This window comes from Zootoca vivipara, chromosome 1 (assembly GCF_965207765.1).
Source record: "Zootoca vivipara chromosome 1, rZooViv2.hap1.1, whole genome shotgun sequence".
In the NCBI taxonomy this organism is placed as follows: domain Eukaryota; kingdom Metazoa; phylum Chordata; class Lepidosauria; order Squamata; family Lacertidae; genus Zootoca; species Zootoca vivipara.
The window spans coordinates 37,778,427-38,355,142 of record NC_142582.1 but is presented as its reverse complement, the minus strand read 5'-3'; the positions used below and the strand labels follow the sequence as shown (position 1 = coordinate 38,355,142).

General features: G+C 42.1%; 3 protein-coding genes and 2 long non-coding RNA genes across 10 annotated transcripts; 3 read left to right on the top strand and 2 right to left on the bottom strand.

Annotated features, from left to right (window-relative positions):
* Positions 1–168,339: 168,339 nt before the first annotated feature.
* On the top strand, positions 168,340–392,565 carry THSD7B (thrombospondin type 1 domain containing 7B). Its single transcript, XM_035130631.3, has 26 exons — positions 168,340–169,171; positions 171,571–171,822; positions 178,303–178,469; positions 187,749–187,904; positions 190,107–190,304; positions 236,518–236,712; positions 239,782–240,016; positions 243,865–243,980; positions 248,035–248,167; positions 250,407–250,510; positions 276,611–276,805; positions 284,769–285,032; positions 305,144–305,322; positions 353,856–353,989; positions 354,585–354,738; positions 367,516–367,657; positions 369,693–369,808; positions 370,830–370,947; positions 378,504–378,649; positions 379,867–380,026; positions 381,795–381,968; positions 382,676–382,771; positions 385,055–385,137; positions 386,439–386,631; positions 387,498–387,585; positions 391,410–392,565. Exons 1-26 carry the CDS (start codon positions 168,696–168,698, stop codon positions 391,489–391,491), a joined length of 4,356 nt encoding a protein of 1,451 aa, XP_034986522.3. The 5' UTR covers positions 168,340–168,695; the 3' UTR covers positions 391,492–392,565.
* LOC148687528 (uncharacterized) lies at positions 379,501–480,550 on the bottom strand. Its single transcript, XR_015948147.1, has 5 exons — positions 480,424–480,550; positions 395,753–395,838; positions 393,398–393,464; positions 391,976–392,109; positions 379,501–380,087 (listed from the first exon to the last, which is right to left on the bottom strand). It is a non-coding gene; the product is annotated as an uncharacterized LOC148687528 (long non-coding RNA).
* On the top strand, positions 425,681–441,644 carry LOC118092526 (carnosine N-methyltransferase 2). 4 transcript variants are annotated; one of them, XM_088661868.1, is made up of 10 exons: positions 425,681–426,028; positions 431,992–432,211; positions 433,702–433,839; positions 433,972–434,030; positions 436,262–436,400; positions 438,115–438,167; positions 438,938–439,045; positions 439,135–439,265; positions 439,754–439,847; positions 440,748–441,644. In XM_088661868.1, the coding sequence occupies exons 2-10, from the start codon at positions 432,186–432,188 to the stop codon at positions 440,927–440,929; spliced, it is 930 nt and encodes a 309-aa protein (XP_088517994.1). In that variant the 5' UTR covers positions 425,681–426,028; positions 431,992–432,185; the 3' UTR covers positions 440,930–441,644. The 4 variants fall into 4 exon arrangements, with proteins under 4 accessions (XP_088517994.1, XP_088517979.1, XP_034986536.1 ...); XM_088661853.1 differs by having other exon boundaries at positions 440,574–441,644; XM_035130645.3 differs by having other exon boundaries at positions 425,717–426,491; positions 440,574–441,644.
* Positions 468,075–494,077, top strand: LOC118092546 (histamine N-methyltransferase). Of its 3 annotated transcripts, none has more exons than XM_035130704.3 (7): positions 468,075–468,194; positions 470,555–470,702; positions 471,466–471,518; positions 475,560–475,667; positions 479,185–479,315; positions 481,540–481,633; positions 491,392–494,077. In XM_035130704.3, the coding sequence occupies exons 2-7, from the start codon at positions 470,572–470,574 to the stop codon at positions 491,745–491,747; spliced, it is 873 nt and encodes a 290-aa protein (XP_034986595.3). In that variant the 5' UTR covers positions 468,075–468,194; positions 470,555–470,571; the 3' UTR covers positions 491,748–494,077. The 3 variants fall into 3 exon arrangements, with proteins under 3 accessions (XP_034986595.3, XP_034986604.3, XP_034986586.3); XM_035130713.3 differs by having other exon boundaries at positions 468,131–468,194; positions 470,558–470,702; XM_035130695.3 differs by lacking the exon at positions 468,075–468,194 and adding an exon at positions 470,241–470,365 and having other exon boundaries at positions 470,558–470,702.
* LOC148687527 (uncharacterized) lies at positions 486,323–494,189 on the bottom strand. The gene is made up of 3 exons (XR_015948150.1): positions 494,062–494,189; positions 490,434–490,477; positions 486,323–487,359 (listed from the first exon to the last, which is right to left on the bottom strand). It is a non-coding gene; the product is annotated as an uncharacterized LOC148687527 (long non-coding RNA).
* Positions 494,190–576,716: the final 82,527 nt, after the last annotated feature.

Below are 576,716 nucleotides of genomic sequence, written 5' to 3'. Positions count from 1 at the left end.
TATTGGCTGGCAGAGGGGTACGATGCAGCAGCGGGGAGGGCCTGGTGCAGGGGGCGGGCCCCACACACAATCCCTCCCTTCTGGAAGGGAGGAGAGTCATTGTCCTGCTCTATCTGGGGTTGCCCCACTCCCAAAATTCTAGCTCCAGCTTTGTCACTTGTGTTTAGGAGGCCTTCTTCATAAGGAGTGCCTCTCATCAGCTTAGACTCTTTCACCAGCTGTGACTTCTCCAGGACAGAGGTGTCCTGGCTGCTAACTTCTGAATTCACTGCTGTCTTTGAAGACAATGTATGAAATGGGGCAGGAGCAGGCCACTGGCGGAGGAACGGGAGTGCGGAGGGACATGCGATGCACACCCCCCATGCACTGGGCACCACGCCCCCACAGGCAGTGCGCCATGCCCCCAGGACGCGCTATGCCCCTGCGGGCAGCACGCCATGCCCTCGTGGGCGGCATACCACACCTCTGGATGCACGCCATGCTCCCCGGGGCACACGCCACGCCCCTGGGGGTGCCAGCCATGCCCCAGCCTGCTCTCCGCCCCAGGTAGTGGAGCATGCAGCTTTGCCATTGAAGCAGACACCCATCAACTAGTATTTGCAAATACAGCACATCATAACAGATTTATTAAAATTATTTGGTGTACTAAGAAAACAATCCAATGGTATGGTCTGCCAGGATGAGCAGCTTAAGATGCAGCAGATCTCCAATTAAGTTCCCAAGAGACACCAATGTCACTTACTCATCCCAGTTTAGTGAGAGCTCAGGCAGTGTATGTTCCCCAACCAGGGTATGCTGGAAGTGTTATGTGGCAGGGAACAAGAGAGGCAGGACTTCGGCTAGATTTTAGTCCTATTCAGCTCTCCTCATCCTGGAGAGTAGTGACTAGTGGGGTCCTGGAGAGTAGTGACTAGTGGGGTGCCACAGGGTTCTTTCTTGGGCCCAGTCTTATTCTACATCTTTATCAATGACTTGTATGATGGACTTGAAGGCAGATCACACCAAATTGGGAGGGGTGGCTAATACCTCAGAGGACAGGATCACACTTCAAAATGACCTTAACAGATTAGACAACTGGGCCAAAGCAAACAAGATGAATTTTAACAAGGAGAAATGTAAAGTACTACACTTGGGCAAAAAAATTGAAAGGCAGGATGGGAGACACCTGGCTTGAGAGCAGTACATGTGAAAAGGATCTAGGAGTCTTGGTAGACCACAAACTTGACATGAGTCAACAGTGTGATGCAGCAGCTAAAAAAGCCAATGCAATTCTGGGCTGCATCAATAGATCAAGGGAAGTAATAGTACCACTGTATTCTGCTCTGGTCAGACCTCACCTGGAGTACTGTGTCCAGTTCTGGGCACCACAGTTCAAGAAGGATACTGACAAGCTGGAACGTGTCCAGAAGAGGGCAACCAAAATGGCCTAGAAACGATGCCTATGAGGAACGGCTTAGGGAGCTGGGTATGTTTAGCCTGGAGAAGAGAAGGTTAAGGGGTGATATGATAGCCATGTTCAAATATATAAAAGGATGTCATATAGAGGAGGGAGAAAGGTTGTTTTCTGCTGCTCCAGAGAAGCGGACACGAAACAATGGATTCAAACTACAAGAAAGAAGATTCCACCTAAACATTAGGAAGAACTTCCTGACAGTAAGAGCTGTTCGGCAGTGGAATTTGCTACCAAGGAGTGTGGTGGAGTCTCCTTCTTTGGAGGTCTTTAAGCAGAGGCTTGACAGGCATATGTCAAGAATGCTTTGATGGTGTTTCCTGCTTGGCAGGGGGTTGGACTGGATGGCCCTTGTGGTCTCTTCCAACTCTATGATTCTATGACCTGGCAACCAACCGTACAACATTGTTTTAAATGCTTGCTTTTCTTCTGCTGGGTTTTGGGTTTGGTGGGCTGCTGCTGCTGAATGGCATTTTTATCTCATGTAACTTTATGTCAGCTTCTTGTACATAGGAGTGTTCTCTCAGCATAAGATCTGAAGTATTAATTTCAAAAAGTGACAGGTCCAAAGTAAATTTAGGATAAATCAATAAAATAATTACAGGACTGGAATCATCACCACAAATCTATAGATCAAAATGGGATGCAGATATGTCTAGCAACATATCTCAACAAAATATAGACATGGATCTGGGAAAAAATGTTTTCAAACTTACACTTTGTAGGATCTTAAAATAAAATTTCTATAAAAACATGACTCCTTGGCATCTGACTCCAGCTAGACTGACTAAAATATATCCAACAATAAATAATCAATGCTCAAGATTTAGATCCAAACATAAACATTCATTATATAATTTTGGAATGCCCAAGTTTTAAAATTATTTTGGGAGTCAGTATTAAGAGAAATACCGGTAAATAATTTCTTGTGTCAATACCTTCCAATAGTAGTATACTTTAAAATATCACTTAAGAGTCTTGTTCCACCCCACTCTCCTTTGTGGAGATCCCATTAGAGCAGGCACCCCCAAACCTCAGCCCTCCAGATGTTTTGGACTATAATTCCCATCTTCCCTGACCACTGGTCCTGTTAGCTAGTGATCATGGGAGTTGTAGGCCAAAACATCTGGAGGGCCACAGTTTGGGGATGCCTGCATTGGAGAGAAGGGAAAAGCAAAGCAGCGATAACAAAAACCCCAAACAGCTTTACAAGCAGGTCCTTCTTACAGGTAGGTAGCTGTGTTGGTCTGCCGTAGTCAAAACAAAACAAAATAAAATCCTTCCAGTAGCACCTTAAAGACCGACTAAGTTTGTCATTGGTATGAGCTTTTGTGTGCATGCTTCTTCGTATCTGAAGAAGTGTGTATGCACACGAAAGCTCATACCAATGACAAACTTAGTCGGTCTCTAAGGTGCTACTGGAAGGAATTTTTTAAATTTTGTTTCAAGCAGGTCCTTCTGCAGTGTTAAGAAATGTTAATCTAAAGGCAGATGTGGAATGGGAGATGCTGCAGTCCAACTGTTCCTGGTGCTCAGCCATGTGTTGATTCATTGCCCCAAGTCAATCTCTGCTACCCCAAATACAGATAAAGAAGCTGAACACCAAAACACATTGCAAAGCGATCACCCTAATCAACATAGCTGCCAAGTCCTGGTTAGAAAAATATGGGATCAGCAGCGCCGGCACCGGAAGTCGCTTTTACGCATGTCCAGATTTCCGGTGCCCAGACATGGGCAGAGCGACACCGGCAGTCGCTTCTACGCATGTCCAGACATGCGTAGAAGCAACTTCCGGTGCTGGCGCTGCCCGATTTCTGGTGCCCAGACATGGGCAGAGCGGCAGCAGAAGAAATCCGGGGGGATTACGGGATATTTCTCCATTCGGGATGACTGCGGGAAACGGCTTTTAAAACGGGGGTTTCCTGGGGGAAACTGGAGACTTGGCAGCTATGCTAATCAATTCAAGCCCACTCCTATGCTGCCCACAATTTACATGGAATAACTTCATTTAGGTGCACCCTTAGCCACACTTACTTGGAAATAAATAATGACTGGATTTCACTTGTGTATAAAAGGGTGTAAATGTGAAGTGGCTTCTCAAGAGAAAGATGTTGTCACTGCATGTAGTAGGACAGGCATAGGAATAAAGGAAGCCTTTAAACCAAGTCAGACAACTGGTCCATCTAGATCAGGCATCCCCAAACTGCAGCCCTCCAGATGTTTTGGCCTACAACTCCCATGATCGCTAGCTAACAGGACCAGTGGTCGGGGAAGATGGGAATTGTAGTCCAAAAAATCTGGAGGGCTGGAGTTTGGGGATGCCTGATCTAGATTGTCAGACTGGTAAGAGCTTTCCAGGGTTGTAGACAGGCCTCTTTCCCAGTCTCTTACCCAGAGGTGATGGCAATTGAATATTGTGCCTTTTGCATGTAAAGCATGTGTTCTACCACTGACTTACCATCCCTTCCTTTAATATGTTGGATAGTGCAGTTTAGTTTAATCTTGCCTGGCATCTCTAGTTACAACAAACAACAACAACACCAAACCCAAGTTAGGTAGTAGGCAATGTGAAAACCCTCTTCCTGAAATACTGGAATACTACTGCTGCTGCTAGTCCATGTACTCACTACTGGTGTGGATAAACAAAACAGTCTGGCCTGGAATAAGGCAGCTTCTGATGTTCCTAATAGCAGCTTAATCTGCAGCTGGTGAAGTTTCTAAAAGCATAAATATTTGCTCTACCAAGTCTTCCACTCATAAAAGAAATCACTGGAGGCTTATTTACGATTTTATATTATTTAACAAAACATGTATACCACTAGCTGGAATAAAAAACCAAGCCGTTTTTATCCCCCCCCCACAAATGTTTGGGTTGGTTACAAATATACAAGCAGAGCATAGGTGGGGTGGACAGCCGAAGCTGTCCCATAATGCAGCTCTCCACAGCAAGCTACCCCTTTGTCCCATATGCTTTGAGCTATATCTACCTCTTTGCCTCTTTGTTCTCCCCCCCAAACTACAGTTTCTTAAGAACATATAAATCTGCCTTATGTTGAGTCAGATCCTTGTTACATATAGCTCAATATTGTCTACACTGACAGCCAGTAGTTTTCTATGGGGTTTCGGGTGGGTTCTCACCCAGCCGTACCTCAAGGTGCTGGGGATTAAATTAGGGATGTTCTGTTTGCAAAGAAGATGCTTTACTAGTGAACTACAGCCCTTATCCACACACAGACCATTAAACTCTTGGAACAGCAGCTGGTGAGGATGGGTGAGAAAGGATGAGTCCATCTTCTTCAAAAGGGTTTCACATTTCAGCAATTATCTCTGTAAGGTCCTCCAACCTTTGCTCCTACAGAGGAAACATGAACACCCATCCTGAGCTATTAACTAGTAATTTGCTTAACAAGGATAATAGACAGCAGCATTCATCATAACTCTATTGTCGCCTTCTGATGTCTGCACATCAACCTGCGATTAAAGCTACAGGGGCAGTTCAAAAGCTGGCAGTCCCTTTTGGATGCTTCACACTGAAAGGGACAGTGATCACCAAACTACCCTCCTTGCCCTTTCCACCCTGGCAACTTCAGAGGCAGTTGTGACGGTAGCCTCCGTAAACTGCTGTACAGCCACCGTCAACAAAGCTCTTTCTACATTATTTAACAAACCACAAAATAATACATGAAAGATAAATTGGTTTCCTTTTTAGGAAAAAAAGAAGGAAAAAAAGAACAACCACATCTTTACCTTGTAGACACCAATTAACAATCTGTAAGATTCAAAAGTGGAGAAGGAAAAATTGCTTGCTTCATTGACTTCAAAAACAAAAAGTGTTTTGACTCCATCTGGAACACAATAATCATAAATTACTACAAAGTGGAACCTGAGGGGAAAACATGACTTCTTCAAAATCAAAGTACAAAACAAGGCAAACAATTGGAAAGCAGAAAATATTTTTTAAAAGCAGGGTGAGGGGAAGCCAACAGAGTTCTTAAAAGGAAGAGAGGAATGTATAAAATTTAAACAATATTCAACTTGATATATCACTGACTTACTTATTCTAATGAGTGAATACCTAAGACCTGAACATTCTCCAAGTAGGGTTCTCAACCGTTCAGAATAAACCAAAAAGGCAAACAAAAATACAGTCTTGTCTTTCAACAGCAACATAATCTGTGGAAATCGGCAGGCATGCTTAAATTTAGGGGGAGCCACCCAAGTGAGTGTGTGTATGTGCTTGGTTTCAGGAGGGTGCCTGTCATGAATAATCTACAGTGGTACCTCGGGTTACAGATGCTTCAGGTTACAGACGCTTCAGGTTACAGACTCCACTAACCCAGAAATAGTACCTCAGCTTAAGAACTTTGCTTCAGGATGAGAACAGAAATCGCGCAGCTGCGATGGCAGCAGGAGGCCCCATTAGATAAAGTGGTACCTCAGGTTGAGAATATTGAGGTTAAGAACGGACCTCCAGAACGAATTACGTTCTTAACCCGAGGTACCACTGTACTTGAGTGTTCTCTTAACAGCTGGAAGAAAAAGTACAAAACAGTTCATTTTCAGGTGTAAAGCTGGTGATACTGGTCATCAAGTGGCCACCACTGTATTAATTATTGCTTTTGTTTTTAATTTAATAGGGGGGAGGAATGCACAACACCAGTGCCCATTCCGTGAGTGACATGCATGTGAGAGGCTGTGACCAGATCCATGCATGCAAACCTATTGACATACGACATGGATAAACCATCCAAGAAAATCATGCATGAAAGTTGTGAAAAAGGGAAAAGCTATAAAATGCAAGGTATGTATTGAAACGCTGAAAACCTTTGAGTACTTTGGGTGGGTTTTAATGGCTATTGTTGCCTATTTCACAACTTCGATGCATTATCTTCTTGGATGATTTATCTGTGCTATATAGGAAAATAAATTTGTATGCATGGATCTGGTCACAGTCTTCCACAAGCATCTATTGGTATATGGGAGTTGGCTTGCCCCTAGTGTTTCTGTGCACACAGGGACTTGAAAGAGTTTCAGTCAAATGTGCTTACAAAGTCTCCTTGTGATCAGGACTCCATTAATGCTGGACGTGCTTATAAGCCTGAATAGCTCAGTTGGTTAGAGCATTGTGCTGATAACACCAAGGTTGCAGGTTTGATCCCCATATGGGACAGCTGCATATTCCTGCATTGCAGGGGTTTAAACTAGATGATCTTCAGGATCCCTTCCAGCTCTATGATTCTAAGCCTTCTTTATTGGACTGGAGAGGCACTCCCACTCCTCTTTTCCAGTTTTTTTTTTATAATCTATTTTTATTAATTTTCCAATTAAAACACGATTATATCACATTCATTATTTCGAATCATACAAATACATATCAATTAAACCGAATATTATGCCAAATCATATAATATTTTCTGGAGTTCCCATGCTTCAAAAATTTGGGGATTCCTCGCAACCGTCTACTGCCGTCTTTTTCTAAAGTCCAAATCTTCTCTCAAAATCCAAAATAATCCCGATCATTCCCCACCAGTCACTAAAATATTTTCTTCTTTCATCCGATTTTTTCACAGCTGCTGAAATAAGTATCAAACGAGAGTTCACATATATTCTTTCTCCTGTGTGAGTTTTAATCGTCCTGGCCCCCCCCCCCCATATATCTTCTGTCTGGAATGTCCTGTTGCGTCAGCCTTTCAACACGGAGCAGCGCCATCTTAAAAAGCTTAGATCACTTTCGTTTTCTTAAGCTTTTTATTTTTTAAACCACCGATCTTTGTAAAATTTACAGCTTTTCCAGGCAAAGAAACAGCAGTCACCTTATGTATAGACTCTTGATAAGTTTGTGGCTCTCCAAAAGATAAGACCAAAAGATAGAGAGGTGGAAGTCGATTATAGGAGAAACAGAAGAGGACAGATTATAAATGGGAAAAGGAACTGAAACAAACAAAACACGCAACGAAGTGGATGAATTTGTAATAATTTTCAGTTTATTTAAAAATAATAAGACATATTTTGGAATTTTTATATTTGTATATTTGTAAAAACTCACATCCGTTTCTAGCTGTATCGCATGTTTGGTGGTGTATGTTCCTTTCCGATTTTGGTTGTTGAATGTATGGAAAATGTATGTATGTTGTACGTATGTATAGAAAACGTAATAAAAAGAATTTTTTTTTTAAAAAAAGATAAGTTTGTGGCTCTCCTTGCCCTGTAGCTGAACTTAGCTTCAGATCGCTGTTCAAATTCAAAGTGCGTCACAACCATAAATCCACCGAACGCATTCCAGGGACTCCGACCATCCAGTTAAAGGGGGGCCTCTCTCTTCAGTAGTTTTACAACTTCAAAGGATATGCTCAGTAGAATAGTTTATAGCTCATTACTCACTCAGGTATTCTTTATCTCTCATTTGTTCCAAACAAACAAGGACGTCCCGTCCGGGAAGGTATGGAGTAACTCATAGAGTATATGAAAAAAAAATAAAAAAGTTCGCTTCCCTTCTCGTTACGTCCCCATCAATCTTTCTTCCAGATAAAATACAGCTTTGACTTCTCACCCTCAGCAGCACAAATTCCTTGGCAGTAAACAGAGCTTCTTCCCCTCCTTCCGAAGCATGTCCATGAATACGCCTAATTATCTTCTTTAATCATGGAGATCCCGCTCTGCAAGTTGGCGTCCGGGAGATCCGACATTTCATGAGTGCTCTCAGCCCAGGCCCCCCCCCCACTCCTTGAACAGTCGGAGTGGGTTTGGGGGCATTGCGGGCCCGCGGCCCCTCTCCGTAACCCCCGGAGAAGTAAGGGGGTTGCCTTTAACTCCCCTGGCAACCGCCGAATTCCTCATGAAGGTCGGAGGGATGGAACAAGGGTCAGCCATTCCTGCAGGCGGAAGCGGAACTCACCTCTTTTCCAGTTTTAACCCTCACCCGTTTGTTTTGCATGAATAGGGCTAGGTGTACCTGGTGGTGGGTAATAACACTCTTTAACCTATGTAGTGTTGACACACTCAGACATGACATCATTCACACAACTAGTTTATCTTCCTGAATAAGATCCATAAATCACCTGCTGTCCCTTAAACAGGATCACTATGGAAAGTGACTTATCTGGTTGATTGTACACCCATGGTATTCTCAGAACACATAGTTTCTTCGTTTTTAGCACTCTTAAGCAAGGGCTTTTCTTATTCTTAAGATGTGACCTTAATTCTCAGTAACAAGAGGTAGGGCCTTTTGCAAAGGTTCATGCGTTCCTTATCTCAAGGCAGGTTATTTGTCTTCCTTTTTGCTTAACCAAACAGCCAAGACAGGGAGAATCTCTTGCTGTGTGTTCTACAGCCTCCCTCCTTTAGAATGCCTCCTAAGGCAGACAATCAGTCAACCCTTCCCTTCAGAGCACACCAAGACACTTCTGCCATTAGTACTTCTGGCCAATGCACAGATGCAACCCAAGACTGCATGCAGCAGCTGAGGTCAGAAATCTATAGAAGCAATGGGATAAAGATTACCATTTCCCTCTTACAAACAGCGTGGCTTGCTATTACCTGTGTACGGGCCATTTCCTCCCCTCACACATGCACCTTCCAAGATCTTAATAAACATATGTTTTTACAAAGCTCATCATCATGATGTTTTACACTGTTGTTAACCACCATTAACAATAATTCTGGAAAGAGAAGGGCTGTTATTGACTGAATTGGAAAGGTTTCATTTGTAAGAAGGCAAATTGGAGAAGTCATGTGGGCAACAAGCTTGCAGCTGTTTGGTCATTTGTGATGCTTTGGATGTGTATCTGGATTTTTCAGGGCTGCTGGAATATATTGCCTGACTACTGCTCCTACTGTCTGTCTGTTGTACAATGTGGGTGTAATTGGTTGGGTTGATCTCTGGCAAGCAACTGTGGTGGATAGTTGGGGTGCCAATTTTTCAACTGGCATGTGTAGCTGTGGCACAGTCTGTATAAATTAGCAGAGAAAAGGTGTTCATGAGTAGATATGGAGGTCAGCAAAGCAGGCACCTAATTGCCAGAATCAAACTTTGGCAAAAAGCTAGAAGCAGTAGTATCAGCTGTAATTTCTTTTTGTGTTCACTCTAAGTCACAGCAAAAGAAACAATGTCCGTTATGCAAGTTCCAGCGTTACACATCCCCCCCCCCCGCACCTAAATATAATAAGTGAAAGTGTGGATATCACTAAAGAAATAGCTGCCTATCTATCACCACACATCACCACATAAGTATCAAGAAATTCGACACAGGGGCTGATGGAAAAATTGCCCCCCTTAGTTGTAGAAGACTTCTCTGATTCAGAAGCTCTGCTATTAGCTACAGACCCAAACTAATGGTACTAGGTTTATTCAGAGCTGAGTATTGCAAACAAATGAAGTGGCACAATGGACTATACCATTTCAGTCATAGATTGTATTCCTTCCAAATAGAAAAAAAGCACAGCAGGAAAAGAGTTGGGTTACAACATTCTTGTATGCTATTGTGTTGTTATTTTTATTCCAACAATTTAAAAAACAACAACAACAAAAAACAACGGGAAGTAAAAAGTGGTACCCCTCACTTATGGTATTGCTGTGGTACAATCTGTACCTCAGAGCTCTACCACTTCATTTACCCTGTTGTGTAGGTCCATCCTGAGTACAGGCACACCATATGCAAGTACAGAGACCCAGTTTCCTCCTCATTATGACTTTACACAGGCAGGCAGGCAGGCAGGCAGGAAGTGGCACCCTGGAGTAACTGCTAGTTGCTCTTGTTGGGTGGGTGGGGACCTGGTCTGTGCTGTGCCCAGCAACAATATCTCGTCCCCCACAGACCCTGGTAGTGCAGGGCATAGGCAGGGAGGCCAACAATCTGCAGAGCCAATGACAGGTCGAGTCAGCACACCCTAGCTTGGTCCCCCTCCTGTTCCCTGCTAGAGTGCCACACAGGCAAAGTGGCTCCTGAGGTGGAAGCTGGCAGCCAAGGCCGCCTTCTGGTTTGGAAGTATGTCAGAACCCAGGTTAGCTGAGGGTCGGGAGGGCAGTGCCCCCTTTGCCTTAATGGACCAGTCTTCCTTGGACTCCTCAGAGTGGGCAAAAGGAAGGATGGCTTTAAGCTTTTTAAGGCTTGTCATTGCATGGTTTCCGTTTTTTTTATTGCTGCTTTTGATTCGATCCACAGGGGCATACAATTTTTTTCTTAAATAAACCAACAAATAAATAAAGGTTTCAAGGAAGGGTCGCTGTTGCTCCTCGCCCCCCAAGGCTGCGTCTGCAGCTGCGCGGGCGAGCAAGTGGCACCGGTGGGGCTGCACTGCCGAAGGCCCAACTTATTACCTCAGCCCACTAATTTGCCCCCCCCCCCGGAGCTCCAGGTGAGGAACATTGTGGGTACGCTGCGGGGGGCGGGGCAAATGGTCCTCCTCCCCCGAAAGGGGCCCCAAGAGTCTTTCTTAAAGTTCCAGAACTTGCTCTTTCTTCCCTTGGGCTGTGTTCTGGGGCTAAACCAAAGAGCTGCTGAGCAGCAGCAGCACCCGCCCTGTCTGCGGGGTCCTCGCCTTCCCTCTCTCTCCCTCCTCCTGAGCTGAGCGTCCCCCCTGCCATTGATTCCTCTCGCCCTTCCTTGGAGGAGGCAGGTGGAAGGGCTGGGCTGGGCTGGGTTGGCTGGTTGGCTGCCGGCGGGAGCCTCTGCGCAGCCAATCGGGTGGCGGCGCCGTGGAGCAGCTGGCGCGTTGGGCCGGCGCGCCTTTCGCTCCTCGCTGTTCCTCTGCGAAGCGGCCGAGCGCCGGGCGGCTGTTGCACACGGGCGCCAGGCTATGGGTGCGCTGCTGCCGAGCCACCATCTTCCTCTGCCCGGGGAAGTGCGCCGCCGCCGCCGCCCACTTGGACAGACCCAGGCGAGCCCGGTAAGTGCGGAGCTGCTTCGCAGCCACGACTAAGGAGGCAGCCGCAGCAGCCTCCTCTTCGGCGCCGCCTCCTCTTGCTGCGCCCGTGCAGGATGCCAACTTGGGAGCAGGAGGGCGCGGGCTCTTCCCCTCGACCTGCTAGTTTCCCGGCCGCCTTTTCTTTAGGATCGCTAAGGGATCGGGCGGGGCAAGCCCTTGGACCTCCGGAGGCTGCAGTCCGGGTCTCGCTTATCTGCGCGTAGGCTCCATTGAACTCTACAGGACTTACTCCGGAGTAGGCAGGCAGATAGGATCGCGCTATTCGTCTGCTGCTAATACCTGCGAGGAGGATTGCGCTCCCCGTACTGCTGACTTTTGGTGGGGGTGGTGGTGGTATATCATTGCTTTCATTTCTTTGGCTTTGTTTTCAGCACGCGTCCTCGGAATATTCAGGGAAGGTGTAAAATCTGTACAGTACAGTATTGCCTTTGTACTGAACTGTCCGTGCACAATTGATCCAAAGGGCTGCCCTCTCGGGAGTGATCCAGCGAGCTCCCAGGACCGTTCATTTTCGTTTTCTGACTCCTTTTTTGGGTGGTGGGGGTGGCCGTCAATCTGCATTGCGATTGTTCAGATCTGCAGCCCCCAATACAGGAAAGAAGTTTGCGGGCGTCTGCAGAAGGGAACGTGATAGCAGCTGATCCCTACATGAGATCATGTAGTCTGTTCCGTAGTCTTCACTTTGGCGAGGAAAAAACGACAGCGAACGAGTTGCAAAGGAGTCGCTGTAGCATCAGGCGAAACTACGGTAGCAGCGCGATCCTTAGGTATGTTTTGGCCAGAAGCAGTTCCTAGAGTCCAGTGGCACGGAACTGCTCAGTAAACCAGCGCAAGATTGCAACAGAGCAATCCGAGGTATTAATTGGAAACAAAGCCCTCCTTTAATTCAGTGGGATTTAACTCTCAGCAGGCATACATAGGATTTGGTTGCACACCTTTTGGCCAGGGTGTTTGAAGGACTTTGATCCCAAAGCACGCTTGCTAGGCAGTAAATCACCGCTGAACTCCGTGAGGCTTATTCTTGAGTAACACGATTAGGTTGGGTGTGAATGTGCCTTTAAAATGAAACTGCTTAGTTCAGTCATTCCATCTCCCTACCTTAATTTCAAGCATGTCGCTGTATAAAAGGAGTTTCAATATCTTGGGAATTATAAACACACACGCCTAAAAAACGCAACCCCATCAACTGTCTTCCTACTGCTTAAAGTACATTCATTTTCCTTGTAACACTTTTCTAGAGATCTTAAAGAATGGGATCAGTTGCTTATCATTTCCTTGGAACAGATAGTCTCTTATCAACGTGGTTAAATTGCCTTGCAGGTTTGTTCTTTAGTACCGGTATCTGTTTTGGTTGTATTTCGGGGGGGGGGATGTATTCTACTGGGAAAGTGATAGATGCTGTCATGGCATTTCTGAATGCATGCTATATTTTTTGATACTGTATATGATTAAAATGTTCAAAGGGGGGGGGGGAATCCAAGTAGTTTACTCTCTCCCTCCTTTCTTTAAGTGTGCCACAATATTTTCACTGTGTTTTATTAACCATGCCTGGTACAGTGTGTATGGTAAAATGGTTCCTGGTGTGTGTGTTTCCAGGCAGTTGCTGAATGTCAAGATGATGAATTTATGTTTCAGATGTAGTGTCAAGGATAGCACAGGTTTGTTGGGTAACTAGAAGGCAGCTAATCTTCAGGGACATCCCTTTTGTGCTTTCTGGTACGTGAATCTAATAGCTGCTTTAAGGTTGTTCGATGGAAGAGGGGGGTAGGAAACTTTTCCCCTTTCTAATAAAGGCAAAGCCTTTTATTAAGACTGCAAGCTCTTCACTGTGAATGTGATTAATTTTTTCATGTGTAGCAAAAAAAAAAAAGTATTGAGAAGAAAAAACCCTGCATAAATTGAAGGTTTCTCTCTCTCTCTCTTTTTTAATAAAGTAGCTATCACTTTATTCTGATTGAGCTGTCATTCTTTTTTAGATTTTTCATACTATGTGTGTAATGCTACACTTCTCTCTCCCAGTAAAATACACTTTTTCCTGCACATTAAACCTGCATCATTACCCTTTTTATTTGCCTTTTCTGCTTTCTTTGAAAGGCTGAAATTGACCCTTTGAGTCAATGGATTTCACTGTTCTTCTTACCTGCATAACCTTTTGGTTTGGGTCAGCTATTGAAAAGCCATTACTCTTGGGGTCGATCAGGTCATCTTCACATTTCAAGTTTCTTCCCCCAGTGTTCTGATAAATGCACCAAGGTCAAACCATGTAGAAATTTGTTCTTTGATAAAGAGCAATCGGCAGCAATAGGTTTTTGATTCCAAGTCTCCCTTCCCCCCTTTATACTTCAAAACTCCAGGAGTAATCTTGCCCTTACTGTAGGATCATTCCCTTATTGTGTAGACGCTATTTGAAAAAGTTGGATGTTCCTAAAAAAATCATTTTACATAATTAAGAATGTGATCATCTTGTAGTCACTAAGCTTAGCTGAACTCTGGGAGGCTTACATACTTCTGAGTGGACATCTATAAAATTACACTGCAAAGATGAAACCAGCACACACATGAGTCTTCCTCTAATATTAATAGATTTTAATATCAAAGTATTCATGAAGTACCATGGTAATTAATAGTATAGCATGCAGTTAGCCTGTGCTGTGCTTCTGCAGGTGTCAGGAAAGTGAGTTCATTTTATGTGTGAATTCTGCACACCCAACCAAAGTTGCTTAGAAGACACTTTCAACTGGACTGATTAAGGTATGCTTCCATATAAATGTGTTTAGGATTGTGCTAAATGAGATGTTTTATGGAAATTGCTGGTAAAGTGGGAGAAAGGCAGTCATACCACACTGACTTCAACCTATATGAGAAACTACTGAAAATTACTAAATCTCAGAAACCTCCAGTCATCTGTTAAACAGGATGCCAATATTTCCGCTTTAAAAATAGTTTGGGCTCACTTTTTAAAATATGCGGTGCTTTGTTTGAGCTAGCATCACTTGTGCAAGTCAGTTGCGTTGTGGTCACTTCTTAATTAATTAGTCTGTAGACACTCAGCAGGACATTTTTTGTGTGTGGCTTGCGTATAGGAGACTTTATATGGAACGCAGATAGCATTCAGGATGCTGAACTTTCTGTCCTGCCGGTTTTTGAATTCCACCTGTCCCCATTAAAAAGAGGAAGAAATAACTCTCTTTATGGGAAATATGCCATATATTTGCCCAAAAGAGTTGTGTCAGGTGGTGTGGAGACTGTAATGTCCACATCGGAATGATAGTGGGAGAGGTAATCAACCAGCTGAAGAACTGGTTTGCAACACACAGGTTCTTAGGACAGGTTGTTACATGTCTTCAAGCCTGGCTGCTATTTTTATTTATTTATTTAGAAAATTTATACTGTGCCCTTGAGTAAAAACTCTCAGAGCAGCTCCCAATCAATAAAGTATAATAGATTGATCAGAAACAGGGAGGCTTTGTAGCTGACACTGTGCTCTACTTGATTGCAGTTTCTCTTTTATCCTTGATACTGAAGGATGTGCAAGACATAAGAAAATCTACATTAGGAAGTTATCATATGAGCATCTATGTAATTTTGTTTCAGAGTTTGCATTGTAATACTCTCAGCATGCAACAAAGTACTCCAACAATGCCATCCTATATATACATGTCAGCTCAGAAGTAGGTAAGCAAGTAAAGCATTGCAAAAGTACATAAGTGTGTATAAACATCGCAGTATGACTGCAAACTTTGACAAATGGGTCTTCCTAAGTGGAGCTGTGCTGATAATTCAAGAATACCTTTTCGAAGTACCTTAAGATTGTAGACCCAGGCTGCACTGTTGCTTGTAGGCTGATTAAAATCCCTATTGAGGCTGCTAGGATTTAAGAGGCTTAGTTGTGCACAGGATTGCAACCTCAGTTTGTATTTTTGGCATATCATTTTAGTGCTCGTCTTTCACTGTGCTGTACATGGAGGACTAGACAGATGCTAGCTGTTGTGCTCCATATGTATGCATTATGGTAGGCTGTTGACTTGTGCCCCAGGGCCATGTTCCTTCCTACTTCATTACTTCTGTTTGAGCAAGGACATTCAAACAAGCTCTGTGTCTTGTACCTATTGTTTCCAAGAAGTTACCGCTGCCTATATAATTGTGAAGCATATTTTCTGCATTGGCAACTGCAGTTTGAATGCGAAGTGCTATGTTATGCTATATGAAATCTGGAAACCTTTCTCCTAGATTTCTTGATCAATAGGCTACTTTGTATGAGGCATGTGTAGAAGTCCTTTACTTACCTTGTTTTTCAGGGGCTGTCTGGGCTTCTTTTTGCCTAATTTTGGGGGCTATCCCATCCTGTCCTGAAGGATAAGGGTAGTTTACGAAGTATTGTATGATACAGAACAACACATGCTCCTTAAGGGTTCTCAGAAACTGACAGAATTTTAGAAAGTGTAAAATAAATATTAGACTAATCTTTAGCTTGTGATGTGAAGGTGATGAGTATCGGAGGTATCGGCAACAGCTCCCCCTCCCTCTAGAGCACAGGTAGGAAGCTCTTGGGATTCTTCTTGGCCACACTCTCATTCCCCAGACCACAGGGTGTTTGCCTGGTTGGAATGTGCCCTTGAACTCAGATGATGCCCCTTCCTTCCTGGATGGAGGATAGGGAGGGCTGGGTGAGTGTGTGTAGAAACCTGCCTACTGTTCAAAAGTAAAATTTACATTCATTGCTGCACCCACTCTGGCCCCACCTAGCACTGACATGTCCAGGAGTGAATGTGGCCTTCAGTCTGAAAAAGGTTCACCTCCCCTGCCTGCACTAAAGTAGGGGTAGGGAATATAGCTTCCCCATGAACCAGCGAGTGTTGCATAATAACTGTAGGTGGAGATAAGCCATTTCAGCTTCCTTTTCCTTCTTTGCACGCTACTTAAACATAGCCAGGATTTGTTTTCCTTCTCTACATGGCAGATTGCAGCCATAGCCCTTCTCATCCTGTGACAAGGTTGTGGCCCAGGTATGCCACATGCCTCAGGGATTTGTTCATAGGCAACCCAGGCCATACGATGAAACTCAGATATACCTCTGATCTTCTGCAAGAAATATATATATGAATTAGTATGCATGTATTCCATTGCATGTGATTGCAAATATTCAAGCACTCACACTTCTCCTTCAGGAACAACTGCATATCCTAGTGTCTGCATGTATTTACTGTTTACATAGCACTTCCTTAGGCAGTTATATTTGCATATCTTCTCCTATTTCTGCATTTGAGGATTCTCATCTTCACACTTCTTAGTGAGGTCTATTGAAAGATGCAAACAAGAATGGCAATCAACTGCAATAACTATAGTGAGAAAACTTGGGTAGTTCTTTCAGAACAAGGGTAAACTGGGAAAAAGGAAGGGCACGTGTGGAAAGAGTTTTATAAATGCTTTGTAACTGGCAGATGTTCTGAGAAGTGGTGAGAGACGAGTTTCCCGGTTGATATCCAACAGACCAGTAGCATAATTAGTTGGATAACCTGAGAAATTATTCTAAGAATGAGGTCATGAAATCTTCTGGGTAATTATTTTCAGCTAAGTGGCCTCCAACATTGTTGCCATCTGGTTTTCTAAGGAAAAAATATTTAAATGGGTTAGTTCAGTAGTATCAAAACAGTCTTATGTTGCTGTGCATTTAAATATATACTATAGTATTCCTATACCCCCTGCTACTGTTGTCTAGGGTTGCCATATTTCAAAAAGTAAAAAACAGGAAGTTGTTCAGGTGTTTTTTAGGAAGACCCCAAAATTGTATTGCATTAGAGTCCAGGTGGTACTTAGGATGGAGAAGCTATATATTGCTTTATTGATAGTTACATCAGTGCCTAATATAAATAATTGTATTTATGGATTTTAAATTGCATTTCCTATTTAATATATTACACATCACCCTAGCGGCATTGGTGCGGATGACACACAAATGAGTAATCTGAATTCAGGCAGTGTCAGGTCTGAATTCTGGAGGGAAGTGGGGTTGTCGTGCAAGACCTTTCCATCAACTATATTTGTGCAACCCACATTTCTGGTATGTGATGGAAACTCACTGGGCGAGCAGCAGTCTGTCAGCCTAACCTACCTTGCTGGGTCGTCATTAGAATGAAATTGGGAGGGAGTGGGGGAGATTAGAACCATGTTTTCCACCTTGAGATCCTTGGACGGGGGGAGGGGAGTAAATATGTAATAATAATAAATAATAATAAAAACCTGGCAGAGAAAGCTAATCAGATCACATTAATAAACTATTTAAATTTTGCGGGCCACACATGGCCCCTTTCTGTTGACTGGTTTGTAGCAAAAGGGTCCAAACAGGCTGCTTAGACAGGTAGACAGGTAGAGAAAGGGAGGGGAGGCTCTTTTGTAAGGTACAGCAGCTGTAAGGGAAATGGGTCCAGCAGAAAGCAGGAGGTGTGTTTAAGAGAGTTAACAAAAACCACAGGTGTGAAGGGAGGCTTGGGAAGATGTTTGGAAGTATGGTATGTGAACAAAGACTGAAATGCATGAGTGACAAAGGGAATGGTGCTGGCCACACTGAACAGAAATGATATGTGACAGGAAAGAGTTCTGCTGAATGAAAATAGAAGTTGTGGGAGGCAGGAGTAGCGGTGGGGGTGGGGTGGAATAAAGAGGCAAGGTAATATCAAACTGATTGGGACAGTGAATGCATGAACAAGGAGGGTGGAAGAAATGGCACAGAAAAAGACATGGTATTAAGTGATGTTGAAGTAGAATGAGCGGGGGGTGGGGGGGTGGGGAGAGACAAGTGTGTATGCCAATCAGACCATGACTTGAATAGGAGATAAGGAGAGAGAGAGAGGAAAGGAGTGTGAATTTGCAAGCAAAGTGTGGAAGGAATGGCATGGCAGACACTTTAGCTTTTGCGATGGGAGGATTCCTATAAACAGGGCTGTCTTAAGCATATGTGGCACTGGGGTGCAAAGATCCTCCCGGTGGGCCCCTCCCACCAGGTTGCCCAGTCCCAGGGCAGAGCTGGCCGGCCGCATCAGCATCTCACTAGCTTGGTCGCCCCTGAACCCGTAGCAAAAGAGCCTACCGCGGCGCTCCGACTGACGGGCAGGTTCTCACCTGGACTCAACTCTCGGGCCCCAGACTCTTGGTCTGGCGCCCCTGAGAGCCTGGTGCCCGGGTGCCCTGCACCCCTAGCGCCTATGGGTAAGACGGCCCTGTAGGCTGAAGAGTTTGGGGGCCCTGTTTCATTACAGAATTTCGTTAGGAGCTAGTTTGCTGCATGCATAAGACTCAGCACAGTGTGTCAGTGTGTGACTTGCAAGTAACAGTAGGAATCCTTCCTACAAAGCAGTTGTACCCCTGCAATAATTTGGAATGCACCCCCCCCGAAAAATAATGGGGGCAGTGACTTTTGGCAAATGAAAAAGTCACTGGATGTACCCATGTCTTCTGTATTTAACAGGAGTAAGGCAGCTTAATCGAGAGCACGTGCAGAAAAGTGACAAAGTAGTAGTAACATTTAGCGGGACTATGGCATGAGCTGCCAGTTTGGAACAGAAAGAAAGTTTCTGAGTATGAACTCATGTAAATGTGCTGCCTCCTTTCTAGAGCACTGAGCAGCACATGGAGCCCTTGCAAAAACTCTCATTCACTTTGTGCAGAACCGCCTCTATTCATCTGAATGGGTTGACCTTTTGTGGATGTGGGAGCCCCTTGTATGCCAACCTGATTTCCTGCACCTGCAAACAACTGCAGACTTGGTGCAGTTATGGCAGGTGGTAGTGAGGATAGGCTGGATAGCAGAAACCAGAAAGTCTCCGACCAAGTCTAGCATGGAGATAGCTATGCTTTAAGCCTTTTGATTTCAGTGGTTTTCAACATCCAAACTCCCTCTTGGCTTATGGCCATGAGCACCTGCTGCTTCATCAAACATACTTGGTGCTTCCATCAAGTTACAGACTTTGCTTCAATGTCTTTGCTTTACATGTACTAAAATAACAGAATAAAGCTAGCCACGATTTCTTGGGTAAATAAAGCACTGTCAGAGAAAAGCTCTACCTTCAAGAGGCTGGAAGTATCCTCCGGTGGTTGCTTCACAATATTTCTTGTTGCTTTGAGAAAGCTCTACATGTTCAGAAACACAAGTGGCAGCGCAAAAGAGGCGGACTGGTAGGTTACAGAATATGTGTTTGCTTCTGGGTGCGAGCAACCACTTCTGTGCCAAGGAGATTTTTCTGAGAATTGGTATGATTGTGATTGGTCTTCTTCTTTTTTAAAAATAATAAAATAAAAATAAGGACATGCTCTTTTTCTGTTTCCTGCTAAACTTGCAATGTAAAAGCAGAGTGGTCCCCTTGAGATGAATTTCCTGAAGTCAGAAATACAGCTCTCATGGGAATCATTTCAAAATAGCAAATGATTTAATGTTGTGATGGCGAAGCATAAAGAAGTAATCCCTGATGTGAGGATATCTGCCTATATGGGCACAAGTCATAACAGGACTGTTTCTACACAGTCAGAGGTGAACTGACAGACCGAGGCAGTCTGTAATCTGTGGCTAATGAAGGCTACCTACTGAGTCTCCCTGGAGGATGCATAACTTTGTTAACCCATTTGACAGATTTGCATGTAACCTCAAAAAAACAACAACATACCCACATCAAATGTTTAATGTATGAGATGGTTGGATTAAATATTTCTAATTATCTCCTGCAAATGTCTTCCACTGATAGGCAAACATGTAATTCTTCCACTGGACACCATTTCCCCTCAAGATGCCTTTATTAATCATTAAAAAAGATTTAGCTACTTGTGCATCTCTATACCTCTGCTCTGACACTGAGCTGTTCTCAATAGTTCAAACTTAATAAAGTGAATTATACCAAGTGCTTGTTGAGCACTGGTATGAATTTTATCCCTCTAGAGACTTGTCATTTCAATGCATTATAGTAAAAAGTAAAGGGACTCCTGACCGTTAGGTGCAGTTGCGGATGACTCTGGGATTGCGGCTCTCATCTCACTTTACTGGCCAAGGGAGCCGGCGTTTGTCTGCAGACAGCTTCCGGGTCATGTGGCCAGCATGACTAAGTCGCTAACATACAAATATTTCAAGTGTTTTCTTCTGCGCTAAATATGAACTATAGTTGTGCTCGCATTACTTTTATGTTATCTTGACTCTGTTGGAATGTGAGAAGTGCAAGGCCACATTCTTTGAGGGGGGGGGGGATCCTCACAATCCACAATCCACAGCTTATTTAGAGGACGAAAGTTCAGCAAGACTACAGCAAAGAGTCTTTGCTTTGCAACCACTTCATACTAGGAAAGAGCATAAGTGAAGGGACTTGAGTTATCGGATGGACTAAAACAAGCCCTTTGGGAAGTATCAAAGCGTTGAAATCTGGGACTTAAGGCAAGAATGGTTTATTATGTACTAATCCACAACACCTTCAAACACAGCATTGTCTGGCATATTAGTTTACCAAGAATCCAGATCAGTATTGCTCATGAAAAAGAAGAAAAGTGCATCATACCAGTCCACACTAGGGCAGGGATATGGAGTCTGTGGCCTTCTAGGTGTAGCTGGATTCCAGCTCCCATCAGCTTCACCCAGAATGGCCACTGGACAGAGATGGGGTCCAGGGAGTTGTAGTCCAGGGGGGTGAACCTGGCTTACTAGCAGTATGTGAAAAGGATCTAGGGGTGGAGCACAAGCGTCACATGAGTCAACAGTGTAATCCTTGGAGATTTTTAAGTAGAGGTTGGATGTCCATCTGTCATGGATGCTTTAGCTAGGGAAGCTTTTAATGTTTAATAGATTATTGTATTTTGGTATTCTGTTGGAAGCCGCCCAGAGTGGCTGGGGAGACCCAGCCAGATGGGTGGGGTATAAATAATAAATTATTATTAGCTAAGATTCCTGCATTGCAGGGGGTTGGACTAGATGACCTTTGGATCCCTTTCCAACTCTATGGTTCTATGATTTGAAGGGTCACAGGTTCCTCATCCCAGACAGGTTTTCCATCCCTATTCCTGAAAGCTGCTTCAAGTTTTAGGCATCTTGGTACTGTGACTCAATGATTAGTGTTTCTCACTTCATATCCTCCATGTAAATGCTACATGGAGTAACACTGAGAGTATTGTAAGTGTTTTAGATATAATCGAGATTGTGTGTACCTTTAGATTAGACTATAAAGCCCCCTGTGTTTAGCTTTGGCATGCGTTGATTTGATCTTTAGGGTGGCAACCTGGCAGAAAGCAATACAGAATCTGTCTGGCAGCTGTTCACCTGTTTGATCCCTGAAGTCAATTGAGTGCTGCACTTTCTTTCTCAGCTAAATGCCTTTCTGGACTAGGGGAACTCTAATGAGACACCCATTGTGGAAGGTACTACACAGCATTTTCTCTAAACATGGGAGTCATGCTTCCTCAACTAGATTAAACAACAACATCACAGATTCATTCTGATTTTTAATTATCTGTTGTTGTTGTAGAATGGTGGAGAAAAAGTATTTTCACAAAAGAAAATGATAGAGGAATGCTTTTAATGAAAGGGTTTGTTTTTTTGGGAGGGGGGGTATTCCTTCTAAAAGATAAATGATTAATGGCACCAACACTGCCTTCTGGATCACCTTGCAAGAGGTTTCCTTCATCAATCTGGCAAGCGGATTGTATAGCAGTTTGCACCCTAATTAAACTCCCCAGTTGGGAATGTGCTGTTTAACAGATTACCTGTAGTTAAAGTGCAGTCACTGGAAATGTAGTTAACTTGTCGATGTTTAATACTGAGTTCCAAACATCAGTTTTTTTAAAGGGAAAAAACAAAAACAAAGAAAGCAGGCTCATTGCAACATAACAAATGCTTCCTTAAAATTAAATATCTAAGTTACAGTGAGTCCTGTCTATTTTATTCAGAAGTAAGCCCCACTGAGCATAATAAGGCTTACTTCCAGGTAAGCGTGCATTGGATTGCAGCTTCAGCAGTGTAATAACAGCAATGTTAGGTATCTCATAATTCCTCCTATTTCATTTGTTTGGTAATTTCATTGAGGAGAAAATATTTCTGTGCTATAATCATATCACCAATAATGCCTTAGGTTTATTCCAGGGCAGAAATTCAGGTGATTGTCTCCACTTTGAACCCAGGAATAATATTAAGTATTAGATTATTTCAGTGTGGCTTCTACCCAAGATAAATGCCACTAAATGCAGTTGCTGGGTTGGTTGGATGATCTTGAGCGAGTTGTTTTCCTCCTGCCCCCCTCACCACTAAGGGTAATAAGCAATTCCAATCCATTCTCTGCTACCAAATGTAATACATTCCTTAAACGAGGACTTAATGGTCTGGAAACAGAAGGCTTTTTGAACTTTAGATACCTATAAACATTGATAGTAGCTAATAATGCAGTGGTAATTGCCACACTGAAATCAAGTTATTCTATAACATTAAAAAATTGCTGCTCACCGAGTCTGGGTTTTGGGGTAAAGCAAAGGCAGGTCTCTTTTTGAGCTGGTCCAAGTGGTGATCAGGTTGGGATCTGCACATGTAGGCTACTAGAGATACCACTATCTATAGCATGGGTAGGCAAACTAAGGCCCAGGGGCTGGATCCGGCACAACGCCTTCTAAATCCGGCTCACAGACGGTCCGGGAATCAGTGTGTTTTTACATGAGTAGAATGTGTCCTTTTATTTAAAATGCATCTCTGCGTTATTTGTGGGGCATAGGAATTCGTTCATTCCCCCCGCCCCCCGCCCCAATATAGTCTAGCTCCCCACAAGGTCTGAGGGACAGTGGACGGGCCCCTTGCTGAAAAAGTTTGCTGACCCCGATCTATAGTCTCTAACCTAACATTCTTCAGATGAAAACTGGGACATTCTATTCTGCATTGGTACCACTGCTTTAAAGGGATAGGCACCCCCTTTGCCCCCAAGTCCCCCCTCTGTCTCCTTCTCTAGCATCCTCCCACCCACCCCTCCAGCATCCTGGTACTTCCATCTGCATGCCAAAGGGAAAGGGAGGGTTTCCCCCCCTTCTTACCACACTGCTACAAGAAAGCAAAAGGGAGCTGGAGTGCTCAAATGATAGGAGGCTGTGGAGGTGAAACGTCCCTCCTTGTTAATGTTACAGCTCATCCGAGCATCAAAATATTCCGCACAATTTATTTTGTTGCAATAAATTAATTTTGTTGCAATAAATCTGTTTCTATTATTGAAACCCAGGATTTGTACATCAGATGTGTATGGGGCCTAAATAATGTATGTACCGGTATGTGTGTGTGTATGTGTAATTCATACATTCATTCTACATATATTGCTGCTCCTCTTATTTTACTCTCATGGTGCAATCCTGGATGTTTATCTCCTTGGAAGTAAACCCCACAGAGTGCTAAGTATTTTGCTCCCAGGAAAATGGGAGACGTGTGTAGGATCACACCTTCAGTTGCGACGTACTTTTTGAATGTGTGGTATGTACAGTAGATTGTAAGTTCCTGCAGGCAGGGACCTAATTATTCCAGTGCCGTTCTGTGTAACCCTGTAACAAAATAATCATAGCAATAATAGTGTATTAATGTGAGAGAGTTAGTTCTCCCCCTGGTACAGTATTGGAAAACAGGATACCTCCATGTATATATTTCAGGCTAAAGCCCTGTACTTTATACCTTTACCTGGGAGTAAGTATCAGTGAACATAATGGCTTTTGCTTATGAGTTGCAGTCCTGTTCCATGAGTCACAGCCTGGCAATCTGATTCAGCGCATACTTACTCAGGTGTAGGTCCCATTATGTTTAGGAGTGCTTACCCTCATGATGTGTATGTGGAAGATTGCACCCTGGTGCCTCAGAAGTAAGTCCACTTGATCCCATGTCCGTGTTTGGGTGCAATAGGACCCTTCACACAATTACTCTGAATAAGATTTCATTGAGCTCAGTGGGAGTAATTACTTCACCTCCCCTAAGAAACCTAGCCCTACACAACCCTAACCCACGAATAACTTACTCTTATACACACCTACTCAGAAGTATGCTCTGCCTCGTTCAGTGGAATTTACTCTCAGGTAAAGGCATTGGATGAAAGGAGTCAATACAGCTCCTTGCCAAGGGAGCCTAGGTATGCCTCTGCATGTGGGTAGAGAAGGACAAAGCAGAGAATGAGAATGTGGGTGGATCCCTGGGAGAGACAGAGTCAAGTGAACAAAGGCCTGCCTTGCCTGCTGAAGGGATCAAAGGAGGCAGCGAGACACACAGGCGTAACTGGGCAGCCACCCTTCCTTCCCTGGCCGAGAGGGAGCCCAGTGGGGAAGAGTCTCAATGGGCAGAGTTCTCTGCTGCCTTCCAGCCAGCACCTGGCAATGAAACCCAAAAGCAAGTCCTGAGGAGGGGCTTGTGATGGAGACCACATGCCAAAGGTCTGGCTTCTGGAAGGAGATGTGAGGGCTTTGACAGGGTCCCGGAGTCCACCCACCTTCTTCCCAAAGCCCAGTAAGCGCTAACTATGCTTTGGAAAAGAGCCCTCATGTCTCCTTCCAGTGTCTCCCTTCCCTCCTCAGGAGCTACTTCTGTGGCATCTGCCCGCTGGCCAAGGGAATTTGGGATTCTGAATGACCAAGTGAGAAGCTGTGATAAGGGTTTTCACAACTGTCCCGGCATTTTCGAGACAGTTGGAGGATATACTAACCTATATGTCACGGTTGACTAGCAGCACAAACATGACCTCTTATTTTTATTAGATAATCTTCATTTTATTGATGCCTCAGATGTTCACAAAAAGCTTTGAATTATGGTGCATATTTCCTTGATCCATGTCAATTACTTAGCATCTCTTACTTTTCTAGTAGAGATGTTAATTTCATACATATTCTTTGATCAAAAAGAAGAAACGTGACCTTTTGTATTGACATTGATCGGTGCTGACTTTGTTCTATGTATGATTATGATAGCTATAATCCTTGTCTCTTTTTTATGCTATCAAGGTGCTCTGCTTTTGCAAGAGTGTTGTGCCTGTCTTCCTGCGGAAGTGATTTGGTTCTTCAGTGTTGTTAACTTGGCCTTGGTGGTAATTATATCTATTGTCTGATATTTTTCAACTGGGTGCCTTGAGGAGGCTGTTTGAGTTTCTGCATCAGTGTTGTGAAAAAACACATGTCATGCATATAAATTGCAAGATGACCCATTGCCTGTTATTTAATGTTAGAAAGCATTGTTTAGCTTTTTGCTTATTGTTTTAGGAACAGATGAGTGCATGTACTGAAGACAGAATGCATTCACCCTTCAATAAACTTAGCAAATGGAAACATATGCTAGCTGGAGAGAGTTTATTTTGGCTTTGAGCCTATGTGAATAGTGCCATCATATAGTTCAGACACTAGGGTGGAATCTAGACACATATTAAAAATGCTGTGAAAATGCTTTTTAAAAAGTTTTGAAAAAATATTGAATTTGCCATAGCTCACCATCGCCATCTAGTGTCACATTTGTATAATGCACTTTACCATACACTTAAAACGTTTTATTTGCAGATATATAGCTGAGTCCCCAGTGGCATGGGACTTCGGAAAACTTAGGGAAACGCTGGGTGAAATCCCATGGACAGTAATACTAAAAGGGAAGGGAGTTCATGATGGTTGGGAGTTTGTTAAAAGGGAGATATTAAAAGCACAACTTCAGGCAATACCAATGAGACGGAAACATGGAAGGTGCCTAAAGAAGCCAGGCTGGCTATCTAAAGAACTTTTGACTGAGTTAAGATTTAAAAGGGATATGTACAAAAAATTGAAAAGGGGGGAAATCTCCAGAGAGGAATTCAAACATATAGCCAGCACGTGTAGAGGCAAAGTCAGAAAAGCTAAAGCACAGAATGAACTCAGGCTCGCCAGAGAGGTTAAAAGCAACAAAAAGGGCTTTTATGGGTATGTCCGTAGCAAAAGGAAAAACAAGGAAACAGTGGGGTCACTCAGAGGAGAAGATGGTGAAACGCAAACAGGGGACAGAGAAAGGGCAGAACTCCTCAATGCCTTCTTTGCCTCAGTCTTCTCCAAGAAAGAAAACAATGCCCGACCTGAAGAATATGGAGCAGATGATTCAGCAGGGGAAACACAGCCCAGAATAAGTAAGGAGGTAGTACAAGAATACTTGGCTAGTTTAGATGTATTCAAGTCTCCAGGGCCAGATGAACTACATCCAAGAGTATTAAAAGAACTGGCAGAGGTGATTTCAGAACCACTGGCAATAATCTTTGAAAATTCCTGGAGAACAGGTGAAGTTCCAGCAGACTGGAGGAGGGCAAATGTTGTCCCTATTTTCAAAAAGGGGAAAAGAGAGGACCCAAACAATTACCGCCCAGTCAGCCTGACATCAATACCAGGAAAGATTCTAGAGCAGATCATTAAGCAAACAGTCTGTGAGCACCTAGAAAGAAACTCTGTGATCACTAAAAGTCAGCATGGGTTCCTGAAAAATAAGTCATGTCAGACTAATCTGATCTCATTTTTTGACAGAATTACAAGCCTGGTAGATGAAGGGAACGCTGTGGATGTAGCCTATCTTGATTTCAGCAAGGCCTTTGACAAGGTGCCCCATGATATTCTTGTAAAGAAGCTGGTAAAATGTGGGCTAGACAATGCTACCATTCAGTGGATTTGTAACTGGCTTACTGACCGAACCCAAAGGGTGCTCATCAATGGCTCCTCCTCATCCTGGAGAGTAGTGACTAGTGGGGTGCCACAGGGTTCTGTCTTGGGCCCAGTCTTGTTCAACATCTTTATCAATGACTTGGATGATGGGCTTGAGGGCATCCTGAGCAAGTTTGCAGATGACACCAAATTGGGAGGGGTGGCTAACACCCCAGAGGACAGGATCACACTTCAGAATGACCTTAACAGATTAGACAACTGGGCCAAAGCAAACAAGATGAATTTTAACAAGGAGAAATGTAAAGTACTACACTTGGGCAAAAAAAATGAAAGGCAGGATGGGAGACACCTGGCTTGAGAGCAGTACATGTGAAAAGGATCTAGGAGTCTTGGTAGACCACAAACTTGACATGAGTCAGCAGTGTGATGCAGCAGCTAAAAAAGCCAATGCAATTCTGGGCTGCATCAATAGGAGTATAGCATCTAGATCAAGGGAAGTAATAGTACCACTGTATTCTGCTCTGGTCAGACCTCACCTGGAGTACTGTGTCCAGTTCTGGGCACCACAGTTCAAGAAGGATACTGACAAGCTGGAACGTGTCCAGAAGAGGGCAACCAAAATGGTCAAAGGCCTGGAAACGATGCCTTATGAGGAACGGCTTAGGGAGCTGGGTATGTTTAGCCTGGAGAAGAGAAGGTTAAGGGGTGATATGATAACCATGTTCAAATATATAAAAGGATGTCATATAGAGGAGGGAGAAAGGTTGTTTTCTGCTGCTCCAGAGAAGCGGACACGGAGCAATGGATTCAAACTACAAGAAAGAAAATTCCACCTAAACATTAGGAAGAACTTCCTGACAGTAAGAGCTGTTCGGCAGTGGAATTTGCTGCCAAGGAGTGTGGTGGAGTCTCCTTCTTTGGAGGTCTTTAAGCAGAGGCTTGACAGCCATCTGTCAGGAATGCTTTGATGGTGTTTCCTGCTTGGCAGGGGGTTGGACTGGATGGCCCTTGTGGTCTCTTCCAACTCTATGATTCTATGATTCTATGATTCTAGTTGTATCTGGGTGGAGTCAGGTGTGTCATGGTGTTTTTCTTGTTTTAAGAGACAATAAAGTTATTGTATAGCTTCCCGACTGGCCTGCCCTCTAAGCCTTCTGTGACAGGACCCAGTCATACTGTATACAAATGAATAAATTAGATGCTTGTTATTTCAAACTTCACCTGGATTAAATATTTTTTTTATGTACTGGAAACCTATCTGCTCCTGCGGCCACCGTGTTTCACATGGAAGGAGGCTTGAGTACATTTATCAGTGCTTGCAACTGCAAAAGAGAGATTTGGTTCTCTGACTGCTAATTGAAACCCAGCCTTTTAGATCAACTTTTAATTGGCAAAAATAGGCCTGCAAGTACATGCAGATCTTGCCCCCCTCTGTTTGGAATGCTGTTTTCACAATTCAAACGGAAGCCTGGTTACTTGGCAACTACATAAGCTCTTATAATGAAGCCCAGAAGTTATAAAACAGATTACTATAAATGAATAGTTCATGTACATATTTTTTTCACAAGTTAATTGAGATTATATTTAGGAGCCTTCACTAGGTGCCAATTCAGATGCATCTCCTCCTCCTTGAAAGAAAAGAATGGCAGGAAGACTTTTGAGAAGTCAAATGATTACGTATCTTAAATAAAATGTTAAAGAAGAGGCATAGGATGCTAAAGAGTAAAAATTTCTGTGTATTTAAAGGGTCATGAGATGTTTTGAATAGTACCTGCTTGCTGGGGAGAGTGTGGTTTCCTTCCTGCATACAGAACACTGGAGAATTTTTTTGTAATATTCTTGCAACTATACAAGTAGAGCACAAGCATTCAACCCTAGAAGACATCAGGTTGGCCCCACACCATAGCACAAGAAATAGGCCCTGTACCCCCAAACTGTTAACCCACAGTTTTCGATGCCTTTGTGTCAATTTGAGCCAAAATTGCTGTTATGAAGTCACAGGCAAAGAGTTTCATCAGCCTCACCCATTAACTGTGTGTCTGTGTGTGAGAGAGACCGGTCCAATTATTCTTTCATTCTAACCCTGAGAGAGTGCCAATGATACCCCAGCCATTAGCTCCCATCAGAAGATTATTATGTACTATTAACAAAAGAAAAACCAGTCAGAAGCTGCAAGTGGGACATGCAACAAAGGGAGTGCTCCAGTTCAGAATACTCAGTACATTTCCCATCTCTCTCAGGTAAAGGGACCCCGAATGTTAGGTCCAGTCGGGGACAACTCTGGGGTTGCGGCACTCATCTCACTTTACTGGCCGAGGGAGCTGGCATACAGCTTCCGGGTCATGTGGCCAGCATGACTAAGCCGCTTCTGATGAAACCAGTGCAGCGCACAGAAATGCCGTTTACCTTCCCACCGGAGCAGTACCTATTTATCTACTTGCACTTTGATGTGCTTTCGAACGGCTAGGTTAGCAGGAGCTGGGACTGAGCAATGGGAGCTCACCCCGTCGCGGGGATTCAAACCGCCGACCTTCTGATCAGCAAGCCCTAGGCTCTGTGGTTTAGACCACAGCACCACCCGCGTCCCCCATCTCTCTTAGCTTTCCATTATTTCTCTCTGATTCTTTGTCCACTCCATCTCCTAGTCAGCATTCTCTGGGTCTAATTTTGGTGATTCCTCCTTATGTTTTTTTTTCTCCTTTGAAGAACTTTTGTATTCTGAAAACCTCAGACCCCCCTGTTCCCCACCCAGCAACCTACTGATATTGCCATCTTGTGCATGGATGCTTCTGTTTGTCTACTTCAGCAATGGCAGTCCCTCCTGATCACTGGAATGCTAACCTCACCAGGTAAACTGTTGTTATTCAAGTCAAAGGGTATAACAGACATGTAAAGCAATGAATCAATATTATACTTCAAAACTAGAATTTCAAACCGTCTATTATAACACAAATAAATGGCAGAGGTGCAAACACAGAGGCAAGGAGCAGTAACAATGGAAAGAAGTGTGCCGTGTCAAAAGACGGTTGAAGATGGGCAATGAGACAGATATCTGTTAGCAATAACTTTCGCTGGTGTGGAAAACTAAGCCAAAAAAATTCACTCACAAACTAGGAAGATCGCCGTGGGTTCAGCTTCCTGGTGTACAGAGCAATGCCAGATGAACCCAGGCCCAGACAAATGGCAGCTCAATCTTCAATATCCCTCTTTGTGAGAAGGTTATGGCTGCCTTTGAGAAGGTAACCTGATGACTTGTTTTCAGATAAGTGGGTGAAGCCAGAGGCAAAAGTGGACAGAGTAATGGATGTGCTTCACTTTTGTCCAGTTCACCTGCATCCTGGCCTCACAAAAGTCACACCCACACCTACCTCTCCCTTCACCAAGGCAAGACAGAGGCATCACCACAGCTCATGATCACATTCACAGCCAGGCAAACACACTTGAGGCAATTGTGAAGCAGGGCCAGTGAAGGGCATGGCCAGAGGAGGTGGCAATAGTCCTGAAGACCTGGTAGAGAGGACTGGAGGGCTTAGAGGGCAACACTTGGTTCCCCTGCCTGGTGTTAGAGCAGTCTTGTTTAGCATCAAGGTAAATGCTGCTGCATTCGGTACTAAGAATTGCAGCTTTAAATTGGACGTGAAATTCCAGAATGAGGGAAAGACTTAGGTCTGGGGTCTAAATTTGTGGGAAAGAAAGGTGCACATGGGATATACAGGTCCATCTCATGACCATTATAAACTTTGATTCCCAGCAGGCCCTACATTCCCTGAAGCCACAACCTTTGTCTCTGTGTACTTTGCTTGAATTCCTTATAATGCTAAATCATATGTACTATTATAACAATCTTGGCTGCTTTTTGGGAGAAAGTGGTGGACCATAATGGCAGGGGTTTAAAGTCGCCAAGAACAAATACGTAAATCACGAAACAGTATAAAGATTCCTACAGGAAGACTTCCCTCCATCTTTAATTACACACAAAACAAACTCCAGAAGACTTTTTTTTTTTTTAAAAAAAAACACACTTTCCTCCATAGCCCCAAGAGGTTAGATGCATGGCTGTTTCACAGTAATTAAAATTCTTTTAACGCCAAATTGCATGCAAAATAACTGTTAATAAATTCGCCATGCTTTGTCATGGAGATCAGAAAGTGTATCTGGCATACTCTTTGGTCAGAAGGTACAGCTCTTGAGATACGATTCTGATTGCGTTACTGCTGAAAACTGTAGGGACACCCCCCCCCCTTTAATGGGTCCTGTGCCCTCACCAGGCAAGCCCATCATTCTTGTTTGGTTAAAGCTCTCCTATCCCCAGGTCACATTAATCATTTTACAGATCAGTCTGTTCCTAGAGCTGTAGATATATAAGCTGTTGAAATGGAGAGTGAAATTCCTCTTGTAGTACAAAAGCTCTTGTAAGGTTTTCAGATTCTTTTCAGAAATAAAGGTTTGTGATTTCAGAAAGTTTTAAAGCCACTGATGACCATCAACTTCTTTTAAAAGCAGCAGTGACTAGAAATCAAGGTTTAGACATTGGTGGTGGTGGGGAAATGGAGGGTTCTTATTTAATGTTTAGTGGCTTTGCAGCAAGTTTCACTATTTTTGCTGGACTTGTCTAAACTTTCCCTTGAGAAATCATGTCTGAAAAGCTGTTTATCAGTTTCCATATGCACTGCTTCTTCTGTCATTGTTCTTTGTTTTTGGCTGCTGTGACCTAGAGTTGCAGCCTCTTCAGAAATTCCTTCTTGTTTATGGAAAACACCTCTCTTCTGCTTGTACTCGAAGCACAGCTTAATCTTTAGATTCACTGACCTTTATTCCTGAGTTCCAATCAAGACTGTCACTTACTGTGGGTTGGTTGAGACACATTATAAATCATTACTTCCTCCACCAGTCAATCAACGGCCAGTTCTGTTCTTTAGCATTCTGAAACTTTCTTTCCTTGTTAAATGTGAGGTAGCGTTGTCTTGCGGATTGAACACACAGCTGCATGCTCACTTGTACATGTCCGGCCCATTTGTGACTTTCTTCTGTTTTCTAACCTTAGCTCAATTCCCACCCACCCCCCTAGCTCTGTTAGTTTGGGGTGGGAATTTCTAGGGGCCAAAGTACATGTACTAAATGAGATCTATGAATGAATCTCCCAATTTTTATAACTGGCACAGGGAGCACTTAATTTCATTGTCGGATTTGTGCTGGAACAGGTTGTGTTTAATCTTCCTAAATCTGCCATTAACCTTGCAGAAGAAAAAGTAAATAACCGTTTTTGTACCTCTTTTCCCACTCTAGAGGGCTGAGAGATACTGTGTTTTAAAGAAACCTCAACCTTCTTCATGCTCTGGATATATGCTGTGTAAGCATTATCACTTATTCTGGTTCTAGTGTAGTCCCACTGCTGTAGTTTGAAGCTAAGTACAAATGGTGTTAGGCACAAATTCACCTGCATTCTATAGTTTCTCAAGAAATACTGCTGTTTGATGAGTTTTCCCTCAAACCAGCTCCCATCCATTTTGAAAATGTATGCTGCAGTTAAGCTGAGATATGTGCTTTTGAGACATCCGCTGCACATATGCAGATGACAGTCCATGCACAGATGATGGCTTCATTGAAAAGGAGTTTGAGTGGTTTGCATGAGCAAAATAGCACCAGTCATTACTGGATTAAATCACCGGACTTTTAAAAAAAGATTGGTCCACCCCCCCCAACCTCCCCCTTCTATAATAGAAAAATGTTTATGCAGTTCACAGGTATTTAGAATGTGCTGTTAATATATTCAATATCTTGGCGTATTACACAGTTTCTAGTTCATTAAAATGATTGCAACTACAGTAAATTCCAAGACTCTGAAGCTACTACTAAACCTTTCAACATAATGCTTTGATAAAAAAGGAAAAAATTAAAGAGCCAGTACCCTTTTAATTTTTTTTAAAAGTTCCAACTGTAAAAGTTAGATTGGAATTAAACATAATTTTAAAATGATAAAATATCTCTTTTCTTGAGGCAGATGGCACTAAAAGGATACTTATTATAAATCAAAGGCAAGCTAAGACTTTCATCCCATCTTTTTGCTTCCTCTTGGCCTATGATTTCTTTTTGTTTTGAAAGTGTCTCCATTTCAGTTGACTTTTTTTTTTTTGGCCTACTGAGGGTCGAGAATGAATTATCATTACATACAGTTTCTGTTTATGTGTGAAGACTGCATTTCCAATTGTAGCTTCCAATTGGAAATAAAATAAGCAAAGAACATAGGAAGGACTGGGTTACTAAATAATACAGTACTTTCTTTTATTTTATTTTTGTTCCTTAGACCGGATGGATGGGAGGTTTCCTGCTCTTACATTTCCTTCTAAATAGCAGGTGCCAGTGTTTGAAACTCCTATTGTTCTAGGCACATTTTGCGACAGGAAATTTCATTGGCGTGAGCAGTTTCTGAGCTCTGTGCGCGGTACTGCGCCTAAGATTTCAGATTAAAACTGCAGAGTGGAAGGAAAGGAGGACCTTTTTCTGCCCCCCCCCCCAGCTACTCTCCATAGACTGGAGAAGAGACCCTCTTAAGAATATTAGGGGGGTGGCCAGGGGGGAAATGAACACAATATTTTAGCTGCAGTTCATTCATTTTCAGCTTCATATTCTTGTTTTAACAAAAATGCACCTACACATTCCATTGCTGCACCCATAACCTAGATTTAAAGTGCCATTTAGCTCCTAGCTTTCATATCTCAGTTTTTAACACTGGCAGGTACATAGTTTTGGGGGTACTTCTGGATCTGGAAGTGCAGGTATTTTCTATGAGACTTCTGTGAAGTGAGAGTGGCGTGGCTACCTTTTTATATTTTCCCCTTGTACTGAGGAATGCTCCTTGTTCTAAGATAGCACCAGTGTGTGAATGCATGTTTGATCTCCATAATTGGGACCAGCAGGACATAGCTGATCTCCCATGCTAAGCATAAGGTGGTCAGCGGTGTCTCTTGATTTTGTGTTATGCTTCAACTACTCTGTGGCAGCCATTTTGTGACTAGAACCCCCAGCACTCTCTCAAATTCCAAAATGTGTCCAACACCGTTGGTGACTCCTGCAACTCCTGCAACTTTCAGCAACTGTGGTGGTTGTATGGGAACTTACCATGTGGCTGCCCCATACATTGCGCACTGTGGAGGTCGCCACATGGAAACACTTAATTAGGGGCGGTCACATACTGTATTTGCATCGTCGTCGTCGTCATAATCATCATCATCATAATGCTATAGACATTTTTACTGCTGGTTTGTATGCTACTTAAAGTGCATCTTCAGTACCTCTGCCATTCAGTGCCTGAAATACAGGCCAGATGAATAGCGAGGCAGTTGCCCATCTTCTTGCTTGTTCTAGCTGATATATACTGTTCTTGCATGTTTTAACAAGAAGTGGCCAGGACTAATCACCTTTCCTTTATTTCTGCTTTCACTGGGGTTGTATCTTTCCAGCTCTTTTGTGAATGAAATATCCTATAAAAATTAAATGACTATTAAAGTGTGTTTTAAAGTCCTCTGCCCTTTACTTTAAAGCATCTTAATGTTTTATGAGGCAATTCTTGGAAGATTTTTATAGGATAGCCCTTTTAAAAAAAAACCTGGAAGTGTGCACTTTATAGGTGCATTTGTACCTGTAAAACTGTATGGACGCATGCTGTCTCTTCTTTAAATCTAACAACAAAACAAATAGGCTTGAACATTCCGTCAGGAATGGCCTGTGGAAGGCTATTACAAAGAGCACGGCTGTTGTGGATGACCAGGGGATATGATGTTATGCCATATTGTCCCCTAATCACTCCTGAGACTCAATAACTAGACTTGAATGCTTTCCTAATTGTATGGCCGTGCTTTCTGAAACATTAATTACTGGCCACAGTTGGAGATTACAGTTGGGCTAAATAGATCATTTGTGTGGCTCAGTATGATATGTATTGTATCTATTTATTAAGATGTTTAGATAGAACAGGGGAAAAAAATGAACTGAGTTTTAGCATCGAGCGTCTTAACTTACCTGACATCATGCTTCTCATCATTAAAAATAAAATTTAACAGCTGGTTTGAGTCAACACCTAAATTTATGTTGTGAAACCTGGAAAATAAATAAGTAAAGAGCCCTTTATCTTAAATGGTGGTTTCATCCTTTCCTTTAGAATAATTTGGGCTGTTGCAGATCAGACTTGCATTCTGGTTTCTAAGTAGGGCAGACAAATGATGAAAGGGGAAAAAAATGTCTTTCAAATACTAGAAAATGGTGGACACTTCAGCGTCTCCTCCTTCTAAATAGGATTATTTGGAGAGAGACAAGATCTTTGAGAATTGTTATAAATATGTGATAAGTTCACTGGAGCTAAAATGATTTAAGATCTTGAATACAAACAGCTTACATATCCACGGGGTGGCAAAATGCAGCATTGTACCTACATTGCATCAATTTTATGCTGGTTGCAGATAAAAACAATAGATCCACAATAACTAAGATCTTTTTGTAGAAGCAGTGCGTATCTGATGCAGATGTGTGTATCTAACTCTGTTAGAAAGTTCATTGAACTAGAGGATATGGTTTTTAAAGGCATCAGAAACTTATATACGGTATGTGTGTGTATCTATCTATCTATCTATCTATCTATCTATCTATCTATCTATCTATCTATCTATCATCAATCATCTATCTATCTATCTATCTATCTATCTATCTAGTGTGTGTGTGTGTGTATGGTCACATGCAAGTTGGACTGGAGCTAGATAATTTGTACCAGAATACAGCTGAGTCCCCCAACATATCTGTGCCAGGTTTCCTTTAGGGTAAAGACTTGGGAGAACCTAATAATTTGAGGAATGATTGGTGATAAGTCATTTTAGATCCTATAACAGGGTCATATTATGAGGAGCGGAAGTAAAGGTTTAATTTTGCTAGTGATGTGATTAGAATTTTACCTATAAATATATTGGGGACTTACCCACAGAAGCAGGATTAGTGGATTTTTAGTCCACCAGTGTCTACTAGTCTGGATCTGAGTGCCATGGCTGTGTGCATGTGTATTTGCCACAACCTGTTCTGATTGCACTATTTTTGCAATGGAGCAAGTAGGTAAGAAGCAGAGCCTGTTGTAAACATGAACAGAAATTTTTCACTGCATTTGGTTGGTTTTATAATCTGAGAACTGCCTGATGTAAATCCTTAAATTGTAAATCCTGTTCAGTGAGTTGGGGCAGATAGAGTTGTATCAGCATGTAGCCTGTGTGTGACTATTGGCCTTGTCAGATATGGCCCTGTTACCTCTTGTCCCTTCCCATTTTCTGCATTTTAGTGAGGCAGAGAGAGACAGAAGCAGACAGGCAGACATACACAAAAGCTTGGAGGTCCAACCACTGAGTGTGATGTACAGTATTCTTCATAAAGGCAATCTAGCCACCATGCTGCATGGCTGAGCCTTCAAGCTCATGTATGAGCTTACAGGGAACCAAGCATGAGGGCCTTCTCAGTAGTAGTGTTCACCCCATGAAACGCCCTCCCATCAGATGTCAAGGAGATAAGTAACTATACAGCCTTTAGAAAACATCTGAAGGGAGCCCTGTATAGGGAAGTTTTAAAATGTTTAATTTTTTAAAAAATATGTTTTTAAACATGTTGAAAGCTGCCCAAAGTGGTTGGGTCAACCCAGTCAGATGGTAGGGGTACAAATAATAATGATATAACAACAACAACAACCTGCTTCCTTTTTGCTCATCTAGCCTGCAAGAAGATAGACTGGCAGGCGCACACTGCAAATTCATATGGTGAAACATGGAGCATGGAAACTAGAGCAGCACAGTATCCTGCTGTAAGGGTTAATGGAATTGGTTTATTTGTGTGTTTGTGAGTGGATGGGCTGTTGGGCTGTATAAATGGATTGATATGGTGGGAGTGAGACATGGAGAACATGGGAAGAATATTCCTTTGTAGAAATGGCTTGCACTCAAGCTGGGCTACAATGGAAGAAAGGAATAACTGAAAGGGCACTTACGTTTCCTTTGAAGTTCAATCATTTGAAATCATAGTGGCATTAGCTGAATGATAGGTAGGTGGCTAGATCCTCTTGCTCAGGATCCTTACTGCTTAGGTATAGTTTCATCAAGGAGTTTACAGAGTTTACAAGGTAAGATAAATTGTTCAGCACCTTGGAAAGCTCCCAGTGGCCTGGGCCTGCCTGGACTTTCTCCTCATAATGAGGATTTGGAGCCTGTTTTGTTTCAGGACTCACCCTCTGAAAAGAGCTGGCTGTACTGTTTGAAGGGTCTGGTCTGTTTTCCTGTTCCAAGCTTCTGCAGAGCTGAGGAGAGGTCTGTGCAGTTGCTGGCCTATCCTTTGATGATGAGGCTAACACTACTATACCTTCTGACCATGAGGACATAAAGTAGGGTCCTTGGTGATCCCTGTTGGGGACAGCTCTCTGAACCTTCTCCTTCTACAAGCTCTCTAAACCTCCTCTTCCTCCCTGTGTCCTGTAAGACCCTAGGGTCAAGGGTCATGACACTAAATAATGATAAATACTGTTAGTATTTCGAATTGTAACTAGAATGTACTGGTTAGTATTCATGTACAGCTGACACATGTTTTCTCCCTAGGAAGGACAAAAACTAATTTCTGTTGTCTCTCATTAAATATTAAAGCTTTCTGTGTGATAAATATTTAATTGGCCAGGTATATTATGAGTAATGATGAAATATATAATATTTGTCTTTAGCTTCTGTTTGTGTTAGCTTGTCTGACCAGTTTAATTTCACCAAGCAGTAGCTAAATGCCTAAAAATTCTATAATAATGCAGTTCACTTCTCTTGCACCATGCAGCATCAATTGAATTTTATAAAGCTGCTGTACCTAGAATTACATGACCTATGTTCAGATCTCTCTTTTCCATTTCAAAGATTTGTTGGCAGGGGAGGGATTAAAGATTTTTTTTTAATTGAAAAATGTGTTCATATTTCCCGATATACAAATTGCTAATACATCAGCCTATAATAGACAAATGGATCTTTTAAAAAAACTATAAGGCTCTGTTGGAAATGAGTTCATGGAAAAAAAGAAAAAAAGAAAAATCAATCAAGGCATAGTTGATCATTATGCTGGCAGTGTTAAATGTACAATTAGGTTATTCACCAAGGACTAATTTGGAAACTATACTATAGATTGAGTCTGCCATACAAATATTTTCTTGGAGATGCTTCCCATTCCAAAAAGTAGTAAGTTTTCCATATTCTTTAATGTACTTGGAAATTTTCATTAATTGCCATTCCACATCTTAAACAATGCAGAAAGAATAGCAATACTTTTGTTTCAATAAACAGAGTATAGAAAGACAAATATAGGCACCCTCCTTGCTCAGTAATTTTTCATGGGTAGTTTCAGAGTCCAATTAGATTTATTATTATGTTATACCTCCTCAAATGAACTTAAACCACATGGTCCTTGGGTAGTTTCCATCTAGACACAATATCAAGGAAAACTTGGCTTAAGCAGTAGAATGAGCAGATTTCATGCTTCAGAGGTTTGCATTCTAATCCATTGACCTGTTCTACCTCTAGCCATCAAACAAGGACATCTATCTACAGGTTTCCTATAGAAGCAAAGTTATAAAGGATATATTATTATGATATCTATTCTGATACCTTAGTATATTCCAGATTACAAGTAGCAAGAAAACATCCCCAGTTGCCTCAGTCAAGCAACCCATACATCCCAGAAATTGTTCCTGCTCATTGAATGGCTCACATTTTATTTTTTCCCAAATAGGTCCAAGGATAAACACCTGCAGAAACAGTTTTTCATTGTATTAGGGGTCAGTGTGGTATGGGAGATCACTCAAAGCTGCTAAAGAGTCTTATATATTTTTCACTCTGGTGCATGATCATAGCTTGACTAAAGCATTGCATATCCTTCTATTTCTCACACCCCTGCAAGGTCCAGGCAGGCAGAGACAGTTCTGCCCTTAAGACAGATATTTAGGCCTGCTTAAGCCATTAGCTAAAGTCTCATTGACCAAAGTATGTTTAATTTCTTTCCATAGCTTCTGGGGTGATCACTTTCACCATGCACACAGATTTGCCTCTGACAATTGAGCTCAGTAGCAAGCTTGAGCCAGCACTGGGCCCAATATTGTCTCTAGTTGTTGCAGTCCTCAAAACCACTGAGGAGATGGGACCCCAAAATTATACTGCAAGAATTCTAACTTTTGATTAAGATACCAGAACAAACATTGCAATGTATCATCTGTGAATGTATCCCATTCTGGTTCAAATTCAGTGAAACTATTTGTTCCCTCTGTTGTTACAGGCACATTTCTGGACTTTTACATGTTTCATCTAATATATTCCTTTTTATATTCAGAGACTTAGGCCTGTTTGGCACAGTGAGACTTACATGTATAGGATTGTGCTGTAAATTTGGTAATGGCCACTAGTTCATAGGTCACCCACCCCCTCCTCAAATAGTCTTTTGTCTTCTGATTACTGAAATAGCTTCATATTTTTGCCATGCCTTTCAGTCAAACCAGTGAAAGGAGGTGGGAAATAATGGCTAACTCTGCATGCTTATAAAAATGAATCTTTATTCATTGAGATGATTCTAGAGAAAAACTGAAATGTTTTCAAAATGTCCAAATGTTCTTGCAAAAACCCAACCAAATCCTTTCTTTGTACTATTGGGGTTAATTTTGTTTTGTAAATGGGTTTAGCAACAGACCAGCTTTTACTGGAAATGCAGCAGAAGCGCATTGTTAAAAATTGTATGGATTCCGTGTCCATAAATGCAAAGGATTAAAACTTAGAAAATAGCTAGTAGACTGCTCCAGGGTGCTTTGCCAATTTCCTGACATACTGTGATTCTGCCAGTACACCTGATTCCTGACATTTAATGTTTCTGCTGTTCTGGTTTTTAGCTTCTAAGTTCTGAATGTCAATTGGAGGTGAGGAAACTCTTTGACATATGCAGTAATTTTTCTAGTACCTTTTGGGTACTTTTTTATTTTTATTTGCATCACTATCTACTCCCGCTTTCATTATTGCATTTATGTTTATTGTGATTAGCTTTTTTGTGTACATCTACTTTGTGTATTATGCTGGAAATTGGGCTTAGCAGAATACATGTATTAAAAAATCTGTAACTTTCTAAAACTTTAGTTATTTACATTGCCATTACCGTATTTACATCGCCACAGCTTGTCATAAAACGGAGATTTGTGCAGGCTTATGATACTTAGCATCCCATCAAAATATTAAAATGGTGCTCATCCACATCTGCTCTTGATCCCAGAGTTCTCAGGACTGTTGTCCCTTCCTTTCCCCCATGCTAGCTAGTGAATGTTAAACTTGTGGAAGCATGGGGAGGTGTCCATTAACTCTGCTAATGGTGTAACATGCACCAGTGATTTATATTTCAGTGAATGAAAATTGCATATTGGCTGCTGCAGATAAGTGCCTCAAATGTAGCAACAGGTTTCCAAACAATTATTGCATGAAAAGAAGAAAAAAGAGCTACTTGTCATGTGGACAAGCCAGTGGTACAAAGTTGTGTAGGCTTCATAGTAGCCAATATCTACATCTGAGTACGGTTGCCATATGTCCAGGAATTCCTGGACATGTCCTCTTTTGGGGGTCCATCCAGGGGAAAATTTACATTTTAAAGCAAATGTCATAGATTTGGGTTGGTTTTTTAAAAATTAATAATTGTGCACAGGTGGCACTGGCTCTGGTGGCTTAGGCTTGGCAGTGGCAGAGGGGATGTCGGGCGATTGCCGTAAAAGAGCTCGACAACTTTTTGTGTCTCAATTTTTACCTCTTGAAATATAGCAGCCCTACATTTGAGGCACCTGTATGCAGATGTCCATACTGTATGTAGGTATGTTGGGGAATAACTAAGCACACCGTGTGAATGTAATCCCATTTCCCTTTGAATACAATCAAGGAGAGAGGCTCGATAATGATGAGGGAGATGTGCAGATTCTATGCTGCAGAAGCTTCTCATTCCCTGTAGTCATCTTGTGGTGCTGAATAGCCATATATGCCAATTTGCCACAGGAGAAGGAAGGATGCAGGGGGCACTGTGGTCTAAACCACTGAACCTCTTGGGCTTGCTGATCGTAAGGTTGGCAGTTCAAATCTGCATGATGGGGTGAGCTCCTGTTGCTTTGTCCCAGCTTCTGCCAACCTAGCAGCTCGAAGGCGAACCAGTGTGAGTAGATAAATAGGTACCGCTGTGGCGGGAAAGTAAAAGGCATTTTCATGCACTCCGGCTTCCGTCACAGTGTCCCGTTGCACCAGAAGCAGTTTAGTCATGCTGGCCACATGACCCGGAAAGCTGTCTGTGGACAAACACTAGCTCCCTCGGCCTGAAGCGAGATGAGTGTTGCACCCCATAGTCAATTTTGACTGGACTTAACCACCCAGGTGTCCTTTACCTTATCTTTTTTTTTTCAGAGAAGAGGCAGAAATATTTACTTACATCATATGGGAATCACTTCTTATGTGTGTGCTGTTTTCACATAGGATTTGACTGAGCCTAAAACATGGTTTTTCATGGTATATTTTGTAACTGCTTTTTTCTTCAAATAAAAGCCAGGAACAACAGGCAACACTGATGCAACTTAATTTATTTGCCTAAATTGTGATTATCTTAAATGATGCTTCTATTGAATTAATGCTCTGTGCAGAGTGCTTTGAACACTTGACCTGCACTTCAGAAATGCTAAAGGATTATTCTTACCTGTCCATTATTTAAATGGTAAACTGAGAATTTTTAAAATACAGTGGTACCTCGGTTTATGAACACAATTGGTTCCGGATGTCTGTTCATAAACTGAAGCGTTCATAAACTGAAGCGAACTTTCCCATTGAAAGTAATGGAAAATGAATTAATCCGTTCCAGACGGTCCGCGGTGTTCATAAACTGAAGCGTTCATAAACTGAAGCGAACTTTCCCATTGAAAGTAATGGAAAGTGGATTAATCCGTTCCAGATGGGTCCGCGGAGTACTTAAACTGAAGCGTTCATAAACTGAAGCATGGGTGTAATTGGTTCCGGAAGTCTGTTCATAAACTGAAGCGTTCATAAACTGAAGCGAACTTTCCCATTGAAAGTAATGAAAAATGAATTAATCCGTTCCAGATGGGTCCGCGGTGTTCATAAACCGAAAATTCATAAACCGAGGTGTTCATAAACCGAGGTTCCACTGTACATGTCAAGTGGCCAAACTGATCTAAACAATCTGTCCCACTTAGAAATCGAAAACAACCATTGTTTAGTGTAAGACTAAAATACTGCTGGAATCACCTGTATGTTAGCCATGTCAGGAGAGTGGTGAGCTTTTAGCGGGAAGTGTAATGGAATCCTCAAGAGGGGGGGAAACAATTGATCTACTCTATTTAAGTCTAGATGCGTGTGATGCTGAAAATCTCTTCCCTTTTAATTTTCCATTTGAAACCACGGCAGTTTGCTGAGTCCATCTGGCTTTCACCATTGCTTCCTCTGGATCTTGCACTTCAACAGGATTTTTGCATTCTTCTGCTTCCTTCAGCCACACTGAATCCCAGCCAGCCACTCCTGCCACCCAGGCATTTCATCTCCTTTCCTGTCAGCAGCATATCACCTCTTATTTTCTTAACCAATGTGTGGTGCTCTCCTCCCCCTGCTGCCTTTTCCATGGAGTCTCTTTTTCCATGTATGTCCACCAGGTTTCATAGAATTTTCATAGAATTGCAAAGTTCTCATGTTGCCTGCTATGACTTTTTCCTCTACATATGCTTTGTTCCCAACTTTTCCTACCTTATGAGACACTTCTGGTCTTTAGCGTTTTCTGCACAGCGACCCACCCCCTCCATTTTTAAAATCTCAGCCAAACAAGGAACTTTCCCTTCCCTCAGTGTAAGGACTAAGATAATCCTGTTGTTGACACCTTCCTTCTCTGAGCTGTTTGAACATTTGTGAATATTCCATGATGCGCCTGTTGCCAGACAATTATCACAAAGGTCTTTAGTATGCTGCAATATAAATGGTGAAATCTTCAGTGGCAAATGCAAATTGAAGGATTTAAAAGTTGAAAGTATTGTGTCTCTTCTGTTGAGCTTCATATATTCTTAGAAAGTTCAGAGGAGAATTCACTTTATGCATCAATGGAGAAAAGTTTAATGAATGGGAAAAGGACATTCTTTACTCATTTTAGACTCTCTACTTCAAATGAAGTCCTCAAAGAAGCTGCATTATTAACACCATGCACCAAAATTCCCTGTGGTTTTCTTAATGTGTATGCAAAGAAATTGGAGAAGCTGCTATACGATTAAGTCAAGTGAGTATTGGCAGATTGAGAAAGTTATGGCAAGCATTGATTAGATCTTTGGCTTCAGAATATAGATGTATTTAAAGGATGATGCATTACACATACAACACTAACATAAATACAAGATCAACTTGTACATCTTTTCTTGCATCGTTTGGCAATGACATTGGGGACAATAAAGAACACAACACAGAGAAAAACTTCCCTACACCTGAAGTGGTAGCCTGTGTATGGTGCTGAATTAGGAATAATTAAAACTCAGAGATGTGGACATTTGTTTTTCTTTAACAAAGGATGGTTATAATGGTCATGAAGTTTAAGGAACAGTATCCTTTTTTTCTGAAGGTGTACTACTCAGTAAGGTGGCAGTACTGTATAGCTAAAACAAAAGGTTAAATGTTGTCACACAAACACACACACACCCATTGTATAAGAGTCACAAATTTTACAGAAGTTATTTTGATCATCCAGTTTGGGGAAAGGAGGATGACCAAATCCAGCTATTTGTTCCTTTCCTTCTCACATTTCCATATCTGCTTTAGCAACAGACTACAGTATAGACATTTTAAAAAAAAAAACAGGCAATATTTTACTTGCTAAAGGAAAGGAGGGTTAAAAATATTCATTCTGAAAATTTCTTCCTCTGTGATTGACAACTTTGTGTACGGGAATCATTTTGTAAATTGTTGTCTGCAAAATGTTTCTGGTGCCATTTTTGTGTGGCTTTGAATTACATTTGTGTGGCAATGTCCCTCCTTCCCGTGTAATAAAGACTCATGACACAGTGATTAAGATTTAATTGGGTGGTTAAGGCCACAACTTATGTTGAGCAGAATTGGCTTAGGCGTTGGAACCTAACAGAATATATACATTTCTCGTGCTACATTCGCCTTAGAAGACCATTTGTTTACTCCTTGGTTCTTGTTGTAGCCATTTTCTTTTTTGTGATATATCTGTTGGAGTGAGATTATGCAGAGTTACATGGCCAAGGTTTTTCTCATATCCCGTTGCCCCAAATACCCTTAGTATATTTTGGCTGGTGTTACATGATTGAGCCAAGTGTAAAATTGGGGTAGGTGTGAGTTTATGTGGGCCTGGGAGAAATAGATGAATGGAGTCAGTGTGAAACCATGAAGACATCACTGGCTCACATGGTTCAGCCATCACATCCAAGGGGGTTGTTTCTGTGGGACTTCTAACTGTGCTGTAAATTGAAGCTAGCACATAAGAAATCCCATTTTGGACCAAACTAGTTTTTGTACAGTAACTCAGGGACTTTGCTATTTCCCAGCTGTGCCTATTTAAGATGCCACAGGTAAAATCAAGATTGATTAATGCATAGTAAGGCAACGATGAAGCAGCCTTCTGGCTTCTGGCTGCACCAAACACAGTCATTTTTTCACCTTATTACATATGGTACCTGCCACCTATTTTATTATGCTTGGGAACTTCTAATATAGTGTCGTCTGTCTTGTTGCTGATAGCAAAAAGTCATTGAAAAAAAAGATATTTAATATATGTCCCCCTTCTGTTTTCTCTGATAAGATATTTCTGTCGAAATGGATAAGGTGATGAGATGAGGATCAGTCACGATTCATATGCAAAATCAGTGCTGTAGGATGCATGTTAAATTCTTGATGCAGCATTTCATTAACTTCCCATACATTTAGTGATAGGCACACGGACTGCCTGTAACAGGCAGCTATGAATTATTGGCGATGGTAAACTTCCATTTACTAAAGCGCTGACAAGATATGCATGTCAGTATATCTTGTAGCTAGTTTTATGTTCACCTAATGCGAAGATTGTGTCTGTTTAACCATATCTTTCATGACGGTAATAGCTATGGAGAATTTACATTTATTTCTGATTGATTGACTCCTGAAATGCAATGTTACAAAGGGAGAGTGACGATCAGCTTTTCAGTATGCAAATTTTATCATAACCAGAAACAACAGCAGCGGCTTAAAAAATTGTCACATTAATATTTGATGTACATTTTTTCTTCGGCTACATATTTCAAAGTCTCTTTTCCAGGGCTTATGGTTGAGACAATGTAAATCTTTATGTTTTGCTGTTCCCAAGCACTTTAAATAGTATGCCACTCTTGAGAATTTTAAAATTAGGTATAAGGAACATGGAGGAGATAAATGGCTTTGCTCATCCTCAGCTGGGAACATGATAAGTCAAAATTCTCCTTTCGTACCAGGACTGATCTAGTTAAAATTTCAAGAGAAGGGGTGGGGGGAAGGTGCAAGGTTCAAAATGATGTTGAGAGATCTACTGATCATATTATTGTGCCCCTTAGGCAGGAATGGCTTCACCAAAACACCTTGGATCAGGCCATGTACTAGTTTAATTCCCTGCATGTTCAAGTACTGTGTTTGGCCTGGTAGGTAGCGTTGATGGATCCTAAGACATTTGTTCAGCCCTACAGGTTGTGCAAGATGACAGTTCTTTTGCTGGCATCCCTAGAGCAGAAACCTTTGGATGTACTACTATGTCAAATGCTGGAGTGGAGTGGGGATGTGTGGAATCCTGAGGGCCTTTAGTATGGTTCTGGATCCCCAATACTGGCAAAACATCATTTCTGTAAGCTAGGATTTTGAGCTAGGGTTTTGGTAATGCTGCAGTTATCATTGTAGATTTTCCTGCTCAAGTTTTTAAGCTCTGTGACCAGTTTCACCTTGAACTTGGAGGCTGTTTGATATAATCTCGAACGTCGGTTCCATGTGTGGTGACAGTAATGCTTAGGCACCACCATACATTACAGGAAGGCTTTGCGCTAAAAGATCTATCCTATGCGCAGTGACACTTGTGGATTTGCCAGTTTGCTATGAACAAGGAGGTAACCTATACACTGATTTCAAGTGGCCACTTTGTCATGTGAATCAGCTCTAAGTGTTTAGCTTTGTTTATTCAAGCTAGCTCTTCAGGGGTTTTCTGCTCCTGCTTTCTTAGACGTGTTGCAAGTGATTTGAGAGTTCATAAAATGCAAGAATAACAGCATACATTAATTTGCATATTCTGAAGAGTGCTCAAGGATGATTGAAATGAAGAAAATGGTTCTTCTGCTGAAGCATTACATTGATAGTTATTATTCTTAATGGTTTCTGACTGTGGGTTTTCCCAAAAGCTCTGCAGTTTTCCAGAGCTTTGTTTAAAAAGCAAAGAGGAACAGCACAGCAATCTCTTCCAGTATATTAAGTTAATAAACCCAGAAAAAGAGCAACATCTGGTATCTTACAAAATTGGAAATGAGGAGAAGGGCTGTGCAGATGCTATTATTTGATAAATTAGATTTGGTATGTAAACCAGTTGGTGCAGATTCAGTTAAATGACACCTATGTCAAGCTCCAGGGTAAGCATTTAAAATAAATTAAAATAATGACGGTCAAGTAAATTCATATAAAAAGTCATGTTGCATTTGAACACTGGTCAGCACTTAGAGAGGGGCTGCAGCTCAAGGGTGGAGCATCTGCCTTACAGGCCAAGGTCGCATGCTCAGTCCCTAGCATCTTCAAGTAGGGTTGGGAGAGACTCCTTAACTGAAACCCTGGAGGGTCACTGCCAGTCAAGGTAGCCCTTACTGAGCTAGATGGCCTCATCTCTTCTGACACCAGCTTCCAAATGATTATAGAGTATAATTCACAAAACAAGGTAAGCCCAAGCTCAGTGATTACTTGGAACTGTGTGACAACCAAAAACACCATCATCCTGTGCATTCAGAAATAACATTGAAGTCAACAGAGCTTACATCCAGGCAAGCCTGCTTAGCTTTGAGCTGTCAGGGAATTGCTGTGTAAGTTCACTAAGCAATATCAAAAGCAACACGATGGCCAGAAACAATTACGATATGAAAAACTTTATGGAATAATGCAAAACATGAAGATTAACAAACTAAAATCTCTGAAAGTCTCTGAAAGTCCTGAATGAATCGTGATGCTGGACTTAACCCAGCAGAGAACAAGCTGTGAGGTTTGTAATCGGCAATGTCCAATATTGATGCCCAACTCTGAACTCTGCTGAACAGTGTTTCCGGATAGCAACTACTGTTTCGTTGATTCTCCACCAGCCAATTAGTTCAACAAACACTCGTAAGTAGAACAATATGTAATTTCTTAACTGAAAATAAAATATTCAAACGATGACCTGCACCTGCATAACAACAACTTCAAATAGCGTGCAAATTATAAGGTAAAGGTAAAGGGACCCCTGACCATTTGGGCCAGTCGTGACTGAATCTGGGGTTGCGGCGCTCATCTTGCATTATTGGCCGAGGGAGCTGGCGTACAGCTTCCAGGTCATGTGGCCAGTATGACTAAGCCGCTTCTGGCGAACCAGAGCAGCGCATGGAAACACCGTTTACCTTCCTGCTGTAGCGGTCCCTATTTATCTACTTGCACTTTGATGTGCTTTTGAACTGCTAGGTTGGCAGGAGCTGGGACCAAACAATGGGAGCTCACCCCATTGCAGGGATTCAAACTGCCAACCTTCTGATCAGCAAGCTCTAGGCTCTGTGGTTTAACCCACAGTGCCACCTGCGCCCCAATTTCTTCATTAACTGAAAATAAAATATTCAAACGATGACCTGCACCTGCATAACAACTTCAAATAGCGTGCAAATTATAAACTAACATAAAAAGGTTACATACCCAATCTTTTTTTTGAATAGATATAATCTACATGAGAATAACAATTACTCTGGAACAGTGCTCATGTGATTATGTAGTCACTGTTACTAATAACATTTTTTTTAAAAAAAAATATATAGCTGACCCCAAGTGTTAATAACCATGAAACCGAGTTTAAAGATACAGTACAAAGTAACAACAAAGATACAAAAAACCCAAATAAAACAATTGAGGTCTAATTCAGAATTAAGTCCCCCTGGATGAATAGTTTTGAACATAAAGATAAAGCGGGTTTCTTGCTGCCGAAACTGTCGCTCATAATCTTTTCTGATACCAATTGTCCTCTGATTCACCCATAAAACTGTAAATAATAAATCTGTGTCTGAATGCTTGTGAGACACAAAATATTCTACCAGAGGTGCCTCTATATTGGCATTACATATGCGTGAGTGATGTTCCCCAATCCGTACCCCAACTGCTCGAGTGGTAGAGCCTATATACAATAGATTGCAAGGACATCAAATAAGGTAGACAATGTCTCTGGTCTGACATGTGCTAAATTGACGGCATCACGATTCATTCAGGACTTTCAGAGACTTTCAGAGATTTTAGTTTGTTAATCTTCATGTTTTGCATTATTCCATAAAGTTTTTCATATTGTAATTGTTTCTGGCCATTGTGTTGCTTTTGATATTGCTGAGTCATATTTTGCAACACAGGGGTTTGTGTGTTTACTCATTGGTGTAAGTTCACTAGCCAGCCCCAAACCTCTGTCTTGGGATCACTGAGGGCATGTTGTGGGATATGTTGTCAAACAACTGGATGTGGTAGACCTGGAGGGTAACTGATTATGAAAGATACTTGAAGCGTTAGTAAGTACTGCCAATTCTGTAGGGGCATGTAAAGGTTGTAAAACGGATCTGTTTAATATAAAAAAACCTGCAGTAAAAGTGTTAATAAGTGTTAATAAAAACTGTTTTATTGTGGCATAAATGTCCAAACCATATGAATACCTATTGCTTATGCTGTATATATGTGATACTGGCTACATAATTGGAGAGGCAACCAAGGTGGTTTTGGAAACGATCGAAATCAAAAGGTTCCATGTTTGTTCCATGCCAAAGAGAGGACGTAATTTAATATATTGATCTTCCTGGGGGCAGGTCAGCTTGTGGAGGGTTCCCAAGCAGTCTCTCATGTGTGAGCTGACCGAAGCTTGCTTATCTTCAAAGTGGCCCTTTAGATTATGCCCCAAACACTTATCGCCTACAAAAAAAGAACTTATTGTGTCATGTGTCACAATGAATTAAATGTGCACTCTCTCCTTAACTTCAGTCCAGACTCCAGACTCCCCACCACCCCCAGCTCTCTTTGCTTGAATCAGGAGAAACACTTGGTGCAGGCCTCTCTTTCAGAGCCTTATCAGAGCAACCTGTTATATCAGCAGTGGGTGCAGAGAGATTAAATCAGTAGGCAAGAAGCAAACAACTGTTATGTTTCGAATTCTGTTTGTTTGCCAAGTGAGGACAGGCACCATTTATAAATGCACAAATACAACCTGAACTGCTAGTGTACTGAAGGACCTCACGCATAGTGTTTGGTGTGTTGGTTTGTGATGCTAATACATCATGTCTGTAGCGCCAACATAATTTGTTCTGTTCTGTTGGCACAGCAAGTCTTAGGATCACGCTATTTATTGTTAAAGTTGGTTCTTTCTATGTGATTCATTGCTTACTTCTTTTTTAAACAGGATTAAGGGAATTGTTGAAGTCTGTGCTGTGTGAATTATTGAGGTTCAAACATAGGTTAAGTGGTTCAAAAGGGCTTAACAGGATCTTTGTTCGAAATATCTTTTTTACATTTCCATACTCAAATGTGTATTTTTAAAAAAACTGCTGATCTAAGGCAAGTCTGGAAATGCAGAAATATTGTTTTATTGTCTTCCAGAGTGTGTTGAAGGCTGCACAGAACAATTTTGCCAGACTTTTAACACCTTATTTTTCTTCTTTAAGAAGCAGCTAATTAAAACAAACCTGTTGTAAGAGTGGCTAAAATAGAAATGTTGTGTCTGCGCTGTGAATTCCTGGGACGATTGAGAACGATTAGAGCTTTGCCCTTTGGGGATTCTGGATTTACATGGTGAGTGAGCACAGACTATGTGTATACCTAATATAATAATTAAAAAGATAGGAAAAACACCTGGGGCTTGCAAGACTCACTATTGCAAGACTCTCTCACTACAGATCAGATTCCCATTTTCTATTCCAGTTCAGCAAGAGTGATGTTCTTATATGTATTTTTTTTTAAAATGGTATCAGGAATCTTTTGATTTGACTATTTGCTTTAAAATATCTGATAGCTTGTGATTTTTTATAAGTTTAATGGCAATAACAAGTTATAGTAAGAAAATGCAGAGCTGCTGATTTGGAATATTGGAGGAATAATGGTAAGGAATGGGGGTCTGCTGACAACTCTCAGTATCCTTAACAGACTACATCTCCTGGGATTCTTAGGGGGAGACTTAGGCCTTGATCTGATTGGGGGTCTGGTTCTCGTACAGGCTGATCAAGGGCCAGAGAATATAGTAGAGTCAAATAAAGGTTGTCAGGTTTTGTATCCAGTAGGCAAGGAGGGTGAGGTGAGACGGGGGTCATATTCCATGGGACAAGATGAGGAACCAGTCTTGGAGCAGCTGTGTCAAAGGAGACAGCCATGCCCCTATTGTGATGGGGAACTTGTAACTTTCCAGATGATATTGGATTCCTAACTCCCATCAGCCCTAGATAGCATGGCAATTGGTCAGGGATTATGGAACTTGTAGTCCTGACTCCTGCAGCATCTGGAGATCCACATATTAGCCACCACTGCCCTCTTGGTTTCTTAGGTTACCTGGCCTTGCTGGGCTGATCAGAAGCAGCATGCTCTCTGTCCTTTATATGGCTTGTATTGCAATGTAGGAAAGATCAAGTAATGCCTTTGATGTGCAAGCTTATTGGGCCAAGCTGCCTGAATTCCCTTTCATGTATTCTGGTGCTTAACAATACGCAATCAAGTTGCCAGATGTGTGGTATTACAGTTGAGGAGGGGCACATTTTCAGCCTGAACGCTGCATCCCATCATGGAGGTGCTGTCTGGTGTGTGGTATCAGATGCAAAGGCCAGAGGATCAACAGATGGGCCTCTTACCTTTATCCCATGCTAAAGTCAGAGGTGTCTATCTCTCTGTCCAGGCAAGCGAGAGGCATGATGACAATTCAAGGACACATTCCAATGAGGCAAAGACATTTGAGGAGTGCGTAGTGCAGCACTCATGTGGATGGTTCCAGTTGTGGCCTAGGGCAGGATAAAGAGAGCATTTGGCTTCTAGGCTTGAGGTTCCCCACCTTCCCCATTAGCAGAAGTACAGATGTTTCCTTTTGCCAACTTTCCTGAAAAGGGATCGCAGGGCACCATCACTGTGAAACAGCTACGGGCAATGTAAGTATCTCCTCTCCCACACTGTTTATATGAGTAGACAACTTGCACAGGCAGTTATTTGTCTATATCAGCGGGCTCAGTGATAGATCTAAGAGCTCTCAGAGGGATGCCTGCTGAGACCCAGAACTGTACAAGAGCCCTGTTCTTTTGCTGCAGCTAAAAATACTTGGCGAGCAATGCTGAAATATCTGTGCATTCTGAAATGTTATCTGTTTTGGTTAAGGAGTTGTTTCTTAATTCCACCCCACCTTTAAATTATAGGTTATGGCCATCATGCGTGCCCCTCACAGCCATTAAGACATGTAGATGAGCCCCATGTCACTGGCACCATGAATAGTTTTATTATACCTTGTTGCACATAAACTAGTGTATGCTGGAGTTTGCCAGGGAAAAACCTTTAAAAGCAATCATTTTAAGGATTGCTCAAACTATACCATTATCCTTTAGCCTTTTCATCTCAGTGGTTTCTGTATTTTCAGGATAAGCCTTGCACTTATGATGTCTTATTGAAAAATAGCCTCAGATTATTTTATGGGTGTCAAATGCTGTAAAAGGTGCATACTTACTATATATTAAATAGTAAAGCAGTTTGTGTGCCTTGTACCTTGTCCAAAAATAATTGACTCATTAATCTTAGCCATATCAACCCAGTCCCATTAGGAGGGTCAAATGCAGGTTAATTTTAATAGGAGAATGGAAATCAGTTTATGCAGATGTATGCTTTTGCTGGTGATTTTTGCTGTATGCAATTTGTTTCTTTCTTTAAAAAGGCACAACTCCAGAAATATGAAAGAATTATGGTTGAGCAAAAAAATTTGTTGTACACCTGAACAATTCTGGTTTTGGAAATCAGTAAAAGCTGAGCAGAAACCTTATATGATCTCTCAAAGTGATATGTTGTGAAGGAATCATGTAACCTTTCTTTCAGACTGTATTAAAATGCCCTTAGCTCACCATTCCCCCCCCCCAACCCATCATTAGCTTTTATGGTTGAGCTGTAGTGCAGGCATCCCCAACCTGCGGCCCTCCAGATTTTTGGCCTACAACTCCCATGATCCCTAGCTAACAGGACCAGTGGTCAGGGATGATGGGAACTGTAGTCCAAAACATCTGGAGGGCCGAAGTTTGGGGATGCCTGCTGTAGTGGATCCAACTGGATCATCTGATGAGGCCAGCCTAAAGAAAAACCAGGGATGGCTCGTGCCAAATCTCTCTTGGCAAGGAGTTCAGCAGGACAGGGTTTGCCCCTCTAAAGGGCAATGCCTCTAGGGGCATATGCAAGCACCAAAAATATCCCATCAGAAGACTTCAGTGGTATAGGTGAATATTTTATTGATTTTCAGATCATCTGCTGCATGCTTGGTAGCCTGTTTACAAAGAAATTGCATCACACTTTGAGATATTACCTTTCCATAGCAACCAAGATTCAAAGATATAAAGGGAAAATCATTAAATAATAAAAGTTTGCTAGCCAGCTACCACCCTATTTTGATCTTATTTAATTGAAACCATTAAGTGTAATGCTGTTGAGGCAAATGGAGTCCACTGAAAATTAAAAATGAACCTGGTTCCCACATATAATTACTAGACCAAATCCACAGGGAGAGATTCTGTAGAGTTTAAGTAGGATTAAACCAATATGTATTTATAGAAAAACCTTTGATCCTGGAGAATCCTGTAATATACAGCAATATTATTTCTATATATTTAAAAAATAAAAATCCATGGTGTCTAGTGGAGGATTATAATAATTTTATATGAAGAGTGACTGTGCTGTATAACATAATTGGACGGGAAGGTGAATTGATGCCAGTATTATTTCCTTTATCAAAAATAGAAACTAAAAATAAACTAACTTTATATCAATTTTCAAAAGGATTAGTATCCTTTTTCCATATATTTTACAAGAACATTTAATGTCCTATTTCTTTTTGGGAGGGTTTTTTATAGCTAAATTTGAAAGAATATCGAACCCTGTCTTAATCCACTGTTGATGTTTGCTACTAAGTCTATGAAATGAAGTTTAGTCTTATCAGGAAAATATCCAGTGACTCCAAATAAAATTAACGGGTGGCATTCTTTCATGTGGTTGTTTGTATTGTTCTGTTTTATCAGTAGAACATATGGTTGCATCTGCTGGAGTTAATGTTGTATGACCATCTGCAAGTTTATGAGAAGTTCTGCTTTTATACAAGCTAGCAACATAATGTTAGCCTCTTAATTGATTTGAATGGCAGAATATTGTGGAGGTCTAACTTGGTATCAGCTGTAGGCTTTGGAAATTTCCACCCTGAATCCAAACAGTCCTTCTTTTCAAATGTGTTATGGTGTTAAAAAGGTAAAGGGACCCCTGACCATTTGGTCCAGTCGTGACCGAATCTGGGGTTGCGGTGCTCATCTTGCATTATTGGCCGAGGGAGCTGGCGTACAGCTTCCAGGTCATGTGGCCAGTATGACTAAGCCGCTTCTGGCGAACCAGAGCAGCGCATGGAAACACCGTTTACCTTCCCGCTGTAGCGGTTCCTATTTATCTACTTGCATTTTGACGTGCTATTGAACTGCTAGGTTGGCAGGAGCTGGGACCAAGCAATGGGAGCTCACCCCATCACAGGGATTCGAACCGCCGACCTTCTGATCAGCAAGCCCTAGGCTCAGTGGTTTAACCCACAGCGCCACCTGGGTCCCTGTTATGGTGTTAGGCTTACCTTTTTGTTTCTTTAGCTTGTATCTCATGGAAGATTAGCTCTAGCAAAAAGTGGTTTTGCATGTGCATGCAAAGGTCCCAATTTTCACAACTGCAGTCCTCTGTGGCATATTCTGGACTGTTCCAGAGCCTCAGGAGAAACTGTTTGAGTGGCACATAAGCCAGCCGAAAGGTACTCATTTGGATCCATATAAGCCCAGGGGTTTTCATCCTCTAAGACTTTTCTGCTTTGGGCTTGGTCCCAGTAAGAAGGTGGTGTGGCATAGCCTCTAATTAGCCAGTGGAAGCCTTTATTCAGTAAAATTCACCCATAATATATAATGTGTGTACCTTTGCTGTGATACATGTGTAGAATAATATACATGCTGTGATACATCCTTCCCAAGTAACATTTGCATGCATCTTTAGAACACATTTAATATGCATCTCTTTGGATGCAAGTGGTTCTGAGTGAGGGCTGAAGCTCAGAAGAAAAGGGAGCTGACAAAAGTACAAGAATGGGAACAAGGATGCACACTCTTTAATGAGAAAGGTGAGTCTTTGTTGTGTATCATTCATGCTCTTAGCAATCCTGTGGGAAGATTTTTTCCCCATCCATGCTCTTGGCAAAGGGGATAATTGAAGACTGAAGGACTTGCACATGATACTCAGTAAACATGTGCCAGATGATAGATTGCAACCAAAGTCTAGCATCCCATTAGTTTCATCCCATTAACTCCCTTGACCAGTGGTCAATTGGACAGGTAGAGCTTCTGTTTTGTCATCTTGGCTGTGTGTGTGTGTGTGTGTGTGTGTGTGTGGCTTTTGCGCATTCACTGCGATCAAAATTGTGAGCAACAAACAGGGGGAGTTGTTTTAGTTGCACCTGTGTGTAGGGTCAGCAAAGCACAGTCTTAAATATGACTTCTTGGATTGTGCAAATATGGAGGGAATGAAGGGATTGACGCAAAGCTTGTAACTGGATAACTGGTTTTCATTTTATTCTCAGATCTTTGAGAGTGTCTTTGCTCCTCCTCAGATCCTGGCTGTCACACTACTGTGAGTATTGCTTGGCTTTGCTTTACGTCTGAACCTGGGGTCTTGGTTTTTCTCACTCCAGACGAACAATGAGCTGTAGCCAGATTTTCTTCTATGGCTTACTACTCATGGCTTGTCTGGGGAATATAAACCAGGAGCCCAGATTGGACATGACACTAAGTCAAAACCATGGTTTAGCTCACATCAGTTCAGCACCAGCAGCACTGCAGGAGGAGCAAAGCAGCAGCAGCCTTCTCCCTTAGAGCCCACACGCTTGCTCGTGCTAAGCCACAGTTTGGCTTACTGATATGTGCAAACAGGACCTAGGAGGTAAATATTCAAGCAGAAGCTGGATACTTCTCTCCTTTCCTTTGATGGGGTTCTTACTTCATGTTGGCAGTTTAAGTATGACACTTATTCACCAGTTTGTTTGCACTTCTAGTTAAAAGCTAATATTTTGCTAAATTTTGCTAAGTTAAGCCTATGCAGTGGGAAGTAAGCACCACTGAGTTCAGTAATGCTTAACCACAAATAACTGCACAAGCTTGCAGTCATGCAGTATTAATAAACTGAGTATTATGCTATGTACTGCTGTTGTTTGCTCTCTCTCTCTCTCTCTCTCTCTCTGTGTGTGTGTGTGTGTGTAAGTGTAATAATGGATCAACACTGTGGCCTTCATTTCTGAACTCTCCTTGGGAATGTGGCTCTGAGGGCTGTCATGTTGAACTCCTGCACTTAACAAATTACCAGTACACCAGCGATAAGGTTGCCATGGATAGCTTGTGGTGTGGTTTTAAATGTTTTTATGTGTTTTCCCCCTTTGAAGGGAGGCTGTGACCTATGGTCAAGAGACAATAAACTAAGCAAACTGTAAACTGTTGACTGAGAGATGGTGATCATCACAGGATCATCCCTTGGACAGTACCCTGATGATGTGCTAGTCAATGGGAAGTGGTTTCCTGCAGATTATTTTTTCATTTGTAACATTTCTGTTTTGCTTTTTTTAGAATTCATGCCTGACTGACATAGTAGCAAATTGCCCCCCCCCCAAAAAATCAAGGTACATACTATCGAAAGTCAGTTGAATTATTTTGAAACCTGCAGCAGAAAATCTGCCCTCAAAATGCATCAATAATAAATCAAATAACTGACCCATTTGTTGTCCTTTTCTCACATCCCACATCATCTGCTAGAATAATTCAAGTCACCTTTCTGAGTCAGTTGCCTTGCTCTGTGTTATGATAGGGCCGGCATTGCTTAAATACCCTCACATTTTTATTTTTTAAAAAGTAGGCTTGCTTGATGATCAATCAGATTTCTTCCCTCCTCCTGTTCCATGGCAGTATGAATGGCATGGTAAGTTCTAGACCTGAGGATGTCAATAAAGCTCCCACCATCTTCATTGGGTCAATCAAGCTCTTACCAGGAGAATTGAAGGGAATATATGTGCACATCATTTCGGAATGCCCAGACGGAAGTCTGCAGTTGATTGGAATAGCTAAAAATAATGTGTGGGGTTTACGGCACCCCCCAAAATGGTATGTAGTTGTGGATGGAATTGGCATTTCTAAATCATTTCTTCCTTAGTCATTCCCCCATCCCCTTGCAATCGTCCATTCAGAGGGAAACAAATGAGCTGCTAGAGAACTTTTTCCTCTTATTTGTTTTGGCTTGTGTGTCATCTTGAGAACTTGTGTCCCTTAAGCAGAATCCTCTTAAATGTGTTACTGAAATTAAAACTGAAAACTGGGAGAGCTCTAGAACCATCCATAATATTAATAGTCATTTTTCAGCATTATGGCTTACCTTATGGCATGTGTAGCAGTTCTGCAATTCAGGGCAGGTCTTGAGGCTGAAGTGATAAATAACCCCAGCATCCTGATAATAAATACATGAAAAAGATGCATATGTACAGTCCCACTGGGACTGCAGTGGAAAGAGGTGATTTATGTCCCCATGAGCCTGGGTGGGAGGTTGAGCGCCACCGGAGTGGAGTACTCCACTTGTCAGCCCTGTCAGAATGCTGCCCGGAGTTCTGTTTTGCAGCAAAAGCAGCAGAGATTCCTGAAAATAAGTGGAGCAAAATGAATTGAGAGTTTTATTTCGATCTCTTACATGCACAATCAGAGGCAGATGGCTCTATAGCTAAGCCAAGCCTCCTCTGTAGCAGGTGGTGGGGTTTGCTTTCTTAAGGCATCTGCAGAACCCACCTCTGCAGTTCATCTCTCTCTCTGCACTGCACTATTGTATCTGTAACACAGAGCTTGTAGCCCTCCAGATGTTGGTGGACCAAGTTCCATAATCCCTGACCATTAGCTGGGGCTGACAGGAGTGATGTTGCTGGACTACAAGTCCCATCTTCCATGACGATCAAGCATGCTTGACAGAGGCTGATGGGAGTCCAACAAGATCTGCTCTAACTAGAACTGTTAAGAGATAGTGATCCACCAAGCCCAGTATATACTCTGTCTTATCAGGTGCTTAGCAAGCCTTGAGGTTTTTTTTTATTACTTTGCTGCCTGCCTAAGGATGGCAAAAACAGGTTGGGTGGGTAGATGAGAAAAGTAACTGGCAGGCTATAATACATGGCTGGTGATGCCAACTCACTGATGATCTGATATGTTATGGGTTCGTGTCAGGCCAGTCCTTCCTTGAGTCAAGAGCAGAGGTCAGCAACCTTTTTTTAGCCGTGGGCTGGTCCACCGTCCTTCAGACCATGTGGTGGGCCAGACTATATTTTGGAGGGAAAAAATGAACAAATTCTTATGCCCCATAAATAACCCAGAGATGCATTTTAAATAAAAGCACACATTCTACTCATGTAAAAACATGCTGATTCCCGGACCATGCTGATTTGCTGAAGCTTCTAGTGTGAGTTGCCTTGGAACTTCAATTGAGATGGAGAAAAGAATGTTTGCTATAAAACATGAAAGCATATCAAGTGACTCTTAAGGAGGAGGTGTTGTTGCCCAGTAATTTGCGAGTTTATAATTAAGATTATGTGTGGCTGGCTGTGTCTTTAGATTTTTATTTTACATTTATGGCAAGAGTGCTTTTCTTTCTTTTTAAACCCAGGAGTCAGTTAGTTTTTTAATAAACTGTTATACAGATATAGGTTTTTACTGGATAAATATTTGGGAGAAGGCTTTTGTGCATGTATCCTGTAGCTTAGTCTGATAGCATACGATGCAACAACCATGTTGAAGTGAAGGATGTCTGGCCATGGATAGGAGATCACCTAGGAACTCTAGATATGTTGTCTTGGTGTCCTGTTCTGTGAGAACCCTAGGCTTACAGTGGAAGCCAGTCAAAAGCCCCCCAGGAGTTCAGAGTGTCCAGAGCACTGCAGGACCTTGGAGAGCTCCAAGGGTCTTGGTGAGTTAGCTTTACAACTGCTTAGCTCTGCAAGTACTGTACATAACTCCAGCTGAAGCCTTATACAGTATATGTTGTCTGGACTATAGTGACAGATGGGCTGACTGGCTTTTAAATGTAATCTTTGTTTTTTTTTTTTTTAAAAAAACTAGCTGGATAGAGGCAGTGTTTAAAGTTCATCTCCCCAATTTAGCTGCTGGGACTGTGTTCCTGAAGTTCCCTTAGTAGAAGCAGTAATTGTGCTGAACAGACATTCAGGAGAGACGTTGAGATAGTAATAATAATAATAATAATAATTTATTATTTATACCCCGCCCATCTGGCCGGGTTCCCCCAGCCACTCTGGGCGGCTTCCAAAAAAACAGAAATTCTAAAATCCAGAAATCCAGAAGGGTTACACCCTTTCCCCTCTTTGTCACTGAATATTGGATAAGTCTGCATTTCTAAGAGGGCTCTATGTATGCAGGCATGGCCACTGGGTATGCATATTGTGCATGGATTGGAGACATAATGTGGAAAGGAAGTTCTCTTAAATCTTACTTTCCCCCTATCACTCACTGTATCACTGAAAGCTTCATGATTTCAAAGACTGTTACCCTAATCCACCAATATATCCAGGCATGCTGCTGATGTTGATATGCATTGTGATGCTTATACCATCTCCTGTGAATGTAATTGATGCAACCAGTGCAGAGTTCGAGACCTATCCCCATCTGGGGCCACTAGTTGCATGCAACTAGTCCACCAATGCAACTAGTCCACCAATGTGTAGTTAGGTAGGGAAGCTTTATGCTTTTTGAGTTGCATCAAATCTCCATGGTGCCCCTGGTGGAGGGGGCTATACCTTAGAAAATTAGGGTCATTGTTTAGTGGTAGGACACATGCAACCACCGCAGAAGATCTCACTTTAAATCTTCCAATTAAAATCTCTCTTGAGATTTTGGAGAGCTTTAGCTAGGCAGCTGTACAGGACCTGATAGGCCAAACAGTCTTGATAGACTGAGTGTGCAGCAGTTTCATATGTTAGCAAAGCTGACTGTTATGAGTCAGAAGTCTTGGCAAAATATGAATGCTCTCTGCAGCTTTACCATCCCATGTGCAGTGCTTAACAGATGCGGTTTTCTGAGTGGATATGCTGTGTATTTTTATTTATATATTCTTTCTTCACCTTCTCCAAGCCTCGAGGCATCATACAAAATGAATAAAAACAATATTCAGGTATAAAATGGACAAAATCTAATATAGCAGAATTAAAACAATAGGTTTAAAGTGCTATAAAATAAAAGCAACACAATTCTCTGAAATGTTTCCCACCTTCCCCCCCCTTTTGATGTTATACACACCAAAGTTAATAGTGGGTGCAGAAGTGATTCTATTATGACTAAGTATGGCCTGGTTTTTTTAAAAGTTAACAATTGAACAACTTCTTCAAACTTGCTGAGCAGAGAATGAGTTCTGTTGCTTGCTTTGCTTTGGCTAAATGCAACTTTGTTCATGAAGCATTTTAAGCAGGAACAGTTAGGGCTGCTTTTTTCACTTATTTCACCTTTTGGTCTTTAAAAGTTCCTTATTCTATGGACTCTAGGTAACAATGTTGATCTCCATGCTATGGAAACCTTCATTTGCCCTGAAAACCTTCACTTGATGACTTCTGTAGATCACACTGCTGTGAAAGAATAGAGCAGACTATTTTTTAGGCATTTTTTTTTCCCTTTCATCTTCCTCAACACTTGGTTGGCAGCAGTGGGAACATTGGTTTGGATCTAAAGAACTGAAAGCAGGAGGAGAAAATGCATATATTTGTACTGATCTGTGAAATCTTGCTGAAGACTTCTTGCAGTGCAGTTACACAATATATTGTGGTTTGCATAACGTATCAGAAACGGGGTGAATAAAAAGTTAGTAGCTGTAGCATCAGGGCTGGCCCAAGACATTTTGCTGCCTGAGATGAAGGTCAAGGCAGCATTCCCACACTTTGTATAGAAGCCAACATGACTGGCAGTTGAATCTTATTTCAACCCTGGCAATGAGATAATATCCTCCTATTGCAGGCATAGTGGCCTGTGACTCTCTGGATGCTATTGGAGTCCAATCTCCATCATCCCTGATTCATGATTTTGAAGACTGTTCCCGTTATCATCCTAGCTGGGACAGAGGTTGGAGTCTAACAACAGCTGAAAGTCCACAGGTTCCCCACCCCTGTTTCACTGCAGCTGTAGTGGGGTAGGAGAGCTGAAAAAAATCACATCTGACAACCATTGTGCCCCCTTGGTTTCAATTACATTGGTAAATGAGTCTAAAAAGCCTGGTGCACAAAACATCAGGCAAAAAGGGTCCATATGTACATACCATTAACACCTTTAGATAACTCCCATTTCTATTTCTTATGAAACAGGTGTAAGCACCATTTTGAACATTTTTTAATTAAAAAAAAGTATAACTACTTATTTATTTAAGATTGTCCATATAAATAGGATACAAATAAAGGAAATGTGAAAGGGAGGAAGGAAAATAATATAAGATAGAGTAGACAACTTCAGATATTATTGGATTGCAACCTGCATCACCCCTGATCATTGTCCATCTAGATGGAGGGTTAGATATCCCTGATCTAAGACATAGCTAAAGCAGTTTTATAAAAGTGTACAGCTCCTACATAGTTCTCTTAATTTAGTTAGATTAGTTGATTTAGGGAGCGCAGAAATTTGTCTTGTATCCATTTAGACCATTATTAGTGATTCAGAATGGTTTTCCAGGTCTTGGGGAGAGATGCTTCATTAGTTCTATCACTGAGCTGAGGTCCATTCCCATAGACACTATTTCCCACTATCTCTAATGGCAAGAGAGGAAGATGTGAATGGTTGACTGTCAAAGACTCTCAAAACTACTAGTTAGGAAAGCATCACTGTTTAACATCTGAATCTTTAGAAAGCGTATTCTTTCTTCACCTGATATTTCTCTATAAACCCCAATCTTTGAAAAGGCAACAGAACACAAGGACTCCTGTTAAAGGAGACAGGTGAAGAATGGCAAGCAAGCGAAACCTCTTCAGCATGTCTACTTCTCTGTATGTAAGAGAAAATCTTCCGTTTGGACATTAATCTTACAAATAAGGTGCTCACATGAAGCAATTTCTGGCATGGCGACATCCTCATCTTTTAAAAGTGGGACGCGATAGATTTGCCATTTCTTAAGAATCAATCTCTCTCCCTTCAACCCTGAGCAATTGCAGCCCACTTCTAAAATGCTCTTTGAGGTTCATGTATTGAAGAAAAATCATGTAACAAATATAGCTCTAACTCATTCAATAGCATATGATTCCATACTATTTCAAGGCTTTGAACAAAAATGTCTTTAACAGATGTAAGATTGCTACTATCCTTTCCGCACTTGCTGTGCACGCACACACACAGAGAGACATTGTTTTCCAGTCGGATACATTAAAAAAATGAAAAGGGCCCTCACTTTATTATGAGGAGGATGCAAAAGCCCCTGCTACCGCTTTGCTGAGTTGGAGAAGTCTTTTTATTTTATTTATTTAACAAAACTTCTATACTGCTTGATTGTAATAAAATAATAAAAAAATTATCAGTACAAAGCAGTTAAAAAGAAATAATTAAAAACTTTTAAAAAGGTAATTAAAATTAAGAATAAAAAATGAAAACGTATCTGCACCTGTGCATCTGGGTAGACTAACTGAAACAAAAATGCTTTAAAGAGGTGCTGGAAAGAGTATAGTGAAAGTTTCTGGCCAATGTCAACAAGCAGGGATTTTCAAAGTGAGCATTCTTACAAATGCTGAACTCCACCAACATATTTGCAAATGGAAACAGGCTGTAGAAAACCCTCGCAGAGGGCACATGTTGTTGGAAGATGAAGGAAAACTGATATTCTGAGCAGATGGGCAGGCTGATAAAGCAGGAAAGAAAAGGTTTAATCCTTCTCTTTATTGTGGTTTTGTGTGATTTTTTGTTCTGCAGGTTCATTGTAATGAGTTTTTGGATCCTGCTGACGAAAAGCTGTGTTAGAACATGGTGTAAATGACAGGTGCTGTTATTGCTTCATATTGCATCAACTCTAGGTTTTACGTTAGAGCAGGACATTGAGTGTCTTGTTCCGATGATAGGCCAAATTAAATAAGACAAAATCAAACTGGCCTTTAAAACAAGAAGGAACATTTCTTATAAATATTAAAATGCTATTACAGAATTGATTGGAAATTAATTTGCCATACATTTAAATCAAATTAAACTAAAGAATGCACTCCCGCTTCCAGTGAATTTAATGAAATCTAAACTTCCATATTCAATTATTATTTTAGCATCTCACTAAATTATGACAATATAATAAGTACGCCACCAATGATGTATCAACGTACATAATGATTAAACAGTAACTGGCCAAGTTGAATAATCATACCAGAAAAGTGCTGGGAATGTTATATGGCTATTGGACTTATTTTTCAGTTCTGTGCAGTGTTGGCAATTCATATAGTTGTTCTTCACAGCCATCTTTCTTCTCATCTGTGTTAGACTAAGACCTGGAAAACCTGGGTTCTAGTCCCTACTCAGCCATGAAGATCACTGGGTGACCTTGGGCCAGCCACCAGCTCTCAGGCTGACCTACCTCACACTGTTGTTGTGAGAATGAATTGGGGAGTGGGAAAATCATGTGTTTCCCAAACTTTTCCTGACTGTGGTCCCCTTCCGACCTTGTTTCCTTCCTGGGGCCTCCCATAGGCATGGGCAGGGAGGCAGTTTACCCCCAAATAAGTAAAAATCAATACAAATCTGAGGTTCTGCTATGCTGACAAAAGCCTGCCTCCTAACAAAAATCCTGGCTATGCCCATGCCCTCCCCCCACCCTACCAGTACAAAGGTAGCTATTTAAAATGTAAATGTAAAACATGAAAATAGAACATTTTTTATATAATTTATACAAAATACATTTACATAAAATGATAGGAACTTCTAGTGCAACCCCCTGCAATGTAGGAAACTCAGCTAAATCACCAATGACAGTTGGCCATTCACCCTCTGCTTAGAAACCTCCAAAGAAGGAGAGTTTTTACTCATAATCATTGCCATCATTCTATATTCGTTTTGTGAAGCACAAGATGACCACTCACTGCTGCCAGGAGTCTACAATCAACATTTTAATATGTGAGAGACAAAATAGTGGAAGAAACGAGATGGGGTAATGGAAATGGTGCCCAACTGGGAAAGAACTACATAGCACCTCCAGGCAGAGGGGATGGCAAGAGAGAAAGGGTAGAATTGTTCTGCATGAGCAGCAGACCTTCAGGCAACTGAGGATGGCGTGGAGCTAGAGAAGCAGGAGTCATTGGTATACTGGGATTTAAGTGTGGACAGATAAGAGTGGGTGCAAGGCCATGGAGGGCTTTGGAGATAATGGACAAGGAATCTTTGCTGCATCCTAATGAGAAGAGGACACCAGTATAGGGATTTTAGGAGAGGTTTCATGTGGGTGGAGTGATGGGGAAGTGAATGGCTGTGGCAGCAGAGGGGTCTGAGTGGGCTGAGGTGAGATGTGCTATACAGCCATTTATAAACACCATCTCCAACTCCTCAAAAGATTCCATCAATGGTGTCTCCAAAAAAATCTACATATCACTTGGGAAGATGAGCGAACTAATGCTAGTGTACTAGAAGAAGTGAAGATCACCAGTGTCAAAGCGATGATTCTTCATTGGATTGGTTGTATTGTTCGGATGCCTGATTATTGTCTTCCAAAGCAACTACTCTATCCTGAACTTAAAAATGGAAAGTGTAATGCTGGTGATCAACAAAAGAGGTTTAAAGTCTCTCTCAAGGCAAATCTAAAAAAAAAAGTACTGTAGTATAAACACCAACAATTGGGAAATACTGGCCTATGAGTGCTCCAGTTGGAGAACAGCCTTTACCAAAGTTGTCATGGACTTTGAAGACACTCAAACTCAGTACACAAGGGAGAAATGGGCTAAGAAGAAGCCACATTTGGCAAACCCTCACTGTGATCAACTCCCTCCCGGAAACCAGAATTGGCCACCACAGTCACTTACAAACTCACTGTTAAACCCGTGTTCATGGAAGACAATCTTACTTGGCTACAAGTCATTGCCAAAGAAGAAGCTATACAGCCATGGAAGCTGTCCCAGGTAGTGCTGTTACAGCTGTGTTCGGATTCCACGCACTACATAATAGCTTTGCCACTGTGGTTGAACACCTATCCTTAGCAAGAAATGTGGAGCAGTCTCCTGTCTGCTTAGCAAATATTGCCTGCATTCCAACCAGTAGAGGCACTCATACCTAACCCTGTATTTTCCCGAGCAGTTCATGGGATTGAGTGAAAATCAGACATACATGAAGTGGGTCTGCACACAGAGCAAGGAATAGGACTGTGCCTTACTCTGATGTCACTTGCCCAGCCTAAATCTGCCCCTGACATCCACCCATTGAGTATGGAAGTCTAATGAGGAATCCATACACATGCTCTCTTTGCTCTGCATATGTGTAATGAGTGAAGGGAGCCTAGTCATTTAATCTGCAGTGTGAAGTTCTGCTTCTAGTCATTTAATGGGTATAGCTAGGCTTGTAAAATTCTTAAGAATTAAGCTTTCCATTTTCCAAAGCATATACTAGCAATGCTTATGTCACAGGATTTTTTTGTCACAGGACCAAGGAACATCTTGACTTCAGTACAGGTAAAATAAACAAAAGCCTTCATCTTTTCAGGTGGTAATAGCATGTTTAAAATCCGAAATGTGAAATGAGTGGATCATTTTCTGTAGGTCGTGCTCCTTCCCATAAGCCAAGCTGTTGTGCATTCTCAAGGGGAAAAGGAACAACTGAGTTGACTTCTCATTATTTCTTCCTATGGTGCATTCTTATTGAATTATTGCCAGGTATTGCCAGCAGATGCTCATCAAGCCACTGCAGGGCTCCTCTGTTAATTGAACTATAATAGGTATGACAGCAGGGAAGGTCAAAAATGATAGGACCAGTGATGATATAACATGAACTCTGGTCTCCTACAAACTGAAGAGATAATTGCCCTTGCCAGGGTATGGTTCTGCAAAAGTTTTCTTTGGAGAATCTGCAGTGTTCCTCTTTGTGTGCCATAGTTATACTAGTCATCTTGGTAAGAACAAGGTCAACGTTGCATATGGGCCGGTAGCGAAACTACAGAAACGGTCATTGTAGAGGGTGAAAGGTAAAAGTGTTGCAAAAAGCAGTGGACACAGGCTTGAAATTAAGGACAACTCAATTGTTTTCAAGGCTTGTTACCGTAAGTGAGCACAATACAACTATTGGATCTGTTTTCTCATTTGAGTAGTACCGTAATTATTAAATTGTTTGATAACAAGGCATGTTGTTGGCAAATAAGCGGTTCTTTTCAAGCAAGAATATTTAGCAAACATGGTTAAAAGGATGGAGTTTTCCATGAGTAGCCATGTTTATTTTGCTTACAAATGAAAGAATAATAATATGGGAGTATCTGGTGACAACTTGATTGCACATGCTCCGGGCAACAGTATTTTGGGAGCATATTTCTCTTTCAGAGATGGAAATCCCTAAAAAAGTAATGCTCTGTATAGGTGATTTGTGTTACTGTTATAAGACCTGATGATGCACCTGATGATGCACATTGGTCATGGATTGAGCATAGAAGCATCAGTGGCCAGCTATGTCCTGACTGATGGGCATTGCTCTGCTGCTAATATCCTAGGGTTAAAGGTGCCTGCCTCTTCCAAGCCATGTTGATGCATTTTTTGTTTGTTTAAGTACTAAACCACAGAGCCAACAACATGGAAGGTTGACTTTTGGGTGTGTGTGTGTGTGTGTGGTGGATTGATTTTTAAATCAAGGCAATTTAAATAATTGATATTGTCCTTTGGTCATGCAGCCTTCATACATTGTCTTTATTTAGAGACCCAGAGACTGATTTCCACTTGACACTTCCTCTCTGCATGCAAGGATTCTAAGCAAGGCTACATATTGACAGCTAAGGCTGTAACGCTAAGCAACAAAAAGTATTGTGGCATATTAAAGACTAACAGATTGATTGTGGCATAAAGATTTCGTGGAGTAGAGAGCTTACACGAAAGCTTATGTCACAGTAAATCTGTTTGTCTTTATGGCGCTGCAAGACTCTGTTTCAGCAAAAACAACAAATACTTGGGATGCTCACTTCCTATCCATGCTTCTTTGGAAATAGGCCCAAAAGCGGAACTTAAAGCCTGTTTCTAATTTGTCTAGAAGCAACAGGGTTACTCAGCAAAGTAGTGTTCCTGATAACAGAAAGCAAATAGCCATGCTGTTTGGCTTACAGTCAAAGATTCATAATTTGAGAACTAGACACATTGTTGAAGTCGTTTTGAATTTGGTTTGCTGGGGACTCAAAAGTCAGTGTTTGCCAGCTCAGAAAATGCGGCCATTTGTGGTTTGCCTTAAATGAAGAAGGGAAGCAAGGCATTGTGATGCTTGCTGGAAGTAGGAAATGCTTGGCCAGAGGATCCTCTGAGGCTCATTCATGTAACAGTGAACCATAGTCTGATATTACATCTGAAGCAGACCAATTTGTTGCTCAGCTTTAAGAGATTAGGCCACAATCCATTTTAAATTAAACATGGTTGTATTTTTATAGAGACATTGGTGATAATTAAATTGGAATTTTTTTTGAAAACTGCAAATTAATTATTATATATTACACATGTGTATGTGTGTATGGTTTTTATTTTACCCACTTATTAACCATTTACTTCCATTTCCCCATAATTTTAACTTGCATTTTATTTTCAGTGCTATTTTACTGCTTGTATTTTTTTTGCTAGTGTGAAACAAGATCACTTGTGTCGAGAGGTAGGATACTTTCTAAACAAGCAAAATAAATAATATTTATTTTGCATAGCAGGTACAAGGTGCAGAACAGTTTCACTTCCAGTGCTATTTAGGCATTATTTCTGAGCATTGCTTGTATCATAATCACATTTCCCTGAATATTTTCACTTATACTTGCTGCCTTTCAATTTTCTGTAGTGAAAGGAATCTGTCCCAATCTTTTGATTACGATTTTATTATGTAAGTGCAGGCATATGGGCAGCTGTGTAATGTGATATATTTGCATACAGATGAAATGAGCCTGGCATCACTTCCATCTTTTTGAATGACCCGTTGTATTTATGCCATCAAGATATGTGGAAAAAACAATGCAGTGCTTTCAGAAAGTATCCAAACTTGGGAGTCATTTCTTTGCATGTGCTGGAAGTACCTAATGATAGAATGGAGTATAAGAGTACTATCACTTCACAGAAGAGTTCTGTTCTATGATTCTTTTAATTAAAAACCTTTTTGCTGATGGAAAGTTCATTCTCTGGTGTTTTCCTTAATGTATTCGTAATGCATCTGTTTGGACTCCCTTGCTAGAAATATCTTTCATTATAATCCACTTAACCGAGTTCATAATTAAACTTCTAAATGCAAAGCTTCCTTCATTAAATTTCCAGGTCGTACACTGAAAATCAAGGTTGGTGGTACTAAAGCAGGAAATGTGTGGGTTTCTTTTCTCTTCCTAATTATATCAATAGAAAGAAAGACATATATTTATTACAACAGCATTCACTCCTCTGTGCATTGCAACCCAATATACCTGGAGACAGGCTCCTTGTGCTCCTTGGGATTTTCTTCTGAAAGTATATGTAGAGGATCACATTGTTAAAGAGTTCTTTGTAACTCTGCCGGGGTAGTGTCAACTGATTATGTAAGATGGGGGGCACAATCTAGCTAAAAACTAAAAGAAAAAGACTCAAAAATCTGCTTGCTAGATTTTAATGAGTCAGGTCTTTCACTGCAAAACAATTTATCTCAACATTAAATGACCTCCCCGCCCCACCCCTGCTATGGTATCTACCTAATACAATCCATTGCAGACACACATTGTGGAATGGTTGTTTTAAGATTTTCTGTACACACTGCTAGTTCTTGCTTAATGAGGAATGATGCACAATGTGTTGGTATTCCTAGATGCTGGAATATAAGCCAGCGATGGATGTTGAACTACAGTTATTTGTGAGCAAATAGTATACATCTATATATCTATATACAGTATCTATACCTGTATCTATAGTCTGAATATCTTCAAAGTTTGCTGCATCACTTCAGTATCTGGGCTTCATTTGAAGCAAATGCACACTCCTACTCTATCAGAGGTCAAAATGCCCTCTTAACTCCCTTGCCTTAGGTGAGCTCTCTGCTCTTTGTACCCAAAAGGACTTCCATTTGTGCTACAACATGAACTCGCAAGCATTTCCTACTAAACACAGGAAATTGCCTTATACTAAGTCAGATCATTGGCCCATCTTGCTCTGTATTACCGGTATCTACTGTACACTGACTGGCAGCAGGGCTCTGGGGTTTCAGGAAGGGACTGTCCCAGTCCTAGCTGGAGATTGAACCTAGGACCTTTTGCATGCAAAGTAGATGCTCTACTACTGATCCACAGGCCTTAGAAAAAGAGAAGCAATCTTTGCCTTTCTCCCTCTGATTTCCCTGCTTCCTGCAGCAGCTGGGCCCTTCACAAACCAGCCTCCGTAATCAGTCTGCAGTTAAGAAATGTTATGGGGAAATAATAATAGTTTCCATAGCACAGTTTCAACTTAAAATTTTCATTTATTTTTAATGATTTTCATCTGCAAAGGAGTGAATCAATTGGCAGAATGCATGAAAGGAATTTGAAATGGCAGGGTATACTACCTGTTTGCATTTAAGTCATATATATCTCCTGCTGAATGCTGAATGGAAAATACACATGCATTCCCTGCTTCATCAGCCGTACTACTGCACGTGGAAGCTGAGATACACAGTAACTTAATTTTCATCTGAAAATTGGAGGCCCCCCTAATGCAATTTATTCATGGTGCTGTGGATTGGCTTATGGTGTCTGTATGTTTTTATTTTTTCACCTTGACAAAAAATTTAGTGTGTCAGATTGTGTTATGGAAACCTTGCATGTGATTCTGATCTTGCTGTTTTACTTGGGTGTAATTATTGGAACGCGGGTGGCGCTGTGGGTTAAACCACAGAGCCTAGGGCTTGCTGATCAGAAGGTGTGTGGTTCAAATTCCTGCTATGGGGTGAGCTCCCGTTGCTCAGTCCCAGCTCCTGCCAACCTAGCAGTTTGAAAGCATGTCAAAGTGCAAGTAGGTACTGCTACAGCGGGAAGGTAAACGGCGTTTCCATGTGCTGCTCTGGTTCACCAGAAGCGGCTTTGTCATGCTGGCCACATGACCTGGAAGCTGTACACCGGCTCCCTCGGCCAGTAACGCGAGATGAGCGCCGCCACCGCAGAGTCGGTCAGGATTGGACCTAATGATCAGGGGTCCCTTTACCTTTAATTATTGGAACCAAGTAGTTAACCTGGCATATGAGAGATGAGAATCTGGCTCAGCCTGGTCTAATTTATTCCTGTTTTCCCTGACTTGATATAATCTCTACATTCATGTCAGAGAAAGCGCCAGCCTGTTTTTGCTGCCTTTCTTGAGAAATTACAATATGCTGAGACTTAGAAGCAAGAGCCTCATAATATATACAGATTCCCTTCAAGCCTTTGCCACTTTAAATCCTCACTCAGAAGGAGTTTACATCAGGGGTCGGCAAGGCTTTCTGGGCATGGCCCGGATCACTCTTGCAGAGATCCTCCATGGACTGGACCGGCACAGTGCGATGCCTAAAATCACGTCTGTACATGTCCACAGCACTGGAAATCGCTTCTGTGCATGCCCAGATGCCGGAAATTGTGCCTGCGCAGAAGCAATTTCCAGCATCTGGGCATGCGCAGAAGCGATTTCCGGAGCTGCAGAAGAGAGTCCCTGCGCTGCGCTGCACCAGTTTAGCACAGTGTGCGGGGACTCGCCGAGTGGGCGGCTTGGTTTGGGGGCGGCTCATGGACGCAGGTGGCAAGGTGGGTTAAACTACAGAGCCTAGGGCTTGCCGATCAGAAGGTCGGTGGTTCGAATTCCTGTGACGGAACTAGCCAGCACAGCTGCAGTGGCTGGTGGGACTTGCAGTCCAAAATATCTGGAGGGCAGCAGATTGGAGAAGGCTGTCATATACAGGGTTGAGTTGTATCTCAATTGCTGAATGGAATTCAGACAGGTTTTGACAGGTAGCAATTTGTTTGGTATTTCCACCAATAAGAAGCATTTTTCTGCAGAGAAAATCTGAGTGTGAATTTCCATTGTAATTATGAGTTGCACCCAAACCAGGAATAAAAGGGAAGATGCCTTGTCCAGTATCTCACCCCCCTCCCTCGCTGCCACTCTGGTGGGCCAGCTTGAACAGGTGGGTGAACCCACCCATCTATCAATCACCTGATGCCAACATGGGGGGAATAAAGTTCTGATATACCATGTTCCCACCCCTGCCTTTGTTTAAAACTTTTATTTCATTCCATACAGGTTATGATGTTTCTCTGAACTTGTTGATCAGTTTAACCCACTGCAAAATAGATCCTGGAAGAAGTCTTCTTCTTCTTCTTCTTCTTCTTCTTCTTCTTCTTCTTCTTCTTCTTCTTCTTCTTCTTCTTCTTCTTCTTCTTCTTCTTCTTCTTCTTCTTCTTCTTCTTCTTCTTCTTTCCCTCATAGCCGAATAAGATTGACTTAACAGTGCGTTCATAAGTGACTGTGGAGGCCAATTCTGGATCCCCATGTCTTTCCAAAGTGGCAACATAGGTTTCTGGGTGGGAGTTGAGCATGGTGAGGGTTTGCCAAGTGTGCCTTTCTCTTAGCACATTTCTTCCTTTCATCCCAAGTTCAAGCATCTTCAAAGTCCATGACACCTTTGGTAAAGGTTGTTCTACAATTGGAGTGCTCACAAGCCCAGTGTTTCCCAATTGTTGTTTATACTACATTTTTTTAGATTTACCTTGAAAGAATCATTGCTTCAACACTAGTGATCTTTGCTTCTTCCAGTACACTGGCATTAGTTTGCATGTCTTCCCAAGTAATGTGTAAAAATTTTCGGAGACACCGTTTATAGAATATTTTGAGGAGTTGGAGATGACGTTAATAAGTGGTCCATGTTTCGCAAGCATACTGTAAGGTTGGTAGTTCTTTACAAAATGCTTTGTAAACAAACATTTTGGTTTCCCAAACACTCTGCACTTCAATTGGGAGAAAGCTGCACTCACAGAGCTCAGGCAATGCTAGGTTTCGGCATGAGTTGGATTTGTGGCACTGCAGAGGGGTTGTTTTATGCTTGTTGGAAGTTTACTCATAAGCCAACTCCACTGTGTAGGCATGCCAGTATTGTAGCATGAGTGTGGTTTTTAATAACATGGAGAAACAAGAGAACAAAGCAAAATATGAATGCTCTTACTGGATTTGGGTTCTGCAATAAAATCTGGGATTTGCAGTTTAGGAACCTGTTCAACTCAGGGAAGAACAGTTTAGTAGCGTATTCATCTCCAGCAGGATCATGGGCACTGGTATACGTTTCCACTTACACCTGCCACCATCTGCAAGAAAAGGGAGAGGGTGACTAGGGTTGAGTAAAGTATGGGCTGAGTCTGAATTGCAGTAAGGCTGGGGCTCAGATTGTACAGTAATTAGCCTGGAAAATCTGAATGGGGGTTGGAACTCCAAAGTTCTCAATGATCCACCCAATGCTGTAGCCATGCCAGGAGGTGCAGGAGAGATTTTTTAATAAAAGTAGTAATTATTTTCCTGCCCTAGCACAGGCCCCGGGCCCTAATTCAAGCTGATGAATAAGTGTTACTGTTTTCACAGTGAAGCTCCATTGAATGGCTAAGCTAATTTACGCTAAGCTAACTTTTCCAACAAGACCAACTCTATAACTTCTAAATTATTGCCATTTGTTATGCGGCCAAACTATATACAGTGGTACCTCGGGTTACAGACGCTTCAGGTTACAGATGCTTCAGGTTACAGACTCCGCTAACCTGGAAGTAGTACTTCGCGTTAAGAATTTTGCTTCAGGATGAGAACATCTCGCGGCGGAGCAGCAGCAGCGAGAGGCCCCATTAGCTAAAGTGGTACCTCAGGTTAAGAACAGTTTCAGGTTAAGAACGGACCTCCAGAACGAATTATGTTCTTAACCTGAGGTACCACTGTACGTGAATGAAGTTAGATAAAAATGTCCTTTCACTTCCATTTTCGGTAGCCTCTATCTGATAAATATAATTGCATACGTTTATCATGACAGACTGTTTCAGAGTAATTTAAATAAAACTATCTTCTTTTTTAAAAAAGGGTTTTTTTTATTTTGTACATCTACTTTGTGTGGTATTTTCAGGCTTATCTTTGCCTTATCTGTACACCATGTATTGTGTATAGTAATAATAGTTCATTTTATAAGGTTACAAATGTAATAGTTTGGAAAGAAGCTTTTAATAACTGATAACTATAAAGAAAAGCACAAAAAATGATGCAACTAACCTTTTGTGGAACGAAACCTGTTCCTAATATTTGGCTCTTCGTATTATGAGATATGAAGCTTCACACTACAAAACATGAGGGAAATGACCAGTAGCAAATGTAAAATGTTAGAATCTGAGATAAATGCCTGGCAGGCAGAATAAATGCATGGAATAGGAAAGGGAGCTCAATGTTTTATAAATTTGTTATTGGTAACAAAGCAATTGGCTTTTGTTGATGCATTTGTTGAGATGCTACCATTTGTATTTCAGCTTTGTGAAACATCCTGCAAGTTGGCAGTATGCTTTCCTATTTCAAATATGGGTTCTAACATACCGACATAGCAATCCTGTACTCTATAATTATTCTGTCACAGGGAGAGAAGATATGCTGCTATTGCTCTAGTGGATATGGCCACTGTATCCCTATGCAAGATTATCCTCACAGTATTATCTTTTCTATGCACATATAAATAAAGCAAAACAACTGGTTTGCAGCTCATGAAACTTTATTTTTACATGGTTTACGTATGGCACAAGACTATTAGAAGAATCTTGTGCCTTTTTCAGCTGTGTGGCAGGCAGAAATTCAACAGATTTAGCTATATCTTGTAAGGAAATGTAAATCTGGAAAAGCTTCACTTGTTGACATCCTGTCTATCAAACATCACTCTGGTTTATTTTGGTGCTCTCTGCCCCAAATTTACCTAACTTTGAGAATGGGACAAAGCATACACAGCTGTCATGTAAGTTTGTTTGTGTCCTCTTTTGTAGATGTGGTAGAAGGTCAAATCCACATGTAGTGTACTTGTAAGGGGCTCTGGAAGCTTTCCACAAGAAATACTTCTGCTCACGTAGAGATATATTCACAATTCTTTATTATATACATATATACAGATTGCAGTCACTTTTCATGCGTCTGATACATTGCTTTCAGATTCTGGAAGTGGAGATTTACGACTTTTTCTCCAACAGAGGAATTTGGGTAATCCCACCCTCCTTCTCTATTCCCGTGGCTTCCACCCCCTAGCTCCTGTGTGGAGGGAATAGGCAGCCCCCCCTTCAGTCCCGGAACTGCTCAAGAGGTGCCTCAGAGACCCCCTCCGCCTCAGAATGTTCTTTCGTTAACTCCTTGTCTCCTGCTTCTCCCCCTTCCTGCCTGTCACTGACTAGAGGCTCCTCTTTGCCTTGCTCCGTCCCGTCCCTCCTTTCCAGACCTCTCCTTGGCAGTCCCATGACAGTACTGGACCCAGAAAACCCTGTTAGCAACCTGGATCACTTCTGCTTTGCAGAGATTTCATATTCTCCTTAAAATGTCACTGTAAGTGACATTTGATGCCGCCTCATATCCCAAGTCATATTAATTTTGCTATTGCAAAGTGGTATATTTCCACTAGAGGGGTGGAATATATTAAATATCCTAGTAAGGTAAATAAGAAACCTCAAAGGGCCTTTGCAGAAATTCTGTGAAAGTGGAGAGTGGCGGTGGCAAGCAGACAGGGAATAAGAATCTCATCCATTTCTCCAGTCGGTTCCTTGTTAAAACACTCTTTCGTTGAAGGGAAAAGGGCTAACAGGGTCCAGTGATGTATGTGATTTTGTGTGTGTAATATGTAGTTCAACCATGTAGTGTGAGACTTCTTTCTGTATAAAATACCATAGTGAAATATTAGGACCCGCTTCAAGTTGGCTGTCACTTCTGCATAGGGGAAACCATGTACATTTTCTGCTGTAGTGAGTGCCACCCATGTTTGTCTTGTATATATAGCCAATCCCAGCTTCTTATCTTATATACATAGGCATAAAAATTGCATGTACATAAAATGGTGTATATGTTGTATTGGGTTGCCATATTTCAAAAAGTGATTTTTCGACGTTTTTGAGCAGTTTTCAGGAAAATCTGCAAAAGCAACACTGCATACATGGGTTGCCATACACCTGTATTTTCCTGGACATTTTGCCGATTTCTGCCCAGACACTGCTTCCGACAACAGTATTCCAGGTATGTCCAGGAAATTCCGGACGTATGGCAACCCTAGTTGTATACATGTTTGTTTTAAAACATGTAACTGGCAATCTGTGTATGAAAATGTGTGACACCACTTAGTGGTGAATGTTTTTATGAACATACTATTCTTATGACCCATACCATAGGCTACAAGATTGCTACATTCCTTCATAAATCTGTACAAGTGGCATATTTAAAGGGTTAGCTGGTGACTCTGCTCCTCTTTAACTAACTCTTTCTCTATTTCCCCCCTCCCTTCTCTTTATTTTAGGAATAGTGAAGTGATCTGGATTGAACTTCATGAAGTATGGTTCTAAGGGATAGCTGGCTTTGCGCTCACTGGGCATGGCAGAGCACAAGAAAGTGCTTGGTTGTGCTTGCTCTCTTATTATTACACATATCTGATTTGGAAGGCAGGAAATCGCATCCATTTGTCTGGAAAACAGGTAGGGATGCATATATTCTTCCTTACTGTGACTGTGGTTTTGTGTGAGTTTAGGCCAGTGGTCTCCAAACGTGTACCTCCATGGTCCACTGGAAAATTGCTGCAGGTCTTGGAGGCCCACTTAATGATTTTACCTACCCGTTGTAGCAATTATAATGTGCTGCATGTTTTTTAAGATCAAACGTCTTCATTTTAGCTCCCCGTTAACTTTGCTGCTAATCCTTTCCACCCCTTTCAAGAGCCTCTTCCTCTTGTCACTTCCAATTTGTCCTGTTCACCTTCCAGGTGACAATGCTCCTGCTGTTCTTCACAGGTGTGCAGCAGAGCACCTGAATGAAGCTTGTGGGTCACGGTTTGGGAATCCCTAACTTAGATACATTGAGCCAACCTGCCTTTTCAGAATATCAGGTGGTTCAAGCTGTTCAGAACATAGGGGAAGTTGACTCCTCTGAGTATAAATCTTTCTTCATGTAAAAACAAATTAGTAAGTGTGGGGCTAGATGCCATCGTCTTGATAGACTAGTTTTCCATATGCATTTTTTTTAAAAAAAAAATGTGCAGGAGTATGAAGATTCCTCTACACATTTTTCCCCACTTGTGTTCTAGTATAATTCCAGGGGGCTGTACTGCACATTTTACCTGAAGCTGTAGTGGAGTTGTTAGTCCTTTTTAAAAAAAGAAAAAGGAAAAAAGATGCATAAGATAAAAATACTTTCAAATTTCAAAAATACTTTCAAATTTAACCTGGCAGCTGGGCCTACAGTAGTTAAGTACTGTTCCTATTTGCTTGTATGTACAACTTGAAGGAAGACCAGGGGAAAGAACTTGGGACAAATTTTAAATCATGCATTTCTTTGGCAGAGTGACAGATTTTTGCACATGAGCAGAGCAGGAATTAGTCTGCATCTGCAAGTTGTACAAGGGGAAGTGGTCATTCGCTGAAGCAATCAGCCCATAATTTGAGTTTTAGTAGTTAATCAAGCATAGCTCTTCAAAGTCATTCTGGGTTTATGCCAAGACAAAGTGGTTTCTTTCTCCCTCCACTCTCCAAGTCTGAGTTTCTATAGGTCCAAATGCCTTGTTATATCTGGAGTGCCACACATTTACCATCCCTGGGACTTCATTCAAAAAATTTCAAGGGCCTGGAGGCAAGGGGAACAAATATATCCAACAAAATTTTAAAGAGATGTCAGGCTAACGACTATTCTTTTTTTACTGTAGTATCTTAACTTAATGTCCCAAATTATATCACACCTAAAAGATGTCTTAGAGATAAATATGTATAACAGACTATGCATCTCATTCTTTTTTTCTTCAAAAAAGGCATAACATATATTTTCACTAGCACAGGTGGCGTTGTGGTCTAAACCACAGAGCCTAGGGCTTGCTGATCAGAAGGTCGGCGGTTCGAATCCCTGTGACAGGGTGAGCTCCCGTTGCTCGGTCCCAGCTCCTGCCAACCTAGCAGTTCGAAAGCACATCAAAGTGAAAGTAGATAAATAGGGACCGCTACAGCGGGAAGGTAAACGGCATTTCCGTGTGCTGCTCTGGTTCTCCAGAAGCGGCTTTGTCATGCTGGCCACATGACCTGGAAGCTGTACGCCGGTTCCCTCGGCCAATAATGCGAGATGAGCGTGCGGTGCAACCCCAGAGTCGGTCACGACTGGACCTAATGGTCAGGGGTCCCTTTACCTTTACCTATATTTCACTAACCTTGCCTGTCTTGTCCAACAAGTAGCAAATGCAAAAGCAGTCATGCTGGGATTTCTCAAGGCCACCTTTCTTTGCTTACCTCTGACAGTTTAAACAATAAGTTCATCACTTGTTGGTTAGGAAGAAGAAGAAAACTTTGCCTGAACCTTCCCCAAGGGTTTGTTTATATATAATTATGTCTTCTCCGAGTATGACATAATCAGATACAGTCCAATAACACAAGAATAAAATACCACTAAAATCATAAAAATATGATAGAACAATCACAACCCATAGTAGCAGTTCCTACATACCCCCCCCCCCCAAAAAAAACTTGACTAGTTTAGGTTAAATTCCAACAAGCATATTTTAATCCAGAGTCCAAACCTCTGCAAATTTGGAGCATTGGTTGCCTCGAGTGGTAGAGAATTCCACACTGCAAATTACATGCCTGATCCCATGTCCCTACCTGGGGGGCCAAACCAGAGAGTGAGAAAGATCCCTCTTCTGACCCCAGGTCAGCTGATATGGGGAAAGTGTTCTGTCAAATACCAGGGTTCAAGACAATGAAGATCTTTATAAGTCAATACCAACACCTTAAATTTGTCCTGGTGACGTAGAAACAGCCAGTGCAGGCTCCACAAAGTAGATGTTACATGACTGTGCAGACACAAAGGTCAATTTTCTAAAGGCTGCATATTCTGCACCAGCTGCAGTTTCCAGAACATCTTCAAAGGAAGGGCATCACAGAATTCATTTTGGCAATATCATAGCTGAAAGTCCATAACATCACCTTTTTATGTTGAGAAGAATGGTCAATTCCACCTTATCAGGTTTACTCCATGTATTTTTATTGCACAGAAAGGAAAATGCATGGAGCCAAAGTGTGGGCCAGTTGTTTCAATTGTAATATATACATACAGCAATATGCAGTAGAAAATAGGAATCACTGCCTGTTTTCCTTAAGGTCACTGTTAGTCATGTGAATGAGATGATTATCATCATGATTGTTATTATTTGGTTCCTTATTTCCATGCTCGGTTTTGACTTGGTAGCTTACTTTTCCCTGTGGGAAATGCAAAGATTCAGGCTCTGCAGCTGCTTTCTCGCACTCATGCTGTAATGAGCACACTGGAATGCAACAAGCAATAAGTAAGCATGCTTAGGTTTGTAGCCTTGACTTTATATCATAGTTAAACAGAAGCATTGTGAGCACATTGTGATAAATTTTAAAACTTAAAGATGTTGAAATTAGATTACATAAGAAATAGCCTAATACAATTTGGAGCATTCTAAAAATAGATATTATTGTCACTTATATTCACTTACTGAAAATTTTAAGAAAGAAAAATAGCTATGTTACATATTTTTCTCAGAGCACTGTGCATTCAGCAGAGATATGGAGTGCTGATCTCCTGAAGTAGCTTGCAGGGCGGGGGGATGTTTCCAGATATAATTTAAGAGTAAGTGAAGTTTCTCACGTTCATTGTTACATTTCTATTGTGAACTGAAAGTGTTTAGAGATGTGCATTGTTGTTCATAAGAAAGTGAACACACTCTTTGGGTGCTTCTCCTGGAAATATTTTGACCTTTGCAGGTATACCTTCATTGATTGTATGAAATACCTCAGAAGTTTTAAAGATTCTTAAAATGCCATTGAAAATGCACCAATCTCTATTTCTGTTTGTGGATATTTGTGATCAAAACACTTGTGAAGAACATACCGGTTTCTGATTTCTAAATAGATGAAGTATTGGGGTAAATATGGAAAAGTATATTAAGGGAAACAAAACAGAATATAGCATTTGGTTTCTTTTCCTCACTGATATTGGAATTATAGATAATAAGGACAGTCATTATTTTAATAATAATAATAATAATAATAATGATAAATTTTTATTTATACCCCGCCCTCCCCAGTCAAAACCGGGCTCAGGGCGGCTCACACCAATAAAATTACAATACAACATAAAAAGCAATAAATTAAAATACAGATTAAAATACAGTATTAAAATTTAAAATGCAGCCTCATTTTAAGTAGTCCATAAATCCAAGCCATGAGGGAGGAAAACACAGGGGTCAGACTAAGTCCAACCTAAAGGCCAGGCGGAACAGCTCTGTTTTGCAGGCCCTGCAGAAAGATGACAAATCCCGCAGGGCCCTGGTCTCCTGTGAAAGAGTGTTCCACCAAGTTGGGGCCAATACTGAAAAGGCCCTGGACCTAGTAGAGGCCAATCTAGCCACCTTATGGCTCGGGATCTCCAGAATATTGTTGTTTGTGGACCTTAAGGTCCTCCGCGGGGCATACCAGGAGAGGCGGTCCTGTAGGTACAAGGGTCCCAAGCCGCATTTTGCAGGTCTTTAATGGATATGGTTGCATTCAACAAATGTTATTGTACTGGACATAATTATTTTGTAAGTTCTATCCTTATATTAGGATAAATTAGCAGAAGCATGCTTGGAGGATTTTGCAAGAACCACTGCATTTGCATTTTCTTATGCTTTGAATGCTCAACAAAGAGTGACATGGTTTCTTTTAATTGTTATTTTAGTGTTGTTATTTTTTATTGTGTATTAAATTTGTATCATACGAATATCACAGGGTGGTTCACAACATAAAAATACAAAATAAAACACAAAATACATAATAAACACACCCACACACCCAATATGTTTCTCAGAAGTCGCCAATAAAGTTTGAGAGTACTAAAAGCTTTCATTTTGGGGAGATAATGGTTTGCATTTTCCTGCAAGGATCCCAACTAGATATAGTTTAGAAGCAGGGAAAGGGTGAAAGCAGGGTAAGGGTGAGGGATCTAGCTAAGAAAAGGAAATCTTCTTCCCGAAGCCATTCATGAAAATAGTGGTCTGGATCAGCATATGAGGACCATAGAGCTTCCTGATGAGCATGGGATCTGACACACAGAGTAATCTCATTCAAGACAGGCTCGGTTGAGGGACAAAGGGCAGAGGCAGTGAACTGCCATGAAACACCGCAATAGATTTTTTTCACTGGAGGGTGGCTGGGGGATCACAAGAGTTCTCTGAGCCAATCAGTGTCCACTGCAGGAAAGGTAGTGGTACTCTCCTAGAAACTATAAATTTAGACTTAATCCAATTACAGGAGAACATGCTTGCTGGAGGCTGTGCCTTAATTTCTGTGGAAGAAGGGCATCTCCTTGCAATAGATGTAGCACATATTCCAGGGACTGATTAGACTTGCAGTTACATGATCCATTATGCATATCAGTTATTGTGAGAAATTACCTTATGCAGCAGCCACTCTGGGGAAGATCTTCGTTGTGAACCTCTGAGGCTTTCCTTAGATAAATGATACTGGGGTTAAGCTTCCTCTGAATAATGCTACTTAGTTGGAGCTGTCTCTGATTATGAGTGCTTCACCATGTTGCTTAGAGCGATGCCTAAATAAATACTTTGGGAAGGATTCACCTAATGAGCCCCACCAGTGGAAGTCCTGTCAAAGAACAGGCAGTAATAACAACAACAATACAAATAAGAATAGGAAAAACAACAGTAACAGCAATAATTTTATTTTCTATAACTTTTTAAAACTGATTTTGTTTATACTGTTGCAACTTTCATTGCAACTTTTTTTTTTAGTTTTTACATTCATTGCTTATGTGGTTTTATTATTCAGATTTTCCCACTTCTTTGTCAACCTTTGTTAAACCTTTGTTAAAACCCATTATTTCCAAAAGTTAAAAAAAAATCAATTCAATATTAGAAATCTCACAGAAGTGTTAATTTTCTTGCAGATCATTAAATACATAATTAATTAATGGTGAGTGAGCCTTGTTTATCCATCTTTTGTGTGGCTATGACTTGCCTTCCTCATTTAATTCTAATATACGTAGCCAAATTAGACGGAATATTCACTTACTCTGTTTTTCCACCAAAGTTGATGTGAAATATGCTCTCCCAGCATTTGGCATAATGTATTACTGCAGTGACTATGGGATCGTGTTGTTATATCGTTTTGGTAAAAAAAAAAAGATTAATAAAAGTAGCATTGTCGATATTTATAGTTTTCTTTTCTGTTGCATGCCTTTGTTCCTTCTAGTATATCTTAACCTGCTCACATCTGCCACATCTTGAAACTGCTATCCTCTCCCTTCTATCTGTGACCCAACATTTGGTGTTAATTATGTCTTTTAATTCATACAGTTTCCAAAGGGCAATACACCATCTGGTCATGGTCTTATAAGAAAAACAAAAACAACAATTTTTGGCCTTCCAAAATGTATTGCATTCATCAGGGATGGGGTAACACGTGGCATTGTTGGACCCCAAATCTCACCAACCCCAGCCACCATGGGTTGTAGTCTGGACAAATCTGAAAGGCCACGGGTTCCTCACCCACTCTTGCCATACCTCTAAAGTCACCAGCTAACAGAAATTATGTACCCACCTTATTGCCCAGCTCTTAACATGTTCTTACCCACTGGAAACTGGTCCATTAGGGCAAATGGAGGCAATGCCCACCAACTTCAGTCTGTACTTAATCCTCACCTGCCTGCTGCCTTCCATTCAACTACTCAGAGTGTGAGCTTTGTCAGTCATTGGCCCTGTCTCCACCTACTGGTGGTCTCCCAGCCTTCTGTGTTAGCCACCATGGCTCTTAGCAGTACATCTTTGCACTTCTTAATTTATTCTTCACTGTGAGGTTTTATGAGTTTTTTTTTTAAAAAAATACCTCTGAGATATTTATTTTACTCTCTCTCTGTGTGTTTAAATGACACACACACTCTGATAGCCCCGGCCCTTTATCTTCCTGTAATATTTCCACAGTTATAAATATTCAGAGCACAGCAACTGACAGACATTCATTAATGGCTTAATATCTTAATATGTCCAGATTGATTGCAACTGAACAGATCCATATACACATATTTTTTCCCGCAATTCAAATGCCCCTGCTCAGCATTTTAAACAAAATTATAGATAGCAGCAGCGGTGGGTGATTTTAGTAGGGCTAATTTTCTTCAGCTTCCCTCTGTGTGCCACTGCAGTGCGATTCAACCAAAGTTAAGCTCTTTTCAAGCTTTTTGACTTCAATAGAACTGATTTGTAAGTATGCCCTGAAATCTCTCCCACTGAATTCAATGGGTTGCAAAAAAGAAAAAAGAAAAGAAAAGATGTTTCACTTTCGCTGGATTATAGTGTATGATTATTACGGTACATTCAAATGTACATTATTTTTCTTTTTTAAAAAAAAGCATAATTAAAAGTGTTTCACTTTAGTGTAGCAGTTCGGAATATGTATTATTGGGCAGAAACTCTCAGGCTTTGCTGAAGCAGAGTTTCCTTTTATGCCCTGTGTCTTGGAAGGCTGGTCATGAAAAATCACTTTTCAAATTAGAACTTAATAAAAAACTTTCCTGCTCCGAACAGTAAGCCCTACTCCCTATGCGATTAGTGGTTTCATTTCTTTCTCAGCAGTTGGGTAATGATTATAGCTCCAGATGCTGCGGGAGCGATAAAGAGATTGATTAATTTCACTTGAAAGGGCATATGTTCAAAGAGAATCCAATCGGAACACCACGAAAAGGGTGCTGACATCCTTGCAGCAAGAAAGCTTAACACAACTCGCTCCCCGACTGTTTCTCGGGAAAAGGATCCGCACACTAATATTATTCATCAAGTCAACATATGAAACGTTTAGCTTTTGCCTACTCAGCAATGAGAGAGATCTCATTTCTGGGTGGTAGTAGTTTCGTGAGTTTATGCTGAATCATTCTAAACACACACACACACACACACACACACACACAACACAGTAGATGTTCTGCTGTACTGGAAACTGCCAGCAAAGCTAGAGTGAGTGTCTTCAGAGCTGACCTAAGCATTGAAGTATATTTGTTGAATGATTTATATGGATAACCCAAGGCTAATTGCTCAATAATATTGCTGTGTCTGAAGATCAGTTGAAATGCCTGTGAATCAGCATGCTTGTAAGGATGATGCTTCGGAGGGAGGGAGGCAGCTCGGCATCATCCTGTGCTACGGTTTAGTTGTGTCAGCTTGTACCATTGAACCAGGCAGAGTAAAACCTAGCTTTTCTCCAGTACCTTCTCCCCCAAATTCTAGTTTTAACAGTACAATAAATCAGGTGGATGACCCCTTAGGCCTGGGCCCTCCAAATATGGTCCTTCAAACATCTTGTCTGGCCCTTGGAAACCTCCTTTGCTTTGCATCCCAACTTTTTTGAATGACTAGAACATGTCCTTGAATTCTGATATTGCTTGCTTATCTGGGTGGAGAACAAGAGAGGGGCATGTGAGGGTGAATAAAAAAGTAGGCTACTGGACAAAGATTTTAAAAAATTATATTTGCCACTCTGTTCACTTTTGCCTGTGGTCCTTCCCACCACCACTGTGAAATGGCCCTTGGAATATTGCCCAGGAGGAATGTGGCCCTTGAGGTAAAAAAAGGTTCACTACCCCTGAAGTAGGAAGGAACGTGCTGGACTGTTCACACAGCAACTTAAGATTTGTGTGTATGTGTTAAAAGAGAAATCCTTGGCTATGTGGTCTGGAATGGTAAGCTCCACCCCTAATTGCTTAGAATTTGATCCCCACTCCCAGCAATTTACTGAATATCCTGCCAACTTCTATGGGCAACAAATGGGTTCTGTGAAAGGGGACAGGGATACTTACCTCAGCTTTAGTTATTGCAGATTCTTCAACAATCCACTTTTGCTTTTTTGAGGTATTTTTTAAAAAAAATTTCTGGTTTTAAAAAGAAACCCTTGCAAATCATTCAACTATTACTTTTTGTATTTAAGTATATATCTGCTGTGCTTTCATAAACAAAAATAACAACATATAAAAACCCCCTACTATGACATCAGTAAAGACTGATTGCTTTAAAAAAAAGCACATCCCAAAGGGCTGCCTCAATGGTACAGATTTTAAAAGGTATCTGAAAGGAGCAGAAAGTAAATCCTGATGGACTTCTGTTGGCAATGAGCTCCACAGGGCAGGGCCTGCCATACCAAAAGCTTGGCTCTTGGTGAAGGCCACCTGCACTTCAGCATCATGGGGGATCACCGAAAGTGCCCCATAAGAAGATGTCAGTTATCAAGGATGGACAATAAGGAATCAGGCTAATATACTTTGGGCCCAAGTTGTTTAGAATTAAGCACAGGAACCTTGAACCCAACCAGGTAGAAAATTGGGAGCCTACCAGTAGGTCCCTCTTTGCCTTTGGACTGCCTCTGCTCTTTGCTTTTATCTGTGCCCTTCTGCCTCACCACAATGACACACAGTCTTAGATTATCAGCCCAAATAGTATGTTCATATTTTCTTTTTAGATTTTATTACTCATATTTTTGCATAATGAGAAAAAAATTGATTAGTTTCAGCAAGCTAAGGCATCTAGATAGCAGTGGCTGGTGGTAATCTTGCAGTTAAACTGCATCTTCCCACAATAGCTTATCATATATTACTAGTAATCTAATCTATATTTTGCCTGACAATTTCATTTATCTGGAATACATTATGGAACCATAATCCTCACATAAGTCTCTAAAATCCATTATTACTTTCCCCAAGTCTAGCCTAGTCAAGAAACATTCTCAACTTTCCTCAGTGTGAAGTTAATGTCAGGCAACATTAAATTCCAGACCAGTAACAAGGTTAAAGTCCATTCTCTTTTGATCCTTCAGAAATGGTTCTATGTGTCATTTTATATGCCTTCTTAATAGGGCAAATCATTTTTGCTTCTAGTCCCTTGGAAGCCTTGAGACATCACTGTCTTTAGTTATGACATTTTATGCGTATGGAAGACTCCATAATTAAATTAATAATGTGCATTAATTATACATTTCCTTCCATAGTAGTTGTCTGTGCTGTTGGCTCTATTAGAAAATGGCAGAATACCATCAGAAAATTTGAAAATATACAACAGTAATTAAAATCTTTTAAAACTATTCTGTTAAGATGTACTGGGGTGTGTGGTATTACACAGAAATTGGTAAGCAATGCATTTTAGGTGTTTTTTCCTGTGTATAACTAGGTGATTCTGAACTCATGGCGAAATGCATATTGTTATTTCTACCATTTCCAAATCCAAGCAGCTCGTGTTCTTGACACCGTCCAGTCAATTTTCAAACCATTTTGTTCCAACTCCATTGATATGGTTTGAGGCCTGAGCGGCAGGCCTACTGTGGTTCATAGATAAGATATCTCCCCCCCTCCGGATCTTTGTATTCTCCACAGTCTCTTAGCAGCACCTGATGGAGCACAAATTGATTTTCAGTGGGTCTGATTAAGGTTTATTTTTTTTTATCAATTAACTGTCTTGCTTTTAACTAATTAATCTGTCAAGGTAAATAATATATTATTCTAAAGGGGACATTTTGGGAATGTTAAATATAAGATGCTCTTAATTAAATAACAAAAGAAAATTATTCAGGCTGCAATTTGCACCAGATTACTGTATAATTTGCCCTACCAAAGGCAAGAAGGGTTAGATTGTGCTTAAACTTGGGGGCACCTTGTTGGCTTGAGAGCATGCATGTAATAGGCACCTTACTGGTTTGAATCCATCTTACATCTATTTCCTAACTCAAGGGTGAGATACACAGTATTTTGCACCACATTTTTACAAACAACATTTGGTTTTAATCTTATAACAAAGGTACTATTAAAGTCCACAATAGGGAAATGACACTATCACTGTTTTCAACCCTACTTGGGAAAGTGAACCAGTGCTTCTACAAGGTTGGGAAAGGACCCATACAATCATAAAACAAGCCCTGGTGGGGCTTTAGACTTCTTTTTCTAGAACAAGGATAGGGGACCTTTTTCAGCCTAAGGGCTGCATTTCCTCACAAATAACTTTCCAATGGGAGGTAGGGAGAGTCTTCCCTCTTGGGTATTTCTGTATTTCTCCTTTTGATGTACAGAGCAAGGCCACCTCCAGAATACCCTTCCCTGTCCTTCCTGTAGAGACAAACATGCCACACTGGTTATTTCCATTCTACAGTCATACCTTGGTTCTCGAACACCTTGTGACTCAAATGTTTTGGCTCCCAAACACCATAAATCTGGAAATGAGTGTTCTGGCTTGCGAACTTTTTTGGGAAGCCGAATGTCCGACGCGACTTCCATGGCTCCCAATTGAGTGCAGGAAGCTCCTGCAACCAATCGGAAGCTGCGCCTTGGTTTTCAAACGTTTTCGGAAGTTGAACGGACTTCTGGAACTGATTACGTTCAAGAACCAAGGTATGACTGTACTAGGTTTCTGTTATGCTCACTTGATCTCCTTTAAGACCAAGCAACATGGCTTGGAGGCTTCTAGCGCTAACCTACAAACACATACGTATGGTATCTCTCTCTTCAAATGTCTTCAGTATTCCTGCTCTAACCTATGGTACTTTGGTGTCCTTGAAATACTAACATATGTCCCTGCACTCTCAGTGCTTAATTCTACCTCTCCTCCTTTGAACAATCATTAACATCTCCCTGCTCATCCCTGGGCATTGATTTGTTCTGAACAGCATGCTCCTGATCGCCTGCTGGCTCTTTAGAAGCTTGACTCTCCACCTTTTTTATTTTAAGGGCAAGCAGTCTAGTTCCATCTGGCTCAAGTGGAGTCGATTTCTTTTGTACAGACCCAGCACCTAACCACATCCCACTGTGTCTTAACAAAGTCAAACCCCTTCTCCCAACACTGCCATATCACCCATGCATTGTGTAAGGGGAAGAGAATATAGGGATCCTCCTCCCCTCATCAGAAGCAGCTCCTCCACAAGCAGCGATAGCAGCGAGGATGCTCAGGAGTCCAGTCAGGAAGTGGAGAGAGAGGGCCAGGGCTCTGGCAGCACGGGAGAGCTCCTGCTACACAGGAGGGAGGAAGAGAGAGGGGGGGAAAGGGGGAGAAGGAAAACATGGAGCGTAGACCCTTTTCCCCTCCGGTTCCGGAATTACGCAGGAGAAGGAGGGGAAAGAGATTTGCTGTCCCGAGACTCTTATGTTGGAGGAGGTCCAGGGACGGTCCAGTGCCGGATTCTGCATCGGACTGAGCAGACATGTTGTACATACCCAGCTCACTGTAAATAGCCTGCACTAAATAAAAACTGCTGAAAGACAAGCATGCGGAGCGTCGTTACTCTAGAGTACACAGCTGAGTCTTTCTAGTTGGTATTGTGCCAGGAACCTGTCTAGGTGGTCCTGTGCATGGAAACTGTAGCATTTCAGAGAAAGTCATGTTGAAGATCTTATCTTTCAACATCCTACTTAGCAGGCTCTCCAGGACCTTCTGCAAGCTGCACACCCACCACACACCTAGCTATCAAAGTCGCTAATGATTGAATCACCTACTACAAGGATCTTCCCTTTCCTCAGGAGGAGTATTCTAGGTACAATGGGATAACTGTTCATCTCCCAAGTAGTGGGCCCCTTCTAAGGGGTTATTTCTGTCTGTTTGCCTCCTCCTAGACCCTCATACTCTATGGCAAGAGGACAACTATCATCCAGGTATTTGAATGCAGTTATCACACCCCCAAAGGTCTTGTCTGCCAGCCTCTCTGCCTCTCTCAGCCACATTTGCCATGAGGGAATGAGCTAAGAGCTCATTGCACTGAATACAAATCCATAATTTCTGCCAGTAGGCAGAGAGTCGTGCTTGTGACAGTCTTGGCAATATACTGGAAAAATCCCACACCCTGCCGTCTTTCTACCTGTGAAAAAGAAAATGTTTCATGTAGATTAGCAGGATGAATAAAGGTCCAAAGCAAGAAATTTAGACATGGCAGCTGGAGAAACCCTTGGCATCTAAATGTATGCCATAAAAGTAGGAAAAACAACAACCTTTGATTCAGCCAAAGCACAATAGTAGATTAAATCTGCATCAGTGTGAACAATTGAGCAAGGCAGGAAGAATGTAGCTAGAGAGGTAATGATATTGGACTGTAGGCAAAAAACAGAGGTTGGGCAAAAAGGGGGATATGGTGATAGGAGAGAAGAAAATATATATATATATTTATGAGGAGCCTGCTTTAATATACCCCTATGGTCCCAGCTAGTCAAATTATATCAGCATCTTCAGGATTAGTTCTATTCTTTCCACATTTGCCACTGCTCTATTGCAGGCCTGCATAACTAATCAGCCAGCAAGCCTATTCCAACCCACTATCCATGAAATGAGTCTCACCAGAAATTTAGGCTCCCTCCCATTTTAATGTCTGCCTGGGACTAGTGAAACGGGGGTTATCTGTCAGACCATAATACCGTGTTTCTCATATTTTAAGGCATCCCCAAAAAATAAGCCATGACAGGATTTCTAAGGGTTGGTGAAAAATAAGACATACCCCGAAAATAAGCACTATCGCAAAGCCCCGACCGAGCGAGAGGCGAAGGCGCGGGACCCAGCAGGAGCTCCCTGCCTGCTTCCCCGAGCCGTAGCGCATCGGGGGACAGAGCCGAAGATCGGCGGGCGCTCCTTGCTGGGCTTGACAAGCCCGGGAAACAGCGCCCGCCGATCTTCGGACCCGTGCTGTGTGACAGGCAGGGGTGGGGGGAAGCGGAGATCGTTCTCCGCTCTCCCCCCACCCCCGCCTGTCACCAAAGATCGGCGGGCGCTGTTTGCTGGGCTTGACAAGCCCGGCAAACAGCGCCCGCCGATCTTCGGCCCTGTGCTGTGTGACAGGCGGGGGTGGGGGAGAAGCGGAGATCGTTCTCCGCTCTCCCCCCACCCCCGCCTGTCACCGAAGATCGGCGGGCGCTGTTTGCTGGGCTTGACAAGCCCGGCAAACAGCGCCCGCCGATCTTCGGCCCTGTGCTGTGTGACAGGCGGGGGTGGGGGAGAAGCGGAGATCGTGCTCCGCTCTCCCCCCACCCCCGCCTGTCACCGAAGATCGGCGGGCGCTGTTTGCTGGGCTTGACAAGCCCGGCAAACAGCGCCCGCCGATCTTCGGACCTGTCCTGTGTGACAGGCGGGGTGGGGGGGAAGCGGAGATCGTTCTCCGCTCTCCCCCCACCCCCGCCTGTCACCAAAGATCGGCGGGCGCTCCTTGCTGGGCTTGACAAGCCCGGCAAACAGCGCCCGCCGATCTTCGGCCCTGTGCTGTGTGACAGGCGGGGGTGGGGGAGAAGCGGAGATCGTGCTCCGCTCTCCCCCCACCCCCGCCTGTCACCGAAGATCGGCGGGCGCTGTTTGCGGGGCTTGACAAGCCCGGCAAACAGCGCCCGCCGACCTGTCCTGTGTGACAGGCGGGGGTGGGGGGGAAGCGGAGATCGTTCTCCGCTCTCCCCCCACCCCCGCCTGTCACCGAAGATCGGCGGGCGCTGTTTGCTGGGCTGGACAAGCCCGGCAAACAGCGCCCGCCGATCTTCGGACCTGTCCTGTGTGACAGGCGGGGGTGGGGGGGAAGCGGAGATCGTTCTCCGCTCTCCCCCCACCCCCGCCTGTCACCGAAGATCGGCGGGCGCTGTTTGCTGGGCTTGACAAGCCCGGCAAACAGCGCCCGCCGATCTTCGGACCTGTCCTGTGTGACAGGCGGGGGGGGGGAAGCGGAGATCGTTCTCCGCTCTCCCCCCACCCCCGCCTGTCACCAAAGATCGGCGGGCGCTCCTTGCTGGGCTTGACAAGCCCGGCAAACAGCGCCCGCCGACCTGTGCTGTGTGACAGGCGTGGGTGGGGGGAAGCAGAGATCGTTCTCCGCTCTCCACCCACCCCCGCCTGTCACCGAAGATCGGCGGGCGCTGTTTGCTGGGCTTGACAAGCCCGGCAAACAGCGCCCGCCGATCTTCGGACCTGTCCTGTGTGACAGGCGGGGGTGGGGGGGAAGCGGAGATCGTTCTCCGCTCTCCCCCCACCCCCGCCTGTCACCAAAGATCGGCGGGCGCTCCTTGCTGGGCTTGACAAGCCCGGCAAACAGCGCCCGCCGACCTGTGCTGTGTGACAGGCGGGGGTGGGGGGGAAGCGGAGATCGTTCTCCGCTCTCCGCCCACCCCCGCCTGTCACCGAAGATCGGCGGGCGCTGTTTGCTGGGCTTGACAAGCCCGGCAAACAGCGCCCGCGTGCACTTTTTAAAAAATAAGACATCCCTCAAAAATAAGCCATGTCGGGTTTTTTTGAGGAAAAAATTAATATAAGACATGACTTATAATATGAGAAACACGGTATATGGAGTGCAATCCAACATAATGCTATTGTAATTGCTCCATCAGCACAAGCATTTCTGCTTGCCAGACAGAATGATAGTCCCTGTCTCCCCACCCTGCATGCTGCTCTGTGGGTTCTTCAGAACCGCACCCCCCCCCAGCTGATTTGGAAGGGACGGGACACACACCAGGGGAGGAGATGAGAGAAAGTCCCATTGCACTAGTGGGGCTCATTGTGCTTGCTCCCAACTATTTAGTGCATTGGTGCCCTATGTTTGGCCTGGTGGCTCTCAAGCGGTGCCTATTTTTGCCCTCCTAGAAAGTTATGTGAAATCAGAATACAATTTAAGAAGTTTAGCAATGAAGGTGTACTAGGGTAGCTCCAGTACTTAACATTTTCACCTCTTTAGTGTGCATTGATGGGTGTTTGACTGCTGACCTTTAGTAGATTACCTTCTGAAAATGCACAGACGGTGGATGAATGATATTTGAGGATAACAAGCCTATGACACTGGAATAAATTGGGCTTTTGAGGAAGATAACGGATTAAAGCTGTTCCCTGCAAATGGATCTTTCTGAAAAACAGCATCTGTACGTACTTCTTAAAGTCTCAAGGGATGGTGTTGCCACACCTGTACATGAATTTTGCACTATTACCATAAATAATAAAAGCTAATCTTGGGATTTTTCTCCTTTTAATGCCATCTCCATCAGCATTTATCCTTATACTTGCTGTGGAAACAGCAAAAGGATGTATGTACCGCAAATTAAAAAGTTGCCAGGTGAATATCTTCACCTTTGCTGATATTCTCATTAGTTTGTCCTTGATTGTTTCTGGGAGGGATAAACCAGCTTTTGGAGCCCTCACAATGATTTAATCATTACAGCACACAAGGTCCCAAATCAGATTTGAGGTACATTTATAAGTGTGCAGGGCGGGGGGGGGGGAACTAGTGAACAGCTGCAGCTCATGTGAGGTGGCTGATAACTGATAGCACCCAACTGGCCTGTTACTAATGGATTCCCTCCAGGCCTTCTCTGAAAGATCATAGGGATGAAAGTAAAAGCGCTATTTCATCTGCAAAATATCTGGGGCTTTATTCACAGATACCTGTGTCCACACAGGTGCTATGTGCTTACAGTACCATGTGCAAGAGCAAGATTCACCAAGGCTTGGTTTTTTTATCTTGCTAAACCATGGTTTTGCATATAAGAATAAATGCAGAATACATGCAATACACCTGTGTGTACGATATATATATATCTCTGCAAACATATGCAAATATATACTACAATATAAAAATGTTGCTGTATCATAGCAATAATTAAATACTCATAGACATTAGAAAACAATCCCCTTTTCCTTTTCATCTCTTATGAAAACAATAGTAACAATAATACTAAATAATTTTCTTTGTACTTGTGTTACACATTATTTGTGCACTTGTATATGTATGTATCAGGAGAAGCTCTTCAATGTCCCATGCTTTGAGCTGCATAACTTAAGCTTCTTGGTAGAAAATGAAATAAAGAGACCTCCTCTCAAGATCTACAGTGGTACCTCGGGTTATGAACACAATTGGTTCCGGAAGTCTGTTCATAAACTGAAGCGTTCATAAACTGAAGCGAACTTTCCCATTGAAAGTAATGGAAAGTGGATTAATCTGTTCCAGACGGTCCATGGAGTACTTAAACTGAAGCGTTCATAAACTGAAGCGAACTTTCCCATTGAAAGTAATGGAAAGTGGATTAATCCGTTCCAGACGGGTCTGCGGAGTACTCAACCTGAAGCATACTTAACCCGAAGCATGGGTGTAATTGGTTCTGGAAGTCTGTTCATAAACTGAAGCGTTCATAAACTGAAGCGAACTTTCCCATTGAAAGTAATGGAAAGTGAATTAATCCATTCCAGATGGGTCCGCGGCGTTTGTAAACCGAAAATTCATAAACCGAGGTTCCACTGTACTGACTTCTTCCCCTTTGGGGAACTGTTAACTGCAGCCTCTCAGGGAAGAGCCTTCCAGATCTGGCACGGTTCCCCTCATCCAGATTGCCTCCTCCTAGGCAGGAAGGATTATTAAAAAATGCTTCTTTTTCCAGTTGACCTTTGCCTTCACAACAAGGTTGTTGGAACTCCACTGTGTCCTGCATTGCTTGCTTTTTTTTTTGAAAGTCCTAAATCTTAGCTTGTTCTTTGGTCAGCTGAACTAAGTGACCACACTCTCTATTTAGAACTAGTAACAGAATAATTAAATAAAAGCACTTTTAACTTAAGCGACAGTTTCAGTATTAACACCAGTGACCCATGGTTAACTATGCGAGCCTCAGCAGAACATTCTAATTGAAACATAATAAGTCATTCTCATGTGCCGTAATAACATGGAGAAACTTGTTTTGTGTTTTTTAAAAAACCCTGGCTGGAAAGAAGCATTTCAGTTTAAAGTGTTGTAAATTTAAACAGGAAAAACAGGTAGAGAAAAGCAGGAGTCCACATCGTCATCTAGTGGCACAATGCTATATCACATATACAATGCATATAAATTGCTTTTTCTTTACCAGTCTAGCTGAATCCCCTGTTTTTTCACCATTCCCAATTCATGCAAAATGGCTCACAGTGTCCCAGGGGCTAAATAAATCTCATGTACTTATAGATGAGCTGTCAAATGAACATAAAAAAAATAGTCAACAGGATTTTTTTCTTTAGTGTGCAACAGCTCACTCCTAACCGTGTCTACTCAGAAGTAAGTCCTATTGAATTCAGTGGGGACCTACCCCCTAGTAAGTGGGGTTAGGATTGCAGCTTTTGGAAACTTGGGAAGAGAATGTTTTCCCCCTCTTGGTGTATGTTTTTGATGCTCTGCTTGCTTTAACATTTTTATGCATTTCAAACTGTGGTGTGTATCTGACCCAATTCTCTCTTCGAATTCGTGGGTGGGGATTATGTGGAAAATATTACTTTAATTACTTGTTTTGATCTGTTTTTTACTCTGATGGCTGAAATTTCATGTACAATTTCATCCACTTCTAATAATAGAGAAACACCCTTCCATTGCTTCTCTGGAGATGCTATTGATGTCCTTTCCTTTACGGCATACATTACAAATTAAATGTGAGAACCTGCAGCTAAAAGAAATTGCTCTAAGGCACTGATTTGCAAGGATGAAAAATCAATAACAGTTTCATTAAGGAAAAGAAGGATGGGAAGTTTAGACATGCTTTTCTTTTTCCTTTTTATGAAAAAAAGAAAAGAAAAGGGACAATCACTGATCGTTTTGCTCTGTTGTATCCTAAGAAATTTGTTATACAACACAGCACTGATTGGGTGGATTTTCAAGCCTGTACGACTGTCCTGAAACAGCCATCCAAAGTAGAAAAGGCAGATTAAGAAAATTTGCTATGTAGAAGAAAATGGGGTTAGGTGTTCTTAGTTGCTGATGATATCCAGTTCTGCTTTCCTGTAACATCTGAATCAGGAAAGGCTTTGCAAGCTCTGGACTGGTGCCTGAATTCAGTGGTGAGCTGGATGGGGGACAATAAACTGACTCTGAAACTTGGCAAGATGGTGGGATTGTGGGTGGGTGGTTCCCTAGTCCAGGTAATTGGACAAGTTCCTGCTTTGGATGGGGTCATCCTTCCCTTGAAAGATCAGGTTCATAGTCCAGGGCTTCTCCTGGATCCATCTTTGTCACTAGAGACGCAGATGACCTCAGTGGCTAGGAGAGCCTTCTGTCACCTACAGCTGGGAAGACAGCTACCACCATATCTGCACCCAGGATAGCTGGACCACTGTCATCCATGCTCTGGTAACATCCATCTGTATTTGGGTGTGCTGTATTTTGGGTTGCCCTTGAGGTTGGTGCAGAAGCTATAGCTGGTGCAAAATGTGGCAGCTGGACTGCTCACTGGGGCAGGATATTGCCAACACATTACCTCACTGTTGAAAGATTTGCACTGCCAGTTAGCTACTGGGCTATGTTCAAAGTGCTGGTTTTGGTGTTTAAAGCCTTATACAACTTGGGATCAAGGTGCCTGAAAGATGTTTTCACTCCTTATATACCCAACCAACCTACACACTCTGTAGGTGAAGGCTTTCTGCAGCTACCATCGTATCAAGTGGCTGGTTCCACACAATGTAGGAATTGGGCCTTTAGCGTTGTAGCCACTTTGGGATCCCCTCCCCTTGAATATTAGCTGTCATCTTGGTTGTCTTTTAAGTTAAGACATTTCATAGTCTGTTTTGGTTTTTAATTATAATTGTTTTTAAGATGGATTTTATTGTTTTATCACATGTTGTTTGTCTCCTGGGCTCCTGGTTGGGGTGGGGAGTGGGCTGCTCAACAAAGTTTGAGGCAGCTTAAATATATATATAATAGGTTTATGCAATCTGTAGCCTCCATGCTATATGTGAGCCACCAAGCATGTATTTTGGCTTGGTAATAGTCTTTTTTGTTTGCTTGCATGGGGCTGTATAAATAAAATGAAAGCAACTAGAAAACCTGACTACATAGTTTATGTGGGGGGAACACCTGTTGTGCAAATATATCATATTTTGAGTCTTTTGACCATGCCTTTTGTGTGTGCGCCATGAATGTTTAATGTATGTTCACATTCTTCTCTGTTGGGATGAGGGAGGTTAGTTACAAAGCTGAATAAAAGACAGATTCAACCCCCTCCCTTGTGGTGGGTTGTGAGATTTAGTTTGGGCAAATATGTCTCTCCACTCAGCTCTGCTGGCTAAGCCAGCCTCCCACCAGTAACCACCAGTGGAGTGATGCAAGTGCCATTTGGCTGGTACAGAATTTATCCTTCCACCTGCTGTGGGCAGGTGGAAGTGCCACTGGTGGAATCCCTGTTGGCAGCAGTCACCAGAAGATCCCAAACACGGCGCTCTGGAGCTAAGGAGGGGCTGAGTAGTCTAGGATCTATTGGATCTCAAGCTGGATCCGTTGCTGTTGTGTGATGGCATTGGACCTGTTTGAGGCCCCGCTACTCTGTAAAGCCTTGGCGGGCAAAAGCCAGGGTTTGGAATGCCCCCAAGTTGGCGGAGAAGAAGGAATGTGTCTCATTGTTTGCAAGGTTATAAAGTGCCTGTAAACTGCAGAATCCACTTATTGCTTGATAACAGTTCCACATGTCCTTGCTGTATGCAAGGTGTTTTGTCTTTTTGAGGCATTAGACTTAGTCAGCCCTGCAGCTGCCAGAGCATTTCAGAGTTCTGTAGCTGAGATTTATCTGTGCACATTTGGGTTGTAAAATGTCTTGTATCGTATGCGGTGAACAAAACAGAGAACACTATCATGTATGGCATATTAATCCCAGGTCCTGTTCAGATGTCACAAAAGCAGATGGCATGGGATAACCAGTGCTATTTAAAGGTCTTTTGTAGCAGGCCAGACGTAATGCTTTCCTTCTCCTCCCTAAGGGCTTCTGTACCTCCTGCTGACATCAGTATCAATCATGGAAATACTGTACGGGAGTATTGAAAATGGAACTCTGGCAATCGCTCGATGCTATAAAGGTAGAAAGGTAAAGGCATCATGAGAGGGTCAATGCCACTGGCTTTACCAAAACAGGCAAAGAAAACAAATGTACCCTAGACTCCAGCCCAAATTTGTTTGCAGTGACTATGGCAGTGCAATAATATCCAAGAGCATTGATGTTTCCACTTCTGCTACTGTTGCTGATTAGAAATATTATTTAGGTTTTAAAATCAGGTTTTTATTTGCCTGCTGCCATTTAAAAATTCATCCTGTCTTGCCCCTCTCAACTACTTAACTGAAAACTAGCCAAACCAGGTTCCTCTATTTTCAGGGTACATCAAAGGGAGAAAGTGAAAGGCCACTCCGCTGGCCAAACTGTTAGTAACTTTTGGCTCCTCCTCTCCTTTGGCTGTGTTCCACCCGAGCTGGTTCTTATAAGAAGTTTGTTACTATAAGAAGTAGTACCTGAGGTTGTTTTCTCTCTCTCTACCTTCTGTGAAAATGGATGCTGGACAAAATAAAACTTTGGTTTGCTTGAGGAGTGATCTTCTTGGGTCCTTATTTATCTACTAAAGTGAGACCTCTACTAGTAGAAAACAGTGAACTTGAAGAAAAAGTTAAGAATTTAATATGTATATGTTCAAATAGTCCCTTAAAAACAGTCTCAGTTTTATTGGAGTCAGATCAATCTTCTGTTTGGGAGTCATTCGCCAATCTTCTTAGGAAGCTCCTGCATTTTTGTAAATTTGTGGGCACTCATTAATTGCATTCAGATCCTTAAAAGTCTTTTGGTATTCATGTAAAGGCTGAATTGATACAGCAGATATAGGGAACCTCCTGCTGTCTACTGGTTCCTCAAATAGAAAGCTGAAATGTTGGCATCAAAGGACAGGTGCCACTTTGACCACCTTTTTCCTGGACTACTTTCTGCAATTGAGCTGTATGGTTAAGAACTTAGAATGTGGAGAACAAGAAAGAGAATGCCTTTCACATGTGCAGCATCTCTGCCATTATATAGGTAGCATTTAATGGTAATCAGAAATTCCTTTGCCAAAATAAGGTTTGTTGTATACCATGTCCATTCATCCATTGCACACAGATATTGGTTACAATCTCAAATTGTCTTAAAGCTCTATCTTATTATCCATTGAGGAGCACAAATACGGGAAGTACTGGGAAATGTGACTGAAGGTGACATTTGTCTATGAATGATATGCTATCTTTGTAATTGCGGACAGTGCAGAATATAAACTCACAATTTGTGTATATTTAGAGAATGTATGTCTTTAAGCTTTACATCTACCCTATACTTTTTGATGCCATTTTAGCTTTGTATTATTATGCCTTGGTGATAATAACACATTTAGACAAATGCTGTCAATGCATATGGCAGTTATAGGCCTGTTTAGTGTTCCCATTATACACTCCCATTCTGGAAAATGTAATGACCAACCCATTAAAATGTACTTAGGACTGATTATTTTGGTCAGCAGCAAGATTTATTTGCAAAAGCCTACATGGCTTTCTCTCTGGCTTTTTAATTTTAGCATAAAAATTGAAAGGAGAGCACAAGTGAGCAAGAGAATTAGCCTATTTCGTAGCTGTATTGTTTGAGTCTTTTTAGAGCTGCTTGGTTTTTAGGATTATGTTGTGGAATGGACAATTTACTTGGGTATCCAAATACACATATACCCAGGAGAATAACCTTTCTGTTAAGACACAGTGTTTTTTTCAGGTTTTAATCCCTAAACTTTTTTGTGATGGCTGTGTTTCAGCTTTGTGGCTGCTCAGATTTATAGATCAGGAGTAGAAAACAGCATCCTACACAGCCAGTTTTACAACGAACCAAAGGCAACTTTTGACTTGTTATTCTTGAACAGCATACTAATTCATGCTACGTGAAAAAATGATTTAGAGACTTAGGACACTTTTTAAAATGGTTTGTGATGTGGCCTGCCGATAGAGTGGGAAAATTACAATTCTATTGCAGGTGCCTAAATTAGTTTACCTCTTTCAATCCCAAGCAGTTTTACTGGGATACTTTTTGTATTGTGTGGAGCCTTCCTTGTTCATACAATCAGCATTTTATTTGTCTTATGTGATAGCTCCAAGGCGTTCACTTACTTACACTGTTGAGAAGCTAAATTGCTTTGGTTCCGGTTTCCGCCTGCAGGAATGGCGGACCTGTTTTCCATCTCTCTGACCTTTGTAAGGAATTTGGCGGTTGCTAGGGGAGTAAATGGCAACCCCCTACCCTCTCCGGGGGTTACGGAGAGGGGCCGCTGGCCCGCGATGCCCCCAGACCCACTCCGACTGTTTTTGGAGTGGGGGGAGCTTGGGCTGAGCACTTACAAGGGCCAGGACTCCCGGACGCTAATCTGCATGGCGGGGATTTCCATGGTTAAAGAAGATAATTAGGCTTAAATCTATGGACATACTTCAGAAGGAGGGAAAGAAGCGCTGTTTACTGCTGAGAAATTTATGCTGCCGAGTGAGAGGAGTCAAAGATTGTACTGCATCTGGAAGAAGGATTGATGGGGACGGAGCGATAAGGGGAGTGAGTTTTTATTTTATTTTTTTTCTTCATATTGTTGCCTCGTACCTTCCCGGACGCGATGTCCTGGCTTGTTTGGAGTGAAAGAGAAGCAAAAGACTGTGTGAGTTGAACCTTATAACTGTTGTTACTGAGCATATTTTTTTAAAGATGTGGAGTTGCCGATGAGAAAAGCCCCCCCCTAGTCGGACGGAAGGAGTTCTGAATGCGTTCGGAGGATTTATGAGCTGTGACGCACTTTAAATTGGAGCAGCGACCTGAAGCTAAGTTCAGCTATAGGGCAAGGAGATCCATTAATTTACCAAGAGTCTATGGTTTGATGTTTGGGTCTCCTGCCTGGAAAAGCTGTAAATTCTATAATGATCGTAAATTTTCATGGCCATGAGAGGAAAGCGAAAGTGATTTGAGCTTTTTAAGATGGCGCTACTTCGAATTGCTTCAACGCAACAGGAGCTCCATTAAGAAGATTTATGGGGAGGCTGGACTGATTAACTCACACAGGAGAAAGAACATCTGTGAGACTTTGTTTGATATTTATATCAGCAGCTGGGAAACAATCGTGAAAGTGGAAAACATCTATGTGACTGTAAGGGGAAGATCTGGATTATTATGAACTTGAAGGACGATTTGAACTTTAGAAAAAAGACGGCAGTGGACAGTTGCGAGGAATTCCCAATTTCTTGAAGCATGGGAACCCAAATAAAAAATTCTTTAGATGATTTGGCATAACATTCGGTCTGATTGATATATATATGTGTATAATTTGAAATATTGAATGTGATATAATTGGTTTTAATTGGAAAATTAATAAAAATATTTTTTTTTTAAAAAAAGAGAAGCTAAATTGCTTTATGTTTTCATCTGTATAAACAATCATGGATCTATATATGGAAAGTTAGGAAGAGCAGTATGATGGCAGTATGATGATATATCTTGCTCAATGGTTTAGTAGCTGAACTTTATCTTTGGAAGCTTTTAATGTATTGGTTTGCTGTTGATCCTGGACTGGATGGCTGACAGATGTTGATGATAGTGCAAAAGACATTCATATCAGGTCTTCACGGTGGGATAGGAAAGAGAATGCTACGTCTTATAATTGTGTTTTCCAGTCAAGGAGGGAACACGACACAATGTTTGCCCACATGTGTCCACATCCAGTTGTGTTTTTGTGTGATCCATGATGGTTTAGATTTGCATGAAGATTCAGATCATTGTACACAGTGCAAGGTTGACAGGTTTTGCAAGGTGAGTGGGAAGAATACAGATCAGACTTGACTGAAAGATACGGGTGTAGAGACAAAAACTGAGAAGCTAAGCTGCAATTGGTGGAGACAGCAGTTTGCTAAAAGAAGGAAGTCTGGGTGGAAAGAGGGCCTGTAGAAAAATCAGACAATAGGTATAAGTATAGAATGTGCTATGGATTGCTGAATGGAAAGAAAAATGGATAGACAAGGGCATTTTGGAAGTTTGGGGCTTTATGGGCATTGAAGACTAAAAACATGATAGGAGAAAATTTGCATCATGATTTTAACTGATAAACTCTAAATTTGGCTATGATCGATTCCTCATGATTGTGGGTGTTTTGTTTTCTAAATTGTACTGGTGTATCTTGGAGAGTGAAGTCAAATGGGCCTTAGAAAGCACTGGCCTTAGAAAGCAGTGCCTTAGAAAGCACTGCTAATAACAAGGCCAGTGGAAGTGATGATATTCCAGCTGAACTATTTAAAATTTTAAAAGATGATGCTGTTAAGGTGCTACACCCAATATGCCAGCAAGTTTGGAAAACTCAGCAATGGCCAGAGGATTGGAGAAGATCAGTCTACATCCCAATTCCAAAGAAGGGCAGTGCCAAAGAATGCTCCAACTACCGCACAATTGCGCTCATTTCACACGCTAGCAAGGTTATGCTTAAAATTCTACAAGGCAGGCTTAGGCAGTATGTGGACCGAGAACTCCCAGAAGTGCAAGCTGGATTTCGAAAGGGCAGAGGAACCAGAGACCAAATAGCAAACATGCGCTGGATTATGGAGAAAGCTAGAGAGTTCCAGAAAAACGTCTACTTCTGCTTCATTGACTATGCAAAAGCCTTTGACTGTGTCGACCACAGCAAACTATGGCAAGTTCTTAAAGAAATGGGAGTGCCTGATCACCTCATCTGTCTCCTGAGAAATCTCTATGTGGGACAAGAAGCTACAGTTAGAACTGGATATGGAACAACTGAGTGGTTCAAAATTGGGAAAGGAGTACGACAAGGTTGTATATTGTCTCCCTGCTTATTTAACTTATATGCAGAATTCATCATGCGAAAGGCTGGACTAGATGAATCCCAAGCCGGAATTAAGATTGCCGGAAGAAATATCAACAACCTCAGATATGCAGATGACACAACCTTGATGGCAGAAAGCGAGGAGGAATTAAAGAACCTTTTAATGAGGGTGAAAGAGGAGAGCGCAAAATATGGTCTGAAGCTCAACATCAAAAAAACCAAGATCATGGCCACTGGTCCCATCACCTCCTGGCAAATAGAAGGGGAAGAAATGGAGGCAGTGAGAGATTTTACTTTCTTGGGCTCCTTGATCACTGCAGATGGTGACAGCAGTCACGAAATTAAAAGACGCCTGCTTCTTGGGAGAAAAGCAATGACAAACCTAGACAGCATCTTAAAAAGCAGAGACATCACCTTGCCGACAAAGGTCCGTATAGTTAAAGCTATGGTTTTCCCAGTAGTGATGTATGGAAGTGAGAGCTGGACCATAAAGAAGGCTGATCGCCGAAGAATTGATGCTTTTGAATTATGGTGCTGGAGGAGACTCTTGAGAGTCCCATGGACTGCAAGAAGATCAAACCTATCCATTCTTAAGGAAATCAGCCCTGAGTGCTCCCTGGAAGGACAGATCATGAAGCTCAGGCTCCAATACTTTGGCCACCTCATGAGAAGAGAAGAATCCTTGGAAAAGACCCTGATGTTGGGAAAGATTGAGGGCACTAGGAGAAGGGGACGACAGAGGACAAGATGGTTGGACAGTGTTCTCGAAGCTATGAACATGAGTTTGACCAAATTGCGGGAGGCAGTGCAAGACAGGAGTGCCTGGCGTGCTATGGTCCATGGGGTCACGAAGAGTCGGACACGACTAAACGACTAAACAACAAAATTGCATGGTATAATCATGAGTTATATCCTACCTAACAATGTGAGGTCAGATCAGCAAAATAGATTTTATTTACCTGTTCTAGGTTTTCCTTTATACTATCCTTCAAGCATATGGACATGGCAATTTACAAAAAGAATGAAACAATTAAAGTGTGTGTGTGTGTGTGTATGTATGTGTGTGCATAAACAAAAAGTCACACAATCATAAAAGAAACAAGCAAAATCCCCAACAGGGAGAGTAGAAATGATGCCAGTTAACACTCAGGAAAGGTTTCCTTGCATAGCGTAGCTAGGTATTGGTGTAAACACAAACTGTACTTTTATATATGGATGTGATTTTAAAACAATTGTGCACAGATGCTGTGCAAGTCTTTTAAAAAAATTGTTCAAGACCATGGCAAGTGATGAAGAGACAAATCCTCAAAACTGACTTAGCCCCTGTCTTAGCAGGGTTGTACACAAAGCTTTGGTTGGTGTATACTGTGTGTACTGAGCTAATTATACAGTACAGTAGTTAGTCAACTTAGTTTTTCATGGGTTGTAGATTTGTTCTGGTTTATTTTTAAGTCAATTAGCTGAAGAGATCTTTTTGGTGCCTCTTCAACTTACACTTTGTTGTATAAGGTATTTTTAATAGGACCAAACAGCTGTTCAGTGCTTAAGTTTCAAGTCCCTGGGAGACCTTTTCCCGACTAATGGGCTCTGTCCACCTTTCCTAGTCTTAGAATACCAATTAGCGTACAGCGTGAGACAGATCTCATTTCAGCGCAGTCTGTTCTTTGAATTGAAATGCTCACATCATATCAATTATTGAAGATACAGGATATGTGTAACTGGAGCCACAGGTAATGGCTATGGGCTCATCTGTTTGGAGTGTGGAAACGTCCAGTGTGCCTCAAGCTGTTGCTGCACATTTAAGGACCATCTTACATCAACATGGGAGGCTTCCATAACTGCCATTTATTCCACTAGAATTCCTCCTGGGATACTTTAGGCACAGCAGTTAGCAATCTCCAGTTGAAATTTAACCTGGTAGAATATATAACCCTGGTAGAATATATAAACCTGGTAGAATATATAATGGGACGAAATCAACTGGATGGGAAAGAAAACCAAAAGAGAGAAAGGAGGAAGTCAAGTTGGGGAAAATGAGGTGAAGATGAAAACAAAGAACAGGAAGAAAAATGTAATAACTTGAGATACAAGCCCAGGCATTCAACATGTTTGAAAGGATACTTTATTTGGGAAATGTAAGCTTCGAATGGATACCTGTGGTCTTCTTTCTTTCCTTTTTGTATGGAATAACTTTTTCTTCTTTTTTATGTGATTTGTTATTGTATATAGTTGTAAAATCAATAAAAAGTATATTAAAAAAAAAATTAAACCAGATGCTTTAGACTTCCAGAGATGGTGAATTTTGCACTGGTATATGGTGTATTGGCAATAAACCAGTGCATGAAAGCTTCCATTGAAAAACCCAAGGGGCAATATATGCAGTGTTCGTGTGACCTAGTTTTTAATTTAATCAACCAGTCAATTCACACCCTGAAGAATCCTCAAAGTAGTGACCAACACTCATTTCAAAACAATTCATAAAAGAAGAGGCAGCATGAATTAGAAGAATACCAGTACAAGACGAAATCAGCCTAAAGTCATCAGTTGGTGATGGGTGACAGATGGAATTGTGTGCTCCATTTTGAGTGGGATAAGCATCCATGGTCAACACTGCTGCCATTTGAGAACGTAGGAACAAGGCCAAGTGTAGGAGCACCCCTGACCTGTAAACTTGACCCTTGAAAGGGAATGCAATCCTGTCCCAAGCAGGTGAAGTTTCTATTAGCAGGCATACTGGCCAAGAGAATTGTGTCATCCAGATTAAGTTTGGGTTGTTAGCCCACATTTGGTCCATTATCATTCTCACACAGCAGTTCATAACTTTCCCTAAATAGCGTTGCATAACCAGTTTTGCATAACATACGCATGCTGATGACAGCAAAACGCCATCTCTCAATCTGATAGCTTCCTAGAGGTACATGCAAATGTTAAGCAGCATGTGATAAGGGTGAAGTGCAATCCTGTGAAACACCAAAGGCTGAAGCGTCAACCGTTAGTCACCCAGGACCGCATTCCGTAATTGCCTATCGGGAAGGATAGAAAATTCTGCTAAATAGTACCCCTTATCCTCAAGCCTAGAAATGTGTTAACACAGATTTGTCAGTCTTTAGTTTGCCTCAGTAACTAATAGCAAAGCCAAAGGGTTGTCACTGAGTACATTAATTCACTCTGATTTGGAATAAAAGTGGGAGAGATTTGGAGTTTTGATGGGCATTTCTTTTGTGTGCCTGTGCATTTGCATTCATATATTCCTTCTTAGTGAGCCATTTACAAGAGATGTGATACTGTCGACTTATTTATGATCACTCTTCAGGAGTACTTAATGTAACAAGGGCAACATATCAAAACACTGCTCAAGGGTTTGTGGGGATTTGTTCTTGTCTGATGTCATTCTTCTGCTGCCACGTGGTATTCTTTCCCTGAAACCCTGGAGAGCTGCTCCCAGTCATTGCATACAATGCCAAGCCATATGGACCAGTGATCTGACTCGGTAGAAGGCAGCATCCTATGTTGAATCTGAAGAACCCCAAGGACTCCGAATCATACAGGGAAGCTCCATAAGCAGAAAGGACTCCTCACGGCAGAAGTATATCCAAACACAGGGAAGCTGTGGGATAGCACTGGACAGCCGAGTTTCCTTGAGGAATGGAGGTCAGTTGGATGATGTGCCCACCTGGCACTTGTTTATGCTTGGTTCTTGCTGCTAAGCCAGCAGCTAACCATTCTCCCTTGCAGTGGACAGCAGCCTATTTGAGACTGTGAAAACGTTGCCTGACCAGCTGATGCTTCCTCACAAGTCCTGTAGAATAAATGGAACTCTTATCGCCACATGCCAAAGCAAGAATTTAATAAAATAAATATCCTTTCTGCAGACCAACATAATTGTTTTATTTTTCTGTGCTTCTGCCTCCCCCCCAAAAAAGTCTTACCAGATTGTACCAGAGTACAATCCTCTGTGTTCCATTGTGTTCTGTGTGGCTTACTCCTGGATAAGTGTTTTTAAGTTGGCAGCCCTATGACAGAATCCCATGCATACTTACTTGGAAAGAAGTACAAGTAAATTCAAGAGGCGTCCGCTCAGGGAATATAGAATTGCAGACTTAATCCCAGCTTTAAGGCTTCAGAAACGCAACAGTATACTGTACTTCTTAGGATTTGCAACTCTCTGTACTCTTCAGAATTTATTCCTTTAAGGCAGGGATGGGGAACTTGTGGAGCTCCAGATATTGTTGGGGTACAAATCCCTTCATCCCTGACCAATGGCCATGCTGGCTGGACCTGCTAGAAGTTGTTCCAGTCTAGCAACATCTGTTCCCCATTCCTGCCTTAGGGCACATTAATTCATTTGTACTTTGGGGTCACCACCTTTCTGCAGTCATTTGGAGATTTGCCCATATGTTCTTCATAAGACCAAAAGTTTGGAGTGTGTTGTGCTGGCTTTTTTCAGACAATTTCAAAATCGTGAATGAAGTGAATTTTTCAGGCCATAGAAAGGAATAGTTTACAGTATCTGAGGAGGGGACCCTCACACCCTTCAGTAGCACCCGTAGGCACAGATTAATTACTGATGTAATGATTTCAGCTGTCCTACGTCTATAGCTTGTTCATCATGCAGTGGTGCACAGTGCTCAGCCTAGTCATTGGAATAGCATGCTAGCGTCAAGGATTTGTCCAACTGAGAAAGAATACAGAAATGTAAACCCACCAGCTCCTTTTTATACAGTATTTATTCTGGCTTCACAAGGTTTCCCTTCTGTGCCATTATTACTATGATTTGCCTTCACAGAAATGTGGAAACTACAAAAGCACGAAAGCTCAACAATCAGACATACATTTCCCCATAGCAGTCCCATTGGCTGACTGCTGCTGGAAGGCGCATGTAAACCTTCTGTCTGATTTATGTTTTTCAGTAGAATTTCTGCTTCTAACAACACCATGTCAGGTTACGTACTTCTGAAGATACCCAAGCCTTTCTGTGTGTCATGCTTTCACTGTGTCCTTTCTCCATCTTCCACACCACTGTGTCCTTTCTCCACCTTCCACATCACACTTTCCAAGATTTGGAGAAATGCCAAATACAGAAGCCATCTCCTGTCAAACTGCAAATCTGTTGCCTGCAGTTTCCAGGCATATGCTGGAGCTGGGTATTCCAGTTGCAGCTGTAAATATGTTTTATAGACCAGGTGTTCCAAAAGGCACATTAGATTTGTCGTCTTTTGGGAATGGGACTTCTGAGAAGCAGCTGGGGAGGGGATCAAATAAGTACAGTGAACTACGATGCCTCAAAGCGACCTCTTAGTATCCCCGGTAACTCTGACTGCATTCTCAAAAGCAGCTTTCTGGTCATGAATATTGAATGTGCTGAAGAGTTTAAGGCTAATATAACTTAAACTGTCTAAGCTTATTTTCAGTGCTTTCAGGCTCAAGAAATCATGTTGTTAGGACTTGCGTAATGGTTGCTGCTACACTTGCTAATTATTGCTTTTAAGTCCCTTGGGGTGATATCCAATGTCATGAAAATGAATGTCCCCTTGTGTGATAGGACATCCTCTCTTTCTCCTTCCTTCAGGAGCCCTCCATCTGCTCTGCAGGATCCCCAAACCTCTGGAGACAATTTGGGAATTGCACTTTGGCCATAGCAGGAGGGGGACCTTCAAACAGTGTCTATCCTGTTGGTGTTGGGTATCACCCTTAAGCTTTTTTTGCACAGTGTTTCCTGGTGTACTCATCAGTGACAGAGTTATGTTGAAGATGTGCTTGTTTTTTTAAAATAAATATTGATATATCAATTATTGGTATCAATTAATAAATTGGCAAGGAGGGCCATAACATGTAATTTCTGTCCTGGGTAACGTGTGCAGTTGGGTAGCTTTTGGATGAAATGTCTGGATCACAAAGTGCTCTTTAGTAAGCCTTTGATGTATGATGCTGCACTGCTGCGAGTAATTCATGTTTATAATCAAAGAATAGCCCAAGGACTCAGTTCCATGTAGGTGATACTTCCTAGGGATTTTTTTCCTCCTTCAGAATAAGACTCTCATAGGGCTTACTTATTACCCTCTGATGCTAAATAGCCATGGGGAGGAAATGGTTGTGAGAAACATCGTGTTCCTTTTCAGCAATTCATTTAGTACTGTGAAAGAAGTAATTTCAGTTGCCGGTTGTAAAGAAATAACTGAAGATGTTACCTCATGGTAGTGAGTTATTGACCTGTGTGAGAATAGTATGAAGAGCACATCATTTTTCTGATACGAGTCAAGATAATTTACTGGGGTGAAAAACAGGAAATCAAATTTACTTATTGGAGTGAAAACAAAGAAGTAAAATTTACTTTGTTTAGCATATAACAAGCATCCCCAAACTTCGGCCCTCCAGATGTTTTGGACTACAATTCCCATCTTCCCCAACCACTGGTCCTGTTAGCTAGGGATCATGGGAGTTGTAGGCCAAAACATCTGGAGGGCTGCAGTTTGGGGATGCCTGGCATATAACTTTCATGGCCATCCAGTGACATATGGAAGACCTGGGGGGAAACAATAATTCTTTCTAAACACATGTACATGTATATTATGCTTATCCCTGGTTTCCTTACACTCTTATAAAAGAAGAGGATTCACTGTCCTTTACACCTCTTTCAAGATGCCAGTAAAGTAACGGTCAATGTCCTTTCTTGTTCTTTCACCTTCTTTGGATTTTTGTAATACTAATTTTCTGGCTAAGCCTACTGAGTTGTCTACTCATCTTAGTAACTCTATGCAATGCCCAGGTCATTTCAAGAGGAAAAGTGAAATACAAGATTTGGTTGGGCATATGCTGCATGTGGGGGGAACCACTTACTTCTGTGAATTCATTATAGCAGGTGTTCTCAAATTGTGGTCCACAGACCACCAGTGGATCATGGGGTTCATTCAGGGGGGCTGAACTGTAGAAACTGTAGAGTTGGAAGGGACCCCAAAGTTCATCTAGTCCAACCCCCAGCAATGCATAGCACATTACAATTGCTACAACAGGCAGAAAATTCAATAAGTTGTATACCAGTGCTCTCAGCAATTTTAAAGTCCATGGTGGGGGAAAAAGTTCAAAAACCACTGCATTATGTTGTGTCTGGGCAATGGTTTCTTTTTTTTAAAATGATTTTTATTGATTTTACAAACAAAACTAAACAAACTACACAAACATACAATATAATACTGTCCCTTCGTTCTCCCTCCACCCACTGGTTCACCTCTGCCACCAGTGAAACCAGTGTGCTTTGAGCATCAAAGGGGTCCATTGTAAGTTGGGTTTAGCCTCCCCCCTCCCTCCCCCCCCTCTCCCCCCCCCTGCCACTGAGAGGACAGGAGTGGAGGAGTTCTGAGGATTGGTTTCCCCCAGCTCTTTCATAGGTATATCTTAACACAATACAAACATAATACAAACATAATAGGGGAGAGTTTTAAACTCCCCAATTCTTATTACCTTAACCTTATACTTGTGACTTCCTCGATAGTCTTCCTCCTGGTTTTCCTTAAAACAAAATCTAAAATTGATGGCGGGTTTTCTATTTCAGATTAAAATCCTTTTCTTATAATATTAACTCAACCCTCCTCCTTTTCCATGCTGCCCTCCCACAGACCCCCTCCTGCCACAAGAGAAATCCGTGGGGCACAGCATTTCCAAGGTTCCATTATATCCCCTCCTTACCCCTCCGAGCACCCCCTGCCACTGAGTATCTCAGAGTAAGGAAAGGAGAGTAGACAGCTTTCTGCCTAAACCTAACTTATCTTACAAAAATTTACATTCACTTAAATTCTTTCCTAAGCTGCTCTTATAATTCCCTCCAGAAAGCACAACTTTTTCCATTCATTTTTAGACTCCATCTCCTCTCCCTAAGTCTTTTCCCCCAATTGGATCAGCATTTCCGTTAAACAAGCCAAAATTTCGAAAAACCGTCTCTCAAAAACTAAAAACAAAGTCTTTTAACTAAAATATTCACCCCACACCCATTCTTTCCCATGTCCATCTCCAGGCCCTTGTCCCCCCCTGCCCCTGTCTTTTCCATTCCTCCTTAACATCATCCCACATTTCACCCCCTCCAGGATCTTCAAGTCCATCAATCCTCAAATTCCTTTGCTTCTCATTGTCTTGCTCTGCTTGATTTTCTTCCTTTTGAGGTCCATGCTTTGCTTCATCCCAAGCATATTTTTTAAAGTCCAAGTCCTCTTTAAAATTTTCATCCAATTGTTCTTCCTGACATCCAAATTCAATCTCCACAGTCTCTAAAGTCAAATTTTCCTCTATATCCTGGGCTTGGACTTCATCCTCATCTGCTGGTAGATTGGGATGCTGCCGTTCCTTGTAGATATCCTCCCATGTTTGTAGATAGTTTAGCACAGCCTCCTGGAAGGCTCGAGAGTACTTTGTTTTCATATTTCTCCTGACCGCAGACAAACAGGAGGTGGAGAACAAAGAGGTACTGGAAAATTCCTTTCTCAGATGGTCGACTCCATTTTGGCTGGTCTTTTCCTTTGTCTTTTAACTCAATCACAACTCCAATCTTAAATCCAAAATTAAATAATTCTAGCACATTTTCATCCAATTTTTTCCGATTTTAACAGTACAATCAGTCCACCCGGTCTTTTAACAGCTTGACAGCTTTTTGACAGCTGTCAAAGCGCTCTCCCCCTTGATGATGCTGTACCTCAAGGGGAGCCGGACTCGGGAGTTGAGAGGGTTCAAAAAGGTCTTCTTTCTCTCGGGTCCACAATCTCAAAAGTCCTTTGTCATTCTTGCCCAGTCACCAAAAGTAAGAGTAGACCAGAAAGTTACCCAGTCCAACCTTCTGTATAATTTCTTTGCTGTTAACAATTGGGAATAGCTGTGAAGGGAGTTCCTTTTAATCACAATAGTAAGTGCCCAAATTATTATTCTGTTGTGTCAGACTGTATCTGGAGTATTGTGTCCAGTTCTGGGTTCGACATTTTAAGAAAGGAAAGTATCCAGAGGAGGGTGGCCAGCATGATGATGAGTATGAAAACCAAGGCCTGTGAGAAATGCTTGAAAGAGCTGGACATGTTTATCTTGAAGAACAGAAGATTAAGGGGAGGTGTGGTAGCCATCTTTAAATATCTGAACAGATTTATTCTCTTGCTCCAGAGGGGAAGACAAGAACCAATGGATGTAAATTGCAGGGAAGTAGTTTTCAGCCAAACGTTGTAGTGGTAAGTGTTGTCCAGTAATAGAACAGGGCGCCTTGGGAGGTGATAGGCTTTCCTGCATTGGAGGCATTTCTGCAGAGACTAAACCAACATCCATCAGGGATGCCATAGCTGCATCCCGTATTGCAGATACTGCACTGAGCAGGGGGTGAGCTAGTTGAAATCCAAGTTCCCTTCCTGTTCTATGATTCTGTGAAAGAAAAGGAAAATGTGTGCACTAAGTGTATCCTCAAATGTAGCATTTGCTGATTCTGGTGCCTGGAAAAGATACTGAAACCAGAATGCATACACAGCAAGAGCCACAAATGAGGCAGGTATATGTACCTCATATAGATGCTGTCCTTATTTTATCAAATAATTCCCAGGTGAATGCTCAAATTGTGTCTGGCTTAGAATCTGTGTTGTCAGTGACTAGGCTCGCACGACTTTGTGCCAATTAGGTTGCAATATAATTAAAGTACAAATTAAGTTTAGATGCCCCATCTGTCCTTCATTCTGTGTTACATCCAATCTTAAAACTATGCTGAGGTTGTATGCACGTTTTCCATGCATAATTTTGTTTTATTAGATTCCTTAAACAGCTATTTCTTTAAAAGACCAAGGTGTCTTGCAGTAGATTATAGTATACAAAATTAAAACAAAACGATACAAAGCAGTATTAATAATATTCCCCAGAGTGACTGGGGAAACCCAGCCAGATGGGTGGGACATTAATAATAATAATAATAATAATAATAATAATAATAATAATAATAGAATCACCCCACCCCAACAAATAAACAAAACCAGGCATGATCAGTTTAAAAAGCCACAAAAAGCAAACATTGCATCAAATGCCTGAAACGTCTTGATCTGGCATCAAAAAGATGACAAAGTCAGTGCCAGGTATCATCAGGTGGACATAATCGTCATCATCATCATCATCATCATCATCATCAATGAGATATTAAAATTTAGGAAGGAACTGCTATTGGGAATACTATATAGTTTAACATGTTAGAATCCAAAAGCTCATTCTGTCTTAGTTAAAGGAAGTCATATAGCCTTAGAGCCAGAGAAATGTTGGTGGAAGAAGAGTGGTAAAGATTATATCCCCTCTAGAAGCCCCCAAGCTTCCTTCTATGGCCAGGCACACTTTGAAGGTGGGTTGCACTTTCAGGAAAAGGAGCTTCTTCCTTTCCCCCTCTACCCACAGTAGAGGGTGGGTTTTTTTTTTTTGGAGGGGCAGGGGGACAGTAAGGGGTGGGATGGTGAGAGAAGAGGACATTTTACCAACCCCCTTGTGCTGGCGCTTCTCTGCATCCAAGCCATAGATGTCTATAATGCTTTACTAGCTCTTTGACTGAAAGTCAAAGACAGAATCATTTAAAGGTGCTGATTTATTTGTCAAGGATTTTCCTCCTTTGAGTAGTTGCTCCCTTTGATATTTGCGTCACTGGTGCCATAGCTCTACAAGGTAATGTATTCTGCATCTGCAGAGATATCCTGGCCACAGAAACCTTCATTTAGGGAGAAACAAGCAAGATATTTGTGTGTGTGTATTTGATCCTTCTGCCCCTTTATTAATTTATTATTTAAAAAAACCTCACTAACTTTTATACTGTTCACACCACACTGTCCCTACTGGAAAACATATGTGCAATTTTATGGTTCAGTTCATGATCCCAATTCTCACTACATTTTATTTCCTATTTTCTGCTTCTCATAAGTGTTTTTTTCTCCAGTGTTTGAGTGCTTCAGGTTGGCAGTAGGTCATGGAAAATAATCTTCCTTATTGAAAAGCTACTGAGCAGGAGATGTATAACTTCTGCAGGTCTGTGTAGTGTGGAGCACAATGCTGTGGATTGTGCTGTTCCATGAATGCAAGCAAGCCATCTCTGTTCAAGTGAAAGGGTTGGATCCAACAGAAGTTCCCACTGTGTGTGTGTGCTTCCTGTAAGCCTCCAGCATCACTTCTCATAATGTTCTGAAGCACCCCCACCTGTCCACTATCTCCAGTGAGAGAGACAAGTATCCCATGAGCAGAAGCCAATGTTTCTAAACACAAGAGGATGGATATAAAAACACTCATTCAAACGAAGGGGGTGTTTTTGGACATTGAAGGGCTGTTTACACCTGCACTAGAAAACTGTGTGGAAAAAGTGAACCCAAATCCAAATATGTTCTTTCAGTTGCACAAGCAGTTGTGCAAGGTCTTTCAGAAGCTTGAGTTACTGACATGACAAGGATCCTCTTTTGGACCAACACTGTTGTGCTTTTCCTCATTTTTCTCCCCCCCCCCAAGTGTCAAACTATGAAAAAGCATTTCCTTTATGCTATCTAGCATGTGCATGTATTTTTACTTTTTTGCACATTGATCAGGAGCCAGTTTGGCCTAATGGTCCTGCTGAACTATTTTAGCAAAAAATTGTTGGGTGATACATGGTTTGGTCATGTACAATAATTTTTGGAATCCATTCAACTGTTGGCTCATACAACAATAAAACCAATGGATCAATAGTTCTTAAAAAATGATTAGCTTCAGTGAATAAAAACCTGGAGAAAATACTGAGTTAAAGGTTAAACCATAAATAAGTCGGGAACTACCACCTGAAGAGTCTAGGCATACAAATACCCTGTTATTTTTATAGCTGCGTATTCTGTATTGCATATTTTAAATGGCTGCTTGCATCCAACAGATTTTTCTTTAGTTAAAGCAAAATATAGATGTGTTGATGGCAAAGCACATTCTCTGCATATATAAGGTGCCAGGTTATTATTTTTATTGTTGTTTTCTATCCTCTGTGTCTTCACATAGGGTTGGGAAGGACTCCTGATGTGCCTCCAGTCAATGGTGGTTGTTTTCTTTCTAATAAATGATTTTATTGATTTTTCAACAAAATATGAACAGAGAATTAGGTTTCTTCCAGTTCCACCCCCGTTTCTGGAACAGAAGATGAACCTGCCAGATTTTGCCATAAGCCTGCTTGCAAAGTTGGTGGGTGCCAGTTATCACAGTGTTCCTTTGTATATTTTATAAATATTTCGATAAAAACATCCACATCAGACATGTTGTTCAAGGCAGGCACCCTCTTTGTCAGTTTCTCAGATAAGCCAATTGTCCATACATTCTGTCACTATTGTGTGATGTGTTTAACCTGGTCGGTAGCTAATTGGCAGATTGTGAAATTTTCCAGCATGGATTAATATATGTATAGTGTCACACAAAGCATCATAGTAACTGGGTTATGAAGCTTCTGAACCAGGGACAAGGGTAGCACATGACAGTAGTCTAACTGTGAGGTTATAGATATATTGATCACCGTGTCAAAGCGATTCCTGTCCAGGAATAGTTATAGTTCATATTGGATAATTGGATAAACATGAGGGGAGGTGTACGGTCATACCTTGGTTTAAGTATGCCTCGGTTTGAGTATTTTCAGTTTAAGTACTCCGTGGACCTGTCTGGAACGGATTAATCCACTTTCCATTACTTTCAATGGGAAAGTTCGCTTCAGGTTAAGTACGGACTTCCGAAACCAATTGTGTTTGTAAACTGAGGTACCACTGTAGTAGTAGACAGAGGCTTCAGGCAAACAGGTCCCACTGCGCCTAGCAATTCCTCTTTGGGATGCCGCAGAACTCCTCCTACCTGCCTCCACGGCTTTAAGGAGATTGCTTTTTTTACCAGAAAGAAAGAAAGAAAGAAAGAAAGAAAGAAAGAAAGAAAGAAAGAAAGAAAGAAAGAGAAGCCAGAGTGTTCCAGCAAACCCAGTCTCAATTCTTCAAGCCCAATAGCGTAGCCTGTGATCCAGCATTTTTCCAAGAGCAGTCTTGGAGATTTCTCTGTTTCCCTGCCCCTGGCTCCAAGCCTCTTCTGGCCCTGACAAAGTACAGCAGCATATTTTGTAGGTTTTTTAAAGAGATGGTGTTCTGGCATACCTTTCTTGTGTGGGCCACCCCTAACACTGATTATCTGGATCTTCTTTCGGTAAGGAAATAGTGGTTGTATTTAAACGACATACCCTTTTGGGTGGGTGGTGTGCATGTCTCCTGAAGCAATCATGCTCTACTTTTTTCTGCTTTTTTCACAGAAGTTTTCCATGTGATTCTAACTGTATAGTGCAGAGTTAAAGCTGGAAAATAAGTGAAAGGAAAAACCCCTCTTGACTTTGGCTTAGTGAATCTTAATTACATGGAATATCCCCTTGTGACCTGGCATTTTCAGAGCCAAAGGCTTATTTCAGTGAGATCTATTAGGCTGAAGAGCATTTCCCCAAAGGAGATGGCAGAATCTCTGATATTTGATATATTTAAAAGTACACTTGGGAGATAGCTAGAAAAACCTTAACTACAGCTGGGGCCAGTTTGTGTGTTGTCAAAGGCATGGGCTCAAGGGACGATTAGGAACATGTAAAGGTGCCCTAGACCTAATCAGACCTTTGGTACATCTATATTGGCATTGTCTGTAGTGACTGGCAGTTGGCTCTCCAGGGTTTCTGACAGGAACCTTTCCCAGCTGTACCTGGAAATGTCAGGGATTTAACCTGGACCTTTTGCATGCACAGCATGTGCTCTACCACATAGCTATGGCCTTTCCCTGCCTGGCTTGCATGAATTTCCAGCAGGAAATGAGGTCTGTCAATGTGATTGTGGTCAAACATTTACTTATTCTTGGAGCACACTGATTATTAACATTCATTCCAGTCTGGCTTTCAACCTCAGTTTTGCCTTGGTGAGTCAATGGATGTTGGGAGTGCAAATCTGCTAGTTCTCTTTCATTCACTTCAACTAGGTCAGTCACCCCCACAAGATTTCTTTTAGTTGTGTTCTTCTTCATGGAGCCTGTAATTCCAGTAGATGATTTCTTTCTGCCTTTGGAAAGCCACCTTCATCAGATGTGACTGGCGACATGGGCTCTGGCCATAAATATATTCTTCATGCCACAATAAACCAGTTAATTGCTAAGAACACCGTGTTCTCATAGGTTTTTTTTTGTCACCATAAGTTTCATTCTTTTGTCTTGGACCAAAGTCTTTGTTTCCAAGGCCATTACTATACTCTAAGAGCTCTATTAAGTCCTTAGGCAATAATGCTGTGATGTCTGTATAATTATGCTATCATAAATTTAATAAACTACAGATTGCTCATTTTCTGAACACATAAAGTGCAAATTGCAAAATGCATTTGTCCTTCCCTATGCTGAACACTTATAAGTACGTGGTCTTATTCCGCTCCACCCTCAAAATTTAAAAGAGAGAATATATCTAGTTCATGTTTGTGCTGTAGTTTGATTAAAGTTGGAATTGGTTTTTGTGTGTCTGTGCATGCAGCATTTTTGAGATGTGGGGGATGTTCTTTTGGCTATTATTGAGTCTTCGAATCATAGTGCCAGATCCTTCCACAATGGAATGACTGAAACAGAAAAATTAAAATGATAGCAATTGTAAATGTTTAAATATTTTGTGGTATTTCAAAGAGATATGGAGGTTTGTCTCATTCTTTAGCACCACAAATGAACCAGAAGTGCACCTCATATCAATCAACAAGGAGTTTGGACTTCCGTGTATAGTGGGCCCAACTCTGTGGAATCCCCTCCCTTCAGAAATGAGGCTGCTAAGTTTCAAGTCTAAAAGGTTTTATTTCAGTAAGCCTTTGCATTTTGAAAATTGCTCTAATGTTTCTATTTTCTGATGTTTTAGCATATGTTTTGAACCTTGCACATTGTGTGGGTTTTGTTGCTTCCCTTCTGTAAGTCATTTTGAGACATAGTGAAAAGTGGGGTGTATGAATTCCTTAAATGAATGGATAAATACAAAACGTCTCATTTTCAGTTTCTCATAAGTAAAATAATCAGGTCGTAATATATGTCATTCTAATGTTCCACACAAGTGCTGTCCTGGAAAGGGAGAGGGTAGAGAATCAGACCTAAGAACAGGCATTTATCTGGATGCTCAAAAGGTCATTGGCAAATCTCATCTGGTAAAGCAACCAGCTACGTGCTCAACATTTAATTTCCCCCAGTATCATCAAAAAGGAAATTAAGCTAAAACAAATATAGATCCATACTTTTTTTTTTGTTTGAGGGTGGGGGAAGCAGTATGTTGAGATACAATGCATTGTTGACAACTTCGTTATCTAGTCAGCAGTCCACTTGACCTGTGCCACATTAATAAGCTTCTAGTACACACTCCCTTTTCTTCCCTTTGTCTCCTTCTCCTTCCTCAATAAACAATCAGAGAAGTGTGAAGGCAAATTTCCAGGCAGTCCTCAGTATAATTCTTCTGTGCTGCTTTGCAATCTACTTTTGAATGTGGTGGGATAATAAATCCACAGTGTGCGCGCAAGCCCCTGGGTGAGCATATAACCCGCAAGAAGTAGTTTTCTGTTGTAAACCGATTACCTCTAAGCAGGCAAGAAAAGGAGGGTTAGTTATTCCCACAACTCCCAGCCATAACGAGGTTGAAGGATGTGCTGTGGGATACATAATTTGCCGTGTTGTAATACTTTCAAAACTTGTTTGGGCCTGTAAGATCTTTTTCTTGATATTTAGGATTGAAATAAGATCAACCACGTGCCAGATCAATGCTTTGGGGCTGTGGCATGTACCCAGGGCAGTGTCGGGGGCACTTCTAAGCCAAAGGAATGCACACACAGTTAACTCTTTACAGTATTGTCAAAGCTGATACAGTAGTTTCTATGGCTCTGAATACCCACCCACACCAGCAGTGGCATTGCAACCGAGGGGGGGCAGGTGGTGCGCTCTTGGTGCCACGTCTCCGGGGGTGACAAGGCGGCACCCCACCGCGGCAGCGTGAGCTGCCATCACGCTGCCACCGCTGCATGTGGAGGATTCTCTGTTTGCGGCTGCAGCCGCAAGCACAGGATCCCGGCACTGCGCTGCCGGCAAACCGCTACATAGCGCGCTTGTGCGGCATTGCTACGTACGGCGCATGCATTGTACGCAGCGATGCTGCTCATGCGCACTACGTAGTGACGCACCGCCCTTGGGTGAATGTCAGGTTTGCCGCTCTGGGTGCCCGAGCGGCTTCCTCTGCCACTACACAACAGGCTAGCATCTAGACAACTATTCCCAGGTCAGCACTCTATGGAACAGTTGCAGCAACCGGGGACCACACTCCCCTCCATCAGTTGATGTACCTCCCCCTCCATGGGCTGTTTGCACACAGCTCCCTCTACTCATCTCTCTTCAATCCCCTCCTGCAGTGGTGTGGAAGCACCGAACCCTTCACTTGCCTGGCCTGTCTCTTTCTCATCTTTTGACCCCATTCTGTGCTCCACCCTCCAGCTCTTAAGCTTCCCTTGCCTCCCACGCTTGCCTCCTGGCTGGTACAGTTCCCTACAAATCACTGGCCCCCTCAGACTGTAGCCTCCCCTCCCCCGGTGCACACTAATCAGCATCTTGCCAGCCCCTGACATGAGGCATCCTTACACATTCCATAAGTGCAAGGATTTGTGCTTGTGCAAAAATCACCGCTCTGCCCTCCACGATCCCTAAACCTGTTCTAGAGGTTATCCTAACCTTCTGAAGCAGATTTGGGGAGGGTGTGGGGATGCACAGGAAGAGGAGAGGGGGAAATATTATGTTGCACAGGCACAAATCCTTGTGCTGACATGATGTGCTACTCATAATCACTGTGTAGAGAGTCACGTCATACGTGCATTTAACTCAGGCAAATTCAGCTATATGTACTTGGCAAAAAAAGTGCTCTGCAATAGGAAACTTACTGCAGCAGTTCCTGCAAAGGCAACTAGGAATCTTTTGTTTTCCTTGTTTCTCCTTCCCTCTAACTACCCTGTTTCCCCTTTTTTAATACGTAGTCAGAAAGTAAGCCATGGCAGGGTTTTTAAGCATTTGAGAAATATAAGACATACCCCCAAAATAAGCCATACTTCCGCTCCGCGGAAACCAACCCCCACAGGCACCTCCACTCACAGAGTCACTCCATGCAGCTGGCACTGCAGGAGCGCGATCAGCTCTGAAGTGGCGCTCCAAGAGCTCCGCTTAACAGCTGATCACGCTCCCGCCTTGCTGGCTGCATCCCCGCGCTCCGCCTTCTCGTCCATCGCCGCCCTGCCGCTTCTGTGCTTGTCGCCACCGCTGGGCTCATTGCTTCTTCCTTGCCTGGCCTGGCCAAGGAGCTTGGAGCGCCCTGCAGCAGCAGGCGGAGCGCCTGAGCCAGCGGCCTCTGCCTGGCCCGGCCTAGGATGCCTGCTGCCCCGCCACCTGGAACCAGTGGCTGCTGCAGCGCCGAGCACTCAAGAGAACCGAGCAGCGCCCTGAGCCAGCGCCCTGAGCTGTAAAAACTGTACCGGTAATAAATAAAAAAAAGACATCCCACCGAAAGTAAGCCACCCTGTGTTTTTTTGAGGAAAAAAAGTTATAAGACGGTGTCTTAAAAAAGGGGAAAGACGGTAGGACCCCACCCTCCAATTTTAGGATCCACCCCCCACCCCAAGTGCTGAAAGGTCCAGTAGTTGCCCATAGAATATGGTGGCGGGTGGTGCTGTGGTCTAAACTACAGAGCCTAGGGCTTGCTGATCAGAAGGTTGGCGGTTCGAATCCCCGTGACAGGGTGAGGTCCCGTTGCTTGGTCCCAGCTCCTGCCAACCTAGCAGTTCAAAAGCACGTCAAAATGCAAGTAGATAAATAGGTACCGCTCCAGCCGGAAGGTAAATGGCATTTCTGTGTGCTGCTCTGGTTCACCAGAAGTGGCTTAGTCATGCTGGCCACATGACCCAGAAGCTGTACACCAGCTCCCTCGGCCAATAACGCGAGATGAGCGCCGCAACCCCAGAGTCGTCAGCGACTGGACCTAATGGTCAGGGGTCCTTTTACCTTTACCTTTAGGTCAGCCTTTAGGTATCACTGCAGGGCTTCCCCCCAGCTTGCCATGTAGTAGCTATTGCATACCATAGCCCCATCAGCTCCCGGGCTGTCTTCCAGTCTACCAGTTCACCTAGCTCTTGCTTGCTGGCCTCAGGAAGGCACAGGGACTGAGGGAGGAATAGGTGGACGCATGGCCTCTGCATAAACCAACAGTTGGTGCCTTCAAGATAGACAGGGAAGTGAGAGTGAGCCAGAAGACCCCTTGTAGCCCAGGCCCCCTCCCCAACCACAGGGCATTCATAAGCGGAGTGTACTTTGATGAATTTTCAAGCATATTGTGATTTTTACTATTTGTGTTTTTCACCGAGATTAGAACCTACGCACCACATAAGAGCTGATTCTGCTGTATTCTGTGGATGTTAGTATAGGAAAAGAAATCCAACTAAAATAAGAAAATGAAGCCTGTCAGCTATTTATAGCTGGGAAGCATAGCTGCCAAGTTATCCCTTTTTAAAAGGGATTTTCCCTTATGCTGAATAGGCTTCCTCGCGAGAAAAGGGAAAACTTGGCAGCTATGCTGGGAAGTTACTGAATTCTTCTGATAATAATGCAGGCTCTTCCTAAAACTGCTTTTGTTTCAGTTTTAACTAATTGAGTAAATTAACTTCTAGGCACTCATCTTGACTCAGAACACCATGTGCCCATGGATCTCTTGAGTGTGCAGGCTTCCTCATATGTTTCAAATGGAGACGGGAGCTCTACTGCTTGGTTATGTGTTTATACTACAGGCATTTCATATCTCCGGCAAAAATTGTATGTCCCATGCCAAATACTCTGGGCAAGTTTCTTGACCTTTTCATTCACTTAAAAATCTCTCCAGCATTTTGAAATTATTTATATCCTTTTTAGGCTCTTCAGCTGCGTTTAATTCTTGCCAAGCAAATGTTGCAATTGCAGCTAACACAATTCATGCAATTCTCTGATTGTATCAATATGCAATATACTTGTACACTTCCTTCTCTGCAAGGAGTGTTTCATCTTATTATTCTGCTATCTCCAGAAACACTTTAGGAGGTGGGGAGTAAATACAGAGAATACTGGTTTTAAATTTGCCTTTTCTTTTGGCACATGACCAGTGGTTGTATTGATGGAATCAATGATTAAAAATAAAGTTCTAATAAACACAGCTAAAGCTATTTTTTCTGCTTTGTTTTATTTTGGTATGAAAGAGCAGAAAAATAATAATATAAACCCAAACAAGTTTTGAAAATATAACAGCAGTGTACATTTCTGAAAATACAGAAATGATTTTTTAGAAGTACATTTATCATGGTATTTCTTTTAATTTGCACTCCTGCTGTACTATAAATGTAATAACCATCAAAATGAAAAATGCAACAGATTGATAATACCATTGAGTTTTAATTAAAGCACTGAATTGAAAAAGGCCCAGATGGATAACAGGATAATGTACTTATAACCCTGTTATGAAAAATGCTGGGCTGCCAGTTATACCAACTTATAAATAAAATGTATGCCAAAATAACACAGTTTTCTTTAGAAAACTATCCAAAAATTAATCATTTAAGTCTGCAAAGCAGATGGTTTCTCTGTTTTATTTGGTTTGTCTGAAAGGCACAGATCTCCTTGAATCAGTAAATGTTCCTTTCCTCCCAATTGCCCAGATCCCACTTCAGCTACACCATCCAGTTCTGTCACTACTGGTTCACAGTTGCAAAATTTCTGAAACATTTAAGCTCTGAAAGGTCAGTAGGTTTTTGTATTTGACTATTTAGCATACTGAAATAGTAATGGAGTTTAAAACAGAAAACCAGCACTGCAACCATATGTCTTGTCTACTCAGAGGTATGTCCAGTTGATTTCAGTGGGATCTACTCTCCAGTGGGTGTGCATAGCATTGTAGCCTGACTTATCTCATGATGGCTATAAAACCTGTGTCTCCATTTACAGGGGGCATTGTGCCCTGTTCAACTATTGCTATCTGTGACACTGCTGTCCCTAACCATATGAAAGGAAGTCACCATCCACATCTGAAAGCCATCTACCATTGCTGTGTTGTGTGTGCACGTCATTTTAAATGAAACTCAGTAAGCTACACTTAGTATAAAAGTCCAGAGCTGACCATTTGTTTAGCCAAGAGGACTGACTGGGAAAAGCTTTAGGAGCTAGGCAGTTGAAGATAGCTAAGGCTTCAACCCTACACCTGGGCATAAGGCCTCGTGAACTCAGGTTCCTGGCTCTGCAGCTGATCCAGGGGTCAAGGCACCTGGAGGTCAGTCTCACACAAACACAGTCCCAAAGAGCTCGCTGTGTTTCAACTAACGTGGGCAGCTGAGCAAACACAGCACCTCAGCTCTGCTTTCCCTTGCCTGCTGATTGCAGCATCTGGGCTTGATAAGGCATGTGACTCTCACCTGCTCCAAGCCTACTCAAGCTGAGGAATCTGACACCTCCTCCTAGAGCTAGCGAGCCCCACCTGGCCAGCTGTGAACACTTGCCTGCCTCAGCCTCCCAGAGTGCCACTCCCTTACACCTCAGAGCCCTTTGTGTTTGAGGAGACAGGGACCTCTCTGGCTCTGGTGATGGGTCTTGCTGCTCTGGTTCCTGTGCACTGACCACCATCCTCTGTTGTCCTGTGAGTACTTTCTACAACAGCCTCTCCTCAATCCTCAGCCTGCCCTTTTGTCCCAGTCATGGCTACACCCCTCTTCCTCCTCCCCACTGTCCTGCCAGTTCATGACACATATAATCTTGCCAGTCTTGTTTAAATGGTAATGAGCTTCTTTGAAACCCTAGTTTGAATTTTGAAGATTCCCCATGCCCCGCCTAGTGTAACTTTCTGTGTTCCTCATGCACTGGGAATGTCCTGAATGGGAAGCTATTATTTTACCAGCAAGGGGTCAACATGGAGCATGATTATTCAAAGTCATTTGCCTTCCAAGGCATGAAGTGAGGATTGAATTGTACTTTATAAATGTGGAGGACCTTCAATTTCCTGGAGCATTTCTTACTTTTCCAAGTTTTACTTTAAGATAGAAGTTTAAATTTCATTGTAAAAAAACAGAAAAAGGTGAAGACTGATAATTTCAGAACTGAAGGGTGCACATTCCTGATGAAATACAATGTGAAAGGAAATGTCTAATAATGCATTTGAAAAGAAATTATTAAATCAGGAAGGGAACTCGTAGAAACTCTTATTTGGACTTAGTAAGAGTTTATTTGAGAAAGGGCTTCCACAAATTGCATGACAATTGATAAGAACACTTGCAAAAACTGGTGATCAAGAATTGTCACCTAGAATTGTTAGCTAGCTGCTTGTAAATTTATTAACTTGTATTTTGCAACACTGGCACTTATTTGTATTGAATGCTTTTATAATCACCACATTATTATTGGCTGAAATATGCAACAACTATAAAAATTCATAGAATGAGAGACACACCATTATCAAGACTTTTATTTAGGTATAGTGGCTAATGGAGTGTGCAGAATAATAGAACAGGCTTTCATTTGCTAGTAGGCATCAAATTTGTTGCTTACGTTATTTCAAATTTGAACATGGATAACTTCACATCTTTATAACTGCATAAACAAATTATTCCAATTGTGCCAGGAAGTTTGCAAGTACCTGTCTGTGTGGCAAAGCTTAACAAGCAATTTTTATAGCTTATTCAAGAGATTTCTGATTTTTTAAAAAATAAATCTTCAAAGCTAGTAGAAATACTAGTTCTTTTCTATAGCTTGAGTAAGGCACAGCAGCACATCTGGTCTTGCTATCAATTTTTCTTTCAGCAGGACCCCTATTCAGAAATTAAGTAGCAGCATGAATGTGGGGGCCTGCCCTTCTAGATGCCAATGTGTGCTCTGACTGTACCCTCTGGCCAATGTCTTGCCAGTCTCAGTCTGAAGAGGCCATGTGTACTCACATAGGGATCTCTGCAGGGGCGAGAATGCCTAGCCAGCTTACTCTTGCCAGCTCATTCATGCATTTAGTACCCTCAAAAAGCCACAACCAGTCCCAGCCTTCTAAAGGTCATACATATGATATACTGGTACATGTTTCCAAACTCCCATCTGGCAGTTTCAGAACAATTCCATCTTCATGCAGGTATGACTCTGCAGGTACAGTAATGTTACATGGATGTTTCCTGCACGCAGCACACAGTATGGGTGACTTGCATCTGTACTATGCAGGTGTTTAAGGATGTGAGTTTGCAAGCCACACTTTGATTTTGATAGGGAGAACATAACTGAAATGCTAATGGATCTGTGGCAATTGTGTTTGCAGTGTAGAACTGTCATCACAGGGTCTGTTTTTTGGGGGGCATGCACTTGCAATAACAATTGACGTAGTCCTAAAATTGTGCTCTTATGTGAAGAGACCCTCAAGTTAACTTCGTAAGACACACTCCTGGAGTTAGATGGGAAGCTCTAGAAAGGGCTCATAGCAGTTTTGAGAACCATTAGAAGGAAAATTTTAGACACTGGAAGGAAATATTTCAGGCACTTCATTCTTTCTGCATACAGATTAGTACAAATGAGATGGGCTGGTGTTGGATGGAGTTGTCCAAATAAATCATAGCCTCCCTGCAAAAGGGAGAGGATTATCTAGTTGCTATATTTTACATGCTGATTCCTTTTTCAGTCCCTTTCTGTGTGTGCTTTAAAAGGAGGACAGCTTAATCCTGATTAATCATTTGGAATACTCTATTTTTTAAAAAAACAGTCTATCTAGTTAAATATTTGGAATAGCCCAAATAGTCTTGTCTGCAGTTTGACTTCAGCTGACTAATTTTCTCCATCAATAGCATGGGGAAGGCATTAACTTTATATTGTCCACAGTATAACTCAGTGTTAGTGTGTAGCATGCTATTGTAAGGCTGAGATCCCCTACTGGGATTGAGCCCCAGTAAACTCAATGGGACTTATTGCTGAGTAGGCATGTAGAGGATTACATTGCTAACTTCAGTTGAAACTTGGAGCCACCAACTTGCAAATAATTACACTATATTTTAAGTTGTGACTTTACATGGATTTTGGACAACATTTGTTTCATTCTTTCTCTCTTTTAAAAAAAAAATGTATTGGGCTGTGTATTCAATGAAGCTGGCCTTGCATTTGGATTATGCAACTTCCCTTTCCCCTCCTCCTCTCTGCGCCCTCCAAATCTGTTCTGCTGTTGTTGTTTGGGGGGTGGGCACACCCTTGCACAAATGGGACACCTTTGTTGGATGTAATCAGTTGATCCGTCTGTGGCTATTACTATTGAACTGCAGCCAAGAAAGTGTTGCTAGCAATACATTAATTTTACAGAACTTCTAAAAAGAAAACAAACTTCCATTGCAGTGCTATAAACAAGGAGGGATACACTTTGTAAAAAATTGATGCAGGTCTAGGTGGCTGACCATCCTGGCTGAACACTACCTACAGTCCCTGTATTGTGACTTGCCAGGTGCTTGAGAACCCTTTTGAGAACCATCTATGGAATACTTTTTTCAGGGAGGCCCATTGGATGCCAACTTTGTCATTGTTTTGATACCATACAAAAACATTTTTCATTTTGGGAAGCGCTTAGGGAGCATCACTGATTAGTTGCTATTACTCTACTCCGATTATGTTTTTAATATGTTTTTTATATACTGCATCACTGCATTTTATCCTTGTGAATCGCTTTGGGACTTTCCGCTCTGTGAAGGGATTCATAAATTAATAAACTGAAACGCTGAAAACTGAAAAACAGTTGGTTTGACTTTGTATCTCTCCCCTGTCCCACAGTTTTGAGCCTTGGGGGTGGTTTTGATTTTGATCTGTTAATGTTGGGGGGTGGCCACACTCCTTCCGTCAGCTGTCAGGTTCCCTTGATCACAGTGTGTGACTGGACAAAAGCAAGAGCAAATGAAAATAATTACATTTCTAGCTTGCATGCATGTACACAAACCTGTAGAATTTTCCTAGCATTCAGAGGTCCCTCTTCTACATCTGCTAAATTTCTTGGCCCATCCTAGAGCTGCATTTGAAACATTCCAGAATTGGTCCCATACTGCACTGCAGTTGTTCCTATTGACCTCAAGAGGAAGAGTTTGGAATTGATATCCCACTTTATCACTACCCTAAGGAGTCTCAAAGCGACATTCTCCTTTCCCTTCCTCCCCCACAACAAACACTCTGTGAGGTGAGTGGGGCTGAGAGACTTCAGAGAAGTGTGACTAGCCCAAGGTTACCCAGCAGCTGCATGTGGAGGAGCGGAGACGTGAACCCAGTTCACCAGATTATGAGACTACCTGTCACAGTGGCCGGAGTGGACTACTTCAGAGTAACGACGCTACGCAGCTCTGCATTTTATTCTTTTATTGGTGCTGCGTATTTACAGTGCTTAAGTCATTGCTATTTACACGGAGTGATGTGGTCAGTCGGTTTCAGAACCTCCTAATGGCTTTTGGCGCGTCTTTCTCCAACACAAAAGCTTTGGCAGACCCATCCTCTTTCCCCTCCTCTTTCTGCGTAATTCCGGAGTTGGGGGGATGGGTCTCCCGCCCTTATTCGCCCCTTCCTGTCCCACCTGGGACCCTGGCTCCTCTACCTTGCCTGAGCCTCGGACACGACTTCCTGCTTCCCCACTGGAATCGGAACTCTCTCTGCTTCCCCCTGTGCTCGGCGATTGGCTTGAACTCAGGAGGGGAGGGACTTCGCGATATCCCCTGTCCCTCACATCCACCCCCCTCCCAAGCTCTCCTTCACCCCTCCCCAGGTCCCCCCCAGGTGTCGGTGACGACTGGAAGCCTAAGAACTCAGTGCTTTCCGAGCCCGTTGGTGTGAACACCTCCCCCCAGTCCTGCACGCCCCCCCCTTCCGCCTGGGAGGACGGGAATCCCAAAAAGTCTGTGGCGTCAGAGCTGGTGGGGGTAAAAATGTTCTGCCAATCTGCTCCTTCCTCTGACTGGGTGGATCTCGGTGACACCCATACCTCATCCTCTGGTTCCTCAAACTCCGCTTCCCAGCGCCATGGTGAACTGCTCTCCCGTGCTTCCTCCCCCTCCCCCTCCCTTTCCATGTGCCAGGGCTTGGGTCTATGGGGAAAGAGGGCGTGAAATTCTTCTACCAGGAATTCCTCCTGTATCTGAGTGGCTGGGACCCATTCATTCTGGGACGGTGGAGCATCCTCCCATGCCATGAGGTACTCCAGTCCCCCCACCCCCCACCTTGAATCCAGGATGGCTGTGGCCTCATTGAGTTGCTCCCTGCCTTCCCTCTCCCCCCCTCCCTCAGGGGTTTGTTCGCTGTCTCGGAGCCTGCTGCTTTCCCTGTACGGCGACAGCAGCGATCTATGAAACACTGGGTGCACCCTCATGTCCTCTGGCAGTGCCAGCCTGTATGCCACCGGGTTGACCTGTTGCGTGACCGTGAAGGGGCCCAACCTTCTGGGCGCCAGCTTTTTGCATCGCCCTCTGATGGGAAGGCCCTCCGAGGACAACCAAACTTTGTCCCCCACCCTAATGACCTCCCCCGGTCGCCTGTGGCGATCTGCCCCCCTCTTGTACGCTTCCTTGGCTCTCTCCAAGTGTTCTCTGAGCTGCTGGTGCACCGTCTCCAGTTCCTCTGCCCAATCCTCAGCCTGTGGGCCCTCCTCCTCCTCCTCCCCCTCCCTCTCAGGGAAAGATCTGAGGTCACAAGGGCGACACCCCTGTGGAGACGTGCACCGCATTGTTGTAGGCAAATTCTGCCAGTGGCAGGCGATCCACCCAGTCCGTTTGCCTCTGGCTGACGTAACATCTCAGGTACTGCTGCAGAATGGCGTTGACCCTCTCCGCCTGTCCATTGGTCTGCGGGTGTCTAGCCGTCGACAAGCTGACCTCCACCTGCAGGAGGTTCATGAGCCGCCGCCAGAACCTGGAAACAAATTGGCGGCCACGATCCGAAATAACCCTTAAGGGTAATCCATGCAGTCTGAATACGTGATCCACAAACAGTTTGGCTGTCTCTTCTGCAGAGACCGCCCTGGCACACGGTATAAAATGGCACATTTTGGACATGAGGTCCACCACCACCAACACTGCGGTCTTGCCCCTGGAAGAAGGCAGATCTGTGATGAAGTCCATGGACACCACTTCCCACGGCCTGTGTGGCGTGGCTAAGGGCTCCAGCAATCCCGGTGGCGCTGCTCTGACCACCTTTGCCCGCTGGCAGGTGTCACAGCCCCTTACATAGTCTCGAACATCTTCCCGCACCCCTGGCCACCAGAAGTGTCTCATGACTAGGTGAGTGGTTTTGTCCCTCCCAAAATGACCCGCCGTTGGGTTGTCGTGCATCTGCTTGAGGACCGTACGTCTAAGCTGGGTGGTGGGCAGGTACAGTGCACCCTTGTAGAAAAGCAGCCCCCTGCGTGCTGCAAAGTCTTTTGCCTGCTCCCCCCCCCTCAGTTCTCTGAAGATGCGGTTGGCAAATTCATCCGCTGCCGTCAGTGCTGTGAGTTCTGCCTCGCTCACCACTGCTGCTCCGCAGGACCATGCTGACGGGGGGAAAATGTGCCTGGGTGCCGGTGGCGCCTCCTCCTCCATGTACTCTGGCTTGCGGGAGAGGGCATCCGCCCTGACATTCTGCTCTCCCGGGATGTAGTGTATGGAGAAGTTGAAGTTCGAGAAGAACTCTGCCCACCGTATCTGCCGCTGGTTGAGCACCCTGGCAGTTCTCCAGAACTCCAGGTTCTTGTGGTCTGTGCACACCTGGATGGGGTGCTTGGCGCCCACCAGGAAGTGTCTCCAGTGCTGGAACGCAGCGTGGATCGCAAGAAGTTCCCGATCAAACACTGTGTAGTTCCGCTCTGGCTGGGTCAACTTCCTGGAGAAGAAGGCACAGGGTCTCCACTCTCTGTTGGCGTCCAGTTGCAACAAAATGGCGCCCACAGCTTTATCAGAAGCATCTGTCTCCACGCGTAGGGGCGCGTCCTGAACCACGTGGAACAGGTTCTGGTCTGAGGCGAACACCCTCTTGAGGCTTTCGAACGCTGCTTGCGCCTCTGGTGTCCACCTGAACTTCTGCTTGCCTCTCAGGCAGTCAGTGATGGGAGCCGTAACGCGAGAGAAGTTCTTGATGAATTTCCTGTAGAAGTTGGCGAAGCCTAGTAGGCGTTGGGCATCTTTGCGCGTCCTGGGGCTGTGCCAGTCCAGGATGGCCTGCACCTTGTCCTTGTCCATCGCCAGCCCCTTGTCTGACAGCTTGTAGCCCAGGAAGTCCACCTCCTTGGTGTGAAACTTGCACTTCTCCAGCTTCACATACAGGTGGTTCTCCTTCAGGCGCTGCAACACCTCCCTGACATCCTTCACATGCTGCACTGGGTCATTGGAGTAAATAAGGATGTCATCCAGGAAGACCAAGCATTTCCTGAAGAGGAGGGACCCCAGGACGTGGTGCATGAAGGCCTGGAAGCATGCTGAGCCCCCTTGCAACCCGAAGGGCATCACCAGATATTCAAAAGAGCCCAGAGGCGTGAACATCGTGGTTTTCCATTCATCGCCTTCCCGGATCCTGATCAAGTTGTACGCCCCCCTCAGGTCTAGCTTGGTGAAAATCTTGCCCCTGCGTGCCGCTGTCAGGAGATCATCCACTCTGGGCATGGGGAAAGCCACTGGCTCTGTCACTGAATTCAGTCGTCTAAAATCCACCACAAGACGGCGCTGTTGCGTGTCTTTCTTGTCCACCCAGAAGACCGGGCTGCCCCCTGCTGCCTTGCTTTCTCTGATGAACCCCCGCTTGAGGTTCTTGTCGATGAAAGCGCGCAGATCCTCCAGTTCCTGGTCTGACATGGCGTACAGCTTGGCTGGGGGTATAGTTGCCCCTGGCACCAGGTTGATCTGGCAGTCAAAAGGCCTGTGCGGGGGTAGGTGGTCGGACTCCGCTTCGCTGAAGACCTCCTGCAGGTCCCAGTACGGCTTGGGTATCGCCTCACCCCCTTTGACGTGCATGGTGGCCACCGTGGCTATTGGAGGCCCCTCCCCTGGTTGGTGCTGCATGCAATTTTCCAGGCAAAAGTCCGATCCAAAAGTGATGCATCTCTGGTGCCAACTGATGGAGGGGTCGTGGCGCGCCAGCCAGCTCATGCCCAAGACGATGGGGGGGTCTGAGATGGTGGTGACGTTGAATGCCAGTGTCTCTGAGTGCCTTCCCACCGTCATTCTCATGGGGGGGGGTTTGATGAGTGATGGCCCCTCCCAGCAGCTCTCTGCCGTCAATGGTTGCCACGTGCAGGGGAAAATCCAGCTGCAGAAGCTGGATCTGGTGCTCTTCTGCAAAGTTTCTCGAGAAGAAGTTCGCTGACGCCCCACTGTCAATTAGGGCGAGGACCGTCAGGGGATAGCCATTTGGGAGCGTGAGCGTCACTTCTAGAACCACTCCTGCTCTGGGAGGGGTGGGCTGGCTCTGCTCCTCTCTGTGCGGGTGGGCGGGCTGGGGCTGTTGTCTGCTGACTGTGCCTGGCTGCTGCCCCTTGTCTCCTGCAGCCAGGCTTTCCCGTTTCCCTGCTGTGGTACTGCGTCAGTGGGGGAGGGCACAACCGTTCCCGCCTTTCCTTGCCACTCCCTGCGATGTGGGCAGTCTCTGACGAGATGCTGGGGGGAGTTGCAGAGAAAGCAATTCCCACCCCTTCCCTCCTTGCGTCTTGGCGCCGCTGGGGTTTGAAAAGCCCCTGCGCGCGCGCTATCAATCTGCATGGGTTCCTGGTCCTGGCTGGCCCCAGGCGTGGCTTGAAAGGGTTGTTGGGGGAGTGGCTTCTCCTGCGACCGTGGGAACCAAGCCCGCTTTGCGCGCGTTGCTTGCTTGTCGCTCCACCAGGATTCCTGTCTCACCCCCACCGCCAGAGCCGCTTTGCTCAGCTGATCCATATTACTGGGCTTTGGACCTCTCGAGAGCTCATCCTTCACCTCCTCATGCAACCCCAAGTAGAACGCCGCTTGCATTGGGGGTGACTCTAGTTCCCACCCCAATCTGTGCACCAGCATGGTGAATTTCGCCCAATACGCGCGAACTGTCATATTTCCTTGGCGTAAATTATGAAGTTCCTCCTTAGTCTGGTCCATATGACTATCGGACGAATACATCGTTTTCAAACCTTCTAGAAATAGTTTGACATTCTTCATGCAAGGATTCTTTGTTGCAATTAACGGTCTTAGCCACTCCCTGGCTGCCCCGGTAAGGTGCTCCACAATAAACGCTACCCTGTGCTCATCATCAGGGAACTCATCGTGGTGCAGCTCAAGAGCATACACAATCTCAGTCTCAAAGCCCTGATATTCCTTCGGGTCTCCATTGAACTTGCTTACTAGCGTCCCGGCTCTCCTTCCTGGCAGCACTTGGACTTGGGGTGCCCCTCCCGCCTTGTTTTTCTCTGCATCCAGTTTGTTTTGGAGGTCTACCGCCACCGCCCTTAATTCCTGCTCTCTTTCCTGTAGCGCTCTCACCTGTTCCGCAAGTTGTAGCCGGTCGTCCTGGACCTTCTTAATCTCTTCTTTAGCTGCCTTCAATTCCCCCTGCGCCTGCAGCGACAGCTGCTGCAGTTCTTGCTGGGCTTGCTCCGCGATCTGCCGCCATCTCTCCGCCTCTGACACGCTCATCCCGGCAACTCCAAAGTAGCCCAAAAAGGATTAGGAGGTTGCTGTCACAGTGGCCGGAGTGGACTACTTCAGAGTAACGACGCTACGCAGCTCTGCATTTTATTCTTTTATTGGTGCTGCGTATTTACAGTGCTTAAGTCATTGCTATTTACACGGAGTGATGTGGTCAGTCGGTTTCAGAACCTCCTAATGGCTTTTGGCGCGTCTTTCTCCAATACAAAAGCTTTGGCAGACCCATCCTCTTTCCCCTCCTCTTTCTGCGTAATTCCGGAGTTGGGGGGATGGGTCTCCCGCCCTTATTCGCCCCTTCCTGTCCCACCTGGGACCCTGGCTCCTCTACCTTGCCTGAGCCTCGGACACGACTTCCTGCTTCCCCACTGGAATCGGAACTCTCTCTGCTTCCCCCTGTGCTCGGCGATTGGCTTGAACTCAGGAGGGGAGGGACTTCGCGATATCCCCTGTCCCTCACACTACCGCTCTTAACCACTACACCACACTGGCTCCCAACAGCAATACATACCTGAAGTTGTTTGTAGGTCACAAGTTTAGAGTGAGTTGGGAAAGGTTTAGAGAACTGAGGTCTGTGGAACCGCAGAAGAGAACAGATATAGCATAGTGTTTAACAGTAAGAGTTGCAATTCTCCATTTTGAATCTCAGTTTACCCATGATCTCATTCATTAAGGTCCTCAGGAAAGTCAGTATTTATAAGCTACATATTGTAATATGACCATTTGTGATGGGTGAGCTCTTTTGGCTCATGTTGGATTGGCTCCAAAATAAGCTCATACCCTTACCCCCAAATCTCCAGTCCTCTTTTTCTTTTCTACCTACCGCCTTACTTTACTAGGGTGCTCTGATGGAATCACCAGTACTCGCAAACTGTAGGGAGCAGAAGGAAATCTGTCACCTTATATAACTGGTCAGTCCTCAAATTCCAGTGTCTGTATTCCTTGCAAAAGCTCCATTTCCCAGGAGCAATGGGTAGCTTAGTAAACTAGTATATGGTTCGCTAGATATTGGGGGGGGGGGAGATCTTCATCTCCTCTCTTTGTTGCTTTCCCAGGCAACCAGAGCATGAATGATAGGTAGAATTGAATGGAACTGGGGGTGTTGTTGGGCCAGTGAGATGGGTATTGCTACTCTGGCCCAGATTAAAATGCTACCCAGGGAAGAATTTGAGGGCTGAAATACTCACTTTGTAGTGGAGGAGATTGTTTTAGGTTCTTGAAACTTAACTCATTCCAAGACTGGAAGTACGAGTTTGATGCCATGATACTAATGATACTGGCTAACTTTCCAGGATTACTACAGTGGTACCTCAGGTTACAGATGCTTTAGGTTACATACTCTGCTAACCCAGAAATAGTACCTCGGGTTAAGAACTTTGCTTCAGGATGAGAACAGAAATTGTGCGGTGGCAGCGGGAGGCCCCCATTAGCTAAAGTGGTACCTCAGGTTAAGAACAGTTTCAGGTTAAGAATGGGCCTCTGGAATGAATTAAGTTCTTAACTAGAGTTACCACTGTATATGTGAAGTGTTGTGAGCATTTGTGGGAGGTGAAATTATAAATACTAGCATTATGGACTTAACTCTAAAAAATTCAGTCAACTTTCTTAAGTTCAGGAATGCACAAATGCAGAAATGTTTAACTTTTTTTAAGCAGCATATTGGAAATAGTAGAAAATGAGAGATGTTTTATGTCTGGCGTGTTTTGATCATTACCTAATGTGGCGAATACTTTGCATTGGCATCCCATCTGTATCAAACAGTTGTAAATAATGACCCATCTGCTTGAAAATTGTGATTTCGTTAGCACATTCATGAATTCAGTGCTTTGCATAATTATGTTTATTAAAGAAATGCACCTGAGTTTCCATTTTTAAACTGTTTTTCTGAACTGAACATTTCAGTAAGTCTATGTTAATAGGAAAAAACATACACACCAAAGTCCTGTTTAGGCTGTGTGTACTGCTTTTTGTTTTGCTTAGCTTGAGTCGTTTTTCAAAATAATATTTGGGAGTGACAGTGGCTGTATAGAATCATGAAGACCTAATTGTATTTCCATTTCATGTAAATGATTTTAAATAAAAAAAACCACCCGATTTATTTTAAAGGCAACCTTTCTTGAGTTGAAATCAAAGGCTGAAAAGTCCACCTCTTGGGAATGTCACATCTTGAGAGTTGGGCAAAATAAATGTCAGGGATGATTAACTTAAAATCATCATTTCTTTGCAGTTTAATTTAGTAGTTGTTCACAAACCTCTATTAAATATGACTGAACAGTCAGACGTATAGGAGAGAAAACACTAGCACAGGATCAGAGAGAGAGAGAAGCAATCTATACAACTCAGTAGTTTTATGGCAAGCCATAAATCATCAGTAAAGCCCTCTCCTTCCTCCTGTATATGTGTATCTTTCACGTCTCGGGTTTGTTCATTTTCCTCTCATTTATCTTATCTGCTTGTGTCTTTTTTTGTCGGTTTCTTTTTTTTAAAAAAGAAGTCTAGAAAATTTGTGACTTCTTAGCATTCCTTCCTACTGTCCCTCGTGCCCAAAAACAGCTTAGTTTAATCTGGCATTTAGTGCTGTGTTTCTGGTTGTATCTAAAGGAAAGTCCTGTTAGAAAAGGGCTCCCCCACCCTTCTTCCCTCTTTCATCCCCCAGTGGCCCCCAAACTCTCTCCAGCAGTGTGTAGGTCACTGCTGAATGGGGTGGGCTCTGGCATGGCGCAAACCCAAGTATACGAATTTATGCCAGCTTAATTTCAAACATCATAAATTAGCCCTATTCCAAACTCCATTCAGGAGCAGGGTTCCTGGTAGCTTGCCCTGCACCCTTCGGCCCATGAATCCACACCCCACACCTCAGCTTTTGCACAGAAAATTACAGTAATTGCCTCAACTGTCTCATGAATCCTAGCAGGGTCCAAGAATTAAGCAAGTGTTACCTACTGTCTTTCTTGCTCTGCTTGCCGATGCACAGTTTTGCATCATCTAAAACTCATTTAGTTGATTGATATAGCAATAAAAATACATTTACTAGCAGCCAAGATAAAAAAGCTTTGCTAAACAGTCTTTGTCAAATACGGATCTTCTTCACATGATTTCATCTCCCCCCCCTTTTTTTAAGGGAAAAAAAGACAAGGGCTCAATAGAAAGAAAAAACAGGATACCTGACAACCTTACAGCAGATGAGAGATTGTTTTCAGCATGGGAATATCAATTCATAGAATTTAAAGCGATAACATTATGTATGATATGGACTGGAAAGCAAACCGAAACCAGCAGGTAGTAACTATAAATGTTTCAAAATGATTCAACAGCAATGCATAATAGGGCCAGCGTAAGACATGTCGATGTTCGAGTCAAGGGGAGTTGCCGCTCTCCCTCTTCTCCAGCATGGCTCCCCCTTCTTGTTCCCTGTTTACTTCTAAATGTTTTTCTCCTGTTAACTTGGAGGTATTGTGCCTCCGTCTCTTTGCCCTGTCCCCTCTACCTTGCTCTGAGAATGCAAAGGTGGGCCTTCCTCAGAGCAAGACATTCTGGGAGAGGAGGCTTAGGAAAGTACATGCACTGCTACCACTTTTCCAGGTCGGCTAAAAATTCTCTTCTAAAATTATTTTAAAAATTAAATTTACCTTCATGGCTATTTGGCCAACAAGGTAACTTTTATTATTTAGATTAACAAAGAATAATAGAAATATTTAGTAAATAAACTTTAGGTTTGTTTTTTGAAATGTTATTTTAACCTAAAGGCTACGCGCGCGCACACACACACACACACAAACACACACACACACACACACACACACACACAAACAAACACAGCACCTTGGCCTGAGTGCTTAACATTGAGTGATGGCTTGTGGGAAGCCATGAATTGGCCATGGGCTCTGATTGGTGGCAGCAGCAATACACTTGCTGCTGAATGGTGTCTTAGCACAAACAGATAGCACCAATCTATAGCCGTACGAAATCTATAGATTCCAAAGATCTGTGGGCCAGAGCATTCCATTTTGGGTGAATGAAAATGGCACATGGGCCCTGTGGATGGAAGCAGCCCCACTGCCTGCCTGTTGTCAGCATGTCCAGGAGGGTCCAGGCAGAGACACATACCCGACTGGCATGTTCCCTCCCTCCTGGGAGATCGTTTGGGAGCTTCTTGAGCGTTCTTCAGCCCGAACATCACAGTGACTGGTGATGTGAAGCGCCAACACACTTTAGGGATCCGCAGAGGCTTGCGCAGTTGCGTGACAGACTCAGTAGCACAGCATTTGGCTAAACCATTTTATTTACATATAAACATACTCGGAGCTCTTCATCATGGCTCCCTCTCTCTCTGGCTTAACACAGCAAAGAGAAAGAACAAAGGAACAACAGTTCCACTTAGGAACACAGTAAGACAAACATCCTGTCTACGTCACATCCACTCTGTGGGAACAAAACACACAGTCATATGACATACAATAAACCTATGACTGCAGACAGGGAATGAATCTCTCAACACATGTAACAACAATTGGCAGCTGACGGTCTGCTCGGAGGGCAGTGACTGGCAGTGCAGTGAGGAACCCTTCTTAACGCTCGGGGCCCCAGCCAATGCCCAACCTGACTGACTGCTGGCACCTGATAATGGAGACCTGATGGATGCAGTTTTCTTCCCTGAGTGTGTAGCTGCTGTAATGCACATTAGTTTGGGGAATGTTGGGAGAAGGGGTGTGACATTCTGTGATACTGAGCCACAGCACAGTCCATTAGATGGTACTGCAGGTTATGTTGCTCTCTGTCATATCTGAGCATTTTATACACACTCTTGTGAAGTCAATTTTAAGTATCTCAGTGTTGTGTAGGGCCCAGTTTAGCACAATGGAAGACCTCTAGCACCTGAATGAACTCAATAAAGGGCAGATCCTGCTGTGCATCAGCCATAGCTTTGAGCTTAATTCAAAACAGTAACCTGTGTGGGAAGAGGCTTTGTATGTGACAGGTGCAGTTGCGTCTATTTCAAAAGTATATCAGTGTGGTGTTGCAGTGCGTAGGCAAAGGAAAACTGAAATAGCAATTGTGAAATCTCCTCCCTTCCCTTGAAGAAAATGATACGGTTTGAAATCTACTCAGCTTCGATGATACCCTGTCATCTGTGAGACACAGTAAGAGGACAATGATTTGAAGGCGAAAGGCGGTGCGAATCAGTGATCTCTCCACCCACCCTGCAAGAAAATATCTTAAATAATCAGAACACCAGTGGGTTTCAGTTGGTGGTTGAGCTTGAAGGAGTATACTCTTTATCACTTTCCCTGTAACTCAGGGAACTTGAGACCTGAATCTCCTGCCCACATCTGATTTAGTAAAGCCAAAATGTCTTTTGCTTATTCAGTTTGATAAAGGGTGTTGCTCATGGTAAGACCTTGAAGCATCCCTGGCATGGTAAATACCATCTTTTACCACTTGGGGGAGTATTGGCAAGAAATACTCATCACATGAGACTGGCAAAGTAGAATAATCTTGTGGTTAATCTGACCATTAACTGGTTTTAAAATAGCAGCCCACAATTTCAACCCTTGGATTTTATGGTGGTGGTGGTGGGAATCTTACCTGTTCCTACTTCTGGCCTGAACCCTGATTGATTTGGGTCTAGATTTGGTTCATAATGCCTTGCATTTCTTAACACCATATACAATTATTTTAGTTACACTTTTGTGGTTCATTTTGTTACAATGTCATTTCTTACTCATCAGTACAGAGCTACAAGAAGGTGGTGTCAAAATCCAAAACAACCTAATGCTAAAATTCATTAGAAGTTGCTTGTGCGTTGACCTTAAACATATTTTAAGTGGTGAACAATTCCACACACAAATTGAAACTAGTTTATTCAACTCTGAACATGGCTTAGGGCTATAATGTTGTGATGTGGGTCAAGACTTTCTTCTCCTTCTCTGGCTGGGTTTTGTTCTGCATCTATAATGTATTTACCCCTTTTGCATTGAGGAAAACTTGACACTTTTTTTTGGTGATACTCTGCTGCCTCTTAGATTCAAATCTCCAAACTTGGGTATTCAGTCATGGGAGTAAAAATATGTGTTGAGTACGATTCTGCTTTGCCATAATTCTAGCACAGGGGTTCCCAAAGTGACCACCAGAGATCTGTGAGCTTCATCCATGAGGTCAGCAGGGGTGACATTTCTGTGTGCTAACTTAACAGCTAGTGAGGTTTTCTGTTATGCAGAGAAAGATATATCGGGATAATACTCGTAACAGGACTGGTAGACTTCCTTTTTAATTTTGTTGGATATGTTTTATTATATTTAATTATTTGAAGGGGAAAGACATTTTAATGCTGTTGCTCGGGGATTCTAAATGCATTAGCAAAGGATTGGCTCTAATTAATTCCACAGTCTATGATAATTATCAAGTAAAGCAGCCTCATAAAAGCATACAATTACATTGAAGCAAATGCATATTTGATCATTAATTAGTAAACCATCAAAAGCAACGCTGCAGATGTTTGTCGTTTTGCATAACAGAATTAAATCTGGTCACAGTAATCATGGTATACCTAAATGGGTATCTTGGCAGCAGCAATAATTTTGAAGCCTCTATGTGGTCGATTTCCTGCAGTGTATGTTTATGGTAATGTGTTTACATATGTCTGAGCATGTTGAAGTGTTAATCTGCTGCTGGGATGGCTATCCTCCAGAAGCTCCTACTTCCATCAGCACCTGCCCTCATAGCCAGGATGATGATCAAAAGAGCCATAGGTCATCCATCCCTGATCCGTTACAAGCCTAGATGTACTTGGTTAAAATCACCAACTTTACACCACACACAGAAGTGCGCTCTCTCTCTCTCTCTCTCTCTCTCTCTCTCTCTCTCTCTCTCACACACACACACACACACACACACACACACACACGGGGCTGTCCCAAATGCTGTACTGTATATCCCATGATATTTTGTTTTAATGATGTTTATGCTAGGTACAATTATCCTTATACAGTATCCCAAGTGCAGTATTATTTAAGACCATTCCCTCTGTTTCTGAAGTTCAGATGTGAGCGATGAGCCTTCTGTAGTCAAAACTGCTCACAGCATTCATGCACAAGATGTAGATGTCAGCAGGCCTGAGGGGATTCCAGGGTTTTGAGAAGTGAGGCACCACTGCTGAAAGAGGGGTGGATGCCTCTGACACCCTACTGAGGACTGAGCACACTCAGTAGACACAGACTGCTGCATCTCTGTAGGGTGCAGAGAAAAGGAAGGCATGGCTGCAGCTGCCCAAGAGATGTCATCTTGTAGCGGATTAGCTGGCAGGAAAAGTTAGCTGGGAGAGAAGGCAAGGGTAGAGAAGAGGTACAGAGGATAGCAGTAGGTAAGCAGGTAAGTCTGTGCGTCTTTTCCTCTGTTGCTCTTGGCTCCAGTTCTCTCTGCTTCCTTGTCCAAGAGGATGCAGAAGAGATACAAATATATAAAAAGGGTGGAGAGAAACATCTCATTTTCTAGAGAGGTAATTTCCTGATTCAAACTGGGAAGGTATTGTTAAATATCTCCAGGGATAAAAGGAAAAGCTGCCCATAGAGAGGAAGAGAAAAATCCAAGAGAAATCCAGCATTGGGCATCAGTATGTTAAGTGCCCCTCCCCACTACCAAAAAAAAAGAAAAAAAGGATGGCAGCAAATAATGCAAATTCGAAAGCAAATGCAGTGCATTGGCCCAATGTTTCAAATTAGAAGGGGATGTGATTTTAAGCTAGACATGCTAGAGTTCAGGTAGACCTTGGTGCTTGAGTGAGGCTTGTCTGTAACAGGAATTTCCTTTATATGTCTTCCTGTCCAGGAGGAGCCCATGGTCAACCTGGATGGTTGCACCCAAGCCTGTGTGAAAGGTTCTTTTTTGAGAGACAGTAGTTCATTTATTAAGAGAGTGTATATGCCTCCTTTTGTTTCTAAACAAAATGCCAAGGTGGTTCACAATCAACAGGCAGAAGTGAAGGGAAAATGTTCCCCACTTGAAGACATCCTGGAACGTTGGATTGCACAGGCTTCCCATGGATGCCTTATTGTGTACGTAGAAGGTTCAATCACTGACATGTCCAGTTAAAAAGAATTAGCAGGTGATAGGAAAGACTTTGGATGGAGACCCTGGAAAGTTGTTTCCAGATGGAGTAGATCAGGCATCCCCAAACTTCGGCCCTCCAGATGTTTTGGACTACAATCCTCATCATCCCTGACCACTGGTCCTGTTAGCTAGGGATCATTGGAGTTGTAGGCCAAAACATCTGGAGGGCCGCAGTTTGTTGATGCCTGGAGTAGATCATATTATATTAGTCTGGGTGGACAGATAATCCAACATAGCTTAGGTCAGCTTCCTGTTTGTAGCTATGATTAGGGTAAATAACATCTTTAGTAAAATTGCATGCTGTCAGCATTTATGGAGCAAGCAAGTAGTAGTGGATAAAAGCTTTGTCTGGAGTCTTTATTTGTGAGGATATGAAATATTTGGCATGCTAGAGGGTGAAGTTCATCCCGTGGTGCCTTTTATGCCGCTTCTACTGAAAGACAGTGAAGATATTAAGTGTTTTGAAAGTTCAAAATAATTTTCATGCCAAGTACAATAGTTCAACTCTAGTTTAGTCAATGAATGCATATCTATCTACTGTTATAAGCACCTTGCGACTCTATCTCTGCCATTATTATTATTCAAATATTTCACTAGATTGCTCTCATGGTTGGGTCTCTTTCATTCCACCTGCAATCATATAGTTGCAGCTATGGCTGGTTCTGTGTTTAATCCTCAGTATTTTCCACCCAGATAATTGCTTCTTTCAGTTTAATCCCCTTTTCCTCCTTTCTTTTCTTCTATAAACCTGGCTGTGCTCTTGTTTGCAAGGCACAGGTCACTTATGTATGTCATTCTTCTTTCTTTTACTGAACTGTCAGCCAGTTATGCCAGGGAAGAGCTAATTCTGCCCTCTCTCCATGTGATGGGAGGTAATAGTATAAACAGGCCTGATGATTAGGTGGTTGCTTTTGAGTATCCTGGAAGTGTCAAGGTGGTGGCTACTCTTCGCAACAATTACCCTCTTCTCAGTGTGATATTTACAGTCCTTTATTTTACATATATACGGTACAAACAGCACAGTTACAACTCATGCGGCCGAGTCTGATGTTTCAGATTCGGGGAGTAGCTTTTTTCGACTCCTCCTCCAGCACATTAAGCGGGGAAATCTCGAGAGAGACGTCTCTGATCCCTACGTTTTAACACTCTCCTTTCCTGTGCTGAAGGCACAGTCTCTCTCTCTGTCTCTGAACAGCCTGTGTGGCGTTGAGGCTCCCCTCCAGCATCAGAGAACCTTGACATCTCTTGGCTGGACTCCACTCTCTCCACCTCTGCCTCTTCCGTCACTTCCTGATTTCCTTCTTCTGACTGTTCCAGTTCTGACTCTCCTCCTCTTCCTCCCCACCACCACTCGATGGCGTCTCCTGGCTGTCCCGTGACAAGAAGATTGTTGGTTATTTAATTTATTACTATTATATTTTTACTCCCAAGGAGCGGCACGTGTGTGGGATTTTCTACCTCAGGTGCCAAAATGAATTGGCTGGGTTGGGTTATTACGCACCTTCACTCTGGCAAGTTTGCTATTCTGCCTTAGGCTGCAAAATGCCTTCAGCATAAAAGTTAAGCCTGTTTAATTCCACATCAATTTCTGCGGGAGAGTGAAGCACAAGCCTAACTCTGTCCCTTTGAAGCCGCTGTGATCTGAAATTCTTTTTACTAGGTCAATTATATTCAAAATGCACATGCCATTTGCCTGACAGGGAGAAGTATTCATAATTTACCACATTATCACAAGTCCTATTATGTCATGGTAATAGCACCTAGTTAGAATGCTTCCCTTGAACCCCCTCACTCAAAGAAACAAATGAGGGGGTTGTGGGTTTCCAAGCACTGCCTACACTCCTTGGTGGTAATGTGATGTAAAGGGGTCCTATGCATTTAGGATTCCTACACATGATGAGGATCCTGAACCAGTTAGGTTCCTCAGTTGCATGGAGAAGCTCAGTGCATGTAGGGTTGCCATACGTCCGGGAATTCCCGGACATGTCCTGTTTTGGGGTGCCTACATGCCTATCCAGGGGGGATTTTACATTTTAAAGCAAATGTTCTAGATTTTTGGGGTTGCTGTTTTTGTTGTTGTTGTTGTTTTAAAAGTGTGCATGGGCAGCTCTGGTTCAGGCTCTGGCTTTGGTGTGCTAGGCCTGGGCTCTGGCACGGGCACCCCAGCCACAATGGTGGCAGAAGGGCTATCGGGCAATTGCCCTAAAAAACCTCTACATCTTTTTGTGTCTGGAATTCTGCCTCTTGAAGTATGGCCACCCTAAGTACATCTAAACATGAATGGCATTCAGGTGTGTCCTTCACCCACCCACCCACCAAACAGTGCCAGCAGCTGCATTGGCACTGGGGGCCAAGCTTGGCCCTCTCACACTGGATAAATGCCTGAGGCTCCCCCTGCCCTCCTGAGTGTACCTTCCTTAGAGAATCATGAATCCATGTTTTGAAATGTAATTGAAGTTTTTAACTTGAGTCCTAACTTGGGTGTCCTAAAATCAGAACTTGTCGGCGCCATGTTGTCATACTATAGCCTGATGTATTATGTACTATGCCCTGATAAGGGCTCTGCATGTGCGGTCAGGATTGTATATGAGAAGGATAAGAGATTGTAGGCTTCTTTATATACATATGGGCTTCTTTATATACATTAAAATAGTAACCTGTGTAATTTTAGGGAATGGATGGAAGTTGATTTGGCTTTGTTTAGTCTTTCCAGAGGAAACACTTTCCCCCTGGTAATTGCTGTGCGGAGACTATAAACTCTTATCTTGGAAAAATGAATATGAATGATGGTAAACAACTTTTTTTTTTAAAGTAAGTAAGTGTGTTCCTTCGTTTATTGCCCCTGTAGTACTTTTCCGTTTTAAGTTACTGTACAAGAAAAGCTATTTTTGTTAGCTGGTGCTTGTTCTGCATATAGCAACAATAGCCCTCAGGCAACTGAAAGCAAAATGCTTACATGTGTTTGTCGCAGAACAAGCCCGATTGTATTTTCAGCTTTATTTGTGTTAATGAGAAATAGCTCCATTAACACCAGTGAAGTAAGTGATAGCAAGATAAGCAAAAGCAGAATTTTCTTGTCAAATTTTCTTGTCAAAATAGACAGGGAGAGGTGTGTATGTCAGGGGAGAGGGAGACATTGTAATGTATGAATCTTACATAGTGCATTTTTTGTTGTTGTTATTCAGCCAGGAAACGCTTATGTAAAAATGCTCTGTAGCCCTGCCAAACTAATTCAGTTGCTTGGAGTTTGTATTCCCCAAAGAAGTGCAATACAGAGGGCCCTACAGGAAAGGACATCTGTCCACTATCCTTCTAAGGGCAAGAGGCATAAATCCTGATCAGGGGAAATGCTTACCTTAAACCTTGTTTGATTGGCACGTACTGACTTGTCATATCAATCCAGCTGTTAAGACACTTGTCATTTTTGTCAGGTCGAGCTGCATTACACATGCTGGCCTTACTGCTTTGAGGAACGGAGCCACCTGAATAAGCAAGGCACTGAATGCATATTACAAAACGTACCTGGCATTTTGTCTTACAAGGACAGCGGATTCCAGAGTCTTTAAAAGAAAAGGGAACAGGAGTGGGCTTCCTGGTAGAACTAGAGTAGCTCTCCCCTTTCTGAACGATGAATGTTTTCAGAAGAAAGAATTACTCATATTGCATTAAAATATAAATAGTGTTGAAAGGGATATCAAGGGTCATGTATCCCAACTCCCTGCAATGCTGGGGGTATTACCTGTATGTATTACCTATAGAGCAGGTGTGTTGGATCCTCAGAGCTGAAGGCAAAATGTAGCCCTTCAGGTCCACATCCCAGTCCCAGTCCATACACCACCGACCCTGTTTTGCACCCTCCATGGATGTTTTTGCCTGGTTCAAATGTGTCCTTGAACTCTAAAATGCTTCTTGCTTGACTTGATGGAGGATAGAGAGGGCTGTGTATGGAAACTAGCCTACAGTATAAAGGTAGAATTAGTTATCATCTTTTTTCTGCCCACCTTTGCTTCTGGCTGCACCCACCACTTCCATATTTTCCCAGAAAGTAGCCCACAGGAAATGTGGCCCTGGCACTGGGGGGGGGGGAGTGCATAGGTTTCTGGTGTGGCTTATCCTAAACATTAGATTATCAGATTATCCAACTGGATGGGCACACACATGCAGTGCACCTTCCTACATTGGTGTGGATAACTGTGTTGCTAGAATCAGCCATGCATAAGGCAGCCTCACCTTCTCTCAGGTAATGGCTCAGAAACCTTTGGAGGGCAGTCTTCTATTTTCTGACAAAGCTTGGTGCTGGCCAGCTGGAAAGAGGCCTGCCAGCTCAACTCTTTCCAAGCAACTTGGAGGACAGCCATTGATTCTCAAAGTTGAGGAAATTGGTGATAGCTGCAGTTGTCTAAGGCAGGCACCCCCAAACTCGGCCCTCCAGATGTTTTGGGACTACAACTCCCATCATCCCTAGCTAACAGGACACATGGTCAGGGGTGAAGGGAATTGTAGTCCTAAACATCTGGAGGGCTGAGTTTGGGGATGCCTGGTCTAAGGGATAAAGATGTGGTGTGGTGCTGCAGTTGCCTACCCACCTTTCCCTTTCCCTTTCCCTTTTACTATTGCTGCTTCCTTTCAGCCTCCTCTACAGGTTATGTTATGTCTGGGACGTTGCTGCATCTGCCTCAGCAGCTGGATTCCATCTAAATACAAGTTGGGATGGGGAATTTGTGCCCCTAAGACTAATTTCATGCAGCCGTAATTTCATGTGGCTTGCAGAGCTGGTGTAGAGCAGAGAGAGAGAGATGCAGTGGGGTGGCACATAGAAAGGAGGGGATGAGGTGTGTGAAGAGAGAGAAGGAATACAGTTCAATAATGTTGAAAACTCCACCCGCTATCAGCTCCGGCTCCACTCACCTTATGGTTGCTATCACTTACACTTCACAGGGAAAAGTTTTGTCACCTCTGAATTAAACCAGTGTCCTATAACTGGCAAGTGCCATAAAGACCATGGAGTCCTCTTCATTTGCCCCAACAACCCACAAATGAGCTTTGGTAATCCAGTGGATAAAGCATTCATGGAATAAAAGGCAAGGTTGTCCCTGGGCATTCCTCCTCCTGGTTCCAGCCTAAGAAGACCTTTACATTGGCTATGCAGAAGAGAAAAGTGTTTCATTATTTAGAGAAGCTATAGTGTTGGCCTTGGGGAAGTTTTCAGTAATCCTGCAAGAGACTTGCATATATTTCTCATTACATTGGAACCCTTGCCCCTACCCAGTTTTTGGAAAGTCTGTGGTGCTGGCAGACGGGACTTGAAGCTGGCTCCAGCAATCCTAAACCAGCCAAGATTGCTGCAGACACCAGTTTGGGCTTCATTGGAAGTGTTGAGGCAGAGGGAAGGTAAAGTGTGTGTGTGTGTGTGTGTGTGTGTGTGTGTGTGTGTGTAAGAGACATGGGGGAGAGGAGATACTTGTTTGTATGCATGTGTGTGCATGGGCATGTCTGACTATGACCACCAACCACCACTACATGTGGTCCTGAGAGCCAAAAGGGTTGCTCATCCTAGCTGAAAACAATAACCCTTTCTCCAAGTCAAAAACTAATGAAATTTACACCGGCCTTATTAGGAACCAGCATTGGGTCAAGAGCTGGTGTAATAGAAAGAGAAGAATGCACAAACTGAGCAGACCAACTACAGTATGAACAAGTCTGGAGGCTGAGAAAATCAAGAGAGAAAACCAAAAAGAATTATTCATGACTGTAGGAAATAGTTATTAGGAGAGTAGAAGGTACTTTAACAGAGTCCTTGCTGCCCATGGTATACAGACTCATTCATTTTGTTCCATGTGTTCTGTGGCCAAAAAGGTTTTCCAAGCAGTACAAATCCCTGCAAAATATGTTCAGAAGAAACGATAGTGGGATGAGTAAGTTTATCATCGGCAAGAGCACTGCTGTCCTTCTGTGTTCAGCACTCTCTGGAGAAAAGAAAACAAGCACCCTGCCCCTGAAGGCCAGCCTGAGGCATTTTGCTGCCTGAAGCAAAGTGCAAGTTGGTGCTCCCCCCCCCCAATTCCTGTTTTTTGTATGGAAGTTGGCTGGAATGGAAGTTAAACTACACTTCAATACCAGCAATAGGTTGGCATGCTGCAGCACACCTGAGGGCAGAAGACTAGAGAGTGCAGTACAAGCCCTGTGGCACTCACAACTCTTATCATGGGCTCAGGAGAAACACCCTTGGGGGCGGTTTCCACTGCCCCCCTCCCACACCTGCTTGTCTGAGGCAGGCTCCTCACTCTGCCTAAGGATAGGGCCATTCCTGTTGTCTGCATCCAAGCAAGGCTGAACTTGGTCTCTTTCTAACGATTGATGGCATAATTATTCAGACACCCTCTGTCTTTGCATGAGCTTCTGGTTCAAATGCAATGTCTTCTATGCCTAAGTGTGCTCTGAGCTCCTGTAAAAATGACTGCATGCACCCGACAATCACTCATTTCTCTCCATCCACGGGCAACTTCCATTATGTACTTTCATATAAAATTTGATAAATGAAAAGATTGAATAGGTAATCATTAATGCCGTGCACTTGCATAGATAAGGATTAAAGTAAGAAAGCATGAAGTCATTCATTTTGAGCTGCCAAGATTATTTTTATGGGTTTGAATTAGAATCAGGATATTTAGAGTAAGAAGACCCTATCCTGTGATGATTATTGAGAGAAATTTATACAGGGTGGCAGCAGTTTATCTTTGGAACCACAAGGGAATAAAGTTAGGTGCACATTTAATGTTTTGATACATAAATTATTTGTGTGGTCCTGAGCATCTTTCCCCAGAAGTAAGCATCGTAGATTTGAAAGATTTTTACGTCTTAGCATGCTTAAGATTATAACTTTCATAATGCTTTCACATTATTTATGCAGTAGTAAATATATTTTAAATGATGTTTGGAAAAGTGAGTCTTTACAGATGCAAAATAATAAGAGTAGCTTGTGTGTGTAGTCTGTCGGTCCATGTGTGAGCCAGAGCAGAATCATGCAAAAGTAGATTAGGACACAAAGATGTCTTATTGAAGATCTCAGCGTTTTTGGTGGTAACTCCAGATTTGATCCGAGCTATGACTTTGGGACAGGGTTGTTTAGATCTCTCTCCTAATACGTTCTTTTCCTCTAGTCTAAATTGCTCCCGAAGCTGTTAGTAGGGCTACCAGTTTAGGGCAAGTTGAAGTGGGAAAGTGTATTAAACAAAGGGATCGCTGTAAATGCAAGCAAACTTCCAAGTGAGAAGAGTACACATTACTGAGCTGCTTGACCCAGCAGTTTGACTTGGTTTAAGGCAGCTCCCTTTGTTCCTGAGTCCGTAGCATATTAGAGAAGGGCTCTAGTTGAGCCTAATCCATGGCATATAATCCTAGAATGGTAGCATTGGAAGGGGCCCTGAGGGTCATCTGGTTCAAATCCCTGCAGTGCAGGAATCTCCATGACATATGGCCACCACCCTCTGTTTAAAAACCTCCAATGAAGGCGAGTCCACCATCTCTCATGGAAGTTCATTCACAGATCTTACAGTCAGAAAGTTCTTCCTGATGTTTAGTTGCAGTCTCCTTTTTTGGGACTTGAAGCCATTGGTTGGGGTCCTACCCTCCAGAGCAGAAGAAAAAAGCTTGCTCCATCTTCCATGTGACAGCCCTTTAGATATTGGAAGATAGGAGGAACATTCAGTCATGTGATACACCCTACCTCCATTCTGATGCATGTCAGATTGAGATTTACTCTCTCCTCCCCAGTGAGCACTAAGCATTAAATGTAAGATAAACTGGTGTTTGGGCATCTATCACACTGTTACGCTATATGCATTTAGCAGATTGAAGTGCATTATGTCCTGTGACATGAACCTGAAAATGATTGTGTTTAAACAGATGCCGGCTTCTGACAAGGATGCCGTGCTTTCTAAAAACCTCTTTGAAATCGCATTTGAAAAGTTGCAAGTGTTCCTTGAAGTGTAGTTAATAGCCATTACATTTTCTTGACAGTACTGTTCAAGATAATGTGGGAGCTCTATTATTCAGAGCTAGTTATCTATCATTTACTAGTTTTTTAAAAAAACAACACCCCAAAAGCCCAACAACAGAAAATGATAAATGAACATATTCCCCCAATGGTATTTGAAAACATTTGATTTAATTTGTTGGTGACGTAGAAGAACAAAGATGCAATGGAAAGATTACTGCTGCTGATGTTCAATTCATGACTGCCTACAGATTTATGCATGTTCTTTTCTTATCAAAGGAATGCTGTAGAAATGCAGGTGTGGTTTATGTTGCTTTCAGAGGCAGCCATGACAATTCTGTAAGCTTTAGCTTTCCTTAGAAATGGATATGTGGAATTAGTGCTCATATAAGCTATTCAATTAAACCATGTTGGCCTGCAGTAGCAAGCTCTTTACTGTTGAAATTTTATGCAAATACCTGTATTTGGAGTGTGCGAGAGATGAAGGAAACCACCTTTGAGTATTTTTGTTCAGCTTGTGTAAAATGATAGCTCTGTGCAGAAAATGCATCTGCAGCTTTGTAGCACCAGATGAAACAGATGAATGGCTCTGCGGTCAAAAGTATGTACATTAAGGGAAAGAAGAAGGTGATGATGATGTATTGTAAACACAAGCAGAAGTTATCTTCATAGTTTTGCCTTTAGGAAGGCATCATCTAAGAAGATAAAATGAGAAACAACCAGAGACCATCTCCAACAGAGGACTGCACACACACAGTAAATTGCTGGTGTCTGTTGATACCACAGATACCACAAACATGATAGTATCTGGGGTGATCTGTATTGTATTCACCTGTGCAGAACACAAGGTCCGCACCTGGGTTGGTATATACATGACTCCCATTAAACACTTATCAAAACCACATCCCTGTTATCCAAGAATCCAGGGTTTGTGAATTGGCTCCCATGCTGCTAGGTGATCGCATGTGTGTTTGAGAAAGTGGGGCATTTTTATAATTATTCCATAAACTGAGGTGATAGGTCATGGAACAGTAAGGAAGAAGAGGAAATGTGGAAGGATATCTATCTATCTATCTATCATCTATCTATCATCTATCTATCTATCTATCTATCTATCTATCTATCTATCTATCTATCTATCATCATCTATCATCACACAATAGTTAAAACTTACATAGTAGTTCCCCCCCCCCCCAAAGAGCTCAGAGTGGCTTCTCCAGCATTTCCAAGGAGTGTTCTCAAGTGGAGACTGGTCTTGCTTACAACCAGTCCAGGGGTTGGCCCTGGCTGTCATCTGTCAAGTGTTGGCCTTATGCGTAGCATCAGAAAGGAGGATAGGAACAAAAACTAGAAATGGTTCTCCTTTTCTGCCATTGGCTCTGGCTCCAGCTACTGTTGATCTCCCTGCCTTCTGCCTTACCAGTCCCAGTGGACACCAGCCGCCACCAGGTCCTATTCAGGCAAATACCAGAGCTAAACCAGCCTAGCCTCAACTGTAGGGTGAATCTGGGCATTAAATGTGATTAAAATGTTCTGATAATGCACCTTGGGTGCATTACCTTAGTCTTTCCTTTTTTGGCAACTCTCTATGAATGGGAAAGTAAATTTCTGAAGCAGGGGTTCTCCTACTTGAACCCTACTTAGGCGATGGGGACATGCAAACAAGACAAAGGTGATGCGCCCGATCTCATGGAACCTGGCTGTGCATCCCTCCCTCCCATGAACACCCAAACAGGGCCGAGCTCTTTAGCATGTGATTTCTGAACCAATCTAATCACCACTGGCAACACAGACTATCCTTCCACTTCTTTTGACACTTAAATAAGCTCATCAGTTGAACGGGTGGCAGGGATTTAACAAGTCTCTTGGCTCTAGTAATTTTGTGCTTCCCTTGCCTTCAGGATCATTGTACTTACTTGTCAAATGCCAAGAAAGGTCTGGAAACCCCTGTAGCAGCCAGCCTTGAGAACTGGTATAATTATTACATATTTATTCATACCCCACTAAATAATTTATACCCTGACAGGGGCTCAAGGTGGCTTACAGATAAAATAAGAACATGGAAACGGGAGTTCCAGTGTCTTTTTGTGTCTCGTGTAGGTCTGCATCAGTCTGTTGATGCAAAGTATGTCCTAGAATTAAAAGTAGCACTAGTGCTTAAATGCATTTGCCAGTTGTAGTTACTCATTTTTATTTATCGCATCTATATGCCACATTTTGCCTCAGCTAAATGTGGTGTACATTGTTCTTCCCTCTCAATTTTATCCTTGCCAGCCCTGTGAGGTAGGTTAGGCTGGATAAATGTGTCTTTGTCACAAATGCCTACTTTGGTATAGTTATAGTCTTGTTTCAAATGCATTTGCTGTTTCTGTGGGGGTTTTAAAAAAACTGTTTTTAATCGCCTGGTGTGTAAATGGGTGAACTGAACTCTTGGTTCTTCAGCTGAAAGTGCAGACAAGTCAATAGTGAGTCTTTCCCCCTTTTGTTCAAATGCTGTACTGTGCAAACCCAAGAGAAAGGCACGTCTGCTCCTGGAAGAGAACTGTCAGTTAACATTCTGGCCACCACAGTAGTTGCTGCTCTTGGGCTCTTAGAGATTTACAGCCACAAATTTACGACTGAGCCTGAAGTCTCAGCTCCCTAGTTTTTCTTCTTTCTTTTTCCCCTGCCTTCCCTCATTTCTCAACTTCTCTTTGCCCTTTACACGCACACAAAATTCTTGGCTGAAGGAGAAAACATACCATCCCCCAAAAGAAGAAAGACATTTTAGCAATTGAACTTTGAAGTCCAGTTCTTTTGTCCCTTTCTTGCCTTCACCCCACCCCGAGTGAAAACAGGAATCCAATGCCGACTAACTTAGTCATGTTCATTAATTTCGGTTTGTTTTCTCTGAGTAAAACTTCACCACCTAAGTTCTTTGGAAAGATAGCTCAGTTGGTTCAAGTGAGATGCTGATAATGACAAGGTTGCAGGTTCGATTCTTGTAGGGGACAGCTGCATATTCCTGCATTGCAGAGGGTTGGACTAGAATCAGACATCCCCAAACTTCGGCCCTCCAGATGTTTTGGACTACAATTCCCATCATCCCTGACCACTGGTCCTCTTAGCTAGGGATCATGGGAGTTGTAGGCCAAAACATCTGGAGGGCCGCAGTTTGGGGATGCCTGGACTAGATGATCCTAGGGATCCCTTCCAACTCTGCAATTCTGTGAACTTGATTTCTCATCATTTGGTGCTGACTGTTGAATGAGCTTTTCTGTGAAGTATCGTGTGTGCTGATAATAAATTTCTCTGAGTTGGCTCACATGCAAACCACCACCTGATTCTGCAGTCATCAGTAAAGCTTGAGTTGACTGAAACTCTGCATAATTCATAGCTGCCAAGTTATCCCTTTTTTTAAGGGATTTTCCCTTATGCTGAATAGGCTTCCTCACGAGAAAAGGGAAAACTTGGCAGCTATGATAATTGGTGTAATTTGGATTTGCTTTGAGTGAAATGTGCTACAGTGGTAGCACATTTAACTTGAGGAAGCACAAGCCCACTATCATTTATTCAGGAGAACCCCGAGTGGTTCCCACCAAACATAGATCTTAGAGAGTGACTGCAGAACAGAGGATTCCCCCTCAGGGACAAGTGAGTCACATTAATGCATTCCTAATTAATCCTCTGGAATCAGTGTCATGTCTGATGGTCATATCTGATGCAGGTAACAGCTCTTACTCTGCTATTGATTTATGTCTTAGAAGGAACAGGTTCCCTTCAGCAAGCATACCTTTGCCTTAATTGAAGTAATTATTCTTGTTTGCATTTTCTGAGAAATCCAAACCAGTTTCTTTCAGCAAGAACCTGGTTCCCTTTGCAAACACTCAGATTAGTAGAATGCACTTTGTGACCATGCTGCACCTCTGTGGTGGGGAATTCAATTGCTCTAACTTATGACAACTAGTACCTGTGTCCTTTGTTATATACATCACTTATGTTTTCATTTGGGCCCCTGTGAAAGTTGATCTCCATCGTGTGCAATTGTTGGGGAGTATGTATGTGTAGGAATCTTTCCCATGTTCTCCCTTGTCAACATACCCTGACCCTGTGGATCACTGTGGGAGCCATCTCTTTTACTTCAGTCCTAGCTACATTCCTCCTTGCCTCACATTCCCATTTTACAGACAAATGCACCAATTTCCTTTTGCTGTTCATTACTTGCATCTCCAGTATTGGATTCAAAGGTGACTTTTGTGAGTAGAAGAGCACTACCACTTGTTAAAGGCAGCTTGATTGATTTCTCTCTCCACCACAGCCCACCTGCTTCCCATCCAGTGCTGTTCTGGAGGGTCCACTTACCACCAGAAGAAGCTTCTGGGGACACAGTGGGCTATTGTGGGTGACGGAACCAAAAAAGTTCTACTGCAGAAGCAAAGATTAACTTGCTCTTCTCTGGCTCTTTGCTGAGACTACCAGTTCAGGAGCTTCTGGCAAGACATAACCAGATATCTTAATTGAGAACATGTAGAAGGAAATGTTGTTCTGGGCCATTTATTGCCACCTATGTTTAAAGTTTCTAAAAAACTTACCCAGATGACCAGATCCTTCCCATCTTGACTCTTCAGATTATTCTGTAAACCCTTTTAATCTTCCAAAGTGTCAGGTTCCATGTGCATAAAATAGTAGAGTGTGATTGCCTCAAAGTCATATGGGTTGTTGTCATCACTAATCCACATAAAATGTGAATCCCTCCACACCATTCAAAATAATTTTAAAGTCAAATTCCTGTTGTCCAACTTAAAGAATGCATTTCAGGAGATAAATATGCAAGATTCCTATATGAAATGTTCTCCCTACTCCCCACCCCACTCCACCCCAAAAAACACTGTTACCATTGAAGGCATGCATCTGGGGTTGGGGCTGGTGACTGCCCTATCTGAAAGAACTGAAATAATAATTGTGTTGTTCTTTGATTGTCTAAATGCATACCGTGTTTCCCCCTTTTTAAGACACCGTCTTATAACTTTCCCCCCCTCAAAAAACACAGGGTGGCTTACTTTCGGTGGGATGTCTTATTTTTTTATTACCGGTACGGTTTTTACGGTTCAGGGCGCTGGCTCAGGGCGCTGCTGGGCTGTCTTGAGTGCTCGGCGCTGCAGCAGCCCCCAGTTCCGGGTGGCGGGGTGGCAGGCGTCTTTGGCCAGGCAGAGGCCGCTGGCTCATGCACTCCGCCCGCCGCTGCAGGGCGCTCCAAGCTCCTTGGCCGGGCCAGGCAAGGAAGAAGCAGTGAGCCCAGCAGTGGCGGCAAGCACGGAAGTGGCAGGGATGGCGGTGGACGAGAAGGCAGAGCGCGGGGATGCAGCCAGCAAGGCGGGAGCGCGATCAGCTGTTAAGCAGAGCTCTTGGAGCGCCTCATCATAGCTGATCGCGCTCCTGCAGTGCTGGCTGCATGGAGTGACTCTGTGAGTGGAGGTGCCTGTGGAGGTTGGTTTCCGCGGCGCGGAAGTATGGCTTATTTTCGGGGTATGTCTTATATTTCTCAAATACTTAAAAACCCTGCCATGGCTTACTTTATGACTACGTATTAAAAAAGGGGAAACAGGGTACTTCTATAGGAAATCAATTTATCATTGTGGAAGCAGAAAAAAAATCTTTTTATCTTGCTGAATAGTGCATTTCCCATCTTGAAAGAAACTTCCCATAACATTTTTTAGGGTTAAAGATTACATCAATAGCGCATGGAACCAACTGGGAGGTAACAGGGTTTTAAATGTCACGGGCTGCAACACAACCCAGATTAGGCTTGCCTGAACTCATTAGAATCAATGCGTTTGAATAACAGAGAAATCGGTATAGGATTTTGGCTTCTGAATTTATTCCAAATGTTTGTGAATGGTGTCATAAAACAACTCTCCTGACTTCAACCAACTCTTTCACTATAAAGGATCTGCAAACAGACATTTTAAAAGAACTCTATATATTGCTCAACAAGTCTCTTGTTAGCCACTCCGGATACAAGGGCTGGTTAGTATATTGAATAACAGCATATCAGTCTGGAGTTGCATAGCTTGGCGCCGTCTATCATTGTAAACCTCCTTATGAACCTCGGATGAAGGACATTTAATGAACAAGGAATTGCAGTGGCACCTCAGGTTAAGTACTTAATTGCTTCCAGAAATCCGTTCTTAACCTGAAGCGTTCTTAACCTGAAGTGCACTTTCCCATTGAAAGTAATGGAAAAGTGGATTGATCTGTTCCAGATGATGAAAAATACCCCCTAAAACAGCAATTTAACATGGATTTTACTGTCTGAGACCATCGATGCATAAAATGAAGGCAATAATCAATGTACTGTACTATAAAATAAATAAGAGTACTGTAGATGAAAAAAAATTAACATTATTATTTTTTCTTACATGCACTGATGATAGTCATTGTTTGGATGGGGGGCTTTTATCCATTTCTGCAGTCACACAATCAACCAGTAGCTGAACTGGGCTCCACACGACCCCCAAAACAATGGCCGAAGGCAGAGTCCCCCAAAGGTCCCCCAAACGAAGGAGCAAAGCAGAAATCCCTTGCAAATCCCTTGCAGGATCCCAAAATTTTCCACTCCCTCCCTTCCACAGGGTAGGTGGGCTTACCTGGCTAGATGCCACCCATCTTTCTACAGCTGGGGGTAGGGCAAGGGTTGGTAAACGGCTTTTCGGCCCAGGCTTATCTTTGTTTTCTTAACAGCTACACTGCTATTGGTCTTCGTTACCTAACTTTGGGGCAGGGATGCGACCTGCTGGGCATCCTGCGGAAGTTGGGGCCTGGCTCTGGGCATTTGTGGAGGCCTCTGAGAGCTCCCACGGCTGGAGCCCAGTTGCAGAGCCTCCGTAAGCCCTGCGGATGTCCAGCTTGGCTCCGGGCAGCGGTGAGGCCTCCGAGAGCTCAGAACACTCACTTCCAGGTTAAAAACGTTTGTAACTCGAAAAAAAAGTAACTCGAGGCGTTTGTAACCAGAGGTACCACTGTACTGGGTACTTGATAGCAGAGAGTGAACTGGTTTTGTAAATTACCTGGTGTCAGGTTCTGGAAGATACTAGTATCATGTTACATGGAACCAGGCAGAGGGTTTTCTCAGCAGGGGCACCCTCCCTGTGGAATACACTCCCATTAGAGCGCAAGGAGATAAATAACTCTACAACTTTTAGACGTCATCTGAAATCAGGAGGTTTTCAATGTTTGATGTTTTATTATGTTTTTATATGTGTTGGAAGCTGCCCAGAGCGGCCAGATGGGTGGGATATAAATTTTATTTTATTTTATTGTTTTGTTTTGTTTTGTTGTGCTTGGACAGGATAAAGCACTTCTAAATGCAGACATCTATCAGATAGATTGTTAAGAAATCTAGATCTCTGTTCTAGCACTATAATGGATAGCATATTTAGTTATGCTTGCACCTAACTTGCACCTAAATATTAGCAAGATAAAGGAGATGGTGTTGGAACTTTTGGAGGAAGAGAGGGAAACTAGCCCCGTTGTATATCGGGGGGGGGGGCGCGTTGTGTGGAAAGAGTCTCTTCCTTTAAATTCCTGGGAGTTTACCTTAGTGAAGACCTCATTTGGAAAAACAATATAACTCAGGTTGTTAGGAAGGCCCAACAGACACTCCATTTCCTCAGGGTCTTGTGAAAGAACAATGTTAAACAACAATTGATGAGCTCCTCTTACCGGTCCACAATAGAAAGTGTCCTCTCATATTGTATCACAGTGTGGTATGTTGGCTTGACAGCCACGGACAGAAAGTCTTTACAGAGGGTGGTGAACACAGCACATGATATCATGGGCTGTCCCCTGAGCCTGCTAGATGACATCGCAAGGGATCGTTGCCTTAGTAGAGTGAGAAAAATTCTCAGGGACGATTCACACCCCGGCCAGCACCTCTTTAATCTTCTACCCTCGGGCAGGAGATACAGAAGTATAATCAGTCGTACCAACAGGCTAAAAAACAGTTTATAACCATGGGCTGTTAGGCTGCTGAACGGAAAGTAATATAGTACAACTGACTTTTGGGTTTGGTGTGTTGTGTGACAAGCACACAGAATGCAATGAGATTGAGTGTGTGGAGGGGAGGGAGGCTCGGTTAATTTCATTGTACACAGGTTGTACATTGACAATAAAGGTATTGTTTATTATTATTATTATTATTATTATTATTATTATTATTATTATTATTATTTGTAAACTTTCTATCTTGCCCTTCATTGTAAATGATCACAGGTGAGGTTGCAACACTTAACAAATTGGCATAGTCCGATCATTTAAAGTTGGAACAAAATGCACCGTATTGTTTTGTACAATTGTGGGTTTTTTGGGAGGGTGTAATGGAGAACATTGCAGAACCCTGCAGCCACAGAAGTAGTTTGATGAAGGAAGGATATCTGAGACATTCTACAGCTTTTCTGTAGGTGATATAGAGTAGGTGATAGAGTAGGGAGGCAAAACAGAAAACTGTAGAACTAAAGGGGCAGGCTTCCCATGTCTCTGTAAGCAATAGATGTGTTATTTCCATTTCTCAGAAACAGAGCAAATGTGCCTTCGTACATACTACCAATAATATGCAGTGTTCAGAAATGGCCACCCATGAGATTTAATGCAGCTGACCCTCAAGACTGGTTGTACTTTGTATATGGATTGAATATTAATTAGTAGCAATGTGAACATCAAGGGTATGTGCTCTGCATAGTGCTAATAAATCTGTCAGTACCCCTCATCAGAGCTATACAAGTGCATTAGAAGACTAATGACAGGACTCCACCATGCATGGGTGTTATCCCATTTGCTGATATTAAACAGAATGACAGGAGTACCTTTTGTAGGCCAGCCAGCTTGTAGGAGCAATATGCTTGCATCAGTGGCTCCCTCCCACTTTGGCTTGCACAGCAGGGGCTGTCATTCCATTCAAACAGCAGCTTCCCAAAACTTAATCTACAGCTGCTTCCAGCACACGAAGGCAGCTTCCAGTACAGAGGCAGCTTCTAGTATTACCAAGGAAAACATCTTTTTGAAAAACTCCTGCTGATTCTTTGGGGGCCTGAGGTTTTCCTCTTGAAATAGAACAGGGATGAATGAAAAATTACATGCGACTTAATCTGCTCCTTCCAGGGTTGTTATATTTCTCAACCTTCATTCTTAACTTAGAGCCATAATGATATTTGTAGGATCTTATAATTGGAGGGAGTTGTGGCTACACATCCCCTTGTTGGTAATAGGAAGAGGATTCATATCTAAACCCACAAGCTATTTTAACCATCAAATCCTACAATAGGCTATTTCAGTGGGTAAGTGGTACTACTGAAAGTGTGGCGTGGTTGTTGGACAAGGACCAGGAGACCCAGATTCAGATAAGGAAAGCTTATTGGGTGATCTTGGGCCAGTCAATACCTCTCAGCCTAACATACCTTACAGGATTATTATGAGGATAAGACAGGATGGGTTAATGTATGCACCCCTTTGCTCTTTGGTGGAAGAGTGGCATATAAATATAATACAAAATAAATTGTTCTGTCTGTATGCTCTGTAAAGGTGTTGTAACGGAATAAACCTGTCTAAAACTTCCTAGATATGGATGCTTGTTGTCTTTGTCCATGGAGTTTTATTGGCAGGGATATTGGGGTGGGTTGCTGGTTCCTGCTTCAGCTGGATCACATTTAGTCTAAACTCTCGGCTATGACCTGTCGGTCGTGGGTAGCCCTGCATGGCATAGATAGTTGGACAGTGTTATCGAAGCTACCAACATGAGTCTGACCAAACTGTGGGAGGCAGTGGAAGACAGGAGTGCCTGTCCAAAGAATTGGAAATGACCAAACAACAACAGATATGGATGTGATCAGTGGATATTTCTGTTCATTATTTGGAGTGGAGTAGGAAGCATTGTCCATTTTGCAGTATGTAGGTATGAGAGTATGGCATTCTTATTGAAGAAAGGTGTAAGGTTGAATACACACAGTTCAGTAGTCTCTGATTTTCACATCTTTGTTAAAGGAAGTAGCAGACAGAGTGACAAGATGCACAGAGGCAAGGGCTCCTCTGAATGGAAGAAGTAACTTTGCAGTCAAGTTATGTCTTGTAGGGGAAGCTGTTAAAATTTCCTCTTCCATATAGCTCTGTATAGGAGTTCCATCTTCCTTTGCATGTGGCTATAATAGGTAAATTCATTGAATTGCTAATACAGTTTGGGTTTTTCTGGCTGCATCTAAATTTACAAGCCCTGTTGAGATCAATGGGAGTTCTGCACTGGTAGCTGTAAAGCGTTGCTGACTTAATCAATCTTAGAAGAAGTGGAAAATGGTGCTTCACATTCTCAATATATTAAAAGTAGTAAAAGAGGCGAACAAGGGACTTTTCTGCCTGATGCTAATCCTGGCCAGGGCATTAGCTGAGAAATAAAATAACTGATGTGAGTCAACATGGTTTAATTGATAATGCTTTTGCCAAACATCCTGTTATTCCTTTGTGACGAGATTAACAGTCTGCTTGATAAAGGCATTTGTGATGTAATATTATACCCTCAATTAAAAGGAGGTATTATATAGAACACAATCAGGGTTCACATTGTATGGATTAAAATTATCTTTTGTACAGCTGTGAATAGAGATACCAGTTAACAACACAGTGTATAGCCAAGGTTAATTTCTTAGTTCAACATTGTTCTACTATCTACAGTTGTAATGACATTATAAAATGTTTGCTGAAAAAGTTTTTACAGTTAACCATATGACAGCTGCTGAAGAATAGCCCATGAAATGGAGGGAGTGCAGGGGAGTTAAACCTACTGTACCTGGTAAATTATCAATCACAAGCAAATTAATATCATTCGAAGGAAGACGATAAATTTGATACCAAAAGGCATCCTGTGTCCATGAGGAAGGAAGTCTGCCCTGTCTTGTTGGCTCACAACTGCCCACGTGCTCATTTTGAGATGCTGCCATATTGCCAAGGGAGCCAAGGAGGTTGATGAATGTGCGTGATGGTTCAAAAACCACAGTGGCTGTAAGTACTTGTCAGGAATAAAAATTAAGACAAGTGACATGACCAGATGAAGAATTAATATTTGTATTCAATTAATATTTACACCCCACCTTTCTTCCACCATGGAACCCAAGGCAGCTTACATGGGGTTTCCAAGGGCTCTCTCATGCTGTAATAAAATATTATAAGCACAGAACATATAAGCTTCTGTTGCTGCCAATCCTGCCAATGGTGGGCGGTGGCTATGGAAGCTCAGGCTCAAAGACCTGGGTCTGCATTCAAAGACAGCCAAGATAGTCTCTGGCATCTTCAGCACCCTCAGCGTTTGTAGTTGGAGCCAGTGAGGGGTCTGCTCTCCCATGCCAGGTGGAAAAAGGCCTGCACACCGGGCAGCAGGGCTTCCAGGTCTCACGCTCAAAATGATGTCAACTTGGGTTTGAGAACAGGACATTACCTGATGCAGGGAAGGGCCAGGTTTCCTCACTTAGTAGAAAGTAAATCTCATATAATTTTGTTTATGGGACAAACAAATATGGTTAGCTCTAGTTTGAGCATTAGTTTCCAAGATCTCGAGAACAAGGCCAGCTTTCGGCACCACCTCTCCACCCCCATAATATACATAATAATAGTGCTCAGCATCTGGCTAGGTTTTACTGCCACATAATAACTAGGTTTTAACTCCACTGTTAGAGGCAAAATCCTTTTGAATGCCACTTGCTGGAAACTGCAGGTGGGGAGAGAGCTCTTGGCCACTGTGAGAACAGATTGCTGGACTAGATGGGTCTTTGGACACATCCAGCAGACACTGCCTATGTTCTTTCACTCTTGGTATCTGTGGTTACCTAACCATCATCTAAATAGTTTAGAGAAGAGGTTTGTGTGAGAGGGGGAGAAAGAGAATCTTTATAATGGATAAAAAGGAGCAGATTGGATCTGTGAATGGAAAGTGATTAGCTCTGTTTCCATTTTATCCAATCCCCCATGTTTATAAATAGTGTTTTGCAAAACATCCTAATATGTATTCAGCTATTATTTAAGTTAATGGACGGCTTGATTTTATGGTTTCTTCCTTCATATTGTTAGACAAGCTAATGGGATTTTATAAGCAAGTTCATAATGCAGTGTTCTATGTAGCCATCTCAGAATTGATTATCCATTAACTACTGATTAAAAAATACCCTCCAGACAAATTGGAAATAGAACGGACTTTTTATTTTGAGTCAGCAGCATCTGTCCATGACGATAAAAGCACAACAACTCAGAGCTTTCTTCTAAGTGTCAGACTGTCAGGCTAGAACGTGATCATATGGAGGGTGGCTGGAGTTGTGCCAACAGTACTTATGCTAGACGTCAACTACAAATATTCAGCCAAAGTGAACTGGGATGATCTTGAAGAACAGTAATAGCAGCTGCCTAAAGTAATTCTCCAGACTGGCGGTAATGAAATCATGATTTGCTGCTATTATGTCTGGTAGTTGCTGTCTATTCCAAGAATTAATCCATGCTTTTAAAAGGCATATCACTTGAATCCCATACAAGAGCTGTGTAATGCATTTTTACTTTCTGTGGATGATCCATCTTTGGTGATGGAAATGAAAAAACAGATATTTCTTTTAATAAAATGCTAATGAGTGCAGTTAGTAACTAGCAGCAAAAGCAATGTATTCATTCCCCTGCCCCCGGGGTTCTGTCTCTAGTATGAATTGCAAGATGTAGCTTAAGACAGTACCTGCCTAAAATGAATCCAGGTATTGAATTAATTATTTAATCTGTATCCCACAGAAATGAATGGGACTTAAGTTCGTAATGTGTAACTTAAATCTCATTGATTTCAGTGGAAACTAAGTGAAACCTTTTGCATGCAAACCACTATGTATATACAGTAACACCCACACACACAGAGAGAGGGGGTGGGGAGGACTGGCTTCCAAACTTGAATGAACTGTGGAATGGTAAGCTGTTGGCAAAATGTCAAACTGCAAACATGATTATAATTGCCATCCTTATTAAACCACAGATTTTTAGGGCTGATGATGCCATTTTGTCCCCTAATATATGATCATTATCCAAACAGCTTGTTTTCCAATGTACGTGTGCCCTGCATGTCAAAAGTGTGCGCAAATGTCATTGTGCCCTTGTGAGCGTAATTATTGTATAATTTTTTTACTCTGTGGGCATGAAAAGCAATTCGGCTTACACCATATAAAGCAAGTTGTAACTACTATTATGTGCTGGTTAACTGAATTAGATAAGCAATATGGGCTGACATCATAGTACTTTTCCCATCAAATAAAAAGCTTACAAATTAAAATATCGACTGCTTTAAAATATAGCTGCATTCACATTTCTTTTTAACTCAGGGCTACTGATGATAGCTTTTCAGGCACGCTATGATTTTATTATTATGTTGCCAAACTTAGGTTAGTTTGCGTTTTTAAAACTTCAATACATTTTTCTTTCTTTCTTTCTTTCTTTCCCAAGTCTGCCATTTTACTGCATCACCCCTTTGTTTTGGGCTGTATACTATGGTGATGAATTATTTTCCCCAAACTATTGTGACTTAATCAATCTCTGATCCCTCTCTGATCCCTTCCTTCACAAGGTGCTCTGTTAACAGGCTTGTAAATCCTAACTCATCCACCTTTTCACCTGAGAAGATCTTTAGCTACTTTAATTTACTGACTAATAATGGCAAATGGCGGGGCTACAAGAGCATAAACTGCACATGAATCAGCAATGTGAAGCTGTTCTGAAATGGATGGGGGTGTAGTATCTTACCTAGGGAACGTAGGAAGGAGAACTAATGATGACTGGGCACAAATTAGGATTCAGGAGCAGCTATTACTTAACAACCATTTTAAATGGTTCCTGTGGAGGGCAGGGCTACTCTGTCTATTTATGGTTGTATACAGCAGGTACTTTCTGGAGGTACAGTTTATCATGCAGTTATGAGAGAAGCCTCAAGTACTGAGTACCACTACAGAAAAGACCTTCCCTGGGTTGGTGCATAATGCACCTCAGCCAGCAGCGGCAAAATCAGACTCAAGAAATGGGCAGGTCTGTGTCAGAGCAGGTGTTCCTTTGCATGTGCACACCCCAAGTTGTTTAGACCTTTTGATGCCAACATTGTGGGTACCTGCCCCAAAGTCCTGCTCATAATGGCCTACTGCCGTTGATCTGAGGCCAGGAAACCCTAAGAATTTCTGAAGCATGGTGTTCAAACACGGTGTGAATACATTTCAATTCACTGTCAAATAGCCCAAACAAGACTACTTCAGGGCGATTGTTCAAAACCTAGGGCATCTAACAGAAGGCCCTCTCTATGCAATGCTTCCACATCATTTTTTAAAATTGTTTTGATCACAACCCACAATGTTGCTTCTCCAGTGATGTGTGTGAGGTTTGTGATCATGCCTTTTAATCTTCTCGGGCTTAAATGCACAAGGATTTATGTTAGCACTTCAGGTGGAGAAAGAAGGATTCTTGTATCACTGGGTGTTTGTGCTTCCCTGCAGTACAGATCAAACTGAGGGTTTGGAGACTGTTGGTTGAATGTTACAAAGACACAGTTTCTCACTAGAAATGGCTCATTTGTCAGCAGGTTAAATTCCAGAGGGCTTTGCTTCATGTTTTGTTTTACTTTCTAGAAATGAATCTCACTTGAGCATTTACCATTTCTGACAGCTGCTGAATGCTCCCTTCTGTGGATTTTCCCAGCATAAAAGAATCATTTGTTGTTGTTTCAAGTATCTCTTGTGGTCAGGGACATTTCTACTACTCCTCTGCTCATGCTTACTGTTTGCATTCTTCCCCTTGCATTATCCGTAAATGAAAACCTACTGCTTCTAACCTCTACCTAATGCCTCTAGCCCTCTACATTTGTTAAGTGTTTGATGGTATGTTTGCCAGACACTCATATTTGCCATTTATAGCTTTAACAAAAGATAGAGAATGGGGTTATTCCTCATTGTGATGATGCTATATTTCCTAATTTTCTGACAATAAAAAGCTATCAAAGCAAAAGGGGGGGAAAAACCCCGATTGATGCAAAGATATTGATGGTACAGTACTCAAAGATGCTTGGAGATTAATGAGTTATTATGCCCCGTGGCTCTAGCAAGGGCCTTTCTCTTGTTTGCCGAGATGCAAACGATTGATTCGGGGACCTTGTGTGTGCTACGTTTCTCTCCACAAAGGTGGTGCTGGGAGCCTGTTTTTTTCCTCACTGAGCTTTTATGTGCAGTGCTCTCTCTCTCTCTCTCTCTCTCTCTCTCTCTCTCTCTCTCTCTCTCTCTCTCTCTCATACACGAGACTACTGGAAGAATTCATCCAGTGTTTTTGAGTGGGTTGCTGGCAGCTTGCCATTGTCACTTGATTCTATTTCTCCTTTCCATCTGAATAAGGTATGGTGGGCTGTTACAATCCTTGCATATAGTGGGAAGCACCATTTAAAAAGCCTATAAACGCCCTCTAAACCTTTGGAAACTGTTGAAACCAACATTCTCAAACTCCAACTCTCTACAGGGCTCAAAGGTCAGTGCAAAGGCTCATGAGATTGTGTTGCCATTTCCCCAGTATTTTCTGTCTGTTTTGCATCTTTTTACAGTTCAAATCAATTTACTTAATTATTTCCCGGTGCCATATGTATACATGGTTGTGCATGAGTCGAACACATGTGGGTGGGTGTGCACATGACATCATGATGTCACATGCACTGGGCACCCATAACCTGGGGACAAAGTCGACTCTCCTGATAGCAGCTATTTTATGAGTGGCATCCCCAGGACTCCCTCAAAGTTCAATATGTGCCCACTATCTAAAAATGTTGGTGACTTTTTGCATTAGGGCAGATAGGGCACCCTGCCACCAACTTCAGCCTACCCATTCATCCACTTTCTGCCCTCCTACTCACAAGTCAGGGTGACAATGCCTGCCATTACCTCTGGCCCCATTTACGGTTGGCCTCTGTGCATTCCACCCCACCAGTCTCAATGGGCAGCAATACCCCACTGAAATGTAGTATGATAAACTCTAGGTTCTCATAATCTCTGAAATAATAACACAAAAAGTCTGACTTAGCTAGAGGGCAAAGCAAACAAGACACTTCCTATGGTGAATGGAGAGATTTTATTATGTATATAAACTGCAAAGACTGAGACGGACGAGTTGCAACAAAATATCTGAGTTTGTGGAAGACTTGGGGAAAAAATGCCTTTTCTTGAATAAAAAGCAAGTCATCTGCATTTAAATATGTATTTCCAAAGCATTTTATCTCAAGATGCACATGCCTAAACTTCTGCTTTAAAAGCACGTTTTGAGATAAAATATTTTGTAACTGTTTTGAGCCTGAGGACTATGTCAGAGCCTTTTGGAAATGCAAGAGCTGGTGGATAGCTGTGCCCTGATCCGCAGACTAATATGGGGAATGTGGATCAGGCTAGTTCATATCACAATTTGCAAAGACTGAATCCCTCAAACATCCATACTGGGAGCAAGTGCTCCCTTGGACATACTGGGCCCATGTTAAATAGCGCTTTAAGCAAGTAGAACCAGCATCTTGAAAACAGCACTGAAACCAACTGGAGGCATTCCTGCAATATTGATGTTATATCCTCTTCGTGACTATTGCTTATTGTTATCAGCAGTCTGGCTGTTACATTCTGGGCAAACTGTTTATAAATCCCCCTCATGAGAAGCCTCACGTTTAGTAGCAAATGACATCAATCCAGCGGTGCAGATGTACAGTACTCCCCCCCCCCCAATAGCAGTTCTATATAACCAGGAAACCTATTATTTGAATGTTGTAAGCACCCTGGTGGTTTGCTCCATTAGTTGTTTGCTTGAAATGAAGGAACGAACTTGTTGACACAGAGGCATCGTGTGTTTGAACATTGTAGTTCAAAAAAATGTGTGTTCCCCCATTGGGTAACCATGCAAATACAAATCCTGGAGCATGGATGCAGATTTTTGTGCAGGTTCTTTCTTTAAACAGAATAGAAAGGACATAATAACCAAACACATGCATAAGTGATGCAGACCAGAAACTAAAGTTCCCAGGAATTTTGGGGGTGGCGTTGGTGAAATCTACTTTAAAGGTATGGTGTGTACGCAGCCAATATGTGCAGGGTGTGTTTACTTCACTTTTGCTACACCTCAGTGCTTCTGAATATATAGAAACTACTACCTCCTCCTCCTCCTCCTCCTCCTCCTCCTCCTCCTCCTTCTTCGATCACTCGTAGCTGAGTAAGATTTTCTTCCATAAACATGATTTTAACAATGGGTCCATAAGTGACTGTGGAGGCCAATTCTGGATCCACATGTCCTTCCACAGTGGGGACATTGGTTTCCAGGTGGGAGTTGATCACGGTGTGGATTTGCCAAGCGTGCCTTCCTCTTAGCATGTTTCTCCCTTGCATCCTGAGATCAAGTTTTCTCAAAGCCCATGACACCTTTGGTAAAGGCTGTTCTCCAACTGGAGCGCTCGCAGGCCAGTGTTTCCCAGTTGTCAGTGTTTATACTACAAAGGCACTATGGCTCTCCAGTAATTTCTTCTTACCAGAAAACTGATCCTGGATATTTCTATTACTTGAAAATTAGAGGCTGAATTTATATTGTGAAGAAACCAAGGGAAAGCATGCAGACTGGTGATTGGCAAGAGTTTTTAGATTAGGGCAGGATGCAGACTTGGGAGCTGAAGGCCTATATGTCTTTGTGAATCACTTCAATGCCACCACATAATTATGGATTTTTGAAGCCACTGTTTCTTTTGGTTTTTAATAAATGTAAGCACATTCTTGTTCACTCTCTGCAGCTATTTCTGGTAATGGATCATGGATTTATGGAGAAAAACTGCTCATTGCAGCCTTTTAAAGGATCTAATTAATTGCTAATTACCAAGCACTATTTAGTGGGAAGATCTGGAGCTTTCTACTCAGTTTAAACTACGGAAGTGGAAATTTGGTGGCGCAATGAGGCATCATAGATTAGTTTGCTGCTGTGTTTAACAGCGAATGTCAAGAGGCACTGAGAACCCATCAGAACAAATTCTATATGTTTGTTATAGTTTCTTTTAAAAACAGAATAGAAAAGATTAGGGGTTTTTTTTTGGGGGGGGAGAGGGAATGAGTTGAACGTATGTGTGCATTTTGCATTTTGGCTTCAGCGCTATCAGCCTGTCAATGTGTCAGGAGCTGGAGTCCATGACACGATGTCTGTCTGATGTGGACACACAGCTTTAGGTTATTTTTATATTATAAATTCTTTGACGAGTCTTATTTTTATGTCCACTATCACTATGGCCTTGTTTATAATTGGGGTGGGGAATGATGTGTAGGAGTTGCTTCTTTTGTGATTATGTTGTACTCCCACTGAGAGGAGAAATGTGAGAAAGTGAGCATCTGTAAGGGGGCTAGACATGTGGATATGATGAATTGTGCAGTCACAGCAACTCTTCTCTGCAAATTACTGTTGCTGCCCATATACATTGTTTACATGTTTGCTAATTATAATCACAAATCTTGCCTCTGAAACAAAGAGAGAGGGGACAAAGGAGGCCTCTCAGGCAAAGCTAACCATGAAATAAAAAAGTTAATCATATAATAGAGTGGCAGAGTTGGAAGGGACCCTGAAGAACATCTAGTCCAATGCAGGAACATGTGGCCCTCTCATATGGGGATTGAACCTGCAATCTTGGCATATCATCACCAAGCTCTAATCAACTGAGCTATCCATAGTATAGAACAGTTTGGTTGACTTCCACAATCTTCAATAAGCAGAAATGCAGATTCACACACTATGTAACTGCTGTGGTACATATTCAGTAGGAGATGTTCAGTAGGGAGGTGATGAATGCCTCCTTGAAGGAGGCGGTGGAAAAACAACTTCTCAAGAAAATCTGGTTTTGGAAATTTTAAATAACTACTGTCTGGTTGCCAATGTCTCCTTCTTGGGCAAGGTTTTGGAGTGGGTGGTCGCAGACCAGATCAGACTCTGGTTTTTTTTTTAAAAAAATAATTATTATTTTTATTAAAGATTTTCTTGGGTTACAAAGGTAGTGCAATGTCTCATCCCCCCCCCCGCATCATTTTTACACATCAATTTTAGATCACCACAGCCAACCACAAATGAACAATCACATTCTAAGACAAATCAGGCTCTGTTGAAGGAAATTGATTTTCTGGATCCATTTCAGTCTGGGTTGGGGGCCGGATGTTGCTCTGTCAGGAGAGAGACAGAGGAAATGTATCCCTAATAATTCTCCTCAGCCTCTCGGTGGCTTTCAATACCATTGACCATGGTATCCTTCTGGAAGGGGTTGAGTTGGGAGTGGGTGACCCCACTTTGCGCTGGTTCCTGTACCACTTGGGTGGTCATTTGCAGAGGGTGATTCTCTAGTTGTCAATTAGTTCCTGGGCCCATTTCAAAGTGCTCTCTTTTTTTTACCCGCAAAGCCTTAAAACTCATCTATCTCATAATGGTTTGTTAGTGGTTAAACAATCCAACTCTTTGTGAATTTTGCTTCACAATGGTGGAAAGAACTGACATTGAAGGATTAGATTAGAAAGTGAGGTCTTAATGATGCAGCAGTTTTAGCTATTCCTTTTATTTGTTATTCCAGTTTAAAAATGGTTTTCTTAAACCTTTCAGAAACAAATTTTACATTGTGACTATATCATTTCTTTATACATTTTGTTCTAATTCATTCAACATGTTAAAAGAAAACTTTTTAATGTATAAATTGATATTAATTCTGCATGTGCCTCTAGGCCATTTTTACTTTTCAAATGAGTTTTTGTATATATTTCCCATTTTCCTGCTTATAATTGAAGATGCTAGAAGGTATATATGAAGAAGCTGAGAGAAAATTTGATTAATATATGTTAGCCTTTAAGAGAGGATAATTTTATTTTTGTATGCAGAAGTCCTAAATGAAACTTCTGTTCATGGTAGAATAATAAGTAAACGTACCTTTCATCACTTCTATGTTTGCCTGCATTTCTTTTATTTTTAGTGTTTAACTCACCTCAAATATCTCTAATGCTAAAAAAAAAAACAGCAAATCATAATCAAAGTTGTGGGAGTCAAGGGTTTCTTACCTTCTCAATTTGATGCCATCCTGTTCTGACATACTGACAGTGGAAACCTATCTGTGTCTATTCGGAAGTAAATCCCTTTGAGTTCATTGGTGCTTACGGTACTCCCAGGCAACTCAGTATTGGATTGCAGCTTGAGGTTATGCAAATTATTTCCTTCAGAGTCCCTGTATATCACATCTTTTGATCAATCTGTTATCAGAAGCTTATACAGTTCAAATACTTGTACCTCTAGAAAATGTACTGTCAGGATATACCTACAATGTAGACTTAAGCCGGTTTAACAAAGCCCCGAAGGCCCAGGAACTGTGTGTATGTATGTGTGACTATCACATTAATCAGAACAAAATTCTCAGCATTCTTCAAGAGAAGCCATGAAAGCTGTGGTATAGATGTTCTTTGGCTGAGGACCATTTCCCACCCAATGTATGCACACAATCTCTGCCCGGTAGGCAGAGTTTTCCTGAAATTTTGGCATAAGTGAAATTTGAAAAGAATCTGGGCAAAACTTGAGGAAGGTTAAAGAGTTTTGATATGTGTTTTGTGGAAGACAGCCACATGTCACTTGGGGAAAAGAATTAGATAGTTTGTGTCTTAAGTATTACATTTAGGCGTAATGCAGACATTGGCTACTTTGGTTTTAATGGGTCTGTACAGCTCTTTGGCATGGGTGTTAATGCATATCTGTATCAAGGTTTATCCTCGGTTAGGGGTGGGGGACCTTTTTCAGTTCAAGGGCCAGATAGAGAGGTCAGAAGGGCCATATTTGACCTCTAGGCCTCATATTTCCTACCCGTGTCCTGGGTCAAAGGAAGAGAGTCAAAGTCAAAGAGGTCCAAAAGCTGGGTAGTGTTTAAGAAGGCAGTGCACAGAATATAATTTATTATGCCTGAATTCAACCATTTTCTAGATTTCTCATTGGTTTACTTTTGGGCTTTGTATGCTAACAGATGGCAGTTTTATATCCAACCTGGTGTAAATATTACCTAGGTGGGTGTATTGCATGAATATAGGTTTAATCAATCCACTGGGATCCGCTTCATGAAACTCTGCATCCAATAGAAAACTAATTCTCAGTGATGACAAAAACAAAACAATACCCCTCTCAAATTTTGTCCTGGATCCCTCTCAATTTGCGCTCATGACTATTCTGCATTTCTTCCCTCTTCCTTATTAGTAAATGTGACCAGGCCTCCATGAAAGAGCTGCCAAGAGATAATTATTCAGCAGAGATGGATGACCTACCTACTTCAGTGGATGCACATCAGGGTGCAACTTGGACAGACTTGAATAAAAGCTGAGTCAAAGCCAGCAGAATTCCAGTCTAAGCTCTTAAGATACTGTATTTTAAATGTGGGCTGAAAAAAAACAGATAGTGGTTTTACAGAATCGTAGAGCTTGAAGGGACCATGAGGGGCATCTAGTCCAACTCCTTGCAATGCAGGAAACTTTTGCTCAAGGTGGGGCTTGAACCTACAACCCTGAAATTATGCGTCTCATGCTCTGCCAACTGACCTATATCTTAATATTTATGGCAAAACTGGTAGAAACAGGATCTATAAATTGCAAGGTTCAGACACAACCCCCCCCCCCATTCTGCATGTGTGTGTGTGTGTGTTTAAAAATAAATAGGTATATGGGTTTTTTAAAAAGACGTTTTCCCCACATATTGTGAAAACCCTGCAGAGGACAGCAGTGAAATGCAAGAAGCTTGGATTGGGTGTGTCTTGCTGGGCATAATTCCTTGCTTGCAGCTGTTTGTTCTGGTCTGTAGTTGCAATGCGTTTCCCTCCCCATTTTCTGTTAGTTTCTTGGTGAAGGATGAATTTGAGAAAGGGGGTTTCTAACAAAGACAGAATTCATTTTTCATGTCATGCCAGTTATTCCCTTCATAGATGCAAACTTTTACAAATTCTTTAAGATTTCCTTTCCTTTTCTTTTTCTTTTAGGTCATTGGGGACGATGTATAGGTGATTGTGGTTCTGGCGGTGTTCAGAGCCGAGTAGTCTGGTGTGTTCATTCTGAAGGGTGGACAACCCATCATTCAAATTGTGAACAAAGTGACAGACCTGAAAGCCAGAGGAGCTGTTTTAAAATATGTGACTGGCATCTTGAACTCTTTGAGTGGGAAGTTTCAGAATGGCACCTATGTGTTCTTGTTCCTTTTGCCCTTGGTGAAGTCAGACCAAGAACTTCAGCATGTGTAACAGCCCAGCATGGATTACAACACAGAAAGGTACAATGTATACAGAAGTTGAACAGAACAGTAGTTGAGAATGAGATATGTGAATATTTTACCCCTCAGCCACCTATGGAACAAGCTTGCCTAATACCTTGCCCACGGGATTGCGTAGTGTCTGAGTTTTCCTCCTGGTCTGTATGTGGCAGACACTGTGGAAAGAGTTTACAACACAGAACCCGTTCTGTTATTGCTCCACCACTCTATGGTGGAGCCAAATGCCCAAATCTAACTGAATCGAGGGTTTGCGATGTTTGGATGTCTTGTCCTCATGGGGAAGAGGAATATACATACAGTCTTAAAGTTGGACCCTGGAGTAAGTGTCGGATGCCTCACCTTAAGGAAATGAATATGATTGGGAGAACTATGCTGGATTTTGGTTCCGAATCAACAGAACGAAGCACCTTCAAACTTCAAGTGGTGGAGAATTTCCAGAGTTTTCATAGATCTAGGTCACACTATAGTTCCAAGCCTTGGGATATAGAAATTGGTTACCAAACAAGGCAGGTGAGGTGTACGAGAAGTGATGGGAAGAATGCTATGTTGAGGTAAGAGATCAACTTAATTCTTAAGAGATGTATGCTTTAAAGGCTATTAAAAATGTCTACTGCTCTAGTTTTGAATGTGCATTTTGCCATGTACAGTGTTTTGGTTTCATTCACATGTACTCTCATTTAGCACTAAGGTTTCATATGTTGAAGAGACACTTTTGGCAGTGGTGTATACATATAAAATACAATTTAAATGAGGTTTTGTTTTGTTGATTTTCAACCAGCGTTCACGTTTTCTTCCATCAAAGGGACTGGATAGTTATTTGTTTCCAGAGCTTCCATGGCTATTGAGAACCAGTTCAGACATATGTAAGTCACCCAAAGCCTGGAAGAAACATCTTTGTGGATGAAATAATTGCAACCCAATATAGGAGCCAACTCCTAGGGGCTGAGGGGTCTTCACCACCTCCAATAAAATATTTTAGGGGGCCTGCCATTCATATGGTGTGCGTACATCACATCATGTGATCGACTATACAGGGCAGGGCTTACCTATCCCCCCCCCACCATATTTTATTCAAGTTGGCACATCTTAAACCTATTTAATGGCTCGGAACACATGCTGTTGTACACAGAGATACTGCTGGGAATAAACTGCTTTATTCATTCATTCATTCATTCGGCACACTTCCTTTCATGCAGCTGAATCTCTGGTCAGGCCAATGAGAATAAGTTGTAGTTTGCTGAGCTAGCAACAATATTATTCTGGTTCATTACTGTACTTTCATTATTACCATACAGGCCGCATTAATCCTTCCATCATGGTGACTGAGGTGGACCAACACTGCTGTATTTTTTTGGCAGAGTATGCCTCAACAGAAAATCCTGAAGAAGAAGAAAGCATTCCATGCTATTCTAGAACAGTTAAATGTAAAATATATTAGCACTGATATTTGGCCTAAGTTGGTGTGTGTGTCTACGATATGAAAAAACTTTAAAAGTTTTTGAAGTAATTGTGCTCATGAGTTTCTCAGGCTGTTCCCAGTATTTTCTCATAATCTGTAGTTCTCAATGGCTTGGTCATTGCATGTGAGGTGCATGCATTTTATTAATGTTGCTGAACATCTTGTACAACCACTGAAACAGCCTTTTAAGGGTCTGCTGTTTATTATGCTAGTTAATTTTTTTATTGGTTAGAGAAAGAATACTTGGGTTCAAAGATATAGCTTGTCTTAATCTTGTTTGCACCAGTTGCACCAAGAGTTTTGGTAGTTGGCTTCTATATATACCAGTTAAACTTGCAACATGGTTCACAGATGGAAAAGAAAACTGTTAAAATAACTTCACCAGTTTACATTTTTTAAATCGGCAGTAAGTGCTAATGACACCATTTTCCTTTACCACTTCAGGAACAGGAATGTGGAAAGTTGTTTCTTTGGATCAGATATGGATGGTAGTGGTGTCATTTTCTACTGGGGATTGGCATTCCCAATGCAGTCCCTGGTGGAAAAAGACACTTCACTTGGGTTCTGTGCATGCCCATCCCTGATTCTGCCTCCTTTGCGTGATCCAGGGTCAGTTACAAGGCCTTGAAGCAGTCGAATGGGAGGTAGCAGCAGTGGTGAGATTTGCTAAACTGAGCTCAGCTGGGACCTGTCCATCCCGTTTGCCTTGATACTAAGCTGCAAGCACTCAAACAGGGGCAATCACTTTTGTGGTCACCTCTGTTGGAATGTTCATGCCACCTAGTAATAGCACCCCACTAATAATGTATCCAAATAAAATACTTGAAAGATCATATTCAGATTTTCACACGGACCAAATATCAATGAAATTAGTTTTCCATCTGCAAAGCAGAAACAACCCTTTAGTACCTTTGCAATTTTATGCTACATTTAGTGTAATTAACCTCACATTATGGGTAATTAAACACCGTGATCCTGTTTTAAAAATGTAGCATCGTGAGACATTATGAAGAAAGGGGGCATTTCAGCTTGCCTTTCATTTCATGAAATTTATGATTCAGATATTTATTTATTTGGGGAATAAACACATTAGTGGAGGTGCCTTCTATATGGCATTTGCATGCAGCCTTTGCCTAGGTTGCCTTAGTTTCCAAGCAGTGGCTTGGCTTTGCCATTCAAACAGTTGCAAGTAGTGTCCCTGAAATTGTGTGTGGAAGGGGAATGCTGGCACCCTTTCAAGATAGCTGTGGACTTACATAATTTTAAAGAAACATGGATTTTAACCAGACATGGAGTTGTTGCTTTTGCCATGGCCCTGGAATTTCTTGGGTTTCTCTCTTCCCAGTGGAGGTTTGGTAAAATGTAACTTGCAGATCTGGCTATTACGGAATGCTCATAGTCTTCCTGCTTCTGTTTAATCACAGACCAGGTATAAGAGAGAATGCTTCAGGGTTGTTGTGGTGTTGTTAACAAAATACTTTCTTATCACAGCCTTTGTGTCCAAGAAACCATCCCTTTGACCTTTCAGTCCTGTGTTATGCCTAAAGACTGTGAAACATCAGATTGGTCTTCTTGGAGCTCCTGTTCAAAGACTTGTCACTCAGGGGATCTCTCACCAGGATACCGAATTAGAACTCGGAGTGTAAAGCATGTTGCTGTAGGAGCCGGCCGAGAATGTCCTGAAACAGAAGAAAAGGAAGCCTGCAATGTTGGAGGAGGTGATCGTGCTCATCCATGCCCAAGGTAGATTCCTTGCCTTCCTTTTCGCTTTATTCAAAGAGAGTCTGAACCTCAAATACATTGGGTGGTTTAGTAACTTTTGTTCATCTGGTATCACTTGCTTGGCCTGTGGCCCAGTGAGGGCATGCATCAGTGCAGATTTGTCTGTACACCTGTGTGTATGTCTGTACATGTGCATGCATGTGCGCTATGACTCCCTCTGTGGCATCTTTTAAAGAGAACCCCATTTTTACTCTCTCTCCATCCCCTCTGTCAGCACCGAGAGCAAGAGTGACTTGAAATACAGCCACATAAATTGCTTGTCTTAGACCACCTTAGATGGTCCTGGGTGGGACTGCCAGCCCACAGACCATCAGGTGTATGACAGGTAAAGGTGGGTTTTGGATGAAAGATGCTTTGCTGATTGGTGGTGCCTGCAAAGCGTCTTGCACAGTGCTTGCCAAGAGCCAACTATTAGCTGCTTGTCAGTGCTAGGAGAACACTGAGCAAGCTGTGCAGGTAGAAACAGGCCACCTGACACCATTGCTCCTGTATTATAGGGACAGGAAGTCAACAGCTTTTGGTGAGCTGCTCTCTGCGGTCTGCCTCTTTTATTCCTATTCCTGTCCCCAGCCAGCATCAGTCCTAACAGCCCTATTGGTGACACAGAAAGTGGGCAGAAGGGACAGAGGCATCAAAGGGAGGTTGTGGCCATGTAAAATCCAGCTCCAGATCTGCAGGGTACCTGGTGTGAAGTTGACCGGGAACTTTATATTCCATGTGTACAGGAAGCTGTGTGCAGTCTTGACTCACTGCATTGCCTTATTGTTATGACGAACTAGGATTTGTTGCTATGTCGAAAGTGTTCCCAGGGAAATGTAAAGTTTGTCAAGATGAAAGTTTCATGTTTGGATTTGAATGTAATTGAAGGTTTGTGTAGCAGGCTAGAAATCTAGCTACTCGTTTGCAATGGGAGAACAGAAAGGGGTATTTAATTGAAACTTGCTATGCAGTTTGACATGGATAACCAACCAACCAACCAAACAAACAAACAGCAGTCACATATAGCAGCTGGTCATGTAGCAGGGTGGTTCAGCTGCACTGTTTTCAGACAGTAATATTAGATTTATGGGTTTAGAAGCCATGCAGATTCATGTGTACAGAATGGAAGCTGCTACAGCAGCACACTGGGCATCTATGCTCTGCAAAGGTGTATAAGGGAGACAATCTGATCATTTTCTGAGCTACCCAGGCAAGTGCACAGAGGAGCATGCTCAAAATGATTTCTATACTGCCACCCCCACCTCACCCCACCCTGCAGTTGTGCATATACTGTCTTGTATGCAGACAAGGGGTTGGATCCTTAGCAGACAAGTTCGTAGCTGATAGTCATAGAAGTGACTTCTGCTCTTATCATAGATTAGTGGTTGCCATGTTTCAAAAAGTGAAAATCTGGACACATTAAGTTTAGTTTTGGTTTTCTTTGGACAAAGTTGTTGGGCATTTTTTTAGTCTTGCAAGACATCTGAATTTCCCCAAACATTTCAGCGATTTCCGCCCGGACATTGTTTCACACTGCCCTATTCTGGCTATGTATGGTTACCCTATCATAGATACATTTCCTTAGGATTGCTCATATCATTGTTGAGCTTGGTGCTCGTATTTAGTTCATTTCTTTAATTTCTATCTGGTGATTTAGCTTCAAGAGTCTTCATTCTATCATAATGGTAGAAGTTTTTCTTGAGTGGTTGGAGTTTCAAGTGCCTCTTAAAAGTTTCATAGACTTAGATTATTGTTGTATTGAAAAGAGCCCTGAATTTTGCTATCTGCTCCTGGCTCTTCTGAGCAGGTGGTGTAATACTTATGAAATCTTTCTGAGGGGAAAAAACCAGTACAGAGGTCATCAGTGTGGTGTGCACTATACAATCGTGTTACTTCAAAATCAGCAACCTGCTCATCATCCATGTATGTCTTGCTTTCAGTAGGAGAGAGAGGGCACTTACATTTTAAAAAAATGTTGCTTGATTAGATCTTGCGGGGGGGGGGGAACTCTTGTATGCTGATTTTTACTTTTCCATCCCCAATAATGTCAATCAGTAAGACAAAAGGGTAGATTGCATGGCTGATTTTGTTCTCTGTGCACAATGAGTTGTTACGCATGACAGTCATGTGACTGAAATACACCAGCTGCCCGCTAAGGAGTGAGGAAAGAAATTTGTATCTGCAGCATCTTCCTACATTTTTTATCAATAACAGGAGACATAAAATATGAGGCATGAACAATGGTCCAAGTTTGAAATATTTTGTTGTGTTTGATGTGTTGTACAGGTGGCCACTTGCACATCACCCGAAAGAGGAAACACATCACTAAATAAGGAAGGCAGGGTACAGATTTGCATAAATGTGCATATGTGAGATGCCACTTTATAAATAATTATGATAAATAGAAATGCACCAGAGTAAGCAAGACTGTGATTAGGTGCCAAGTCTGATGTCCAAGTGTTAACCTGCTCTCCCTTCTTATGCTACTTAATCTTTAAAAAAACCAATCAGATGAGCAGAGAATCATCATCATCATCATCATCATCATCATCATCAGACTTGGGCCAGACATCACTTCAGCTAGAGGATGACTCCAGAAGACTATCCTCTGTATGACACAGAACCACTCTATATGACACTCCAACCTCATATCTATGGTTTTTTTGTCTTGCATTTTTTTTTTGCTTTCCGGTTGAGGGGCATGGAGAAGTTGAAACAGATCTACATCAATATTCCACACTTGTGGGTTAACGAGAAAGTGCTTCTCTGCTTACTTTTGTCATATACACACGGGTCCCGCTATCCACCCACTTGTTATGTGAAAATTCAGTTATCCAAACATAAAGAATCATGCCCCAACTTCCTTCCTTGTTTGTGCTTTGCTGGTCAGCATCAGCAGTGGTATTTTTCTAGAAAAAGAGGTTGTCGAAACTTACCAATAATGCCTCACCTGTTCTCTTATAATGACAATGGCGCCTACCTGAGTTCCAGCACATTTCAGGAGAGGGAAGGCTTTGCATCCAGCAAATCTGAAGCATCCATGGATCCACCTTGAAACAGGTCCCTAGAACACCTCCCTTTTACTGTCTCCTTCATCAGAGCACTGGCAGTGGAGATGAAACACCTGCAGATGTTTTCACAGATGAAAAGAGGGTCCTTCTGTGGGCATAGCTCCTTCTTCACCCACAAAGTTCACTCTCCATACTCTTAACACCCCTTGGGATGTTCTCCCATGGCCCATAGGATTTCAGCCTTAACTTTGTTGTACCTTTATAAAGTTTTTTCAAATTTAGAAATGTGCTACACAGCCCTGTTTCTGCTGTCTATGCTTCAGCAATGCTAAACATTTTCAATGGGGTTCCCACCTGCAGTGACTCTTTGCTTATTTGCCTAAACACTAATTTAAATCAACACACATCTACTGAAAGCAAGAGTTGTTAGTGACTAAACAAGAGTGTGCACCTACCCTTAAGCATTTGGTGTTATAAATCGGTTTCCATTTAGCCTTGAAAAATGTGACATTAATGTGATGGGAAACAAAACACAGTACTTTGCCTTGTTGCTGTTCAGCTAACTACTTCAGAATTGAAATTGTCTGTATGGAAGAAAAGATAAGCCACATTATGGAAGGGTGTTTTTTTTAAGTTAAACCTACGGAAAGTTACACCTCCTATTCTGATTTATGCATTGTGGGAGGACAATGTCATATTTGTCATGTAAGAAGGCTGTCTTGTAGAGATTCGGTTCCTTTGTTTGTTCTTTTCTTTTTGCTAATCATAAATTTTGCCTGTTTTTCCAACTGCACACAAAACAGTGTGTATTTAAATGAGAGAATGACAGTTCATCTAAAAAGTACTGTGAAATAGAAGTAATCAGTATTTTTGTAAGCATCTCCATGCAGTACAGAATTCTAAAGACCTTTCAAAATAGACACTGATAGTTTGGATAATTTAAGCTGATGCTGAGAAGTGTAAGCATCAACTTCATTTTCCATTATTTATTTGTAAATAATTAGAATCTGGAATAATTTTTGGAATATTTTACTTTATGAAAGACAGTTTGAAACACTGGTGCTCATAATAATTAATCAATAGTAGAGTTGTACACCAGATTGAGCCAAATCACAAATTAATTCTGGTTGACCTGGAATTTACCTGGATTGGGTTGAGGCAATCCTAGATCACCCTGGGTCGAATTGAGTCCACCTAGTACTACCCTGGGCTGTTAAAAGGGTGTGTGTGCATTTTACACACACATATTTATGTAGCCTGAGATTTGTTATATTTTATTACACTATTACTGCTTAAATCTCAGGCTAAGTTTGCATTGTTTACTTCAGCTTTTAATGGTAATTTCTCTGCTTTTGAATTGCTATGTACCTTATTACTCCCTGTCTCTTTAGCCCATTTATTGTTGGTATATTATAGTGTTTTAAATTGTCAAGCGCCATAAAGGCCACCGTAGTTAAATTATAGAATACAAATATTTTGAATAAGCAAAATGAAACCAATAGAAACACTAGTAGTTTATTGGGATGTGAAGAAAGTGGCTGGAATTGAGTTGGTGCTTTTGGTTGCCTGTTGGTGTTAAGGGAACACCTAGCTATTTTAAATGAATTCAGATCTCCCGGGCCAGATTAGCTGCACCCAGGGGTACTAAAGGAGCTTGCAGGTGCAATCTCAGAGCCTATAAACTTTGAGAATTTTTGGAGAACAGGTGATGTCCCTGAGGACTGAAAGTGGGCAAAGAAGACCTAGGTAACTAGGTAATAGTTGATCTGTGAGCACTTAGAAAAGGCTGCTGTGATTAAGACTCAGCATGGGTTTCTCAAAAATAAGTCATGTCAGACGAATCTCATTTCTTTTTTTGATAGCGTTACAAGCTTAGTGGATCCAGGGGGATGCTGTGGATGTAGTGTCTCTTGATTTCAAGGCTTTTTACAAAGTCCCCCCATGTTATTCTTGTTAAGTATATTTGTTTAATTCACACTGAAATGGAGCATGCCTGAATGTGTATAACGAAAGGCTTTAACCTGGGGATTTTCCATGGGGCTGTTTTAAGCTATCTGAGCTCCTACATGGGTTGATAATTAACTATTCTTGTTCTCTGCTAGCTAACACATGTGAGTGTTTAGCCCTATTGAATTGCAAATCGCCATTTTGAAGGGAGTTGCCCTTTGGTCTTTTGTTCCCACCTAGAGGGACGAGGGTGGCGCTGTGGTCTAAACCACAGAGCCTAGGGCTTGCTGATCAGAAGGTCGGCGGTTTGAATCCCCACAATGGGGTGAGCTCCGGTTGTTCGGTCCCTGCTCCTGCCCACTTACCAGTTCAAAAACACGTCAACGTGCAAGTAGAGATAAATAGGTACTGCTTCGGCGGGAAAGTAAATGGCGTTTCTGTGTGCTGCTCTGGTTCACCAGAAGCAGCTTAGTCACACTGGCCACATGACCTGGGAGCTGTCTGCAGACAAACGCCAGCTCCCTCAGCCTATTAAGCGAAATGAGCGCCGCAACCCCAGAGTCGTGCGACTTGACCTAATGGTCAGGGGTACCTTTACCTTTACCTAGAGTGGGAGTAAGGATGTGTAAATGGATTTCCAGGAGCTCAATAACCTTGGGGCTGGAATGCAGGCTAATGGTGCCTGTGTGTGTGTGAGAGAGAGCTATATTTGCCAGATCTGATTATAAGTTGTTTTATTCCTAAGATGCTGACAGGCATATGTCTTATGGAACTGTTTGGATGTATCGATTACTGGTTTTGTGTTATGTTTTGAAGAAAGTTTTGAACAATCTAATGGGTCTGGAATTTTTTTTAAATTCCAAAATGTGCGAGCTTTTATGCATCCAGTTGCTTCATGGAACAGTGGAACAGACTTCCTTGAGAGATGGTGGACTCTGCTTTCTTAGAGGGAGGCCTTTAGATCCCGTGGATACCTCTGTAATGGAGGGGAAAAGGTTATTTTAGCCACCCCATATGGCTCCCAACACCCATTTTCTATCCTGTGGGATCTTCTAATATCCTGAAACTGTTTTGGGTGGTACCGAAGACTGCAGAGGGGAGAACGAATGGGCAAATATTGCCCCTTGTCTATTAATGACAGCAACCACTGGATCAAAGGCCCCTTTCTTGAGCACAAAAGCACCAGCTGGATTCTTTTCAGTCCTTTAAAGCTTTTTTGTCAGGCTTCAGAGTTATTTCTAAAAAGAAAGAAAAATGTATAGCTTTTCTTATTTACAGATAAACTATAAGTATTGTGGGAATTTTATTCCCTTAGCAATTTTTCTGGCAGTTGCGTTTTGATTTGGGGAATACCGAGACATGCAGAGGAATCCAAAGTAAGTCCTTTTGTGTTTGGTGGGATTTATTCCCAAAAAGTGTCTTTAGGATTGCCGTCTCAATAATTTATTAGCTACTTATAACAAACACGTTTTTACATGAATTAATGTTTGTGATTTTCTGCAAGATATTCATGGAGAACATCTGAATGGAAAGGATGTGACGTCACTCTCCTCTTAGAACAGCAGGATCCCCGACACCATAAGCACTCAGCCCTTTGTGGAGGTGGGGTACAGGTCCGGGAAGTATACTGTGCCCAGATCACACTGGAGGAAACACACAGGTTAAAGGAAGGTATGCTAGAAATTACTTCTATTACCTATAAATAAATATTTGGTATGAAATGATGGAAAGAAGGTTGAGATTGTACTGCAGTGAAATGCTTTATATAGGGTTCCGGATTATACAATTAGAAGTGTAGAGCCTTGGAGGTAGCATTCTTTGCTTGCACATTTATGCCAGGGGTTTCCAAGGTGGTGCACATGGGCACACATGCGCCTGCAGGAGCTGTCCATGTTGCCTAGGGGGGTCTCCTCCCCTTGCTCTGAAATCAGGCTTGAAAGAGGCATTCTCTTATTGCCAATAGAATTGGTGTGTGTGTGTGTGTGTGTGTGTGTGTGTGTGTGTGTGTGTGATGCTTGCAACTATTTTCTGTTTTGCAAATGTGCTCATGGACCAAATAGGTTGACAACCCCTAATCCATGCTGTCGATTTTAAAGGATCCAGAATGGCTGACGATTTGGCTCTCATTTTCATGCACAAATAAGCTAATGGTGTACTCAAAGGCTTTACCATTCACTGCAGTGAAAGAGTCAGACTAGAATATGGGGAAGCCCATAAACATTTCTGGTGAAGTTCCAATTTATAAAGATGCTTATATCCTGGTTTTCATAACAGATAGATAAATCGTAAAGGGAAAATTGGAGACCCCACTGTCAAACAGTTCCCACAATAGATAATTGTCAGGAAGGATTGTTTCTCCTCTCCCCTTTCCTTTTCCTTTCTCTCTCTGCAGTAGGTCCAAGAATCAAATAATTTTCTATATTCAGAAGAAAAGCAAGTGGATAGACAGATGCCTGATGAGTAATTTATCTTTGTCTATTTTCTCCACTATACCTACTGCTCCTGCAAAATATGGGTTTGTACAGAGATGTAAGATAGCAAGAGCGTGGCATCACAGCTGAGGACTGACTTGTTTACAAAGGCAAAGCAAGTCTATCTTAGGGCAGATGGTTTGCCCTCATCATCCCTCTTGAGCAGTCCACCTGCTGCAAGCTGATTATCTATTCCGTCAGTTTGAAGGAGGATATCTATTCTGTCACTATGTAGAAGGATTTGTTTTTGTCACCTGTTTGAGCCTCCCACAAATACAGCAGATCATTTACAAGAGGAACCTTCATTAAGTGATGTTACTTTCTCTGTAACATCAGTTGCTTTCTACGGCTTTTGGGGTTGTCTGAATTGCCCTTGCCTCAATTTCTTTTCTACATATAGCTGCCCTTGTGACACATTCTTTGTTTCCCCTAAATTTTCAGAAACTTACTACCCACTTGAAAGTAGGGGGGCGGGGAATGGATTGACACAAAGAAACTAGTAAAACCAAGTTTATTTGCTTCATCATAGGCATAAAGTAAGGCTTTGGTATTTTCCCGTTTTAAGCTATTAAAAGCATTCCAAAACAGCCAACTTCTGGAATGCTGGAAATTAATTATGAAACCCTGGTGTATTGGCATTGGTTAATTTCCATGCATTTATCTGGGTGAATAACTTTAATCAAATGTTTGTTCTGTTTTATATTGGAAATACTGGAGAGCCGTTTCACTTAAGAGTCCTGTAACAGTAAAGACTAGTTCACCCATCCACTTCACTATATTAAACTTACAGGCATACAAGAGTGGTCCTGTAGTTAAGGCAAGCAGGGAAAACAACTTTCCACTATTAAAAGACTCAAGATTCTAAAGGTTTATAAAAATGGCAGCAGTTGAGCTGCTTGAAGCTTGGCGTACATGATCTTCCTGATTAATTCCATGAGTGTGCCATACTTCCAGCCAATCTGATATAAAAAGATGCGACAGGTACAACAAATTTAAAAGTGCTAAAAATTGACACTTGAACTCCTTTCCTACACACACACACACACACACACACACACACACACACACACACACAAGAAAGCATATCAAATACTGTATTTATTTGCAATTTTTGTAATGTACTTTGTTCGGGTGTATTGTGGAGCGCAATCCTGCATTCCTTTGGCAAAGTCATGAGTGAGGGTTCAAAAGTTAATAGAGTTTTCCTTCCTCATGGAAGTCTGTGGAGAACAAAGAACTGGCAGATAGTGCAGAGCGCGGCCAGATTGAAAAATAAAGCCCAAGGTCCAACCAGTGCTGAAGAACCTGTATAGGGAACTACATACTGAATTCTCTTTGTAAAGCCTATTGCTTTACAAAGTGTGGTGTAGTGGTTAAGAGCGGTAGACTCGTAATCTGGTGAACCGGGTTTGCGCCTCCGCTCTTCCACATGCAGCTCCTCCACATGCAGCTGCTGGGTGACCTTGGGCTAGTCACACTTCTCTGAAGTCTCTCAGCCCCACTCACCTCACAGAGTGGAGTAAGGGAAAGGAGAATGTTAGCTGCTTTGAGACTCCTTCGGGTAGTGATAAAGTGGGAGATCAAATCCAAACTCCTCTTCCTCCTCCTCCTCCTCCTCCTCCTCCTCCTCCTCCTCCTCCTCCTCCTCCTCCTCCTCCTCTTCTTCTTCTTCTTCTTCTTCTTCTTCTTCTTCTTCTTCTTCGGAATACAAAAGGTGCAGAGGTTAAACATGGGGCTTACTAAGCTTTTTGGAATCATGGAAACCTGCGAAAGTATATCTGACCCTGCCCAACAGACATGGCAGCCCTCCATGATATAGCCTTAACTCTGATTTTAACTCTGACCTGTCTGTTCTGTTGATCAGATTATATAGAAACAGTACATTGGCATACTAAATTAGCTGAATGAATACTTGACTACAGTAACAAAACAAAGCCGATCGTCAGCATTTTGTGGGGTGGGGCGGAATGCAAGCACTTGATTCTAACATTTGCACTGTTGTAGTCTTATCATCTCCATTAGGGCAGTCTCACTGGTTGTATTCTCCAAAGGCAGGACTATTCCTTTGAGTGCTTTTCATACCTGGATATAAGCAAAGACCTAATGTGTGATCCAGGTAGCTCGCGGAGTACAAAGAATGTACAGAAAGTTTCTAAAATTTAGCTTCAGCCTACAGCGTTCATTTAGAAGGCAAGTTGTCACCAGCTGTGTAAACGCTTTTGAATTCCACTGATTCCGGTGAGCGAGGCTTAAAAATTTATTTAATTATCCAATTTAAATTTGTAGGCTTTGGGCTTAATTTGCCTGGATCAAATATGAGTTTAGTTTCTAGGAGTGACACTCAGATTAGAACTGTAATTGGACCTTCAGTGGTTTCCGATGTGGGTTCCGCTGCTGACATCTGCTAGAGACCTACCTTTAATTTTGAAGTAAGTGGCTCTCTGTGTTTCCTTTGTATATTTCTCTTTTCATATTCTCTCTCTCTCTCTCTCTCTCTCTCTCTCTCTCTCTCTCTCTCTCTCTCTCTCTCTCTCTCTCTTCAAAATGTAAGAAACAGAAGAAAACAGTGATCACTTAACTGCTACAAGCCAATGTAGGCTAAAGTGTGACCCAAGTCCACTGCATTAATCAGCCAAGTGTCCTTGAAGTGAATTTCCAGCTGTGTGACAGCAGCTCTTTCATGAATTTATCACATGGGACTGGGGCTATGTCTCACAGCTGCATTCATGAGAGTCAAATGTATGATATTGATTCTGTGAGAAAGACCCACATGACTGGACCCTGTACACGTGGCTGTGTGATTCAGATACAGCCCATAGTCACATGGGATTGACTAAAAAAAACCAGCAGCTTTCACACAGCTGGAGGTATATCTAAAGGGTACTTCAAGAAATCTTAAGATGGTGATATAGTATATAAGATTTTAGATCTTTATTTGCTCAGACAGAGGGAGCAGGCCTGTCACAGGATAACATACAGAGCTTCTGATCTAGTGAATTGATTCCCCCCCCCCCCCTAAAAAAAGGAAATGGTTAGTACAAAATAAATATTTCTTCTGAATGACCTAATTTACTTGATAAAGGACATACCTTCACAGCAGGGAATAAATCTATTCTAACCTGGTGGAGTGAAATTTACATTGTTGGGATGTTCATCTATTGATCCGTAGGTTCTCTACCAAACATTTCTGTGAGTCAAATTGGTAAGATTAAAGCTACATAATGGGATGAGAAATATGTAACAGCTGACTTCTTTGGTGGAGACCCTTTGAAACAAGACAGAAAAGGATTGTTCTCAAATCTTTGGGGTGTACAACTGCAATGCTTCACATTCAGAAATAGAAGGGTTTAAATTCATGAAAGGATGAAAAATCTTGATAATCACACAAGTGGAACATTTCTGGGTTTCAAACGTTATGGATCTTCTTAAAGTGGAAGAAACAAGTCCCCCACCCCCCAAAAAGCACCACTCTGAATAAGCATGTTTTTAGAGCAAATAACCACCTTCATTTTGCTGCATTTTCTGACTCCCCCCCCCCACAGGTATTATTCTGTAGTCTTTTGTTTCTGGTTCTATCATAAAAACAATATTTTTCTGTGGCTCATTGCTGACTCCCATATGGCTTCTTCTAGAGCTTCTAGATCCTTCCTTACTTTACCGTTTGGGACTGGCAAGTCCTTTAGAGCTATCATGAGAAACAAGCCAAAAGCACCTTTACCTACAATGAATACCCTACAATGAATTCCCATCATCCCTGACCACTGGTCCTGTTAGCTAGGGATGATGGGAGTTGTAGTCCCAAAACAGCTGGAGGCCCAGATTTGGCCATCACTGCCCTATGCAATAATGGTAACATTTGCAGTAGTCTCTTGTTGGTGCTCAGCTTTGTACAAACCCTACTGTGGCACTTCCCACTCATTCTTTTGCAAGCCTCCCATCACAACTTAATTGGGCCAAGGTTGCAAGTTTTACAACACAGAGAGAAATAGAGGCAAGGGCAAATAGTGGAAAAGGTTGGGTGAACTTGGCAATGCTTATTTAAATATTTACACCTGTACATTGCAGTCAATTCCCAGGCCTCTCCATTCTCTGAGCAGCCAACTGTAGCTGCTTCCGACACAGGATTTGATGCTTCCACAAGTTGGTAGTTAGGATATATTCATTACTGTAACCATAGAAGTATCTTCATACATGGTTCCAATCAGTGGGTCTTGGAGATACCATATCTTTCATTATCAGACTCCAGTGGTATTTTCCAAGCTTATTTTCCTGAATGCACTTGCTCTATTGACCAAGATTAGATTGTAAGGAATATTTATTTATTTATTTATTTACAAACTTGGTGAATCGTCCAAAGGGATGCTAATTTGTCTTCTTGGAAGATCAATGCCACTGCCTTGCTAAAGGTGAATAAATATTGCAATCTTGCATCTATAATTGGGACCATCATTTGTTTTAAATGATCAGTTCATTTATACCAGTTAAGCCAAACATGATTTGCCAGCTCTTTACTAATTTGTGCGTGTTATCTGAGAGACAATATTTCATAGTATAACTCGAAATCCATCATTTCCCCTCAGCCAATTTATAACAGTGCTGAAAGGACACAATAATGTGATTCACAAGTAGGTATATTGAAGGCTAAAGGACATTAGCGTAAGTGGTTTGTAGATGGTAACCTATGCAAAAAGAGATTTAAAAATAATAATAAATAGACACTATTCCTATCTTGAACTCAGGTAAGAATTCCATAGGCTTCTGCCGGATATTAGCTTAACTTTTGGTGGATATGCATTGCCCTGAGAGTTTAATATTGGCTACAGAGAAGTCAAATCCAATAGCCATCTTGAAGGACAATCTGTTCTGAAGTTCCCATTTTCATACACCCATTCAAATTTATTTGTAGGTATTTGGAAAGCTCTCCAACCTAGCTCTGAATTCTTCAAAATGCTTGTTTTCGTCTCAGTCTGTAGGGAGCATAAAGTTAAAGATCCATGAGAAAATATAATCCACTTCCTAAGAGAGTGAAAAATGGCTGTGAGAGAACTTAATTATTGCCAGTAAAGAATGCATCCATTTGTGCATGGCTTGTAATTGCTTAATGTTGTTGTCTCCATTGACATGAGAGTGTGAAGATGTAAGTAGTTAAAGCCTACTGACCCAGCATGGCAGTTCAGTTAATTTTACTAAGTAGTTGTTTTTCTTTTTTGTAAAACCTGGTGTTCATTATTGTTGCGTTCATCCCACTTGTATCAAGCATTCAAGTGCAAGCCTACAGAAAACCAGCTCTTTTTTCCTAATTGAATTTATCATCTTCGGTAGAGTGCTGTAGAATTTTCAATCACCAGACTAGTATTGTGGGGTAAAGTAAATGTAACAAATGGATGGATTGAATATAAAAGTTACAATGCATAATGTTCTGAGAGGCATGACAGATTGCATTTAACAGAAGTGTTATGTTTATTATTAAAGTAAAAATGATTTATTTTTATTTTTATTAAAACAACAACAACTGAGCTTAGGAATAGCTGGCAATTAACTCAGCTGACCTGAAGGAGAGAAAGCTTATTGGATTGGATACAGATCTGCTCTACCATGAGTGAAAAAGCTCATTTCATATCACTCCCTGTCTGGGCCAGGGAGGTGATTAATGTGTGGGGAGTGATTAATTGTGTGGGGAGTGATGCATGCTTGAAGAAGCTAGTGGTAAAACCACTCCACAAAAAAACCTTCCCTAGATTTGGAAGATCTAAGTAACTACTGGCCAGCTGCTAATCTCTCCTTCTTGGGCAAAGTTCTTAAGCGGGTGGTTGCGGATCAGATCCTTGCACTCCTGGAAGAAACTCCATCCTTATACTATTTAGATATTCCCATATATAGAGAGAGATGAGCACCAAAGACTAGGAAAAAATAATAATATTTTGATAGCAAGCTTATGGTTGTGTTTGCATTCATCTTGCAGACTCTTAAATGCCTGCTCATCAGAGAATCTGACAGGTATTAAGACCATGTGCAAACACAATGTTAGTTCTTGTTCATTAATTGGTTGAGCATACATTCATACTTGGACGTTTCAGAAGATGACTATATTTGAAGAAGGACAGATAATGAGGAACAGATACATTGAGGCTGACCCATTTGGAATGTTTAAAGTGATGTGTGTGTTGTGTTTTGGTCGTGTCCCTGAATCAGAGGTTTTATTTGTTCTCTGTGCCAAGGTTTCTCACTGAGACCAGTCCCTTTATTCACTTCAAAACAACAACAACAACCCTGCCCCCCCCCAGACAGCTTCTCCTGAACTGAAGAAATGTTTGCAGACAGTTGAATTCTATGAGCATATTGAAACTCCTGTTCCTCCAAAGATTACTGTGAGGTTTGGAGGAACAGGAGTTTCCCACATAGCTGGTCCCAGATACAATATGAGTTTTCCCCCCTGTTGTGGCCTTTTGGGGAAGCGAAGAACCCCTTACTGTAGTGTTTCTTTACATTCTGTAGCTTCCCTGTGTACACACAAGGCTGTACTCATCCTGGGACAGTGCATTTTTCAGCAAGTGTTTGGGATTGATAATGGTTGAAAACTTCAAGCCAGTAACAAATGCGATCTGACTCATACTTGCATCTCATACTAAGATCATTTCCCCAGTATTATTACAATAAAAGTTTATTACCGTACTCATATGTTGCATTTCATTCTTTTTTCATTTTGATTTCATTTCTGCAATTTTTTTCACAAGGTGAAGTGTTCACCTACTTTTCTTACTCCAACAACTTGCATTATTTATTATAGTGTGTGGTCTATATTGCTGGCATGCTCCAAAATAAATGGATTGCTGCCAAAAGGCATTGGAAAACTGTGTCAAAACAAGTGACATGGCTTCAGCAACATGGCTAGTCTTGCTTTCTTATATAGATGAAACGGAATCCGTTTTTGATGACAAAATGCAGTGAGCCTGATTTGCTGGCTTTATGCCACTGTATTACCAGAATGATAAATTATTTTGCAAAGCCTAATGCTGAAGGGCATATTAAGAAATGCATGAGACTCTTTGAAAGGGAATAGCTTGATGGTTAAAACTGACTAATATTTATCTTGCACTTTCTGCCAGTTGACTTTTAGAACCTGTAGAAAAGGGCTATTTGCTTTAGAAGCAAGGTGAATTGGATTTCTGCCAACTTGGTGTAGTCCCTAAATGAATATGTCAAAGGCAATATTGTCTCTAAAATAATAATAATAATTCTGAAAGCAGTCTTCTAATCTAAGCAGAACTTTTCATTAGTTTTTGAATTAAATTTGGGTAATTACCATTTGATTATGAAGTAATATCCTGCAAGTGCCTGAGGAACAAGATATTTATGTGGGGTTGGGGGTGGGGAGATTCCTGTGAGTTTCTAAAACTCCTGTTAATTCTTGTCATTTCTGCATTTCAGCTTTCTCCATATAATTATATGCATTGGAATTCTCAGCACATAAAAACATAGAATAAAAAAAAATACAAACACAATTTACCCTAACATGGTAAATAAAAACTAATATTGAAGTTGACTGATAAATACCAGGGAAAAATTGCATACATTTATAGCGATGTGTAACTTTTTTCAGAAGAACTGAACTATTGTGCATTGACACAGCTCTATCTTTTCACATGCATGGAAGTCAGATTTTGATTTGTTTGGAAACCAGATTTCATATTGAACTATAGTTATAGGTTTCATTATATTCTCAATATGTAACATAAAAGACCATAGAATTGGAAGGGAGCCCCAGGGTCACCTAGTCCAACCCCTGCAATGCAGGAATCTCAACATGTGGCCCGCTATCCAATTTGAAACCATACCGGACACTGCTGGAAGGCAAATTAGCTTATTTCCACTAATTTCCTCTGAAATGGTCTCCTATGGGTTGGGGAATGCTGCAGAACAATATGGTATATATGGCATGTTGGACTGCAGTAGGTAGAGAAATTTGGTAAAAAATCAGGTGTCCCATCTTCCACAATCAGAAATGTTTTCCTTATTGTGCAATAACTGGATGCAAACTTTAGAAATTAATTGCATTCATTTGTACCAATATCTCTTTGTATCTCAATGTTTGTGAATAAATACTTAAAGTAATTAGGGCATTTCAGACTATGCGAGTGCCTTGTTTTAGATTCCGTCCGTTTTGATTCTCTCCATCAGTCACTGAGGCTACAACAACAACAACCCATCTTGCTCCACCTCATATTTCCTTATCAAGCTCTTTACTCTTGGGACTCAGCTAGACTGGTAAAGAAAAAGTGATTATATGCATTGTATGTGTGAATTGCATCAGGGACACTAATTATTGTGCTGATTACACTGTTGTTAGCTTGGATTCTGAAATAATTTTGATGATTGCTTGAAAATATATTTGTTCTGCATTGCAAAACACTCCACAATTTGAAGGAATAATCTCTGTGTTTTTTGCTCCCTCTTGTTTTCTTTTTCTTCCTTCCTTAAGTGGCTAGACCTGTTGACAAAAAGCTGTGTCTCGCTCCTGCTCCCCCAGCTTCCCAACTGTGCAATATCCCATGCCCTCCTGAATGCCTGGTTTCTTCCTGGTTGGGATGGGGGCCTTGCATTCATGAAAACTGCCAAGATAATCAAGGGAAAAAAGGTGCGTTCTGAACTACTTTCTAACAGCTTTTTGTACATTACAAAATGGGAACTTATCAAACTGGATGAATCTAATGTATAAAAGCTGACTTTCGATTTATAATTAATCATTTTTAGTGTGTTTTTAAAGACCTGTGGGGTGGGGACTGCTAGTTTATCCACAGCTTATTGATACCAATGGACATCATAGCCCAAAATGTGTAACCTGATTATTATTATTTTTACTATGTAAATAATTTCATAACTATTTGGGTCATTATATTAAAATGTAAAACTGCATAAGGCAAAGGACTGTAATTCAATGGCATAGCATCTGCTTCATGTGGAAAAAATATTTTTAAATACCTGTTTTGTCTTCTATTGACTGGTTTTTTGTTTTTTGTTTAAATCTTTTTGTAAACTTCTTGCAGGCTCTATTCACAACAAAGCAGTATATAAACTCCGTTAAATACATAAATAAACAGACCCATGACATCTCCAGGCAAGTTTGAGAACATCCCCTGTCTGAAACCCTGGAGAGGCTACTGATTGGTGGCATAGACAACACTGTACTAGAAGAATAAATGAACACAGTTCATAGTTAAACTATGCTACTTGCTCCAATGAGAGTCAATTGTTGCCACCAACCTGGATGGCTTTAAAAGAGAATTAGACACATTCATGGAGGATAAGGCTGCTCAGTGGTTGCTCACCATGATGGCTACTTCCATGGTTAGAGACAGTATGCTTCTGAAAACCAGTCACTGGAAACTGCAGGAGACGAGAGTGCCATTGCACTCAGATCTTGCTTGTAGGCTTCCCACAGGATGCTGGATCAGATGGGCCACTGACCTGATCCAACAGGCTTTAATTGTTGGCATCCATCTGTCTTGAGAGGACAATGGAATTGGACCTCCAGGGGTGAAGTCAAGCTGCTGTGTTGGCAGCACTGAAGAGGCCTCTTTGAGGCTTAAGCCCAGGCAGTTGTGTTTGGAGGTCCTGGGCTGGCCAGATGCTGATGCGGTTCAAAAGGAAAGCAGAGCAGTATGTTTGGCTGAATATGAAGACTGCGGAATATCAGCTCCTTAATTGCTTCATAATGCAGAATACTGTAATTAATTATTTCCACGGGCAGGCTTTTAGGTCTCTTTAGAACCTGAGCTCATATAGGGGCCACAGAATTGCATATGCTCTCTTCCCCTCCTGTACTCATCCTTCCCTCTTCACTGCTGGCCTTCATGTGTTGAATGTGAAGGTCTGAATGGTTTTTTGTTTTTGTTTTTTTTAAATCTGTGGTCAGCTGAACATATTCAAAAGTCTGTCTGCAGAACCCAGATTGCACAGGGTTCCTGGTTCAGAAAGACTACCACTGAATAGACTTCCACACTCAGCATGAAAAGTTTGGAAGTGAAACTAGCAGGGAATTGGCGTTGGGTGGGGTGACACCGGCACACAGGGAGGGGTAGGTACGGTAGTGGATCCACTCTCTCCCCCCTTCTAAATTTGCTGAATACATGGGAACTCATGTTCCTATACCTTAAACCAGGCATCCCCAAACTTTGGCCCTCCAGATGTTCTGGACTACAATTCCCATCTTCCCCGACCACTGGTCCTGTTAGCTAGGGATCATGGAAGTTGTAGGCTAAAACTTCTGGAGTGCCGCAGTTTGGGGACGCCTGCCTTAAACTGTTTTAGGATCAGAAATTGTGATAGGAATCAGAGAATGTGAGGGATGGAGGGTGTGCGTGAGCCTAAGGCTCGTTCATGTAATCCCAAAGCATGGGCATTTTGCAGCATTCATGATGCAGCTTGGCACATGTTGAAAACCACAACAACACAACTACAAATAATACTTTTAAAGGGGTACAGTGGAACTTCGGTTTACGACTACCTCCATTTACGAAAACCTCCGTTTATGAACGCCGCGGACCCAGAAGTGTTTACATCCGGGTCCCGCTGCGTTGGCTGCACAGACGCGATCTGCGCAGAAGCACTCTATCAGCGCTTCGCGCATGCACAGATGCGTGCCTTCAGCGAGCGAATACCTCGGTGGGCGAGCGAACGCTTCCATGGAACGGATTGTGTTCGCAAACCGAGGTACCACTGTATTTGTTCTTTCTTTGGACAGACTGTAATTTGGAAGTTATGCAATCAGTTTATGTAACTTCTTTCTTTCCTTATCAGGTGAAACCTAGCTATCACTTTTGTACCTCCCCCCTCTTAGGTTTCAAAATGAGGCAAAGACACATCATTGTGGAACCCATGGGCACTTCTGGCAATTGCCCACACTTGATAGAATCTATTCCATGTGAAAACCCAGTGTGTTACAAGTGGGTCACTTCAGAAGGAGTCTGTTTACCTCATAATGGAATATGTGGACAAGGGAATCGTGTGCAGCATGCTGTATGCAAGAACTACAAGGGTATGTGGTACAAACTCCACTTTATTTAAATATATTTTGCATATTCTAAAAGATTTCAGAACTGTGCATTAAGCAAAATTCCATGATGCAAGGCTTCCAGTTTTATAATAGGATATGAATTTCCCCAGAGCTTATGGCTTTATCATACTCTGGCTTTTGGTCTTAAATGAGATCTGTAAATACTTCATGCTTCCAGTCACTTTCTATAACACGGTATCCTACCCTGAAAGCATGTTAAGGGGGCAGGGAGGCAGTGCACACTAGCTCTACCCCCAATGTCATGGTTCCATCAACTACAGCTTCAAACGTACTTCACATGTTCAGTAGAAGGTCTGAATGGAGATCCTTCCTATCTCTGGATCATTGTGCTTACAATTCTCCCTGCATTCGAGAACTCTTGTTACAGGGAACCTCTTAAACATGTTCCTTAGAATGCATTTAAGATCCCCCTTCCAGAAATGTGGTTGTGGAAGAAGTAGGGATGACACATGTCAGACATTAAGTGTGGAATAACTGCATATGGCTCTGCATCCCCGACATGATTTATGTGTCTCAAATGTTGCATTGAATGTCTGAATAGGGCTTGTGGAAAATCTTATGAAACAGTGTCATATTCCCCACAGTGGCTGCCTGTTGCCTAGCTTTCAACAGGCGGCCACAGAATCTGAATTCAGCACAGGCAGAGCACTTGTCCTGTGGACCAGAGGCAGGATGCATGCTTGCAAATCAGATACTTGATAAGGCAAACAGAAACTTAGAGCCAAAGGTGGGCATGGAAGGTATATAGTTTGGATATCATTTTGAAAAGATGAGGTAGGGAAAAATGAAGCAGGGCTGGTATGAGTTGAGATGAGGCAAGGGTGGAGACAGTCTGTGTTGTTACTTGACGCAGTGAGTTGTCAGATTAACCTAGAAGAGAGGGCCTGCTGCCTTTCCATCAGTTTGGGAGGTCAAATGAGCATCTTTAGGCTATGTGGTCAGCTCATAGTTCTGCAGTCCAGAAAATGACCAGTAGTTAGGTCTGAGAGTGAGACTCTTGAGAGTGCACCTAAAGAAGGGGATTATTTTCCTGACTGAACAGGGATGGAACTTGTGGCCCTCCAGATGTTTTTGCACTCCCAAGTCCCTTTACACCCAACCAGCATGGCCAATGATCAGGGATGATGGGAACATCATCTGGTGAGCCATTGGTTCCAAGCTCCTTTCCTACAAAGTGGAGTGGTTGTGCCCCCCCCCCAAGCATATATCTGTTCATCAGAGTAAATGACTGCACAACACTTAGGCTCCTTGACACCAAATAGCAGGTACGTTCCTTCACCTTCCATGCCCAGCTTAATACAGTACTTTCTCGTTTGTCAAACTGTGACTTGCTGGGAACTCTGAACAAAGGAAACTATGGACTGATTGTTCCCTACATACCAGGATTGCAAACTATGCTCTTGCAATAATTTCACAGCTAGTCAGTTAAACAGGGCTGGGGATTTTGCACCATGTTAAACTAAGTAGTTGCACAAGCAGAATGAGTTCCACTTGCACAACAGGACTCCCCCCTCCCATCTTCTCCCCAGTACTTTCCTCACATCTGCTTCAGAGAGGCTTAGGAGAGTCCCTAGAACCATGCACAAGGAGAGAGATCATTCAGTCAGGCAAGCAAATTTAAATACAGCCCTGTATTAGAACCAAAGATAGACTTCTCGTTCCGGCTTGGGCATAAGTACAAAAAACAACAAGCAAAGCGAAACAACTAGAGGAACTACTCTGCTCCTAAGGGGTGTTTCACAATTAATAAGCTCTAAGTAGGGAACATTTCTGAATGCCAGCGAGGCATTGTTTGCAATACTGGTTTATAATGAGACCTCAAACCCTAGTTATAGCAAACTGTGGTTTGATAGTAATCCAGCCATGCAAGTGAATGAGCATGCACCACATTCGTCATGCAAAAAAACCTTCCTTGGGCTATTATATCCATTGCTCATTTTATCCTGTTGGTGGAATGGTATAATAGAAATCTTTTAAATAAATAGTACTATTTAATATGAATTAAGGAATTTGCCCCTTGACATTTCTGAAAACTTTACTCTCTGTGTCCCTCCCCCCACCCTTACTACAGCTTTTCCAAAAGTGTAGTCGAGGAATATGTTGTTGCCTTGCAACAGCTGATTTATGCTACATGATTCTGATGATATGTAAATGAAAACATTGTGTTGAGTAATGTGGTGTTTACTTAGCAACATTTCAAGTCTGGAATGTGTTCAGCTTACAGCTTGTTAATAATTAGTAAGCATACATTTTTATATGAAATGTGCAAACAAACAGTGGGTGGTGATTTCCTACCGGCAGGTTTAAATGCATCCAAAAGCATCATATTTTCTGATGAGGTCAATGTAGTCCCATCACAGGATTGTACAGTATTATAGACTATCCTTCAGACTTTAAACATATAGAATAGTGTCATAATTTTAGAAACTGCCAAGTTGATACAAATATTTGAAATAAAGGAGCACCGTTAACGACATGGAGTTAATACCACAGCAGAAATGCTGCTGAGAAGAAAAAAATTAAGGTTAATTATCAAGTGGGCTCAGTTACTGTGTAACCTCCCTCTCCAAGTTGTTCAAAGTATCGTTGAACTCTTCCCACTGTCAGGGACCCTGATAAAGCATGAAGAGCATTCTTGGGTTCAAGCAAATACAACCAGAATCCAGAATCCCTAGGCAGACCTTCTCTGTGTAGCATGGCAAAGGTCAGGGACAGAGCAGGAGGAACCACTTAGACATGATTGTAATTAAGTTTGATTTATTTATATCTCCATGGTGCTTTTCATTCAAATGAATCCCAAAGCAGCTTACAAGTGATAAACAGCAATAGCATGATAGAACATGATTAGGCCTCATCATGGGACTGAAACTGCCTTGGTTGTGCTGGTCGATGATCTCCAGCGGGCTATGGACAAAGGTGAAAGCTGTTTCCTAGTTCTGCTAGATCTCTCAGTGACCTTACATACCATTGACCATGACATCCTTCTGGACTGTCTAGAGGGGCTGGGAGCCAGGGGCACTGTTATACAGTGAAATAAAAAAATTCCTTCAGTAGCACCTTAAAGACCAACTAAGTTTATATTTTGGTATGAGCTTTCGTGTGCATGCACACTTCTTCAGATACACTGTTATACAGTGGTTCTGCTCATTCCTCCTGGGGCGTGTTCAGAAAGTGGTGTTGGGGGATGAGAGTTCAGACCTCTGGGAGCTCTGCTGAAATGTAAACATTTCCCCAAATCTAGCAATGTGTCATCAGCCCCCATTGGTTACACTAATAGAAGGCAGGACACACAACTGATATTTTTCTTAATCCTCTGCATCCCCTGAAAATGATCTCCTTGCTCCAGTCCTTGCAAAATCTTGCTGCCCTCTTCAACTGCAGCCCCATGCAGCATGATCCACATTCTTCATTAGTGCCGCCCAACCACATGTAGAAGATTTTCAGGGGGTGTAGGAATTGGGAAATGAAATGAAGGGAAAATATTGGTTGTACAAGCTGCATTTCACTTACACAACCACTGGACACAGCTCTTTGCATGACCCCACTTTTATAGTGGTCTGTACACCTTGTGATAATTAGTTTCTTCAGAGTTGAAGCACTTAGAAAGCCAAACTCTATCTCATCATAATATTCTGTTGTGGAATAGTCAAATTTTATTTAGGCAGACTGAGTAGTCAACGTTTGCCTGATATCCCTGCCCTCAAACAAGTAGTTTCACTGCTGAGTCTGGGTTTTAATTGACATTACAAATTGTGAAAGATGTTGCCAGTTTCTCCCTTAGTTCTGTCATTGTGGGGAGAAAGATGTTCATAGTTCTTTTGCATAATGGGTACAAAAAGCTAGGAATGTATGTTGGAAGTAAGACGTTTGTGATTGAAACCATTCTTCCTTTGCACCAAGTGTTGTGGGAAAGGACCTCTTGAATTCAATTTGGCATTTCCTTTGTAGCTGGACATTTGTTTTCTAAGCCTGTGCTGTTTAAATTTGGAAAGATTTCTCAGGGCATGTTCAGCTCAATTGACTCATTAAAAACAGCAGCATGGCTAACTATTATGCAAGTCTGGGATACTCCTTGAAAAGTTTGTTTTTCTTTTTTAAAAAGTAAATTTACTAGAATTGATAGACCTTTATTCAGATGTTACTTATTTTAGATGTTGACATGCTCAAAAATCAGCAATTACCATATTTTTTGTTCCATAAGACACACTTTTTTCCTCCTAAAAAGTAAGAGGAAATGTCTGTGTGTCTTATGGAGCGAATGCATGGCCTCTGGAGTTGAATTGCCCAGGGGCTAAAGGCAGATCCTGTTTTTTTTTTTAAGAAAACGCTAAAGGCTAACAAGAGGAAATGAGCCCGTTGAAAGGAACCCACTCAGCAGCTGATTGCAAGAGATCAGGGAGGGAGATAAGAGAGCTAGTTCCCTTCCTGCCACCTCCTCGCCCCTTGCCTAGGCCTCAGTTGTTGTCTGCAGAGGGAGACATGTGACTGGCTGATTAGATTATCTGCCTGGAAACTGTAGAAATGGGTCCCTTTCCTTAAGAAGCTGCAGAACTGTGAGTTGAACCCCATAAAAACAGGATTTTTTCCCTTTACAAGGAAGCTCAGCAACTTTGAGCTGATCCTAAGAAATGGAGCTTTCCCCCTTTGCAAAAAAGATGTGCAACTCTGAGCTGACCCCCCCCCCACGGGGTTTTCCCCATTTGCAACAAAAGCTGCACAACTTTGAGCTGATCCTAAAAAAATGGAGCTTTCCCCCTTTGAAAAAGAAGCTTCCTCAAATGTTTAATTTTTTTGGGGGGGGCAAAGGCACCTATGCCTCTAGGAGTTGGCTGCTATGCCTAGGACAATTCAAGAAAGCAAAATATTTCCCCCCTTGTTTTTCTCCTCTAAAAACTTGGTGCGTCCTATGGTCAGGTGCGTCCTATGGAGCGAAAAAATACGGTACTTCTGCCCATTCCACCAGTCCACACACAGCTTGCTCCTGCTGAGACCAGTAGGGCAAATGAAGACTGTAGAATTTATCATCCTAATTGTGCAACAGTAATGTTGGCTCTACTAGTCCTCTGACTAATCTCAGTACACAGTGGATGTAAGAGAGTGAGAACATAATGTTTCCCTCTCTTTCAGAGCAATGTAAAGATAAATAGCCCAGGAAGCTGTAAATCTTCCAGGTAGACACAGCCCTTGACTGATATCTTTGCTACTGGTGTGGAGCACGCCATGGTATTCTGCAGTGAGTTCTTGTTCAATTCTGTCACATATTTCCATCGAATGCCTATGAGAACATACTATAGACTATGTCAAGAATCTTAGAGTTGGAAGGGACCCCAAGGGCCATCTAGTCCAACCCCCTGCAATGCAGGAATTCCAATAATGGAGTTCCAATAAAGTAAAGATATGCCCAATAAATTAGCTGTACACAAGTATAGGTAGGTAGCCGTGTTGGTCTGAGTCGAAGCAAAATAAAAAAAATTCCTTCTGTAGCACCTTAAAGACCAACTAAGTTTTTATTTTGGTATGAGCTTTCGTGTGCATGCACACTTCAGCTCATACCAAAATAAAAACTTAGTTGGTCTTTAAGGTGCTACAGAAGGAATTTTTTTATTTTGTACACAAGTATCTTATCCCATGGTGAATGTAATGCTTCTTGAGCAACAGTGTTAAAAAAAGTGACAGATATGGGTGCTCTGCTTACCCCCCTCTCCCCCCTCTCCCTCTGTGCTTACGTACTTTATGGCTAGCCAGACACACTAGGAGGGTGTCCTGATCCCAGCTAAAATGAGTCCATGTTCCTGTTCTGAGATTCTGAAAACATTCCAAAAGGAGGCCCCTAGGAACTACAAAGCAGGACTTGCTAGTATCAGGAAGTGGCAACTCTTTTCAAAGGAGCTGGAGGGTTTCCTTATACATTAGAACAGAGGTGGGGGAACCTGCGGTCCTCCAGATGTGCAGGACTGCAACTCCCATCATGTGGGTTGGAGTCCAACAATATATGGATGGCTGCAGGTTAGCCATTTGTGATTTGTAGAGAATAAGGGCTGGTAAATGCATACACGTTCATCACTTGATTGCTAAACATTTCGTAATTGACAGTCAAATGTATGAAGAATTGAAAAATGTGTGAGAGCTGACCTTGGTAGCTATGGAAGCTATCTTGGTGGTAATTAATCTTTGATGATCAATTTGCACATGTGCATGAGCATTTGAAATATGAGTGATACATGTATTTGCTGGTCCTTTAAAATAAAGGACTGGTTCTGTTTATTCTGCCACCCATGGGAGAAATGGGTATCTGCCCTCTTTCTAGACTGTTCCTTGCAGGTATTTTGAAGGGAAGTACTGTTGATTTAAGGGGATGCGGGTGGCGCTGTGGGTTAAACCACTGAGCCTAGGGCTTGCCGATCAGAAGGTCAGCGGTTTGAGTCCCTGTGACAGGGTGACCTCCTGTTGCTTGGTCCCAGCTCCTGCCAACCTAGCAGTTCGAAAGCACCTCAAAGTGCAAGTAGATAAAAAGGTACTGCTATAGTGGGAAGGTAAACAGCGTTTCCATGTGCTGCTCTGGTTCGCCAGAAGCGGCTTTGTCATGCTGGCCACATGACCTGGAAGCTGTACGCCGGCTCCCTCAGCCAATAACACGAGATGAGCACCGCAACCCCAGAGTTGGTCACGACTGGACCTAATGGTCAGGGTCCCTCTGCCTTTACTGTTGATTTATACAGTGTGTGTTTGTATCTTTCTGCCCTGCATCTCACTCACAAGAATGCTCATGGTGGCTAACAATAGCATAAAAAGTACCAGTTCAAAATTATCAAATAAAATCACTCAACAAATCCCCTTTAGTAATGCATACTGAGCTACATTAAAAAGCTACCCTCTTAAGTGGATAATGTTGGTAAAGCCACAAAAGCTTTCACTAATATTTGCCTGCGTGCCAGATGTGTCTGCTTAGCTAACCTGCACTTCATTTGTGTTTTATGGTTTCTCTCTCAGGAAATAATAGCAGAGCATTATTTAATTTTCTGATTCCAGAATTCATTGTCAACTGTGTGGTTTAATTTGCAATGGTTTTGCATTTTCTTGCATTCTTCTAAAGCACTATGGCTTTGCCAGGTCAAATAAAACTTTCAATCCCATTATAGCTGCATTAAGTGGTTATACATTTTAGTACACCAAGGCTGAGCTGTAGTGAGGGATTGTTTCAGAGATACATATTGAGGTTTTAATTTTGCTTTGAAGACTGATGTACCTTTCCTTAAAGACACTGTGTAAGTTTTGCTAGTGGATTGTCTTTGGAAGAATGATCTGCTCTGCTCATGAAACAGAACTGAAGCAATTGAGAGAGAATGAATGATGCGCCACCATCCACCTACAGATATCCAGTGAATTGGACCTGATTAACCTAATTTAGGAGAATACTCAGCACAGAAGAGAAATTTACACATTAGCTATATTATTTAAGTAAGATTGATCTAATTGTATTCGGCTAGATAGGCCTTTAATAATATTCTGTTGTTGTTGTTGTTGTTTTATCATTGAAACTATATCATAGCTGCCAAGTTTTCCCTTTTCTCGTGAGGAAGCCTATTCAGCATAAGGGAAAATCCCTTAAAAAAAGGGATAACTTGGCAGCTATGAACTATATATGTTATCACAGGGATAAAATGAAAGTACCCATGGTTGTAAAAGCTTTGCATATTAAGTTAGATTTATAGCCAATTCTTTCTTAAATGCTCACTGCTGGATTAGTAATAGTTTCACATGAAACAGAACCAGTGTGGCATATTAGCTGTTGTAGTAGCAAATGAAACAAGCCATTTCTGTGGTGTTTTGGTGACATGAGATTGAACTCACTTTTGAGCCTTTCTTGTTCTGTAGGTGTGTTGAACTGGTGGTTTAGAGGCAAGCTAGGAAACATGCAGGTGGTCTGACAGCTCAGTTGTGCATTGTCTCCCCTATCCTTTTCTGGCAGGAGTGCTTTAATTTAAGCAGTAAGCTCCAGCTGGACAGCAGACACAGTGGGTGTCACGGTCCGATTTACGGGCGGTTGAAGTCCTGGCTGAGGACTGGGGGCAAGACGACGGGGTGGGAGCAGGAACAGGAGTCTGGGAGCCAGGAAGCCAAGGGTCCAAGAGTCAGGAAGCAGGAGTCAAGGAGCCAAATGCAGCAAGGCAGGAAGCGTGTTGCTGTGGCAAAGAGCCAAAGGGAAATGCTGACCTTATATCCCAGGTGCTGTGAGTTACCAATTGGCCTCACCTGTGCTGCCACGCCTTGCCTCTTCAGAACAAAGTTAGGAAAGCTCCAGTCCTGCGAAGCCCTACTGGTCACAGGGCCTGGCTCCTGCACACACTCCTGACAGTGGGTGGCTTGGTGGGGAGCATCCCTTCAGTGAAACATCTTAAAAGGCATGTACTGTGCTGGCATGGTGAGGCAACCTGGAAGGGGAAAGACCAAAGAAAAATAAACCTTTTGTAGGTTACCGCAAAGGCAAGGGTGTTAATCCCCATAGACCTTGTTGAAGGTCCGCAGCCTGGATGAACGTATGATGCTTGGTGAGATAGCATTGGCTTCCATGTGGGGTAAGAGCTAATGGTAATGGTGGACATAAGGCATCTCTGGGTAAAAGCCAGGGTAGAATCCCATCCCAGGTGAGAGATGGGATGAGGTTCTTGGATATTTGAAGACTGAGTCTTGGATCCAAACCTTTGGGATGCAGGTGCATTGGCTTGAACATGGTGATGTCTCTGTTCTACTTTTGATTTTATATTATTCTGTCTTGTTTATTTATCATTATTATCATTACACCATTCGCAGATCTCAGGGTGGTTCACAACATAAAAATGCAAGATAAAAACACAAAATACATAATAACTCCCCACTCTCTTTAGTTTAGTTTAATCTATTAAATTAATTAAACGAGGTAAGTTTATTTGTATTGTTTTATATAATATAAAACAGATTAATTTTTCTATTTGCATATTTATGTGATTATTTCTAATTGTTTCTAGGTTGTATTTAAAAAATTTTTTAATCTTAATCTTAACTATGGTTTGTTTGAAACAAATAATCTTCAAACCATGGATTATGAAGCTCCCTTGTTTCAACAAACTATATTTAACAATAACCATAGTCTACAGTTCAAAGGTAATGTTCAACAGTGGTTAATTCAAATCAGAAGTCAAAGCGTCAGATCCTCATCATGGTTGCACCAGAAGAGGGGAGGGAGGAAGCAGCACATCAGCGCATGGCTCTGGTAGGTTCCCATAACAATAAAACCATAGTTAATTATGTCATCAAAGCACAGATATTTTCCTCTCTTGAAAATACTAGGTTACACTTTGCAAAGACTAAATAGCATCATAGATAAATTGGTAATGCTAGAAATTACACCACTGTTTATCTTAATTTTGTTTTGCCGTATTTCTTAAGATTAGGAAAAAAAATTATACAGCAGGCATGAAATATTCCAATCAATTCATTACACACTTACATATTGTTTGGGGGGAAATAATAATTTATCCATCCCACTGTTTCCTTAGAGTGAATCAGATAATGACAGTGTCCATAAGCTGATTATATGTGATGATTTTTTTTATTAAAAAATGAAAGCCTTATCTATCATTGCCCCTTGTAGTCAGCATTTTGCTTTGTTGCAATTCCCTCACAGTCCTTTGCTAATTTGCTTTTTTGATATTGTGCTACCTAGCAAGAAATAAAATTAAGAACAAAGAAGATTACTTGGGGATAATAAACAGCTTCAATAAAAATCTAAATGACTAATCAGACAAAATAAGTCCTGTGGCATAAATTAGAAGAAAATTGCAAGACTGAGAAAAGTGGTTGAGAATGCTAAAATAGTTTTCACTAATGTATGTCTCTTTCTGAAGACTTCCAGGGCCCCTTTGCTCATGAAACTCTCAGGCCAACAACAGTAGGTTCTGAAGACATTCTGCAACCAATCAGTCCAGGCCAGCCTTTCCCAACATGGCACCCTGTTTATGTTTTGAATCAAAAGTTCCATCATCCCTTACTACTGACCATGCTAGCTGTGGCTGACTGAAGTCTTCACAACATTTGGAGAAATGTCAGGATAGGTGGTCAATACATTTGAGAGTAGATGTGAGTCTGTTTTTCTGAGAATCCTTATAGTCTACTGTAGAACCCATTCTGCATTCCACAATTTATTTTAGGATTTGGATGAAATGGAATGAAAAAATTTCTAGCTCTACCAAAACTTTCAGAGCAGAACTGCTTGGGGTGCTTGAGAGAGGGGGGGGGGAGAGAACATCTGCTTTGTTATAACAATGAGACTTCTACTGCAATAGCTGAGCTATTAGCCACTTTAATGTATGAGCCATTGTGCAGTTTTGTGACTCGTGGGATCCAAAAATAGTTTCCCCTTTCTGGTGCCTTAATGCAAGACCATGGTCCCCATTCCAATTCTGCTTCTCAGCTCTAGACAGCAGTCTGTGCTGTCAGTTCTGCTCTGTCCTTGTCATGGCATCATTACTATGTAGGTTTATTGAGGGCAAGAAAGGAGATGCCTTGCTGTAGCCTCTTTGTTTCACATTCTTTCAGATTCATACAAGCCATAGAAGCCAATGCAAATGAATGCCTTGGCTAGTAATAAATGAGGGTAAGAATATGACTCTTTGCCAAGTACAAGTTCAAGCTTATGAATGTCTTCCCATTGCAGTAATAGCTTACATAAAAGAAGCAGAATGCCTAAATTTTGCTGTGATTATATTTAAAGTCAACAAAGAGAGCCTCTGCTGTGATACTAACTGGTATGTATTAAGAGGAATGAACATTTATGAAAACCAGTTTCTTGCTGTGTGAAAAATGAACCATTATTATCCTTTTAACAGAGACTCAATATGATCTGATTAAAATACTGGGATTATGAGAAGAAAAGAAATAGTTTAAAGGCAGAGTTGGGAGTTTTCAGACAGGCTTATGGATTCAGAAAGCATGCTCAGCCAAAAGCAAACAAAAAATGTTGCACTTTAATCCCCCTTTTTTAAGGCTTCATGCTAGCTTTTTGTTTTTGTTTTATTTAAAAGATTACAACACATTGATCAACTGCTGAAATTACTTCCTAGTTTTGTCATATTTAGAACAGGTTAAAAATGATGGGCAAGATTCACTAATGAGTCCTGTTAGTGGAAGCTGTGCAAGGACTTCTTTTTGCACAATGCTTCCTCTCCCTGAACTTACTGAGATTGGAAGAGGAAAGAATTGTAGAAACTGAGTCACTGCATGGAAAACACATATTACATACTTTACGTCCATAGAGGAACATCTGTGTTTGCTGTGCCTCTGCAGGAAATGGATTACTACCTGGTAGGCTCCTGAATCTGGCCCCTGAGATAGGCTATAATAAATCTGGAATAGGATAGACCATTTCTAGCATTACTCTACTGGGGTAGAATTCAGTGAAACATTTTTGTCTTTATGTATACATTATTATTACTATTAGAAATATTTTGCAGTTGCTTTTGACAGTGAAGGAATTCCGAATGGCTTGCCAAAAATGAAAAAAAAACAACATATGAAAACAATTTAAAACTGGGAAAAGAGTAAAGCAGTGGGGATCCAAAATACATAAAGTGCTCATCCAGAGCAAGTCCTATCCATTCCACTAAAAGATGAGCACCACCATAGGAAGCAACATTAACTAACCAATGGCCTGGGCAAAAAGAAAAGTCTTAGCTTGGCACCTAAAATCCCCAAAAGAGCATTTGACACACACGGAGCTACCACCAGAAAGGTCTGTTCTCTTGTGACCACCCAATCCGTATCTCCCAGCCAGTTGAGAGCTCTGTTATCAAGTGCAAGAGGGCACTCAGGGGTGATTGCATCAGCGGCCCTGGTCATCCACGTATTCCACAGATCAACCAGGGTTTTAGCAGGGTGGGCCAGCCATATATCAGCCAGAAAATCTCCCAGAACCATCTCAAAACCAATTGGTTTCATCACTCTCTGAGGGCAGAACATTCTCTAATAGTTCCCCCCACCCCTGCGGAAGGGGGAATGCCACAGAAAGCCTAAAACTAAACCTTGGAGGAATGGATATTAGAACTCAGACACTTTTGGCTATGTGATGCTTTTCTTTACCTTTTAAAGCTAGTTTTTAAAGATGTTTGGATTCAGTTAGAGACTGCTTGGGCTGAACTGTAAGCTTTTGTCACTTCTGTGTAATAGGGAAGGCCATAGTACGCTTAGAACACAAGGTGCCAAGTCCAATCCTTAGCATATCATGGAAGGACTGGGGGAAACTCCTGTCCGAAATCCTGGAGAGTCACTACCAGTCAGTGAAGTAGGATATACAGAGCTGGATGGACACTACTAAGCTAGATGGTGTTTTTTGTGAGAGACAGTCTTTTTTTCCCCCTAATTCAAAAAACAAACACCTAAACCTGAAATTTTAATGTAACTATTAGGCAGCTACAAGCAGTGAGAACTCAAAAATCCATTCAGAGAATGCCCATGTCTTAACCTGACTCTGGATTGCTTTCTTTCTTTATTCTCTCTCTCTCTCTCTCTCTCTCTCTCTCTCTCTCTCTCTCTCTCTCTCTCTCTCCCTCCCTCCCTCCCTCCCTCCCTCCCTCCCTCCCTCCCTCTCCCTCTCTCCCTCCCTCCCTCTCCTCCTCCTCCATCCTCCTCCATCCTCCTCCTCCTCCCCCCCCCATGCTGTGAGGTGATTTTTGCAGCCAATAAATCTCATAAACTTCTTTAGTCAGAGGTTAAGACTTTTTGCTGTCTGAAAGAAAAGAATTTCAGGATGCTGTTAGCCTTATGTTCTGCAGAGACCAGTCACTCAGCATCCTGTTGCAATTCTAACACAAAGTGAAGGAAAGCACAGTCAACAAGGTGATAACCTGTTAAGGTCTGATGCTGTGATCTGCCAGTAGTAGAAAGAGAGGCTTTATATCACAGGGTGGCTGGGGGCCCTTAGCAGTCAGATACTAATTGTGATGTATTTAGCTGTTTAACTGTATGACTTTGTTTTCTTTTGTCTTGTGCCGTTATTCTTTGGGGACTACAGTTCTCACACAGATAGACAGGTGTGTTCTCTTTGTTGCAAATTGTCATTGACACCAGCTGGGTTCTTGTAATCAGAAGTTTACATAAGTCATACATTTTACTGTTAGAGGTGAAAAATCCATATTTTGACATTTTTAAAATGGAACAAAATAATATTTATTATTATTATTATTATTATTATTATTATTATTATTATTTGCACACACACACAAACACACACATATATCACAGGGCAGTTTACAGTATAAAAACACAAAAGACATAACACAACAACAAAACAATTCCCTTAAAATGTGCTATTAAAAAAATCCAAATTACTCTCCATAATGGATTGTTAATAAAGTATACATGGCAACCTTTCTACAGCTACTGGAATACAAAAGGTCCATTTAGTCCTTTGCATTTATTGGAACCAGTGGCTTCCTAGCTTAGATCGAAATGAGCTCATGAATTTTTTAACAACAGTAGGAATATATTAAATATATGGCTCACAACCGAATGATGGTTTATAATTGACATTCTTAATATCACCATGACATAAAATTAATCCCTCACCTTCTGAGTCTATTGTCATCAACAGTATGAAGGCTTTATTCCTAGGTCAAATGGTGGTTGCTGCTAGGACTCGAAGCTGCTGATCAGATTTAGAGGATCCAGCTTTTCTAAGACGTATACTGTCAGTTCTTTCAGTCTTTTTAATTATTAGCATCATCATCTTTTTCTTACTGGTGTACACATATTACTGCCTTGAATACATGAAGAATCTTGCTAGTCTCTCCCCCCCCCCCAGCAGCAGATCAATTTCTTTAACATGCCTGCGACTAAAAGTGATGGAATGGGACAAATGTATTTCTATAGACTGCATCTCTGTTCCACCTTTCCTTTGAGGAGCTTGGAGTCACATTAAGGGTTCTTTCTTCCTGTCCATTTTACCATCCTCCTGTGAGGCAAGGGACAGAAGGAGAGGGGCCAAGTCACTCAGTGAGCCTCATGGCTGAGTAGGTGACACTGGAATATAAGATAAGGATCCATTAGACATAAGTAATTTAAATGTAAAGTCAGGTGCGTAATCTTGGACTTGATGTGTTCAAGCGCATCAGTCCAACACAAATATGAATAGCTACTATCAAAGACTTCAACCCAGTCCTTTTCACAGCAGGATATATGATTTCTATTATATTTGCAGTGATAGTCATGCCTTAGCTGCCACTGGAGATGTGTGGCCTTGGTATAGAGATTGACTCATAAGGTCAATGAACAAAGTGAGGAGAACCTCAAATAGTTATCATGCCTGATGCATTCAATGCATAACGTAACTCTTCTTCATAGGGAAAGTTTTTTTTTGTCTTTTGGGTGATACTCTTGTTTTCCTTGAAAGGGTGTATGCAGGCACTACTTGGAATTATCATGAAGTCTATTCATACAGAGTGATGTGCTTGTCTTCCTGCAAGATGCAGTTACATGACATGCACCCTGATTGGCTAGCTGAGGTCATAGAGCAGGCATAGGCAACCTTGGCTCTCCAGATGTTTTGGAACTACAACTCCCATGATCCCTAGCTAACAGGGCCAATGGTCAGGGATGATGGGAGTTGTCGTTCCAAAACATCTGGAGAGCCAAGGTTGCTTATGCCTGTCATAGAGCCTATCCACCAACAAAATGCTGTTTGTTTGTTTTAGTTGAAAACATGATCTACTGAAACTGCACTGCAAATGTTAGCCTGCAAATATTCAGCATGGTCCTAATATGAGGGTACACACTTTCAAAGCCAAACGCTTAAGAACTCTGCTTCAGTACAGCAAAAATCCTTTCTCCCCTCCCCACCCTTACTTTTTACCTTGAATGTGTTTTGAAATGATGAAAGCTTGAGCATTATGAAACTAACAAAGATCAGGAAGTCAGACATAACCTTTAGTGTGTAAAAGTCTTTGAAAAGTGCTTGACCCAGGTAGATTAGTATTGGTGATAAAGGTCACCTTAACACTGTGTTCATTATGGCATTGAAGTGGATACGTTTAGTAGAATTCACATGTAGAACAACTTTAGCATTTATTAAAGTAGAGTGCTTCCAAGCCAATTCAGGAAAAAAATCATCCAAGTTGCCATCCCAGGTGACTGAAGATACTCAGTCAATCTACAAAAGCTTTAGTATTCAAAGTTTTAGAAATAACTCAATATTAAATAGATCTTCTGTCACTTTAAAATAGATTGAAGATACTGTTATTCACATGTTTACTTAGTACCAATCAGAAGATAGTAATATCTGTAAGTGCCAATAGTAATTATTGCTTCATTCAATGAAGTAAAGCATGCAACACAAGAAAACTTAAGACTAAACAGAGCACCACATCTGTATTCCCACACAGTTTATTTTCTGATTATGTATTTGGTGGATGCTTACAAGTGATATGAAGGAGATAAATGGCATGATACCTCCTATCTAATCTCAAATAATTACCTATAGTACCAATCAGTTGTTCAGGGAGAGTGGAAAGTGGCAGTACTATATCATGCCACCTTTTCAAACAGCTGGTGGCTACTACCATATTTTTTTTAATACAGCTATGTGTGTGCAGGTCCAGAATAGGGAGGGAGGGAGCAGCTGCACACACATGGTACACAGAGAGGGACTGAGCCTTTATCTGTGTACAGCAGATATAGCCAACATTGTGCTCTCCAGATGTTGGTGGATGGCAACTCCCATCATTCCTGACCATTGACTATGCTGGAGGTGGTGTCGGTTGGAATCCAACAATAGATTAATGGGACCCCAGTTTCTTACGCAGTTTCTATACATATATCCACAAAAACCCTCTACCCTGGATTAAACTAATAGTATTTATGGATATATAAAGCTGCCTTAAAGCTGCTTTAAGGTCAGACCACAGAGTCAGACCACTGGTGAAGCTTGTCCAGCACTGACTACATTGAGGGCGCACATATTCTCTTCACTGGGAAATTCCCAAACATGTAGTAGCTAGTTAATGGTGATGCGTGGGCAGAGAGGTGTTTGCAAGAGACACAGATCCCTTTCCTTGCCTGTTGATTCTCACTAGAATTTCTTTCCTTCTGTTGACCTTATGTTCTGGCCTTGCAACTGTCAGGGTGTGTGTGTGTGTGTGTGTGTGGTAAGCAGTGAAGGGGTGGGGACCAGCCAAGAAATAGTTTGGAGGGACAACTGAATGGAAGAAGAGCTAAGGACCCACTCTTGTACACATCAATGTTAGGAGGTAATGATGGGATTAGCAATTCATTCTTCCTCAAATCTACTTCTGCCCTAACCGGGAGAAGCTTTCAAAGATCTAAAGTATAAGGATTCCTCAGTCCTGCCATTAGATATCATTTTAACTAGGAATGTCAGGGGTTTCCATAAGATTTTATGACTACAAAGTATGTATTCTCCCACCTCTGATATGTGAGACCTTCACAGATTCTTTTAATAAAGCATACTATCAACTGGCATCTTCATACATATTCTTGGCTGACAGTGCCAAGGCTAATTCAAGTGTGTGAAAATGGGAGCTGAACTTTCCACAGCTCAGCAATCCTTCCTATGCTGGCCTCTATTAAGAGAGCATCACCTGATACATTCATCTTCTCCACTGACATCAAAGTTCCTTTCTGCCTGCTGAGGGAGAATGTCCTTAAGCACCACTACTAATCCTTGCTCCCTATCTGAGAACTTAAGTCTCAGTCCCAAGCAGCTGGTGCCTTACATTACTGTGAGGAAGCATGTAAGCTATTATGAGGTTTCAGCTGTCTAAGCTAACAAGCATTTTCGGGTAAACTTCATGTATCCTATTTAAAGGGAGAAGCATATAAATCTATTGATGTTCGATATATATTAGTTACCAGGTTGCTACATGTCATCTGTCTTCCTAGATATCTGAACGGAAACAAGAACAACTGGAGAAATGTAAAGTACTACACTTGGGCAAAAAAAATGAAAGGCACAAATACAGGATGGGAGACACCTGGCTTGAGAGCAGTACATGTGAAAAGGATCTAGGAGTCTTGGTAGACCACAAACTTGACATGAGTCAGCAGTGTGATGCAGCAGCTAAAAAAGCCAATGCAATTCTGGGCTGCATCAATAGGAGTATAGCATCTAGATCAAGGGAAGTAATGTTGTTGTTTAGTCGTTTAGTCGTGTCCGACTCTTCGTGACCCCATGGACCATAGCACGCCAGGCACTCCTGTCTTCCACTGCCTCCCGCAGTTTGGTCAGATTCATGTTCGTAGCTTCGAGAACACTGTCCAACCATCTTGTCCTCTGTCGTCCCCTTCTCCTAGTGCCCTCCATCTTTCCCAGCATCAAGGTCTTTTCCAAGGATTCTTCTCTTCTCATGAGGTGGCCAAAGTATTGGAGCCTCAGCTTCACGATCTGTCCTTCCAGGGAGCACTCAGGGCTGATTTCCTTAAGAATGGATAGGTTTGATCTTCTAGCAGTCCATGGGACTCTCAAGAGTCTCCTCCAGCACCATAATTCAAAAGCATCAATTCTTCGACGATCAGCCTTCTTTATGGTCCAGCTCTCACTTCCATACATCACTACCGGGAAAACCATAGCTTTAACTATACGGACCTTTGTAGGCAAGGTGATGTCTCTGCTTTTTAAGATGCTGTCTAGGTTTGTCATTGCTTTTCTCCCAAGAAGCAGGCGTCTTTTAATTTCGTGACTGCTGTCACCATCTGCAGTGATCAAGGAGCCCAAGAAAGTAAAATCTCTCACTGACTCCATTTCTTCCCCTTCTATTTGCCAGGAGGTGATGGGACCAGTGGCCATGATCTTGGTTTTTTTGATGTTGAGCTTCAGACCATATTTTGCGCTCTCCTCTTTCACCCTCATTAAAAGGTTCTTTAATTCCTCCTCGCTTTCTGCCATCAAGGTTGTGTCATCTGCATATCTGAGGTTGTTGATATTTCTTCCGGCAATCTTAATTCCGGCTTGGGATTCATCTAGTCCAGCCTTTCGCATGATGAATTAAAAGGGAAGTAATAGTACCACTGTATTCTGCTCTGGTCAGACCTCACCTGGAGTACTGTGTCCAGTTCTGGGCACCACAGTTCAAGAAGGATACTGATCAGCTGGAACGTGTCCAGAAGAGGGCAACCAAAATGGTCAAAGGCCTGGAAACGATGCCTTATGAGGAACGGCTTAGGGAGCTGGGTATGTTTAGCCTGGAGAAGAGAAGGTTAAGGGGTGATATGATAACCATGTTCAAATATATAAAAGGATGTCATATAGAGGAGGGAGAAAGGTTGTTTTCTGCTGCTCCAGAGAAGCGGACACGGAGCAACGGATTCAAACTACAAGAAAGAAAATTCCACCTAAACATTAGGAAGAACTTCCTGACAGTAAGAGCTGTTCGGCAGTGGAATTTGCTGCCAAGGAGTGTGGTGGAGTCTCCTTCTTTGGAGGTCTTTAAGCAGAGGCTTGACAGCCATCTGTCAGGAATGCTTTGATGGTGTTTCCTGCTTGGCAGGGGGTTGGACTGGATGGCCCTTGTGGTCTCTTCCAACTCTATGATTCTATGATTCTATGGATGACGGCACGCTCCACATATTTTTTGATACTTAGTTAAGAATAGTGGGGGGATTCCTATCCAAGTATCAGTGTCGGGTTGCAGGGAGGTTGTGGCTGGACGCATAGGAGGTTGCTTGCTCTTGTTGGGGTTACACTCCCTCTAAAGGAGGCACTGGTCTAATTTTACACAGTGGCTGTTTCCCCATCTACTCTTTAAATTACTACAGCTATACCAAAGTTTAAACAGCATTACACTGTCTAATTCAAGCATATAAGCAACAAACAAAAATACACCTGTAATTATTATTTAAGCTAAACTATCTAGATAATTACATTTGCTGTTATTAATTTATTTAGACAATTTCTGAACTCCTTGATATATATATAAATATCACTATAAACAGTGTACAGAAAACAGAAACAGCAAATGCTACAAAAATGCAACAAACCTTTTTTATGCAAATTACTAATACATATGTACTGATCTCAAATTCTCCTTCTGACATACCACCTCATTCAACACCTCTCAACTTCATCTCTCACTGAGAGCTCTCTCAAATAAACTCACAGATCACACCCAAAATCTCATTATGAAGAGAGTTCCTAGAACCTTTCAGCATCACCCTCGTCTCTTTCCCTAGGCTTGCTTTCATGGGCAGACACCAGTGCTGGTGGACCTTCCTCAGGCTGCCCTCAACTGTGTGTCTCGTTCAGCGCTCAATCATTTGCAGTCCTCACACAAGTTCCAGGCTACAGTGGTAGTGGGCAGCAAAGCAGTGCAGGCAAGGTGGTGCAATTCAGATGTCTTCCCAATGCCAAGTGTTACTGCCAGTTTCTGAGAGGAACCAGCAGCAGCACTTGGTGTTGGGAAGACAGGTGTATTAGGCTAAAGGCCCCATTAGTCCAGCATCCTCTTCTCACAGTGGTCAACTCGATGACAAGCCCGCAAGGAGATCCTGATTGCATCATTGACCTGTGACTCTCAGAAACTGGTGTTCAGAGGAATGCTGTCTCTGGCAGTGGGAGAATGTAGCTGTTGTGGCTAGTAGCCATTTGTAGATGTCTTTTATGAATTTGCGTTAGCGTAAGCTGTTTAAAGCCATCACTGCCACTGATTCCTGGAGGGAGGGTGCAGAGCCAAAAGGAGACTGGGAGGAGAGTGCTACCAAAAGCAGCTTGCCAATGAAACAGTATATGCAAATTTACTTGGGAATATATCCAGTGGGTTAAGGAAACAGAGCAGCATATAAACTTACCCTTTACAAACCTTTATGCGAGTGACCTATGTGTCTTTACTTACAGCAGGTATGCCAGGTTGTCCCATAGATGATATTTAAGAAAGATAACTATCTGCATCTGTTACAACAAAAGTAAAATAATCCTATATAACTTAGAAGAAGAAAAAACCCTAAAGGCTGAAATCATAATAAAATCCACTTGGGAATATATCCGTTGAGTTAAGGAAAACTCAAGTTTGCTGAATATTGCATATGCTTTTGTGGGCTTGCTCCCGCTTTTGTCAGACGCAGCCTAAGTCACGAAGGTGACGAGATCTATTTTAGTATCCTAATTGAGCATGAAGAAGATGGTGTGGTGATGTAAAACAATTCTCAAATGTAATTGTGATTTTAAGCATAAGTTATAATTTTATCTTAAAACAAAATGCAATTTCATGCTTAAAACTCAGCATCATTTAAACTTTTCATGCAGAGCTGGAGCTTAAGAAAGACAATAGTAGGTAATTTAAAATCCTATTATTTTCATGTTTTCTTTTCATTCTGTCTGTCTGAAGATGTCTGATTATCTGAAAGTAGATAGCTCCTTTGTTTAATTGATTTAAGCGAGGAGATAAGATTAGCAGCTCCCTTTCAAAAAAAAATTTTTTTGGCAGTCTCTAAATGGCTGCACAAAACATTTGTAGTATAGCGCATATGTGAGAAATTGCTGTATAAATTGAGCCATTCATGTAGTGTTCAGATTTCATTTTTCTCTACTCTTTTGTTAGAACAAATTTCTCCATTGTGACAGTTTTGTAGATCTTTCCCCCACCATCAATTTTCATGCATTTCCTCCATCCTTTTAAACAGATTCCTGCTAAGGATTGGCAGTTGGGCTACAAGTGTTGAATTATTGTTGAATTGTTAGATTATTCCCTGTGAACTGTAGTCTATTTTTACCAGCTGTTTGGGTGTTAGATTTATTGTTGCAATTGATACTCTGAAACGGGTGGCATATTAACCCCAGAACCTACCAGATAAGCATCCTGGAAAGATAAATGCCAATCATAAATCAAATGACAGCTTTGATTGACAGCAACAACAACAAAAAGGGAGAAGGTGGTAGAGATCCAAGCACAATAATGACTAGGTCACTTGGCAGCAGTATCTCCAACCTCTCAGTGTTCCAGCCATTTACAGTAAGAGAAGTTGCTCCAGCTAAAGCACATTTTAAATTCTGGGAGATAATAGGGGAATAGGGGACAGATTGAGTTAGTTTAGTCATAACACAAGTGCATGGTTCATCCCTACTGGAATGAGCCTTGTGTTACATGCTCTCCTCTTCCCTTCACCTTCTATTTCCATGGGGGAGGCAATGGGGGAGACTGATGGAGTCTCTCCCCTCACAGTTCTTCCTCCAGGCACAGCTTCCTTATGAGGAGTCCCAGGGCCGGAGGGGGCGAGGCAAGGGAGGTGGAAGGAAGCCTTGCCTGATGGAGTTTCTCCCCTCACAGTTCTTCCTCCAGGCACAGCTTCCTTATGAGGAGTCCCAGGGCCATGGGGGAGGCAAGGCAGGTGGAAAGAGGCCTTGCCTGATGGAGCCTCTCCCCTCACATATGGGACTTCTGAGGGATGGTGCACCTTCTTTCACCATTGTTCCAGTTGTCTCCACACTTCTACCTCTAAACATGATTTCCCATCAATGACCAGAGATTTCCACGCCTTATTCTCGCAATCCACACACCAGGTGCCCTTCCATAAATGAAAAGGTACCAGGTGTCGCTTGCTGAAAATTCTGATGATGCTCTCCGGTTGACACCTGAGAAAAGATTGAAGGCATTTGTTGTGACATCATCCTAGAAGAGAGGAAGAAGCACTGTTGACATGAGTTTTTATCTCTTGTTCTTTTGCTCAGCTAATTTCCCTTGCTTCTCAGTTGCTAGGGGAAATTAGCTGACCAAGATGGTTAGAGATAAAAGCCCATCATCCAGCCATGCAGGGCCGTCTTAAGCATGCCCAGTGCCCTGGCGCGACTGATCCCTCCGGCGCCCCGCCCCGCCCCATTTCCCAGTGGGGCGGACGCCCCCAGCGCAGCTGCACTGCTCCACCCAGCCTGCCGTAGGGCCGGCCCTGGGCCAGGGGGCGTTGCCCACCCCCTGTTGCGACTCCCCTGCCGGCGCGGCGGAGGCGGCCCCAGGCTCGCGCGCCTCCGGAGAGCGGCCTGAAGTCGCTGAACAGCGGAGGCGCGCCTGGGGCAGTCTTCTGTTCACAAGGTCAGAGTTTACATTCCATGCTGGCAGTGCCCATTCCATTAAGGATTTGTTCCCTGTATGGTACATTACCATTGAACCCGTAACCGCGTTGGTAGAAAATGTATGTATGATGCCTTGTCCCTACTTTGAAATGTCCTGTATCTGGGATTTGCACTTGACTGCAGGGCCACAGATGCAACCTTAGCTGCAGTGCAGTCCTCCACTCCCAACTACCCAAGCACCATCCCAAGCAGCAACTGCAGAGAGTAGGATTGCAGCCAAAATCAACATATTTGTTAACAAAAATATTCCAAATGCATTTTGAGCTGCACATTGAAATTTTAGGCCGTCGTTGACCCTTTAAATTATATACATTTCTTTGCTGTTGTTTTTTATATATTTGTTTTGCAAGATCATCTACTTTACATTTTATAGCTTCTATAACTTATTCATAAAATAATACAGCCTATAATTTTTCCCCAGACCATTGTCTTAAATGCCAGAGGATAGAAAGAATATTTTTTTTATCTGATATTTCCAGACTTGTTTTCTTTTAATATAAAGTCCATGGGAAGTAATACATTTAAACTATGTTTAAGTAGACAAGAGTAAAGAATCAAAGGCTAAAAAAGCAATCAACATTAATTTTCTTTTGAGTGTCTTTTTCTTTGTGCTTTATGTTCTTTCCATGCTATGCAATTTAGTGCTATTGCATTTTGCTCAAAATAAAATAAAAAGATTGCTTAGATGGTATGTTTTTACTTCATGCGATTAAGGGTGAACTGTCTGGACATGTCTACAAAACATAATGTTTATCAACTTTAATTGATAAAATATTTTGAAGCGAGGTCTCATGTGGATAATTGGCTTGTAACTAAGGTTCGTATAGACCTCCATCAGTCTGTTACTGTTTGTTTGTGGCTTCCCTCAAGCCCTGTTCACTTGCGTATAATGGGGAGGGGTGTAGTGTAGCCTCAGCAGCTATATGGGTCCTGCATAATAGAGCCTGTTTTTTGGTCTCTACTGTAATGGATACAAAGGAGTCACTACAGAATATTTCAGAGAAGGCATATGAGATCACTCAAAGCAGTAGCTGAAATGGGGTGCTTATATTTTTGACCCCCCATTGATGCTCATTTCTTCCTGTTTTAAAATGAAATTCTTACGCTGTGCTATTCATACCGGTATGTGTTCTAAGGCAGTGTTTCTCAACCAGTGTGCCTCCAGATGTTTTGGGACTACAACTCCCATCATCCCTAGCTAGCAAGACCAGTGGTCAGGAATTATGGGAGTTGTAGTCCCAAAACATCTGGAGGCACACTGGTTGAGAAACACTGTTCTAAGCACCCACGTGATGGGTGATTTGCAGCGAACTCTACCCATGTATGCAACCGAAATCCACTTCTGATTTCTCTCCCTGCGCCTCACTCAATTGCTGCATGCCCAAGGAGCACATTTGCTAGGTTATCAGGGGCTTCAGGGAGGAAGAGAGAAAGCAGAAGCTCCACCTGCTCACACTACGACCAGTTATTTTGAAATGGGTTCCCATCTTGATTCACCATACACTGGCTGTGTTGCGTTGCATGCTCCATGGAGATAGGATGGTAAGTTCTTCTGCATTGCTAAAAAATGGTATAGGGACCTACATTCATTATCAGGTATGAAATGAACCACTTTGTCAGCCTGAATAGCTCAATTGGTTAGAGCATGGTGCTGATAATGCCAAGGTTTCAGGTTCAATCCCCATATCTGACAGCTGCATATTCCTGCATTGCAGGGGGTTGGACTAGATGGTCCTCAGGGTACCTTCCAACTTTTCAATTCTTTGTAAATGACTCTCTTACTCTTCTTGCCTTTACAGAAGCTAATTGCCTATCTGCCCGTGCTTATTCAAAGTGTTGGCACATCATGGCTCCATTTCCTCTTCTTACATTTCTTTTTGTGTCTTCTGGATACATCCCAGCTCCCTTCTTATTATTTTACTTCAGTTCCAGTAAACCATTTTGCTTTGGTCCCTTGACAGCATGTGTGGCTCTTCATTGCAGTACAGAACATCAGAAGCTTGGCAGCTTGAAATTCTTTTGAATAATTGTTGTTGTTGTTGCACATAAGAGCATTTCTAGCATAATGATGGCATTTGAAAAAGGGGGCCTGTGGCCAGCTAAGTTCTACTCATTGCAGACCCATTGTTAGTCATTAGGTAAGCCATACCCATTGATTTCAGTGAGTCTTCTTGGAGTATAAGTAACTTTGTCTACAGCTTAAAGCAGCCTTGGGGTTAAGCACTCATCTCACGCAGGCTGGCAAAGGCAGGATGAGGTGGAGGGAGTGCTCCATCTCTATTCTGAACCCAACATAGAAACCATTTGGGCTGCCAAAGAAAGGAAGTCCCTTCCTGCTTGCCCAGGAAACAGATGTGGTGAACTTATGTTGGACAGATAGAGCTCTTCATCCTTCTTCCACAGGCTAGTAACTTTTCTACTTTTATTTATTTGTGCAAATCAGTAGGTTTTGTGGACCTATTTACATGGCTGGTTTAAAGCACAAAGTAGGCTTTTTCTTCAGAATCTTCAAGGGATCTGAGCTTTTATTTATTTTGGAAGAGGGAGAAGCTAAGAGTCTCTCTCTCTTTCTTTTTTTTTAGAAAAAGAAACTCTTCTTTCCAGGATAAAACTTCTAGTAAACCACAGTGATCAGAGTACTCATACGCATGAAAGCAAGCTTTGTGTTGGGCTATATTTATAATGTGTGGTTGCTATTCATTCCTGATTAAAGGACCTGGACTTGTTCCCTCTTATTTTCAGACCTGGTTTTATCCTTTGTGTCCATTCCAATTCCCTCAGGCAATAATTTTATTTTGAGGTAGAGGCAATACATTCTGGCTGCTCAGATGAGTGACTACAGAGGTTCATCATTGGAATTTGAGGAAATAAGACCAGCAGAAAGATGGATGGCAGCAGGGGAAGGGAAAGTTGTTATCCTAGCATTTGTCATGGTCTGGAACATTGAGATAGATGGGCAAGACTCCTTAAGGTGTGTAAGAGGTTCCTGTCTCTGGCAGTCTGTTGTCTTGTAATAAATTTATCTTCTTGGATAAAATGGGGGTTGTGTGCTTTATTTAAGCTAGTTTTATTAGTGTTGTTAGACTTCCACACTTCCAAACATCTTTAGGAAACATCTAGGCAGAGGCGGTTTTAGGGTGGTGTGAACAGTGCAGTCGAGCACCAAAACATCACTGTAGAACAGGGGTCAGCAAACCTTTTCAGTAGAGGGCCGGTCCATTGTCCCTCAGACCTGGGGGGGGACTATATTTTTTGAGGAGAAATGAACGAATTCCTATGCCCCACAAATAACCAGAGATGCATTTTAAATAAAAGGACACATTCTACTCATGTAAAAATACACTGATGCCTGGACCGTCCGCAGGCCAGATTTAGAAGGCGATTGGGCCGGATCCGGCCCCCGGGCCTTAGTTTGCCTACCCATGCTGTAGAACATAGCACCTAATTTTAGAACCACACCGGTTTGCCACTGAAATTTAAGAGCCCAATGTCTCTCTGATCTAGTCACTGATCTAGGCTCATAATCAGGCAGCATTCACACAGAAATGCTGTTTGCGAAAACCAGTTGCTTCCTTATGCGTTGAGCTTGAGTCACACAATCAGAGCTGCCCTTTTTGGACCATCACAGTTGTGCAAAGCACAACAGCTGTATGTGTAACCCATGCCTCCCACGATGGTGCTGACATTTCAAAAAGTGCTTACGGAGCAGCCACTACTCACTGCCATGGTGTTGATATAGTATCCAGCGTTCGAAACTCCCATTGTTCTAGGCACATTTTGCAACAGGGAATTTCATTAGCACAAGCAGTTTCTGAGCACTGGGTGCAGATTAAAACTGCAGAGTGGAAGGAAAAGAGGACCTTTTTCTGCCTCCGCACTTCCAGCTACTCTCCGTAGACTGGAGAAGAGACCCTCTTAAGAATATGAGGGGGGTGGGCAGGGGAAGGACTAGACCAATTGAAAAATGAATATATTTTAATTGCAGTTCATTCATTTTCAGCTTTGTATTCTTGTTATAAAAATGTGCGCCTAGACATTTTGTTGTTGTGCCCACAACCTAGGTTGAAGGTGCCATTTAGCTCATAGCTTTCATATCTCAGATTCTAAATCTGAAAATGTCACAAAGTGTCAGTGGAAGAGAAAATAGATCATATTTCTACAACCCCTAGAGCTGCTCTGCTTGCAAAGCTTGTGCTGTAGCACCAAGCTAAGTCCATGGAAAGAGAAAGGCAGATAATACCAAAGTGGAAAATTGATTGGAGGTTTTCTCTTACGTTCAAGCAGTATTTAAGTTTCCTGAAATTCAGTACACAAAGGAATATGCAGTAGAATATTTTGCTTATTTTATTAAGTATCTTCCTCCCAAGAAAGTACTGTACTGGATAATGGCTGGACTAGCTACTATCTCTTTAATTTCCTTGCTTAGTAAACAGCTAAATCTACAATTATGAGACAGACAGTTTTTAATATCCCTAATTAGTATTAAAGGTAAAGGGACTCTGACCATTAGGTCCAGTCGTGACCGACTCTGGGGTTGCACGCTCATCTCACATTATTGGCCGAGGGAGCCGGCGTATAGCTTCCAGGTCATGTGGCCAGCATGACAAAGCCGCTTCTGGCAAACCAGAGCAGCACATGGAAACACCTATTAGGTATGATTATTGATCCATTTCATTGACTCAGGTCAGGTAACAGTAATTTTAGCAAGGTATATATACAGATGAAGTAAAACTTTCTCACTCTTGTAGTATGGTATGTGATTAAGTCTGTATGGTAACTTAGTAGGCAGTGATGGAGAGCCTTCACATTGGAGGCTGTAGGTTTCATGTCCCAGTACTGCATGTGAGTCTGGAGTTTAGACTTGTGCAGGATTGAGATACTAGACTTGCACTGCTTTGGCATCTGACAGCCTACTTTTTTTAAAAAAAATGCTGCTGAGTTTAATGTGAAGCTTGTGTTCATATTAGGTATGGGTTATACCATGTCATCAAAGGCAACCATCCTGCATAGTTAGGCTACCATTGAAGCCAGTGAAATTTAAATGGTCTAAGTCAGGCATCCCCAAACTTTGGCCCTCCAGATGTTTTGGACTACAATTCCCATCATCCCTCACCAATGCTCCTATTAGCTAGGGATCATGGGAGTTGTAGGCCAAAACACCTGGAGGGCCGCAGTTTGGGGATGCCTGGTCTAAGTGGTTGCTGAAGGGCAGCCCTTCCCCTGTTTTGCACAGGCTTTGTTGCTGTGTCTTTCCTCAACCTAGTGGTGTTCAAGGTAGCAGGCAGGTGGGGATTGTGCTTGTGTGCTGCTCTGAGACATCCTCCTTTGAAATATGTATCCGTAATGGTATAAAGGAATGTAAAATTGCATAGGACTCACCCTACAGATTTACACAGCTGTGCAAGGATTAATCAATTTCCTCTGGATAGAGTTGCAATTTGTGTTGTGTCAAGTGAACAAAAGCAATACTGCAAGAATAAAATACAAGGAGACCAGTCATGGTGGCTACAATGATATAAGTTTAATTCAGGATTGCAGTACTCACTTTTTTAATAAAAAAAAATCATGTTGAGTTTCAGTGCGGGGACTGACTAGTTTCCAATGATGCATCTTCCCATCATTGGGATTTTCATAGGCTGAATCGGACCATTGATCCATTTACGGTAGCTTATCATTGTGTAGACCAATGGTGGCCAACATGGTGGCCTCTAGATTATATTGGGCCATATGTACTGACCATTGGCCATGCTGGCTTAAGCTGATGGGAGTATAGGCTACTGATATTGGAAGGGCACAACTTTGTTGTGGGCTATACTGGGCTACACTGGCTGGCAGAAGATCTCTGAGGTTTCAGACAGGAGTCTTTGGAGTTGTTCTTTGGATAAATCAGTTGGTTAGTGCTTGGTGCTGATAATGCCAAGCTTGCAGGTTTGATCTCTGTATGGGACTGTTACATATTTCTGCTATTGCTAGAGGCTGGGCTAGATGATTTTTGGGGTCCCTTCCAACTCTACAACTCTATGATTCTGTGTCATGAGCTGAGTCTGGGACTATTTGTACGCATACCCATGTTCTCTGCCTCTGAGCTGTGGTCCTCCCTAAGATCTAGTTCCTAGACAATTTGGCAATACATTTCAGCTGCTTACCACACCCAACTGAACACAGTGCCTATCCATTAATGAAGTTATGTGTAATGAAGAGTGCACTGCTCCGTGGATTGATGACATCTAAAGTTCCCAGTACTGTACAGCTGATTAGCATTTCTCCGATCAGTATGAGGCATACAAAGGAGGAGATAAAAAGAGGATTATTATTTTATTTCATTTTTATCTCACCCATTCTCATGGGAACTCAAATTCCCCCCAGCTTCATAATAACCCTATCAAGTGCTGAACAGATTCTGCTATCATAGCATAATCCTCTCCTCAATATCTATTTGCCAAAGCAAATTCACTGGATTGAGTCAATATGTTGAAACTTTCAGTAACCTGCTCTGTTTTTCCTTCTGCTTCCACATTTATGTCTCCATACTTCTTTTTTTGCAAGATACATGAGTGCATTGTAAAGCTGGTTGAAAGCAAAATGAAAAGTGATGTTAGTGAAATGCTCCGTATAATCATCTGATTAATTTAATCCCCTCTGTAAGCTTCAAATGAAGGTGAGCTGCAGATAAAAGGCTGCCCACGAGAGCTAGTGTTCTTCAGTATGTCTTAAATTACATATTTCGGCATCATTGAAAATCTTTTCTAAGAGAGGATTTATTCTGGATTCACAAAGGCGGAGTTCTCATTACAATAGGAGCCCAGCAAGGAAGTTTTCCTCTCAGCATTAAAGTCCTTCTCATTTATGCAGCTTGAACTAGAACCAGTGTCAGTTCTACAGATATGTTTTGTTCAACAGAGAACTCTCTTTCAACTTCCACATTGATCAGCTCTGTTCGGCTAGGTGCAATACAGGCACTGGTGCCCGATTCTAAGTGCAGATATCTTTAAATTGAATGGGAAAGGTGCCTGAGCAGATAGTTTTGATTCTGCTGCTAGGACTCTTTTCTAAGAGAGGATTTATTCTGGATTCACAAAGGCGGAGTTCTCATTACAATAGGAGCCCAGCAAGGAAGTTTTCCTCTCAGCATTAAAGTCCTTCTCATTTATGCAGCTTGAACTAGAACCAGTGTCAGTTCTACAGATATGTTTTGTTCAACAGAGAACTCTCTTTCAACTTCCACATTGATCAGCTCTGTTCGGCTAGGTACAATACAGGCACTGGTGCCCGATTCTAAGTGCAGATATCTTTAAATTGAATGGGAAAGGTGCCTGAGCAGATAGTTTTGATTCTGCTGCTGGGACTTTACTTGTGGAACCTAATCAGGAAATTGGCTGTTGGCAGGTTTTTCTGTGACTAATATGTAGTTCAGCTTCTTCGGGGTTATGGTGTCTGGCCATGAGACAGCCACTCCCAGCCTCCACAATGAGCTCATCTATAAAAACATGTACATTTCCCCCTCCAGCAGCCTCTTGCTGTGGAACTTCAGTTCAAACTGTGGTGGGATGGAAGGTGGTGTTATAATGCCAGGGCGGAAAAATGGTGTGTGGCGTTTTCAACCAATCAGCCATGCATTTCTTGACAGGAGGTATGGGGAAAATCGCAAGCGAATGTGCCACAATGGAAAACAACGGCAACAATTAGCATAGGCAAAAGAGGAAGCAGGAGGAACAATTCAAATAAGTAAATGAAATTGGGAAGGAATACAGGTGTTTTGCACTTGCTAACCAATATACTGTACAACACTTGGAAAGGAAGGGGCAGCAGTGTCAAATCAGGCCTCTTACATCTAACAGTCTTCGTTGAAGGATGGTTATGGTTACAGTTCTAGATGAATTCAGTGTGTGCTCAGAGAATCCATGATAGTAACTACTGTATATTCCTGCGTTTAAGACTACTTTTTGACCCAGGAAAATCTTCTCAAAAGTCGGGGGTCGTCTTATACATCAGGTCGTATTTCTTATACGGTGAGTATATCCCAAATTCTATATTTTAACTGAAAAAGTTGGAGGTCGTCTTATATGCCCAGTCGTCTTATACGCCGGAATATATGGTATGATTTTTTTTTAAAAAAAATGTACCCAGAGCTAGTGCCATTTGATCCTCAATGCAGATTAATCCTGATCCATGGAAGAGGCAATTTGTCCTAAGTATAGGCTAATAAGAAATCAAACATTTTTGCAAAATTAAATAGTTGTTCCTTTTTCTTTTAAATTAAGTGATGTGTTCAGAATGCAAAAAACAACAAGAAAAAACAAAAAATCACATCTCTGTAAATGATTTTGAGGTTCCTCAGAGTAGGAGTTATTTTGCATTCCAAATCAGTAAGACTAAATCTCATGTGCTACATGACCTTTTGAATGAAAAAGGAGATTGCGCCAGTAATCTTATCTGCAGTTTAATACTGCGTTTCCTGTTACATTGCATTTATGGTTGCTTTGACAGTATTGACTACTACATGATGTGGTCCAGTCATTTTATATTCTTCTATACATATGCATCAGCTCCCTAGTTTATTAGTTTTTACACCCAATTACTGCATAGCTCCTATCACGTAACAATCTAGCTTGATGCAACAAAAGAAGAGGAAACTTAGCAATGAGAAAGGTATATTTCAGAAACACCCCTATACTATGAGAGGACAAATCCAGACCTGTCGTGACTGTAGTGTTTCTTACTTATAATGTACTAATGATACAGTATGATAAAACAGTCCAGTGGCTGGGAGAAATACCCAAATCTGCATGATTCCAGAGCTCATAATATGCTAAATTTATTCCAAAGTGCTCAGGTTTCATACATGAGGTTACCCTGAGTAAAGGCCAAGCAAAATTTTACAGAGTAAAGGCCAAGCAAAATTTTGTGGAGCTCTGTACCCTGTGCCTTGTGCCTTGTCCCCTCCAGCTTCAGAGTTAGGAGGGAATCTGGGACTCCAATGCTACACTACTGAGCAACCTGTTAAAAAACACACCCAGAGAAGCACAAACAACACTACTGTATATAAATATATATTGCCAAGTCAGAGTTTAAGAATGCATGAAGACAGCAAGATTCTATTTGCTGTGTGAGGGCTTCAATAATGTATAGAATTAGTAAAAGCTTTATTATATTTTTTTGTGCCTGCATGGACTCAATTCACTCAGCTATGCTACATAAAAGTTCAAAGGTAGTATTTTATTGTCATGCATGAGAGGAGAGAAATAAATTGGAGACAGTAATGTAATCATGCTCACCGATGTGCACTGAATTTTGAACACCATCTATTAGGAGGTTTGTCACAAAATACTTAGCTTGGGAAATATTTATTAATACTGAAGGTTTTAATATTTTTCCCTGCCTACGTTCTCATTTCTTGAACATGCAAGTGGGAAATATATCCTGTAGAAAGCAGTTGCCATCAAATAACACTTCTCCATTTTAATAACTGAATGAGTGGAAGTGGCTTTTCCCTCCCCTTAAGTTATAGAAAGATTATTACTTTTTTCATTAGTGTGTTGCGCAGGGAGGGGGGCTAGGGTACATTATAAGACACCGTTTAATGACCCCCTTCCATTGTGGAAAAGCAACACAAGTTCTACCACCAGCACTATGGTGATCTTAAAATGGTAGAACTGATTTGATTTTTATTTGATTTTATGTTTTTTAACTCAGAATAACAGGTGGAACTGCAACATTTGAATAGTGTGCATTGTTCAGGATGCTGGACCAAAAGAGCAAACAAATTGGTAAATGCAATCAATACAATTAAAGAAAAAACGCTCAAATATTATATAACTAAATATATCACATTTTATAAGTACAGTAATTAAAAACAAATGCCTTGATACATGAAAAATAGAGAAACAAATGCTGGTATATGATAAACGCCAATGTATATTTAAAAAACAACAACAACAATCATGCTTTGATCAAACATTGGTTTTCTTCAGTGCTATGATAAAGTCAGTCACAAGTTCTGACATATACATAAGCCTCACATTTTCCTCCAAATTCTGACTGTGAAAATTTAAGTGTGGCTTAAATTTGCGACCTTACAAAAATTGGCTTTTATGATATCGCTGCTGAAACAGATATACGTTAATTTGACGCTTCTGCGTATGCGCAAACTGCCGAACCCGGAAGTAACTCATTCCATTACTTCTGGGTTCGGCGTGTACGTTACCCGTGTTGTACGCAACCTGCAGCATTCGTATCCAGAGGTATGACTGTACTGGAAACTGAAAAGGAAGGATAGAAAAATAAATATCAAAAGAATATGCAATGTATTTACTGTGTGCTTTCCCTAATGAACCAATAGAACGTCCCTGAAATGGAGCTAGTCCCCGGAAAGCTGCCCAATAGACAGTGGTGGTGAAGTGGTGGCTCTCATACAGCAGGAGAACTGGCAGGGCCCCTTCAAAGAGGAAAGAGATGACCCTATATAGACAGTACTGTCTCTTCATGCTGGGGGTGATCTGCTTTCTAGCTGCCCCGTCTGCCACTGGTTCCCTCTGCTGGCCATGGGGAGGAGTTAGGGCATGTATTTTTCTTCATTGCAGAGGTCTGGAATGTATTGTTTTACTGGGCACTTCAACTGTCTAATGATTCTATCTTTTGAAAGAGGAGAAAGTGTTCGTGCCAGTGGCAGACTTGAATGAATTTGAGAATCCTTATCATCATTAAGTTTGAAAAAGAAAAACAATATTTTTCCCCCAGGTGGACTGTTTCTTTTTTATAGTATCATAAATGGTCTGTCCCTATGAATGGTTTTATAGATGCCATCATAGCTGAATTGTGTGTAGGATTAGACAGTTGTTATAATATAACCAGTAGACCGGTTATAGAAGATGGAGCGGCTTTGATATTTAATACTCTTTAAATGCCTCCTTAGGAATCATGTGCTATGGGCTATAAATGATGGCATAATTATTAATGATGTAATTAAAATTCGAGGCTCAGAGGCAAAACAGAAGCACACTAGAAAGATAACATTTATGTTGTTGTATAGTGCCTCAATTTTGTGTGTGTCTGTGTTGTCTGCGTGTCTTCAGCTAAAAGTAAAACATTTTATATATCTAAGGAAGGATCTCAGTGAGAAAAAGAGGACAGAATTAAATTTACATACTTTTGGACCTATCACCTATCCTACAAATAAGCTTGAAGCACAAAAGTAAGCATAACTGAAACACACTTGTGCCATTGCTCTCAACTGGTTGATTGCCCCAACAACACTGGTGGGCAGGAAAGGAATGGGTGGGGCCAGTGTTAGCGATAGCAATTGTTGCAGTGCATTTTGACACACACATGGAGTTGCTGCATAAATTGGCTCCTTCCATTTCATTGGAACGAGAAAGCATTGAATGCAAGCTGAGGAGTTGCTAAATAACAGTGATAATCTGGGCTAGACAATTTAATCATCTCAGAGGAATTATGAACACCGGTGAGTGAGCTATATGTATTTACTAAAACCTGTAATGTACTTGTCAGGGAGATGGTGGTATGGGATTGCTCTCATCACACTGGGAGCAAGTTGCTGTGTTTGTATTGCACATGATTAAACTTACCTGCATAGATGCAAGCTACTTTACATAATGTCACTGTCATTCAAATCTTTGTGCGTGGGATGCCAGCCATTCCCAATTTGTTAAAAGTGACATAAATTGATCTTATATGTACACTCCAGTCTCATGTTTCTGCTTGTTAATTCCTTTAGCTGAAATTACTTTCTTGGTTTTCACTTACAATAGATGGCATCTAAGCACCTATAATTATTTTTTTCCATTTGAAAATACATTTTTAGAATTTGTATTAAATTTCTGCATGTCAAAGCCTTCATACAACTTTGTTTCTGACCTCACTGTAGACTTCAGGTTCATGTATTTTAGGGATTCCATACTAGGTACTAGAGAGAAATAAAGATGAAGCTTCTGGTTAAATTATGAATATTGTTGGGAACGTTCTTCTGTCTATAGCTGGCAAAATTGGGGATACTTAAGGTGATTTCTGGTTTCTGCCCAGAATGCTTCTTGATGCTACTGTCTTAATGATGGGTGTTGCTTCTTGCTTCACCCCAAATAGCCTTCAAATTGCATGACTGTAGCTATAGTCCCTATGCATTCTTACCTGAAACAAAACCGCACTGAACACAATGAGATTTCAGAGTAAAACATCCATAGGAAAGCAATGTGAAGTGGATTTTGATGTAATTTCATATGTATTGTAGCATCATGGTGGTTGTTGCTGTTTTTTTCTCTCCCTGCTCCCACCAATCTGGATTAGAATTTTGTAATCCATTTTTAATCACTATAGTTATAAGTAAACCATGTGTGGTTAAGGAAATCAGCCCATGAGAAGAGAAGACTCCCTGGAAAAGACCCTGATGCTGGGAAAGATGGAGGGCACAAGCAGAAGGGGACGACAGAGAACGAGATGGTTGGACAGTGTTCTTGAAGCTACGAACATGAGTCTGACCAAACTGCAGGAGGCAGTGGAAGACAGGAGTGCCTGGCGTGAATCTGGTCCATAGGGTCATGAAGAGTCGGACACGACTAAATGACTAAACAACAACAACAACATGGGACCGATACAAAAGTGTCACCCTCCAGCTGCAACCTGCAGTGGCACTGTCTATTATGCCTCCTCATTCTGCTATGTGTATAGATCAGTATTAGTTGGGTTGTCTGAACATTGAGTACAGTACAATTTGCAAGGTGGAAAGGATCAAGAACAGAAGAGAGAGATGTTATCTGTGACAATAGAAGCAGATGAACATTAACTAAAAGCTTCATGGGGATCATAAAGGGTAGAGAGACCTTAGTAATGATTTTTTTTCCAAGGTTTTAGTATGTTATGTGATCCAGCCATGGACTGGAACTGAGGAGTGAAAAATGAAGAGAACAAAATTTTACACCAAGGTTACATGCCTGGAAAGAATGGTGGATTATAAAATAATTAAGGTTCAGAAACTGTGGGATAGGCAGAGATTTATTGCTGATGAATTACAAGAAATTCAGTTTTATCAAGGTTAATTTAAGAAAATGAGCAGACATCCATGAAGTGATAATAGCCAAAAGACAATTAGCCACTGTAGAAAGTGCCAATGCTTAAAGAGCAGGAATTCTGAGTTAAAGTGACAGATCATCAATTTAAAAAAAAGACAAAGGCTGCCATCCTCTCTTTTTCTGGGAGCAAGCCCTATTCAATTCAACAGGATTTACTTCTGAGTAGATGGACATAGCATTGCACTGTGAAAGACCAGGAGCTGGGGAAAGAAATAGGGCAAAGTACTGACATCCTGAAAATGCCAACCATGAAGTATTTTATATAGAGAGAGAGAACTGTTGAGGAGAATTTGAAAGGGAAAATGAGAGACAGAAGAATTAAACCAAGCCAAAGCTAAATCTCCTCCCAAAAAACAAAGAGAGGAGAGGAGAGGATTTATTTATTACTGTGTATTACACTTGGCATACCACCATCCAAATTGCATACTCTTTGCAATTTGCATAAACAATAAAATGCAGATGTAATTCACAATAAACACACACACATACAAACAACAAAACAAAACAAAAAAGCCCAGCAAAACATCAACAACTGAAATCAGTGTGAAACATAGGAGCTTAAAAATAGCAGAAAATCGGTGAGTGACAAATTGGTGCAAAAAAATGGAAGCACCTAATTTTTGACAAATGAAGACAGAAGATACACTGAACAGCAAAGGAATAGAGGGAACTTCTGCGCAGCTATTTAAACTCAGCTAAGTTAAAAGTGGATTCAGTGAAATACAGAGCCAGTCTTTTTTTAAAAAAGGCATGTCTCCAGTTTTCACTCTTTTCCTCCTGTGGCTGATTTTCCAGGGCAGCCCATATTTTTCCCTTAAAAAAAATATTAAAAATCCCAAGATGCAATGTATAGCTAATATCCCCTTTGTGTCTCTCGTCAATTGCCAAACCAGATTCTAAGGGCTTTCAAGTGTTTGAACACATTTGGGGGAAGATTCCCCTTGTGTGGATGTTGTAGCTATAAATCATCTTCATACCGTAGGAATCTCATAGGCTCTTGCACAGATTGTGCAGCTGAAGATGAAGAATATGCTTTGGGCAGGAGTTCAGTGAGTAATACTGTGGGTTTGATACTATTAAACAAAACTTAGGGAAGCTATTTCCTTCCTTTATATTTTGTTTTGTGTGATTTTAATTGAAATGCTTTATGTTCTAATAGTTCTAACCAGACAAACCCTTTGGATAGACCAAAACTCCCATCTAGCTTTCCACGGGGGCCCTGCTAGATTATTCTGGGAAGATTGCCAGGCAGGCATAAGGACAATTGCTACCACCAACACTACTGATGTCTCTAGAAATTAGTTGGTGGTATAATGCCTCTAAACTTGGGATTCCGTCTAGCCACGTTTGCTAACAGCCACTGATAGATCTATTCTCCGTGAAATTTGTATAACCCTCTTTTAGAACTATGGAAGCTAGTGGCCGTAACTACATATTACAGCTGCAGGTTTTTAAAATTAATTTTGCATTTTGTGGAATCACAAAGCCCTGACCATTTTCAAAAATTGATTTTGGGCCAGACTTAAATGTTGCGCCTAATGAATAGCATGCAAATACATCTCTCATTTTGCTTTAATTAATTACAGGCTCAGGAAGGATTGTTATCAGGATTGCAGCACGTGGGGAAGTATCTTTATTCCCCCTTTCACATAGGTAAAAGGCTGCAGGAAGTGGTGGTGGTGATGAGCAATCTATTGGCACTAATGGGAACTTTCCCCCAAAGTTTTGTAGGCGCACAGGAAACACACACACACACACACACAACAACAACAACAACAACAACAACAACAACAGGGATAAACCTTCCTTTTGGTGCAGTAATCCCAACAGCAATCTGGAGTCAGAGCAAGAGGGTGTACCTGTAATTAACGAGATACGGGGGGAGGGCGAGTCACCTGCTCACTATGCATTAAGTATAGTTTGGTATGTATCTATTTATTTATCACCGTTCTTTATATGCCACCTTTCAGGATACAAATGCTTCCAAGGCAGTTTACAACTAGCATCACTGCACATTTTAACACACACCTCCATTAACATGTCACAGGTCATAAAGATCCCTTCCAACAGGCAGCTGGTGGTATATGGCTCTGTGGAGAGGGAAGGGGAAAGGCTTTGGTTATTCCTTCACATTCTCTACCCACATGGCAGTTGGTGATACATGGCCCTTTTGGGGAGGAAAGAGGAATCTTCCATGTTCCCGTTCCTCCATCCCATGTGCTTATCACCTGTTCCCTTGATTCTTGTGTGTGTGTTCTGAAACAGGCATGCAGCTTCATTTTTTCTCTTTGTAGCACATAAAGTCTTTACTACTTGTTTTCTGCTTTGTCATTTCCTTTCTTGGCTGTTCTGTTGTTACTATTTTATTCTCCCTTTCTGTTGCTGGAATAGTGATGGGGCCAAAGCAATTAGATTTACTTCTCACCCTGCTGGTTACACTGACAAACTGACAATGCTTCTCACAGAAGTTCTTAACTATGGATTGGCATTAGCAAAAGTCAGCGCCCAGGTAGAGATTTCTGTGAAGTGTGACATAGACCTTCCCGTTGGCCATGCAGTGCAGTCAGAGAGAGAAAAAAAAATCTGTACTCAGACTTATTAGCGTTTGATTTGGTGTCTCAACATGGAAAAAAAGTCAATGGCGAGATTACGAAGAGCTGAGTACATTTATAGATGGCTGTATCAAATCAATCTTATGCTCCTCAGTTCTGGCGTTGTTGTGAAATGTTTAAATGTAACAGTTCCATTAGCTAATTAGATGTCTGGGGAAATATTTTTACCCTGTTAAGCCTATTTATGCTGAAAGATTTGAAATTGCTATTAGTAAGCAGGCAAATGGCAACTTTGATTTCCCCATCTCCTCCCCACTCTTAAAATTTACTACTATCTACTGACATCTTTGTTATAGACAAGCAGTTACTCAAGGTTTATTGGCATTGTTTCCAGAGATTTAAATGAGATATAAAATTTTATAGCAGCATAGTATTTTAATGACTGTTTCATTATTTTACATGGAGGACATGAATGGATAGAAGGAGTAATATTGATGGACAGCATGCCATTAGAAGATAGAAAAAAAAGTTCTGTGAGACATTTATGTGCAAATTAGGGCCTTTTGTGTTTGAGGGCTTAGTTGCAGAATTATATATAGTCCAATATCTCCTAGTGTAACAGGGCAAAAGAGAATCTATGTGCCATATATATCCTGGAGAAGATATATTTTGAGATGCTTAGCATAACTTGACTCATCTGCTGGATCAGGAAGTATATCATACGCTTTTATTAGCAATGATACAAGTGCTGCTGGGCTCTTGCTCTTACTGCCCTTTATACTTGGAGTGCCCTTTCAGAACACCTGGGAAGTGGCAGTTCCCTCCATATCTTCCTTCCTTCGATACATTCCTCAAAGCCTGCTTCTGCTAAAAAGCTTTTGGTTCAACCTTAAATCTTCATCCCCAGCTAGGAACGGAGGAGGATTTTGTCCTGTCCACATTTTAAAGTGGGCTGACCTATTTTGCACCTCTTGGACTTGTACACAAATCAGGACATAATTATATTATTCATATTTCACAGTTCTCTGAATTTTGTGGTGCAGTTCTTGGCTCAAAAACATTTAAAAAACTGTTTGGATAAAATATATTTAGAAACTTGTACATTAAATAAAATGCATATTTGAATTGCCAAGGGCTGGAAATTGGCTGATCTATCTAGACCCTGTCCACAACTGTAATGAAGTTTTAAGTATGTGTACCTGAATTTGTGTGCACATTCGCCCCCTGTTACTCTTGCTTCTTCTACCATCCTTTCAGTCTCTCTCTCTGTTTGTCAGAATTTAGATTGTAAGTTCCTTCAGACATGAGTACTCTTTGAAGTCTCTGTAAAACACAATTGATGTTGGCATGTAAGTAACAATAGATTATGTAGTGATATAAGGTCTTAATTGCGTTCTGCTCACTCTCAAGCAGAACCTTAGCATAACAAAAAGGGTGGGTGGGGAAGCTGATTGGACAAAACATGGATGAACCACTGGAAGCCTATGTGACTTCTGGGGAAGGAAATGATGTCTTCCCTGGTTGTGTGGGAAACTGGGGCACACCCCCTGTCCCAGTGCTGCCTCCTCCCACGCCAGGCCGCAACCACTGCTGCCAGATGCAATAAGGCCGTGAACCACCAGGAACTAACATGAAGATAAAATAATCACAGGACAATTAGTTTGGGATAAAATAGACCACAATGTTGTTATTCCAGTTTTAAGTTGGTCTTGGCATAGGGACTGCTGGTTGGTTATTGAGAAGGGTTAATCCCAGGTTAAGACTCATCCCATAACGTATCAAATCAGGGCAGTCCCTCTCAAATCACCATTTTTTATTGGGGGGGGAGTCCTGGCTTACCAGGCTCCATCTGGGAAGCACACCACTGGACCCTTCTATGGGATGCCAATTTGTTCGAATGGGGGGGGCGTGGCAGTCCCAATTCCCCCATCTGTCTTTCGGCTTTAGCCATGATCCTCAGAATATAACCCCTGTGTAAGTTGCAGGCTTACTGTATTTCTAGTCTAGTGTGGTATGTTGCACTTCCAGTCTGTGCTCTTTTTAAACAAAAGATTTCTGTAATTCATTGGGAGAATGGCCCAGACTTACAAACCTTTTAAGAAAATTTTGCATTCTGCACTTGTTACACATCTGGAAACTTACTTCCCACCATGCTTGAATAGAATTGCTTGAAATCACTTGAGTCCCAAGATCCACTTAATTACATTTTTTCCAGTAGGATCCAATCTCATTCAGGTGGTTTTAAATATAGCTTGTGGATAAGAGTCTTTCTTCCCTTTTTCCATACCAAAATATTCAAAATGTATTCAAGAGTGATATATTTCCAATCACATCTCTTTCTCCTATATAAAAACAAAAGCATATATTTTCCCCAAGGCCAACTTAGGTTTCTCTGCCAGAAGCTATCCACTGCCTTGTAGGTACCACCCACACAGATCATGCCAAGTGTTAAATATGGGGAACTCATTCTACTATGAGTGAAAAAGAAGAGATGGAAGTAAGTCTTCTGTCTGCTGTAGACCATAAACCTGACAGGAACTGACTATTTTGTATACTACTTGTAAATAGAGATGGTGAAACAGAACAGATTTTCACAGTTCAGCTACTTTAAAGTATTGCTGTTTCCCCATCCTACCTTTTCCTTGAAGGACTCCTCACAACTTCCACCTTGACCCCAGTTCCCTGAGATGTGGTGTTGTTGTTGTTTAGTCGTTTAGTCGTGTCCGACTCTTCGTGACCCCATGGACCATAGCACGCCAGGCACTCCTGTCTTGCACTGCCTCCCGCAGTTTGGTCAAACTCATGTTCGTAGCTTCGAGAACACTGTCCAACCATCTTGTCCTCTGACGTCCCCTTCTCCTAGTGCCCTCCATCTTTCCCAACATCAGGGTCTTTTCCAAGGATTCTTCTCTTCTCATGAGGTGGCCAAAGTATTGGAGCCTCAGCTTCACGATCTGTCCTTCCAGGGAGCACTCAGGGCTGATTTCCTTAAGAATGGATAGGTTTGATCTTCTAGCAGTCCATGGGACTCTCAAGAGTCTCCTCCAGCACCATAATTCAAAAGCATCAATTCTTCGGCGATCAGCCTTCTTTATGGTCCAGCTCTCACTTCCATACATCACTACTGGGAAAACCATAGCTTTAACTATACGGACCTTTGTCGGCAAGGTGATGTCTCTGCTTTTTAAGATGCTGTCTAGGTTTGTCATTGCTTTTCTCCCAAGAAGCAGGCGTCTTTTAATTTCGTGACTGCTGTCACCATCTGCAGTAATCAAGGAGCCCAAGAAAGTAAAATCTCTCACTGCCTCCATTTCTTCCCCTTCTATTTGCCAGGAGGTGATGGGACCAGTGGCCATGATCTTGGTTTTTTTGATGTTGAGCTTCAGACCATATTTTGCGCTCTCCTCTTTCACCCTCATTAAAAGGTTCTTTAATTCCTCCTCGCTTTCTGCCATCAAGGTTGTGTCATCTGCATATCTGAGGTTGTTGATATTTCTTCCGGCAATCTTAATTCCGGCTTGGGATTCATCTAGTCCAGCCTTTCGCATGATGAATTCTGCATATAAGTTAAATAAGCAGGGAGACAATATACAACCTTGTCGTACTCCTTTCCCAATTTTGAACCACTCAGTTGTTCCATATCCAGTTCTAACTGTAGCTTCTTGTCCCACATAGAGATTTCTCAGGAGACAGATGAGGTGATCAGGCACTCCCATTTCTTTAAGAACTTGCCATAGTTTGTTGTGGTCGACACAGTCAAAGGCTTTTGCATAGTCAATGAAGCAGAAGTAGATGTTTTTCTGGAACTCTCTAGCTTTCTCCATAATCCAGCGCATGTTTGCTATTTGGTCTCTGGTTCCTCTGCCCTTTCGAAATCCAGCTTGCACTTCTGGGAGTTCTCGGTCCACATACTGCCTAAGCCTGCCTTGTAGAATTTTAAGCATAACCTTGCTAGCGTGTGAAATGAGCGCAATAGTGCGGTAGTTGGAGCATTCTTTGGCACTGCCCTTCTTTGGAATTGGGATGTAGACTGATCTTCTCCAATCCTCTGGCCATTGCTGAGTTTTCCAAACTTGCTGGCATATTGGGTGTAGCACCTTAACAGCATCATCTTTTAAAATTTTAAATAGTTCAGCTGGAATATCATCACTTCCACTGGCCTTGTTATTAGCAGTGCTTTCTAAGGCCCATTTGACTTCACTCTCCAAGATGTCTGGCTCAAGGTCAGCAACCACACTACCTGGGGTGTACGAAACCTCCATGTCTTTCTGGTATAATTCCTCTGTGTATTCTTGCCACCTCTTCTTGATGTCTTCTGCTTCTGTTAGGTCCTTACCACTTTTGTCCTTGATTATGGTAATCTTTGTACGAAATGTTCCTTTCATATCTCCAATTTTCTTGAACAGATCTCTGGTTTTCCCCATTCTATTGTTTTCCTCTATTTCTTTGCATTGCTCATTTAAGAAGACCCTCTTGTCTCTCCTTGCTGTTTTTTTGGAAATCTGCATTCAGTTTCCTGTATCTTTCCCTATCTCCCTTGCATTTTGCTTGCCTCCTCTCCTCCGCTATTTGTAAGGCCTCGTTGGACAGCCATTTTGCTTTCTTGCATTTCCTTTTCCTTGGGATGGTTTTCGTTGCTGCCTCCTGTATAATGTTACGAGCCTCCATCCATAGTTCTTCAGGCACTCTGTCCACCAAATCTAAATCCTTAAACCTGTTCCTCACTTCCACTGTGTATTCATAAGGGATTTGATTCAGATTGTATCTTACTGGCCCAGTGGTTTTTCCTACTTTCTTCAGTTTAAGCTGGAATTTTGCTATAAGAAGCTGATGATCTGAGTTACAGTCAGCTCCAGGTCTTGTTTTTGCTGATTGTATAGAGCTTCTCCATCTTTGGCTGCAGAGAATATAATCAATCTGATTTCGATGCTGCCCATTTGGTGATATCCATGTGTAGAGTCGTCTCTTGTGTTGTTGGAAGAGAGTGTTTGTGATGACCAGCTTGTTCTCTTGACAGAACTCTATTAGCCTTTGCCCTGCTTCATTTTGAACTCCAAGGCCAAACTTGCCAGTTGTTCCTTTTATCTCTTGATTCCCTACTTTAGCATTCCAATCCCCTGTAATGAGAAGAACATCCTTCTTTGGTGTCATTTCTAGAAGGTGTTGTAGGTCTTCATAGAATTGGTCAATTTCACTTTCTTCAGCTCCAGTAGTTGGTGCATAAACTTGGATTACTGTGATGTTAAAAGGTCTGCCTTGGATTCGTATCGAGATCATTCTGTCATTTTTGAGATTGCATCCCATTACAGCTTTTGCCACTCTTTTGTTGACTATGAGGGCCACTCCATTTCTACTACAGGATTCTTGCCCACAGTAGTAGATATGATAGTCACCCGAACGGAATTCGCCCATTCCCTTCCATTTTAGTTCACTGATGCCCAGGATGTCGATATTTATTCTTGTCATCTCATTTTTCACCACATCCAGCTTACCTCCACTCATGGTTCTTACATTCCAGGTTCCTATGCAATATTTTTCTTTACAGCATCGGACTTTCCTTTCGCTTCCAGGCATATCCGCAACTGAGCGTCCTTTCGGCTTTGGCCCAGCCGCTTCATCAGCTCTGAATCTACTTGTACTTGTCCTCCGCTCTTCCTCAGTAGCATGTTGGACGCCTTCCGACCTGAGGGGCTCATCTTCCAGCGTCATAACTTTTATATGCCTGTTGTCTTTGTCCATGGAGTTTTCTTGGCAGGGATACTGGAGTGGCTTGCCAGTTCCTTCTCCAGGTGGATCACGTTTAGTCAAAACTCTCCACTATGACCTGTCCATCTTGGGTGGCCCTGCATGGCATAGCTCATAGCTTCTCTGAGTTATTCAAGCCCCTTCGCCACGACAAGGCATTGATCCATGAAGGGGGAGATGTGGTAACAACTGCCATACAGACAGGATGTCAAAATGCTTGCAAGGACTGTAATGCTAGCATGACTTGTGGAGGCAAGCACATAATTGGTGTGCGGTTTAAGAGTTCCTCTTCTCTCCCCAACCCCAAACCCTTAGCTTGCTCAGCTGTCAGTTCAGTGCTGCTACTCAACACAAAGTGCTGCTACTCAAATGGGCCATTCAGAGAGAATGATTGAATAGAGGTAGATGCATTGAGAGAATCTTGCCAAACACGTCACAGAAAAGATTGATACTCATTCATGATGAGATGCGTTCCTGTAGGAGAGGGGTTTTCAAACTTAATTCATCTTTCAGCACGCTAGAATAATAGTACTGTATTGCGATCAGGCAAGTCAAACTTTGTCTGATCAGCAGAGGCATGCTGATCATATATGAGAAAACATATATTGTAGTGTGATTGCCTGCTCATTTCTCTCTATTACTCCCCATAATGTGCTTGAAAAGTTTTATTCATACCTCAGGGACCTGAGGCTGTCCTCATTTAGGAATATGAATGCGGAAATTACTGCTGCACAATTGACAGCTTCCAATTCCACTGATTTCCACTTCCACTCATTTGCAAGGTGGTATATGCATGTTGCCCCACAAAAGCAATAGAAACCTTTACCCTCAACTTTATAATTCTTTGCCAGGCAGCTTCATGGTAATCACAACTCTAGTTTCCAGTGAAGAGATGGTTTTCTTCTGCAATTGCAGTTCTAAGTTTTATTGCTCTCCCACTCCATGTTTAAATGATTGACCTTGTTGGTTTGGTCTTGGGTTCATTAAAGATAACAAAAGCTTTGCAGGTATCCTAAAAGGAGGATCATTGAGAGTGGGAATGTTGTTCATAAGGGGTTATAGATTTGAGCTTTTAAATAATTCAAACATGAGAATCATCCAAGATTCTGTAGCCCATGATCAAGTCTCTTTCCTTGCCCTTTTTATATATTTTCACATGTATTAATGTGTACTGTTGTGTCAGAGTGTAGCAAGGGTTATATTTGACAAACCACAAGTATTTCCTTTACCTTTCCAGATTAATATGTGCATTTCTATTCGTTTTGAAGCAGTCTTTTTTATTAAAAAATGAAAGAATTTATTGAATATCTGCTTAAGGCTTGCAGCGCACTAGACATGATTTCCTCAACACTTCATAAATATCAGTTATATACTAAATATCCAGCTTTTATGAAAACGTTGAATACATTCTTCAGCATCTTTTCTAAAGTATACAACACAGAAGGAAGGAAACTGAGGAGGCCATCTGCTGGTGTGCATATAGGAGAGCTGAGGGCAAACACAGATGTTTGAGAATAAGAGGGCATCTGGGGTGGAACTCTAAACATTGGGAGAAATATATGAAGTAATGTTAGCCATGTTCGCCCATGAGAAAAATTCTGAAGTACTTGTTAATTAGGACAATGGCCAGTTTGTATTTATTCCCCCTACCAAAGCACCCTGTTTGTTTCACCTCAGGATGGAGGCGGAACTGAGTAACAGCTGTTGCATTTGCAGAGACTGGGCCTCAGCCATTATGAGTTTTTCTGTTTTCCATGAGGCCCAGGCGCAGCCTGAAAGGGCCTCCTTTTAATGTCTGATATCTCCTCTCCCTGTTGAGATCCATTTTGTTAGTTAGAGCCCAGTTCTCCAATCTGTTAAGGTCATCTTGAATCCTGATTTCATCTTCTGCGGCATTAGCTACCCCTCCCAGTTTGGTGTCATCTGAAGATTTGAAGACTATCCCCTCCATTCCTTCATCTAAGTTGTTTATAAAGATGCTGAACAACAACAGGTCCAGGATAGAACCCTGCAGCACCTCACTTGTCACTTTCCTCCCAGTAAATGGTCATGAGCACTTTTTGAGTCCAGTCTGTCAACCAGCTACAAATCTACCTAACAGTTCCTTTCTCCCTTCCTTCATAACAACTAGTGCAGGTTAAGAAATTTCTTAACATACTGTATATTTTCTTGAAATGCCAGTAGCAGCAAGTTAGGTGCAGTGATGGCACAGGATCATGCAGCATAATGATGTTTGGAATGTAGGATTAGTTACATTAAATATCATGAAGAGCGATGGGTCTAAGATATAGGGCTGCCTGTGGCCTGTTTTTCATTTTCCAAATGTCACATGAAAAATAATAAAGTTTTACGTATTGTGAATGTGATGCAATGTGTTCTCGCACATTCTACAAGAGTCCTCCAGTCTAGAACAGGCAGCAGAGGATTCCCACTGGTGGTGTTTCCATAAGGACGAATCCCAGAAGTCTGCTCATAAAGAACAAAAGAAGCCCATGAAGTTTTGTAATTGAAGAGGGTATGAAGTGCACACGGGAAACATACCTTGGCATACCTGCTGCAGTACTTCTGTGAACCAATTAGAGTCTTCTCCCTGCCATGCACTCATATTGCTATGATTACTCATATCATTTTAACTGGTCACATTCTTAACACAGGCTTCTTCTTTTTCTCTTCCCATTTTGTGTTGATTTTAGGTGAGGATGTGTCAGGTGATCTCTGTGCAGACTCCCCTTCGCCTTCCAAGACCATAACATGTGACATACCGTGTGGAATGGACTGTGTTGTGACTGAATGGTCGCAGTGGTCATCTTGTTCTCACTCATGCACCAGTAAAAATGCTGAAGGCAGGCAAAGCAGAACGAGGTCAATACTGGCATTACCAGGGGAAGGTGAACAGCACTTCTCTTATGGCTATTCTTTGTTTTCTTTACAGACTTCTTGTGGCATGGCAAGGTTAGGAACTGTATATATACCAGAACCATGGGAGTCTCATTTGGTACTTCCTTATTCATTGAGGAAAGTTGACTTTCCCTCTTGACTGATATGCTTTCAAACTATTTTGAGTCCTTGAGCCAGTAAAAGACTGCAAATGAGTAACATTACTTTCTTCTGACATGGCTTCAGATATGGCCTGGAATGCTACAATACCAAATATCTGAGGTGGATGTTAAAAACTTGAAGAGCTGTTCTGGAAACTCTGCCTTATACTTTAGCTTTCCTCATGGCTGCATGTGTTGAAATGTGTTGTTTTTAATATAACCACAGTGTGTTCTCTCACTAGCATCAAAATCTTCAAAACCTAGCAGCGTATTAGTGCTGCATTAGCAGTTGAATAGTGGCCCCCTGTGATCAGTTAAAAACACCCCAAAAATGCAGTTGGGAAAGAGCAAAGTTATGAATACACATGCCTAGGATTATTAGATTAACATTTTTTAAAAGAATAAATATAACATGCAAATATTATGTATATTGTGGTGTGGTGAGGAGTGATTGTGAGTTGTGCCTCCTCAAGGTCATGTATCATTCCACATTTTCCTGGAGAACTGTTTGGATTAGTCCCCAGCCCCAGTGAAATAAGAATAATTAATAATCTTTATCACTTGAAAATAATTTTCACCTACAAAGAAAGCTCTGTACAAATATTCATTAATCCATTCTGTTTCCAAATTGTATCTGATAACATTGAAGTCATGAGTTAATGAAGCTTTTTAATATATCAGAATATTTGATTTTTAAACAGATAAATCTACATAGAAAAATTAATTAAATGATGATGCATGTTCCTAATAATATTGATGGTAACTGTAGAGCCATAAATCCGAGAAAGCAAACTAAAGACACAGTGGAGAAAACTGTGTTTAGCTAGGGCCAAATATTTTTCTGTGAAAACTTGTGTTATCGTTAAAAAAATGAAAGCATATATTGGAATACTTAAATATTGAATTACACATTAAATATTTCATAGGTTACTTCCTTTGGAGGGACATGGGATAATTAAAGTCTGGAATATGTAATTTCAAGATCATTCCATTTGACTTCAGTGGTGACCTGTTTGTTCCACTTCACCCAACATGCATTTAGGGAAGGGTAATGTGGTAGCTTTTAATGGCCCCAAATATGTCTGAAAACAGTACAGTGACTTTGAAGGTTTAGAAGAGGCAATGAAAAGCAGTTTATGCACTGTTGCCAATTATTTATAAAGTGGACCAACAGAACAATGCTGGTTAGATCAGGGGTTTTTATTGGTGTTTTATTTTTCTAATGTGAAACTATTTTATATCATAGAATCATAGAATTGTAGAGTTGGAAGGGATCCTGAGGAACATCTAGTCCAACCCGCTGCTTTGCAGGAATATGCAGCTGTCCCATATGGGGATCAAACCTGTGTTATCAGCACCACACTCTAATCAACTGAACTATATGTTTTTATATTGTGAGTTGCTTCAGGATGCCTCATGGGAAGTGATCCATAAATGAAATTATTATTTTTCTGGTCATTGACTATCTTGGCTGGGGCTGATGAGAATTGGAATCGCACACCTGGAGGGTGCCAGCTTCTTCACCCCTGGACTATAAATTTATACAACCCCTAAGTGAATGCCTATTACCATTTTGGATTGTGGCATTTCAGATTCATAGGTATGCATTTTCAAGATGAATTCTTAGGGATGGAAACACCTTCTGGGTGGCATTCTGGACCACCTTTTCCCTAATTTTTATGTGAAAGGCAACACATAGTACCTTCATGTCTACAAGATATGCAGTTTGCACTTTGTTGGTGCAAAATGGCATCAGCTGGACAGCTTAGGGAATGAAATTTAACAATTTGAACTTTTTTTCTCCTCCATAAGAACAACTTAAGAACTTGGAAATTATAGTTTTCCAATGGGAATTATATCACTAATTTTTTCAATAAGTATGCAGAACAAAGGATGGTTGTGTTTCAGTATGCCCTTAATTCACTTGGTGCTGGTCTCTGCCTCACTATCCCCCCCTTGTTGTAAGTGGTGGTGGTGGTGGTATTGTTTATATGGTCATTTGAACACTGCAGCCTCAGGAAAGCAAAGGCAGTAAAGATAAGCTTGTGCATCTATAATTTTCTCCAAGTTTCTATGATGTTTGATATTTCATAGAACTATAATTGATCACCAGCTAGGGAATTCAGTTTTATCAACTCATACCAAATTCAAAGTTGGCTCTGTGTGGCTTCATTTTTTGATACACTTTGTAACTTAGCATAGAGATTGAAAAATCAACAACAGGGCCTATGAGTATTCCACAGAGTATGCATCGGGTCCTGTATCCCGTTGCATACTCTTGAGGGCAGCAGCTCACTGTAGTGGTAACATGTTCAGATCCCAGTCTTAGCTCCATCATGACTGTTCTAATCGCTACTCATTGCTACCTCAGTGGTCTTTGTCAGCTTGTATGCTGGAACTGTGTTGAGCAGCCAGCCATGGAATACTGAAATCCCTGCTGTGTGTCTCTGAAGCTTAAGTCAATGTGCATAGGCTTCCATAGTGGATGCTTATGACTTAGAATAATGTATGGCTCAAATAAAATAAATGGCAATTATGTTATTTGAGCGATACTTGATTATAAGTCATAGGATCCTGAAACTAGTATCATAAGTTGGGGAAATTGTCCTTTTGTGTGTGACTGAACACAGCATTGTGCAATACAGGCACCTTCCATTTTGTGCACATTCAAGGCACGCATGATGGATGACATGCACATCACTTTTGACCCCAGAATAGGGCGGGTTTACACGTGCCCCACCAGTGCGCGCTGTGACTCAGAACACAACCCCCATGCAAATGGGGAGTTACCTCTACTAGTTTTTGGAAGATCCTTTATTGCAGCAGGAATGCAACCAGTGTTTTACACACACACACACACACACACACACACACACACACACACACACTGCTACACACTGTTGCTTTTATCCTATACAGGTGGAAAGTCGTGCCCTCCTAGTCATGCACTAGAAGAATATCGTACATGCAACGAGCACGCCTGCAACCAGATCTACTGGGAAACATCAACCTGGAGTCCCTGTTCAGAAAACATCTTGGCAACAGCTCTGAATGCTACCATTAATTGGAATGGTGAGCCTACCTGTGGAGTGGGCATGCAGACAAGGAAGGTCTTCTGTGTGAAGAATAATTCTGGCCAGGTCCCAGCCAAAAGGTATTGTTCAGGAATGCATGGCACTGGAGACACAGCATGTCCATAGTCTTTGGTTTGTCTTCTTCTAACTTAATTTTCTTCAATTTCCTTCAGACCTAAGAATGTCATTGTAGAAGTGTCAGTTTGCTAAGCTGGCATGCAGTCCGTCACCACATGACTCTTCTTTCTGTACTGGTTGGGTGCTTCTGGGGTTTGGTGAACAAGGTAATACTAACCTAGTCTGCAAGAGGTGAAACAGACAGAGCTCTCTATCCACTTCATTCACTTAAAGAGAAAGGAAAATGCATAATAAGGCAAAAGCCAAAACAACCAATAGCCCCTGTCCCACAAAAGACATGGAATGTTAATCAGCCAAACATCTGGTTGAAGAGAAATGTTTTCCCCTGGTGAAAGATATGTAATGAAGGCGAGTCTTTTCTGGGGACAGCATTCAACAGACGGGGAGCCACCGCAGAAATGGACTGTTCCCTTTTTTTGCCACCCTCTGGACCTCTTGTGGAAGCAGCACACAAAGAAGGGCTTCAGATGGTGATTGCACTGTCCAAATCAGTTCATAAGGGGAGAGGCAGTCAGAGGATGTTATAAGGAACAAAGATCTGTAACTTCCATAGTTACTGTTTTTTTAAAAATAAAAATAAAAATAAAGCATTTTAAATTCTGGTGGAATAATTGATAAAAGGGAAATGGTTTTCACTCTAAATGGGCTATTTTTCCAGAGTTATCCTTTCAGGAGGTCTTGTACCTAACCCCTCAAACTGTTTTTGTTTGTTTGTTTGTTTGATGATGGGATCTTTAAGCTCAACTGCTGAGAGAGATTTCCCCCCCTCAGAAAACAAACAAACAAACAAACATTTTCCTGAGCTTTAGAATGTGTGCACATTTGCATACTAGTCTAGATTACAGCCTGCTAGCAGAATTATCCCATAAAATTACTCCCATAAAAGAAAGGTATGTGTGAAATGTTCATTGCTATGTTGGTGTGTGTGTGTGTAAAGGTAAAAGGGCCCCTGACCATTAGGTCCAATCGCGGACGACTTTGGGATTGCGGCGCTCATCTTGCTTTACTGGCTGAGGGGGCCGGTGTACAGTTTCCAGGTCATGTGACCAGCATGACTAAGCCACTTCTGGCGAACCAGAGCAACGCACGGAAACGCTGTTTACCTTCCCGCTGGAGTGGTACCTATTTATCTACTTGCACTGCATGCTTTCGAAATGCTAGGTGGGCAGGAGCAGGGAACGAGCAACGGGAGCTCACCCCGTCGCAGGGATTCGAACTGCCGACCTTCTGATCGGCAAGCCCCAGGCTTTGTGGTTTAACCCACAGTGCCACCCACGTCCCTACACACACACACACACACACACACACACACACACACACTGTATATAATTATATATGTATGTTATTCTAAACAACGTATTTATCCCTATGTAATGATTTAAACTTCTGCTTTGCTTTAGAAGCCCAGAAAAGTAAGAAGCACAGTTGTTTCCCTATACATACATATATACATACAATCAAGACATTGCTAATTATTTTCTGCACCGTTAATTAGTCTAGAGAATGACAGCCTAGTTTTAATCCTTGTGTGTCTCAGAACAATTCTGCTAAAAATGAGCAGGATACGTTGAAAGTTAATTAAAATTCTTTAGATTAATGAGATTAATTGAGGAAAGAAATGTCTAGTGCCCGTTGATAACCAGGAAGATTGTCAGTATGAGGTTTTTTTTTTTTTGTCATTTACTGTGTCATACAGTCTTTCAAGCATATTTTGGTCTTCATCCCTTATGTGGAAGTTGTGAGGGACAATGATCTTCAGTGGGACTCTAAAGCAGTGGTGGCCCAAGGTGGTGCTCTGCAGATGTTGATGGACTACAACTCCCATCATCTCTGCTGGGTTTACCATACTTGCTTTGGGCCGATGGGAATTGGACTCCAACAACATCTGGAGGGCATCTTGTTGGCTGCCCCTGTTTTGAAGTGTTCAGGTAGGTCTTGAAAGTCGGAACACTGTTGAATCAGAAAGAGAAAGTGTTAAAGGAATGCAAATCTGCCTTGTAATGAAGAGGTAGCACAAAGTGACTGCAAGTATTGAGATTTCTGAAATTGGAACTTTAACCTATTATGGCTTCAGTGGGGGAAAATGATTTATACTGGTCACACCATGAGCCGGTTTGACTAATAGTATTATTAGACCATTGGGGAATCATAGCTGATGGGGCAGCCCTGTATGATCACAGTTAGGGATCTGTGTGCATCACATGTGCCAGAGAAGGGTGACCACAGTGGAGATACCCCAGAACTTATAACAGAAAAATGCAAAGTTTATTGACAAACAAAATACTGATTCTTTAACTAGTTCGTTGCTGACTTTTGTCTGCCAAATATGTACATCTTTGCAGGATAAGGCTTTTAGCCCTTGCTCCATCAGTAAACTCTGTGTCCTTTATCCTCCTTAACTCATTGAAAGCTTAGGCTGCCTGAGACTTGTGGTTTCCAAGTATAGGTTTCTGAATTTAATCATAATAATGAGCAGAAAAATTGTTTGTGACTAGACCTGCTTATTATATTGCATTTGACTATTTATGAAAATTTGAGCTTCCAGTGATTCTCTAAAAGCTATGGGAAGTGCTTAACCGCAGGGTAACTTTGAGAAGAAGATTTATGTATCTGCATAAATATTCAATTTAGGTTTTGCTAAAGTTATGAAATGTGGATTTTTGCTCCTATTACTTTGAAGGAGGTGGGAGCTAAATTCATTTTCCATTTTACAGACCTCCAAGTGGATAGAAAAATGAACAGTTCCTAGAAATAAATTTCAAAGAGATAATGGAAACAAAAATGCATTATATACCAAGAATTCATTTGAGAACAATATACACACTTATTAAAACAATGCATTTCACTGTTTCACTGGGATTAATTTTGAAAACTTTTTGTTTGACGTTATTAAATTTTTCACAATAGCAGCTTTTTGACCTGTGTTTAACTCCTACGATACTTTGAAAACTGTCAGTGATTAAGATACTGCTTGGTTTGGAAGTTATATTTCACTTGTGGGTGTTTCTCAAGCAATCTGTCTGCATGGAAATTAAGACTTTGAAAAGCTCATTCTTTCCTCTCCTTTGTTTTACTGCCCCATTTAGAACAGCTGATCTTTCACAGCATATAGAACTGCCCCTTTTACCTCCCTCTCATAATTCAAATTAGGGATTGCTGACATGTGAATTTTATTCGTATTTTATATTAGAGAGTTGGGGGAAGGAAATTTTGTAGCCCATCCATCCAGGATTATTAGGCAATAAAGATTAGGACAAAGATGTATAAATGGGAGGATTGGGATCAAAAAAATTAGCAGCTATTGGAAGTCTCTCATTATAAAAGAACCTGCAAGAGATGGCTGTTTTCTGGATTTTATGTTAAAAGCTGGGACACAGACAAGTAGGGGGAAAGTAAATTCAATATGAACACTTTCAGGAAGGTGGTGTGTTTGGATTTGATTATGCTGCTTTTAAGACAAGTTAAGTGATGCCTTGTTTTAACCATGATCTGTTCAACAAGCCACCAAGTACCCAGCTAAACAAATTCCAGCTTATTTCTCAAAAAAGATGTGTTTTGTTTTCCAGCTGCTCTTGTCTTGTGCTCATGTATTTCTAGTATTATCTATGAAAACCTATACATGTCTACTTAGAAGTAAGGGCTTGTGTATAGTGTGTGTGTGTGTCTAGTTTGGAGTTCTTTAACAGAGTTCTCTGTTTTATTGCACAGCAGATATTACCCCCCCCCTAAATAATTTTGGGGCTTTCTTAAAGGCAGTTCTCATATGTTACACTTAAATTTGTGTTCTCAGGTGCCCAGAATCCATCCGGCCAGACACAGTCCGCCCATGTTTGCTGCCATGCAAGAAGGATTGTGTGGTGACCCCTTTCAGCGAATGGACACCTTGCCCTACCACCTGCCAACGTGGTAAGCTGCTTTAAAAGAGGGATAAAGAAGTTCTGGTCAGAACAAATAAACAACCCCTATCATATCGGCACAGAAGATAAAGTGATAAGCTTTTGTTTTTGTTTGGATTCAGGTAGCGAGCAATGCTATTTACCAGGCACCTTAATCCTATGAACTGGCTTTTGGTGCAGCAGTATTGATGCACGCTGCTGTAGCTAAAGCATCGCAAGCTGGGAGGAGCTCCATAGGTCTGTACCGCTTGCCAGAAACCTCAACCCAGCCTCTGATTTGTTAAGATTACATTTTCATCATTAGTTTCTCAGTACTTACAATCTACTAAACCCTTCACAAAAGGTGTTAAGAACACAAGGACCTGGCTACAGATTCACAATTTAGAGCCAAACTAGACATATTAATTTATGGGTCAAATTAACACGCATGTGATTTAATTAAAGAAAAAACCCACATGTAAATAGCTACAGAGAAGCAGAGCAGCCTTGGAACTATTTCTGTCCTTCTGATGGTAAGTTGCATCCCTGGTGGAGAAATTACTCTAGCTCTCTCTTTTCTCCCTCCTAAGGAAAACAGCATTTCTGAAACTGCTGTTTTCATTAGTGGCAGTGTAGGCTTTCCTTGAAATGCAAAGGGCACAAAAAATAGGCAAGTACAAGATAGTCAGAGCTGGACTGGTGTGAAAACAGCTCACTCCTCTCTGCTTTCTCCATTGGATCAAATATCAAGTGTTTGCAGCTTGCAAAGGTAGTATAACCATTGCCCTAATTTGAATTGGGCTGTGGCTCAATCCAAATCCAGCATAACCACACATCACACTTTTGCACAGACATCAATATCATGTGCATGTTATGGAGCAATGATCAGGAAAAGTTGGAAAATTATGTTTGAAGACCTTAAAGATGTGGGCTCATTTTCAGCACAGGGCTATTTTTTGTTTGTTTTAATTTGATAGGATATTCAGGTTCACCCTCCCATCTCCTAAAGTACAGAACTATGCTTTGAGCTAAATCATTGGATAGTGGAAGTTTTCCCACGTGTCCAGTGGCTTTCTCAGTAGCTCGATGTTAAGTGGAGTTGGTGGTGGCAAAACATTCTAGAAATGTAGTGTGTTGAGTATCAAACAATCCAAAGCCATTTCATCCCCCTTGAGATTTCACAGCAAAACTGCCATCAAAAATGTGGTTTTCAGTGAGCACTGAAAGCACAGGAAAAGCTCAGTTTTTGTACAGTAATGCCTAATTCTGTTGTCTGCATGAAAGTTATAATTGTTCCCATCATTTTTGCTCTTGTGTGCTCTGCCTCTACAAAAATTGCAATACACACAGTAAGTTTTTCTCGATAGATTTTTCCTGTCGTTTAAAAACAGTGAATAGTGCTTTAATTAGTTGTTTGCTTTTTGTACTCTCAACAAACTGTATATGAATAAGGAGAATAAATTAACTACAGTACTGAATTACTCTGTTTATTAAATAATCCTGTACAATTAAAAAAAACCTCCTCCAAATTAATTATTTAACCTCATTGGCAGAGTTATCATTCTAATATGATTCTAAATTAAAACTTGAGTTGTGGGAATTTTGTTGCTCACTTGATTTGCTATTGAGAGGGCTATACTGGAAGTTCTTTAATTTGTGCTGCACAATGAAAAATGCAACATGATTGGAAGTTTAGAAATCAGTTCATGTTCTATGCATATGAATTAAATAGAAGAGATTATTTAACAAAGACAATATGTAACTAAATGCCTAAGCCACAGACAAAGCAGGAGGCAGTTTTACATATCAGATATTAAATTAAATATCTGCCAAAATAACAAGCGGCTAGGCAAGCAACTTTCAAACAATCAAACAAAACAGATATTGACATTGGAACAAATCCTTTGCCTCAGATAAAGTACAAAAAGCTGAACTGGGGAATTGGTGTCCAGCTTTCCCACCTATTGCTTGTCCTTCAGCTAAATGTCATCGGACTGTTTTCTGCAAAGAGTTGTCATACTCCAGGCTTCCTCAACCTCGGCCCTCCAGATGTTTTGAGACTACAATTCCCATCATCCCTGACCGCTGGTGCTGCTAGCTAGGGATCATGGGAGTTGTAGGCCAAAAACTTCTGGAGGTCTGAGGTTGAGGAAGCCTGTCATACACCATGAATGCACGTAGATGATATTTTGCTTAAGGAAATAAAGAGGTGGAAACTAATAATTTACAACAAGAATTTGGAGCAAAACGCAGAGGTCCTGCCAACAGCACAGCACACAGTGGCACCACCACCAACAGGGCTTCCTCTTCCAGTCCTAAGGCTCCAGGTGGTTGATATTAGGTCCTTGGGTCCCAAGTCATTCAGAGCTTTGCATGCTAGTTCAACCACCTTATATTGGGTGCAGTAGCTCACTGGCAGCCTGTGCAGTGCTCTGAGGAGCAGTGACACATCGCCCCGTTTGGCTGCCTGCTGACCAACCAGGCAGCAGCATTCTACACTAGCTGCCAGACCATCTTCAAGGGCAGTTTCACATGACATGCATTGTAGTAGCCCGGACAAGACATCACTAGGGCATGGAAGGGAAATACAAAAACAGAAGAACATCCAAAGTGATGTGCCCCAAGATGCCCCAAGGTGTGGTGGGGTAGATATGCATTTTATTTCCAAAGCAGCCCGAAACATTTTGGCCAACTTGTATTTAAAGGTCTTCTTCAGAGGTTAAATTGGAAAGCAGCCTGCAGAGATCACTGTTAGATATATCTCCTATAAACATTATCAAGCACCGTATATGACATCAGGTATGGAGCAGCTGGGCATTGCTTGAGGAAAATGTTCTCATGAGCCAAGTTAAGGTCCCTGCTGGACCCAATAATGCATGCAAGCAAAGATTCACAACACTTGCTGTTTTGTCTTAGTAAACTTGAAAGAGCTTCAAAAAAAATGCTGCCTTATTTTGGGGAGAAAAGAGATAACATCATTCTAGATAAAGTGATGTTTGGAAAATTTGGAAAAGAAGTCAGACAATTGAGGAACAATCTACATAATTAGAGGGTTAGAGTTGACCATGGAGGTCAAAGTTATGAGAAGAGTGTGCCTGCCCCTAGGAGGAACTGCCTGCTATTTTCCATCCATATGGGAACATACAGTAATTATTATTATTATTATTATTATTATTATTATTATTATTATTATTCCCTACCCATCTGGTTGGGTTTCCCCAGCCACTCTGGGCGATTCACATCATATATCAAAACATAAAAAAACATGAAACATTAAAAACTTCCTAATATAGGGCTGCCTTCAAATGTCTTCTAAAAGTCAGATAGTTGTTTATTTCCTTGACATCCAAAGGGGGGGGGTTTCCACAGGGAGGGTGTCACTACCGAGAAGGCCCTCTACATACAGTTGAATCATACAATCCCTGGCTATGCAGAATGAGTCCATTACTATATCCTTAATTCATTAGTTCTAGAAAATATCTCAAGTAGCATGGCTTTGTGTAGCAATAGCATGTATAGAACGCCATGCTTAGTGGCACAGATGTTAGATATGAATATACATTGACATCATGTGATGGTTCATCATGGTTGCCTATAGAAGGATAACAACTTAGGGGTTATAGTGGCCAAGGAGACCTGCTGCCCTATCCAAGCAAGTGCCTTCTGTTTTTTGAAATCCACAACAACCAATTACTATCCACATATATAAAAGGCACAGTTCTGTTTTGTTCTGTTTTGTTAAAAAATATTTCTTTGAACCCTCCACAGGAGAAAGGCCTGTCCCACACATGTAAGAAGATTGTTGGGTTGGTGTAAGAATATGATGTGGCTTTAGATGCCACATGTTTGTTAATCTCTAACACTCTTCTACTCTCTCTCTCTCTCTCGAGATTATACCTAGAATTTTCAACTTGGTAACACATGGAAATAAAGTCATATGTTTTACTAGATTCAGTATAACCAAAGGCAGGATTTGAAGTTTGACACTTCTCAAATCAAAGGCAAAATAACTAATGCATGAAATTACCTAACTCTGAAAGAAAGAAAGAAAAAACATTTTGCTACCATTTTAAATATTTTCTTAGGTAATGCTCCTGCAATGAAACAGTCCCGCTACAGGATTATTATTCATGAGGCTGTTAATGGAGGACAGGAATGTCCAGACACCTTGTTTGAAGAAAGGGAATGTGAAGACATCCCTCTTTGTGCTGTATACAGGTATTATATGTGTGTGTGTGTGTGTGTGTGTGTGTGTGTGTGTGTGTGTGTAAAAGAATGTCTAAATATGAGGGTTGCAGTACTGTATTCACAAAATGGCCAGTAAATTTAATACATATTTGTTGATTTTCATTGGGACATTGAAAATAGGTTATTATTTTTTTTGGAAATATAGGATGGTATCCAGCTAACTCTTTTTTGTAAGCCCATGGAATTTCTACTTGCGCAAGGAACTCCCCCATGTGCTCCTTCCCAAATCTGCTCCAAAGGTTTGGGGTTAAACCAAAAACAGCTTTAGGGGGCGTACAGGGGCAACAGAATGAGATGGGGGCAAGTTCCATTGCAAAGGCAGAAATTCTTGTTCAGTATACTTGTTATCTTCAGATACAAGGCAGTAGTTCAGTTTAACCAGATTTCTGCAAATACACATTAATTTGGTAAAGTGGTGGAGAGAGTAGTACAGGAGAGAGTTGCAGGTGTTCCTTAAAGATATGAATCATCTACTGTTGATCCATTTCCATCTGGGTTCAGGACTGAATCAGCCATGGTTGTCCTGATGGCTGACCTAAATTGGGACAGGGATGGAAGGAGTATGATTCTGCTTCTTGATTTCTCAGTGGTTTTTGATAACATTGAATATGGGTTGGGTATTGGGGTTACTGTTCTACAGTGGTTCTGCTCTTACCTACAGGGTCAAGTCTAGAGAGTTACATTGGGAGACTCTGTTTGGCCCCATGGTCTTTGTGCTATAGTGTATCACAGGGTACATTCTTATGCTTATGCTGTCCTGGGGGGGATTCCCTAACCTTTCATAGCAGGCTTTTGATGGGCACTGGTACTGCAGTAGGAGTCTGATTTGGCAAAAGTTATCTCTTCCCCTCCCCTCTGCTTTCTGCTGGTGGGAGTGTCCCATGGGTGAAACTCCACTCACAGAATTTCTGGGTTAAAGCCATAGTCATTAATTTATCCAATGTTACCACTTGCTACACCCAACAATAATAATTAAAGTATAATTCAAACTGTGTAATTAGTTTTTAAAAAAACAAACAAACACACACACACATTTTGAAACACCAACACATTGCTTAACCCACTGAGACAACATAGCTATATTATCATTGAAAAAATGTGTGTTGCCTGTTTGAACACTTCAAATAAATGTTTATTTTAATAAGTGATTCACATAACTCTTAAAAGTATGGTTTTTAAAGTTAAGCCTGGTGTAAATTTAGACATGTGCCAAGAGCTTAAAAACCCAAAGCACAATTTTGCACTCATCTGTGTGCATTCATCTGTATATTTTTGCAAATAATGATATTTTTGTTGGATTGAACCTCAAGTGGATAAATGACCCTGAGCTGGTTCATGGTTTATCATGAGGAGAACAAGTTGCAGTGAGCCTAAGGCTGATTCATGCCTCCCCTCTCCTACTCCAGGGCAGCCACAAAGAGAATATATTTAGTCAGCTAAACTGTGGTTTGCTGAAGCAGACTCACATTTTGAAGTTAGCTTTAAAAAACCCCATCATTGCTAAGATTAACCACATTTTATCAGATCTGGAGGAAAGAATGAGCTGTTGCTAATCAAAAGCTTCAGATCTGGTCATGGCTGCAGCAGATGAGAAGAGAGGAGGTGGATTTCATGAGCAGGAAGGCATGCTGCAGATAAAGCCATACTTTATCATGATGTCCAAAACTTGCCCATTCAACCAGTAGAAATATAAGTTATCAGTTATCCACGTAAGTGAATGAAAAAACAGAATGGCTTCACTCCTTCTATAGCAGGAGTGAAAAGTCTTTTCCAGGGCCACGTTCTGTCCATATCTGCCAAGTTATTCCTTTTTTTAAAGGGATTTTCCCTTATGCTGAATAGGCTTCCTCGCGAGAAAAGGGAAAACTTGGCAGCTATGGTTCTGTCATGAACCACCTTCCAGGGTCTGCATGCCAGTTGTAAGCATGGCTGCAGGTCCAGAGTGATGGATAGATTACTGTATCAGGAGAAATAAGGTGTCATTTATTGCAATTGTAGGCTTTGATTAGATGAGCCTTGGTACGTTCCAAATGTTTTGCATTACATCCCAAGTCATCACAGTCAATGTTCAAGGAAGGAGAGACTTGGTGTTTAAAGTGTCTGGAGAATGAGACTGAATCAGAAGGTGTAATTAATGGCTTGTTCTTTTCTGAAACAAATAAGTAAATCAGAGTATATAACCATAGTTCTTCTTTTGTTGCAATTCCAGCTGGAAGATCCACAAGTGGAGCTGGTGTATGTTGGTGCCAGATTCTGTAAGACAAGGTGTGCTAGGAGTCAATGAAGCATGTGGTCACGGTTTGCAGTCAAGAGGTAAGAATGCACAAGTTAAACTGCCATTTTGAAATGCTGGTTTCCAGAATATTTTTTTGTTAGTCGGCTGCACCTTACGCCATCTAACACTTGGGCTTACATTGGAGTGGGAAGCTACCTTTTTTGGAATTCAGCCATTCCTCCAAAGGCCAGAAGTAGGCATAGCCTATTGTATATGTGTGTGTACGGATACAAGCTATAGAAACAGCAAACATATGCACATGCAGACAACACACAAACATGCACATACCCTCACACACCACCCATACACATTCATGCACATTTAGCACACACACAGTCTTTCTCACACACAATGTTGCATGTGCACATGCGCACGCGCGAACGTGCGCACACACAAACACGTATACACAATCAGCATCACCAGCCCCGGGGGGGGGAGGGGCTGGAAAGTTATATGCATAGTAAAAATGCAATATTTTCCCCTTCCATGGAATGCTGCCTTTTACTCAGAAAATAATGGGGTTATTTCCAACCTCACCACTGTGGTGCTAAGCACTAAAGTTGGAGAGAAAAGATCCAGTTTTAGTTCTAATCAGCACAGCACTAAGATGGGAGATAAAGCCCACTGCTTATACTTTAAGAGTACCTATACTTCTCATTTATTGCCTCCCACTCTGCCTTGTACTTTCATTGGGTTTTTATGAAGCCATTCCGGTGACTGTTTTGGTTTTTCTTTTGTATTGTTAGTGTTACTGTATTGTGATTTACTAGTGTTGTTTTCTGTTTCAAGACTTAATAATAAAATGTATTTTTTTTAAAAAAAGGGTTTATTTGTAATCTTAGTGGTGGTGATTAGTGCAAAGATCAGAGATTTAAGATCCTTCTACCTTCTCTTTATTGAAGATTTATTTTATGAGGCCTTTGTTGGCCACTGATAAATCAGTTGGTTTCTTTTTAACTTGTATGTTAATCACCTAGTGACTGCTGTTTTGTTTTGAGTGGTGATTCTATTGAACTTCTGGTTTGTAAAGTAATTTAGTAATTTATGCAGAAGTTTTAATGCACAATCCAGACGCAAATAATTGACGGGGGTAGGAAGAGTAATATAGATGCTGATGTGTCTATACATGATGCAAGAGAAGTGCATGCAACAAAAGTGTCAGTTAAGGTGCTTCATAAAATATTCCATTGCTGACTCAAGAATGGATACAATGGAAATGGAAATGGTTGTCAATAATTCAGTCCATGCTTTCTGAGGAATGACAAAAACTGTAGGAGAACTTGTCTTCCTAAAAGCACATTATGCCATATTTTAGTATGACTTGTTGGCTCTATGAGTATCAGTGCCTGGAGCATGATAATTAAATTATAAAATCACAACTTTGAGAGCACTAATACGGGAACGTGAAACAGACTGGTACTATTGAGAGGTTAAGCACACCCCTTGACTACAGTTTTAGTACAGTAGCTGAGGTATCTGGTTGTTAGTCATTCCTGCTAGAAAAACAAACAAAACACTTTAATGGAAGGTTATCTCAGTAGAAGATGATCACATGTACAGTACCATATGTTTGAAAGTTTAGAATTTCAGTTTTTAGTGCTGAGCTGTAACATGTGCATAATTTGGGAGCAATAAAAAGAAAAGTCTGTGCAGGGAATTGAAGTAAGTAAATGTTTTAGAAAAATAGAGAATAAAGTTACCTGGGAGGTTTGGCTGCACGAACTTTCATTTCAGAGGTATGAAGGCAGTTGCTTCTATTGGAATACCATTCCAGATTTATTTCTCTTTCTATTTGCTATATGATTTGTTGTTCTTGGTTTCTTTTCCCAGTAGATATGTGAGCTGTCTGGATTCATTGTCAAAACCTTAAATCCTTTTGTAAGACTTAGGTTGTTTTTTGTTGTTGGGTTTTTTGAAAGATAAAAAGATTCCAAAACAAAAACTCTTACACTTTCCAAGTTGATGTTCAACATCTCCATCTGCAAATCTGAGTTTACGTTTGTGGAATAATAGTCATGGATATTTATTAGGAAAAGTTCTATAGAAACCATTCCCCGCCCCCAAACAAACAGTTCCTAATTATCTCCTCCATTTTAAGTCAGTTGAAAACATGCAAAGAGTAGGATGATATGGACTACAAATAACTTCCAAATTGCTTTTGGGTTCTGTAGCACATTAGGGAGACAAACTGAATTAAAACAATTCTCATAGGTGGGCAGTGGAGAGATAAGAACAATAAATGTGAGAAACAAGGTACTAGGATGTGGGATTATAGATATCATTGTCCATTTAACATGGATAGCTCAATAGTACAGTTTCCTCATCTTGGCCAGTGGTGAGGTAACATTTTACATTGTCTCTGGAACCAAGAGACCTAAGAACTCTGTTTGCAGAATATCTATTTGTTTGTTTTGAGTTTTTTTAATTATGTATTTCATGTTTCTTATCTTGTATTTTTATGTTGTGAACTGTGCTGGGATTGTCGGGTGAAGGGTAGTGCTCAAATCTAATAAATGTTACGTCTCACCAGTTAAGCAAAATAAATTAAATGTTGTGGTGGGGCAAGCTGTGAGGTGAGGGTGGAGGTCTGAGCAAGCTGTGAGGAGATAGGTCCAAGGGGGTCAGTGAGGTATAAAGGAAGGGGAACATGGTTAGGTGCAAAGAGAGGAGGGTTTGGCCAGGTGTGGGGGAAATGGTCGCAGAGGGGCTGCTGGGTAAGCAAGGTGGAGGAAGAGAAGTGAGAAGTGTGGTGTATATACTGTAAATATAGATATAGATATATATTTTTCAGTCATCCCAGTACGTGGCCACAAGATAATAAACTAGGTACTTAATGTAAGCAGAAATTATCACTATCTACCAATATTATAATTCTTTTGAGGTTAAAATATCCTTGACATATCCTTGCTTGGTAGTTGCATGAACTTACTGTATTTGCTAATTATGAGTCATTTCCTGAAAATAATATTTCAAAATTGAGCATGTACTGTACATCTAAGCTTACATTTATGATCGGGGATAAGTGGCAGAGCAATCATTTAAGGTTTCGCTATAGCAACCTTGTGGCAGAAAATGAATCACTGTCCTGTTATTTAAGGGTTCTAAACAATGACTCTTGCATGTAAAGGGGCACCCTAACTTTTGTGTGTGAGAGAAATTCCTGATGTGTGTGTGTATAGATAATTTTCTGCTTCAGAATATAGTTGTGGTGCTTCTAAAGCCACCGCTCCAAAAGAAAGAGCTCTTGTCCCTTGTTGGACACACTAGACTATTGTACTGATGTGCAAACTCCGTGCAGTGGCAATGGGGGCTGAGCTGTCCTTTCCCATTCCCCTCAGTGTACCAGCCTGCCTGGAGTCCTTTTCTTACATTACTTGTTTATGTAGCTGCCTACTCTTACAGAGCCTGGTGCTCTATTTTGTGGCATTTGCACTTTGATTTTGTAGCCGTATGAATGGAACATAGCCACTTTTTTTGCATTTCGGCTGTTCCTATGCAAACACTGAGTTGCCCTTTTGCTTGTGCAATGGAACTGCCCCCTCCTCTCCTATTCTCTGAAGCCTCCACCCCCGTGCATTCTCAAGATGTGCTTCATAGAGTTGGTAGACCCACTAGAGTAGATTTTGGGGGTGCACACAGAGAGGAGAGGAAGCCCCACCACACAAGTGGAACTATGCACTTGCAACATTGGATGCAACCCATTGCCTCCAATACATGCACTTAGGGAGAGAAGAAAATGGCCTAGTGCAACCTCAAACCTCCTGGCTGCACACAGAGTTTGACCATGTATATATAGCTTAAATCCTCTCCTTATTGAATATTATAGAACTGGAGCTCCTTATGTGTCAGTTGCAATTTTAGTAGCAGCTCTCTGGTTGCCACTGCATAGGCTTCCCCCCCCCCTTACCTGTAGTCACCCCAACATCATTTGCAGCCAAATATTTTGATGGTAGAGCTCTGGAAGTGATCCACCGGAAACAAATGAGTTCTCAGAGCAATTCAGGACAGATTCTCCAGATTTCACAGTTTCTGAAAGAAACCCTTCCTACCTCCTCCTACATCTGAGAACCTCCTAGGGGGGTAAATAATTGACCATGCCAGTATACAATAAATTAATCAGTTAACTTTAAACAACTTCATACAAAACTATCATTGATGGCCTGATTATTACTATTTTTTGCGGACGTCCTGGGTATGCATTAACCTTGGGGAAGTCTGTAAAGGATTGCCATTGGCATACTATCCATTAGACAAGTGCTTGAATTACAGCTCTATTTTATTTCACCTTGCTAATTCACTGCTTGTTATAGTCTTATGTCACATCCACCATCTAGGGTTTTGTATCATAATAAATTCATTCATGTTCTTAAGAACAGCAATTTAAATAATTGGATGGTTATATGGTCAGAAGGGTGGGGAAAGGAATATATCTATCTAGTATCTTTTTTGCTTTCAGTTCCTATTACATGTACACCATTTAAGTATAGTTTTTATGTTATTAATCTGCACTCAAATGTAAAAATACTGCCCTTTTTTGTAGCCATCAAAATAACAGCTTGCGCATGTTGAGTCAAATTAAATGCTTTCTTCAAAGGTGTCCTTTATATCCTGCAGACTAAAGAGTCCCTCTGTTTTAAAAACATTCCTAAGAAGGTGGAGCCCTGTTTCATGTCATGCCCCTAATTCAAGGACAAAGCAGAGCTTTTCTAAAGCCATCTTGTTTATTTTCTTGACAATGCTATCAGCCCATTCTAAACATGTATCGTTGGACTTTAATGTGGAATATTAAAGGTGACTCCAACATAGCAAGCTGCCCTCTTATCTAGAAGCAGAAGCGTTTGAACTCCTCCTCACAACCACACTGGAACAGGGGGTGGCAAGTGCAGAGGCCTGAGGCTCACTGTGGTTCATTCTTGCAATGCTAAACTTCACTTTAACATTAAGTGCAATCTAGCCCCAAATCGTTCTATCAACACTCTGAAAACCAAGAAGAGTCTTTATAGCAATCTGACCTGACAGTGATATGTGCAGTGTTACATTTTAACCAAAGGCAATTTAGTAATGTACCGAGTTTCAGTAAAATGAAGATGATAAACATTGTGTCAGGCAAAATTATACATGTGACTTCAGTGCAAAAATAGGCAATGTTCCCCCTCTGATGGCTTTTTATCAGGGCCGGCCCTATGGCAAGGCTGGGTGGCGTAGGGCGCCAGGGCGCCGCTGCACCGCAAAACGGGGCGAGGGGGGGCGCTGGAGGGATCTTCGCGCCAGGGCGCCAGATATGCTTAAGACAGCCCTGCTTTTTATATATAGTACCTACACATGAAAAGTAAGGCACAGGGAGGCCGGAGTTTAGAGCACCATACTTCTATCCAAACTGGGTATTTTCTCCTAGCATAATACAGAAGACTTGAATTACAATATAAATGCCTTATGCAAGAAACATTAACAAAATCAAAAATAACGAGAGCAAAAGACTTGAAGGGACATCAAAGCTTTTCACAGTATGGCTTTCTCCATTAATGGGAAGGGATGAGAGACCCACCACCAGATCAATGAGAAATGCGCCTGTTAAAGTCAGGTCTAAATGTACACAGTTCAGAAGCGATATTAGCATTTCTCGCTCATCATCACACAGCTGGTTGTGTGGAAGCTTTATTTAATAGTTTAGGAAAAATAAAGGCCACTTTTGTTTAAGGTGCTCCTACTTTAATGTGGAAAATGGTCAAGGGGTGATGAGAGAGTACAGGGATCCTTTTAAATATCATTCCTTTATTAAGTTTGGTCCTCCTTAGATTTCTTTTATCTACAGTGCAGTGCCTTTGATTCAAGCAACCATCTTAGGCAATGTGTTCCCCCCTTCTTTTTCTTTCTGTATTTTTTTTTTAAATGACAGAGCACTAAGCAAGAGTATATAGTAGATGAAAGATGTCTTTAGAGATTTAAACTGTTCAGGGACTTGCTCAAGAGGATGAAAGACATAATGAGAGAGGAAATGAACATCAATCTCTCTTGAACACTGAAGTGAGGTTCTTCTGGTTGTTATTCACTTTACACTATTTCATAGTGAAACTGCTATTCCTCTGTTTAAGGGTTGCGTCGTTCCAGTGGCATGGTTGAGACTTTTCACAAGGATTGTTTTGTCAAAACAGAATTTGGCTCCTCCTTATTTGAATTTGTTATGATATTTGGTATTTGGCTGTGGCCTGTGGGTAGCATTCTGAGGAGAACGAGAAGTGAAGAATCACAACCCATGGATTAAAGCCAATAGTAAGAACCAAAGTCCAAACCAAGAGGCAGGATCAAGATGTAACCCATAAAACTTGATATTGGTATATGCACCCTTTTTATGAATGACATGTGTCAACAGTGTATCTGAAGAAGTGTGCATGCACACGAAAGCTCATCCCAAAATAAAAACTTAGTTGGTCTTTAAGGTGCTACTGAAGGAATTTTTTTATGTGTCAACAGCAGAAGTATGGCTTTAAGTATAAAGACTTGGCATGCCATGGGGAATATTGTATTTTGTAGATTGGAAATATTGAGGGTAAGGGAGAGAAATCCCAGAGGGTAAGGGAACACAAATTCCAAACATACAGGAGTAGGCCACACCAGAAAAAGCATGGGCTTGTCTGGTAGCTAATTGGATTATTATTTTTCTGTGAAGGAGGGAGAGGGAAAGAGGGAAAGGCAGGGGTGGTGGGAAAAGTATTATTGCCATATAAGGAGAAAGAATGGCACTGGGGATTTGCCAGGCTGTCATGGATGCTTAGATGCAGCAAGGCAAGCTTGGGATGTAAATAGGGTTGGGTAAATCTGCCCTTAAGAGAGCAGATTAGGGAGAGAAATCAAGCGATTGAAGTAGAAAAGTTGTAAAAATTGTGTAAATAGTAAATTTAATAAAGATAAAATGCAAAAAGGGTTTATGGAGAGGCCCTCACTATTAGAAGAAAACCTGCTTCAAAATAACAAATTTATATCTAAAATGTATAGTGTCTCACTAGAATGGGAGGTGAAAGACGAGTTAACCAAAGAAACAATGATCAAATGGGCTACTGATCTGGGAAAAACAATACAAGTCGAACAATGGGAACAATTATGGGAAATATATTGGAAATTTACAGCCTCAGAAGGAATTAAAGAAAATATGGTCAAAATGTTTCACAGATGGTACATGACGCCAGTTAAGATCCACAGAATGTATAAGACGAATAATAACTTATGTTGGAGGTGCCAAAAAGAAATAGGAACTTTTATACATATGTGGTGGCATTGTGAAAAGATCAAACCTTTCTGGAATCAAATTTTTGAAGAAATTAAAAATAATAATAAAATCTAATGTAAAAAAGGGTCCTGAAAATTTTCTATTGGGAATGATAGATGAAGGAATAAAAAGAAAAGAGCAAAAAAATATTCCTATATGCTACTGCAGTGGCACAAATATTAATTGCCGCATATTGGAAAAAACAGGATATACCAAAAATCAATGAATGGCAGGAGAAACTATTTGGATATGTAGACCTGGAAAAATTCACTAATGTAATAAGAGGTGTTAGCAAACAAAAACTTGAACAGAATTAGGAGAAATTTGGAAATTATATGAAACAACAATGCCCCGCAATAAAATCCTGGATCCATTTCTAAAGATCGGTACTGGGCGTAAGGATTATAAAATAAAAGGGGAAATGAGTAAAACATAGAATGGTGAGGGAAGCAGCTTCTAACAAAATTTAAGGAGATCAAGATGTAGACAAGTGGAAGTATACAAATGGGGAGGATAATTTATTTGTTTTAAAGATTTATGAGATATAATTTGTATATGAATTGTTTTAGTTGAATTAGATTGAGTATTTGTATTAAGGTACTATATCTGTTATGGAAATCTGTTAGGGTTTGATTGTTGTAATTTGATGTGATTTGATTTGATTGGATATGTTTTGATTTGAATCTCAATAAAGTTTATTGAGATTCTGTCATTTGTATGAGCTTGAGTTTGTCATTTGTATGAGCTTTCGTGTACATGCACGAAGTATCTGAATTTGTATCTGAAGAAGTATGCATGCACACAAAGGCTCATACCAATGACAAACTTAGTTGGTCTCTAAGGTGCTACTGGAAGGATTTATTTATTTATTTTTTGTTTCTATTCTTTCTTGCCATGTTTTTCTGATCTGCCACCTTACCATATGCAGAAGTGATTGGCATGAGGGTTCTCTCCAACACAGGCACACTTCTATGCATGCAATTTGCATTCTGAGGTGGTAAAGGCCATTTCTTCTTCTTTGCCCTTGCACTTCACTCTACTCTCTGCCCAGCCCCTGTGCATGGACCTTTCCTCCATACAGAAAAGGGATAAGCTGTGTTCAGGTATTTTCCTGAACGTTCAAAGGGTTCAACTGGGGCATGGCACGCACATGAAACTCTTCTCCAACGTTCCTGGTCTGTTCTTCAGAACTTTCTGCAAGTACTATGAAGTTCCAAGGAAGCTTTTGAAGTGTGTTCAATTAAAAGTGCTTGCAAGCCCCTGGCTTATCAGGGTTTTTGATTGCTGGGACAATTTATAAGTGAATGCACTTAACAACTGACTTCAGACCTAATCATGCAGAGATCTGCATGATCTGCGGATCATGCATACCTGGGGATGTTGGGAGGTAGGGCTTTCATGCAAACCTCTTTCCCATCTCCAGTTTAACCCTTCACCTGCTCAGGTGAATGCCTGAACAAAGCTATATCCCCCCCCCCAAGAGAAATCCATGATTATATTATGAATGTATACTTTGAGTGAGTATTCCGCTTCATAAAAAAATAAAATTTGATTTATTCTGAGCACATTTGGTGCATCGTAATTAACTCATGTGGTAGGTGATTAGAAAAATGACATTGGCTTTATGGAACGGTGGGTTTTATATTTATTTTCAGAATGATTAATTACCGTAGCCACATAAAAACAGCTTTAAAAATGCTTTTGTTGTCTATTTCATCTCTCACTTGCAACGGCTGATAGCTTATTCAAATAGTACATAGCTTCATCTGGTATAAAAAGAGTGAAGAGAGTTACCAGTAGATTATGTGCATTGATGAGCAAAGCCTAACAGCATGTTGTGCCGTTGCCAAACCTAGCTTAAAATGTTATCTTTCACCTTAGAGTAGTGTATATTTTTTCTTTTCTTTTTTAAATATAAAAGATAAACATTAAAGGTGAGTGGAAACATAGAAAGAAAATCCTACTGGATGTGTTTTCAACATTTTAAAAGGTAAATAAAATTAATCTGAAGCACATTACCTGCTGAAAGTGGCTGAAAATTACAGCCTTAACAGGGGGGTTCTGGTTTTTAATGAGAAAAACAACTCCACATACTATAATATGTAACCATTTGAGACATTTTAAGTAACTCAGAAACTTTGATGCAATTATGTTTGCTCATATTTTCAGTGGTAGAAACAAGGAGTTCCAACCACACACACACACACACACACACACACACACACACACACACACACACTTTAAATAGAAAGGATTTCTACACATTCAGCATTTAATTTACATTCTAGCTTCACTCTACCCACCCCACCCCAATTTTCTCCCTCTTATAGAAAGCAGAAGGTGTCTCTGTGATACAAGCCTATACTTTATGAGATAAACAAATGAGTAATTCAGCGTTTGTCATCGGGTGTGTTCCATATACGGACCAAGTCATAATTTTTGAATTGTCTGTTAACAAACACTAAATCAGAACCTCTTGTTTTGAAACAATAGTTGTATTTCATAAGGTATATTTGACACTTCATTATCTTATCTGTGAGAACTCCCTTCTTCTCTGAAACAATATCCCTTCAGTTGAACTTGCAGTAAAAGTCAAGGTCGTAGCAGCTTGAGAATAAAGTTTTATATGGGAATTACCTGCCTTGCTATGGAGAATACAAGTAAATCAAATGTGCTGATAGGATATCTAAGTCTACAGCTCCTTGAATAATTCGAAAAACAGGGTGTTTAAAAGATTGGCAAAGTGAAATCTCTAAATTCATCTGGCAAGGCGCACGGCCAAGAATAAAACATAGGCTGCTTATTGATATCAGAGGAAGGGGAGGTTTTGGCCTCCCTGATCTGAAATTATATTATGAAGCTGCGTGCTTAATGTGGCTAAAAGACTGGTTCGTGCTACAGAAGCCAAACTTATTAGATCTGGAAGGATTCAATTTGAGATTTGGATGGCACGCCTATCTTCACTATGATAAAATTAAAGCGCATAGGGCTTTTTCCAACCACATAATACGAGGTTCTTTATATAAGGTGTGGGAGAAATACAAAAATTTATTAGAATCCAAAACCCCGATGTGGATATCTCCGATTGAGGCCAAAGCCGTTAGGTGGAAAAACACCAAGGAAAAATGGGTAACCTATCAAACATTGTTGAGATGGACAGATGAACAAGTGGAAATGAAGGGATACGAAGAAATAAAAGATGAGTTAGTGAGCTGGTTAGACTACCATCAACTAAGAGAAACCTTTAAGGAGGATAAAAAAAAAGGATTTAATATGGAACAATCTAGAATGGAAAGGGATCTGTTAAAAAATAATACTAAAATCATCTCCAAAATGTATCATCTACTTCTCGAATGGGAAGTTCAAGAAGAAGTAGTAAAGCATGTTATGATTAGGTGGGCCCAGGACCTGGGTCATACGATAATGATGGAAGACTGGGAGACCATGTGGAGATATAACATGAAGTTCACGGCGTCATATGCAATAAGGGAAAATATGTACAAAATGATGTACCGCTGGTACCTCACACCTTATAAGCTGTCTAAAATGTATTCAAACGTGTCCGAGATCTGCTGGAAGTGTGGGGTTGCAAGAGGAGATCTGATGCATATGTGGTGGGGTTGTGGTAGGATAAAGGAATTTTGGAACAAAATTTATGAGGAACTGAAAAAAATATTGAAAATTAACTTTGTAAAAAAACCGGAAGCATTCCTTCTAGGAATCTTGGGGAAAGACATACCAATAAAATATAAAGAGATTTTCTTATACGCCACGGCGGCGGGGCGCCTGCTGATAGCGGCCAACTGGAAAGGAGACAAAATACCTTCGGTTGAAGACTGGCGAACTAAGCTATTAGAATATATTGAGATGGCTCAGTTAACAGATAAACTAAGGGGGAATTCGAAACAAAAGTTTATGGAAAAATGGGATAAGTTTAGAAAATATTTACAAGAAACTTATAATAATGACGAAGTCTTTAGGACAGTCTTGGATTGATTGGTATGTATTAAAGAATCAGATAAATGGGTATGATCGGTGATACTGTGTACAAAAGGAATTATAAGAACTCGAGGAGAAGGGATTGTACATAGAGAAACTAAATGAGTCTCACAGCGGACAGCGACTGGAAGTCAAACCAAGAATATGATTTGAGGAATATTGCAACAAGGAAAAAGAGATAGAAATGGAAAAACTGGTAATGTAGATAGATTTTATTCTGTAATGTTTGTAATATTATGGAATTTTCCTATGTTTTCTTTTCTTTCAATAAAAAAAATAAATAAATAAAAAAAAGTCTACAGCTCCTTGGCTTGTGTTTTATTTGAATCCAGTTGAGAAGAATTTGTACTGCACCTTTTTATAACTCTATCCACCTTGGCAAGTCTTTCTACAGAAAGTTTTCTACTAGAGCTAAACCTATTGATATAGTGGGGGGAGGGGTTGATATATGTGACTAAAATGAGGAAACACTTTCCCACATTTTGTGCATTGCTATTTCTAGTGGGATATCATAGACATTCTCAAATAAATCTAACTTGCTTTTTTGGTTGATTACTGCCTTTGCAGTTTGAATTTATCAGTTGGTTCCCCCATCCAGCCTTTCATTTTGCTGTAGAACAAATATTCATGGAAATTGAGAAGGCAAGAATTGATGTTGTTTTGTTTCATCTGAATAAAAAAGACTTGCAGAGAGATGTTGCTGTTTATAGATATCATACCTAACACTTGCAAGATGTTTTCCATGAATAAATCCATTGCAACTAATGAAATATTTGATATGACTAGATAAGTTTCAGTACATTAAGGACAGAAATCTTTAATTCATAAGTTTTATAATTGCTTTCTAAAATGTTGCCAGTAGGCAAAGCCTGTGTGTTCTTCTAATCTTTGCTTTAAGGTATAATTTGCCAATAGTCTAATGTTGTTGGCATTTATCATGTTAAAAAGGTTTTCTGTTTCTACTTACAGAATGTCTCTGGATTGATTGATGGGAGCAATCTAGTTTTTACAGCATGCTGAAACTATTTAAAACTTTTTTAAAAAAAATTGATGATCCCTTTCTAGAGTGGTATAAAATGCTTTAAGCACTATGGCCACAGTCCAACAGCAGCTTGAACATGCCCATTGAACTTCTGTGACTTCACTGTCCATTGGATTGTGGCCTAAGGCTACCGGTACAAGGCATGTCTGAAACTTAATGGCAATATTCCCATTTATTAGAAGTGATGAGTTAAGGTTACATTTATAGCTCAAGTGGCTACCTAGGAGGAACTCTAGTTCACTATGGATCAACCATTCCAATATACAACAAGGTAATATAATTAGCTCTTGCAGTTTCATCAACTATATTCCTTGCTTGCAGAAGAGTTTTTGCCCCTTCAGTACATTGGCCACCTGCTTCCACCACCGCAGACCCACAACCCCTTAGCTCCTGTGCTTATGTTCAGATGAGCTAGTGTTTCTCTTGGCTTTAGGCATCATAAAGGGATAATGGCTACTTATGCTGTGTAACAAAAATGGCAAACCATCTGAAGATAAGTAATCCTAAACAATAATGAGATAAAACACCATCTTTCTCTCAACTTTTTCAAACAAAATAAAAAAAATTCAATCCAGTAGCACCTTAGAGACCAACTAAGTTTGGCATTGGTAAGAGCTTTCGTGTGCATGCAACTTGTTCAGTACAGTAATTGTTCCTTGTGGCCAGATTTTTACTTGTTAATCCCTTCCACATCCTGAAGACCTTGTATATTCCAAGCCCCACAGTGCCCTCAAGTGTTTGTGTAAACTTTTCTCATGGCATTTTCTGTGGGTTTTTATGACCCAGAGACACGTTTTCAACCTTAATTATCTACCCAATCTTAACTTGCCCTCAATAATCATCTAGCAAGCATGGTTCATAAATTTGCCGAGAGTTCCTTAGAAAACATTTTACCTGCAGAATGCATTATCTTTTATTGAGCCCCATAAAGAGGCAATTCTTCTGTAGTGTAGAGTTTTGATGACACAGTAGTTTTCTTGCCTGTTTTCACCCCCTCCCTGTCCATTGGCCTACTGCATACACTTAGCTGCTGTTATGCTTGTCTGAAAAATCCAGAATAAAGAGAAGAGCCCTTGACCTTCATTAATTGATCACCCTGCATTTAAAATGTTAGGTTTCGAAGAAGGTGCTCAGTGAAATTTCTCTTTGGTTATCTTTCTGATCTTCTCTACCATATCCTCGCCCACTTTACCCTAGCTTTGCTTTTTCTCTGTGTGATTGGTGAGCTGTACCTTGCCTCTGATCATACAGACTTCACAAAAATGTAAAAACCACAGATCATTCATGTTTCCTTGAGAAGCATAGACATGTGTCAGAGAGAAGTTCTATAATGGCAAACAACTTTGTAGCTGTATCCACCTTTTTGAGGATTCATTTTTACCTCTCTGAAACCTAATTAAGATTCTTAATTACACAACCCATTCTCAACCTGATTATGCCACTAGCACTGCCACCAATAATGAATAAGCAAAACAAGTAGACAAAAGTAAGTGGAATAAGAGAGGGAGGAGAGGTAGAGGAATAGGAACAGGAATGCTCTCTTGATCTTCCTTACCCTTTGGGAATTCTCCCTTTACTTTTCTGAATCACACTCTTTCTCTTTGCTTTTACCATTGGAAACAAATAGCCAGTATTGTGGAACTAAAATGGTGCTACACAAGATGCTTCTGCCTTTCTCCCTTGTCACGTTATACGTGCCACCTTCTTTCCAATTAAGATTCAGCTCTCTGTATGTAAATGGCAGGCAGTCATCTCAGCCTTTGAATATGCAGTGAAAGAGCACATCTTTCCAGTAATTCCAGTCCATGTTGCTGAACTAGAGTTGCCCCATGGCTACTTTTCATAGTTATGCCCTGATTCTGGCTGCTGTTCTGCGCCATTAGCTGGGTTCAGCTACACATTACATGCCCATGTTTGTAGAAGGGGAAAAGGCTGTTTCCTTGCTGCAAAGCAACACTGTGAAGCGGAGTAGGAAAACAGTGGGGTTGGGTTGCTTAAGGCTTCCCCACCCTACTACTTGATTTGCATAATTAGCAAAACATGCCTAATGTGCAAATTAGGCCACCTGGATTTCGGGGACTGGCATATAGCAGCTATATCCTGACTGCAGATGTGGTAATGCTGGGCTTAATGTGTCTTCAGTAACTACAAAGTTACCCTCACTCCGTTCCTGAAGTGTGTCACTCAAAGGGGAATGAGGAATTGTCATTCACCAGATGTTGCTAGACCATTGGCCATCCTGGCTGGAGCTGATGGGAGTTGGAATCCAAAAACATCTGGGGGGGGGTGATGGGTTCTCTACTTTTGCAGTAAGCACTTAAGGGGATATTGTGGTGCTGTTTTCTGAATTTAGTCCATGGCTCATTGATTCACAGACATTGCTTCAAAATTATCTTCTCCTTTTTAGTATACCAGAAGAGAAGAACCAGATGATACAGCAAAAGGGAAGTGTTTGTTAGTTCAAATAAATAGGATGCTGAGGTTGGGATGGGGAGGATGAGAACAACTTGGGGGTGACTGTGAAACACTGAAAGGGTGGGTTTTAGGATCCTTAGCCCCCACCAATTACAGAAGACACAGTAAAGAATGTGTTCCAGAAGAAGACAACTACCATTCATAAGGAGTCCTAACTCACCCCTGCAAATTAACAACATTGGTTAGCTTTTTACTTTGATTCTTACTCCCATGTAAATATGAAAGCAAAAAAAAATGAATACCATAACACATATTTATATTTTTATCGGGGAAATAGTGAGAATTTATAAAACTTGTCAAATGTTGCATATTTGTATAGAGTTATATTAGTCTGTTTTTGTGCATGCTTCTGGGGAAACAGCTGTATTTACTGTATCTCTGACACTAAATATTTCAAACTTCAGTGCTCTCTTAAGCAAGGAATATGCTTGAGGAATTCTAATGGCTGCTCAAAGCTTTGAATTGTTTTCTTATTACATTTTATTTCCTAAGTAAGCCATTTAAGAATGAAACAGATAATTATACTTTTTATACATATTTACTTGATTTTCAGTGAAAGAAGGACTGGCCAGATATTTGCTCTTGCATATTTTATAATGCCTTGCAGATGCGTGTATTCTTTTGATCGTTCTACAGTAGGAATGATCCTTCTACAATAAGAATGACTGGTCATGATAGCAGAACCAATACATTGTATCATTGACAGTCAAGTGCCTTGTGGCCCATTTGGCCTCACCATGAGGAGGAGGAGGAGGTTGCATCATGGTGACTTTGCCACGTTTCATTTTTTTGTTTTACGTTTTAATGCAAATTAACTAAAGGGGGAGAGAGATAAAGTCCTGTCAGCTCACATTAGCTATACAATCTGCACATCTTTCTTAGATTATACGTACAGATCAATTTTTTGCCATCCAGTGCCTGAGTAGACAACTAAGCAAACTGGTGTTTGTCACATGTAGCAAGGGCTATGTCGCATATTAAAACATCTTAATACTGTGTCTTAAATGAGGACACAACAAGTGAAGTTACAAGGAAAACCAAAAGACATTGTCATGGGTTTAGTCTAAAGAAACAGAAAACAAGTGTCAGATATGTTGACAGAAGACTATAGTCCTGGACTTTCTTACCTGGAAATAAGGATGGTAGAATGAAGGAATGCACAACATACATTTAAAGCAGGCTCTTTTGAGAGGAGAAGTTGTGCTTTAAATGGGTGGTGCAGATATGGCCTTAGAAGTCAGGATAAACAATGGATTAGCAAGTAGCATCTTCATAATTTTCCTAAATATACGGGGATCCAAAAATCTACTTTAGGTGCACCAAAGGGATCACAGAAGATTTTGGATACTTGTTTTTTCCTTTGGACACCAGATAAACAAAGATCATATCTCATTTCAGAACCTGCTTTTGCTTCCTTCTGTTTCAAAGGCAACACACCACGAGACATGGACAGCTCCTGTTTGAAAAGCACAAGTGCAGATCTTCCCTGGAAATGCAGAGCTAGTTGTATTTCCAACCAAGGGAAATAAATATAAAAATGTTGTTACCAGCTGTCTACAAACAGCACAATAATCTTCCCTGGCAGTTGTTAAAGAAAAGTAGGCTGGATATGCTGTAAAGTGAACATACTCGTGATGGTAGCATTTTGCTGCAGGACAGATGATTTTATTGTGTTGAATGATCATTGGGGTACTTCCAGTGCTTGCTTCTGGAACCTACATATATGCAGTGATCTTTGTTTCAGCAGCTACTGTACTTTAAAAGAATGAATTGAGCTGTTCTTTGTAATGAGATGTGCATTATCTTCATGCCATTAAACTTAACACGAGCAGAGTAAGAACCCGCATATCTGCTAAGTTTTAATAACATAGTACAAACACTACCTGAGTTGCAGATATAATTAAGATGTCTCCTTTCCCCCTCATTGTCTTTCTTCTTCTTTTTGCTAATATGAAGGAAGAAAGCCTAAGTGTAAAGAGCAAGTGACATACTGCAGATGAAGTCTCCTTAATATTCATTTCCCCATTCTTCTTTCCTTTTCATTTTAAAGCAACAGAAATGGAAGAGGGAAGTCAAAGTGGCATAGCTGCTAACAACTACAGAAAAGAATGTGTTTTGACTGATAATGACCTCAGCAACAGACATTACCATAGGATCAGTAAATCTAATTGCAGGCTCATCTCTCCTTAGGACATAACACTTTCAAGACTCCTCTGCTGGCATTATAGGACTTGATCATTCTTACATGACAAATAAACAGAATGCCTCTCCTTATTTGTGGCGGAGATCAAAGTTTTAGAACACAATATAGGAAATGGATCTTTCAGCATCTTCCCCTTGCCAGCCTGTATGTGATAGATATTTATTTTCCTCTCAAGATAGCAGTTCTGTAAAAGATTTCATTGCTCCCATGATAAAGAATACTTAAGGTGATGTGTTAAAACATGGAGATTTGCACATGCAGCCTTGTATTATTCCCTTAAAAAAGAAAAATTCCACACATCACAACTAGATTTTGTTGTTAATAGTATTCAAAGCTCTGTATACATTATATTTTCAAGGTTCTACATCAGAAGCTTTTAACCATCACATTCCTTCCCTCACTTACTTTCTTTTCCCACCTTTCCATTTGAGAGTGACCTTCCATTTACAACACAGTATTTGTTTTCATTTTACAGACACTGGGCAATGTTCTGTAATGGCTGAGAAAGGTATTTGATTTTTTTTGTAATGGAAGATAAAATATATCTTTATTACTACTCCTTGGAGTAGATTTAGCTGTTCACCAGTTTGAGATGTGTATGTCAGAAGGTAATCCAAGATCAGACTAACATAGGATTAAACACATGTATCCATTCATTCGTACACAAAGCATGTACTGTAGCTGACAGTATTTAGCTAGTTTTAAATTGTCTTCAACCAACTCAAGCAACTGTGTAACATTTTTCATTTTGCTGCTTGAGGTGGAATGGCAATTGCTGCACTGCCGCCGCCGCCACAACCATACCTGTTGCTGCCACTCCTGCCTGACACATCTGCGATTGGCGGAGAAGAAGTGCCACTATTGCCGCCAATTTCAGGCAGGATTGTGCCGATTTGGGATGAGATCTTGCCCCAAATAGATGTGGGATGTGATCTTGCTCAAAATTAGTGCCAGTGGCTGTGGTGCTTCTCTGTCACTGGCAGAGGACAGGTGTGCTGCATCAGGAGCTTCTGCTGCCCAAGGCAGTGGCCTCACCCTGCTTAATAGCTGGGCCCACTCTTTTCATTTTCACATAAATTCGGAATAAGAGTTGATTCCAAAATGGTGCTGGTCAGGTAAAATCTAGTGTACATTCTTCCTGCAGTGCAGTGGTTTGTCTGATTTCCCCAGGGTTCTAACTTCCCATCTTCAAGGATGCAGAGGATATATATACTGTACTGGGAGAAGGTTTGGACCTCAGAACCAGTCTTTGATGTACCCACCTTCTCTGAAGCGCCATCACCCGAGGAACCAGTTTCTCTCTGCTCTGAAGCATTGGATTACTTTCTTCAAACTCTGACAACTCCAGATCATAGGTTACTGGAGCCAGCCATGTTACTGGAGTCAATGGCTCTTAAAATAAGCCAGGCCTCTTAAGAGAAAAGTCTCCACTTATTAAGGTTGGGGCAAGATGGAATCCTGCTTAAGGCTCCATAAGGACTTTCTGGTTGCTAGAGTAACATTCAAGCCTTCCTTGTCTAACTTGAGCCTATGCATCTCTTGGAGCTATCCAGAGTGCAAGCTGTTTTTACTCACTTGCCTTTACATCTGTTTTGCCTGGTGCTTCTTATCTGGCCCTATCCTCTTAATTATGTGACTTTGACCTGTTGGAACCTGACCGCCATTTGACCTGACTTTGCTTACTGGATCCTGAACTGTGATTAGCAGTCCATTGACTTTGCATCACTTGAATCTGTGCCTGTCACCTACCCCAAGATGGGATTACTGCCTGCCACAGACCACCTTTATTATCACCTTGTTCCCTTTCCAAAACAAGGAGAGGCTGCCATAGCATGAAGTCATTGCTCCTGCGAAGAAGAAGAAGAAGAAGAAGAAGAAGAAGAAGAAGAAGAAGAAGAAGAAGAAGAAGAAGAAGAAGAAGAAGAAAGTCCTGGAGTTGTGCTTCCTTGTGTTCCCTCTCCACTACACCACTGCCAAGGAGCAAGTCAGCAGCAAAGGACAAGCCAGGAGATCAAACCAAGAAACAGGCCAAAAGTCAGGACTAAAGAATAATGAAAGATTCAGGAACCAGAGCTTCAGCCTTGAAATTTGGTACTTCAAGCCATGTTGCCTCTCATAACTATTCCTGGCTGACCCAAGACTACTGGGACCTGTTGGTGAGCCACGACCCACTCTTCTGGAATCGTTGGCATCTGTGGAGTAGAACAGTTCATCTGTTACCTGCGATAGTTGCTGGAATGATATAGAAGTGCAGTGTATGGCAGCAAGACCAAGGACTCTTCCTCACAACTTGCCCTGTATTCTGCACTAAGAAATTGCCCTATTTTATAAAGTTTCTTTGTTCTCCCTTGTTTACCATGGGCAGAAGAAAGGAGAATGGATTGTCTTTGGGGGGGATTTGTTTTGGGAATCAGACAAAACAGGAATTGTTGCCTCAGGTTGCTTAGGCAACACTCTTTAAGCCTGACATCAAACAGCTTGAAGTCCAACATTTTTTTTACAATGAAGTCATTTGGATTATGCCATTACATTCATATAACCTGGTGTGACAAACTCTGCACCAGACAATAAGGAATACAGCCTTTGTGCTGCTGGTGTGAGCCAACATGGCTTGTATCCACTATTTGAAGCCACTATTATGAAACACTATTTGAATTATGGTGCTGGAGGAGACTCTTGAGAGTCCCATGGACTGCAAGAAGATCAAACCTATCCATTCTTAAGGAAATCAGCCCTGAGTGCTCCCTGGAAGGACAGATCGTGAAGCTGAGGCTCCAATACTTTGGCCACCTCATGAGAAGAGAAGAATCCTTGGAAAAGACCCTGATGTTGGGAAAGATTGAGGGCACTAGGAGAAGGGGACGTCAGAGGACAAGATGGTTGGACAGTATTCTCGAAGCTACCAACATGAGTTTGACCAAACTGCGGGAGGCAGTGGAAGACAGGAGTGCCTGGCGTGCTATGGTCCATGGGGTCACGAAGAGTCGGACACGACTAAACGACTAAACAACATTATGAAACACAGTGTGGTATCACTCAAAGTTGTCACGTAGAATTAAATGGTTGAGTAGGGAAGAGCAGTATAGTCAACTCACTTGACATGCTGTCATGGGAAATCTTGTTGTGTGTTAGCATGCACAATGTGATGGATAGTTGAAAGTTACCTGGCCTATCAGTGGTATTGAAATGGGAGAGTGTTGCTATAGCCATATCAATGCAAGGTACTATATGATTCTTTCACATCTTTGAATATAATGAAGTATCCTCGTGGTATTGATTTTATAGAAATTGTGATATCCGTGTGATACTAATTTTATAGGAATTGTTGTGACCATGAAACAACCGAACAAAAATGGCTTATTTGTTCCTTCAATACCATTTTAAAAAATATTACTTTTTATTATTAGAACAGAAAGCCTTTTTTAAACTTAACTTTTTTCTTAGGGGCTTACTTAAAGCTTTAGGCATTAAAGCAGTGGTGGATAATATCACGGAGTGGAAGCCTTTTTGAATCAATAACCTTTTGGAACAGGAGACCTCCATTATCTGCTGCTAACTGTCCATCACTTTCAAAGGCATCCATTATGGCTGTGTAAGTATACTGCAGTAATGCAGCTGAAGTCATTTTGAGTGACTGTCTTTCAGGCCTGCCAGTGAAGTGCAAATCAGGCAAGGAAGTGTTTGCTGTCTTCACTCTGCCTTTAAACCATTTGTGGCAGGGGTCTTGAGAGAAATGTTGGTCCCTAAAGAAAATTAAAACTCATTGGTTTTTACTTGCCCTGAAATAATATGTAGTGCTCACCAGTGATAGCTTCAAATACAGAATAATCCAGTTCCCAGTTAGGAGTATTCCATACTCTAAAAAACAGTCTTCTGTTTCTAGTGTATCTGAAGAAGTGTGCATGCACACGAAAGCTCATACCAAAATATAAACTTAGTTGGTCTTTAAGGTGCTACTGAAGGAATTTTTTATTTTGCTTATACTCTAAAAAAGAAGAAGCAAACTTTGATAAAAGGAAATAACATAATTAACTTGCAAGCTATTTCTGTATCTGATCTGATCCAACAAAACATTTTGTTTTGTTTTTAATATATGTCCCATCTTTCCTCCAACATGTCCAAAGTGGCATACATGGTTTTATCCCAGTTTTATTTTCACAATCCTGTGAGGTAAGCTAGACTGAGGGATGGGGCCTGTTCCAAGGTCACCTAGGGAACTTTGGCACTGAGTAAGGATTTGAACCTGAGTCTCCACAGTCCTAATTAAATGGTCTAACCATTACAATCAGATACATATTTAGGGTAACACTACTGGTTCAGTCACACTGGGCGCAGAGCCTGGGGGGGCATTGGTTTTGGGAATTTTGGAATTTTGGCATTGCATAGGGTGCTGCTGAAATTTAAGACCTCGAAACCTCCCACTGCTACAGTGCACGGTCTCTCTGCAAGTGACCAGGCAGGGAGCAGGGAATTACAACTGCCTCAAATTTGATGACTTCTCGTGTTTCTGTAGTTGTAAAGTAATTGTAAGAGCCAGATGTTAAAAGGTGGTGCTAATTTCTTCCTGCAGTTCATTAAACTTTGCATTGGGAACAAACAGCTGTTGTAATATTCTCCAGCACCAAATTGCAATTGTACCATACTGCAGATAACCCTGGAGGTGACATTTCCATCTACTAATACAAGCACCAGCAGTACCAGTGGCATGGTATTTTTAAACTGGAGGCATGCTAATACTGCAAAAGCTTTCAGTGGCCCCACTATACCAGCATTTGAAGACAACTCCAGCAAAAGGGTTGTGCACTTTAGTTAATAGCCATTGAATGTCTTCATGCCCATCCGTTTTCTCTCGTATCTTTTTTTACTCAGTTATTACTTGCTATTAGGACACCTTGTGCCAAATTGTAAGGTGTATGGAAAGAAATCTCTTCCTTTCATATATTTCAAAGTTGCTACCTGTTGTTTTTATTGAATGCCCCCCTGGTTCTAATAATGATGCCAAATAGTAAGAAACACTTACTGGTTTCTATCCAAACTCGTCGTGTTTTAATTTACTTCTTACCATCTCACTTTACCAGTCAATCGATCAGTCAATCCTCTTTTCTCTTGCTAGCCTTTTTAAATGCAGAGTCAGTCCTGCAAAAAGGCTGCCTGTTGGAGTATACTTATTTTCCCCTTTCCCCTTTTTCTCCATCTGTCTGTCTGTCTGTGAGTGTGAGTGTTCCTTTGCTAAATTATCAAAAGTCTTCTGGAGATCGTAAAGCCCTCTTAGATACACTGTGCTGAATTTTTCCTTCCCCACATTTGTCAAACATTTTTCTGTTAGCTGTAGCTGCTGAAGGTAGTGACTGTAAGCCAGTTTGTTTCTATTCATCTGACCGCATTCTGTTTTTTGCTTGTTTTTTCTAAAGCTGTCACTCCTACTAACCTTGTGTGTGACTTCAGAAGGAAATATGAAATTCTTCTAGCACAAGGTCCTTTGAATTGCAGGAATCATTCTCTTCAAACCGATCTCTGTAACTGGTTTGGTATTCAGATAGTGATGCCTTCAGAACTCCAGAATATTTTGAAAAATACTCTGTTTGTGCCAGTGACACTCTACATTTCTCTCTCTCTCTTCATGCTCAGTTTTAATGTCCTTTCATTCTATGAGATTGTTATAATATCAATAAGAGCCAGCTACTGTAACTCTGCTAATGAAAGGGTTTAATGCAGATTTACTGCATATTTTAATAGTAGTGTATTCTCCATAGGTATAGCACTATAAATCAGTCACGCCTTGGTTAGTTCTTTCTTAAAAAGGAAATTCTCCAATACTTTCCTCTTACCAGTGCAAATAAAACAGCAGATTCATAGAAATTGCTGTGTCATCAATTTGAAGGCAAAGTTGCCTCAGTGTCCTTTTTGCACCTTGAACAGATATTGGTAAATGTTTTCAATGAAGGCCAAAATCATTCATTTCTATGGGAGCTGTAGGAATGACCTTCTGCCTTCTGAAAATTGCAAATGATTTTTGAAGGGGGAGGGGACACCCAAAGCTTATAGTTGGCTTATTCTTATCCAGCAAAGCATGTATACATGGATTTGCTCAAACTTGAAGGTTGCTTTCTTCAGCACTATTCAGATACTCAATTATATGCAGAATGTAGGCCAATGAATGCAATGTACTCAACACTACGAATATCCACGGGATATTTTTATTCAGTTCAATTTGTGGGAGCAATGAATGCAAAGTGTGAAAAATGCCTACTATTTCAATAGCTAGAAGTTACAATAAAGCTTGTTTAAAGATTTGCTCAGCATTTCAGAATACCAAATACATAAAATCCATTCGATTCCACCATAAAAAGTTTTATAGCAAAATCTCTGAAATCTACATTTGATGAGAGAGAATTGTAATTAAACTGAGCTTACAGATGCTATATTCCAAGTCTGATACACATGTTGAGAAAGAGGCAGCTATGCAAATAAAACTCTGGGCCACAAACACTGACTTGCTCACTGAAATTCCTAGTCCTTTGCAGTGATCCAGCATTCTGTACTATTCAAAGCACACCCAGGAATTCACAAGAGTAGCAGCTTCCTACTTTTCTGCAGTGTCTGGTGGGGCAAAATGTTCTAAGATTAATATGTTCGGTTTGAGAGGATGGCTGCTAAGGGGTGAAAGATTAATGAAAGTCCGTTTCCATCCTTATCTTTCTTTGTCATTCATCTAGTATAATCATTCCATTATGAAGTTCATAATGGGTTTCCTACTGGTTAGGTATATTTTTTTCAAATGTGACTTTAAGACAGCAAGTGTTTGTCGGTCCAGTCACTACTTTTCTTTTAATTTCTTTTGAGTGTAATAACAGTTCACATCTATGGTCAGGTTGCAGGACTGTGAAAATTTATATAGAACTAAAAGAAAGCTTTTGTATTCTTCTAATGTAAACTAATACTGGATTTCAGAGAGAAGCATGAAAGATATAAAAACAGAGGGCTGGATCCAACAAAGTCATTTCATGAGCAGAATGACTTCTGCTCACACAGCGGAATTTCCTTTCCCTCTCCTCCCTCTGTGAATCCATTAAACCTGCTTTGGGGGGGTTGCAGGAACCCCCATAGCAGATTTTTTTGGGGGGATACTAGTGGTACATGGGGTGAGGAAAGAGAACTGAAGTCCCATTGTGTGTGTGGAAGTTGTTTCACTAATGTAGTGACATTGTTGAATACAGCCCAGAGATACAACTTCCTAGATTTTTTAGAAGTGGCATTCCTTCTTACAATCAGTATTATATATGGGGAAATGTTCGTTTACTACTGGAGCTGATGTGGTGGCTTGTTTCTACATACAAGAAATAGGTGGGGTTGCTGTCCTCTGTTCAAAACACACAGATGTGTAGTACATAATTTTTAGACCATATAAAAGAGAAAAGGCATGCATATATGGGTGTAGTATTCCCAGAGATAATGAGTACTGTCATTTATAACATTTAATCTTCTAGATATCCCTCTTCACTGACAAGCGTAACCTTTATGTCGACTTCTGGATGGACTGCCAGTTAAGAGAGAATTTAAGAAACAAAGCAATCACAATTTAACTATTAGCATTTTAGGTGTCATTATTAAAATACTGATTTAACGTTCTGCTGGGTCTGTGCAGACTGGTTAAAATATTGTCTTGACATGGGAGGAAATCCCCAAATTTTCAAGTTGTTATTTTTCTTCAATGATATGACTTTCATCCAAATACATCTTTTCCAGCTTTTATTTATTTATTTAATAACATTTTTGTGTGTATATAAACATGCATTTAACTTTATTCCATTTTGCAATTCCAATCCACTTCAGAGGCAATGAAAACAACACAGATAGCCATTAAAGTGTGGATTAATCAGTAATCTTTGTAATGATGCAGCCAGCTTGTTGAAGATGTAATAGAATCTCAGTCCAATTATTGCATCATTCCACAGCTTTATAAGACAAAATATCAGCCTAACATGAAATCATAGAGCTTAACTAGATCACTGGAGCTGAATTGTAATGTGTGAGAAAAGAACCAGACATTAATATGGGACAGTGTTCTCTCAGTGTTCTCTGGAGGAATCTTGCCATCTTAATTTCTAGCCTCATTTTTTAAAGTATTAATTTAATCAAAACATTTAATATCAGCTTACAATGTTGTTGTTGTTTTAAAAAAACCAATATTCATTCCTAAAATCAATTCACACAGGTTGAAATTTGAGTTACCAAAATGAGACACTTTAGCTGGGTCCATGATCATATGAAGCACACTTACACCTGGAAATTGTTTTGAATTCCTGCAGTCCCTTCCAAATCCCCAATTCTGTACAATTTCTGGGTCAAAGTGAACTGGGTCAAATATCACTGCAACCTCTGTGAGAGTGCACTACAAATTTTCAGCAATAACAGCCCATGGAAATAAGGGGGAAATTGTTCTTAATATACCTTCTGTACTACTTTGCCATAGAATTGGCTAACAAACTGTTGGACAAGAAGCTAATATTATAGGGCAACTGAGGAAAACTGTTGTGTAAGTAGCTTGCAAGTTTAGTTGTTGCAGGCAGATCCACAGCATTCTATTAATAAATTGTACTGTATGTTGTGTGTGTGTATATGTACACACACACACACACACACACACACACACACACACACAGTTTATAGTGCCAATAGGCCATGCTCGTGTTTCTTTGTCCTTTGAGCATATGGAGACTTTGAGACTCCTTCCTTGTTGCAAATAATTTAAATGCCAAGATCTTTCTGCTGTGTTTGTGCAGTTCAGAAAAGACAATCTGTTATGGGAAGCAGTGCTCTATAATTGCACTGAAACACCAGTGTCCCCCTAAATTTCTGTCACTGGGTCATGGGACAGAGTACATCAGAACGTGTATTACTCATTTCATCAATGCATTAAGCTATGCATAATTTGTTCAAAGGACCTATGTACTTTCAATTCTGTAAAACAAACAAGCATCTTTTAAATAATCTGTATACAGATTTAAAAAATGTTATTGACTTCATTCTTCTGTCATTAGTTCAGTGCTTTTGAGTTCTTGGTTGGAAGGAACACACTATAAATGCTTGCTTCTTAACTTTTCCCATGCCTCTGCAGCACTCACCGTTTTCTTTTGTGCATTTATTTTGTCCAGTTGTTACATGTGTCTTGGAAAGCAACCATTCGGTAGATGTCAGTGAGTGCTTGAAGTGGGCAGAACCTATGCCATCCCTTGTTCAGGACTGCCTGATTCCTTGCAAAGATGACTGCACATTCACCCCTTGGTCTAAATTTTCTGCATGTGCTTCAGACTGTGAATCAACACGAAGTAGAAAACGAACCCTCACAGGTAGTATCAATATTTTATACTTCATCCTTTAGTCCTTTTGTTTCAAAATGACTTTGGTGTAGACTTTGAAAGTTTGTCAGATACAGTTAGGGCATTGTTCATAGAAGGTTCTTTACATTTATGTTGAAGTAGCACAATACAGTTATAATTGTTGAAATTCGTGCTTCACTGCTGTGCCACTGCAGGAGTTCGGCCAGGAGAGATATAGAAGTGGCCACTGAGTAGCTCAATCACCACAGTTTCAAAGTCAACACAGGAAGGGACTCCCTTAAACTAGTACAAAAATGCAATCAAAGCAGTGGTTTTGGCTACAAAATGACAGCAAAATGTCACTGACAGACCAAATAGGATTCTAGTCATCATCATCTTTTTATAATGGTAGCCCATCAACGAGATTTCATAGTAGCCAGACTATGACTGGCTACTAGTCGTGTGGCCAAATGGATGAGTGGCAGCATGACTCCGAATACCAGTTGCTGGAAAACACAAGAAAAGTGTGTGTTGTTGCCCTCATGTCTTAGTTTTTTTTTATTAAATATTTTTTATTAAAGATTTATTGTGTGCAGTGTCACTCATATTTTAACATGTATCATTTTTGCAAACCAGTTTCATTTGTTAAGACACTAAGAGGAAAGAGGGAAAACGGGGTAGATAGGGGGTGGGAGGGTGGATGGGGGTGAGAGTAGGTGACGATGTTTCTGTTTTGCTTAATATATGTAGGGCTTGATGTCAGCTTTGTTTGTGTTGGTACTCCTTTATTCGCTTGTGTGCTTTTGATGGTGAGAGAGATTTGGGTTGGCCAAAGGTGTGTAGGACACATTGAAGAAGCCCTTGGTTTGATCCAGCCACACTCTTATTATATTCTTATGTCCCATCAGTCCACAGGTAGCCCCAACTTTTACAGTATTGCTTTTTTTCGTGCACAAACCCTTCACCTAGCCTAACTGGTCACAGCTAGTCACTGTTCTCTCTCCAAGCATGTTCTATGTGTTCATCCATAGGTAACACCTCTTGCCTGAACTAGTCCTCTGTTGTCAGACTACATAAATCATACTGGGATATGAAGGATTGTCTGGAAAGTGACATACTTTGCACACCACTAAAACATACTTGTCTCTCAGAGAAAACAGCCTAGAGGCTGCTTAGCAAAGATCCGCTGGACAGCACTTCACAAACGGCTTGTCAGTGGAGAACAGCACTTCTGTGTTGCTGTGATGAACTCTTTTTTTGACAGTTAGCGTAGCATTGAGCTGTTGTCATTGCAATGTGCTCCCTGTTGAGAGCTAGGGTATTAGAGTGATTATAAGACTAATCAATGGAACAGGGAATCTGTTTAACTGCACCCTGAAACAGGAAGTGCCCAGTTCAAATGCCATCTCAGCTATGAACTCACTAATGGCCACACTAAACATAAACTTTAATGTGCAGCATCCCTTCCTACTTTTATTCATTACAGTTATATGGGGAGCATCCTCAACAAACAGGGCCGTCTTAAGCCCATCCAGCACCCTGGCGCTAAGGTCCCTCCTGCGCCCCCCTCCAGAGCCTCTCCAAGGGCCCAGGAGTGCCAAGCGGACCGCGGCAGCAGTGGGAGGCCACCTCCGAGGACTCCGCGCCGCGCCTCCTTCTCGTTTCCCCAGCGCTGGGTTCTGCTCAGTCAAGCTTCACCACCAGTGCGTGCACCGCGGGACCAGCAACAGCTACTAGGCGCTGGGCGCGCGTTGGTGGCGAAGCTCGACTGAGCGAAACCCAGCGCTGGGGAAACGAGAAGGAGGCGCAGCGCGGAGTTCTCAGAGAAGGAGCATAGTCCTGGCCAGATCGCCGGAAACCTGCGCTCACTTGGCGCCCTTCCAGTGCCCTCCAGCACCCGACGCCGTGGTTCTCCGTGCCACTAGCCTCTATGGCTAGGACGGGCCTGTCAACAAAAAATGTAGTGTGTCATTTGGGGGGGGGATTTCTTTGCTCCCAAACACAGTCAGAAAGAAAATCTGCCCTGCCCCATTCCTAGGGAGAACAGAAAAAAATATTCCCATTAGTTCCAGTGACAGGTTTTTCCCCCTCCTATGTGTTGTAGTTGTGCAGGAGAGGATTATGTTAGTTCCAGTTGAATTTGGGAGGGGAAGAGCTAAGCCTTCCCTTCCTACATGCTGCCCTGTTGCATGGCTGTAATTAAGAAAGCAAAGACCTAGGAGACATGTAAAGTGGATTTGGCACTGAGGGACTGTAGGCTAGCTACCATTTCCCCAGCCTCCCAGTTTTGATGTGAGGATCACCACCATCCTTTAGGTGTGACTCCTGGGGACAAAGGGGATTCATGACACCCTTCCCCGATGTCCCTGTTACAAGCCCATGTTGAGTGTGAGGGTCTGCAGTGGGCTTCCGAGTGCATTCAGATGACCACACCTAGAAAACTCAGCATGCTGAGCATACTTGCAAGTTCCCCGGAGTCCCTCGTGCTAAAAGTTATAAGGGAGTGGAGAGGACTAGGCTGGCACACAGAGATGTTGGGAATATGGGCAGTGCACATGCTTCTGGTCCCCCACATACTTGTTGCCATTTTGTTGCTAAACGCCTCAAGAGGGCTATACTGGCATGCCCTACTGTGTTGTTGTGGGCAGTTCCATCCCACTGAATGCTCTAAAGTACTGATTAACAAAAAAGGGGGGGGGGAATCCTTGCTTTAATTAGTGAGAGAAGGTGTAAGTGTAGCACCATTTGAACTCCTCTTGTCTAATGTACTGCTTAAGTAGTTCACCCAGATGGCTGACAATGTCTCTTAAGTGAGTATATTCCAGGAAGGGTTGGAATCTATTCTGTTTAGCTCCACAGAGAAATGAATCATCAGTCATCTCAGCACTCTCAATTAGGGGTGTCATGAGAAATTGAATATGGGCACTCATGTAGGTAAATTTCCCTACTCAGTTCTTTCTTTCTTTCTTTCTTTCTTTCTTTCTTTCTTTCTTTCTTTCTTTCTTTCTTTCTTTCTTTCTTTGACAAACCAAAGTGGTTAATTCAGTCCACCTCGAGTGGGCTGCCCACTCAGATTCTGCTTGTGCACAGTCCCTGCTCAAAGGGAGGGAAAACATACATTGTGGGCTGTTGCCAGTTCCTTTTTGAATGGGAGAGGTCTCCCAGAGAGGCCTCTCCCATTCAGGGATAGTCCACAGCTCCCCCAGGGAAACCTACAGTTTACCACTGAATTGGACCAAACAGCAATTGGGTTTTCTCTAGATTGCTGTTTGCCCAATTCAGTGGTAAAGAGTGTCTTTTTCAGGAGAAAGCTGTGGGGAAATATAAAACTGCTTGGACCCATGTTTTCTAAGCATGGGACAAGTGGAAGTCTGGAGAAGCTCTTGGGAATGAGCCACCATGCTGGCTAGCTCACAAGGCAAGATTTGTCCCTTGGTAGAAGGGCTTGGGGGAAGGGAAAATAATCAGGTGAGCAATTGGGAGAAAGGATGGAAAGGTCTGAGATCTGGGGAAACCAAATTAGCAGTCTAGTTAAACAATAACCCCATGCTCAAATGAGTTTCAGTTTTTGATGGGTCTGGTTGAGGGGCCCCAGTTCATTTTCAGAGTGAGCATTTAGTCTATTGCACTCACTTACCTATATTTCCATGTTGGTGCCAATCCTCAGATTCACTTTGTGCATTTGGTCAATGTGCAGTACAGTATAGCTATTTACAGTGACCACTTGATGTTGATGCATGCATGCACAGAGACCCAAATAGTGTGAGTGTATGTGTGGGGGAGTGTTCCCTGAAGAAGAAGAAGAAGAAGAAGAAGAAGAAGAAGAAGAAGAAGGAGGAGGAGGAGGAGGAGGAGGAGGAGGAGGAGGAGGAGGAGGAGGAGGAGGAGGAGGAGGAGGAGAGAAAGATGCAGTTCAGTCTTCCATGCATGTGTAGGGGTCTGCACAGAACATTACCCTATGAGCATGGTAGAAACGCACACAGGTCAAGGACCAAACCTGAGCTTTCAAGAGCATTAGGATAATATTAAATCCTTTGCCTGGGCACCATTGCCACTGTACTTCAACCTTAGGCAGAAATAACCTGACCTGACTCTCCATTTGACATTAAAGTGTTTACTGCTTTACTCTAGTAAATACAGCAAGATCAAACAATTGCAAAAGAGAATCCACTTACCCTCTCTATTATATGGCAAAATGTTTTTGAATAATATAACCTTGGCTTTTATATCATTAATGGCGGAAATGCCGCCTCTAGCATATCACTGTTATAACTCACAAGAGAATTACTTTAGGGTATAATGGTAGGTGTAAAAAAAAAGCAGAACCATAAATGTTACTCTACTGCAAAATGGCCATTCATGGTTTTATGATAAGAATTTAACTATATGTATTGGTAATCCATGGCTTCAGGGAGACTGAGAATTCCTGTTGGTTTTTAAACAAAGGCATCACAGTGAAAGCCATTATAGTGTAAACTCTACATACACACACACACACACACACACACACACACACACACACACACATACACACACACAGAGAGAGAGAGGGGGGGCAAGAATAATCAGAAAATGGTAAAATAATACCCATGCCTGAGTAGCTCTTGTTCTTTAATGAGCCATGCTCATGAATTCTCATGTGAACAGATAATGCAATAATGTTATTGAAAAGCTGCATGATGCCTTGCTTACAATAGCAGAGCACCCTTTAATTGGTTGCATGTTACTTTAAAACAAACAAAAAGGCAATAGCTACTGTGCATTTTTTATATTCAGTCCTGGAATCTCTTTATGTTGGAAATGTTTACTAAAGCTGTCATGTTTATTTCCACACACACCCCCACTTTGTAGTTGAAGCCTTTGATGTATCACCTTGGCTAATAGAATGGCCCGATAACTAAAGCATTCTCCTTTTAAGTGGAAATAGAAAATATTAAATGTTATAAGCGCAAAGCGTGACAGCAAAATGTTTCTCATGAGTTTTAGTCATTCAGATTTGGTATATCATAGCATAGGACAGTAGACATAGAGTTTGGCTTAAGGACGGAAGATGCACGATCCAATACCAGCTCAGGGTCATATAGGATGTTACTCCTACAGCCAGTGTGGTGTAGTGGTTAAGAGCGGTGGACTTGTAATCTGGTGAACTGGGTTCGCTCCCCCACTCCTCCACATGCAGCTGCTGGGTGACCTTGGGCTAGTCACACTTCTTTGAAGTCTCTCAGCCGCACTCACCTCACAGACTGTTTGTTGTGGGGGAGGTAGGGAAATGAGATTGTTAGCCGCTTTGAGACTCCTTAGGGTAGTGATAGAGCAGGATATCAAATCCAAACTCTTCTTCATCTTACTAACGCCCATCCTTACTGTTCCTATGGAAGTCATCTAGGTCTCATGTATGGGAGTAGCTGAAGACTGTGGACTGCACAGTACAAATGTGGGCCTCCCTATTTCTTAATGCATGACACATGGGACTAAACAGAGACCGCTAAAGTCTTAATGCAGCAAAGGAGCCTGCCAAGTCTTCTTGCTTCATTTTGAGCAGAATAAGGTTGGAGAGACTACAACTCTGCAGAAGTTCAGTAGCAGGTTATATGCTTAGCTCCACTTATGTGGTGCAACCACAACATAGCCTATAAACCTGTGATGTTGACATGGCAGCTTTCCAATCCCACAGGATCCCCCACTTTCCTTTATTCCTGGGACTCATCTAAAAGGGTGGCTTCCATGCCACTCTTGTAATATATGAATCGGCTGGAACTTATTTCCTCTAGAACAAACTGGAGGGATGGAGGGATGTGGGTGTTCTAGAGCAGGCATAAGCAAACTGCGGCCCTCCAGATGTTTTTGGCCTACAACTCCCATGATCGCTAGCTAACAGGACCAGTGGTCAGGGATGATGGGAACTGTAGTCCCAAAAACATCTGGAGGGCCGAGTTTGCCTATGCCTGCTCTAGAACACCCACATCCCTCCATAATCAAAGCATAGTTAGAGGAGACACACCAAACACTCCATTTTTAAGCAAATCACAAAAATGTGAAAGTAAGCAAAGAAGAAAACACTGTTTAAATCCTTAAATAGGAAAGTGAGGTAGCTGGTATTAATATTTTTCTCAAATAAATGTATCTGATTCATCACAAAAAATTGGTCAATTTTATGGCTTTTATTGAAAATCATCCTGTTGCTTAGGGTATGTTAATGTGCATGTAGATTAGCTTCCTTCTTACTTTGTATTTAATAGCATGATTTATTTTATGCTTAAATACATGTGTGGGCTTTACATTTAGCATTATTCATTACAGAAGCATCACCAAGCAAATGCTGGTTAGAAGGTAATTTGAGGTTACACTACTTACAATCTGTATTATGCAGCTAACATTTTTTTTTGGGGGGGAAAGCTTTATGTTCAAGCAAGGCATATTTATCTTCTTTAATCATTAACTCAGTCAAATGTGCAGGCATTGAAACTGACTGTTCTGTGTGAAGGAGAAATAGACTATTGCAAAACATTGTTGGGTGTCATCGTCGTCCCCCCCCCCAAAAAAAACCCCACACTGAACACTTTTTTTGGTTAATGTTCAAAAACCATTTTTATTTAAATAGAAATAGTCTTTAAGACTGCTGGGTCTTGATTAAAAAGAATTTCTGATCATCATTTTTAAAACCAGCTCTGAGAATGTTAATGTGCTAATTAAAAACCATTTAGAAAATAGAGTGGAATGAATATTCTTTGATGCAAGCAATCCAGTTAAATTGTGTTAATATCTCAATATCTGTGGAGAAAACTCATGGTTGACTTATGTGCAACTTTTCACTTTCAAAAGTATTACTTGACAGCTGCTAAGTGTGCATACTTATTGTCTAACCTGTTAATGCAAAGTGAAATTAAGCCCTTGATGCTGAGATACAATGGGATAAAGAAAAGTTATGTTTAAAGATTGTCCTCTCAGGACAAGTCCACTTCTGGAATAGATTGGTAGATTTGCTGAAGTCAAGAAAGGGGGAAGGGGAGGAAAAATTATACTTACTTCTCTCAGTAGAGAACCTTGTGGTAAACTAAAAGTGTGATACAACACATTGAAGAGAAGAGTTTGGATTTGATATCCCGCTTTATCACTACCCGAAGGAGTCTCAAAGCGGCTAACATTCTCCTTTCCCTTCCTCCCCCACAACAAACACTCTGTGAGGTGAGTGGAAGACATTGAAAGACCTTAAAAGAAATAGCAGGTTTTGAGCTTCAAATTCTCCAGGTGATGAGAAGTTTCAGTGGTGCAGTGCTTACCTGGGCGGGACTTGGTCTCCTTTAGAATAATGTCACTGGAAGTTTGTTGGCATTGTGTGATTTCTTTGCATTTATTTACAGATATACAAGTTGAACATGGGTGGTGTTAAAGTATTAAACATTCTTGACCAAAATACCCTGCCAGGCCTTAAGCATTTCTTGTCTACTCATAGAGTTATCCCTGATCTCATGAAGCTCCAGTACATATCCCTGTTGTGTATTCAGCTAATTTGTGAAATATATTTGAAGGAAGAGCTGCAGCTTGCTGAATCTACAATAGTGGGTTTCCCTAAGCAACCAGTGATGAGGTTGCAGGGCTTAAAAGTGAGGGGGGAGAAGGGAGATAATAAATTTATTTTCTTAAGATAATTATGGGGCAAATTAAGATCTTTTTCAGGTGTTTTTTTCCTAATAAGAGTAGGCAGACAGTTGTTCTCTTTCTATCATTTTGTGCTTCATCCCAAACAATTCCCCCTCCTCCACAAGTTCCTTTAGGTTCTCTGGTTGCCCTGGAGACAGCGACATTTTCTCGGCCCTCTGGAGCACAGGCAACAACAACTAACAGATGTCTTTGAACCAGCTCTTCTGTATTTACATTTCAGATTGTGTTGGTTCTAACTGTATCAAACCCCTTCAAGTGTAAATAATACGACATATTGTTATCAAAAGCAGCAGATGCTACGCTAACAAGCATATTTTCCCGGTCGGAACAGGGAGAAGCAGAAAGCGAGACAAGTGCCAGAATACAGAAGTGTATCCCCTTGTTGAAGTGGAACCATGCCCTTGCACAATATTTACCAGCCGGCCCCATGGAAATTGGTCAGAATGTATAATTTCCGTAGGAAAAACAGAGATGCAGGTAGAACTGAGATTTCACGGGCATGCCAAGGAATGCGGAGAAGGGGTGCGCTTCAGAGCCCTGGCCTGCTACGATAAGACCGGCAGACTTGTGGAACCGTCTCATTGCAACCATTCAGGTAAGTTAGAGTGCCCTGTATAAACAATGGAGGCCCAGAGTCTACCACTGGTCATGCAGCGTTTGATACCTTTCTATTTCCTGTGTCAAACATTAGATGAATCCCAGATAAAAGAAGACAGGGAAACTTAAGTAACATTGCGTTAATCAAGCTTCATATGTCAGTGGGCTTATAAAGAGGTATGCCTCTTTGAAGTGACTCATTTCAGTTTGGAATTTGATGGAATTGAATGCACACCTTTAGTTGAAGCTGGTGGTAGCAACTATTCACGGCGTCCTGATCTCCTGGGGTACGATCTTTAGTGCATGCTGGAGGTAGGGGGCATCTTTATTTGTTATACAGAAGGGAGGATTTCAGCAGGGATACCTTTCCTGACAAATGACACCTGCTGAAATTCCTTCTTCTGCACACCTATTAAAGGTATAGGAACCCTCTCCTCCTTTGCACCTGGGCACTCTTACTGATAGTGAGCTCTCCTGTGGAGGGTAAGCAGCGTAGGCTTGCACTGAAGTCTCAACCCTACCATCTGCACTCCATTGCTGGAGTTTGGATAGCACTGTTTGATCCCGTTACTTGACTGTGAGGTCTGTATGGCTTTCTTTTGGATTTGCTGTGTGGCCAGCAAATCAAATGCTGGTTTAGTCATTGGTCGTACTCCTCTCTCAGCCATGTTTCAGAGGAGCTGCCATTTTATTTGTTTGTCGAGGTGCCATATCAATGCTTATCCATTCGTAACATCTATCATTTCCTTAAGTTTAAAAAGAAAAGAGCAAATTTTTAAATGTTGCACAGTGGTTGTTTTTTTATAATTTGTGGGGAGATGTCACAAATGCTAGCCAATTACCAATGTTCATAATCAGTTCCTACTGTAAATTTTCAGAACCCTTTCCCCACCTAAATCCAAGGTGTGGAAATGTATTTTTAAACCGAAGTCTGCAAGGCTATACACATTTAGTCGGGGTTCAATGGAGCTGACAATTCTGTAAACATGCACAAGATGCGTTACGTAATTCATTTGGCATGTATAAGACATATCAGAGATTGCATTGGACAGCCTCACTGCACTATAAGTGTAGTGTCAGTCTTCAATTGTAGACTGCTATTACTATGGTTTGTAGATTAGAAACTTTAATTTATATGCTGCCTTTCTACAAAGGAAATTGTGTCCAAGGCAATTATAATCAATGACGCATAAACAAACTGCAATGCATACATACTAATCTATAAATATTTATGAGATAACCAACAGCATAAAATCAACATTTCATTAGTATTTCACTAACAATTTGCTTTTTAAAAAATAAAGCAAAAACTCCATATAAGTATTAAATCTAAAATTGCCATCCACAATAAGCCTAATAATGAGTTTTCAGATAGCCAACAAATAGTGTTGGCAATCCACATCTCATTAGGGTTGCCTGTCCCATCTGTCCCCTATGGCAATCTTACACACCATGCTGCCCCTGCACTCTAGTGGCATTCTGAATTAGTTCCCCTTCCTTTGGCAGGGCTAAATGAGATGACACCCTTTCACATAGTTTAATGGCAGCCCCCCCCCCTATGCCTTACAGCTTCCTTTCGAATTCTCCTTGAGCTGAGGGCTGGGATAAAACAAGTGGAAGCAGCCAAGCCCTTGATGGTAGCCAGTATATCTCTCTCCCCCTGCAGATCTGACAGCTGGTTAATTGTCTTCTAATTACTTCGCTATAGAGAAACAATGGTATTGAGTGTGGCATCCCACCCAATAGGTATGACCTGAAAATAACAGCACAGAGGTGGCAGGATTTATGGAAAGAGAAAGAATCAGGAGAATTAGGAAAGGGTGGGGGTCAGTACAGCAGAACATTGAACACAGGCCAAAGGACTACCGTAGTTGCCTTTTGCCTGCAAACATGAGCTGGAGATACAGAGACTGTTTGTTACCCTATCCTGCTAAAGAGTTTATTCTCCCATCAAGCTGCTGCATTTTGCTTTAGCTCTTCCCTTTGCCTGCTGTCACTTTCTGTCACTCTTTTTGTTTTGGTCATTTCCTTCCCGTATACTCTGCACATATTCCAGTTTGCTCTGCTTTTCTCATTTGGGGTTTTGTCATGCGCTGCCTCCCACTATCCCCAATGGGGAGAAAGGGTTGTTAGCAGAGCTGGTGTTGTGCCGATCAATTTGGTTGTAATGAGAATCCAAGGAGGGAAACCAAACAGAAGGAGACAATATGAAGATATTCTGTAATGGAGGAGTTCATTGGAGTATAACAGTTTCATTCTAGCGCTGACAGTAAATTCAGGGAAGACAGCTTCTTATGAGTCATTGCACACCTTTCCAGATTTTGCCTTCCCAAACTTTTTATCAGTAAAGGCAGCACAAGCGAACTATTTCATTAACAGGGTGGGTTTTCCCATCCTTTCCTTGCCTGTGGGCAGCAATTTTAATCAGGCAAAAAACTCTGTGGCAATTATGGCGTGTTTTGCTTTCTTGTTAGTATGCCTCATTGAAAAACCAAATGAAAAAAAATTAAAAAGCAGCATTGCTTGTGAAATTATTATTTAGCCCTTATACACTTGAAAATGCTGCTTTATACAATAATCATATATACTGTCATATGTGCAGAGTGCTATGTCACTCACCATCTCCTTCATTGTCACAATTTCACTGTGGCTTTTTTTTTTTGGTTGACAAATAGAGACATGAGACTGAGACATGGTGAGTCTTTTGCTGAAGTGAGATTTTTGACCTTGGGTGCTCTTGAATAAAATACAGTTACCCACACACTGGACCACCTCAAATGTAGCCCACTAGCCGTGTGCTGTGCCTCTCAGAAGCTTGAAAGTCCACCTGGGTTTGCAGTCCTAAGCAGACAACATGTAGGTGGGGTGTTACTGAGCCCTTAGTTGTCTGTTTTCAGCTTGTCAGATTGTGCAGACTTTCATCTAGGCTAGGCACCCCCAAACTTCGGCCCTCCAGATGTTTTGGACTACAATCCCCATCATCCCTGACCACTGGTCCTGTTAGCTAGGGATCATGGGAGTTGTAGGCCAAAACCTCTGGAGGGCTGCAGTTTGGGGATGCCTGATCTAGGCTCTTTGTTGTTGTTGTTTAGTCGTTTAGTCGTGTCCGACTCTTCGTGACCCCATGGACCATAGCACGCCAGGCACTCCTGTCTTGCACTGCCTCCCGCAGTTTGGTCAAACTCATGTTCGTAGCTTCGAGAACACTGTCCAACCATCTTGTCCTCTGTCGTCCCCTTCTCCTAGTGCCCTCAATCTTTCCCAACATCAGGGTCTTTTCCAAGGATTCTTCTCTTCTCATGAGGTGGCCAAAGTATTGGAGCCTCAGCTTCACGATCTGTCCTTCCAAGGAGCACTCAGGGCTGATTTCCTTAAGAATGGATAGGTTTGATCTTCTTGCAGTCCATGGGACTCTCAAGAGTCTCCTCCAGCACCATAATTCAAAAGCATCAATTCTTCGGCGATCAGCCTTCTTTATGATCCAACTCTCACTTCCATACATCACTACTGGGAAAACCATAGCATCTAGGCTCTTAGGAGCTAACTAAAGAGTTTCTCCTTACATTCCACCCTCAAATCAGCACCATTATCGAAATTAATTATGTATATGAGGCACAGTTGAGACCTCTGCTTTTGGACACATGGGTTTTGATTTTGGAATAACATATTCTTCCCTAAAAAGCTACGAGATAACCACCCGTTAGTTTCAGGTCCTGAAATGGCAACCATTTTGTCATACCTACAAACTGCTGTTGCAGTCAATGGGATGCAGCTGCCTGGAACACACATCTGCAGAGCAGCTGTTTGAGCTGCTACAAATCACATTGTTAAAGCAATCCATAGATAGGTGCAGGTGGAAACATGTCAGTCTAGATATAAGGAACACAATTGGTCCCCAACTGAAACTTTGAAAAGAAAAAGGAAGTTCACCAAGAAAATTCTCGACTTGCTTGTTTGCTTGAGGATTAACCTTAATTAACACCGTCAGTAACCCCCTGCTCTGGACCCTTCTCTAGATCTTTCCTTCTTTTGCTGTAATTGTAGGAATTTGCCTCCCGCAGAATGAAAATGTCACAAATTGGCTTCTGCTGAGCCACTGAAATAACTGGCATTATTGATATGTGTCTAAACACAGCTGCATCACACAGAGAGAATGAAGACTTGTGCTTGGAAACAAGCTCTCTGGGTAATTCTAGTTTAATGCTATTATCCATTTCTTGGGACATTGCTTAGGACTGAAGCAGTGAAATGCAGGCCTCCTCAAGGTCATGTCCTCAAAATATAAGCTTCCTCCCTTGCAACCTTGGAAACTGTAGCTTTAGTACAGGTGCATGCAGCATACACTGAGAACAAAAGCAGAGGCTACAGCTGATGACAGCTTGTGCTGTTTCCAGGATTTTTCACCCAGGGGCATAGCAATAGCACTGTCCACTGGGGTGTGCTGGCCCAGGCCCTTACCCTCACAGTCCCTTAAGGGGACCCATCCCATGTGACTAAGGAACTTGCCAGATGCCCCGGCACCAGTTGTAAGGTGCGTCAAACATTTGTGACAAATAAATAAACAGCCCTACAAGGGCAACAGAATAAGTATACATACATACGAAACAGAATTAGTATGGAAAAGGTAAAAAAAAACAACAAAAAACAACCAGGAATGAGGTGACCAGTTATATCCTAATTAAGATCCCTTCCTTACCTTGACAAGCAGCAGCTTATCCTTAACCTTCTCTTCTCCAGGCTAAACATACCCGGCTCCCTAAGCCGTTCCTTTATAAGGCATCGTTTCCAGGCCTTTGACCATTTTGGTTGCCCTCCTCTGGACACGTTCCAGCTTGTCAGTATCCTTCTTGAACTGTGGTGCCCAGAACTGGACACAGTATTCAAGGTGAGGTCTAACCAGAGCGGAATACAGTGGTACTATTACTTCCCTTGATCTAGCTGCTATACTCCTATTGATTCAGCCCAGAATTGCATTGGCTTTTTTAGCTGCTGCATCACACTGTTGACTCATGTCAAGTTTGTGGTCTACCAGGACTCCTAGATCCTTTTCACATGTACTGCTCTCAAGCCAGGTGTCACCCATCCTGTATTTGTGCCTTTCATTTTTTTTTTTTGCCCAAGTGTAGTACTTTACATTTCTTCCTATTAAAATTCATCTTGTTTGCTTTGGCCCAGTTGTCTAATCTGTTAAGGTCATTTTGAAGTGTGATCCTGTCCTCTGGGGTATTAGCCACCCCTCCCAATTTGATGTCTTCTGCAAACTTGCTCAGGATGCCCTCAAGCCCATCATCCAAGTCATTGATAAAATGTTGAATAAGATTGGGCTCAAGACAGAACCCTGTGGCATCCCACTAGTCACTTCTCTCCAGGATTAAGAGGAGCCATTGATGAGCACCCTTTGGGTTCGGTCATTCAGCCAGTTACAAATCCACTGAATGGTAGCATTGTCTAGCCCGCATTTTACCAGCTTCTTTACAAGAATATCATGGGGCACCTTGTCAAAGGCCTTGCTGAAATCAAGATAGGCTATATCCACAGCATTCCCTTCATCTACCAGGCTTGAAATTCTGTCAAAAAATGAGATCAGATTAATCTGACATGACCTATTTTTCAGAAACCCATGCTGACTTTTAGTGATCACAGCGTTCCTTTCTAGGTGCTCACAGACCGTTTGCTTAATGATCTGCTCTAGAATCTTTCCTGGTATTGATGTCAGGCTGACTGGGCAGTAATTGTTTGGGTCCTCTCCTTTCCCCTTTTTGAAAATAAGGACAACATTTGCCCTCCTACAGTCTGCTGGGACTTCACCATTTCTCCAGGAATTCTCAAAGATTATTGCCAGTGGTTCTGAAATCACCTCTGGCAGTTCTTTTAATACTCTTAGATGTAGTTCATCTGGCCCTGGAGACTTGAATACTTAATGAGTGGACCACCCTACCTAATGAGCAAGCATATGCCTATCAGCCGTTCTAGGTCAACCTTCGCCCACTCCCTTCCAGCCACTTTGTGACTGGCTGGGAGAGGAACTGAGAGTCAGACAGTCCTCTGTAGCTGCAGCAGCCAGGCTTGTAGCTTGCCTTTGGTCTTTGCCTCCATCCTTATGTTACAGATACAAAGAGGGGCTTCTAGTGTCATTGGGAACTGGGGTTAGTATTCAGGGACACTTTGGCCAGAAGGATGCAAACCCTGTCATGCACTTCTGAAGGGAGAGATTTGCCAATTGTATTATTGAGCTAAATTTGATCCTATCGTTTGCATTGCCTGCATTGTATAATTCTGATTGTATGGGTTAGCCCCCCCCCCCCATATTCCGTGGGGTTAGCATTCTTCATAAAATGCTTTCCTCTTTGCCTCTCTGTGTGTCAAAGTGTAATGTAAGCAAAAGGAACAGTGAGGCAGCTTGCTATCAAGGCCGAATAAGCTGGCCTTGTCTGGAACACAGAACGAGAGGCAGAGAGAGACTTATCAGCGGATGCACTTCCAGCCTGATGCTGAAAGTTGCTAGCTTGATGCATAAACTAGCCTTACTGAAGGCTGAAGGCTTTGTTGAGTCAGCATGTGTTTATGAGGAGGACAGGACACAGGAAGATCCATATATGTACTTGTAACCTATGACCCTCTTGCGTGCGCACACTTACAGAGTGGATTCCTGAGGAGGGGGGAAGGAGCCCAAGAAGTGTATAAGAATTTTTGCAAATATGTCTTTCTTTACTCTTGTCGTGAAATACATGGATCACCAAGAGTCTCTCTAATTAGAGATTAAACTCTTTCTCTGGATTCAACCCTCGGTGTCATTATTGACTGTCTTTGTCCCTGCCTTGGCGCAACTTAAGGACCCTTATTAGCCAATAAGGCTACATTTCTGGTGCGTTGGCTGGAAAGGGGGAGAATCCCCCCTTCTTCTTCTGGAGGGGGGGAATCTTCCAGCGTTCCCCAGGCAAGGGACAAAGATCTGAGACGTCGCACACACAAAAAATTGCTACCAGTCTGGTGTCAACAGCCCCAGCGCGCATCCTGCCTGTTGTGGGAGGGGCCAGCCATCGCGGCCGTGAGCAGATGCCCCGTGGCGATGAGAGAAAGACGGCGGCCGCGGGGGGGGGGGAAGTAATTGTGCGCCAAGGCGATAGTGCGCCAATAGGTAAGTAGCTCCAGGGGAGCGTGCAGGATTTGATCACTCCCGCCCGGTTGAGTGGCATAAGGGCCCGCCGGACCAAGGCGATAGTGCGCCAAGGTGATAAATCCAGTGCTCAAAAAGGATCATAGTGTTTAGCCAATTGCCTCTTTGCCACTGTGAGGTATGGGAATCTTGTTGATACCCTGCCTCTAATCCCAATTCACCACGTCACAGAAGTTGCTGTTGTATTTGTCCTATCAGTGTCAACTAGAACTGTCAATACACTTGACATAAGTTCAATGCTGTTTTAAGAGTGTCATCAGTTAATTTTCAGTGCTGATTATTTATTTATACTTCAAGCGTTTCTCCCACATCACAAGAAGCCAAGTGCAAGATAGAAAAAAGAAGTGATCCTGCATGTAATGTGTTGGAGAAAGGCTATTCCAGGTCTCATGATGTTGTTCAAATGAAAAGCACTGAGACACAGGGAAATTCATATGATTCTGTCACATAGCCATAGCTCTTGTATTGCAACCATGCCCTGGTGTCCTGAGGGCAGGAGGCCTCTGTTGCCTATTAACATAAATATTATTTGCATATGCAAAACCAATGAATCTGGTGGGGTTTTCTAGCCTCCATTGTTATACACCTTTCATGTTTTGTTTCAAGAAAACAGTGTTTTTATTTGGTCTGCTTCCAGGGAAATCATCCTTGTCATTGTCACTGACACTTGGAGTGACACAAGGAATCCAGTCAAAAGACCTTGAATTCTGTGAGGCACCTTTAGGCTTTCTTTCCAAGTACTACAGCTGTTAAAAGTTTGTTAATTAAAATGGTGAAATATGTTAGGAGTAGATGCAAATGAGATTAAAACTAATTAGATTTGACGTGCATCTGCTTCAAAAGCAGCCTGCATAGAAGGTTTTGTTTTCAAAATCATCTCCTACCTTCACACAGTTGCATTAAGATTCATATATTCTGTGCAAATATAATGCACCAAGCAAAGTTAAGATGAGCCAAGAAACAGTTCCAGAAATGCCACTGGTTTCTATAAAATGCAGATTGTATACCTTTATTCATTACATTCTTAGAAGTCCACCTTTTGACTACAAAAAGCTGTTTTTCTCAATCTTTTTCTTAGGCTTGAAACCATAGATTTTACTTTATTTTTTGCCTCATGTATCTGAAAAGGAGAACTAATGTGTCCATGTGCACTATTGTGCCACACATCAGCCCCTCACTGTGTTCAGTATAAATGTTTGTGCTTGTTTTAAATGTATTTGATTGCTCTTCTGCCTTGGGCTTCACAGTCCAATGAAAGCACTGATGGGTAGGAAAACTATCTACTCACATACTGAACAAGACATTTACTTAATAAACTTGAGCAGCTAATGCTTTTAAAAAGCAGCTAATAAAGACTCTGGGCAAAAGAGTGTTGGAGACAACCCTATGTACCCAACCAGTCCTCTCTCATATGCAAACACAAAACCACAGACTCAGTTTGGGTCCTATGTACGTAGTCTCACCCCATTCTTGTTGTTTCTTTCCCTCCTTGCACCCACTAAATTTGTACTCAACCTTTCTACCCAACAGCGCTAACAATCATGCAAATACAATAAAATACAGCTAAAAATCAATTAAAGGCAAAGTAAAAAATCTGCTAAATCTCTTCAGATTTTTCAGTACATACTTATACTCTTTAAGCAGAGAGGGCCTAGGTGCATCTGCTGATAACAGATGTATTCCTAGATGGAGCCGCAGTAGCTGGTAGCAGAGTAACATGCAAGCCTAGAAAGGAATTGGGGGTGTGGGAGTAACCTTATTGCCTGCAAAACATAAGTGTGTGGTTGAGAGTATTTAACTATGAAATCTATCCCCCCCCCAAAAAAAGAAATCAACACAATAATTCACTGTGGACCCTGAACCAACATTAGCTTTGCTGCATTATAAGTAGTTGGTGCAAACAGTGCTACTAATATTGTGGAGTGTTTTTGCTAAATGCTGTTGCAGTTGAACAGACTGAAGCACTAGAAACCATCCAAATAGTTACATTTCATAGTTCCTTAACTTGCAGAGATAAAAAAAACCCCAGAGGTCTTCCAGTTATGAGGAAGCATACAAATGCCATCAATAAAGGTCATAGGCAATTTTATTTTATTTTTAAATGGTAGTAAGGGTTCCAAGAACATAGTCTGATGGTACATGATGCAGCCATTTTTGGAGTTAAGCAGGTCTGAGTTGGCCAGTGCCTGGGCAGGAGATCACCGTTGGCACTGTCCGCAGTGCCTAGGACAGTGATGGGCAACCTTTTGAGCTTGGTGTGTCAAAATTTGCCAAAAAACCAAGCATAACTCGGGTGGTGTGTCACTTCGAGGAAAAAAACCCATAATTTCGCAATATTTATAGTTTAAATAACAAAAATGTATAATTGTTTCCCCTTTTTTAAAAAAGGAAAAAGGCGAGGGAAAAATGGTTAAAGTTTTTTCAAAAAATTTTTTTAAAAAATATTTAAAAAGGGGGGGAAATAAGGCAAAACCCAGAGGTCTTTCCCAGTGGGACTCTGGGCTCAGGCCTTCCTCCAACGGGTCTGCCGCTGGGGAGGTGGGCTCGAGTTGGGCCTGTGCCTCCTTGTGGCCCTCTTCAGCCCACCTCTCCCCTCACTCGGTATGCTTGCGTGGCGGCGGGGCAACAGGGAAGGGGTTTCACCTTACTTGGGTGTCTCTTCTCTCTTCCTGGGATGGCGGCGAGGTGGTGCCGGTGGCAGCAGTGAGGTCGGGGTCAGGGTAATTCTCCCCCCCTCCAAGGGCCCCCTCCTCTCCCTTGAGGCAGGGGCGACGGGGATGGCAATGGAGCGAGTGGACCCCTGTTCTCCTTTGCCTTGTTTTTCCTTCTTTTCTCCCTCCTTTCTGTGGGGGTGGCGGCAGCGGGGCCAGGGCTTCCTTTTTCCTCCTCTGGCCTCCGGAGTGCCTCGAAATGAGGTCTTGGCATGCGGCCGCGTGTCACTGAAAATGGCTATGCGTGTCAGTGCTGACACGCGTGTCATAGGTTCGCCATCACTGGCCTAGGACCTAGCACTGCTCCAGAGATTTGTGGTAGAAAATGGCAGCTGCCAACTTGCCCCCCTCCCCAAATGGTAGAGAGTGTATAAAGAAAATTCTGCAAAGTGGCCTTTTTCTGGGGGGGGGGTGAAAACAAAAAGCTCAAACATTCCCAGAAATTGTCTTCTGAAAATTTTTGGCTCAACTCTTTTTTTAAAAAAATCATTTTTTATTAAATTTGCCACTTTAACAATCCAATCCAATCAAATCACATTAAATATTCAAAATTATACATATACAGTACATATCAAATAGTCTGAATATTCTGACAAATTATAAATTTTTTAATAGGACTTCCCATGCTTCAAGTTCAGAGGGTTCTGATCATCTCATACTTCTACTGCCTTTCATAGTCATTTCCGATGGTTCCTCTAATTCTTTGTGTTGTTATCCTTCATTCTTTCACAGCCTCTGAGTTGTTTCTAAAAGCGAGTTAAAACAAAGAATGATGTGTTTCTGTGTGGATTTTATGTCTATGATTCCCCTCTATAAGTTTACAGTATCTCCTCACACGCTGGTGTTTCTGCCGAATCAATCCAAAAGCCGCCATCTTCACATAGTTCTGATAAAATCAAATTTAAGCGTCTGCTCAGTTATTTTCCCAGACCGGTTGCATCAAACATTAGCCTTTCCAGGAGAGATTTATCAAATCAAACTGGAAATACAAATATAACAACATATTAAAGGTTCACCTCCCCTATGACTATTTATAATTCTGCAGCCCAGTCTTGACTTCCAATATGGCGGTTTTCCAAATTAAAAGTGCGACACGGCTCCCACATAGATTCTAGGAAACCGTCCAAAGTTTTTTAACGACTCTTCAGCGGCTAATGAGATCCTGCTTCTGTCTGAGGTCAACAAATTGGAGAATCTTTTATCCTCTTCCAAGCAAATCAAAGATCAAAAGCCTTAATTACCGGAATATAGTATTATTATTTCCATGCAGTTTGTAATTTTAGAGCCATATTATGTCAACAAATACAAAACTTTCCAGTCTCGCTTGTTATAAAGTACAATAATAAGAGAGGCTCACCCCCCCCCATTTCCGTTCCGTTCCAACATACCAACTTAGATGTTAATCCTTCTTCCACTCAGTCTTTTTTGGCACCTCAGTGGCTGGGTTAATTCGCTCGAAGCATGTCCAAAACTTAAATCCAATTTTTCATTTTAAGAAATGGAACTTGATTCGCTCATGGAGACAGCGTCCAGGAGAGCCAGTCTCTCTCAGGGGCTTTCCAGCCAGTGCCACCAGCCCCTCCTTCCTTCCGAATTTGGGGCTGGGTTGTTGGGCATCTGTGGATGAGACTGTGTTTTCTTGTAACGCCCGGGAAGATTTTGGGAGACTGATTACTCCCATCTCAGCCTCTAATTATCCCGTGGGAGCCAGAGCGATGGAATTTTCAGCCATCTTCTGTGGTGTCTCAAGCGGAAGTCCCGGCTCAACTCACCATATTATCCAATAAGTAGGTTGTCCATAAGACCCTAAGCTTTTAAATCCTTCCTGAAGCTTAATTGATTTAGCCTCCATTAATCTGCCTAGACAAGGCATTTTACATTTCTATGGAATCCAGGCTCACAAACAGTAAGAAACCAAAGAATCATATTGCACCAGAGTTTATATAAAGAGCTCCATTGCTAACCCAAGACATGTTGCTCCCTGAGGGGAAGGATAAGATGGTGCATTTCCATGTGCAGAACCCAGTTAGACTGGAAGTTGACTCTTACTACGAACACCAGTATACAACAGATCCCTCCACTACACCTGAGGGCAGAAAGCTAGCTCAGAGCAATGTAGGCTGCATGGTACACCAGGCACTGTCTTCCCCCAAGCTCCTACCACCTGAGGCATCTGTCTCAGTTTGCCTAATGGTCGGGCTGGCCCTAACAAGCTTTTTTTTTTCTTTGAATTTCTTCTAACTTGCTTTTGTTCAGTGAAAGCTGAAAAGCAGATAATCACACAAGATATTTTTTTGACCCTCTGTTATTTATAATGCATAATCACAAAGTGCACATGAAATCTGATTGAATCTACTGATGGTGGATGTAAGGGAACTGCTGATAAATAATAGAGAGCAGTGATACTGCCTAATCTAAATGGATTTGGAGACGTAAGTGGCTATGATGAAGCATTTGTCTGCAAAGTAACAAACCAAATTAGTGTACATTTTAAATTAAACCATTATGCAGCTTGGGGGAAGAGCTGCAATAAAGAGCTATTATGGAAAAAATGTTAAACCTATCAGTCTGTTGTCAAACTGCAGTGCAAAAGGTTAACAAAATGCAGATTTGAAACAAAAAAAGAGGAAAGGAAATGATACTACTAATCTTTGTATTTATTGTTTTTACCCTTGTCTGCAAAATTGATTTCATCAGCTTAGCTATTCAGGCAGTTTCAACTGGCTGTGGGTATTTTACTAATATAGTTCTGTGATAAGAAAAGTTGGCTTTGCTATAAGCAATTTTAATGCAAAAGCCAGCAAATCATACTGCCAAATGGTTTTTATAGCTTAAGCCTGGATCTCGGCCTCTTACATTCGATTTAATAGAGCCGTGTGATCAATTTTGTCATTTGGGGATGACTTTGGAAGCTTGTGGGTTCCCCCCCCCCTCAGTGTTCACCCAAGAACTTGAGTGGTGACATGAGATATAAGTGTTGCAGTGTCCAGATCAAGTGATAAAGCCCAGGCAATCAAGCAGGTCTTAGCACCAAGAGAGATAGCAAGTGATTTCAAGCATATTTTTTAAAATGGTGATTCAGTGATTGAAAATAGTTTACTTGCAGGTGGTCCTACAATGAGCTCAATGTTAGTCAGGATTTTCCTGGAACTTTTCTTTTTCTTTTTGTCATGAGCTAGATAGAAGCTTGTCTCATCAGCAGCAGAAGCAGATGAAACAGAAATCTTAAATTTCAGCATGGGGATGATTCTTACCAAAGTTGAAAGGTTCTCACTTGACTTAAGGACACAAGAAGAGTTCAGCAGGATCACACCAAAGGCCCATCTATTCCAGCATTCTGTTTCTCACAGTGGGCTATGGAAAGCCTACAGGCATGACATGAGGTCAATAACCCTCTTCTGCTGTGATTCTCCAGCAACTGGTATTACGGTATGAGGCTTATTGCCTCTGATTCTGGAAGTTAGGGTTTTGTATTTTATTTTTTTACCCCAGTAAAACTTAAACTTATACATCAAACTTCATTGGCCCATTTACACAGTCTGGAGTTTATCTTGAAGCTGATTGCAGTTCTTTACAGAGCAAGACTTAATTGCAATATTACACTGAATTTTAAAAGCATTTCTTTGGGTTCCCTTTTCAGCTCTTATTATAACTTCGACTGTGTCAATGCAGGCTAAACCAACCTTACCAAACCTAGATACTCTCCAGATGCTTTAGACTACATTCCTAGTCAGTGCCCATCCTGGCTGATGATTATGGGAGTTGTAATCCAAAATGTCAATTGGGAAAGCTGGGCTAAACCATCAACTTTTATTGTGAGAAGGGGTTTGTCCCTTTGCCATACAGTGGTACCTCGGTTTAAGTACACAATTGGTTCTGGAAGTCTGTACTTAACCTGAAGCATACTTAACCTGAAGCAAGCTTTCCCATAGAAAGTAATGGAAAGTGGATTAATCTGTTCCAGACGGGTCTGCCGCTGGGGAGGTGGGCTCGAGTTGGGCCTGTGCCTCCTTGTGGCCCTCTTCAGCCCACCTCTCCCCTCACTCGGTATGCTTGCGTGGCGGCGGGGCAACAGGGAAGGGGTTTCACCTTACTTGGGTGTCTCTTCTCTCTTCCTGGGATGGCGGCGAGGTGGTGCCGGTGGCAGCAGTGAGGTCGGGGTCAGGGTAATTCTCCCCCCCTCCAAGGGCCCCCTCCTCTCCCTTGAGGCAGGGGCGACGGGGATGGCAATGGAGCGAGTGGACCCCTGTTCTCCTTTGCCTTGTTTTTCCTTCTTTTCTCCCTCCTTTCTGTGGGGGTGGCGGCAGCGGGGCCAGGGCTTCCTTTTTCCTCCTCTGGCCTCCGGAGTGCCTCGAAATGAGGTCTTGGCATGCGGCCGCGTGTCACTGAAAATGGCTATGCGTGTCAGTGCTGACACGCGTGTCATAGGTTCGCCATCACTGGCCTAGGACCTAGCACTGCTCCAGAGATTTGTGGTAGAAAATGGCAGCTGCCAACTTGCCCCCCTCCCCAAATGGTAGAGAGTGTATAAAGAAAATTCTGCAAAGTGGCCTTTTTCTGGGGGGGGGGGTGAAAACAAAAAGCTCAAACATTCCCAGAAATTGTCTTCTGAAAATTTTTGGCTCAACTCTTTTTTTAAAAAAATCATTTTTTATTAAATTTGCCACTTTAACAATCCAATCCAATCAAATCACATTAAATATTCAAAATTATACATATACAGTACATATCAAATAGTCTGAATATTCTGACAAATTATAAATTTTTTAATAGGACTTCCCATGCTTCAAGTTCAGAGGGTTCTGATCATCTCATACTTCTACTGCCTTTCATAGTCATTTCCGATGGTTCCTCTAATTCTTTGTGTTGTTATCCTTCATTCTTTCACAGCCTCTGAGTTGTTTCTAAAAGCGAGTTAAAACAAAGAATGATGTGTTTCTGTGTGGATTTTATGTCTATGATTCCCCTCTATAAGTTTACAGTATCTCCTCACACGCTGGTGTTTCTGCCGAATCAATCCAAAAGCCGCCATCTTCACATAGTTCTGATAAAATCAAATTTAAGCGTCTGCTCAGTTATTTTCCCAGACCGGTTGCATCAAACATTAGCCTTTCCAGGAGAGATTTATCAAATCAAACTGGAAATACAAATATAACAACATATTAAAGGTTCACCTCCCCTATGACTATTTATAATTCTGCAGCCCAGTCTTGACTTCCAATATGGCGGTTTTCCAAATTAAAAGTGCGACACGGCTCCCACATAGATTCTAGGAAACCGTCCAAAGTTTTTTAACGACTCTTCAGCGGCTAATGAGATCCTGCTTCTGTCTGAGGTCAACAAATTGGAGAATCTTTTATCCTCTTCCAAGCAAATCAAAGATCAAAAGCCTTAATTACCGGAATATAGTATTATTATTTCCATGCAGTTTGTAATTTTAGAGCCATATTATGTCAACAAATACAAAACTTTCCAGTCTCGCTTGTTATAAAGTACAATAATAAGAGAGGCTCACCCCCCCCCATTTCCGTTCCGTTCCAACATACCAACTTAGATGTTAATCCTTCTTCCACTCAGTCTTTTTTGGCACCTCAGTGGCTGGGTTAATTCGCTCGAAGCATGTCCAAAACTTAAATCCAATTTTTCATTTTAAGAAATGGAACTTGATTCGCTCATGGAGACAGCGTCCAGGAGAGCCAGTCTCTCTCAGGGGCTTTCCAGCCAGTGCCACCAGCCCCTCCTTCCTTCCGAATTTGGGGCTGGGTTGTTGGGCATCTGTGGATGAGACTGTGTTTTCTTGTAACGCCCGGGAAGATTTTGGGAGACTGATTACTCCCATCTCAGCCTCTAATTATCCCGTGGGAGCCAGAGCGATGGAATTTTCAGCCATCTTCTGTGGTGTCTCAAGCGGAAGTCCCGGCTCAACTCACCATATTATCCAATAAGTAGGTTGTCCATAAGACCCTAAGCTTTTAAATCCTTCCTGAAGCTTAATTGATTTAGCCTCCATTAATCTGCCTAGACAAGGCATTTTACATTTCTATGGAATCCAGGCTCACAAACAGTAAGAAACCAAAGAATCATATTGCACCAGAGTTTATATAAAGAGCTCCATTGCTAACCCAAGACATGTTGCTCCCTGAGGGGAAGGATAAGATGGTGCATTTCCATGTGCAGAACCCAGTTAGACTGGAAGTTGACTCTTACTACGAACACCAGTATACAACAGATCCCTCCACTACACCTGAGGGCAGAAAGCTAGCTCAGAGCAATGTAGGCTGCATGGTACACCAGGCACTGTCTTCCCCCAAGCTCCTACCACCTGAGGCATCTGTCTCAGTTTGCCTAATGGTCGGGCTGGCCCTAACAAGCTTTTTTTTTTCTTTGAATTTCTTCTAACTTGCTTTTGTTCAGTGAAAGCTGAAAAGCAGATAATCACACAAGATATTTTTTTGACCCTCTGTTATTTATAATGCATAATCACAAAGTGCACATGAAATCTGATTGAATCTACTGATGGTGGATGTAAGGGAACTGCTGATAAATAATAGAGAGCAGTGATACTGCCTAATCTAAATGGATTTGGAGACGTAAGTGGCTATGATGAAGCATTTGTCTGCAAAGTAACAAACCAAATTAGTGTACATTTTAAATTAAACCATTATGCAGCTTGGGGGAAGAGCTGCAATAAAGAGCTATTATGGAAAAAATGTTAAACCTATCAGTCTGTTGTCAAACTGCAGTGCAAAAGGTTAACAAAATGCAGATTTGAAACAAAAAAAGAGGAAAGGAAATGATACTACTAATCTTTGTATTTATTGTTTTTACCCTTGTCTGCAAAATTGATTTCATTGCAGCTTAGCTATTCAGGCAGTTTCAACTGGCTGTGGGTATTTTACTAATATAGTTCTGTGATAAGAAAAGTTGGCTTTGCTATAAGCAATTTTAATGCAAAAGCCAGCAAATCATACTGCCAAATGGTTTTATAGCTTAAGCCTGGATCTCGGCCTCTTACATTCGATTTAATAGAGCCGTGTGATCAATTTTGTCATTTGGGGATGACTTTGGAAGCTTGTGGGTTCCCCCCCCCCTCAGTGTTCACCCAAGAACTTGAGTGGTGACATGAGATATAAGTGTTGCAGTGTCCAGATCAAGTGATAAAGCCCAGGCAATCAAGCAGGTCTTAGCACCAAGAGAGATAGCAAGTGATTTCAAGCATATTTTTAAAATGGTGATTCAGTGATTGAAAATAGTTTACTTGCAGGTGGTCCTACAATGAGCTCAATGTTAGTCAGGATTTTCCTGGAACTTTTCTTTTTCTTTTTGTCATGAGCTAGATAGAAGCTTGTCTCATCAGCAGCAGAAGCAGATGAAACAGAAATCTTAAATTTCAGCATGGGGATGATTCTTACCAAAGTTGAAAGGTTCTCACTTGACTTAAGGACACAAGAAGAGTTCAGCAGGATCACACCAAAGGCCCATCTATTCCAGCATTCTGTTTCTCACAGTGGGCTATGGAAAGCCTACAGGCATGACATGAGGTCAATAACCCTCTTCTGCTGTGATTCTCCAGCAACTGGTATTACGGTATGAGGCTTATTGCCTCTGATTCTGGAAGTTAGGGTTTTGTATTTTATTTTTTTACCCCAGTAAAACTTAAACTTATACATCAAACTTCATTGGCCCATTTACACAGTCTGGAGTTTATCTTGAAGCTGATTGCAGTTCTTTACAGAGCAAGACTTAATTGCAATATTACACTGAATTTTAAAAGCATTTCTTTGGGTTCCCTTTTCAGCTCTTATTATAACTTCGACTGTGTCAATGCAGGCTAAACCAACCTTACCAAACCTAGATACTCTCCAGATGCTTTAGACTACATTCCTAGTCAGTGCCCATCCTGGCTGATGATTATGGGAGTTGTAATCCAAAATGTCAATTGGGAAAGCTGGGCTAAACCATCAACTTTTATTGTGAGAAGGGGTTTGTCCCTTTGCCATACAGTGGTACCTCGGTTTAAGTACACAATTGGTTCTGGAAGTCTGTACTTAACCTGAAGCATACTTAACCTGAAGCAAGCTTTCCCATAGAAAGTAATGGAAAGTGGATTAATCTGTTCCAGACGGGTCCGCGGAGTACTTAAACTGAAGCGTACTTAACCTGAAGCGAAGTTTCCCATTGAAAGTAATGGAAAGTGGATTAATCCATTCCAGACGGATCCGCAGAGTACTTAAACTGAAAGTACTCAAACTGAAGCGTATTTAAACCGAGGTATGACTGTACTTGCATACTGCATAGGCCTCCTCTAATTGTTCATAGCAATATTCATTCGGTGAGGCATCACGCTAAGACAAAGTTAAACCAGGATTTATTAATTTTTTTAAAACACACACACACACACACACACACACACACACACGAACCAAAAGTCACCTCACAGACAATCAAAAAATTTCTGGCTTTTTTTGTGATAGTTTGGCTTGTTTTCCCCCTGCTTACTTCTTGCCTTTTTTCATATTTCATGGAAACCTTTGCAGTATCCTACCACTGGCACTGCCTCACTGCATCACCATATCTCCTTCCCATTGAGACTAGCTGCAAAATCAAGAGTATGGAAATCTTCCTGGCACTCCTTGCCAGCTCTTGTCAACAGCTGGTTGTTGCTACAAGATCTTGGCATTTCTTGAACCTTTCTTTCCACTGCTCATCTTTATCCTCCTACTTGTCAATCACTGTTAACATTACACTGTAACATAATTTCTTCCCTGTTGTGTAGCACCCACATCACACACACCCTTCTCCATGAAGGCTTGCTATGTGAATGTATCTCCGGGGTGTGTGTGTGTGTGTGTGTGTCATAATCTAACTTCATTGCAAACTGTAAAAAACAAAAACATGGAGAGGAGAGAGACTCGTTTTCTTTCACGGGCAAGATTCTGTGCCCCAAAACTTGACACTTGTCTCCTAAGGGAAAGAGCCGAAGGGTTGGACTACTGCGTGTGCACATATATATAGGTTTAGGGAATGTCCCAAGGGAAATCATTGTAGAGGGGCTGCTCCTCTAGCTAACATCACATCACCACCTATCTCACCCCATCTCCTATCTGGCTTTCATGTGCTAGGGCTTCCAATATGATTTGAACTCTCCCTCCCCTTCTACTGTTTAGAATTCAGCTTTGGGGCTTTCTGGCATGCTTAGAATGCAGCCTGGCCACAAGCCCCACTAAGCTTAATGGAATTTACTTCAGAGTAAATATGCACTGGATTGTGATGTAATGTGGATAGGGGAGGGGAGGGAAGAAATGAAGACAACAGAAATGGTGCTTTGAAGCCAAGGCAGGGAGGAGAGAATCCCTCAAATGGCTGCTTATTGGGAGGAAACCTAAGATTAATTTGTCGATAGGGGGATCAGTATATACCTTAAATAACTTAACAAGTTGGCTGTTCAGTGGAGGTATTTGTCTTGCTCTTAAAACATTTTTAGGAGCCGCATGGTCACGTGCACAGGCATGACTTGTAAAATTTTAACAACAGGCTTTTAAACTTATTTTACTTTAATAATAACTAAAGTGAAAGCTAGTCCTCATGGAGAACAGCCTCTTTAACTTTCCTCCAGATGTTCATTTCCAGATGTTAATTTCCATTCTTTGCCCTAGCTGTGCAAGGAAGGCAAGTCGGGGGGGGAGGGGGGAAGGTCCCTGTCTCCAGACAGACTTAGCAGTGGTGTCATCTTCAGTGACATGTCTAGTAGCAGCTGAGCATGAAGAGTAGTTCAACTTTTCAGTCACTGTTCGCTAGCATCTCAGGCTTGAAGGACAAACAAATAAACCACACTTAAACTGTAATTTTAAAAACTTTCCAGGTTCAAACATAATGCTAAATCATAGTTAAGGTCAGTAAGCTATGGCTTATTTTCACTAACAAATCAGTAAGATTTGTTATGCACATAATGCGAAACCATGGTTTATCAATTTAAGGTTTATTTAAACCATAGTTTTGTGTTATGTACAAACCAGACCAATATGAAGAACCAATGAGTTGACAGAAATATAGGGCTCCTAAGCAACAATCACTTGTTTGAAATGCCCCACCCTCCTAGTTCCCATGTAGCTTTCCAGATACACCATTCCAAGACAGATGACCTTCAGACTATTAATTAGATAAATATATCAGTGTTAAGATAATTTTCACTGTTCTGTCTTTCCTACATTTTTATTTTAGGTTATGTTGAACAGCCTTGTATGGTACCTTGTCCATTTGATTGCAAATTAAGTGACTGGTCTAGTTGGGCCCCTTGCAGTTCATCTTGCGGAACAGGAGTGAAAATCCGGTCCAAGTGGCTTAAGGAGAAGCCTTACAATGGAGGACGTCCATGTCCAAAACTGGATCCTAAGAATCAGGTGAGGTATATCAAGAAACCAGTAGGACACTTTTACAGTGTATCAGATACATTTAGGGCATTCTCTAGATGATATAAACAAGACAGCTTCCCTTTAGTAAATATACTCCCTCACCTGGTCATACTTTTTCCCAGGAATACATATTGATACAGCCTTTCATGTTTATAAGTTCCTTCCTTATTCTCAAAAATACTCCAGTCTCTTTGGCATTGTGAGTAAATATTTATATCATGTTTCCGCTGTATCTCACAAATCACTAATAACAGAGTGCAATCAGCGAGACTCACTTAAAATAGTCTGTGAAGATTGATTCTTTGAACCTATTCTTAATTATTTCCCTCCCCCCAACAAATTCAATTCCACTCTGTTCTAATAAGTTTCTATCTGACAATTACAAGGTAATTTTCTAGTGTATACTCTTATTAGGAGAAGACATAGATATAAATGAGAATATTCAGATGGAAAATTAGGAGTAAAATATTTTTCAATTAATGTTGCAATTTAATGTAATAAAGGAACTTGGCAGTTAATGCAGACAGGAGAATGTATGGGCTCATACAATTAAAAATGTGTAATGCTTTTAAAGTCTATTGAAAGAAACTCAGTATCCTACTCTTTGTGCTGGTTATTTCTAAAGAAGATGTGTTAGCATTTTCTTCATTTCATCTTTTCTGTTTCTAACACAAGCATACTCAGGAAAGTCACTTGCAGAACTTTGACTGTAGCGTGCAGATTATCTTAACATTAAGAAAGCAAAGAAAGTAAGAAAAGTGATCTAATATCACAGTCCTACAGACGCTGGAAATAAGCAACATGGAACACAATGTGACTTACTACTGCACTGTGTTCATTCTGCCTCTGGTCATGCTTTGGTAATGCTTTGCACAAAATAAGAGCTGCTTGCATGGGATACACTTTTGCACAACCTATTTAAAAGCAAGGTGCAATTCAAATAGCCTTTATTTCTTAGGCTTGTTCATGCTGCACCCCGGCAGGTAGTTATGATGAAGAATCTTACTTATTGGAATTCAAGCTGAATACCCTGGATTAGGGGCTTTAACTCCAATATTTTCCCCACAGTTGTTTGTATACACAACAGGGTGCTGGAGTGAACCTGAAGCTTGTGACACCCCCCCCCATGCAGAGAACTGTTGGTGTGAATTATACACGTACGCTCTGGTCACACAATTTGTCCATTGTGGAAGAGGCGCAGGCAGATCACAAAAGCAAGGCCGTGTTCTTTATGCACAAACATACTTTGAACCCTGGTTCATCACAGAAATTTGGAGGGAGGTATGTCAATTTCGAGGCTCGGTTTGCATTCAGGGTTATATCCAATGCTACTCCTACTCAGAGCAGACCCATTGAAGTTAATGGTCCTAATCAATTCAGGTTCGTTAGTTTCAACATATCTTCTTCTTCTTTGGTGATCGCTCATAGCCAAGTAAGATTGTCTTCCATGAACACAGTCTTAACAGTGTCCTTGGGGGCCTCGGAGACCAATTCTGGACCCACATGTCCAGGGCCGTCTTAAGCCTATCTGGCGCTGTGGTGCAAGGATCCCTCGGGCGCACCCCCAACCCCACCCTTCCCTCCCTTCTGCCGCCTCGATGGAGCGCAACAGGAGGTCCCCAGCCTGGGAATCCGGCCCCCGTCTCTTCCCTCCGGCCCCAAAGATGGGCTTGTGCAACCGCTTTGGGGAGTCCCTGTTTGCTCCTTGGAGAGGTTACCTGGCCCAGAGCGCCAATGGGGCCAACACGCCGCTTCTCCTTCTGTGGCTTCTCCGCCCCCGGGCAGACGAGGCATCTCCGTTTTACAAAGATCGCTGAGCCGGAGGTGGCAACGGCGGTGGCAGTGGCACAAAGGCAGGGAGGGAGGGAGCCCTGGCTGCCGCACCAAAGGGAGACTTGCAGCCGGCTTCCCCGCAACAGCGCCCACAGCCCGAGAAGAGGCGGGTGAGGGTGGCGCTGCCAACAGGGCTTGAGGGCGTCTCCTCCCACAGGGAGGAGGCTCTGGGCACGGCACGGCATGGTGGAGGCACCCTCCAAAGCGCCCTCCAGAACTTGGCCAGTAGCCTCTATGGCTAAGACGCCCCTGCACATGTCCTTCCACAGTGGGGACATAAGTTTCCAGGGCAGGAGTTGATCATGGTTTGCCAAATGTGCCTTCCTCTTAGCACATATCTCCCTTTCATCCTGTTCTCCAGTTGGAGTGCTCTCAGGCCAATGTTTCCCAATTGTTGGTGTTTATACTACACCTTGAGATTTGCCTTCAAAGAGTCTTTAAACCTCTTTTGTTGATCACCAGCATTATGCTTTCCATTTGTAAGTTCGGAATAGAGTAGTTGCCCTGGAAGATGATAATCAGGCATCTGAACAACATGACCAGTCCAACAAAGATGTTGAAGAATCATTGCTTTGACACTGGTGATCTTTGCTTCTTCTAGTACACTGGCATTAGTTCGCTTGTCTTCCCAAGAGATATGTAATTTTTTTCGGAGACACCATTGATGGAATCTTTTGAGGAGATGGAGATGGTGTTTAAACGTGGGCCATGTTTCACAAGCATATAATAAGGTTGGTAGTACAATACCAACCCTCAGCAAAGCACAATTTAGGCAACTCTAGCAGTCTAAATGCTGAGCTAAATGATCAGCCAAGCTAGAAAACTAGCTTGCTGTCTCAGTGGCAAGCGAATAGGACAGGAACACGACTCTCTGCCACCTAAAGTGAGGGGAGAGACATTGTCACACCTCCACCTTTTCTTTCTCCCTTCCCTTTGACACCGTCTGGTCTCCGTCTTCTTCCCCTCCCAGCTGCTGCTTCTGTCACTGCTGCACCTCAACCCTCATCCTGGCCCACTTATATTTGTTTGGTTTTGCCTCTGCAGTGGCCACAATGCCAGTGGGCTTTCCTCCTCTATTCTGTCTTGGTTTACTTTGAGAAAGGACTAAGGGAGAAGGCCATTCCTAACAGCAGAAATTCCTGGCAAGGTGGCTAGGTGACCTCTTCTTGGGCACAGCACCTAGAAGCTTTGTTTAAGTTAGATAAAATTGTAAAGTTACTTGAAAGTAACTTTAATGTTTTGCCTAACCTACTGCTCACGTGCTTTCTCAGAGCATGACAGGATGGGGAGGGGGGAATGGTGGTAGTCCTGCAGACACCTCTCATCCATGCAAAGATTCTGTAGGTCCACCTGGACTGGCAGCAAGACAAGAGAGCAGCGTCCCAGAGGATACCAATTCATCCAACACACATCTGCTTGCTGCCTGAAACAATGGCGTGAAATTGCTTTGTGATTGGGCCACCCCTGCAAGTGAATATAATGTGAGTTATGGTCACCACATTTTATTCAAACCCTGCTTTGAAAAGCTGGATTCAAATTAGCCTTAATGTTATTTGCAATCTTTCAATTTTCTACAGCTAGGTTTAGACAAAGTTTTGAAGTTTCTTATTGCTTTCTTACATATTAACATAAATAAGCAATAGTGTAATAGAAACAGAGCCCAAGGAAATATGATGATGCTCAATAAGATAAATAATGCCCATATCTCAGTACTTTCCCTCATGAATCTGGGAGATCACCAAACAGGTAAAATGAAATTCCACTGTAAATAATGCACAGATGATAAGTTTGAGGAAGATATAGTAAGGCAAATCATCCACAAACATGGCATCATATTTATGTCAAAATTCAAGCACATTGTGTGTGTTTTTTGTCAGCTTTCTAATCAAAATTGTTTTAGCACCTCTTTGAATGGAATTCTTAAATTTAATGGTAGATAAACTTCATGGGAAACTATGAGACAGACACAATAGTGTTCTGTATGTCTTCATCAAGACCAATGAGACACATGAAGATTCATTTCTGTTTTGGAATTGTGCCTGTGGATAGCAAATTCTGATACTTTCCAGATTGCCATTAGATTCTATTGCTACCCGAAGAGTAGAAAACACAATACCATAATGAATACCATTTCTTATTTTCTGTCGGGATGCACATATTGGCTTTGAAGTGCAACAGAGGAATAATGTTGACAACTGGATTTTATAAATTGAGTTGATAGTTATATTGTGCACTCCTTTAGAAAGCTGAGAGCAGCTTATATGAAGATGCTAGTGATCTTCATCCAGACACTGATCAACTCCACACTTCCTTAGCTTCACCTTTGCTTCAGAGATAGGTACTTTTAGACCAGGGTAGCTAAAGCCAGGTTGTGCAGGTGTTGTTGGACTCCAGCTCCCATCAGTCTTGGCCACTGGCTGGGGAGTTGGAATCCTTTTGGAGGGCAGCACGTTGGCTACCGCATCCTAATCCATTCACATTCATCAAGAATGTATACATAGATAGTGTTCTACTATACTTTAAGTCTATTAACTCTAGTACTATCCTCAAAAGAGAGAGCATGTTTGTAAAGTGAAATATGCTTCCTTTTTTGGGATACTTGGCATTCACTCATTAAAACATGTGCCCCTATGAAGAGTTTGTGCAGTAGTGTGGCAAATTCCTATATTGGCATGGAGGCTATCGCCACATGATTCAGAAGAAAAACTTACAATGCAGCCTGCCCTTAAGCTTATTTTCTGAAGGCTTACTGTAGATTGACTGTAGGTGCAGGTGTCACAAGACTACTGCCACCCTCGACTGCTAGGGCTGGCTTGCCTGATGGTGAGCGGCTCAGCAGGTGCAAAGCTAGCAGGAGGGAGAAGGAAGCTGTAGGCAGTGAGGGGATTGAAGTCTCTCCTCTTACCTTCTCTCTCTCTTGTTCACCTCCTTGCCACAAACAGCAGTCTCTTGGGTGCTAGTTGTGGTTCTGCAACTATATTCAATTATCCCCATGTCTGCTGCTTGCTTGCTTCTCCCCCTCTGCGCTGCAGCACTAAAAAAAAAAAAAAAAAGCAGTTCCATAATGGCTGAAATTTTCTTCCAGTTTTAATAAATTTCTACAAAATTAGAAAGGCAACTAGAGAAGGTCAAACTGCCCGAAAGGGGGAAAAATTATCATTTCACCTTAGTCACTGAAGTTCAATTAGTTCGGAGCAGTATTTTTAAGAAACAAATTTGGTTCCTGCCAAATCTCTAGTGGACAGTATGGCATGTTGCTAGACCTGCATAGCTTGGGTGTCATAAATCAGCATGACAACAGCTAACACCGAGGTTGAACTTATTCTAAAGTCTTTGTCTAGGGAACAAAGGAGCACAGTAGGATTGATGCCTTTGTTGCCCTTTGGCAGCAGGTTTAGACCCTTCTCTCTCCCCCTCCCCCCCAATCTTAACTTTTCCAAACTATACTAAGAAACTTCTTAAATTATCTACATGTCCATTGTAAATATGACATTGCTGTACTTGCTAGCTTCCCCGGGTGTTACATTGTCACTTGTGATGCAGGGCCAGCATGCTCCCCCCCCCCCCCCCCCGTGAGAAAGAAGAACCATCGGGGAAGTTTTAATATGTGGTCTTTATTCACATAAATGAATGTATCTCTCTGGAGGAGACTTGAGGGGACTTGCTGTCCACATCTGCAGCCCAGTGTCTAATAAACAGATCACCAGTGTAGTGACTTCCAGATGTTGTCGGGCTACAACTCTTATTGAAACAAAATAATTTTTCCCCTTCCAGTAGCACCTTAGAGACCAACTAAGTTTGATATTGGTATGAGCTTAGTTGGTTTCTAAGGTGATACTAGAAGGAAATGTTTTTTATTTTGTTTCGACTACGGCAGACTAACACGGCTACCTACCTGTAACTCTTATTGATCATGCTGTCCAGTACTGACAGGAGTTGTCTAATAACATACGGAAGCCATATTAGCTACTCCAGTCCTATAATTTCATTGAGTTAATCAGAGTTCTCTGTTATGCAGGCACCTTTGTCCCCATGATGGAACAGGGGAGGTGAGATGTACAAACTGAGCTGGATCAGGTTGCCCAAGTTCCATGCCCTCTTTTCTGCTCTATAAATATCCATGGAGCAGGTTTAGGGCACTTTCAGATGACTTGCTTATTGAGCATTAATACTGATTTTTTTTTTAGCAAAGAGATTAGACAGCATTGGCCATTTAATGGAGGCTGGATGATGTTGCATCAAAGCAATAGTTATCCCACACTTTCCCAATCCTTTTTCTCATGGCAAAAACTTCAATTTTTTTTGTGCAAGACGCTTACTCAGCTATAATTATGCAGCCTGAATTTGCTGGCGTGCGATTGAATCCCACCTGAAACTAGCAACATTCAGGAAGTGAAACTATCTTCATTCAGGTTTGTCCAAGCCAAGTGCCATCCTTCAGGCCATTGCAGTGCCATCAGGCCATTCCAGTACCATGGTATATGTAGGCTGAAGGGGAGAGTGAGAAGTCCGTTTGCTACCATAAAACATTTACCACATGGCCATTCACTGTCTTCCTGCTCTTTTCCACTTGCGAGGCCAGAGGCAGCAAGCCATGGAACATCTCCTCCATGAGCTCATCCAGATTTGTCCCACCGCTTTCCCCCAGGAAAACCCAATCTTTACTGCTGAATTAAGAGCAAATGTCAACCAGGTTTTTCTCATATTGATGTTAGCTCCGATTCAACACTAAAGAGTGGTTTTCCAGGGAAAAGTGATGGGGCAAACAGAAAACCACTGAGGCTCATGCCTAGAAAATATGGGACAAGCAGAAAACTGCTCATACTCAAGCTTTTTAGGCACAGGACAAGGGGAAATGTAGACAATCCCAGAGTTAGAACTAGAGTAGGGTTGACAGTAAGTAAAATACCTGTATAGCTTGATTAAGAGATGGATCTTCATGCTATTAGAAGAAGCTATGAAGAAGCTTGGTCAATGCTTATAGTGACTAACTATCTTATATATAAGGAAGTCCCACTGTGCTCAGCAGACCTCATTCCCGTATAGAGTGTGCACAGGACTGTGCATTTCAGCTCATTATATGATGTCTCAAAATAGTCACTGGCAGCCTTGCTTTGAGCCTTGTGTCTTGCTGCTGAAGTCATGTGTGATGTATTGATATTCTGTACAGACAGAACTTCACGTAATTTGCTTTTACTGGGAGGGAGGGAGCAGAGAAGGAGAGAAACTCTGAAACTATTACGTGGCAGATAATAGTGACACACATGGCTGTGCTGCTGAAGATTCTGCCATCCTATCTATAATAATAATTTCCAGCTTTGGATTCTGCTGCCATATGATTTTACAGTGAGCTTCTTTTCTTTGAGCGTATGGCAACATTAGTGGGGAATCCATAACTATACTCTGGTGTCCCATCATCTTTGTGAAAACTGCATTGCAATGTTTTCTCTCCATAAATAAAGCATGCTGAAGTAGGCTATCCCTGGCATAAAGGGGGTGGGAGAGGACATAACAATGTAATGATGGAGACATCAACAAGAAAGCTTTGGGTTGCATTCAGTGCAGCACTAAGGCTTTGGTTCCATAAGCACAAGGATTTCTCCTGCATGATGGAACATTCTCCTCCTCTCCTCCCTCCTGCACTGCTAAATCTGTTCTGTGAATCCAGTTGGTGCCCTTATAGAAAGCATCCAGCAATGGAAGGGGAGCCAATGCATATTTTGCAGATTCACCCTCCTGTTGTAGCCTCTGTTACCCCCTGGAAATCAGTTCCAGGGAATTTGGTGTCCTTCCAGGATAGAGTAGAAAGTGAGAAGGCTGCAAGGGGGGATTTGGCAAGAATGCCCTTCCCTTTTCCTGCATTAGTGGATGCCTCTGCTGAGCTAAAAGCCCTTTGGTGAGTGCATCTGAACCCCACCCAATAGCAATCATGTATAGGTGGAGCATCATGCATGCCAATCTGTTCGATACATTGCGCTTAATCCACTTTGGTGATGGTCTAATAAAAGTCAGAGTTTAAGTGGTCTTTATGCCTTGTCTTGAGATCTCACACTGTGATGAGTGAGAACTAATAGGCATGGTTCCTCAAGCAGCCGAGTATATGAATGTGACATATTTCTAAGTTGTCAGCATTAGACAGAGGATCTCATTAAAAGTTTAGAGCCCAATCCCAATTATAGCTCAGAGTAGTTGTCAAATGTCATAGCCATGTCTGAGGGGTCCAGGAAATAATTTCTCTATAAGAGAAGAGGCAATTTGGTGTCATAATGGCCAGGAATTCATTGCACGCAATAATATTGAGAACTTTCACTGCCTTTTCTTGTTCTGCATACCTGGGCTTATGGAATCTCACTAAAGGTTTTCAGTGCACTGAACTTTCTCTCTAGTTAAAATCATTTGTGGGTGTGGCAAGGTGAGAGAAGAACCGTCATTTATTTCTCCATCATTCTTCTGACTACAATTAAGGACAGGTGATGACATGCATAAGACATCTATCTTGTCTTGAAAATGAAGGGCCTTTGTATTTTCTCATACAGGAGGGGGGAAAGCCTGCATGTGCTGCAGTGTGCCTTGAGCATTTTACTGCACAGAAGGGACAAAGAAGCACTCCTGGATTGGGGCCCACACATCCTATTTCTAAGTGTAAGGGAACTGTTCAGGGTTTGCTTACCCTGGTGTGACACTGTGATACTACAGGGATGGCTGTCAGTAACTGAGAGGGGGTGGGGGACCTTAACCCTTTTCTTGCCAGAATCTAGACTATAATAGGTTTTTATAAAAAATCACCTGATTGACAATTTGTTTATTAACTGCTTTCCTTACTAAAGTGGCCCACAGTGACTTACAAAAATAGTATAAACACTAAAACTAAACATCACATATTTTTCATAAAATCGAAGGTTAGAAATTGGGCAGCCGATCAGAGTTGTGTCCCTGTTTATGTCATAGCTCCCCAGAACATATTCATTCTTATCAAGGTTGCCCACACAGTGCAAATAGCTGTGAAACATATCTCATCCCTATCCATAACACCATAATATACTTACGGTGCATTCCTATGCATGCCGATTCCAAAGTTCAATGAGTCCCAGGAAAGTGTCATTGGGATTCCAGCCTTAATGTATTTCAAACATTGTATTTCAAACACACATAAAGGCATAAAATTATGGTATAATTTGATCTCATAAATCCTCTCCAAAGGATACGTTGCTTGCTGTTGTTTCTAGGCCTAGATTGTGGTAAATACAGGACCTGACAAATGCCTCCTCAGTCATATATTACTTTGGGATGCTATTCACAGGCAGATTAGTTTTTTGTTTGTTTTATTTGATGTTTTCCCATCAGCTAATAACAGTTACTAAATCTGGACAGCAAACAGGATTTATATAATTTGGAACGCGTACCTAAAGGAAGTAAACATCAAATAATGGTTACTTCAACAGCAGGAAGACCAATAGGCATTCATTAGAAAAATCTAATGGAAGAATTAGCTATAATTCAGAGCATCTCGGTGGGAAAGTCTGAAAACTGTGTATACAAAAACAGATATTAAGACAACCAGTCTGCAAGTAAGCCAAAGAAAATTGGCTTCATAAGACTGTATTGTGCAATTTTGAATAAAATGAATTTACTAACAAATATGCCATTTCAAAAGAGTAATCACAACAGTGAATGATTGGTGTGTGAGTGTATGTGCATCTCTGTTTCATTGTGTATATATAGGTACAGAAGGAGATGTGATAGACAATCAGCAGTGCAACATAGCATAGGTTTGCCTAGAATCCTGAGATTCTTGGCTTCATTTTAATAACAAAGCAAGGTTGGAAGATCTGGAAAAAACATTGCCAGTCCTGAGTAAAATCTTACTAACCAGTGTGACTTCTTACCAGGCCAGAGCAAATTGTGACATCAAGCCAAATGCAGCCCACCAACCATTTATTTTTGTGGTCCGCCAGGACTTGCACACTGTTCAGTTTGCAGTCCCAGAGAGATGGCAAAAACAGAAGGTCCCTGATAAGGTGGACCACAGGCATACTAGTCCCGTCCCCCCCTCAGATAAATGATTTTATGACTTTTAGGCTTTGAGTGGTTTTCAACTAAGTTTTAGTCAGAGTAGATCCATTGAAATCTGAGCACATGACTAGCTTAGATCAACTAACATCAGTCTCTGATGTGCCAGAGGTAAGTTTTTATTACCTGTGATCTAACACATCAGTACTGTATTGTAGTTTGTGTAAGGCTTTTCTCAAAGCAGCAGGATTACGTAGCTTACTTGGCTTAACTGAAAAGCTTAGTCATGATGCTTGTGTGAAGTGTAATATTTTGTCTTGCCAAATATTAGATCACACGGTTAGGCAGGCAATTGCAAGTCTTTTTTGTGTGTTTACGTATGTATTACATAGTGTGTGTGTGTGTGTGTGTGTGTGTGTGTGTGTGTTATATTTTCATGCAGAATGTTGAAGATTGTTAGTTGCCTTGAGTATCTTAGTAGTTATTGCCAATTTGTGACTATGCATATGTTAGCATATTCAAGTTTGATTTTATCTTTTTCTCTTTTTCCTCTCTATATTTTAAATGTTAACATCTTATTTTTGGGTGATGCGTAACTGACCACCCTGCTTCACAATTTCAAAAGAAATAGGCTGCTGTTTGCAGATATCTCAAGGACAATTCATTGTGGAACGTGTTCCACTGCAGGGTTTCTGGGACTCCATTCAACCATGAATACTTTGGAAGCATCTCTACCATCAAAAGAGAGCTAAGCCCCACTGCACACACTCAGTCTTTTGCAGTCTCTTGCCTTTGGAACATGGCCTAGATCTCTCAAATGTATTGTAGGATAATGTGCACACAGTGGGCTGTAGATGCTTACCTCCTTGAGATTCTGCCAAGCTGCCTGTCTGTGCAGATACATACATTCATAGTCCAATAAATAACAATATAACACTGTAATTCTTGAGGCTGGCGTAACGCTTAACTATTTTGATCAGACTTTGCACAGCTTGTGACCATGTAGCTCAATCAGTCATGCAGCCTTTCAGGTTCTCAGAAAGCCTCACAGTCTCTGGAGTAATACTAGGGTGTGCAGCAAAATCAAGAGCCTTAATGAGGTGCCAGGTAAGCCACCATATGCTGTCAATGGGCTGCATTCAACTTAATGGGTCTCTTAGCCACGCAGACCTGATATAGCTATATATGTACATGGGAAGCTGCCTTATAATGAATCAAATGGTTGGTTCACTAGTGCAGCTCTCCAGTCTCTCTGGCTAAGACCTTTCACAAGTTGCAGTCATTGAAGTGGAGATGGCCGGGTCTGAAGCTAGGGCCACCTGCAGGCACTCTGCCACTGACCTAGATTAGCACCTATTAATTCACATTGTGCTAGTTATCTAATTTAATGTCATATTGGACTCAAGTGTAAATCATTGTAGCAGAGTATCTTAAACTGTTTTCCCTTAGTGTGCTTATTTTAATGAGAAAACACGAGCCTTAAACCATTTCATAATTAAGCAAATCCCAAATCTTCTGAAATCTCTTCTGTTCTGTCCCAGATAGCTATACTGATGGAGGACCAAGGAGGCCACTGTTATGGCCTCCTAAAACATAATTGTATTCACTCAGCAGGTGCTGCATTAGCTTGAAATACCTTGGCCGTAATGCTATAATCAATAACCTATGTGGATTTTGTAATAAACTGTTAAATGAGCTTGAGTGGATAACAAAATAGAGATTTGGGCAGGTGGTATTAATGGGGATAACAAGTAAAAGTTCTTTTGCAATTACATGGTCTAAAGTCGACGAAAACTGTTTCTTCAATTAACACTTCCAATCAACCTCATATTAAATTCAGTTAATTAAAACTTTTAGTAATCCTCAAACAAAAGAGGTTAGCACCATAGCTCGAAGACACAAAACTGGATGTTCCATGAGGTGTAAGAAATGATATTATTATGGAGGAGCACAGGACCCTTACACAGTTAAACAGTACTTTGTTATTTTTTTGTATGTCACTTTAACAAAAGTGTATGGACTTGTTCTTTCAATGTTTGAATTGTCATTTATTGGTATCTACAATGTCCCTGAGGAAGACAAACCTTTGAGATGTCTCTATTGATGCACATAATTTTTTTCAGGCATGTTCATTCCTATACAGTTTCCAATACAGTGCAATGTGTGATGGAGGCAGGAGATTCTCCTTTCCCTTTTAAAGGAATTGCTATACCTTTTTTTCTCAGTGTACACTATTTCCATTTCATTATCTAATTTATTGGCTTTTTCAGATTGTTTTAAAACTCCTTGCAGTGCTTTGCCTAAATCACAACAGTTTTGGTTACATTTGCTGAAGGCAAAAGCTAGAAATAAATGGTATCCTCCATATCAAAAAGAGCATCTTTCATTTGCAAGATTTACCCCCCACCCCCAAAAAAATTCATCTATGCACCTACCTCTTTAATTGTGATTGAGTGAGAGAACAGGTAGAACAAGTGAAGGATATAGCACAGGCATCCCCAAACTTCAGCCCTCCAGATGTTTTGGACTACAATTCCCATCATCCCCGACCACTGGTCCTGTTAGCTAGGGATCATGGGAGTTCTAGGCCAAAACATCTGGAGGGCCGCAGTTTGGGGATGCCTGATATAGCACAACCCATTGATGTATTTGGTATATAGACTATAGAGAATGATTGAAAGGATTTGAGGGCTGATTCCTCCTCCTCCTGGGGCTGCCCTATAACCAGGATGGGGAACCAATGTAGGACTCATTTGCCATCAGCCCCAGCCAACATGGTTGATGGGAGCTGTAGTCCAAAAATATCTGGAGGGCTGCATTTTATAATGCAAAATTTGGACATTATTATTCGGAAAATGCCATAGCTGCATGAAACCATCAGCACCCTGATCCAGCAAGGGAGATTGCCACATAAAAATTGGACTTTGCCCAGATAGCCAATGGGCATGTGGATCTGAACATCTTTGTTCAGGCCTATTGAACTCTTTGGGTGCTATTGCTGAAGTACATTCCTATCAAGAGCCATAAATTGACCACAGCACCTGTGTGCCTGCTCTGTCTGCTGTCCAAGTACTAATAGTTGATGGACAACTTCAAAGCCCCTGCTCTACCTTTCTCATGCTTCTTTGCCTTTAATCTGGACTTAGCCTGGATTCCTTCTGGCAGCTATTCAAATCAAGGGTTGTCCTCTGTAAAGTTGTACATATGGGCATCCTAGTTCCCTGCTTGCCTAATCCCAATGCCAAAGTTTCCCAGTGGCTGAGTTCCCATACCAGTTTCCCAGTGGCTGAGGCAACGCTGGCATGGAAGGGGGTCGTTTTGGTAGCTCCTCTTACTTGACTTTATATTACTGTATAACCTGTACCTAGACTGTCACACTTTAGTCTAAAATTCTCTCCAGAAATCTTTATTTGTAGGGAGAAGCATTCAACCATGTGAGTCATCCACCTATAGCCTGAAGTTGTGCAGTCAAGATTCCTGTTTACCACTTCATCTCCCACATGTGAGAAATAGATTGGTTGTCTTGTTAACTCATACCGGCACCTTCTGAGCCTTTGTCTGCTTACTCAGAAGTAAGTGCCATGAAGATCAGTAGAATTTCCTCCTTCATTAGTAGGTTTAGTACTGCTGTGCTAATATAAGAATGCAACTCATGCTGGTTGCCAGCCAAAGAAAAGAAAAGAAAAAAGCACCAAAAAGCGCAACAAATTATCAGAGTAGCATGCCACTTAAGTGACTATTTCCATATAAAATAATTTATTGCACAGATTGGAAAGCATCAAATGCTTCCCTAGCATTCCAGTGACTGGCATGCATCTTTGTTCCTACTAGTACCCAGGGAATTCTTTTCCCTTTTCAGTGAAAGGTTTTAGGGGAAACACACACACACACACACACACACACACACACACACACCAAAACCACCACCTTTTGACACTTTGACAGCTCTCTGCAAGATGCTACTTAATGTGTTTTATAGAATGCACTGATGATATATATGCCAGTAATTTCCAATGAACCTAAATTGGTCAACATGAGTAATTGCCTTTGCACCAACACCAAAAAAAACCACCAAAAAAACACCACATTATTTCTGTTTTCATTGCAGACAGTAAAGAGGGCAATTAACTCTATATTTTTAGAATCAGGAATCTAATATTTTATATATTTTATATATGCAGTAGTTGTTCTCAAACTGTGAATTGCTTCAATTAATTTGCTATATAATAATTTGTATTTCTGACATTGGTACAGTTTGACATTAAATACACTTTGCTGGTTTCATAGCTTTTAATCTACATCCCTTTCCTGTTTATATTATTGCTGTTGGATTTGACTTCTAAAACCTAAACATTTGTAAATTGGGAGCCAATCTAAAATTGCTGCAAGGCACATAGCATGCCCTCCGCTACCTATACCACTCATCATAGAATTGTAGTGTTGGAAGGGACCACATCTAGTCCAGGCACCCCCAAACTTCGGCCCTCCAGATGTTTCGGACTACAGTTCCCATCATTCCTGACCACTGGTCCTGTTAGCTAGGGATCATGGGAGCTGTAGGCCAAAACAACTGGAGGGCGGCAGTTTGGGGATACCTGATCTAGTCTAATCCCCTGCAATACAGGTATCTTTTGCCCAATGTGGGGCATGAACCCACAACCCTGAGAATAAAAGTCTCAGGCTCTACCATCTAAGCTATTATGTAGGTGTGGAATCATGTCCCTGAATACCGCCCCACTTCAAAGTCTCCTTGTGTGAGCTATGCAAGCACATTAGGGAGAAGAATCCTCAATCCTGCTGAATATTTGCATTCCAAATAATTCGAGTATGTTCCCCTGAGATCAGCTGGACTTCCCTCACTGTGTTAAGGACTGCAGCAAGAAGCTGCCATCCTGCAGCTGCTTGCGGCCACAAATGTCCTAGTGATTACAATGGGAACTAGGGACACATAACTGAACATGACTGAAACCCTAAGAGTACAATCTAGCATATTTAAGGTTCCATTGATGAGATTTAAACGGATCTAATTGTGCACTAGATAGCACCCTCTGGGCAGCATCAATCACATAGCTTGCTCTGTCACCACCATTCATTTCATAACTCCCCAGTGCTTTGTGGATTATTCCTTGAACGTTTTAAAGAGCCAATTTCTGGCAAAACACGAAGATGAGGGAGCAGCCTTTACCGTTTTGACAATATCAAGGAACTTAGTTTCTTATTTTCAAACCAGGATGTGTAATTAATTCCGCATAATGGTACTTATTATAAATTTAATGGAAGCTATTTTTTATGGGACAGTTTAATATGCTTGTGTGTTAAATATACACAGGTGCTCGAAATGTATTTCATTTGACCCATTAAACTATCAAAGGTAGTTGTGCTTGAGTTCCATCATGAATTTGTGAGCTATAATGTTTCACTGATAGCCCCCTAGATTCCATGTTGTTGTTTAGTCGTTTAGTCGTGTCCGACTCTTCGTGACCCCATGGACCATAGCACGCCAGGCACTCCTGTCTTGCACTGCCTCCCGCAGTTTGGTCAAACTCATGTTCGTAGCTTCGAGAACACTGTCCAACCATCTTGTCCTCTGTCGTCCCCTTCTCCTAGTGCCCTCAATCTTTCCCAACATCAGGGTCTTTTCCAAGGATTCTTCTCTTCTCATGAGGTGGCCAAAGTATTGGAGCCTCAGCTTCACGATCTGTCCTTCCAGGGAGCACTCAGGGCTGATTTCCTTCAGAATGGATAGGTTTGATCTTCTTGCAGTCCATGGGACTCTCAAGAGTCTCCTCCAGCACCATAATTCAAAAGCATCAATTCTTCGGCGATCAGCCTTCTTTATGGTCCAGCTCTCACTTCCATACATCACTACTGGGAAAACCATAGCTTTAACTATACGGACCTTTGTCGGCAAGGTGATGTCTCTGCTAGATTCCATACCCTGCTGTAATAGCCTGTAACTATCTACCCAGGCAAAAAGTGAATAGCGCACACTATTTGTGGTGCTCTTGCAGGGCATTTGCTTGGTTTCCAGGAAGAGCCAGCAAGACTGACTGCTAATAGCAGACACTGTGTCTGACTACCATCAACCCCACAGGAGCTTAAAAGGAATGCTGCCTACGGTGGCAGGCTTGCTACTGCCAGGGTCACCACCAGTAGGTTGACACCAAAGGAATTTGTCCTTTAGAAGTCTCTTTGGGAGACACTAGGGCGAGGACAGCACTCCAAAGTAATTTTGAAGCCTTGATTGGGCTGAATCCTCAGTGAGAGGCAGGAGCAACCGGAAGTGTGTGTCTAACCTAGTCTTTTGCTGGGGAATTGGGACATAGTACATACCCTCCAACACATCAAAGCAAAAACCGGGATGCCATTTTCCCATTTTTTCTTACAAGAGGATGGCGGCAATTTTGGGCATTGTGATCTCACACAATTTCACACCCTAATTCCCCCCAAAAGTGATTTATTTGGGCACAGTATCCAAAAATATGTGTTTGGGGGCACTGCCTAAGTTCGCAGCCCTGAAAAAAGTAGTTTGTTTTTTTTGGGGGGGGGGATTGTGGTGCGAAATTGTATGAGACCATGGTGCCCAAAATGGCTGCCATCCTCTCATGAGAAAAAACAGGATGTCCCGTTTTTTCTGGGATACTTGCAGGGTATGGTAATGAGGGCATGAAAGCCATTCAAGGGTACATATGCAGGGTGCATGGTTTGTGGTATTGTAATATATGTTGTGTCAGGAACATTTTATTCAGGATTTTGAGATTTTGGTGTCCATGTGAATGAGTCAGGATGTGCCTGAGAGGGGAGACGGCTGATTATGCCCCTGTAGAAGTGATCACAGGTAGACTTTCTAGAGGGAGGGTGAGAGGCACAAAAGATGTCAACTGTCTCCTACCTAGTTTGTGGGGGCCCTGACTTGGCACTGTTCTTTTACGTAAATGCCGGGTCAGTCCATAATAATGCCTCACTCAACTTTGACTTGATTGCTCAATGTGATTATAAAATTGCATGTTGCACCAATGGCATATTATTGTCACCTTTTTAATGACTGATATAAAAAGAGGCACATATTTCACTCAAGTAAGTTTCTTCATTGTGGATTTTTTTCCGCCGGGAACTGTTTTCTGAAAATCTGGAGACCCTACTGTAGATAAATATTAGCTCAGATTTAAAGAAACAAAACTTGAGATCCCTTCTACAAATCAGCCGTAAAGTGTAGTGCAGTGCATGTCACTTGTATAGCATACTAATTTTTGCCATCCAAATGTAAATGAAGACCTTAAAACTGCTCCTGTCACTTAGTTTGAGGGTTTCACTCTAATCACTTCTTGCAGGGGTAGCCACTTGTAAGTTTTTTCTGTCTTAGGCTATTTCACCTTAGGCTCTTCACCACTGGTTAATGATCCAGGCCAATGTGGGTAGGTGATAATTATGGATTATGCAGAAGATTGCAGAATTCCTGCTTCAGCTCTGACACAGAGTCACTGTCTTGTCTGCTGCAGTTCCTTAATCACTGTGGGTGGACTAGTATTTAAACAGCAGATGAAGGTGTAAATCTTGGATGGATTATGCTGAGTTTTTATATTTTATATATAAAACTAGATGTCAAGGAAAGGTGTGCTGGCTTATCCTTCTCCCTGACATTTATGTAGAGACAAACATTCAATCATCTGAGCTTCTAACTACACTCTGAGTAAAGTTCAAGCACAAGCTTCTCATCTATGGGCTGTTAGAACTAGGTGAATCACGGAGGAGTGACTGGAACAGGTGGAGGGACCAGTTTGTATGGTGCCAGGGAGAGACTAATGAAAGTATTGCTATCTTAGCACTGAGCAGATCGAGAGCAGCTTAACATTGACAATGGGATGCAATGCTTCCGTCCTCATCCCACTTTCTGGGCCTCATCACAAGTCCTTTGCCTTTAGATATCAGTCAATTGCTACTTGAGCAAGTAGGAAAGTTCCTCATCAGGCATTATTATTATTATTATTATTATTATTATTATTATTATTATTATTATTATTTACTTATTAAATTTGTATACCACCCTTCACCTCAAGATCACATGGAGGTTACCAACAATCTAAGCCCTACTAATGTGTTTCTGAAGTAGAATTCCAATTGTATCAGAGGAGCCACCACGAATAGATCTGGCTCCCAACATTGCATTGTTAACCTATCTAATATTGCTGTCCCCACAGCCCTATTCAGGTTTGATCCCAAATCTTGGAGGCAATTACTAAGCGGTCTTATCCCAAGTCAGACCATTGTTTGTCCAACCAAGTATTGCTTTCTTTGACTATCAGCTGCACTTCGAGAGTCTTGTGCAAAGGTCTTTCCCATCACTTTCTACATACTTTACCACTGATTTGAGAGCAGAAAGATTAGGTAGTTGAAATAACCCTTGACATTATGCTGACCGTTGGAAGAGCTCTGTACATTACACAGGCCTGTGCTTGAGCAGATGAAGGAGGAACTCATGCAGCAGTTGAAGGACCTTGCTTGGTCTCTGAGCATTCAGGGGGGAAGCCTGTGCTAAGTCTGTTTTAATGTATTAGGGACTCCTTTACACATGCCGTTGCCCCTCTGCAAGTACGCAGAGGTATCAGGGGTGAGGTATATCACCCATGTACACATGTGAAAATCATGGAATTTTACCACTGATGGTTGTATTAGGAAGTTGGTGCAGGCTGTGGCTTCCAAATCAGTGCTACCAACCTGTGTACATAAAATGGAACTACTTCAAACTTCATTCTACCAAACTTTTGATTTTATTTTTTAAGCTGCCTATCATGACAGTCGGGCTGTCTGGCACATGAAAGTTGCTGATACGTTTAAAGTCATTTGGAAGTAATGTATTGTCTGTGGCGTTAGCTCATGAAAATGCATGATTAAATTACTCTGGCATAGTTCTTATTATGATAAATTGTCACACATCCCTGCTTGTTTTAATTTAGCCAGGATATTCTTTGGGGGAACAGATTGTGTGCTTGTGCATGATGAACCAACGCAGGAAGGTCCTTTGGGCACTACTATAATACAAATCACAAAATAAGGGCTTCTTCACAGTTATTAAGTGTATTCACCCTAGAGTCTTTCTGGGCTAAAAATGAAGCTCAGAACTCACACTACCTGCTGAAGACTCACCTATTGTTTTGCAGTTAAATAGTTGTAGATAATGCATAAATGCTTTAAAAGATTTTGATTGCAGTTATAAGTATGACTGCCTATAATCCTGCCTATATATGTATAGACATAATGTAGACAAAAAACTTGTATTTGTGACCTTGTCCATGCTTACTTAGAGCTGCATCCCAACTCATTAAATGGAGTTTATTTCTACCGTAAGTAAATAATGATAATTAACGTTTGTCTGACATTTTAAATTAGGAGGAGGTCCAGGTTCCAAATGTAGCCCTTCAGGACTAGCTTGCTTGCTCTCAAAAGTCTCCCTAGGTCACCCACCCTCCCCTCTGGCTCCACCCACCACTGAAATACAGCACCCAGAAAATTCCCCATGAGATAGGTGTTCAAAGTGTGCAATCCTAACAAAAAACCAAGTTAGTATTACTGCCTACCTTGTTAAAGGTTGGAGATTGGGGAGAGACCAGGGGGGGGGGGAGAGAGAGAGAAAGAAAGAAAGAAAGAAAGAGAGAGAGAGAGAGAGAGAGCATGGCTTGCTTAGGTCTGCCTAGTTGTTTCATGGCACAAGTGAAGTTCGAGCGCAGAGAATTTCTGATTCGTAGCTCAGTCTCTTAACCACTACTCTGCAACAGCTCTCTTTGGGTTGCATCAGACCAAGTCACACTCAGAGGGAAAATCCCATTGAAATCAATGGACCTAATTTAGGCATGGTTGACTTAAGCCTGTTGATGTCAGTGGTTTTCTGTTTGTTTTATTTTTAAAAGGATGATTCTCTCTGTTAATACACAGGGTTGCAGCTCAATGTATTCTGCTCTTATTCAGTAGTAAGCATGCAAACAGTGCATTTTGAGACCTTCATGGAAATATTTCAGAGGATAATGCATTTGGGATAAGAGCATGTATTATGTACCAAAATAGTTGTCAACAAAACAATGGGAAAGCGGCAAACAAGGAGATAAAGCAAGTATAATGCAAGGCATGAAAATACAAAGGCATGGCACTTGCAAGCTGATATTAAATGCTGGGTGGTTAAATGAGGAGGTGCAGTTTTTCTGTTGCTGGTAAACCAGAGGAACAGCCAGGACATTACAGGTGTAAACACCATGCCTGCATCGTGGGTGAGGTGCTGTTTAGTAACAGGGAAATGGCTTTTGTGTGGTTGTGCTCTCTCTCTCCCCTCTTCATGTGTTTACCTAAGCCATTTGCGGAAAGACCGAATAGGACTTAAGATAAGGTTACCAGATTTTTTTTCAATGAATCTGGGGACACTTTTTTTTTTTTGAAGCTGAGTAGCAACAGGGAGTCGGTAGTGGGGATAGTGAGGCAAAAGACCCTGGGCCCAAGCACACATGCATATTGTATAAAGGTGCAAAGCCCATCTTTCGCACCCTGTGAAACATGAAAGTGTAGTTTTTTTAAAAAAAACTGGGCAATGGCGCGCCACATGCCTATGACTCCCAAGCCTTCCCTGATCTCCTTCCCCCTTCCCCCTTTGTTTTGACAGATCAGGGGAGGCTTGGGAGTCATGGGCGGGTGGCCGTTGCCCAGGAGGGGCCAGCCTGGTAGTGCAGTTGGCTCTGGCTGGCTTCAGGAGCTGCTCGCTGCTGTGGCACAGGAAAAATGTTGGGCGCCACAGCAGCGAGCAGCTCCTGAAGCCAGCCAGAGCCAACTGCGCTAACAGACTGGCTCCAAGCTGTTGAAGCTGCCGCTGCCATGTTTCCTGGGGACAGATTTGCAATTCTGGGGACATTCCGGGGACGGAATTTGTCCAGGGACAGATTTGCAAATCCAGGGACTGTCCCTGGGAACCGTGGACGTCTGGTAACTCTAACTTGGGACATCTGCTTTTCATGCTTCATTTGCCACATCTGAACAAGGAAGTCATCTTCCAGAGAGTAAAAGGCATGACCTGTTGCCATTACATGGGTGCTCTTGGTGACATGTATGTCTTTTTTTCTTTGCTTTTCTGTAACATCTGAGACAGATCTTACCTGAGACTATCTTTATAGTTTCTTAAGAGGTCTCCAGTAACTTCTCCGAGTGCAGAAAAGCTTTGCTGGCTATCATAAAACTCAAGGTGGATTCTCTGAGTGGCTGCAGTCCATATTGCATCAAGTGTAGAAAGCAGCAAGTGCAGAAGCTGGTCAGTCCTGCATCTTCAAGCACTAGTCTCACCTGGGGGTGATGATATAATATGAGGGAAACTACCTGCAAACTACCTGCAACCTGTGAGTAGGATTCTCTCTTGAATCTAACACACTAAGTACAACCATTGCTCCTGGAGAACTCCTAATAACCAGGGGCTATTCAAATGTTATCCTTGCCAGATGGGAGCATTTAAAAGAAACTGGTAAAAAGAGGCAGGCAAAAGTAGTACAGAAATAGTCTATTTTATTTACAAAAGCGCTGCAACTTTCTGTTATTATGCTGGATGTGTTTCAAGTGCAACTCTTCATCAAGGACAGTAGTTATTTATTGTTGCCTGTGAAGGAGTTTATTTGCCCTTTGGGAGAACAATCTATGAGTAAGCTACACAATTTTTTGGGCACTTGTGAGGTTCACTTCCTTGAGAGTTTTCATTTGTTTTGAGGTGGCGCTGCCTATTTGCCCTGACATTTTTTTAAATGACTCAGCCATGTACTGTAGTCAGGAGCCAATCTTTGTAGGTTCTGGCTACGATATCCATGCCGTTAACCCCCAGGCAATATAGGTCACTTGTATGTCGAGACTGCCATTGTTAGCCATTTGTGGTGTGGATCAGTTCTTGTTCATCACTGCTAACTGGACAAATGGCATTTTAAAAGCCAGGTCTAGCACACAGCAAACTCGCATGGCAAAGAACCGCGTCTTGAGTCATCTTTTTGTTGAGATAACCTGTGCCTGACCTCGCACACAAAGACACTTTAAACATACCGGTAAATACATTTTAACTTGTTTTTTTTTATTAAAATGTGTGCTAGTAAAGTATTTCCTTATTCCTTGGCGATATGGTAGTATCCAAAAATATGTGCTATCTAAGTTGGGCTGCATAATCCACCCATCTAAACACTCTCAATATTTTGTGAACAACTCCTCAAACTGTTTTACTTTGATTTTGCCATTATTCTGTCTGTTCTACACTGTACAGTGGTACCTCGGGTTACAAACGCTTCATATTACAAATGCTTCAGGTTACAGACTCTGCTAACCCAGGAATAGTACCTTGGGTTAAGAACTTTGCTTCAGGATGAGAACAAAAACCGCGCTCCTGCGGTGCAGCGGCAGCAGGAGGCCCCATTAGCTAAATTGGTGCCTCAGGTGAAGAACAGTTTCAGGTTAAGAACGGACCTCCGGAATGAATTAAGTTCTTAACCAGAGGTACCACTGTATACTAAGGACTATTATAAGTTGATTTTATTTCCCCTTTATTCAGTGATGGGGAAACTGGACTTCCAAATGTTCAATCAGCCCCAACCAGCACAGATAATGGTCAACGATGATGGAAGTTGGTAGCCCAGCAAGATCTGGTTCTCTATCCTTTTCTTAATAAGTATTCTTCTTGTCTTGTTATGTGTGTTCTTGCCTGTTTAGATAGATAGATAGATAGATAGATAGATAGATAGATAGATAGATAGATAGATAGATATCCATTTCTTGTTAAAAAAAGAATATGTTTTTTCCATGCAGGATAGTACTATATAGTATCAGACATGATTACAAACACAGCAGTTGCTCCTAGCAATTGTAAAGGAATGCCTTGCAGTTTCATAGTTTCTTCTGGAAGGGAGGAGGAGGTCTTTCTCAGGCTCACAATAAGCAGCAAATTGGCTTGGTGCCTTGTTTTTCTCAGCCTGATGATATTTATGCTCACAGGCACAAAAAACAAAAAAACAAAAACAAAAAAGCCTGGCTTCTAAAAATTGGTTTTGACTGACTCAACACCCATGCATGTTTTCTTTCCAATCAAGATATTTGATGAATAAGAAGTTTCTATAGCAACAGGTTAAAAAAAGAGAAAAGGATCTGCTTCTAGGATATTATCTGGCATATGATGAAAATGCAAAAAAAAAAAAAAGTAGCTCTGTTACTCTGATTTAGTTGGTATGGCCTTCTGTGTTGCTCATCAGTTCTGATTGCTTGGAGATGACAAAAATTAAGTCAGAGAAGAAAGTGAGTTCTTAGGGTTGAGACCACCAGTTCTCATCAAATCACGGACAAACATTTCAGAAGAATAGACTGATGTGACCACAGACACAAAGAAGTGGTGAGAACAGTTTTTAATGGTACAGAATTAAGGATTGGGGACAGCTACAGCAAACCCTTTCTTTTTTTTCTTTTTTAAAGCATCTGTCTCTTGAAAATTATGTTTTTATTAGAAGTCTGCAAAATTCTTAAAATAAGAGTTTTTAAAAATCTATTTAAAAGAGGGAACTACAATGGAAGAGCAAAGTTACAGATTAAACAAAATAGACATATAGATGAAAAATGTTAAGTGCAGGCAGTTATGCAACAGGCAGGTCCATCCAAAGAAGGGTTGACTTCTACAAAGGACCAGTGCTGCCTTGCTTCAAGGAAAAAGTGATGTACTTCAGAAGGGGGTGCAGCTATGGGATATAGTTAATGGTAGGATTTGGTTCCTGAGTGATGCCACAAGACTTTTAAAAGTGTTGCCCTTGCTGGAAGGCAACATTAGGGTTCTGCTTCAGATGGCAAAATATCTTGAGCTAGCATTATCATAAGCCATCAATGGATAGCATTTTGCTTGAAAGGGATTCGGTTTTTTGCCATTCTTGGAAACAATTCTCCAGGCAATATACATTGCATGGAAGAAGAGGGAAGGCTGAGACCACTGGCCCTGAATCTGCAGTTATGTCCCCCTTCCAGCCCTACTACACACACACACACACACACACACACACACACACACACACACACACCATCACCATCCACACGTTGTTATGATGGTGTTTCCTCCTAATTATATTTTCATTCAAGACGGCAAGGTCTCAAATAGCAGTCAGTAAAATCTAGCACAAAGTTTCAAGCAGCTTGCGCTTAAGTGGTGCAGTATTGAACTTTTAATCCATTTTGAGCCATCATAGCTGCTCTACTGTGTACTTGACAGTTGCTGTGATCAGTGGTTCTGCAGGGTCCAGATTAGCAAATAATACTAGGACCTTTGGATTTAGGAAACTGTGGATTTTTAACATTTCCAAATTTTGTTAGGAACAGAATGCCTGCTGCATAATCTTGTGATTTGTGAAGAAATATTGACTCTGATAAATCTGAAACCAATTGATTTTTGTTTTTGTTTTTGTACCATGAAAATTGGATAAGATTTGCTCTCCTGGTAATGATTGATCTCTCCTAGCATCTGTTTCTTCAGAACACAGTGTAGCAATTTATTTAATTTTTTTATTACTAATCTTTAATCTATTGCTGTGTTTGTTAAATGCAGCAGATAGCATGTCCAAACAGGCTGTGTTCAACTGGACAATAATTGGAATAATTTTTTAAGACACAATTTTATTTATTTCTTTCTTTGAGCCCATTATATTGCTGAGTTATTGGATGGCATGGTGATTTGATTGCAAATAGCTAAATGACCTTCTGTCAGTCCAGTCTGACTTGGAAAACACTGTTGTCATAAAATCAAGGACTGATGTCTCTTTTTCATTTGTTGCAGTTGCTTAGATCATTTGCCATGGTAACCTGAAGATGGTGATAAGTTATCAGAACATCATTTCTGAATGGCCCTAGAAATGCTCCCTGCCACCTTAGACAAGGACTTGCAGAGGAGAAAGAAGTTGTAGGGTTAATATGGTGAGATCTGTCCATTTCCTCAGATTTCTAAGGCCCATGAACTTCCATAACTGAGCATCCTTAATCCAAGGCCTCATATACTCAGATGTGTAACAGCATTGTTTTAACAAATTTTTGTAAAATAAATATATAATGCAAACCAACTGACCCTAGAGTAGTTCATAGTTCTCAACAGCCCTATGTAGGCTCCTTCAGATTATAACTTGGGCAATCTGGAGAAATGCCCTGTTTCCAAGGTATGTTCTTCCATCTCCATGTCACTTTCTAGAGTCTCAGAGGGTTCAGTTATGACAACCCCCTCTTAAACTGGGGGAAGTTGTTTACAGTGCTCTGAGGTAATATCCCCACTTATAGCATAAGGCCACTCAAATGCAACCTTGGCATTAATTTTTAAAAATGTGTGTGCGTACACACACTCATGCCCCTGTCTGCAGTTCAGATGTACCACAAAGATTATTGACATGGCTACTAAAGAGGCATAAGAAGAGGATATGTCTAAAATGTGATATTCTAAGGGATGCCAGAAGAGCTCAGATTTACCTCTGTCTTTACAAATTTCAGTGGCAAGTATGGCTTTGTGATACTTACTCTGCATCAGATTCTGAATCATCAAGGCTGCTCCAAGACATTTTGCTGCCTTAGGCAAAGGACAAGATGGCACCTCCTGTCATTCCATGTACAGAAGGTGGTCAGACTGCCAGTTGAGTCTTACTTCAATATGGGCTGCATCCACTGCACCTGATGGCCTCAGGCTGGCTTATGGAGCCCAGGTTCTGTACTACGCGGCCCATAAAGCTCTGCCGCCCAACATCTCTCTGCCACTCCCTCCTTCCAGCATCAACTGTCCAAGGCAGTGGTTTTCAACCACTGTGCTGTGGCACCCTGGGGTGCCTTGAGTGATAGTCAGGGGTGCCGCAAGCAACACTGGCCTCTGTCCCTCTTTCCTTCCCTCCCTCCACAGATGCCCTCTTATGTCTCTGCCTCCCAAAGGCTTGCACAGCTGTTTGTTGCAGCTGCCCTGGCTACAAGCTCACCAGTCAAATGGTGCCTCTGGGGCTGGCCTAAGGGTGCTTCCCAGGCCCCTGTGGGGCAGTGTGAGGAGGCACCTCTCTTTGGGGCAGGGAAGGCAGCTCAGAGACCAGGGGCGGCAGCTGCAGCTGGCCGGAGGACTCCCCAGGAGAGGGGAGAAGAGGCTGAGGGAACCCTCCACAAGGGAGGGTATTCAAAAAGGGGTGAGGGGCTGCCAGCTCTGCAGGCAACAGGTGACATAACTGGGCTCCTGAGCCCCACAGTGGTGCTGCAGAAAGAAGGGAGTTGATCAAGGGACTCGGAAAGGTTGAAAACCTCTGGCCTAAGGCAACTGGTAGAGCCACCCCTGCAACTCAGCTATAGTGCAATCAGTGTGTTTACCCATGAATCCCTTTCACTTTATCTATTTACTACTCCTTGCACAGTGAAAGGTAAAGCCCTCTTATCCTGTCAGTTTGATGTAAAGCAGGAAAGTTCCCCCCTCCCTTTTGGTACAGTAAGCAGCACTTCATTAGTTACTCATCACTTTTTTTAGCTGCTCGTCACAGTTTTATGTCCGAATGAAAGTTATTCAAATGTACCCAAAGCTTTTTCCTGTGATGCAGAGTACAGAGAGGCTCCCTGGGAATGTGCAATTGTAGTGGATGTTTTCCAAGGGATGAAAGAATTGCTAATGTTTTATGTTAACAACAATTTTTTGAAGAGTTTCATCCATTCTATAATTCCAAGCAGCTTTGTTGCAACATTTTTTAAGTCTGCAAATATAGATTGTCCTTTATTACCAGAATGGTAGAAATAACCCAGTAGTAAGCGCCAGTTTTGGCCACAATTTTGTTTAATGCTTATACAGTGGTACCTTGGTTGTCGAACGGTTTAGTTGTCGAACAAATCAGCTCTTGAATGCTGCAAACTCGGAAGCCAGTGTTCTGGTTTGCGAACATTTCTCGGAAGCCGAATATCCAACACAGCTTCTGCTTGAGTGCCGGAAGCTCCTGCGGCCAATTGGAAGCTACACCTTGGTTTTTGAATGGTTTCGGGAGTCGAATGGACCCCCAGAACGGATTAAGTTCAAGAACCAAGGTATCACTGTAATATAAAAAATATTAATAGGCCATTCATTCCATAAGTTCAAACAAACACACTTGAATATTTTATCATCACATTTCTTCCAAGCAGTCATGCCCCTGCCTATAAGCTATTGACCACTTCAGATAAGTCATGCTCCAGCTGAATTTCTGCAAGCAGTGAATAGCCGCACAGTCCATACCGCATTAAGAACATACGAGTCCTGCAACAGACTAAACACCCATCTAGCTCAACATCACATTCTTATAGTGGCCAACCAGATAGCTGTTGGAAGCCCAAAAGTGTAGGACCTGAGTACAAGCGATTCTTGTCCTATATCTCCACCCACCAGCTCATCCTGGTCCCTAGGAGAGAAAAGCTTCCCATGGGGTGCAGGACAGGGAAGCAAAAGATGGCAGCACAGCAGCTCTTCCTTGGATGCAAGAGGCCCTCCCTGCTTTCCCCACATTCTTCTTTCAAAACAGGAGAAGACACATGGAGCATATTGACCCATGTAGCATCTCCACCCATCTGGGATCATGGGGACTGAACTACAACTCCCATCATCCCCAGCTGCTGGGGTTTTCACTGGGGACAGTGGGAGTTCATGCCAGCAGAAATTCCCTCTTCTCCACAACTATCAAATACCATAGGAGCCCTGGCCTCTTTTGCATCTGGCCTCCCTAGCTCCAAGTATCTTCCTATATTTCAAAGAAGCATGTAGGGAACAGAGAGAGAGATCCAGACAAGCCTTTCCTATTGAAGGACAAGCTGTTGACCCACTTCTCTATTCTGAATCCCAAAAAAGTGTCATTCTTTGAGGACCAAGATAGACTGGCTGGTGAGGGCAAGGCCAACAGTTGGATGAATTGTTAGATCTCAAGTGGCCTAATCATACAATAAAACACCCCTTAGTTCAGTTGGGCCACTTTGAGGACCCAACTTATTTTAAACAGCTGTTTTTCATTGTGGTCTTGATTGCAGAGAGACTGCCCAGTGGAACGCCTGTATTTCCCTTTTGTCTTGTTTCAGTGCAGATGTTTCAGGGCTACAGGATCAGGCAATCTTAGATACCACTGAGCATGCTCAGCAGCTTCAGTGCAGGATCAGTCACAGCTCTATATCCATCTGATTTATATCCATCTGGGGGAAAATGTTGACAAACCATGCCTAGCAATATATGAAAAGTGTTGCAAATGAACTTCTGTTGCTACTTAAAGAGTCTTTCTTCCAAGAGCATGATTTTAAATGGCCAGTTAAAAAGTCGATTCTCTGTGCTACTTTTATCAGCGTAAATGATTTTTTTTTAAAAATGAAATCCTGTACAGTACAACCCCTCTTAGTGCACTCTATATTGAAACAGATTGTTTCATTTGTCATGAATCATATTCACTTTTTCAGTCTTGGAGCAGCAGGTAAAACAACATGCCTGTTTATGGAATTTGCATGGGTACAGCTGCAGGCTAAAATGCTTTGATGTAAATCTGATGAGGCTTGACTCCATCCTACACAGCTGAACAAAAAAATGCATTGCGATAGTAAGAGCAAATTGGCTTTAATGTGTTTCTGGTTGCTTGTTGCCATTAAACAATGAAAGAGGAAATGATAAATCAATATCTGGTTCTTCACGTAGTGGAGAATGCACATAGCATCAATTATCATTCTTAGCAAAGTTAGTTCTCAATATATACTTTCCAGCCTTATCTGGGTTACTTGCCAGGGTGACCAAAATGTTTCATCTGTATTTTAGACCCAGACAAATTGAAATACCTGACAGTTGCATGATACGGATAATCCCAGGGCAGTGATGTAGGCACTATGAATGCCATACTTTCTGTATCTGTCTAAAGTCCCCCCCCCCAATATTTATGTGAGGGGTGAAGAGCCCTCAGCCTGTGGGTCAGACATGGCCCATAGTTGGAATTCATCCACCCCAGAGGTCCTTTTCCACCCACCTGCAGTTCAGCATGAAGCAGCTGAGAAGAGAAAGGGCTTTGATGTTGTGCAAAGTGCAGTTGCAGGTCTTTACTGTGCAAGATCTTCTGAAAAGCAGATCAACACAAAACGAAAATGCCTCAATAGGGTGGTAGATTTGTAGTGCTCGCAAATGTGCCTGCATTTTGCAGTTGCTTGTGTGCAGTTCTTTGAAATGCAACTTCATTTTTAAGTTTGAGGGTTTTACTCATTGCAAGGCAGGGCATCCAGTTAGCTGTCCACTGGTGTTTGCAATCTTCTGCTGGGATTATAGAAGGGTGAGGTTTTGTTTTGTTTGCATGCTTAGAGAGTGCCCCCTCTCATTTTCCCCTACCAACTTTTTAGGAAAAGGTTTATGGAGAAAATAAAAGGTGAAAATTAACTATATGCTTCAGTTTCCATGGGAAATAACTGTTTATAAGGGGTGGGTGGGTGTGAATGTGTGCATAAAGGATGTGTTATTGGGTGTGGGTTTCACCTACCCACTTTTGGAATTTGCCCGGCCCAACAGCTCTCCACCAGGTTATGCAGTCCTTTCCCCCAAAATGGTATCCAACCCGTGATTCATATCAGCAAAGCTTCCAAGACTGCTTACAACCCCCACCTTTTATTTTTGCTGCTGTTGTTGATTCCCTTCCTTTTTCTTAAATATACACTTCAGTAGATGAATAATTAAAAAACAAGATAAATATACACAAGATAACAGTGTGTTGTTTTAAAAACACAACAACAACAACATTTTTAAAAGTGTTTAAACTGGGAGAATAGAAACGTATTTGGCTGATCACAATGTTGGCACCCAGTAGGGCTCCCTGCATATAGTATTCAAAATAAAAATAAAAATTGAGTATCACCGCTGAAGAGATTTTTTCTACCTGCCACTGATCTCAGATGTCATTTGTTTTATCTCAGATGTCAGGTGTACCTAGAGGTTATTGGGAGGGGGGAATGCCTACCCAAGACCCCAGAGAGTTGCTGCCAATCAGAGCAGTTAGAACTGGATTAGACGGAGAATCTGGCCTCGTCTAAGGCTGCTTCCTATGTTACTGGCTGCACTCAGGCTTCAAAACCCCATTCACTGTCGAACAGCTGAAAAGGGAGGGTGTAATTTGGAGGAGACAAGGGCTAAATGCTACCGACACTCTGTTAACCTTAACCTTACAGGCAGCTTAATGTGTAAAATGCTACAATCATAGGCATTGCAAGACGTGGAGATGTTTTTCTGCCCCCCCCTTCTTTCAGGAAATTTAATTTAATATGTTCTGTGCAGAGCAGCTTAAGATAGGAAGCACAACTAGCTTTTACTTAGCACAGTTGATAGAATGAAGCTCCCTTTGTGCTTAATTCTCATTCAGGTGCCATTGAGTTGTCTTAACAATGGAACTGTCCAAGAGAACCCATTATTTGTCAGATTGCAGCAACCTCAGAATACAGCTTGAATATGTGCTGCTGTGGCTACTAGACTGCTGTTAAAGCTTTTGGAATGATTCTTTATTCCGCTAGCTTGAAAGTAATATAGGTTGATATACCAATCTATTAGTATAAAGAAGCAGTATTTCCTCCTAACAATTATAGAGTGGTGGTGGGGAAGAGGAGGATGCTCTTAATAATACCTGGGTAGAAAGTGCTGTACTGGTGAAATTACCAAGGTAGCATTTTTACTTGACCTATTGTTTGAGGTGTCATCATGTGTTGAAGTCACCAGCATATGTGGCCTAATCAGCTTTGTTGTCTCTTGGCCTTCAAAATTTTTGTGTACTTATATTCTACCATTCTGGCTACATGACCGTGCAGAGTTGTTATTTTGTCACCCCAAAACACTGAATCCCAACCTATGGATGTCACTGGGACTTTGCTGTACTCTTTTTGGGGGGGAGGCGAAGCACCCCAAATTTAATTGTGGGTTTAAAAAGAAGGTAATTCCTTCAAGCTACATTGACACAATCTTGTGAGAATACCCTTCCATGGTTTATCTAACCCACAATGTTTTAATTCGATTACTACTAAACTATTTTCTTTGAAACTTGGTCAAACTCCTCTATTTGTAATCACTTTTGCTTTAACATCCCCCAAGCTGACTATCAACAGCATTTAGTACTTCTCTGGAGTTAGAGCCTTTGACCTAAAGGAGCTGCAGTAATCAACCAGCTCATTATAGTAATTACACAACAAAGAACCCTGCACATTTGTCCCATCCCCACGAGATTAGGATGGAAGGAAAATGCTTCTACTTGACTGCTGGTGACAGCAGCTGGCCAGTGGGTAAGATACCAGGGTATGTGCCGAAGCTGTGCATTAAGCATCCAGAGAATGGATGTTTAGCATGTCGCTGACAAACATTTGTTGATTCTTTTCAGCAACGGCCCCAGATTGAAGAAGTCATTTTAGGACAGGAACATATTAATTAAGTGTGGGTGTTCATTGAGGGGACTTCAGTAGCAATGGCCTCCAAGAGAGCAGTTTTTATCTTTCAGGGACACCTATGCATGGAACTCCTGTTTCCTGTTAAGTAATTGAAAAATAAAGTAGGATTTAAGAAAAGTACGCCAACAGCCCAAAAATATGGCAGCCCATAGTACTACTGCACACCTGTACTTGGAAAATGCAGTGCTATCAATCCTGTTGGCTTAACCAACAAACAATGAATCAACATATGTGGGCTTCAGGAAAGAGATGTACCTAATGAACCCATCTGCTTCCCAAAGAAAGCCCCATGAAGATGTGCCTTAGATGCTAAAATATCATGGCATTTGAAGGCTCTGCCTTTTTCTCTCTTCTGCTCTTGTGTTCTTTCATGTAGTGGCACTTCCTTAGATTTCAACATGGCTCTTAAATTGAAAGCTCTCACTGAGCATTTACCTCAATGGCTTTCTTTATTGCACTAGTGCTGCCTTAAAATCCTCTTTCTATCGCTGGTATTTTGTTCATGTTGCTTTTCCTTCACACCATTTCTCTTCCTTGCTTCTCCAGCCACCCTTGAGTTAACCAGCTTCACATGTTTTCTATCCTGCTCTCCACCTGCCTTTCCCTACTATTCTCTTCCATCGTTTCTTAGAGATCTATTATCTCCTGAGTCTTTGGGGTCCTTCATAGCTCCTTACTTCCTTTGCTTCCACTTTTATTCTGTCAAGGAAGTTCCTAATGTGCAGAAATATTACAAAGAGGTTTATGTGCTATAGAGCACATCACAAAGTGCTTCTCAGGATGCTCTTCAGAAAGCTGGTGTGATGTTCAGAAACATCCAGGGTCTTGTAGAAACAAAGCACTGGGAAACTGCTTTGGACATCTTGAATAGGGATTTAATGCTTTGCATGTGCTTAATAAGTGAAAAATAAAACATTGTTTATGTCTGTACACTGTTCCAACATTTGCTTCAAGTTGTAGAAGTTTGAGAAGACTTACAAATGTAGTTCAAGATGATCTTTCAAGAATACTTGAAATATTAAATCCCTGTATTTGTACTACTTTAGAGAATGGGTGTCCGTGCACCTGTGTGTTTAACAAGCATTTTAAAGTAATTCCGCGCTCATAAATTCACCTTTATAATGATTGCTTAACAATTTATAGAGATTCAGTACCATGTGATGGAGGTTGCCAACACATAATGTATCTGGCTGTGTGAGTATGTATGTATGTATGTCACCCAAGCACACACATATGCATTTATGCCAGTCACGAACTGATACCCAGATGAAATTTATGCTTCTACAAGGATCATTGTCTGAAGTAATTGATAATCCTCAATTTCAGGGTATCCAGTTACAGCATTCTGCATCATCCTGCCTTTTGATTTTGAGTACCTATCTATTATGCTGCAGTAATGAAAGTTAATAATGCAATTAATTCATTTACTTAGTCATTTCATTCACAATAGTTTACACTGGATGTGTACCTAGAATAATATTTTTTTAAAGAAAAGAACAAAGATAGGGCATTTTAGGAATCAAATACAAACCTTGTGTTATAGACACTATAGTTTTAAACGGGGTTTGTGCTCTTTCAGTATTCTCCTGCAACAACAAAACTAATGAATATATAATTTTCTCTCCTTTTTGCTTGTCACGACTTGCTAACATGGACATCTACAAAGGCTCAGGTTGGTGATGCAATCTGTATTGATATTTATTGTTTAGTTGAGGAGGGTCTCTCTGATTTTCTTTTTCACCACAAAGCTCCGCTCACTCACACAAGCAATCTCCCCACCTGTGACAGTAGTCTCTTAGCTGAGAGTGTTGATAGGATTGTAGCCAAAACCAGAAACCAAGAGGGAAGGCTTCTCAGGGGAAGGAAACCTTAATATAGAGAGAGGGAGGACTGAGCATGCTCAGTAACTAAATAATGTTGAGTGTAAGTTGGAAAAGAAAATAAGGAAACTTGTAGGAGGGTACAGAATGAAGAGGTATGTGGTTGATTGGCTGCCTGCCTGGCTGCCTCATATCAGAAAGTGTGAATACAGTTATAGAAATATATGTCCCAGTTGTCCCTCTTTAAATCCAAAAAAGTGTTACTGCATAACTTAGAGATGTCCAAACTCTACCATCATCACTCTTTTCCTTCACTTTCTGTTGCTGAGCACATCCTTAAAGTTTAGCCAAACGTACAAAATCACAGAGATTATAGCTTTATCTACCTCTCTTTAACTTTTTATCTCCTTTTAAATTTGCCATAGTTGCCTTCCTTTATGATGGGGAGGGTGAGGAAGCAGAAAGGATAGTATCTAAAGATTCTTGAATCAGCAGGAAATGCACAAATGTTCAGCAGATTTCCCACTAATAAGCCTGCTTCTTAGGTTAGGAATTGCAGCAGCACAGCAAAAGACTTCATTTTGGGTCTGAAACGTTGATGAGAATAGCATTCCCCTGTGTGCATTTCAAAGGCCCAAACCACTTTGGATGAAATATTTTTCCTGATAATAAAACTGAGGTACCTAGCTTTCTTTTTTTTAAATAAATAAATAAGGTTTTAGAGAGTTGGTCGTTTGTCATTTTAAAAGCATGTATAAAGTACAACACATTGCTGCCTTGAGATCTTCCATATAATCAAAGATTAATTCCTCTATATAGGGCAATCAGCCTGCACACAGGATATGAGCCTGTCTTCCACTCTGGAGGGTGCAGAATGCTTTGTGCCTTTCGCTCAGCACCAAATAGCATGCAACCATTAGTTACAGTAAATCTCTAGTGCTATTTTTTGCCTTTGTTCCTGTTGGAAGTATTTGCAGTCGCATAATAGATACAAGAAATCATTAGTGTTTTTAGATCTGTCAATATTTTAGAAAAAACTATTCATATTCAGCCTCTGGAGTCAACTGATAAGTGCGGCTGAAGTCTGCAGTGTGGTCTCCAAGGGAATTCTTTAGGAAGATTCTGCTGCGTGGAAAGTGAAGCTCGGAACAGAGTGTGATGGAAAAGGTTGTGTCTCTTGTCTTCCGTGTAGGAGGAAAGGTGCCAGCAGCTATAACATTGTTGCTCAGTGCAGCGAGAAGTGAGCTGCTTACTTTCTAGCGCTTTAAAGGGAGGCATATTTTCTCCCCACAAGCACACACTCATACCATTTACCCTTTGAAAACATTTAGCACTGCACCAGATTGGAGCAGCAGTGTGGTTTACAGGCTGGGAGCCTGTTGTTCACACAAAGCTTTAGGGTCTCATAACTCCTGCTGCTACTAATTAGAGACCTGGAGTTTATTGAAATGAACAATCACTCAGAGAATATTTTATCCCATATTTTCACATTTAATTACACCAGCTCATTTTAAACTCTGTGGAAGGATGCCAGTGCTTTAACACATTGTAAGCAGATGATTAAAAAAAAAACCCAACCATGAGAGTTACAGGAAATAAAACTGTTTAGTGTTATAAATATGAATGAATTGTAGTCATGAAGGTTTCACTTTGGAGTGGAATGGTGGGGGGATGAGAGAGAGCTCGTTTCAGTCTGTTGTGTCCTTTGTTTTGATGTTTTTAAGAAATCATTTTCTTTTTGTTGCACTTCCCAATTTGAACAGAGGTACCTATCTCTGAATATTTAACAGCCCATTGAACTATATCTAGAGACATGTCGCTTAAGAGAATTTAGAAAACCAGATGAGCTGGAAGAAAAAACAAGAAAAGCAGAACTATAAGAGCTCGTTTGATGTAATTATTTCTATAGCATTTTCAAGGCATCTTCAAGCTATTTTACAAAGGGAAATTGTGACTGTGACTTGCCCAAGGACACTTATCCCAAAAGGATAAGGGAAGGAGAGCAAGCTCCAAGGGACAACAACTTCCTTGCATGCAGAAAGTCTCAGATTCAGTCTGCAGTGTTTCTCATTTAAACATCTTGGCTCTGGGTTCTGGGAAGGACTTCCACCTGTCTCTGAGCTCAAAATTCACTGCCATAGTAAACAGTACGATGCTAGATAGATGACTGGTAAGCAGCCTCATACATTAGGGTTCTTTAGTGTTTGATCTCTGCTTTTGGACTTACAAGTTAGAATAAACTTCTCTTCTATAGCAATTTGTAAGGGTTTCTCCTACCTACCTAAATGTTTGAGGATTCAGTTACAGAAACTTAACAGACCTTATTAATACTTCTGAGTGCCTTTCTGTGTTTTGTACCCATTGAGCTGTGAAAAGAGATCTTTTAAAAAAACCAAACCATTAATCATGCATGTTTCAAACTGCAAAAGTGTTTTGTGGGGAAGATGAGTTTCCCCAGGATTTTGTGGTTTGGGAAACCATAAGTAGTCATGAGAAAGTTAGAAAACATCTAACCAACCCATCCCCACAAAAAAAACACCCCTAAGAATTATTAATCTTTTTATTTCAGCATCTCTCGCCTTTTAGTCAATGTTAGCCTGTCATCCGCTCAGAGAGCATGAATGCATTATAGCCCTCATTGGTGAATATACATTATATCTCCTAAATTTGAAGCATCTAAATGCAATATTCATAAAGTTATCTAGGGCTCACCTGTGCTCTAGCCTGTAATGTATGGAAGGGTAAACATGGGCATGATTCAAGTCGATTGGCAGCCTAATCCATTTTGAGGTGTAGGCAAATGTATGCATCAGTCTGGGTGGAGGGGGGGATCAATCTTGGATTCTGGTGATCATGAGATACAGATAAACTTGATATATCACTATCCCCCTTTATGCATGGGGAGGAGGATTAGGAGATTGAGTGAGCCTAACCCTGACCCCCTCTGTAATGTGTTGACTTTCTAGGCAGGAAAGTTATGGCTGGTCAGGCCCTCAGCTGGGGAATTAACAAGAGCAAAACACTTTGAAATTAGAGAAACGGTGAGATGTTCAGACAGGGAAATAAAGCAAAACTCTGCACAGAGAGCTGCAACTTTCTTTAAGGTTTTCAAGACCTGAAAGTGTGTAGGACTTTGTGGGAATGTCTTGCAGAGAGCTTTATTCCCAGTTACTTGTGCTGACCTCTGTTACCTGTTCACACAACATGCCTGGAGCTAGCCTAGGGCCAGCCCAGGTGAAACAGCCTCTGTAAATGCTTTACCCAGCACTTTCATAATGATAAACTGCCAAAAATGGGAGCTTTAGGAAACCAAAGATGTAAGTTTGATGAAATGGAGATGCTCTGAAATGAGGTACATTTTAATTTACAGTTGTGGTAAAGGTAAAGGGACCCCTGACCATTAGGTCCAGTCGTGACCGACTCTGGGGTTGCGCGCTCATCTCGCATTATTGGCCGAGGGAGCCGGCGTATAGCTTCCAGGTCATGTGGCCAGCATGACAAAGCTGTTTCTGACAAACCAGAGCAGCACATGGAAATGCCGTTTACCTTCCCGCTGTAGTGGTTCCTATTTATCTACTTGCATTTTGATGTGCTTTCGAACTGCTAGGTTGGCAGGAGCTGGGACCAAGCAACGGGACTGGTAACTTTGCAATGATAATAAGGGATGGGGAGAGTGAGTGGTCAGCTTAAAAACCATGTCATTTCTGACAAGGAGCGATGCTGTGGTTATCTGAGCTCAGCTTCATGAAAGTGCATGAAAAAAGCCAATCCCTGTTGATTATACATTTGATAACTCAGATGTAAACCAGATTTAGTTCAATGGAATTTATTCCCAGTTAAGTATGCAGAGGATTGCAGTCTAAGGATTTGCTCTGGATGTGATGCTTTGGTGAATTAAGCCAAAGACATTCTGCAAGAACAGAAACTGAAAATAAATGAAAATACAATTAACAAGTTTTATTTGGATTAGTGAAAGCCTGGAGTATATTAATAGGTTTGAAACTGAGTGGAAATTGTTTGAAATGTATTGGAGTGCCTGACAAAATTGGCAACCCTTTTCCATTTTTACATTAATATAACACACCCATTTTTTGCATTCCTTTTTGTATGTGTGTTTGGATTGCATGGTTTGCTTATATTGATATATATATATATATATATATATATATATATATATATAATCAGTAGATAGATAGATAGATAGATAGATAGATAGATATGGCTCAATAATACATGATGTGTGCTAAGTAGTTAGGAAAGAAAGTTTTCTACATTGCCCATCTAGCTATTTAAAAAGATAGGATCTATGGCAGTGGTGGCCAAACTTGGCCCGCCAGCTGTTTTTGGACTACAACTCCCATCATCCCTAGCTAACAGGGCCAGTGGCCAGGGATGATGGGAATTGTAGTCCCCAAACTGCTGGAGGGCCAAGTTTGGCCACCACTGATCTAGGGGGAAGTAGCACCCTCAAGGGCTTGGCAACTAACTTGTGCAGGATCACTGGCTAAGTCTTTACAGAAGTGGCCTTGCAGTCATGAGTCTGGATTTCATTTTTATAGCTTGCTTCCCCCTCCTTGCTAAAGGGGAGCCAGCACCTGCCCAAGTCATGAAATATCAAAACACCTGTCTCTATTAATTCCATGCAGCCTGAGCTGTATGAGGTTGACTGTGAGAGCTGTGCTGACCAAAGTTCAGATTCTTTTAAAAAATCACCTGAGCTCCACATGGACCCTGGTGTAACAAAAGAAGAGAGACATTACAGATTCACTTCATGCTAACAGCTGCCTGATTGTGAACTTGGGGAAAAGAGTAAAGTGGATATAACAAATCCTACAAAGTGAAAACCTCAGTTGGAGAGTCTTGGTAGTAGCGTTTAATATCTAAACTTTCTTGCCACCCGACCTAGTGCTTCAGTAAATCAAAGTGTGTCAGCCAGCTCTTCTAAAGAACTTGATTATTTAGCACTGGCTGTATTTTATTGTGGGGTTTCCCTTTAGTCTCTATATTTCTTTTCTCCTGGTACTTTAACACATGTGGCCACAATCATCTTGGAAGGAATGGCCAAGTATTAAATTCATCCCCATTTTGAAAGGAATGGTCTAAAAGCTTTCTTCAGTGTTCCATTGCTAACCATCTGATTCAGTCATCGGTTACTTCAAATATAATAAGAAGATATTGACTTTTCTTGAGGGGGATATCAAGATTTACTGACTTGGAGACTGAGGTATTTGCTGAGGGAAAATTGGAGTCAATATTTTACTCAAGGGACAATAAGTCCTGATAGTCACTGGTATATTGAGCCATTGTGTGATTTTCAGAAGTGCTGAGCAACACCAATTCCAACTGATGAGAGCTGAAAGTATCTAATACTTGGAATGCTGGGATGGGATGTCTGGGTAAAATAACTTAGATTCAAGGAAGAAACAGGTCAGAGGATCACAGACTCCTTACTTAACTTCAGTCAGAAGCTTACTGATAACCAGCCTGTTAAGTGGCAGAAACTTTTCAAATTGCTTTAGTGTTAATTGTGTAAGCACATGCACATATAAATTTATAGATGATTGAAATGGCCACCATAGACCAGAGTAGCAAGGGTCCATACAAACCCCACAATGTTAACTTACAGGTGGCAATAGGAGAAATTCAATTTGGTTTGCATTTAAAGCCAAATATATGAAATTCACACTTTCTGAAACAATATGAGAACCCAAACCAGCCATTCTTCAGCATTCACACTTATCTGAATTTTGTGAGGCTGTCCAACCAAACGATGCTTATGAAGACACATATATCAGAGGCAAGTGCGCATAAAAATGAATATATTCATAGAATTATAAAACTGTACAGGTGAAAGGTACCATGAGGGTCATCTAGTCCAACCCTCTGCTATGCTGGAATCTTTTCTTGGACCCACGGCCCTGAGATTAAGAGTATCATACTCTACCAAGTGGGCTATCCAGATCATGAAAATAAAGTACAAAATGCATTATCTTAGGATGAAGTGCTTGTAAAAATGTGCACATTAGTCAAAACTACATTAGAAATTGGTTTTATTGGGAGAAATTTGTACCAAAGTGTTGAAGAATTTTCTTCATGAGATTTTTTTTTAAAAAAATTGCAAATTCTTGCAGAAATGTGGAGAACTGAATTTAAGGTTGGAAAAATGAGAAACCTAGAGAATTGAAATTGACCAATCCTTCCATTTCTGGATGGCAAATGTATGTGTGCACTGACAAAGATGCAAATCTTTAGAGTTGGTTTGCATGGAGTGTTGGGGATCCTGCTAGTATTCAGGTGTCCGTTTGAATCCCAATCTCCACGTTAAAGAGCATAACCAGCAGGATCTTAAAGTTTGCAGCTAATACTCAACTATTCCAACTAGCCTTAATTAGTCATAAGCACCAACAATTCTGAGCATGATCGTTCTAAGGCGAAAATCCTGAAAAATCTCTCAGCTCACACAGCTGAGTAGGTTCCCCTTCATGCATACTTATCTAGTACTTTGAGATTCAGTAATTTTCGAACTTCCCTGCAAAGCCCATATTCACTCATCTCAATCAGCACATGATTCTTAATCAGAATGATACTTGTATGCAGGTGCAAGTAACCATATGAAGTCACCATTGTGCAAATTGTATTTAAGTTAGGAACTTCATATGTTCTGCAATGCACATTTGGCTGATCCCCTAGTTAAAAAATTCCATCTTTTCCAGAACATAGATACAAAAACTAATACTGAGCTGAAATTTCCTGGTGGGTCCTAGCCTTATTTAGGGCCCTTCCAGAATGGTGCTTTATTCAGCAACATGTTCTTGATGTGGGCTGGAATACTGGGGCAGACAAGTCACAACAGTTCCCAGAGTGTCCACATGGAGGACCACATGGAGGAACACCTGACCAGGTCAGTTTCCTGTTCCTCCACACATGCAAATGAGATGGGAAAGGTGGCAGATAAATTCACTGGCCAGTAGCCATTTCCCCCTCTTGGACCACACACTTCAGAGAAGCAACATCTTAGCATTAGAGTCTCTCTCGGCTTCCAGCCAAGAGAGAGAAAATGGAGTTTCACCCCTCATGAGTGAACTTCACATGTATATATTACTTTGTCTAAGAAAGCCTGCCTTTCTGAGATTATGCTGTCAACTCAGGATGTCATGTGAGTAAACTCTATCTTATTTTAAGACTATTGTGTCGTGTATTTCTTTTAAGAGGGATAAAGGGGATTTTCCAGGAAGTATAATATTGTTGTAGAGGTTTTAACAAACCTAAACACTCACGTTTTGCTGCGCACAAAAGGGGGATGTCACTCTGCTGATATTGGAAGCTTGATAACACAAGCTTGGATAGGATCTATCTAATAATATATTCTAATCCACGTCCCTAACATTCCCACACTTGATACATCGCTGGTGGATATTTTCTGCAATAATTTGCTCTGCAATGCTTCTCCAATGCTACCACTGTGTTGCTGTCTAGAGGGGTTATAGCACAACTAAAGCTGAGCAAAACTAAATCAGAACATTAGTAGTAGTATAAGTTGTGGGCTTTCAACAGGAAGTTATAGTGTATGCACATAGTAAATAAAGCGTGTGAAACAGTATTGAATCTGAGATTACCAGTACATATGACTGGCCCAATAGCTTCATGAGCACGAATCATCATGAGGTCCTGATCCTAAAAAGTCTCTTTATTTTTCCTGTGGTGTGTGCTGATTTCACGTTGTGATGGCTGTGTCTCAAGCGCTGCATTTAGTTGTACCGTTGAGTAAACGTTTTCTTGTGTGAACCAGTTTTGGCAGCCATTAAGGGTATGTTGCAACTAACAACTGTAAATTTCAAAGCTTACTCATGACCATTGTAAATACCTTTGAACAGTGATCTGTCGCTTGCTCTACTAATTTCTTCACACAGAGGTTTTAATCAGGATTCGGCAAAGGTTTCAAAGAGCATTTGATTTTACCTTTCTATTTCTGTTTCACGTTGAATCTTGTTCTGTACAAGCTGCTAATTTATTCTTCCGTGATCATCATCTCAATCATAATACTACCACTTGATAGTGAGTAGTGAGAACTATATAGCTGAACAGATAAATAACAGTGTAACAGTTTAGGGTGGAAGGCACATATTTTGACTGCAGTGCTTGCCATTCTGCATTGTTCTGTCTTAGAATTCGCCTTGTTCAGGCTACCTTCCAATGCTACTATGCCAAGCCTGAAAATCAGAGCCCTTTACTTTGGCAGTCATAAAGCTATTCTATCCGCATGCAGGTTTATTTGTTTTCAGGTAGATATAGCTGGTTGAACCTCCAGTTATATTGCATTATGTTATGTGGGGCCATGTGTGGGGGGAAGGTTTTCCCTCGAAACAAATAACCAACATTCCTAAATCTTTTGAGGGGCTGGCATTATCCATGCTGACTGATACGTGCTAAACAGTGGCCCGTGGTTGCAGGCAAAAGCAGTCCAGTGCTTTTGGATCCTGCTTGTGGTGGCAGGGGTGAAGATGGGAGAAGGAACTTGAAGATTGATGACTATCATCGATTTCTTATCAGATGATGCAAAATTACAGGCAGATCCCCAAACAGCATCTCATAATCAGTGTTTTATAGCTTAGAGATGTAAATTGCTCAATTGACTTCAATTGATAATGTTCCTAAGTAGTGCCCTTATAAGGCACTTGACAGGTAGTGGTGAATTTTCATTTGGGGGTGTGTCCTTCCTTATTTCTGCACTGTTTAGCACTGTAGTTTCATTTAGCTGGGAGCTAAAAATATAAGTATGTGAGAGAGAGGCCTGGGACCTTTTTAAAAAGGTTTCCCAAACCAAAGTGTCCTCATAACTTAGTCTGAAATAGCTGCTTACTCAATAAAATGGGGTGAAAGAAGGGGTGGAGATCACAGTGGTAATAAGGAGGCATTGATATTGCAGAAGGAAAAAAGGAGATAATTTGTGAGTGTGTGTGTGAGAGAGAGAGCGAGGGTGGGTGGGTGGATGAGAATGAATAAGAGAGAATAAATAAATTGCCTGGTCATTTTGGAGTTACTGAATTGAAGATGAGCTCCATGAAGGCAGCTGCTCTAGTGTAGAGTTCAGCAGGACATGAACTCTGTTTTAGATTGCACAGAGAAAGAAATAGGTAGTGTGGTGTAGTAGTTAGGGAGCTGGACTAGAACCTTAACGGTGATGATGGAAGAACCTGAGAACGAAAAAAAAAAGTGACTCAGAAAACCAAAGAATGTCAGCAAGAGATGCACCTGAACTTGCTGACTCTAAGACAGGCAGCAGAGAAATCACCATTTACAACAGCAGCTGTAACACCTTAAATTAGGGGGAAACTGAACTATGATGGGAATAAACGTCAGTCAAAGAAAATACTTAACAGGGATAATGTGAACCTTACCATCCAGAAAGAGATTTAGTTCTTTCCAGTGCCAGAACTCGCCATGAGCGCCTTCCTTGTTCTCTTATAATGGCAATGGCGCCCACCTGAGAGGTGCCTTAACTGAGTTCTGGCTGAACAAAAGCCCTGGTTCTTTCCCATGATACAGACAGATTTCTCAGGAGAAAGATGCTCTTGTCAGTGCTGATAAAATCTTTCCAGATTTTGTGTCTGATCTGTATCTCCTTTTCTCACCTTGGCAACAGAAGAAGAAACAAACAGGAATGAGCTGTGGTTGTGTAAAAATACGTTTCCAGGCAGTCGGAAAGACACCACACTCTACTAATGTAAATGTACTTCCAGCCCAAGGGATTATCGTCTTGGTCTTAGTATTAATGATGTGCTGTAAAAGTACTGACTGGGTTATAAATGAAATATGTACAAATCAAGCAGTCTAGTGGTGCATCTGCTTGGCCATATTTGATAGGTTACCTAATGGACACCTAGCCTCTGCAACTCACCGGAGCCTGCATTCTTCACTTCCCACTCCTCAGATTTAGTGCTAAAGCACCGAGCTATGAGCACGGGAAACTGCAATGCAGATGTGTCCCCAGAGGATCGGAATAAGTATGAACTCTGGGATCTGGCCCAGTTTATAAAAATACCACTCAACTGAATTTCCATCTGGCTGCTTCTGTACGTCTCATAACTTGCTTCCACTGAATATATCTTGTAGGATTCTTATGTAAAAATCTTAGCACTGCACACACTAAAATAGCACTAAAAATGCTCAATTGAAAGTCAGGGCATTAAAAAAAGTGTTAACTTCATAGCTGCCAAGTTTTCCCTTTTCTCACGAGGAAGCCTATTCAGCATAAGGGAAAATCCCTTAAAATAAGGGATAACTTGGCAGCTATGGTTAACTTGGTGCCTAAAACTTAACAGAAAGCATGCCAGGTGAGCAGCCCTGGGAAAAGCATTCCATCCTGACCTCTGACAATAAGCAATATCTTAAGGACTTCAGTGGCAGGCGCTGATGACACTCAGTATGTTACCTTTACCTTAATCGCTTTTGCCACCAGCTCCAAAAAGTTGCCAGAAGGTTTCGAGAATGATTTGGCCATTGGCTCAATTGTTGCAAGTTTTGGGGGCATATCGGGAGGGGGGGAAACCTTGTGTGTTCTGAGTGTATGTGGTATGCAATTATTGCTTCAAGGATGCTTAACATCTTTGTAGTGTTTTTTTATTGGTGTTCAAAGTGCTTCACATACAGTATCTCAGTAATCCTTTCAAAATCCTTGTTATGGTTGTAGTGTTGTAGATTTGAGGATGACAAATGGTGCCCTACCTAAGTCTATGTGGTGACCCCCCCCCATTGTTATTTCATTGGTCAGGGCCTTATTATTATTATTATTATTATTATTATTATTATTATTATTATTATTATACAGTGGTACCTCGGTTTACGAACTTAATCCGTTCCGGAACTCCGTTCTTAAACCAAAATCATTCTTAAACCGAGGCGTGCTTTCCCTAATGAGGCCTCCCACTGCTGGTGCCCTTCCACCATTCGGATTCTGTTCTTAGACCGAGGTAAAGTTCACAAACCGGGACACTACTTCCACTTTTGCGGAGTTCGTAAACAGGACTGTTCTTAAACCAAGGTACCACTGTATGTATGTATTTATGTATGCATATTTATTTATTTATTTATTTTCTCTATCGCCCTTCATCTGAGGACCACAGGGTGGATTATAATATAAAATCACAAAAATACATAACACAGCAATAAACAATTATACACAGAGAGAGAGAGGGAGAGAGAGAGAAAGAAAGAGAGAAAGTTTATAAGTCCATAGATTGCTTAATTAGCCAGACCCCTAGGAAAAGAGGCCTGGCACCTAAAAATATGCAACGAAGGTGCCAAGTGAGTCTCCCTGGGGAAAGCACTTCACAAGCAGGGAACAACCACAGAAATTACAGCTCACGTTCTTAACCAGTTCCCTACACTTGCTTCCAAAATATGTTCAGCTGCACTTTTACTCCTTTGGTGTTCTCCTATAAGCCACAGTGATAAGGATCAGGATACCATCTGGAAAGCCAAAGAAGACTGATTCTAACTTTGTATGGAAATAAGCCTTCTTTCTTGGCGAACCTGGATTTTCAACCCCACATTTGCCCCACAACAGTTGGATTGGGGGGCAGTGTTAGGGGGGAGGAAGACTTGAATGAGTGAATCAGCAAGTGGGAACACCTAATACCATGTTTCCCTTGAAATATTTAGAACTAAATAATTTAAAGTAAGGGAAAGCAGCATTTTCATAAGCTCGAATAATTTTGACTCCATAGCTCTAACTGTTAAAGGACAAGTGGCCTCTTTGCATTTATTCTCCTTCATTTCAGTTTTATTGCTACAATAAAACTCTGAATCTCTCATTATTAGTTAATTCTTCTTTTCTCCCTCTCCAATTCTATCTTCCAGGTGCCATCTCGTTTTAAATTTCACCCGATTCTTTCTATCTAAATCTTATTTCCCTGTATGCTCTGTGGAAAATACTGAGTTCAAAAGCAAGATCACTTTTGGATGGCCCATTTAATGCACTCCAGCGAGCATGTTTTAACCCAGGGAAACCAATGCTTGTGTGATTCACTCCACCTCCCAACACAGATACCCTTAGCATAGAAGAGCACCATTACATGAAATACTTTGGTGGATTGTTTTCTCCAGGAGCTTCCTTTCATAATAAAAAGCCAGCTGCAGATGAATTCACAGGTTGAGCTGTCCCCATTTTTTTCCATCTTGGAGAGAAAAACAGATTTGGGAGGAGAGTTTTTGAGCAAACAACTACCAAGAAGTTATTCAGGTGAAAACACACATGCACACCATCCTCCCATTTTGCCACTCAATCAGAAACCAACATTTGTGTTTTTTTTTGTGATGAAATAAATCCTTTGTGGAAAAGCAATCCCATGTATTTTGTGGCTTTGCCCTCACGCACATGGGGACAAGTATCTCCGCATCCCCTGCTCTCCTCAAGGAGGAATAAAAACTTGAAAATATTTTCCCAGCAAAAAAAAAAAAAAAACCTAGAGGAAAAATACCTGTAAGAGAACCTGGCAGACTGAGGTGTATTGTTTTTTTTACCTTCCCTTTGCTGAATTGTTCAATAAAGGAAAGAGGTATGCAGACCTTCAGCTACCTGAATTTGGAAGTCTCGAGGATAATTGACATCAAACACAGACAAGAACTGACTGAGAGGCATTCACTCATATGATAGACAGCCAAAGGCTAACAGTCTTCCATCCTGCCATATCCTCCAAGTGTCCATAGAATTGTAGAGTTGGTAGTCTAACCTACTGCAAAACATCTTTCACCCAATGTGGGGCTTGAACCCATGGCCCAGATAATCTAATGGTCCCTCTCTCAGATAATTCTCTGTAAGAGTGGGTGGGAGGGTGGGTGCACCTTTTCTAGAACACATATTGATAAATGTATGTGTGTGAACACTAAAGACCATGCCGTGCACTATATCCCTTCTTGTCTATAGCAGTTGCTGAGATATACATCTTACCTCATGAAAGCCATGCTGAAAGACCCAGGTTCAAAACCCAAAATCTCCAGGTAGGGCTGGGAAAGGTTCACTGCCTGAAACCCTAGGCCTAGAAAGTTGCTTTCAGCCAGTATAGAAGCATAAGAAAGGCCCTGCTGAATCAGGCCAAAGACCCATCCATTCCAGAATCCTCTTCTCACACTGGTCAACTGGGTGCCTGAGGGAAGCCCACAAGCAGGGCCTGAATATTATATTACTCATTTGTGATTCAACTGGTATCCCAAGGCATAGTTTCTCCAACAGAGGAGGTAGAATGTAGCTGCCATGACTAGTAGCTTTTGATTACATTATATTCAACAGGGAGCTATATGAACCAATGGTCTGACTCAGGTTAAGGTTTAGGGACAACTATGTTTTTCTTTTATATATTTATCCAAATAAAGAATCACTCTTCTATTGCACAGTACAGCATATAAGCAAGGTATGTTAGAGCCTTCAGTGGTATGTCATACAGAAAGTGGCAGAGCACACTAAGTGATGCAAAGTGAAGTGTTACATTTTCATCTGTGAAATGCTAAATAGGCTATCCGACATATGTTTCAGTATATCCCTGTCTGCATGCGATATGGGATTAGCATGTTGAAACTTCTGCCTAGCCAATGTGGAAGGGGTTGCCACATTGGCATAAGGGGTGAAGGAGACATTGGCATAATTGGTAAGGAGACTGAAGAATAATACTAACTTCATCAGCACTATCAAGATGGCCATAGTTCCAGTTAAACTGTGATGAAGGAGTAAATAATATACCAATTCATTTCCCCTTATACATACACTCAGAATATTAGTCAGAGGTGTTCTGCTGGTAAATTCTCATGGATTTAGCAACAAACTAGTTATCTGTGCTGTGGGGTGTGTGTGAAAATCCCCAGTCCTTGCAATGAGATTTTCACAGAATGGTGGAGCTGGAAAGAATTAGGGTTAGAATCAATCATTCAGTCTAACAGGCCTTCCTCTTTAGGAGCCTCCTACTTTTTTTCTAATTCCACAGATGCAACAGAATGAGGTGTCGAGGCCTATGCTGGTAGAATGGATGGTATGATTTCAGAGTGTAGGTGAAGGACCACATTTTGAATGCTTCTCTAGTGGGAAAACAAATCTCTCAGCAGATAGAAAACTAGTACAGTCACAGGCAGGCTAAGATGGAATCTTTTCTTCTGATGCACTGGTTTCGCTTCATTTCTGTGGGGAATATTTACCAGTATGTGGAAGAGCATTCCAAAAATGTAACCCCCTACCTCACGGATAGCCAATGTGGTGTCTTCTAGAAGTTGTTGGGTTGTGACACCCACCATCCCTGACCATTAGCCATTGTGGCTGAAGGGAGCTGTAACATCTGAAGTGCACCACATTGGCTAACCCTACCCTAACTGTATCCTGAAGTATGTAGTGTTCTGCCACTTCAATATTCATCCACCCCACTTTGTGTCACATGTGTTGGCCAGCCCATAGAGACTAATACAATAAATCCAGACCACAGCATGCCACATCAAAAAAAGAAAAGAAAAGAAAAAAGCTACAAGCTGAGAAAACTCTGCAAACCTCATAATTTTAAACATTTCCAGTTATTTGTCCAATAACATAGTTGTCTTAAAATTACCGTATGTTCTCTTGACACAGTACATCTTTTACATTGAGCAACAGAGGATAGTCTCTGGAGCTCAGCTTTAAGCAGGCAGGCAGCCTTAATTTATTATCCACATTCTGATACTAAATACAAGTTAAATAAATAGACTGAAATTTTTAAATCCTTCCTAGAGAATACAACTTACACATTCATGAGTTTCAAGCAGAATGATGCAATTTTAAATATGTTTTTGAGACAAATGGGCTGTGAACTGAGGTTTTCTGATGCATTCTTTATTTCATATGTTGGAAAATATAGTTGAAGTGAAAGCACAATTGTGTGCCCTTGAGACTTATTAAACGTAAGGAACTATCATCATCATCAACAACAACAACAACAATGGCTTTTTATATGTCTATTAAATACATTTTTACCATAAAGGTTATTTCCTTTGCTTTAGCCTTAGGAGCACACAAAATAGAAGAATTTTTTTTTGCCATAAATAAGTTTTAGAAAAATATACATGGTTTTAGAAAAAAACACAATGTGTTGTATAATTTTAGGAGGGGGGTATTTGATAGATGTTATGTGAGCTATTGGAGGAAATGACATTGTAATGGAATTCTTGCGTAGCTGCATACATATTACATTTTCTGCACATCTTTTGGCAAGTCCATAATGAATCAATGCATTTAAACACTACAATACTCTCAGAATAGTGGATGAAATCCAGCATGTTCCTTGGTGATATGTGTGTGTGCTTTGATTTTTGCTTTTTTTGGGGGGGAGATGTTGTTTTACGAAAGTATTTCTGCAGAGCTGTTCACTTGGATGATTGATTATGTATAATTTTGCATGTTTTCCCTGGAAGGTGTATGAGGCAGTCCCATGTTACAGTGAATGCAATCAGTATTCCTGGATAGCAGAACCATGGTCTCCTTGCGAAATCAACAGCGAGCTGAACTCCCTGCACTGTGGTGAAGGAATACAAACTAGAAAAATAAGGTGAGTAGATATAAAAACAGTAGGTTTTGAACAGAAACATTAAGAAACTTTAACTTTGAGAACTCTATAGACCAGGGGTCCCCAAACTAAGGCCCGGGGACCGGATGCGACCCAATCGCCTTCTAAATCCGGCCCGGTTGAGGGTCCAGGAATCAGCATGTTTTTACATGAGTAGAATGTGTCCTTTTATTTAAAATACATCTCTGGGTTATTTGTGGGACATAGGAATTCGTTCATATATTTTTTTCAAAATATAGTCCGGCCCCCCACAAGGTCTGAGGGACAGTGGACCGGCCCCCTGCTGAAAAAGTTTGCTGACCCCTGCTATAGACCCACGACCAGCCTTTCTAATGCTCTTCTATGTGATGAGAGACATGCCTTCCATCTTTCTACAACCATCTCTAAGAGTTCTGGAATAGCCCTTCTGGTCCATATTGTAGAAGAGATGCATTAAATAATGCTGGTCTGTAGGGAGAGAACTTTCAGTAGCAGGACTTTACTCAATTAATTGTAGCATTTATACACAGTGTGCTTAATATTGCCTTTCACCTTTTCTGCTTGACGGGATGCTCACTTCACATTTTCCCCTCTGTAGATGTATAAATACCACCGAAGATGGCAGTGGCGAGTCTGTAGCCAACATGCTCTGTAATCAGTCCGAAATTCCCCTTGAAAGACAAAAGTGTACTCTCTACTGTCCCAGTGAGTGTGTTGTGTCCGAGTGGGGTCGCTGGAGCCAGTGCCCAAAGGTAAATTAGTTCTCTGTATTTCAAACTCTTGGCTATTTTCTAAATTACATATTTGTCAGTATAAAACTTAGAAATTCACGTGAACTATTAAGAACTTACCTTTTGCTGTTCAGACAGGAAACCTGCTGAAATAATACTAAGTGATAAGCTACAAGGAGATCTTCTGGGAGAAAAAACTGATTACTTATTTTCTTTGATAAAAATGTCATTATAGGATACTCATTAAAGCCTAGAAGCAAAGAGGCTGCTTTGGAGATTTTTGTTTTGCTTTAAAAAAAAAAAGATTGTCACTTAATGTGTGTGACAAGATGGCTAGGTGGATACAAAGCTTGGTGCAAAGAAATACAAAGAGGTTGTTGCAGCTGAGACAGAATGTGTGTTGCAAATTGAACAAGAGCACAAACTCTCTCCATGTTACCATTTGAGTGTAAAGGTAAAGGGACCCCTGACCGTTAGGTACAGTAGCGGACGCCTCTGGGGTTGCGGTGCTCATCTTGCTTTACTGGCCGAGGGACCCGGCGTACAGCTTCCGGGTCATGTGGCCAGCATGACTAAGCCGCTTCTGGCGAACCAGAGCAGCGCACGGAAACGCCGTTTACCTTCCCGTCAGAGTGGTACCTATTTAACTACTTGCACTTTGATGTGCTTTCGAACTGCTAGGTTGGCAGGAGCAGGGACTGAGCAACGGGAGCTCACCCCGTCGCAGGGATTCAAACCGCTGACCTTCTGATCGGCAAGCCCTAGGCTCTGTGGTTTAGACCACAGCACCACCTGTGTCCCTTATCCATTTGAGTGTACAGTACAATTAATATACCCAGTGGTTGGATAGCCAAAGCAAAACCAATAATTTGTTGTGTTCTTGCCATTAAGCTTGGCCCACTGAAGTATTTTGAAATCTCCCACCTGGAAGAGTTTTGTATGCTGCTGTTGAATATAATGTAGTCAGCTGGAAACTGTGTGAAGGCAGATATCTACAACAGTGATTTGGTTTACGCATGGGCACTTCCACCCATGTAAAAACGTTATAATAAATGCAACCTTCGTTTGGAAATGAGTTTTCAGCTGTTCCACCAGTCTTGTTTGATGAATATAATAATCATATTTCCTCAGAGCCCAAGCTAATGAATGAGCTGAGAATCCAGGCATCTCTAAAGGGTAAATTGGTAGAAGTACTAATTAGTGATGCAGGTACTCTCCTGTGGCTTATTCATTGGCCAAAGGATTAAAGTGTGAAGACACACATATTGACAATTTGATGAGGATTGTCATAAAGACCATTTAGGAATTAGCTAGCGTTTGGTAGGTTCAGTAGCTACTCCTTTATTAATTATTATGGAGAGGTGTCTTGCAAATTAGTTTCCCCCTCCTTATCTATAACCTATTTCTAAAAAAATTCTTATTCCTTTGTTACAGCTGCCACCAAGTACTAGTACCGTCTATTTTCTATTTCAGTTTAACCACCAGTACATATGGGTAATCATAGGACAAAACAGTGCAAAGATCTGAATATGAAATACAAAGTAGATTTGATTTATTTATAACAGTTATTAATATAAATATATAATGTTTGTATGCACAGGTGCTTCATAATTAGATTGCTAACTCCTTTTTGTTATAGTTGCTTTAAATAAGAATGTTTACACTGTATGGTTCCTGTCACTATAAAATATAGTAAATACAACCAAGACAATAGTTATGTGAGTTTCCATTCCTTCCTCTATCCAATTTCCCTGTATCAATCTACCTCAGTTAACATTCAGCAACCAGTCATTGCGGACTATACTTGCAGTCTTCAGTCAGGTCCACAACTTCTTCCCTCTGTAGCATCTCAGGCCTCTCTTAGGACATCTCCTACAGTCTTCCCTCTGCCCCAGGTTGTCAGCAATCCCACTGACACTTAGATGCAGAACTCTTCTGAAGGCTGCCCTTGGAGTTGCACAAACCTCCTTCAGCTCTAGCCAGTGATGTCTGCTCTCATCTCCTCTCAGGCTTCAATGAGCCTCTCTGAACCATATCTTCAAGTCCTCCTATTTCCACTGTATGAGTCCAGCTACCAGCTGAGCACCAGCCTCTGTCAGTAACTCCCTATCTTTTGACCAGACTCTGGCCTTTTTATTATCTCTAGCCAGGACCACCCAAGGCCATCATTTCAACTTGAGTGGAATTCTGCCCCCTCGTGGGCCTGTGAACTATAGTAAGCACATACTTGGCAAGCTCTCTTTCTCACTGTATTGGGCATTATTTTATTTTATTTTTTGGCTTCCTCCACCCCTGAATGGTCTTTTTTCCACCGACTGGGAGGGTGCGGAAAACCAATCATCTTAATGATACAAAATACAGTGGTACCTCGGTTTATGAAAACAATTGGTTCCGGAAGTCTGTTCATAAACTGAAGCGTTCATAAACTGAAGCGAACTTTCCCATTGAAAGTAATGGAAAGTGGATTAATCCGTTCCAGACGGTCCGCGGAGTAACCGTTCATAAACTGAAGCGAACTTTCCCATTGAAAGTAATGGAAAGTGGATTAATCCGTTCCAGGCGGGTCCGCAGAGTACTTAAACTGAAGCGTTCATAAACTGAAATATGGGTGTAATTGGTTCCGGAAGTCTGTTCATAAACTGAAGCGTTCATAAACTGAAGCGAACTTTCCCATTAAAAGTAATGGAAAGTGAATTAATCCGTTCCAGATGGGTCCGCGGCGTTCATAAACCGAAAATTCATAAACCGAGGTGTTCATAAACTGAGGTTCCACTGTATACATAAGTAAATCTCTGTGTAGTACCAACATCATGGATATGACATTGTGCAAGTCTAATGGGGGGGGGAAACCACATTGTTGATATAAACATACTTCAGCAAAGGCAAAAATAGCCATATGTTGTTGGTCTGGGGGGAAAACTGTTTTAAACAAAAATGTTTTGAATGTGCCAGCAATAAATTGGCTGAGTTTGTTAAAGCTGACAGTATATGAGATTTGCTATGTGGCGCTACACGTACAACCTGCTAATCAGGTTGCAGCTTTTCTTCTCTACAACTGCTCAGTTGCAGAATTTTAGTATTTGGGGTGGTGGGGAAAGTCTGGGACTCTGATGGTTAAAGATTGGGTCAAGTGGAGAAAGGGATAATGTGACCAGTTACAGCCCTATCAGGGCCTTACTTTACTCTCTTGCTAGTTAAATAATAAAAATCAGATGCATCAAATTCATACACACATTTAACATATCATCCATCTTGGCCCTACCTATGCCACATTAGTATAGTTGTTTCTTATTTTATTTATAATCTAGTCTAATATTCCATTTCCTTCTTCCTACCAAAGTACCAGCTGGGGAATTCTTCCATCCAGACTGGATGCATGTCTTGTCTGTTTCAATAAACATTGGCAAATTAAAGCGAAGCGCCTTTTTCTTCAGAGGCTTCATATTAATTCCAGTGACAACGGTGTGTTCACACATCATCACTTGATTGCTTCTTCTTCACAGACAACTGAAAGGCTATCATCTCCCCTTAAATATTCACCGTTGAAGTAACATAGCAGTACCTGTTGTGTCCTGACTCCGCATCTGACTTGGAAATGTAATTAATTGACTTCAGTTAAATTCGTCAAAGCATTCTTAAACTGAGCTTAATATGCAAGTTGCACTACAAGTCCCTGAAATAATTATCTCAGATATATTGCATCATCTGTCAGCTTTCTTGCTTGCAACAATTGATAACCCCCAATAGCAGATCTGAGTGGCCTCCTTGTTCTCAGCAACTGTTAACATTTACAGTGGTTAATTCAGGAGGGTTTGATAACAGTTCATTTAATTATGTAAATTTATAGCACAAGGAACAGAATGAAAGAAGAAACGCTACTGTTCCTTGTGGATCAGCCGCAGCTTCGTGGACTTGTATGCATATCAAGTAGGCTTAGATTTTCATAAATCAGATATGAGTTTTTCTTTTGAAAGCAGAAGAACACAGGTTTACATGTCAGTGTTGTTGTTTTTTTACTGCACATCCTGGATATTTTGGGTCATAAATCTGTTTTTTTCCAAACTGAAATAAGGTTAGTAGCTTAATTCATCTTCTTAAATGTCACTTTTACAGAGCCACTTGAACTGACAAACAAACAGCAAAAATAGTATACTCAATATGGCATAAGACTCTTAATCTCAGGGTCATGGGTTCAAACCCCACCTTGGGCAAAATATTCCTGCACTGCAAGGGGTTGGACTACCCTCGTGCTACCTTCCAACTCTAAAATTTTGTGATTCTAGGTTTGTCACAGGAACTGTTGCGACTCTTACGCTGCAATATGATCCTGTTCTTGGAAACATTTCCCAGGAAACCTCTATGCCTCTTTCATGCTCAGTTACGGCAGTCACAGCTTATGGCAGCCTTCCCTAGGTTGGTGGCCTGCAGAGATTTGGGACAGAGATTTCCCAGCCAACTTGGGAAAGACTGAACCATGGTCTCTGTGGCTCCCCAAAGATCTATTATCCCACCCTTTTCTCTTTCCCTGAAGAAAATGCAGCAACATGCTAACCAATAGCTTTGGGGTTCTTGCACCGAGGATAAAACCTAGCATTGATCCAAAAGGAAATATTGCTGTAATGTATTTCTAGAGTTCTTTCACTGCCTCAGAGGAATAGCAGTGGGTTGTGTGTGTGTGTGTGTGTGTGTGTGTGTGTGTGTCTACACATACATATACATGTTCACTATTAGAAGTTTTTTGTAAGACATTTACCACACATCTAGGTACTTCTTTAACACAAGCTGCATATGTATAATAATAATAATAATAATAATAATAATAATAATAATAATTTATTATTTATACCACGCCCATCTGGCTGGGTTTCCCCAGCCACTCTGGGCAGCTTCCAACAGAAAAATGAAATAAAATAATCTATTAAACATTAAAAGGCTCCCTAAACAGGGCTGCCTTCAGATGTCTTCTAAAAATCTGGTAGCTGTTTTTCTCTTTGACATCTGATGGGAGGGCGTTCCACAGGGTGGGCGCCACCACCGAGAAGGCCCTCTGCATGGTTCCCTGCAACCTGGCTTCTCGCATCGAAGGAACCGCCAGGAGGCCCTCTGTACTGGACCTCAGTGTCTGGGCAGAACGATGGGGGTGGAGATGCTCCTTCAGGTATACTGGACCAACGCCATTTAGGGCTTTAAAGGTCAGCACCAACACTTTGAACTGTGCTCGGAAACGTACTGGGAGCCAATGTAGATCTTTCAAGACCGCTGTTATGTGGTCTCGGCCACCGCTCCCAGTCACCAGTCTAGCTGCCGCATTCTGGATTAGTTGTAGTTTCCGGGTCACCTTCAAAGGTAACTCCATGTAGAGCGCATTGCAGTAGTCCAAGCGGGAGATAACTAGAGCATGCACCACTCTGGCGAGACAGTCTGCAGGCAGGTAGGGTCTCAGCCTGTGTACCAGATGGAGCTGATAAACAGCTGCCCTGGACACAGAATTGACCTGCGCCTCCATGGACAGCTGTGAGTCCAGAATGACTCCTAGGCTGCGCATCTGGTCCTTCAGGGGCACAGTTACCCCATTCAGGACCAGGGAGTCCTCCACACCTTCCCGCCTCCTGTCCCCCACAAACAGTACTTCTGTCTTGTCAGGATTCAACCTCAATCTGTTAGCCACCATCCATCCTCCAACTGCCTCCAGGCACTCACACAGGACCTTCACCGCCTTCACTGGTTCTGTTTTGAAAGAGAGGTAGAGCCCTATAAAATGTGATTGTCCTGGGACTAGATTACATGAAAGATCACCTCCTGTCATATGTGTGTGTGTGTGTGTGTGTGTGTGTGTGTGTGTGTGTGTGTGTATATATATATATATATATATATATATATATATATATATATATACACACACACACACACACACACACACACACACACCTAAATCTTAATAGTGGGGCTTTTCCCGACTTATTCCAAACAGCCCCTGAAATTGGTCCCAGGGGAGGGTCAGGAGAACCGCCAGAACAGTGTGTGGAGGAAGCAGCGGTGGGGTTGTTTGATCTAGCAGGTTGCAATGTATGTGCAGAAAGAACAATTGGGAGAGTTTGGCATTGAATTCTACCTGTTTTTCTATTTTATTTTAATCATGATATATTGCATTTTTGTTACTACAGACTTTTTGTAAGCTCCCCAGGGAATTATTTCTGATGGGCGAATATACAAATTAAAAGAACAACAATAAGCAAGCAAAACAGACACTATCCAAAGCTCCACACAATTTCAATATGTCCAAAGTGCTTCACACAATCAGCATTGGTCCCATTCCCAATGCAGAGCTCTGAGGATTTGGGCAGTTGAATAGAAGTATGTTTCATTCATTTCAGTGGAAGCTACTTCTATGTAAGTTAATGTAACTGCAATTGACATGTAATAAAGCACAATTTTTTTCATGAAGATTGCAAAAGTATTAATATTAGTCCACTTTTGGCCAAACACGATATTAATAAATGTTATATAGTAACACTGAAAAGCCTGAATATGAATAGATTTTCTGTCTCACACATATATACATGTCCTTTGGGTAAGATTTGTTTTTCCTGGGACCCAGGAAAGTTCAAAATGCCATTATAGATTTGACTGTGGATCTATTTTTTTTTATTTAAAAAAACAGAGCTCATGTTGTAAATAGCTTATGAAATTGTTACCCTGGGTGTTCACATCTGCATGCTGATTGTTTTGTATGGTTCATTAAGCAGTTAAAAGTGGTCAAATCTCTTCTCTGCAAAAAGCATTTTCTGCAGCACAAGCCTTAACTTGCACATTTCATTATGAATAGCTTGTTAAGCATCATGTTCCTGGTTCCATATGCAAGCATTTCAATAAATTGCAGGGACAGTGAGCATTCTACAACCTTTGTAGCCAGCAGTTGGGAGGGCTGTGTGAAAAACTAGATAGAGAAAACTTACAGGTTGCTCACGGAGAAGGTATTTAGATAGTACTATTATTATTTTATTTATTTATTTATACCCCACCCATCTGGCCGGGTCTCTCCCCCCCCCACTCTGGGCGGCTTCCAACACACATTAAAATACATTAAAATGTTGTTGTTCAGTCGTTTAGTCGTGTCCGACTCTTCGTGACCCCATGGACCATAGCACGCCAGGCACTCCTGTCTTGCACCACCTCCCGCAGTTTGGTCAAACTCATGTTCGTAGCTTCGAGAACACTGTCCAACCATCTTGTCCTCTGACGTCCCCTTCTCCTAGTGCCCTCAATCTTTCCCAACATCAGGGTCTTTTCCAAGGATTCTTCTCTTCTCATGAGGTGGCCAAAGTATTGGAGCCTCAGCTTCATGATCTGTCCTTCCAGGGAGCACTCAGGGCTGATTTCCTTAAGAATGGATAGGTTTGATCTTCTTGCAGTCCATGGGACTCTCAAGAGTCTCCTCCAGCACCATAATTCAAAAGCATCAATTCTTCGGCGATCAGCCTTCTTTATGGTCCAGCTCTCACTTCCATACATCACTACTGGGAAAACCATAGCTTTAACTATACGGACCTTTGTCGGCAAGGTGATGTCTCTGCTTTTTAAGATGCTGTCTAGGTTTGTCATTGCTTTTCTCCCAAGAAGCAGGCGTCTTTTAATTTCGTGACTGCTGTCACCATCTGCAGTGATCAAGGAGCCCAAGAAAGTAAAACCTCTCACTGCCTCCATTTCTTCCCCTTCTATTTGCCAGGAGGTGATGGGACCAGTGGCCATGATCTTGGTTTTTTTGATGTTGAGCTTCAGACCATATTTTGCACTCTCCTCTTTCACCCTCATTAAAAGGTTCTTTAATTCCTCCTCACTTTCTGCCATTAAGGTTGTGTCATCTGCATATCTGAGGTTGTTGATATTTCTTCCGGCAATCTTAATTCCGTCTTGGGATTCATCTAGTCCAGCCTTTCACATGATGAATTCTGCATATAAGTTAAATAAGCAGGGAGACAATATACAACCTTGTCACACTCCTTTCCCAATTTTGAACCAATAAGTTATTCCATGTCCAGTTCTAACTGTAGCTTCTTGTCCCACATAGAGATTTCTCAGGAGACAGATGAGGTGATCAGGCACTCCCATTTCTTTAAGAACTTGCCATAGTTTGCTGTGGTCGACGCAATCAAAGGCTTTTGCATAGTCAATGAAGCAGAAGTAGACGTTTTTCTGGAACTCTCTAGCTTTCTCCATAATCCAGCGCATGTTTGCTATTTGGTCTCTGGTTCCTCTGCCCTTTCGAAATCCAGCTTGCACTTCTGGGAGTTCTCGGTCCACATACTGCCTAAGCCTGCCTTGTAGAATTTTAAGCATAACCTTAACCTTAAAGCATAACCATAACCTTAAAAAGTTATGCTTAAAAGTTATGGTTATACATTAAAATATCACAGATTAAAAACTTCCCTAAACAGGGCTGCCTTTAGGTATTTTCTAAATGTCAGGTAGTTGTTTATCTCTCTGACCTCTGATGGGAGAGCGTTCCACAGGGCGGGTGCCACTACCGAGAAGTGTACTCTACACAACACATCAGTACCTCGAGAGCATTTTCAGGTAGATCTCTTTCCTCACAAATGTACTCCTGATGTTTTATCTATTTGGTCCCCAAACATATTTCTGTGTTAAATCTTGCAGTGTGTGTGTGTGACTAATTAATTGGGGTAGCTGTTGACACATCATATTCATGCATGAAAAGGCGATCATTGCATGTGCCAAGGTGGAGCTACTCAATATGAAGGGTGGCTTTGATAGGGCCAGGGAAGTCCTCTTCTGCAGAGGAGCTGCAGTGAATGTGGCTCCAGTGTGTGGTCTCAAGACTCATGAGTAAGCAGGTCTGGGTGAGTAAGCACCTGTGAGTCACAGGTACAGTGCCTTGGGTTCTATGATAGAATAAAAGTGGGATATGAATGTAAGTTAACAACAAACAATGCATTGACACACACAGAGAGTCCCTTTCGACATGTGCTGAATGCACAGGTGGTGGGAGCACACCTGTTAAGCACATTGGTGATGAGACTCTATCACATAGCCCTGTGACCACTACCACCCCCCCTACAGTTAAACAAACTTGGCATGTTCCATGTTTGAATGAATAGCCCCCCCCCAATCTTTCTGCTCAGTTGCTTGCACCCCAAAACAAACTGGGATATTAAAACAAGTCACTGTATGCTTAAGCATGAGATCCAAATGTATATCAAAACCCACATTTGAAGTAGCACTTGGAGATTTTCCGCAAACTCTCTCACTTCTTTGAAGGTGATGTTTGGCTCTCTACATATTTAGAAGTGCAGGTGATTTTTTTTTTTAGGTTCCATAATTCTTCCTGCAACCCCAATAACAGGCCAAGTAAGAATGCCAATGTTGTTTATTTTAGTGATGGTATTCAAAAAGTGTTGCATTGTTACCGTGTTTTAATTTTCCCCCACTTCCGGTGTCTGAGGGTAATAAGCTACTACTAGACACACCTAAAGAGCAGGAAAGCAAATTTGTTCAAAGGCAGCACTCACCTTGCAAACCATTAGCGACTATGCCTCACTGTCAAGGTTTTTCACCTGTCCTGCCCCACCTTGGGGTCTTCAGAAAGAGCAGCTGTTCCCTACTTGTGCTCTCTCTCACACACACACAAACACACTTTTGTGGGGAGTGCCCTTTGCCTTCTGTCAGGAACATGGATGTATTTGGCTTTTAGTCTTTCTATTTTTTCAGTTTTAAAAGTTGAGATTTTGTTGTCTTAATTTTTTCTGATTTGCTCCTTTTCCTTGAATTTTGTATTTATCCATGCTTGTCAGTGCATGTTTTCATGCTAAAGAAGCCAGAAGTGGTCATTCAGCAGCTGGGCCCTCTCTTCTTCCTGCAGCACGATGATTGATTTTAACAAAGCAAAGCAAATGCAGTAGAGCTTTAATTGGGAGCACCTAGCGAGATACTTCTCTTTGATTTTTATTGGCAAATCATTTATGCTACAGTTCTTGCCTGCAAGGACAAACAATCAGATTAATTGCATGAAAGGTAATAAACGATTCGTAAACACTTTGCAATGGGATTGGTTTTCAGGTAATTAAGAGTAATGGCTTACCTTAGATGTATCTGGGTGACCACACCCCAGGTAGCAGCAGAGGTTTCAATAAGGTTACTTTCTGTGTGAAATTATACCACAAGGTGATAGATGACTGTAAGAGCCTGGTGGCATTTGCTTAACTCTGGGAGAACAGGGGGCTGCCTCTCCCCTGGCATCTCTCCAAGGGCTATCCAACACTTGGAACCAGCTTCTGTTGTCTGTCTCGCTTTTCTGATAGGGTAGGGTGCAGAGATATATGCACTGCAGTCAGCTGGAGCTGTGCCAGAAGTATATTGTGCTAAAGCCACAGCAGAATTTAACTTCTGAGCTGTAATGGCTCAAGCCTTCAGCTGAATATTCAGGAGGAAAAATGAGTCTGTTCTCCCCCTCTGACTCTGCCTGTCTCTTCCTCTCAAGTTCTGCCTTCAGTGACAGCTACAAGGCAATAAAAGCATGTGCTCTTTTAAAAAATAAAAATAACGCTTCTGCCTCTGTAGTTAATGAGCTTTTAAATAGGAAAAATAGAGCCCTCAGTGTGATTTATGGAAGGACGTTACTGGAAGGATCCTCAATATTTATGGGGGGGGGGCAAGGATTTTTGTTGTTTTTGTTCTTGTTACATTACTCGCCCAGCTCATGGCACTTAAAAAAAAGTCCTTTGATTTCTTTTCTCCCCACCCAGTGAGCAGGCAGAAGCTCATTACCATCAGATAAATATAATCAAAGCTATCTAACTAAACTTTTTATGTGGATTTTATTTCAGTATTTAGAAGCATCTCTCCCCCTGCTCTACTCTTCATTGCTTGTCTCATTTCACTTCACTTGGAATCAATAACAGTGCTGCTACTGATGTCAAATGGTCTAGAATTTGGCACTCTTTTATGGCATAATTCTGCCATTCTTAATCACTTAAGTAACCCCCATTAGCCCCGGTGTCACTACCATCATGATGGAGTGTAGTGGGTTAAGACACTTACAAGTGTATGCTGACATAATTGCCCTTTATGAGCTTCTGAAGCTATTGAACTACTGGAGTTGCTGCCTATTCACTTGGCTGCTGCTCAGAGGTCCTCATGCAATTGTGTCCTGGGGCAGACAGGGACATGTTGCATTCCTCATCTTCTTACCCCAGCCGATGGGCAGGATCTCTCATGGCCAGTCGAGGGGTCATCTGCAAAATGTCTCATCCCACAACAAGCTACTCTGAGGCGTAACCATGTTTAACAGGACAATCAGCTTAATATTTTGTATACAGTAATAACAAAGTTGAATAATTCTCCATTTCTGGGCATGTTTGATTGCAACAGTACCAGCAGGAAGCAGCGATTCTGTACAGGTTGCATGGAAGCAATTCTGATTGTGTTTGATGCATCTTAACTTCCTTTTCAGTGTGTTAGGGTTGCTGCTTTTGTTGAAGAGAGTGTCATATAATGAGGTAGGTTAGTCTTAGGTAGGTGCACTACACGTGTTCTGAATCTGCAAAGTAGCTGGGAGTTAAACCACATCAGGAAACTTTAGCTGGCCTTCCTCCGATGTGACTGGCTAAGAAACATTTGTAGCATTTACACCTTCTCCACATGGGCACATAACCTCTCTCAAGGTAACAAAAAGAACTGGATTCTTCCCATTTCATCCAAGCCGCAATCCCACGGGCGCCACATATGGTCTGACACCCATAGCTCTCTGCTTGCAATATTCATCTATTTATGAGATTAAGAAATTATTAGTAGAACTTTATGTACATTAAATCAATAACAGTGACATATTCAGTCTGTCAGCCTTCCCCCAACCCACAGCCATGTGAAAGTTTCATGTCTCAGTTTCTCTTTCTTGGTTCATCTCCTGAAGAAAGCCTTAACTGGGGAGGTTTACTAGTTCCTCATTTTACAGGGTCTCATTTACTTAGTAGGACAAGTGTATCATTTTAATGGTAATGGTTGTAATAGCTAGAGTTTGGGCTCCTTCCAATTTAATGGTTTTTTGCTTACATTTATTCATTGCTAGATAAAGTAGGCACATGCAATGAGAGAATGAATTTGATTTGTTTAACAGGGTCAGTGGTCAATGGAACTTGATTTGAGTCTATCGTCTTCCTGCTGATCTGTTTGGAACATATTTGCAACTTCTAACACACATTACTTTTCAATAAATCTACATCCAATTTTCTTTTACACTAAAAGGCTGTTATTTCTTTTTTTAAAAAAAGTGTGTGTTCTATTGTTGTCTGCCTTTTATAGAAATGTGACTTCTTACTGATTTTTGAGAATGATGGGAGATGTTTTCTGAGGCAGACACCATCTAATACAGGCACCCCCAAACTTGGCCCTCCAGATGTTTTGGAACTACATTTCCCATCACCCCTTACCACTGGTCTTGTTAGCTAGGGATGATGGGAGTTGTAGTCCTAAAACATGTGGAGGGCCAAGTTTGAGGATGCCTGATCTAATACCATCAGGAATCACAGTCCTTCACTAGTATAGCATGGAAAGTTGATGAAAAGAGAACAGATGTAGCATTCCCCCCCCAATTGTTAGAGAATTTGATGAGCAGATTTGATGGGGAATACAAGAGAATATCCCAGTGACTATTTCTGTTCACTAGCTGGTATAGCACAGCCCTTTCCCTCTACTTAGGAAATCACTCAAGATCTGCTAACAAAAATTCAAATGCACATCTTTTAACATATAGGTAATCTTTATCCTAACTCTTTTTTCCCCTAGCCATGTGACCCCAATATAATGCAAACACGGACTCGGCATGTACTGAGGTCTCCTTTAAATCCCAAGACCTGCCCTGATGGTTCACAAATGCGACCGTGTGTCCTGAATCAAAATTGTTTTCAGTTTCACTACAATTTAACAGGTAAGAACCCTTCACTTTTTCTGGAACAGAATTGAGTGCCATGCCTGCATCTGAAGTGGAGAGGTGATGGCAAAGTGGTTGAGCATTAGAGACCCTAAGGCTTGTTAGGTGACTTCTGCCAAGTCCTTGCCTTTCAGCGAGGCATATAGATTGGCTACCATCTTTATTTAGATGTTAGTTATTTGAAGTTTAGGAAAAGCAAAGTACTTTGGACACTGAAACACACTTTATGAAAAACAAAAATATAGGCATGTGTCCAGGAAACATTTAGAAGTTTGCCTGCATTTAAAAGTTGTTAGCTACAATTACCTGTGTTTTCAGTTACTGTCTCTTTACAGCCCAATGTCATGGATGTTTACTTAAAGTTAAGTCCTATTAAGTTCAAAATAACATATGTTAACATGTTCTGTATATTTGTATGTGCAAGTGTGTCTAAATAGCAGCTGTTGAGGGTATTGATATGGTTCAAGACTGTGGTATGGGTAGAAATAGCAGGCTAAGTCCCACAAAGCTTCTCAAGTTTTTGTCCTGAAGAACTGCAAACAAAATAAAATAGGAGTATTTTTGTTTTAAGGTTGTTGGGTTTTTTTTGGGGGGGGTGTCCCAAGTGAATTGTAAAGGTTTATGGTTTATGCAGAGTCAAAATTCAAAGTCCAACTTTGACCATTAAATAAGGATGTTGCTGGTGATTCCAAAAAAATGGGGAAAGTCCACAGTGGTGTCCAAATTTTATTCAAAGAGGGCCAGATTTGATGAAGTGAAGGGCCGGGGGGGGGCAACCAAAGGGCCAACCAAAGTTATTGGCCTTTTTTAGGATTGAAGTTGTTGAAGTTTTTTCAGGATTTTACCCCAGGAAATAAACTACCACAGGGGCCAGATTAAACTGACCGGCAGGCCAGATTAGTGCCCCAAAACAGACTTTGGACATGCCTGCTAGAGCTTTTACAAAACATTATATTTCAGTAGCATTTACCTTAGGATCATTGTTGTGTATCACTTTGGTGCACTCTCTCCATAGAGATAGGCATGTAGCAGCATAGAAGCAAATGAAACCATCACCTCTTGATAAATTCAGCAGAATCAAAACTTTGATGTCCTAGTGCAACCCCCCCTCCCATGCATAGACCCCCCCATGCATAAAGTGCAGAATCAAAAGCTAGTACTGGATTTTTCCTTTCATTGTAACATTGAGTAATCTCTTTGCATGCAAAATAAAGTGTATATAGACAACTCTTCTCCATTGGAATGAATGGGGAGCACCACATATGCAAGAGTTTTACATCTAATTTGGTGTGAAGTTAGCTATGAAGTTGTGTGTATGTTTAGAAAATTATTCATAAGTCAATAGGAAAGAATATGTCTTGATTTTCATATTCTGGTAACCAGCATGGAAAACACATCCATCCATACAAACTGAACATTTTAAAGACCATTGAGAGGCAAAATCACAACACCTTGATGAATAATCTTTTTACTTACACTTTGAAGATGGAAGAGACCTCCAATTACTTATGATTTGTAGTCATTTTCAACATTACCTTTGCAGAATGATACAGTGAAGATCAACAGCCTGTTTAAATTGTTTACACTGGCTTGAGGAAGACATTAATGTTTCAAAAGCACTTTATTTTTTAGAATGAAACATGGCTTGCTTTGTCAGACAAAATTCAATTGGAGGTTGTGACAAGCTTTGCTTTGAAGCAGTAACACTTCAGAAAATTGTCATAACTTTATTATCCAGGGGACAGTCTAGAACTTGATAATGCATGGACTGCTTTTAAATCCTACATTTTATCACTACTGGACAATTTGCAGTACACTCAGGGGGACTGTTATTTTTCAGGTGCCCATAGGTGACTAGGCATAATTTAATAATAATAATAATAATAATAATAATAATAATAATAATAATAATAATAACCTATTTCCTTGACTTCTATATGCTCCTATCAAGCAAATATAGTTTCATCAAGCTTAGAAATTAAAGATTTCTCCAACAATGGAAGTCATAACTAAATGCTGACGTTTCTTATAGACTGGAGCACATGCCAGCTAAATGAAAATGCAACCTGTGGACAAGGGATTAGGAATCGCCTTCTGAGCTGTGTTCGGAGTGATGGGAAAGTCGTGGCTATGACCTACTGTGAGCAGGTGAGGTTTCATCAGTTGTGCAGGTTTGCATCAGTTGTTAACTGTGTGCCATGTGGGACAGAATTGGGCTTTCCAGCAAAGCTTGGTTTTTTTAAAAAATCTCATCTGTCTTATTAAATGAGTTGAAATTTTCTTTGTACTAATTATTTATTTCTCTTGCTGCTGTCTGGTTACCATGCAGCTCGGTATTCTGAATCTTCTCGATATGGCTTCATTGCAGTCCTAGGATCTTCATTCGTAGCCTGTGTAGGAATGAAGAATTCAGGATCCAAAACCTAAGAAAGACACATTTCGGGCAAAACCTGGAAATTTTTTAGGCCTACACCCCTGTTACACAATTGCCTTTTTTTCTTGTTCTTTTCATTAGATGCAGGAGTGACTAGCAAGTGGTCTTTCAAAGGTTTTGCCACTGTTATCGCCCTTGTCTTTGAAAGCTATGTGCAGGGTAGAGGCAACACACACATGAGTTATACAGTACAAGGCTATAAAGCCAGGATAGGGGATGTTGCTCGACTGCAACCGTCCTCATCACTGATCATTAACCATGCTGGCTGGGATGGATAAGAACCAAAGCCCAACAACATCTGGAAGGCCACAGCTCCTCTACTCTTAGTAGCTCAGTTGATAGACCATGAGAATCTAATCTCAAGGTCATGGGTTTAAGCCCAAGTTGGGAATGTTTCCTGCAAGGGGGGGGGCTAGATGTCCCTGGTGGCCCCCTTCCAAATCTACAATTCTTTGATCCTTATGTGACCACCTGGGAATCGGCCCCATTGACCTTCATGGGGCTTACTTCTGCGTATTCATGTATACGATTGCACAGCAAGAGTGTTTCTACATTGTGATCATACAGTCCAGGTGCAGGTAGTTGCATAACTGGAACACCTATGAATGGGGGTGGCGTACCCAAGCAAGCCACCTTAATTCATTTAGATGAGTGTTGGCTTGTTAAAAGCTAAAAGCATTTTTCATTCCTTCCCAGCCACCGGTGACAAGTAACTTGTTCTCTGTTTGCTTACAGCTAAATTTGGAAACCCCTGCACAAATGGTTGTTGACTGCCTTGTGGAATGCGTCGTCAGCTGCCAGTTCTCTGAGTGGTCCGCCTGGTCAGAATGTTCACATACGTGTGGCCTTGCAGGTAACCGTCCGTCAATGTTCTATCTATGTTTCTTAGAATAGAAATATGCTATAAAGCACACCATCAATAATAAATGCTCCGTTTCCGATCACAAGGTTATGAAATTACATAGGTTTAGATCCAGAGACAGGCTGTAAGAAGGGGCTGAGGGGAAGGTGATTTTCTTCCACAGACATGTACTCTCTTAGTGACAGTCCTTTTCCTGCAGAGGGTGTGAAGTAAGGGACTGCAGACCTTATCTGTGGTGAGGTCTCTAGAGCTTACTGGAGGGTGATTCCCAAAATAGAGCATGCCAGCTACAAAGTTAGATGACCTTAGCAGCAGCCTCACTCATTCAGGTGGACATTACTCTGAGGCTGCTGCTCATCTTCTGTCCAAAAGTCACAAGGATATTCAGATGCTGCCAATACATAAAGGAAGAGCTCCCCGATCTTGTGCATAATATGGACAGTGGTGCATTTGATATCATGTGTCCCCTCTTTAAGTGGGGGCAATATATAATTGAATCTTGCTGCAGATGTGAAGCTGGTATTTTTTATTACATCTGCAAGTCTGTTGTGTGGCAATGTCCCACCCTCCCCGACACACGACACATCAGATAGATTTAAATGGGCGAAAAGGCCACAACTTTATTGGTTACGGATGTTGAGCGGTATTGGCTTAGGCATTGGACCCTAACCGTCTATATCCGATGCCAACCTGTGTGTTGGACATCTGGGAAGAGTTAACCACCAGTAAGGAGCCCAATGATGTACATCAACCAGAACTCCTCCTGTGATTTCGGCCCTAACCTCCCTAGGCTTCGGACCAGACCACGCCCCCGGAATCCTTTAACGGAATACTCCTCCATTTGCAGGGTAGGTGATGGCGCTACCTACCCTCCTCAGCTCTAACACAATTTCCAATGCCTAACTGCCAAAACCAATAGTTTTGACGAATTGCTACGAGGTAGGCGGAAAAAACCCCTTGGCTAGCCCAAGTGGAAAAAGTCCTACCAGGCCCCTTGGCCAACCAACCGAAGTCCATAGCAAGGTCAAAGCTAGCCTAAAGGGTGGGTGGGCGGGTGAACCGATGCAGCTGGTGAGCGGGGTGAAAGAGGGCAGGTTCCCACCCTTCACCTGCTTAAAGGAATCAGGACACACACCCCGGCCGACAGGATTGGCCAGCCCTCAAATGATGCAGGCGGGAACCCCCAATCGCTCAGGTCATGACACCCACAACTCCACCTCCGACGCAGGCGTGGAAGTGGTTTTGCCCAAATCAGACTTGGTATGAGACTTTTTTTTCTCCTCTTCAAGAAGCACAATGGAAATTAATTGGAATAAGCACTTTTGGAAGATGAAAGATAGCCATATTCAGAGGTGCCCACAGCACCCCTGCCATATACATCATTTCACAAACTATGGTATAAAGTTTATATCATGGTGATATATTTTAGTGGCCCATGGGACTGCTCCGCTTGTTTTCAGTTCAGGCTTTATGTTGTGGAACGGTACAAAAATATGGTTTGCTGCTGTTGCTGCACTACAGGTGGCAGGTGTTTTCCATGACTGGTGATAAAAGGGGCTGGTAAAACATTTTGATTTCTTTATATAGCTTTCGACCAACAGAAGTGTGTGTGTGTGTGTGTGTGTGTGTGTGTGTGTGTGTGTGTGTCCAGCCCAGTTCTATGCAGCCCATTTAAAGTAAAATATGAGATGTTTCTGTAGCTGTACATTGTTCTGTGGATACCATTAGCTCTCAGTGTTTGCTTTTTTACTCATTGTAATACTGTTAGATGAATATTTATTTATATAAGCATTGATGTAAAAGGCAGTTCAGCAATTCACACCAGCGCAGTGTGGCTTCCTCCTGTCCTCTCCTTCATATCTTACCCCCAAAATCTGCTTTGGAGGGTTGGGAGAACCCTCAGAATAGAAGGGGGGAATCATTCATTGGGAAAGCAAAACAACTTGTGCTGATGGAACAATCTCCTTAGCACTACATGCACCCCAATGTTTTCCCAATGCAAATGCAAAATGTGCATGTTTCAAATGACTATAAGGTAATTAACTCAAAATTAAAACATTGTTGAAAAGGTCCACAGAAATTCCACAGGAATACTGAGGCAGCTGGTCAGTTGTTCCATTTGAGAAGAAATCAGCAAGACCCTCAAACTACTGCTGCCTTTAAAACATGAAAAACTTTTTGACTTCAGCTGTGGAAGATAGTAGATGTTGACTTTCTATGTGTAAATGCAGGTTGTTCTAGATTGGCATTTTTTAACCACAGACAAGCATTATAGTTCCAGGTGGGATATCCTGTTCAGTTTCCGAGGAGATTAATTTCTATGCATAGTTAGGAGTTTACATGCAGAACTTCAGCAATCATATTATTCTGTTCTGCAACAGATTTTTGGACTAGGGCAGGCACCCCCAAACTTCAGCCCTCCAGATGTTTTGGACTACATTTTCCATCTTCCCCGACCACTGGTCCTGTTAGCTAGGGATCATGGGAGTTGTAGGCCAAAACATCTGGAGGGTTGCAGTTTGGGGATGCCTGGACTGGGGCCTGGGAGACCAAGATTCAAACCCTGACTCGGGCCAGTCACTGGCTCTCAGCATCACCCTACCTCACAGGGTTGTTGTGGTGTTAGAGGAGGAGGAGGAGGACCAAGCACACCACCTTGATCTCCTTGGAGATAAGATGGGATATAAATGGAATAAACAATTCTCAATTGCCTGATGGTCTTTTCGTATGTGGCAATTTCTTGAGGCATACAATAATATACACCATACTACTGGTAACAAGAAGCCTAATTTGCTTCTTGGGCACAGGAAGAAAAATACCTGCTCATATCAATATTTCTAGTTTCTATGTTTGAATATATGAAAACATCCTTCAGATTCTTGATGCATCTGAATCTAAATCTTGCAGGTAGATAATGCCCTGATATAATGTCCAAAATGTGCCCATGTTTTGGTATAGTTTGTTTATTTAATATAAAAGCAGGAAGTGCAGCTACACTGGGCACTTAAACAAGTTCAAATACTAGGGCTCCCCACCTCCATATGTTGTGATTCTTTTATTTTTATTTTTATTTGCAATTTCTCCCTCCAACACAAAATTACAATTTTCAAAGTTCAATGTAGTAGTTTAGAGTATTTAGAATTGCTCCACAGTTCTAGTGGCGGTGATTTCAAACCAAGGTTGAGGCAACAGGTTTCAGTGCTGAGAATAGTCATAAAGAAAGAAAACACACACACACACACACACACACACACACACACACACGTTCTTGCTGCCACTAGATGTTACTAGAATATAGGAAGAGCAGCAGAGTGGTGGTGGACATAAACTGTATTTATAGATTCCACATACACAGATAATCCCATGGGAGGCTAGAAAACTCCTTTTAAATCTGAGTCACTCACTGCTTTCATTTTGTAATGATTTATTTATAGTATGTACAGAAAGATGATGGCAGAGAAGAGACAAACCCAAGAGGAACAGGGCGAACCTGTGAGTTTTTTTCTGGTCAAGAATAGCTCTTTGGGAAATGTTTCAGATGGTGGTGCAGCTAGGGATCCCAAAAGCCTTTGGCACACAAGGTGGGCCCACTATGCCATCAAGTGCTTTCGCCAGGGCTCCCATCATTGCAAAGCAGTGCCAAACTGATAGCAAAGTAAACAATAACAAACAATAACAATAAAGGAACAAGTTTCAGTTGCACACCAGAAACTGCCCATCTGCCAGTTTTTTACATCGGAAAAACATCCTTACAAATGAATTTATAACTTTAACTTCAGAATGTTATTGTTTCTGAACAGGATCTAAGCCACGTGACCCTTGCCTGTTGGGAGTTTGCTGTTCATGCAAAGCGACCCCTCACCATGTTTCCATTCTTATGATCCTAGTTCTTTAGACATGGCATCACAGGGCAAGAGGCCTTGCGCTGGCAGCTGGCAGAGTTTAAGAGTCACGCAACAAAGAAATCCAATGCAACAGTTACACCAGCAGTCACTGGTTCTTGTTGTAAAGTAGTATTGCGCAACAATATTATGCCAATGCAAGAATGCCCCTCAGTGACCTTAACTAAGTGACAACTTCCCTTGTCCCACTGTTTTCCCCTGGAGAAAACAACTCTTTAGTGCTCAGTTGGAACAAACAGCAATTCACCCCCCCCCCCGCAAATTGCTGTTTGTTCTGATTTAGAGCTAAAGAGCAGAAAACCACTCAGATGTGCTTTCTAGGTATGGGACAAGCAGAAGTATGGATGAGCCCATAGTGTTATGCATTGGAGACAACCCAGTGATACAGCCCAGTGACACATATATGAGATCTAACTTCCTTATTTCAGTCTTTCTCTACTCCACGTTCTGTGCCTTGATTGTCTACTGTGGTGGCCAGAATTCTTCTGGAGGGGACAGTGAAGGCAATCGTGGCGGGGCAGTTATTTTGGGCACTCTATTGATCTCATTGAAGGTGTTCTAAAATGCCACCTCTTTTGCAAGTGTAACGTTATGACAACATCAGTGGCAAATCTGATCTCTGTGGAAGAAAAGAGTTCCAACTAAGAACCAGTCTTCTGCACCCATTCCTTGAACCCATTTTTCCTTCTTGTGCTGTTGGTGTTCAGCCACTGGCAGTAGCTCCTGTTGATGGAATGGCAGAACTCTACTACTGTACCCTTTCCGAAAGGCATTTTGGCGGTGGAGTTACTGTTTTCCTACTAGAAGGATGCTGCTTGTGCTGTTTAACTTGCTCATTCACAAATTACCGGTATGCAAAATCAGAGGTGTTTGCAGTTGGAACCAAATTACTGCAATGAGGAATGTCTTACTCAACACATAACTTAAGTTGTGGCATTCATATTCACAAGATGTGTTGACATCAACTAGCTTAGATGATTCTAGTAATGGATTAGGCGAGTTCACGTTGGACGGCTGATCAGTCATTGTCTATTTTCCATGGTAGCTACAAATGGATTCTTGATGTTCCAAATATGATCTTCCCAGGACAGCCAGCTTTCCACTACTGTAGGTGGAATACTAGGCAAGATAGACTTTGAATATGATTGACAGAAGGGAGTCCCTAGCATATTAGCAAATAGGATGGTTGCAGCTGTTGTTAGAAGAGCGTCCCCCCGCCCCCGGTAGTGAACATTTACAATTTAACAACTATGTATTTTTTTCCCCAATTTGCCAAAAGGGTATGCAAATCACAGCATGTATAAAAGCAACGGACTTCATTAATTTCATACAGTTTTACAATATCTTGCCTCAATAGACTTAACTTAAAAGACAGTTCTGAGTATAAAATGCTTGGGTTCTTTGTCAATTTCTAAGGAAACTGGTGGAACACCAAGGCTCCTGAGAACACTCTAAACCTATGTGTAAAATAATAATAATAATATTGGCTATTGTCCCATGTATGATTAGGCTGCATAAATTCCACTAAAGCCAAGTAGTATGCAAAATTGTAACCATCATTAGAAAGAATCCTTTACCAAAGTTTGAAAGCTGCCACTTAACTTGCTCAGTTCTGTGGCAGCATTTCCATTCAAACTCAACATTCAATTTCCCACCAGAATCCAATTAAAATGACATATATATATATATATATATATATATATATATATATATATATATATACACACACACACACACACATACACACACACAGGCTTTTAAAAGAATGAGTCGTGAAATCACACTAATAAAAGGGGAAACAAATGGAAACGGGAAACCATGGACTTCAAACTATATCAGAATGCACATAATGAAATGCCTTGTTGTCTGAGTTATTACCTATGCTGTTGTTGTTGCTGCTGCTGCTAATTATTAGATTTCTATATGCCACCCTTCATTCGAGGATCACAGGGCAGTTTACAATATAAATGAATCTGTGTTTTTAATAGTGATAGATATATGTTTCTTCACCCAAGCATGCCTGCTATGTGTTGCTAATTAGTAGCAGCTGATAGAAATGCGTCACTGTTTCCTTAATTAAACTCATTTTTAAGTTCCATCTCTTTAGGCAAAGGCTTAATAGAACTGATGACAAACTAGCATATTGTGCTGCTTTCATGTTGTTCTATGGCAAGTTAATCAATAAAGATAAGGTGGATCATAATGAAGTATTGCAGAAGCATAAAATCCTTATTATTAAGCTCATTTCCCCTTCCATAATTAACCTTAATGAAAACAATGGCTTGCAAAGTATATAAATGCAGAATATAACGTAGTGCTGGTGAACTTGTTTAGTCACCCCCTTGTTTATATTTTAGGTTAATCATATATTTATTTTAAAACATATCTCAGCATACTTTCCAGTGAATATTTCTTTGTATATGTGATAGACTTCATTAAATCTCAAAATCGTGATGTAGAGGGGAATATTCCCCAAAATTAATAATTATGGCAGTGCTGTGTTTCACAGTTACAATTGCCATATGTTTCCACTGCCTCTTTCCCCCCTCCAGATGAAGTTTGAGTTTTACGACCAAATTACATTTATTGTTGCTGAAAAATTGCAAGCATTGTAATGGCCATTACTGTCCATAACCACTTTTACAATTTCCATTAAGAACCTATTTATTTTCAGCGAAATATCCCTAACTCAGTGAATAGAAAAAGAAATTAGGTTACCATTTCTGGAATAATAGTGCTGAATGCCATTCATTAAAGTATCAGCTATCTCATTTTTTAATCCTCTGCTGCCCAGGCACAGAGGACGACCCAGAGAAGAAATGTTTTCTCTTACACTATTCCAATTAGAAGACAGCTTGTTATTGAAATGGAAAGAGTTTCCTGAATGGTAGCCATGTAATTCGGAAGACTGTGTTAAACTGGCAGGCTTTCTGTCTTTATCAAGTTGAGTAACCAACAGAGGCTCTCATTAAGGGAAGGAGAGGGCAGATCTGCCAGGGACGTATGCAAGACACATCCAATTACAGTCTTCAGACACTTAATGTTCATATGCTCTCATTAGTATAACAGCACCATTGGTATTATAGCTCCAGCAATGTTCTGCAGGCCCAGGACTTTGCCTTCTTGCAGCGGTTCCCCATTAGCTTGGAGTGAGGGGGGGGGCTCCTCCATCCTTCTGACCCAAAGGAAATGCACATAGAATATAGAACTGTAGAGTTGGAACGGACCACAAGGATCATCTAGTCCAGCTGTAGAGGTTTCACTTCCATTAATGTGCATAAGGATTTGTGTGTGGGGGTGTGTGTGGTGCTAAATACTCTTGAGTATGACATTGGGACATGCATGATCCACAGCTTGATGTGCAGTAAGGCTTCTTATTCTCTGTTATAAGAGGAAAAAGCCATCCCTTACATGGTGATTCATAGGCAGAGTGGCAGCTGGAACCTCTTAGGAGTGGCGGCAGGTGAGTCAGGGAGAGAATTTTGTAAGAGCCTTAGCTTCCCCAATAATTCTTGCATCTGCTCCCAGCAACAGAGGTTGCAAGGGACAGAGCCCCTATGTGATTTGAGCCTCTGCAGGCAAGTCTGAGAACTTCTCTAATACAGTGTATGATCCGTTTAAGAATAACCCCCTCTGCTTGTTTAGGTCAGATGCTACGTACCAGATATATAATTCTACAAGCACAAGGAGAAGGAAGACCCTGCCCGACTGAGCTCACCCAGTACAGAAGCTGTGTTGTAAAGCCTTGCTACAGCTGGGTTATTGGCGAATGGTCCCCATGCAAAGTCAAGGTATCTGTTGCGTGCTGGCTTATTGGAAGATCTAGTATTGCAGGTAGAAAAAGTGCATAGCTGTTCTCCACATGCTGCAGAACTACGAGACAACTGAATATATGCTTTTAAGGTCAGAGAGCAATGCCATTTTAATATTCCTGAAAACAGGAGGAAATTCCTATCAAATTGTGGCGAATTCATCATAAATGCTAGTAAGCAGCTGATTAAAAACTAATTTAATAGCAAATGACAAAGGAACATACATTTCTAATAGCACTGGGATGAGTGTCATAGATCTTTTTTATAGCAGCAACCCTAGATCAAAGCATGATTTAATTTCAGTGAATTCTGCCATGAAGGAAATTGACTTTTGCACTAAGAACACTATGTAGTCTGTCTCAGTACCTCGAAAGGCCTTGAAACAGTATGGTTTAAAGCTGTTGCATGAAGTGCTGAGTGTGCCTTTTCTCCTTGGGGTGATTATTTTTTTTAATGGTCTGAAAATGTAAATGCTGTAGAGCCTCAAAAATATATACCTCTGCTTTGTCAGCACCAGCAGCCTGCATGCCCTCTGCCTTCATGCCACATTCAGGTTGCACTGATTTGCCTCATGTTTGCCCATTTATATCTCTTAGATCATGCTTCTTCTGAAACATTTGATCCAATATATTGCCTTAACTTTAAACCGATTTTCCACACACAACTTTTTTCATGTGGGAGAGGATGGGATCTGCTTTGCTTTCTTCATGTCAAAATAATTGGATGATGCACAGGGGAAACTATAGCAGAGAGAAAGTTGTGATATCTGCTTAAAAGACACGTATAAAATTGTCACCGTTACATATATTCTGAGAAATGAACAAAGCCCCTTCCTCTTGCATATAATTTTATTAGCACATAGAGCAATGTATGGAGCTAGGCTTTTAGTTCATCTAGGTCTTCCAGAAGTTTGGAGAGGATTCGTCTTTGCCTCCAGCGAAGTGACACTTTCTGAAGATCTGATGCTCAGAGTGCACTGGATATGCATCCTTTGGTAACCTAACAAACCTCCCTCAGTTGTGTGGGACTGCAACTGGAAATAGGAAAGGCCACATCTTCTATATGCACATAATCCGCTCACTTTACAAATGCTCTGGGATGCTTCCAGGAGACAGGATCTATACAGTATACTTAGCATTCATTATTAATGTAGTAAGAGCTATTTTAGTACCATAAACTTCCATTATTTCTCTTAGGGTGGACAGTGCGGGGACGGATTCCAAGTACGGAACCTCACATGTATGACACATGATGGCTCTTTATCGGCAACATCTAAACAAGCGGAAAGTTCGTTGTGTGGAGAGCTTCCATCTAAAGATAGTGCATTGCAGCTTCCGTGTTCTGTTCCTTGCCCAGGTAAACTCTGTGGAGGACTTTGTTTTGCCCTTGCAATGGCACGCACACAGATAGTCATGTTCTGCAAGACAATATGACACTATAATTTGATTCACATTTGCAGCCTAATAATAGGCATATCTGCAGCCTACTCTGATCTTCCTTGATCTCCAATCCTAAACATGACTCCTCTGGAGCAAGTCGCACAGAGTCCATTTTGACTTCCAAGACAATCTCATTGTGTTCAATGGGGCTTGTTCCCAGTTAAGTGTGCATGAGATTGCAGTCTTAGTCCCTTAAGAGATTGGCCTTTAAGCCAAAGTAAATATTCTTGATTTCACATATTGCACTTTCATGATTGATGCTCTCCCATTTATAATATACTGGAAAACCTCTTCTAATTAGAGTTCCATCACATTAAGAAAGGCATTCACAACCCTGCAGTTCTTAAGAATTCTATGCAAAGCTAGAGCAATATTGTAGTTCTCTCTATGATTCTTCCCAGGCTTCTATTAGGAACATGCACACCTTCGTTCTACATGGTTCAACTTTACTGAATGTGTGCATAGCATACAAGTGAGTCATATGGGCATACATATCTAGAATGACTAGGTTGGATGGTCATCTGTCATGATATGCTTTAGCAGAGATTCCTGCATTGCAGAGGCTTGGACTAGATGACCCTTGGGATCCCTTCCAGCTTTGCAATTCTATGATTCTATGACTAGTAGTGATGATAAGATTTATAAATAATGGATACATCATATGAATTATCACTACACATTGTTTTCATAACAAGTTGTGTGCACATACTCCTAAATTGTGACCCTGCACTTATGTCTAATGAGACTTATTTCAAGCTGATGTTACATTTTTCACATGTGAGGCTTTTAGCACATGCTCAGAATTTGATTAAGCTCTTACTCTGCTTCAGTGACAAATTGACCTTCCTTCCTGATAGCTGCATTGCAAATCAGACGTAGTTTTCCACAAACCTGGGTCTAGAGGGGCTTCCCAATCCAACACTTGCTGCTTGGCGCTGTGATTTTCACTTCTGTGAGGAGGCCATGCTTCTCAACAGTTGAATATGAGAGTCATCAGTCATGGGGGACTGAACCATCTTCAACCCAACCCAAAGGAATAGATCAGGCATAGGCAACCTTGGCTCCCCAGATGTTTTGGAACTACAACTCCCATGATCCATGGCCACTGGCCCTGTTAGCTAGGGATCATGGGAGTTGTAGTTCCAAAACATCTGGAGATCCAAGGTTGCCTATGCCTGGAATAGATGGTGGGGAGGCCAATAAGGGAATGCAGTGGCAGGGATGAGCACATTGGGTAAAGCCCAGATCTGAGCATCCAAACAGAACCTTTCTCTATCATCCTGCAACAGCAGTGAACCTGCACTTTAATACTTTTAATGCTCATGCTACTTTTCTAGATGCAAATACCAGATCTATCCAGTAAAATGTTAGCTAAAACACCATGTAGATGAATTCAAGCAAGCAAGTTATATTATCCTCTGTCAGGAAAGAAGAAGAAAAATAGTCTAGATGTCAGCCTAACATGTATTATCTGAAAAAATGTCTCCCTGGACCTTAAAAAAAGTCATTACCATGAATGGTCTAAACCTTTTAAGAATCTGATTTTGAATGATAAGAGATAGCAGAACAAGTAGTGTTACCTATTAAGTTCCAACTGGCATTGCCGTGATTTCAAGTTCAAACCTTCTGAGACGTAAGTAATAGAGCTATAGAAGTCCCTCTTTCCCCCTTCTTCTTACACACAGGTGATTGTCATTTGACAGAATGGTCAGAGTGGAGCCCTTGTGAATTAACGTGTATAGATGGCAGGAGCTTTGAGACTATGGGTCGTCAGTCTCGGTCAAGAACGTTTATAATTCAGTCTTTTGAAAACCAAGACAGCTGCCCTGAACAAGAATTGGAGACGCGGCCATGCTCCGGTAGGGAATGTTTCATGCTCAGCCCTTTCACTGTATTTTTGAGAAGTGTTCACACTACTTTGTTATTGCTGTCAGGGCCAGCCCAAGACACTTTGCTGCCTGAGGCAGAACAGAAAATGATACCTCTCCAAGTCAAGGTGCATAGTACTCAATGCCAGTCAGGTTATTTACACTTGAGGCAGAATATCTCACCTGCATCTCTCACCCTCCTTGACAAGAAAAATATAAATTTCCTGCCCTTCCATGAGACCCAGAATTAGTTGCCTTAGGTGACTCAGCCTAATCGTTATTATTGCGTAATTGATGTTTAATCATGCCTTGAAATTAGACTTTAAACATTCTTTTTTTCTCACCCCCACAATGTCCAAAATTTTTCAAAGGCAGTAGGAGGTGAATGGCAGAGGGGGGGATGGGGTAGACTAAATGGGAAAACGATGAGCACAGCCAAATGCCCTCATGTGTGTCCTCTTTGCATGTTTTGGTATAATTTATTTACAGTGCAATCCCATAAACCTCTGTTTTGAAATGAGCCAATTGAACTTAGTGGGGCTTACTCCCAGCTAAGTGTTTATAGAATTACAGCCTTAACTGTTTGCCTATTAGGAAATTTTGAATTTCATCTGAAAGAAAAACAGGATACGTTGTAAATGCATGCATACATGCTACCTTGCAAACTGGTTAATGTTGCCTTGTTGTTTGGAATACAGGAGGGAAGTGCTATAATTATGTATGGAAAACGAGTCTTTGGCAAGATAATGAACGCACAGTGTGGTGCCAGCGTTCTGATGGGGTGAACGTCACAGGTAGGGACATCCTCGAGTCTACTGCACACAGTCTAGAAATGTTCCAGAACTATGACTTATACAGTGATGATAATGATGACAATGTGGTTTAAGAGGAAAAGGAAATGTTCCTGTATGTGGGATTCGCTTTGAGGGTTATTTTAGTGGTCTCTTGAGAACCAGAATTTGGAGGAACACAGTATCTATTTAACCTGAAATGTCCTCCTCTCATTTGTTCACCTAGTTTCACCCCTGCTGTATTTTAGAAATACAGTGGTACCTCGGTTTAAGTACACATTTGGTTCCAGAAGTCTGTACTTAACCTGAAGTGTACTTAACCTGAAGTGAACTTTCCCATTGAAAGTAATGGGAAGTGGATTAATCCGTTCCAGACGGGTCCGTGGAGTACTTAAACTGAAAGCACTCAAACCGAGGCGTACTTAAACCGAGGTATGACTGTAGATTAAAACAATGGCCATTTACTTCAGCTTTTTAAAAATATGACTCATTGTTGCCGACAGGGTGCTCTACCACTTGCTCAGTGGCAGAGCAAGTATTTTCAATACCGCTGGTTCCAGGTTCAATCCCTACCATTACCAGGTAAGCCTGGGAATGTATCCAGTTTGGGACCCTTAAGAGCCACTGCAATTCAGTATATACTGAACTAGCTGGCATGCTCTGACATGGTATAAGGCAGTTGTCATATTTTTATTTTAGTTGCTGTTGTTCCTATTGTTTGATTATGATTCATTTTTGATTTTCAGCCGCTTCATGAATCCCTGTTGATTGAATCAGATTATTACCATAGTATCTTACATAAAATAATAGTTCAGCCACCTACTGCAGGCGGGAATATGCACACACAATGACTGCAACATGGAGGGATCAGCCCTCCCAAATAAAGAATGATTTGAGAGCAGGTACATACATGGCAGAAAGTTGCCAGCAAGCAATTAGCTCTGGCTGACTCTGCTATTAATTTACTCACTTGATTTCATTGTTAATGGAATGTGCATTATACAAATATTGTACAGAGACCAGGTTTCAAATAATAATCATGCTAACAGAACTGAAGGATAAGTGCTTAAGTTGGAATATCCATTTTCACTGACAACACAATGAATGTCAGAGACAAAAGAAGAATCCACAAGTACAAGTAGGAATAGCCGATTCTCCATTTCTTCATCTCTGTACCATTCATTCCTTCATTCCCTAAAGCCTTCCCCCTTGTTCCTTTCACTTAGAAATGCTTAGGGCAGTATCAAAGAATTCAGATTCAGTAAGGATAGTGATTTGGTTTGAATTATCACCAAATTCACGAAGGGCTGAATCACATTTGCCAGCAGACTCAACATGATCACTTTATACCTAAGTGGGAATGCCATTACAATGGGGGAGAAAGTCACTTCAGTTCATTTCATTTAAAGGCTAATGCATCCCAGGAGTAATATCAAACAATAAATAATTTTATTTGTATGTTGCCATTCCAAAGTTAAAGCCATGCATAAGGCAGCTTACAACGTATACAAAATTACGTAACTACAAATATAACAGGAGTGATAAAACAATAAGCAAAACATCAAAAAGTACACAGGCGTAGTGAACAAATTAAAGGTAAAGGGACCCCTGACCATTAGGTCCAGTCGTGACCGACTCTGGGGTTGCGTGCTCATCTCGCATTATTGGCCGAGGGAGCCGGCGTATAGCTTCCTGGTCATGTGGCCAGCATGACAAAGCCGCTTCTGGCAAACCAGAGCAGCACATGGAAACACCGTTTACCTTCCCGCTGTAGCGGTTCCTATTTATCTACTTGCATTTTGACGTGCTTTCGAACTGCTAGGTTGGCAGGTGCTGGGACCAAGCAACGGGAGCTCACCCCGTCGCAGGGATTCGAACCGCCGACCTTCTGATCAGCAAGCCCTAGGCTCAGTAAGATACAAAAAAGTAACCTCAACAACAGCAACAGCCCTCCCCTAAATAACACCGCAGCCCAAGAGTCTGTTCAGCAGCCTTGTCTTTTGTAGTTGGAGGTGGGAAAAGGCCTGCAGGGCAGGGAGCAAAACTTCTAGGACTTACAGCCAAATTGATATGAATGCACTGGCATTTGTTTCTTTTTTTGCCAAAGGCAGTGTTGCAGCAAAGTAAAGTTCCCTTACAGATATCACTATCTGAAGAAGTGTGCATGCACATGAAAGCTCATGCCAATGACAAACTTAGTTGGTCTCTAAGGTGCTGCTGGAAGGATTTTTTTTTCTTATTCTTAAATGTACCTCTGATTATTTCTCTTGATGTTTGCTCTTACAGGGGGTTGTTCTGTTCAGATGCAGCCAGCTACAACCATGCATTGCAGCCCAGCCTGTCGGAAGCCCTTTTCTTACTGCACACAGGTAATCCAGATTGTGTACTTTATATAGTCAGAATTAACATTTTTTTACAGCTAATACGACTTTGCAACACCCACCCACGGCCTAGAGGCATTTTTTAGTATGTGTAGGACACCACCTAGTGAGATAATCCAATAATTTAATTAGATATCATTGTGGAAAAATAATGCATAATATATATGCATGGTGGTTTATTGTGGTTTGCCAAGCCTAGTTAACATTGGTTCTTCTTATTTTCACTCACATGTTCAGGAAAAGTTGATTGTAATTTTAGATATAAACCTGTGAGCCCCTGAAAAACATTATCCTTGTCCACCAGAAAGAATATTCAGATCATGTGCCATCAGCACCTGTAATGAAAATGTAGGATAGGTCTGGTATAAGTACAGTCATACCTCGGGTTACAGATGCTTCAGGTTGCGTCTTTTCAGGTTGCATCCCGCGCCAAACCCAGAAGCACCCGAATGGGTTACTTTCGGGTTTCAGCACTTGCGCAGAAGCGCTAAATTGTGCTTTGCACATGCGCAGAGACACTGAATCACAACCCCCGCATGCACAGCTGCGGGTTGTGAACATGGCTCCTGCACGGATCACATTCGCAACCCGAGTGTCCACAGTAATCAGGTAGATGTTACACCTTGAAAAGTTAACATGTTGAAAATCAATGCCTATAGAGTGATAGCAACCATGACTAGGAGCCATGATGTACCTGCTGTTTGAGTTTTTTTCAGATTCCACATGCAGGGGGGTATGTTTGTACATACCTACACTTACAAATCCCGCATGTTGGGAAGGTTAGCATTTATATCTTTGATCTTCCAGTTACAATGTGAAATGATATAGACAAGCAACAGCAGCACTGTTATGCATATTCATGCATGCCTATCTGAAATAAGTCCAATTGAATGCAAGGGGGCTTGCTCCCATGTCATCCTGCCTAGCCTTAGGTATTTTTTACCAACTTAAGTCTTTCTAACATTGCAGGATTGTCACTGGCGTGAACTTTTTTTTTTGCAAAGATGGATTTTGTGATCTATGTTTCTGTTACAATGCTTTTATCCAAACCAAGCCAAAAAAAAGGAGCAGACCCCCCATTGCTTTACTATGATTAAAAAAAAACCCCTTTTATCAGTTTGTACAATACTGGCAATCTGTCCTAAGCCTTTGGGATAGGTTGGGTTTTAAACTTAAACAAATACACAAACCGTTTGGCATTAGGTTAACCTGTGAAAAGCCAGCAACCTCTTAGCAGAAACATCTTTTGTGATGAGTTTCTATGGGCTGAATACGTTCTTATTACCCAGAGTGGAACCTGCGGCTGCGAGAGAGGCTATACAGAAATAATGAGATCAAATGGCTTCCTGGATTACTGCATGAAGATACCTGGTTTAGAAGATAAGAAAGCTGATGTCAAAACGAATGCTGCAAAACATAAACCCGTCAACTCAAAAATGCATGATATTTTCAAAGGATGGTCCATTCAGCCTTTTAATCCAGGTAAAAAAAAAGATAAAATATGGTGAGAACTTTTTAAAATCCACACACTATAAAAATAAAATTAGTGCACAGTGGATCATGCAATTAGAAACGTTGCTGCAGGATATGCAAACTCTCATTTGCAACTTAATTAAATGCATTGAATTCCATTTACATTACATTGTAAAATTGTGCCAAAACATCACTGCAATATTTACAGTGTTACTGCCAATGCCATTTTTTATAATTCTCACATAATTAACCAAGAAAGGTACAGTTGTCTTTAGTAGATGAGACTGCCATACAATGAGGGTATAAACTAGTCTAATTCGTAGATTGATATTTTCTGCAAAACTCTTAATTGCATCTGTCAGTCACCTCCATGTTGCTTTGGGCTCTAATCACAGTGGTCCCAATCCAGGGAACTGGGAATCAAGCAGAAGGCTGCACACCTGCTGCTGGGCTGATGAAGATGCCCTGTATCCCAAGATTGCTTGTCACCGTGAGCACTGACAGTGCTGATCACCCGCCAAGCAAACAGGAGGATTCAGCATAGCCTTCTGCTCTTATTTACTTAACAAGTAGATGATTCGGGCAGCATTGATTATGTGTTAGGTTACAGGTCCACCCATGGTGCTGAATGCAGTCTCACACCCACAGACCAGAATTTGGTGGAGTTGATGTGCATAGAGAAACTTATTTTTGTGTCTAAATTGGCATCTCTAATAGGAGCAACTGACCAGCATTTGTTATCTCACCATTGCATGGTACATGGATTTCTGTGTATATGCTTCCTTTTACTATATTCATAGCTAGATAATCACTTCATTTCGGTGTTTAAAAGTTACAATTTGCCTCGTTTTATTTTCTTCCCTTTTCTGACCCAGATGGAAAACTTAAAATATGGGTCTATGGAGTATCAGCTGGTGGGTTTCTCATGATAATTTCACTAATATTCACCTCATACCTTGTTTGGTAAGTATTCTGTCTACTTATTCTTATCTTTGTTTTATTTTACTTATTGCATTTATATCCCAAGCACCCCCTTTTCTCAGGCTTTCCCCAAAACAACCCTGTGAGGTAGGTTAGGCTAGGAGGCAGGGACTGGGCTAAAGCCACTAGACCACACTGGCTCTTTATTTTATAGGTTTTTATCCCAGTTTCTGGCACTTCACTAGAACCAGGATGGATGAACTCAAATCATGTTACAGTGGTGCCTCGCTAGACGAATTTAATTCGTTCCAGGACTCAATTCACCCTACGAAAAATTTGTCTAGCGAGTCCCGGTTTCCCATAGGAATGCATTGAAACTTAATCAATGCGTTCCTGTGGTCTCTGGGGGACTGGTGGCGTGGAAGGCAGGCGCTTGCTCTCTTGCCTGCCTGCCTGCCTTCTCCACCGCCTGTCACATGAAGATCGGCGGGCGCTGCTTGCCAGGGCTTGTCAACCCTGGCAAGCAGCGCCCGCCGATCTTCGGCTCTGTGTTGTGTGACAGGCGGGGGGGGGGAAGCGGAGGAATGATCCTCCGCCTTTTCCCCGCCCCGCCTGTCACATGAAGATCAGCGGGCACTGCTTGCGGGGCTTGCCAACTCCGGCAAGCTGCGCCCGCCGATCTTCAGCTCTGTCCCCTGGAGCCGAAGAGCGGCGGGCGCTGCTTGCCGGGGTTGACAAGCCCCGCAAGCAGCACCTGCCACTCTTCGGCTCTGTGTTGCGTGACAGGCAGGGTGGGGAAAAGGCGGAGGAACAATCCTCCGTCTTTCCCCTGCCCCGCCTGTCACATGAAGATCTGGGGGACTGGCGGCGAGGAAGGCAGGCAGACAGGCGCTTGCTCTCTTGCCTGCCTGCCTTCCCCACCGCCTGTCACATGAAGATCGGCGGGCACTGCTTGCGGGACTCGTCAACCCCGGCAAGCAGCAGCCGCCGCTCTTTGGCTCTGTGTTGTATGACAGGCGGGATGGGGGGAAAGCAGAGGAATGATCCGTCCCTCCGCCTTTCCCCCACCCTGCCGGACAGAGCCAGGATTAGACAAGGGTCTTCCCGCATTAGTGTTCCGCTGGTCTCTCCACTCTCACTGCTCGCGGCAACTGGCAGAGACCAGCAGAACACAAAGGGGAACCAGCTGTAGCGTGGAAGAAAGATCAGCTGAGAGGCGCTGACAGCTCATCTTCCTTTTCCTTCTTCCCACGCTACAGCTTGTTTCCCTTTTGCTAGAGGAATGGCCTGTAGGTTTTGTGATCAGCGGTTTTTATGGCCACGCTTCGCAAGATGAAGCGGCGGCCATAGAAAACCTTGTCGTCTTGCGAGGCAACCTCTGATTGCAAAATATCTTCATTAAGCGAAAATTCGTCTAACAGGGCATTCGTCTAGCGAGGCACCACTGTAATATAAATCAAAATGATAAATAACTTGCAAGGATAACACTCCAATGTCACATTGTTTTCTGTTGGATGTAATTAGGAAAGAATGTGGTATTTGAGAACATTGTCACTTTTTCTTAGGATGAAGCACAAAATAATATGTCTGTACAAGAGAGAACCATGTGTACTTTCAGAGCATCATTTTATGTTGTCACTACACCCACAGGAACAGAGTTGGAAGGGAGCTGGAAGTCATCTAGTCTTTTAGGAATCTAAACTTTGCAGGAATCATAGCTAAAGAATCCCCAACAGATGGCCATCCAACCCCTGTGGAAAAACCTCAATAGCCCACTGCCTTCTGAGGGAGTCTGTCCCACTGTTGAGCAGCCCTTACCAAAGCTGTTACCGGAGAGGTTTAATCACCAACAATTCCAAACAGAAAGGAAAAATGGAAGGCACTTTTTAAAAGCATGACAAGCTGAAAATAAAAAGGGTATAGTGTAAGAAACAGAAGGTGGATTGCTGAGCATGAGCACCCTTGGAGGAACAAAGTGCTGTCACTTATCCCATAGCAGGGAACACAATGGTGTGCTGTTTGCCAGTCCTCTGCATGCCAAATTAATACACTTCTGCCCAACCCCAGAAAGAATCCCACAAAATAAGGAAAGCAGAAGAGGTAGGATATGATCCTAGCTGTCACGTTTTCCCTTTTCTCTCAAGGAAGCCTATTCAGCATAAGGGAATTTCCCTTAAAAAAAGGGAGAACCTGACAGCTATGGATATGATCTCATGCATATCAAGATGGGTTCAACAGTCACTTTTGCAGTCCCGGTTGGTGATGACCCACTGAAATGTCACAAAATTGTGAGCGAGCTTTTGAGTCCAAAAGACTAGTTGAGGAAAAAGGAAGGAAATGGCTTAAACTTTATAGCATGGAGGAGATTCATGGAGGAAAAGTTAGCAGTGCCTACTAGCCAGAATACCTATGCTCTATCCCAAGACATTTTGCTGCCTGAGGCAAAGGATAAAATGGCATCTCCTTCCCAATCCATGTACAAAAGACTGGTAGTTGGTCTTAACTTCATTGCTGGCAAATAGAGAGTGTCTTCCACTGCACTTGAAGACAGCAGACTAGCTTAGGGTGTATAGAGCAGGAACACATACCGTATTTTTTGCTCCATAAGATGCACCAGGCCATAGGGAGCACCTCATTTTTAGAGCAGGAAAACAAGAAAAAATATTTTTCTGGTTTTCCTCCTCTAAAAGGCTGGGAGGGGGGCACTGGAGGGGGAGCAGAGGAGGCAGTGGTGGTGGAGGGACTGGGAGATGCATAGCACAGCTCCTCTCCCAAACGCGGCTGCTCTACTCTTGCGAGCAGAGGAGGCGGAGGGACCAGTCCGGCGAAGGGGATGGGGGAGGAAGGGGCAGCCCGGTAGCAATGCTGTCGGGCTTCCCCTTTCTCCCCTTCCCCTTTCGCCGGTGTCGAAGGAGGCAGGGGAAGCCCGATAGTGATGCTACTGGGCTTCTCCTGCCTGCCGACACCGGCAAAAGGGAGGCAGAGGGGGAAGCCCCATAGCAATGCTTCACGGAGCAGGGAAGGAGAGGCGGGTGGCAGCCAGCTGCTGCCTGCCCCTCCTTCCCTGCTCCGTGTCAAACATCCCCCCCCCGCCACTCCTAAAAGCAGGCTTTGCAAGCAGCAGCGGCGACGGGGGGAGGAGATGCTTCACCGAGCAGGGAAGGAGGGGCGGGCAGCGGCAGAAGGGCGAGTGGGGAGAAAGGGCTTTCTCGCTGCTCGTCCTTGTCCTTCTGTGCCGCTGCCGCTGGCCTCTCGCAAGAGCAGGCATTGGGAGATGCGCACTGCCCCAATGCCTGCTTTTGCCAGCGGAGGAGGCGGGCAGAAGGGCGAGTGGGGAGAAAGGGCTTTCTCGCCACTTGTCCCTCGGCGCCGCTGCTCCCCACCTCTCGCAAGAGCAGGTATTGGGTGAGGCACAGCACCCCAATGCTCTTGTGAGCAGAGGAGGTGGTGCCTTCACTCCATAAGACACTTAGGGATTTCCCCTTCCTTTTTAGGAGAGAAAAAGTGTGTCTTATGGAGCGAAAAATATGGTAGTTCTGTTCATTCCCTGGCTCTCAGAATCTGCCACCTGAGGCTGCTGCCTAATGCTAGGGTCAACCCTGTTTTGCCTCCACTGTCAGAGCCTCCCACCCCCTGCCAAAGCCTCCCTTACCTGGGTTGTGCAGCAGCAATGGTGGGTTCTGGTGAGATTTTGATGAGATCTTGCAGATTACCCTCAATCTCAATCATGGTTGTTTTTCCTTCACCAGCTATCTCCTGCTGTTGTGAGGGCTGCCTCCATTAAGGCAGAGCTGAACCAGAAGCCCACTGCATTATATTTAATTCATACTTTAAGTTTTCTAAAGAGATGTTTTTCCCCCTTTTAGCAAAAAGCCAAAGCAGCAGCAACATGCTCCTCCACAACCGAAGTGTCTGACCCTAGCCTACGATGGAGACGTTGACATGTAACGAAATCCAAATGTAGACATCAACTGCCTTAACTGCTTCCCCACCCACCTTTCCCCCCACCTTTTTCGGTTTGGATCTTATTTATGTTTTTTGGAAGCATCTCACAATTGCTGATACACATGGCAGAATACAGTTTGCAAATGTAGCAGTTTTGCCTTTGGGTTTATCTGAAGAACATGGCACTCAAGGACCTTCTATAACTTGGCAACACTTTTCCCAAGGGGGACCTGAGAAATGCATCTTTCCTGTTTATCAATGGGAATAAGGATAAACAAGTCAATCTGCAGGCTACTACTGATTTTTATCTTTAAAAGCATGACAATCCTGGGGGGAGGAAAGGTGACATTTACTGTAAAGGACAAGTTCGACATGGCATCATTACGCACTATATTAGTGCAAGCTTCTTTATTCTTCACCTCTTTCAGCAATGAGTTTTCTAGTGTTTACATTTGAGTTACATTTGGACTGTGAAACAGATTCATACCTTTCTCAAAGATGTCTGGAATTCCCTTCGTTTTCTAAGTTCTTGGGTTTCTTAGATGGGATTGAGATCGGAGGAGCAGGATAACAACCACTGGGAAATTTTTTGCAGCACAAGACCCAGATCGCTTTGTAACCCTGTTTTTTTGAAGTGGAAGAAGAAGAAAAAACAAACGGGCAGATGTTTTGATGACCAGAAAGATGAAAGTGCTCAAATATATATTTTAAATTAGTATTAAGCCATTTAGATACATTTTTAACCATTGAAAACTGTAATTCAGTTTGTTTAATATGAATTCTGCTTTTGTATTTTAAACTTTATTATCTGGAATATTTGTAAATTCTTTTTTTTAAAGTTTATTCTTGACCTTATTTATTATACATCTTAACACACACAAAAAGTACTGTTTGTAGAAGGCCTTGCGTTTTAAAAAGGTTTCCAAGTCTACATTCTGAACATCCTGAAGAAGATACGTGTTTGTAATAGTATATGTTGCAAGTAAGGAAGTGCCATCTTGTGGTATTGACATGTATTTATAAGCAAATAAAAAGCTAAAGAGTGTGGGAATGTTGATCAAGGCACACTGCAATCTCTGTCAGTAAAAGACTTTCTTTTTGGTCCAACAGAATGAAAATCTCCTAATAGCCTAATCATACCACATTCATGAGCCAAATGTATGAGAGAGGGATTCAAAATGGGTTCATGTTGCAATTATGTATGGCTCCCAGTACATTTCCGAGCACAATTCAAAGTGTTGGTGCTTACCTTTAAAGCCCTAAATGGCCTCGGTCCGGTATACCTGAAGGAGCGTCTCCACCCCCATTGTTCTGCCCAGACACTGAGGTCCAGCACCGAGGGCCTTCTGGTGGTTCCCTCGCTACGAGAAGCCAAGTTACAGGGAACCAGGCAGAGGGCCTTCTCGGTAGTAGCACCCACCCTGTGGAATGCCCTCCCACCAGAGGTCAAAGAGAACAACAATTACCAGACCTTTAGAAGGCATCTCAAGGCAGCCCTGTTTAGGGAAGCTTTTAATGTTTGTTGGAAGCCGCCCAGAGTGGCTGGGGGAACCCAGCCAGATGGGCGGGGTATAAATAATAAATTATTATTATTATTAATTATGTATGAAAAGCCAGGTTCAGTAAGTCTCAAGAGGTGAAGATGTTCTCCATTACAGGTCTGTTTCTCTGAATGAAAAACCTGTCTTTAGATATTCTCAAAAGAGCTGCATGTATCTCTCTACTACAGCAGGTATATACACAGTTGAAAGCTACTCTTCCCCCTGAATTGGCCAATTAATAAATAAGCAGCCAAAAGAAAATAATCTAGCTGTCATTACCAACTAAGTTAAAAATAGTTCAGCCACCACCCTGAATGGTTTTGGAAATAGCGTGCTATTTCTCTGGAAAAAGAGGTGTCGGAACTCACCATGAAAGCCTCCCTTGTTCTCTTATAATGGCAATGGCACCCATCGGAGAGTTCTGAGGATTTCCATCTGAAAAGAAGCCATAGATAGATATGAATTTTATTCCTTAAGGCCAGAGCACTACAAGCAGAGATGTTGTTAGGCAGGTAAAATGACCTCAACAGCATGCTGTTCTGGGAATTCTCCTGTCCCCGCTCAAGCCAATTTAAAGGGTATTTAGGGGGGGTGAAGGGACAAAAGCCCCACTGTGCTAGCAGAAGTCCTTATGTAGGCTTCTGCTACTAGGACTGGTTAGTTGAACCCCCCCCCTTTTCTTTTCTTTTTAATGGGTAAGGGAAGAGAAGAACTCGGGCGGCGCTGTGGTCTAAACTACTGAGCCTAGGGCTTGCCAATCAGCTGTTCAAATTTTCATGACGGGGTGAGCTCCTGTTGCTCGGTCCCCCAACCTAGCAGTTCGAAAGCATGTCAAAGTGCAAGTAGATAAATAGGTGCCGCTCCAGCAGGAAGGTAAATGGTGTTTCTGTGCACTGCTCTGGTTTCGCCAGAAGGGGCTTAGTCATGCTGGCCACATGACCCAGAAAAACTGCCTGCGGACAAACGTCGGTTCCCTCAGCCAGTAAAGCGATTTGAGAGCCACAACCCCAGAGTCGTTTGTGACTGGACTTAACTGTCAGGGGTCCTTTACCTTAACCTTTTTAGGGGAAGAGAAAGGCCAGGAGATCTCATACCCATCTCAAAAGCCTGTTAGGACACATTCTGACAAGGCCCCTGTCTACAATGACACATAATTTAGCACTATGATGGTTGAAGGGTCAGTTTGCCACCTAGCTTCTCACCAGAGCAGAAGCAACCAGCCCCACACAACTAGATAGGTAGTAAATGGCACGGCTGCCCTCATCTTAAGTTTTATTCCACTCTTGAACTTCAACTTATGCCACAGTGACTGCTCAAAGGCAGAATGAAATTTGTCATAATATAATCCTTAAAAGATAGTAAAGAATTTCCTTCTGTCCATAATGGACTCATGGGAAGACAATTACCATTAGCTAAATTGACATCTCTATTGTTCTGGAAGAAAGGAAAGATTGGCCCATTTATGGTTAGCACAAGCTTTGCTAAATATTTAACCAAGTTCTACAAGATTGACGTTAAAATTCCCCGGAATGTAATTTTATTACCATATGTGAGTGAAGGGGCAGATTATTTTAAAAGCAATGTCATTCTATTCTAAACTGCAAAGCAGTATATCAGATATTCACAACCCGACTTTTTGGATGTATTAAAGTTGTTACCCATCAGAATGGATTAAGCTTCTGCACAATGTGAACTATTTTTGTTCCAAGTCGGTTAAGGGTCTAGCTGTTCCCTTTTGAATACAGTCGTTCGGTGGAGTGGTATTTGACTTTTCTTTAGCACTTATTCCAATGAAATCATTACCATGAACTCAACCTTCTTCCCAGCCAACCAAATTATAATAGCATTCTAATCTTCATGCATTCAACAAAAAGGTGCATACTTATTATATTGGGTCTACACCTGCAAGCAGAATAAGATGGGAGAATGTTGAAGTGGTAGAATGGAGTGTGCACCTTTACACTGCAGGTGAGTATTATGATTTCTGAAAGTGGTAGTGTAGGCAACATCAAATTGAAATGCCACTTTTGTTTGTTCCCACTGCTCTCAAGGTGCTCTGCCTCACTGACCCAAGGTGCTTGACTTCCCTCAAAGCACTTTGTTGTCATTTTGCCTAGGAAAGGCTGGCTAAGCTTATGTCTTAGGGAGAGTCAGGGCAAGAACTGTATTGGCTGACCTCAATTTGTAGCAATGATATTGTCTCATTATGTATTAGGTATATCTGCTTGGGAACACATCTTGTGCAAATGGCTCTCTCATCACTCAGTTCATAACTTAAGCATAGAATCCTAGAGTTGGAAGGGACCCTGAGAATCATCTAGTACAACCCCCTACAAGGCAGAAATCTGCAGCCGTCCCCTACAGGGAATGAACCTGCAACCTTGGCATTATCAGCAGCATGCTCTAACCAACTGAGCTATCCAACCATCCAAGAGCACACCCTGAATTTGCTCCTTCTTAGAACCTGGGTGTACGGAAGTGCCACCATCACTGCTGAACAACTCATTGGCAGCCATTAATATAGGAACCTTCCAGCCCATAGAATTTTCCATTGCCCATCAAAACCCTGCTTTTCTATGGCATGTAGGAAGAAGGACTTCCAGGTACAGTTTGACCCAGAATGAGAGATCTCCAAATCAGTCTCAGTATTCAGTCTTGAGGGAGCTGTTAAGAGGTCCATTTCACAGGACAGTAAGGCTGCCCCAACCCTTTTCTTTAGTTACCTTGGCTCCAGTCCTCTCCTGCCTCCTGGTACTCATTTCCTTTCTCCATTTTTGCTGTTGTTCTGAACTCAGTTCCATTGAGGAGCCTAGGGAACAAACACATCACTATGTGATGCACAGCCTGGTATAAGAAAGCCTCAATTCTCTCTTTAACTTTTCTGTTTCTAAGCTTAGCTACACTGGTGCCAGTGACCTGCTCTTATCCAACTCCCCTCATTTTTAACAATTGGGGTGCCCACTTGTCTGTCTGGCATCTCTCGCCATACATTTTTCTCCATATTTGGCATGTGAGTTTTCCTACCTCCATTTGCCCTCTTTCATTCTGTAACAAGCCTCCTATTAATCCAAAATCAATCAACCTACCTACCTATCTATCTGTCTGTCTTGAATCTGAACCTTGGCTTGTCCTCTAAATACTCATTCCCTAGTGTGCAGTGTAATATCCCCAAGGCAAACAAGACTCTAAGCTAAAGATCTCATTGCATGTGTCCGCCGAGTACGCATGTACATATTTGTCGTCATGCATGCACATAATGGAAAACATCTAGTAATATCACCACAATAAGAATAAATAATCTCCCTGCAAGTAGAATGTTAGTATATCAGGGGGAAAGATTCTAGTCCAAGTCCAGGCCTGTGCTTTAAAAATAATAATCCAGATTTTAAAATAGGGAAACATTCAAAAATAGGTATGGAACAGAGTTGCCCACCTCCATCACTTTCCCTCATTCTGTCGCATGTGTAGACAAGTCCTGTCAGCACCCCTTGTTACTAGTGGCCACTTGAATGTGGATAAGAAATGGCATATATGAAATCCCAGTTTTGAGTAGTTATTAGTGATCATCACAGTTCTTAGTTTTTCTATGTATTTTAGTGCCTACAGTTATATTTCAGTCAAATGCATTATACCCTCATTTAAAAAATACAGCTGCTCCTGTATCTTGAATAATGAATTCCACTGAAGAAATGGCTACAAGCAAATATTTCCACTTTGATAAATGTACTTAGTTTTGCCGGTTAACACACTCGGTTACAGAAGAATGCAAAACTGGCTTGGGCAAAAATGTGGGTTAAAAGTTTACAGGATGACTATCCATTTGGAAAAGCTATTTGCACGGAATAAGAAGCAAAAATCAATGTTACTGGGTTTTTTCCCCCTCCTGGTAAATACAATAACTAACTTCAAGCAAAGAGGTACAATTATTTCTGAATTTAATACAATGGCAAAACTCCTACTTATCCCAGTAGACTAATAATTTTCCTTTGAATGCAAGTGAGAGAGAATTCTTTAAAGTTTGTTCCTAATGCAGGCATTTCACTTGTGAGGGGAGAACCATTTAATACAAATTCATTATGCTTTAATCAGCCATTAGTTCAGGCAGATGGGATGTCCAAAGGAAAGTAGAAAAGGAATGCTTTTCACTTTTTCCAATTGCTCTTAAAGGCACTGCTAGGATACTGGCATTCTATCCCACTTGTGTGTGATGTGCAATCGATGGTTTGTAGGCGCATTTCCTAAAGAGCCCAGCTTATAGGAAAGATCTTCCATTTCAACTCAGCCCCTGGATTCTATTAGTAAAATAGCCACAGTGTTTTCCTTAATGCGTGTCACAGGAGTTCAAAGAAGTTTGAATCTACACCAAGGGGAGTTTACATGTGTGTAGCTAATGCCTATTGGCAGCCAGCACACTAACAGCAAAGGCCAATGTGTTCATTTGGCATTTTGAGACTCTGTTCACTGAAACCATTAAACGGCTTCCATTGATTTCAGAAGAGCTGACTCAGGGCTTGGTGACCTGCAATTTATTGCTCAGTTGCAGTTTTTTGTCTTCGGAGCTCCTCGCAGCCGTGTTAGCTAATCAATCCTCCAAACACCTCTGTGCAGACGGTAAGTAATACAACTTAAATAATTAAGTAATTTGGATTTGCCATTTTCCACCTTTCTTTGTTTAAGAGGTGGCTTAATCAGTTAAGACAAGTGATGATAGATGACTTATAGATCCCTGGGAGAGCAAAAATGCCAACTGTAGAGGAAAGTACCATGGCTGATTTCAGCACAACAGCAAAGCTGGGGGGGGCATATTTGCAGGTACCCAGAGGGATGTGGAAGTGGGCCTTGTAAATTTAGATATGAGACTGACCATGGAGCCAAGCCTAAATTTCAGATTCCTGCATCAGACCACACACAGCCAGCTGGGCAATGGAGTGCTCAGAAAGGAACGCAGAGTGAGTTCCAGGGAACTAAAGATCAAAAATCCTCAACCAGGCATTCATACTGCATGCCCTGCAAAGCCCCCCACCATGTTAACCCACAGACATTGGCATGCAAATATGAAATGCAGGAGATTTGCAGATAATGGCAATACTGAAATGCTGTTTCTTAACCATCAAACTATGTATTTAAAGATCATAATGTTGTTAAAATTTGGGAGCTGGGATAAAGAGTAACTTTGTTGTGACTTCTTCCATTCAATGAAGAGCTGAAAGTCCTGTTTTTGTCAAAGCTTTTTTTAAAAAAAAGGATAGTCTATGCACCTGGACTAGAGTGAGATTATATTGACAATTCTATGATGGCTAGATGCGAGAATAGCACAATCAACTCCCCCCCCCTTTTGTCTATTGATTTGTTTGTTGCTCCTGAAGAAGCAAATGAAAGTATATATCAGATATATACCTTTTCGACTACTCTAACTCTTTCTCCCAAATCTCCCATCTTAGTCTGATGTCCCAAGTTCTCCTAGGTTTCTCCCAAATCTCCTACAATGCAGGCAAGGGGGCCATTGCTGCACATCAGAACTCCCTTTAAAGAGGGAATTTCATCATATGTAGATTGTCAAACAGCCTATATTTTTAACATTAGGCATATAAGCAATGCTAGAATGCAATAACTAAGGGTGTGCATTGGTTATGCACATGATCTGATTAGTGAGGTGTATTGAGGTGGGGTGGTTTATTTTTGAGGGTGTGGGTCTTTCTCTCCTTCTGTGTCAAAGCACAATGTCAATAACTTCCCTCCAGTTGGATCAGGGCTGCTACAAAGCCTTGTGTTGCTTTGTCCTTTCGGTACTTTTCTGTACCTTATAGAAAGCTTTACATGCTTTTCTGTATCTCTATGTTCCTTTGGGTCCATGGGCTTTTCAAGCAGTGAGGTCATCCAAAAGTTGCTTGCGGAGGACTGAAAAAGACTAGATCTATTTATCTGTTAAAGCACAGCTGTGGATGGTGTTTTTTTTAAAAAAAGTTTAAAGCCTCATTTAAGTCTCTTTTAAAAATCCTACATCTCTCTGCTTTAACAACAAAACTCAGAGCTCCTCAGAACTCCACTCTGTGTTCTGACATCATCATATTGTAAGGCCTGTTGTAGGACGGAAACAAGCGCTGGAAAAACCAGCGTGAAGCTGCAAGGTTTTAAAAAATGTACAGTCAATAATACACACCATTCAGCCACCTCTTAATTATTTTAAGGTGAGATAGAGACAAACCCCTGCTCTCCCTTTGCTGTAATGGATTATGGAAGAAAGTGAATCCCTTTTAACTTTCCCTGCAAAAGTGACCTGGGCCCGTTTGTCTGCAATTTGGAAGGCTTAATGTACTCTGGAGGACACTCCAAGGTCTGTACATTTCATCCACTTTGGCCAAAAGGGTTAGAGTTATAGTCATTTTTAGATTCCTTATTATAGTGAATGGAGGGACACAGAGCTTCATATATACAGAGTGGCTGAGAACACAAATTAGTGATAAAAGTGGAGAGTGCGTAGCAAGTCAGAAACAAGTAAGATTTTTTCCCCTCAAAAAACACAGATATAGAAATAAGGTGGATGTTGGGGGTCAGTGCACCCGCCCCTGGGAATAACATGAATTATATGTGTTCCTTTACAAGAAAGAGAAAAGGGTAGGATTAAAAATCGCAGAAGGCAAAAAATGTGTTTCTTTTTTGTATTTAAAAGGAATTCTAAGAAATTCATTCCTCTCTTAGATCCACGAATACAAAAGAAATATATAGAAAGGACTTCCTTCTCTTAAACTTCCACAGGCACCTTCATTCATCACACCTAGAATCCTCACCAGCAGACAATATTCCACTGGACAAATCTTGGTCTTCACTGGCCTCTTTGTGATGTGGAAAGGGGTGGAAACACCGAATCCGCACACAATGCAGTACCCTCCTATTTCAAAGAATCAAAGCCTTCCTTTTCATTGGCCCCAGACAAGGTTAAAAACTTTTATAGTTGATTTCTTCAAAAAATACCCAATAAGTTACTGTCCCTTTATTCTCTCTTGATCCTATAAGGTTTTTATATGCAACTTTCTGCAATAACACGCCTTCATAAAGTGCGTGTGTGTTTGGGACTTCTTCTTAACTACAGAAGTCCACTCGCCTCTGCATTGTTGACAACAATTTCAAGTGTAGGACTGAATATTTCATCCCTTTGTAACTGGAATGTTGTCAGAAGATTGTTTGACTCTTAATACAGTTTAAATAAGCACACAACAGGCTCAGGATCTCAGCTATTAAACTTGTAAATATTGCATATGTCTGGCTGGCTGGCTGGCTGGCTGGCTGGCTGATTGATTGATTGATTGATTAACTGACACACACACACACACACACACACTGTGTCTTTCTGTCTCTCTTACACACACACACAGAGAGAGATGAAAAGCCTTCCTATAACTTATTACCAACTATTTTAAAAGACTGGGACTGTAGCTTAGCTGTTTGTAATAGACACTGACACAGTTAAAGGGAAAAGATGGGTCCTTTTTGTCTTTCAAAGAGACAAGATCATTCACAAAGTTTTATCTTTTTCAGGTTGTGTACCATAACCAGATTTTTGTCAAAATGCAGGAACAAGACAGACACATGAACTAGGATGACATTTTATTAATGGCATCAGCAGGGGAAATGAGAATCGTGAGAAGCTAACTGCAACCTCAACCTTAGGTGAACTGAATTCTGACCACACCCAACCAAGAGCATTAGGCATAGCCCCAAAGCCAGGGCCCCACCTTAAAGCAAGTAGGAAGGCCTTCCTTATGCAGCCCCACAACTCTAGCTAGGTGTGGCAGGGTAGCCTCAAGAACATTCCATATCCAAGCTATGGGCCCCGAAACTCAGAGCAGCTGGCCTCCAGAAATGCCTTTCACCTCCGAAGGTGCTTAAGTTCCCTTATCTAACATCAACTTTTCCCTTATGTAACATAAATTTTTCCCGCACCTTCCTGCCAAACAATGTGACCAAACCAATCTAGTTAACTGTACCCACCCCAAGAGGCTTACCACCCTCTGCATCCAGTACAAAGCGGGCCAAGCAGAATGGGGAAAGCAAAGGAGAAATGACAACAAACAACAACAACAACAACTTACTTAGCTCCAAAGCCTGCACTTGAACCAAGAATGGACTGAGACGGTGCAGAAAGGCTGAAGAGTCCTCTGTAGGCATGGCATGAGTCTATAAACTACACAGCCACACAAAGCTCCACACATGCAGACATGCCTACCACTGCAACGTACAGTCTTCCTCCCTGGCTGGCCAAGGTGTTACTCCCAGCCACAGCACAGTACGGCCAGAGGGAGCAAATTAATCTAAGTCAGAGCTTTCCAAACTTTTCATGTTGGTGACACACTTCTTAGACATGCATCATTTTGAAACTTGGTACCGTAATTCAGTTTTACTAGCAAACAGGAGGTTAAACTAACACCTTTCCAGCCCCAGGAGGAGTGTGGGGACAGGGAGCATTTGCGCGACAGATTGACTAGGAACATAATTATTGACAACAACTTGTTTTATATGGGCAGATTGGAGGCAAGGTGGTGCAAATCAGGGACCAAAATGCAGCGGTGTGTGTGTGTGTTTGAAGGCATGTTTCAGCCCCTGAAAACTTCATTTTTGCACTACAAATGTTCATCTGTGCACTTTTGACATTGCCCCCATCACTAGCAAGGTGAGAACTACCATGGGTGCTTTGGTTTATATTCCTGCATTGCAAATGTGTTAGACTTGATGACCCTTGGGGGTCCCTTCCAGCTCTATGATTCTGTGATCAACACTTCCTCCTCCTTTCAGCTGCAGAAGGGGCTTTGTTCCTGCTGTATTCTGTCCCAGGTCTCCCCCTTGTAGCTGTTGTCGTAAATGTGAGGTGCCACAGCGGAGTACTTTGCTGTTATGTACTAGATCTTAGGTTTCTGCTCCTGCTGATCAGAGAAGCTTGGAAGGTTTAAAGATGCTGTTCCTAAACACATTTAAATACTTTACCTATAGACCCAAATAATGCCTTTGAGTCTGTGGGAAGTCAAGCTAGAAGGGGTTTAACAACAGGATATAGATTGAATGCACAAGTCAAAGCAATCTAAATCATAAAAGATGAACCAAGCAGAAAAAGCTGGTGGGAAAACATATTTCCACAAGCAACTACCCACCAGAAAACAATTGGCATCATATATTAAACTTTGCATCAGATTTAATCCCAAGCCATGCTGAATTCCCTTACCTTTGACTTCACCTCAAAGAGTCAGCCTTGATTATTCTCTCTAAATGAAAGCTGTAGCACCATCTAGTGCACCACAACGGTAATGATCAACAAGAAAGTTATTGTGCGTCCTGTGCGTGAGGATTAATACATCCTCATTTAACCTTCTCTATGCATCTAGTTATAGATGCGGGTGGCGCTGTGGTCTAAACCTCAGAGTCTAGGGCTTACTGATCAGAAGGTCGGCGGTTCGAATCCCTGCAACGGGGTGAGCTCCCATTTTTCTGTCCCAGCTCCTGCCCATCAAGCAGTTCGAAAGCACACGGAAGCCGTCTGCGGACAAACGCCGGCTCCCTCAGCCTATAGAGCGAGATGAGTGCCACAATTCCGGAGTCATCCGCGACTGGACTTAACTGTCAGGGGTACCTTTACCTTTACCTATGCATCTAGTTAGTTTCTAATGTTTACTGTACAACTGGAGGCTCCCTGCCTGATTTGAAATCCCAAAAGGTCAGGGTTCTAAATCACACGGGGAGCCTCCATGGGTATTCCCCACTCCAGAAGTTTGCTCTCCAACTCATGGGGAGTGACACAGACATGCACAGAGGTAGGTGTCATCACACTCAGCTGGAGAAAAATATATGCTCCCTATCCATGGACACAGACCACTTGAATATTCCAGTATATCCCAGACTCTGATCAGGTATCGCCCATAGGACATAACCCAGACCGATAGTCCAGTCGACAGAAAATCAATAGCAAACCCAGAACAAAGTATTTGATAACCTTGAAACTGCCACAGGTTTTGTAATTTTATTGCAATGGATTAAACATATTTATTAATTTTCTTACATTCGTATCCTGCTTTTCAACTATCTTGGGAACATACTCTAGACCAGGCACCCCAAAACTGTTTTGGCCTACAACTCTCATTATCCCTAGCTAACAGGACCAGTGGTCAGGGATGATGGGAATTGTAGTCCAAAACATCTGGAGGGCCGAAGTTTGGGGATGCCTGCTCTAGACCATACCCTAGTAATCACAGAATCATAGAATCGTAGAGTTGGAAGGGACCACAAGGGTCATCTAGTCCAACCCCCTGCAATGCAACCCTCTTGCCCAATGTGGGGCTTGAACCCACGACTGAGATTAACAGTGCCATGCTTTATCAACTGAGCTACAATTATCACTCTCATTAGATACAGTGGAATAGACAGTGGGAAGCTATCCAGGACAACGCAACAACCAGAGAAGTCCTTCAAGACCTAGCCTTTTGATCCCGGGTAGAGTAAAATTATGAAAAGAAGCAAGAGATGTTGGCATTTGTTTGTGAGCATCCCCTCACGCCTGGCCCCTTGAGATAAGAACACATCACTGATTTGCAAATGGACATGAGAGCAGCAGGGATACAGTTGACATTAGATTGCATACCTCGAAACTGCTCAGCAGTTTCTGAATAGGATGAAGTAGACTATCATGAATTCATGGTGGCAATGTTCAGAATAATGAATCCACACATGAGATTTTGAGGAAGGGGATCTCTGCTATAAGATGTGGTTTCTCTCTCTCTCTCTCTCTCTCTCTCTCTCTCTCTCTCTCTCTCTCTCTCTCTCTCTCTCTCTCTCTCACACACACACACACACACACACACACACCTGCCTCTGTAGTGGAAACAGTACTAATGATCTGAAATGCTTTGCAACAATCTCACTACACAGATGGTGCAAAATGTTTATCAGAAGCTGAGAGACGCTGTTCCCTGGGGCAAAGGAACTGTAATCCATCCGCCCTGCCAAAGCTGTTTTATATATTGCAAAAAATAATGAATTAACTGCTTAGAGAAGTGCTGGGGTCCCTTGGGCAATTATTGCAGCACCTTCCCTAGCAGGTTCAATTTGCCCAGTATTGAATGCAATCCCCCACACCACTCTGAACAATGACTTCTGTTGCGGCAACTAATCACCCATGAATGTGTGGTGCGGCTGTTTCTGCTCAACTGGTTCTGAAGCGATGTACTGACTGCTAGAAATAGGAATGTGTGTCCTGTTTTGTACTCACCACCCTTTGGGAGCAACAGAGTTACTTAATAATATGAGCCACCAAGCATGTTGCCAGCAGTGGCTGCTTCTGTGCTGCGAGTCAAAGAGGCAGAGGAAGAACTCTTGCCTTCTTCTCCCAAGAAGAAGCAAAGTTTCCAGGTGTCCTTTAAATTTTTTTGGGGGGGGGGCCAAGAGAGTGGGGCCCTTAGCTATAGCTTGTTTAGCTTATACGTAAATCCGGCACTAGTGTGGCTACTTCCTTTACCCAATTCTGGCTAGTTAGGATGTTTTAGTCAGTTAGTCTCCAGGTGTGGAGAACCTTAGGCACAGCCACTCCTGGCCTCTGTCTCTGGTTCTCAGAAGTCTTCCCAGACCACATTCCTCGTTGGTTCTGCTTTGCAAACTGAGTGCATGATATGATTACTCTTGCTTTTTCCGGAGGAAGGACAGATAGGAGTGAGTAAGTGTGTGTTGAAAGCGATCTATTGTACAACAGTAAAAACTCTGTGCATTGCTCTGCCCACTTTTGTCTCTGCCCACCTCTGGCATGGGGCTATGGGAAGGTTGCTGAGAAGTGAAGGCAATTGTTTGGGCTGACAAATCCTTCTTATACCTGTCTTGTCCAAGGTACTCGGTTTTGGGTGTGGGTGTGTTTGTTTTGTTTTTAATGTGTGCCTGTTCTTCCTGGATAAAAGAAGGTTCTGCAAGATGCCTTGACTCCTCAATTTAGGGGCAGGAAGATCAGCAGCAGCAGCAGCAGCAGCAGCATCTACATCTTGGTCAGTGAGTACACTTCACCATTCCTGTCTGACTCAAAACACACATCCCAGTCAGTAAGGCGTGATAGTCTTGCCTGTTAGAGATCAGTGCAAAAATAAGCTAGATTGTTCACCAATTTTATAGGACAGTCAGGGTCTCTCTGATCTGATGCCAACTCTTGCTTCCAAGCTTCAGGAGGGCGTCTGCTCCTAACAGATTTTTTTTTTTTATCAGCCGCTTGGGAATGAAAGAGTTTGAAAATGCTGCTTTGTTTTTGTTTTTAAAAGTCAACAGAAATGCTGCAAAAAATCCTTGCATAGTATCAACAGACTGCTCTTTATGTCACGTGACAGCAAAAGTCTGTTTAGCCCATCTGCTTATAGGAGAGTTTCAAATGGGGGTTGTAGATCCAAACACTGTCCATCATCCCCAAACACTGTTTGTTTTTAATACATCAAGCCGACAGTATTGTTAGGAAATAGCCTGTGGTTCATTGCCAAAGAGAACAAAATTTTCATAACTGCAGTGTTTGCCAATAAAATGTCAGCACTTCCTCAGACATATTGATGTCAATGACATTCAGCTCTGGTATGCTTAGGACAGGAGGCATGCATAGCAAAAACATATGGTACAAGTTAGCAGATGCTAATTTTTTAAGCGCTGCTGCATCCCAGTTCCATTGAAACAGATCTGCCAAATAGCAGATATACACACACATTGCCTTCACTCCCTGTTGTCTGGTCACCTGACTTTTATTTATTTATTATGATTATAATATGTCTCATAAAATAAATCTCCTAGACACTGTACTACTACTACTACTACTACTAATAATAATAATAATAATAATAATAGAACCATACTACAGTAAAACCACACTAAGACACAACTGGCAAAAAAACAAAGCCCTAAATATAACACAACACACACAAAAATTTCCAACATGATAAAAATGAGCACCAGTTCTACCCTCAACTTATCCACATGGCATGGCTGACCTAACTTGAGGCTTTCATCACTATATCAGTCCTGCAAATACAGTGATGCGAACCTTTCTGCAGTCTGAGGGCCACATTCCCTTCTCTTTAATCTTCTGGGGGCCACATTCCATTGGGAGGCAATGTGTGTGGAGTAATGAATTTTAGCTTTGTGTTGTTGTTTAGTCGTTTAGTCGTGTCCGACTCTTTGTGACCCCATGGACCATAGCACGCCAGGCACTCCTGTCTTGCACTGCCTCCCGCAGTTTGGTCAAACTCATGTTTGTAGCTTCGAGAACACTGTCCAACCATCTCATCCTCTGTCGTCCCCTTCTCCTAGTGCCCTCCATCTTTCCCAACATCAGGGTCTTTTCCAGGGAGTCTTCTCTTCTCATGAGGTGGCCAAAGTATTGGAGCCTAGCTTTGTACAGTAGGCTAATTTCTACAGACACTCACACCCACCCCTCTGCCCACTGTCCAGGCAAGCAAGAAGTGTTATCAGGTTTCAAAGGCACATTCCAGCCAGGCAAAAACACCCAGGGTGGGGAGAGTGTGAAGCAGGGCTGTTGAGGGATGTGGCCTGAGGAGAGTCTGAAAGGACAGAGAGAGAGGCCTCAAGGATGGTGTTTGCCCCCCCCCAGGCTTCCTGCAACATATTGCTACAGACCCCCCACTTCCCTGAGTGGAGAAAAGCCCACAAGCATCTATGATACAGTTTAATATAATCAATAGAGACAGGAAGTACTGGAGCCATACAAAGCAAACTCGGGGCAAGCAACATTGTGGATCTACTCTCACATTCCAAGTCCTTGTGTTGTGTGTGTTTGTGGGGAGGCTCTTCACAATTTTTCACTATGACAGCTCAAAAATGGCACAGCTGAGGGCCTAAGGGTTGGGCGCTTCTGGGATCCACGAGGCTATGGATCCAGCAGATCCAAACACCCTGGCGCCGTGGTGCAGAGATCGCTCCGGCACCCCCGCCCCGCTCCATTTCTTGCTGCGGCTGGTGGGCTACCCCTAGAGCCGGCCCTGTTTAGGGATTTCCCCTCCCAAATCTGTTTTATTTACAACATGCAGGCAGAAAAACAACCACTCTTGCAGCAGGTAGCAAAACAGCTGATCTTGCATCAGGTTGCCAGATAAACAATTGTTTCAGCTGACACGAAGGTTGCACTACATTTCTAAATAACTCCAGGCAGAATTTCTCTATTTATAATCTCCAAATACAAAACTGCGAGAGGCTGCCTCTAAAACTGTTTCTCTGAACTCCCACTCTCTCTTCCAAAAGCAGGAGAGAGAGATTCCCAACCATCAAGGAGAATGTCCTCTGTGAACAAACATAATTAGCCATCATTCCCCAACGGTGCTAAGTTGAATTCCACCCTATATTACAAATACACTGGACAGTGTCCAGTGACCTTCATCTTAAGGAAAGCAAATTCGAGGTACACACTGGCACCCCTGAAGCCTCTCACTGCTTGGAGAACAAAGTGGTTTCTGTGATAGCAAACCTTTCTGTTCAAGTTACAGGTAGGTAGCCGTGTTGGTCTGGATCGAAGTAAAATAAAAAAATTCCTTCAGTAGCACCTTAAAGACCAACTAAGTTTTTATTTTGGTATGAGCTTTCGTATCTGAAGAAGTGTGCATGCACACGAAAGCTCATACCAAAATAAAAACTTAGTTGGTCTTTAAGGTGCTACTGAAGGAATTTTTTTATTTTACTTTCTGTTCAAGGAAAGTCACCCTAACTTCTTCTTGTGACATTTCCTCTTGCCAGCAAACAGAGCTCGCAAGATTAGCTGTTCACCTCTGGATGAAGCACCGTTGCCTTTTAATTAGAAGCCATGTCATGCGTCTCACTCTGAGCACCGCTCCGCAATGAGGTCCCACACACGCTGAGGAACCCTTGATTTCTGCTGCTTTCAATGAGACTCTCATGCACACTTCTACTTTCCACATCAGCAAAGAGGCAGCACTTATGTTCCCAGTGGTATTTGATCACCTGCAGCAGCTGTGAACTGCAGAGGAAGGCTGAGAGCTTTAATTGTTTTCAATCATTTTGGAAAGAACAGCCGCAACAGCACTCATCTGATGTGGCAGTTCCCAATTCTGCTTTTCTGGCGGAAGGGAACTCGTTGTCTGAGCTCTTTCCCTTTGGAGATACTTTGGCAGCAGTGTGAAAGTTGCACTGCGAAGAGCCAACTCCAGTGGGGAAGTTGACTCCTCTTGCTGCCAACTCCAGGACTCCCCACCTTCTGTGTGAAGTAACACAGTGCAGTCAAACAACAGTTGGGGGGGTGGGGAGAAGCGGCAGCACCTGCAATGATCTTTGACACAGGTAACTTGTTCAGGTGTGGAGTGAGATGCTGGCAGGGAGCAGAAAATAATGGATGGCGTCAGCGTGAGAGAGAGGCCACCTCCAGAGCTGGCAGATGCAGGTGGAAGTAGGGAGGGGATGCCAACAGCAAGGGATTGTCTCTGCTCATTCAGATGATTTATAGCAAACATTAGACCCTCCCCACCACATGATGGCAGCAGGCAAACAGCAGCTTGCTCCATTCCCCCGACAATTGAATCTGGGGTTCACCTAAGCCAGGCACCCCCAAACTTTGGCCCTCCAGATGTTTTGGACTACAATTCCCATCTTCCCAGACCACTGATCCTGTTAGCTAGGGTTCATGGGAGTTGTAGGCCAAAACATCTGGAGGGCCGCAGTTTGGGGATGCCTGACCTAAGCAGTGCCACCAGTGGAAGCCCATGCAATGAGGTTTCCCCCACTCTCCTTCCCCCACATGCTCCCCAAATACTGGCATAATTTTGTCTGGCTTACAAAGATGGAACAATGGGAAGATGTTGAATTCCAACCCACACATTCAAAGCACATTATTTCTCCCAGAGAATTCTGGGAATTGTAGTTTGCCCATCACAGAGCTGCCATTCCCACCACCCTAAGACATCCACAGTTCCCAGGATTCTTTGGGAGAAGTCATGCACTTTAAATGCAGGGGGAGAAATTCAACATAAGCAACCACTCGGGTATATGAGCTAACACTTGTTCATGAAATGACTTGCTGGTACCTTCCCATGGATAGTCCATTGCTCTGAGTCATGAACAACAATCTTTCTAGCAAAGGAATGTCTGGCCAGTTAGCTGTAACAAATTCAATATTTTTAAAAAGATGGCGGCAAGGGTGCCAGTCACATTTTCTTGCTGTGCAGTCCTCCTAAGCATTTTATTCCTTGTTTATTACATTTATACTCCAAGCCGCTCAAGGTGGCTCCCTCCCCAGTTTGTCACACTACAAACCCCACAAGGTAGAACCCCATCCATGAAATTCACCATTTTTGGTGGCATATCTGAAACACTGGATAGCTTATTCCAGTCATTGAGCTGGGTGGACCAATGGTCTGATTCGGTATAAGGCAGTTTCCTGTTTTCATATGAGAGATGGTGACTGATCCAGGGTCACCTAGCAAGCTTCATGGCTGAGTGGGGATTTGAACCCTGGGCAACCAGCTTCTACTTCAACCACTACACCATGCTGGCTCACCTTTAATGTTCCACCTCCCAGGAAACATCTATTTGGCTACTCTATGGTGTGAATGTAGGGACACAGCTCTTGCTGTGGGCAAGCTGTACCTCAGGTAGTCTCAGCAGGTCTCTGAAAGCAGTTATCAACTTGTCAGATACCCAGCAGGCCCACAAAATCCACTTCCCATGCTGAGACAAGCAATCATAGGTCACACTGACTGGGAGGGAGTCACAACTTGCGTCAATTAGAATAATGGAGATTTGCTAGTGATAGTAACATGAAATGAATTGGTTGTGTTTCAACTCTAGACAAATACCATATCAAGAGCCGCAGGCGTCTTATTACAATCGTCTCTTTCTTTATTTATTTTTTGCAAATTGTTATTGATTTTCCAAATTTGGAAAACTGTCTCTTTCAGTCTGTGAAACGATATGGTTTGGGGGTTGCCTTCTGTCTTATCAACTCTTTTAAGAATCATGGAATGGAAAAAGAAATACATTTTGGGTGGGGGTGGGGGTGGAGATCAAGCATCCAATGAGGTGACAGCTCCTTGTTACCAATTGCTGAATGAGATTAGCAACCCAATCAAAATCTGATAATCAGGTTTTGCTGGACTGCAGTTCTCAGCATCCATGACCATGTGCCATGCTGGCTGGGGCTGAAGGTAGCTGCCCAACAACCTCCAGGGGGCCACAGGCTCCCCACAACCGCCCTCCCAAGTCCTACAGAAACACAGCACATTCTGTTTGTTTGAGTGTGGGAGACCTGGGTTCAAATCCCTGCTCAGCCATGAGCAAGCCACTACCTCACAGCCTAATATAAACGGAAAGCTTTTGTGGGGAGGCCTCTTGGGTTCTTGGAGAACACCAATGTATGAAAAATCCAAATGCTTATGATGGCTCCCGTCTATGATCCTTTTATATATATATAATTTTTATTAAATTTTCCAAATAGACAAAACAAAACATTTTTTTATACAATTCATCTTTAATTCACCCATCTCAGTTCATTTTGCTCTGCTCCCGTCTATGATCCTAACCAACATTCCCCAGTAGTTGCAGCCTGCCCCATTCTATGTTGTGCTGCCTGAGCTGGACAAGGAAGATGATAAGGGAAACCCCATCTATTTAGCCTGGGTTTAACAGTGTGGCATTTGTGAGCTTTAAGTGCAGGAAAGATACACAGAGTGGAGGGAGACATGGGGCTTGGCACACTTTCCCTTCTATGTGCCCTTAGATTAGATAGTTCATAGGAATGTAGGAAACAGCGTAAGATCAAGTTAGTTCATTGCTCCACCTCACTAAGTATTATCTACACCAGGGGTGTCAAACTCAAATTCATCGGGGGCCGCATCAGCAGTTTGGTCACCCTCAAAGGGCCGGTTGTATCTGTAGGACTATGTGTCCACTCTTTATTATCATAAATTATTGTCACTGCATTCAATTATTACTTTTTTTGTAATAATGTAAGTAATAACTAGCTCTGAAAGCAGAAACATAGTCAGAATAATGGCAAGTAGATATTCAAATGTACAATTATTGTACAATTTATTGAAAAATGATTTTTGGTAACTGCACTGGGTGGTGGAGGCTCGCTAAGGTTTCATGCAGGACCTTTGCAGAGCTACTGGTACCTGGGGTCCTTCTGCATGCAGGACAGATGTTCTGCCAGTGAGCCACCACCCTTCACCAAAGGGACTGGCTGAGGTTGACTCACTGGAGCTGCTCTCCTGGTTCCAGGGTTTAAAGGCCAGAAGTATAAAGCAGCATCCTATGTTTCTGAGGAGAGAGAGAGGGAGGGGAGAGGAGGGGAGGGAGGGAGGGAGGAAGGAAGGAAGGAAGGAAGGAAGGAAGGAAGGAAGAAAGGAAGAAAAGAGGGAGTGGGAGGGAGAGAGGAAGGAAGGAAGGAAAGAGGGGAGAGAAAGAAGAATAGGAAAGAAGGAAGGGAATAAAGAAGGAAAGAAAAAGAAACGGAGAGAAAACAGAGATAAAGAAGGGAGGAAGGAGAGGGAAAGAAAGAATAAGAACGAGAGAGAGGAAGAAAGAAAGGGAAGCGGGGGTCGCCGCCTTGATTCAGCGCCAGAAAAGAGCGTGAAGGGACCCAGAGGCCGCTCCGGCCGCCTTTCTACCCCCCCCCAGGCCCCAGCTGTTTGTCGGCGCTTTGTCGACACGGCGCTTCAGCAGCAAGGTCCCGCTGCTGGGTCCCGCTGGCTGGGGCGCTCGGCGGGCCACATGACAAGGTCTGGCGGGCCGGATTTGGCCCCCGGGCCTTGAGTTTGACACCCGTGATCTACACTGACTGGCAGCAGCTCTCTAGGGTTTCAGGCAGGGGACATTCACAGCCCTATTCCTGCATTGCAGGGGGTTGGACTAGATGACCCTCGGGTTCCCTCCCAACTCTACAATTCTAAGGAGCTGGGGGAGCGAACCTGAGACCTTGCATGCAAAGCGGATGCTCGATCGCTATGTTATGGCCCTTTCCCAACTAATTCAGCAAAAGCTCCCTGCCTGCCCACCTCTACCCCGGCTCTGAACTCTGTCTTATTAGAAAACAAAAACAACAGAGAATTAGAGGCTAATCCAGAATCCCAGCTTTTCGGGTTGTTTAGGGTAAGCTGGAGGTGGGGTTAGAGGGAGAGCATTTCATAAGCAGAAAAATAACAGAAGAGTGTGAGAGAGACAGCGGTAAAATTATCAACCTCAAAACTTTTGCCTTGTAGCGCCATCTGGTGGCGACATGTTGTTAAATGCCTTCAAGCAGAGGCTCGCCAAGTGGGACTTTTATTTTAACTGCATTGAATTGGGGTTTGGTGTAGGCAGGGTGAGATCTGGTGCCTCAGGCAGCAGATGCTTGAGGGCAGGGAGTGGCAGGGAGGTGGCGAAGCACAGAGCTGTGTGTTTGCTATGCAGCCTCCCTAAGTTAGCCTGGTGCCCTCAGGTGCAGCCAAGGCAGCCCATGTAAAAGCAAGATTTAGCTCAGGCATCCCCAAACTTCAGCCCTCCAGATGTTTTGGACTACAATTCCCATCATCCCTGACCACTGGTCCTGTTAACTAGGGATCATGGGAGATCTGGAGGGCCGCAGTTTGGGGATGCCTGATTTAGCTGGAAGTCTGTACAGTTTCTGTGCATGGAACCCAATGGAGTGCTACCTTGTTCTCTTCCACCACAGGCAGCAAACCATCTTGGGGCTGTCCCGGGTATGGAATCAAAAGCACTCTACTGGGGACATGGTGAACATTGTTCACTATTGCATATTAGTCAAGTTTCAGATTCCAGTACAGTGGTGCCTCGCTTAACGAATGCCCTGCTTAACGAAATTTCCGCTTAACGAAAGGTTTTTTCTAGCGGAGGTTGCCTCGCTAGACGAATGCGTTTTACAAAAAATTCATCTAGCGAACCGTGGTTTCCCATAGGAATGCATCGAAATTCAATTAATGCGTTCCTATGGGCAAAAAAAATTCAAAAAAAATTCAATGCATTCCTATGGGATTCGCTAGACGAATTTTTCGTTATAAGAAAAGACCTGTGGAACGAATTAAATTCGTCTAGCGAGGCACCACTGTATATCTAAAAATGCCCATATCTTAACCCATTGTATCATTTATTCTTAATGATCATAGAATAGTGGAGTTGGACAGGACCTCAATGGCCATCTAGTCTAACCCCCTGCAATGCAGGAATCTCAGCTAAAGCCGCCATCCACCCTCTGCTTAAAAACACCCAATGAAGGAGAGTCCACAACCTCCTGAGCGAGTCTGTTCCACTGTCTAACAGCTTGCCAGGAAATTATTCCTGATATTTAGTCGGAATCTCCTTTCTTGTAACTTGAAGCCATTGGTCCGATTTCTACCCTCCTAAGCAAGAGAAAACAAGCTTGCTCTATCTTCCATGTGGTTGCCCTTAAGATATTTGAAGGTGGCTATCGTATCTCCTCAGTCTCCTCTTTTCCTGGCTAAACATACCCATACTCCCTCAACTGTTCCTCATAAGGCTTGCTTTCCAGACCCTTGATCATCTTGGTTGCCCTCCTCTGCACACGTTCCAGTTTGTCAATATCCTTCTTAAAGTGTGATGCCCAGAACTGGACACAGTATTCTACTGTAGGTGTGGTCTGACCAAGGCAGAATAGAGTGCTGCTATTACTTCCCATGATCTGAACACAAGACTTCTGTCGATGCAGCCTAGAATAGCATTAGCTTTTTCTTACTGCTGCATCACACTGATATTTCACAGAAGGGGAGACCAAACTTCAGGCTTGTGGGTTTTTCTTATTCCGCAGAACCCCAGGATCCAGAAACCAGAACCAGGTAAAAAAGAGAGGTTTGCAGGAAGAGGGCCACATACTCTTGAGGCAGGGCCTAGGCAACATGTTGATGAGTTTCCTTGGACTTTCCTAGCAGTGTAGTTGGTAAAGGTAAAGGTAGAGGGGCTCCTGACCCCTGACCATTAGGTCCAGTTGCGGACGACTCTGGGGTTGCGGCGCTCATCTCGCTTTACTGGCCGAGGAAGCCGGAGTACATGTGGCCAGCATGACTAAGCAGCTTCTGGCGAACCAAAGCAGCACATGGAAACACTGTTTACCTTCCCGCCGGAGCGGTACTTATTTATCTACTTGCACTTCGACGTGCTTTCAAACTGCTAGGTTGGCAGGAGTAGGGACCAAGCAATGGGAGCTCACCCCATCGCAGGGATTCAAACCGCCGACCTTCTGATTGGCAAGCCCTAGACTCAGTGGTTTAGACCACAGCGCTACCCATAGTTGGTACTGTTTAAACTTCTCACAGTGCACCTGAACGCTCACTGTGGTGTCATTCTAGGCAGTAGCAGACAGGTGCTATTCCTCTGATCATTGTCCAGTTGTGTGTCAGCTTTTTACTGGAAGGTAGAGGGGGAAATTCCATGTATTGGGGAGGTTGGATTGGTGCAAACACATTAGCAAGACCATGGGTTTGGCTCTGCCACTGTGTTTGTACCCTGCTGACCTTGCTGCCATCTTGCACATTCCCCCATCTACCTCCTGGTAAGCAGCAGCAATGTGACTAACCAGAGGTTAGGTGAGCAGCACTGCTCCTCCAGCCCATCCAGTACTAACTCCAGGGCACTGGGAAAATTAAAATGGAGGCAGGCAGGCCCAGCTGTCCAGTGTGGAGAGGTCTAGTGGTGGGAGTTCTGAGGCCCTGGCAGTTGCTTGAAAATGCCAGACACTGACCTTGGGCCCAGATTATAGATCTTTAATATGAAGGTAGGAGGGTCACCTGTCTCACTTGTGTAATGTTGGAGGGCCTGCTTTTTCTCTCTGGTGCAATTCCCTCCCCCCACCCACCCACCCAGTTATGAAATGATTAAGTTCCTTTGTGCCTCTTTCCCCCTCTTCTGCCAAGTTTCCTTGGCAACATCACATGACCTGCATAACGGATGCCAATTTCTGGCCACTTTCCTTTGCCGCGCGCATGTGTGTAAAAAGATGTATCCTGAGGTAACTAAAGCCATTCCACGGAACCCTGCGCTCAGATCTATCTGCTTATGTGGGAAAAGCAATTTAGTGTGAGAGGATTATGAACAAAATCACAAAGGCACAATCAGCCTCATAGCTATTCAAGCTACTGAAGGAAGTTAATCCCTTGTATTAAGCAGCCAAAGACTGCACATTCCTTAGGGCCAGGGTGCAACAATGCGCTTTCCTTTGTTGAACAGACTTCACAACCTTCCCCCGCTGTTTTACATGGAATTCGGGGCCGATTCTTACAGAAGTGTTTTGCACAGGGCCTGTCGACAGTCAATGGAAGCAGGTTGGAATTGTCAGCCCCAGACCATCTGCTGGCTATGATGGTTTCTTTCATTGTTTGCAAGAAAACATGCCCCCCCCCCGCCACCATAACCCTCAGTTATGTTGTTGGGATATTAGAAAAGAAGCCATTTCACATGACCAGGTAGAATGCATTGTTACAAAGGTTGCACGCCACCCCCAGTCTGTGCAGGGGCTTCCAGGCACTCACCCAGAGTCATGTTCCCGTTGAGAAGCAAGATGCAGCAGAGGCTCTAATATGGTTTAACCACACATATTTACACCTGAGTTTAGGTGAAGGGGAGGCAGATCTGACTTACAGCACTGTCATCTCAAGAGCAGCCCAGCATTGCAGCCAGAGCCATCCTAAGCACCATCCCTTTGTCCCCCCCCCCCATGGTTTTCTACCTACTTCCTTTCTTGCTTCCAAAAAACCCCTGCTCTAAGCAACCCCTTCCCACCCACCTGCTATTCCAACCCAGTTTTCAAAAGGCACATTTTTCCTCTGAGCACAGCCTGCCCCTCTCCTGTTTTCAATCCTAAACCTTTCTCCACCCCCAGTAACCATGGCAATTCTGTTTTGCACACACCCAAGGATTTCTCTGTGATGGGCCATCAACACATTTTGTCATGTAAACAGCCTCTATTCCAGGTGAGGGCCTAGCTTAGCCTGTATTTTTCCACTGGCCTGGAATTTTCCACTCTATACTCCAAATGTTATCTAAATACTACTGCTTATTGATTCCTACCATTCCCTAACAGACTCTGGTACCCCAGCTGTAAGGTAAAAAGGTAAACGGTAAAGGACCCCAGGATGTTTAAGTGCAGTCAAAGGTGATTATGGGGTGCAACACTCATCTCACTTCAGGTCGAGGGAGCTGGCGTTTGTCCACAGACAGCTTTTTGGGTCATGTGGCCAGCATGACTGAACCGCTTCTGGCGCAACAGGACACTGATGGAAACCAGAGCGCACAGAGACGCCGCTTAGCTTCCCGCCACAGCTATAACAGTGTGAAGGTGAAAAAAGGGGAAAGGACTCTTCCACCTTTATTCATGATCATGCAAGCTACACCTGCTGAAATGATCTCATGTTCACAGCTGTTAAAGGTGCAAGAGTCCTGTTCCCTTTCCCTCCAAGAACACCCTCATAGTATTCCACCACAAGATTATAATGAACAATAAAGGTGCTATTATAAATGATTACTAAATAGCTAATTAATATCCCATTATTTAAACCACTGTATATTTAAAAACAAAGTAACTGACAGTCTATTTGCATTAGTGTTCTTGGAAGTGTTTGTTTTAACTAACGTGATTAAAAAATGTTTATTTGCTTGCACATTCGCTATAATATAATTGTGTGGCGAGGCCCTGGGGCCCAAAGTTCCCCTTCGGGAATAAACACATGGACACAAATATTTTGAATTAAAGGGATAAATAAGGCCACAACTTTATTGGTTACAGATGCGAGTGGTTTGGCTTAGGCATTGGGTGAAACTGACTATGTCATGACTCCTGCCCGTCGGCAGGAAGTCTCTGAAGGGTCAAACACTGGTAGGGGGAGCCCTATGATATACATCAATTAAGAGCACCCCCAGGGTTCCAGATGGGGTCATGGCATGGCCCTAGCCCACACCCAGGCTTCGTACAGGAACCACACCCCCGGATCCCTCTAACAGGATACCCTTAATGAGGCGGGGCAGGCAGAGGCAACAACCTCCCCTCCCATGAACGAGGCTTACCCAATGCCTAACCGTCACTTGAACCAAATGGCTTGCCGCCAACACCTTGACGTCTGCAACCAACACCTAATGCCCTCAACGATAGCAACCAGCCAGATATCATTTCCCACATTGGAAAGGTGAACACATCAGTACGAAACAAGGCCTCCTGGTCAAAAGTAATGCCGGGGTGCCGTATCACCCGACCATTCAAGAATTGCATGATTAGCAATTTTCCTGGCCCTGTTGAAGCCACTGGGTAGGGGCAATCTTGCCAACAACGCCTCTCCAACAGTTGGGACCAGATTAACATCTAGTCCGGATACAAGGCCAGCAGCCTATCAAAGTCCTCTCTGATGGTCTTGGTCAGGTCAATGCCCTTCCTTAGAACCAAGTTGTTCTCTCTTAGTTGATCAAAGCATCAGGGGGGCCATGCAAGGCAGCCTGGCCATCACGATTGGCATAACTCCTCCCACTTCATGCCACACCTCGTGACCAGTGATCCGAACCCATGCGTGCAGAGCACAATGGATTAGCAGTCCATCACCTTAACCACTCAGTCACCTCGAAAGGAGGCCGCCCCCAGCCGCACCATAATTTAAATGGCAGCAGCCCCCCTCCGGCTAACTGGATTGGTCAGCTGGGGGTCATGACGCGGTTCAGAGTCTGATGATGCTGACAGCATCACTCCACCCCCTGCCGGGTCCCAGTGAGGTCCCAGATGCCCGCCCACAAATCCATCCCCCGGGGAAGGGGAGTGGTCTTATTGTAGAAAACAAGGCATATCTTACTGCATAGCTTAGCACAGCATTAACAGATGAAAAGAAAAGACCTACTTGGTGCATACAAAAACAGGCTTTGACCCAAACTTGTTCCTGAAACACAAGCACACATCCAGGCAAGAAAAAGATTCATCCACTCTCCTGTAAGATATGGGCCTGCTAATCTGCACCATTTGCACTGGAAACCCTTTCCTAAAAATCTTAGCCATCCCAGTGTGTGTTACTTATTCCACCACTTTGCTGTAATTATCCCACTGCGCTTCTCATTTCATTATCTAAATCCTCTCTTGTTCTAACCCTTTTACCTCTCAGTGAACCATTTCAGATTCTGGAGGCTGTACTCTGTACTCCTTTGAAAGTGAATATGAAATATAATTCAAGCAGACTTGCAAAGAAAAATGCTAATCCACAGCAAAAAAAAGGGGGGGAAGACGAACAAAAGAGAAGTTATGTTAAAATTTAGAGTTAGGAAAGTAGTTAGTATTCTGAGGCTGTAGAGGAATTTGTGGGAAATCTAAGCAATTAGGAGCTACAGAGGCTGATGCAAAGGTACTCCTGTCTCACTTGAAAATGAGGGAAGAGACGGGGGATTTTCTTTGGTCTCGCTTCCCAGGTATAGGACTGTATTTCAGCGACAACAGGCCAATTACTATATCAGTGTTTCATCTAAGGAAATTGTGGTGCCGGGGTGGTAAGTTCTGTGCTGAAACCACTGCAAAATTCAAGGGCAACACACACAACCTATATCTGTTCCAGTCAGTGTGTGGTCAGTTGCATGATTTGGCAACTGATCCAGCTTAGGGGAGGCAGGACTTCAATAGGCCTTATGTCAACAGTACAGTTAGGCTACGTGCTGGCATTGGGGCAAGGGTGGGAGGGAGAAGATCATGCTTGTCTGATAGAATGTGGCGTCTTAATAACCTTATCCAACCTCGGCTGGGAATTAATCCAGACTCCCTCTGCTGGAGGAACGAACTGTGTCTGGGTTTCCTTTTTCACCTTCAGCCTATCGTGGAAGGTACTCCAATTTGCTTATTTGGCAGACATAACGCAGAAAGTATGCATATCTGAAGGGTTATGGCGACAATGTGGGTCCTCGGCTATGCACAAATGTGTTTTTGGAAGCCACAGTCCCCAAGGTATCGTATCAGCTGTGCTTAACAGGGCAGTCTTGAGCATATTTATTGAACAAAGCCCCATTTCAATTCAGTAGATTTATTTCTGAATAAACCAGGCTAGGATTGGACTGTAAAGAGTTCAGGCATCTTAATACTCTAGAGGACTAGAGGGATAGAAACGAGTCTGTGTGCCAGCATAGCTAGGCAGCAGAAATGCCAAGAAAAACTTGGAGGCTCCAGAGCAGCCTTCCCTGAGCAGCTGGTATGCCCAGATGATGTTCAACTACAACTCCCAGCAGCCCCACAGTTGGGGATGATTAGGGTTGTAGTTCAACAACATCTGGAGGGCACCAGGTTGGGTATAACAAAGAGTCACTAATGGCATACTGTGACACACCGTGTTAGGGTGTATTAAAAGGAACATCATTTCCCAGAACAGAGACAGTCAACATGGTGCCCTCCAACTCTCATCAGCCCAGCCAGCATAGCCAATGTTCACAGATGGTGCAAGATACAGTCCAACAAGATCTGGAGAATACCACATTGTAACCTAATGTCCAAAAAGAGATACCTGTCCTAAACATAGGAATGAATAGAATGGTTCTAATCAACATAGAAAATACTGGGTTCATCCTGGGCACCACAATTCAAAAAGATGCAGACAAAATATAATAAATTCAGAGCAGAGGATGATGAAGGTGAGACCTATGTGGTCTGCTCTTTCCCTTCTGCCCATCTTCAGATTTCATGACACAGGTCTTGTCCTGAACCCCTGGCCTACCTGGCAGCAAGTCAGCATGTCAAGTCCCCACTCCAGGATCAATCTATATGTCCAAAGTCCAAACCGAAGCACAGTCCCACGGAGATCCTGGAGCATCCAAGCTGAGATCCATCAACATGGGCAGTTGAGCAGCCATAGCACCTCAGCTCTGCTTTCCCTTGCCTACTGATTGCAGCATCTGGGCTTGATGAGGCAAGTGACTCTCACCTGCTCCAAGCCTACTCTAGCTGATTACACACCTCCTCCTAGAGCTAATGAGCCCCACCTGGCCAGCTGTGGACCCTTGCCTGCCTTAGCCTCCCAGAGTGCCACTCCCATTGCTCCCTACACCCCAGAGCCCACTGTGTTCAAGGAGACAGGGGCCTCTCTTGCTCTGGTGATGGGTCTTGCTGCTTTGATTCCTGTGCACTGACCCCTCCATTCCCCCCAATCCTCCATCACCCCATGAGTACTTCCTGCAACAACCACTCCCTCCCCATCCCACTCCCAGCTACAACCCTCGCCAGGATCCTCTTCCTCTTTTCTGTTGTCCTGCCAGTTCATGACAAGTCTACCCTGTCCTGCCAGTTCCTTGTCCTGCCATGCTCACCTGTCATGGGGTAGCCATTGTGGTGACCTCCAGATTTTTCAGACTACAATTCCCTTCATCTCTGATCATTGGCCATTCTGGCTGGGGCTGATGAGAGGTGGAGTCCACAACATCTAGGGGGCACCATGATGGCAACCCTTGTAGGCATAGAAAAGTCCAAGCAGAGCAGTGATGTAATTGAGTAATTTTAGACTTTGGACCTACTAGTGTTACAGATGGCAAAATGTGGCAAGCCAGCCCAGCTGCACTTGAGGGTGCTCCAACTCTTCCTGCTCAGTGGGGATCTGGACATTGGCCCCCAAGTCTTGCCTTGACAGTAATCAGTGGCTTCTCTGGAAAATAGTTTCCCCAAGGCAAATTTGTAGCAATGGCTTTATGGTCCCCATAGCTGCCAAGTTTTCCCTTTTCTCGCGAGGAAGCCTATTCAGCATAAGGGAAAATCCCTTTAAAAAAGGGATAACTTGGCAGCTATGATGGTCCCTCTCTTCAAGGCCTCAGCTTCCCCATGCTAACCCATCCATGTTGCTACTACCTCCCCACTTAAGTACTGGTTAGCTCACTCAGCGGAGCCTTGCCTTCTGACCAAGGGCTTCCTGGCTGGCTTCCCAGTCTGAACCCTAGCTGCCAAACTTCCAGGAACGAGGGGCCTTATTCTAGTTATCTCCCTGTTGCTTGGCAGCCTATTCCCATTTGAGGAACACAGGAAGTTGTATTTCATCAAGTCAGGCCATTGGCATTGTCTTCATTGAGTGGCAGCAACTCTCTAGGATTTCACACAGCCTTATCTGGGACTGAACCTGGCACCTTCTGCATGCAGAGCCACTGCTATGCCATTGAGCTGTTGATCTGTTCTCCCTGCCCTCACAGCTCCACCCAGGACTCATTTTAAAGCCCCATTGGCTGCAGCTGTACAATTTGCCTCCTTCTGCCATGATCCTGTGGTGCCAGAGACCACAATTTCCTCAGCTATATGTGGTCTTCATCCCAACCTTGTATTATTGCTTGTTTCTGATCTTGGGAGAACGATGCTCCACAGGGGAAGGCCAGGCCAAAAAGGGTGAGTTAGGCCTCAGCCACATAGTCCTTGATATTTATCTAGGTTTCCAAATCTCATCCCCAAGACACCTAACTAGGGTCTTCAAACCCGTAACGATACTTTAAAATGCAATATTTTAAGTGCCTATATGAAATTAAAATGAAGCCAAGTCAGCCTAGCCACCCAAAGTCAGTCCAAAGAGAAGATGCTCACACTTTGGTGAATCTGTGGGGAAAGAGAAGCAGTCATTGAGACTCCCTCATTGCATGCTCTTGAGGGACATTGGATTTGATGCTAAGATGGGACAGGCAAATCGGATAGATTGTATGAGGAAATATATACAGATCCAGTGAGGAAATGTTGCAGTTGTTTGGGATTCGTTACTTAGAAAAGAGGTGCGCAAGAGGTGGCATGACAGAAGTTTATAAAATCATGCACTGAATGGAGAAAGTTGGATAGCGAAAAGTTTTTCTACCTCTTTCATAATGCTAAAACTTGTGGCCATCCAATGAAGCCGAATGCTGGAAGATTCAGGGCAGATTAAAAAAAAAGGAAGTACTTCTTCACACACTGCATAGTTAAACTTTGGAACTTGCTCAGTCAGTAGTGGAGGAGGAAGCAGTAGTGACCACACTGACATGGACGGCTTTAGAAGAAGGTTGGACAAATGCTTGAATGATAAAAAAGCTGTGGGTTTCCCACAGGCATCTGGGTTGCCACTGTGAGAGCAGGATGCCAGACGAGCCGTGGGCCTGATCCAGCAAGGTTTTCTTATGTTCTTATTGTGAGAGAGGGAGCAATTCAGGAGGAAGCCAGACGAGGGTGCAGCTATCCAAGAAACCACAGTGCACAGTTAAACCTGAAACTGTAGATGCTACATTGTAGAGCTGCCATCTAATTTTTGTATGGTTAAAATTATTTATTCCCTGTATTATGGTTATTCTTTTCTTAACCCTTTTTCTTCTTTAATGGGAAAGGATCTAGGAGTCTTGGTAGACCACAAACTTGACATGAGTCAGCAGTGTGATGCAGCAGCTAAAAAGCCAATGCAATTCTGGGCTGCATCAATAGGAGTATAGCATCTAGATCAAGGGAAGTAATAGTACCACTGTATTCTGCTCTGGTCAGACCTCACCTGGAGTACTGTGTCCAGTTCTGGGCACCACAGTTTAAGAAGGATACTGATAAGCTGGAACGTGTCCAGAAGAGGGCAACCAAAATGGTCAAAGGCCTGGAAACGATGCCTTATGAGGAACGGCTTAGGGAGCTGGGTATGTTTAGCCTGGAGAAGAGAAGGTTAAGGGGTGATATGATAGCCATGTTCAAATATATAAAAGGATGTCATATAGAGGAGGGAGAAAGGTTGTTTTCTGCTGCTCCAGAGAAGCGGACACGGAGCAACGGATTCAAACTACAAGAAAGAAAATTCCACCTAAACATTAGGAAGAACTTCCTGACAGTAAGAGCTGTTCGGCAGTGGAATTTGCTGCCAAGGAGTGTGGTGGAGTCTCCTTCTTTGGAGGTCTTTAAGCAGAGGCTTGACAGCCATCTGTCAGGAATGCTTTGATGGTGTTTCCTGCTTGGCAGGGGGTTGGACTGGATGGCCCTTGTGGTCTCTTCCAACTCTATGATTCTAATGTGCATTAGATATACCTTTCCTGTAGCCCAGGAAGCCTCCCTTTCCTCAAATCTTACTCTAGCACATGATTGGCAGCATTGCAAATGCTATTTTTAGAAGTGGCTTAAGGGTGCCATTGGGGGCATTTGCTTCCAGTGTATATCTGACCTTCAAAGAAGTCACGTTTGTCAGCATCACAACAGAGGATCACCTGTTACAATCCCCATAATTATCACCCTCTCACTTCCCGGAGCAGCAACCTGCATATCAAACACAAATATATATTTAATGTCACATCTAGTTTGGCCCTTAATAAGGAAACCAGATCTGTATTAACTAAAAAGATGAGTATTGGTTAGTTTATGCTTAACCTGTCTAATCACAGGAACATGGTATAAAATAATTCCCAGTAGAGCTGCATAAATGATGAGGCTAATCAGATCCATGCTATGCACTAAGTCAGAAATGCTTGGGTAATAAGATCAGTGCAGAAAGGCCATGGGGTGGTGGTCTGGGGTTACTGGGGGTGTCAAAGACCTATTACTATTTCTGCAGCAAGGTCCTTCAAACCAGCACGAAAGGAGAGCTTTTTAGCTACTGTATGCTCCAAAGCTAAGCATTTGGGACAACTAAAAACATAAGGTGCTTCAGTTTGAAAAGAAAGATATACCCGTTCTGTTCTATACAATGGAACTTCATGGAAAACACAACTTAAGTCACTCTGAAAGATGATATTGGATCATGCCAAATCATTTGCCCATGTATGTACACTGAAAAGAGTAGATCTAGCTGAAAGACAACACAGAGAGATCTGCAGTGATGGTTGCAGTACAGCCCAAATTATTATTATTATTATTATTATTATTGGATAGATTTAAGATTATTGTATAATCTTAGAATTTGCCACTATGCTACTGAAGAAAAGATGGCCACTTTCCCCACTCAGTAACAATTTCAGTGATAGTACAGTGAAGTTTCTTGTAGCAGGTAGCGCTGTGGTCTAAACCACAGAGCCTAGGGCTTGCCGATCAGAAGGTCGGCGGTTCGAATCCCTGCGACGGGGTGAGCTCCCGTTGCTCGGTCCCTGCTCCTGCCCACCTAGCAGTTCGAAAGCACGTCAAAGTGCAAGTAGATAAATAGGTACCATTCCGGCAGGAAGGTAAACAGCATTTCCGTGTGCTGCTCTGGTTTGCCAGAAGCAGCTTAGTCATGCTGGCCACATGACCTGGAAGCTGTACGCCGGCTCCCTCGGTCAGTAAAACAAGATGAGCACCACAACCCCAGAGTCATCCGCAACTGGTCAGGGGTCCCTTTACCTTCACCTTTTACAGTGAAGTCTCTTGTATCTTTACCAATTTACCAAGTGCATCTTGACTAACCCCACTTCCCAAGTTCCACAAAACTCTAGTGGCTGAACCAGCTTGATGGTCAGACCAGAACTGGTATTCTGTGACATTTCTATACTTATTTTGCTGTCAAGAGATGCTGCAACAGCAGTATCCCAGATTGAAGGACCCTTGGGAAACCACGAGAAACCCTGAAGGTACTCAAAGCTGTAAAGTATTTGAACAAAATATGTAAATATACTTAAAAATAAAAGTAGGTGTGAAAGACCTGTAGTCAAGCAGGGGTTTTCACAATCCTATGAGACTTGCAATCTCAGTTAATTCCCTGGTTTATTTCCAAAAAAAACCCCTCATATTATGATTATTACAACTTACTACCAGCCCTTCACCCTGAGGTCCCAGAGTGGACGCAATGATAATATTGAAACACAATACTATACAATATCAAAAACAGTTTAAAATGACCTTAAAATTACAAAATAAGGTGGGTCCTAAAAAATAGAATGATAATTACCAGCTGCCAAAACAGGCTGTTAATAATTGCTCCTTCGTAATTAATTCTGTTCTTGGGGGTGTTCAGTTTCTCAATAAAACCAAAATACCCACTTCACTGTAGCATGCTGAATACTAGGCATAGGTGGAGAGAAAAGGTGTAAATCTACACGTGATTTAGTGAAGCTGATTAAAACAGTTTGTTATGAGAAAACTACGGCAGATACCTTTGAATTAAAAGAAAGCAAAATTCAAACTCCTTAAGGCAGTCTATCCCCCTGCCTGGCTACAGTCTTCGGTATCATGCAGAACCCAACAGCATACAGATCCCAAGTGCCCTTTGTTTTTAAGTCCTTTCAAAATGTCCAGTATTGCTTCATCCACATGGTCCTCAGGCTCTGGAGCAGCTCCAGTTGTACCATGTATTTTTTTATTCAAACATTGGAAAGAAAGAAGGAAATAAAGAGAGACTTGGGTCTGTCTCCACCCCTTAAAACCTAAACCCATCAGGGTTGGGGAAAAGAAGGCTTATTCTCTGCTTATATGAATTGATTAGAGTCTTATAATCAGTAGGGCTTGTGAAGAGCTAATCAGGGGGAAAAATACAATAAAATATGTTTCAGTTCTTTATGCTAATGAAGGCTGATTCAAATGGCCAAGATGGATCATGTTTCTGCTGGTCCCCAGTTCACCTTCAGCAAAGCTGAATAGCTGGTCAGCTGAGCTTTCCAGGAAAAGAAGTGGCGTCAAGGAATGCCTCTGGGGGAACATGCGTGATGGCAACCTATGCACTAAATGGGCTGTTTTGTGCCTCCTCCTCCTATTGGTCAATGTTGCAGGCCCGTTACATGATGCTGCTAGTGCAAACCTAGAAGAGTTTGGAAACCACCTGACCACATGGGCTCCATTTCCTCTCACTTTTCTCTATTGGCAGATAGGCAAAGACACACGCTCCCAACCCCAGAGCTACTTGGTAATTTGGACCCTAAGAAACAACAATTTCTGCTTGGATGGGGTGTCTAGATTAGATTTTAAACAGTTGACCAAGGATGTGAGGCCATCTTGCATTTCTTACACAACTGGTAAGACCCTATCCAGCAATTAATGGACTTTCTCCGGAGCTTGGCTGGTTTCCCTCCATCTCATCCACGTGTATCTGGGATCCTGCCCCTGTGCTTAAACTTGCATTTCCCCAACGACACCGAATACAAGTTTCTTTGTGTGCAAAGTAAGTAGCAAATTCATCACAATGGGATTGATGACATAAATCCAGCAACTTTTGTAGAAGCAGCTTTGTGCTAGAGCCCAATATACAGTCAGCTGTTGTTACAAACAGGATAAAACTGTCACGAATATGACTCATGCATCATTGCTCCCTTTGTAGGCAGGCAGAGAATGCAGCAAGTGGTCCAATAACTGAGCTCATTAAACAGACAGTTCACCTCCCACGGGAGGCCAAACAGACTTGCTTGGGCATACCACTTGCGCAGGAATAGTTATACCAGGAACTTGCATTGGGGATCTTGCTTCTGCTTCCTTAAAACCAGAGGAAAGGAATTGGCACCTCCTCATGCACAATTGCTGCTGCCGCCATCTCACTGTTTGCAACCTGCTTTTCAGCTGACTAAACTCAGTGAACTGCAAGACTTAGTCCAATGGAGAGTGGAACGAGAGACCTTAAAATAAAGGAGGTAAGCCACCTAGAAATATAAATAAATATTGCAAACCTACCCCTTTGAGACTTGCTTTTCCACCATTTAGTCCCATTGCGACCATTTAGGGAAGGGGTTTGTGGACCAATAGCTGCATCCTCCTTTAAGGGATCATTTGTCCCCAGAGAAAGTATACGTTAGGCAACTTTTTTTCAGGGTGTTTGTGGCAAAATTCTAAAATCTTCTGTGGGTATCCCATTACTTTGATATTCAGGGTATAACAGGGTTCTGAGTCTTTCCCTGGCTTTGCTCTGTTCTTTCCTATGGGTCATTCTGTTCAGGAAATATCTAGAAAGGGCAGAAAAGTTTTTGTGAAGGTAAACAAGCTAAAGGAAACCTTAGCTGTTTCTATTTAAAAGATAAGAATTCCACCCCAAATAACTCCCTTCCCCCAAGTGATCTTAAGGGGCAGTTTTGCCCTAGCTTCATGAAATGCTGAAAAGGCTGGGCCAAATAGTTCAGTCCACCACTCTTTTCTTAAAGTTATTTTGCGCTAGGTGAATCTAATACATTTTGTAAGGTCTCAGTAAGGCAGGTGTGGAGAAAGCTCTGCCCCTTCACTAGATGTTGCTGCACTACAAATCCTGTCATGCCTACAATTCATTGGCTACACTTGCTGGAGGTGATGGGAGTTGTAGTTCAGCAACATCTTGTGGGTCAAACATTCCCCACATTTGTATCAGGGCAGCAGTCAGTACAGCTTTATAGACTTCCAGTAGCTGCATTCTTCCTGAGGTGGTAACTCTGTCTCTGGGCTATATGGCTTCAGAATGGAAATAGAGGCTTACACGATGAAAATGAGCATGTAAGGGAAAGGCTAGGTCAGGATCTTCCACCCATTGTCAACATGGAGGTTTTTGTATTTGTAATACTCGGACATATGAGCCTCTTCCTGCAGTCTGAAGTCATATAGCTCGGGCATAGATTTACCACCTCTGGGAGAAGTAGGGCTCAGCCAGCCTTTCTGCCACCTTTCCATTAACCTTCTATTGAACCCAGGAACCATAGAGAGTCAGACCACTGCTGCATCAAGCTCCTTATTGTTGACACTGACATACTGGCAATGTTAAACGCAGGACTCGTACTTACTAGTTCATGCCATGTTTATGCAAAAACACACCGGTCTGAAATCCTGGACACCTTCTACCTGACATCTAAATTATTTTGCTTAGAAATGCTTCCACCAAATTCCTGAGTTTTATTTTAAACCGTAAGCATGATATTCAATTGCGGTGCGGTTTGGACTTTATGCATTGGGCTTAAGGCTATTCCTGCTGCACTCTATTGGGCTTACTTCCAAGTAAGTAAGTAAGTAAGTAAGTGTAATATAGCACTGCAGCCGAAAACCTAATCTGAGGGTACCGTGGCTGCTGGTTTTGTTTAGGTGGCCCAGCCAAGTTGAGCAAATTTAATCTGCCATCTGAAATTCTCCAGCCTATCATTATACTTCTAATGGTTGTCCTTAGCCCACAGGGTCACTGGTACACTTGTGCTCATGAAAGCGCAGGATATATTTTACCAGTTGCTGGTCCTTAATTGCCCTCGGCCAAATTCTCCCAACTGAAACATTCTTCCCAGGTCAGTTCCTGAGCAACTGTCTTCATAAAAGGACGACAGCCTGTTTCCTCCCCTATCCCCTTCCCATTCAGAAAACCTGCTGAGAGACCCTGCTGCCCTCTGCTGCCCCAGGAGTGCCAAGCCAAAGACATCTCCATCTGATTTAAGTAAAAGATCTAACTATACAGATGGAAAATCCAGCAATAAAACAAGGGAGTGGTGAAGGCTTCCTAACACACCAGGTTTAGTATCTGAAACAAAACCGGGTAATTTGGCCCTCCAAGATTCATGGAAAAGATCAGCTGATAATACCCTGAATTCTGACCATTGACCATAATAAAGAGATTGATTGATGATAAGACAGTTGGAGGCACTCATAGAATTTACATGTTTTAAATCCTCACTTCCACCAAAGGAAAGACTACCTCCTTTCTTAATGTTGCAGATGAGATATCACTGGATAGACAGAGCAGGGTGTGAGTAGTTCTGTAACTCCTCAATAAAGACAGGAAAGTTATGGATAGGTGCATTTGGAGTTGCATTTGGAAACACACACACATTTGGAAGGAACACAGCAAGAATAGGTGACATTTGCATCTGGGGGACAACTGAATTCAGGTGCTACCTACCTGCAGCTCCCTTTTTCCAATGAGACGTGTATTTTGAAGCCCATCTGAGCGGGCTCCCCCATCCATGTTCTGCCCCAACTTGGAATGCATAACTGCTCTTTATTAGAACTGCAATGGAGCATAACTCTTGCTATGGAATACTGAAACTGCAGCAGAGTGGCAACACTGGTAGCATCCACAAAGTTTCCTGAACAGTACTTCTTCTTCTTCTTTCTGATTCCCACTGAAGATAATGGAGAAGGCATAGTTTGCCCTTAACTATGTTGTCATGTAGCCCAATCTGATTAGTTCAATGGCAACAGTGATGCTAACGTTCCCTAAATTATCTATGATCCCATGATTGGGCTAGAATCTTGCAAGGAAGAAGCTCTTTCAGATCATTTGGCAGCAGTGATGTTAGCATGTACACTGATTGATTTGCTACAGTGACTCAGTTAAGAAGCTTTTCCAAATCATTTAAAACTGTCCAAAATCTAGGTAACAATGGCCGCAAATAGGCATGAAAAAGCTATAAAAGAGTATAAAGCAGCAGTTTTCACAAACATTTTCATACTTCATGAAACAGAAACTTTCACACTGAAAACCAAAGCTTTTGAAAATTCAGTGCAGCACTAATTTTCACTTACTTTCCTAGCTACGCACCCTTGCAGCACAATCCTATGCATGTTTAGTGGAAAGAAGCTTTCATGGTGTTCACAATCTGCCTAGTTTTGTAGCTTGATAATACCAAGCAGTCATCTGCCTTGAACTAAAATTATATAAAGTTTTATTGATGGTTGGTATACATGTGGCTGGTATACATTTGGCCAGCAGAGGGAACAATAGACCTTGTTCTTAAGCAACATAAAGAGGGAAATGCCTTTATCATTCCTGCTAAGGAAATATAAATATAAAGAGGAAAATGTCAACAAGAATGACTGATAACAAGCAAGACTGTAAATACTTTCACTGACTTAAGACAATTCAGGCAGAAAGGGCGCCTTTAAACATTTATTTCTTACATTGTGAAGTGACTTTTGTGGCTACTTCACAGGAAATTTTTATACAAGAGTGGCATTTATGACAGAAACAACAACCTTCAGTCTCCCAAAGTTTCACTCCTGGGCTTTTTCCAGGAGTGTCACGAGTGACTGGCCAGGGAAGAGATTTGGAGGCATGGTGAAAACATGACCCAGAATGTAGCAGTTCTGGGGAAAAGCAAATTGAGTGTTAAGAAATGGTAGGGAAATGTTCAAAACTAAATTGGCCTATATTGCAATATCTTTATAAGTCTGCTGTGAAGCCACACTTGGAATACTGGGCACTGGCGTAGTAAGCTCAGACGGTACCCGGTGTGGTGCCTGTGCAGCACCCCGTACGGACTGTGCATTCATGGCATCCCGCGTGTGCTCACTCCATACGAGGTGCTGCACATGCGCAGTCCATACGGGCTGCCACTGGCACGTAGCGGCTTTATGGGCTGCTGCTCATGCACGGTGGCCGTATAGGCTGCGGAGCAAGCGGCACCCCGTACGGACTGCCGCTCATGCAGCAGCCTATTCAGCCACCATGTCCGAGCAGCAGCCCGTAAGGTCGCCGCGCGAGAGTGGCAGTCCGTAAGGCGCGCCGAGTGTCATCCCCCTCCAGGGTGGTACCCAGGGCGGACCCTTGCTACGCCCAACACAGCCCCTTGCTACGCCCTAGATATTGGGTACAGTTCCAGTTAGCACAACTCAAAAAGACCATTGTCAAGCTAGAAAACGAAAGGATAATAAAAATGATCAGATGATTGGAACAACTTCCCTACCAAGAAAGGTTACAAGATGGAGATTGTAAACTTATGGATTGTGTAAAGAAAGTGGATACAGTGGTACCTCGGTTTATGAACACAATTGGTTCCGGAGGTCTGTTCATAAACTGAAGCGTTCATAAACTGAAGCGAACTTTCCCACTGAAAGTAATGAAAGTGAATTAATCTGTTCCAGATGGGTCCGCGGTGTTCGTAAACCAAAAATTCATAAACCGAGGTGTTCATAAACCAAGGTTCCACTGTAGAGAGAAATTTCCTACAGCCCTCATGATACCAGTACTTGCAGCCATCCAACTGCTGCCTAACGCTTATGTCAGCGAATAAAACAGTTTTACCTGCTTGGGGAGAAATTGCTAGCATGAGGTTTGTCTCATGTGTTTTTATTCCTTAAATGGGAAATGCATCACGGGGAAGGGATTTGGAGTGTAGAAGCTGCAGGCAGAAAAAAGCACCCATCCCATCATTGTTTCTGTGTTCCGGGTTCCCAGCCCCCAAAGTTGCTTTTCTTTGAAAATGTTTCTGTGTTTTGTTACATGTGTTCATACTGTAGAGAGCAAGGACAAATGAGCAGAACCTTTATACAGGGTAGGAGAGGTGAGATTCTAAAGTCCACTTGTCCAGAAAGAAACTGCCTCTTCGCTTATGCTAAGCTTTGCTCTGGTTCTCCAGAAGCAGCTTTGTCATGCTGGCCACATGACCTGGAAGCTATACGCCGGCTCCCTCGGCCAATAATGCGAGATGAGCGCGCAACCCCAGAGTCGGTCACGACTGGACCTAATGGTCAGGGGTCCCTTTACCTTTTTATTTGGTCAATAATACTTGCTACTTCTTGTCTCATACCTTTGTAACTTGGTGAATGTTTGGGGTAGTATGTTGTGGTCAAGCAAACCGTATTTAAGGAAGGGCACTGAATTCACATGCAACACCAAGCCATTGTTAAAACAAACCAAGGCTCATAAGCTAACAGTCAACAATGACTTAGATCATGGTTTGTTGGCAATAAACAAACCATAGATTGAGCAGGTTTTAGACTTAATGCTAAGCCATGGTTCAATAAATCAGAGTTTAATAAACTATGGGTTAATGCTATGTGTGAACAAGGCCAATAAATGTTCAGCATAATGTAAAATTTAGTATAGCAAATTGTTCTTTGTATGTTTCATAGCTATACAATACTAGCTGCTGAACAGAACTGAGAAGGGGCATGCTTCTTGACCTATTTAAATATCAACCTTTTCCCATACACTCTGTATGCCAAGTTTCTGGTGCACTCCCTAAAGGGGTAACATTATGACTTCATATGTTATCTATGGTCTTCAGGATAAGGTATCTTCTTAGAGCATACTAATTCAAGCGACTGAGGGGGGTAATAACAGGTGTGAGGAAGGACATTCTGAGATACTACAGGTCATAGAAAGCTCCTCAGTGGGCCAGGAGACTGACATACAGTGACAGTAACAGATGGAAATATCAACTAAGAGTCAAATTTGTCTCTAACCTTTAGCACTGCTGAGCCAAAATGCATATCACTTTGAAATGGATGAGGGGGGTATAGGAAAGTACCAGTAGAGACTGAAGACCAGCTGTGCCTGCCTTCTGTACTTCAACAAACTGGAGTCTATCTGGAGTATATAAGCCAAAAGAGAGCAATAACAGGTCCTTAAAGAAGAGAGACACTGGAGAAGGCCTATAGAAAACATGGAGCCAAAAGCCAAGGTGAAAAGGTAAGAATGATGTGAAGAGCCACTCTGATTGTATGAGAAGATAGACATCTCTATTCAGGAGGATTTTATTTTATATATACCTACATCCATTTTTACAGTATAATATATATTTACACCCATTCTTACAGTTTACTGTAATGTTGAGAAGTTATCAGGACCATTATTGCAGGCTGAGATTTAGAGACAGTGATTTTTCCAGCACCATTCAATCAGAGCAGAGGGACTTAAATATTTATGCTCATGTTTGAATTAGATGACCTTTAAACTCCCCCCCCCAAAAAAACTCTTATCATTCTATGCTTTATGTATTACAGGACCTGTCTTTTACATAACACACTTCTATAATGGATGCACTCATTCAAGACCTTGTGTATTCTACAGTTTTGTTTGGGACGCAACACTGAATATGCCCCACCCACACATAAAAACCCAATGTTGAAAATATTTAATTTAGTTACTAGTCCTTATGGTTTTAAAATGTGGAGAGCAGCTCATGAAGTGGTTTTTTTAATCTTGTGTTTTTGTGTTGTGAACCACCCTGGGATGTATAGATGAAAGGCGGTATACAAATTTAATAAATGATAGTGAGAAGAAGCAAAAACTAGCCCAAGACTGTGTAGGATTTTGTGTCATCATGGGGGAGGGATTCAGTGTCCTAAAGACTTCCGTGTCCCTCTGCAAGAGAAGCAAATGAAGTCCAAACTGATGTGGGGGTGGCGCTGTGAGTTTGAGTAGATATAGTATGTGGGGTAGAAGCCAAGCCTTAGAGGTCACATCAATCAGGGACCTAGACAAGAACTTTGTTGTCCATCTCCAGCAAGAACGCTGGAGCCACCCTGTGATCTACGGATGAAGGGTGCTAGACAAAACAAACAAACAAATAAGATGTAGGAAAGGTCTGACTTCACCCAGATACAACTACCTTTAGTGCTGCTTAGCAATTAAACAGGAGAGTTCAGTGGGTGTTTTCATAGACTGCATCACAGGAAAAGCGAACTAATTAATATGATGGTCTAACTCAGCATAATGCTGCTCTGTCTGCAGACTACTAAGGCTAAGTCAATAATTTCCAAGCTTCGCTCTTAAACAATAAAAAATGAACCTGGCATAAGACGGTTCTGCATTTTTATTCAACCTAAAAACTTTTTTTTGCTGAAATAAATTCCAAATGCTTCTGCAAGTTCTCTGTGTACATTTTTCATGTCTCAATGACTGTTACCAAGCCTGTGTGCTGCAAACACACAGGCGGTATACAAATTTCACCAAAGAGGTGTGGCTTTTCAAGGTTGTGGGCCTAGAATGGAACAGACACACATCACAAATGTGCACTCACACAATGCTGTGCTGTAGTAATGACGCCTTGAACCTGATTGACTATCACTTACTTCCAGGGGGTTGGCATGTATGTCTGGCCATGTTAGGCCAGGAAGGGGCTGCGTCATTTTGGTGCAGTTAGCCATAAGCAATATTTTTTATCATCACCAATGCAGAGTCTCCAAAACGAAGCAAAGCAAAAGTGCAGATGGCTGCTTCCAAAATGGCGTGTTTTCCAATGGATTTTGCTCCATGAATGGTGCCAAGCTGCCTGTGGTTAGAGCCATAGATGATGATGAAGAGTACGGAAAAAGGTATGCCAGGGAGCACCAAAGCCTATTTCTCAGCGTTGGGAAAGTAACTGTGAAATTACTGCCCAGCTGACATAGGAACATGTGAGTGATTGCTCAAATTGCTAAAGAAATACCATATTTTCTTTGCTGCAGGAAAACACAAGATGCCAATTTTGAGAAAGAGATATTGATGACATCTGCAAACAATCCAGGTAATTTTGAAGCTTAGCAAGTTGCAAGACAGATATATATTATTGTGGCTACTTGGCAAAATGGTGCTATGGCAAGGTAGGGAAAACCTAGAGTCCAATTAAGACCACTGCTTCTACATCTGAGTTCACACCAGCATCAGTTGGAATCTTACCTTGCCCCAGTTGCAGAGTCAAAAGCAGTGAAAAAGGCAAGAATGGGAGGTGTTCTCAACATGCAGTAATAAGACAAATATGATAAAATGATTGTTAACTGGGTTTAGAAATCCTGCATGCAGAATCCATAAACAACAGCAGCTCCATGCCCATCTGCTACCTGGAGAAGGGTATGTGTCCTACTGTCATACCATGGATTATTTACTGGTAATGTGACTGGAGCTGGACATAGTTGTGTCTGTGTGAGGAGACCATGTTATTTTGAAAGAGGGCACTGGAGCAGCCACAGAGACAAAGAAGAGTGGATACTACAAGAGTTGGTACCGGTATTTCATTAGGAAGGTGTGTGTGTGCGTGTGGTTTGCATCCTACTGAATATAGGTGTGTATCCACAGAACATCTTTGTGGATTCTGCTAGCAACAATTATTTTAGATAGAAAAGGCAGAGATCTGGGTTCTGGTCCTCTGACTTCAGAGGACAGGACTTCTAAGCATCTAACCAGAAGATCAAACAGAAAAGAGGTTAATGATGGGATCTAAACCATAACATGACAGTAATCTAGACTAGACCAGTAGCAAAAAAGGGCGTTCAGTGGAACAGCACAAGCTTCCTACACAAGAAGTTTGATCCCTAACTATGGTATTGAAGAGGAATGGGTACTTGTGACCCTCCAGATGCTGTTGTCTCCAGCTATAACTCTCCTCAATTCCAGATGGTAAGGCCAATAGTTCAGGATCATGGGGGTTGTAGTGCAGCAACGTCTGGAAGGCCACCAGTGCCTGGTCTGGGGGCTCCATCTGGTGCAAAACACTATGACTTGACTATTGATGGAGACAGATTATTGCCGGTACATAACTTTGGTGCTCAAAAGTTGCAGTGGCTGGCAATGTGCTACCTAGCCAGGTTAAAGGCTCTTGGATTAATTTACCAAACCCATAACAATCTGGGTCCAGGATACCTCAAGGGTCACCTAATCCCCTATAGTATTCCTGTCCAATCATGGATGTCTTCAGAGGAGTCACAATTGTACAGTCCTGCTGCTGTGTCATGATTAGCTACAGAGACAGAATCCTGGCTATCTACGTGCCCGGGAGGCTGGGTGGATTATATGTTTGGCAGCAATCTCGAGTTCATCAACAGTTACGTATTTAGTTACAGCAGCTATTTTGCTGCATAACTTTAGGTAAGGCTGTGTTAGCCAAGTCCCTGCTGCTTACATACTGTGCCCCCATCTCTGCCCTTTCTTTTGACAGCAAATTTCCTGCTAAAATTTATGCTAGTGTAAGAATGCCACTGTGTTGGCCATTGGCCCCAACTAGAATTGTGTTTGGTAGGGGGAACTTGGAGCACTGCTATACCCACCCAACCAGTATAACTCCCAAGTAAAGCATTCAGAATTTGTCAGTTGCTAGGCACCATGGGCTAAATAAAGCTACATGTTCTATGAAATGTCAGCTGAGTATACATTTACTGTCAGATGTACATCTTTAAAGACATCCAAGTCTTGGTCTAACAGGGGCAGGTGGTAAGGCATGGAAAATCACAAGTGTGAGCAGTCTGCCAAAGATGGATTTAGCATTTTATTGACACTCCCGTATTTGTAAGGATTTCTCCATTCATTTCAATGGAAGCAAGATGCTTATATGAGTGTTCCTTTGTGTATCCCAATCTGCTGGCTCCAGTGAAGTGAATGGGACAGTTGTCCAAGAGCTCTGAGTGTGCTCTGGATCAGGATTATAGTCGGCAAGCTTCATAAAAGGCATATCGAAAGATTATATATATTTAATTTAGTGTCCTTTAGTGGCCTTAATCCCCCCCCCCCGTGTGTCATACCTCTCACATTCTTTGAGGGTGAGTCATGTATGTTAAATGTATAGCCACTATACACTATACCTGTGTTTGTGCGTGCAGCCTAGTCTTATTTTATTGCTTTCAGTGGAATCTGTCATAAAACTAACCTTTGGTGCAATGATTATATTTACTATTGCTATCAATGAACCTCTGAAGTTTTCTATGAGGTAGAGAGGCATTTATTTCCAGCTCTTAACAAACACCAATTTGGCTTTACATTCCAAAGAGCTTTGTGTGACCCAGCCCATGAGAAGCCTTACAGTGGATGAATACGCAAAAGCCTTTAAGTCATTCTTAGACCATTCAACTGAGCACCAATGCATGGGCCAGTTCAATAAGGAGGAACTGCCAGGTATAATAGCCAGGTAAGAAAAACCATTCAGAATGCTTAAAAATATGGATTTTGGGAAATGGTCCGCATGTAGCTTCTTGCACTCTAATGCTCATCCTTCTCTAAAGGTCTCAAGGAATATTTATTTAGTTTTCATTTATGTCCATTCTATTATCAGCCAACATGCAAACAAATCTCATGGGATGCCTTGCAACCAATCCTGAGTTCAGTAGGGTTTACTCTTACTTAAGTGCAAAGGACTGTGATCCAACTCTTGGTGAAACTCCATATGGGAACTCTAGATGGGAACTCCTTTGTTGTGTGCATTATTTGCCCATTTGGCTTCCCCAAGTTACATTATTTGGATGGAACACTCTTAATTTAAGGCAATCAATCTTAATTTAAACTGTTACAGCTTCACAGAGCATCACTGATGTTGCTTAATTCAGGGCAGTTTGATCTAGTGACTCTAGGGCTCAAGAAGAACTGTACTGTTATATGACACAGAAATGCTAGCCTGAGTTCATTATGGTCATTGGTGTGAACACATAAACTTATTGGACAAAAATGACTGGAACACAAATCTTCTAGAAATATCTATGGAAGCGGGGGGAAGCATATATTGTGATATATGTTGCTCTAACTGCATCTTGCTGTGAGAAAGTTTTGGCTGTGCATTAGTGACAGTAGCATAAGGTTTAGCAAAATAAATGTAGGGCTGCCATATGTCCAGGGGCGGACGAAGGCTTTCCGCCACCTGGGGCAGCACCGTGGGCATGCACTCGGGGGCGGGGCATCGCACGCATGCTTGTCATCGGCGTGCACGACGCATGCGCAGGAAGTGCATGGTGCATGCACCGTACGCAGCGGCTTCACACATGTGTGCTACACAGCGCAGCCAGCGGCAAACCTCAGCCCCATATGGGGATGCTGCTGCCCGGGCTCCCCCGTGAGCAGAGGATCCCAGCGCTAGAGTGGCGCCGCTGGCAAGCCGCAGAGTGAGGTTTTAAAAGCCTCGCTCTGCAGCTTGCTCGCTCACTGGCTCGGCGCACACTTTCCTTGTTCCTGGGCAAGGGGTGGGTCAGGGAGCGGCACCAGCAGCCGCCCCTGATGCCCCTCCCTGGCCCGCCCCTCGCCCAGGAATGAGGAAAACACGTGCCGAGCAAGTGAGTGAGCAGCCAGCTGCGTTAAAAGGCAAGGCAGCTGTGCTCTTGAAGAGGCCCTCCCCAGCCCCAGCAAGCTTCGCGTGGCGCCACCCACACTCTGTTGAGTGGCATGTGAAGCAGCCAACGGAGCCTCGCCTTACCTGGGAGGGGCGAGGCAAGGCTCCATTGGCTGCTTCACATGCCACACAACAGAGTGGTGTGGATGGCAGCCAGCAACATCGGGGCCATGGCGGTCGCACCTCAGAAGTGGCAGCTGTCATCGGTGGAGGTGGTGAGGGGGCGCTGCTCCCCGCAGAGTGGAGCCCAGGGTGCCCCCCTATCGCCCCCTTGCTACGCCCCTGCATGCACCCAGATTTTCCCAGTTGAAACTGGGTTTTCAAAGGTGGAATTGACATGCCGGGGGAATTTCTGAAAGGTGGCACTTTGTCCTGGATTATAGGCAAGTCAATAGAAAAATCACGGGTTTGTGTTTTTGTAAACTTTTGGGGTGTCCCGGTTTTTACTTTTTGAAATATAACAACCCTAAATAAATATCAAAACTCCTGTATTTTAATGCTGTATAATAAATGCCTATCCTTTTAGCCTTGGAAATGGAAAATCTACCATCAAGGTGCTAGGTGTGGGAAGTGGCACAGGTAAGGAACAAAAATCTAAAAAATAATAATTCAGTTATACATCTGCTTTGAGTGGGACACTCAGGGTGGCAGCTGCCAATGTTGTTGTTTTTTGTTGATTTTTCCTTTCTTTTAATATAGACACATAGCCTATTTTGCTTTCAGGCTAAGGCGTCCATTGGTCAAAATTATAAATAATATGTGGCTCGTTCCCTGTGCACATTTTCCTGAATCTGGATTTATATAAGTGCAATGAAGTTGGATTATTTTCTTTCAGTGTCCATTATTCCACCTGGTACAGAGTACAGTTCCAAGTGTCATAAGGCTTCAGTGTCTGGTACTGTTTCTGTATAATGTGTGAGGGGAATTTTTTGTAGGATTTTTTTTTTTTTTGCGTAGACTCGGAATGGGTGTAGCTCAATAGTTAAAGCCCCTCTTTTCCAAGCAGAAGGGCCCACAATTGATCCCTGGCATCTCTAGGTAGGGCTAGGAAAGATCGTTGAAGGGCCACTGGCCCATCAATGTCAACAATACTGGGGTAAATGGGCAAACAAACCGAGTCACAATCAGGCAGCTTCCTGTGCCAATGCTGGGGAAATGGCTAGTAGCACTTGTTTAAAACACCTGAAGCTGAGGTATACCTGAAATACAGCATGGTCCTCAGCATGTTTACTTTGAGATCAGCCACACTGAGTTCAATGGAAATAAATTCTAGATAAATATGCACAGGATTTCAACCTTAAGGACCAACGGATTTTAATGAATGAATTTGCTTTGAACTTATCTTATAGGTGAGCAAGACTTGAAAATGATTAGGATAATTCAAGCTGTGCATCCAGGAATCTTTATCGAAAATGAAGTCATAGAGCCCAACCCTCAACACATTTTGGCGTATAAAGGTACAGCATTGCATTCTTTCTCTATCAGGATAACTGGGCTTATGTTTTGATCCACATGAAGTTCACCTTATCGATTATTTCATAAACAGAGGCTGTAAGAAATTCAACTGACCTAAAGAATGTTTCATTCAGCTGGCACCAGTTGACCTCCATGGAATATGAAAAGCAGGCAAAAGAGCAGAAAATTCAAAAGAAATATGACTTCATACACCTGATCCAGGTAAATTAAGTACCAATCATATGACATTCTCCGTTTTTGTGTTAGCTCACATTCTATCTTCAATATAATCAACAACACTTAGGTGTCTTGGTATATTTCACTGGTTCATCAGAATGGATAGGAAATGGATGTGATGCTGATAATTCCTGCCAAATTATACTTTTTATAGCCTTTACATAGGATTTGCTTAGCTTTGTGTGAGCAGAAATACATATCTGGGACGCAGACTAAAACCATTTTTTGTGTCAGTAAATTCTGACAAAAAAGCAAGAGTTAAGGAAAGAAGGGGAGCACTTGTCTTCCCATGGGACTCCCCATACAGATACAACTTCGTATTGTCCCAATCTGTAAAATTAGAATTAATGTGTGTGTTTTTTAACAGAGAATAAAAGCAATGGTGCATTTATTAGTTTTCATATGCAGAAGCCCTCTATAAAGTTTATAATGATATATTAACAATAAAATGTTTCTGGCATTATAACTTCTAGATGCTGTACCGTGTGGAGGATATTGCAAGCACTATCCGGTTTTTTCACAGCTGCCTAGATTGTTATGCTAAGCTTCTGATTATAATCTTATCAGGTGAGTGGTTTGTTGTTGTTGTTGTTGTTGTTGAAGTATTGAGAATAAGATTCTCCTGGAATTAATGGGGGCCCAGTTCAGGCACCAGCCAGGGACTGCCAATGTGAACAGTGCTGTGTGGGTGTGTGCCAGCCTGCCTGTCTGCCTTCAATGTGCCCATCCCTGCTCACCCTTGACCTTTCCACATTGAGCAAGATGGCTGGAAGGGGGTTTCTAAGCATGTTCATAGGAACCTAGGCAAGTGCCCTATACAGAGTCAGACTTCTTTTTCGCCATCCTCTTCTGTATCTGCTCCCTTTCCCTTCCTGTTCAGCAGGCTGCCAGGGAAGGAGCAGATTGCTGTTGTGAGATATCTGAACTGTTTGCTTGAAGAGGGCTTCCTAACCCATCTTCCATTGCTGTCTCTCTTAGTTTTGTTCATTTCAGCTTTGCCTACTCTCTCTTTCAGGCTTTGCCCACCCATGTAAGATTAGACTCAGGTCCAATGCATGAAATGGGGGCTTGCCAATTTATTTTTTTTAGATAGTAGGTATGGTGTTGGAGGCTCTTGATCAAGAGATTCTACAACTTATCAAGGAAAATTACTATATATTAACTACAATATACTCATACAGGGTGCGTGATTGTGATTTCTATGTAGTAAGTGTGCCCACAATATTAGCTTTGGTTTATGTCGCCTTAATTCTGCACAATGGCTCAGTGAAACTCACAATTCCCTTCCCATAGGTAACAGTGGGTGGGCCTCCATATGGAAAAATTACAGACACTGTCTTCCCCCAACCGACAGCGGCCACTACATCACAGCTGATGACATCAAAGTTGTCTTGGAAGGAATGGGAGTTACATACCAAGTATACAATTTCCCTTCTTATTGGGATATAACTGAATGCTTTATTGAAGGAGATACCACTGGAGGTCAAACACTGGACTTTCTGACGGGAACTAAAGACTTTATGAATTCAGCACCCCAGGATCTGAAGCAGAGTCTTCTACAAGCTTTGCGGCAGCCAGAATGCAGCACCAAGAAGGATGGAAGGGTTATGTTTGGAAATGATTTGAGTATGATTGTAGTAAATTCCTAATACCAGTCAAAATAGTAGGCACCATTTTAGTTTGTGTTTGGTTAGGTATTGAGCAAGCAGAATCAGTTCTCTGTTATGAAGAGAACTTGTTCAATACTGGAGAAGAGAGGGGCACAAACGGGGGAAGCTTATAAACATTAAGAACTGGAAGCAAATGTATTAGTGGATCTTTTGTGATTAAAACAGTATATATCTTGTTTATCATAGCAGGAGATTGACATTAGTTTTCATGGATACACACTGCCTCTGAGGCACAGGAAAGTGTTGCAACATAGAGGGTGATAATTTGAGTATACAGTATCATGGAGAGACAGCAGACTTTAAATTATGTTCACATAGCATAAAACAGGTACCGGGGACTAATATTTAATGTATTGTATATATTTAAGAAAGCTCAGTAGCCTAATTGTGTACACATTACATGATCCCTAAGTATTTAGTCCAGCAAATATTCTGTCCTGTGGGCCATTTCTCTCTTTGTTACATTGCATCGTAATATGAATTTTGGATAATAGGAGCTCCTTACAATCAACAGTTAGAGGCCCTGAGGACTTCAGTACCTTTAAGATTTGAGAATTATTCAACATTGGCATACCATCAGCATGAGTATGTTTATGTACATCAGCCCCAAAAGAATATGGCAAGCCCGCCACTGTAATTTTTGTATTTTCATACTGTATCCTTCCTTTTTAAAATAAATTGTTTCACACAGAGAGTTAATGTTTTCTTCTATCATCAGACACATGGTATAGTTTTTCCAAAGAAAAAGCAACTAGCTGGAGTTGAGAAAACATACATTTTAAAAAAAAAGAGAGAGGGGGGGGGGAGGAGGAGCAGGCAGGGAGTTTGATGGATGTACCAGAACTTGCACACCATTCTCTTGAAATGGACTCGCCTTATGTTTTCAGTGTTCCTAAACGCTTGCCTTTGGAGCATACAGTGGCTAAAATGCTTTCCTTTTGTGCTGACTGGATGGCTCTAAAACACTGGAGACAGGGAGCCTGCTGAAGAAATAGTAACCAGTCATCAACCCCCTCCTCCTCCCCCTCCAACTGCTATATATCCCTGTGTTTGTTGGTTCTGTACTGTTCCCATTGCCTCCCAGTCAGACGGATATGGTATATATATATAGCCTGCTCCACTAGCACAGTGATGGTGCATCTCTGTCCGATATATAACTGGTGTATAGGATCGGTTTGCCTGTTACCAATCACCAGTTATTTTAGGACTTTTGTTGGTAAGGAGGAGGTCACAGAGGATTCAAGAAAATAAGCAGTTAAATTACGGTCGTGGGGAGAAAATTAAATATCTACCATTAATTAACAGGCAATTATCCAAGGAGGCAAAGCAATTAAAATCATTTAGGAATCTCTAAGCTGAAACCCAAAATGTGAATACTGTACACTTTTTTTTGCTTCCCGTGTTTTAATGATCATTTAACAAAAAAGGAAATTTGTCAGAGAATTATAGAATGGTAGAGTTGGAAGGCACCCTCAGGGGTCATCTAGTCCAACCCCTGAAATGCAGGAATCTCAGCTTCTGCCTTCTGGGAAATCAAATTATCAGTGAGGTAATGGAGAATTGTGTTGGAGCTTAAATTCTTGGCAGAGTTTGAGTTCCAACAGATATGGAGGACGTTGAAGTCTCCCATGACTACAACTACAGTTCTCCTTTTTGAATGTTTTGAAATTGTTCTAGGAAGACACCATCCAAGTCTTCAGTCTGGTTTGGATGTCTATAACAGACACCTACATTAAGGTCACTGTTGTTTCCCTCTCCTAGATTTCCCCCCATATCTTCTCAATTTGTCTTCCATACTCCAAGTCATTTATATAAAATGAGACTCTTGCATATTGTTTAATTATGAGAAACCTTGCATCGTGCCCTTTATTTTGTTACCGTTAAGAGCAGTGGACTCGTAATCTGGTGAACCGGGTTCACTTCCCCACTCCTCTACATACAGCTGTTGGGTGACCTTGGGCTAGTCACACTTCTCTCTGAAGTCTCTCAGCCTCACTCACCTCACAGACTGTTTGTTGTGGGGGAGGAAGGGAAAGGAGCTTGTTAGCCGCTTTGAGACTCCTTAGGGTAGTGATAAAGCAGGATATCAAATCCAAACTCTTCTTCTTTTTACTGTGTCTTTACCGGTGACAAACTTTGCTTCAGTGTCTAGCCTTCATATAGCTTGCTTCCCCCCGCCCCATCAAATCAATATCAACACACATACTGCTCAAGCACAGTGGAATTAGTGTGGCCACTAGAGGACTATGTAACTCAACACTTTTGATCATCTCCATTTCAAAGCTGCCTTAACTTTTAACAGAAACATGAAGCTTGCTGCAAGGGTTTGCTCCGGGCTTCGTTTTGCTGGATCAGGGCACTGTGGCATCTGCTGCTCAGAAGAGCGCACAGAGGGGGGGGGAGGGGAACTGACCTATTTCAAAGTCCAGTTGTTGCCTTGATCATTCTTACCGCAGGCTGTCAGACCACCATGCGGATGTTCCCTTTGTCTGTCTGCCAGGAACTGGGAGCTAAAATTCAAACTGGAATCTTTCGATTCCAGGGAATCATTGGGAGGCAAGGGTGTCATCTATTTAAAGAAACCATAGAGAAATAAATGAGCTGCATGCTACTGATCAGTTACTGTATACTAAGTCCAGTATGGTGTAGTGCTTAGAGGGTTGAACAAGGACCTGGGACACCTCGGTTCAAATCCCCACTAAGCAATGAAGTTCACTGGGTGAACTTGGTCCAGTCACTGTCTCTCAGCCTAACCTACCTCACAGGGTTGTTGCGAGAAAGAAATAGGGTGGAAGAGAACTATGAATGCCACTTAGAGCTCCTTGGGCGGAAGGTGGGATATAAATACTACAAACAAACAAACAAACAAACAACAAACCCAATTGTTAATCAACTGGGAACAAGACACTGACATGGGTACTTCCTTTCCCCAGCCCCATATAGAATGCCTAGGATGGTCATGCCCTACTTTACAGCAGGCTGTCCTCTGTTTAGTAGCAGCTGTGTGGTGAGGCAGTCCTAATCTTAGACTGTGTACATACGTACATTTAAAACACATTCAGCCCCCCCCCCAAGAATCCAGAGAACTGTAGTTTACCTTCACGAAGTTTTAATTCCCTTAACAAACTGTAGTTCCCAGGGTTCTTTGTGGGGAGAGGCTGTCTTAAGTGTGTTCTCAATGTACGCATGTTATGCATGCAGCTTAAAAGGGGTCGTCCTTCCTGTGTGCAAGAGATCCTTATGGTTTTTGCACAGAATTCCCCCTCCTCCAAAACCACATATCACATTTCACATTTGGGACCCCATATGTGTTATGTGCTTTGGTGGTGATTTGGAGGACATGCCTTGTAGAAATCTTGAATCCACGAACTGTGTGGAGGAGAAATCACATATCTAGCAGTTGTCAGTGCCACCATGGCACTAAAAACATTGATCCAAGGTGCAGATCCTCATGATTTTAACAAGGCATTCCCACCCACACAACCCACCATCAATTTAAAGGGAGAGGTATATGAAGGCAGGTATTAGAATGGGATCAAACTGATCCAGAGATTGAAACCCATATGGTAGGGTCAGAGATGTCTCTCCAACCTGAAGATTACTGTTCTGTAAGGAAGAGAAAGAGGGGAAAGATAGGGTAGCCCCAGGTGGGAAGGAGCCTTGGCCTCACTGGTTTATCTGGGTGGGGAAGGGGAAACTAGCTGAACTCTTTCCAATGTGGCCTTTGGGGGAGGGGATCCCACAACCTCTCCAAGGAGCAGATAAACATTCTATTGCCTTTGCTGTTATAACGGAAAGGCTATTGCATTCATATTATTTCATATTCAGCTAATGTTACTTAATCAACTATTAAAAGCCTCCCTCTGCATTTCCATCAGGAAATGTTCAAGGAAGCTTGCAAAGTGTAGATCAGGCATCCCCAAACTGCGGCCCTCCAGATGTTTTGGCCTACAACTCCCATGATCCCTAGCTAACAGGACCAGTGGTCGGGGAAGATGGGAATTGTAGTCTAAAACATCTGGAGGGCCGAAGTTTGGGGATGCCTGGTGTAGATGTATGGCATGATCCATGCACTCTTCCCTTTCCTGGTCAGCTGGCAATGCCTGCTGTAACTCACTGGCAGCCACAATCCTTCACATGTTACTTAGAAGCAAAGTCCCACCGGAGTTGAAAGGGATTTACTACAAGTGTGCATAGGATTGCATCCTAAATGCTACTTTTATCTGCAGTGTTGCAACGTATACTTTAAAAAAAGATACATATAGCCATTGTTATAGACAGATTTGTAGCTGTAGTTAAAAGAAGCTGTAGCCAGGGCATCGTTCCAAAGTAGATGCTGTACACAAATTGAATGTTCATGATTTTTAAGAAGAGTAAACAAGTAAGGGGGGAAAGGCATCATATACTTCAATCTTTCTTGGACTGGAAGTGAGTTACAGTGCTATATACGTTTTATCTTCTTTATAGCTTCCACTTGGTGCACTGCAAAATCACACCTTAGGCTTTCCACTTTATTATTATTTTTGCTTATAGCCATTTGGAAGTTTGTGAAACAACTTGAACTTCCGATATACTGCTTTACTAGGAGTCTCCGTAACAAGAGTGCTTTAAATGTATAGGTTGGATGTGTGCCAATGCTGGATTTTAAATGTGTGTTAGTTAATTTCAGAAGTTATTTTTTTATGCATTTCTTTGTTTTTGTTGCATAACCCATATTCTTAGTCTTTCAGCCACAAATAAGTTACCGGAGGGGCAGGGGTCCAGGACATGCTCATGGCAAGCACAGCCCTGACCTCCCACATTGGGCTCAGGAGCAATGGTTGGGAAGCTGCTACCACCACTGCCCCCTAGCATCTGCTATCTGAGGCAGTCACCTCCATCTGCCTAACAGTAGGGTCAATCTGATCAGCTGGCAGAAAGGAAAAACGGGCTTTTTTTGTTTTTTTGCTGAGATAGCTACTTCTCTGTAGACTCCATTTCGAAAGACAAAGCAACCCTTCTTCTATCCCTCCCCACCAGTCTGCCTGCATTAAATGCCTGTTTTCTAAGGGCTACCAAATCAATCTGTTTATTTGCTTCAATGGCTTTTTCTACCTGGACCTTAAAAGACTCAGCGATACAAAATTGATTCAAGGGCTAGCTCAGCTCACTGCACCTAAAGTATTTATGGAACTCTGCAAAGGAATTTGGGGATAACAGCACTGTCTTATATAATGGCAATTCCAGGAGGAGGAGATACCAAGTCATCCATGCCACCATTCATTAGCCAAGGTCACTGGCGAATATAAGACAGCAGCTGATACAATTTTCTTGTCCAGATACTGCCGCTCCTGTTCCCCTTTCGTCTTAGGCAGCAAAGACAGTCTCAGTTAAAAAGCATGACCAAGCTGCAGGCATGCTTCTGAAGTTCATGGTTATGATAGTTGGATCCCCGTGGAACATTTTTTTAAAGCAATCTTTGAGAAGTGACTTAACACGTTGTAATGGGATTTTCATCTCCTCTATTTGGTTCTTGATATCCTGATACAAACTTCAGTATGACTCATGAGCAACTTCAGGGAAGAAGCATATGTTTTGTCATCTTTGTAAAAGATGCTGGTGCTGGTATCACTTCTATTTAAAGTGTCAACATAGCCAGCCTTAACTCCCAACAGGTTTGTTCAGGTTTAGTTAGCATGCAACTCCTAATCACATTGCTAAGTCCCAATGAAATTAAGGTGACAAGTTATTCACATCTTAGAGTTTTTTTTTCAAAAAACACACACACCAAAATATATTGGATACAGGAGGGTGGGGCTTTTTTGGGGGGGAACCTACTCTGTGAAAAATGAGGAGTTAAGATGCATTTATTAATTTTGGAGCTTACTCTTATGTAGATTTTTTGTTGAGCCTTCTTCGGCTAAAATGGTTTTTTATAAAAGTATGAGAGGCAGATGCTCTCCATTCCTTTTAGAATCCAGGAAAAATCAACGTTTGAGGAACCTGCAAGAGCAGAGCAGGCCTTCCACTTCCCCGCAAGAGAAATTGTGATGAAGATGGTTGTGGAGCTCATACACTTTTCCCCATGAGGCCCCTAAACACCTAAAAAGGATTTTTGTTTTGCTTTGTGAACCACTGGGGGGGGCAAGCTACATGTTTTGTTTTGTTTTTACCAGAACTGCATATTGTTATCAGATATGTATTTATTCAATAAAAAGGACACCTCTCCAGACATCCTATTTATTGCACACTGGTGATGGTTTGTGCTCATAATGCTATCAGGGCTATCATTCACAGCAATCCCATTTTCAATAACATTTGCACCTGCAAATGTTTTGGGGCAGTCACTCTGCTTCATTTCCCATCAGTGCCTATCCTGTAACTTCCTGGAACTTTTTATACCACAGATATTTTGGTTTATTTTTCTTCCACCTTTGGTGCTTCCCTTCATACAGCAATAATGTGGTAGCATTGGGGCAATGGCATCAGAACAAACTAATGCAGAATAAATCCACCACTAATGCCCTGATATTGTGTCAATAACATGTTGCCAAATATACCTGCATAAAATACAAGTCTTGGGTGAGGTGTGTGTGTGTGCTCACCAACAGAATTAAGTGCTGCATCCCTGGAAACAATAAAACCACAGAGTGCTCAACTGTGACTAAATTGTGCATATTATTTGCTTAGAACACATTTGCAGAGGAATTTCCCACTTCTGGTTCAGTTGTTTAGAACAAAACTCAGAGGCCTGGAAAACAGTCGCCAAGAAGTGCCAAATATAAATGAGGCCATTTGTATGTCAACAATACTTATTCCATTACACTAGTTCCATTGCCAATATATCGCGAACAGTCTCGGCTGCTCCCTTTTAATATATGTGTATTTTACAATGGTTTTTCATACGTGTTCAATAATAAAGCCACAAGTTAGGGGAAAAGAAGTGGGAGAGCAGAACAGGGAGGAAAGGGCTCCCTCATACTTTCTATCACATATTCCAAATGGAGAAGCTTTGGTGCTCCAGTAGTTGCTGGACTACAACTCCAGTCATCCCTGGCCATTGGTTCTGCTGCCTAGGGCTGATAGGAGTTGGAGTCCAACAACATGTGAGGGGACTGCAGGTTCCTCATTCATCCTTTAATGGAATATTAGTATACACCCTCAACTGTTCCTATTTACCAGCGAGAGTCCATATCTCATGGTAAGATTTTCACTATTTGTCAAGAAGACATTGGCAGTGAGATCTTTCCCAGTTTGGGTCAGTGTGTATACATGAGCAGTTACAGGTTTCATCAGGTTCCTAAAACATAGAGGGAGCCTCCATCTGTACAGAATGCTTCCCGACTGCAGGCAATTGCTGTCCAAGTCATAAAAAGGGGTGAGGTGAAGAAACTGGTGTTCTCCAGCCCACTTTCTCATGTGTTAATTTGTCTGCTAAATATTAGCCCCTGAAGAGGGCTAAAAGCAGGGATGTGGAACCACTGCCCTGCAGGCCAGCTTCGGTCCATGAGGCCATTTTACACAAGCCATGCCCACCTGATGGAATTGTATAATTTTATTCTTTTTAACAAAATTTATATAACTCTTGATTGTTACGAAACCGCTAAGAGGTTTATATGAAATATTGAAATTACCAGTAAAAACAGTTCATTAAAAGCCATTAATATCAGCAGTAAACTAAAAAAGAGGTTTACTCTTTTACACCAACATCTATGGCTTGCCTAAGCAAACATATTTTAAGCAGGACCAAAAAGATTGCAGCAAAGGCAATTGCCTCGTGTTGATTGGCAACGAGTTCCAAAGTGTTAGGTGCTGCTGTGTGGAAACATTGATTTCTTACAGTGCAGCATGAATATTGTGTGGCGCCTGTAACACTGCCTGTTCCACATATCAAAGCAGTCAGGTAGGCCACATTGTGGGGAAGGCAAGGGCAGGACTTGTCTGAAAGGAGTTTGCAGTGCTTCCCAGGCTCCTGCCAACCAATGGATTAATGAGTTCATGCAAAGCACTGCAGAAAAGGCTTGGCAACCACTGTGCTTAGTCCTCCCCCGGTGGCGCAGTGTGCAAAGCCGCGCGGAAACCATGCTACACCCTGCAAGGGTGGGGGTGCCAGAGCGATCTCCGCCCCTCAGCACCAGGGCGGCCGACCTGCTCGGGACTGCCCTGCCCGTGGGCCACCATTGCAGCTGTCAATCACTTGATGTCATTATGATGTTAGATAATTGACAGGTGGGGGGGGGCTTGTCTCCACCTTTGGGATATTTTCATCATTGTTTTCATCAGCACACACACTTTTTGTCCTTCTAGAATCCTGACAGCCTCTGGAAGGACTGATTTCTGAGTATTTCAAATGTATTTCTAAGTAACTCTTCATGCAGAATAAAGAACACTAGATTAATCACCATTCTATTTCCACATAGACTTCAAGTTTGCGCTGCTTGGGGATATGTACAAAGCTAGGGAAAAGTCATCCAGAGTTCATTTTACGAGAAGTTTTAATTCTGTAGGGAAGGCAAAACCAATCTCTTCAATATGACATTGAAAATGTTTCTCGCTAACATCTGGCAAATCTGTTTGTTTGCATTTTCCACCATTGCAGGACTGTTATTTATAGTGTTCGTATTCTAATTTACATTTTAATTTTATGAGTGGATTGAGAATTCTTTAGAAGCTGCCGCAGTTGGTGTCGCTCTGCACAGAGTAGAATAAGCAGCCCCACGCTGTACTGGAAGTTATATTTAAAAATACCTGAATTGAGGTCTGGCTTGATTCTCCAGGGAACTTTTAACCCACTGATGCATATGCTCACCAAATGAAGCTAGGCTTTCCCCTATTTTTATTTTGATGCTATGTCCCTTTCTCCAATTGTGGGGTAGTCACAGATTTGCAGCTCGTGGGTACAGTGGGAATAATACACACCAGGCAACTGTTTTGGGTGAAAACTTGCCACAATTTTATTCATTATGCCGCAGGTAAGTGGGGTTGGCATGGAAGTAGGGTGGGAATCATGCCTTCATTCCAACCAGGCCTTGTTGGAGTGCCATTCCTCCTATTGGTTGGAATATACCCCAGCCACCCATGGGAGTTGACCAGCGTTGGGTCCCTCCATGGTGCAGATCAAATATCCAGGATCCTGCTGGCCAAACAGGGAAGGTTTTAGACAACCCCAGTTAAGCTAGGGGCTGAATCATCCCAGGGCCCTACTTTTTTGATCCTCCCTCATGCTCTTTCTGCACATAGCTATGACAAGAGCATGAGAACACTTCACAATATAGATGCACACATAAAGGGAAAGGCAGGAGACTTGCAATCCAGAGGTTGGGAATAAAATTCCTTTTCAGGTTCTGTTTCCCAGTGACCCAAGGAACCCACTAGCATTGAAGAAAGGTAGGTGGGGAAGCTCGTGGGGCAAAATGGCCCTTGACCACCTGATTCCTCATGGGATCCTGCAACATCTCTCAGCCAAAGGAGCCAATTCCTAGGGGCTGAGGTCCCTTTGTCTCTGCAACAAAATATTTGAGAGGGCTGCCTCCCCTCAAAATTGAAGGGCATTGCCATTCAAATGGTGTGCGTGTGCCATGTCATGTGATCAACTATGTGGGGCAGGGCTCACCTGAGCCCCCCAATGTTTTGTTCAAGTTGGCACTTTTGCCTCAGCCTCTTGTGGGATCTCACAGGAGCATAGCAGAAAGGCTAATCCCTGGCTAACTGACATCCTGGGCACCGCTGCACCACCAGACTATGGTGTACCCCCTGCAAGGGCATGCAGAATGGCACTTTGGGAGCCATTCGGAGAAATGCCACATGCCAGTTGAAGGTGGGCTGCTGGATCTATCTCTTAGAATTCTCTGCTTCTGACTGTCAAGATAAAACTAGACTCTTTAGAAAGGCTCTTTAATTTCATTCTTGATTTAGTCACTGTAAAAACAGATACGGTAATTACTGTACTGTTAGAATAGAGAAGTTAACGTCTTCTTTAGGGGTGTGCTGAACATTCTCCTGATTTTGAGGTTGAAAATTGGAGTCCAACAACATGTGAGGGGACTGCAGGTTCCGCAATTTTTGTAGGGTAGACTTTTCCTCCAGAAAATGTTGTTGAACATTTTAAGTTCCTGTTTGGTACCAAAAGCAATCACCAAGCACAAGTGAATGCAAGTGGGAAGTGACAGCAAATAGCGACGATGTAAACTATGAGGGGAACAGTTTTGCCCCGGAAAAACACGGAAAAGGGAAGGTAGTTTTATCACTGCCGAATATATTTGCAAGAAAATCCCTGTGAATAGTTTTGACTGTCCTTAGTCAGGCATAGGCAAACTCGGCCCTCCAGATGTTTTGGGGCTACAATTCCAATCATCCCTGACCACTGGTCCTGTTAGCTAGGGATGATGGGAGTTTTAGTTCCAAAACAGCTGGAGGGCAGAGTTTGCCTATGCCTGTTCCTAGTATTGCTTAAACGCCGACACTTAACTTTTAAAGGCATATGTTCTAAAGAGTGTAACCTCCATAACCTCAGGATGCTTTCCTGTGATTCATCCCTGCATTGCAGGATGTTGGACTAGATGACCCTTGGGGTCCGTCCAACTCTACAGTTCTAATATTTTAGAATTTTAAATACAGAACCAGATTGCCAAGAGCTCAAGATGGAGATTGGCCAATGCACCCTTTCAACTTAGGACTGGGTATGATGGGTTAAGATCAGGAAGAGGTGAACTGAAATTACGACTTAGCTTGTTATGATAAGGACTGTCCAGCCATTCACTTGAAAACTGGTGCAAGCAGGGAAGCAAGGATGAAATGCATCAGTGGTTAAAAGAAGAAGCACATCAGGAATACTATTGGGATCTTAGTTTAGCTCTGCCTGGTGCTGGAGGAGACGCTTGAGAGTCCCATGGACTGAAGGAAATCAGCCCTGAGTGCTCACTGGAAGGACAGATCCTGAAGCTGAGGCTCCAATACTTTGGCCACCTCATGAGAAGAGAAGACTCCCTGGAAAAGACCCTGATGTTGGGAAAGATTGAGGGCACAAGGAGAAAGGGATGAGATGGTTGGACAGTGTTCTCGAAGCTACTAACATGAGTTCAACGAAACTGCGGGAGGCAGTGGAAGACAGGAGTGCCTGGCGTGCTCTGATCCATGAGGTCACAAAGAGTCGGACACGATTAAACGACTAAACAACAACAAATCCAATTACACCTTGTTAGTCAAGTCTTAAACAAGAAGCTGGAGCGGAGATCAATACTGTATCACTGTCATTGACAGAGAACATATCAACTAATTCAACTGCAGTGATGATTACTCATCTGTATTAGTCTTTCCTTATAACTTGTTTTCCATTGGGATTCTGTTCTTTGGGCGGAGCTACAACTCATAGCATTAATCTAACGAGGACTCTGTTTCTCCAAATGTACACAATCTATACAAATCATGAATGAGTGCTAGCCAGGGGGACAAAGAGAAGGCGGAAGTTTTTATCCAGCTGCCATGATTTTGGTGGTGATGGAAGGAATAACTTCAGAAGAAGCTTGATCTCTAAGGATAGGTGCCCTTTGATTTAAAAGAAAGGAGAAATATCTAGTTATCTTAAATGCTCTGTTCAAGCATACACACCCTACTGTGGTCATTATAGTACCTCAACAGAAGTAGAGCCTCTTTTTCCTCCCCCTCCTATATGTTGCCTTTCATCTCTTTTGCGTGGGGAAAAGAAGCTTCAGCCACCTTTTAAAGGAGCAATCACCATGCCATTGAATTGTGAAATGAAGATGCATATGGGACTTTGTGCTACCCCCTTGTATAGCCAAGAAGGTTTTCCTTAGTGGCTTTGTACCATTAACTGCTTTTGTGATTGCATTGTGCTCTTAGACTGTGAAAAACGCTTTAACTGGAAAATTCCAGGTAAAGTCATTGTCGAATGAGACATCTTTGATTTTATATCATACCATTTTGTTTTTAAATCGTATTTTGAAATCTTGGCTGTAAAGTCTGTGTGTGAGAGTGAGTGAGTGAGTGAGTGAGAGATATATGTTATTTCCAAACACACATTCAGTATGCAGAAATTTGGAAATTTTATCTGCAATGTCCGGTTTCCATAATTTTTTTAAATTGCTGCTCCCTTTCAAACTATACCTGGTGGCAGAGTTGTTATATTTCAGACAATAAAAATTCAGATAGAAAAGTTGTTGGCCTTTCTTTGGTAAAATTGCAGCAGCAGCAGCAGCAACAACCATTTTTTAGCCATTTTTAATGGAAAATTGGCAAAAACAGCACTGCCAAAATGGGCTGCCATACGTCTTGATTTTCCTGGATATTTTAAATCAATTTCCACCTGGACACTTCTAGGGGCGTCAGTATTCCCCCTAAGTCTGGGAAATTTCAGACATATTGCAACTTTATCTGATGGGTTTCCATTCATCTGAATTTATGTTTAGTCAAATATCTGGGAAACTGCATGGGCAAAGAAATTTAGTGGGTTTTAGCTTGTACAGCCCTGAACTTAAAGTCTACAAATCTCAGCTTAGCTATGAACACTTCTCAATTGTTATAAATTCACCTCTTGGCCATAATCTGCTGCCAGCTAGTTTTGTCCACTCCTCTGCTCTGTCCATGTTACAGTTGCATTGTGAGTCCGGAAACCAACTCTCATACAGGGTTTACATGACACCTTGCACACCACAAACAGTACGCTAAACAATAGTATCAAAATAGAGCAGCTGCAACCATGCTCTCTTACCCTGCATCACTGCAAAAGATCCATCCAGGTCCTCTGCTTTGGTGTATATCTGCGCTAAAACGCAAGAAGACCCTGGCTGGATCAGGCCAATGGTCCATCTAGTCCAGCATTCTGTTCTCCTAGTGGCCACCCAGATGTCTATGAGAAGCCTAAAGCAGGTCAGGGAGACAACAGTCCTTTGCTGCCATTGCACACTGTTCAGAAGCACACTGACTTGACCTTAGAGGAAGCATATTGCATTTGTGGCTTGTAACCATGGGCAGCCTTGCCCTCCACAAATCTGCCTGATTACTTGATACCAGCCCCTTCCTTGGGTAAACATGCTTCTGTGAGCTTGATGAAGTGGTCTGCACTTCCTAACTTCTTGATTTGCAACACCTCTTGTAATGCAGCCAAATCAAAGCCTGTTTTCTCTATTTCAGGTATTTTAGAGGAACCTTGATGGGAAGTGGTTATTATTTTCAAAACTCTTAGAAAAGACGAACGCTGCTTAAATTGACACTCAAGTGTAAAAACAAGTTTTGAGGGAAAAGTTAGTTTCGGGAACTTTCCCGTAGATGAAAGCAAGAAGCATGAACTGAAACATCTTGACTACAGTAGTTAACAACTGGAATAGTAATGTGTTAAAATGGCATATCTTATTTTTAAAAAAGTAATGCAGCATGCTTCATATCGGCTGAAAATCCACACACCTTGAACACAATTTGACTATCTGCCTAAAAGAGTCCTGGCATTAACTTACTTCTTAGAATTTTGTGTTGGTGGTAGGTGGTGTGTGTTGATATGTAAAAGAACAAAACAATTTGCTTTTAATGTTAAATATTAATGACTTATTAGAGGGAAATGATTTGAAATTCCAATGCGCAAGCAAGTACTTTGGAACTGCTATCAGTTAAAAAACACCTCCCGAGAAAATGGGTGGTTCAGAATAAAAAATAATAGCTTCATTTATTTCAATTTTACAATGCAAGACTGATGAGAAATATAGTTTTTAAAGTGGTAATAGGAATATTAATATTATTATTACTAATTTATTATCTGCCCTTCACCCCAAGTTTTCTGGGTGGCCTGCAACATTAAAACACAATGTTAAAATCAGTTTAAAACAACTTAGAATAGAGACAATAGTTAGGGGGACAGAGTAGCTCAAGTACAGAGCAGGATTCCTATGGCTGCAAGTTTAGGAGAGAAAAATAGTGTTTCATTTTTCTTCGTAATCAACAGCAGTTTGGTGACCTCCTTGATCTCATTTTATAACCACCACGTTCTCCAGTTTGGCTTGAAATGAGACTGATGATGACTGAATGAGTCCACTAATTATCAAACTCTGGATGTAAATAAAAGCAGCCAATAGTAGAGACCATTAATTTTTTGTTATCATGGGAAGCATTGCTACAGATCAGTGTGAAAACGCTGGCTTATGCCTCACTGCTCTGACGAGCACAAGCCAATTACTGCAGATGAATTAGCTGGTGCGGTAGGAAGAAATAAACATCCCACAACAGACTGCTTTCATCCCAGTCAGCCGCAACGTTGTTTCTGATCACTGACTACGTGAAGATTCATCTAATTAATTCTTCATCTAATGGAGGACAAACAACAAACCATGCAAGTTGGAGATTAGATTTGATTTAACAGTGGGTCACTGACTTACTTTATATTTGGGGTCTGTTCACTTTACTTAGCTGCAGTTGAGTCTAAGCAATGAATGCTCAGTTTACACAGAAGTAACATAAATCAATGAGATTTAGTAACTGTTTAGGACCATAGGCTTATTATCATTGATTAAATTTATATACCGCCCTTCATCCGAAGATCCCAGGGTGGTTTACAGTATAAAAACACAAAATACACAACATAACATAATACCAATAACCCAACCCCTGCCAGCTGAAACATTTTAAAAAACCAGATTATTTAATCAGCCCAAGGTTTGGGTGAAGAGGAATGTTTTTGCCTGGCGCCTAAAAATATTCAATGAAGGTGCCAGGCAAGCCTTTCTGAAACAAGAATAATTTATATAAGAGATTGTCTAGTAGGTATTGCTGTCAGCATCACTACCAGTACCATAATTTCAAGCATTTATTTAACTCTTAAGTCCTAAAGTTAGGGCAATTTCCAAACAAAAGTAATCACTTTATCAGTGCAATCCTGAACGGTATGTGTTTGACCTTCCTATTTTACAGCATGCCGGACTCAGGCCCTCAGGGTGAAAGAGAGAGTGGAGGAATGCTTTTGCATTCTTCTGTTTCTGCTTACATTATATTTAGTTTTTTCCCATTGGAAACAAAGTGGAGAGGGAGAGATGGGCAGAGCAATCAACCCCCCCCCCCGATTCTTCCAAACAGTCTTCCCCATCTCTGCTGCTTGTAGAATGCTTATAGGAGTATCGTGAGAAAATCAAAGAGATCTACTAAGTTGCCATGTGTTCTATGCTTCCTCCGCGTTAAGGAAACAGGGTGCCACTTCTGATTCATACAGCCCTCCACCATCTATTGCTATGCTTGTCATGCCCAATTTTCTTCATGCCCATTTTAAAATTGGACCCATCTCCTCTTTATTGGCTTTGCAACAGCACTTGGATTTCACAAGGTGACTGCCTACATGTTTTTAGATGGTCTCCTTAGCTATGGTTTTAAGAAGGCTAAAGGAAAACCTTTTCAGATAATGGTTGGCTGACCAGAGCAGAGGACACTGAAAACAGACCCACACACTGACAGAGCCCCAGTGGATCATTAAGATAACCAGAGGAGGGTTTCCATGGTGGTCCTTATCCTCTGGAAAACCCCCCCCCCCGCATTTTTCTGCCAGATATAAAAACCTGTCTGTTTGCTTGGCCGTTCCCTGACCTATAGCTAGGCAGGGAGAGAAATTCGATTCAATAAGCATCTAAAGGAGAATATACTAAATTCACAATTTCAGAAACAATATGTGAACTGAAACTCTGCCATTCTTTGAAAATTGCACTTCTCTGAACTTTGCATTCCAGTTATCCAGCCAAATAACATGTAGAATGTGTCCAGTCAAATGCATAGAATTTTGAAAACAATCTATAATTATGTTAGAGGAAACTGATTTGCAAAAATAGAATACTAGAATACAGAAAATTGCATACAAAACATGTGTATTATTTTTGTGAGGACTCTATTTTTGCAAACTGATATATAAATGCGGAGAACCAAACCAAAGGTTGGAAAAATGAAACCCGTGATGAACCATCAATGAACTATTTGTTCATTCTTACCCTTAGCACTGTGTCCTTCTGTTCTATTATCCATTATTTTGTTTTTCTGTTTTAATTTGTATTTTTATTGTTGGAAACTGCTTTGAGATTTCTTTTTGCTGTATGTGATCTAGCGATATTATTAAATCAATAAAACTACATAAGGGAAGGCCATGATATGGCTCAAATTGGTGAGGGTCAGGAGATGGCCCTTTCACATTTCATTGAGACCCAATATTTTCCCCATAATCTGAGCATTGCTTTGCTATTGTTTTTCAAATTTGGAATTTTTGAAGTAGACCTAAGGCTGCTTGTCTAAACTAATAGAAACTGGGAATTCGGAGGTCTGCTTTCTTTCTCTCTCTATAACCTTGGTATTTACTACTGCTTTAAAATCATGCTATGTGAGTAACAGGTCTCACTGATGTCTTTTCGAGTTCTTAAACTTTTTCACTGAATTGCTAACCCACTGAGCCAATTGTTACATGCCTGTAATCTTTCCCTCCAAATGGACCACATAGCAGTTTCACTGTTAGGCACCAGAGGTCAGCCTTGTTCTGTTCATTAAAACAAACAAACAACCTACAATATAGTCTGGGTTCTTTCAGATGGAGAAATAGTATCATTTTCTGATCCATCTCACTAGCTTAGTACACAAGATGATGCAATCTGCTGAAGATCCATAATCAGACGGCTTGATACTTATATAAAACTCGAAATGGATAATCCATTTTTAAAAAGAAGTTCACCCTCTTCAGAGGAAAGCTCAGGGTGAATTCACATATGCCTTGAGGATAATGAGAAAAATAGCAAAAGTGTCTATATTTCTCTCCCAGCTTGCTACCCATGAAATAAGGTTACAGTAGTACCTCAGGTTAAGTACTTAATTGGTTCCGGAAGTCCGTACTTAACCTGAAGCGTACTTAACCTGGTGAACTTTCCCATTGAAGGTAATGGAAAGTGGATTAATCCGTTCCAGACAGGTCCGCAGAGTACTTAAATTGAAAGTACTCAACCTGAAGCGTACTTAACCCAAGGTATGACTGTATTTCTGAAATTTCCTGGCAACACTCAGACAAAAACTCCTGAAAGGAAGCTATAAGTCTGATGTTTAATGCACCGTTCACGAGCATGGTGCATTGGAGGGGTTTGGGGTAAAACTCCCACCAGGAGCTGGCCATACATACAGCATTTTAGCTAAATCAAAGTCACCCTGTGGCCTTCTAAACACCCTAGCTAAGATAGCAGTCATGGCAGCTCAAGGATCTAGGCCCCTTCAGGAGCCGCGCAATGGCATAGTATTTCCATCAGTCAGAAATCGAATGGTTTTACTCCAAAACACTTACACATTCCAAGGCATTACAGCACCAGCCTATAGTTCCTCTCTCTCTTTTGCTCACCCTCATTTTTTCTCATCCGCTTTAGCCAGCAGGACTGTACTTTTGTCCCACATTAATTATTGCATTTGTAGCCCACTTTTTCTCTCTCCAAGGACCTCAGGTTTGGACATATGGCCTTCTTCATTTAATCCTCCCCAAAACCAAGGTCACCCAATGAGCTTTGAGACAGAGTAGGGATTCGTACCATGGCCTCCCAGGGCCTAGACTTGACACCCTAACCCCTACACCACACTGCCTATCACCAGGCAGAGGAAGAGGATTAATGAAAAGATTGGTGGATGAAGAGGCTGTGCCAAGGAATGTGGGCTTCCTCTTCAGTGCCTAAGCCAGGAATGGTAAACTCCTCACCCTCCAGATGCTTCTGGATTGCAACATCACCCTTAATCCTTGGGCATCCCATCAGCTGGGGCTGATGGGAGTTGGAACCCAACAACATCTGGAGGGCAATTGGGCAGTTCAGGAGTACTTTGTGTATTGACTGGATATCCTTTAGCTTCAAGTAAGATGGTAGTTATCTAACAGAGTTTGGGGTCCTGGAAACAGGTTTCTTTTCACAAACTTGTGCATCAAAGCCTAGATTTGTCCAGCTTACTCCTGAGTGCATGCAGGTGGGTACGCAGAGGTGGGAAATCATATGCTGCTATTTCTAACATGACAGAATGTGGATAGATTCTGGTCCCCTTAACACCAAGCAGTAGCAGGGGTGCTTACTTGTGCCCCCTGCAGCCTTGGAACCTGACTTCCGGTGGCACCAATCTCTTCTTCCCAGAGGAAGACGGCTCGAAGCCAGGGAAGTGGTGGTGGGATGACGACAAGTGGTCAAAGGGAGAAGGACTAGACTGGGAGGAGGAGATGTCAGAAGCAGTAGTAGTGAACAGGAAGATGCTATGGCAGAGCACTGTTCAGACTCCAAGGCAGAAGTGGGGGCTGGGGAGGAGGGGGGCAAAGAGGCAGAGGCGCTGGCTGCAGAAGAAGCCAGGGGTCTCCCCTTCCTTCTGTGACTGGCTCCCCTCCCCCCGGTCTCCTAGAACATGCTGAGAAATAAGGAGGACAGAGAAGAGGGAGGTTGTGCACAGATGCAGTCTGAGTCTGCGTGGGAAAGACCCTGGAGATGAGGAATCCTAGTGGACACTGGGAAAGTTTCATCTTTATGTCACTGGGAAGGACACTAGGAGACCTTCAGTCCTCGCAACTGTTTCATTGGGGCAAGATCTCATTTAAAGAGTTGCTGAGGCCACTAGGCCAGTGCGGTAGATTGTTTCCTTGAATAAAGAGTTAACTGATTCGAGTGATTCATTGTGTTGTGCCAGCCTATTGCCTGACTCTAGCCCTGACACTCTGGTGTGACCCCCAGATCTCAGGGAAACCTACATGAAGGAGCCTTAAGATGCTTTTCACTTCAACTCTGCTAAGTAGTTGCACCGTTCTGGCATGAAACCACCTAGTATCATCAACGATAAAAGTTATATTCTGGCCAACAAAGGCACATTTCTGTTTACCAAAGGCAGAAAGCTATAAGATTAACTAATGCGATTATATGGATTAATTCTTTAAATGCAGATTACAAATGTGGATTTTTAATCAATGATGCTCACTAGGGAAGCATGTTTGCTGAAGGCACCGCTGTAAATATTCTAGTCACATCTCCAGAGGGTGGCCATGCATTTAAGAACCCAGTCTCGCCACTAAATCATCCTTCTGTTTATTTCACTTCTCACTTACCCTCAACTTTTTTGGGGGGGGGGGAGGGGGTTCACCGATATTGACACAGCACTTCATAGCCTGTTTATTGCGGCGCTTTTCGGTTGATGATCAGTGAACAGAGAGAGAAAACCAGCAGACTGAAACTATTTTCAAAGCAAGATAGGCATTTAAAAAATATATATCTGTTCGGTAGGCAGTTCCTGTATGTTATGCTCATGGACCTAGGGCAGATCTCTACATGCCTGGGTCCTGCTCACAGAGAACCATAGAGTTGGAGGTGACTGTACAGGCCATATTCTCCACTCCCAGCCAATGCAGAAATGCTATCATGACAGCATCCCAAATAGGCAGCCATGCTGCTACAGCTTAAAAACCTTTCATGACAGAGAACCACTGCCTTCCAAGCAGGGGTGTATGTTGAAGGTCCCAGATTCAAACCCATGCATCTCCAGGTAGACCTGGTAACAACTCCATGAAGGTGGAGAAAGTACATTCAGATCTCCCAGCATAGTATTACAAAATCGGTTCATGCAGAAACACTGCTGCTTATATCAGTCCTGTTTTAATTTAGTTTAAAAAAACAAAAAAAAACACAACCCAACAACTTATCTTTCCAAAGAGCATTCAAGGCCGTTTCAGTATAAACCGACTAATAAAATAATACAATCAATTCTACCTTGTTCTTATATCTTAAAGCTGCACACAGCCAAACCTTTCCTTTAGATACCGCTTAACAAAAGTAGCATTTTAATTTAGTTGTAGTGGAGCCGGAAAAGTATATCTTGCTGACGTGAAACGTCAAACTGCAAAAAGGAAGCGATTATTTGTCACATTTTTGTTTAAATGTTCCAAAACTGGTACGGCTTGCTCAAACCGTGTGTTGGAAAAGTGTGCCTTCCTGGTGTATGTTAATGGAAAGTACTGCAAACAAATGAGAGACTTTGTTTAATTAGCACTGAAATTGAGTGTGCATGGCTGGCGACTGTTAAAAGTCCATCTGGCCAAAGACAAATGAGGACCAGAATGTACAGAAGTCTCCCAAACCTGGCTTGGCAGAACACGCCAACCGCAGCCTTGGAAAAGGGCAGGGTTTCAAAGAAGAAAATGATGTCTCTTTAGAAGTCCCAAGTAAATAAGGTATTACTCCGCAGGTCACTGTGGATACAGGCAGACAGACATAATAAGGGGTGAAGGCAAGACGGGACATGAAAAGCTCTTTTTGCACTTCCTACAGCTGCCGCTTCACTGTGGCAGGGAGCGAGTGAAGGGAAAGTGAAGTCCCTGGGGTGAGTTTTCATAACCATTTCTGACAGGCAGGAATAATTACACAGTGATTTTCTCCTCTGAGGTTTAAACTTTCTTGTGCAGGCAGTCCCATGTAGACAGGTTTAAAATCCCACTCTGCTTTGAACTACTTCCACAAACTATTCGGATATATAATGCAGCAGAGCAAAGATGGGCACAGGGTTGAGGTGTATGTGCCGGTGGCTTCAGGAGAGAATGCCACTGGCCACGTCCTCTTCCCCGCCAAGCCCTTCCTTTGCTCTTCACCTGTCAGCAAGGCTATCAAGTGCCTTATTATAAAGCTAGTTTGCCTTCACAGGGCCCTCAAGTGCTTTTGTGATCCATGACACAGGAAACGTATACTCTCTGAACCCACAACTAAGACTGCATGTACACTGTACATTTAAAACACCTTTAGAATCATAGAGTTGGAAGAGACCACCTTTAAAGCAACTGATCCCCCTTCCCCCCGATTCCTGGTAGTTTTCCCCTCACAGAACAACTATTCCTGGCAACCTTAAACTACAGTTCCCAGGAGTCTTCAGGGAAAGTCATGTGGTTTAAATGTATGGTATCTATGCAGCCAGAGGGTTGTGTGTCCATATTATAGCCAGCAGGGGATAAAAGTACATATATCCAGAGCTTTTTTTCATCCAGAGCTCACTAGAGCTCAGCTCAGGCACCTCTCAGGTAGGCGCCATTGCCATTCTAAGAGAACCAGGGAGAAGCTCATGGTGAGCTCTGGCACCTCTTTTTTAAATAGAAATGTAGCACTGCTTATATCTTGAGAAGTTGAGTACCATCATAAAAAAGCACTGACTATAGCAGAGAAAGGATCTTAATCATCATGTCTGTTGCCTATGCTTTGTAAGAACTACGGTGAGCAAAAAAATCTGATCAATTTCAGATCTCCGCATGTATCCATTCACATGAACTTATGTCTTAGATAAGAATCCACAGAATTATCATCAGGGGGATGTTTACTGGAGACAATTGTGTGCCACAGACATCAATACAACAGACACAATTACTCTATAAATACATACATTGCCTTGCTTATTTGGGGGAATTAGCAAGCACCAGACAGCAAGTGAAATTACTTCTCCAGATTGCAGCCTGTGCACAAATAGAAACTAGCAAGATGCTGCATTGTTACAAGTTGCAAAGGCAACCCTAACCCAAATGTACTTATCCATAAGCATAACCAGTTTACAAATAATACATAATACAAATATAGAAATGGGCAGCTTCTGCCTGGGATAGAGCTCTACTTTGAATTTCTCTCCACACTGAAGAGAAATACCATTTAGAAGCCCCATCGTAGTAGGGCTAGATTAAATCAGTCTCAGCCCATTACTTTAAATAATCAATACCCATAAGTACCAGGCGTCTGTCTCTCACTCCATCATGAAAGCTGGAAAGCTAAAGGAGGAGACATGTAATTATAGACATTTTCAAGGTTCATTTTTAGGAAAATTAAACACCTAACATTATGACACTTGACAGGCTGCTTCTTTCAATAGCTCTGGCACATCCTACACAAATACAAGACGGAGCCAGAGATCAGAGGCAGAGAAAAGGCAATTTCGCTTAATCTTCTAACTGCTACCTTCACTTTTTCAACAAACCTAACAATGCCGTGTGCATCCTATTGAAGACAGGGAGTAAGACTCCCATTAATTTTTATGGATCAGGATTGTATCAAGAGAACTTGACTGTCTACCTGGGAAAGGTTTACTTTATGGTTTTGTTTCTCCAGGCAACGTCTTTGTCATGGCTTGTGCAGGGGAGTTAACCTATGAGGATCATCTGCTAGAAAACACACTCTTGTGCAGTAGGCAGCAACAAAGAGGGGGGGGGATCCTACTGCTCTGTTACAGTGGTTTTAGGACACTGGTTTTTAAAATCTCTATGACAGGGGCTGGCCGACTTCAGACTTTTGGGATCCACCAAGTGGAGCCATGTGTGATAAGACACACACTTAGGCTTCACCATTACTACTAGTCTATGTAAAAGGTGGATAACCTGTAGCCCTCAAAATGCTTCTTGTGTTCCAGTTCCCATCAGCCCTGGCAGTTGTAGTCAGCAATATATGTAAGGCCAGTTTTCCCACCCCTGGACAGTATCCAAAGCTGTTCCGTTCAGAATGCACAGGGGGAAATACTGTGAAAAGGAAATGTGTGGCTAGGCACATACACAAATCACTATATTTTACACCACTAGAGCACAATGTAATAACCCCTTTTAGGGATGCAGTGTTTGCAATTTGCATACAGCCATACTCTTCCTCCTCCTACAAACCTAGTATCCTCCAAGAAGCTTAGCCTTTTGTTTACAGTGCAGTATATATGGCAAAATTCTAGAAAGGATTATCTAGAATATCCCCAAGCAGACAAGAATTGGTATTCTTTCACCAATACCAAAACTGCTGCCTTCAGTTTTTTGACACTTATACCAGACTTTTGACTTGTACTTCCTTAACCTTTGTACAGATCAGTTATGTTCAGTTTCCAATTATGCAGTGATTTGGCATGATGGCACGCAATGGAACAGATGATACGGTTGCCTGCCAAGGTCATGCCATCTCATGAACCACTTGCACACTCAAAAGTAAGCCATGCTTTTTTCAACAGTATTTCTTCTCTTGCTTAGCGGTGCAGCCAAAGAGCTCTTTTTATGCTATTTTGAATACAAATGCTTGAGAAATACGATTTCTATGAATTTTGATGCCAATGGACCTGATCCACACCATATGAACTCAAGTCATAGAATCATAGAGTTGGAAGAGACCACAAGGGCCATCCAGTCCAACCCCCTGCCAAGCAGGAAACACCACCAAAGCATTCCTGACAGATGGCTGTCAAGCCTCTGCTTAAAGACCTCCAAAGAAGGAGACTCCACCACACTCCTTGGCAGCAAATTCCAGTCGAACAGCTCTTATGTAACTAACATTCAGATTTTGCCTTTCTCCAAATTTTGCAATATGCTTATTGTAGCTTAATGTCCAAATTAATAAAACATTAATAATAATAATAATAATATTTACACCCTGCGCATCTGGCTGAGTTTCCCCAGCCACTCTGGGCAGCTCCCAATCTAGAGTTAAAAATAATACAGCATTAAATATATTAAAAGCTTCCCTAAACTATCAAGAAGAAGGGGGGGCAGTTCTTTGCAGGAGGATTTTTAATTATGAAACAAACAACTGGGAATAATACGATTTGGGCTAATAACTTTTGGCATGTTTAGTTGAACACCTAAATTTGTCTAGGCATGCATGCAAAGCTACAAATATGGAACATTTACTTTTTCTCCAATTAGCCATGGCACCTAAACTAGAACTCCCATATTCAGATGCAGCGCAGCTTTTGGCTCACAGATCGACTTGAGGGTAAAAAGTAGGAGACTTCTCTCTCCACCACATGTTGCTTGAGAGTTTCCGAGGCACATCTTACTGGAGCTGCTGGAGAAAGAACGCTGAACTAGAAGGATCTTCCATGGCATTTCTTACATTCATAGCTGGCAAAGCACTTAAGCCAATGAAGATCAGGAGGCATGCATCCCCCCCCCCCGATCATTTTGGGATTCCCTTCCATTTTTCATGATTCCAGGTGTTCAGCACATCTCCAATTCAAACAAGAGCATGACAGAATGGAAGCATTTTCCTCCAGCAAGGAATAAAATACCATCGATAATAGGTAATATATATATCATAAAGTGAATTGGGGAGAAGAGGATGCTAATGAGACAGTCAGACCCTCCAGGGATCTCCTTTGAATTCACTCCTTGATGTGATCAAATTGAACCTCTCTGTAAAATTATTCCTTTTCAAACCATTTTATAAAATCCTGTACTTGTATGGAATTCTCCCAATGGATCTATATCTGAGTAGTCTTGAACTGATGGAATGTGCATTCATCATCTCTGGAAAGGAATCGTCATGGCACTGTTTTCCATCTTGCATTTCTTTTCATTTTTTACATTTTAAAAAACTGATTTAATAAATATTCATCCTCTTTCAGAAGAGCCTAGGTCAGTGCAAATACCACCTTCATTGCCCCAGAGTAATAAATCTAAAGCAAAGATATAAATGTTTCACACAGACTACAACACAAATAAAAGGATGCAAATTGAATGCAATGTACAGAGCTGCCTTAATCTGATGCATGGTTCTTCCCTGGAACCTCTATTTTAAAGTGCTAGAACTATCAACTCATATTTTTTATTTTTTTTTAAATGGAATTCCCCCAAATCCACACTGCCAACATGGGTTGCCATGGATTTTCCCAGACATTTCAGCGATTTCTACCCGTACACTGTTTCCGATGGCCAAATTCTGGCTATGTCTGGGAAATTTTGGACGTATGGGAACCCTACATAAGCATCTCATTGGCCACCAAAAGAACAGGATCCTGGACAAGATGGGCCACTGGTCAGTCTAGCAGGCCTATTCTTATGTTCTTAAGTTCTTATGTTCTTAAGAAAACGGTTCACTTTTACACAATCAATTTCATTTTCAAGTTCTTGATGCTGAAATGCTTGGGTTTCCAACATAACATAATAGGATATGATAAAAACGTGGAATTTGGTGTCACACTATGATTGTTCTACTTGTGCAAATGTGCAGCTTTCCAGATGGAATGATCACTCTCTATCCCTGTGCACTGCTTGGTGTGCGTGTGTGTGTGTGAGAGAGAGTGTGTGTGTGCTCTTCCCAACCCTCCAAGACAATTTTGTGGGGCACTGGGAGGGAAGAGGGAGGATGCCCTGTTGCGCAAGCAGAAGTGCTTGTGGGGCTCCCTAAGTGAATCCTGCCCTATGTGCCCTGTGTATGGTTTTTAAAAAAATCATTTTAATACAATTTTAGTGGAGGTTATGATTTTATGAAGATTTGTTTTTGTTTGCGACTTTCATTTGTTTTTACTTTACTCCCTTCACATTTGGCCTATAAAGCCTTGCTTGTAAAAGTTACCGATGTTCACTCACTTCTGAGAAATGGAAGATAGAGGGGGGGAAAGACAGTGCAGATGGGCAACAGATTGCTAGAGAGCCCAGGGCATGAAAATGTTGGTAGCCCTGGGAGACAATGCAAGCACATATTTCGTACCCTGAAGTGGCACACCATGTATAAATACATTTTGTATGTTGATAGACATCAACATGAGTGTTGATGAGTGTGAAATGAGTATGTTTTTTGTTTTTTTTAATGGAAGCAGTTTCCACTTTGAGTCCTCAGTGTTGAGAGACCAAATGAATTGGTCCTGAAACAAGTGGTGATGGAGCTCAAATGTGGCAATAACTTATGCCAGCTTCCCAGTTTTACACCCCATTCAGTTGGATGGAGGTTCTGAAAATGGATGGCTTTACTTGCTTTATTGACTAATATTACACAAGCATATATAGCCAAATGAAAACCTCTACTATAATTACTGGGGTTGTGGAGGGAGAGAGACCTGGCTCTTACTTTCCATAAAATTGCACCCTCTTCTACTTCTGTCTGCTGCTTTTCTCTCAGAGCTGATTCAAGAAACTGTGAAAGAAAAGGTTGAGTGCCTTGTACTTTTGCTCCCCTGTTTCTACAGTAACATCTGAAGTGGTGCTTACAAATTTCGCTTCAGATTTACAAGAGCAAGCAAGCAAGCAAGCAAGCAAGCAAGCAAGCACGTGACTCTCTTTGTGCTTCTGCTTCTCACATCATTCTAACATTTGAACCATTCCAAGGACCAAACTAGATGTCTACTTCAAAAGGACTGCTGCAAAAAAATGGAAGCTGTGTGTTTAAGCTCCCTTTTTTTTAATCAGTGGCTGCATTAGTGACCCTCTGAAGCATAGAGAAGAACGTATCTATGTCAGAGTCAGCATAGATTAGGAGATTTTGATGTGAGGTCACATTCTACTTACTGTAACAGCATACCTTCCAACTTTTTGGGAGGGTAAATCAGGACACACACACCCTGCACCATGCACCCCACCCTGCCTTAGCTTCTGTGGCTTGGGCCACGGCAACCTGAGACCTACCTGCATGGCTAATCTCAATGCCAACACTGCCCCCCCCCTCTGCTGCCACCCTGGCCACCACCGTGGCCTTTGCCTCCACACCACTGTGGTCACGGCCTTTGCTGCTACAACTGTGGCAGTTACCATACTTCCGGAAGCTGTCACCCCCTCAGGCCTGAGGTTCCACATCCCTGATTTAAAGAATAGCAACGGACCTGGCAAATTTGGGAAATGGTTTTTAAAACCATCATTTTGAACTTTTCTGCAGTACTTGGTCATGGGACCCACAAAGTTGTCCTCAGCATGTTGCCATCAACTTCGGGAAGGAGCAACAAAGCAATGGGCACTAGGCTCATGTGGCATAGTAAAGATGGCGATTCAAATCTGTCAAACCACATCACATGAGGAGCAATTCATAAGAAGTTGCATCCACATGGGTGTGTCCACAATTTAGTTCCTCGGGTAACTGCTGGTGGGGAATTTTTGCTAAATGTAAATAAAGTCTCTTTCTGTAAAGTTCCTATAACTGCTTAAATATTCTTTTGTGTTCAAAAAATTCTGCCTGGGCAGCAGAATTTTACAAGGTGGGGAAAAAATAATTCTGTTATGAAAGTAAGCACATTCTGGTTGTTTTTAATTAAATGCCTGCAGCTGAATTCTCTCCATACAGTAATATAAAAAATGTGATATTTTCAGATTTACATTAGTGAAAATGAAAGCACTTGAGTTTTCAGTCCTACTCAGAACTGCTCCTGCTTCTTCCCTGAGCAGGAATACCCTGCTTGCCAAGACACTGATTTTGTGGGTGGAGATAGAGTCAGCTTGTAAAATGTGCTTGCTGTGTCACAGAATCCATTTCCTGCTAACTACAATATTGCAACACACCCACAAATAGAAACTAGCACTTCCTTAAGGCAGAGACTTTTACATGTAAGTACTGTATTGATATTTTCAAACACTGTCCTTAACGTTCTTGAAAGTAAAAGCTGAAAGAAACTGTTTTGCTACTCAAAACCAACAGAACATTATCTTAAAACTTTTTTCCCTGTTGCAATTGTTCTAAAGTTCCTCAAGTAGGGTTTGTTTTGAAATCAGATTTTTTTTTAATCTGCAGTGTTTATGGGGTTTTGCTGTTTGGCTATTTGACAATCTAAATTCTGGAATGGGGAAAATGTAAACAGTTCCACTTTATAACTACTGATGCAAAACTGCTTTAAACCAGGCCTCTGATTTATGTGGCAAACAACAAAAATGCTGCAATCTTGTGCATACTTACTTTGAAGTAAATCTTACTGAACTCAGAGAGGCTTTCTTCTGAGCAAATTTGTATAGGAGAAGGCTATGCAAAACTTTACAGCATATGCATTTAGAAAAATAACCTAAATTAAATCACCATGCTTGTCATAATGAATGCTGGTGAAGAACTCATATACATGATTTCACATGGGAACCCATTTTGCATGTTTCATTGTAGTTAGAGCCCACTTAATCAAACCTATAAATAAAATTACAGCTGCTGCTATATGTGCAGGCTGAATCCAGAAATAAATTACTCAAGTTACTCCACAGTAAATATACATAGGACTGTAACCTAAGGAAGGATACAGACCAAACTTTAATATGTGAAATTTTGAAAGACTGAAGGGTTTTTTTTAAAAAAAAAATTCTGTGGAAATTAAAGCACACACAGTAGTTGTAAAACATTTGGAATGCCAGGTAGATATTCCCAACTTCCTCTACAAGACAGAAGAGGCTGGTTAGTGTAAGATTGTGTAAACATGGGTAGAATTGCTCTTTGATAACGCAGGACAATGTGTCATGTACAGTAAGTCCACATTGAACTTGTGTACATTCAGCTTTATGTGCTTGGCAAAAAAAAAAAAACCCTCTCAGTTAGTGTTTGGCTTGTTAGGCTGCAATCTGTACAGTACAGGCCTGCCCCAACACAGAGAATACTATATGAATTAGCGGTACAGAGAAATTTTTCACTGTAGTTTTTCTGTTGTGGTAACAGTACCTTTTCTAGTGGGTAATGGGATCTAGTGCTATTGTGTCCTTGTATTTCTTGGTTTGCCTCATCATGTGTTTGGGCCGAATACAGGGAGAAAAAATTAGCTATGCAGGCCAACTGTATATATATACATTTGTACACTGTAAATGTCAGTGCTTTTCTTCAGCCGGAACTCACCAGAACTCTGTTCCAGCACCACTCAGGTGGGCACCATTGCCATTATAAGGGAACAAGGGAGGTGTTCATGGAGAGTTCTGGCACCTCTTTCCAGGGCTAGAATAGCAGCACTGGAAAATGTCATTTTGAACACATAAAATACACAAGTGGATCGTTTGGTGGTAAGCTAATACTTTCCTGAACCCCAACCATCCCTTAGTTCATTTGCATGAAGCTTGGAAGCCAAGGGGAAATATGGTCAGGAAAGCAGGTTGTAGCATGGAACAGCCCAGGGGGAAATAATGACTAGAAAATGAAGAGAAATGAGAGATATAGGAGACATGAACTTGATGAGATGAAGGCAACCAAAAGGGGGCTTAGAAAAGTTTCTTAAATAAAAGGGAGTGCATGTGAGAGAAGAGAGAGAAACTGGAGCACTGGAGGATGCCAGGGAGTCTAAGCAAGAGCAACTAGAGTGCAATTTGTTGTATTGATTTCAACTAATCAACCAGTGTTTGGTTACAGGTCTTTTATCATTTGCTGAAAACATACCAAATGCGGAGTGTTTTATGGCTGTGTGAGCATGATTAAAACTCTGAGTGAATGCTTACCTAGGCATAATTTTAATAGGTTCCAGATCTTTAGGGAGAAGACTCTAATTCAATTTTAAAATAAAACATATTTTCTAGCTAGGCAGTAAACAAAACAAAAAACAACCACCACCATTTCTTAGATGTCACCTTGGAGATTCAGCAAACCAACCCATGGAAATGATTCCTGATAAAAATCACTTATTGCTCAGACTTAAAGCAGTGGCTGCGTTTACAAAGGAGCTGTACTCCACAGCTCTGTACAGGCTGGGGGAAAAAATAGCTATTTGCTGCGGTCAAGGTCTCTGTTCAAAGTCCGATAAAAATGCCGATATGCTGCTTTAGTAAGTGCTTTCGTCTACTTACTTGCGTAATACTTGGCAGCTATACATTTCTAAGCAGTCCTTGACGTGGGAGAACTGCCGACTCTGCTCTGTATCCTTGCTTTTGGTTTTCTTTGTGCCTCACCCTACTCAAATTGCAGCTAAATAACTGCTTTTGCTGTATATATCTTTTCTTTTCTTTTTTAAAAGTAGGTTGGTATTTTGCCATGGCTATGAGAAGCTTGCTTTCTGACCATAGCCACTATGTTGAATCCTTTCGTCTGTTCCTTGAGAATTCGACGGAGCATCAATGCATGTTGGAATTCATTCAGAAGAAGCTGCCAGGAATATTATCAAGGTAAAAGCATCAGACATCTTATCAGGAGGACAAACTTTTGATATGCTCTGGCATACATGATGTTTGTTTGTGTGTGCAGCAGAGCCAGGTTTGCAAGAACTGCTCGAGAGTATCAGACTGCTGTTTCTGTCCTTCCCGTCCTTCCTTCCTTCCCTCCCTCCCCCTTCTCTAGATCTTTAATAATGTTTTACTTCAGACATCCCAGTAGAAAGCTTTTCTTTGTGATAGGGTTTGCCTAGCAGAAGACAGAGATCTCATTGTTTGCTCTCATGTAAATATAGTTCAACTTCCATGTATTCACATACAATAATGAACAGCAATCGCAATTTATCAGGATGTGCTTTCCTTTGCAAAAAACAACAACAACCCTAATAAAAAATTAACCTCATTGATGATTCATGTGTGGAAGATAAACAAACACATGTGGCGTATTGGCTTAGGTGACCTGAATGCCCTAATCACAACAGTTTGTCTAAACATAGTATCCTATGGGAATGAATGTCAACCATTCCAGTATATGGAAGCCCCATAAAGCTGCACTTTGGAACAAACCACTGAGACCCAAATCTGCTCCTGTCTTCATAACTCCACCTTTTTTCATTTATATAGGCCTATCCTGGGTTCTGCTAAACTAGACCAAGACAATTTCTGGGTTCTGCCAAATTGAACTGATTGAAAATTTCTGAAAATGAATGCCATTGAACTTTTTGAATACCTACTGATCTCTTACTGTTTTAAAAAGATGCACTCTTTACCTCCTCAGTATAGGCAGCGGAAAATCTACAATCAATATTCTAAGTGTTGGTGGCGGGGCAGGTAGGTAAAGTATGAAGACATGCATTTAATTATTTGAACTACAGGTTTATATTACATATATAACATATTATAATTCATTTAATTTACAGCTTAGTTTCCCAGGTAAAGGTAAAGGGTAAAGGGACCCCTGACCATTAGGTCCAGTCGTGACCGACTCTGGGGTTGCAGCGCTCATCTCGCGTTATTGGCCGAGGGAGCCGGCGTACAGCTTCCAGGTCATGTGGCCAGCATGACAAAGCCACTTCTGGCGAACCAGAGCAGCACACGGAAATGCTGTTTACCTTGGTATGAGAAGCACCCAACAGTAAAATGCATAAAAGCAGCGTCTTTTAGACAGTCTCGCTACAAGTGGCAATAACTAATAGTGAGAATGTGTTGTGCCAGTCCATAAAGAAAGTACGCCTTGTTTTCACCCTTTATCTTATTAATGTTGCCAACTCACACCCTCCAATCACAAAAGGCATTTGCTGTGCTATAAAACACCAAATGTGCCATAAACAATCCATTTCCTTGAAAAGTTTAATTGGAATCTTAATGGTGAACATAGTGATAGCCTTCTTAAGGTAATTGTATCGGAGAGCTTAAATAATTCCTATAGCTTAATTTGAAAGTTGTTGATAGCACAGGCTGCCACATATTCAGCTCTTGAATCCCCCAAAGCACTTGTTTGCATATAAACAACTAACTGAACTCAATTAAGGTCGTAGATTAAGCTACAAATCAAAGGGGTTGGGGGAAGGGGTGGTTTATAATAACCTGGCAGGGATGGTGAGTTGATTACTTGTGTATGGGGAACGATACAATAGAAATGTGACTTTTTTAAAAATCTGGAAGAACAGGTTTTTGTATCAGTACAGAGTTGTTGTTTTTTTTTAAGGAAAGAATAGTATTAGTTGTACAGAAGGCATGCATTGAAATATGACATCAAAACATATTCATTGTTTAATTACCAACTTAGGTAAAGGTAAAGGGACCCCTGACCATTAGGTCCAGTCGTGACCGACTCTGGGGTTGCGGCACTCATCTCACATTATTGGCCGAGGGAGCTGGCGTACAGCTTCCAGGTCATGTGGCCAGCATGACAAAGCAGCTTCTGGAGAACCAGAGCAGCACACAGAAACACCGTTTACCTTCCCGCTGTAGCGGTACCTATTTATCTACTTGCACTTTGACGTGCTTTCAAACTGCTAGGTTGGCAGGAGCTGGGTCTGAGCAACGGGAGCTCACCCCGTCGCGGGGATTCGAACCACCAACCTTCTGATCAGCAAGCCCTAGGCTCTGTTTAACCCACAGTGCCACCCGTGTCCCTAATTACCAACTTAGCAACAGCCAAATCTAGAAATGCACAGTTTGAACAAGTTTAAACCACCTGCTCTGATATTTCAGGACAAGAATATCATTGTTATAGCAAAACTTAAGCTTTATGCCATATCTGAAATTCACTTTCCATTCTTCAAAAGCATGTATTCACCTTTGTGCTGTGTAAACTCAAATTGATCTTAATTGGTTTACCCTTTCCTGGTCAATTCAGCTCTTCATATATAGGTTTAGTAACTGAAAATACTTACAAATTGATTTCTTTGTCTGCATTCTGGTTACCCATCAGATCTTCTCTTTTGCCAACCTTGCCCCCAGATGCCCCATTTTCTATGCTAAACTTTCCCCCATTGACTTTTCTCCCTCCCCCCCCCACTGGTCTTGTTTGCACGTCGCATTAAACTATAGTTAAAATAAATCATGGTTTAATGTGAATGTGCAGTGCCCTGGTGCACACACTGCTGAAATTGTTCCTGCTGCTGCCAGAACAAACCCGAGTTGCCACTCATGGTTTGTTTGGAGAGCAGCAAACCACAAGCTCTGGTTGATATATAACCCTAGGCCAGACAATGACTTCTTTCCTGGCAGAAGCATGGAAGGAGCAAAGCACTTGTAATTTCAGCAGCTTGTACCAGCATTCTGTGGGTTCACATTAAGCCATTGTTTATTCTAACTCCTTGATGGCCTTCAAATCAGCATCAAACTTTTAGTCCCTAATATTTGAACCTTTCAAGCTCTTTGCCTTCAGCAAGGCATTTTGTATTTGAGCAGACACCTAAAGGTAGGTGTGCATTACATCTGGTGCATATTTATGCAGGTTGCAGGGATTCCTTTCATGAGTGGTGCTCCAGGCCCATTATATAGGTTTGTTTAGCAGCTATTGGGTCCAACACATGGGTGTGGATGGACAGCCCTATGGCAATGGGTTTGAGTTATTAATGGACCTGGCCACAGCTACAAATGAACCAAGGAAGGGACCAGGGAAAATAGCAGTTTCGGGGGCAATTTCAATGGGGAAAACAGCATGTGGGATTCACATAAGCCTCCCCTGCACAAACATTGTCATTCTGATCAGAATTGCCCTACCTATTTGGGCTATTAGCATTTAAGAAACCTATAGGAGGTCCCTTTTTATAAACCTTCCACATCATGTCTCGTTTGGCACTAAAATAAGGATTTGCTGTTCTCTGGTAACAATTGGTGATTGTTCTTGATTGTGTGCTTGAAGGCAAATTCTGTGGTTTGTGTTGAGAAGGCAGCCTTGAATAGCATAGTGTAGGCATCCCCAAACTTCAGCCCTCCAGATGTTTTGGACTACAATTCCCATCTTCCCCTACCACTGGTCCTGTTAGCTAGGGATCATGGGAGTTGTAGGCCAAAACATCTGGAGAGCTGCAGTTTGGGGGGTGCCTGGCCGCAGGTACGTTAACATGTCTTCGATTCTAGTTGGGCTTGTATAAATTCTCTGGGGATTTCAGTGGACGGAAATAAATGTTGGGGTGCAACTGGACTGCCATGCTATTCTAGTCAATTAACTTTATTTTTGCCGACTGATTATTTGACTAAGATGATTTATCTAAATTATCTGTAGCATAGGCTGGATACACCTGCCACAATGTAGCAGGGAAATCCAGGTGAGGAAGCAGATTTTCAGATCTTGTGAAGTGTATTTGGATACAGGCATTCGATATGCTCCTATTAACCGAGAGAGTAAATTTCAATCTATGATTCAAATCTTAGAATTGTAGTTTGAAGGGACCACAAGGGTCATCTAATCGAACTGTTTGAAATGCAGGAATCTCTTGCCCAATGTGGGGCTGGAACCCTTAACCGTGAGATTAAGAGTCTCATGCTTTACTGACTGAGCTATCTCCACACATACTATAGGCTGTGGATGAGAAATGCAGCTTTGCAGAAGGAAATGTGCACAGAAGAAGAACCCTACTAGATCAGAGTCAGACCCAAACCATATCTAATCCAGCATTCTTTTATGTTAGCTAGATATCTATGGGAAGCCCACAATCAAGACATTACTGTACATGGATCAGGAAACCGCTGACGCCCCCCCCCCCCAATGTTTCACATGCTGAATAAACTTATGCCTGCATTGTAGCATGCTTTTGTTAATGGGCTGTCATTGGTCAGCTGTCATGGCCGGAACAGTTGTATCACATAGGCAAGGTACTAGTTGATGGTATGGTGACAACCTTCCCTTTCCCTCACTGTCAGTGCTTATTATTGGGGCAATAACCAAAACAAGAGTAGGCAGACTTCATGGTTGATGGATCTACTTTACTTTGTATTGCAACTTCAAGATTGACCAGCTAGAGCCAGATGCAAAATGAAGGCACAGGAACTTCTGTATGCTTAGAATTAAGGACCAGTGTGCTTCTGAACACATGCTCAGCTCATGAGTTTGTTTACAGGATCAGAAATGTTCTCATTGTTAATACACACACACCCCACTCCTGGTTTCCCATCTATCCCCGAATATTCATTTCAACAATTATTTTTTTTTGGGGGGGGGGCTTTTTGTTGCTGTTATTGCTAAACCATTGGGAGTCAGATACATTGGTCAATATGCCACAAATCACCCTGAGATCAGCCTTCTGCCAACCCATCTACATTGCTAAACCAAGTAATATATGTCAAGTCCTGTTATAAATACTGGCAGCTCTCCTCTCATTCTCTTTCCCCCCACCCTTTTTCTTTCTTGTATCCTAGGAGAAGTTGACCTTCAGATTCTTGCAGGAGTACAGGCTAAATATCCTGGAGTCGCCATTTGTAACGATGTGGTAGAACCAAGTGCTGAACAAATAAGTGCCTACAAAGGTATAGTTTAAAATGCAGCGCTTTCTTGGTTTCATTTCTTAAAAAGCAGAGTACAAAATAATTTGCCAGATAATTTGTCCTATCTGTTGTATCATTCTCATCCTGGGAATAAACACTTCCGGAGAGCATTCATTCATCACAGTTCTATTGCAAGGTAATGGGATAGCTATCGTTTGATAGCATGGCAGTGATCCAGAGGAGAGGAACAATAGCTTAATCCCTTCTGAAGCAGAAGTGGAAACAGTACAAGCGAAGACACTTGCTGCTGAAACTAAGAGAGGAATAGACTGCAACTGCCTGAAAAGTTAGGTTTGAACTCACTCTGAAGGGCTACTTCATATTAATTTCCTAGATGGATACAAACACACACAATATGTAACGTACTTTGCCAGTTCTGATGAAAGCACACATGCCTGTTTTGACACGTGTGTTCATAATGGGAAGCTGTAATTTGTTGTATACTTGGCAAAGGCGGCGTATTTCCATTCCATGTGAAGTGGGCCTGAGAGATACTAGCTCTCTTCAGATCTTCAGCCTGACCACATAAGCACCAAAGGAGAGTTGTGGGATGGGAGCATTCATGCCATCCCTGACCCCCAGCGTCCCTGTGTGTGCTAGCCCCACGTCCACTCCCGACCTTTGCAGGAGTGGGGCAGGGCCAGCACTCAAGGAAAAGCTGGAGACAGGGCTGCGGATGTCAGTGGCATAGCGTGGGTTGCCAAGTGCCCGGGGCTGTGCAGAGGATATAGAAATGGATGGAGTACATTCAACTGCCCAAGAGTGTCCACGTCACCCAGGAGATTGCAGCGACAGAAATAAGAAAAGAAGACTTGGTCTGGATAGGTCACCTTCCTAGAGAAGCCTTTTTCAATGCATTCCAGTGGTGGAAGCACACAGCTGTATTGAGGCAGCACCGGGTGTTGAAATTTTGTGCCCCCTAACATTTTTGCAGCTGGGACAATTGCCCCTGCAGCCCTCCACTCCCTACTATACTACTGGCAGAAGAAGCTACATGTTTTTGCCCTCCCATGGTCAGGCTGAACACCTGAAAAGGGCTATTGTCTTGTGGACTTTCTTGTGGACTTTCTAAACTTCTTTGGCCATTAGCCCAATTCTGATTTTTGGCATAGGGAAGCCACATTGACAGGCATTAGCTTTCGTTCCCTACTCTTCATTTCCTGATGTCTCCTCACAGACTGTCTAGTGATTAAATAGAAGCAGACTGAGTCAGATTATTTTCAGTGCTGATATGGATTACTGCTCAATGATCTCCGAGTTTAAAATAGCAAATTAGATTTGAACTGTGGTCGTATAGGCTAGAGACTGATAAATGGAAGAGAGGACTGAGCAACAGCCGCAGCATTCAGAAGTGGTAGCCCATGTCCAAGAAGGAATGCAAAGGAAGAGAGATAAGTGCAGGTGGAACATTTCTCATCTATTTCACAGGGATGTATCCTAATCGGAACCCTGAAAAATGTAACACTTTGATTTGATGTGCTAAGTTAAAGCTGTACCAAAGCACAATGTGTTTGCATGCTATGTGTATACAAAGCCCTTAGAGCACCTCCAGACTGTCAATTTTTTCAGGTGGGATTCAATTATATTCTGGCAAATTTAGGATGTATAATTGCAGTTTATTGGGAGGTCTTGTGCAGCAAACTCCGCTTCCCCCACAAATTGGGCTTTTTGCCATAAGGAAAGTGACATGGAATTGCATTGGAAAGTTGAGGGAATAACACTTGCTTTGATACCAAATAATCTCTCAAAACAAATCCAAATGAATGCTCATTAAATAACCAATGGCACCTAATCTCCCTGAACACGAGGGCCTTTCCACACTCTCTGTTTATAGTACTATAGTTTCTGTTTGATCAGATGTAAAAACTGAATTTGGAGCTGATTGTTTGCACATTTGGTCACATTAGAGAGTGAGGGTGGGGCTTTCATTTGCACACTAATGGTTGTTTCTGTGAGAAAGGTTCTTTGGCTCTAGTCACAACCCTTGTTTATCCTTGTGCTCCTCCACCCATTAAATGTCAGAGCTGAAAATGGGGATAGCAATTTTGTAGCTCTCTCTCTCTCTCTCTCTCTCTCTCTCTCTCTCTGTGTGTGTGTGTGTGTGTGTGTGTGTGTGTGTGTTTAGTGTCTAGTACAGTATTCCTGAATTCTATTCTTGTGGGAGTACAGGAATTTAGAAGACAACTATGGGTCCACCTGAGCTACAGTGAACCTGGTTATTGTGATGAAATTTTGTCTGCAGCTAATTATTGCTTTCACAGGCAGTACTTTGAGCACCATCATTCCAATCTGCTGTATCTCTCCTCTGGATAGCTCACAAATTCACAGTTTGCACTGGCCAGAGGGAAGCAGCATGAAACAGACATCTCCCAAACCACTCTCAGCAGCCCCCATCCCCTCCACATAGAAACCAGGGCAATGCTTGCACACATGCTAGTCACACAAATGGAAATATTGAGGATCCATTCCAGTTCTTTCACAGAAGTCAGATTTCTTGTCGTAGATTTTCTTTTTTTAAGTACAGTATTCTGGCATGCTAACTGAATAATAATGACATCATGTGACAGTATGCCAAAAAAAGTCCAGAAAACAAAGCCACTATACCACTATAAATGGAAATGGCCCTTAGAGCTATTGGGGGACTTTCTGCCAAGAAACAGTGGAATCATAGCTTGAAACAGGGTTCAAGCAGCTGTGAAAAAGGTTCCTGGTTTTCTTTATTTCTGATAACTTTTGGGGCATCAAGAAAGGAGCGTGACATACGTCATGCTTTCAACCAGGGATGCTAGAGAAATAGGAAGCATTTTCTGCAAATCAGGAAAGCATAGCAACCACCTCTGTCATTCAATGTCACAGCTGTGCTTAATTTAGAACAGATTTCATGAGGAGTTAAAATGAGGCACAATGGGGTTAAGATTCCTATGGGTTCTGGGCGATCAAAAGCCAATTGCATAATATATGAAAATACCTTATACACAATCTAGCCAATGTTATCAGTGGATATCAAAAGTAGCTGGCATTGGGCTTATCTGCTTCAATTTCTCCCATGGAATCAAGTAACATCTTATGCTGTTTCACTTTGTCTGGATAGCTTTACTCTACAATTCAGCCGCTGCCTTAAGATATTTCTTCTACATTGCCCTGTAAATCTAAAATGTGACCCTGGAACCTGAGTTCTAGATATGGAAATAGCAAGTATATATAAGAACATATTTTCCTGCTGATTGGATTCATCAAACTACTTGAGAGGATGGAACTGGGGACAGATTCTGAAACAGTCGCATGATTTATGCTGCTCCAGAGTGTTCCTTCCACTTTGCTTTGCTCTGTGGAAGTGAGTGAATGGAAGGTGGCACCTGGCAGCTCAAGACTGGCCCCGCCAGTGACACCAGCGTGTTGTGTTTTTTAAAATATATGGCTTTCAGCTGCTTTAAAATTTGAAATGGAAATTTATTCTGTATTTGCAATTGAGATAAACTGTGGAGCTATCATATTTTAGAACGAGTAGCAAAGACAGCAAACCTTGAGAACATAAAGTTTTCTTGGCACAAGGAGACTTCGCTGGAATATGAAAGTCGAATGAAGGGAAGCAAAGAGGTGAAGAAATGGAACTTCATCCACATGATCCAGGTAAAGGGAGGCCTCAATTGTGGGACAGTTGTGGTGGTTGGGACAGCTGTTTTCCTCATGCTACCTTTCATGCTACCACTTGAATGTCAAAACCAGTCCTTTGTGTTCTATAACAGTTTGTTCTGTTCACAAGCAATAATATATTTGTACCAAACAATCAAGCCCAAAGAAAACAAAATGCATGCAAAACTGTAGAATAATAACTACAAAACTGTGCTTTGCATTAGCTAGTGCATCTGGATAAAAAGTGAGTAGAGCTTAATATTGCTGCACCCCTTTACCCACAGCAGTGCCCCTCAGCTATGCGGTTCTCTAGCACAACCCTCAGATCCACCCCCAGCTTCCCTGCTTTACCTCTCTCTCTGAGGTCTACCGCCCTGGGCTGGATTTCTGCTAGGTATTTTAAATCCTTTTTATGTTCGCTGCCGCGACCAAGTACAAGAATAATTGCCATCTCTAGCATAGCCAGTCAAGAGGCAAGTGTGCATGATACAACAATATTATCAATAACAGAAGTAATAAAATATTGCAGAATTATTCAGTGCACAGAAGCATGCGGTTTCAGTTCTTAGATGCTGCATTAATCCATAGAAACACCTCTACCTACTCCATGCTTCTAAATGTACCTAAGCAAAACCCTCCCTCCTTATCCCATATGCTGTCCTTACTTGCTAAATCCGTCACAATCTACCCAACACTATCCATCCAGTTCCGAGGACCTTCCAAGGGCCCACATTGCGAGAAGTGAACTTACAAGGAACCAGGCAGAGGGTCTTCTTGGTAGTGGAACCTGCCCTGTGCAACACCATTTGTCAAACACAAACAACTACACAACTTTCTGGAGACATCTGAAGGCAGCCGTGTATTGGGAAATTTCTAATGTTTGATGTTTTGCTGTGCTTTTAATATGCTGGAAGCCACCCGGGCGGCTGGGGCAAAAGTAACAAATTATTGTTATTGTTATTACCATTAATTCTCCAACCTTCTCCCACCAGTATTTGAAGTCCCACCTGATCACTACTCACTTCCAATATTACAAGCACACTCCCTCCCCGTCCCAATCCAACGTTGACCTGAATCCATGTACTGTCCTGAACCCCCGGCCTACCTGGCAGCAAGTCAGTATGTCAAGGCCAAAGTCCAAGTCCGGGGACCGAGCCACACAAGCAAATTTGAAAGCTCAGGAAATGCAGTCCAGCGTCCATCCAAGTAGCAAAGCTTGAAGTGCTGCAGTCAGAATACAGTTCGGAGTCAAACCCAAAGCACAGTGCAAGAACATGCAAGTCAATATCCATCAACATGGGGAGTTGAGCAGAAACAATGCCTCAGCTCTGCTGCCCTTTTCTACCTTGCCTGCTGATTGCAGCATCTGGGTTTAATGAGGCATGTGACCCTCACCTGTCCCAAGCCTACTCCTGCTGAGGAATCACACACCTCCCAGAGCTAATGACCTCCACCTGGCCAGCTAGGGAGCCGGGCTATGGGCCTTTGCCTGCTTCAGCCTCTTGCAGCTCCCTATACCTTAGAGCAGTGATGGCCAAACTCGGCCCTCCAGCTGTTTTGGGACTACAATTCCCATCATTCCTGACCACAGGTCCTGTTAGCTAGGGATGATGGGAGTTGTAGTCCCAAAACAGCTGGGGGGGGCAAGTTTAGCCATTGCTGCCTTAGAGCCTGCTGTGTTCGTGGAGACAGGGGCTCCTCTGGCTCTGGTGATAGGTCCTGCTGCTCTGGTTCCTGTGCACTGACCCCCATCCCCACCCCATCCTCTGTCACCCTGTGAATACTTTGTACGCCAGGCATCCCCAAACTGCGGCCCTCCAGATGTTTTGGCCTACAACTCCCATGATCCCTAGCTAACAGGACCAGTGGTTGGGGAAGATGGGAATTGTAGTCCAAAACATCTGGAGGGCCAAAGTTTGGGGATGCCTGTCCTACACCAACCTCTCCTTGCCCCTCCCTACCTTGTCCCAGTCCTGGCTACACCCCTCACCAGGATCCTCTCCCTCCTCTCCATTGTCCTGCCGGTTCATGATGCTACTTGCCCACACATTTAGCACAATACCATAGTAACTTTACTGTTACTTTACTTTACTACAGTAGTAACTTTACTGTAGTTGCTCTACAGCATATCATTTAGATCAGGGGTAGGCAAAAATGGGAGCATTCATGGAAAACCTTCAGTGAGCTCATTCTACATTAAAGTGATTCTTACATTTTCTAGATGCTGTATTATGTAAAAGACATCCCAGCTACTATCAGGTTTTTCCACAGCCTCTTGGAACCTGGGGCCAAGCTCCTTATTATTCTTGTTTCAGGTAAGTACTGATCTCAGTAGTTCAGGCATTGGTAATCTCAAGATTGAATTTCTGCAATGCGCTCTATGCAGAGCTTACTTTGTGCTTCCAGAAAGTGCAATTAGTGCAGAATGCTGCAGTGCAGTTGCTGACAGGAGTGACGCCCACTCAACCTATAACACCTCTGCTCAGAGATACACACTGGTTGCCATTTTCTTACCAGGCCAAGTTCAAAGTGTAACGACAGGTATATAAAGCCCTAAAGCAGGCACCCCCAAACTTCGGCCCTCCAAATGTTTTGGACTACAATTCCCATCATCCCTGACCACTGGTCCTCTTAGCTAGGGATCATGGGAGTTGTAGGCCAAAACATCTGGAGGGCCACAGTTTGGGGATGCCTGCGGCCAAAGGCTTGGAACCAGTTTACTTGTGGAATCACCTTATCCCACTCAACCTATAACACCTTATCAAACGCTTTGATCTGTGAAACTGGCGCTGTTCTACATACCACATAATACTCATTCTGCAGTTGTAAGAAATCAACCTTTTAGTGCTGCAGTGCCTACACTTTGGAACTCACTGCCTATTGAATATCAGGCAGGTGCCTTCACTGCAGTCATTTTGGCAACTGCTTAAAACATTTTCGTTTAGGCATGGCTATCCAGACATTTAGATGCTTACATTCCCACCCCCACCCCATTTTTACTGTTAATTATCTTTAAATGCTTTAAGTGTTTTTTTTTGTTGAATTTTAACATTACTTGTAAACTGCTTGGGTGTATTATTACATTCAAGTGGTGTATAAATTTTGTAAAATAAATAAATACTGCCAAGTACATTTCTTACACAGTTCAAGGTACATGTAATTTAGACATGTATGTGATTTCCTATGAATGTTCCTGTTTTCATAATGGAACACCAAGGCCCAGCTGCTTATAAAAATCTATTTCTCAGAGATTAAAAATACAAAAAATAAATAATCATACAAGTTATATAAAAATTTCTCATATTAAAATGCACCATACATTCTGATTTAAACAATCTTACCTATTTATGCTCTTCTGTCCCAGTCTTCAACACAGTTTTGACCACATAAATAGACTATTATACATGTGTATCAATTGTACACACCCAAATTCTACTTCTTCTTTTTTTTAAAAAAAAGGATTTTAAAATACTTGTGTTAATCTCCTCTTTCAGTCTCCTTCTGTGCATGTTTTCTTGGGTATAAGTCCCACTGAGCTTAATGGAGCTTACTTGGAGTTTAATGGTGCATAGAATTAGCATGTCTATTCTGTAGCATCATGAACAGCTTCATAGATTAATGATATGCATGAGTTCGAGAAATCCATGCAATATTTCTTCTGGTATTGGTACCACATAATTAGGAGCTAAAGTGCAAGTTAATCTCCTTTGTGGGGAGATACCTGTTCTCATGATGTGGGGGAGATGTGGAACTTTTTCTATCTTCTAAACAAGGTGTATCTCTTACAAACACATTTATTTATTAGAGTTATAATATGCAGTGCTTTTTTCTTTAAAAAATGTTTATGGGTACTCTCATTTTTCTACTCATATTGAAATTCTGCCCCTCAATGAGGCCAAACTTAGATTCACAAAATGTTTAGGGCTATGCGTACCCCCAGAAAAAAAGCACTGATCATATGTTACAATATAAAACTGAGGTAAGATAACCCTTTTTTCAAGAATGGAACTCAGGGCCATCTCTAGGCCCGGGTCCGGTGGTGCGGGGCGCCAGACCACTAGGGGCGCCGCTGCGCCCGCGGAGAGGCGTGGCGGAGGCAGCCCCAGACGCGGCTCTCAGCTGTTCAGCGGCTTCAGGCCGCCTCCGCCGCGCACAGGGACGTCGCAACAGGGGGCGGGCAGCACCCCCTGGCCCAGGGCCGGCCCTATGGCCAGGCTGGGTGGTGCAGGGTGCTGGCCCTCCAGGCGGCAGCCACGCTAGGAAACGGGGTGGGGGGCGCCGGAGGGATCCGTCGCACCACGGCGCCAGGGCACCAGGTTTGCTGAAGATGGTCCTGACAGAACTCAAAGCAGCATGCAAAGCAGGATTCCTAGATTCCAGGCACAGAAACTACACATGTTGTACTTTTGCAAAATTGTTGCATTGTGTATGAGTCAGTTACAATCTACAAGAGTGATCGGGAATTATCAATTTATTCAGCTAGGAATGGAGAAGGAAGCGCTTACATTTTATCCCTGAATTGCACCGAGCCATTGAGCTAATTAAGACTGTAGCTTAAGCACTACTGGGGAAGTAAGGCCCATTCAATGCAGTGGATGTTTATTCTGAGTAAACTTGCACTGGTTTGTGTGTTGCCCTCATTAGAAGGTTCCTGATTCTTTGGATGTCATGGAAGATAATGGAGTTGTCTGTCACAGAGATATGAGTTAATTATATAAACATTAGAAGAATTCACAGAGTTATAAAATAGCTTGATAAAGTTCATAGCAGACAACAACAGCCCAAAATGTTCCATTAATTGCAGAATGTCCCCGTTTCCCCTCCCCTAACTGCACAGAAATGTCACAACAAATGTTGCAAACAGAATAGGCACTAAATCTGAAATCTCAACTCATGCAAGAAACCCAATTGTCCTTAATGAATCCATTAATCTGCCACAGATTTTTCAGAATAGCACATGTCGTAACACCTGACTGCATGTGGCATTAAGTAAATCTCTACAATGGAGCTCTGTTGTGCTATTTGGCTGGCTCATTGCCCATGTTTACTGCCCATTTTGTTTAATATTGCGATACAGTGTAAGAAAAGAAAAGAGAATCCCATCTTAGGCTGGTTATATTTGACACCTGAATAAGAAAGTTGTGATCAAGTCAATCGCAAAATAGAATAGCAGAGGAAGTGGCATTTATATGTTCATGCGGATATATAGTACCGAGGCAGCAGAGCAAATTGAACAAATTACACACAGCAGGATTCAGTGCCTAATGGGCATCTTATGAGTACAACCAGCCAAAGTTAACCGTTTTCAAGTTCCACTGATTTCAATGGGCGAGTTAAACATGTATGAAAAACTCTTCCATTAAATTCAATGGACCTAGCAGGTGATTGAATAGCCTAGTTTGTGCCTGAAGTGTCCTATTCAGTTACAACAGTGGCATATTTTTACTAGACATAACAGATAAGATTTTGTCACGAGTTCTTCAAATACATGCCTAATTTTATTTTATTTTTTTCTACAATTCTCTCATTTTGAAAATGTGTATCTGCTTAATAGTACAATTTTTTTGGGGGGGAATGTTTATTTATTTATTTATTTATTTATTTATTTATTTATTTTATAATTTCTTTATTAAGGGTTTTCTTGGTTTACAAAGCATTTTTACAAATCAGTTTCATTTGTTGAGACATTGGTGAGGAGAGGGGAAGGAAAGTAGATGGGGGAGGGTGGGTGGGGTGACAATGTTTCTATTTTGCTTGATAAGTGTGTGGGGTTTTTGTCAGCGTCGCTTGTGTAGGTTCTCTGTTGTTCACTTGTTTTCCTTTGATGGTGAGAGATGTTGGGGTTGGCCTAGGATATGGTTGTTCCTTTGTGGTTGGCCCCCTTCATGGATCAATGCCTTGTCGTGGCGAAGGGGCTTGAATAACTCAGAGAAGCTATGAGCTATGCCATGCAGGGCCACCCAAGATGGACAAGTCACTAGGTCACCCAAGATGGACAGGTCACCCAGGTCACCCAAGATGGACAGGTCACCCAAGATGGACAGGTCATTGAGGGCACTAGGAGAAGGGGACGACAGAGGACAAGATGGTTGGACAGTGTTCTCGAAGCTACGAACATGAGTTTGACCACACTGCGGGAGGCAGTGCGAGACAGGAGTGCCTGGCGTGCTATGGTCCATGGGGTCACGAAGAGTCGGACACGACTAAACGACTAAACAACAACAATTGTGGTTGGCTGTGGTGGTCTTTGTTTTGTGTGTGAGTGGGGTGGGTGAGTGTTTTGGGTCAGGTTAACCATATTGATTCATATGCTGTTGGTGGATTTTTGTCATTGTCTTGTTGGGCTGTGTATGTGATAAAGGGGAACCATACCGGGGTGAAGCCGTCTTCTTCTATTTGTCCCCATGAATCCCTGTGACAGGGTGAGCTCCCGTTGCTTGGTCCCAGCTCCTGCCAACCTAGCAGTTCGAAAGCACGTCAAAATGCAAGTAGATAAATAGGAACCGCTACAGCGGGAAGGTAAATGGCGTTTCCATGTGCTGCTCTGGTTTGCCAGAAGCGGCTTTGTCATGCTGGCCACATGACCTGGAAGCTGTACGCCGGCTCCCTCGGCCAATAATGCGAGATGAGCGCGCAACCCCAGAGTCGGTCACGACTGGACCTAATGGTCAGGGGTCCCTTTACCTTTACCTCACCAGTTTCAACATTTGTGAAGAATTCTATCCTCCTCTTTTAAAATTTTGTACTATTGGAAATTAACCAATAGTACAAAATTTTAAAAGAGGAGGATAGAATTCTTCACAAATGTTTGGTGCAGCTATCCCACACTTTGCTCTTAAAGCTGGGCCTCTAAACTGGGGGCTGCTTCTCCTCCATGCTTCTCCTCCATAAAGCTCACTGTGTGACTAAAATAATAAATTGGGTAGGGTTTATATAAATGGCTGCCTTTCTATCATAAGAATACAAAAAGAAACCAGGAACACAGCAGCACACAATTGTGTGAATTACAGGGAAATGTAACTAATAGCCACACATACATCTCATTACATTGACCATGGTTAAACTGTTCCCAGGCTGCATTTTTTCCTGATTGCACATCGAAGATGGCATGTCTGCATGTTGTCTCCCCCAAATCCTCACACGTAGAATATGAGCATGACAGGGAGAAGTCCAACCCAGCAAACCAATTCCCACAACCATTTCAAAATTAGGAGATGTTGCAGTTCTGTATTTCGAAAGAAATTGGCTCTATGTACCCAGATACAAAAGTAAACTTAAAATCAACTTTAAGAGAAATTTGAAAAGTTTAATCTACATTCTGGAAGAGGCTGAGGTACTGTATTTTGCCACATAATGGTCACCGCTGCATAATAGTCGCACCCCCTTTCTTCAGTCCCTAAAATCGGCCCCAAAGCATTCAGGGGATTTCTGAGCACCAAGGGAAGACATCAAGGGCAACTTTGCTGCCATGTTGGTACAGGATACTGAAGCAAGGGAGGGGATAACAGGGAAGGCTTGCGACAACTGTAGACCTCCAGTGAAACAATAAGCCCTACTGAGGCTTACCATAGATGCTGAGTCAATGTCCACTGGTGCCAGAGAACATCCAAGTCTCAGTTTGGGCTGTAAACCCACCAGCTCCCCTTGCCTAGGGTAAGTTTGGCAAAGGAGATATAGAAGGGCAGCAGGGTGGGTTTGTGGCCCAGATACTAGTAATAAACAGGAGAGGAGATATGGATAGACATGAGTGGTAAGACAGGTGCAGTGGGGAAGGGGGAGGGCTATCAAGGAAACCATGGGGTTAAGTGGAAGAGAGGCAAGAGAATAAAAGCACTAGACCAGGTGAAATAGGAAAAACAGCAACAGAAGAAACCACCTTTGAAATAATACTCCCACTTAAATAATACATAAAAGCAATTTCTGCAGTTCACCAACATGACACCTGTGAAAGACTTGCTGCTCTTTGACAACTCCTTTGCTTTTCAGCGGAGCTTGTCCATGTAGGAGTTCTTAGCAGATTCTTCTCGGTGTAAACTTTCCCCTACAGAAATAATAGGAGATATTCATGAGAAACTGGGAGTAGAGGCTAAAAAGAGCAAAATGGTAAGGACATGGTTTGAAGGCTTCAGATCCTCCTACATTCTGCTTGTCAACAAGACCGAGGCAGCTCTGAAGAGTTATGTAGTGTTGTCTTTAAGATAATAGTCTCCCCACACATTCAGTTCTCAACAAAGTATTGAAAAACAAAAGTAGTGCCATATGTTGCATCTACAGGGAGTGATTATTTTAATGTGCCAGTCAGGTAGTGTATAATTGCTCCGTTCAGAAATGGTGTTGAGTCACAGAACACTGACACCAGCACATTTCCTGCAATTAGTGCTCTGCATTCATTTTCCGCCAGGTGGAGAAGGGAGGTGGGGGGAAATATACACAAATTTGTTGTGCGGCATCGATTCTAAACCGCCAGAGTGTTTATGTTTCAGAAAGAAACTGTTTAAAGATATACTGCTTTCCAAAAAGGCAGGCAAATGGCTTTATTAGCGATGGGGATTTGCAGTCATACCTCTCAGCAAGCCCTCATTAGTCTTGAATTTATTGCTTTCCTACCCAATGGGGCTGGTGGCTTTGGCCTTTTATAAATGATTCACATCAGAAATGCTGAATCATGCCACCAAGGGTACCAAATAAATGGATTAGCCTGAATTCACTTCCCACTGTTCCTTACATGTGGATATATATATATATATATATATATATATATATATATATATATATCCATCCACAGGATCTTATCTGTGTCCCTTATGCTAGTTTTTAGTAGATTTCTATAAGAATAGCCCGTTGTCACAGTAGGATGCAATCTGACTGGCCTAAGGTTGCCAAATGTTCTTTTTTATTTTGAGATAGACCCTATTCCAGAACTTCACAGATGAGCAGAACATAATGAATGTCCCTTATCAGAGAATCTTGTCATTTCATACTTCTTGGAATAGACACCAAAGCTCTTTGATGTCTTGGGCTGCTTGCTTCTCTTTGGCCTGCTTTAAATCAGTGTAATTGTTTGTCAGTGGTCTGGCATTTCCTTGCAGCTTAGCCTCAACGCTAGGCAGTGGCCTCTTTTAAATGTGCATACATTGGGCAAGTTCTCTGAGTCTTGACAAAATTCCATGAAAATGAATGGGGTTTTAATTGGTCAGCATGACTCAGATAATAATCCTGCACGGAATTGCACAGGTGAGATTTATTTCCTATGTTCTATTCCTTTACATTAAATGGGCTTAATCCATGAGTAATTTGAGAGCTGTGACAGAAAAATGTTTGTTGGTTTGTTTATAACATTTCTACCCCAGTCTTCAAGCCCACAGAAAGTATTTCTAAATGATAATAAAACAATTCATCAAAAGCAGGGAGCTTTTAGGCTCTTGCTGTTTTGCAGATGAGATTCAAGCAGGTTGCACAATTAAAGTAGATTTGGCACTCTTGTGCAATAAACTCACTCAACACACCTCTTGCTCCTCTGGCCTGAAATCAGGGTCCGAGGTGAGGGCATGGAATCATGGAATCCACTTTGCAACTCCAGTGACACAGTATGGCGCCTGATAGTCCTCCTTCTTTGTGCCATGTTCCTCCAGGAGTTTGTCTCCAGCAATGGGTGATTTCCCTCTTCCATAAGGGCACCCCACCTGCATTGCTGTTCCGGGATAGTCCTCTCTTCTCTATTGAGAAGTTCCTCTTCTTGCCCAGTAGCTCAAAGTGTGGACAAGTGGGCCTCAAGTTGCTGTACCTTTTCTCCCAGCTTGCTCTTGCTACAGGTGTAGTTCTGCATGTTCACAGGCAGGAAGTGAAACATGGCACGGGTGTTGCAATCACTGCAGTAGTTCCCTCGCCGTCCATGTCTCTTGGCCCTAGGCACACCATGAGACAGCACTCTGGGCCTCCCCTTCAAACTCCCCTGTTAGATGCCCTCAAAAACACCCCTGTTTACAAGTCCTATCCGTGAGCTCCTGGTCACGAGCGCCCAGAGGCTGCAAACAGCTAAATAAAACTTCTGCTGGCTGCTAACTCCTTTCCTGTGACATGATGCCATATAAATTCCCCCACAAACAAACCAGTACAATTGCTCAATAAACATCTGGTGTATAACCTCTCCACAAACTTTGTTCAACTATATCAGGATGAATGCTTCATAAACAGATCACCTGGGAGCTAGCCGAGTATCATATCATGATTAAATTAACAACCAGAACAGAGCAGATAATCTGCATTGCTGAAACTGATGAGTGAGTCCTCCTCATGTATCAGCCGCTTTAGCTTTGCCTCTAATTAGACATTAGAGTCTAATGTCTAATAATTTCTCGATAGTTCATCTCTGTTGGCATTATGCAGCCGGGTGTGTGTTTGTGTAGTGGTTTCACACAGCACTGTTAGGTATATTACAGTGACTTTGGAATCCACTAACCCAGGCATCCCCAAACTTGGCCCCTCCAGATGTTTTGGGACTACAACTCCCATGATCCCTAGCTAACAGGACCCAGTGATCAGGGATGGTGGGAATTGTAGTCCCAAAACATCTAGAGGGCTGAGTTTGCCTATGCCTGCTCTAACCAGTAGTTCAAGCAAACCATATTCTCATTAAGATCAAGAATTTGGGAAAAGTTATCTTGTAATGTATAACCATGGTTTCTACTTGAAAACAATCCAACCATCACCACTGGTGGTTCCAGGTGGGGTTAGGATGGCATGTGAGTGCCTTTCTGCTGGCAGAGAGAAGTGCAGCTGGGGGATGGGAGCTTCGCCATGGTGGAGGTCCCAACTGTGCCCTGTTAAGTAAAAGCTACTACCAGTAGTTATGTTTAGTCAGAAACAAACCCTGTAGTATTTAATGAGGATTTCTGTGAAGTAAGTTTTCATAGGATTGCAAGCTTGGCATCCAGTGTGTCCTCTCCTGAATTTGTTCATGCACTCACTTATTCATACTGGACCCATACTGGCATTTGTAAAAAATTCCTCTCCTCATATGGACAACCATACATATCTCGATGAGATATCGAGGTAGAGTCAAAAATCTAAGGGTTTGTTTACATAATCAGTTAAACTTGAATAACGTCTCCTTACTTCAACTTCTGATTTGATTGCAGATTCAGAGGATGAATCAAAAGCTGAAAAGAGTTAAACGAAAGTCAATAACCTGCTAGAATCAAAGACTTGCTTTCTGACTAGAGATGAGATAATGAGAGGACATCCTAAAAATGCTTCCTTCTTTCCACCCCCATCCCACCCTATGAATGTTCTGTCCCTTCAGTGATGTGTAGGGCAGCTATGGGAGTTTCATTGCTTACTCTTGCTCTGTTGTGCAAGTACAGCAAAAGTGGCTCAGGTCTATGACCACTATTAAGCATCTTTCCCTCTCTCTGGATGGTTAGGAAAATTATCAGCCTTGGTCTAATCTACCATGATGGGCCAAAGGAAGGGCTTAGCACAGACTTCCATGCAGCTCCCTCTATAATCAGTGATTGGCTATTATTATTATTTAATAAATATATATGCCACCCTTCAGCCAAAGATCACAGAGTGGTTCAGAACATAAAAATACAAAACAAGAACCCATAATACCTAATGAAAACAAGAATAAAAACAAACCAATATCCCCCTCCCACAAACACACATAAAAGGCAGTAGAACAGAGCTTTCCAAACTGCAAGTTCCAAGGAGCTCAGAAGCTCCCTCCACATTAACCCAGAGCAGGACTTTTAGTGTGGCTGCCCCTGCTCTGTGGAATACCATTCGTGACAAGAAACAACAGGTGACCACTATTTGGACTTTCCAGAAACAATAGAAGACATTTTTGTTCTGGCAGGCTTTCCCAAGCTGCATAAATAGGCCTTTGGCACAAGTGTCTGCTTGTTAAGAGTTTTAGTATTGTTTTAAATGTATTTGTTGTTTTTCTGTTTTTAACTGTTTATAATTATTGTATGTGTAAATTGCCTTGAGAGAAAGTGCTTTAGAAGGCGATTAATAAATCACCAACAATAGTAATAATGAAAATATAACTGCAATATGATTTATTTGGCAGGAACCAGTGGCTGGGCCAGGCTCTGGGAGAAATATGGTTCTCGCCTGCCTCTGAATGATCTCTGCTTGTATGTTTCATCTGCTCACATTGAAGAGATACTTGACGGGGCTGGTCTAAAGTACAAGTCCTATGAGCTTCCATCTGATATGGACATAACTGATTGCTTCACTGATGGAAACAGAAATGGGGAGTTGCTGCTTGATTTTTTGACCGAAACCTGTAATTTTAGTAAAACTGCCCCCACTGACTTAAGAAATGAAATTATCAGAGACCTTAAAAAGCTTGAATACAGTGAAAAGAGGGGTGACAAGTATTTTTTTAATAACAATCTGAGTGCAATAGTGATTGAACCCTAAATGTGTCCAGCTGTGAAGCAGCCACTCAGTTGAATATTTATTATTTGTTAAATACTTTATTAGTTTGGTAAGTATGTGATGCTTGAGTCAAATACACATATATCCACAGGATCTAACTTTTTTACCACTGTTACAGCTGCTTAACAAAATTGTTAGGTGTTTACAATGCTGCATATTAAGACTTTGCTAACAGATCAAAACATAGCTTGCAGAGTTGTACATCATTATCCTTGCGCAGTGGTTCTGTTGTTGGCTATCGTGTGCTGAGATCATTAATCAAAACTTGAAAAATTGCAGGCCTGTGTGCCTCCTGATTGATGGAAAAGGTGTTGTAATGACCTTGAAAAGATGAATCCTTTATGAAGAAAATGTACAGAAAAAGAAAAAAAACATTTTAAAATAGAACTTTATAGCTGCCTTTACAGTTATTGCAACACATATTTCAAACCTTTAAATTTTAGAGCCCACAGTCGGTTCTGCTCTTAGCTCTTTAATGTTTTTTTTCTCTTTGGTTTAACACTGTTTATGTAGTGTAATATGGAGTGATAGGCTGGGGAGAAGAGGAGAAGAACCTTATGATGCAGGTTTAGAGATGGGAAGAACAGGCCAAATGTCTGGGCATTTGTGCCTGTTTAATGGTTCTGGTGGAAGTGGGAAAAAATCTAAGCGAAAGGGGACCTCCAGTCAAGGTATACAGCTCCGGTATACAGCTCTGTTACTAATATCAGGAATACCCTGTGTTTGGTGAATCAGTGCCCCTGTGCATATATCTGCTACTGCATACATTATAGGATACATGGGCATACCTGCACACACATGCACCTACTGTCCCATCATTTAGAGCAGGCACCCCCAAACTTTGGCCCTCCAGATGTTTTGGACTATAATCCCCATCATCCCTGACCACTGGACCTGTTAGCTAGGGATCATGGGAGTTGTAAGCCAAAACATCTGGAGGGCCGCAGTTTGGGGATGCCTGGTCTAGAGCTTGCTAGCAGTGTGGACTGGTCTTTTTGAGGGGTGAACATGTTTGAGCTTCACAGGCATTTCAGAGCAGGCACCAAGCACCTATGAATTCCCATTGGCACTGAGCCATGGAAGAACATCAATGGTGGATGCCTATCCTAGCCTTCTTCCCTTATCATTCAGATACGTCATCATTGAAATGCAGGGGGATTATGAGAGTGGAGAAGCTTGAAGAAAGAAGAAGAGCTGAAGCAGGGCTGGGGGGAAGATTACGTCCTCAGTGGTGAGCACCTGCCTTGCATGTAGAAGGTCCCTGCCATGTCAACTTCACAAAAGGATCATGAAGCAAGGGGATGGCAAAGCCCCTCTCTCTGATGCTGCGCTAGATTGTCAAATACGTGCAGCTAGTTTAGGGCGGCTTCCTATGTTCCTTGGTAGGGGGTGGAACAACTCTCCAATGAGGAATTGTTGCAGTGTTTTTAGCTTGGAAAAAAAATGTGAGTAAGAGGTGACATGGTAGAAGTTTATAAAATCATGCATGGTGTGGAGAAAGTGGATAGAGAAAAGTGTTTCTGACCCTCTCATAACACGAACTTATGGGGATCTAGTTGAATGTTGCCCCGATGTAAAGCTCCCAAAGAAATGTGGAGCTACTTTTGCCACAGAATCACCCCAGTCTGTCCCCAAGCATTTAGGACAAGGGATATGGTTACAAAGTTGGAGCATTCATGTTCTGGACAGGCTTAAATCCTGGCATTTCCCCTGCAAGTTATTTCAGAAGACTCAGCCATGTGGTTACTTCCCATCTCTCCATGTAACCCTGTGCTCAAGTGGGGAGTATAAAAACAGAGAAAGGCAGAAGCTTCCTGTTTTGCTGTCTCACAGCCTCATCTTGTGCCTGATCAAGATTTGCATGCATTATTTTGCCGGCAACTTTAAAGTCCTTCTAAAAGGGATTTTTAGACAGGATGATGCCTTCTCTGTAGTCACCTGATTGACTAATGTAGGGTAGTTAAAAGCTATGGCTCATCTATTCCATTCCTCAAAATGAAACATACGTTGCTCAGATCACTGTAGCAAAAGGATGTGATTTAAGATGATCCCTTAGCAGTGACATTCACAGTTTTCGCACAGGCAAAATGACATTAGCGCTTCATGTCAGCTTCCCAAATGTCGGAAGGAGCAGATTAATGTATGAGCCAACATACTGTATACGTCTTTCTGAACAATCTGTGGCTTTTTAAGGTGTGCTCTGCATTTATGCCTTAGATACGTTGCTTTGTGTATTGATTATTACAATATGAACACAATTCCACAAGTCTGTGCTCAAACAAAATGAATAAAATACCTGTTTTTAAACGTTCTTTACTGTTCATTCTTCTGTGTTACACACTGATGGATGAGGCCATCTCTAACTCTAGCACAGATTTATCAGTAAGGATTTTTGAAAAGAGAAGAGAAGGTAATGAACTGTTTGGGATTCTGCAAGGTCTGTCCATAGGCGCAGAAAGGAGACTCAACGCTTGTGTGATTCATCCCTAAAAATCCACACAGAAGGTATTTACATTTGTAGTTGACACACTTATTTTGCTATATTTTTTATGGTAACCAACAAAGATGAACGTATCGTTCAAAAGGAACAATATTTTCAAAGGAATTTTAGTACCTCTACAGAATCGGGTTCACAACTGAAAGGCCATATTGTTGTACAGGACTCAATTTAAAGCTGAAAGGGAGATTTCCTTCTCCGTAGTTGATGTTAATGCACATCATGATGTGCATTGCAAAACTCATTTGAGCTTGTTGGGTGCATCTAATGCAGACAGGTATATACATCTCCCTTTGGCACTGATAGTAATGCACAATCAGTATGAATAAATCAAGTTTAGGGTTAACATTGGAACTGCAGGGTAATTCTTCGCTGTGTGGGTTTCAGGGCTGTGTGGGCTAATCCTGTCCCCACCACCTGCATATTGGCCAGTATTTGAAGGAGCTCCTGGCACCTATTGATGTAAGCATGTCTAATTCCTCAACACACAGGAGACTTTCAATGTATTTGGAGCTTGTGAAGAATTCCCAATGGAGACACTGGGTATGAGGTTTGGATGCATGGCCCTGCACACACTCCTCATTTTATTTCCCCATGTGTTCTCTGAAAACCTGAAAGGGGTTAATCTCATCAGCATTTTTCCTCTGACTGCATCCTGGCCATTCAGGGAACTATCCAGAGCTATTATTTATAGTACAGTCATACGCCTCGGTTTGAGTATTTTCAGTTTAAGTACTCCGCGCACCCGTCTGGAACGGATTAATCCACTTTCCATTACTTTCAATGGGAAAGTTCGCTTCAGGTTAAGTACAGACTTCCGGAACCAATTGTGTTTGTAAACCGAGGTACCACTGTATTTATTCTCCAGGGAGCTCAAGACATTCTACCTGGTTCTGCCCCATATCATTTAGTCCCTGCAATAACCCTGGGAGGCAGGTTAGGCTGAGAGGCAGTAGCTGGCCCAAGGTCACCCAGTGAGCTTCATGGCTGAGTGGGGATTTGAACCCTGGTCTCCCAGGTCCTTGTCCGACACTCCAACCACTACACCACAACATTACAAGTCTATAATCAGATGTAAGCCACCAATCAGGCATCCCTTGAAAGCAAATTCTCAGTGACAGACCCACTCAAAATAATCAAGGCAAGGCAAAGTCCTATCATCCATATCCCTCTTGGACTCCAGTTAACAAAGATGTCATGATATCTGAAATGTATCTGTATCCGAGATCCATGAACTGCAAACTTCTGGCCAGCTTCTGTTAGCTAGCAAGCTATTTAACTGGTCCCAGAGTCCCCAGTTGTGTCCAATAGCTTTCTCTCAGTTGGTCAAGCTAAACATTGATGTGTCATGTCTATTATTATTATTATTATTATTATTATTATTATTATTATTATTATTATATTTTGACTGTATAATGACAACCAGTAAATTGAACAAATTAATTGACCTCTCATGCTATCATCGCTCCCTCCACATTTCTTTCTTTTTAACAGCAGCACCCCTTTTATACTGGCAGGTGGGGACGGGATTTCCCTTTTCTTTTTCCGGGGGTGTGTGTGTGTGTGGATGGGGGATAATAAGTTGTAGGGCAGAATCTTTATTTTTAATAAAAGTATAAATGTTCAAATGAAAAGGATTAATATCTAATTTTACATCTTCATTTGCATGATGTGCCAAAATTACCTTAAATATTTGTTATGGATGAAACAGCTTTCCACCAATTTAGTCTCCTGCCCCCCTCCCAGTCTGGAGAATGTTAACATAAATTGTAGCATAAATCTTTGCCTTGTAGAGTAGCAGAAGGCGCATATAAAAACCCATATCTTTACTGCACATATTTCCCATTAACCATAATCTATTAGTAATTGAAGTTCATTACCAATTCTTGTAGGCTTTATTGCTATCATGCTGCATGACATACTGAACCTGGCTTGCATAACAAGAAGTCCTTGCTGGGAAATATCCTATTAACAATGACAGTGCATTTGTCATTGTGATAATAAACCCAAGAGCTGCCTGCAGATTATAAATTATTGTGGTGCCATTTGCAACGCTGTAGTTTAAAGTTTTGTCAGCCCTTCCATTTTAAGCCCTCTGTTTTTCAGTGAGTTATAACTCAGCCGTAAAAATCTGCAGCCTGCGAAAAATTTGGCTTACAAGGTCCTTGGCCCAAGAGGCTAAAAATAAGAATAAAAATTGAAAGGCTGGGTTCACTCCCAGTCAAATTATATACAAATAGAAGCCTAGTAATCAAATGGGAAGCTGTTTCTTTTGTATTTGCTTACCCTCCTAATTTATTCTCTTTTAAAACAGAGTATTTGATTAGTAGCTAAGTGCCACTATTGCAATGTAATGGCTAAGGGCCAGTGCAAATGTAGTACTCCTTATCCTTTAGCAAGAGTTAGGAGGTTGGTAACTGGCCATGAAATGGTGCAATTTACATAGGAAGGCCTGTAGCTCAGTGGGCTTTGTGAACAGGTTCAATCCTCAACATCTCTGGGGGGGGGGGCTGGGAGAGCCCACTTTCTAAAACCTTGGAGATTCTCTGCTAGCCAGTGCAGGCAATACTGAGCTAGAGGGACCTGTTTTTCAAGTTCTCCAACACACACACACACACACACACACACAGAGGGGGGGCTTTGTACTGCCCTTAACAATGGTTAACACTAAAGTGTTTCCATGCTAACCAGGGTTTACAGATTCATTTCAAATTCAGAGCAAGATCAGAACTCTGGATAGCATTAATTGCGGTTTGTTGTTGTTTAGTCGTTTAGTCGTGTCCAACTCTTCGTGACCCCATGGACCATAGCACGCCAGGCACTCCTGTCTTGCACTGCCTCCCGCAGTTTGGTCAAACTCATGTTCGTAGCTTCGAGAACACTGTCCAACCATCTTTTCCTCTGTTGTCCCCTTCTCCTAGTGCCCTCAATCCCAACATCAGGGTCTTTTCCAAAGATTCCTCTCTTCTCATGAGGTGGCCAAAGTATTGGAGCCTCAGCTTCACGATCTGTCCTTCCAGGGAGCACTCAGGGCTGATTTCCTTAAGAATGGATAGGCTTGATCTTCTTGCAGTCCATGGGACTCTCAAGAGTCTCCTCCAGCACCATAATTCAAAAGCATCAATTCTTCGGCGATCCGCCTTCTTTATGGTCCAGCTCTCACTTCCATACATCACTACTGGGAAAACCATAGCTTTAACTATACGGACCTTTGTCAGCAAGGTGATGTCTCTGCTTTTTAAGATGCTGCCTAGGTTTGTCATCGCTTTTCTCCCAAGAAGCAGGTGTCTTTTAATTTCGTGACTGCTGTCACCATCTGCAGTGATCAAGGAGCCCAAGAAAGTAAAATCTCTCACTGCCTCCATTTCTTCCCCTTCTATTTGCCAGGAGGTGATGGGACCAGTGGCCATGATCTTGGTTCTTTTGATGTTGAGCTTCAGACCATATTTTGCGCTCTCCTCTTTCACCCTCATTAAAAGGTTCTTTAATTCCTCCTCGCTTTCTGCCATCAAGGTTGTGTCATCTGCATATCTGAGGTTGTTGATATTTCTTCCGGCAATCTTAATTCCGGCTTGGGATTCATCTAGTCCAGCCTTTCGCATGATGAATTCTGCATATAAGTTAAATAAGCAGGGAGACAATATACAACCTTGTCGTACTCCTTTCCCAATTGCGGTTAGGACTGGTGTAAACATAACCCTTAACTCAAATAACTATGGTTGTAACCGGGGGGGGGGGGGGACAGCAAAGAGCAGGAAGAACGCAATGCTGCACTCCTTTTAGGCACGTCTCTGCCTTTCCTCTTGACAACCAATAGGTTTGGGCCAGAGATTGGGAACGTTATAGCAGCAGGAACCTGAAATAATCCAATTCAGATCTTGTCTTCGTTATGAATTCTACCACTTCTCAGCCTCTGCACCACCACTGCCTCTCTGCAATACGAGATAGCAATGCTGGCCTACTTTGCAGGTTTCTTAGGAGGACTGCCGAGGCCGTGGGATGCTGGAACACTATAAAGTCTATACCAGGCACCCCCAAACTGCGGCCCTCCAGCTGTTTTGGCCTACAACTCCCATGATCCCTAGCTAACAGGACCAGTGGTCAGGGATGATGGGAATTGTAGTCCAAAACATCTGGAGGGCCGAAGTTTGGGGATGCCTGGTCTATACAGTGCATCAGAAAGTCGCTGGTTTGAATATCACCTTTGCCATCAGCTTAGTGTGTAGTCTTATGCAAGCTTATTTATTTATTATTAGGTTTATATTCCAGTTTACTGCCAAGGAGCTCAAGGTGGCATATATGATTCTCCCGGCATTCTTCATATTATCCTCACAGCAACCCTGTGAAGTAGGTTGTGACTGGCCCAAGGTCATCCAGTAAACTTCATGGTTGAATGGGGGTTTGAACCCTGGTCTCCAGGTTGTAGACTGACACCAACCAGTATAATTTTCTCTCTCTCTCTCCCTGCCACGTACATTATGAGGATAATAATAATACATTATCCAATACAAGAATACAAGTGTAAAACAACTGTGTAAGGTGATCCAGGATAGTTTCATAAATACAAGATTCTTAAGGCAATTCTGAACTCATGAAGCTGGTTCTGATGTGACATTTAACAAGAATCAAAGAGTTTTGAATCTGTTGTGAGGGGCAGGATATATTTCTATATATATTTGCTTCCTTTTTTTCTCTCAGTGTGGAACAGCTATTAATGTGGAACGGCAGAAAGTTGTTTCTAAAACTATGTTGGTAATTTTGTTTATTCTTGACAATTTTGATTTTTTAAAAAATATTATTTTAATTTTCTTGCGCATTTCTAGGAAGCCATTTAAATAACAAAATTAATACTTTCTCAGCCATACATTTTCAATCCTGATTGAAAAGTAGAAGTGTGTGTGTGTGTTGTAAGAAATTTCCTCACTGGCTATAATGGAATTATTTTTTGAGCTTATGTCTATAAAGTGCACTGACTCTCAAAATACAGCAGATGTTTTCACTAGTTGCGCAATATATTTTTTCCAGCATGTAATATAAGAATCTTGAATATATGTAGCATTTCTCATCTTCAATTGTCCCTGAACGCTTTGCAGTCTTTTAATATGAAAACTGCTTCACTTTCTACTGAGGTGCTGAAATCTCAGGGGGGCCATCTAACACCTGCTTAATGGCCCCCAGCACCATTACCTAACAATTTATGGCAGGAAGTAGAACAGAAAACAGTAGCTGAAAATGAAAAAAATTAGCAAAAGCAACTGTAACTATTTAGAGACTCAAGGTTTGCTGCTCGGAACATATACTCTGGAAACAAAATGCTTATCTATCTCTCTGCAGGAGTTCTTGTTGGCTGAGGTATCTTGTGGTACCATGGACAGCATCTTCAGGATCGTTTTCTGTCTTTCACTTTGACAAAAAGCCTTATACTGTACAGTGGAACCTCGGTTTACGAACACCTCGGTTTACGAATTTTCGGTTTACGAACGCCACGGACCCATCTGGAACGGATTAATTCACTTTCCATTACTTTCAATGGGAAAGTTCGCTTCAGTTTATGAATAGCTTGACAGCACCTCTGCATGGGCTCACTGGGGCTGTTGGGAGTTGTGATCCATAACATCTGGAGGGCACAAGGTTGGGGATGGGTGACATAGATAGTACTTCCTGTTTTGCGTGGGTTTCTCTGGATAGTTGCCTTTTCAGGCTGTCAGGCTAAACTGACACTTATTTCGCTCTCTCCTGTATTGTCTAACCACCTGTAGACAAATTTATCATGGGGCTGCATTCTCTAGGTGCCACTGGTCTCCCTGAAAACTTTACAGTGAGATGACGAGACTCGACACAAACAATGAAGGACTCATGTAGAAACCAGATGAGGCAAACCAAGTCATGTTGTGCACAACCCAGAAAGGAATATCCCATATTGCCCCTATTGGACTTCTATTTTGGACACTGCTCCCATAAATACCTCAGCCCTAAGACAAATTTGCCTAGCCATTGTCAGACAATTCAGGAGAGAGTGAAATACTGTTGTAACAAAACAAAGGGACACAGATGCTATGGCTCACTGTTATTGATGTGTGAGGTCATTTTGGATTTCCAGGCCAACTAGCATAAAAGCTCACATCAAACCAACTACAATCTATTGAGATCCCATCTGCACATACCAAGCCTTCCAATATTGGCTAATTACTCTACTCTGCACTGTTGAGCCAGTTACAGTACTCCAGAAAAAAATATCTATAAATACATTGATGCACTCTAAAAAGAAAATGCATTAACTGATTCAATTGCTGGTTATTAAAAGAGAGCAACCCCTCTCAGCATATAAACCTCAGATGTAACTATAATCTCAGTTAGGTTACCTTCATTCTGTAGGAGTATTTCCTGAGAACAAATCAATGTGCTTGAAGGTTTATTGTGGGGGTTTCTTTTCCTTTAAAAGAAAATCAATCCTCCTGCACTTATTGCAGAGGTTGTGAAATGATATAATGTGATCACGTCTCCATGATGTTTGGGGTTTTCTTAATAATGAAAAACAACAGATTTCTGTTTCTTCCTGACCCATGTTTGGGGCATAAGAATTCATCGGTTACTTTGATGGCTCAGCTAAGGTCTATGACAGGGGTGGTGAGTCTGTGACTGTATAAATGTTGTTGGACTCCAACTCCCATCAACCCCAGCCAGCATAGCCAATTGTCAAGGATGATGGGAGTTGTTGAGCAACAGTTGGAAGGCCAGAGGTTCTCCACACTTGGTGTATTGGCTTCTAACTAGATACTTCTGAAAGCTCACAAGCAAGGGATGATTGTTTTGGCCTTTTTTCTTTTCTTTTGTCTGCTGCATTTGGACCTCAAAGATATACTGCCTCTAAACCAGGCATCCCCAAACTTCGGCCCTCCAGATGTTTTGGCCCTGTTAGCTAGGGATCATGGGAGTTGTAGGCCAAAACATCTGGAGGGCCACAGTTTGGGGATGCCTGCTCTAAACATTGAGCTTGGGTTCAGGTCAGCTGTCATGACTAACCACTGGAGGAAATGATATAGCATTCTGCTGGTGGTTCTTCACTGCAAGATCCATATGGATTTCTACTACAAACATTATATTTTGAATAAGCAGTCCTTCTATGAGAGTTATTTCAGAAGGAGATTTAGGAAACCTTACTTCTTCGTGAGATCTAGAGCATCACAATATATAAATTTATATTTAATTTTAGTTTAGATGTGCTCCAAGGAACAGTCTCTTGTTCAATTTTTGCGATAGGTGTTTGCTCTGAAGTATGATGATGCATATAAACTGATCATCCCCAGACTTTTAATTGCTCCTCCTTTTCGAGTGAAGTTTAGACAAATTTCTCTTCAACGGCCTTTTTTGACATTCACATCCCTTATTGGCTTTTGCCCATTAGAGGCCTTTGTCTAATGTCAAGAGGGAGAAAAACTTTTGCAGGGTAAGCTTATCATTTTGTCAGTGTTCTCTGAGTCTACCCTTTGTTTTCTCTTTCCTTTCATCTTGCTCAAAATAGATGAGTCACAAGGAAATTATAATTAGTTTTGATGACAGGGCTTAATTAATATATGGTTGGCAATAGGTATGTAAAGAAAGCAATCAGGAAGACTGATTAGCCCCATTGAATATTTTCTTTTTGACAACCAGGATCCAAACTACATTTAATTCTAGGTAAATCAAGCTTACTAGTGGCCCACAAAAGTTAGGTATGTTGACTTTACCAAGTGCTTTAAAAACCTCTTTACAAAAAAGAAAGAAAAAAGGAATAAACAAAAATAAGAAATCTGGCATGTCAAATATTGTACAAGTGTCAGGGAGATGCTGTTTGTACTGATGACAAGCAACTCTAGATCTGCAATGGGGAACCTTTTTCAAGTTTGAGGGCTACATGCTTTTCTAGGCAACCTTCCAGGGGCCACTGATCACACAGAGCCAGTAGCAAAAGTGGATGGACAAGAAAGGTTTGCACAGTAGGCTTAGGGTTGTCAGACTCAACAGAGGACAGGACTTCTGTGCCTTTAATTGCCCTGCTCTCTTTTGAGTCTGGAAACCTTAAAGAGAAAGCAGCAGACCCTTTGCTTGGAAATTAAACAAAGGGTCTGCTGGTTTCTCTCTAAGGTTTCCAGACTCAAAAGAGAGCAGGGCAATTAAAGGCACAGAAGTCCTGTCCTCTATTGAGTCTGGCAACCCTAAGTAGACTTCCTTCTATAAACAAATCCCTCTCTGTTTTCCAGCCAGCCAAATAAAAACCATTGTAGGAGTTCAAGGGTCAGTGAGGGGTGTGGCTTGGTGAGAAGGGGTGTGGAATGGGAATACTCCTGAGGCCAAGACAGAGAGGTCTGGAAGGTAGAGATGGCCAGGAAAGAAATATTTCTGATGGTGGCATCTCATCAATAGAATGCCGTCCCTAGAAAGGCTTGCCCAGTACTAAATCATAGCTGCCAAGTTATCCCTTTTTTTAAGGGAAATTCCCTTATGCTGAATAGGCTTCCTCGCGAGAAAAGGGAAAACTTGGCAGCTATGTACTAAACATAGTGACTTACCTGTAGCTGGTGCAATAAACAACCATCTATTTACCCTAACCTATTACTCTCCTGATATTGCTATTTTGTTTTACCTGCTGATTTTTCCATCTGATGATGTAATGTTGTTTGTTTGTTTCTTCTTTGAAACCTTTCGTGCTGCCTTGGAATTAAATCAGTTAATCAGTACAATACTGTCCTGGACAGATTAAAGATACTGTAATACCTATAGTAATAAAGTGTAGAAATGTATGCTTATTCTTTTGCAAAATGGCAAATGGTAAGGACAAGTGGTCAAATAACTTTTAGGCTGCCATTGTATCCTTTTAATTAAGACTGGAATGGAACATACATTACTTGGTAAACACCTTCTGTGTCTAGTTTTTGCTAATAGAGGTTTCTCTTATGGCCCAGCTGCTATCAGCCATATGGCCGGTTTTTAAAGTGTTGCCCTGCTGCACATATGTACCGGTAAATCTGCAGGAAGGTTCAAAGTCAGTGGCACAATCTCTGCAGAGGGATGCAGGATGGGAAGGAGTTAACACTGTTACTCTGACCATTTGCTGTTGGATGCACTCTCCTTCTTGGCCCCAGTGAACTCATTTCGGCTGCCTTATTTGCTATATGCAGAGCGGCCAAAACAAGTCCATACAAGCTAAACAGCTGAGAACAGATGAAAATAGAGCTAATAATACAGTCATTAGGAAGGGAGCCAATGTGGAAATGGCAGATGTCAATTTATGAAAGCAAAAGTTTAAAATGGGGAGGGGAAGCCAAGGGAAGGAGGTAAGTGAAAGGTACAGACTATACCTTGGAAGTTTCTTTGCAGCTTGCATCATTTTCAGTGACTGGGCCAATCAAATGGAGATTCTATAAAGCAATAGAGGAAGAATTTAGAGGTGCTCAGAGATTGCATTCAGGTTTATAATCTGCCTTCCTGTGTATGCTAATAGTTGAGCTGTACACTTGTACAGTTATACCCATGTAACATTTGACAAGTATGCAGACTGCTTACACACGATAGTTTAGATTTACAAATGAACACATGTACACTCTTTCATGCAAACACTTGCATGTGTGTAGAGACAGTTTAAACCTCTGCCCGGTGTAATCAGTGAACAGCCCTCTTAGGGGGGGCTGCTAAATGGCTGTTCCTTTGTTAGACAGGTTGCTGTTTAATAGTCCCAGGTGGTCAGTAGTTATCTCATACATGGCAGCTACTTGCTAGGAAACATTTTCGTGATAGGTGAGGAATTTCTGTGTTTTAATGGTATATCCATCAGAGCTTGGAAGAAATGAACCATTCTCCCCAGCTGTGTGTGCGCGCACACATGTACAGAGATGTGTGCATATGTAGAAGGTGGCAGTTAATTTGGCGGGGTGTGTGGGGTGGAGAGAGACAGCTTTAGATTCTTCTCATGCTAAAGAAAATGGCTTTCCCCTTCAATGAAGGGGATTGTGATGCTTTGGGGGCTTCACAAAATAAAGCCCTGGACTGGTTTCAAAAAGTAACCTTGTCCGGCTGCACTGGTAGTACTAAAACCTAGCCGCACCATTGACAGGCATATATTTTACACATCCAATGACAAATATGACAGTGTCGTCTACTTAATAATTTGCTGTGTTGTTGTGTCCCGTACGCCTGAGGCACTCAGCCTGTAAAGATGAACTATTTACTGTTAACGTATTGATTGTTCTTATACTTTGCCCTTTCTCTTGCCAGAGCCCAGGACAGCTAACAACATTTTGAAAACACAATACAATCATCACACACACACACACACACACACACACACACACACACACCTTTAAAACAATGCAGGGGATAACAAAATCTCTGTGTCACCCAGTGAATTTCATGACTGAGTAGGGTTTTGAACTCAAGCCTCCCAGGTCCTAGTCCAACACTTTAACCAATACACCATACTGACCCACTGACGCTTTTAAAGACTGGTGCAATATAATAGCATCTTGCTGTTTTCAGGTCGGCTATGAGCAAGTGCTACCCTTGGCAGAGTGAGGCAGCTGTCTCAGGCCGCTGGTTTTGATCATCATGAAAGGGCAGCAAATGCTTATTTATTTAACTTACTGTTCTTATTGCCAGGGAGAGGCTGCCTCAGGTCCAAAAGTAACTTGGGTACTGGCCTTGGGTACTCGGCACCATGGGTAGGTAGGTGTCATTTGACTCTCTGCCTCAGGCAGCAAAATGTCTTAGGCTAGCCCCGCATCCACTGATGGGTTGCAATATATTCCTGCAACCACATAGCTTCACTTGCTCCTTTGAAGTCAGGTGTGGGCAACCTTTGGTCCTCTAGATGTTGTTGAACTACAATTCCCATCAGCCCAAGCAAGCATGGCCAATGGGATGGTGATAATTGTAGTTCAGCAACATGTGGCTGAATATCAGTGATAACATTCCTGGGCTTTAGAGACAGACTCCGGGACAGATTTTTTTTACTTATTGCTATCTCAAAGGTAGGAGTACTGAAAACAAGGATGCCTCAAAAATTAATGTCATATTGTTGTTGTTGTTGTTTTAAAATCACAAGTGATGTGACAAACATGGCTTGATGGTTGGTGAATGGTCCAGATTTTTGTAGAAGGGGTGCCTGAAGCCACACCTTGGCCTCAGGTGGCATTTTAGCTTGTTATCTAATGGTTAGTGAGTACCTCTGGTAATATATTGAGCTTATGGTCACCCATATGGAATAGTTCCATGTGGAGTAGATAATGCAGATTTTGGACATGTGAGTGTAGGCTGCGTACACATGGATCCTTTGAAATACACAGGGCTCATTTTTCCACCGTGGGCCTTTGTCCACAGCAGTTTGCAATTGTACACAGCTTTGTGCAAGAATGTTATCTGAAGCAAAAGCTACTATTTGTGTGGCCAGCACACACAAGTGGGCATATTTTCATACTAGTGTGTATTGCTGTCCTCTATTCCCCTCCTCTCAATTAGCGATTCCACAGACTTGGCTTTAAAAGAAGTCTTTTGAAAGGGGTGGGCTGGAAACTGGTGTGTTGGTATACTGATATACAGAGGATATTCAGCGGGCGCTACGTTACTGTACTGCTTCCTTTTTTGCCTGTTTCATTCACAGACAAATTAAACTTGGAGAGCGGGTGTTGTACAGCCCTGCAATGTCCGTAGGCCTGACCCAATATAGGAGGCGACATGAGAAGGCGCTCTGTTTATGCAGCAAGCACTTGATAGGTGCATTCTCAGCACAAAACAGATTCTAGCCTTTCCAGCAAAATATGCATTAGACTGGCAAATAGTGTGAGACAGGGACAACATGGGTATGATGTCTTGTGTACAACACCCCAAAAAGGTGCCTGCATCCAGTGCACAAGCCCATAGGCAGAGGTGAAGTTAAGACACCAAAGAGAAGCCAATTTCTCTGCAAAAATGAAAAGCGAAAAAGAGGGTGACTCTATTTTAATAAGAAGTTTTATGTAAAATACTAAATAATCCTAAGTCTTTCCATAATAAAAAAACATTATGCTGAAATAAATAAAAATAAAATAGAAAACACTGTGTTGAGAATGAGGCTAAGCTATGCTTTAGATATATTGACTAGACAGCTTTATCTCAGCTTCTGTTTCTTTCAGATTTCTCAGGTAGATTCTATAAACTCCTTGGGGTGCTTAAGGCCTTAAAAAAATTAAAATCTAATTTCTTGATCACATGTTCTGAATTATTATGATTTCCTTCAATATTTCCCCTGCCCCTGGGGAAATAGACTCTAAGCTTGTTTCTGGCATCTGCCTTCTTTAATTCCTTGTGTACACTTTGCCAGACAATTTATGCAATATTTTAGAAATGTCCAGTGCTTAAATGATTTTTGCTTGCCTTATTCTGTCTTAGTTGGGAGAAAGCCTCGGGCATTTTTTATTTTTATTTGTTAAAGGGGCAGTTTCATCTCAATGCCATTTCTGATACTGGTTTAATCATAGATAGACAAGTACAGCTTATATACAAATTCCAATTAAACTGCAAAAACATGAGGAACTATTCTAGAATTATTATTTTTAATAGGACACTGTCACAGACAATGGTTAAATTATAATTAAATTTACAAAATGTTTAAGTAGATATATTATCTTTGTTTCCCCTTACATCTTGCCTCCCTTCTTTTCTAACCGTCAAGAGAGTACACTGTAGTAACAAATGTGTAGCCTTTGTTCCAAGTTTGCTCCAAATCCTAAATCACTTTTATGCCACTGTGTCCATTTCAAACGAGCAATTTCCTATAAGTGTAGCACAAAAACGCAGCTCTCTGTAGTCTGATACCACTTCCCCTTCCCCTGTGGAGAGAAAAGCCTTACCTTGGGAAAGGAGAAGGTGGCAAAGGACTCCTTGGCACAAAGGAGAAACAGACTCTCCAAGTGTCCCCATTTTCCAGGGATGCCCCTGATTTGGAGAAGCCATCCCGGTTTCTGATTTGATCCCAGAATGTCCCACTTTTCCTTAAGATGTCCCTATTTTCATCAGAGAAATGTTGGAGTGTACAGAGCTATCCGACCCCCTAGCTATCTGAAGGCAAGCCTGTATAGGGCAGTTTTAAAAAGAAAAGAAAAAAAGTTTAATGTTTTATTGAGGTCAGAGTGGCTGGGGCAACCCGGTAAGATGTGTGGGATAAAAATAGTAAAATTATCATTCTGGAACGGGACGTCCCTATTTTCATTGGAGAAATGTTGAAGGGTATGGAGAAATACATAGGGAAAAGTATTGAACACTAGTAAATCTTCATTACTAACTGGGGCTGCAACCCTGCAGTCACTTATCTGGGGCTAAGTCCACCTGAACTTAATGGGATTTACGTCCAAGTAGGCATGTATCAGATTGCTCAGTAAGTTAAACAACCTTTTTCCTGGCTCCTTGTGCACCTTACTAGCAGCCCGATAAGCAAATATATATTGCCTCTGAATCTTTTCCCATTACTTTATCCCACTGCCAGGAAAAGCATTGCCTGCATCATTCTTCCATGACACACTGGTGCTTTGTTTGTAAATTGTGGGCATTCTTCCTGCTGGGGAACTAGTAAAGCATTCAAGGTGGCTTAAAAAATGCAAACATTCAAAACAATGTTTTAACAAAATCCTGAAAGCAATAAAGAACATAAAACAAGGTCAGACCTTAAAAAACAAGTAGCAGTGGCACAAATTGGTGTGCAAAGCATAGGAGAAGAAGATGGGGAGCGACCTTAAACCAACTCAGAACATTGCTCCATCCAGCCTGTGAGGTTGGGGAAAACCAGTGGCCTTGCAAATATGGCCATGCTTGTTGTGGCTGATGGGAGTTGTAGTTCAGCAACATCTGGAAGTTCCCCACCCCTGATTTAGCTCAAGACTGTCCACACTGACTCTTCTTCTTTGGCGATCACTCGTAGCCGAGTAGGGTTGTCTTCCATAAACACTGTTTTAACAATGAGTCTGTAAGTGACTGTGGAGACCCATTCTGGATCCACACGTCCTTCCACAGTGGGGACATTGGTTTCCAGGTGGGAGAAGATCACGGTGTGGATTTGCCAAGCGTGCTTTCCTCTTAGCACGTTTCTCCCTTGCGTCCTGAGTTTGAGTGTCTTCAAAGCCCATGACACCTTTGGAGCGCTTGCAGGCCAGTGTTTCCCAGTTGTCAGTGTTTATACTACATTTTTTTTAGATTTGCCTTGAGACAGTCTTTAAACCTCTTTTGTTGACCACCAGCATTACACTTTCCATTTTTAAGTTCGGAAATAGAGTAGTTGCTTTGGAAGATGACCATCAGGTTTAAGGCAATGGTTCTTCTCAGCCCAGCCAGGATATATTGAGAGTGGAACCTGAGACCTTTCACCTGCAAGATAGATGCTCTACCAATGAGCTACAGCCCTTATTATTTGGCATCACTATTATTTTGCTCTTGGTTGCATTTTCAAGTTTGTCCCTCTGCATATTACTGCAGTTTTGGCTGGGGTGATGACTGTAGCTTCCTTTTTTCAGAAGGCAGGGCGTGGGAACAGACAAAGCAGCAACGGCAAGGGGACATGCGGAAGAATGCTGAGAATGGGCTAAAAAATAAATGTGTTGCCACCTTAGCTATGCAGCCTCCATCCCTCCCCTTATCAGAATCAAGACACCAAAACCCTCTGCCTGCTCTTCCCTCATTTGTGACAAAATAAATGGAAGGAAGGCTGAGTAGGAAGTTCATCCTGCTAAGCTGTCGATTGACTTCATCCGACATAATGCTTTTTAATCACTCTTTGAACAAAAGATTTAGTTCTAATCCACCTTTTGCTCAATTTGCTGCTCCTCATTTATTTCAGATCTTGTATTTGTGTAATTCCCTCTGCATATCCCCCCCCCAAATGGGTTTGCATAAGAAGCAAATTGCTAATATCTTCAGACAAATGAATTTCAAAGACTATAGCCTTTCCCCCTCCCCCTCTTCCCCCCACTTCCAGACCCACCCTCCTCTCTCACAAGGTTTCTTCTTAGGGCAGGGCAGGCAAAATGCATCTAATTCTCTCTTCTTCTTCTTCTTCTTCTTCTTCTTCTTCTTCTTCTTCTTCTTCTTCTTCTTCTTCTTCTTCTTCTTCTTTCCAGTGTGTAATCTTGCATTCTCTTGCTGTGCTCTTATTGCCTTCATTGCACTGAAGTGCTGTTATTGTGCATTTTTGCTAACAAAAAAGCATATGATAATTAAACCTAGTTTGAATGAGAATGGAGTCTGCCAGCCCTTTCAATTATATTTTAAATATGCACAATAAATGTGCGTTTTGCCATAAAATGCACTCCAAGCTCATCCCAAAAACCACAGCCTGTACAGACAGAGTGTTTGCATCCCCATTTTCATCCCCTCTTTGAGTGTTGCATCCCCATTTTCTGGATTGCAAAGCATTTTGAGAACATCATTTGGATTCGTGGACTGGGGGACAGGTTAGGCAGTCCTAACAGCCTCAGTGAGGTCAGTATATAAATGAGGCCTTACACCTTTGTGTTCATTACTTGCACAGAAACTGTATCTGCTATATCCATTATTATGAGGACTATTTTATAAGAAAAAATGCTAACAAAAATGTTATATAAAATATATATAAAAATGTTCCTACAAATATGGGAATCTCAGTTTCTTAACCAATATGGTGAAGCCAGTGTGGAGTTGTGGTTAGGGAGTAACCTGAGCGTGTCTGTAGGAAAGGAGGCGGTCAATGGGGAATGCAGCAGCCACCATGAGGTCCACTGCATTGATTCAGTACTGGACTAACAAAAGTTAAAAGGGACGCATGTGGCGCTGTGGTCTAAACCACTGATCCTCTTGGGCTTGCTGATCGGAAAGTCGGCGGATCAAATCCCCGCAACGGAGTGAGCTCCCGTTGTTCTGTCCCAGCGCCTGCCAACCTTGCAGTTTGAAAGCACACCAGTGCAAGTAGATAAATAGGTACCACTGTGATGGGAAGGTAAACGGCGTTTCTGTGCACTCTGGCTTCTGTCACAGCATCTCATTGCGCCAGAAGCAGTTCAGTCATGCTGGCCACATGATCAGGAAAGCTGTTTGTGGACAAACTCCGGCTCCCCCGGCCTGAAAGCAAGATGAGCGCCGCAACCCCATAGTTGCCTTTGACTGGACTTAACCATCCAGGGGTCCTTTACCTTTACCTTACTTTTACCTAACAAAATGTTAAAATTCCTTGTTGTTTACACTCCGGAGCTGACCAAAGTCCAGGATTTAATTCATTTTGCCTTAATCATCCAAGTATAATTTGCCACATATTTTCCTCTCTACTCTTCTTCACCTCATTAATGAATTCCTGCTATGAAGACCCAGAAGAATCTGCTTTGAAGTGCCTCGTGTCTCCTTGCTTGCTCCTATAAGAACAGGCTTTGCAGAGAATCTGATCTTCATGGTCTACACCTTCAGTACCGTTCATACAAACTGAGACTGCAGTATTGTACTCTGCCAGGAGTTAGCCCCATTGAGCTCAGCAGGATGCGTTTCAGTGTACAGTCATATAGGATTGTACCATCACTTAAGATTCTTGATCAAGAGTGTGCAAACTAGCAAAATACCCTGCAGGTCTATTTAAGACACACACACACACACACACACACAGGTTCATGTCTTTAATGTACTGTAAATGAAAACTTACCTGGGGAATGCTGTATCAAATACAGAAATACAGTCTCCTAATTTAAGCAATTTCAAGAAACTGAAGTGAGTACTGTAGAATCTACTTCTGCACCCAGTCTGATCAATGTTCTCAAATTTGACACAAAATTTATACAGATGCCTTGCTTCCACATTCAAACTGGCTAAAGAAATGCCCTTAAACCATGTGAAGGAGGTCAGTAGGTTCAAATAATATTTACATTAATTTAGGGAAAGCTGGAACCTGGTCTTCTCGAAATAACTGACAAAGAGCTCCAGGCATTTTCAATGTTCAAAAATCCAACTTACAACTGGCTTACATCTGGCAATGATCCTGTGCACTAAATCCATTTGGCTTGCCAGATGGCCCAAGACTTGAAGCTTTTTAATCTCACACACAAAGCACTTTGGGATGAGGAGAGAAAAATAAATACAGCCTTGTGACAAAAAGCTTGCTTTATTGGTTTTGGAGCTATGGGTGCTAGGAAAAAAATGTGGGCAAAAATAATGTTGTTTTCGCCACTTATTTTCCAAGCACGGCATATTCTGCCATTGTCCCCTCTCAAGCTTATTTATCACTCTTGAAAGGTAAGATTACTTATCAGAGAAAGTGAAATGCCAGAGAACTGCATTATTTGCAGACCTTCCCACATTCTGAAGTTGCAAAAGCTTTTCTGTATTCCTGGGATTTTTACTATACTTTCTTCAGGGCCAGCTCAAGGCATTTTGCTGCCTGAGACAAAGAGCAAAATGGCATCCCCTGCCATTCCATGTACAGTCAGAAGCCAACTGGATCATCTGCTGAGTCTTTACTTCAATAGTAGCAGCAAGATAGCACCCTTCAGTGAACCTGAGTGCAGTAAGCTAAATTTTGGAGTGAAGACCTGGTCATGTGGTACGCAAAGCTCTGTCCTCCAACACCTTGTCACTGCTCCTTGCTCCTCAGCAACTGCCATCTAAGGCAGCTGCCTCATTCTGTAGGACTGGCTGAGCTCGAGTCATCATGTGATCATTGTTTCCTGCTCAAGAATCCTGCTTGTAATTTAAAGAAAAATATTTGATTGATTGGCTTGGGTGGCGCATAATTTCATTGCCTCCAACACTCCTCTGATGAAAATAGGGATGTCCTACCACACACTCTGACATTTCTCTAATGAAAATAGGGACATCCTAAGGAAAAGTAGGACATTCTAGAATCAAATCAGAAACCGGGGTGGGTTCTGTAAATCTGAAAGTGTCCCTGGAAAATAGGGACACTTGGAGGGTCTGACTCTACCTTCAGCACCCCATCTGAGGCCTACTTCACATTTCTTTTTGGTAAGTGCCAGAAAAAATGAAACAAAATATGCTGTTGCTTTCCATGACAACTCTTGCAAAATGTGAAAACATTCGGTATGTACCTCCTTGAGCTTTGTTTCTTTAGACAAGGCATTCTTACCACATTCCAATGTACTTCATATCAGTGGGGTTTCTGGAACCGTAATTAGTTTTGTTTAAATCTTCTGAATATGCTTCCAACTTGCTAACAAACCTTTTTAACAGTGATCCATGCAACTTAAGAAAGCAGACCAAAGGAGGACTTACTTGTGTTCTGTGAACCGCCCTGAGACCTCCGGGTATAGGGTGGTATATAAATTCAACAAACAAACAATAAAAGTGTAACACTAGACATTTAAAGCATATTTGATGTACATGTAAGGCACATGGCATCCCTCAAAGAATCCCCAGAGCTGTAGTTTGTTAAGGGTGCTATAAATGATGGTTCTCTGTGGGAGAAAGTGGATCAGTGGATCCGCCAGTAATCCAAGCTTGTGCCTCTGAATGCAGCCAAAAATGGCACTGGGCACTGGTGCCACACAGCCCTGTATTATTATTATTTTATTTAAAAAATGCTATTCTCCACAGCCTGTAAATCTTTTTTGGGAAGTGTTGTTCTGTAGCCATTTATCCTCCACCTCATAACTTGTGCCTTTGCCCTCCGCCACCATGTTTAACACTTTACATTTATCCTCTTTGACTTTCAGTCGGTAGCTGTCTGCCTAGCTCTTGAGATTGCCCTGAATCATAGCCAGCCCTCGAAAGTGTTTGCAATACCTGCCAATGTAGCAAATGGGATAGAAAATTAATGGTACTGGATGTTAAGTATACATCATGTGCTCATCCTGGAGAAGTTTTTAAACTCAACATGGATTGGAATTAAACAATGGCAGTGTAGCCTTTTGAATCACGTCTTCCTGCCTATACATCTCTTTGAAGCAATCTTGTTCTCCCCTGCAGTGGCATATAAAGTAGCAAGAAGTCTTACCCACCAAATTATTAGCATTCTCTTTTGTTTGACTCACTATTTCTTGGGAACCTTGAAAAGCATGACTGTGTCATGGAACAGTTAAAGCTTCAGAAGCCCTGTCCTCTTTCTCATCTGGCCACCTTACCTGCCCAGGGCAACTGTGGGTGCTTACCCAGAATTGAGAATTGGGGTGCTGCTTCCCTTATGCTAGAACTAGACAGATTCTGTGGATTAAAAGCAAAAGAGGGGGGCATATCTGCCATGAATGGTTCTCTGTAACGGAGCACGAGACTTTTTAGCAGGCTAAGGAATTCTTAAAGGGGACAACCAGTGCCTTTTTTTCTAGAAAAAGAGGTGCCAGTACTCACCATGAAGTTGTTACAGTAAGTGCCACAGTTTTTAACACAAAAAGAGGTGTCGGTACTGCATACCCTTGAGTACCCCCTGAAAAAAAGCACTGAGTGGGGACAACCCCATTATAGTTTAGGCTATTTCACGATAAAAATGTAGATATCAAAAGGTGTGGTGAGCCCCTATCTTTGCCCATTTTGGGAGCACTAAAAAGACCACCAAAGTTTCGCCACACCAAAGCTGCCTGAAGAAAACTGGCAAACTGTCCAGAAGTCTGTCACTTTCTCTAGAAGCACTTCCCAGTTGCAACTCTCCACCTTTCCATGTTTTCTATTATTGTAAGCAGAGTTGTGATGAATTTACTGTACACTGTCTCCACAAGTAGATCCACAAACAAGACTGTCCCTTCCCTCTCTTCTGGATCCCTTGCAGACAGAGCTACAACATCCCCTCCATCTAAGACTAAGGCTTGCCCAATGCATAAACTGTGAAGAAGATATACCTTCCGCCCCACAGCTCTGCTAACTTTTTTCCAGGCATGGTTTAGTCCGACCAAGTGGGGGATATCTCACCATTGCCTTCTCTACAACAGTTCCAACCAGCCGATGGCCATACTTGGATACATATCACACAGCTTTCTCAAGTCCTTGAATATGGTCCAGGTGAGGTCTAGTCACTTTAGCTGGCCCAGATCATTTCCCCCAAGCTATCATTCCCCCCCCCCTATCAGGGCATTCAAGCCTACAGCATACACATGGACTTGTTTCATTCCTCTCCAACCAAGGCATGGGATCAGGAAGTGAGAAGCCCAGCTTGCCCAGGTTGCAAATCCTGCCAGATGAAATCGCATGCATATGTGCCCAGTGCACTATGTGGGATCTATAGATCCAGATCTTCCTGACAGCCATGCCATTGCCATTGCCATATATGTCAGTCAACCGAAAGGGCATTTTTGGCTTGGAGCGTGTGTGTGTGTGTGTGTGTGTGTGTGTGTGTGTGTGTGTGTGGACAGTGCCAGATTTACATATAAGCTAAACAAGCTATAGCTTAGGGCCCCACTCTCTTGGGGGGGCCCAAAAAATTAAAGGAAAAAACTGTTTGCGTTATTAAGTTTGTTGTGAATAAAAAACTCATTTTACGTTAGTGCTTAATAATAATTTCACTATTAATATACTTCTTCTTAATTGTATTTCAGTTCAACAATTACTTTGATGAAATACATATTTTGTTATATGCAAATGGCTTTAGACACCTATTAGGTCCATAAATTATCATATAGCATTTGTTACACGAAAAACAGCGACAATTTGTTGTTGACAAAGGACAGCTGGACATATAAAGGGCTCCATTACCTTCAGTAGCTTAAAGGTAAAGGGACCCCTGACTATTAGGTCCAGTCGTGACCGACTCTGGGGTTGCGACGCTCATCTCGCCTTATTGGCCGAGGGACCCGGCGTACAGCTTCCAGGTCATGTGGCCAGCATGACAAAGCCGCTTCTGGTGAACCAGAGCAGCACACGGAAACACCGTTTACCTTCCCACCAGAGCGGAACCTATCTACTTGCACTGTTGACGTGCTTTTGAACTGCTAGGTTGGCAGGAGCTGGGACCGAGCAACGGGAGCTCATCCTGTCGCGGGGATTTGAACCGCCAACCTTCTGATCGGCAAACCCTAGGCTCTGTGGTTTAACCCACAGCGCCACCAGCATCATCCACGTTCAGTAGCTTAGGGCCTCATCAAACCTAAATCCGGACCTGTTTGTGGAGCTGGTGGTGCATTCTCCTAAACTGCAAATAAATAAACAGAGTAAGCACATGCACAGTAGTCCGCCACTGGCTTTTCTCTCTGTGTGCTTGGGTGCATGTGACAACGTGGCATACATCCAGTTTTCGGAAGGAGTGAAAGTTTGCCTCAAGTGGCGAAATGACTTGGGTCAGCCCTGTAACCACATCTGTTTACCTATAAGCATTGCCACTTGCTCTAAATGGCATTCCTGCAATTAATTGCTCACTAAAGTCAAAGGTAAATAGTTCCATGGGGTTAGAGTGCATCCTGCATCTCTATCCATCAAGTACTGTTATGGCAAAAATGTACAAGTCACGTTCAGTACCTTATCCCAAGCCCAGTTGAAATGAATGAAGGTTGTGGTGAATAAAATATTGTGCCAAATGCTATTTAATTGTATTAGCATTCTATTTTCTCCTTTGGTGGAACTATGCCAGATCAATTTGGACACATTTGTCTGAGATCCAGCAAACAAGATTATCCATTAATCTGTCTCACAACGTCTGAAATATAGGTATGGACTTAATTTGTGTGCCAGTTTTACAACAGTGGGAAGGCTTTTATGAGAATGCTAAAAATGCTGAAATATATGTTTGCTGTTCAACTCTTTTGAAGAGAGAGGGGGAAAGGGGGGGAGAGAATCATTGTCCTCTTTTTATGATGTCACAGTAAAGTGTCTTTCAAACCTGCTGTCTAGGCTAATGGTCAAGCAGATGGTTTGAAAGACAATGAGTGGCTCAATCTGCACCTGGCAAGTTAAACTGTAAAGCAAGCCCTTTCTGCAAGCAGAAAGAACCAAATTCAATAACTGGCATCTTCAGGTAGGGCTGGGAATGTTGTTTGTCTGAAACCCTGGAGAGCTCCTGTCAGTTATTGTAGACCAGGGTTTCGAAGCCTCATTTGGAACCTCAGGACCAGGGTCCAAATATAACCCTAAAGTCTGCAACCTAAGTGGTTTTGACTGGTTGGAATATACCCTTGAAATCTAATAATGCCTCATATCTGTCTGGATGGAGATGGAGAGTAGTGTGTGATTGTCTGTACGAAGGTAAAATTTACATCTGTTGCTCTGCCCACTTTTGCAACCATGGGCTCTGAGGGGAATGTGCCCCTCTGGCTGAAAACAGTCCCCTGCCAGTGATGGAGCTAGATCAACCAAGGATATTGCTCACTATAAGGCAACACCCTATGGTCCAGTGTACCAGGGGTACCAACAAAGCTTCGCTAATCCACACAGGCTGCGGACTAAAAAATGGTCATCAATAGGATTGTGAAAAAGATGAGAGGATAGCATAGAAAACTACAGAGTGTCAGATTCTCCATAGTAACTGAATCAATTGAAGATTGAGGGCAACCTTGTTGCCACAATAAGATCAGGCATCATTCAGACAAAATAAAGCACTTTGTTCCATTGATTTCAAGGTCCACATTCATCAAGTTCTATTGATACAATGAATAAGATCCAACTGCATGCTTAATTCTCCCACTGAAATCAGTGGGGCCAAATACTGAAGTTGGTTATGTTGTGTTCAACATTCTTTGAGAACAACAAATTGCTTTAGAGGTATATATATGTATACATTACATACATCTGTGGAGTTATATTTTATACTGGTCGGGGGGGGAATATTCCCACTTTCTAAAGTAGATCAGGGTAATATGCAATTTATTGACTGGGTGGCACATTGGTAAGTTTCAGAATAATCAGTTACATACACAAACATACACACACAAAAACAGCAAATGCCACCAAAATGAAAGCATAACAGCAAACAAAAGAACTCAGATGCTAAAAATAATTTCTGGTTATATTATTTCTGACAACTATCCCTTTTAAAGTAAAATAATAATAAAAAATGCTCATTTCAGAGTCTTGGATAGCTCAAAATAAACTGGAGCCAAATGAGGTTCTGGTTGATCAGAGAGTCAGTCACTTGTATGAAGAGCTGTGGATTTCAACGTCCTCAACCTTTTGAGCAATGAAGAGAACACCATCTGGCTAGGCAGAGCCATTAGGACGTGTAGATTTTGTAAAGATACCCGGAGCTGTCCTCAGTGTGATCTGGAACATTATCAGTTTATACTTTGGCTATCTGTAGCCTTTTCCTGTTCTACCCTCTTTCCACTTTTTCCTGTACTTATTTCTGTGTGTCTAGTGCCACTACTCACTGTCCAATGGTGAGTATATTGGGAAGTGAGAAACAGGGGGACAAGACAAGAAATCTCAACATTGGAGGTTTATCAGCAACGTCTTAGTTACAAATTTTATATTACAGTGATATTACAGTGAGACAGTCAATAACGGTTTAATGTATAACACACATACACATGCTGTTGTTGTTTAGTTGTTTAGTCGTGTCCGACTCTTCGTGACCCCATGAACCAGAGCACGCCAGGCACTCCTGACTTCCACTGCCTCCCGCAGTTTGGTCAGACTCATGTTCGTAGCTTCGAGAACACCGTCCAACCATCTCTTCCTCTGTCGTCCCCTTCTCCTTGTGCCCTCAATCTTTCCCAACATCAGGGTCTTTTCCAGGGAGTCTTCTCTTCTCATGAGGTGGCCAAAGTATTGGAGCCTCAGCTTCACGATCTGTCCTTCCAGGGAGCACACAGGGCTGATTTCCTTCAGAATGGATAGGTTTGATCTTCTTGCAGTCCACGGGACTCTCAAGAGTCTCCTCCAGCACCATAATTCAAAAGCATCAATTCTTCGGCGATCAGCCTTCTTTATGGTCCAGCTCTCACTTCCATACATCACTACTGGGAAAACCATAGCTTTAACTATACGGACCTTTGCCGGCAAAGTTCACACAGCAGGCTATAATTGAGGACTTGCAAAAGCTACATGATATGTATCTAAATATGGCCATTGTCTCCTCAGAGCTGTTGGACAGAAGGCAATGGCAATTATGGCCCAGGTCAGGTCTATTCCCTTTCGCCGGCCCAGACTGCAAGAATGGTGGAACTTATCTTGACATCAGTTTTCATAATGGTATATGAAGCTATGAATTATTCCACAAATGCACACACCCCACCACCAAAGTTTATTCCCTCTGTTCATCCTGAGAAGTAATTTTGTGTTCTTAAATTTTACACAGATGGAGCAGACAACTTTAGATTTTCTTTGGGAGAAATTGTTTTCTAATATGCTTTTCTCTGTCACTTCCTTTTCCATCCCTGTTTACCACAGTGACGGTATAAGCTGCTTTTGCCGATTAAGCTTTCTGAATCCCATAGGCAGTTTAAATCCTATCAGAAGGATCATTTTGGGAGATGTGCTTTTCATGTTCTTTAGCCCTATTTCCCCAGCATGTTTCATTGTTCATTTTAACAGGTCTTGCGAGCGTCCTCAGGCGCTTCCTAACTTATCCAATCTTCTTCATGCTTACTTGGAAGAACGACCCACTGAACTTTTGGTTTCTTACTTCTGGGAAAACAGGCAGAGGATCAGATCACGCAATTCATGTCTAACAAATGCAATTCAGGCTTACAGTAAAGCCTTGCTTTGCCTCCATTCCAAATGTGATTCCAGGAAATTACACCAATAGACGTATTATAATTGTGATTCAAAAAGACAAGTTAAACAAGACAGATATTTCATCTGTGCCCTATTTATTATTCCTGTTTTCATTTTTCTTCTCCCCTGAAACCTCTAGACCCCAAATCTAATCTCTCTCTGTAGCTTAAATCATTGCATTTTTCTTAACCCTATGTGTTCTTTGCTCCTGTTCCATGAACTGATATATCTCACGGTCAAAAGCAACAGATAATCTGCTATAAGCTTTCTTTTAAAAAGTATGGGGGATGGGAAAGGCAACACATACCTTTCACCCATGCTTAAAGGCCAGACATGATGTTGATGGGTGTTACCAGGCGGAGGGCCTTCTTGGTAGTGGCGCCCGCCCTGTGGAATGCCCTCCCATCAGATGTCAAGGAAATAAACAACTACCTGACTGTTTAGGGAAGTTTTTAATGTTGGATATTTTATCACTTTTTTATTGTTGTTGGTATTCTGCTGGGAGCCGCCCAAGTTGGCTCGGGGAACCCAGCCAGATGGGCAGGGTATAAATAAATTAACATCATCATCAACAACACCATCACCACTACCACCACCACCATTACTACTTTTCACATCTCTGTCCCATTCACATATAGGGCACTTCCAGACTGTCAGAATTTTGGGTGCAATTCAATGATATCCTGGCAAATTCAGGCCACACAGTTATACTTGATCTTGTACAACAAACCCATGCTATTAGGAACTTTCATTGCAGCTTGCCAGATGGAAGGACCCCAGCGCTCCTCTGCCCATGTGTTGTTCAGAGGTTTTCCCAATCTTCCCAAGCGAATTTCAGAAGATGTGTGGAAGTGGGAGAGGGAAAGTCCTGATGTGCAAGCAAAAGTCCCTGCACAGGGTCTCTGCCGACAGCGCATGGTGCATGATAGGTGAATCCCACCCACAGTTTTTGCAATAAGGCAAGTGAAGTGGAGATGCCCTGGCAAGTGTGGGATTACACTTGATGCAACGTCATCAAACCTCTCTGCAAGCAAATTAGAATGTATGCTCAATAAGCAGGTCATCTGCCAGTGCCCATAAAGAAGGGGCTGGAGGAACTTTACTTTTCTAAAGTAACATCTGCTCCCGTTAATTGTCTCCCTTCCAGGTTAACTTCATATTGAAGTCAGAAAAGGAGAAGGTGGTTGGAGAAATTGCCTACAGCAGAGATAGGCAACAGAGTGCCCCCTAGGACTGCAGCATCATCGGCAATGCTAACTGAGGCTGATGGAATCCATCAGCATCTGCAGGTGACCACAGTGGTTACCCCTAGAGACTATAGGATGGTAAGTTGTGGGCAGGGAGAAAGTTCATCAAGCCTCTTTGTAGCTTGGAGACCTGTGTTGGGTTGTCTTTTGCTACATGTTTATTTCCATAAGAAAACAGAAATGGAAGTTTGGGGTAGTGATTGGATTGCTGTGCTAAGACTGGGGAGACTCAGGTTTCAAATCCATACTTGGCCATGAAGGCCACTAGGTGACATGGGCCAATCACTATCTCTCAGTCTATACAGTTGTTTTCATGGAGGAAAAAAATTTTTTTTTGGCATGTGGGGCATGTATCCCACTCTGAGCTCTTTGAAGGAAAAGTGGGCTTTTGATAAAGAATATAATGTTCATAATAATGCAAAACAGCCATTCTTGGTTCTTTTATGTAAAGCAATCTTTCTCTTACCGATTTCATAGTCAGCATCTGACATTCCTTTGTTTGTATACATCCCAGTGGATGGTTTGGCATGGGTTTTGACTTGGATTCAACACATGTAAGACTGACATATTTGATGAAATCTGACAGGAGCACACATGAGGATAGGGCAGGACGATTCCAAGATCAAAGGCAGGATGAACAGATGGATCTAGAACAAAGATAACAAAATTGTTAATGGTTCCCCTCAGTAAGATGCTTGGCAGACTCTTTGAAATTTCCTATTTCATTGTTCTGGTTTTCAGCAAAATACTCATAATCCATCAGATATTGACATTTAGAATTAACAAGGATTCTACATAATTGATTTAGTTGTTTTTAACCATGGTCAGACATGACACATATTTTATTTCATTATCTCCTTACAGACAATATTTCAATATCACTTGATGTTTTGCAGCCATAATTGCATGAAATCCCTTCCAAATAAAGGTAACTGAAGCCAGTCAATATCTGCCTGATCCAGAAGCTATTGAGGTCAATATGAATCTTTCCCATGGGATATTGGAAACTGACAGTTTGCAGTTCAAAATGCTGTATGGAGGCAATAGCACTGAAAGAAAGAAGATGAGATCTGATGAAGCAGGTTGAAGATAGCTGCTTATACAAACTTTTTGCATCACTCTTTGATAGGCATCATTTTTATCATTTCTCTTATGGACTGTAGTATGCTATCCTGGTATTTAAGCTGACTCAGCTACCCTGTTTCCCCCTTTTTAATACATAGTCATAAAGTAAGCCATGGCAGGGTTTTTAAGCATTTGAGAAATATAAGACATACCCCCAAAATAAGCCATACTTCCGCGCCATGGAAACCAACCCCCACAGGCACCTCCACTCACAGAGTCACTCCATGCGGCCAAGAGCTCTGCTTAACAGCTGATCGCGCTCCCGCCTTGCTGGCTGCATCCCCGTGCTCCGCTTGCCACCATCGCTGGGCTCACTGCTTCTTCCTTGCCTGGCCCAGCCAAGGAGCTTGGAGCACCCTGCAGCGGCGGGGGGAGCGCCTGAGCCAGTGGCCTCCGCCTGGCCTGGCCAAGGACGCCTGCTGCCCCGCCGCCCGGAACCGGTGGCTGCTGCAGTGCTGAGCACTCAAGAGAGCACAGCAGCGCCCTGAGCCAGCGCCCTGAGCCGTAAAAACCGTACCAGTAATTAAAAAAAATAAGACATCCCACCGAAAGTAAGCCACCCTGTGTTTTTTTGAGGAAAAAAAGTTATAAGACGGTGTCTTAAAAAGAGGGAAACACGGTAGCAAACATTTCTCAGCAAGTGCCACCCAATGAATGCAATTAATTTAAATGATAAATCCCTGTCTTTCATTTCTTGCATCCCTTAGGTCCATGTTATAAGAAACCCTGAACAGATATGTTCTTTTAAAAGGCATTCTAGTCTTCATTTCAAAGGTGGAGAGATCAGCCAGGGGTTTCACTTATGCCCTGGGAATGGACCTGACCAAGAAATCCCAGGATCTACTCCTGCATTAGAAATTTAATTCTCATTACCTTTAACTTAAGCATGCATTTCAATTCAGAAATAGATTTTAAATATATTTTTCTTTAAGCTTTTTTGAGAGAACAAGGATATAGTAGTTTCTGTGAAGGTTAATGCTTATTTCCTTCCCAAATGTAATATGTTCCCCAACAGATTGGCTGTGACCTAGAGTGCTGTGGGATGCTTTCTCACTTTTGGCTATGGCAGTGTGCTTTCAGGACAGTGTGCTTTCAGTCATCCACAAGTAGCAATGGAAACCTAATGTGCAGGCCTTGGGGTCTGGATCACTGCTTTTGCATGATCACTGGCAGTGGCTATATAAGATGAATGCACACACCCAGGGAACTTGAATGATGGGACCCACTGGGTTGTATATTCATATATTCAGTTCCCTGGTACATATAACTGGCAGACAAGGCGTTAATATCCAGTACTTGGCATTCTCAGCAAAGATTTAGAACACCGCTCTGGAAAGTATATTTCCATTGATGTGCAGATAAAGCCTGTGTATTAGAGACATGTTATCAAGGTTAATTAGAAAAATTATCTCATTGAAACAACCCCCCCCCCCCAAAATCAGGTATGTCAACTCTCTCTTCCCAAAACACACTAATCTTCCCTGGCTCTGTTTCAAATGTGACTGTGATCCATCAAAGTCACTTCCTTAGCCTTCCCCAGAGAACATCAGAAGTTTAGCCAAGCTTGGCAATCTTTCTGTTGTGGCCTGCTGTGTTAAAGGAAAACGGGGATTTAAGGAAGTCCAAACAGCAGTGTGAACAAAACATGTTCACACACATTATTATTATTATTATTATTATTATTATTATTATTATTACCACATGCTAATTTGTAGCCCTATGCTACTTAGTGAATAGCAAGTGATTGCTACTTAATTGTGTTCTATAGCCTTATTCATGCAATCCTCACGTGTAGGGCATAGCTATGTTGACTGTAGAGCAGGGCTCTACCAATCTCTGACATCACAACTCTATCCTGCAACAGACATATGTGGTGCACAGTTGCCTGCAGAAAACCCTGGCCACAGTCTGCTGGAAACTTCCAGATTGGATTACTGCAATATTCTCTATGTGGGGCTGCTGTTGAGGTTGACCTGGAAGCTGCAGCTAGTGCAAAATGTGACCGCTTGACTGCTCACTGGGGCAGAACATTGCCATGATGTTGTGCTGCTGTTGAAAGAATTGCCCTGTTTGCCGCTACCAGGCTAAATTCAATGTGTTGGTATTGGTATACACAGTCCTAGAGAGACTTGGGTCAGGGTACCTCACAATTCATCTCACCCATTATCTCCCCAACCAATCACTGCAATCTGCAGGAGAGGGCATCCTGCAGATACCCTCTTGTCTGGCAATCCATCCCAAATTATGTCAGACTTGGGCTTTTAGTGTGGTTGCACCTACGCTTTGGAACTCCTTCCCATTACCTAACAGGCAGGTGCCTTCTCTGTTATCTTTTCAGTGTCCGCACTTTTGGAAGCAGTCAAAAATGTTATTGAAGCAGATATGTTATAAGTTTCCCCATTCCCATTCTGCATCCCTGACAAACCATGCAGTGGGTGAATGGCAATTATGTGGTTCAGACATGGCCTCACTGTGCAATTCATCCATTTGTGAGCCACACCACGTCACTCATAGTGATTGGACCCATTTATCTTATTATATTGGCTCTGACTCTCTTGCAACAATCTCTAGCGTGCACAACTGCTTCCTGCCTCCACTGGGTTGGCGGCTCTGTGATGTGAATACTGCATGGATTGTTTTACTGCAAATCTATGGCAAGCAGGACATTGTTGTAATGTTCTGAACCTTATTTGTCATTTGGGATAGCAGTGCTTATGCACAGCAGTGTCCACACTGGAAGGCATTGTGCGGCTCTGTTCAAAGTTTGACTGGGGCCAAATGTCCTCAAGGAAGGTGTAAGTAAAGCCTGAACACTCATGTTTTCTTGCTCATCCCAACTTTCCCTAACCTGTAATCGTTAGAAATTAGCATTTATCTTGCTGACAGCATAATCCTATGTGTGTTCACTTAAAAGTAAATTCTAGTGCCTCCAATAAGCCTTGGTCTACGTTTGGGACTGAAAATTGAGTGTCTTTATTCAAGATCACTAAACATGGATAAATTAATCTATTACAGTGCACAATCCTCTACATGTCTACTCAGAAGGAAGTCCCATTGAATTCAGTGGGGTTTACTTCCAGGTAAGTGAGTATAGGATTGCAGCTTTAATGTCCCCTAACTACTTTGTAGAATCTGTAATCCAAATAGGGAAGACATGGATATATTCACTTTTTTCAAAGTTTGGTTATAGGTGGGGGGTTTCCAATAAGACACATTAGTGATTGTAAATTCAAAGGTTTGGAGAATGTTGTTATTTTGCATTAATACATAAGTTCAAGACTGTAATGAAAATTCACACTACCCTGCCTTTACGCACATGACCTTATCTTGTAGGCTTTGCTGTGTGAGACAAACATCTACATTGCCTGCTTTGGGGATATACACCTTAGTCTCTAGCTAACCCTCTCATCACTCACAAGTGTTGTCCTTTTGACTTCCATGTAGAAAGAGGATTTGCCCTCCCTATTTCCTTCAAGTGAAATAAAGCGGGGATTATGTCTGTAGCCTTTGTTTTCTTTAGATTCGGCCTGTTCGATGAATCCTGTCCTCTGTGTGATCTCTGGCTACTGAAGCATAGTGCCTCATGGATGCGAGTGAAGTGAACTCTGAAGTGCCATCTTGAGATCCAAAAGCAACAAAACTGTCATCTGCCAAAATCTATTTTTGTATTTTGCTACAGGGAATCGTCATAAATAAAGAGGGAGGGGGGGAATTACTTGTGTGGCCACTCTTTTTCTTTTACCCCTCCCCGCCTTGATCATTCCTTCTCAGATGTCACCTGTCCCATTGCAGTGATGCTATGGAAGCAGGAGTGAAAACAAATTACATTACTCTCCGATGCATGGAATGAAAATGCCATTTTAGCCCAGAGTTTTCGTTAAAATTGCCAGTTTGCAACAAGAAGGGGGGGGGGAATCAGCAATGTCACTGCTGCTGAGGGTAACATAAAGAAAATAAATTGTATTGTAGGATATCTTTCATACCGTTATGCTGCATTTGGAAGCAAAATGTGTCCTTTGTATTCACGCTGATTTCTCTGCAAGGAAGGATACACATCTATCATTCCTGCAGTATCTATCCTCACCAGAACCTTCCCTGTTTTTATCCTTGCAAGCAATATAGTTTTGGGATGTAGGGAATACTATTATCTCCATCACACCAGTGGAGAAGTAAGATTTAGCAAGAGATCAGCTAATTTCCCTGAGGCTACAGGCAGCAGATATTTTTGCCCTTTTTATGATTTGGACATACCAGTGCCAAAACACCTTTGAGTAAGTCACGCTGGCCATTTGTTTAACTCTTCTGTTTCCACATATGCCCAGGAATTGACTGTTAGTGTCACCTCACTCAAAAGATCTACATTAAGCAGCACAGGGGGCAAGTTGAAAATAAGTACCTCTGCCTGGTGGGACTTTAGGGTGGAGGGGAGGGGGGAGAGGCTAGATGTAAAGGACTGCCCTTCTCTTTTCCTCACTTTGGGGTCTTCTGGTGGCAGGGGGAGGCCCTGGGGGGGGAAGGGGGTGAGGCAGAAAAGTGAAGAATACATAAATAGGGTTAAGAGATAATAAAATGTATACAAATATGAGAGAATAAATGGCTAAAGAGGATTGGAAATAGACGTCAGATAGGTGGGATACGGGGAAGTCCACATGAGAATGATAAAAATTGAATTTATATTAGATTGGTATTTTTGTTTGTTTGTTTTGTGTTATTTTGTATTGTTGTGTTGGGTATTGTTGTGTTTGTTTTTGCAATCAATTCTGTAAAATCAATAAAAAAATATTTAAAAAGACAAAGAAAAAACATAAGTACCTCTGCCTTTCCAGTGAATAAGGTGGAGCAGGTTGCTTCAGGCAACAGAATGGAGGCAGACAGGAGGAGGTGAGAAATGATGGCTGGATTATACTGGGAGTAAAACAACACACGTGGTGGCCTTGGCTTGGGAGAGGGGGCATTTGGGGCTCCATGTTAAATAGCACTGCCTTGGGCTGATACTAACAACAGGGAGACAGCAACATGCCCTCCAGGAACCATGAGAGAACAATATATATTTCCTTCAAGCTTCACCACAGCAGGCAATGGCTAGTCGTGCTGAAAACCCCCTCAAGGCACCCTCTAGGAGTGGCCATATAACAATGGTTTATGACAAGGTTGGCACTGTGTGAGTTACGGACTAGCTGAGTTGCAGAAGGTGCTCTCAGTGATAATGGGCTGCTGCACATCTTCCTTCTCTCATGTCCATGGCATAAACCTAACTCTTTCTCTTTGACCCCATTGGAGACAAGGGAATTAATTTTCCTCATGTGCAATAAACATGGCTTCTTGAAGTGTGTGTTCAAAACCTAATTTGCAATAAGAGCTCTCCCCTCCAGTCAGAATGTGTTTGTTTTGTAATGCAATGATTTTCGTTGTCCCAGAAGAGCAGTTAACAAGATGTCAATTAATCATGCAAATGAGGAGAAGCAGATATTGAGTTGATTATGCTACCTGGAGCTAAACTATGTGACTGCCAGCTGTTAGTTCTTTGCATAAGGCATGCTTCCCTTCGCAACCTGTGACCGGATGAATGTGCCCCATAGCAAATGGTACACATGCTTGAATTCCTTTAGGCACCGACAGGCTTTGTGAGGCTCTCCCCTTCCCTCTTTAATTCCCCAATCTTAAAGAACTGAAAAGGAAGTGGAAGGAGGCTTGCAAAAGGTTTTGTGAATCTCCACTCCCTTTCCCCTCTAAGTCCACAGTCTTGAAGACTTAACAGGGAAGCAAGAGGAAACTCACAATGCCTCTTCCATGTTTCCCCACACTTCTCTTATAAATCTCCAAGATAGGGGACTTAAAGCGGGAAGGGCAGATTTGCTTCAAGACAGTCCTGCATTCCCATTGGAGCAAAGTTTGAGCAGGAGCTTCCTTAAAGCTGTTGCAAAAGCCCCTTTGAAGTAGCTGGCGTTGGAGAACTGCTTCAAAGGGCGTGTTTGCACAGGGCTTTCATCCTTGCTCAGCTGGATCAGGGTCACACATCCAATGCAGAATTAAACATTGTCCTCTTGCCCATCAGCTGATGTCATGAGGTCAGCTGATAGGTGGGTGGGAGAGAGTTGTGGAAAACAGCCCCGCAGGCTGCATTGCACCCTCTGGCAGGCCAAGACTTTGCCCCTGATTTTGGGGAAGGGGGTGACACAATGAGAGGAGACATTTAATTCTTTATTCCCTGCCATTTTCATAGGGATTGGGACACACCACTTCTCCAAAACTGGAGCCCGCTATGGCAGATTGGCATTGTCTGTACTGGAGCAGAACTGAGACCAACACATGTTTACTGAGATATAAAAATTGTGGGCTTATGGTAGGCTTCTAGGCCCCAAAGGGCTCACGATTTCAGCCTTGAAAGTCTCCCCTCCCCTTGTCTTGAACCAGTGTAGGCTCTAGCATTCAAAATCCAGCTCGTTTTTTACAAAGACCTTTTTATATTAACCAGATCTTCTAGTTTTGTATTTTCTTGAACATGTTTATTGATTCCCCCTCTCATGACAGACCATATTCGATGTAAGTGTTTGGGGATTTTCACACTTCTGCTGTTATAATTTAAGCTTGAAATTGCTTTAATTGCTGTAGCCTGGACTTCTCATTTTCAGTTCCCAGGTGATTATTTTAATTTATTCCCTTTTATTCCCAGTGACAACTCAGTGTTTTTTTGTACATGTTGGACAAGTTTCACAGAGATATTTTGAAAGCTCCCTCTTACTCATTGACTCACAGCTTCTGTTACCTCAAACCAAACTAGCAGAACCACACAGAATGTCACAGATGGACCAGAACATTGTTGTTGCTTTATAGATACAGATTATTTATGGAACTCGGGAAACCTGCATTAATGTGAAACATGTAAACTCTGAGGTGGAAAGTGTTGTATTTTGGGGTTTTTTGAAAAAAGATTTTATATTGGCATGGCTAACATTCTGACCTCCAGACTACAGCTCGACTATGGCTCCCAAGATCCCTGTCATTTAAATCAACAGGCTTTGATTGATTGGCAAACAGAATTTTAAGTTTTCCTGGATTATTAGTTTCAAAACCATAGACACAGTATTTTCTGAGAATACTAGGCAGCTGCTTTTCACCATTAATGCTCTGTAATAAGTTGAAAATGAACTTCTTACTAGAAATGCTGTAACACACCGTGCTATTATGTGCTCTTTATTTAGAAAATGAATGGGCCCTCACTGAATAACTGTAAGTACCTTTATATTGGTAATTAAAATAAGATCTAATTTCACGCTCAATTGACAGTGCATAAGATCTTCCCTGATATCCAAAGCAGCAAAGAGTTTTATGAAGCTGCATATGTATTTATGATTGTTTAAGATTTTGGTTATAATGAAACTCCTTGAAGGATCAGAATAGTGCATTTCCATTTGCATAAAGACAATAAAAACTCTTGCAGAAGCCATTTCGCCTTCTATAAAAAGTGAGAACATAGCACCTTAGTGGCACAGACATCTGTTACTTTAGCAGATGCCACCATGTAAACTCAGTCAAGCAAGACTATTCACCAATCAGAGACTACCCAAATGGCCTCTGAAACTACATCCAATAGGTGACTGGGAGTCCTGAAAAGAGCTTGAAAGATGATAGACTTCCCTTCAAAGTTTCATTATCCAGTTTTAACAGTTGCCTTTTCCAACTTGGCAAACTCTTGGAATCAACATGAAAGGCTAGTGTTGCATCTTATTACCATTGTGTGGCAATGTCCCTCCTTCCCACGAAATCAAGACTCAGGACACAGTGATTGAGATTTAATTGGGGTGGTTAAGGCCACAACTTTATTGATTAAGCATGTTGAGCGGAATTGGCTTAGGCGTTGGAACCTAACAGACTATAACCGACTCCAACCCGTGTGTTGGAGTCCTTGAGAAGTTAACCACCAGGAAGGAGCCCCGCGATGTAGATCTACTAGAGCTCCTCCTGTGGCCACCGAAGGGGCGTGCCCTACGGCCCAGGCAACTCCAGGCTCAGGACCAAGCGTCGCCCCCGGAATCCTTTAACGGAATTACTTCTCCAAATTTGGGCAGCTGGTGACGTAATCTGCCCCTCCTCCACCTATTGTTATGCAAATTTCCAACGCCTAACCGCCTAACCTAAGTTGTGACGACATGCTACGAGGTAAGCGAAAAACCCATCATGGCTAGCCCAGTATGGGAAAAGTCCTACCCGGCCCACTGACTAACCAGGCAACCGACTCACGTCCATAGCAGCGTCCCCTTACCTCTTTTTAAGGGGTGGGTGGGCGGGTGAACTGTTTGCTCCGGCAAACGAGGAAGGAAAGAGGGCTGCTTCCCGCCTGCGGGGAGCTTTGAACTTGGTGGCTCCGCCCCGACCGTTCTCATTGGCCGGTCGGGGGGGTGACGCAGGCGGGAAGCCACCATCGCGCGGGGGCTGGACTCGCAGCCCCCGCGCGGTGGTGCAGTCGGTCGGCCCACAACGCCACTTCCGTCGCAGGCGCGGAAGTGGCTTTGTGTGGCAATGTCCCTCCTTCCCACGAAATCAAGACTCAGGACACAGTGATTGAGATTTAATTGGGGTGGTTAAGGCCACAACTTTATTGATTAAGCATGTTGAGCGGAATTGGCTTAGGCGTTGGAACCTAACAGACTATAACCGACTCCAACCCGTGTGTTGGAGTCCTTGAGAAGTTAACCACCAGGAAGGAGCCCCGCGATGTAGATCTACTAGAGCTCCTCCTGTGGCCACCGAAGGGGCGTGCCCTACGGCCCAGGCAACTCCAGGCTCAGGACCAAGCGTCGCCCCCGGAATCCTTTAACGGAATTACTTCTCCAAATTTGGGCAGCTGGTGACGTAATCTGCCCCTCCTCCACCTATTGTTATGCAAATTTCCAACGCCTAACCGCCACTCGAGCCCCCCCAGGCTCGCCGCCAATCCGCTCGCATGCCTCGTCAAATAATTGAAAATTAATTATTAGATTATTTAGGGACTTCTTATACTGTTAAGGGGCCGTGATCCTCATCTCTTATTCGCCTAATTAAATTCTCTAGCACGTAACCAATCTCTGATTCCCATTATTACGTTCTCAAGCCAAACATCATTCCCTCTGGGCGACAGATGAACGCCATCATAGCGATAAAGGGCTGCTTCGCTCTGTTTCAAACTTGGATGCGAAATGGCTCGTCCATTCAAAGATAGGACTCTGCGGATCACAAAAGAATTCAGAAGTCGTCTGGCTCTGTTCAGCGCGATAGGGCAACGTCCATCTCGCCAGCTGCGCCTCTCTAGCAAGGAGGACCAAAGCAGCGTCATCCTCGGGCAGGTGTCCAACAGGGTATCAAAATCTCTGAATATTTGCAATTTTAAGTCCACTGCATTGCGATAGGCAAGGTCATTCTCTCCGAGCTGGACCACCAGTAGGTCAGGGTAGCCGAGTGAAGCAGCCCGATTTTGGATGGCCGGCAGCAACTCGCCCCAGAGCATGCCTCTCCTCGCGATCCACGACACTTGAACGAATTCTGGGAGGCCCAGCCCGTTCCCCAGGCCCACCTCGATGGCCCTTTCCCGGGCCCAATGGACTATGCTATGCCCAGCTATCCAGATTCGCACGATCCGAGAACCTGAAAATAAAGAATGACAACCGGGGATCAGCCAGGCCACCTCGTCGACGCTACGTACGAATATACCTTTTGTACGCGTTCGATTTCCACCTCCCCAAGTCCTGAATTCTCTCGGAAGAAAGGCCTAAATGCATGGCTGACGTAGCTGCGCCAATCCTGAAAGAGTGAGCAGAGAACTCATTGGGATTATAGCCGCAGGCGGCAATGGCCTTGCGCAGAACTCTGGTAAATTGGTGGCGGGTGAGCCTGGCACCGTCCTGGTGGATAAGCAATGGGCCTGTGCCAGGGGGCCGGAGATAAAGAAACCGTCTGGTATCTTTTACCGGACATGGACCTGATGTACCAGTTGCGGGGAGCTTAATAGTCGCGCCCCTTCCCCTCTGGTCGGTTTTGGAACATCGTATGAACACCTGCATTTGGGAGTCAGCCAATGACACGTCCTGTATCAGTATGCCGCGTGTGATGCCCTGAGGGGAGTCTTCGCATACTACCTCGCCCACTCTGAGCGCCCCAAAGTACGCAATAGAGAAAGCTGCAGAGAATAGGCGCGCTTCAAATTTGGACCAGCATAGGGATCTCAACTGCTTGTGTACCTGAGCCAACATGTCAAAGGTAATGGGTCGCCTAGGGTCGCTGGCAGGCGGCTGGAGCCTGCGCCAACCCTCCATAGCTCTACGCAAATGGAAATTGTCACACGGGTCTGTAAAATAGAGTGATTTGGAAAAGAACGTGATGGCCGCAGTATGAATGTTGAGGGTCTTAGGCGCGCGCCCCAGGTCCCTCAAGTGCACTACGTACTGCATGACTTCCTCCTGGGTAGGTGGGCCCAGAAGGGAGACAGTGGTCCCTCTCTGCCTGAACTTAGTGAAGTCTGACCAAGCCCGTTTATATGAGCTCAGTGTAGAAGGGGCAACCGAAGCTAATACTCCCTTTAGTATTTCTCGCTCCCAAGGTTCCATAGGTGTTCCGGGAACGGCTCCGGCGACTGGCTTGCCTCCGGTGCCAACGATCGGAAGCGATCCATCTGGAAGCGAGACAAAGCATCTGCGATGTTATTATTGACCCCTGGCACAAATTTGGCAGAAAAATGCATATTCAACTGCAAACTGAGTAACACGAAGTGGCGTAGGAGGGAGGACACCCTCATCGATCGCGTGGATTGCCGAGTTAGGACGCTGACCACCGCTTGGTTGTCGGTTCTGAAGCAGACCCGCCGATTCCTGAATTCTTCGGCCCATAAATGCACGGCTACTACTATAGGAAAAAATTCTAAGAATGTTAAGTCACGCGTGATGTCTGTACCTTGCCACCGGGGTGGCCAACGCCGCGAGCACCATTTACCTTTGAAGTAAACCCCGAAACCTAAGGTGCCTGCCGCGTCGGATTGCACCTGGAAATCAGTCCGCAGCAACATGGTGTCTTGCCATAATGACACCCCGTTGTAGTTCTCAAGAAACACTAGCCAGGCTTCAAGGTCGGCCCTGACCCCGCGTGGGAGCCGCTTCCTATGAAAAGGTCGGGTTAGGCCTACCGTGAGCCTGGCTAAGCACCGGCAGAATGGGCGTCCAGGTGAAATAACCCTGCAGGCAAAGTTGAGGTGTCCTAGAAGTGATTGCATTTGCCTAAGGGTAAGTTTTTTAAGGGGGATGAGTTGCCTAATGGTTTCTTTGAGGGCAGTTAGTTTTTCAGAAGGAAGGCGTGAAGTTTGCGCAACCGTGTCCAATTCTATGCCTAAGTATGTAAGGCGTGAGACGGGTCCCTCGGTTTTTTCTGCTGCCAATGGTACCCCTAATTCATTTGCAAGAGCTGAAAAGGCCCGCATAAGGCCTGCACACTCGGGACTGTGAGCCCTAGCCACGAAGAGAAAGTCATCCAGGTAATGCGTGACCCCTGGCAGACCTGTTTTAAAGCGAAGGGCCCAGTCCAGGAATGTGCTAAAAGTTTCAAACGCGGCGCATGCCACGGAGCAACCCATCGGCATGGCCTTGTCGATGAAATATGCCTCATTGAATCTGAAACCTAGCCATTTATAGTCCCGCGGGTGAACTGGGAGTAGGCGAAATGCTGATTCGATGTCGCATTTTGCCATTAATGCGCCCTTGCCAAATTTCCTCACTAACTTCACCGCCTGATCGAAGGAGGCATATTTTACCGTGCACAGCTCCTGGGGTATTCCATCATTGACTGACCTGCCTATCGGGTGGGAGAGGTTATGAATGAGCCTAAATTCCCCGGGTGCCTTCTTAGGGACTATTCCCAAAGGAGAGATGTGGAGATCAGGTATCGGTGGCGTTGCAAACGGGCCGGCCACACGTCCTGCTGAGATTTCCTTGTTAATTTTCTTAATGGCTATGTCTGGTCTTTCCCTAATAGATTTTTGATTGGGGGGTTCACCTGTGCTAGGTGGGGTGTGCACGGGTATCCGGAAACCGGTTGAAAACCCCTCCCAAAGGTATTTAGCGGCATCTTTATTGGGGTAACAGTCAAGCAGTGATTTTAACGGGTGAAGCTTTATGGGCGAGTATGCCAGAGCAAGAGATCTGTTAATATCTATTAGTCCCTGAGGTTGCTCCCTGAGTGGCACCTGAGGTGTTTCTGGGGCCCTGGTGCAAGTTGCCCCGACCGCCCCGAAAGGACTGCTTCCCTTTAAAGCACAAAACCCCAGGGTGCTGACCCAAACACTTTTCACATTCATGTGTGTATTTACAATTAGGGCGCTGACACAGGCCCTTATTATATTCCCAGCAAACCCTGCGTCGCGGGTCCCTCCTAGGTTCGAGCCTGGCAGACCTCGGTGGGTCTGTCTGTTTCCTCTCCACGTATGGGACCACATGATTGCTCCAGAAATGCTGGTGGCGCTGGTCCCACCTGGTTTTTGGATTCTGTGAAGCATTCCTGCGGAAGTCCTCATCGTAGTTAAGGGCGGCCGCCTCCCCCGCCATCCTATAGGCCATCCTAACATCTGCTATGTAAGCCATGAGGTGCATTGCCCTCTTTGGATATGCCGCTGTTATCACCGCTATCCAGATATGCATTCCGTCCAGCCAATTCTCGAATGTGCGGTCCGCACGTGGGGTCCTATGCCTGCGCCTGCCATAATCCCTTCTCTTTTCGCCCTTTCCCAGCGTTTGGGACACTGGTAAAAGGGTGAAGATATCTATAAAATCGCCATTAAGGATTTTTTCTCGTTTTTTATTTGACAAATGGGATCCCAGAATGATATCTGTGTCCGAATTGGTGGAATACTTTGAGTCTGTTATCAAGGCACCGTCCCTCCATTCTAATGTCCCCTTAAATCCCTTACGATGGGCACTGGCTCTCCTCCTATGCACCCACAAAGGAAGACCCATCTGATCTTCCGCAATCCCCCAATAATCCTCCATCGGGATCTCGCAATCCGAGTCAGAAGACGTACCTGAGTCATGTGAGTCGTCATCCCTATTTCTCTTACGCTTGTCGGTTTTCTTCTTCGCCTTGCCCCCCTTGCGACGCTCTTCTTCGTCCCGCGACGCCTCTTCACCACCTCTCGCCGGCCTGGAGGCGTCATCATCCCCCGATGTGTCGGAACCCCCAGCTTCCCGTTGCACCATCGCATGCGCGGACTGGGCCCCCTGCTGACCTGCAAGAAACTGTGCGGGCAGATTGGAAGAGCCCACCGATTGAGCCCCTGCCCCCGCCCCTGCCCCCTGACTTTGGGAGTTGGGGGCCTTAGAGCGTGCCTCCTGCGCCCGTGTCCGCGGGCCCTGACTCGCATTGCTTCCCCGTTCAGAGCTAGAGCTGGAAAACAGGGAAGCGGAGGTACTGGCCAACTCGCTCTGTGTTAAGCAAGTGTCCAGGATGACATCTGGCGACCCGGCAAGCTCCTCCTGTGACTCACAGGGATCCTCCCGTGTGGCGTCTGCCGTGGGAGCAAGCGATTTTGCAATGGCCGCTAGCTGTTTGCAAACATCCAGCTGTGTTTTCTGAAGGGTGGAGACCACCCGGACTAAGGCCTCAGTCTTGTCCCGCGCTGCAGGGCTCTTAGAGGGGGCCTTACCTTGCGCCCGCTTAGGTGCCATTATCGGAACGCCGCTAAGCTTAGCGCAAGTTCACCAAACTTTCAACTGCCTATGAATTTTTAATTTTTATTTATTTATTTATTTATTTATTTATTTATTTATATTAATTATTATTGCTATTATTAATTATTATTTTCCTATTATTACTTGTATTTAGTAGTATTTTTATTTATTTATTTATTTCTATTTTATTTTATTTTATTTTTTATTATTATTATTATTATTATTATTATTTATTTATTTATTTGTTTATTTTTTAATCCTTTATTTATGGAATTATTGTTATAAATTACTGCTTTATTATTATTGCTATCGCAGCTATTATTAGAATAATCAACTTATTATTGTATCAATTTGTCTGCTCGGCTACCTAGTATTAGAAGAATGATAATTAATCTTATGTACTATGATTAATTGTAGACCACTGTGGTGTGCAAAATATAGCTGCTACTGCTCCAATTGGTCTACCTATGAAATGATTACAATTAATTAACTACAATTGTGTGTGCTTAGGGCTCACCTCCCCAGGGGGGGACAATTGAGCTTACTATAATATGCCGCTTAATTTCCAAGGCAAGATTCCCAAAGTAAAATCAGATTACCCACAACCTTGTGCACAGATAAGTAAACTGACTGCAGGCTGCAGCAGATCACCTTTTATTATGATCAAGCAGTAAACTCAGTTTAAAGGGGCAAATATCACAGCAATGTGGCTGTTGCCCTGACTAAAAGCCCTTCTCAAAATGGCTGCTGCCCTAACTAAAGGCCCTTCTCAAAATGGCTGCTGCCCTGACTAAAAGCCCTTCTCAAAATGGCGTCGGTGACTTGCTGCTTCGCAATGGGGGCCCCCCTTTTAAAATGGCGCCAAGCACGCGATGCTTCCTAGCAAGCCACTCTCAAAATGGCGTCGACCACGTGAGTCCAAGAAACCCCTTCCCAAAATGGCGACGTCCTTCCCCTTAAGCAAGATGGCGCGAATCGCACCTAGCTACCTTTACGGATAACAATCGTAAATAAGCAAAGGAGGGGAGCACAGGGAAACAATAACACCGCGCGGGTCAAACAAACACAGCTTTTACTCGCTAGCAAGAGCGCCTATAGGGTTGTCCCGAGGGGAAGCTGACTGAGGGCACGAATAGAACTGAATGAGGAGGGGAAATTGGAATACGCTCACCCGGTCTCACGGCGACGTCCCTAAAGGTCCCGGCACGAGCGCAGAGAAGAGGCTTCACAGTACTGCCAGGAAGGTCCTCGCGACGATGGGGGGGGAGAGGAGGCAGCGCCTCAACCCTGCACCCAGATCCCAAGCTTCCAGTTGTTTTTTCTGGACGCCCCTGACTCTAGAGGCTGCCGGAGCCTCGGACCCAAGAACAGCTGACTGGCGCTTCTCCCTAGCTGGGTTGATGCTCGGCTCTGCGGCAGCTGAGGGGTCCCTTGAGGCTGACTGGGCACAGGGAAGCAGCAGGACTCAGCGAAGCGCTTCGAGACGCTTCCAGAGCCGTGGACCCTGCTGACTGGCTACGCCGGCTGGCGCTGGAACAGCTGATGAGCGGTAGCGCTGCCCCGGGCCGATACACGCTCCCGCGCCGCTCCGTAGAACCTGCAAAGGCTGCAAAAGGCTGAGGCTGCTACCGCTCCAAAGGAACAACGAAAGAGGACGCCTAAACGAAGGAACTGTTTGCTCCGGCAAACGAGGAAGGAAAGAGGGCTGCTTCCCGCCTGCGGGGAGCTTTGAACTTGGTGGCTCTGCCCCGACCGTTCTCATTGGCCGGTCGGGGGGGTGACGCAGGCGGGAAGCCACCATCGCGCGGGGGCTGGACTCGCAGCCCCCGCGCGGTGGTGCAGTCGGTCGGCCCACAACGCCACTTCCGTCGCAGGCGCGGAAGTGGCTTTCTCCTTTTCTCTCCTCCCTCCCTAATTCAAATTATATCTTTCCAGAAACAGAAAAGCCATTCCTTTGCCTTCACTGCCACCCTGCCAGTTCATGCCCAGAAGGAAACTGTACTCCCCTTTAGGACTGTAGCTTTAATGGATGGTGCATAGTAATAACTGCCTCATATCCCCAGCAGCACTTGGTAAAAGTAACATTCATATCTTCTTGTCTTACATTCCTATTCCACCTTCCTTCCATTATGAAGCCCAAGGTAGCATGTGTGTGGTTCCCAAGTCTCCCATCCAAACAATGACCAAATCCAGACCTGCTTAGCTTTAGCAAAATGTTGGCTCCACATGCCTTTATGGTAGAATTGTGATGCTGGAAGAGTGAAATGAAGCCATGGATGGAAAGATGGAGAGATATCTTAACCTGGCCTCCATAGGGAAAGGGCTCTCACTTGGAGTGAAATCAGAGGAAAGAACTATCAAATCCCTGGTGCTTTTCTTGGAAGAAGAATGGAAGAAGTGTAAATGGAAGGGATTTTTTTTTTATTTTTAGATAATGGAAAGCCACAAGAATCACAACAGGAAATGTGACCTGGGTGTGAATTAATGGCTACGTAACAAGAAAAGAACTATGGAATAATATCTCAATATATGATCACAGCTGAGAGATTGGGAAAATATTGCATAATAGAAAGTAGAATCATTGGATATCATCCAACAGTGAATGTTTTGAATAATGTATTTATGTAACTGACTGATGGAAAATCAGAAGTCCCTTTTCTTCTCTTTCTTCCTTGCTTTTCTCCTGTTATCACCTTCTTTTATCTTTTTTTTTCTTATTCCTCTTTGATGTCCTCTGCTTTGGGCCATTATTGGAGTCTAAGGATTACACATACATGAAGGTGGTGGAAGGACCCTGAATGAAAGGCAAAGAAGGGAAGACCTTCCAGAGTAAGGCTGTTCTTTCTCTGTTTCTGTTTTTATTTGGATTAATTTCTTCTACCTTATTGTATTATGGAAATGCCTTGATAAAATCTTATAGGAAAAATTATTTAAATTTATGTTTCAGCTTTCTGTAAACTATTGTATAGAGTATTCGTGATGTTGTATGATCTAAAATTAATATGAAAAAGCACCTTTGCAAGTACCAACCTCATAGCAACTGAAACAATCCTTCTGCCATCACATGAGCTGAACTGGCCATAGATCCATTACCAAGTAGGAGTGCCAAGTCAAATGCATGATGTCACCACTTCCTCCCAGTTAACCCTAAGCCACAGCTCTGCATACTTCCAAACATGATCACATGGCAGCTATAAGCCTGTATGTAGCTTGTACTTCTTGGAAGGATACAGATACAGAAGAAGATGATTTACTTAGTAAGTTATATTTTATAGAATTTATAAACCACTCACCATTCAAAAGTATTCATTCAAAACTCAAATAAATAAAAACAAAGAGCAGAATAATTAGTCAAACAATAAAAAAATTACATGGAATTCATATGTAAAACCAACAGGAACAATATCCACCAATGCTACCTTGAAAAAGCCTGGCTGAATAAAAAAGAATTGAGGAGCCAAAGGGAACAAATTGTTGGCACCATCCTGATTTCCAGAGGGAGTATGTTCCAAAGTGATACATTGGTTTTCATTATAGATATCTTATTGTCTCTATTCTATCCTTCGATTTGCCAAGAGATAGGAAACAGATTAAAGTGTGCTTTCTTAAATGGCACAGCCGGTGATACCATACCAAGATTCTGCGTTCTACTGCGAAGCAGAGTCTACAAAGTCCGTAACAGATAAGCCCTTTCTGAAGTTAGCTTACACTTTTAAATCAGCACTTCATGAAAGGCATTAAGAAAAACTATTATAGTACTATAATGGATGGCAACTGAGTTTTATATGCTACACCTTGAAGTAAGCAGTAGGATTTTCAATCACTTGATAACCTTGAAACTGCTAAGGTATCAAATTGCTATCATGAATATTGTGCAGGAAGAGAAATAACTCAGAAAGCTGCCTTTGCGAATAACAATCCAGGGGAGCACATTTTTTTGTGAAGAAAATAGACTGAAGACAGAGTTGTGTGGAAAGGGAAATCTAAATGAATGCACCGAAACAAGCATTGCTACATTTTAATAAGTGGTGACCTGGTGTTATTTCTGTTTCCTAGCTTTTCCGTTGGGGAAATGATAATATTACTAGTAACACATCATCTTAAGGGGCAGGATGGGAGCAGTTGTTGGCATTTTAGCATATGAAGGAACAAATGCTAGAAGAAAAGCTTTTAATTTTTGGTGTGTATGTGTGTGTGTGTGTGTGTGTGTGTGTGTGTGTGTGTGTGTGTGTACATATAAGACACAGTGAAGCATCCAGCCCAGAGTGGCTGGGGGAACCCGGCCAGATGGGCAGGGTATAAATAATAAATTATTATTATTATTATTATTATTATTATTATTATTATTATTATTATTATGCAGACTTCTTGAAAACTGAGATATCCAATATGATGTGAGACTAAAGGTAGATGTCATAAATTGAGAAAGCAAGCTGTGTTCCTTTTGGTCTGCACATAGCAGAATAGTGGTGCTCTAGTATGTTTCTCCATTAATTGTATATATGGCTTTCATATGTATTTCAGCCATTAGGGTAGTCTACCTTCAAGGGTATTTTTGATTACTGAACTGAAAATGGAGGGATGTAATAAAAATGTGCATGATACCATTGTCAGATGCTATAATGGTAAAAGATTAAGTGCAAAGGACCACAAGCATTATCTGAAGTGCATAAGCAAAGGAATGAATTATTATTGCTGGCAATGCCAGAAGCTCAAATGCTATTCCTAAGATTTAACCACAGACTAACAGTATTGTGCCAGAATCCTAGGTAAAACCATGGGAGATGCTGAGCTGCAGCCACTGAGTTTGCAAGCTGCTGGGCATGGAGCTCAGTGCTCACCTAGTGGCCAGTCTTGAGTGCCTACTTCTAAATTGATACCAAACATCTGTATTTTTCTGTCTATCTCTGCTCTGGGATAAACATGTGAATGTGAGCTGAATCTTAATCTTTTGCCTCCATGCGAAGTGATATTACAATGGTGACTCTATCTATGGTTTTGTGACTTAAAAAAAAGATTGTGTCCAACTATGTTCTACTCAGAGGAGTCCTGTTTAAATAAAGGTAAAGGTAAAGGGACCCCTGACCATTAGGTCCAGTCGTGACCGACTCTGGGGTTGCGCGCTCATCTCGCATTATTGGCCGAGGGAGCCGGCGTATAGCTTCCAGGTCATGTGGCCAGCATGACAAAGCCGCTTCTGGCAAACCAGAGCAGCACATGGAAACGCCGTTTACCTTCCCGCTGTACCGGTTCCTATTTATCTACTTGCATTTTGACATGCTTTCGAACTGCTAGGTTGGCAGGAGCTGGGACCAAGCAACGGGAGCTCACCCCATCACAGGGATTCGAACCGCCGACCTTATGATCAGCAAGCCCTAGGCTCAGTGATTTAACCACAGCGCCACCTGGGTCCCATCCTGTTTAAATAAATGGGTCTAAATTAGTCATGCCCATCAATTTCAATAGGTTCATTCTGAGTATGACTAGCATTGGATACAACCAAAGAAGCATCACGTACGATCATGGGTTTAGGACGGGGGGGGGGGGGATGGCCAGTCTGAGAGTAGCTGGATTTCCATAAATGAAATGAGTTGTTCAGACACAGGAGTCTGGCCAGAGTCTGAGGTTTTTGAAGACATCATTGACCTGCTCGTATCACTAGAATTTGTAGCCAAAGTTCAGCCTTCTAGCCAGCTGTATTGATTGTGCTTAAGCCCAATACTTATTTGCAGATGATGCAGCCTTCACATCACACTCCGAGGATGCTCTGCAGAGCCTCATGAACCATTTTGCCCAAGCCGGCTAAAGCCTGAAAAATACCAGCAGGTGGTAGACCATTTTGTCTACCTGAGCTCCACCATAACCAGCAACCTCTCCATTCACACTAAGTTGGACAAGGATATTGGCAAGCCAGCTACAGCAATAGCCTCTCCAAAAGGGTATGGGAGAATGTGGTGCTAACGTCCAATACCAAGATGCAGTTCTGCCAGGCGTGCATGTTGAGCACACTGCTTTATGGAAGTGAAAAATCCCCAAGGATGTGCTCTACAAGGAGCTGGTTTCAGGCACCAGGCCTGTTGGCAGACCAACTCTGCGTTACAAAGATGCCTGCTTGAAGCTACCAACATGAGTTTGACCAAACTGCGGGAGGCAGTGGAGGACAGGAGTGCCTGGCGTGCTATGGTCCATGGGGTCACGAAGAGTCGGACACGACTAAACGACTAAACACAACAACAACAACAACAACAACAACAACAACAACAACAACAACAACAACAACAATGTGACATGTAGGTTGGCACCATTAACCCTGTTGCTTGGGAATTTCTTGCAGAGGATGGCAGTACCTGGAGACAGAAAATCAGGCTGTGTATTCACAACAGTGACCAGAGGAAAAACGACTGCAGGGAGGAACACAGAAAAAAGAAATGCCATGCTACACCTGCACCAGCAGAACTGGATGCCTTCATCTGCCCCAGCTGCAACAGAACATGCCTTTCCCATATAGGTCTCTACAGCCACAGCAGGCACTGTAACTCCCCAACGGTTTAACTTCACTCCCAAAGAAGTACTCTTCCATTGTCTCCTAAGACAGATGGATGCCAACAAGTCCAATACAGATGGATGCCGACAAGTCCAACACATAATCTACTTCTGGCAAGCCCCCATGCACTGGCGGAGGAATGCAGGGTGAGTGCACCACCCGCAGCAGCGCGATCCTGATGGGGTGCCATTGCAGCTGTCCCCTCTGCCCACGCTGGGTGCCACGCCCCCGCAGGCACTGCACCATGCCCCCAGGACACGCGCCACACCCCTGCGGGCAGGGACGTGCGCCAGCCCCGAGCCCGCCTGCTCTCCGCCACTGCCCCCCTGGTGTTAAAAAGACCTACATCCCTTTCCCTTCAAGGAAATATCAAAGAAATTTAATTTCTATTGAAGGCCAAGGATTATGAGATGTGATAGTGGGAGTTTTTGTTGTATATATTTGACATTTATTAAATATTTGGTGCCAGTTGGTGTGATCTTGCCGATGTCATTTCACTAAATGCAAAATAGATCAGCATCAGCCTCCAGAAGTTTCCATAATTGTATTTCTCCTATGTGATAAAAAGGCCTGCCGGCTTAATAGGAAACTTGGGCTGCGTTCTAAAGCAAAACAGTGCTTCAGACCTGTGGCTTTTTCAGGTGCCACAGCCTACTGAGATCGTTTGACAGCCATGTGAAAACTCAATGTCTGAAGTGATTCATCATTGTGTCAGGTTGTCCTGCTCTTTGTCACAATGACTGACAATAGGGGAAACTTGGAAATAATACAAAGATTCTATGTTCACTGATAGTGCCTGCATTGTGATTACAGAAGAAAAAAGAGAGAATGTGAGGTGAATCTTTAATCTCTCTCTCTCCTCTCTCTCTCCCCCAGTCTCCTTGTGGAATGATACTGTAGTGGACACTCTGTTTATGGTTGTTTGACTTGGGGCGAGAGAAGAGAGAAAAGAAAATGTAGATAATCAAGTTATGCTAATGAGATGGGCAGAGGGGCAGATTCAAGGCAGTGTGACCAGTCCTGCTGCACTGGGTGCCAAGCCATGCAATGATGCAATGATGACATAGTGCAGAGGTTTCCAACCTTTTTGAGTCCACGGCTCCCTTGACCAGCTACCGGTACAGTCTTTCTGTGGCACCCCTGTGGGGCTCAGGAGCCCAGTTATGTCACCCCTTTCCTGCAGAGCTGGCAGCTTCTTGTGTTTTATTGAACACCCTCTCTTGTGGAAGGTTCCCTCAGCCTCCTCTCCCCTCTCCTTGGGAGTCCTCTGGGCAGTCGCTGTTGCTGCCCCTTGTCTCTGACCTGCTCCCCCCACCCCTAAAGAGAGATGCCTCCTCTCACTGCGCCACAGGGGCCTGGGACTTGTCTGTCCATTCCCAACAGCAAGGGTTGGCGGACTGGCTGGCTGGGCTCCCTCACCCACTTGCTTGCTTACTCTGAGGCTGCTTCAGCTCCTGGCAACCAGCACCCCCTGGCCAGCCTAAAGGCACCATTCACCCGGGGAGTTTGTAGCCCTGGCTGCTGTAATGAACAGCTGTGGAAGCCCTTGGGAGGCAGAGATGTGAGAGGGTATCAGAGGAGGGAGGGAAGGAAAGAGGAACAGAGGCCAGTGTTGCTCGTGGCACCTAACCGTCATTCAAGTCACCCCAGGGTGCTACAGCACACTGGCTGAAAACCACTGACATTGTGAAATGAGCAGAATGGAAGGCAAGAGGTGCCAAATTTTGGCCTCACAAACCACTGAAATTTGACCCAAGTCCATCCCTGAGATGGGAGTAATACACCATCAAGCAAAATATTCTACTAGTGAGGTAGTTAAGAGATCTAGTAGCATGCATATTAGAATATGGGTAGAGAAGGTGAAATCAAACAGAAATAGCAAGATGGCATTACAAGGTGTATTTATATACACTTATTTTTTAGCAAGCTCTGAAAGAAAGTGCTATCTAGGAACAGAAAGTGAAGCCACCTTAAATAAATAGACCTTAAATTAAGAGTCCTTAAAAGAACACAATTATACCCTATCCCCATCTCTCATCATTCATTACACTGATCTTGAAAAATAATCAAGGCTGGTCTTGTTCTGTTTGTTTTAGACATCTGGAGAAAAGAAGACCCAAAGCTTAGGGAGTGATCACCAAGAATATCTTTCTTCATGATATGCACCTATTGAATTTGATGACGGATGCAAAAACCAAGAAGCCATTATAAGCAATAAAACATAAGGTGGAACCCAGAGGAATAAATAATTTTGCAGGTATGTTCAATCTAGATCAGGCATTCCCAAACTGCGGCCCTCCAGATGTTTTGGCCTACAACTCCCATGATCCCAGGTGGTCAGGGATGATGGGGATTGTAGTCAAAAACATCTGGAGGGCTGAAGTTTGGAGATGCCTGATCTAGGCTATTTTGAGGTTTTACAAAAACAACCTTGGATTTTGCTATAGAAAGCCAATGCAGGCTATGCTCCATAAAGACTTATCCCACCATATTCTTCTCGAGTCTGACATAGACACTGTCATTGTTTTTAAATGCATTTCTGGGATAATGCTATGGAGCATAAAGTTTGTGATAAAGTGTTGTTCTAATAAACATTCTGGACAAGGGCTCTTTCAGTCTGAGGGCCACATTTTTTCATGGTGAACCTTCTAAGGGCCACATGCCAGTGGTGGGCAGGGCCAAATATTACATACAAAAAAGATACTTCTATGCAATATATTCTATGCAAATACAAGTTTAATAAATTCAATAAATGAAGAAATAATAATAATAATAACGTAGAAATTTCAGGTGGAAAGGAAAGGAAAGGAAAGGAAAAAGCAATGATACAAATATATAGCTGACCACCTGACCAAATTCTGACAGTGATCTTGAAATGGAAAAATAAAGTAGTTGGATAGCATATGTAGAAACAGTAATCACAATGATTTGACTTCAACTGCAACCAAAATGACCCGGGTCATGAGAAAGGGAAAAAGTAATTTATTTTGCCTTGGAACACTTAGTTATGGCAAGAGAGGAGATTAAGCTTGATTTCATTCTAAGTAAAGTGCAGAACCTAGTGCAATAAATGAAACATTGTTTAAGAAACACTTTGACACAGTGGTCTAAACATTATAAAAGTCAATGCATTTCGTATCAAGAAATTTATCCGAGGCAAGATTACATAAAATTAAAAGTATTAATCTTTTAATTCTTAGCTTATTTCTGACCACTTGAGACACTATTTTGCATCTGACTTGGATGGTGGATATTAGGGAGGGGGTTGGGGGAGGGACTGGAAGGTGCATGACCCCTTAACTTTTATGTTGGTCCCTTTAACTAGTGTGTCTAGAAGGCTATGGGGAGCTTGATTTGGGTAAAATTGGTGCCAATTAATGTCACTTATATCTCTGCCCCTGTAATTTGAGCATTCCATTCTAGAATTTGCTGCAACAGGATAATGTGAAGACTATTAGGGCAGATAGGTTAGATATATAGGTGGTTAGATGGCTAAGACAAGGGGCAGACTTTGGAAGATAGTCATCAGCATCATGCTTTGTGAGCATCCCAGAGGTAAAAATATGCTGGACCAAAGAAGTTTTAAATCTAATCCAGGAAATAAATTCTTCTAATTGGGGAAAGCAGCAAATTCCATGTGTAAATTATTTTAAAGTCTTGTAGCATTGATTTTGTATGTCAGGTCCTGTAGCAATAATAGACAAAATTGTTGTCTGCTTGGAAATGTCTACAGTTATGACAGTCATATGAAGTTTCATTGAAGATACTTGATTAACAAATTCCAAAATGTAAGACTGGCATTTCAGTCTTCTCTCCTAATCTACTTTAAGTCATAGAAGAAGCCATGGTTCAGCAAAGGACCTTTATGATGAGTTTCAGTTTAATTTTACATTCTACTTTGCACACTATTTAAATGCAATTTCGGTTCTGTATGTACGGTGAACTGAAACTTTCATTTGGCCTGTTATAAAGTCTTGCCTGTTTTATCAAATTCATTCAGTCCTTAATTTCTGAATTCAGCTTTAAATATGAATCTAATCATGTCAAGAGTTATTAGCATAAGGTAAGGGAAATGTGCGTGTCTTCAATTTGAAGAGGCCAATATTAAAGTGTTTCATAGTGAATTATTTATGCTAGCCCTTTACTTGAAGCTAAACCAACAGATATTCGTATCAGTTTCTCAGAGTTTTAGTCAAGTTAGGTAGCCATAGATAAATATGTGCTTTGTATATAGAAAGATTTTTCTATCATCTTATAGTGGCTGTCCCTGAAAAGTATCACGTGGAATAGCATTTTATTTATTTATGTAGAAAAATTATAAACCACGTGATCAAAAAGCTCTCCAAGGCCTGTCCAAATAAGCTCTCCAAGGCCTGTGTTTTATAGATAAAACACAGCTAAAATCCACAGGCCAATTAAAAGCAAATATACGTAAAACTATCGTAAGTGAAAACATTTGTCCTATTCTGATATTAGGTGGGGTACAATGAACAAAGCACACACACCTCCTCCACTGCTGATACTGCCTGGAGTCTACCCAGGGAAGCCTCCAGTTATGGCACACAACCATGGTAATGGCAAAATAAGCAGCACAGCAGTGACTGCAGTGAGCATCATGCTCCTCTGACCTGGATCTGCCACCTGAGCATAGCTGCCAAGTCTCCCGCATTCCTTGGGAAACCCCCGTTTTTCCAGCCATTTCCCGCTGGCAGCCTGGATTTTTAAAACCCCTGTAAACCCCCCGGAATCTTACCGGCCCGGGGAGGCTCCTTCTGCGTATGTCTGCAGTCTCTGGACATGCGCAGAAGCAATTTATGGCACTGCAGCCATTTTGGAAATGGGCAGAGCATGCGTAGAAGCGACTTCCAGTGCTGCTCTGCCCAGTTCCAAAATGGGAGTTGGCACCTATGCACCTGAGGTGACTGCCTCACCACAATTCATGGGTAGGCCAGCCATGTGTTTGATGCTTTTATAATTTTCTCCATATAGTTAGGTCTGGAAACCAAGCCTTATGAGGAATGGTTGAAGGAGCTGGGTATGTTTAGCCTGGTAAAGAGGATACTGAGAGAAGATATGACAGCCATCTTCAAATAGCTAAAGCGCTGCCACATGGAGGATGGAGCAAGCCTGTTTTCTCCTGCTTCAGAAGCCGGGAGCTGAACCAATGGATTCAACTGATAAGAAAGGAGATTCTGACTAAACATCAGGAAGAACTTTCTGGCAGTAAGAGCTGCTTGGCAGTGGAACAAAACTCCCTTGGAAGGTGGCGGACTTCCTAGACGACCCTCAGGGTCCCTTCCAACTCTAAAATTCTATTATTTTGGCCCACAAAATTGCAATAGGAAAGACATCTATGTTTCACTAAGGTTAAGGGGCGAATCCTGAAACAATTCAGATGTTCACACACATTACGTTACATAAGGTAACTGAATTGTAACTCGCAGCTGAATAATTCTTGGAGCATGGTAGAATGCAGTCAGAAATGTTTCATGATTTTTTTTCCCCCAGCACTGTCACTTGACCAAGGGGAAAATCAGGCTTCAGAGAAAGGACAACAAAAGGTAGAAGAGAAGCATGGATATACATAATCATATCATCATATGCAAGGACTAGGATGCAATAATATCATACAGTACATGCATAAGGAGGAAGACCTATCAGTCTGTTTCATCTTAAACTCTGAAACAGTTTCATCAATCTGTTCCAATACAATATTGTTTTAGAAAGCCAAAAGATATGCAGGTCCTTGCAATTCAAATATGAAGGTCTCTCAAGTCCCTGGTAGAGCTTTCCATGTGTGTGTTTTTTCTCTTTTGTTTTTTTTAAAAAGCCTGGCCCAAATCACAGGGGAAAATAATACCATGTACAGATATTTTCTGTGGAAAGTTTAGTTATACTAGTGCACAGCTTAAGAAAATTAAAAGCCTCAGGCCAAAAAAGGAAAGAGTATAACAGGAATGCTTAGGAACGCTCTGTATGCTTGATTTGTTTTACAGTGCTTTTGGTCTTTAGTTTTGATTGGATTGTTTTACCGAAACATGAAGAGCATTTAGAAGGCAAGGAAGTGAATAGGATACATTTCCAACAATATGCCCAAGAGCCAAATCTGAATGTCAGAGGTAAATTATAACAGCTTACATTGATGATGACAATACATTATAATTCATAGCTTGGCAAAACGCATCAAGGTTTCCTTGCTAGTCTAAGAAAGTGCTTCTTTTAACATTTACTCTTTAGGCTAATATTCAACTTATGCAAAACAGGAATCAATTAAACGGGTAACTTAATTCTAGCTCATATTTTACCAAACAAAATACCCGAGGTGTTCAATATCTGTAAAAAAAGAGAAATGTATTATTTCATAGATTCGTGGTCTACCTTTTATCCACCGATACCAGAGCAGGATACAGGATACACAATAAAATTACAAGAACAAGAAAAAACCCAATTCTTAAAAACACCAATAAACAAAGACACTAAAAATAGCTAAACAGAACAGCAGTCGCTCCTTTAAAACAAAATTCTTAGTAAACAGGTAAATCTTCATTTGGTGCCAAAATGAGAAAAACGTGGGCACCTGGTGTAAGAGGTGGGCATTCGACAAACAGGGTGCCACCATGGAGAAATGTGGTAGTAGATAATTTTATAATGTATATGAAATATACTCGGAGTCAAAAGTTAATTGCATGCTCTTTATTCAGTTTATACTAGCAAAAGAAGAATGGCTCTTTCCCCAAAACGTCTGCTATATATACATTATTTACACAATGGGCCTTGCGTGATTGGCTACTTCAGGGCTGCTCCTGTAGGCCAATCAGGTTGTGGATTCACTTCTGCCAGAAGCCTGATTGGCTGCTCCTGCAGGCCAATCAGGTTGCTGATTCACTTCCACCTGGAGCTGGTTTGGATGGCTCCTGCGGACCAATCAGACTGCTGCATTCTGGATCCTTTTGTTCTAGGATTCAGCTCAGTACATAACAGTATAAATTTGAGAAATTATTCATGGAGACAGGTGGTTTTCTCCGGAAAACTTGGATTTTGTTCACACTCTGGCTCCATTTGCATATAATGCTAACCCAAACAATGGCTTAGCAACTCAAATGAGCAAGCAGGCACATTCTTGGAGAGGATATCATGGCTGCATTGCTTATCCTCCAGTTTTACTGCTGTCGCACTGCTATGAGCTAAGCCATGGTTTGGCTTAATGGCTTTGTTAGGTTTTTCCTTTAAGACTGATGTGGTCAATGGTGCTACACAGAGATGTGTGTTTGTAACCTTGTTCTGAATGTTAACACACCTGTGAGCTTTTGCTAATTTGAATAATTGAAGGTAGAGTTTGCTCACTGTAATGTGACTGGGTAATTGACTATTTTGAATTCTGTATTTAAGCAAATGGTTCATGGGTGTGGTGGTGGTGATGTATTGTGAAATGAGAGGAATGGAGTAGAGGAGTGTGGTGTATATAATTGTAAATAAAAGCAAGCAAAGATACTGAAGACGACTTTGTTATTTCGTCAACCCTGCCGCTGTTGCCACTCGGTTGGTGCGTATTTTGCCCAACAGGCTTATCTTCCCTGGAAAAGCCACAAGCTGTTAAAAAAAGGGGGGGAGAACAAACCTTGGTTACAACTTGTGGTTTGTCTGGAGCGCGACAAATCACAATCCCAGGATCAGAGCAGCTGGAGTACTGGACAAGGAGCAAAGCAGTAACAATCTTTCCTCCAGAGATTCACACGCTCGCATGTCATACGTAATGGATGTCAATATTGGCCCAAACACGTTTGAAGCAGAAATTAATTGGTGGCGCTCATTCTCATTCAGAGAGAAGGTGGCTCTATAAATAAAGGTCATCACTTAATATAAGAGACCTAAAATAGATCAGCTATAAGTGCCCTTATAGAAGGAGCCTAAAAGGGTCAGCCAGCAGTGTTGCTGACCGAAAATATTCATGGTTCAAGATTCACATGAAATTGGCAGGAGGGGTGGAATCCACACAGGGTCAGCCCAACCTAAAAAGGTTTTTAGAGCATGACAAGTCTTCCTATGAGGACACTGGCCAGCAACCAAACCCGATTATACAGCAGCTACATGCAAGCCTGTAGCTTTGAATATTTTGCTTAATTGGAGAGCTGCCAGGTTATCGAAGTGAAACGGAAGCCCCCCCCCCCCAAACCCAGCTTGTGCACAGCAGGTGATGTAGGCAACTGGCATTTAGCCACCTTATTGTGAATAGCCCGTTTTTTTGGGGGGGGGAGGTGGATAGACAGAGAGGCATTGGTTTATAACTTTTTTTATTGGTGGAAAATAATCTCCATTAATAGTTACATACTATAAAGTTTATGGCCATCTAGAAAAGTGAAGAGCACTTTTGGAAACACCTCTACTACCATTCCTTTAGACCTAGATTTCTGGCTCAGCTTTAGACCTAGATTTTTGTTCCTCACACATTTCAGGGGTAAACATAGATGACATAAGGGTAAAAGAAGGGTGACAGTTTCAGAACAGTGGGGCTACTGATTGCTGTGTATTTGATACTGTATTGAGCCAGAATTTAACCCAGCACCTAGAAAGTATCACAACACAGAGAGGACACTATTATTTGGTCTTCTTGGCTATTACCAGTTGATTTACTGTATCATCTATCTAATGAAGGTCAGCATACCCCAAATTTGTATCTTCAGTCGTTGAAGCCATACAACATCACTTTTTACAACTTCCCTTAAACAATACTGAGGTCCTATGAGCACATCCCCCTCTCTGCTGCTGTTTTATATGGGAGCAGAATTACAGGACAAATATGGCTGAACCCATTATTGGTGTTAATCCCTTCCATTTTTTGTGTTATCAGCCCTAGCAAGGAGGAATTCTGTAGTTAATCAATGTATTTCCTCCCTTGACCATGTATAATATTCTAGCAAATGCAGTGCCCTTCAAAGCCAAACTGAACTTTGTCCTGGTCAATGTCAAATCATTTTCAGAGTCCACAAATGAAAAATATCACTGTGGGTAGTTTTGGAGGTATGTCTCACTGAGTTCAGGTAAGTGAGCATAAGATTTCAGTCTTACTGCATTTAGGTAGCATCCATTGTGATGAAATATATGGAAGAGGAGTCTACACAATGCAAATCAGTCCCTGGTACTTTCTGCACCCTGGAAAGAAGCAAGAAAAGAAGGCTGGTTGCAAAACCAGTGTGATGGGTGCAGAGGAACTGGAGCCATGCCACAGAAAGTGTGGCTGCTCCTCTGATGTGTCTCCTTTTGGCCTCCTAACTTCCAATGGAAAAGGAGACAGGTGGAGTAAACATGCCTTAGGGGTGAGAAGGGTTTCATCCTTTCTTTGATATCAGGTTAAGATTGCCTTGTGGATGGATATGGTTTGGCCAGACTATTTTCCAACACTGAGTCCATTGGGACAGCATGGAGTAAATAATCAAAATGCTACAGCTTTTTTTAATTTTTAGAAAAGGTATATGGGCATATCACTCAGACTTAAACTGAAGATACCCCCTACCTAGGCTTTGGGGGCATTAAATTTGTCCAAGGATTATAGAGTCACAGAATCATAGAATTGTAAAGCTAGAAGCGACCCCAAGGATCATCTAGTCCAACCCCCTACAATGCAGGAATATGCAGCTGTCCCATACGGGGATCAAACCTGTTGTTACCTTGGAGTTATCAGCACCACGCCCTAACCAACTGAGCTGGTGTTGCATAACTCCTCTGGGCTCCTATGGGGAAGAAGTATAGGAGACAAATGCAAATTATTATTATTCATAATAAAATAACCCAAGAGTCAGCCAGTTTGGAACTCTGAACATTCTGAATGCACTTTGAGCTATATGTGACTAGGCTGCACTTCCCACCATGGGGCAGGTGAGCTCCCCTTCCACACCTTGGTTATGCAGGTGGCATAGCTGCCAAGTTATCCCTTTTTTTAAGGGATTTTCCATTATGCTGAATAGGCTTCCTCGCGAGAAAGGGGAAAACTTGGCAGCTATGGCAGGTGGAGGAAAATATTGTGAACACCTCTTATGCTTTAGGTGAGCTCTGTGTGAATACTCTGTGTTCAGGCATTCTGTGCCTGCCTTTACACTGGATAAGGTCCTCTATTTGTAGACAATTTATCTCACTTTTGACTTTGAGGTGTCTTTTGAGCACTTTTTATGCTGACAACCCTATGCAGTTATTTAAAATTTTCATGAGTAGTCATTTTAATGATTGCTCTGTATTGCTTTTAAAGTCCACCACCTCCCCCCCCACGTTGCTGTACACTGCCCTGATGTTTTGTAAGAGGCCGGTACACCAATACTGTTATAAATAAATGAATAAATAAATATTGTGTAAACCAAACTTTCTTGGAAAAGGCCACTTGCTGGTGGCACAGCTAATATAGGATGACAAATTTGCTGCAGTGGCAGATGAATTATCAGGCATTATTAAAGAAAGGGCTGCTTGTTTGCAGATGCTTCTTTCCCATTCATGGAGGGAAAAACAACTTTGGTGTATTACAGGGTTAGGCATGGGAAAGCAACTGAAACTGTGCATTGAGAATGGCAGCTGAGTGTCTCATGCGAAAATGTAAAAGGCCTTTCAAATAAACAAACAGAAAGGAAACCAAAATACACAGATACTATTTTAACAGATGCTAGTAAAGCATGAATTTTTGCTTCATTTCCAAGATCTCTGTTTGTGTCCTGTTCTCTGCCAGGACTTTCAAATGATCATTTCCTTACACAAATAGAATGGGTATATGAAATATTCCAGCTGGTTTAGCCAGGCGGTCTTAAAAAACTGTGTGAAAATACGCAGAATTCTGTAAGCAGCAAACTCACCATTTGCAAGCGGAATCAAGGGAATCGCACAGCTGCCCTGAACTAGCATTTGCTAAAGCGTGCAGGACCTCAAATATTTGTTTGTTTGTAGCATTTTTATTCTGTTCTTCTGTCGTTCTCCACCTCTGGGCCAAAATAACTCTCGCGGCAGTGGTGGCATACATGAAAAGTTTATGGTCATCTTTTTTTATGTTCCTACTCAGTATCCCTAGTAGTATTTCCTCCGGTTTTTTTGGGAAGGTATATCTTAATAATCTTTTCAATTCATTATATATTTGCTCCCAGTAAACTTTTACCTTTTCACAAAGCCACCACTGATGATAATAGTCACCCTCTTTGGCATTACACTTCCAGCATTTCTTGTTATTAGATTTATTAATTTTGGCTAATTTAACGGGCGTTAAATGCCATCTGAACATCATTTTCATGATGTTCTCCTTTAGAAGGGTACAGGCCGTAAATTTAATCTGGTATTTCCAAAGATTTTGCCATTGATCAATGTGAATGTTACGGCCCAGGTCTATTGCCCATTTAATCATACATTCTTTGGTAAGTTCATCTTTTGTGTTACATTCCAACAGGAGGTCGTACATCTTTGTTAATAATTTATCTTTGCCTTCCACAATTTCCAATTGAAATTTAGATTTGTTGGTCTCAAATCCGTGATTTTTGTTATCGTTTTTAAACAGGTCCTGAATCTGGTAATACTGGAGCCACCCTATACCTTTCTCTTTCAGTTGTTCATATGTTTTGATCTTCCATCCCTCTTTCGATTCCACGAGGATATCCTCGTAACTTAACCAATTCGACTCCATGTTCGTTTTTTTTATAGTCAGGACTTCTGTTGGTGACAACCACCTTGGGGTTTTTCTTTCCAAAATACTTTTGTTTCTAGTCCACACTTCATACAGTGTTTTCCTAATCACATGGGATAGGAAGCCCCTGTGTGATTTAACTTTATCATGCCACAAATTACTATGCCATGTGAATCTGTTATTAAATCCTTCAAGATCTAGGAGGTCAGAATCTTTTAACGAGATCCACTCTTTTAGCCACACTATACAGGAGGCCTCATAATACAATCTGAGGTCCGGCAGTGCAAAGCCCCCTCTTTCCCTTTTGTCCGTTAGGATCTTAAACTTGATCCGCGGTGTTTTTCTTTGCCAGATATATCTCGAAATTTCTTTCCTCCACTCCTCAAATATACCGACACCCTTTAAAACTGGTATCATTTGAAACAGAAATAAAAGTCTAGGAAGTATGTTCATTTTCACTGTGGCTATTCTCCCCCACAGTGAGAGATATAGTTTTTTCCAAGTTTCTAAGTCTTTTCTTATGTCATTCCAGATTTTAATGCAATTATCGTTATATAAATTTATATTCCTTTCTGACAGCCAGATACCAAGATACTTTACCCTCTTTACCATCTCGATTCCATATTTTTCCTGCAGTTCTTTCCTTTCCTTTTTTGTCATATTTTTAATGATCATTTTGGTCTTTTTCCTATTCAATCTGAATCCTGCTAGAGTTCCAAATTTGTTCATTTCTTTCAATAACTCCTCTATGCTGGTGTCAGGGTCTTCCAATGTTAAAACTAGGTCGTCGGCGAAGGCCTTCTGCTTATATTTCCTCCGACCAACTCTTATCCCTTTTATCTCTTTGTTGTTCCTGATCTTCTCCAAAAGAACTTCCAAAACCAAAATAAATAACAGGGGTGATAAAGGGCACCCCTGCCTTGTTCCTTTGGAAATATTTAATTCTTCTGTTAAGCTATTATTTATTATTAATTTGGCCCTCTGCCTTGTATAGATCGCCTCAATACACTTTCTAAATCTTACTCCCATACCTCTTTTTTCTATTAATCTTTTCATAAATTCCCATGATATATTGTCAAACGCCTTTTCGGCGTCGACAAATATCAGTGCTGCTTTTTTATCTATTCTCCACTCCAGCAGTTCAATAATGTCGACCACATTTCTGACGTTGTTTCTCATTTGGCGTCCTGGTAAAAATCCCGCCTGATCATTATGTATTATTTCTGATAGGACTTTTTTGAGTCTAGTTCCCATGATATCCGCAAATAGTTTGTAATCTAGGTTCAAGAGGGAAATAGGTCTATAATTTTTCACGTCCAGCAGGTCCGAATTTTCCTTAGGGATTAGGGTAATAAAAGCTTCCCCCCATGACTTTGGGATCTGACCACCTTCCAGGATTTGATTCATTAATTTTGTTAATATCGGTATAATTTGTTCTTGAAGTTCCTTATAGTATTTAGCTGACAACCCGTCTGGGCCTGGTGCCTTTCCTGTTTTCATCTTTCTAATTCCCTCCTGTACCTCCTCTGTTGTAATTTGGGCATTTAATATGTTAGTCTGTTCATTATTTAATTTCCCCACTCCACACTTTTCCAGAAATCTCTCTATTTCTTCTCCTTCCTCCTTCCCTTTCTGATAAAGCTCCTTATAAAAGTTCTGGAACGCGGTTCTTATCTCTTTTGGGTTTCTTATCACCTTGTTCTCCTTTTGAATTTGACTTATATAATTCTGCTTTTGCCTTTTTTTTAGCTGCCAGGCTAACAGCTTTCCGCATTTATTTGCATGTTCAAAACTCCTTTGTTTTATCCATCTTAATTTCCATTCTAATTCCATGCTGACCCACGTTGAGTATTCCGCCTTTAACAAGTTTACTTTTTGTTTTAACCCTTTGTCAGATGGATTTTTACCCAACCGTTCTTCATTCTCTGACAACTCTTTCAATATTTGTTCAATCTTTCTTTCTCTCTCCTTTTTTTTAATACTATTTTGTTTTATTAAGAAACCCCTCATGAAAGCTTTTCCCGCATCCCATACCCATTTAAGTTCTGACCCCTCTTTTAGATTCAGTTCTAAGTATTCCTTGAATGTTTCTCGGGCCTTGTCCACAATTTTTTGGTCTGAAAATAGCCCTTCATTCATTTTCCAACGGAAGGGTGAGGGATGTTCTTCCATCAATTCTAAATATATCGGATTGTGGTCCGAAAGGGTCCTTGGAGAAATGTCGGTTTTACTTATTTTCGGCCCTAGTTCCCTTGATACCCAAATATAATCTATCCTTCCAGAGCTCTGATTGGGCTCTGAGAAGAATGTGTACTGCCTAGTGATGGGGTTTTTATACCTCCAACTATCAATTAGGTCTAATCTTTCTACCATGTTGAAGAAGGACTTTGGCAACTTGCAGTCTTTATTAGCTTTCCTCTTCCCAGTTCTATCCAACATTGGGTTAACCACCCCATTAAAGTCTCCCAGTAGGAGCATTTTTTCCTCTATAAATTCTAATAATCTTTTCTCCAGTTTTTTATAAAATGCAGCTTTCCTCTGGTTTGGTGCGTATACTCCTACTACCAGTAGTTTTTCCTCATGCACTGTAACTCTGACTGCAATTACCCTGCCCTCCTCATCTTTAAAGACCAATTCCGGTTTAAACTTCTCCTTTATATATAAAACCACACCTCTTTTCTTTTCCTCACTTAAGGTAGCAAATTCTAAGCCTAATTTTTTATTCACCAGGATCCTTTCATGTTTTTTTGTGATATGAGTTTCCTGTAAACAAATCAAATCTAATTTTTCCTTTATTAATACATATTCAAATTTATTTCTTTTACTTTTACTATTTAATCCATTCACGTTCCAAGATTTTATTTTCAATGCCATAGTTTTTATTTCTGTTAAATATATTTTATTTATTTTTCATGGAAATGCACTATACCCGCTTCTTTTATGTGCGTTCCTCCTTATCTATATCAATATCTGAATTTTCCCCTTCTCCTTCTCCTGTACTTTTCTCTTCCCCCTCTTCTGGTAATTCCTCCTCTCTCTCTTCCCCTCCTACCGCTCCCTCTTCTTCACTCTTTTCCATTCCTAAAATATGCCTATACCTTCTGCCAAATTTATCAATGTCACCTTGGTTTTTAAACGTAAATCTCATGCCCTTAAAATGAAATGTAATTCCATTCGGAATTTCCCATCTGAAACTAATGTCATTTTTTCTGAGCACCTTGACGAACTCCCGGAATTTTTCTCTTTTGCGTAATACTCTTGTGGGCACTTCTTTAAATATGGATATCTCCCTGCCGTCAACTACAAATTTGTTTGAGAAACTTAGTTTTAGAATTTCATTTCGTATATACATCGAATTGAAAATAACTAAGCAATCCCCAGGAACCTTTTTTGTCCTTGGTTTTACCGGTTTCATCCTGATTCTGAACGCATTCATTATTGCAGCCTCAATCTCTCCCCTTTCTATGCCCATCCACTTTGCTAACTCCACTGAGAGTTTCTCCTTTATATTCTCATCCTGCTCTTCCAGCAGGCCCCTAAATTTCAGATTCTGTTGTCTTTGCCTGTATTCCATAAGGGCCATGTTATCCAACATTTCTTCTTTCTCTTTTTTAAATTTATTTATCTCCTCTCTTAAACCTTCGGTTTCTTTTTTAGCCTCCTTCATATCTTTCTGCACCTTTTTTGCACCCTCTTCCAATCCCTTAGTTTTCCCTGCCACCTCTTTTATTTCTTCGGTTAGCTCCCCCACCACCTTTTCAAATTTTTGGTCAATTGAGTTCTGTATGTCTGCTAATTTTTTTTCAATATTCTGCTCACTTTGCTTAATTTCTTTTTTAATTTCACTTAAAAGTCCTTCCCAGTCTTTGCCCTCCTCTTGTCTGGAGGGACGTCTGTCTGATGGGGTTGCCATCGATTTCGCGCCTCTTTTTTTCCCCATTTTTAACTCAATTGACCCTCTCTTTTTGTGTCTCTTACTCCTTTCCTTCCCCGGTTCCCCTCCCTCACCTACCCAAATCAGCCCTTACCCTTCCCTTACACTGTTACAAACTCTGAAAGGCGATATTACTTAACCAGCACAAATCTTAGGAGGTGGAGGTCCAACTCCCCCCTCCCCCCAAGTCTATCTCGCCACTTATCACCTATTAGATGGATCCAATAGATTGAATGACAGGAGGTAGTTCTGTCCAAGGAGGAAAAGTCCGCAAGTCCTCCTCTTAATGTTCGCTGCTAACCTCCTTCGTGGTCTGATATCCGCAGATTCGATCACCCCCAATCAATTCCAGAAAACAGAAAACAGTAGGTCAAGGTAGGATAGAGGTCCCAACACACCCTTGTGAGTTCAGGTAAGTCCGTTAATCCATCTGGGTTGGGTTTATTGAAGAGGCAGTCAGTACAGGTCCAAAAGGCTCACGGAGGGTCATTGAAAAACGACAAAACTTAAATCACAGTCTTAGAAATAACTCAAGTTCTCATACAAAGTCCGTTCCTCCAAGCGTTTTCTCCCTCCGTTCTGAAGAGTGGGAGTGGCAGGGGCAGAGGTCGCTCCTACGGGGGTTCGCGTTTATTTTGTCTATTTATTTTCCCAGGTTTGACTTTGCTAAATTTACTTAAGGTGTTCCAGGGGGGTAACTTCGAATACTTCAAATACTTCAAAAACTTAAAATAATGTCAAAATATTTTCAGTCCAGGAGAGTCCTTGTTATTTTGCTGGAATCTGCACGCCAGGAAGCGTATTTTTTACTTTACTTATTAGTTTCCCACTCTGGACCGTGGAGGTCTCATAGACGAATCTAGTTATGTGTATCTCAGAATAGCTTTACCTTCTCTTTCCCCCGCCTTCCTCTGGTGGGGGGAGGAAGCTCCTCAGTCATTCAGTCGTTCAGTCACTCTCTCGCTGAGACCAGACTGTCGGTACACTCCTCCACGGTCGGTGAGTAATTCCTCCGTCTGTTGCTAGTTTAAGTCGGCGTTTTCTTGCAACCTTTAGTCAAGCGCCATCTTTAACTCCGGTGGAGAGAGAAGTCCTACCAAATCAACTTCGGCCCCTCTGGAGCCCGGCAAACTCCTCCGTCTATTTCTTCATTCAAATCTTTAAAATGCCTGCCGGGGCTGCAGATAGAAACCCCGGAGGCAGGCTGCTTGTCACGGGAGCCTGAGGCTGCGTGAGACGCGGTTGGCGGTGCTCCCCCCTCGCGTCCACCACTCAATCCCCCCCTGAGGCCACTAATTTGGGCCCCGAAAGAGGGGAGAATGGCTTAAGGACGCCGCTGGGTAGCCTCTTTTCCAAGGTAACTCCCCTTGGGTCTCGGGTCTGTTAAGCCCAACAGAACCCGGTAAACTCCCCCGTCTCTACCGAAGCGTCACAGAGCGACCACTTCGCGCTCCCTTTCATGTCCGCAGCTCACCGGAAGTCCAACAACGACTTCATCTTGGCTTTATTCTCAAATATTTGTTTGTTTGTAGCATTTTTATTCTGTTCTTCAGTCAGAATGGCTTACAGATTAATAAGAATAAAACAATCCAAAATACATGACACAAAAGGAAATGAGAGTGTGGAGGGAAGAGGAGAACAAGCAAATGCAGGCACCAGTTGTTAAAGTTACAAGGTCCTCAGAATAACCAACAATGATGGAAATTGTCCATGGAGGAGCCAAAAGACATGGGTTTCTCAGCAGAGCTCATCTCCAGGCAGTCTTCAGGGCCCTCTAGACCTACTCACCCAAATCCCATAAAAAAACCAGTAACTCCTTGCTTCACACACTTGCTTTCTACTCTAATCAGCTGGGTTGATTATGATGTCGGTGAGGTGACACATTGAGAGCCAGCATGGTGTAATGGTTACAGTGTTGGATTCATATCTCTGTTCAGCCATGAAACTCACTGGATGACCCTGGGCCAATCACAGCCTAACCTACCTGACAGGGTTGTAATGAGGATAAAATGGAGAGAAAGAGAACCATGTACTTTAGCTCCTTGCTATAAATGCAGTAAACCAGCAAACAAATTATCTCCGGCAGTGCTGTTTGCCAATATTCAGTAAGACAATCAGATAAGCCTTTCTCAGACAGACATCCACTAAATAAGCTAAGCAGAAGAAGAGTTTTGGCTGCATGTCTATGGGTTAGAATATCATTTTTTCTTTTAGGGGTAAACATCCCCCCCCCATTCCTTTAACATGACTGACCAAAAGAGCAAGCAAGATTTCGAGTCCAACTGAACTTTTCATTTGGTTGGACTCTAGGCAAATCTATCTTGGTAAACAAGCTGTAATGTCTGCCCTGGTCAAAAGTTCATTTTTGTACAACTTGCCGACAAAGGTCTGTATAGTTAAAGCTCTGGTTTCCCCAGTAGTGATGTATGGAAGTGAGAGCTGGACCATAAAGAAGGCTGATCGCCAAAGAATTGATGCTTTTGATTATGGTGCTGGAGGAGACTCTTGAGAGTCCCATGGACTGCAAGAAGATCAAACCTATCCATTCTTAAGGAAATCAGCCCTGAGTGCTCACTGGAAGGACAGATCGTGAAGCTGAGGCTCCAATACTTTGGCCACCTCATGAGAAGAGAAGACTCCCTGAAAAAGACCCTGATGTTGGGAAAGATGGAGGGCACAAGGAGAAGGGGACGACAGAGGACAGTGTTCTCGAAGCTACCAACATGAGTCTGACCAAACTGCGGGAGGCAGTGGAAGACAGGAGTGCCTGGCATGCTCTGGTCCATGGGGTCACAAAGAGTCAGACACGACTAAACGACTTAACAACAACCACCTTAGAAACGACATAGTTGTAGCAGCATGGCTATGGAGGTTGTCATGAAGACTGGCTGCACTTCAGAATTTACCCATATGCTACTGCCCCTAACCCTGAGTCCTTTTTGTCAGTTTCTCAGAACTATATTCACAGCTAGGTTTTTCCAAAGAGAACACATGTTGCAGCATTGAAAATATCCCTCACTGTGCCAAAAGAGTTGGCAGCTCCCACATCATCACCATGTAAAAATGGTGCTTCTTTCATGCAAAATTCTTCTTTATTCAGTTCCTTTAGGTATCATGTGGTGCCTTGGATTTGTATTAAAGATAGCATTTGTATTTTAGTACAGATATGTATGCAAAAGGAATTTGAAATTATCCTATGTCTGTTTAGCATCTATATACAGTGTCTCTGTGATATAACATATTGGCTTGCACAGAGATCTGAATAATATCAAAAGCAGATAAGAGTAGAAAACTCTATTCTACACTGAACATTCTTATATAAAATACTGTAATGAAATTTAAGATCCCACTTATGTTTCTTTATACATTTTTATAGATATTAGCTCTAAAGAACCATGTATTTAGGTCTGTGTGTTTTTAAAAGTCTGAAATCTGATTTATCTATGAGACACACTTCACAACACAAACCAATTTTGCTGTGGTAATACCATGTCAATATTTTTTGACAGAAGACAAATGTTGTTATTATTTTGCCATTTCTTACCTTTGTAAAAGTTTAGAATTTTACAAAATGACTCTTCTTTACATGTCAAAATGGTAAGTTGGTGGGGAGGGGGGAAAAACTAAGACCGTTTTTTATATCTAGGGACAGTGATGGATTCTGCAGTGAGGTTAAAAATGATTTGGCACGATATTGGCATTTTAAAAAAAGTGGAAAGTAAACAACATTTTCAATGGCTAAATGCATTTTTCATATATAAAAATAGAGATGGGTGAAATACAGATGAGTTTTAATGGAATTATTATTTTTACTGGTTTTGATGTGTGATATTAAAGGGAGGGTTATTGATATCCTGCCACCAGACTTCGTATATATATTGCATAGTGTAAAACTGAATACTGTGATATTCTACCTATTTTAATAATAGTCTATCTAACATATTTTTTTCACGCTGCTATAGTAGATAAACTTAGACAGATTACTACATTAGATCAAGGATAGACTATGCAGTACCCCCCAGATGTCCAACAACATATGGAAAGCACGATGGAAATCCTTGCTTTAGATTACTAGGCAGAAGTGACAACAGCACATCAGCAATTGATTTAGTAAGGGAAGGACTGTTTTAAATTTCCAGATTATTTATGTATTTTGAAATCCTGTTCTTTTCCAACATATTGTAGATAATTGCCTTTGGCCCACCTGAAATACACCAATTTAGCTGTAGCCACTAGTAAGAACAGAGTTACATAGGTACAACGTTCTTATATGAGTGGGTCCAGAGTGTTTTGACCAAACTGCATTTGCTGAATACCTATTGGGTCCTCCCACGGCCTGATTCCGTGTGGATCTCTCAGCACGTTGAAAGTAAAATTTTACTTTGCAGGAAAACAAGAATGCATATCAGCTCCAAAAATACTTCAGTGACACTATATGGCAGATTATTTTTTAAATGCAGTCTGCTGAACACAAAGGGCCTCATTGACTTTCTGTTGTGACGGGTCTTGCATTTTATGATTCCACACTGAATAATTCATTTAGGAATGTCACACTCCTTTTCCTCTTTTTTGAATGATGTGATTGCAATTACCATTTTCCTAAAAACATGTTTTGTAGTAAGAGTGTCTTTAAAAAATAAACAAAATGCAGAAACCATCAGAACGCTTAGTAATTTAAGAGGTGACGTGTGGAAACATCTCCCCCTTCTATACCATCCCAGTCTAAGGATGTGGCTCTCCCATCATCAGACTCTGGGGTGACTGCCCTATAGCTTCTCTTCCTCAATAGCCCCACAGGAGATTGTGATAGCAGAATTGGCTACAAGCCCTTTCAGGAATGTAGACACCTTACTCGGGGAGCAAACTCCCTGGAAAGGCATTGCCAGTCTTAAGCCTTCAGGTGACACTGGTTCTTCGCTGAGACATCTTTAATAGCTCAGCCATTAGGGGCCACTGGGAGCTGTCCAAGGTCCTGTCTGAGGATGTTCTGGTAACTGCTACTACTTCCCCAGTGATCACCATGCATTACATCCGAGAAAGAGGTCAGTATTCACCTGCACACCATGAAGATAAGAGCAAGGGTGTGAGAATCAGCCTATTATCATTTTGCTTCTGAACAGATCACAGAACCCGTCTGTGTACTTCCTTTTTTCTTGGTTTTTGTGCTAGTCATTTACAGCACCAACTAGCAATATTATTAAAGCAGATTTTGGTGTGGGGGTATATAAAGCAATTTGTTGTTTGCCACTAGCTACCGGTACTATTGCAGGCATGTCATGTCCCCCAGATCATACTCTCTGGCATTAAGATGATCCCACTCTTCAATGTATGCATGCTTAAAATGGGTCACAATTTGTCTTCATAACACATAAAATGCCCACAGGTATCGTTACAGAATTCTATGTGTATTTTTACTATCTTTAAAACAATCTGCATTTGCAGGAAATTTACTCCAGCTGCAAAAACCTCCAGGAGTTCATCATCTTCACCCCTCCCTTCTTCCCCCAGCCACCATTGTCCGTTGTCACCTAGGAGCCTATTCTCTGTGAAACATGAAGCAATTAATTCACCCTGCCAAACACAAGGGGAAAGGAACGCTTTTTCAAATATCAAATCAGTCCAATTTCATTTAGACTTAAATTATTTTTCTGGTCCCTCTTCATGTAGATACCTTTGCAGTCAATTAGCATTGTCACTTTTAATCTGTCCTATTCCAATGTTGGTCATTTCCCATTAGAGGCTTATTAACTAGATTCTTGTGGTCAGACAGTACCTTGTGCCATGTGAGATCTGCGAAGATAAAGCTACCAGTCATTATGTGGCTGACATTTACCAAAAGGGTAGATATTACAGATAACCTTAATCACAAATTACATTACACACCAGCAAATGAGCTTATAACTTTACATTTCCATCCAAACAGTGAAGCTGTGTCTTTTAACAGTTTGGGGGTGTTTCACAATTAAAATTAACTACCTTATAGGTTTTTGTTTCTTAATTAAAATGTTTCCTGGATTTATTGCATTCCTGTCAATATCTAGCAACTCCAGAGAGTCCTAAGGGTAGGAAGTCACATGAAAACACACGCACGATACGGACTTGAAAATATTACTAGTGGGAGAAATCAAATAAAATCTTTGAATCTCTCATTGAAGGGCTTCTTACCCCCTTTGTAGTGTTTTAAGCTCTCTGTTGCGTTTGCATAAGAATAACACTCTCGATACAAACCTGTGCAGTGTTTGACCTGCCATAATTGCTGCACTGTCACCAGAGTTTTCACACTTTGGACATATCAAACTTCAAATACAATACAGTAACTGCCTTATGGCCTGACACCTTATGCCCCTGCCAATAATTTAAATTCCTCTTGGCATTCTGGGCTTTATGCACTTTTGAGGAAACATGCAACAAAATTATCTGGGTAGCCTTGTTAGCATGGTGGCAAACTTATGTTCTTCTTGGAATATGTAGTGAATTACTACAAAGAGGAATAAAACAACAATAGCTTAATATTTTGCACACTATGAGATTGGTTAGACAGAAGCATTCCTCTCCTGCCCAGATAAAGTGACATGATCCTTCATTTTAGGCCATTTCAAGATGTATCAAAAATGAGATTGGTCATAGGGTGCCCTAGACTCCAGAACAGCTCCAGCTCAGCAGGTGTCTTCTAAGTAAGCATCAGGAATGCTTTGTGATTTCCAAGCCTGTTTCTACAACTGTTTCCAGGACCTTCACAACTGGACAGGGGGTGTTGTGTGATATAAACTAGCCCAGGCTTCCTCAACCTCGGCCCTCCAAATGTTTTTGGCCTACGACTCCCATGATCCCTAGCTAGCAGGACCAGTGGTCAGGGATGATGGGAATTGTAGTCTCAAAACCTCTGGAGGGCCGAGGTTGAGGAAACCTGAACTAGCCATCTGGCCTGTGCATGCATGCAGCCCAGTCCTTCAGAAGGACCAAGCTCAGTTTTAGAGCATCTCCTTTGCATACAGAAAGTCCCAATTTGAATCCCTGCCATCTGCTGGTAGGACTGGGAATGACCTGGCTGAAACCCAGCTGCTGCCAGTCAGTATAGGCAATACTGAACTAGATGGACCACTGGTTTGGCTCAGTATAAGGAAGCTTCCTATGTGGGTCAGGATTCCTGAGCCTGGTGCTGGACCTAAGTTCTCTGTTTCCTGAAACCTAAGTTCTCCCAAGTGTAGGCCTCTCTCACTGTGGCTGCAGCAGTTAAGCCTCAAAGTGCTCCTGGTGTCTCCAGGCATCTTCCTGACTTGTCAGGCTTTCTGTATCGTATTGCGACTCATATTTATTTTATTTTGCAACACAAAGACACATAACACTAATTTAAAAAGAAAAGAAAAAGAAAACTTAAAAAGAAAATAAAAAACCAATACGAAACAAATAATGAACAATGAACATGTAACAATATTTCAGTCCTTCTTTTCTTCTAGTTGACTTCCTTCGTCCTCAATGCGGTTCTACCTTCATATTTAGTAAACTGTTTCCTTCTCACTTCATTTCCACTTTTCTTTCTATTTTAAGCTTTTACACCATAATTTGTTTTGCAAAAATTAATCAAAACCAGTCCAGGTATTAATTTGAGGGCACTGCTTTTTAAGGTAATCTCTGTATTTTTCCCTTTCTTTTTGAAATTTTTGTTTAGACTGACCCATAAATGCATCTGTCATTCTAGCCAATTCAATGTAATCAAATAATTTTTCTTGACATTCTTTTTTTGTTGATGCTGTCTCATTTTTCCAAATTTTTGCAGGTAGGATTCTTGCTGCCACTGTTGCGTAAAGGAATGTTTTCTTGTTTTTCCCTAGTGATATCTGAATCTAGTATACCCAATTAAAAAAGCTTCTTTTTTTAACAAAAGTTTGTTTAAATATTTTCTTTAGCTCTTCATATACCATATCCCAGAAGCCCTTAGTTTTGTCACAGGTCCCCTCTACTTGGTTGCACCTCCAACACATTTTTTACTTTGTTTTATACATTTTGAATATTTTGCTTGGTGTTAAACACCATCTGTAAAACATCGTTTTTCATTTTAAAAATAACTAATTCTTACCCTGCCAACATTGCCTAGTGACGCAATGCTTATGTAGCTAATAACATATCACACAGGAGTCTGTCTGTAGAGAACCTATATACCGGTACATTTCAAGATACATGTTTAGGCTCTTGTATGAATGGTGACTTGGAACACAAGGAGGAAAAAGAAAGAATAGAATAGAATAGAATAGAATAGAATAGAATAGAATAGAATAATTTATTGACCAAGTATCAACCATACTAGGAATTTTGCTTCAACTACATTGTAATGTAAAGAAAAAACGTACCCCATACAAACACTATTCCCCTCACAATACAACAGCACAGCGAAAAGACCCCATACCACCAACTGGACTCCCTTCCACCCACAACTACAGATTCAACAATTTGATGGCACAAAGAAAAAAGCTATTCCTGTGCCTACACGTTTTTGTATATACAGTCCTGTATATCCAGACATCTGGATGGGAGTAAATCAAACAGGTAATGACCAGGATGCGAAGGGTCTACAGCAATTCTCTCTGCTGTCTTCCTGACTCGAGCGGCATAAAGTGTCTCTATTGGAGGCAAACTAACACCAATTACCCTCTCTGCAGTTCTTACTGCTCATTGGAGCCTCTTCCTATCCAGCTTAGAGGTTGTACCATGCCAGGAATTACAGAGAACAGTTTCAATAGTACCTCTATAAAATTGGACCAGCAATTCTGGGCACAGCCTCGACCCCCTCTCCCAGCTATGTACTCATTTGTTACATGAATTGTATATCTGCCCAAGGTGACTACTTTACAAATCAGCAAGCAAACAATCCTCTAATTCTTTAAGGAACGGTGGAGAACAAATAACAAGTAGTATTGTGTATGTGTGTTGATTATCCATGCAATCTTAAATATTGCCACAAGTACTAATTAATTGAATGAAAAAGCTTGACTTCTTAGCCATACTGCAATCTCAGAAGTGATCTCAACTTTGAGGAGCGGGGGAAGCCTGGGGATTAGTGAGCAGAAACCTCTGTATTCCTCACTCGACTGTCAAAATTATGCCCCCGCCCATTGCTTTCTTACGTGATGGAGAATCCGTGTTTAATTACAGGGATCTTCTACCACCACGTCTAGTTTAAGTTTCATAAACAGTTTTTAAATTAAGTCGGTAGCTACAACTCTGTCAGGAACTCGCTAAGCGCTGTAACCATCAAAGCAATTAAAAAGCTTGCACAGAAGGTAATTAAAAGCCTTACTGGTTCTTGCTATTAGACTGACATTTTAAATGCCACTCGGTGTTTTATTGAGCCAATAACCTATTTCCCTGGTCTCCCCAAGAAATTCAACCAGCATCAGTAATCTATCAAAGTCTATAGGTACTTATATCAGTACTCTGATCTGTGCAGCCTGTTTCATGATACCCTTTAACAAAATACCTAAATTTTACTAACAATGTTGATATAACACCATGTGATCAATACAAACTGCTTCATGTTGTTGTTGTTGTTGTTGTTGTTGTTTACAATCAAGCAGTGTATGAATTTTATGAAATAAATATCATCTTCATCATCATGGTGTGCTGAAAGGGATTGGAAAAGAAGATGGTGAATGTCATTGGTTTGTGAGGCTTGCTCCACGGTTCCTCTCCTTTCGTAACATGTATCTGAAGAGTTGTGTGTTCCTGAGCTGAGCATTCATGCAAGCTGCTGTGTTTCAGGAGCTTCCCTACCACAATCATAGGTGGCCATTACTGCAGAGCTGACAGCATTGCTGCATTTGCAGTTTTCCACATCTGGAAAAGTGTCTTTTAGGCAGATTCCATGTGGTATGATTCCACTAGTACAATCAGGTTTATGGCAGCTATTTGCTGAATAATTGCAAGATTGTAGCTCAACAAGGAAGTAGAACTGAATTACTTAGGGGTGGGCGCTAGTTAGTCAAGTATGTCCTTGGGAAAGGAACAAAACTCTCCATTGCTATTCGTGGCTAAGACAGACCAAAAATTCTAAGGTGGAATTCAGATGGCAGTGCTTTTACTATCCTTCCAAAACCACCCCATTAAGTTCTTTCTACTTAAACCTAGTTGGCAGGATGGCTCCTGTATTTATTTAAAGTATACCACTTAATATAATTTAAAATTTCTAAGCGGTATACAATAAAAGTACAATAAGAATATCACTGCTGATGCTTTCTGGTCCAGCTTTGTTAATCATAACTTCTCCTTCAAATGCCTTTCATAAAGCACTAAGCATCATTGTGTTCAGGCACTATTCAGAGCTTACGTCTATGAGCTCCTCAGTGCCATTTGCCTCAATCATTGTGAATGAACCAGACAGCAAAGGCAATTTCAATTTGAAAAAAATTTCCTGTCTCCAAAATGAAACTGCTGACAACGGACAGCAATGAACCCCATTCTTTTAAAATGCCAAAGCTGAATAGCAAGATTTAAAGATGGCAGCAAAACCTGACAGACCAGCAGTAACGTACTCTGAGGTTTCTGTTGCCTTCACTTCTTACATTGCTTCAACCCAACCCAACATCCTCTCCTAACAGTTGCTGCTGCTGATAATAATTTCAACATGTTTCTAAATGTATCATCACTGTATTATTATTTATTAGGGGAAATCTATTTAGGCACATATAAAATCCACCCCCCCCCAAAAAAAAACACACACCAGGCTCTGGGGGATTGAGCAAACAAGAACAAAAGTGGATCCAATGGTCAAGAAGGCAGTTTCTGCATGTACTGTAGAGGGGAACGAGGAGCAAATGGGACTCATCAAGTTGGGAACATCACCCATCTAGGAGAAGAAAAACTCTGACCCTGACCTCCATTACATTGCAAGATATCTTTGGGAGAAGAAAAGGGTAATCCGGAGTGGACTCCCTAGGATGATTGGGTGGCGCCTTGTACACCTCCTTCCATCAACTCCTGCAGCCAAGCTGGTGCCAAAAAGCTTGCTCTGCTTTCCTTTGGACCACATCAGTGAGGATGAGAGAGGAGCATTGTCCTCTGGGCAGCCCAGGACGTCCATACACACTGCCCCGGCTTGTACCCCAGAGAGGTCACTTCAGTGATGCTAACACAGCAAAAACAGTGCAGGAGGCAGCAGTTAGGAGTTAAAGGTCTCTGCAGTCACAGTGGACGCTGTTATTCTCCAGCGGTTTGATGTCACCCCCCGGAGGCACACTGTCTTTCAAGGCAGATAGCTGCCAACAATTTATGAAAAGTGCTTCATTTTGGCTGACGTGTATTTATAGTCAGTTGGTTGCTTAGCTGGCTGCTTATGGGCAGCTAGCTGCGTTACCAGTATAAGTAAGTATCATTTGTGTGCTTTTTGTCCTGTGCTTAGTCTAATGCAGGCATCCCCAAACTGCGACCCTCCAGATGTTCTGGCGTACAACTCCCATGATCCCTAGCTAACAGGACCAGTGGTCAGGGATGATGGGAATTGTAGTCCAAAACATCTGGAGGGCCGAAGTTTGGGGATGTCTGGTCTAATGGCACAGCCCTGTGTCACCTGAAAAGGACTTATCCATTAGAATTGTTTTCCTATTGTTAGAGGCACTCTGCTATGAAGAGCTTAGGATCACCATTCTCCCTTTTGAGTTAGTCTATAGGGAGTGCACATGGAAGAGGGTCTATTCGTTGGTCTAAAGCAATAAGTGGACACTTCATTTAGAGCGCTGAACATCCCTATTTGCCTCAGCTGCTTAATGTACCAACTGACCTAGAAGAGGAATGTGAGCACTGAGCAGAGTTTGGAACTGACCATACTATGATCTGGAGTTCACAACTGCTATTTTATTTTCATGCTCAAGATGAGAGATGCAAAGTAGGCAATTGACTTTAATCTAGGAAATATTCTGCAGTGGAAAAATTTAGTGGGAAAAAAATCAAAATAAATTCTCCAAATGTACAAGTTTACTTCTCTTTTGAGCTGGAGCTGATAAAGAGCAGCAGTAAGACTATGTGCTTAGTTTTTTTTGGGGGGGGGGACAGTTGCTGAGATCTACTTCTTATCAATTTCTTCTTAAACCATCAACATATTTTCACATAGACCCTTTAAATGTCTAGCAAGGCTTAATGCATTTTCACACCTAGGAGCATAGCTGTCAAGTTCTCCCTTTTATTTAAGGGAAATTCCCTTATGCTGAATAGGCTTCCTCGTGAGAAAAGGGAAAATTTGACAGCTATGCCTAGAAGGTGTTTTCAGTATCAGGACTGAGGCTTGAAAAATGTGAAATAATATTTTTTTTAATAACTGTCTGAGCATGTCCAGGAGGAATAGGGTAGCTGTGAGCCCCACTGCTAGACTACAACATCCATAACCCCAGATCATTGGCCATACTGGCTGGAACTGGTGGGAGTTCCAACAAGATCTGGAGAGGCACACACCATGAACACATTAATTTCCTGCCACATATTCAGTGAGACTTTACCAAGACACTTGTAGTCAACGTTCCCTATCCAAATATGGGAAGAGTACCTTGATCAGGGGTGATTACAAGGGCAAACAAAAAATAGAAGGGAAGGAGCAGCATTTGCTCCTAAAGGCATATTTGTTAGTTCTGGAGGATAACAGGCAAAAGCAAGGAATGTGGGTATAGGTTTTGCCTCCAATTTTCCTTTGCTGCCCCCTATGCATGGAACTCCCTCTCTGGACATGTGCATCTCTCTTCCTGGTGCAGAGTCTAGGTTTTGCTGGTCCCTTGGCCACAACCTCCTCATGTATCTCCTTCCGTAAGTCTACAGGAATTGCATCTACTGCTCCTCCTTCTCACCACCACTGTTGTCTGGACCAGAGGCCAGAGGCAAGTGAACCACCAAGTTGCAATGGGAACAAGCCCAGGGGATTCTTGTCAAGTAGGTCACCTGCTGGAGTGCAGGCCCTTGGAAGATAACTGAGCATGATGACCCTGGATGCCAGTCCTGCCTGTCTCTTCCTTCAAATGCCTTCTTTTGTCTTCATTGTTTAGCATAACTAAATATTGAGTATGCAAAACTGGAGCTACCTACATTCATTCTCCATTCTAACTCTTATCTCTACCTATTATCTATAAGTTCAAGCGGGAGGCTGCATATTTTTGTTTGTGAAAAATACACTGTAATGAATGAAGTGTTTAAGGATTCTTTTAGCGATATATTGCATGGCTCATATTCCTCCTTTCTTTCTGACCTGCCCATTCCTGAAGTTCAGCTAGGAAACAGACTCTCTCTTTTATGTTATTACTGTCGTTGTTCAACAAACTGTATAGAGAATCAGTACTGTATTTATCTCTACAAACATATACTCTTCCATAGTCATTTTGCAGTTCTCAATCTAGTCAGTGTCAAGGTATTTAATATGACCCATTCTTCATATAGAATAGTAGTCCCATTTGCCTCTTGGAGATTGATAGCACTGTGTGACATCAATCCCAAAAGCTCTGATGCGGGCCGTGGACCTCAACCAAAAGGACTATCAATCTCTCCGTGCTGTTCTCTCTCCTCTGGTCTTAAATCAGGCTGGTTGATATCTTTCCAGTTTCTATATTCCTGCATCAGCAGTCTGCCTAAACACGGCCATCACTCACTACCACTCTTCCAGCAGTGGTTACTGTTTCAGGTTTACTGTCTGCATTACTATGCTGTTATTATTGCCATTATTGTTTCCTGGATTTCTGCTGTATTACCAGCAAAAAGCACAAGTCACTTTTTAAATACAAAGGCAGACAGTGATCCTGATACCAAAAAAGGGTAAGGAAGCAGCAAGCCAGAAGAAAACTTCCTAATACATTTTTACGCACCTCTTTGGTTTTTGGTTTTTATGCATTCGGTAGCAAAGTGACCATATTTAAGACAGGCATGAGGCTGGGCTGTGTGTATTGCAAGGGCTCTAAAGGATGTGCAGTATCTCTACATGCTCTGCTCAAAGAGACACATTTCCCCTCTTTATGAAATCATGGGATCCTATGGATTTATTTATGGAATCCTAGCCAATGAATGTCAAACCATCCAATGGCAATGGTGGATGGAAGGCACCTTTCGCCACCGCTACAAGCATCCTTTCTCTTTCCCTGTATAAATGAATGGGTATTAACCATATATGTGATAGGTTGCACTCAGGGAAGTCATTGGGATTCAAACATATTCCCTTCCCCTAGCAGTTTGATCTGTTGAAAACCAAGCCTGAACTCTTCTTCTGCACAAATCCGTTTTGATTTGTAACTTGGTCATCATGCTGGAGTGTGACTGATTTCAAGATAGACTGCGAGAGAGGATTGTGTGCATAAACTCAGAACTTGCACTATGATAGATAATGAATGACTTCATGATCTGCTCAATTATAGACATTACACTCCCAAGTGCAGTGGCAGACAGCTGGCAAATCACAAAAATTGTTCAGACAGCAAGTAGACAGTTCCTGAGCTCTCTGTCTCTAAGCAGATAACTTCCTGCTTCTGAATAGAATCTTCATAGCTTTACAGAAAAATCACTACTGCAGATGCAGCCGATGCCCCCCAAATGTTGTCCTGATCCCATCACTGCTCACCTTTCAGAGGGCAACTAAGGTTGCAAGTCTACAGACACTTTACTGGAACAAAGGCTCACTGAACTCAATAAGAGTTTACCTTCAAGTAGACATGCCTAAGATTGTACTGAAAGGCCATATTTTCTAGCAAGCTTGTTTAGGTACTGCCTATTACTTCTACTTTTAAATTCTGTTTTTCATTATACTGCAATGTTTTAGTTTTATTGTAATTTGATCATGTTACACTGAAATAACTGTTGGTCCATTTTCCCTCATGGGATACTTTAACTCATTTTTACCACTTGCTTCTATTTCTGGTCTTCCAACCAATTACACAGCCAAAATATGTAGCTCCTTCTTCAGTAATCTCAAAAGAAACTCCTGGATATATTCTTGGGAAATCAATGTGGAAAACACCAATAATGGGATTTGTCCTCAGTAGCAAAGATCAACACAACAATGTAAGGTTGCCTGAACAATAATTTCAGCTGAACCAATATAGGGTAGCTAAACACTTTTCATTGGTGGTCTAAATCACTTGTGGTCAGTATGCTTTCTGAAATCCATGTTAGCTGCATGCCTATCTCAAAATAAAATAAATTATCTTAAGAATTTTAAACCATAAGATAGATCATATATCTTTCCACCTCACCCCCAGTCCTGCTTAAAGATGCGTTCCCCTAAGTTTTTCCCCCAACGTTGCCTCTACTTCTCTGGGCAGTGAGAAGTTCTAGGGGCTTAGTGGTTGCATAGAGTTTGTTCCATTTGAAAGGATGTCACTGAGGGATTCTTGGTATTCTGTAATGCATGTCTTTATTAACAAACATACACAGGTGGAGGCACAAGTTGAACAGCCAACAAACATCTCCCACAGTAGAAACAGCCAAAATAAGATGCTTACAGAGCCCAAACTCAGTACTCTTCCTCTTCCTTGCTCAAACCTCAATCTATAGTCCTTTTCAGGTGAAGACACCTTGTCCCCTACACCTCTCTAGGAGGAGGATTCAAAAGGGGTCAACTCTTCTGACCATCACTTCTTATCTCCCATGGAGACACATCACCAGAACATAAGGGGCTATCGTCCTCTTGTCAGGTCAGAGATGCTAATCAGGCATTGCCTCAGGGCAAGCCACACTGACTGTCCTCCCCTCAAAAATCTGAAAGGAAATAAGAACAGTGGTTGTTTTTTTACGCCCAGCTGATTTTAAATTATCTCCCTAACAAGAAAGAGTAATAGAAAAATGTAGGAACTCAAGATAAAAGTCAGAGGAGATGTTGGGCTAGAGGCCAATGATCCATATCAAGAAGAATGGAACCGCCCCCTTGTGAATTACAGACCTAATGTAAGTTGATGATTAAACTCTCCATCATTATTTCCAAATGTGAATGTAAAATCCAGTCTGAGAAACGTCAAGTCACCTTTCCTACTGAGATAACTTGGTGATGATAATTTATGAGCTATAGCCTTCATTAATACTCCCACCATGTGATGTATTTAATTTTCACCTCATGTTACTTTCCATATTCCATACAGCTTCTCCTGGGTCCACAAGCAAAACTATGTAAATGTGTTACACAACATCTTGTGCTTGGCAGCCAGAGGACAATCAGAACTTGCAACTGTGCCGCCTCAAAGAACATCAAGAGGAGCCCTCCTGAACCAAGCAAGAGAGGCCCATCTAGTCAAGCAAGCTAGTCACACATTGGCCAGCCAAGATGACTATAGGAAGCCCACAAGCAGGGCAGCAATGCAACAGCGTCCTCCCACCCATTGTTTCCCACCAACTGGTTAGTATTCACAAGCATGCTGCCTTTGAAACCGGGGATAATAAATCAGCACCATGACTAGTGGGCCTTACTGAATTCTCAGAACGGTCGCATTACAGTCATATTTAGAAGCAAAGTGTGGGGTGGGAATGGACAGACAAGAAACAAAAGAGGAAATCCTTAGAAACTGCTTGCCCATTTTAAAAATATTTAAAAAGTTTATTCTGACAGAAAAAGGGGCTCATAGTATTTTGATTTTAAAATCTTAATGTAGGGGAAAGAACAAACCGTTCCATTTGATTTGAAGTATAACACGAGTGCTGTTATTTCTTCTTCACAGGGCTGTAGGCAGTGGCTGCCCAAACAGCTTTTTTGTTGGGGATTTTTTTTAAAAAAAAATCATCTTTATTCATTTTACACATAAAATACAAAAAGCAAAAAAATTAAAAAAATAAGCACAAAAAAGAAAAAGAAAAAAACCAACAACAAACAAACAAAAAACATCAACAGCAAAAAGAAAAAAAAGAAAGTATAATAATGCCCAATAATCTTATATCTTCATCAATTCATTTGGACTCCCCCGGTTCCCCTCTCATTGGTTCCTTATTTTCATTCCTTACAGAGCAGTTTTCACAGAATAACAATTCTTTTAAAATCTAATTGAATTTCCTTTCTACTTATCACCTTTAAGATTTTCTAATATCTCAATTTTAATATACATACAAATCTAATTGATAATTCCCCAAACTTAAATTTTTACCAGAAATGAATTCCCTTTTATTACCTTGTTCTCCCCCCTTCCCCTAGACCCCAGTTACCCAGGTGTCTCAGCAAATTCCCTAATTCGTACCAGTGTCGGACTTTCCGTGCAATCCAGCCTGTAAACACATGATTTTATCTTTTTATCCCACACCTACCCTTTCCGCAAACTTCCAGTCCTGTTTTTTAAAACCAACCTGTTGTTTCCCCCCTCTTGTTACTTCCCAACACCCTTCTTCCATCCTTTTTTCCCAGCGGTTTCCCTGCCCCCCCCTCTCACTGGGTGGGCAGGAGAGCCCCCTGGGTCTCCCTTGAGGAGTTCTTTTTTCAAGTCCTGAATTTGCCCCACATCTCTCACTTGCGGAGCATTTTGCCCTCCCTCTTTCTCCTCTTCTTTGCAGTCTTGAAATGCTTCAAAATTGTCTTTATTGTCGAATGTTTGAAATTCTTCCTCTGGATCCTCGGAACTGGGCTCTTCTCTTTCCACGTCGCTTTTTGTATCATCACTTAAGTCATCCAATCTTTTACTAGTTTGTTTCAATTGCAAAATGTTCTTGTCCAATGTGTCTTTAATATTCAAAAGTACCGAATAAATCTGTTGATAGTAAAAGTCTTGATGTGTAAGTAAAAGTGTTGATGTTGTGGCTGCCATTGTCCTTGCCTCTCAGACCAAGTGGGAAAGCAGAAGATAGGAAGACCGGATATGGCAGGAGTCAAATTCCACAATGAAAGCCATTTTAAGTCCAGTTCTGGTTAAATCCTTAATCCAAATACATAACGTAGTCCAATCATGATTTCAACAATAATTATAAATCCATTTGCTGATCACTCCAGGAACCGGGATCCAGTCTCCTGGAGGTTTTAAAATGTCAAATTTCTGGCAAATTAGTTACTTTCTCTCGCTCCTCCTGTTGGAGATCAAATTACTGCGTCGTTGCAAGGCAATGCAGGAGACCGACTTCCGAATTTTGGAGTCTCCCACCGTGTCCAATTAATCAATAATGCCAATCAAAATTTTCACTCATGTGGAGTTCTTGTCCAAATCCAATGATTTTCGGAAGGCATCCGCCGCTAGCTGGCTAAAGGCTCAGGGCTTCGCTGCTGGAGGTGGTGACAATGCCCAAAATGGCTCCCGCGACTGCCACCCCGCTGACTGTCAGGGACTCTGCCAAGCTCCCTGGGCAGTGAAGGAGTCACGTTGAGGAGCAGCGCCGGGCAGAAAGCCCCCGGGAAGCTCAACCTGGGGTTTAACAGGGATCCGCGCGCCCCCGCGGATTTCCCCCCCTCCACAGTAGCCAGAAGCCTCGGAGCTCGAGGCTTCTGCGCCTTCTCGCTCGCGCGGCAAACCGGAAGTCCTTTTGTTGGGGATTTTAGGGAGGCAGGAGAGGATATATTGTTTATTAATATCCTTCCTAACTTGCGCTAGCAAGTTCCTTTTACTTAGCAGAGTTTCACATTCCCCTTTTAAATGCACAGTGGATAGCTGGTTGAAAGCTTGTGTAAGCCTCTCACTATTAGGTTCCTGGTAAGTTCCCCTTATAGCCCTCTTAAAAGAATAAACACACGACAATCTTATTTAAAGTCAATAAAAAAAGTTTACTCCCATCATCAGTTCACAGTTGGATCCCTGAAGGCAGACTTAATTACAAGTAATATATGCACGTGGCTCTACCCCATATGGGGGAATAATCCCAGTGACTGCAAGTCACTGCAGTTCACATGACAAAAGAAAGATGGAAGAGAGAGTGTGGCAGTAGGGCGTGTTGATTTTTTCCATCTTTAAAAATCCTGATTTGAGGGGTGTTAAAAAGTTGTGGTATGATGAGGTAATTTGAAATCTATTTTGGTTCCTTGTAAATATTGAGGTCTTGCTTGGTAAAACTCTATGTGAAAAGTTCCTACTTTTTAACATTTTTTAAATTTTTCTGTCATTTATAAACATATAGGTTACTCCCCTATTTTGATGAAAACCCATGTTGCTAAGTACCTAAAATTGATGACAAGATACAGTGGTACCTTGCAAGATGAAATTAATTTACTATGGCTGGTTAGATGTCCTCATGCCACCCCATTCTGTCTATCTCGGATAGACGATAAATCTACTTGTCAGAGCATTTGGGCTTTGAAACCCCAACGACCTCAGTGGGTGGACTGGTGGTAGAAAGCAAAAAAGATATCACATACTGTTGTATAATATTAATATTAATAGTACAGATAACTACAATACATATATAAGAGAACTACAATACAGTGGTACCCCACAAGATGAATGCCTCATGCAACGAAAAACTCACAAGATGAAAGTGTTTTGCGTTGCGCGAGGCGACTCGCAAGACAAAGTTTCCTATGACCACGCTTCGCAAGACAAATAGGAATGCATTAACTAAATGGGTAGACCGGGTAAACCGGGAAAATTTTAAACCATCCTTTGCAAGATGAGTTTTTTGCTATACAAAGCGACTTGCAGAACAAATTAATTAAAGATGGAAAAAATCAACACGCCCTAGTGTGGCAGCATGCCTTGTCCTTTTGTGTTACCTGGACAGGTAAGGTCACGCCCACCTCTAGTCACATGCAAAGGAAGTATATCCCAGC

Excerpts from the sequence above, each read along its gene's own strand:
- THSD7B (XM_035130631.3), top strand. The coding sequence starts at position 168,696 with ATGGAACAAGCTTGCCTAATACCTTGCCCACGGGATTGCGTAGTGTCT. Across the intron at positions 190,305-236,517 it reads TGTATGCAAGAACTACAAGG|GTGAGGATGTGTCAGGTGAT; the intron begins GTATGTGGTACA and ends TGTTGATTTTAG. Across the intron at positions 240,017-243,864 it reads GGCCAGGTCCCAGCCAAAAG|GTGCCCAGAATCCATCCGGC; the intron begins GTATTGTTCAGG and ends TTGTGTTCTCAG.
- LOC118092546 (XM_035130695.3), top strand. Across the intron at positions 479,316-481,539 it reads ACTTCATCCACATGATCCAG|ATGCTGTATTATGTAAAAGA; the intron begins GTAAAGGGAGGC and ends TACATTTTCTAG. Across the intron at positions 481,634-491,391 it reads CCTTATTATTCTTGTTTCAG|GAACCAGTGGCTGGGCCAGG; the intron begins GTAAGTACTGAT and ends TTTATTTGGCAG.
- LOC118092526 (XM_088661853.1), top strand. The coding sequence starts at position 432,186 with ATGGAGCCAAAAGCCAAGGTGAAAAG. Across the intron at positions 439,046-439,134 it reads ACACATTTTGGCGTATAAAG|AGGCTGTAAGAAATTCAACT; the intron begins GTACAGCATTGC and ends TTTCATAAACAG. Across the intron at positions 439,848-440,573 it reads TCTGATTATAATCTTATCAG|GTAACAGTGGGTGGGCCTCC; the intron begins GTGAGTGGTTTG and ends CCCTTCCCATAG.